This window comes from Aphis gossypii, chromosome 3 (genome assembly GCF_020184175.1).
Source record: "Aphis gossypii isolate Hap1 chromosome 3, ASM2018417v2, whole genome shotgun sequence".
In the NCBI taxonomy this organism is placed as follows: Eukaryota; Metazoa; Arthropoda; class Insecta; order Hemiptera; family Aphididae; genus Aphis; species Aphis gossypii.
This window is the reverse complement of record NC_065532.1, coordinates 2,820,715-3,352,438: the sequence shown is the minus strand read 5'-3', so window position 1 is coordinate 3,352,438 and position 531,724 is coordinate 2,820,715. Positions and strand designations below refer to the sequence as shown.

General features: G+C 25.4%; 5 protein-coding genes and 7 long non-coding RNA genes across 17 annotated transcripts; 4 read left to right on the top strand and 8 right to left on the bottom strand.

The window, feature by feature from the left end:
* Window positions 1-13,263: 13,263 nt before the first annotated feature.
* On the top strand, window positions 13,264-15,846 carry LOC114128974 (uncharacterized). Its single transcript, XR_007605204.1, has 2 exons — window positions 13,264-14,028; window positions 14,107-15,846. It is a non-coding gene; the product is annotated as an uncharacterized LOC114128974 (long non-coding RNA).
* Window positions 15,847-61,615: 45,769 nt separating this feature from the next.
* Window positions 61,616-73,940, bottom strand: LOC114128979 (thiamine transporter 2-like). 3 transcript variants are annotated; one of them, XM_027993596.2, is made up of 10 exons: window positions 73,803-73,940; window positions 70,923-71,092; window positions 70,153-70,323; window positions 69,625-69,841; window positions 69,418-69,548; window positions 66,970-67,119; window positions 65,843-65,945; window positions 64,437-64,629; window positions 64,217-64,358; window positions 61,616-61,808 (listed from the first exon to the last, which is right to left on the bottom strand). In XM_027993596.2, exons 2-10 carry the CDS (start codon window positions 71,046-71,048, stop codon window positions 61,725-61,727), a joined length of 1,317 nt encoding a protein of 438 aa, XP_027849397.1. In that variant the 5' UTR covers window positions 71,049-71,092; window positions 73,803-73,940; the 3' UTR covers window positions 61,616-61,724. The 3 variants fall into 3 exon arrangements, with proteins under 3 accessions (XP_027849397.1, XP_027849395.1, XP_050060153.1); XM_027993594.2 differs by lacking the exon at window positions 73,803-73,940 and adding an exon at window positions 71,648-71,856; XM_050204196.1 differs by lacking the exon at window positions 73,803-73,940 and having other exon boundaries at window positions 70,153-70,250; window positions 70,923-71,071.
* On the bottom strand, window positions 68,019-69,398 carry LOC126551281 (uncharacterized). Of its 2 annotated transcripts, none has more exons than XR_007605152.1 (3): window positions 68,692-69,398; window positions 68,520-68,627; window positions 68,019-68,429 (listed from the first exon to the last, which is right to left on the bottom strand). It is a non-coding gene; the product is annotated as an uncharacterized LOC126551281 (long non-coding RNA). The 2 variants fall into 2 exon arrangements; XR_007605153.1 differs by having other exon boundaries at window positions 68,021-68,429; window positions 68,524-68,627; window positions 68,692-69,397.
* On the top strand, window positions 72,034-77,269 carry LOC126551282 (uncharacterized). Its single transcript, XR_007605154.1, has 3 exons — window positions 72,034-72,152; window positions 73,805-76,263; window positions 76,391-77,269. It is a non-coding gene; the product is annotated as an uncharacterized LOC126551282 (long non-coding RNA).
* Window positions 77,270-97,297: 20,028 nt separating this feature from the next.
* LOC114128981 (hemicentin-2-like) lies at window positions 97,298-461,675 on the bottom strand. 3 transcript variants are annotated; one of them, XM_050204624.1, is made up of 7 exons: window positions 418,981-419,076; window positions 360,532-360,724; window positions 195,058-195,362; window positions 181,509-181,610; window positions 151,250-151,358; window positions 123,052-123,342; window positions 97,298-100,002 (listed from the first exon to the last, which is right to left on the bottom strand). In XM_050204624.1, the coding sequence occupies exons 1-7, from the start codon at window positions 419,059-419,061 to the stop codon at window positions 99,884-99,886; spliced, it is 1,200 nt and encodes a 399-aa protein (XP_050060581.1). In that variant the 5' UTR covers window positions 419,062-419,076; the 3' UTR covers window positions 97,298-99,883. The 3 variants fall into 3 exon arrangements, with proteins under 3 accessions (XP_050060581.1, XP_050060582.1, XP_027849399.1); XM_050204625.1 differs by lacking the exon at window positions 418,981-419,076 and adding an exon at window positions 461,444-461,675 and having other exon boundaries at window positions 98,365-100,002; XM_027993598.2 differs by lacking the exon at window positions 418,981-419,076 and adding an exon at window positions 408,598-409,073 and having other exon boundaries at window positions 98,365-100,002.
* LOC114128980 (dynamin-1-like protein) lies at window positions 164,837-171,689 on the bottom strand. The gene is made up of 3 exons (XM_050204623.1): window positions 170,757-171,689; window positions 170,405-170,614; window positions 164,837-167,966 (listed from the first exon to the last, which is right to left on the bottom strand). Exon 3 carries the CDS (start codon window positions 167,936-167,938, stop codon window positions 165,887-165,889), a length of 2,052 nt encoding a protein of 683 aa, XP_050060580.1. The 5' UTR covers window positions 167,939-167,966; window positions 170,405-170,614; window positions 170,757-171,689; the 3' UTR covers window positions 164,837-165,886.
* Window positions 424,928-436,058, bottom strand: LOC126551421 (uncharacterized). The gene is made up of 3 exons (XR_007605322.1): window positions 435,889-436,058; window positions 435,532-435,716; window positions 424,928-425,150 (listed from the first exon to the last, which is right to left on the bottom strand). It is a non-coding gene; the product is annotated as an uncharacterized LOC126551421 (long non-coding RNA).
* Window positions 461,676-461,928: 253 nt separating the features above from the next.
* Window positions 461,929-465,298, top strand: LOC114128972 (uncharacterized). The gene is made up of 2 exons (XM_027993589.2): window positions 461,929-462,336; window positions 464,030-465,298. The coding sequence occupies exons 1-2, from the start codon at window positions 462,321-462,323 to the stop codon at window positions 464,764-464,766; spliced, it is 753 nt and encodes a 250-aa protein (XP_027849390.1). The 5' UTR covers window positions 461,929-462,320; the 3' UTR covers window positions 464,767-465,298.
* Window positions 465,299-475,948: 10,650 nt separating this feature from the next.
* On the bottom strand, window positions 475,949-479,515 carry LOC114128978 (uncharacterized). The gene is made up of 3 exons (XR_003592797.2): window positions 479,257-479,515; window positions 477,495-477,545; window positions 475,949-476,513 (listed from the first exon to the last, which is right to left on the bottom strand). It is a non-coding gene; the product is annotated as an uncharacterized LOC114128978 (long non-coding RNA).
* Window positions 479,516-499,298: 19,783 nt separating this feature from the next.
* Window positions 499,299-504,183, bottom strand: LOC126551240 (uncharacterized). The gene is made up of 4 exons (XR_007605103.1): window positions 503,869-504,183; window positions 502,629-502,720; window positions 499,624-499,899; window positions 499,299-499,412 (listed from the first exon to the last, which is right to left on the bottom strand). It is a non-coding gene; the product is annotated as an uncharacterized LOC126551240 (long non-coding RNA).
* A 1,170-nt stretch (window positions 504,184-505,353) lies between these two features.
* LOC126551248 (uncharacterized) lies at window positions 505,354-512,782 on the top strand. The gene is made up of 3 exons (XR_007605117.1): window positions 505,354-505,654; window positions 507,996-508,232; window positions 512,650-512,782. It is a non-coding gene; the product is annotated as an uncharacterized LOC126551248 (long non-coding RNA).
* A 6,835-nt stretch (window positions 512,783-519,617) lies between these two features.
* On the bottom strand, window positions 519,618-529,653 carry LOC114128973 (peptidyl-alpha-hydroxyglycine alpha-amidating lyase 1-like). The gene is made up of 9 exons (XM_027993590.2): window positions 528,976-529,653; window positions 528,156-528,240; window positions 527,493-527,742; window positions 527,132-527,424; window positions 526,053-526,250; window positions 525,617-525,835; window positions 525,446-525,541; window positions 522,565-522,693; window positions 519,618-520,148 (listed from the first exon to the last, which is right to left on the bottom strand). The coding sequence occupies exons 1-9, from the start codon at window positions 529,159-529,161 to the stop codon at window positions 519,964-519,966; spliced, it is 1,641 nt and encodes a 546-aa protein (XP_027849391.2). The 5' UTR covers window positions 529,162-529,653; the 3' UTR covers window positions 519,618-519,963.
* Window positions 529,654-531,724: the final 2,071 nt, after the last annotated feature.

Sequence of the window (531,724 nt, the reverse complement as noted above, 5' to 3'; positions counted from 1 at the left end):
CGTATAATCAAACGTAAAATTATACATTTTATTCGAATTAAAAATTATTTTATTATAGTAAGGATAAAAGACATTTTATATCGAACAGATATATATGGAAGTTTAAGCAAGTTTAGGATTCAACATTTTAGTTGTATAATAAGATATTTATTTGAATTTATCATGAATAAATGTAATATACTTAAATATAAAACAAATCAATGACAACTTTTACGTTGTTAATATTTAAATAAACTTGCTTGTTTGAATTTCAAAATAAAACTCAATATAGGAATAGAAATCAATTTTCTTTAACTTTGCAAGTTTTTGTATTATTTTTATCATTCTATACCGGTAAGATAGATTCAAAATTGCAGTATTTTATATCTATTAATATACAGATAACTAAAATGCAATCTAGTTAATTACGTATAAATCATTTCATAGTACCTGTCATTAAGAAATTAAAATTGTTAGGTAATTACTTTATAGTTTTAATAAGTACCAATACATTTGAACAAGTATTTTATAAACAAACATTCTTAAAATGGGTGTACTGTTAAATTCTTTTGGAGAAAAATCACAAGGACGTTAATTAAAATATTATCAGAGTAAGTAAATGATAAAACATTATTCTTTTCAAGAAAAATATTGTTAAGTGCATATATATAACAAAGAAAATACAATTAAAAAACTTAAGTGATTGATGTATAATAAATTGGAAAGAAACTTTGTAAAATAACGATTAATTAAGTGATTATTAAATGCATATTTTTGAAACTAATTTAGTTTTAATCAACAGGTATCGTACAGAAAATATGAGATAAAAATACAATTCTGTAATTATAATTGTATTTCAACCTTGCGGCGGACACTCGCCTGAGAAACGTGATTAAAACATATTTTATAAAAATTAAAAAAAGAAGAGTAGCTATAAAAGACTTTAGGGTAAATATACTTTTAAAATATATAGAAAAAAGACAGGTCAAGACTTTTAACCATATTATATTTCTTAGAATTTTAATAATATATTTATAAATATGAAAATCTTGTTTTCACAAAAAATTCTCCTAAATACTTAAAAGATGTTGATTTTATTCATAAAAAAAAAAACACAATATCGAGCCAATGAACAAAAAGCGCGTTGAACATTTCATAACTATGCGTTAATGATAAACTAATATCATCATTTCGTCAAAACTAGATAAAATAGTAAAACTTTTGGTGCCTATACGATTGATATTAAATAAGCCACTAGAAACGTAATATTAAAATAAAAATTATCATGTTTGACTTTTAACCCAATACTAAATTCAAACCAATCGATTGAAACCCTATTATTATTATTATTTTTGGTTAAAAATCACGTGTACGCCGTTACAGCCGAAAACGCATGATAAAAAAATAAAACTAAATACGAAAAAAAAAAAAAAAAACTGCAAGTTTACTTCATAATATTGTACATTTGCGCTGTATGTTTTGCTCTCGCGTCACATCTCCCGAAATATCGACATACTCTGTACAGCTGACGTGCGCACGTCGCGGCTATTAAACGGATAGTCACGGCAAGTGGGAATGTGCTTGGTACACGAAGAATCTGTGACGACAAATAATAATATACTATGCACGTGTGTGTGCGTTCTACATTCTGACACATTTCTAGACGCTATACGACGCATATAATATGGACGTATATGAATAGTATACCGTATTATTATAATACACGTTAGCATACTATATACGTCTATAATATCGCAACTTTATACCGACTAGCACTGATACACGCTGACGCGATTGATCTTTACCCCGACTATTTTTTTTTCGCGTAGTTCCTTCTAAATAAAATTTCTACACTACTTATTTGTATAGTATTTTATTTAGAGTTTGATGCACCGATAGGTGATGATAATGACAATAAGTCCCCCAACACATTCGCAACGGCATTGACGACGATAGTAAAACATCATTATTTTAGAGCAATATCATTATAAATATTGATCGTTATTTTTTAAATCTTATACAGTAATTAAAATTTATAAATTGGTCAATGTTAGACAATTTTCAAATTAAAAAGCGAGTTTTCATTTATGCAACAACATCTTATTCCGGGAATGAAAATATTTCTTTTTCATCTTTATTAAACATACTTTTTTTATCTTAACTAAAGAAATTCAGAAAAAGTTAATTTAATTTTTATATTTTTCTGTGACACAATTATTATTATTATTGTTTACTTCTAATTATTAGCTTTATTATTAACCATCACCTAATATAACATACATGTATATATATGTATATGTATATAAATGAAAACAAAAATATAATATAGGATATTGATAGAGAAATATTTTTATTAAATCGATTTACCCATTATTAAATGCCAGCTTTGTTTAAAAATACAAAACTCCCACCAAACAATTCGACTAAATCTCTGGCAATGAATGCATAAACGAATAAAATAGATTATTCACAAAAAAAAAATACAAACAATTCAGGACAAAAAATATGGAATTTTTTGATGAACTCATGCTAATTGTATTCATGGATATAATATTTAGTTTTTACACATGTACTAGTAAATTATACATTTTATAGCTACCCCATAAGCAAAATAAATAAATATTATACCTCAATTTATTTATTTATTTCAATTTGGTGTTGGTCAAAGATTTAGTCTGGCTAGAGGGTGTATTACGCTAACTATAAGGACTAACTACGAGTATTATATTAAACATTTCATCATCGGCCATTTTCATATAACTTAATATTTTTAAGTGATGCAGCCAGCAGGTTAACATTTTGGTTTAAACTGTATTGGTAATTTGATTGATATAAAATTGATCAAACTCAACAAAACACAGAAACTATAATAATAATCTAATTTTCTAGCTAATTTTAATCTGCTCCGTAGACGCAACCGTCATTTAATTAATTTTATTTCCTTGTGTATTCCGTGTACCGCGTTTGATGCATCATCAATATGCACATACACGAATTTGATGAAAAACAGAAATTATAATAACATATTTCAATATTGTACCATAATATTGCGGTATATTATATTACTATCGGGAACTATAGTTAACGAGTAATAATTAGTATTGGTTTGATTTTTATACGTTTGTATGGTAGAACATGTTTGACTAATAATTAACGTATACCTATAATAACAAAGGTATTGATTGAAAGGTTTTGATATTTTACATTTTTGTGTAGATGAAAAAAGAGTTTAACTTCCGATCAGACTATTGTAAAGATATAATATCGTAAAAAATTACGTTTAAGGTATATTAAATATTAAAATAAAAATGGCTCTTACCATGCACTGTGTGTACAGTAAATGCATTGTTTAAATAAAATATTTTTATTTGAAAAACTATGCAATTAATATAAAAATAAAAATATAACGCAGTCCGTAGCAGTCGCAAGTCAAAGTACAAACATTCTAGTGGACCGCCTTCGCTCTTTTCTATCAACGGACACTTTGGGTCACAAACAACGCGACTCGTGTTCGACTCGCCCACCTTAACCATTCTAGGAAAAAATGTGACAGGAAACTGAACTGATTGTGCACGTACGTGGTGCAAAGGACACGACTACGACCACCAACAATTGAGTGACAGTTTATATAAATATTAGTATTCTAAACAAATCAAACACAATATAATATGCACTCAATTTCGCATTTTTTAGCGTCTGTGTTTTATCCTCACATTTCATAAAGCACCGATTTTTGTGGACAAACAACGATTGAAGTCATCGCAAACATTACGTACAATAGAGCCTTTGCTCCATCATATTAGAACAAAATGTTAAACAAACAAATACGCATGAAATAACTATGCCTATCGTGTGTTCAGAATTCATTTAAAACAATTAACCATCCTCACAATTGATTTAATTGATTTACATTTCACTAAAACAATGTATAATTGTCCTATAGCTAGAGAATATTAATATTTTCAACTATATAATATTCCAACGATAATCATGTCAATTATGATATTACGAAAATTAAGTATTAATACAATTAAAATCCGGAAAATCGCTCTGTGATGTATATTATTATGTTTTGAGTATAGTTCGTGATTGAGTAGGACACTCTTTTCAACGATAAATCATTACAGACAAAAACAATTCTGAGACGGAAAATCTACAAATTACAATCTACATCTATAATACAATAATACATAGATACTTTATATTTTATTTATACAACTATTAGTAATTTATTTCTCTAAATGAAATAAAATCTTACACTGTAAATCCAATATAATATATACATCACTCTGCTCTGAATTTAAAATATAAATTTACGATTAATAATTTATATGGCAAGTATGTTAAAATAGAAATTCAAATTTCAGCTAATTTAAATGTATAAACTTAAATTGTTATATTATAAAATGTATGTAATGTGCGCTTTAAAATTAGTTTTAGCAAACTCAATTGTCTTCCCATTTTATATATTATACCTATATATTTTTTAATTAATTCAAAACTTTAAATAAACGACAGTTTATTTCATTACACAATAGAATTTTATTCTGTTTAATTAACCTCCATAGTGAGTTAAACTAATTGTTTGATAATAAACTCTTTCTCGTAAAATATTTTTCACGAAAACAAATTATTTTTGAAACTTGGTTTTATTTATTCGATAATTGACTAAATTAGTGACTTATTGAAATATTATAAAATTCTATTTAAATGATATTCACGAGTACTTTTTAATTTTAATATTTTTCTTAAGCGTAAAATATAAGTAGAAAAAAAACAATTTTTCATAGCAAAGAATAAAAATAAAATATGTTTGGTTGATAATTAAAAAGAATTTCATCTTCAATTAATTATTCACAGGTAAATTTGATTCAGGTTCTCAGGAAAAGTAAATTTAATAATAGTGATGTAAAATATCATCAAAATGAAACTATATATACAATTTTACTATAAATTTATATTATTATAATTGAACCACCTGACCTGAGTTCTTTTATAACAATTTCTCAAATGTATTCAGCTACACATGTTCTATAATCTAATAAATGCTCAAAATAGGTATATATTTAATAGTTACTGTCTCTTTTCTGACAATTAACTCTGAATTAAGTTAAATATATATATTACATTATTCATAACGAGTCATATATTTTCATAAAAATAATTCAATCTGACTTTTGCACGTCATATTTAAAAAATTAAAATACATACAAATTTCTAAATTATTTTTAAAGCGTTCAATAAAATCAAAATAAAAGAAATCCATTAAGAAACTCCTTATTATCGGATTTATAAGTCGTAGGTAGTGATACTACAGTATTTTAACCATAATTAAAAAAAAAAATGATTTTTTTTTTATAGATTTTTTAATAATTGTATACATAAATTCTTCATCATTATTATTATTATTATTATTTTTATTAGCTGTAGGAAAAAAATCATTGAATTTAATGAATTTAAACTCTTTAAGTTAATAATTAGTATCAGTATTTATGCTTATTTTGTAAAATATTTTTATCTTAATTATTTATAAATTGTATTATTTTTATTCTATTTTAGAATCTTACAAATTAATTTAAGTCCATTCATGATATTATTATTTTGGAATTAATATTTCAAAACATTAAGCTATTTAATACGTTTTCCAAAATCGTAATTCTTAAATAGGTGTGATAAAAAGTTTTTTTTAAGTTAAAAATAACTTAATACTTGTCTTAATAGTCACGGGCAGTGCAGCTTTAGTACTATTTCGAAGTAGTTTAAAGATAATATGAAAATTGAGTAGGTTACGTCTTATTAGGAGACATTTTTGTATAGCTATTTTATTTTTGGTTTTTCTAAGTATACGTAATCACTATAATCAACAATTTACAACAACGCTACGGTTTTGATGCACGAAAATGAATTCACCAAAAAGCTTCTATAAAGTTATAATAATCGTAACTTGTAATTTTTCAAGTTTTAAAGCATTCAAAAAGTATTTACCTAATAGTTAATAATAATTTTAAAAAATATTGCTTGATTTTAATTATTTATGATCACGTATTTAATATTAAACCGCATGATTAAATAATAAATATAAATTCGAAGTTACCTATCTAAAATGTACTTATTTATAAAAAAAAAAATCAAGACGAGATGATTAAACCTTCAAAACAATATATTCCGCTAAATTTAGTAGCTTTTAAAGTTAATGCTTAGATATTTAGTTTACGTAAAATGATAACCTTTTTTTTAAAAAAAAAAGTTACGTTGATTGATTTATAGTCTCATTAATTCTAAAGAGCCATTTGAAGTGCAAAAGTATCCAGCCAGATATTTATTTTTAGATGTAAATATTTTTGCTATAAATTTTATTACTTATTAGGTATTATTGTTGTTGATACATTAACCCAATATATTTATTTTATGATTGAAATCAAAAAGGGCTATGGCACCCTCTCAAACATCAATTTTATTGTTTAAAAATTGTCTAATTGCTTGATCCTATTAATGTGTAAGGTACATAGGCGCCCATAATTAAAATTTTAAGGAAAGGGGGGGAAGTTAAAATAAAAAAATTCTCAAATGTAAGATAATAATAATAATATTTTCACACATAAATGTAAGTATGCCAAATTTATTGTTTATAATATTTTCTGCTCAATAGGGGGCAAGTTTCCTATCTAATCTACCCCTCCAATGGACAACCATGGTAAGGTATATTATTTTTTGTGGAACACTTTTTAATACGATTACTTTATGAGCTATCAGAATTCAGTACATTTTCATGAAAATTATGTAGATGTTATGTATAAAAGTAAAATATTTATAATATATATGGCTGGTATGATTCTGTACCTGATTATAAAATAGTTTAACTAGCATGATTGTACTTATCAAAATAAATCAAACTAATTCCTTTAAATATAGTATTAGAATTTAATTTTAATTTAACTTAACCAAGTCGTTACTTTAACTCAAATTCCGTTATAAACTTATACAGTTATGTCCATAATAATTAATAGAGACAAATTAAAAATTATAATCATTTGACATTTGAATTAAACGTTATAGTATTTTTTACAGGTATACATTTTGTGAAATTTATTGAAATATTTTAAACGTCCACGCTATAAAATGGTTATTAAAAGCTAGGATTTTAATGCAAAATATGTTATTTACTTATTTCTTCAAAACTATAATATTATAAATAACTTTGAGAAATTATCTCCAATACAATGATGAAGGATATTGGTAATTAAATATTGAATTTTAATTTTCACATAATTCGGTCATAGCTTTGAAACATGTTATAACAATATATTTTCTCGATAAAACTATTTTTACTCGTACTTTATAAGTCCACAACACCTGCAACCCTTCGAGACCACATACTTAAAATAAGATATTTTATATACAGCAAAACCTTTTTTTTTTTCACGCAATATACAAATAATACCTTCCATATTTATCCTTCGCCAACAACAATAAATATCTGAGGTAAACCGAATGAGAATAAAAAAAAAATCCGTAACAAAATGTCATGTGGGAAAACACAGCATGGCGTCCGCAAAGTTTATTATAATATGAACCCGAAATTCCATTTCACCAACTCAGAATTTCCAAAATAAAATACTAAAAAAACCTCCGGTAAACTCGATTCCAACTTACTAGGATTATGTGTTTGTATTGGTTTTTCCATTTATGTATAACTGTATTGGGGCTATATGTACGTCGTATATTAGTATATAACTATATGATTATGCGTATACGATTAATATACTTAAGTTTCTTAATCGTTTTTTTTGCGGGATCTCACAAATACGAGTTTTATTACTAATTATTATAGTCGATTTATTTAGTGTATCAACCGTTATGGATCGGTCGTTTGTATTAAGTTATGCAATAATTGTTACGAAAATTGTAAGTAGAAAAAAAATTTCACCAATGATATTCGGAGATACTAAAATTGGTGTTCTTTGCAGAACGAACTTCAAAATATGATAACAAAGTACAGAGTGTTTCTAAAGCAATTTTTAGGATGTTAGGATAAACATACTTAATGAAATTACTCAAAAACAAAATTAATTTTAGAACTATGTAGATTTATCCTATAAGTATTAATCGTTTATTGACGATGATATTATAGTGTTATGCTATATTATGTATACTACTGTTTAGCTGTTATACATTGACTAGTTACGAATACGTCTATGTACGTTGTATGATTTTAAGTTGTTTTCACATAGATATTTTTTCTAATTTGAATATTTTCATTTTTAACTTTCTAATACAAAATATATTGTCCCATAGAATTTCAAAAACTCTACACTGTGTCTGTAAATAATTAATATAACCTTTTTGAATTTTACCTTACAGGTAAATCGTACATATTTAATAAAAAAAACATTGAAGTCTAGAAATAATAATGGAACATAATCAAATTTCCGGTATAACCATAATGTCTCTAACTCATGCAAACCGTTATTATTAAACAATTGTAAAATAGGGTTCACATTAAAATATTTTATTTATACTTTTCAATTTATAAATATGGATTTTTTTTTTTTTGTATTTTTATTTGGAATTTCACTCATTTAAACTTTAAATACTTTAAACAATAATAAATTAATTAATTATTCCAAAATTGATTATTGTCTATAGACATTTTCAGAAAATATTTTGACTGACAATATGCAATTAAAAATGCATACATTTAAACAAACAAGAATTGAGAATGACTACGATAAAAATATTGCTATTACGTATTATTATTGTAATTATGTTCAACTATTATGTTTGTCGCTAAAATAATACCACTCTAGCCTGAACTATTTAACGCAATTATAAACGAACGCCACGTATTATATTATACAGCACGTAGGTTTAGATTCCGGTGAGTTTAATAATATGATCTAATATAAAAAGATCACTGCGGTAAATATAAATTACTTGTTATATATTGTTTAGGTACCGATATCAAGCTGACGCGTATGGCTGGTTGTGTCTTATTGTTGGCAGCTGTTAATTGTACCGCCGCCGCGTCAACAACAACTATGTCGTCCACATCGCTCTAGTCATTAATTGGCAGACTAAACATTTTATGTACCCATCTGGGTCATAGATTTTTGTCGGTTTCGCATCTAAAAACATCCTTTCTACTTCCGATTGTTACATTGTACTGCGATTCAACTCAAACGCTAATACAATTCTATACGTAATTGTACCGAATATTATTATCTAGTAATATGGTGTGCATACTATGGTAGTACCTACTGTTGTATAAAACTGCTCAGTCGTGTGAATTCTTTATATCGAGGAGGCTTAATAACAATTTAGTGTTGAATTGTTTGGACAAGATTCTCAAACTCGAATAAAACTATTTCCTATGTGATAACATAATATTATAGCGATTTCCTCTTTTAATTCTAAAAGTACATCGACATTCTTCGAAAGTACACTTAAAACATATTCAGACATTCTCATAGAACGTGTTATACAAATATGACGAATATTATTAATAGAATTATTATTTGAAGCATCTATTAAAGTTAAATCTAATAAAAAAAAATGTTATTCAAAACTGATAATTTTCCATAGTAGGAGTTAAAAGGTAAGTCATTAATTATAGAATATTACGTAGATATAGGAATTGTTTAAAAACTTCATTATATAATAAATGAACACTCTACAGTATACTCTAATATAATATAATAGAATTCTATGAAAGTATAAGATTTATAGGTCTACTACAAACTATGAATATGCTAAACTTTGAAAGTCTCTAATGCAATATATTTATAATCTTAATATTTCATTATTGTCATCAGTTTATATTTTATACAGAATTATCGTAGACAAGTATAATCATTTATGATGTATTAATGAATAGTATTCCATCAATAATGGATTACTTAGATTCCAACTTTATTTAATTCAATGCGTTTGAATATCAAAAAAAGTATTTTTTTTTTTTTATACATAATACAAGCCTAACCATATCTATTTATGTAATAAGGAAAGAGTTCTAAAATATATAATAAACAAATTATAAAAGAAATAGGAGATAAAATGTGAAAAATATTCTTTATATTAATTTTATAAGTAAATCCTAGGTATTTTACGGAAATTTCATATTCTAGTAAATGTATTTCATTTCTTATTTTAATTCTTAGTTTTTAAATTTTAACTCGTCCATTTCATTACAAGCATGCGTAAAAAGATAAATTAATCAAATTATCTAGATAATATACTATTATTTCCGTTTATAAAAACTTGATGATTTTCTTAATAATAATAACAAATAAATTATATTCACATAAAGAATAACGAAGAAAAAATGTGCGAAATAAAAAATATATACATGTTATGATTTGATTTTGACTTAAATTTAAACAAACATTGTGGGAAAATTTATATTTTATCATACCAGCCTTTTGTATGATAATATTTAGTATTTAATATCAAGTAAGAAATAAATACTAGAATTAATCATTAAAAATCAACTGATAACGGAGACGCAATGAAAAAAAAATAATGTTCTGACTATTTTATTCAGAAATATATTCAAAAAACCACTTACGATTTTGGTTTTTATAATAAAATTTCATCAATATTCAATATCAAACAAACGTTTTACAAAATATATTTTACGACATATTTCTTTTAAAATAGTACTTGACACTTACAAAAGAATCAAACTGACTGTGAACTCTTATTTTATAAATTCAGTAATATATTTTTGACGTTGTGACTTTTTTTATGTGTTTCCCCTGTGTAACGACGAGCCGCAGAATGTAAAATAATGGTTTTTTATTTTGTCCATATTTGTTTATTACTATACTTACTTTTGTTTTTCCGTACGTGTTGATATTTGTTTTATGAACCATTTAACGTATTGTTTTTAAAGACGCTTATACCAGTTGCCTTTTGACACTTTACCACACTGTTCAAAACAATACATTTACTTTATGCCACAATATCGTACCTATGACATTTAAATCAAAACAGAACACAAATAATAAAATATTCAATTTATTTAAGTGTGACTTTATTCAAACATTTTGTTTTATGTATTCAATAAGAATATTGAACAATATAACGCACACACGTGTTCTAAAAACAAATAATTATTGTTCAAAACGTTTTAGGAATAAAGAAGCATTAAAAATTATAAGTTATTTTTATGATAAATTAGACAAATTAAATGTTTTTCCTATAGTTAAAAAACAGAAAATTAACTCCTACGACATAAAAAACTAAAAAAAAACTAATATTACCAAGTATGAAAATATTTATAAATACCTTTTTAACTACAAAACTTATTTCTAAAACAAAATTTAATTTAACATTTGAACTATTTAAAAATATATGGAGACTTAGGATAAGGATGGCCGACCCCCAAACTCGGGATGAAATGTATAACTACATTCATCATACATGGTTAATTAGTAACAATATTCTGACCAATGTTAAAACATGCTAATTCTGTGCACTCCCACGCGACATACTGTCATCGAGATTTTTTCCACTTAGGCAAAAAATCGTTACATTTTTGTTGAGCCATGGTTCTTTGTGAATTTCTTGCTAAACAGAGAATTGTGAATAGATGAAATGATTGAAGCGCTGATCAATAGGACTTTCATAGGTCCCTGATTTTCCGGAATGGTACCGATTTTAAATTAATCGTCGCAGTTTTCCGATAAAGTATTCTGGAATTGTATTTAAATAAAACTTCGATAGTAAAATATGTTAATTGTTAGTATATTATAGCTAAATGAAAAATTCTATAAGAAAAACAAAATTGTCTTGACAAATTTTAGATAATCGATTTGATTACTTTATTGGACGACGAAATAATTCATAAACAAATTTCGTCAATAAATAATCATCATTATTTATAAATTCAACAATAACTGTTATTAAGAAAAATATTAATATTTTTCACTACCGTGAAGTAGGCACCCCCATTTTTTGCTATCTACTTCAAATCAGCCTCAATATTTTGCAACTCAATTGCAACAATTTGCAACGCTAATTTCGGGATTTGCAACATCGCACATCGGATGTTTTCCGGAAAATTTAATTTTTGTTTAAAAATATCAAATTTAAAAATTTGAATTTTACCCTTCCATATAAAAACTAAATCTTTCTTATTATATATATAATTCAACAGATTTCAACATCAAATTTTGAACCAAAAACGCATAAACTTCAAAATTAAAATTTTTAACTATTTTGTTGAATTTTTTGACGGCAAAAAAATTAAATAGTCATTAACTAACAACATTAAACTATTTTATTGAAGTTGGCACCAGTTGCGTAGCCAAGGGGGAGGAGGCTAAAGATCTATAGCCCTTAAAATGGCTATAATATACATTATATGAAATATATATGTATATGTATACAATATAATATTCATATAAAAAATACATAAAATTTGTTTACTGTTTATTTATAATAACAGTAAATAGAGACTAAAAAAAAAAAATTATTTACAATTATTGATATTTCCGGGACTGTTTTCCGGAATTTCTGGGATTTCCGATTTTACTCGCTATTATTGTGGAAATTTAAAGTATGAAATTACTTGATGCTCCAAAAATTCTAAATTGAATCGTGATATACCAAGCACAAAAAACTTCACTGTGTGTAATTAGAAGTACAGTGAATTTTATTATTAAATATTTGAATGAATTTATTTAAACGTTATTCGATACAGCTACTAGTAACAGAGTGTAGAATTTGAAAAAAAAATATCATAATATACCTATTTAGATCCTATTGCCGATACCACAGAAGTTTGTTATTGAAATAGTGATCAATGTGTACTCGGTACTGAGAATATAAATCTAAAGTATTTTTAATGTAATACATTTTCCCCGTATGTTGTTTGTATAGCGATTTGAAAACATCAAATGGACGGGTTTTAAGCGAATCTTAAGGGCTTAAGTCGATTTAGAGCATTTTCGGTTTATACATTAATTTTGTGTGAAATTGCGAAACCATATTCTCATACCACTGTAAACCACATGTGGTTTTTTATTTGCAAGCTATAATAGTATATTTATAGTGATAAGTCATATTTATATTATACTAGATATTTTTTTTTTTTTATAAAAGAACCTATTATCACTTTTTAATTTTATATTTTCATAAATGTTATTATTTGATCTTCTGTATTTTCTATCCTGGTTTTTCAAGTTTTTTGTATATATACAAAATCGATAACTATAATATAGAATATTATAATCTTGTTAACTTTTAAGTGGTCTTATTATATAAGTAAATAACGATTAATTTTGTAAAAAACGGTATTAGGTAAAATAACGGATCGACCGGATTGTATGCATAAAATATTTTCAAATCGCAATCATATAATATTATAATATAGATTTTTTATAGATTTTTCTAAAACGAGAAAAAATAATTTTAAACATCATTCTTGATTTAATATCATTTAAAATCGATCAATTCAAACAAAAATGTTTTGATAATGCTAGTTATTATAACGTTAAATCAATAATGCCTTCTAAATGTGATCACGTCATTATGAATAATGACTAGTTATCTGTCTATTATTTTACATTTCAATATCTCGGACGACATAAATATAATTGTTATTTTTAATTTCGACAATTATTAATAATATCTATTTAGGTAATTGCAGTCAGTGATCAATTTATATGATGTGTATGTCCAGAGATAATAAATACACAAATGGAACATTAAATTAAGGGCATGACACTCGTTATAATTATATTCTATCATGATATTATATTGCGTATTTAAATATTATTATAAATTTATAAAATCCAACTCCATGGACGATCAGTATAATAATAAGTCGAACATCAGTGATTCAATAAACGTCTAATCGGTACGGTTCTACTGAAACACATCTAACGACCAGAACGATGAGATTTCCGTTAGCAATTATTTTGGCGTTCGTAGTTTTAGCCATCGTTATAGATGTCCCGTACGTGAATGCAAAAAATATCCCGACTACGACCGATGATGAAAATCATTTGAAAACTATGTCATACCATAATACTGATCAAACGACAGGTAAATTTAACTTGATTAAATACTCGTTTATGTAGTTTTTATATTTATATTGTTTCGTTGAAATCAATCCCAATGAAGACGAAAACATCACATCAAAAAATGATCATACCAATAAACCCTGCCATAACAAACACGCACCATGCAGGTTCACTCCTTCGGCCTCTATAGAGGATACGGAATCGCCGATGAGACTACGAAAATGCCCAAATGGACATTATTATCATCAGAAATTTGGATGCGTGAAAATGATGTCTTAAATATAATATTATATAATTTATCTACGTTAATATAAAATAATATATACATATAAAATATAATTTATATTACCTATCATATTGTTAGTTGTTAAAATCTTATTTTTATGTTATTAATGTTACAATTATAGCGTGTTTGCTGTCATTTGGTTCAAAAAATCAAAACGAATAGTAATGACTCAACATTTATAAGTAATAATTGATATAGTTAAATATCTTAATTTCAAATTCAGAATTCATATTTATGATATATTTTATAAGATTATGGTAATATTAAATAATGTTTGTATTCAATTTTAATACATTATAATTTATAACTCAATTTGTATCAATAAATAGTTTTTAATTTTTCTTTGATTAAATCATTTTTCTTTGTAAGGCCTGCTTAATTGCGAACTTTGTTATTTACCAAATAAATTTGGTTGTAATATATACTTTTAATCATTATTAGCTATCAAAAATATAATCTGAAAGTAGTGTTGTAAATGTATTTTGTCACATAATGATTACAATTACAAATAATAACAATAAATAAAATTATGTTGGCAATGAACTTTCTAGAAGAATAATTAACATTTATCTAAGAATTAAATAAATGTGTTACAATTATTAATTAATTATTATATTACTGCAATAAACTAATGTGGCAAAATAATATAAAATAAAAAATGAATTTTTGAAATCGAACAAATTTAAAAATTAATGACCTTTAAAAATGCATAAATTGTACACAACATCTTCCAACATCTTTAACTATTTTTCCAGTAGGCACTAGCTTTATGATTTGTCACCTTGTTAAAATTTCATCATTTAATTTTAAATTAATTGGAAAATATTATATTTAATTTAGTTTTTAAGAATATTTTAAGTTGTTATGCAAACCATAATCGTAAAAAAAGTTATTTGCATTTATTATCTCTCACCGCATAATATCCTCTCTCAAAATTCAGTGTAAGTAGTTGTAAATTCAAAATGTTATTAATTTAAAATCCATTTATAAATCTTATGAAAATTTATATTTTATATAATTGTTCTCATTATTTTTGATGCAACGCAATTAACTATAAAATAAATTTTGCTTATTGTTTACTCACTAATTAATTTTATTTTTTATTTATTATTCTTTTCCAAATGCGTGATTATTCAGAATTAAATTTTAGTGGTATTGGTGTAGATAATTAAATAAACACAAACTTTTCAATGTATAAGAGTGGCTTCTAAATGCTGTGACATATTGTCAAACCTCAATGTGTGTTAAAAAAAAAAAAAAAAGCCAAACATAAAATCTCAGAGAGTTACAGTGATGATAGTCCACGAAATCTATTTTTCAGTTTAAACGACATTGTTAATAATATTTAATACAATTTTTTAAATACAATTACAGTATTATATAGAAATATTATTTTTAAACAGCAAAACATCTTGTTTTTATTTTTTATTTTTGACCAAACTAATGTAATATTATTATTTCTAGCTTGATATAAATGATGAGCTTTTAGCTTTGTATCTGTTCATTGTGACATTTTAAACGTACGTGAAAATAAATTTTCCCATTATTATTTAATGCAAATGTTTATTATTTCTACTGAGTTAATACATGTTTATAAATTACTTGGTGAAGAAACCAACTTATGCGGTGAAAAAAAAATGAACAAATATAAAATACATAGCACGGTATACAGGTTATCTAGGTTTTAGTGTATCTCAGTTCACGGTCAAATTGACGTCGATATACCTAGTTTTGTGAACGTATTGTATAGAGATAGGAAACCTGCCTTTGGCGGATTGGATATAGCACTTGGTAAATTAAATATTATTTTTGAAGAATTTCTATAACAAATAGCAGCTATATGTATTAATAAAAAAATATTCGATATCCGTTAGCCTAAACGAAATTCGTGTACGAGCCACTTATGGCAACCTATATAGGGGTTAAAACGAAGCTATGAATACTTCCCTATCTTTAAAGAACGTGGTGTATACAATTTGGTACTTGTTGGTTCGGTAGTTTTCAAGTCTATGAGTATATACATTTTAATACAATAATATAGGTAGATATATTTCCACATTTTTTAGGATTTAATGATTGCCAGATTTATAAAATCTAATCAAAAATAATAATAAAAATAGAATAATACAAAAAAAATAGTATGAACATAAAGATAAATAATTTAAAGGAGGATATTATGAGTTTTAATCCGGTATGTACCTAATCAATTTTTCCTTTTCCGTCGTTATTTTGTAGTTTTTGCAACATTGATAAAAATGTCTGAATAATTCTTAAAATTAGATTAACTCCAAAGTGTTTCTGTTTGATTTGTATAGGTAAATGAATTTTTTAAATTTAGAGTAGTACTGCTTCACAAATAAGAGGGCAAAATCAATAAGAAAATTGATATTAATATTAAACTACTACATTCGATCAGAACATAGTAGGTATAATAAACTCTAGAATAGATTTCATTATTTTATGATTTACATTTACGATTTCGTGTATTTTTAACCAGTCAATGTTTTATCATCTGATATTTTATGATTAATTTTGATTTTTATTTCAGTCCCAAAATCCCATTTCATGCATATTTTAAAAAGTTACTTTACTATCTATATTTAAATTCTGTCTTAAATTCCGAATATTATAGTTTCTTAGCTTTTTTGTGAATATGTGAATATATTATTAAATATTTACATGTTACATCATGATACAGTTAAATAAACATGATGTATTTTAAATATAGTACATTTTAAAAATCTATTTTAAATTAATCAATGGATCTTATTCATCCATTTATTTAGTGACTATTATTTTTTCTTTAAAAAAATCTAATAGTATTATGGCATTGATTAAAATAATTCATACCTATTTTACTTCAATAAACTGAATTTTATAAATATATAATATATATTATAATTACATAAATTAATATTATAAACTAAAATTGTTTTTAGGTTTAGTATAATAACCAATAAACTTTATTTATACCTTCTAAGATAGGTACTTGCGAGTATATTATGAATAAATCCAACAAATGTACTTAATTAAATACATATAAATAAAAATAAATAATAATTATTGTCTTTTTGCAATACAAACTTGAGTATTATGTTTTATTTCTGATGGATAAATCATGTCTAATAAGAAATAAACTTTACAACATTTAATGAGAAAAAAAAATCTGAGTTATGATTTTCAAAGTTTTTGGAGAGCTAATGGAATACTAGTCATAATAAGTTCTCTGGTGAATATTGTTAACCTAGTTTAGTTTCAAATAAAATGTCCATTAAAAAAAAAAAAACTAAAATAATATGATTCAATGTCACAGAACTTTATAAATTAGTAACTATACATTGTAACATTTTAAAGTAAATATTTTGTAGTTTTATTAAAAACGGGATTGATATTATGTTAGGTAGTTACGATTAAAAAAAAAATATAATATACATCTTACATAGTAATGTATAAAAAATATAAAATGAATTAACCATTAGGCATAGTAGACTGTCGTAATGTTTTGTTTTTGTAGTATATCATTATTTAAAAATATTCTGAATAGTACTTGAAATAATAAAATATTAAATTTATAAATTTGATCACAATAGATTATTGTGTTTATAGTATGTGTATTGTGAATGGGGATAATATGCACGATTAAAAAATTAAAATAAATGGTTTCCGACCGAGTGGTCTCGTTGAATGTTTATGTAGTGAAGCGTTAGAAGAAAAGCGTGATCAACCGAAACTCGACTAATTAATTAAATTATCTGCAAATGTCGTCTTCGAAGGATATTGTAGGATACTGTATTTTTTCCTGCGTACAAACCCTCTCTTAAGATTGGATTCGGTCCAATCACTGAATTGGATTTGTAAAATTTGCTTGATAATGCACACCTCAATGATCTTGTTGGCGTGGCATTATCTTTACATATACGCATATCAGTTCGGATGAATGCACTTTCATCCGGCAATCGTTGAAGGCCTAATACCCAAAACTGCTCCACTGATATATAAACTAATAACGCATCGTCCTTACGACTATGTAAAACTTTATATTAATAATCCGTTTATTTCAGTTAAACTTATTCTGTAAATTTAAATTCGGTGAATAGTTTTGTTATGTTTTGATATTATTGTTATGTCTTATCAGCGCAAAACGATAAAATACACTATTTTAACACTGCCGTCTTGTGTGGTCCTATTATTTCATTACCATTATATTATGGCATAATATTTATTTAAAAATCAAAAGTATTGATCTTATACTAATGTTTACTTCTCAGCCCGACTACTTATACTATAACTGAATTATTAATTACAGTTTAAAACAAACTATAGTAAGTGTCTAGAAAATGTTCTATAAAATAAAATGCATTAAAATCAATAATCAAATCTACCTAAAAATAACTATAATAATATATATATATATATATATATATTTGATGGTAATTTGTAAAAATTACATAATTATTAATTGTACTAAATACTTTTTCATCTGTGGATACCTGATATAAATACCTTAAAATACGAGTATATATTTAAATATAATATAGAGAACTACATTGTGTATTATTTATTACTTTTTTTTTAATTACAAAAAATAACTATAACCATTAAAGGAAGGTTATTATTTTCCTTTAATTATACAATTTTGTCGAGTACTCAGATATTACAAAAATTATCGTACAATGTTTGTGGAGAGGGTTAGGGATACGCTCTATTTGAAGGCCACGAGTTCGAATGTAAATAAGCCGAATAGTCTATAATATTATGTTGAAAATGCTTTTTGTACGAAACATTAAGTATTCGATGATTTGAATTAATGTATTTTAAAATTTATTATAAATTTGTATAGAATAAAATTTCAATGATATCGGTAATATTGAAGAGTATCTTCCATAATAAACCTAATAATCGTTGATTATCGTCTAATTATCCGTGACCACAACAGCGTTGTTGGTTGCGTAGATAGTTCAGTTTATTCAATATATTTTAGGTATGTTGCTTATTAATTTGATTTACCTATATAATTTATCATATCAAACTAATTTAATATGAATGGAGAAAATACTCAAATAATACGTAATAAATATTCATAAAGCTATAATTTTAAGTTAAAACAATTTTATTTACATAAAAACTAAACATGTAACTAGGAAAACTGAATTGAAAAATACGTTTTATTGGACGTATAAACTTAGGTTTGGTGCTAAAATTAAAATTAACAAATGTCATGATGGCATTATGGTAAATGTATGATTGAAGAAAACTGCTAAATTGAACATTGTCATGGGATTAAACCTATATCAGTTGAGGAAAAAAAATAAAAAATGAAACTATTGCACGTTATTCTAATTAAGAAGAGGCTTTCCAAAATTACCAAACACCAATTCCTGGAACTTCAAAAACAATATCTAATTTGGTAAGCAATGAATCAACTAAAAAAAAAAATCGTTAAGCGACAATGAAAACCTATTTTAGAATAAAAAAACACTAACATTTCTTGAAAAAACTTATCCCCTTCATTATGTATGGTACACATGGTGATAAATGTTCAATAAAAATAACTGAAGATGTTTTGCTATTTACTAAAACTAAGAATTATAAGATTTTACAAGAATCCTATTGTTGGTTGTAGTACGTTTGAAATATGTCCTAAACATTTTTATCAAGTTTATGTTTTATATGCTTTGATTAAAAAAAAGGTACAGATGAAATATTCATCCCTCTAGTATTTGTCTTGATAACCGGAAAAATCAAGAATTATGTACACAAATATTTTGTTTAATTAATGAATTATATACAGAAAATAATATAAATGTAACAACAAATGCAAATTTAGAAATTGTGATATTTATTATGAAATGGTGGCTATTCCATAAATGAAACTTTTCCATTTGCAATTCATTCAATACGTTTTTTTTTTTCAAAACATTTTTTGAAAAATTCAAGAATGTGGCCTTTCTGCAAAATATACAAATGATTCAGAATTTAATTTACTTGTCAGATATTTACCAACAATTTATTCCCGGTAATATAGTATGAAAAGGTAATAATTTTATTACATGACGTATAAATTTTATAATTAACAAATAGTATTGAAAATAAAATATGTAGATATTATTAATTTTTATTGTTAAATATTTTATTTTTATCTGTCAGATAGGTTTAAGAAAATTGGATAATTTTAAAATTAATTTTTGTAGACACTAATCAAGAACAACATTTGTTAAAATATTTTGAAGAAACACATGATAAAAAAATTGAAATGTGGTTGAGATTAAAATCTAAACGATACAATTATAACCAATCATTTTTCACTAAATAAATGTGGTCAATGTCAATTAAAACAAGATTTGATTGGAATGACAAATACGACCCAAGAAAATAAAATGAATAACATCGCCTCATCCTGGAACAAATATTTGATAACTTATATAAATCTATATAACTTTGTGTTTAAGTTTTCATAAATTCATACAACAATTACAAAAACTTAAAAATGAAACAGAAGTGACTATAAATAGATGTAAGTTAGTGTATGATTAACGAAAAAATCAAAAAAGTTAAATATCAATTCAAATTTAAAATTTAAATTAATTCGTTCACGTATTTTTTTAAACGAAAATTACGATAAACTAGAATATTAACGAGCGATTGCTCATAATTTAAATTTGTAAATACCAAATGTATAAATTTTTTTGAGATTAATAAATTATTTTTAAATTATTATTTTTAACTTATTTTAATATATTATTATTATTTTAACAATCGATATTTCGTACACAAAACATGTTTAACACAATAATATGACCATTTGGATAGTTTATACTCAAATACATGACCTTCGCACAGATGATACTTGAACTGGCAACTCTCACCTCATTTTTAATACTGATTTAATAAGTTATCAGATAATTATCACTTACTAACTAGCTTTAAAATTGTATTAAATTCAATAGAATTTATGAACATAACTGTCTGAAAATAAAATATAATATGTTCTTGAAACTTAAAATTCTAATATTATTAAGAGCCAATTTATTTAAAAAATAAAACAAAAAAAATTAATAATTATTTTGTAATATATGTAAATGTATCAAATAACTATAGGAAAGTAGGTTGTTAAAAAAAAAAAAAATATATATATATTAATTATTGTTGTTTGTAAAACTTCCTATACACGGCTATAAGTGGCTATTACTAAACTGCTTCAATATTTTCAGAGAAAAGTATTCTCATTAAAAAAAATTTCAGTGAAAAAAACTTTCGTCAGTAGTAGTTGTATTTAAATCGTTCAAATTAACAGTCGCCTATACCACAACAGCTGTTGTTCAGCGATATGTCCCTTGTTTGCCATCAAAACCACTAATAAAGAGGCATCAAAAACTTTTATCTCAACATTCTGAAAGTTAAATTTTTAATTATTAAAAGACGCAACCAACACTTTTTCTTATTTTTTATTTTGTGCATTAATTATTCTTTTTTTTTTTAATTTAATAGTTAATCAAAGCAATAAAAACGCCTCATTGTTAAAAACTAGGTAAATACGTTTTTTTTGTTTTAAAAAAAAAAAAATGTAGTATTATTATTTAGATAATAATACTAGTTTCAATAAAATACAATATGTGGATAATGCAAATAAGGTAGAAAAATAATGTTCTATAAAAAATGGGCTAAAAATCTTTATAAATAAGTGAAAAAAGGCAGTAAGTAACCGCTCTGCTGTACCTATCGTCATTAAGGATTAAGTAGCTGTAATCATTGAAATGTGTAAAACAATGCTTAGCGAAGACGGTAAGTCAGGCTATATTATTAAATACAATTTTCTATACATACATATTCCTTCTATAGTAATTTGTTTTATCATTAGTAATACGATTACAATAAGTTGAATTAATTTTCGTCAAAAACATAGTATTTATTTTATTATCAATTTAGTTTAATATATACTAAACCAACATTAGAATAATGAAAATATTTATTATCGTTTATCCAGAAATCAGGATTGGACAAATTAGTTTGTTATAAGCTATTATTAATTTATTATTATGATGTGTATTTCAATTGAAAATAAAACAAATAACTTATTTAGTCAAAAAATTATAATTATACATTTAGTGACTGATTCCCAATGACCACGATTCTGAAAATTACTCTTATGTAAAAAAAAAAAAATAAATACATTGTGATAATATTTCAGAATTTTTATTTTCTGTCTTAATAATATTATAATATTAACATTTAGAAATATTGTAATTATTTTAATAATCAGAAAAGTTATAATATAATATTGAACCAAAAATATGGATTCTTAAAACCAAAATGCTCAATTATATTATTCTAAAATATTAAAATCAATCATTTTTAAATAAAAAAAATATAAATAGCTTAAGTTAAATAAATCCATTATACAATTGTAACAAAATATGATTAAATTCAAATACGGATGGACCGAAATGGTATTTCACAAAATCCCTATGGATTGTTGACATGTTCCGGACATTACATTCAATCACTTTGAGTGATTCACAAAATAAGATTAAGTCCAGTAAACCAACCGTCTGAAAGGTAAACATTATGCAATTCAAGATGTTAAGATTTAATTTCACTGAAAAAACTGTTTATGATGATTTCATAAAATATCTACCGTTTGAGAATTATTGTGCTTATCAAAAAATAGTAAAATAATTTACTTATTGTAAATGACTAAATGATTATAAAATATTAGTGCATAAGTTCTTACAAAAATATTATTGTCTATTCCTGATAAACACTAAAATGTTTTAAATAGGGGTAGTTATTTTCAATAATGATATTATGATAAACATAATATTTTATCATTTTGAATGAAAAATGAAAAAAATACTATGTATTGTTTTTTTTTGCCAAGAAAATATTTTAGCATGTTATCCATTATGTTTCGACTCAATTTAGAATAAATTTGAATATCGAAGTTGTTCTATACTTTTGAGAAATGTAATTTGGATAATTAACTAATAGTACATTTTTTCACAGTATTATATTGATAAATGCACGATCATGCCAATAAATACTCGTATATGTTGATCTTATTTGGTTACGTGGTATTATAGTTTTTCAACATTTTATGAAACAATAGTTTATGATACAAACTTATAAATATTGATAACGTAATACACTATAGGTACCAACATTTCGTAAATCATAATATTATAATGAGAATGAATAATCTTTATTTGTGTATCTATTCAGGAAATATATTTATGATTAAAATATTTTCAACGTTATTTTATAAAAACGTATTAGTATGATAAAGTATGATGGATAAATAACTGCGCCTAAAAACTAAAGGGATTAATAAAAGTAACACATTTTTATCTTTTTAATAAATGTCTAGGAAATTAGTCCGTTTCGATTCTAAACGATTATTATGGTTATTAACTTACATCTCAGTATTAAAATGATCCGACTAAATTGCAAATGGTTACCATTAATTAGTTAAACAATGACCATTGTGAAAAACTGTCTAAGCGTTCGTAAAAATATTTAAAGAACATAGCTGCTCGCAAGGGTTCAGGTGGCTGGTTTCCCACCATTTACCTCGTATTTCTGTTCATTTTATGTATGAAAAAAAGAAACCCACCAGTGATGGGATGAAACGCGAAGTAAATATTATTTCAGGATATTAGTAAACGATATCTGAGAACACCTCACTATCAACCCTCTCTCCAGACCATTAATCTTATGTATCTACTTTTCTTCGGCTGCTTTGAAATTTAACAAACGTATCATATACATAAAAGAACATAAAACTAAACGCTATATCCGTTATATTTTCACACCATTTTTCAATTTCAAATTTAATTTGTTTAGCTTTGATTCGAAAAAATGACAACAGATATTGAACACTATAATTCTTACTATACTATTTCTTAATAGAATATACTTTCTATATTTTTAATTGCTCTTATCATTACTTAATGCAGAGGACGTTTTTGATGCCACATTGAAATATGTATATATATATATACATTAAAGAGTTTATGAATAATTATAAACTGTCTCGCAACTACAATCTAGTTTTAATTAAAAATTTAATTTTTTGAGATACTTAAAAAATGTTGAAGATAAAATTTTTCTAAAACATTAAGCAATTTTCTTATAAGCGAATAAAGGTTATTCCGTTCAAGATTTTACTAATGTATTGAAAATGATTTACTTTCAAACTACATACTTAATATAATATACTTAAATTAATGCCATAATTTTTAATAAATCACCTGTTTACACTAATAATATAAAATGCTTAAGTTAAGTTAGGTAAAATTCTACTAACTAATTGATGTATTTAATGTTTTTACATAAATAACATAAGTAAAAACCAGTGAAGTTACCGCTCTGTTGTATAGCAAGTGTTGAGTATACCTCATTATTCAGTACGTCACTGTAGTGGAAGTGTTAAATTTGAATTTAACTATAAATTATTATATATGAAAGACGATTCCGAATGAAAACTGTGAACATATATTATGCCTAAAAATAATTTATATTGATATTAGTAGCTTATTTTTCTAATATTAATTTTTTTCCATAACTAAATCTCATGAACTAATTGATAGTTATGATAAATAAAATTTAAAAACTATGAATTACAAAAAAAAAAAAAAATAATAATAATAATAAATCTATTTTGTCAAGAACTGGTTAGATCCAGAAATTTCCATTTTTTCCTATTATATTATGTTTGTTTATTCAAGTTATATTACAAATTGTGATTTTTTTACTTTTACCTTAACAAAATTTCACTATATCCTATTTTCTGGTACAAAAAAAAAAAAAATGGAGATTTCTTAAATTTTACGAAAGTCATTCCACTGTAAAAACAATTGTTAGATATTTTTCTAATGAATATACCATATACATCTACAAATTATAATACATAATATATTTATATTCAAAAATCAAATATAAATCGACTTTATTTTTAAGTTAAATATATAGTTTTACAATTTTTATCAGTTATTTATTAAGCTCAACTTACAATTATTACAAAAATATTTCAAAATTATGATAACTACTCGTACCTATGTTTTAATGTGATTTACATTCCTCATAAATAAAAGGTTGTTGATTTAAGTAAATATGGGTTGATAAAATATTTCATAGAAATATCTTTAAAAAAACAAAACACTTATCAGCTATCACCAAGTATAAAATTTAAATATTCGAAATAATGTCAATATAATATATTTCTCATATAATTTGTATGAATATAATTTTGTTTTATATATTATACTATATTCAAGATATTCAAGTTACTTCAAAAATGCATAATGATATTTATAAAAATAAAATATTCTTATATTATGCATTATTAAAACTGTGTATTGGACCAAAAGGGTTGACCACAAAACATTGAACAATTTTATGATGATGTTATCATTTTGATCATTCCCATAAATATCAAGAAGTGACAAGATCTCCGTTAGGAATTACTGCCAACTGTCACAGAATACAAAAAAAAATAATACTGATAAGTCTGAGGATTAGGAATACTGAAAGTAGTAAGGATACAATGTTGGGAAACGAATGAAAATCTAAGTGGAAATCTCTATAGAAATAAAACTTCCTTTTGAAAACTGAGCCTACGTACAAAGTGATGTTTCAAAGAAAAAAACATATAAGCAAAAATGATGGTTTCTAAAAATATAAAACAAAATGCTTAATTGATATAGAATATAATATTGTGCAAAATTATATTAATATTAGATTTATCCAAAATAAAACTGCTCTACTTGTCTTTATGGAGTATCATTTAAAAATTTTTGCAATCAATAAAATTGTATCCCTAAGTAGGGTATTCTGTCTAGAAAACGACCCTTTTTTTATTATATTATATTATTAATTTATAGCAACATATTGTATTTCCATAGATGGAAATAATTTATATTTTGACGTTGATATTTTTAAAATTATTAATACTAAATTAATATGATTCCTCTGATACATACCACCTTCGCATAAATAATATCATTTTATATTACATAGCTAGGCGTTTTTTTTTTTTAATTTAAAAATCATTGTTTTGATAAGTATTTATGTTTTTTGGAAATAGCCTGTTTTACATAATATTAAGACTTGAAAAACAACATTTTTGATAAATATATGATATATTTTATGACATACTATTTTTAAGTTTATATACTTTATTTATCTTGGTATACATTTTTAATTTTTACTGTACATATTCCAAATCATATTATATAATATTTTTTGAGTAATTTAAATTTGAAATAAGTATTTGATTTCATTAAGTACTTAATTTTCTATATACATAATATCTATATATATATATAATATATATATTATAATATATTGTTTTTATGTTTAAACGGAGTGGAGTAGTCTGCTGATATTTTGTAGAGTACCACAATGTCACACTCCTCTACTCCACTTAACTAAATTTTTTATGATTATATATAATTTTAACTATAATTAATTATATTTTCGTTATTCGATATATATACGAGTATAATGTTTAAAAACCGATACATATTATGATAATAAATTAAACTTCACATTTTCAATTTTTAATCTCTACAAACACAATATTTAAATATTAATACACTATCCTACATTTGCACTTATTGAATATTAATATTAAAGCAATATAGAAATAATGATTATTTTGCCATGGAATTATAACTACTAAGCAAGTTATAATCTATATATTTATTGATTATTTAGATTATTTATAATCAAACTCAATTGATTTCACTAATTAAACCACATTTAGTCTCAACTCTCAAATATTATATTAAATTAGCTATAATGCATTCTTTATTATAATTTATATAATACAGAATTATATGAATATATTATAGTTATTAAAACGATATATTTAATGTTCAGTCGTGAATATAAAGTTATCAGTTTCGAATCAAGCGTGATTAATATAATATAAATAAATACAAATAAATGCAAATATTTTGATTTGTTTTTAAGTTATTAAGTATCCAGGGAAAATGATTGAAAAAAATATAAGATAATATTATATTACATTATTATTTATTAAATATTATAATATATATTGTATTTAATTTGTGTTGATAGCAATAATTATGCTTTAATAATATTAATAATATATATTTTTTTAATTAAACTAAATACTTTGATATACCTGGTTATTAATGAAACGAAGTAATGTATTTTTATTTTTACTCGGATGGATGTTTAAAATTTGTTTCAAGAGTCAGATACTCGTCGCATACTGAATATGTTTCTGTTTTTAGATTGCGGTTGGCCACAGGTGCATGCGTATTATTATATTAAGTTTGAAAGTAATTATTATTATATTCTCAAACTGATTTAAGTGTAGCTGTGGTAGCAGATTTTTTCAACGTTTTAGAATGATGAAGAAATACGAACTAAAAATATTAAAATTGAGTTAAAATACCAAGTCATATAATAAAGGCAGTTTATTTTGGTAAAAAAAAACGTAGTAGATTTATATTATAATCATAAATCGACGTCGAGGAAAATATTTAATTAATAGTTTTATTGTAAATGTAGGCCTGATTTACTAAAATGGTTTTAAATACCCTTGTTAATCGATTTTTAATATTTCCGATTCTTTATAAAGAAAAAAAACAATAATATATTTCTTTAAGAAGTTGTAAATGATATTTCGTAAGTTATGATGGTTTATGATTGGACATCATATATTTTTATATTTTTGAATCAATGTAAGATCGTATAAATAATTAATATTAAAATAGTTATGTACACAATATTTTAAATACAAAACAACAGAAATTTAGTAATGTAGTATATTAAAATTTTGTTGCATATGAATTAATTGTTTCAATAAAGCAGGTTAACGGTCAATATAGGTAGTACCTAATACGAAATGTAATATTTATAATATAGATTGATCTTTGTTTGTACAACAATAATTAATATGTTGTATTTAAATAGGAAATGTTTTCGATGAAAATGTCAAATTATAATATTTACCTATTTTCTATATAGATTGTGCTCTTTGAATATAATTTTTGGATTATGCAGAAATTATTGATTCACGGATGTGATGAAACTAACAAATGTAATAGTGTAAACATTATGATCCTTCATCAAAATATGAAAGTGGTTAATAAATAGACGTCATAGAGGATAATCGCCCATATACTATATTACGAATTAAGTGAACCGTCCCATATTGTGTATTGTCTGGAAAGTGCATTGAAATAGTATTTGATATTGGACAGAACAAAACAGTTATATTAAACTGTTTTGTCAGCGATTAATATTAATAGCAGCGACTATTATTTTACGCGAGTTTGTTATATTTTTTATATATGCAATTTAAAATCATTTAAAGCTATCATACTTACTATAATAATAATAATATATTAAACTCCAGACAGTTTCATTTTTCAGGGTTTTGTATCCAAAAACTGTACTATACTATTAAAATAAAATCATGTTAAATAATTAACTAAAGAGAAAAGTATAATATAATATGATAATTGATAATACACAGAATAAATGTAAACAATAATATTTTAAAGATTTAAGTTTTTGATACCTACTTAATTTTTAAATAATTTGTCAAAATAATAATTATAATTGTGTAATAATTTTTTTAATTAAATTCTAAATACTCTTTATTTATTATTTACATTTCAAACATACAATTATAAACAAAAACAGTAAGTTTAATATTTAAATAATGTATTGTTCATAGAAATAAAATTTAAAAAGTTACAATTTAGCGAAGAATTTGTTTGAAATGAGAATTATACATACTAACTATTAGTACCGATTTTCAATTTTAAAATACCATTACTAACTATAAAGTCAAATAAATACAACTATTAACGTTTAATGTAATAAACTAATTTATATAAGAATAATAGCATTATAAATATTTGGAAAAAAAAAAACCAAAAGACATATTATTATTTTGGATGCTGTTTGTTATTCCAAACAAGTGAAATTGTACACTCAAATTAATGTGACTGATGTCTTAGTTTAGTCTTACATCTTATAATACTATATGTGTATATTTTGGTAAAACGAATAAATATAACAAATCTGTCGTTTATGCTAAAGAACGCCAGGAGAAATAGAAGAAGAAGAAATAGAAGAGGAAGAAGGAGGAGAAGAAAAAGGTAGGTATATGTACATTGCAAAGGGTTTCAATGGATTTTTTTTTACTATAATTCTTATTTTCCCCGAACGAAAACTTTTCAAGGGCCTTCTCAGATTTATGCTGATGATCGAATACATATACACGTTGTGGTGCCGCTGCAAACACGACACGGACCACGGGACAGAAGGGTTTTACTGTAACTATATAGTAAAATAATCTAAATATATACTCACACACATATATAGATAATAATGTATGCACGTGTGTAGAAAAACACTATGTGTATCTCCTTACGTTTACTGTGTGAGGTTTCGCGTGTAAAAAAGACAAGGATAGGTACTGGGAGAGGGAGTCACTTTCGGTTTGGTGTGGTTAATGATGGGATGGGAAGAGACGGGGAGAGGGGGTCGACTCGGAGCCTGGTAGAAGAAAATCGATTGCTTGGCCCTAAAGAATGTTTCACCAAGCATATATATATATATATATATATTATATGTACTATTACTACTTTGCTTCACTTCCGGCAATTTGTTCAACGCGAATTTATAACTGCAACAACACCAGTGTTTAAGGACATTTAAAGGGTTTCATGGTTTACGCTCTCGGTTGTCCTTCATTTCCGGAACGTAGTCACAAACTTTTCTCATTCCGATGCCACGATCACCGCACCCATCTCGTTGCAGACATTTATAATTTACATCATACAGGTATCAGGTATATCTTACGTAATATATAACTGCAATGATAAGTAGGTACTGATTTGGTTGTATTCCCCGAAATATTGCATCACAGTAAAATATAAATTTAATATATTTAATATCAATATAGATAATGATATTGAGATGTCTAAGTTTAGCACGAATAATTTTAGAATATCACCAATATAAAACTATAAAGAATAATATTTCGATTACGAATTCATTCTGAAAATCTGTAAAATTTTGTATGGATAAAAAATTGTATTAAAAATTATATGATAGTTAAAAGGTATATCATCCGTTTGTATTTATTTTTTTAATTTTGACACATGATAATTTATGTTTATGTGTTAATAATATTGACTGATTAGTGTTTACATATATAAATTTAGAAGTTGTATCACAGGACCCTATGTGCTATAAAATTATTTCTGTTTACCTGTCTAATAGTGTATTTGTTTTTCTTTTAAATTTAGATGTGTTTTCACGATAATCTCTGCGTTATACAACTGATTTTGAGTATATGCCTTTGAATTTATCGAAAATTTAATTGACTACTTAGTTAAAATAAGTTTTGGTGCATATTTTTTATCCATGATTTCTATTTTTCTAAGCAATCAAATGTATCCTTATGTATGAATGTCATATTAGGGTTTTTTTTTCTAGTCGTAACTATTTTTCACTGAATAAATTAAATGTTTAAAACCCGATAGATCATATTAATATCAGTTGGTTCTATGCCACCCTGAAAATCTAAAAAAAAATACATAAAATATAAAGAGATCGTAAATATTGGGAAATATAATGGTTCTTAATATTAACTTCGAGTCACAATTTAAAAAAATTCTTCAATTTTGTAGATGCCATCATAAAAAGAGCTGGTGCGCAAGAGTACTAAAAAAAAATATTATTAAAAATACAATATGGATTTTTCTCTCTTTATAACACGTTTCTAGTGTTTACGTTTATTTTTTCCATCGCATTTTTTTTTACATCATCAGCGTTTTTTATAATATGATTCAGTAAATTATAATTTTATTCTTACTTGTATAATTCATAGAGAAAATTATGCATTTTAAAAGTATTATACTTTTACATGAATAGTAAAATAACAGATCATTTATTTTATATAAATATGTAAAAAAAAAATATATATATATTTTACTTTCATACTGGATTTAATGTTTGGATACTATATCAAACGAATTTTTCAATATTTAATACCGTTCGTTGTAATGACTGAAATATTACTTTTTTAATTTAATTTCAGATTCTGATTGGAGTAATGAATGTATTGAATGAAAATTAAGTGTTTGTGAGTGTGCTTTCTATGCTGTCGTTACCTATTTGAGCAATAAAAATGATTCAGTTTTATTTTTAACTTTTAGGTAGTTTATAGTTGCAATGCAAATTAAATCTTATTATTTTAGAAGTCAAAATGCCAGTACATTTCATAAATAATTGGAAAAACTGAAAAAATAAAAACAGAAATATTTAAATATTTATAAAGGGATTATTTATAATAACTCTAGTCAAAAATCGATTTAGATGTAATTTATTATGAATAATCGTAATCTTATACTGTTGTACGTTATTTTTATCTAAATATAGATAAATAAAGTAATTTCTATAACAATAATAGTTATTATTTTCATTTAATACCTTATAATATATATTATATGTCGTATAATTTATTAAAATATGAGTTCAAAGTTATAATCAGATAAATTAATGCTTACATCATATTATTGAGATCGTTATTTAATTAAAGTTTATTTTTTTTTCATTTACATTTAGGAACTTTTAATTTAATTCAATGTATTTTTTGAATAGAAATACCAGATTTAAATTGTAACATAAATCACTGACAAATTTCAAAAGTTTATTCTCAGTTATTTTGCTTTTTACGCATGACGCATGTAAAAATATACAATTAGAATAAAATTAAAAAATAGCCAAAACCGTTAAGTTTTGCCATAAATTACATCACATTGGTCTTATTTTTTATTTTAGATGACTTTGTAAAAACTAATATTATGAACAATTATCCAACAATACTCTTAACATATTTTTAGTATAAAAAATACATACATACCTAATAGTTAGTTAAAATTAACAAACAATTTGGTATTTTTAACTTTTAGTCCAGTGTTGGTGGATTTGATTAAACTCTGAAAAAAATAAATGAAAAAGTATTAAAACGTGAGCTATTTATATAATTTAAAAGTATACTGGTAGAAATGACGTATTCTCCAGAGTAATGATGTTGATAGTAATAAATTATAAAAAGTAATGTGAAAGAAATAATAATAGATTATCGAATACATTGTTCGTATAATACACCAGTAAGGAAGAACAAGTAAAAGTTAATCAACACAGTAAGATTTTAAACAAATTCGGATATTATTGGAGACTGAAGCGACGGAAGCATAAGATAATAATTTGGTCTTCATGGTGGGGGGAATTGGGGAGGTGCAACGGGGGTTAATTATTCAAGACGAGGTGATTTCACTGATTGGTATTACGGTGCTTGAAAATGGTTTTCTACTTTGAACACATTTTGTAGTTGAAAGTGCGATCGATTTCACATTCTACACACTTGGCTGGGATGCTTTTATCCCTGTTAAAGGCGTCTGAGGAGTGATCTTTTTGGAATTTGACGTTGCGGGAAGCATGGTTACAGTAATTTGAGTTATGCCCATAAATTTGACAGTTATGACATTATCATGAACCACTATTGGTTAGATATGATATTTTTAACTTGATCATAGTGTATATATAGCGTTATAGAGTCGATATGTTAAGAATAACTTCTAAATTATTGTAAGATATTAGTAGGTATAGTGGGAAAAGTTAAAATTAAAAATATTATGATATCATTAATGTTTAATATTAAATATTTTTTTCGTAGAATATTATACGAGTATTGTCTTAACATTTTATAATTAAATTTTAATCAAGCTTGTGTATCTAAATAAATAAATTATGCTCTATAATAAAATTATTTCTTGAGTTCTATTTGTACTCATAAATTATGATTTCAATAATTATTGTTCATTGTTTCATCCAACTCTTCATTTAAATACTTAGCTTCTATATTAAAATATATAAACAAACACATCGAATAAAAAATGTTTATACAATGTACACCCATCAATAGTTTATATCAACTGTGTTGATAATTCTATTTTATTATTTAATATTCAAAGATCTCAAACTAATACTATTTATTTTATTACAATACGTTTTTATTTTTATACAGATCAGCGTTTAAATTAAGATCTTAAACCACGATGTTTAATAAATTTAAACTGTCATATAAACCGATGGCGTTAATCTTTTTATTTTTGTTATAATTAAGTGGAGGTAAAACATTTGTGTTTGCTCGAGATAACTAGTGAATTAATCTGCTAAAGTATTATTATTAAAGAAAATAAAAACATTATAATTCTGACTATAAACACCAAACAAAACAAAAAATAAACCATACCCAAAATAATAAATACTTCACTGAAAAATCTTCCATCTAAACTAAATACTAAATTACTAACTTCAAAAACTTAAAACCAATATTTACGTCAAATTTTACCGATTTCGTATCTATTTTAAATTATATTATTTTAAAAATTCATAATATCTTAATGTAAATTTAAAGATCAACTAAAACAAAAATAAACTTGGTTTTTAAAATAATCAATACGTTCTGTAAGTTAATGACAGTTTTGATAAATGTTCGAATGTACAGTAGGTACTATCAACAAGACTAGATTTTCAATCTATTATATGAGGACTACCAATGTAACAGCTTGGAACCACCTATTTAAAGTTTGTCCTGAAAATATATGACACTAAATACTTAAATATAAAAAGACAAAGCACAATAAATTAAAAAATAAAGAATTTTATTTTAAATAAAATATTTCTTGCGACGTTCTGTAGATCAAATATCATTAATCAAATTTATTGGAGCGTAATAAAAATTACAAAATTATGAATAATAAAACCATATCTATGAACGTAATAAAAATATTGTATAACTTCCTATAAACAGGAAAAAACAATAGTTGCCTAGCCGAACTAGAATAAAAAAAAAATAATAACGACATTCTTTAAAAAAAAAATGTGTTACTTGAATATTTTGTAATACAGTTATGCACTTTTCAATATATTTAATATTATTTGAATGCACATGCAGGAGGCATTTTTATCTCTGAGAAATATTGCATTGATATCAAAAAAATTTTCCAGCATTGCGAAAATGATAATATAGAGAATAGACAATATTACAGCTTTCTTCAAATCATTGAAAGTAACAAGTTATTTTTAGAAGTTTTATTGAAATACTGGTCATATTAAAATTATTATTGTTACCTATTATTAATAAATAAAGCAACATAATACAATTATTTTCTATTATTAATTTTTTTAATTTTTTTTAGGTTAAATTTATTTTATATTTTGTAACAAGAAAAGTGTTTTTCATTTTATTTTATTTTATGTTTGAAAATAGTATTACTACAGTTAAATAAAGAAATTCATGATTAAACCTATTTATATAGTGATGTTATAGATATCTATATAAATTCAGTTTACATTCGTGATGTTCAAATTGGAAACGTAATGAAAAATACCTCGGAAAATGTCAAATTTTCATGAAATTATTTTTTTTCTATTTTTTATTAATTATTTGATAGCTAAAAAATATTATATTTTAATAATTAGTAAAAAAAAAAAAAAAATGGGTGGCAAAAGGTTAATGAATTTTGTTTTTAAGACCTTCATGTTTTTTTTTCAAATGTATAACTTAACTTATCTTATTTATATTTTTATCACTTCAACTTAAAATATAGATTTAAATATTGCTAATATTTATTTTTACGATTCTAATAACTATTTCAAATTATTGTAAAATGGTTATGATGTATAAGTACTATTTTAAAATTAGTCATGCTAAGTATAATATTAAGTGTATAAGTGTATATACTATATACTATATATATATATTTGTTTTTCTATTTATTTTTAACATGTTCAGTATAATGGCAAAAATCGTTTATATATCTCAAAAACAATTAATGTTTTTCGGAGTTAACTATAGAAAAACTAATCGAAAAGACATTTATCCGACGAAGAAAAGAAAACGTTCAGTTACAATAATGAAGATGGGATTTTCAGATTTTATGGTATTGGCCTACCTACTATGTCTCTTTTATCCGTTCACTTCTCCCCTTGACGCTTCAAGTTTTTTGGTTCGTCGTGAAGACAAAATGGTTAATGAGCCGTAAACAGGAGATGTCTTTCGTTGCATTCCGGCATTACTATCCATCGCATTTATTCTATTCCTCGTAAAATGTACCATTGACAGTGCCATTTCATTTTGTGGTGAGTAAAATGAACTTAGACATGCAGGTGAATGGCAGCGGACCGCCTTTTGAACTGTAAAAGGGTTGCCCCGGAGGGAAGACAATAATGTTCATTTGTTAAAATTATACGAAACTGACGCTATAATGCTGCTAGCAATTTTAAAATAAACTCCTCTATTGTTTCAGGCCTGTGTGTATACTATAATACAACAAAATAATACTTTATATATATATATATATATATGCATCAGGTCAATAACAGGTATATTAAAATAATAATATTGTGTACGGTTAGTTTTTGTTTGTATACATTTGTGATGCAAAAGTATAAAAACGGTAACAGACATCTCTGTATTGTCATAAAAATATATTTAGCATAAATCCATAAATTAATTTTTCGTATACATATTCCTTATATAGTGCACTTAGTGTATAATTACAATTAAAAGACATTTTAATGATTACGTTTTATTTAAATTATAATATGTCGCATAATTTATTATTACCTACAATTATTTTTTTAAACTATTATGAACCTACTTATTGTTATATTACTATTATTTGAAATTAATTTTTTTTAAACCATTATGTACCTATACTTTATTACATGCTTTGTTATATTTGTATCACGATGACGTGGTGAAGGGCGTATAATTCGTTTTATACTATATAATAACCGTAATACAGTTAAAAATAATTATGAATAATTTATTGTATTCAACTATTATGAACAAATTCCTCATTTTATAAATAAATTCTTTTATAGTATTAATGTATATATATTTTTTATTATACGATTTCAATAAGTCGTACGTATATATCAATTGGAAATTGAAAAAGTAAGTACTTTAAAGAAGTTATTTACGCTAGGGTCTACTTAAAATTACGGATTAACTATTGTATGATAATAATATTAAAACCGTTGAATAATTAAATATATATTTTTATAATATTATTTTTTATATAGAAATTACATTTTAGCCTCAGTTCTGTACGTTAAAAAGACAACAATACGATTAAATATGTTGGCGATACTTTAAGAAAATAATATTTTTGTTTTTTTACGACTTTACGAGTTAAACATAAAAGTTGAAAGGTCAGATTACTGACACACGCTATGCGCAGTTTCAATGATAATAAGCATGTGTGCATGATTTTCTCTGTAGAACTTAGGTTATAACTTATGGTAGTTTACTAATTTTGATAACTTTTATTGTTGCTTTTAGATATTTACTACTTAAATACCACATCTGATTCTATTCTCTAATCTATATATGACTTAAATAAAATTGTCAATTACCTAACATCTGTCCTCTTTTTTCCGTATTTTATAGTAACTTCTTTAAATATTTACAACACTATTTCCTCGTTTAAATATTATTTAAGATGTATATATATATAATTTATTTAAATTCCATTTGTAATCATAATAACATATAAACGTAAAAACTATAATATAATATTATATTAAATTGTATTTAATTAATTTTTCAAATAATCATTGCCAAAAATAATAAAAAAAATTCTAAAATTGTTATAAGATCAGGTATTTATCTACTTTATATACATAACCAGTAAACAAAAAAGATTAGATAATATTATTATATATATTTTTTTTAGAAGCGATGAGATTTTTGAAAATTTAAAGGGTTCGTTGAGTAAAAAAAAAGGTCGGAAAACACAGGTAGGTATATAAGTATTATATTATTATTAATATTACGTATTTTTTTTTTTTATATAGTTAATATCATGTATCCACATAAATCTAATGAATACCTATACTACTTTTAAGTAACATTGAAAAAAACACTCTTAAAAATAATGAATATTATTATTATTATTATTATGTAATTTTAACGAATATTTATTTAGTAATTTTATTAATATATTATAAGAAAGTTATGAAGCCGATTTTTAAAATTTTAAAAAAATACATAACCATGAAAATAAATACTATTTAAAATGATTTATCAACTAAGTAATTTACTAGATAATTATATTATGCTTTATTTACTTAATAAACTTATATTAACAATTTTCGGTGATGCATGAGTGTTTCGTATAATTTATATCCGGAAAAATAAACTCATCCTTATCCGTAATGCGAAAAAAAATCTAAAACTGGCAAATGAGTTGAAATATCATTATTATTAAGTAATATTCAAATTAATTTTTGTTTTGTTATATAAAACAATATACAATAGATATTATCTATTTAACAGATACAATCATTTTGCATGGTATTTCGATGCACTGTGATCGAAAACAGGCATAATATATATTAACAATATTAAGTACGTATCGCATTAGCATTATACTGTGTCTTCATAGTCTCGTACATCATTCGCAAAACTTATATACCTACAGTCTTCTGTCTAAAGCCCGCTGTATTCAAGTAGGCATAATGAAAATAAACTGCTAATCAATTTTATACTTTTCTTTTTATCCTACATTGAAAAATATTCATATTCAATTTATCAGCTGTTACAATTATTTCTATTACTACTTTAATTTACCAAATATATATTTTTTAAATATCAGATTTCATAGTTTGAAACGGTAAGCTACGTTATTTCACCAATAATGAATGTTATTTTTTTTTTTAATTTAAATTAATTTAAATTTTTTCTATGATAATATTGATAATCAATAAATTAATTATTGAATTTACTAGAATTAACAAGTCATTGCAAAAGCAGAAATGTATAATAATATTATATTAATATTATATATTATATAAAGCTAATCTATTTAACGTAAGACAACCATTATTTCAGAAAACACTAATATTATTAAATACATTGTTCTTTTTTATAATTTTAATAAAATTAAATTGTTGACTACCTTTTTTATCGTTATCATTTTTATATTTTTCATATTTATCATTTGTTTATTGATGAAATTTATTGTTTTTTCTTTTATCAAAGCAGAATACTTCGAAGTGATTTTATGCAAGAAAATTAAATGTTGAAGGAGTTTAATTATTGAATTATAAATTTCATTAAGTATTTTCAGTTTTGTTAAGAAGAGTGAAGTAGTATCCCGCAAAAAGTTGGTCTATAACACTCATCTAAACTTAAAATACTAATAATAACTAATTAATTAAATGGACTTGATTGGTCTTTTATAAATCAAAATATTATGAATAATATTCCGCTTCGAGTTATAATATTAAAGATATACTATATTGTCATTCAAATTTCAAAAGAATAAAAATATTGAAACATGATAAATTGATAACGATAAAAAAAAAATACCTATTAAAAATCTGTCTGTTTCCAAAAATATTGTTTTTATAATGAATTAAAATTATGCGAAAGAAGTATTTTTAAAAACGATAGTGTTTTATAAAATAATGAGTGTCTTAAGTGTTATATGGACCACTTCACAAAAGGGTCTATCTAAAAAATTCATAACTGATACAAATTAATGGTTCAAGTGAAAGATTGCGTGACTGTAATTATATTTTGTATTTATAAACTATTTAATATACATACACTGTGTGAAAGACTATACACAATACAATTAATAACATATTATATAACGTTTATAACATATTATTATATTAAATATTAATGGGTACATTATGTTTATTTAGAAACATGATTTTCTCAGTTCTCACCTCCGTTTTACATAAAATGTTTTACGTGGAATGTATTATTAAATTCGACTGTTGGCGGGCAAGACAATAGCAATCACGCTGGCTAATATACCAACAAAACACGCCGTTACAAAATTGCAATTTACTTGGCGACGTTCAGATTTGCAATTCAAATTTTCATCTGTACGGCATTACAATGCGGGTGCCGCCGACTTAGCGATGCATATGGTGGTGGTGAACGGAGGTTAAATGACCGAATATACATCTTATTGTGTGTATACTAGGACAACAAACTAACAGCTACCTACTTACTAACCTGCCTACCTTAGCTTTCATGACTGAGAACTTTTAGCGGTATTAACCAGATTAACGTGTAGCACTTTAAAACTTGCCAATGGATATTTTAACAGCTTTCTACGACGTCACCATAAAAGCACTCGATTTGCTAGTAGCTTATCAAATCAACATTTATTTTGTATAATATAATGCACAATTTTAAACACTCAATAGAAATATGTTTACTCTGTGATGCATAAATTCTTTTAATGACGAAAATTTGGATTTGTTTTTTTTTCAAGATTTTACAATATTTTTTCGAAAATTTTCATCTATAATTTCAATTTTTTTGATCACTTCAATATTAAAAACCATTTTATAGTCGATTTTTAATCAAACTCTTATATTACAGTTTTAAAATATACATATTTTCCTATTGAATATTATATAAAATATCGAGTCTTTACACAGTGTAGTATAGAATCTAAACTAAAATCACTGTAACTATCCAGTGTTTTGAAGCTTTTATTACAACATCTTGAACGCGAAAATGACAGGACGTATTGTTATACTTTTTCTGCTGTTAGCTCAAAAACTTCTGAAGAATTTTGAATTACACATTCAATCTTTTGACTTTCAAGTTACTAAGACAAATTGTATCATGCATATCAAGTCAGAGATAAAATTAAAAAACCACAAACTTTTCAAATAATAATGAAACAAGTAATACAAAAGAGACAAAACATTTTTTAATATTTAAAATTATACGATTGTCTAAAAATGTAAATTTAAAAATTTTAGGAAAAATTTAAACAGAAAACTGCCACTGAATTCGATTTTCTACCCAGCAACCATCTTGAAAAATAAAAATTACATTTTTACTACTCTATAAGGTAATATTGAACTAAATAGTAAATTTTGAAGTACTTAGTAATTACGTAGTTTTCGTAACCTACTTAAATAAATTATAAGTAAATCAAAAATCGCTCAATTATACGTTTGAATATGTGAATCATAAATCTTGAAGGTGCTAAAGTATAAAGAATGTAATGACTTTTAAAAAGTTAACTGTGAATAATATATGTGTTGTCAAAAATATAAGATACAATTACTACAGAAATTAAATTCACTATTAAATTTGTTTCACAAAATAATTGAACAGTTTATTCATTTTAAAATAAATAAATCCCCAAAAAATGCATGCCATTAATTTTTTTTCTAATAAGGTGGTTTTTATTTATATTGGGTAAAACCGACCAGACTTCAATCCTCTTGAGATGTTTGTATTGATCGACGTCAATAAATTATATGCTAAACAAACAGCAGTGGTTTATTTTTATTTTATTTTGTTTTTGAGTATAGGTGTTGTTTTTTCTCTCTCCTATCACTCGTCTTTTTCAAATTGGAAAACGACGAACCCTTCAATTCTATTCCATTTATTCTCAATTTCGAACCGATATATCTCTGGCTGCCATTCACACCTAATGCCCATGTAGTTTTTTATTCTATCCGACGCTTCCATAGCTGTTCGTTCGGAAGAATGTCGCATAAAGCCCGGTCAGCAATAATCCTTTCGCTGGACCAGATTACCTTATATTAAATCTGAGATAGAATAAATTTCCAGTGACAAGCAATTTTCTCCTATATTCATTTTTTTAACATTTTTTATCGGGAATTAAAATGTGATTACATTTAGGCTTGATTTATTGATTTTTCATTCAAACGTTCAATTTCTTAAACATTTTAAATTATTTTATTGAAAAATGTAAACGCTTATAATAAATGTATAATTCTAATAATACTAATACTAAATAGTATTAAATATTTACATAGCTATAAATAAAAAAAATAAAAATATTTTTTCCATAACAAATATATGAACAATAAATTTAAATTTTTGATGGGTACTTACTATTTGTTTATTTTTTTCCAATTAAAATTTGCCTTCGCATTACTGTTATACCGTCTTTAATATATAGCAGTAATTTTATTTTTTTACATACTCTTATAAATATATGATTAACCATTTTCTTAAAGTTGGCTTTTTAGTAAGCATACCAAATTCATTAAATCATTGAATATAAACTTTTTTAATTATTATATAGATGGTATTAAATATGGAATATACCTATCATATTGGATATTAGGATATTTTTTGAATAATGTATTAGTAAAAATGATGAAGTAAATGAAAGTTTAGCCAGTGCTATATATTATAATTTATGAAAATATGAAATACAATCATATTATGATAATCTATGCTGGCTATATTCAAAAATTAGTGTGTATTAACAAGTATTAAAATATACCACATAATATGTTTAAGAGATATTTTCATGACGGCATGTTGTATAAATATAGTATGTTTACAGAATACTCAACTGCACAAGTTCAACAAATCAAATATAATTTTTTATTTAATTTATTCATATACCTATTATTATTAAACTCACCCACTAATTTTAAAGGTTTATCATAGGTAGGTAACAGGAAACCCTTGACCACGGCAATGTAGGATAGCCGTTTTTTATGGTAATATAACAACAAAGGTAGCTGTATGATGAATGATTAAACGTTATTTTTTTAGTTTTTATAACATACAACACTAAGAATACCAATGTTAGCTTATTTTTATTTTGGGTTTTAAGGTTATTTAAATAAGAACAATATTATTAAAAAACAATTATTATTAATCACTAGACATCTAATCTCCAAGGTTGTGTTCATTAAGTTTCCAGATAATTTTAATCAATTTTAGTTAATATATATTGATACATAAATTTCCAGTGTTCAAACTCGATTAGCTTTTAACTCTGAATAAGTATAACGACTTCGGTTTTCAATACCATAACGATAACGTTGATGAAACGACATTTATTTCTTTGTTGTATTAAAAATACTAGGAACATAAAACACCTATGTCAAGGTTTTAAAATGGAACTAAACATAACTTAATATAAATAGAAATTTCCCAGAGGTATACACATCCACACCAAATATCCCTTTGCTACATTTTCGTAATAAGTAAAAAAAATAACAATAAATATTTATATGCTAACGTCAACAATATAAACAACACAACTCATTTATAACACTAAACCATATGTAGCATTTTAGTACGGGTGAATGCTAAAACTTATAAAAGCTGATGACTATGGACGGACGAAATTTCTTAAATTTAATTTGTTTTTCTGAAATTTATGGTGAAAATAAAAAATGAAAGAAATCTTTAACATAACCTATAACAGTGGAGTCTGATACAGACATTGTTTGTGCCCATTAATGGTCGTTACTTTTTTTACTTATCTTTATCATAATAAAACGCGATCTATAACTATTATCCGTTTTCGTGGAAAAGAGTGATGTGTTCGTTTTAGAGCTCTTTCTAACAGAAAGCTGTTTTTATATAGGTACTTTCCTAATAATTGTTTTATTTCTACAATTATCAATTTTATAAGTTAAAATGAATAGAAAACGTGAATATATAACAGTTTCTTAAGAACTTGGACCTCAGCTAAATAAATGGAAATAGAACTACATGATAAATTCACACTATTTATTATGTATACTCAATACTCATTTATTTTAGTAGTTATATAAAGTATATAATTGATGTTAGACATTTTTATCGTTTTTACTTACTACTGTGTCTGAATTTATGTTGTTAGATAATGTATAATTTTATTAAAAGTGTTTTCCCCACTAAGATACATAGATTAGATAGTATATTTACGACAATTCAACAAAACAAAACTAGACTTTCATTAAATAAATTCGTTTTTTTAATAGACTTTGGAAAACTTTAAATACACAATTATATGATTTCGTTAAATAAATAATGAGCCAAATTGTGGACATTGTGCTGACAACCAATCAACTTAGTAATAAAGAAAAACGACTTGAAAATACATAAAAACCTTACTCCCTATTTTATGATAAATATCTTTTATGACATTACAAAAGTACTAGAAAAAATAGGTACCATCCATCTAATATAGTTCCTGAAAAAAATTAAAAACGTAAGCAAAATCAAAAAACAAAGTTGCTTTTCAAAATTTAGATCTACAATTTATATTGCTAACTTCATAAAACAAAAATAGATAAAACATTTGAGGCAAAAAAATACTTAGGTAACGTCTGAACTAGTTCCAATAAATAAAACAAAATAAAAAACGATAAAGAGTCAGCGCGCATTAAAACACCAAATCGGACGGTGTTTATACGAAGTCGTGAGCAATAATAGCCGAACGTGTACTTCGGACTGATCGGTTTGGTCAGCCGAAACACCTAATGAGGGTGATGGACGACAGTGAACGGTCTGATAATTTTTAGACGCTCACATAGCATAAAATATTATGAATAACATGGTATAATGTCAGGTGTAAGTATAATATAGACAACTGTGATATTAATATTATGATATTACTCTTACCTATATTTAAATTCAAAAACTAAAGAATTAATTCATGAATTTTAAATTCTGAGCGGAGCGAGGAATGTATTGGTATAACAATGATGTTTATTACTTTTTTTTTTTTGTAAACACTTTTTCTTCCCCCTAAACTTGCTCAAAAGTACAAGTATAGCATATTTTCTGAAAAGTAATGTTCTTAAGCTGGTACTTTGAAGAGGTCATTTTTCAATTTTCGAAATGATATTTGAAATAAAAGCGGTTAAAGGACAAAAAAACGTACAACTTCAAATTATGTAATATAAAATAATTAAGGTTTTGTTTATCACCATAGAAACGAATAAAATTAAATAAAAAAGATCTCCTCGTCCGCTCAGAATCGTTTTTTATCGAATGTAATCATATTGCATTCAAATCAAATACCTTCAGTAAAATTACACTATCCTATCCGAGGGCCGAAGGGGCGATGGACAAACATCCACCACCGAAATGCGCTGACCTACTTTTTTCTTAATATTTTGTGCACCAAGTCTAATTGATAGTGTGATTATTATAGTTATTATTATTGGTTTTATTTCGAGTTAAATATATTATATTTAAATAACGTTAAGTGCATTAATGATCTTTTGTACAGAGCAAAAACGAAATGATGCTATAAATTGGATACGAATGGGGAAAAAATAATAATAAACGATCACTCTACTATCTGACAGTTGAATCGTATAATCCACAGCATATTACTTGACGACCGATAATTACGTATAGATGGAAAAAAATGGCTTACATGTAGTAAAAACGTTACGTCAGTGATTACGACTTACGAGTGATAGAAGGGACTCAGATGACATTTTGTAACACACTACCTATAGAAGTAGTTAACAACGTTGTGTATAAAAATTAATATCTATTGGAATTTTAAAACTTTAAAAAAAAACATAAAACGTTTGAAATCAATTACTTAAAATTTGATTTGAATAATATGATCCTACCTATTTATACAGTATAAAAGGGCATTCGAATAAACTCTACTTAATTAATCTAAACTATGAAAAAAGTCCCGATTTTTGTCACGCATACAAATCCACACCGTTCAACGTATCGTCACCAATTTTTTAACTGTTATACCTGACAGTTTGCTGTAGGTTATAGTACCACTTCTGTTAGAGAACATGTCCACTTAAAATATGGTATATAAATATACTATATTGGTAATCATTTTATTATATTATATTAATTATTAATTATCATTATTCGTTATGTTTTTTAGAGAAAAATGTTGGTATCGTTATATCATAGATTTATAAAATAACTTCTACATTATATGTAAATATGTTACATATTTTCTATGTTTCATACAATAAACAAACTTATAAAAATATTTACATGAAAGTTGATGAAATTATAAACTTTTAGATATAATATTTTTTTCTTATTTTTCATTGAAATTAAATATTTCGTAAAATTTTAAAACCATAATTCCTTATTATAATATATTAAAATAATTGTTTAAAGCGTATAGTTAAGAAATCTCCTACGACTAACCTCAGAATGTGTACTCGTATATAGAATCGACGAAGAATCAATAATTATTATTGTCGACGTATAGAAGATGTGATAACGACTCGGTGCTATGGACGGTCCTGCGAGTTTTGAAGTAGGTATAGATCACTGCGTTCTAACTACGACTGACGACTCAATCTAGAGACTTGAGTAGTTAAGATAGATTAATTAATGCATCTAATAATAATAATAACCAATAGAAAAATAGCATAATAAGTCAGTAGCGCGCTGATTGGCTGTATGATGCGAAGACCCACATAATGCCCAATGTTTTTTTTCTATAATCATTATTATTGTCATTCATTTAACGAAGAAAAAAATTGATTTTATATCTATAAGTATTTTCATGAAAATTTATGAACACCTTAGATTATTATTATTTTGCGTTGGTATAAATTATGTACACTTTATATCATTTTATGATCGGAAAAACTATAGGACAAAAAAACAGCTCCACAATTTGCAAACAACTATCTACAGGGGTGGAGCAAGCAAGTGATAGCTAGTATAAATATAGGTATTATAGTTTGTGAGCTTGGAATCAAAAATTATAATTCAATTTTTTTTTTTATATTCTTGTTATATACATAAGTCTTGTTGTATATGTTCTATAATTAAAAATCATAAAAAGTCATGTATAAATAATTATTCATTATATAGTTATTCAAAATAATTTAAAAATTTGTTAAATTTATTATTTAATTGTGATCTAACTAGAATCGTTAAGTTCTTTAAAACTAAGCAAAAATCATAAGATAGAACAATAATATTCAATTATTGTTCATTTATCAACGAAAGATAAATAATTCAATAACACAATAAAAATACACTTATTTTGTTTTGATTTTACCTTTATAATACATCCTCTTTTGTAAAACTAAATTTCCAATTATTTTATTTTTTATATGCCAAAATATTGCGAGTTTCCAAAGGTTTAAAGTAAATGCGCTTTCAGTTACTGAAAAATCGTAGAAATACATTAATTTATACGAGTGCGAAATGCATAAAACTAGGTACATATTATAATTTTTTACATTCTTGTCTTACATGTAATTAAAATTCAGATATAATTATTGACTGATCAATAAATTAATTTACAAATCAAATAAAATAAACAATTAGAAAGCCATGAAATTAGCACACTTAAGACGAGTATATTCTAGTTTACTTATTTCTAGTTATATTATGGCAGTTTTTTTATTTATTCATAATAATGTATAGATTTACACTATTATAATATCAATTATATTAATATACCCTTTATAAATATGGATACACTATGGACACAACAGAGATATAAAGTATTATATATACTTTATGGTAGTTAACTTCACTTAAATACATTTAAAATGTCGTTAAAAATATATTATTTGTAGGTAGTAAAAAACTGATCTTCAAGCATATTCTCCTAGTAGAGGAATCACTAAAGAGAATTTTTTAAGTAATTCACACATTTTTAGTCAATTCATGATGGGTATAATGTATTTATTATCGAACTATTCTGACGTGTTTAAAAAAAACTAAATTTTTACTTTTTTCTGAATATTATTTTTCTCTAAAATTCAATGTAATATTTTATGCTAACAACAATGATTGAGTGAGTTCAATTGTTGAATTTTATTCTAAATTTCTGGTATTATGAGTGAAAGAACTTCAAAAAGCAACACTGGCTCTTGCAAACACAGTATTTTTTGATGGCATGTCAGTTTTCCAAAATCTAATTATTTAATGTTTTTATCGTTATTGCATTGATTATGGGTTATCAATATTTTAATATGTAATTAATGTTCGTATAAATATTCAGAAAATGCCTAATAGGCAATAACTACTCTACTATTACGAAAAGACAAATCATAATAAAATATAAATATTATAATCTCGTTGTTTAATGTGAATTAACTACCCATTTAAAAATATTCTACCGACTTGATTTATAATTACTTGATTAATTTTATATTTATAAGGAGAAGGGTCACTGGACCATTACAATTTCAAACGGTGGAAAGCTTATGGCCGATTTTAAGTTGCCAGGTCAGCGATTTAAAGGTTTGTTGGAGTGGCTTTGTCGATTCAATTCTCTTGTAATATTGACATTTGCAACTACGTCGATAGTGAAAAGGTACTAATAAGTGTGTTACTAAATAAAATTCACCGATAAACGTTTCATTTAGTCATTTGAAAAATCTTGTGTAGCGTCAAGATCAGTACGAGCATCTCAAGAATAAATCACGTCGACCACCTAACCAGTGTCAATTGCCAACTATAAATTTCAATACTTTTAAAATTTTCGTATTTAGTATGGGCTCAAATTTCTTAGGTCTTGGTCCTTCCCAGAATTGATAATTGAAGCATTCTGACTACTCTTATAAATGTATTAAAGTATAAATGCATAATTTAAAATAAAAATAAATGTATTTTCTTCGTTTCATGGATAAATATTGAAGTATAGATGATATATTTTATAGAGTACCTGCATTTAATACAATACAATTTAAAATATGTACATTTTTTTTATTTACATCTACTTAAATTGTGTTCTTTTCTGTATAAATGCGATTGTAAGATCTAAAATTTCCTGTAATTCTAAAAGTAATTGGAAAAATGAAAAGAAAAAAGAAAATGAAAATTGAAATATTTACGTAACACATTAATTTATCGACAAAATAAATTTTGATTATTTTTTTTTTATTAAATTAATAATAATAATAACCATATTATATTATCATGTACTCATATTTACATTTTTCACCAAATATATAACAATATTATCCAAATATGATATAATTCCCAATATAGTTTATATTGTTCAGAGATATTTTAAGTATGTGAAAAAGGTCTTGATAGTTATTTTATTCCTTTATGATTTGAACGTCATAATATATTATTATTATTACGATAACATTTTTAAAATTATGGATTTAATCAAACGTTCTACGTACTTATACTCGTATTTGTTTCTCCCAATCTTAGAGTTCAAAGTAGATAATTAGCATACGTACGTTTCTAAAGACCAATTGTTTATTTAACAAGTCCAAAATAAAATAAATCACATTATATATCCTTGTTGAAATAATTAAATAAACAAGCCATACAACAATAATGGTTGAAAAATAAAATTATAAATCTTAATAGTATTAAATTATAAAAAAAACCTTAGAAATATAGGTTGCTGACAATTTCGTAGCTCAAAATTTTTTTTCATAAGAAATAATGTATCTTAGACTTAAGTTTAACGAGATTCACTCGATACTTACTGTAAAGTTTAATGATTTCTACGATATTTGTCTTAAAAATTATGATTATACGCTTAAAGATTTTATATTTTAGTTATAGGTTCTTAAACAATAGTTATTATTATGTGTTCTAGTATATATATATATGTATCAGTAGGTTATTAGGATACTTGAATTTTCAATACACGTCAATACATAAAACATAAAAATATAAAAATAATGTTCATAATGCACATTGGAAACGTTTTTAGAAACAGAAAAGAATAATTTAAATAAAATGTATTGTAACTACACCAAAAATTATTAACTGTCAACATATGTAAACATGATTCATTATTTATTATAAATTATGATGTTTTTTAGTAATATTAAATTTAATTTCATCTATTTTGTTCACTTAGTTTCAGTCAATAAAATAATGAAAAATGTTAGTTTATAAATTAATATTTACATCGTATTTACTACAACTAAAACCACACAAGATATCATAAAGTTAAATGTGTTGTATTGATTAATTACAAATTAATATCTGGTTATTTCTATCATACAATTTTTACTAAAATTAAAGTGTAACTTAGTTAAATGGCATATAAAATATATTAATAATAACCTGATATTAATATAATTAAATTTTAAATTCTGATACGAGTAATGAGTGTATTGATTTTACAATGATGTGTTTTTGTGTATGCGCGCTTGTGTGTGTGTGTGTGTATGTCTATATACACGATAAGTAATCGATACAATGTTTCTTTTTTTCATTTTGAAAGTGGTTTTGGATAAAAAAAAAATTAAATCTAGTTTTTAATTTAAAGACATCAAAATTAAAAATTCTTCCGGAAAAACAAATATAAAATTAAGAAAAAATGGGAAATTTTATGTAAATCCAATATTACTATTAAAAAAATTGTTTTATTACTATGATTACCAAAATATGGACGACAGCCTTTACTCAGAATCGTTTTTTAATCATATACTATAGGGTTATAATAATTGAATTATTTATTCAAAAATTGGACACCTAATGTACATCAAAGAGATATCCACTTTTCAAATTTTTTTATCTACGTAAATGTCTGTATACCAAAATAATTTTTTAAACAATATTTAATTGTATTCCCGATTTTTTGAAAATAATATTGTCAAATTATGTTATCCCTTCGGATTAAAAAATAATATTAGATAAGGGTAATAAGATTTACCAACATTATTTTACATTTATATTATAGAAAAAATTGAATAAAAAAAAACTTTTGTAAGTTCATAAATAAATAATATACATAAAAACTAAAATGCAACAAAGTTATAATTATATTATCATAACATATATAACGTATATCAACATATTTACAAAATAATAAATTCACATCAAAATAAAATGTTATGGTTGTTTATTGTGAAATGCAAGTTAAATATTACTACTTAACTAATTTTGGATTGCCAAATATAACTCAAAACACTTCTTTTCGCAAAGGAGTAAAAAATATACACAATTTCTAACAACATACGATTTGTAAACCAATAAGGTATTGACAAGACATGTGGTTGTGAATTGTGATTGCAATAGTATTCTTAGCATGATAGCAAATAAAAAAATATATTATTGAAATAAATTGTTTACACAACTTTTTATTAACATACTTAGATTCAAAATCAAAACTTTAAAAATGTCATATTATCAACCAAGACGAAAAATCTTAAAATATAATGAATAAACTTGATATGATTTGCATAAATAAATTGAAGAAGTCGAATTAAAATGCAAAAATGGCTTTACAGATTCTCGTCGTATCTATAATTTTATGTAAATAGACTTAATGGAAAAATACTACACATAAATTAACTAAAATACCCTAAAAAAAATACAGTCTCTAATTGGAAACATATTTTTTAAACTATTTACACATTTATACGTAGACTACAAATTTATCAAGGTTTTTTTTTTTGACTCATAAGAGTAATAAATTGTACAATAATGTGTTTTTTCCTATGATCATTTTCTAAAGTGAGAGGGTCCGAAGTATCGTACATACCTTCTCTATAAATTTGTATTAGACACTGATGGTACTTTATAGAAGTCGTTTATAGAATTTTTTACTACCTACTTTTTTTTTAATATTACAAAAAGATTACTAAAAAACTATGAAAAATATTAAAGTTTTTATAAAATGTTATTTAATATGTATTATAGGACATTTTTTATTATAATTCATATATTTATTATATATTATTAGATAAAATTTAAAATTTAAAATGACATTAATTACGATTTTGATATATTTGAAATATAATTTCTTCATCAGACTTGTATAATATAATTAAAATTGAAAGTAGTTTAGAAAATAGAACATTTTTGTAATTTTCCTATAGTATTAAAAAAAGAAAAACACTTTGATCATTTGCTCTACATTAAATACATTTTTGTTTTTATGATTTTACTTGGTGTTAAAATTAAAGAAAAACCAGTAAAAATACTTCAATCCACAACATAGAGGATTTTTTTAAAATTTAAAATGATATCTAGTTGGTACTTGCAGGAAGAGGGATGTGATCATCAATTTTAGTTTTTTTTTTTGTTATTAAAAAATTAATAAATTATCGCAGAGAGATGATATTATTATCAATTATTTTAGTAATAGAAAATTCATAAGAAATTAAATTTTAAAACCTTAGATTTTAAACATACTTGAAAAGTTTAGTACAAAATTCCTTAAAAGTTTTTATTACAATAATTTAAAAAAAAAGTTTAGAATAAATCCTAGTGCGTGCATTTTTTATGAGTTTTCACTTTAAATTTTGACGAGATTGAACAATCAAACGAAACTTAATGATTTTTTTCCTAACGATTTGAATTATTATGTTGGAATTCAAAAAAAAATCTTGAGGACCTTACATTTTTGGCATCGCGGTTTTATTATTATCAATGTACGATGAAATTTTAAAAATATTTAGACTCGTTTTAAGCTATCAATACTTTTAGTACAGGAATAATATACTGACTTCACCGAGGTTTTAAAATTAATTTTATACTATTTTTATCACAAATGTAAGTCAATATTAATATCCTTAGAATGAAAATATTTGTATATCAAAATTTAACCGATTAATTCCTAAGTTACCTTTATATTTCTGAATAATATTCCTTAAGAAAATTATAAATGATTTGTAAAACGCATAATATGAGTGTAGCAATTACTAGAATAAAATAAATTAGGTAAATTTTATATCTTATATAGATAATATCATGGCTTGTTTATTTATTTATTAATTGATTTAGAATCGATTAATCAAAATTTGATTCAGATGCATGCATCAAAGTTTTCAAATAACTATCTTCTAACAATTGCTCGCAGTAAAAATAAACTCCAAGTATTTGAAAATATGGTCTTTAAATATGATGCATATACACCTAAATGGTATTAAAGTCATAACTTAAATCACCGCATCATTAAAGGTCAAAAAAGGGGTAAGCGTGTTCGGTAAATCACCCTGTATATATTTTGGACCCAACACGTTGCATGATGTATAAATCATAAATACGTACGTACATACAATCATACATATATAATATAAAATATACACACTCCCACGATTACAGATATCTCCGGAAATGTTGTGTGTGAATGCGCGAATATATTTTAATGTTCTCGTCAAATGCTCGCACATTACCATTCTCGTGTTGTTTCAGTGGTCCCAGTTCGCTTTTATTCGGCAGATTCAACGCTTCCTCCACGGCACCGGAACGGGGGTGACTCGCCCAAAGAATTATTACATTGTTTTCATTGTGCTTGTGCATTTTCTATCGCCAGACGCACGCGTTTTGCAACTCCTATGCCGACGTCCCGGAACCAGTGGAAAACTAAACGCCGCCGTTGCGAAGACGGCACAACACCGAACGGAATGTACCGAGTCGGTAGTTTCCTCGTTGTTTGATAGAAACAAAAACAAAAAAAAAAAACGAAGACAATAAGCAACAAAGTAGTAAAAATGACAAAAATAATAATATCGTGATTAAGTCGCCCACACGTTTTATTTTACGACTACGCGTAATTTTGTTTTCAGAGTATTTTTTGAATATTTGAGGTATTTTGAAGTATTCATATTATGGCACAGAATATTTAAATAAAAGTATAACTTTTTTATCATTGTGAATTATAGGTTATATACTATTTTGTTCATTTAATAACTATAACTTGTGTTTTTAATTTAATAGATAGAATTAAAATAATTGCCTGACTATTTTGGTATTTACAAGGTATAGCTATAGCTATATATTATATAGGTATATAGCTATTATATGAATTTTTAATGGTAATTTTAAATATTTCAATGTTAAAAACAATGATTTTTTTCATAACATTGTTTGTTATTTAAAATAGTATTAATATTAATAATAAAGAATTAAAACGTTGTACTGTTACGTAAATTATTATTGTCCATGTACGAAATGATTACAAATTTTTCATCATAAATATAAATGCTAATTTTAATGTATACCTATTGAAATTACTGGTTTGTACGCTCTTATTCCGAGTATATCAATGCAAGAAACTTATTTTTTGTTTTCTATCTTCTCTCTTACAGAGTCATTAGCTGAACGTTAATAATAATGGTACTCGCAAACTCTACATAACTGAATTTATTTTTATTTTTTTTATAAAACGGCGCAGTGATTAATTTGATATATTTTCTTTCAAAATTATGTTGTTATCACAATAATTATTACAAAAAAGTTTTTCTAAGATTTTACTAGTTTTCAATTTACAAAAGAAAAACTTGTCTTCTCTCTAAAAACAATTAACAATGTCTACATTTTATTTTTATATTAGTTATTGTGAGCGATGATCAAACTGATCAAACACATCAAGAGATGGACCAATCTATTAAGTTACGACTGACCTACATAAAATAAATTGTACCTACCTATGAAAATACATCTATTTATTAAACAAAATATTTTTTTTAAATATTACTCAGAGATTTATATCATCATTGCAACTATACCAATAAACGAAATAAAAATATTATCATGTGATACACATATACTGTTTACTATTCAAATAACTTATATATAATTATATAATAAATTTGTCAAAAAGTATATCATGAATTAATGTAGTTCTTAATATATACTGATTCATTGTGAAGAATTATTTTTCGTATATATTGATTTATTGTATTGAGTTCAATTTTAACACATTCCTTGTAGTGTCTTACCAAATTATAAGGTACATTTGACACCTACTTAATATCCAGCAGAGCTGTTATCTACTTTCTTTCATTTTTTTTTTTTTTTTTTTTTTTTATTAAGCATAACGAAATAACTAAAAATCGTTTTTGATTATTTAATCTAATTAAGTACGTAAACATTTTTACTTCGATAATTTAAATAAATTGTGTATGTATATTTTTATATTTTTAAATTTATCCAAGAAAAATTAATGAGGAATCTTGTATTTAATTTTAATAGCTTAGATTTTATTAATATTCAACTACATAATGGATATAAAAAAATGAACTTTGAAATATTCATCAACTAAAATTTTGTCTATGTAGTTTTGATATTGATGTAAGTACCACTTACAAGAAATTTTCAATCATATTTTCAATAGTTTCATTATAGCTTTTTTAATGTGAAAAAAATATTTATCGTACTTAATTTAAGATGTTGATTATTAAAAGCATTGTTTAAGCTACATAAAAAATCGAAAAATTGTATTTTATTTAATATTTATAATTAAAAAACTCAATAATACACAAATTTTCCTGGAAATCTTAACTGGTATAATCAGAATCTTGTGTTGCATTTTTTACGTAATGAAGTGTGCCTTGTTTAATAATTTATTAAGCGTATATTGAGAGCTTTATAAAGTGTATTATTTATATGTTTATATACTTGTAATATTATATTGTCAGATAATGTTTTTGTTACCAGAATTAACTTCTAACATATCATTTTATTTCGGTGCAGCAGAAAAATGGAAAAGGAAAATATATTTCAATTTTACTAACTAACGAGTTATTATGAAATCATGTAAACACGATCGTCTCTAATAAGTGTAAAATATAATTATTAATTACCTAACGAATACCAAATAACAGAAAACAACAGTGGAAAACCGACATTTTTTTTCTTTTAAACAATACCGTCACAGTGTTTTTTTTTTTTAATTTTTCACAGAAACTAGGTGTATACGTGTTTATAAATTTATAAAAATATTCCTGACCGATCAAAAATCAATACTGTGATGGCGACAATAATGTTATGATGAGTAGTTGAACATTTGCTACATAATATACAATTCATTATAATGTGTTTCTAGTTCAGAAAATCAGAACGTAATTTGTGTTACTCCGTTGATGATGATGCGTTGCAACAATAAAATAGAATTAAATTTTATGTTCATATTTTTTTTTTTTTTTAGTTAGTGGATATTCGAATACTTCCGGCATTAGTGTGTAGTATTCTACGTGAAACGTTTTCTGTTTCGCAGTCTCGGCGATATTATTATTTTTGCGTCCAACCACACGTGAAATGGCATTCTGTATAAGAATTTTCGAGATCATCTCCGTGTTGCGTTTGAATCGGTGTAATCGGGACGTACACTGGCATTGGTCCACATCGTCGGTCATTTGGGACTACTTCATTGGAGAGGAGGTGAAAGGGTGGATAAATGATGAAAAATACCGAGAGCCAAGAAAAATAAACACATGCTAAATACCTATGCCGAATAACAATTCTTGGGGGACCCGTTTCGCGACGATAACTTGAAAACTGGAATATAACAATGATTGTGATTAACTCGTGGGGGTTATTTTGCAATAAAAATAAATTGACTTATCAAATGAAATAAAATTATTTTATTACCGAACGGTATATAATACTACCAGACGAAAATAATGAAAACCCTCGTTTTGGCAAAATAAAATATATTACAATATTCTAAAATTAATTTTTCGGATTAAATGCATTACCAGCGACTTAAGAATTCCTATTTACAAGCTTATTTGTACATAAATGGAGTTTTCTTAAAATTTCACATCGTTCTATTCATTTATAAATTACATATAATACTTTACAACATTATCCACAAGAGTTAGTTAAAAATCTACATTGTTCTCCAATTAATAAAAAATTATAATAAAACCCACTATAGCTTACAATATTATAAGCTAATATAATGTATGCTAAATATATGAGTACACAAGGATTCAACAAAAATAAGTAACAAAAAAATGACAAAAGAAAAATAATAGGTACGTAATTTTATAAAAATATAGGTAGTTAAAATTTCTATTTTAAAATTCACATTATAAAAGGTATTCACCAATATTATGAAAAATAACAATAATATTATTATTTAATAGATATATTATTATTATTAGCGACAAATAATAGTTAGTATTGGGTAAAAACATAATATTCAATAATTTATGACAACTATACATGTATGAAGTCATTTTATATTAGTAACTATTTGTTTTAAAATCATTATTAATTATGCAAATAAAATACATTTTCAGTATTATTAAATCAAAAAACGTATACATTTATATTTATCATAATTAATAATTTTACTACGTCATCCACTATAGACTACAGTGTTATAATTAATCATATCTTCAACTAAAATCTACTTTTTGATGATATAAATAGAAGGGTCAATGATTTTAATAAAAAAACACCTTTTATTTCATTATTGATAAAATATAAGTGATTGAATATTCAGAATAAATAATACTTAACACAGGATTTCCTAAGAAGGAATTTGGCCATAACAAATAATGATCATAAAAGCAATAAACTTAGATTGAAGATTTATATTATTACTTTCTAAACATTTTAAATGCTTTAAATATTTAATTATTTTTAGACTCTATTTCAAGTTAGTAAACTTTTCCAATTTCTTTTACAACGCAACGGGCATTTTAAGATTTGAGTGCAGAAAACTATATTTATTTCAGTATAATGTCTTTGTTTTCGGTTAACACTTTTTTGGCCATCATTAATAAATGTAATTCAAATAATATTTATGAAATGTATCTAATGCGTATCTACATGAAATTGTAAAAATATTTATCTTCAAATTCATACCATAAAAAATTTCACATTAATTTTTAAGCTTAATATTATACAATTAAAAAATCGATTCAAATAATAGATTTAAGAAAACTAACAATACTGATTAAAACAAAAATATGTAGGTATAAGATATAAAAATTATTTTTTTAGCCATAATTTTTATTTTAATTATCATTATTTATTTTGTATCGGGTCAAATCATTTTTAATACTAAAAAAGTCTTATATGGAAATTTTAAACACTATCAAATACCAAAGAGCTTATTTTTGTTGTATAATAGTTTTTAATGAAACTTGTCACTTAATTATTCAATAGTACATGTACGTAAAGTTAGAATGCGATGACAAATTAACAAAGCGGAACCAATAAATTAGGCACTATTTCTAAATATTATAGTGTACATTATTACTTAGTATTTATATTATTAATAAAATATTAACTTGACAAGTTGAATATATTTTTTATTTTTAAATTAACACAAATATCCAAAACTATTTTTTTAAGTTATTTATTGTGTATGTGTGATATTTGTGAAATTAATGATTCCTTTTTGAACAACGATAAGAAAACAAAATACAATTTGTTTAAAACTGGTATACGTTAAATGTTCTCATTTTCTGCTGTTTTTTGAATGTTTTACTTAATTTAATATCAATAGATGTATCATAAAAATGATGATTAAAGTAATCCCTCTGCTCCAAAACGCAATGATAGACACACAAAAAACACACACATTACCCTAGTTGAAAAAAATACTTTATTGCTATATATTATTTAGCATTCTCATTCTGTTTATTTAATTTAAAATCTTACTATGAGGTTATTTTGTAAACTAGTCTTACTTACGAAGGTTTTTTTACACCATAACTTTGTAAAATAAAAAGTTATTGTTTCACAATAATTAATTTTGATGGGCGTTACAACTAAGTTGCTTGTATTTTGTCGAGTGAAAAATGAGTATACTTTTTTTTATAAGACAAAACTTTTAGTTTTTAAGTTGTTATTTGGCTAATAATCGTGTGAAAAAAAATCAAATTAGTCCACAAGTTGTATTACAAATTCTAAACCACCAAAACCACCAAAATGAGCCATATCATTTGTTACCATTACGATACTCATACGTTGAAACATAATGAGTTAGATTATCACAGTGAGTCAAAATTTGTTTGCAAGCTTTCCTGTGAGTTATGTTATTGGAAATGTTTTCCTGGTTAAAAACCCACACAGACAAAGCTATTTTTACAACTTTTGGTACAATCATCTTTGGAATATTATCATACATGACACTTTCTATACTTAATGTTTGATGTTATGAAAACTATCAGTTGCTACATCCAAGTAATTCAAAATGAAAAACATCAATGAATATATCTGAGAAAGAAATTATTACACTATAAATTAAATCACAGTTTCTATATTTTCTATATTTCTCTACCTGCACATGAACTTCTGGAAATGATTGCTTACATTATAACTCAGCATTTTCAATGGTACAGATCTATATTTATAAGAACATAATACTTCTGCTTTATCGTAATTCCAATTTAAAACAAAATAGCATTGGTTCAAATACGTTTGATTCTCTTAAAATAATATTTTTAAACTATAAAAATATTATGTCATATAAATGAAACTTTTTTTAATACATTAAAATACCAATTCAAATAAAATCTTATTATTTATAACTTAATAAAAATGTATAATTTTTAATTTCTTTAAATTATAGTATTCTACTATAAAAAAAACTGTTATTTTATGAGTTTTTCACTGAATGTAACATTTTAAACATGATAGCGTTCAAATTACTCTATTTTTGTTTTATTTATAACTTAACGGGATTTAATTTAAAAATATAATATCTTCAGTAAAATGTCGACTCAGTGGTATTAAATAAAGAAAAAAAATGTAACAAAATGGTGTACAATATTGTCCTTTTTTAGTTAAATTCCGTGCAGGCTATATAAAATATAATATCATGGACGTTTGTCTGACATTGCTAAGTTGGTCCATCTCATTTAAGCTAGCATACTCTTTAGGTATAACTGAATAATATTATTGATTGAAATAATAGTAAGAAATATAAGTTATTTTATCAAGGATAATGATAACAAACAAAAATTTTACAGAAACTATTAATAATATTCTATACTTTAGTGAAGATGTGTATTGATAATTTTCTCAAATAGTTAATTTAAAATATCCAATATAATATGTATAGATTATGATATCTTACATCTCAAATACTTTAATATTTCATTAATAAAACAATTAATAATAATAATGAACTATATTTCAATTCTATGATTTTTTAAATGTACTGAAATTGTTTATAATAACCAGATTGACATTTTCTTTTAAAACGTGCAACTGCGCTCAAAATTAAATAAAATATTTATATCAGTTTAACTGAAATGACATTTGAGTAGACTGCGTGAGTCTGCACGACTATTGTTTAATTTATAAATTAAAAAGTAGTTTAATAAAGTCTGTGATATCATATACTAGTATAATACAGCTATGGGACTTTTATTTAGAATAACTTTTCAGTAATTTAAAGAAAATGTATCTGAACGTGAAATGTTCATTTCAAAAGTCACTTGTTCAGCATTTAACATATTTCCGTTACCAAAAATGTTCATTTATTGGTAGCAAATGACTTAAATTATTATTATACTAGAGTGGTTACTCCAATTATTAGAGTACCTATATCAGATATATCTGAATTTTCAATCGGTTTTGTTCTAATCGAATCTAATTGGATTACCGTAAGAAACAAAAAAAATAATTGGCTTAGCTATTAAATTAATTATTTAATTTAGTTCAATATAAAGGAAAAGATTATAAATTGAATTACACATTTCAATACATTTTTCTACTTTAACTTTTATAAATAATTAAACCATCCCAACAATTTAGACTTAAGTCATTAGTGGTTAAGACGTAAGCGTATAAAATCTGGAATCTTTTGACTATTTAAATGTTTTTTTTTAGGTCAGAATTACCCGGTTGGTTAATAAAACGATAATTCATTATCGATTTATTTCGTAGTCATATTGTACAAACTTAGTTATGTACTAATGTACTAGGTATCAGATTTGTTTTAAAATTAAAGAAAAACAAATACCTACCCGTTATATCATAAAAAAACAATAACAAATTGAAATTTCTACATACTATAAGACATACGTAATAGTAATAAAATTATAAAATACGAGTATAGACCATCAAAATGGCCAATAGGCGTATTGACCTAAAAACTAGGAAAATAAACCAACTGTAACAAATAAACAAAATAATGCATTTTTTTTTTAGGATTGCTTAATTTTTCTTTTACTTTTGTATTCTTATACTTGATTTTTATCCATAAGTTATTACATTATACCGTGTCTAGAAGACCAGTAGGGTAGCATAATAGACATATCCATTATGACACTCGATATCAAATATACATTATCTGATAGGATAAAAATAATAATAATACAATTTTTCTACATAAAATAGAAAAAAGTCAGAAAGATACTTAACAACAAAATGAGCTAACCAAAGCTAATGTCATTTCTATTATATATTCTATCACAGAACCATAAATCTCATGAGTTATGTTCAAAATTAATATTATATATTTTATATGATTTATTGAACGAAAAAAAAGCAAAAAAGGTATTTTTTTACAGTTACACTACATACATTATACATATTATATAATATTATTACATAACGTATGTTTAATATCAATTTTTATTTGTTTATTTTATTATTATCTGTATTAATAATTCAGTTAAGAGAAAACCAAGATCTTTGATCGATAAATATTTATATTAGTAAATACTAAATACTATAGAATAGTTCTTATACTTTGATAATAAAATCTTAACATATATTTCAAGGGAAAATAATTGATAAAATAGAATTCTCGCCATTCATCGTTTATATGATTATATCATATAATATATTATTATAGGTACATCGAAATTAATTGTTGAACTTAAAAAGTTAACTAATTTCTATTTATAATATTTAAGTAAAAAAAACTAAAAAATAATTAAAATTTTATTGATAAAATATTTTTAAAATTTATGTTACATCTTAATTATATCAAATGTAAATATACTGAAAAAGAATTATTATGAATATTTTGCTTCACTCAAAAGCTTAAAAATACATTGCCACCGCCCAATAGTGATATATTTATATTTATGCATCGTCGCTATATCATACCGAGACAATGTTTGGCTGTCTGAGTGAACAAACAATACAAAGGACAAACATACTAGAAAATTATATGCGCTCATGTATATAAATCCTATAAAAATGCAAAATATGTTTGTTCATTCAGAATGCACTATGATAATAATCTACATGTATTTTTGTTTTCTGTCACTAAGAAGGATTGTTTAAGACTACGTTATTTTACAAAATAAACTTTAGTATAATAATAATTATTACTATTTTTTGAGTTTAGTTTTTAATAACTATCGACACTAAAAATCATCAGGGGTAGGGTACCACAGAGGTTCTTACTTTAGACTTCATACAATAGATCTTAGCTTACGCTGATATAGTCATCGTCAGTCTGGGCCTATAATAGGTTCAAGGTTCGCAAATAATAATAAATTGCCATTATTATTATGTATTAAATTGAGTAAGGACACTACACGCGGGCAATTGCGTTTAAAATATAATATTATTAATATTTTTATGTACATATTATATAAGGTTTATTATATTTTATTTAATGACTGTACTATAATAGTTTGTTGGTAGGTACAATAAACTATTTATTTATTGATATTTACTGACAAATTACACAAAAACGAATGGATTTTATTATTATTTTTACCTACAAATATAATCGGTGGTAAAAATAATAGTTAGTAGTATAAATAATTAAAGAATACTTTCGTTCAACTATTTAAGTATCCAATGATACCGTATCTGAATAAAATATATTAACATAACATAAATTATACACAGAGATTTGCTAAAATAAATAGTTATACATTATTATTATCATTTTATTATGTATTTTATATTAAACAACATTACGATATTAATAAAAATAATTAAACATAAAGTATAAAAATAATTATTTAACTATACATTTTTCTAAGCACATTTGAAAAAAGAACCAAAAAGCAAGTCCGAGGTTAATCAATCCATACAGCAGAAACTGAAAAAAAAATGTTATAATATTTACTCATTAAAAAATCATTTATTTATTTTAAGATTATACATTCAGTATTTTTAGGGAAACAATGTTAAAGTTTAAAACATGTTTTTAAAAATAAATAACAATACTTAATAATATGGCATTATAAAATAATGTATCTATAAAACATATGTAATGATATATACTTTATGATATATCATTATTTAGAATTATAACAAAATGTCAATACAGCTGCACAAATAAAAATTGGAAAATAAAATATCTTTAGTTATTGAACACTCTTTAGATTAAAGAAATTAAATAGAACTTATTTACACTACTGTATAAACATTAAATAAATTACTATTAATCAACTCACTCTAGATTTTGGACAGTAAATAATTATAATCTTTGCAGCTGTATAAACATTAATTATCTAGTACATATTATAACAATTTATTTAAAATATCACGGAATGAGTTAGGTCGAACGTCGGCAGCCATCAACATCTATAAAAGCACACACAACATTCAACACGGCGCTCAGTTATTCAGTAGCTCACCCAACGTCATAATTTTTAATAATTTATAAACTTTCTGTGTTGATTTTATAAATAGAAATAAATTTAATTTACTGTAATTACTTTTACTGACTTATCCATTTACAACATTTTGATATACCTATCACTATTCTGGTCAATCAACTTCAACAGTACTCCGGATCATACAGATACAGTTCGATGCAGTGAGTTCTTCGAAAGGTAAGTAAAAATTATATATAACAAACATTTTAAAACATTTATTTATTTGGAAAGTAAAACTCTCGCACCCATCCCCCGTATATTCTTTATAAAGTGATGAGTTAAAAATATATAATATAAATTAACATTTGAAATACCTTTCTATTCAATAACGTTACCTATTTATTTTTAACTCATTACACATATTATATTATAATGCGTTCTAAAGGATACTTTTGTATCCATTACACTTCGTTTACCTTTTCTTCAATGGATTTTAATATAGATTAACGTGTAATCTTTTGTAAGATATAATCAAGATATAAAAAAGTAAAAATAAAACAATTAATAAATGTTTGTTTATGTATCTTTCAACAATTTTATTTCTAAATATGTATTTGTTTCCTAATTTTATACTCCCAGGATACAACATGTATCTAGTAGAACACACATCGTAGGTATTAATAATTTAATATAGTAGAGAAGGTATACTAGGGAATACTGAAAATTATTTGTAAATACCTTTGTAAAATATTAATCAGACAGATGTCAAACTAAATATATAAATATTTAAAAGAAATGATTCTGAGCGAAGGTGTGCCTATTTTTAATGATATATTTATACATTAAAATGTATAAACATATATCACCTGTTTTTCTATTATTAATACAGTAAGTTATACTAATTTTTATATTATAATGACGTATAAATCGTATAATAAACCTTATAATTATTTGCAAGCTTTTTACTTACAACCAAGCATTTTTACATTATAAATAATAATAAAAAATAAAAAATAAATAAATTGAACAAATTAGATCATGTACAAAAATAGAACATTGCGAACAAACATTTTTAAAAAAATTCTATCATATACATAAAATTCTAGAATAAATATTTGGTAAGTATATTATGTCTCTTTAATTTGGTTTTTGAATTGTAGCAAAAAAAAAACCAAATCGATTTTGTCAAGCACTAATATTGCTGGCATTGCGTAAATATTCATTATATTATATCTTTTTTTTAAGTGGTTCTTGATTATTTTTAAAAATACTTGATACTTTTCCTTTTCTATAAGTACCAACTATAACACAATTACTAACAGAAACCATCCTCAAAGTTTAAAATTGAAACATTTTTACTGGTCCTATGGGTGACGTCAAACATAGATATATTTTAGTATAATGCAATACATTGAATATTCATCATACAGGCCAGAACTAAAAATTATCTAGACTATCTATATTAAATTCAATATTCAAAAATAAATAATAATTTATAATTTATATGTGTATTTTTTAGTATTTTTTAAACATAAGACAAGTATAAATTGTTTAAAAATAATGAATAAAAACATATTCAACATTTAGTTACGATTTCAACGTTATTTTGAATAAAAGATTATAATATGTTTTGATGTTAAATAAAATTATAATATCAAAACTGACACTAAAAAATTTGAGATGCGTTAACTTGATATATATTTATTTTTATAAAATTGAATTAATTTCAAAACCTCTAAAATTAGACTTACTTAAATATAGTTTAATGGCAAATTGTGATTTGGCGTGTTAAATATTGTTAGATAAAATTATGGACCCGACAATCTCAATAGTCAAATGAAATTCCAAGTACGTGTTAATAATTTAGTATTATTTCTCGTTATTTCATAATAATAATTATAAATACCTGTACGTTTACTGGAATTTGAATAAAAGTACCCTGAACAAATAAATATGTTATGGCACTCGACACAACTAATGAAATAAAAAATACGACACCAAAGATAAAAGCAAAGCTGTCATGTTTTAAATGTTTAGCAGTTTCGGACCTGAAAAAGAAACAAATAAATAAGTTTAAACATTATGTTAAATAAGCAAGGTTCATAGTTTTTTTAATTTAATGGTACCTGGCCACAACATTCATCGATTGAAATTCAAAACAGAATATAATATACATTATGTACACCAAATTTAATGATGTTGTCACATAACAGATACATAGCGTTATGCAACTTAAAAGTGAACCGATGAAAAAGTAAAAATTACTTGCGGATTTCCAATCAACTTTCAAAAATCCTATGCAGTATGAAGACAATGCTCCTAGAATAAAATTCAAAAGAAATTAGATTTGATTATAGGAAAAATATTTTTGTTTTTGAGCTAATAACTTTTTATGATTTTTAGTCAATATATTTACAAAAATAAGTATAATATTATTTGAAAATAAATTTTTGTCACTTATTATTAAAATTAACTTACTTTAAAAAAAAATTAATAAATGTTGATATTTAAACATAATATTATTTTTCATTCATCGTTCATATACCTACGTGATTTCCAGAAAAATATTTTTATATTATGACTAAACATATTCTAAAATATAAAATTTAAAAATGACTATTTGTGTAAGTTACGACAATAATATTATTTATCTGTATTTATATATTAGTAATGAATATTCATAAAATATCATTATAACCTTATGAACACAAAAAGGAAATGGTTAGGTTACTTGTTATAAATTTATAATATATAATTAAATGAAAAATTTACAAATATTATTCATTATATATTAAACTATTTTTATCTACATGTACAGCAAAGTACAAAACATAAAGTACAGCAGCTTAAAATCATTAATTCTTTTTAATAAACCGAAAACATATTTATATATTTTAATGTATACCAGTACATAAATACATACTAAATATATACACATACCTAAACTTGTGATTTAACATATTTGTTAACAAATAATAACATGAAATCTTCATTTTCCACGACAGAAAAAATAAAATTTACATAATATATTTTCTTTTACATTTTTACATATCACTTTTATCGTGTCATTTTCGTATGCAATTTCATATAAGAATATTTCTAGAGGGAGTAATTTCTAGGGGATTGAATGATCTTACATAAGTGTATAGAATAAAATATTTCATTAATAAATATGTTGTTTTGTTACAACCATAAGGCATGAATTAAAAGTCCTAAATGTTAAAACGTTTTAGTAAGAAATCATTAAATTAGATGATTTCCTATTAAAACATCAAAACCAAAAAAAGATTAAAAATGTTTAATCTTATCACCTACCTACTTCGCAGTTCTGTAATATATAGATAGGTACTTACTATAAAAATTAAAATTATATCGAATATATTGTAGGTTACTAACATTTTTGAAATAGGCATCAATCATTTTTTGGTACGGACAATTTATTTAAGACTAAAATTAATTCCCTAGTTATCACAGTAAAATAATAAAAACAACCAATGATGTAATTATAAAATATAAGATATTTAAAATTTACCACTTATGAAAGCCAAAGCGTCGACTCCGCCGTTGTACAACTTGTTGTCAACTGGATTGCGTTCGTTCAAATCCAAGTAAAGTACGTCATTGTATGTAAGCACCTGCAATTCTACCGAAAAGTCAAATCATATTATAGTTCATATAACTCACAGCTCGACTTGATGAAAAAAACACCAATCGAACTTGTGATTATGACATGTAGTGCTGACTGTAAGTATTTGATAATGTCAAATTTTTTCAGGTGTATTTTCTTCACGGACTACTTATGTTTTGAAATTTTGCAGTGAGTAACCTACTAATATTTAATAAGTAAGAATCATTTCTATTGAGTAGGTAATTAAAAACATGATATTACTTTTTGAAACTACAATATAATCGTGAACTACCATCACTGGATGGATTCTTCCTTCAAGTCTAAATTCACTACTACCCTATACATTTTATATGTACTTATGTGTTATACTGGGTGAATTCCTGACTTACACCTCCTGATTCCTTTCCTCATTATATTTATTTATTGTATACTCTGGATATTATTTTCATATTTTAAATAATAAAAATGTTAATAATAAATATTTGTAGAATGAGGTTATAATAACTATTAGAATCTAATCATTATCTGATAATGTAATAAGCAATTTCGTTTGGAAAAATTAATCGATTTACTATAATAATAAACTTATATACTATTAAAAAAGAAAATTGTGTTAAGTAATATAAATATATTATAAATCGTATTTAAATGCTGATCCATTCATAATTCATATCCTTCTCTCAGAACTGTTTTTGTTTATATGGAATGACTTGTTGTTGAATTCGAATTTTCTATAATATCCGTTACTAAAATAACCTACCCAATAACGGGGAATCTATTAAACTTCACCGATTTCGTTGTACACTTTCAATATCTATAGTGATGCACTAATGAATAATGATTATAGGCTATTTATCAATATAATTTAATTATGGTTAATACAGAACGCAATTGTATACTAAAGGGTTACTTTTGAATAAACCGGACATTCTATATACATTTGTAAGACATGATTTTCACTATTAAAAAGGTATAATTATTTTGTATGCAAGTAATAATTCTATATTAAATTATGTATAATTTTAAGTTACCTGGAAATAGACTCCGGTGGCAAAGGCAAACCATACTCCGAATTTGAGTAAATACGGATTGGTGTACGCGTCCCTTAATTCTAAGTACAGCTGATCCAATACTACTCGGACGGGTTTTGGAGATTTTTCAACGAAACACGGTTCAATGCCCTGTTCCAAAGACAAATATTATTTTCATTTTGATATCAATATAGCAAGTAGGTACGCGCTTAATGTCTGACCAAAATCGGCTGTGGCTGTGTTACGGTAACTTGATCACGTCGTGAACAAATGAAAACGAAAATATCAATAGTTTTTTTTTTTTTAATAAATAATGACATTACATCAACACTAACGTTCCAAATTCTTCATTATGTTTTTTTTTCGTAGTCTTAACACAAACATGGAAAGAAAATCTCGCTTGTGATGGGCAATTTAATTAATAAATGTCAAAACTACAACACTATGGGATGAAAGCTTTTTGAAAATAATTACTATCATCGACAAGCAGTCTTTTGTTTCTCATAAAGTTTTAATTGACGGATTACTCGTTGTAAATAAACTGAAGAAACGGTGGAAAATGACTTTTTTACCCCGCTATTTTGATTTTCCTCGGAGAAACCTTTACACATCCAACATAGGGTATTATCATAATATTATCACTTTTACGAGTCAACGTTTAAAACATAACTCAACAATATGCATTATACTGTACCAATATAATTTAATCCTAAATTTAAGAAAAGTATTAAAATATAACGTATTTAAAAGTTACGATGATTTTGAATATTATTTTCAAAATACAGTTTGTGTCTTATTGCTAGTGGAAGTTATAAAATTGAATAATCTTAAATTACATTGACACTGAATTAACATTTATTAAAAACTTTTGATTTTCAGTAATTAATTATATTTCAAAAGTTTTTTTAATCATATATCTATAACCATAGTTCAAAAAAATAAATAATATTTTAAATAAAAATATAGAAGTAATATGATATAATTATATTAATTATTTCTGATGAACACTAAATTGTTATGAAATGTATATATTGTATTGTTTGATATTTTATACCTGTGTAGTTATGTAGTTATTTAGTAATTTAAAACTGACAAACAAAATAATTTATTCAACACAAGTATATATATATAGGTGTGTTATCGGCTTACATAAATATGAGGGAATATTTAAAAAATATCAAATTTACATAAAGTTAAAAAAACATTCATTTTTTTATGAATCATTGAAGCATTGTTGTTTTATGTTAACATCTTTAGCGATACAAATGCAGTTGTATTTTATTGTCCAATTTTATTCATTGATATGTGTTAAGATGCAATCTTACTCTTTGACTTGTTGGTATTTACGGTTATCCGTTGGAAGTTTTATGGTATTTTATTTCGATAAGAAGTCAACTGTTGACAAATTTATGAATAGAGGTGATGAGCTAAACAGCCAAACATCCGGACAGATATTCCAACTGTAAAATCGATTTATTTGTGCATATTCACTCTTAAAGTTTTTGTAAAATTGTGATTTATTTCATATTATTATTATTATTGGTACCTACTTACTACAATAAAAACTGCAATATTGTATCATAACACGGAACTTCTAGTTTTTGTAATTATTTCTGTTAATCGGGTATACACCTTAACCTATTATAAATTATAGGTACCTAATATAAAATACTTCCTTTATAATTACCATTTTAAAAGTGTTAGATTAGAAAAATAAAATACTTGGATATTGAATGCCTATTCAATTTTGAAAATAAAATATTCCAAATGCGCTTGCGGAATAATAGAAAAGCTATTAAGGTTGAAACAAACATCTGCCTAAATATCATTTTTATATTTAGTGAAAAAATATTTTTCCCATTATCTGTTTATAAAAACACAATATTATTGCTTAGTAAAATTGTATTTATTAAAAATATTAAAAATCTTGCCATAATAATATTATCTCATGGAAACTGGTCATAGAGATTTAAGTTCTCTATTCTTTATTATAATTGGAAATTTTTATTATAATTATGACATTAAAATAATTAAATAAATTTAACTCAATCCTGTATAATATCATCGGCTTTTTTACCCATACACGTTTGTATAATGCCATCTTGTGATATTGTAAGATAATCTAAGGATATACGTAGCTGTAAAGTTTGAACGCTAGAGTGAGCTCAAATAACTCATACGAATTATGCACTCTGACGTGTTTTCAACTTTTAACTAGAGACCTAAGTACTATTTGAATTAAAACTACACCTAAATAATGAAGTTATTACAGAATTTATAATACCCATACTATGTAAAAGTATTTTATTGTACTCAAAAATTTAGTTTGTTAAATAAGGATATATGAAAAATTGTTTAAAAAGGATATTCATGTAATTTTGAGTAGATGTTTAAGGAAAACACTACTGTTATTGACTATTTTATCATTATAATGAATTTAATAATTACTTTATGATTTTTATTATGGAATGTATTGTAGTTGACTTTTGATTTTGTAGTCTTTGGACTTTCGGGATGAAAATAAATACTTGAATTTACTGGAGGAAAAAAAAATGTAACAAAAAATGCTACACATGATCCTGAAATAAAATTTTAAAACTATAATAAATAAAATATTTTAATTATAAATTATAAATAAATTATTAAACTTCTTACCTGCTAATGAAATATAAACGAGTATTCCATATTCAATGTGTATAAATGAAACTGCAATTTGAGCAAATGTGGCGGATAAACATTTACCCAAAAGATTTGAACCTCTAACGATTCCTGTCATCTTTTGGTATAACCTACGGTCGCGGATCTTTGCATATGCGTAAGACATGTATGCCAATTCACATGCAGACGTTAAACCCAAGAATAACATATTCAGCTAAAAAATATAATATTTATATATAGTTTTTTTTTTATTTCAAACAGATTACGTTTTAAATTTTCAAGAAAATTTAGCACTCTACAATATTTAAAATAAAATATGTAATAAACGAAAGTTACATGGTGTACGTCTGACGTTTTATCATCATCACACATGATTATTAAACAAAAAATAATTTATCTATACAATTTCATTGTTTTAACTGTTATCATATTAATCTTAAATTTAATACTATAACTTCTTGTTGAATTACAATAATTTACTTTAATTAAAAATTCATTCATAACCTTCACAGTATCGAAACTTACTTTTGCTTTAAAGAGTGTTATTGGTTCCAAAACTAATAAAAACATCACAATTGAACTAAACGCGTCCAGCATGACAATTGGTTTGTAAAGCACATAGTCTGTGACAAGAAACATAACAATTACTAGACTTGTAGTTGCATACGAATTGATTGGATAAATATCCTTGGTCACCTAAAAATGTGTTCATATAGTATTAATAAAATAAAATTTACAATAAACAACTTATTAGTCCCTGCTTCAAAATTATTTGTTTAAAATACTAATTTGTGTCAAATCAATATTAATACATGAGAAACGACGATAAATTAGTATTTAAAATAAAATATGACTTCCAATGTGTATTATAGTACCTAGAATAGTATTTCATTATTATAATAAATTATATGATTAACGCTAAACGACGTAACTCCATTTTTATAATTATCAATTTTTTTTTTTTTCAAAAACAGTGAAATTCGTCAACATTTTTCCTTTAACACATAAAAACACATTAAACTAAAAACATATTGAAGACAAATTTCAATTTAGAATTAACATAAGACTTATGTCATAAATAATTATATAAAATATTATTATACTTAGATATTTATAATTAAATGTATTAGTTAAATAAATGGAGTATTTTTTAAATTAACTTATACTTTATTTGTTTTAACCTTTTTAACACAACGAAAATGAAAAATTAATATAATATAAAGAGAAAAAAGTATGTTTAAAAACCACAATCGCTATTGTAAAAACAATAAAGCATAAGTTATACTTAAACTTACTTGTTCAGCAGTAAAATTTACAGCTGGACTGGTTAAAAATGATGTATAAAATGAATCCACTGGCCGAAAGTCCCGAAAAGTTGCAAACAAACTTACACACAGTGTTATTTTCAACCATTCTTCCATTTTATCCGATTCTTCAATTATTTTATTTTGAAAATACAATTTTTCTATCAGAATACAAATACATAATGTAATATATTAAACATACTGTATATTTCTATATTCTATGAAATATAAAAATAAAAATAATAAAAATTAGTTTTAAACCGTTTTGATATGTAATTTGATTTAAAAGATAACGGCAATTTTAATGCAAGTATATAACGTCATTATATGATAAATTGTAGGTAATATTTAAATGTTATAAGAAATAAATTATTTTATTTTTTATCTATTATTAAATTTTAAAAAGTAAATCGGGTAAGAATAGATTAAAATAAATAAATAGAATATAATCTAAGTTGTTTAATACTTTATTATTTTTTTCAACTGTATATTATTATTTATTGATTAAACAAACAAAAACGTGTTGAAAAATATTTTATCTATAAACTATATATTATTATAATATTGAACAAGTATAATAATTTTTATTACGGTTAACAGCTATAACTTGTACTTATTGTGTTTATAAAAAAGAAAAAACAACGTTTTAGTGTGTAATATTTTTTCATCATACCAATACTGCTTACTAATTAAAACAAAACAGTTTAGTTAAATACCTATGATATTCGGGAACGTTAAAAAAGCACTTGATTTTGAAAATTAAAATTAAAATAGAAACCGTTTATTATTGAATACAAAATATTCCTCTTGTATCAAACACTCATATGCTAATTGATGAATAACGTAAAACAAACAGAAAACCGTTCAAAATTAATGCCGGTAACAACGGATTACCGTAATCGAATGAAAACTGAATATGATTCCGTCGCCGAACTGCACAAACTGCAATACAACTCATGCCGGCAACGCGGACTGGTCAGATGCTATTGGTGAACGCATATGATGCACGAAGGTCAGCGGGCTTAAAAAATATTATGTAATCTCTAGACTAGAAGAGATTATAATAAAAAATTAAACATCAACCGTGTGGACCGTATGTTGAATAGTGTTCACACACAACAGGCGTGCGTTCTGTTAAAAAATACTACACATTGTATGGAACGCATTTTTAGATGACTAATTAAGCTTTACAATATTATCGTATTCTCGAAACTTTATCAGGTAAAGCCTAATAATTAATATTCTAGTTTTATAAATGTATTGTTTAATCGTATTTATTATATTTTATATTGCTTACTACAATAGTATATTGTACTGATGAATATTTTTTGGGGGGTAATGGTGAAATCGTCTATAACTTAAGGGGCTGTGAAAGCACAAAAATACGATTTTTTGTTAAACTAAAATTTGCTATATTATTAATTTTATCGTGAAAATAAATGCACTTTAATTTTTGATTTTAATGGATAAATCGTACAATTGAACTTGTGATTTGGGATAAGTATTTTGTGAACCTATTGTACCTTAAATCCATATTATTTAATCATTTTAGTAAACAAGGCTAAATTCCTAAATTTGTAAGGCTGAAAAATGATACATTTTTTTTTGTTTTAAGAAGTTGGATTATTTCCATAACGCCAAATACTCAAGTATAGTGTCTAATGCATCCAATGTACAGTTCTTGTTAATTCGATACATGTTTGAAACATAATATTATAAGAATAAACATTTTTTTTAAAAAAAAAAAAAAAAATGATTGTTGATGAGAGAAGCCATACTGAATATTTTAACTAGAATATTATTATATTCAAACGTTGTCTAAAAAAAATAGTGACCAATGACCATAATAAATTGCTAATCAACATCAAAGAAAATCTCTCAGAAAAAAAATATGTGTTAGTATAAATTAAATACAATAAATAATGTATAGGTAGGCATTAAATGATTAGTATAATAAAAAAAAATAATAATAACTTTTACAACTAAAAATAATATTTTTATGTTATTATAGATTTAAAATCGAACATTATTTTTAGTTAATATATATTTAATATAATGAAAACTCAATTTTAAAAACGTATAATATCGAAAAAATAGAAATTATGATGGTATTTTCAAGCTGAACTTGGAGAAGTAAAATATTCATTCATATTTCTTATTAATTTATTATATATAACTAACAAACATAAACAATTATTTAACAATAATGTTAAACATCTATAAACAAAAATGTATTGTTTCTAAAATATAATTTGTGGAAGTCATAAATGACAAAATTAATTTAATTCTAGAAAGTTTCTAAACTTATATTTAATAATTTTCTATTTTCTATTATTATTTATTATTATTATTTTTTTTTTTGAAAATTTAAAACAGAAAGTACTTCAAAATTATTTTTAATCAACAATAAACAGTTTCGCATGACTTTATTCTATGATAAAAAATACTGTATTAACGTTTTAAATGAGCATATTAAAATATATTATAATATATCTATTTTGTCCAAAAGTCATAATATAATTTTTACTTATCAAATTAATGATAATTTAAAAAATGTAATGACTATTAATTACTCAAATGTTAGTAGCGGTATTATTAAACTTGTTTTATAATATTATGTTATTATGATAATACAAATAATCAGTTTATTTATGTATAGTAATACATCTACATTTAATATCATAAGTAATGGATAACCCAATTAGCCTCTAACACCACAGTAGGTATAATATGGGCCTTGTTCAAGCAACTAAATGTAACAACCGGCTTTATTTAACCATTTATAATACTAATTAGAAATATTTTTATTGTATTGTGTAGCTTAGTATAACCACTGTCCACTACCACATATTTTACCATTACTTAACTTACAGAAATCAATTTGATGTCATGTTATATTCCAAAAGTCAACTGCACTGCAAACTCAAGTGACTTCGAAAAACATCGGTACTATTATACCGTTATACTTTGGTAAGGCTCATTTCGACTTACAAACATTTTAAACTCTGAAACATACAAGGTGCGGCAGTCAAATCCAACGGTTTAAAAAAATGTAAAAAAATGTTTTTATTTATTTTTCGCCAAACAAATAAAAACTAAACAAGTGGAATTTTATGTTGTATAGGTATTTGGGAGGAAGTAATGCGAAAGCAGTCCCCTCCCGGTCGTCGGTTTAAACTGCAAAAAAAAAAAAAAAAGGTATTTAAAAACTTCATTTTTTAAAGATTGTGTCACGTAAATGCCTTCCATGGATAGCCACACATATATTACACATATATCATTATTTTCGTAATACGCTTCTACCACGAACGGTGCCTGTTCACTCGATCAATGTTCCATGATTACTAAATTTCGGGTATTTAAAAGCGATAAGAACATTTCCAAAATCTCTACCACTTTAGCTCTGACCACCAGTTCTTTTTAAATTGTTGGGTTTGACTGCCGCACCATGTACTAACGTAAAGATTCGGTCTACAGTAATTCTGTCACACTAAATTTTACTCAACTAAATTAAATAGTTATATAAGTAATCGCAGTGGAGTATCAATCTAAATAATATAATATAAATATCCAAACTTCAAAAGTACAATTAATTTAAAAATTGAAACGTTTCTAGGTATATATTTGTTTAAGTTAAGTTTACAGTTTATCTAGAATATCCATAAATAATTCAAATGTCACAGGGCTGTTAGGTATATTTGCACGAATGACAAAAAATATCGTAGCTCGCAAATATAAGACCATGTGAAAGGAACTGTTATCAAATTTATGTGTACACGATTGAGTTAGCCGGTTTTATACGATGATCGAAGTGATGCTGTTCGCACTATTGTTTATGTTAATCGTGATCGGATATTTTTGTATTGCGTTCGTTAGTCTAATATAGGTATTATACTTATTTTTAGCGCCATAATGTTCTCAACGGTCCTGACACAAAACCAATGTGTTTGCACCTATAGGCTATAATAAAGTATCATAAAACGAGATGACACTTCGACTTAACGAGTCGTGTACGTGTAATACGACAATCAATAATACCTCATACTTCTGAAAATACGGGTCGACCAAACGCAGAGTCCGTTTCAAAATTTATCATTCTTTATTTTTCTATTAATTTCGTAAATGTGTACCGAATACTAAACGTTAATGGACTCGGAAACTGTATGCTCAGCCTAATTGTATTGTTATCATATTATTTGATAACAAAATGATCATGTTTTTCTTTGCTAACTTATTTATTTCCCTGAGTATTTTATTAGATATATAATACAAATTAATACTAAATACATCCCTAAATGTAAATAATGGTTTAATAATATTTAAAAAAAGAAAATGATGAAGTAACTACGCCATCTATGAGAAAATATATTTATTGATGTAAGCAAATAATATTATGTTCTAACTAATTATGAAGACAGATGGAGCTGTATGTTTATAAATGGGTTTTTTAGCAATAATAAAACAAATGGAATGCATGAGAATTAAAAATGTAATTAAGTAATTATATAGAAATATAAATAACCAATCAATTATTTTAAATATTTCAACTGTCAACAATACACCAATAAACATTTGATTTAAACATTAAAGTTATTGTTAAAGAAATTAAAAATTACAATTTATACTTATATATTTCTAATAAAACAAATCGATGTTTTGAGTAAATGTATCAAATTATCATTTATATACTTTTACAGGGTCTATAGCAGCGGTTACCAACCTGGGGTACGCGAAAAAATTATTTTTCGTATATTTATATTCTAAATTGATATTTGGGGTACGTGAAATAGTGGTGAGAGAGGTCAAAAGGTACGCGAATGAAAAAAGGTTGAGAACCGCTGGTCTATAGACACTATAAAATACATCAATTACAGTAGATCATAATCGATTAATACTCTAAGCCAGTGACGCCCGTAGAGTTAAAGTAACATTAGAGCACAAAAAAAAAAAAAACAATTAAAATCGCACTCTTCATCAAGAAAAATGTTAATAAACAATAAAACTATAACATAAAAAACACATCTGTTAATTGAAAAATTATATGTTGATGTTTATGTAAAATATATAGAATATTAGTGATGCTAATTAGATAGATGAAATGCATATAATATACATTGCATATGCTTCGGAAATGGCAATTAGACGGAAGTCTCATTATTATACAGCAGATTTTAGATGTTGATGTCGACACGTTAACGAGTGACAATCGACAAACGTCGAAATCGGACCAAGTATTAGCACGATTTCATGCAATGCAAGAGTCAATAATTAATACTGCGTATCGCTCGACAGTCGACTATAAGAATCCGTTTTAAATATATTATGTGTAATGGTAAGTTAGTACTTACTAAACTTTTTTTGGTCGTTACACGACAGTCAATAATGTCAACCAATTCATCGTCGACAATCATTATTATTTAAGTTCTAATACTTTGTATTGTGTTGTAAAAAAATTTCAGACTGTTCACCCTCTTGTCATCATCACTGCTCCAAGAGTACAAAATGTCTAAACATTGAAATTGAAATCATTGTAAGTAAATCTGTGGAAAAAGTTATATGTATATTATTATAATGTAATATATATGTCTATATTTGTTGTTGAGTGTGAACGTATTAAACGATTTGGTAAATTACATTGTTAGTCATAAGCTTATAATATAGTTTATGATATATTTTATTCAAAGTCAATGAAAATTACTAGTAAAACGTAAACTCTCCACAAACACTTAAAAAAATACTCAGCATTGTTTGTAGGCAGTTGAAAAAGTGATCGGGACACCTTTAAACTGTTGCCAAGTAAAACTCTCTCCTTGTGCACCGAGTAATTTATTTTGAAGATATACAGTTTACCCACTCCTTGTCTCAGTTTTTGAAAACGGATTGCACAGTACAACGGTTCTGGTCCGGAGAATTTTTGCTGGCAAAACGTCAAATCCCTGTTAACTTGACAGAATTGCTTTATTTTGCACTCTCTCTTTGTTCGGGTACCCTTATTGTCCCACGGCAATCGCAACCACCCAACCCCCTCTTACACCATCACCCGTTCGCTCGTCCGTCCGTTCATCCATCCAAAACCTTTACACCCGGTGTCGACAAAAACAAAGGAAATTATTCGAGAAATTATGCTCTCACCGTCTGGTTTTTCCAAATCAGAAAGTCAGAAAAATAGGCATTGTTTTTTTAACCGTGAAATATTTATTTATTTTCTTATTACACGAGCCAAGTTTGTATATAATGTTTTCGTTTTATAACAAAGATTTATAAACAAGAAAGAACGTTTAAATTCTAAAAATATAATTTTTTTATTCAAACGTTTACGTAATACTTATACGATAATGGAAAATATCTATTACACTCAACTACTTAAACTTCAGTATTCAAAATACTATAAAACTATTCAAATAAAAAAATCATAGATATACAAAACACAAACACAGTCGTGGTATTTTAAAGAATAATAAAACTCAATATTGTTATGACACTAATAATATTAAATTATCGAGATAAAAAAAAAAAAAAAAAAAAAAATAGGGATATATTATAACTAATATGTTAAATAGTATAAATACGAGTAATAAAAACATTATACAAACTACAACGAAAATTAATGATGAATCATAATTTTAAAAAGTCAAATACACTTCTTTAATATACCTATCTCTTATTTAAAATATTTAAAAATAAAATACGTGGAGTATAAAGCGCACAACACTTTTTTGAATAATATAGAGTTTTAAGTATTTAATAAGTAATAATAATTATTTTTATTTGTTAACGGCAATTATACTATGTGAAAGATAACATTTACAAAACTTGTTCATAAAATAATGTAATTTACATACATAATATTAAAGCGTAAAGTACTTATACTTGAAATATATTTATAAAGTTGTTGTAAATTAAAATCTCCGAAAAACATCTATATTTACTGTTGATGATAAATGTTGTTTATATATTTAAGTATTTGAAGTGATGTTCTTTTGTTTGATTCGGAGAAAAATGAAGCGTATAATTTGAAACTAAGGTGGGAAAACTGAAGAGAATTATTAGAGCTATTATTTTCAAAATGGGTCACAATCCAGTCTAAAATGAAATATTGTGTAAGTCAGGAATAGTGTTAGAAATGATATATACTTAATAATGCTTATGAAGTAGATAAGAAAATAGAGCCGTATCTATATCATAGAAATTGTAATGTTGAGGTAAACGAGTGTTGTAAAATGATTTAATCAAGTAAAGTATGAATACAACTCATCGTAGATTGTATACGATAAATAATATTATGGTATAAAATAATATATAATATCGTTTACGACGAAGGCGAGAATATTTTTATAGGTATGCCTAACTGTATTATGAGTTACGTGTATTATTACGTGTATGCTTATAGTTTATTTACATAATTAAATGGTCAAAAATTTGTACTTTGGAGTATTAAAAAATTATTTAGTTAACACAATTAATTATGAGAACCCAGCATGAAAAATAAAATACACTTTATATCGGGGTTTAATCCTTATCTGTTGTAAAATTTAAATGAAAGTATAACTTATACAGACAGACTTATCTTTGATTGCAATTTTATAATAATTCCGTTTTAATGTTTTGAAATTCTTAGAAACGAAAACTAATAAGCGCACAATTAATAAATACTGAAAATAATATAGTATTATCACATGTATTTATAGTGCAATGAACTTAAGTTCCAAGAAACTTTTTTGTTAAGTAAATTAAAAGTTTAATACAGGTATATACGTATAGTTACGTGATTTTAATAATACTATTATTACCTAACAATAGTCGTACATAGTTATAAATAGGACTAGAAACTTCATGTTCTTAACCTTAAAATATTTATGTATTTATGCCTTTAAAAATTATCAAAATATATATTCTAAAAATATATATAAAAAAAATGCTAAAATATGCTCTTAAAAATATTACATTAACTATAGTAACGCAAGACAAAAACCATACGGTACAAACAGACGAATTTACATCAACTGATCGTATTCGGCGTATTCCTTATTGACTGATTTTAAGTTTTTCAAGACACACAAACATTTGAGAAAACTCATGGTAGATACATTGTTTAATAATTTTAATTTAAAATTCATATTAAATATTATTTAGTATAAAGAATATATTATACTCTATGTTACTCATTGTTTTAAATTTTTTTTTCAATAAATTGTATGAAATATGTACTTAAAAATATACAAATATAACGATATATTTACGTATAGGGAAAAAAAAGCTGATATACAAAATAAAAAATATTGCTTTAAATTTATCCAGTACTGTGGAACAAATTGCTATATCACTTAGTTATGTTTTGAATGATTATTGAATAACATGCAAAAATTCCTACCAATCCTAATCCCTAGTTATAAATTTTATGTGTGAAAGAATCCTATAATAGAAACCATAATAGATTGAGGTGCTTCTCGTAATAGTTAATTTCAAGATACTGTCAAGGTACTATCAAATATTAAAAATGACTGAGATAAAGATCTGTTGAGTTCATAAGAGACATGATTGTAATTTACTCAGTTTTCAAAATTAATTGATTGAATAAAATTATCAAATTGAAATACATTTTAAATAATATATTATACAGTATAATTGCGTGTAAAATAAAAGCGTATTCATAAAAAATTTATAATTGTTTTCAAAAATCCCATATAATACAAGACTAATATACATAATATTCATTGTATTATAATAAATATTTTGTTTTTGCTTTCTAAGAAAAATCAAAATAATTTTTGTACGGGTTTAAAATAAATATCATTAATACACAGTTAATAGTTATTTTATAGCGGTTCTTAACTAGTGTTTCATGGACTGTTCCGTCAACATTAAAAATTTTTTAATTATTTATATAATCATCTAAACATTTTTAAAATTGTGTTTATACATGTTATTAATTTTTAGCGACTAATATGTATGTAAACTGTTTTATGTTATAAATGTGTTGTTTAATATTAGAATATTATTAAAAATATTAAATGTATATAAATACTGTTTTATTTTATGGCTGTGTTACGCAATAATCTTATAAAATGTTAAGTGTTCGGTCATTCGAAAAAGGTTAAGAATCACTGAGTAATAAAATCACGCATATTACACCTTTTATTTAGTTTATCGGTGTTTTAGATGTATAAATGTATTTATTAATGTATCTATAAATTTTACATGGGTATTATACTATGTAATATTATAGTATCATAAAATTTTAAATTTTAAAAATAAATTGTGTTTGTTCCACAAAGTATCCTATATATGTAACTCCGTTGTATACAATACACATTTATTATTGTACCAATAATATCATACCTATATGAATTTATATGGTTTAAAATATTAACAGAATTTTACAGCCTAATAAAATGTTTACAAATCTTGCGCTCTTAAGAAGTTCCAGTTTAAATTTCTCTATGTTAAAAGACTTGCGGGACTTTTTCATTTTTACATTAAACTTAAGAAGATGTTTCTTTAAAAATCCTAAAGTTTTTAAATTAGTTCATGTTCCACACCTAGAATAAAGACCAAATACATTTGTGTGTTTTCCGAATCATTTAAAATAAAAACATTTTATAATAAGTACCAAAATAAATAATATTTACGATATCCAAAAAAAAAACTAAGTATAATAATATTATTGTGCTATTCAAGTTTAATAGGTCTCATTGCTTTTACATTTAACAACAGTAATAATTTTACCAATAAACGAATACCTATAAAGTTATTATAACTTTTTTTTTAGTTAATATTTTTACTCTAATTTTAAAGAATACTATTGGTTTAATGATATACAAATTAAATATACAATTTTTTACATAATATTAACGTATAATTGATTGCAATCAACTCAATTTTTAATAATTTCATAACATTGTGTATAATATGCAAATACGTAGAGTCAACGCTTAATTTCTATGAATAATTTTATACGAAAATATAAATTTTAAATCATAGGTAGTAATAAATATAATATATTTTTGTTTTTAGTTATTAATTAATACCTTTAGAGTTTTGAGTATTCAACCTTTGAATAAACTATTATTAATCTAAATAACTTTATTAGATTGATAAAATATCATACATAATATAATATAAAAGTGACGTTAATTCGTTAGACGGTGAACACAAATTTAAAGGTGTTTAAAAAGTTTGTTTTTTTTTTTTATTTAACATGAAGATTAAAAGGGTTATTTATCGCTGACTAAAGCCGAAGAATGTATTAATCTGCGCGGCCCGTCGAGTTGCGTTGTTAATAACCGGATCGCATCAGGCTAAATCTCGCGTGCAAAAGGGTGTAACAGGCCCTTATGAAAAAAAAAGTCATTGAAAAATTATTCACCTTTTCTGGATTAACCTTAGTTTTAAAACAACAGTAATAATAACTCTTGATTTATGTACCAAGACTGAAGAAATAATAATAAAAAAAACGTTCTTTTCGAAATGATCTACACCCCACAATGTTTATCTTGTGGAAAACCATTTTTTCTTTTAAATAATGAGTTTTTCATAACCAAACTCATCATGTGATTGCATAACAATTACTTATAACGATATACAGTAATACAGTATTGATATCAGATGAATAATCGATAACGACATTGGAAGAACAATATTATAAATTCAATAGAAAAAGTTAATTTATTGAAATACAGAATGTATTAATTATTACCTATGATTAAAAGAAAACAATAATGTCATATGCTTTAACGATTATGTTGTTTACAAAACGTCGACAAGTTCAGACAATTGGTAACGTAATATTAATTTATTAATTCTATGAAGTGCAGATAATTTTTCTAACATAGTACAAAGAGGGACTTTGTCTCTCCATATAACACCTATCATAATACACAATAATAGAAATTTAATTATTATAGTACATAAAAAAGTTCCGTTTTTTTTTCTGTAGAGATTAATAATTATTAATTCGGTATTAAAGTTTATAAAAAAATATATTTACGCTCAAAATCATTTAAAAGTATAAAAATATAGACAAAAAAAAACGTTATTTTAAATCAAAACAACTTTGTGTAGGTAATAAATTAAGCTATGATATGCCATAAAATAAGTGCAAATTTTCTTGCAACAACTTTAGCTTTAGAACTAAAGACAAACATTGAATTCTGATTGTACCATTATTTTTATGTATAAAATAAATATATTTTCTGAATCGAATACAAAATTCATTTCCTGTGAGTAGTATGCACAATTTTTTTTTCACTTTTCAAGACCGTTGCAAGCTAGTTGGAGAAATCAATAACTTATTATTATAAACTACGAGTATATTCTGAATAAAAAAATCGAAAGTGCATTAATAACTTCAAATTTGTGATATTTTATGGAATTTAGTTCACCAAATATCTGTTCTAACATTTTACATTTATAATTTTAAAATGTTGCAATATATAATAAAATAACGTTTATATCCGTCATAACTTATAATAAATATTATTGTTAAATTATATATTATATATAACAATAACATACGTAAAATATATTTTGAACTAAAAAGGTATTTTTTTTCTTGTACAAATAATTGTTAATTATTTATATCTAAGTATTAGATACTTTATATAAATCATTAAATAAGAAATTTACGAAATATTATAAAATAATATTTTATGAACTATTCAGTAAATAGTAAATACTAACTTTACAATATTATGGTTGTTCATGTATACAACAATGAATTATTAATTTAGCAATTTTGATGTTTTTATGAAAATAATAAAACATTTATAAACTTTTTTTTAAACATGACGGGGAATAATAATAATAAAAAAAAAAAATCCACTTCGTTGGTTTTTAAAATAAAACAGTTTGAGTAATAAAAATAGCTCAACTTAATTTGTTCCAAAAACCAAATAGTGTTGCTCGTAACTGTCTTCCAAAAAAATTCGCCTTAAAAGCAGTTTGGCCGAAAATACAAGAAAAAGTACAAAGAAAGTTTTGAATCAGTTTGATACGACGAAAATTTTGAGAAAATTATATTATTTATATATTATAAATGTAATGTAAAGTAATTACTCTGACCGACAGTAAATTTCACTTTAATTTTTTTATGATGTTTAATTTAAATCTATACGTATATTATGCTTTTTAAATACATTAATAATACGGTACATACCAACTTTATTCGGGAAATGGAGACGTAATGAAGAATAAAAGGAACGCAAACTTATCGGCGGCCGGGCCAAATAAAAGGCTGCCAGCAGTTGATGATAGGACGATCAATCAATGCTGCTGGATTTCGATCTATACCACATACATGAGGTTCATCCATTTCATTGTGATAGAAAGTGTTTCTGCACTAACACCACGCCACACTCAGTTTTCAGGATTGATTCGATTTTTCGATAGCATAACAAAAATGCTATTATAATATTGTGTATTATGTATATTGTATACACTATACATATATAAAGTTAGGTATTTTTGAAGGCAGGAAAGACGTTCTTTTAAAAATGGTAGACAAAATTCAAACAAAAAGATAATATTACTCACGTTTATACTCATTAATCGATTCAATTATAATAATTACCTCGAATAAAGAATTTTTAATTTTTACCCCATTAATGAAAAATTTACAACATAATACTTATTCCTCCATCTATGTATTTTACGGTAAACTATTTTAAATAAACCTACAACCATATAATCCATACACATACCTAAACCATTACAGTGATTTTAAAATTTTTTATATTAAATGTATTTAAATTTTTTTATAAACATCAAGTCAAAGTGTCTTGTAATGTTGGAATTTTTCTTTCTACGAAATAATTTTTTTTCATCATAGGTACAACACTCTCACTTTTTATTATTATATTATATATCGTTACGACAGAATGTGAAATAAAAGAATAAGATATATCCCGAGATCAAAACTTATTTAAAATTGTCTTCGATTGGCTTGTCGTACTAAACCTTAATTGTTGGTGATCCATAAAATATTCCTTGTAACAACTTTAAGTAATCTAAAGTTTTACCATAAACCTAATTTATTATTTTTAATTTTGATAAATGATTTTCACTATGTAGGTAAAGTATAAAAATAAAAGTTTTATAAAAAAAGTATATGGTTCAAGAATATCTGGTTAAAAACAAATGTACCTCTTCAGGAAAAGCTTTTTGGTGTTTTTCTTTAAACTTGAAGTTTTTATAAGAAAAACAAAATTCATATGGTTTCATTTAAAATAAATAGTAAAATTACACTATTCACACCGACAGTCAAGTTTAAATGCTGAATATATAGCTCAGTTTTTAGATTTAGATATATCTGTAAATTTTAAAAACGTGTTTTTAAAATAAAAACTATACCAATCATAGGTTTTATTTATTGATGACCACGTTTTGTTTTAATAAACGTGTATAGTAATAGTGTATATAATTTATTATAACTTCAAGAAAAACTATTTTTTTTTTGTGATGGAAATGGTTATCGTCGTTTCAAAAATATAATTATATATTGTATTTTAAAAGTAAAATCGAAATTTTTAGATGAGTTGCACCATTCCATTGATACAATGAATGCAACCAATTATAAACCGAGATACAAATGAGCAGTCGATTCGGCATCCAATAAAAATATATTTGTTTAATTGACAAGAGCTGTTTACCCTTCAGTAGATTGCTATCTAGTTACCAATGGGGGGAGGACTTGGATCAAAATGAAAACCTAATTACTTGTTGTTTAGCATAGTGTACAGATGCATTCGAAGGAATAGAGTTAAAATGTTGTCAATAAAAATATTTCCCATAAAAAAAAAAAAAAAACAAACACGAAACATAATTGAGTAGTGATTATTATCGCCCGATAGACAATTTTAGATGATAAACGTGACATTTCTGTATTTGAAACGGAACAACAATAATTATTATTACTTTGTTATAACAACAGCCATTAAGATAAAATAATGTATTTTCTTTAAATAAGTAGGTATATATTTTAAAGAAAATAAATACTAATTTATACAAAGTAAAGAATATGAATAATAAATCGATGAATTATTTAAAATAAACATCGATACAATCGTTTCAATAAGCTATAAAAAATTAAATAGGAATATATAAAAATCGTAAAGCAATATTTTTGTATGAAATATAGTTTAAATTTATGAATAACTAATATAGGGTAAAATAACCAATAATATTATTATATTATAGCAATAACACGCTGTATTATTAAACAACAGATTTTTATAAGTCACAGAAACTGGAAGAATTCTTACTGAAGCTATACATTAATATATTTATACGTGTACAATGATACAGGTAAGATATTAATTTTTATTAAAACAATAATATAAATCATAAGGTTATAAAATTAGTTCAATGTGTTGAAAAATGTTTCCAACAGATTGCTTATATTTGAAAAACAAATGTTTCAAAAATTTAATTCATCAAAACTCGGTTTATGTATTTCTTATTATTAATATTATTGTTTTTATTTTTTTAATTTGACTTATTTAATTATTTACCAAACCTTATTCATACATTATTTACATATTATTCAATATGCAGGACAAATAATATAACTAAAAATTTATTTCGTCGATTTCTTAACTGATTTCATATACCTACTCATGTTCAATTAAAAATATATTGAATTATTATTGTGGGATTGTGAGAATACTTAGAATGAGATCTTTATTTTAAAATATAAGTTTTTCTTAAAAATGTTTTTCAACAACATATAGGTATTATATAAAATATTTGCAAATATAAAGAAAAAATTTAAATTTGAATACAAATCGTAAGTTCAACATTCCCAGATATTTAAATGAAAAAAATGGGAACAGTATACAACCTCAGTAGAAGTCCTAGGTATTTTATCATTGAATAAGTCATTATAATGTATGTGTTTAATTTGAATTCAATGATAAATTATTGTAAACGAAAAAAAATTCTGAATAAAAGAGATTTAAGTACCTATGATTTATTATATATTAAAAACTTGAAATAATTTATTTTTTTAATAGTAATAATATAAAATGCTGTGATAATATTTATCGACCTATGCTGTTAAATATATTTTATATATTTGTATTGCTATTGTAATAATTTATTTTACTATCAATAACACTTTAAATTGAATTAGTTTTAGCCGAGAACAGAAAATTTATGTTATTAATAATATTTAATTATAATTATGATCAGTTAAATCAATATATATGATTCATTATCATTGAGTTATCTACCGCATAAACGATATTAATAGAATCATGCTTTCTTAGTAGGAAAAAGTTTGAAACTAATATAAATTTTTTGAACATTTTATATATTTTTATTTTTATTAAAAAATAATATGCAAATTATATTGAAGTATTTTAAATTTAATTATAATGTAATTTTGAGGTCTAAAAGAACATATTATTTCAACTTCAAAAATATAATATATATTGTTATCACCGTTTAACTAAAATAATATGAAACGTTTTAAACAAATGTATTATTTATTAAATATTGTTTTCCTTTTATGATTAATTATCCATATTATAAAAATAAATATTACTGACGGTTCTGATTTTTTGTAGATTAAAATAATAGCTAAGCTGTCTAAATGCATTTTAATAGTTTGTTTTATTTTGAAAATTGTAATAAAATGCTTAATAATATAAAAAGTGCATATATTGGAAAATGTTTAACTTTAAAATAGGACAGTATAAACGTTAAATGGTGCAAAAAATATATGTGAGGGAATATGGGCTCATCAATATATGTCCCAGTTTTACGAAATTTACATGAATTTACATAAATACGTGCGTGAAATATTAATTGAAGGTCTAATGGTTTCAACTGTTTTCTATAATGTTATAGATATTTTATGATTTTTACTAGGTACTTAAACTTATAAGTTATAATATAATTTATAAATCGTTTTAAGATAAAATCTCAATAGTTTTTATTTTAACAGTATATTTTATACACGGAATGACGTGAATAATCGTGCGTAATAATACAAAGTTAAGTTTATTAGACAAAAATAATTTATAATATAAACATACCACAATATTCCATTTTTATTCGGTATACACAATATATTAATACATTAATAAAATGTGGGACATCATTACTTATTTATTTTTTAGGAAGTAAAGGTATGCAATACGCATTCACAAAAATATTTTATAAAATGCCTTCTTTGATCTTCTAAAAAATTAAATTAAAATTAAATATATGTCACACTAATATTGGATATTTTGTTTTTTTTATTTACTTTTGAAATACATTTTTATTGTGAATACAGCTTCTAACAATTGAGAGTATTGAATAACTACCAAGAGCCAAGTGAAAATCAATAACAATAATATTAATTATATTATTATTTTCTATGGCCTGGCCTTCGATGATAACGAGCAAAAATGGAGAAGGAGATTGAATGAGAAACTAAAGGATTTGTATTCCAAAGAGAGTATACTGCAGTTTATAAAGAGTTCAAGACTTGAAGTGTTATGTATGAAGAGTAAATGTTTATCTTACTAAGATACTAATAATAAATCAAATAAGTCTAAAAAAAATGACCACGAGGACGCATAAGCCAAAGAGAATTTTATGTGGAAAGACCTGAAGGAGTTTAAATATCACGTTGGAATGAAAACTTGGACTTGGCTTACGGGCGAGAAGTAGGAATGAGTTAATTTTAGTAGTCAAAGAGCCTAAATGGCTTATAAAAGTTAAAAAAAAATTTTAATTATATTTTTTATAATAATGTCGGTGACACAGTGTTTCTACTCATAAACATAAATACCCGTTTTCATGTTTCCCGGATATTTCGAAAAAATAATTTTTACTTTTGACCATCTGAACGAACTAACTAAACTAAATTCGATAGCAAAAACTACCACTCTAAAAATCTAATCATTTTTACAATCCTCAAAAACGATACAATAATAATAATGATAATAAAGAACTCATATCATTTTAAAATCAATATATTCATCGCACTGTTCAAAATCCTAAATAGAAGATACCCATCAGCCATCACTTGTATAAATATATTATTTTGTAATTAACAGTTTTCAGATAGGTAACTAATGTTATTTTATAAAAACTTGATTTGTTATGAAATTGATTTCATCTTATTAATAAAATATACAAAAGTATAAGTAGATACTATATGGCTTGCAAATATTTTTACACAAATAACTTAAAAAACAAAAATTTCGTCCTTAATTTAGTATTTAATAGTAAAAAACAATCAAACTAAATTAATCTTTTGCCAAAACGAATACAATATTTTATTTTTAAATTTATAAAACATTTTTAACCTTGGTATTTATTTATGCAGAATATTAACATTATACTAAATATTTTCTACATCACAATATGTTTTGATGAGATATTTATATTACTATCGTATAATAATCTAAATTTATTTAAACCGTTAGACATAAATCATTTTGAGTAAAAAAATCTCTTTTTCTTTTTGTATGTTTATGTTTTTAACAATTTTGATGATTGCGTAATCAATAGCGTCAACACATAATATTATATTATATGTAATGATCGGCGGATTTTATTTTACCGTCATTCAATCATCATTGACATTATTTACATTTTGCTACTCTTGATGTTTAGTGACTGTTATAGTATGTATAAAACAAGATTCCATTCTGTCAAGTATCAGTGATTTGCGCTCTCGAATATCCAATTATTAGACATATAATATGTCACATAATTTCAATGTGTCGACTCTTGTATTCGTCTTGACTTTAGTATGTTGTGGATCGTATATGTTTTTTTTCGATTTTACCACACTTCAAGCACTTATTACTTTAAACAGAAGTTTTAGCATTATTCGCTTACTTATACCATTCTACACAAATATTTATCCAGCTAATTATTCAATTATTCAGTTTATTCACGTTGCTAACCATGATCTCATTATTTCAATCAAACTTGTACAAATCTGTTAATCTGTAATAATTTTATAAATCAATCTGTTCATTACACTTAACTTTGTTGGCCTTCAGACTAGTTCCAAATTTATTAATAGAATACATATTAATGTATTTTGTTGTTAGTGATGTTCACGTACGTACGTTTATCATATTATTATAATATCGATTATCGTTGTATGTCTATTTTGTACGTTTAACGTTTAAATTTTACTATTAATATTGTCAATAAAAATGTTAATGGTTAAACGCTTAAAGTTTAGTAATAGTAAAAGATGTTTCAAATAAAAATATTGCATAAATATCTGCGACAACTGTTCAATCACTGGGAACTGGTGAAGAATTTTTAAGCGTACTTATATCAAAAAAATGTGGTACGTTAGAGAGTTTAAGAGGTGTGTTAGTAGAAAAATGAGGCATATATAATTCTAAATGTCACATAGCCTTATGTGCATGCCTTATTGCATGTACAAATAAATAACTGAATATAATTAATTCGGTATAAAATTAATTAAATAACATGCATTTTAAGTTTAAATTTAATCTATACATTAACAGAAATCAGACTAAAAATGTCTAGAATAACAATGGCGAGGGTTACGATGGTTTCGGTATATATCAGCGTTAGTACCCTTTTCAGAATTTTTGTTTTAGTGATAATTTATCTAGTTTATTTGAAGTTAGAAATTGCGTGTATGGAGTGATTTCAAAAATCACTGTAAAAATTGTTTTGATCAGAATCATTGTATAGATTTCTTTTGTTGTTGTTTTTAAAAATTATTTTTGCGTTAAAACCAGATCATGCTATTCATTCATATTACACGAGGTAAAATTTCATTTTGTAAATAATGAAAAGTTATTTTTCAAAATAATTATGGCTTGTAAGAATTTTTTTCGTTTTCGTATAGACCACAAGTAATTTTCATTGTCTACGGAACAAACGCCACTGGTCGGCTGCACACGGAGGGTTAAATTATCTGTCTATGGTGGTATTATTGTACGTGAGTGTAAGTTTGTTGATATATATATATATATATATATATAAAGAGAGAGAGATTATTACTGTGTTTTCTATAATTAACCAAAGTATTACATACTAATGATGATACACAACAAAATCAAAGGTCGATTGGTCAGTTGATTCATTTTGTTTGTAAATATTTATCGCTATACTCCAGCCGACTTATTCCGTTAAAGGGTTTACAAATTGTTATTTCTAATCAAAGCTTTAGTATATAACTACCCCACGGTAAACATCTCCACTACACTAATACTGCAGCTGCAGCTGTTTGGGTGGCGAAGGGCTAATATTTCGATGGTGTAAATTGACATTGCGCTGTATTATATTATTATAAGGTTATTATCCTTTTTATTACTTACGTGATATATCTCATCGATAGCAGCCGTTGAAACGATAACCTTGTCTTCATTTATAATATATTCAATGTCAACGGATATAATATAGTACGTAGATACTATAATATTGTAATGTGCCGTGAACGTAACTGGAAGTCTTCATAAATGCTGGATGAAATAAAAAAAACTCGACGTTTAGAACTTCCAGTCAGATAATAATAATATTTACGAGCATATTTTTATATAAACATATGACATACGTGTTGTATTGATGATTTAAAAGTCCTGATGATCTTCAGTTGGCAATTATTTCTTAAAATGTTTTCACGTACTATTATAAAGTAGGCAGGTTAGGTATGTTGTTACAAACTATCATCGAAAATATCACATCATTTTTATCATATCAACCGCGTCCATATCATAATGATGAATGATTTATATTTGCTGTTCGTGTTGAATTCAAATAACAAATATATATTTATATATATATATATATATACATTACACACATCTATGAAAGAAAAAAAAAATTTTTTAATGTATACTTGGATACAAAAGATATATATATATTAAAATTTGAATTTTTTATCTTATTTTCATTTTTTCTTATATCTTATGTAATTTTCTTATTTATTTCCCAAGAGCTATATAAATATATAGACCAGAAATTGCTATAATTTTTAAAATTTCTATTAAAATAATATAATCCATAGAAGAAATTTTCATACATAATTTATTAACAAAACAATAATAAATTTAAAAAAGTATAATTGTCAACATAAAAAAATCGTACTATATAAAAACTGTTATAATATTGTACACAATTATCAGCAATAATGCAAAATAATAGGTAAAAATATAAATATTTATTTTCAGAAAGAGTGTATTGTGATTAATAAATTATAACTAATTGTATTAATTTAATTTAATGTATAGAAAATTCATATTATAAAATGTATAAAAAAAATTAATAGTAAATTATTCAAAACGAAAAAGTATCTGAAAATAATTTAGTTTTAAAATTATAAAACTTCAATTTAATTATACCTCACTTTAGTTTTTAATTTTAGATGGATTTATATGTTGGTTTAGATGACAATTAGGTATAAACTAACTTTTTTCTTAATGCAATAAAGATGAAGCATACTAATTAGTTTTTATCTAGATACTTAAAAATAAAAAATAATTCTCACCGAGATAAATATTATTAATTATAATGGACACTCCTGTTTCGTTACAATTTGTAAGTTTCCATAAATAATTACGAAAAATTAGTTGTATAAATGTGATATACAAAAGAAAAATATTATGTTCTTGTCAGATTTTTGTCAAATGTAGTTGGCCACCCTTAACTACGTTACACGACACTATAGCCGTGGTTAGTCAAGTCATTTGTAGCAGTGCAAAGAGAAGGTGCGTAGGTCCTTTTGTGGCTGTCCAGGACGGGGGGGGGGGGGTGAATGGTTTCCTGTGCAAGCAACATTAATAATTATTACAACAATTAAAATTATTATTATCATTATATTATCCGTTAGTACGGGAGTGTCATATATATTAGGTTAGTAATACTAGTATACCTACATATTTGTATGTGACTACCTATATAATGATATTCACGTCTGGTGCTTTTTCCTGTTGTGGCGGTGGTTAGAAAATAGAATGTTCGTTATTACGGCGAGCGAAGGTATATTTAACATTTTTTTATTTTTCGTAATATCAATGTGAAATTTATGACGGCTACACCGTTATCCAAAATTTATTTACCGTGGCCACCACTTGTAATGACGCAAAAAACCTCTGCTTTATTAATAGATTATTTGAAAAAACCTAACCTGCCGTTTAACTAAACCAAAAGAGTTTCCAGGTAAAACATAAAACACAATTTAAAAAATCACATAAAAGGTGTTACAGATTTCGTTATTTCTATTAATTTGTTTTTTGATTTGATATAAATATTATACTTACTCATATATGCTCATGATAAATATATTTACCGACTGAGTATTTTTGCTGAATGTTATTAAATATAAACAAATTATAACACTGGCACACGCTCGCATAAATTGTATAGCTTTTAGTCTTAGCCATGAATATTGTCGACATGCAGAAATTCTTTTTCTTGGATATTTATTATATTATATAAACTGAGAGTGCTGAAGCGTTATATCATAAAACATGATCATTATGCGCAAGTAATATTCTCGGGTGCGCGAAAAAAATTACCATAATAATTCGGTTTTCGCTTCGGAACTCAGAACCTTTAATACGTAAATGTGTTCTTATACGTTAAATCGAAGGAGCTGAGCTGTGCAAGTCGGTAGGGAGATTTAATTTGAAACCACGTTCTATTTTTAATAATCGAATTTAAAAAAATTTCTATCTTATAAGAAAATTCATATTCTTAAATAATTGTTCTTATTTTTACCTAACCTAACCTATCTGAATATCTATAAGTAAAAACAAGAAAAAACGTTATTTAACTATTTATTAGTATAACTATTTATAATAATAATTTTAAGCACTGGAAATACTTTGTAAAATAAATGTTGGTACAATTTTTATAAAATAACTCTAATAATAATCATTTTAGATTTTAAAATGCGGAGCGATGAATGTATTGATTTTACTATGATATGGAATTTCGTAAATGAGTAGTTATATGATAAGTTAACGATAAAATGTTTCGAATTTAAAAAATGGGAATGGTTTTAGATATAAAACTGGATCTAGCCAGAAAGCATTCGATGTTCACCTGTAAAATAATTATTTCTCCTCAATTAATTTGTATTATATTTTCGTATTTCTAAAATTTACATCTATAAATTTTTCAAAATTTTCTAATATCATTTGGGTTATTTATAGGCCTGAGAAATATTCAATTGTTTTTAGTTTTTTTTCTTTAAATTAAAATAATAAATTATTCGCTTGGTCAAAACTCTTAAAAATTTAGTACAGAATCCCACAAAAGTTATTCTTATCACTGTTTGAAAACATTATAAATACATGAGCACAATTTTTTTTATATGCATTTTAAGTTATATTGAAAATTTATAACCATTTTGTAGTAAAAATAATAAAAACTTTTACTTTTTTCATCCAAATTTTAATAATTAAAAACAAGATTCTTCATAAGTAGTTTGTATTGAAACCATAAAATCACAAAAATATAATGATCATTTTTTATAGAAACTATAAGTTCCAATTTGGACTTAATTACTCATTTCAAAGATAAATAACGATATGTTAATGATTTTATTACAATTTAAAAATATATATTATTATTAGTTACTCATAAGTGCATACTAAAACTATAAAATCTAAAATATATTAGATAAATATTACATATTTTAAACTCAAATTTGGAAAAAATTACTTATGTAAACAATAAATAACGGTATTAATTTATTTTGTTATAACTTAATAACATTCGTTGGACATAAAACATTAATGTATATTATATTATTATAAATTTTAATTTACACAATGTATTTTTTAAATTTATTTTTAGATATTAGCAATTTGCACTATGAACATTGAATATTCTTTCTGTTTTACAGAATCTATAGAAACATGTTATTCTATTTTTAGTTATATAAGTTGATATAATATAGTATTAATATATATCATTGAATAAAAATTAAATATTAATAATATAATAAATACAATATTTCAGGTGAAAATTATGTCAAATTATTGTAGTATTAAATGTAAAATAAATGATTTTAATATACTATAAAATATACTTACAGTGATAAAACCAGCACTTGGTTAGACCATTGTGGAGCCATTCTCATTACCTCCAAACTTCGTTTAAATTCTTCCGAATTACTTTCAATGTTTAGTGTTGAACAGATTTTTACGCTGGTTATCTCGTATTAAATTGGCATTTTCTTTGCAGGAGCTGTTTACTATTTTCAATTAATATTTTCTTACTAACTGTAGAGTCTAATATTACTCAATTTAGAAGTTCATTTCCAATTTCACTCCTAACCACTTCCTACTTTATGGTGACTTAAGTTTCACAACGAATTAAAACTTTGCGCTCACGGTGAGCTTACTCCTTTTTTCCTTATCAGAGTTCTTTATTTTTTACCTAGATCTTTTCCAACCGAATCAAACATGTCACGATAGCCTTCGGACTATGTTTTTTGTGAAGTACAAATAAAACTTTTAATTCTGCAGCATTCTCGCATGTCTATTTAGACCTGTTTCTTATCGCCCAAATTTATCTATTACATAGTACATAACAATTCCTCAATATGATAAAAGTACTGTCTTACACCTTTACTAAGTCTTAGAGCTACAGATTATCTTTTTTAAATTCTTTCAAAACTTAAATACAATTGGATACCTTATTAGTGATCACTATAGGCTATCACTATATATCGACAAGGATCCTGATATTGCTTTCTTTTTTTTGTTTATATTTTTATACATACACTAGTACTTCTGAATTCGTTCTTTTGTAATTCTTATTTATACCTTGTTAAAATTCTTACCTAGTGTTAATAATAATAATAATAATAAAAGAAATGTAATTATTTATTTTACTTTGTTTAGTAAGTTATTTTTAATAATTTCTTTAGAAAATGTCCAATTTCTTATATTATACATATGTGTATATATTTAATAGATAACAAAAAAATTGTCTAGATCTGAACTTATAAATCATTTAATCAAAACTAAATGTTAACATAAAATGTTATAGTTTTAAATGTTTTGTTCAATGTCTATATTATATTGTATACAAAGACATTTTTACTTTTCGTGACGCATATTACCTTTAACGAAATAGATAGTCTAATAACACCACCCATTTTGTATATTATAGTTCTGTAGTTTTAACTTTAAATACATTTTATGGTACTATAAAATCCACATTTGTATTGACCACGTTGAGTAAACTACTAAAAACTTTTATCCCATCGTATACATATATGTATGTCATAGAATTGTCATTTTGTTTTCATTATTAATATAGGTAATGTGTTACGTTACGTTACATAGTTTGAAAATGATCGAACGAAAAACTTTTCTCTTAGTTTTCAAATATTTAATTATGTGATATTTGAAGCACACATACCTAGAAAATCACAAAACAGAATATACCTTTAATTTATTTAAACAGATAATTACATTTTTATGAATATACAATACAACAACTAAAATTATTTTTTTAAATATTTCTTCCTAGAAATAAATCTTTAAAAAATGTATTTTGTACCTATCTAATGCATACCTTTTTATGATTTATGCTATAATGGAGTATGGTTACCCATAGATCTACATAGGTAAAAATTGTAAAATCGTTGTAAAGTGACAGTAAATTAAATCGTCAGAACAATTGACTTCTTAATAACTAGCAGTTATGGCGTCGAGTGAGATCACAATTTAAATAATTTAGATAACCAATAATCAATTATATGTTTTGCAAAAAAAAATACATTAATGAAATATTTATCTACATGAATCATGATGAGTCAAATTTTTTTAGTTTAAGTATTTTTAATAATATATTTTATTTTCAAAAAAAAAAAAAAATGTGTTTTAATTTATACGAATTACCTAGTGATGAAGCATTTGGATAATTCCATATTATGATCTGATTAGGTTTAATAGTAGGTACATGTTGAACATTTATTGTTTTAAAGAAAAACTAAGTGTTTTTATTTTCATTTAGTAAAATGTAGGAACTTATTTATTTTATCATAATAATTTTAATACTATTGATCCATTTTTTTTTAAAATTTGCACGTTACGTTTGACTCGTTAGAGTAAATATTATTTTTATATTTTCAATCTATATAATTTAAAATATTTTTTTTGTAAAATAATCCTAAAGAAATTATTACTTTCTGAAGTTAATCTTTTTTTTTTAAAAAAAAAAAAAACATTGATTATCATTTATCTACAATTTAAATAATAAATAATTTTTTTTTTAATAATTATCCACAATATTATTAGTTTCATACATGCCAGTGGCAAACTTTTTGAAACACACGCATATACAATAGTATATAATATTATTTTTAACTAAATTGTTATATTAAATTTCAATTATCTGATACAATTTTGTTCATTTTTTGGCACCAACATGTTTTTTTTATAAGAAAAAAATATATAATTTGCATAGTTATTTATACTAAAAAAAAAAATTTAATGTTAGTTTCAACTTTTAAAATTAATTTATTCATTAAAGTAGGTATACATATCAATGTTATGATGGGCAGATAGTTTCATTAGGTGATAGCCGATAGTATAATGTTATATAATAATATTTAAATAAATATAAATTTATATATAAATATTATTATTTTGTAAAAGTTTTGTTATGCATATAGAATTTTAATCGTTTTATAATTAATAATTACACAACTCAAATAAGTGATCGAGTTGTTATAAATACTATTATGAATGTGTTTACCTAACTGAGGTTAAATATTTTTTTTAAAATAAAGCTTTTATTTTCTCAGTATTAGGTTCTTGAAAAAAAAAAAAGATTCAATTCATGAAAAACGCTGTTGGCAACGAAAAATTTTTAGCCAATGATGTTATAATAAAATTATTTAAGACCGGAACATTTAGAATTTAACAAATTTATATAATATCACCAACAGATTTTGAGGTATCCCTAAAATTGGTCTTTAAAATGAGATAGAACTATCATTGAGCCTTCTCTCAATTTAGTAATTACTTTTATACTTATTCTAGCCATTCACAAGAAATTGTACCAACAGAATAATATAAAAATGATACTCAATCAAGATTTTGTTTACCTTTAATCCATGGAATAAGATAGACGATTGAACGATTGAAGTTACAGAAAAATACCTTAATACGATAAAATATTCCACGGTCAATACACCTAATAGATGAAAGTAAATAAATCATATTAATTCTTAAAACATAAATGCAAATTATATAATACATACCAACTTGCTATAATATCTGTTTTAGAATTCACTTATTTTCGTTTTTGATAAAACTAATTTCACGCAATATAAATGATGATCTATAAAATAATGATACACCGTTTGGACTTTTCCATGTTATATATTTAAAGTGTAAAATAAAAAGATAAACTTACAAGTATCAGTTTTTTATTATATATTTACAATTCAAAATTCACAAAAACTTGTTTCACAGAATAGACATATCCATTATGTATCTATACATTAATAATACATTTATTTAAAGGTAACTGCATGTGTATTTAAATATGGATGTACATTTGATTAAATATAATATTTTTTATTAAGGTATTAAGTATAAAAAAAAAACAGTGAAATATATTATGACATGCTAAAAATATATAAATAATAAATATTGTCTAAAACATAATCACATCGAAGTATTATAAATAATTTTATCTAAGTTTAGTTAATATTTTATTGTTTTACACGGAAGATAGGTGCTTTAATATTATTATTTATTTATATTATACACGCATATAATAAGTATTGTAAATAAATATTCTATTCAAAAACATTTAAATAAAATACTTTTAAATCAATTTTAGCTTACGAAGGTGGTATATATATATATTAAATATCATTTTTACATTATTGATAAATCGAAGATATAATAACCTGTGCAGATAATAATACATTTTTTTTATTGACAATGTATACAATTTATAAATATAAAAAAAAAAATTTAAAAAAATTTTTCTTGAACTTAAAATAATAATTGAAAAAAAAATGGGTAGGTACATTAGAATCGAATAAGCTGCTCCCCTACAAACATGCAAACATGAACAGTGCTATATTTAAAAATTGAGTACTTTTATTAAAATAATAAACTTAACGATTCATCTATTGCTCACAATTTTAGAAACATTTGAATCATCACAAATTGCTTTGCTTATTTTGGTATTTAAAAATAAAAGTAAACATGTATATGGATTTATATCATCGTACAATTTGATTATTTTAAATTTTAACTTATATTTTTTGGTAAGGTATATTAGGAAATTGTTTCATTTTAAGTACAAAACATCTTATTATAATAGTACTAATGTATATAATAAAAGTGTTATCAATATTTGTCGTTAAATTCTGAATTTGTGATTTTCAATACATATTTATTTTTAGAATTTATTGATAATCGTTAATGCTGAAGATTAAGATTCGTTTTATTTGTATAATTGATTATTAAAAAAAAAAAAAACTAAACTTGTGTTCAATAATTTCGTAGTTTTTAAAGCACAAACTACATTCGATTTCCAATGAACTGTATATTCTACATGACAGAATTTGATAAAGTTTACTGCTTAAGAATATTTGTGAAAAAAAATATGAGAAAAAATGACGACGTTGTAAAACCAAAAGCTTATTTGCTCTTTTTGGAATAAACATACGAACACATTGTTTAAAGAGAAAAATAATGTATTCCTGTGCATTTCCTTTATGTACAAAAACTAATATCAAAAAGAATTCTCAAAAGCCTGAAAATTTGAGACGTATTTGCATTTTCCTTTAATGTTTCACAAATAGTTCAATGAAGTGTATTGTTTTATTTCATCAAGGGCTACTAAGTTTAATATTTCAGTGAATAGTAAAGTTTTGCAAACATTGAACTATGGCAAACAAAACATGGACTCTGGTGACTCATTCAACCATGATAATATCAATTAACTAACTTAACATTACTTACACATTTTCGAGACATATCGGCTTTAAAATGGCTGTTTGCGTTCGCATTAAATGTAAATTTTTTATTTACAGGTTTATTTTAGTGGTTAAATGTTATATAATATTTAAAACGCGTTATTGTGTTTTTTTTTTTTATAAAAATCTAATCCACTTCGTATAATTTGTTAAAAAATTCGGCAAAAAAAAGTTGTTTTCAGACATCGGAACAAATTACTTCTTCGTAATACTTGATAAATGTTTATTTACACAAATTAAAACAATTTTTAGGGAATTGGATACATTGATGATTAAATTAGTGCATACATACACAATATAATATAATATTAGATGTATAAACTTAACATTGTTCTTAATATTAAAATGTACAATACAATAAACACATGATTGAAATGACCTTATTTGTCATTTATTTTATATCTTTAACGTGTGTAATAATATGTCCAACAAACATTTCCTCGACATTTCTACATCATTATATTTTTAAAACTAAAATGTACAAGCAAAAATTGTGAATGTATGAATTTACATAATATCAATATATCATGGAAAACATCAAATAAAATATCATCAATATATACATTTTTCTTTATACGAATCGTATACACCATTTAAAACATAATAAAAACTAACACGGATAAAATTTGTAACAGATTACATAATATTTTTATCTTATTATAATAATATATTGTATTATTATCGAATCATCGTAAATCGTTTAACTGGTATATTATAAAGGTATCGACAGACATATTAATGAAATTATAAAACACCATGGTGTAGTGTGAAATGACGTAATATTATTATTTAATATCAAATAACAGTGTTTTGGAAATTATTAAAAGCTACGTCCGTAATCAAAAATGTATTTACAGTGTTTATTTATTTCACACTTAATCTGTCATCGTTATTATTATTAATATTTTTTTTCTCCTACAATAATAAAGTTACTTTATAGGCGTAGCGTTTATCGTTATGCACGCTCTCACTGCAGACGCACATCGATAATATTGTCCTCTCAGTTTGTATTTAAGTTGATGAACATCACTAAAGATGGTATGAGTATCCATATGGACGGACAGCTAAGCATGTTCAGACTCCGTCCGTGTCCGTGTTGCATTGCCGCCGGGTTCTCACCTGAAACAACACGAAATGCGTCCACCGTTAAAACGTGGGCGATTGTTCAAATACTACACAAATACACAATTTATATTTTACTTTATTTAACTAAATTCGGGTATATAATGTATGCATAATAATTTAATAATAATATGCACACCGACCTCCGCTGGAAAACGAAACGAAATGATCAGTTCTAAATGAGTTCGTTGCTGTAATATTATACTGTTCTGACGTCATTCGGTCAAGTCGCATGATATCATAATATATTTATATAATTAAAATATTAAAATGATGTGAGCACGTAATGCATCTATGTTGTGTCCCTAGCTATTCAAGTTATTCAATGATGTCGCGGGTTTGGACATTCGTAACGTAGATACATGGTTTATAATTTAACGGCAGGAACGATAGTTGCAATGACTGATTCTATCCTATATATATATAGCGGTTAAAGTCGAGTTATATTGAATTTTACGACCAGAAAATATACTATATTCTAATATTAATATTATAAACTTTATTATATGTACTAAATAACTATGTATAAGTAATGAAAATTGGATAAGTGTTAAATTTTAAAATCAACATTTTAAAATTAGATCACATACCTACAGCATTTTGGTAATTTAATATTTTTACTATTATAATTTATAATTATTGAATGTGGTATTAAAATTTCACCATAAATCAAACTAATATGCTATATTTTATTGATATTTCATTTACAATTTAATATATAATAATTATATTATATAATGCATAACTCACTTATAAAAAAAAAAATAATAATATATCTCATATATTTTTTTAAATATAACAGTCAGTTTTATTATATTTATTTACAAAATATTGCTCATATCTAAAGAGTATTATTAATGTTTAAACATTTATTACGGTTACGTATTTTAATGATATAAAATATATTGTAACACGGCGTCCAAGATAGGCATTATGGATACAACACTGTCGTCTGATCCAATTTAATGGTATCTTACTAGTTATAAGTTATAAGTATGGTGTACCTACTAGTAATGAGTATATATTATTCAAAATATTATGTATAAATAATAATATAATATAATATATAATATCGAATTGAGAAACAATGTATTATATAATATATAACCTATGATCTTGGGAGGTGATTAATAGATGGCACTCTGTGAAAAATTTGTCACGTAGGGGAAAACAGTGTAGTAATTTTACATACTAATAGTTATTGTGCATAATCAACAACGACAAATTAATCAATATAATTACTTTATAATATCTATGTAAAATGTATCAAATCATATATAATAATTTTTATTTTAGCATAATTCTTTTTTACATCAATAGTATACTAACTTCATCAATTATTATTCATATTTTTTGTCGTAATATATAGATAGTTAAAGTACATTATTATACATTTCAACATTTTTATTTAATACGTAAAAAAATGTTGGATGATAATTTTTCTTATTTTATCTGAATAAAATTCACAATAACAAAAAAGGATTTAAGATATTTATATTTTCTACCGATAATTAACTATCTACAGAATGGATACTTAATTCTGGGTAATAATTATTCATAACATTTCAATCATATACTTATATATAATGAAATATAAATATTATTTACATTTTTTTAAATAAAATATTATTATTTTCTAATGCCTAAAAAACTTAAAAATATATAGTTATGTGAAAATCACTTTCAAAATAAATGTTTTTACCAACCCTAATGGCAAATATTGTCTGATTTATTGTGTTTTATCAAAAAAGTATACAATAGCCACAGGTATGAGAAATTTTTAAAAATTATTTTAATATAATATGTTAATAATCAATATATACTATGAATCACTATCTTGAGATACAAAATATTTTAAAATAATAAATTTGAATAAGTTTATTAATACTTAAATCAATTTTTTTTTCTATAACACTAACATTTAAATATTAAAAAACAAATTAAAATGTACACAAAAAAATAATCTATACTATAAAAGCAAGTACCTAACCGATTTTTTTGTCATGCATACAAATCCACACAGTTCAACATAATATGGTTACCAATTTTTAAATGTTATATCTGACATTTTGCTGGAGGTTTTAGTTCCACTTTTTTTAGGGAACGTGTCCAATATTTTCAGATTTTTACAGAAATATTTTATTTTTATCCAATCACACTATTTGACGTGAACACGAAAAATTTTAATCTCGACATTTATGTATATTATATTAAAATGATTATTTTAATCGCCAACGACATACCTCAGAATGTGTAGATAGAATTGACGATGAATCAATTATTATTGTCGACGTATGATAACTACTCGGTGCTTTAAACGGTCCTGCGGGGTTCGAAGTATAAATCACTGCGTTCTAACTACGACTGAAGTACTTGATCTTGAGACTCGAATTATTAAGATAGATTAAACGTGTCCAATAATAATAACCAATAGAAACGTATTAGTAAATCTGTAGCACGCTGATTGGCTGTATGACTGTATGAGGACTCACAAAATGCCGTGCCCAATATTCTTGTTTAATAATCATCAGTATTATCATTTATTCAACGACGAAAAACATTTTTTTTACTATCTATAAATACATTTATGAGAATTTATAAACACCTTAAATTATTATTTTTTTTCGAAGGTAAAAGGTATATACACTTTATAGCATTTTATGATCGAAATAACTATAAGACAAAGGAACAGCCCCACAATTTTCAAAAAACTATCAACGGACCACGGAGATGGAAAACATGGGTGACAGCTTGTTAATAATAATAGCCTTAATATCACGTCATATGCAAATAAAATACGAATACAAATGTAAATCTGTGTAATATTTATAAATAACTTCAAAGATCGTAATTACCTTTTAAAAAAAGTCAGTGATGACCCATTTAAAATAAATATTATATCTGAAATTTGAATTTAAATAGACACCTAACAATTTTTATTCTACATCTACATTTTAAAATTAAATAGTTTTAATCGATATTCAAATTTAAAATCAGTCTTTTAAGATACCTACCCTTTTAAAAGCAAAAAATATATATATATAATATGTAATTTACATTCAGTCTTATTTATCGAACAAGTTCATTATTAAATAAAATTGTTTTAAATAATATTAATCATCGGAAAAATTTTAAATATATTTTTAAACGATTGTATTCTCAAAAATTTGTTTAATTGGGTGTTAAAATCAAAAATGAACATAAATATTGATAAAAATCATTTGAAAAAAAGTAGATATTCTACATAGTTAAAAAAATTGTTTGATGATCACCCATCCAAACAAAATATGTATAAATAATAATATAATAAATACAACAAATAACATTATAGCCCATTCATTAAATTAAGAGATTTATCAGACTGCATAAGCGATCACTCAAAATTTAATGAACTTGTATGGTATACCTATAATCTATTTGTATTTTGTATTAATCACACATAATAATATGACAGTAGACAACAACATGAAAATGTCGAGTAATAAGTTGACGCGCAATGCGTGTACAACAGTATAGTAAAATTATTATGATTATTATTATTATATTACAATTATGTTAAATACTAAAATATGAGTTGTTGTATTATTTTTAAATGTAATATAATTCAAAAATAAATAAAATAAACTCAGTGTTTGGGCACTAAGTGAAATAGAGTAATGAGAATTTTGTCGATATTAAAAAAATGTATATATAAAAAAAAAAACAAGATACTTTTTAGTGAGATGAATGTGACTTGCCATCCTAGTGTTCTAGTCTCATGGGATGGTTTAACCTAAACACATTCAAGATATATTTATAATGTTCGATCCTCGATAACTTTCACCTGAGACAATGCCGACGTAGTTGTATTTTATTACATAGGTAGATATACACCACCTCTTACACTTACGGATAAATAACGCCTGTTCTATTAATCCAAACAGTGGCGACTCAACGAATATATAATATAAAATTAAATTGTTACAACTACTGTTATTAGTATATTAAAGTATATACTATGATATTATAATTGTTATTAAAATATATGAATAATAATTTATATAATATTATCTTAACGATTGTTATTATTATTTTTATTTTTTTGATCAGTTATCCGATGCAAACATTTAAAATGGGATTCCCACTGTAGGGCCACAGGCAATGGTTAACTATAGCCCATAATAAAATTGAACTTTTTATTTTAAAATCCAATATTTTTCACTTTTAAAGTAAATAAAATATAATAATTGTTATCTTAGTATTCTTATATTTTTTAACTATTATCATTAAAAAATATAACTAAAATCTAGTCATTTTTACACCCGGAGGAAAAAGTGCGTCCAAAGAAAAACTTTTTGGGAAATTATGCGCAAATTAAAATTTATTCAATGCATGCGACCTGTAAGTAATTTTCAAATCCCTAGAGATTCGAAGACTGCTGATTTACTTCATGGTTGATTTTTGTAACTATTGGTACATACCTAACACATATTATTTTTTGGTTGAAAATAAAATATCATATCTACTTTCTAGGTTTGTGTTACTATTGATTTTAAATGAGTAACTATTTATACTGATATATTATAAACATAAAGGAAAATATTTGGTCAAATCATAGGGGATTATATAGTTTTTAAATTAAGTACTATGCAATAAACTATATATACACGATATCATAGTATGAATGACAGTTGATAAGAATCTAAAATGTAGATACTTAGATACTTCTGTAATAGAAAAAAATCAAAAATCTGGATTACTTTCTAGTTACTAAAATAACTTGAATGATATAAACTGATAATATTTCAAATGGATAATATGGATTGTGGGGTTAAGTACAAAAACTAACTGTTGACTCAATAGAACAAATTTACAAAGCGTCTACTAAGAATCCAATAAATAATATTTAACTGGAAAATAGGTCTATTTGAGCTCTTTTAGTATTCACTTTTGAATTATATACGTTAAAACTTACAGCAAGTATCAGTGTACCCAATACCCATAGTATATTATAATTTATACACATAGTACGCAATTTTAATACAGTGTATATTTACCACTCCATCCGTTTAAAGATACCACAGCCTTTCTCGAAAAACTGCAGTATATAAATATAACTTTACTTCGAGTGAAAACGATTTTAGTATCGGTTATCAAAGTTCTAAAATTACTTTCGAGAAATGTAAGCGATTGTCAATATTAATATTTTGCAGAGTTTACAATAAATATTATTGTATTCGAATTCACATTTCGCAACGTAATGATTGCGCGATGGCGAGAAAACTTTTTTTCAGATTACTTTCTGAATACGTTGCCCTCGAACATTCTACCTATTCGAAGATACTGTTGGTATATCGAACTTAGTCAGTTATTAATTTAATATAAATCACCGACAAACGATCGTTGTTTATGATGCGATTGTATACCGTTCTTCCAAAATAAACAAGGAATCGTTTAAAACAAATTGTATAAATCAATGGCTGTTTAATGCTAATCGACCAAATTAAACTTTTTTATTTATTTATTTTTTACATAACATTCGCATTATATTAATTTTCATTGAACATTGAATTTATTATTGATAAGTGTTAACTTTTTTAATTATGTGTTTCATAACAAGTCAATACGATCACAATGGGTATTATATTAATTTCCTTGTACTATGGAACAAATGTATATAATGTTAATCTACGTGACAACAATTTATTTATTTAAATGGTTTAGATAAAGCAATATCATAACTAATGTAGTAGAAACAGTATACATAATAATACTACATACACATTCATTATTACAATGGCAACTTTAAAACTTACAGCAAATTATTCTTAGCTTTGTTATAATGGAATTTGTAGCATATTGTATTACATTTTATATATAAGTATAAAATATTAAATGATTATTAATGCGCTTAGCATATTTTATGTAAATAACTCAAATACCAGTGATTGAAAAAGCAAAAAAATACCAAATTACAATGATAATAATAAAAAACCCTTTATTTTGTATGTAAATTTTATATTTTTAATTTAAAAAAAAAATACATATATATATATATAATATATATATATAAGTACGTATGTATTTTTATAAATGTAATATTATATAATTACATACATTATTTATATTTTATATTGCTATATGCGTAGGTAAATCGATTAGTTCCTACATTAACGATTTAAAACTGCTACAAATTAAAAAAAATAAAAATTTAATAAATAATGTTAAACTTCACATGTAATACAAATAATAAACACGTGGCAGAAATAATTAGATGCTATACCATGAAATAATTTATAACAGACGCTAGAAATTATACAAGGCGTATTTTTTCATAAAATAAATATTTCGTTACAGTAAATTTTTATTTACAGGAGTAAAAATAACTATACCTGTATATTTTTCAATAATTTATTTTTAGAAAATGAATAACAGTAGAAAAAAGTTGTGAATACAGGTGCACACGTTGTATAAAATATAGAATTTAATCGAATAAACGGTATTCAAAGAGCAATGCAATACGACTCAAATGATTTTAAAAAAACCCCGATGAAGTCGCATTTCTATATTTAGTAAGTTTTGAATTTCTTTCATTATTGAGTAGGTCACTGAAATGGACGTGTTAAATTTTAATTCAATGATAAATACTTTCATTCAAAAAACGATTTTAAGCAGAAACGGTATATCATCCTATATTTTTAAAATTATTTTATAATGTATTATTAAGTACCTAATACGATATTTGAACTACATATAAAAATATAAAAATCACATAATTTATAGAATAATTTATTATTGCAATAAAATATTATGCTTTTATTATGTTTATTCTTAACTTAAAGACCAAAGTCTGTATTTTAACATAGTTTAGAATTGTGTGATTACAGGATAGTGATATAAAATTACTTAAAAGTTAAAACTAGTACAAATAATTTTGAAATTTCATCGAGTTTAGAAAATAAGTATATCATAATACACTTAAAGGTAAAACGTTTCAATTACAAAAAAAAAAATCTAACATTGTTAAAGAGAAGATTGTTTTTTTACATTTAAATATCTATTTTCATCAATAATTTACTCTGCAAATATTTATTGAAAAAATTGTACTTATGCATTTTCAATATCTTATAATTTTTCGTTAAAATTATTTACGAAGAACCGTGAACTAAATTATAATCTTTGTCTATTACATACATTTATAACAACAAAATAGTGTAAACATTTTCGTGATTTTGATGAATTTACATTTAAGTTTTTTAAAAAAAATTGTGACCATGTATAGGTATATTTTAATATTATTAAATTTAAAAACTTATAAGGAATCTTGTATTCAGTATTAAAAACTTGTTTACTGGTAAACTAAATTAAAAGTTAATTTTTTAATTTTTTCAAATAAAAATGTTATTAATAACTAGTTTACCATCAATTTTTCGGTTTTTCTGTAGGTAATTTTTGTTGGTTATATTGAAAATTACTTGAATTTTTTTTTTAATTTTGACTCTCCCTATATAGCAAACAACATTTGATTTTCTAACAGGAATCTGGAACCTCCCTCAGTTAATAATTTATAGTTTATATATTATTTTTTAAACCCAAAACATTATAAATAGTAATAAAATCCCCCACTGTAAAAGCAATACATTCGTCGCTGTGTTCAGAATCTAAAATCTACGTCGCAATTTAAGAGTAGTTGTAAATGTCATATCCCCAAGAGACCCGATAATACTACGTGTGTTTGTTTTTATTATTATTATTGTTATTTGTTACATTTATTATTTTATACGAAATGCCTACTCAATATTTCAGAATATTATATTATAGTTTCGTAGTATTTTATTTGTTTTATCCAACTGCTTGAAGTAGTAATGCAATGTGTTTGTCAAGCAATTTTACGTTCCCGAAATTCGCTTAAACTACTCATCTGATTTTTACCAAACAAAAACTAATATGATTCCAGAAGCCTCGTGGGAGTGATTTGTGCTTGGTTATTCCCTCGAGTGAAATATTTTACGAACAAAATGAGGAGTAAAAATAAGGTGACTGTTGTTACCATTATTCGTTTAAACTACTTCACCGCTTTTTTCACGACAAAAAGTAATAACGTGATAGTTTAGGTCACTGAACGTGCCTATAGGTGCGACGCATAAACTCATTATTAAACAATATAATAATTATAACAGAGATATTCAGACTTTTACATCAAGCGTTCCTTTAACTCTTTAAGACATATCCATGAGTTTTACATTATTAATGAAAAAATGATATGATGTTTTTATAAAAGTAAGTATATTATTTATGTGTTTATAATATATTAATGTAATGTATTAAATATAAATTTTCGAGCACGTGTCACCGATAACATCATTATCGCAATATTCCTAATAATACTTGTTTTCATTATTTGAACGACATAACATCCATAATAACAATTGAAGTAATTGTGCTACAAACAGCCTCCTAACAAACGCTCTCCACGAAACACAGTTAGAATACCTTAGATAATAAGATATTTATATCTGAATATTGGGTAGGTACTGATAACATAATATGACTACATTTAATTAGTCATTGGTAATCATAATTGTAATATTATAACCTAATATTTTATTACGATCGTTGATTAAAAGACTATCGTTTGTCGTTTATTCAATATTAGATTACAAATTTTAGGAAATTCCGTATTTTATTACTTGCCTCCATATCAATATAATAAAAATTGCTAATAAAGATTAACACATTTACTACCGATGGCATGCCAATACTTAAAAATATACACTACCTATACATAATATATTATATAGAAAATATTATTAAATAAGTACCTGTAGTATTGTTTTTTTTTTTTATATGTGTAAAATTATAAATTATAATGAATCTATAATGTATTTTTAACAGGAGTGTTTTATAATAAATTAAAATTTAAAATTTAAATATTTCATAGAATGTGATTATGATTTTCAGATATAAACTGTATTTTTATTTATTATTCACTTTTATAATTAAATTTTTTTTGGTATTTATAATATGTATTATTATGCACAGCATTTGTATTCGGGTATTTTATGTTATCACATTTTACAACGTTCCCAAACTTAAAAAAAAGTACGGTAAATATTTTATTAGTACCTATATGATTAATAACATATCTTGTTTTCATACCAAAACCGTTTTATTAATAAAATCTCAGAAGTTTATTAATCAATACATGATAAAAAAAGGAACATCTTTATTAATAGGTTAAATTCAAACATCATTGTAAGTGTAATTTTATGTGTGTCAAAACTAAATGGTAAATTAAATGGGAATTATGAAACTTTATTTAATTTATTTAATGTTCATAAACTTTTTAGTTTTTAGTCATGTGCTATAAAACAACTATATCTTAACTTACGTAGTACCTAATGTACCTATATACAATACACATTATACATAAATCATTTTTATTGATGTTAAATTATTAACTGAATCACCACACACATAGACACAAAATAAAAATAAATACAGAACATGTCAAGTTATTTTAAATCAAACGATATTAATAACTAATTTATAAAAGTTACAATAATTTTGAAAATAGTTTATAATTACATTCCCGATTCCCCGAACTTCTATGTGTGTTTAATTCCCATACTTATCAAGAATTCGAAAAAGTATAAAACACTGAATCTAATGACAAGGTGATTGTCAGATATCCAACAATAACTACTTTTGAAATTGGATTTGTTTTTCGATGTAACAAAACTTTCGTACATTCAATCTATTTAGTGCTGTTCGAAATAACAATATTATGCTTTTGTAACACGATGCCGTGCGATATTGAATACCTAAATAACTAAATAGGTACACGTTAAAAGAAATTTATTTCGATAAAGGGTGTAGTTAAACGCGTATTACAGCTTACAAATAATGTACATCATATACAATGGATAATATGCAATCCATGTAGGTGCTATACAACGACTATATTTTTAAATATTAATGAAATCCGTTGGCTTTCCAATATTTATAAAAAGAATCGAATTTAATATTCCGTGTTTCTCTGACATATTATTATTATTAATATCACATATAGTTTTTCAGGCCATACAGATCGATCTGTTTGTCTTGCAATAGGTAATAATATTGCAAGTAGCCCAAAATAAAAATATATAGCGATCTAACGTATAATTATTTCAATTTAATTTGAATTCATCGATGGTAATACGTTGCTAATAAAACACACTAAAATCATTTAGACTTTGAAACGGTTGGATCCAAAGGTTAATTGGGTTTTTGGATAAAACCATCAGATTTTGTGAAATGAGACTGTTTTGATCATGGGTATAATACACATAAGCTGATTACAAAAAGTAATGCCTAATGCTTAGCAGCAGATTAGAAGTGTGGCTAACCTAACCTAGTATACCAGTTTTCTACAAAGCGCGAAATTAGTGTAAACTAAAACATGAACACACTGATGAGGACTATACATGAATCTATTGATCGATACCTAAGAAAAAAATTCTATAGACCAGCTGTTGTAGATGTTATATTTCCGCTAAAAATAACAATTCATACATTTTAAATAACTTCTTACACAGATTTAACTTTTAAGTTAAAATAAATATAATTATTATAATTATTTTTAATTCAAAGTGTAGGTACTTTTTAAGTACTTAAAACGGACATTTTTTTAAAGCATTGATAGAAATAATATTATATTATATTGACTTTTTAAAATATTTTTTTAATACAATAGGTATTGTTGGAATTTTAAGTTATTTTATTTTATTTTTCCTATTTCTGTACTTAAAGGATTATATAATATAAAATCAGCTAATAATCATATAAATGTATTTTTACACACATTTTTTAACATACTTTATTATTATTCGATGTTAGTCGAGATAAATACAGTTCATTAGGATTTAGTAAGTATTTTAAGAATCTAATTGTTTTTTTAATTAATATTATTTTAGTATTCTCCTATAATTATACATTATTTCATTACTTTTGTTTTCGTTAAATATAAACCTAACACGTTTAAAGGGCGTTTTTTTTTAACTTGTTTATTTAAATATTTTGGTTTTCCGGGATAAATATTTAAATAAAACTTTCCGTGTAACCGTATTTTTTTACTGTATTTTAAGTTTTGTTTTATGTTACATTAGGAGATGAGAATAAAATTAAAATTAATGCTAAGTGACAATGTAAATGAAAGAGTTATAAAAAAAATTAATATAATAATAAAACTTTATTTCTTCACTATAATGTTATTATTAAATTGTATAAAACTGTAGGAGATAATAGATAATCAAAAAATAAATACATTTGAGTACATTGTTATCTTAATGAGAGAATAAATAACTTCTCTTGAATTTAATATATTGTATAATTGATTTAAACATAATGTTCTAGTTTTATAATATACTCGTATTATCAATTTGGTTATCAAATATTTTTTCAATAATTTAAAGATTGTAATTTTAAAAAACCAGGAATGAAATACTTAATTCTAATAAACATTTTTATAACTGACTGTTTTTCAAAACTTTAAATAAGTATACAAAATAATTAGGAAAATTGATTTGTTTACTACATATTTCATTAATATTAAAATTTCAACATACCTTAATTTAATACTATAATTACTTTAAAATATATTTACAATCAAATTTAATTTAAAGAGCTGGTTCTAGTTTAATAGATATGTTAACTTATAATTTCACTAAAAATACAATTTTGATGGAGTTTAACTAGATCAGCATAAAAATATGTATATACGACGTGCATGAGAAATCAGTGATTTCTTACATTTTTTTTTTTACTGTTTTCACGGCTTTTTCTTTAAATTTATTATAAAAGCAAAAATATGTTCAATTATTAATCTAAAAAGGTGCTGTATGAACGTTTTTAAATTTTTAACTGACGCAATATATTATTTTCTCTGAAAAGACGCATTTATAAAAAGCCTAAGGCTTTGTAAAGTCGATAGTTTCCCTCGCTCATACCTTAATAATATAAGTATAAATACCACCGGCTAAATAAAAATATGAATTACCAAGATCATTCAAACTTTTTTACAAAAGGCAAAACATTTTAAATCGTGAAATGACATACCAAATAATTTATTTATAACACAATTTTAAAATAAATAAAAAATATAATCGTAAAAATGTCTAATCTTATGGTTAGGTTAGAGTCAATATAGTAATATAGTAATACAATGCATAATATTATATATTTTAAATTAGAAAAGTTATATGATATATGTACTACAAGATTGAAGTTGAAAGTTATAGTTTATAAAATCGATAAAACTATTTAACGTGGTCGATTGGATTAAGGTTCTTTCATTAATTCACCAGTATTCTAACAGCTATCAGAAATTATCAGATTTGACTCGTTTTGCCACAATGTTATTGTAAAGGTTACCGTTAACCGACTATAATAATGACGATTCTAACTTTTCACACAGACAATACAAATTACCTAGACCGCAGTCCATATTAACAAGTAGTTAGATTAAAGGAATAAGACCAAACTATCGTGAATCTAAGACGGTGAAAGGAATGAGAACAATCAACTTGATTAATATTTTGTCAGGTTATTCATGTCTGACCCTACAATTCCCTACTTAAATTCATTTTAAAAATCAAAAATCGATAGAAACTCGAAAATAATATTGATACAATAAGCATTAGATCTGATTTTAAAATTTCAAAAACTCTTATCATATTCAGCCAATAGCTATCCTACTCGGCAAAGAAAATAAATGTAATAAAACTATTTGTCAAGAAGAGTATTATAGTGTTAAGTCTCAATATCTAATCTAACTCTAGTATTATGTAAAGCACTATAGAATTAGTGTAATCGTTCGAAATAATTAAATTTGTCAAATGTGTGTTCATGTATGTGCGTTTACATGGTTGTGGGACCGTTGAAACAATAACGGCAATGATGCTAGATAGGGTATAGTTAGTAAGGTTATATTTATCCAGCTTGGTCCGAATATTTACCAGTTTGACCGTCTAAAATGAAAATTGAAACGTGGTCTGTGGCCTGTGCATTTAATTAGCGCAACGATAGAATCGGAGAAGGTTATTGTTGTTTATACTTCGCATCTTACCAATAACAATATCAAATATTTACAAGACCTTTAAGTTTGGCGTCTACCCTCTTTACTTTATTGATTTTGATGTTTGTGTGGACGTATATTTATGTATTTATATATATTATATATATCAACGCAGCCACATGTATTAATAAAAAGGATTACTGTTTCCGGAGACTAGCTACGGGTTATTATAGCTGACCTACCACAATTAATCATACGACTCCGGTTTAATATTTCAAAAATATCCCTCCCATGCCGCAAGACCCTTTTATGATGCCACTTACGCTGTTTCTAATATCTGAAGCGCTGTAATGGGACCTCCTTGGAAAGAGATTCCATATTTGTACTGTAATAATATGTGAGACGTAAACATGTAAGGTCTATTTGCGTTCTATGGCTGATGGCCTCCAGAATAAATCATTTCGCTTAAAGAATACAGCCGCAGAAGGCAGCAGCTGACGTATTCTAAAAACCAATTATTATGTTTTAAAATAAATTATTCAAATGATTCTATCACAGTTATAATGTGTTTATTGTATTAAAGTAATAAAAAATGCAACATTAATTGATGCACCGAAGTATTATATTTAGTAGGAATATAAGACATACATCAACATTCCATGAATTTTTTTCAAATAAAAATCAAATGATATTTAAAAAAAACATCATAATATGTGTGTCGTTTAAAATGGATTTATTTTAACAAACAATTTTTTATGTTATACATTAGTAAAATGCAGACAATATAATATTATGACGTTCCACTAATTTTAAATATCAAACAAAATACGAATCATAATATTAAGTTTTAATTAACACCTAAATTACACCTATTTGAGATCGGTGTATTTACTTTATATAAAATGTTTATCACGATAACATCCCTATACATCATTCTAAAAATATTTAATTAAGTTTAATAACCGTGCTTTATGTTCTAAATATATTGTGTACTTATTTAACAATTGTTACTACCAATACTATACATAATTGTATTTATGATAAGGAATTTTTTTTTATGCATTAAAATGTTTCGGAAACAAATATAAATTAACTTTTTTCGGCCTTGTATAATTTGTTTAAAACACGATATTTGTTAGAAATATGTAATTGGTTTTATTTAAATTTTAAACGAATATTAATAAATTTATTCGTTGCTAAAAATAATTATAAAATTACTCGAATAGTTTCGAGTCTTGACATTAAACTAATAACCTAACAATACATTAACAAAAAAATAAATATTAAGTCCTGGACATACTAGGCTAACTCATGGATTCCTCATGTAAAAAAACGAACCTCCCATCTGCGAAGTTTGTGGCCAACGACTAACCGTCAAACATATTCTAACGGAATATCCTCTATACGTTCAAGAGCGAATAAACCTCAACTTTGCGGAATCTCTTAACGCAACCCTCGGACCAAAGCCAAATCAAAACAAGAAAATCCGACAATTTTTAAAATCAACTAATTTAATAAACAAAATATAATTGTACTCCTAAATTAATAATGTACTATATAATAATTTTAAATAGTAACTAATGGCCTCTGCTGCTGAGTTGTGTCAATAAAAAAGTATATATGTTTATATATTTAGATATATATAAATATATCTACAAAAATTTAATAACTTAGTAAATGATAGTATACAATTAATGAGGAAAATGTGTAAAAGACTACAGTATAATGTAATGTACATGCGCTAGAGATAGACGACTGAATTCGATTTCAACTTGACTAACTTTTAATTCGATATCCATCATTTTGTACCAAAAACTTTGCGCGGAAAGGTGCTTAAGGTGGTGGTAGCAGTAACAGCGGTGTCACATATGTTCTAAGTCGGCCAACAGACGGCTTCGAGGGTGATAGACTCGATTCAAATCTGATTGAAAGTGAAACTATTACTTAAAGTAGTATATATAATCCTCGAGGGAATCCATCGGAATCAATTACGAAGGTCATAATACGGATGCCTTCGTGAAAATTCCATTATATATGTATACAGAGTGAATCACAAAACATGTTCACCTCTCCTACTATTGAACCTTTATTAATGGATTTTTAAAAATTCTGATTTTTAGAATTTATAAATACATTTAAAATTTGTATGGCATTTAAAGAGTTTCGTATGGCGTACAAACTTTTTTTATTTAATAAGTCATTTTTAATGTAAAATATACATTTTTAAGCACAATTTAATCGTTTCAATTATCTAAATTAAACTCCGACTGAGTAGTTTATAAGTTATTAATTTAGGGTTCTAAGGACAACAGCCCAAATAATAGTTTTGTAAAACAATAGTATAACAGTGGGTACTCACAACATTTTTAAAATAAAAAATTTTAATAGTTTGATACTAATTAATAATAATTTTCAAAGCTACCTTAACTCCCAAATCTATTATCAAGAACCTAAATTAATTAATAACTCGAAAAATATTCTTTTGTATTCTGACATCAATATTTTCAAAATTTAATATTTTCTTAAAAAAAGGATGTTATCATTTGGAGAAAAAAAGTTAATACGGCACAAAAAATCCAAGTATTTTAAAATATTTAGTTCTAAAGTATTATTAAAAATTCCAAAACTCTAACTTTGAATAAATACATTATTAAAGGAAAATATGGCAAAGTATGCTGCTTAGAGAATTGCTCTGTATATGCATATGTGTGTGTGTGTGTGCGTAAACGCGAAAGCGCTTGCGTATTCAGTTTCTTCGATAATTATTTCGCAGCGACGCAGAGTTAAGTCCGAACGAGTGATAATTCTACACATACGAGCATACTACCCAGACACTTGCAGAGCTCTTTTTCACCGCCGCACGCTCGCGCTTGCGTGAATGGTTCTAATCCGATCGGTTCTACGTTTTGTCCCGTGGTTAATCCTCGTCCCGAAGAGGCAACGTGGTTTTCGGCTGGTGCATCCAGCCCACCACCCTGCCGCACAGCATGCGAAGACGACCGTATATTATTATTATTATTTGTATACACGTATAGTGCGGATACGCCGTGTTTGAGAGATTAGAAAATAGGGATCGGGTATAGTCGGTATCCGTTGTGAACGTATTACGGGTGGGTGTGCGCTCGCTCGAACAAACTGGCTTCGTTCATTTATCAATGCCATCATCCATTCACGAGCACACTCTCTTAGCTCTCGCACATCTATCCCCCCCTTGACAACAGGAGGGGATGCTTTCCGGGTTTCGGTAAATTCACCGGAGCTACCCCATCAGTCACACGCCAAACAGATTTGGTTCGCGTAGTTTAGGAGTCGTGTGTGAGCGCGCACGTATCCTCCATGGCGTCGACCGTCGCTCGCCCCGCAATGATGGTCTTGAACTGGCCGAGTAAAAAGGGAAATATTCGCAAACGATTAACCCGTTGAAAAAAAAGTTTAACGCTATTGATAATATAGTACGCGACGACGGAAACGATTCATAACTAGTTAGGGCCTTTCTGTCGACTAAGATGGATATCGCCCCATTTGAGAAACGTGAACGATTATTGGATCGACCACGATAAACCACCACAGCCATCACTGACGGCTAATGTCTAAAGAATCTAAGACCCTTAAATATGTGTAACCTATAAACTTTGGTTTTATTTGTCACTAGTAAATAAATAACTTTTTTTTTATACGAGATAAGATATTTATACCAGTGTCCAGTGAGCGAGTAGGTACCCAAGTATATTTGGATTTAGGAGTTTGAAAAGCATAAAATATTATAATGTCACGGAGCAAATTTTCTGGTCTCGTCTTTAGGATTATTATATATATATATATATATGAGAGACCTATATAAAAAAAATCCCCATAAATCGATAAATACTAGAATACCTAACTATAATATAATTTGTAATATCGTACAATTAAAGTCGTCTAAAGAACATACTCATGATAATGTAAATGGTGTGTAAATAAATAAGAGACAATTGTTTATCACATATTTAGAAAAAAATTAGATAAATAAAAATTCATTAAAGCCTCGACAGTACACAATCTTACAATTCACATTAAATATACAATTTCAAAACAGTTTAATTACCAAATTATATTATGAAACAGAAAATTGGTTCCCTATGAAAATTACTTATTACCTATATTATACAGTAATTCTAAATAGAGATACCTAAACAGTAACCTGTGATATGTTATGTTAAATGCTTGAGTTATGCTTGTATCTCAATAATGATTGAAATGTAATAATATGTCTATAACCTTACCTGAACTACCTAATATGCTTTTTATTTGTTCATTATAATAATTACTATTATACCCCATTGCAATTCATTAGTAAAATATATGTTTTTACAAATGATAAACGATCCGTGAACAAAGGTCTATAGTATATAGTCAATAAATATTATGTTATTTTAGAACATTTAATTATTTGAATTTATATAATCTTATTTTGGTTAATTACTAACGATCTATAATTTTGTTTGAACAGAATAATACTTTTTTTTTAAAGGGGTTTAATAAATGCACTTTTTATATTTATCGATATACACGGAACTAACAGCAAATCATAAAAACAGTAGTAACCGTTCAAATAACTTTAATATATCAAAACACTAAATGATATTACACATTTTTTTTTTTTTTTAATTTGAATTAGTTACTGTTTTAAAATTGTTTAATAAACAAATTTTTATTGTGAATAATAATAAAATAAAGACAACTTATAACTTATGCATATAATATAATCATAATAAAGGAAAGTAAAATAATTTTTCTTCGTGGTTATGCCACATGTATTGCATACTAACCGTACTTTCCTATAATGTATTACAGCAATGATCACTTATCGCAATTTCAAGAATGGCCATGTCATTTTGGATACTTATTTGATACGCATATAAAATAAATCGCGTTTTAAATATTTATATCTTATTTTAGAATCGCTATAACGAAAAAATCCCACAGCGGATCACAAAATAATGTTCTTATCTTAAATATTTTATTATAGACTGATTTATTCTCATACTTTTCCATAACACAAAGTTTTCATAGTGACGGAAGTTAAATTTGCGCACTTTATATTATTATACAAAGACAATAAAGCACAGTATTTCCATTGGTAGATTTAATTTTATACTAAACATAACTATGAACTGTATCGTGAGATTATTCCAAAATAAAAAAAATCAATAAAAATCTTTCTCATACATATTAATATCATACAATTGTACTATGAAAATAAGTCAAATAAGCAACATTATATGTAATTAGAACTTTTAAAAATTGAAAAATTGTTTGTAATTTTTAGAAATTATAAAAGCTTATCAATAAAACAAGGAACAACAACGACCAAACATTTGTGTCGCGGTCATAATGTTATAAATTATAATATGCTATATAGTATATACGTTACTAAACAATTGAGCAGGAGTGCAAATTTACAAAAGTGCATAATATGTATATTAAATCGACTTTGAAAGACTTAATACTTTTTGCAGTTATATGATTGTACTTATCAAATAAAATATTATAAATACATATATACGGAGGTGATATTATAAAATATCAATAATTAAGTAAAGGTGTTTATAAAAATAAGCGGATATGCAAAATCTATTAATGCTGGCCAATGATAAACGTATAATACGCATGCTGCAGGCTAGTATAATAATTGCGTCGCCTATGAAAAATTCTATAAATTCTCGTATCGTATTCAGGTATTCAGTTCAGTTTCGGTTTGTATTCCTAAGTACAAACCCGTTCAAATTTAAAATTGTTGTAAATAATAAAAAATATGGAAGATTATTTGACAATAACATTCAATCTTTTTAAGGAATTGCCGTTTTCAAATCACCTTATTGAAAAATAAATTCAACATATTATTTTACTAGAAATAGTATCGAATGTGTTGTCGACTGACATAACAATGACGTTCCCTATAAAACAAGGCACCGGTGATCATAATATGAACATTTATATTAAAAACACGGAGGACACAAAACTCGGGAACAGAATAAAAACACGAAGAGTATTACTATCGAGAACATGGAGAAGGATCAAACGAGCAGCCGCGTTTCTATGCTGTTGCGGTTCAAAAATGTGAAAACCACAACCTCCCCACCTCCACCAATAACATATAGGTAAGGACAACGGTGACACGAGGTGAGAGAGCTATACCATACGAGACGGAACAGAATGGGAGGTGCAAAATAGCAAGGTAAAAGCAAATCGTTATAGGCCACCGCAAGTCACCCCTGCGACGTATACTCGTTGCTGGTGGCGAGACGGCAGGCGAGGGCCTTTCTGCGGCTTCGGTCGAGTGGAACAATAACGGAAGACTGACGCGATGACTACCTACGGCTAGCCGTGGTACAGACCGCGATCAACGATTCCGGCCCTGCGGTATCTGTACGACGGCGGCGTGGTTGACGACTCGTTACGACAATGACGGCGGCGCCGAGGCGGGGACTTTACGGCTCGATGCGAGAGTTAGTAACGCGATGTATAATTTCGAGTCGGAAACGCGGGGAGGCGTCCAGCGGGATTTTCGCGGAAACTTCTTTATATACTCGTTCGTAGGATCCGGTTGCGAGTGACTATATATACTGATAACAGCAGGGACGCGATAGACGCGGTCTACTGCGGCAGGGATGCGAATGACTAGCGTCAACTGGCCGGGATGCCAGGGGCGAGCGTCTGTCGTCTATCCCTGCGGTTAAGTTAGGTCACCGGACACTAATCGTTCACGGGAGTATAGAGGCTTTCCTGCCTTGTTTTGTAGAAAACGTCGTTGTAATGGCAGCCGACAACGCATTTGATACTACCTGTAGTAAAATTTCTTAAATTACTTCTTCAATAATAGGTGATTAGAAAAAGGTAATTCCTTAAGCAGATTTATTTTGATAGTTAAATAATCTTGCACCTCCCATTTTGCTTCGTCTCGTATGGTATCGCCCCCTCACCACGTGTCGCCGTTGTCCTTTACCGATGCTTTCGGTGGAGTGGGTAAAAGGAGTTTTTACTTTTAAAACTATGTTTAAAAAATATACATTTGTGTTAATAAATATTAAAATTGTTTACAATAAAATACGTGTGAGTATTAATATCGTATTATAGTCTTGAGTTATTTTCGCCACGTTATATGTGGAATCTAACATATTAGTATATAGGTATAATGCAATAAAAACAATAAATTTTATGTGTAGTGTATTGTTAGCTTTAATATTTATAATATTTGAGTGAATAGATGATATTATAAAACTTAAAATTAAGAAAATTATCAGGGCTTATTTAATGGCATTTTTAATTTTTATATTTCATAACACCTGTTTTTTGTATTATTAAACTTATAACTCAAATCCTCGCCGAAGCTTAATTATAATCGAAAACAACATTTCTTAATAATAATAATAAAAAAAAAATAGCAAATAATTTTAGGTTACTTAGTTACTTCGTTTGACTGTGTATTATTTTGATATTAATAATATTATGCATCATATTATATACGCACCTCGATGTAAAGTCTGAGCACGAGAGTTATTTTTTTTTGTCTTTTCTAACCTCGTTCTTATGGTCGTCTCGGCGATAGTTTATAAAAACTAATAAGTACAATATAATAACTAATAACTAATAATATTAACGGCGAAGTTCGATTATTGCTGTATAAAAATTAAAAATACTTATAGCCATGCGGGATAAATGTACATAATATAGTGTATATTTATATGTGTGAAATTCGAACACAATAATGTGTCCTTTTTTGATCTTCAAACCAACGTAATACCTATTCGAGTATTTCGTTTGCTATAAATTACTAGTTAGGAATAAAAAAAATATGAATATGTATTTTCGATATTTTTATTTGGCTTATGAACAACTTATGTGAAACCTATTTCGAGGATTTATTACACAAAACAATAGTATATAGTTTAATCAAATTTGACTTGGAATGTATATAAAAAATAATTATATTAATATAATTGTTTAGTTTCAGTATAAATCCCTTGTGAGGAATCACGTATTAAATTTCGCCGGATGGTGGGTGGACAGTCTGAGCAGTCCAATTAAAAAAATATATTATTTAATAACCTAAACCTGGGACAACTTAAGAACTCAATTATGTTTAGATCAAAAATATTATAAAATACTGTTTTTATTTTTACTTATATAAATTACGTTATAACATAAAAAGACATCCCTATAATAAATTATAATAAGTAAAATATAATATAGATATATACATATATAAACTAATAAAAACAAAGATTCAATTAGAGAAATAAATTTATATCGATAAAAATTACTCTCTCTCTCTTTAATCGTCATAATAAATATAAAGGAAAGATGATATTATCTACTATTTATGTTTTTCAAGCAACTTAGTTATATTTTATTATTTTAAGAGTTATGATAGATACTTAAGAATTTCTAAGAACATTTTCAACATCGATCGTATTATTTTGAAACAACACTGTTGTAAAAATTTCAAAACAAATTTAAATATTATAATATTATAATATAATAAAGTTAATTTACAGTATTAAAACCAAGATTGTCATATTTTATTAAACACGGTAAACGTCGTTAATAATTTAATCCCCCACAATGAGTCTTAAAGTTTTCTAGAATTTTAGACTACTGAGTCAAAATATTCTATTTAATAAATATAAAAAAAAATAAACGTTTTATTCTAATATAACCTATTTTATAACACTACTCTTTTAGTATGCGGAGGGCTTCTATAAAATGCACATAGTATCAATTTATAACTGCATAGAAAATTTATCAAGGAAAAAAAGCTGATTAGTAGTAAGCGAATAGTAGACTAAGCATAAATTCGGAACCCGTTGCATTTACCGTGAATACTGTTAAGACAAGTGAGAAATAGAAAGAATGAATAAAAAAAAAACCGTGAAGTTTGAACGTTGATTCCATTATCTTTATAATTTCGATTTTCTCACACAAACTACTCTGTTTATAGCTGCGATCGCTATTTTCATCATCCATTCCATCGCATACGTTATGGCCTTCAAGGCTTTGCGCTCGGAATTTAATTTAAAACAAAAACTATAATAATATTATTATATATGTGACTATAATATAAAGTTTTATTAACTCACTTAGATGTCTTGTCGCATACGTGTTTATTTAGTTTTGCGGGTCGCGCATGATGAAAATGATTTTATCTAATTTATCGTTCATATTAAAGAAGCAAAAATATATATATATATTTTTTAATACATGCAAAATACGAATAATAATAATATGTAACAAAAATAATTTTAACGCGAATATCGAATTCTGCACAGATAGCTTAAGTATATTGTTATATTACTATACATTAATTTTGAATATTTTGTATTGTACACACTATAATTAGTTTATCATACAAAGTATTTGTATTCGAATATATACATATACTTTGAAACTGTTACAAACAATAGAAATGAATAATAATCGTGACATTCGGAGCAAATCGGCTATGATTCCCGCGCACTATCCCAGTACTCCCGGACCATTATATACCTTTGTGGTGAATGGTGACAATGTCACTTCATACCACCTCATATACTCGTGTTAGCTGTACGAACGATACCCGATACCCGATTATATTGTTATAATATTATGATTTTCTATCGACTATGTTTATAGTTATATGTTATAGATTTATTGGCCTCTTCTCATCAAATAGGCACCACTCAGGACTCGCGAGTACTTATCCAGCTATTATATTTGTCCCACTGCAGGACGAAATTCAGTTTTTTCCAGTTTTCAGTTTGTAAAAAAAAAAAAAAATCCTATAACGTTAAAAAGAACGCCAATAATCGCAATAGCCGTTTTTCAAACTTAATTCACTCAATTAAAACAAAAATAAAAAAAACCTATAACGCTATAAATTATCCAACCAAACCGCAGGAAATTCCCACAGTTTGTATGATGGATGTTTGTGGTTAGGTATAACACCCTCGCTTCTATCATACCCTGGTGTAAACGATTATAGTCGTACTTACCGTTAAGAATATGTATGACCGTGTTGGCGGGGAACGCGTTGCTCGGTGCACACGTGTAATTTCCAGAATGGGCGCGAGACGCGCGTTCAATATACAATGCGCTGTGCTTGTTCGGTAAGTCGGACGTGACGTTCACACCTCGGTCGCTGTCGTAGTTGATCATTCGGCTGTCGTGATACCAGAATATATACACTGGATCCACGGGGCTCTGCTGGACCACACATTCCAAATGCAGCGGGCTATTCAGCATAAGATACTTCTCGGAAGCACCGGCTATCTCGGCTTGTGCCTCTGAAAGAAAAAACATCAGTTTGTAGAGATCGTAAAAAACACTGAGTAAATATTCAAATAGATTTATAATATATGAAAACAGTAGTTTTGTCAATAAATATCTATTATGTTTTTGAGAATACCTAATTATTTTTTAACAATATTTTAGTTCATATTAAATCACACAATTTTTAAATATTGTTTTTCCTTATTTTTCTATGGTTCTTTTTTCTTTTCTATGCTTAACTATTGCCTTATAAATATAACCAAAATAGCTAAAATAAGTGTTAAAATAATAATAATTTATTTTTTAGATTTCAAGTGAACCGATAACGTATTCATTTATAACGATGTTTTTTTAAAAATTATTTTTGAGAACACTTTTGGGTAAACGGAATTTTCCATAAACGTCAAGTATTCTTTCGATTATTCGATTAGAAATCATGTCAAGTAGGTATCCTATCAATTTTAAATTGAGTTAAGGCAGTGCTTTGAAAATATCATATTTCAATTTCCTCAGTAGTTTTTATGAACGTAGGAGAAAAATTTATAGCATGGACGTTAAATTCAGTATACAAGTATTGTTAATGTCTTAACCAAAATCCATATAAATTGTTTATTTTTTTTTTTGTTAATATGAATATAAGATATTATTTAATATTGCTTTCAAATGTACCTATGCTTTAACACACATTTAATTAAAAGGATGCTACAACTGCAAATGTTGTATTCGTCTTTTAAACGTAAAACAGAAAATTTGCTTTCAGTAGAACCAATTTTGTGCTGTTAAATTTAATATAAGAGCAAATTTACCAACTATCAAATTTAAAGGTAAAACAAAATTCGAGTAAAAGGCATCAAGTAGGCTTTTATTGATATTATCATTTTAAATTAAGTTACAGTTATGTAAAATATTACAATTTTAAAATGTCCATAACTCACTTTAAAATTATTATAATATGAATAAAACCCCACAAAATACCCTAGACTATATTCTTAGTACTTACCTTTAAGTTTTATAATAGGTGAATTTATTCTAATATTAAAGTTACCAATATAAAATGGATTCTGAGGAACGCAAATTTGCTATGATGTACTTTAGTAATATTACAATATACATGTGAATTTTGAGTATAGCATCTTCTTAATAATTATCCTTTATCCTTTATCAGCGCTTTATAAAAATATATTAAAAATGTTATGTGGTTTATACAATTTTAACTTTTAACTTAAGAACACAATATAAGTACACTGTGAATAGACTATATTTTACATGTTCTAAATGATGTTCCAACAGATTACTTTGGTTCTAATACCGACTTCTATATAAGAAGTGTAATCAAAATACTATTAAATACTATTTGTATTAACCATTTATCTCAGATATCACAATCGTTACTAAGTAAATAGTTATCACATCTACGTATATCGTTCCAAAAATAGATACAATTATTGTGAATGGATTCCTGCAAAGCATATTTCGTGAAATTTTTTTAACTATTAAAAATAATATTGATATTTATTTAAAATAAAGTTAATAGTTCGAAGCTAGTTTTTCGATGTGGCGATGCGCTCGTATACAAGTAGTCTATTTCACCCCTCCTCAATATAGTAAAACTATCTGGGTCCACGGCCGACGCATGGTCGCCTACACACAGTGTTACTGCGAGTTTAAAGTATCGACCGTCACCGAGAGATACGCGGGTAGGTATACTTCCGAAATATTGTTGATAATTAAATTACGGAATTTTATATATAATATAAAGAACGCCACAAATTTTCCAGAGATATTACTTTTAAACTAACTATTGGAATCTCAAATAAACTGCGTGTAAACAAAATCGTTTCCTCCGTAGTCATATTATACGTCATGTTTCTAATACACAATATAATAATAATATCATGATGTTTTCTACTATAATAATATACTTTATATAATACACCAATATACCATAATAATAGCGAATATAGTGCCCGATAATCGAAACACGCATTCCTCCGATATTACTGCAATGGTGTAAGTCGGTTTTAACGACGTATTAACGTAATATTTCACGTGATATTACACGAATAATGTTATATATTGTATAACATTTGAAACGCGGGTTCGTGTATTGATTCGTCGGAACAGCGGTCATAAAGAAAAATTATTACATATTATTATTGTTCACATATTCGAGATAATATTAACATGGACATTGTTTATTTCCATAACAAACCGCTAATCATTAATTTCGTAATAACTTTCAAAATTTAGTGATACTATAGGTATTTAAAATGCTACCGGTGTTTGTTTGTAATTAAAATATTATAAAAAGACTAATAATTGCGTAAAATGAATCAAACAAATTTAAGAATATATTTTTATTTTGAAATTAATATTTTATGAATAATGTCACTCACCATTATTAAGTTATATAATATACTTTAATTAAAATTTCCAAACCTTAATCGTCTAAACCTTAGATTAATAAACATAAAATAATAATATAAGTAGTTTAGTGATATGTAGCTACATATTGTACATAACATTATGATCATATATTATGTTTATGATAATTATTTTTTGTTACAATTTACAATTGAATATATTGAATGAAATAAAATAAGATCCCTGTAATACTAGTACACTAAATATCATGGCCAAAATAGAAAATTCAGCATTCGATACATAGTCCGAGTATTTTACAAAAACTGATTATGCCCATGTATTACACAATACATTATTTAATTGTTTATTTTGTAAGTAGTTAACTTTATAATACATAAAACCAAAATATATACAACTTCATACTTTACATCGAACACAATAAATCTTGTTCGTTGTAAAAGATTCCCAAGTCACTCATTATAATATATTATGTAAAATACTGCCCAACTATCTATTTATTATTATTATCTTTTTTTCTCTCAACCGTAGCCCGTGTTGCGTCATAGTTGCAAAAATCGATATATTATATTATGTATTAAAACAAAATATTGGTTATATTATATTTGTATATATTTTTCTTATTTTTGTGTCTCGGTCAGCAGTCCAGTGATATTATGGTCGGCAAACATAATATCGTGTTTTCGAATGTGTTGAGAAATACTTAAGGATCCTTAATCCTTTCATATTACTACAATAATTTTTAATGACGAATGTAAACTACATATGTCATACATATATATATTATATAAATGTATGTATAAATAATTAAATCTAGAAAACTCCGACTTCGGTCTCAATTTTTGGTTGGAAGTTCTACCGTTAAAACGTTATCAAATAACACACGCCTGATTCTGGTCATAGAAAATATGAAACGTTACAAACTTAGAAACATATTAAGGATTTCATTACTTTGAAATAATAATATAATCAATATTATATAACCATTATAATAAGCATTAATTAAAGACTATATGATAGAAGAACTTGTCGTAAAATATAAAAAAAATCGTACTAATTACTATAGGAAGTATGAGAACCAATTTCACCACTTTATGCGTAAAATAAATAAAGATTTTAAATTCTACTTTTCCGTTTATCGTTAGTGATAAAATGATAATATTACAAAATTAACGATAAATCAATAAATCCATAAAAATAATCAGTCAAAAAATCAGAATTAAGATTGAATTTTATATTTATGAATATATTTAGATTTTACATTTGCTGTTCTATTTTTTTTATTATCATACTTATTACTGTAGTAAAAATATATTTAGACCTATTATTAAATTTTTATTTTAAACATATTTTCTGAATAATTGAATAAAAGTTGTAAATTCTTGAAATAAGCTACGCTTAATGTGAATATTGATCAAATTTATATTAAGTATTAGTATATTTAAATCTATTATGAGCACTTATTTCAGTTTTGATTCATATAAAAAAATTATTATTTCACCATTTTCAGTATTGATATACAACATTATGAGCAGTGAGCATTAACTATATATAAAAAATTGTAGCCCGTACAATTCCACCCAGCCACCTAAAGGCAATCCCCCTCCTAGCCTTCACTTAAATGTGTCACTGGTAGAACCCTTAATATTCCGCTAAATATTTCTACCAAAATCTAATGCACTACAGTAATGACAAATTATGTAAATTCCAGTAAATAGGGTTTAATTGTTAATTAGAACTACATACGAAAATTAATACGTTATAATCAATAAGTCTAGTTATTGAAGTATATTACTTAGGTAGCTAATACCGTAATTTTACCTCAGAATAATATTAATAACAGTACTTGATTATTAAAATTAATGCTTTATTCCATTTTATTGAAATAACTATATATTAAAGGTATTAAAATATTGATAAATATTAAAGTGTTATTAAATGTACATGTATTATGTATAATAATAAGTGTATTTTATTTCCCTAATTCTATCATAAACGTTTTTCTTATTTTATTTAAATTTTGTTAGATAATTAAAACATTTGTTAATACGATTAAAAGTAATTTAGAAAATATATTTTTCATACAAAAACAATCCATTTTAGACGATTTGAATAACATCAAATAATATACTAAGCTATATCAAAAGTTAGTTTTCTAAAAGAATTAATTAGGACGAATTTAAACAGAGTAAATTATTATATTTTATAAATCATATAAAAATGTCTGCATTTAAGTATAAAATTATACCTACTCTGTATTTTTTTTTTAATCGAGGTATAAGTAATTTTATGTAATGTATAATATCTATATCCGTATGTGTATCTATTATTCATATTACTCTCTTAAAAAAGTAAAGACAATAAAAAAAATAAACATACAATATTATAGGTTATGATGATGTTCATACAATTAAGTCTAATAATAGGCCAATTCATCGTAATTCTAAGATTAACATAATATTGGTTCTACTGAATGCAAATTTTCTATGTGTAATGTGTACGTTTGTAAGACAAAGAAAACACAATACGAGGGCGTCCTTTTATGCGAATATGCATAAATAGTACCCAGTCAAATTGACCGTGCTTGTGTAATTATGATAAATAATTGCTAGCATAGTTGAGTGAATTTTTAAATTTAAAAAAAGGTAGGTACCTATTTTAATGTTTCTTAATAAAGATATTAACTGTAATATTATCTGTCTATTCGTATATTTTAATATAAATAAAAAACTTTTTGATGTATATACCTATAAATAAAATGATTACAGTTTTTAAAAATGTGATTATTAGTTTTAGCAATAGTCCATACGATTTTTAAATTTTCTATAAATTCTGAATTATTTATCCAGTGTATTTTAATTAAGACACATTGACAGTTAACCTCTAACGCTATTGAAATAGTTCAAGTGGAGCTATTACAACAGGACAATTTTAATACCAATATAGTTCATTTCACTTAAATGTCTGGTAAATGTTTATACATTATTTTAAACTTTTATAAAAATTATATTTATGATTCACCGCATGTATTTTTGAAAGGTAAATTAAGTATAATACGAACAAATGAAATTAATTTTTGTGCATTTGTGCAAGCTTATCTTATATGATGTACAAAATAATTATGATCTCGTGTTGTGCCTTAATATAAGTTACAACACGTGATATTATTACTTATATGAAATCCAAACTTACTGATCTCCGAAGTTTATAGTGAAAGGAATATAATTACAATAAATTATTAAAATCAATGTTAGACTTCATTTTGGTAAAATGAAAAAAAAGCAAAATAATAACATGGCATATAGCTTCATAACATGTTAACTACATAATATAAGAGCAGAAAGCTAACATTGGTTTTCTCTATCTGTTGTACACATAGTGTAACAACAATAATTTTGCTTCTAAAATTGGCTAGATAATTTTTAATATTTTATTCATTTAATAAGTTTTTAATAATTATACCTAACCTAAGATAATGAAATTAAAATATGTTGGTGTGACAGCCACTTAATTTAAGATATAAATTAATACATTTTAATTGATTTTAATATTTATATTGCACTTCGGTATGAAAACTAAAGGTCTCAACCAACCGTTAGTCTTAAACCCTGCCTTAAGGTTGCTTTACCGGGAAAAGTTTTATACAAGATGACCCTTCTTGGTGAGACAAAAACTTTGCCGTAGCAAAGATCACCCGTAAATAGTTTGGAAAAAAATGCACCCGAAAGGAATACGATATGGGGGGTGGATATTTTTTCTACGACACTATATAGGTACCTACTTACTATTGTACAGACCAGGGTTCGCCATCATCACCAACGGTGGTGGTGGTTTATATAAAATACAAGGATATTCCTGACGGCGTAGGAGGCTTTACGGTAACTTTACCGGCTAATTCACTTCATCGCCTGTGAACTTTAACCCCCACGACCAGAGAACTTTTGGGTTGCAGAATATATCGTGTATATTATTTATATCAGGAGAATTTGACAATTTTACATTGAATATTGTTTATGTAAATTATACATCTAGGATATACACTAGGTACATAATAATATTATCTATTTGCATAATACATGGTACCACAGTCTTTATTATTATATAATATTATGCATAGGGTGTGTAAATAATAAAACGTTTTGCAGGCTGTGTATATGGACCAAATATTTTAAACAGCAGACAAGATTGAACGAATTTATATCGACATCACACAAGTAATAATAATACGATTATTGTCGTACTATAGCGTAATAGAGTATTATAGACGTACGACTTACAGATTTGATTTTATTTCGGTACCTTAGTGCAATCGATCGGTGAACGTATCTCTATATTTATTATTATTATTGCGGTATCATTAAACGTGCCGACCTCATCCAAATATCGGTTGGCCCATATTTCGAGGGTTAAAGTTTTTTTTCAAATTTCAAGTTATAATAATAATTGTAACATAATATAGGCGACTAATATCACAATAATGCATACGTACGTACGTATAAAAAAATATGGTGGTAGTCGTAAAAGTAAATCATTTAATACTTTGTAAGGCGATGGTTGAATGCATAATATTATATTGGATACGAAGTATTTATATTAAAATTGGTATTATTTCAGTATTATCCGTATTACATTTTAAACGATACACAATTGAATTACAGATTCTATTATTGTTAAATAAATTTCAATTATTGTTGTTTTACTGCATTGCAGTTCATGGTTAAATTATTTATTGAATTTTTAAGAATGAAAAATAATGTCACACCGAATAATGCATTTTATAGTTTAATAATATATATATTATATATGTATGTGTGTGTAATACATAACCATAGGATCGGGAATCCTAATGCATATACGCAAGTAATGTTTATTATATGTACTAATATAATAGAGTTATAGACTTAAATTAATGTATTTATTTTATGTGTATATGAATGACGTTTGCGATATTTTATTGCTAATATATACGTATTTATTAAACGCATAAGCATGCGTACCTACTATTAGTTACATAGTGAATAATACGCGCTTAATAATTAACAACTGTATATTAAATATTAAACGTAACCATATAGACGTTTTAATAATTATTAAATCACGATTTTTTTTTTTTTTTTATTTAATAGGCACAAATATTTTTAGATTATTCTAGGTATAAATTATAAATGCGTAATATATTCATATGAGTAATGATAAAATCATTGATCTGATGTTAAATCTATGCCATTTCGTCATAAGTAAGGATATTTATTACCAATACATATAATAAAATCCAAATATCACAACAATGGATACACGCCGTGTTTATTTTGAATAAAAAATAAATAAATATTATACATTATGAAAACTATTTCAGAGTAATTTAGGTTTGTATATTGTATTTAATAATATCAAAGATACTGTATTAAAACGTTATAATACTTTACGTGTTTTTTATTAGTTTTTACGGACAGTTGCCTCGTTATTCGGTAGAATACTTATAATACTTATAAATCGATAATGGCAGAAACGTCATGAGTAACATATTTTATGAAATTGAGATATTCGTAAGAACCTATGGGTACTATATAGTCGTGTGTTTCTATGCGTTGATTTTAAAAACGTTTTTAGTTGTATAATTATAGTATATGATATATTTTAATAATTATTTATTCTTAAATTATTTTTTTTTTCAAAATTATATTATACTGTTATTATCAATTACCCAAAAGTCTTAAATAATTGACTCGTGACATTTTTGCAATCATCGATTCTTATAATATAGTGATACCAAAGTTGGTATAGCGCGCCCTATCGATAAAAATGTAGACACACGCACATACCTATAGAACTATTACACTATTGCACAGCAGTTTTTGGGAAAATAAACAATGAAGTCGAGCTGAATTTTAATAACGGTATACCAAAAAAATTTAACGAAACATTTTTTAGTAGTTATTTTTTTTACAATTAATTTTCTTATTCGCAGTAAAATATAATAATCGTCTCTAAAATTAATTAATTTTTTTTACAAAGTTCTACATGGTAATAATATAATATCAGTTATTTTATTTTATGTTATTATCGTGTTATAATTTATGCTGAGTCGTATTAGGTAATAATTATAAATCATGAACAAAATAAATTCATACATCATTTTTTTGTGATTTAAATATAACTGAAATATGATGTTTCATTGTTCTTTTTAATATTTTTTAGTGTCATTAGATACTTAAAGTTGTTTACATTAATCCATGATATAATATGAACCCATGTAACCTTATATATTAACAGTGAAAGATTATAACACAGATATAATAAATTTATGTATAAAACATTAAACATAACCAACGGTTAACGTGTCTGTTTGTATCAATATAAAATTGGCTAAATTAGATTTTATTTAAAAAAAAAATTATAAGAATAATTAAAAAACAAAAACAAATATACTATGTTATATTATAATTTATATTGATAAATACAATGTCAGATAACATATGAATTATGGTGAAATCAGTATGTGTTTAGTGCTAACATATTATTATCGCATGGATACACATTTAAAAACAATTGTTTACCTACTGATGAGTTAAGAAAAGTAGTATGAAAATAAAATATATCTACAGTTTTTTTTTTTTTTAGTATAAAAATTATGCAGCTAGTAGGCATATTGGAATATTTTGATTATAGTTTACTTTCGAGTTCATTAGCTAGTATAACGAAAAGATAATATTAACTTTTGTTTTTAATCAATGTAGGCATAATTCATATAAGCATTAAACCACGTATTCATTAATGTAAAAATAATCAGGCCAAATATTTTAGAAATTAGTGATAATTTAATAATAATAATTATTATTATTATTATTATAACTACAAATTAATTAATAAAGTTTAGTTAAATTTCTATACAATAACAAAACAATTTTGAATTAAAATCCAGAAAAAAGAACTAAATATTACCACATTTAAAATACAAATCTATTTCGTATTATAAACATAATTCCTATGATAAAATATTTTTAAAAAAAATTAAATAAAAGTTAATTAGTTTTTAACGAAATAAATTTGTTTAAAAATAATAAAAGTATAAATGGCTATAGTGCATTATTAATCATTTTTCATTTTATTTTTAACAATCTTTTGCACCACTGTACAACATTTGAGATAATATTATTGTTGGTTATTTCTCAAGAGACATTTAAGAATAAATTAATCTGAAAATATTGTCTTCCTTCAGAAGATTTTAAAATGCAAACAAAAAGTATAACTTATTGTTAGACAAAACTTTTCAAAGTATTTGCCCTTTAAAACGCTTAAATATATTATTTTCACAAAACAATCTGTAGATATTCGCACGACAGCAATATCTATAAAAGATTTTTAATTATTGTATCCCACGTGGTTACGTGACAAATATTTCTGATAAACTAAAGATAATTTTTAACTGTTATTGTTTAAATTATAACCGAATTTGTGTTATTTGAGAAATATTAGTTTGGTCATAGCTATCACACAAAAAAAAAACTATAAATAAATACCAAAATAAAACAAACAATTTAATATTCAAAAATTATTAAATTATAGATTAAGTCATGAGTGAATTAATAGCTTATAAAATATATTATCTAAAATGATTGAATACTGCAACATATGTTTACATTAATTTAATGGACTATACTTGTCAAATATGAACACGATTGTTACAGTTGTAATATTTCAATATTTTCAACTATCTACGACATTATTTTTCCATACATTTGTCACATTATAATAATCGATGATGAAAATAACGTTGACAATACGACAATCATCATCTTATTCTCACAAAATAAGTTCTTACAGTAATTCATCATTTTTCTATATAAGTTGAAAAATCTGAATATTTATATTATTGTTTATTAGGTATATAGATTGATATAATTCTATGAAATGAATTATTGTTATTATTTTTGCATGTTCGATTATTATTAGATAGATCAAAACGTGTGAATGCATCAGTGCAATTGAATTTGAAAACAATGATTTAGCATTATTATCTTATTTTAAAAAAGGAATGGAAAATTCAAAAAACTATCCTAAAGTATATAGTACAATATAATCGATATTAGACTCAAATCTAAACAGATGATCATCAACCTACTCATAACAATAGCGTTATTGATAGCTTTCATTTACAAGGTAAAATAAAAAAAAACCTGTGTTATTGAGTTATCCATTGAAAAAAAATGAGTAGCTACACTATTATTATTGTAACGTAACGTACAAAATATTTTTTTAACGAAAAAAAAAACAACACTTATAAATTATAATATCATGCTTTTATCCTTTTTGTGTGTATGTAGGTACCAGCAGCTAACGTTCACAATAAGCGTTATATTATTACCAATTACAGCCGAACAATTAAAAATAGTAATATCAAACATATTCAATTGACAGAAATAAGATAATACTGGTTTTATCGTTAGGTTATTAAATTTAATTTAGAAAATAAATAATTTATCTATTTAACTCATCGTTGGTTGCAATAGATTTTATCGTACTATGAATTATGATTAAACAAAGATACCATAGTAAAAATATTGAAAAATATTTATGCAAAGACGAATAACAGTCCTAACCACGAAAGGTAATAAAAATATCAAAACCGGAATCTTCAAATAAAAAAGATTCAGGAAACCTAAAGGAATAAAACTATTTAGGGAAATTAGGTAAAATTAAATGAACAACTTTGAGACCTTTTCGAAGAACTAATGTATGTAAAATTTTCATTTTGATTGAACACATTGAGTGAAAGTCTAACGGAGTATTTATATGTTCAGTAAAATATAAACCATGAACAAAAACACTAAGAGAAGACCTAAACAAAGATAGAATCTAATCCAGAGCGTGAAAAACAAAAATCGAGAAATCATAGATAAAAAATAGATGAAGGAAACTGTATACTTTAGGTTCTCGCCTTATTGACCTGAAAAACTCATATAAATACCATAAAGTATTTAGAAACGCTTACGTTACATTATTATTTGTATTTCCTATATACGACTATAATTTAAAATGTATGTTTTCGCAATAATAATTAATTAATTTTTGTGCGTGAACTAGTTCTATTTGTTTTTATTATTAAGTGTTACGGAAAATATCTACCTTTTTAATTAAATTGTAACATATTAAATGATTATATTGTGGGTTTTTTGAGAATGTGTAATTATTTGATTATAATAAAGTTTATTTTAATAGTAATTAGCTGAATTCCCGGATTCGCCCGAGGGATAAATATATTTCACTAGGTAGGTACCTAGGTAGTAAGTATACACTATTTAATTTGACTAACTATAATAATCAACTAAATTACATTATATTATTTTATATTAACCCTCCGCTTCTATAAGGTCAATAAATTTTGTTTTTTGGCATGTTAAAATGGTTAGATTTTTCTATTCTAAAATCCATGTTACCAACACTAAATCAAGTATTTAATTTTCTATCATATCGTGTTGCTGGTCCCGGTCGTAAATCGGAAACAACTCGAATAATTATTTAAGCATATATGCTGTCAATACAAAATTGATGCTTAGAATTTGGCTAAGAAGCTAAAAAATTCTCGTCCACCCTCTTATATACATATATATTTTAAAAACAAGTCTTGCGAAAAAAAAGTTAATAAAATATTCAAATGCCCCTCACCAGAAAAGTTTGGCACACAAATACAATCTGTGCCCTTTGCGACCAAAAAAAAAAAGAGAGAAAAGACTTACTTGGCGTACTTGTTATAGGGATTGAAAAACTTGAAATTTGCAATAACTAAGTAAAAGAAATCGGAAAAATATGCAATTATTTCACTGAAAAACTAGAACATTAAAAATGCTTATAGTTCTATTCGTTCATTTAAATTTATAAAAGGTTCTACAAAGTTCTATTCATTATATATTATGTTGTGTTCTACTAAACTAGTCTGAATGTCATCTATACTGTAAACAATCAGTTTAACTACGGATTCGCCTGCACTGTATCGGTCATTTTACAGATAATCTCAATAGAAATACGTAAGATATATGTTTACTAAGTTTAGTTAAAATCTTTCAACGTGTTCCTGAGTAATATTGGAACATAAGACAAATTATATCTATTTTATACATACTAAATAAAACAACCTATCTATTTAAATTGATAACAAAGTATATTAAATTTTTATAGGTACCAATTATAAATTGTGAATTAAATATAACTAATAATAAGAAATTTCAAAATAATAAAAAATATTAATAATTGGATACTAATATATTACTAATTAAAATACCAAATATTTTAAATTCTGACCAGAGCAATAAATGTATTGGTTTAGCTATAATGTGTGCATTATGTTGTTTTAAAAATAATATTAAAATTTTAAAATTATGTATTACGCTCTGCTGTACAGTAACAGTTATAGGAGTCGAGTACACTTTCGTATTTGGGTAGGACACTGTAACAAATATGTGAGATTCAGTCAACACCTACTATATAAAGCACAGTGTTTACCACTACTAGACTAGTTTTTTAATATATTTATATAGCTTCAACGGTCTAATGTTTAGTTAATATGTTTGAATTAATTGTTTTCAAAAGTTGTCAGTCATTCTTTTTTAATTTAACGATTTTTATAAGACTAGATACTGTAACTATATAAGTTTCAATAATAGTATGTTAATAAATACAACGACGGTTTCATTGGCCATAGACCATGATTAAGGTATCTAATGTGTATATTATTGGTACTTTTTAAACTGTTAAACCATTTGATTTCAAATTCTTGAATCGTATACATGGTTCATTAATAAGACGATATATACATGGCGTATAATAGTTATTAATAAAACATATTATATGCAAGCAAACTAAATTATAATAGGTTAGTGTAAGATATATGCACAAAAAACATTAATCTTATTTTGGATAATAAATTATTTTAAGTATTTGAAATTAAATGATTCGGCAGTTTTATAGGTAAAAATATATATTGTCTAGCTATTCAAATGAATTTGATCGATGTTCAAATAAGAACATTCACAACAACGGAAAACCACAAACACGGACTCAATTTATTACTTACGATTCGTAGCAGTGTAAATATGAAAATTACAATTCATGTATACTAATTATTCAACAAACAAAAAACACAATCACTTGTGCGTGTAATCCAATGCGCATTGTTCACTTCAAAACACTGGCACAGGTGTAATTACATTAGAGAATTTCGTTCTGGCCCAATAGACATACTCTCGTTCAAATTCGTTTTCGAGATAAATAATAAAAATGAAAAGAAAAAAGAAAAAATGTATTTTTAGACCATAAAGCGCATGATTGGTTTTTATTTAAAATGTTAAACTCTAAACGCATTTAGATAAAATAACAAGTCATTTATATATAAAGAAAACAATATTATTGATACTCGGTTAGTCCAAAAACAACCATGTTTGTAGTGAGAATACCTGAATACGTTCAATGTCCAAAATTTACAGACTTACAATATAGATACATCAGATGCCAATAATCCAATTACAAGTCATAAAAGTAATCGGTTTAAATTGTTGGACAGTGGATAGACAGAGTATAGTGCGTTCATAAAATCATCTAGTTAAATTCAACTCCGATTTTTTGTAATATTATTATATTTTTTTTTCTCAATGAACTGTAGTAAACAATCACTGTGTGTATAGTGTATACTCACATGTAAAAAAATTTCGAGACTAAACGAGAGATTAACTGTCATAAAACGTACCTTGTTTTAGTCATAGAATGCTAATAGCTGAAAAAAATCTGTCAAGAGTAAAACTGTTAATTTATAAAATAAAAATGGCATCAAAGAAGAATAGTGGATTGATATTATCAATTGAGCCATATACAATGACAGTAATGACATCATCAATTTACTTGCCACATTCAGTACAAATATATCCAAAATAGTTATTGTCGAACTCGCAACAACATGAAATCAGACGTAGAATCAAACATTTTACACTAATAACGTAAAAAATAAAAATTGTAGTATCTAAATTGAACGAATTCCACGAAAACCTAGGTTCTGTTATCATCTTCATCACCCATATTTAAAACAGTAATAATAAATAATGTTATCCAAAAAAAAATATTAGGAACATAAAGATTTATCGAAATAATAAATAAACCTTTATTAAAAGAACTCGTATTCGTTTTCTCTGTCTTATGCCATGGGTTCACGTCTATACGCAGTAAAATAATAACAATAAACAAAGATATGATAAAATTAAAATTAAATAGTTTTTGTGTTTTTTCAAAAACAATTTAAATAATCCAGTCTTAGATGAAAAAGTTGAATTTTGTTGTTTTGTTTTAGTTTACTATTTTAGTACGTCAGTATGCCACGTTGTCCCATTATTACATGGTACACTTTATATTACTACACAACATGAATAATATACATTCTGTAGAACTATATAGTTTAGTTATTTTTAGTACTATTTGAGCTAATCAAAATTAACTTTAAGAGGACCATTTAATTAATTTTTGAGTATCAATATTTTCCAATACTTTAATTTCAGATGAATAGTTATTATAACCTTTTCGAAATTGCTATAGATCCCATAGTACAATATAGTATACACTTATTTAGAACGCCATTAAAACCATAACAATATTTTAAAATGTATACTATTGAATTAAACTATAATGAATTCTCCGAATCATTATTCTTTGATTTTAAAAATAGGTCTGTTGATTTTATACCCCGTTTTTGGTAAATAAAAGAAATAATATTTTCCATAAAACCTTCAGAACACTGTTTTTACGTGGAATGTGTAAGAGTAATTTAAATTGTTGATTCCATCATATTATATTAAATTTAACATAAAATTGATTATATTTTTCAGGACCACATAACGTTAGAATTTTTATTTTCAGAATACTAAGTATATTAGTTTCTATATTACTATTATAACTTTTATCCTAGGAATACTTAATATTGTTATTTTATACAAACTATTACGATGATGATGGAAACACAATTTCACCCAAAACAACCTTTTTGTTGAAAATATTGCTAAGCATATACATATTATAGTGAATAGTCAACCTATATAATAATATAAAAGTAAACAAAATTTGTTCATCAAAGTTGCGTGTGAGTTGATATATTATTAATACGGCTTAAACAAGAGTAAAATCACAATACATTCAAACATCACTATTTACATATTATATTCGTTATTTATAATATAAATTACCAAATTTGTATGATAAACAGAAATTAAATTTATCTCTGATTGGTTTAAAGTTTTTTTTACTTTTTTGAATATATGATCGTTTTTTTAAAATATTAATTTGTAACCATTTTCATTAAATGTTTATATTAATTGCTGAAACCAAATTTTTAATTTTTATCAAAAAAAAATAAATAAAATAGCTCAACGCAGATAAATTTGTCCAACGAAAATAATAATAAAAAAAATATATATATTATTGGTAAAAGTATTGGTTTGCCAAGTTTTATAAATAATTGATGCCGACGTAGACAGAAATTTTCAAATTAAAATATATAACTTTTAGTTATATACTTATATGTTTTTAAATTGTTCAATATTAAATATTTATTATAATTAAGTATTATAATTACATATTTACAACCCTTTTTGTAAAAATGATGTGTATCGGACCGATCCAGAGGTACCGTCGATATTGATATACCTACCTACGTACAGGATGATATATTATATCCAAAGATGTACCTATAATAGGTAAGTATGTTGTATACATTTATATAAATGTATAGGTGGTTTTCTATGTAACTAATTAAAAATTAAGCCCAACAATTCGCAAAAAAGTTTTGAGATTTCGTTTTTTGTTTTCACACATACTGCACAACCCGAAACCGCAGAAGGTCGTATACAATGTGATTTGGAATTGGTTGGGGCAAAGGGAACGGCGGGACAATAAGCCAATGCGGATAGAGAGTAGAGACCGCCTGTTAAAGTTTTATTAGGATTTTCTTCCTTTTCGTTCCGTAACCTCGCGGACTCTTTCCAAAAACTGTAATAGACCGAGTCAGGTCTATTTTAGCGGCCCCGCCACTAACAATGTTCCCACAAAAAGTCTGCAATGACGACATCCGATTTACAAAATGTATAATAGGTCCCAAGAATGTTTTTTTTTATATTTTTCAATACCACTTCACTTATAAAGTCAGAAGCGGTCTGTTATAAGAATACTTGCACTTGCCCCGAAAATGAGGGAAAATTTATTGTAATTGAACAGATTTAATCGTTATAATTCATAACAAAAGATTGATTATTCGTGTAAAAAATAAGCGTATTATTAAATTGTAAAAGTTAATGAAAAATTTAACTAAAGAAGAACCTAAAAATATTACATTGGTCCCAGTAAATTTAGTTGGTGGGTGGGTCGTTTTGAAAATGGATCATTGGGTTTTGAAGACTCAAGTCACCTCTATGTACCTTACACCATATGACCACGAGGTGACAATAATTTACACACACACACGCATACACACAAAGTAATATTGTATAACTGTTTGTAACTGCCATCCTAATTATTCTAAATCTAATTATTTATTTGGTAATTTAGTTTTAATATACATCATACAGAAAACTATTACGGAGAATTCAGCATCGTTGTATCTTTGTGAATTATTCACAATAAGATTGAAATAGAGAATTTATCTATGGTTACATTTCTCCAGTTTCAAGGAATATTAATTGTGGAAAATGTGTCAATTATTGGTTCAGTAGTTTCCAAATCTTTAAACTCACACCAAACGTACATTAATTTATGTATATATGGATAGAAAATAATTTACTAGGTGATTCTCTTACCAAACAAAACATATTATTGCAAAATCTATTGAGCTTTTTGAAAATATCAATTTTTTTAAAATATTTTACATTCCACATAAAACAAAATTTAAAAAAATATATATATATTTTTAATCGTTGTAATTTTTTTACGGTTTTTAATGCATTTTGAACTCAATTTTCTGAAATAAAATGTTTTTATGAAATACTTCTATACACAAAAATTGAAATGCAGACGAGTAGTTTATGAGTTATAAGGTTTTAAAGTTTTAGTGAGCAAAGAGAAGTAGTAAAAGGATACTATCAATTATCATGCGAAATGTTGGTAGCGTTGGTCTTCTACTTCACCTAAACATTGAATACTAATGCCATAAGGTACTTCTCCGAATTTCGATTTGTATAATAAATTGTATCGTAGTACTCTAAAAACGATTCTGATTTAAAATATGAATCTAAAAATGCATGTCAATAGATTTAGAAATAATGAGTATTGTTTGATAAAAGAATTACCTGTATAATATTACAAAATCACAAATATTATGTTTGATGATCATACACACAATGCAGAATGTTTCAGAAACATTATTCGATTAACTAATTAATTAATATTACGTTGTATCGTGTCGATTATATTCTATTAACCTATATGGACTAGGGTTCAATGGTATTGTTCTATTCTATATACATAACTGACTATTTCAAAGGTATGAATTTAAAATATATTAATTAATAATACTTAAATAATATTTATAAGTTTAATATACAACAAGTTCAAATAAATTAACTACATTATAAAAAACTTAGGACTTGAGTAAAGGAACAATTCAATAAACTTCATTAATTTTTTTTCTAAACGCTCAAATAGCTATCATAACATTTTTCGGTAACTATTCCGTCAAATGTTAGATGAAATATCCAAAATTAGAGCAAACGGTCGACCACCGTAATAACGTAGGTATACGACGGACGTATAGGACATAGGTACGAATGTGTATAAAGCGAATTATATTGTTATTGCGTTTTGTGTTCTCGTTGTATACCTGAAGATATGTGTACGTATCGTGAACATAAAATACCACGTACGTTCTCCGAGTTTCATGGCACGAGATAAAACAGCTGTATATTTGATTTTCAAAAATAACCTCACATAAAGGTTTATGATTTTCTGGTACCTATACTATATATTATATGTATACATGTAGGTATTACAGTAAACGCCGTGTAGTTTCGATCGACTATAACAATAACTGAAGACCAGGAACCGTATATTATTATACCATTATTGTTTTTGAATAAGTCATGATTATTTTACACCGAACAATACGCAGCCAGGTAATATAATGTAATATTTTCAAATATAACAATATTGAAACAATACGAATACCTAATCATACGTATTATTTTAATTCAATAATAGTATATTAATTTAAGTTGTTATTAAAATATATCTTTTCACACAGCAAAAAATTATAAATATTATATTTTATTTGAATTTAATCCAATTTAAATGATTAAAATTATAATATTAAAAAACTGATTATTTTATTTTGTAATGCAAATAAAAAATACATGTATTGATAATAATAATTTACTTAAAATATAGATATTATTTTTAAGATAAAAAATAAAAATAGTTTATAAAATCGAACAATTTCTACGAGGCCAGTGAAGTTTTCCCATAAAATCATTTTTATTAATATACTAAACTGTACAAACTTCTTTAAATAGGTATGAGACATTTTATTTGCGGGGAAGTACTTAATTGGAAATAAAATATTATTTTCAAATTGTATACAATTACGAATAATTTAGAAAATTGTCACGCTTAATTATTTATGTTTATATAGTGCAGAAAGATAAATAGAGCGAGTTTATTGAACCAATTTAAAAAATGTCTTATAAATTTAATAATGTACATTCAAATTATATTGAACTATATTCTAATTTGTTTTTGTGTATGCTTCACAAGTTTAATCACCATATCCATAAATTGTTGTGTAACTTAAAGTCAACCATTTTATTTTCTATATTAGTATAGAAAATAAACGAATGAATTAGAGCTGAACAAAATTAACAGATCAGTTTCCATAGAAACAAATGGTGTATAATAGTATACAAATCTCGAGCACAATTTTAATGTAATTCGTATAAATATATTTCTAGAGATCATTAATTTCAATCCTTATTTTTTTATTTTATTTATTTTTACAAAATTTAATAAGTTAGATATAGTATACAATATGTGTTTTTAGAAATATATTAATATTTGTAGGCATATATTATAAGTTTCAAAAATCTTAGTAAAACCTACGGGAAATGTTGTATAAAAATAAATTGAAGACTTCATTTTATTTACGTGATTAAATAGTGTGAAAAAATTAGTCAGAAAATTATATATTATATTACAAAATACATATTAGCTTAAAAACATTTTTTCAGAAGTTTATTTTTCGTTCATTTTTCAAACGAATTCTCTCTCTCTTATTATTAGTAATAACAACTTAGTTATTGACATATTGTTATGGGTTATGAATATCTTGTTCTAGGACAGATTTATTGCATTTATTTCATACTATAATGCGTTGTATATGCTTTGTACACATGAATAATAAAAATGACTACAATTTTGATAAATACCTATAATTTAAGCACATAAATAGATATGTGTGCTTTTCATTTTTTTATTTTTCACAAAAAAGGTTTTCCTGAATTTATATTATGTATGACTACCATTAACGCAGGCAGTTAAGGATAATTACTAAGCTGCTCCGTGCATAAAAGCGTATTTTTTATACGTCATTTCAACCTTAATAATTATTAAATTGTCGTTTACAACATTAATAACTATTAAATATTCACCAACCCAAAAGATTTTGAACCTTTGCTTGTTCCTGCCTGAAGCATTTAACTAATTATTCAAGACAACAATAGGTTTAAACAAATATACAAAAAAAAAAACCAAAAACTATGTATGAAAAAAATATGAGTATAAAAATATTTTTATATTCTATATAGGAACGACTTTAAAAATATTAATAATTACCTAAATTGTATCGTTTTGTCAGAAATTAAAAATTAAAATAATTTGATTTAATGTTTCAAAATATTATGAAAAACATTAAATTATTATGTATGAAGATAGGATTATCCTTAGTATTCTTATAATAAACGTTTTTACAAACACATCATATTATACATTTAGCTAAATCAAATCGAATCTAAACTTTCATTTAACTGTGAAAATATTAAATATGTTATTACTTAATAAGCTAATACTAATATCATATTATATAAACTTACAATTATTTAACTTGACCAAAATGTACAAGTTATTTAATATATAATTTTAAAAAAAAATTATTTCAAAGAACCTACATACGATTTTTTAACAAATATTATACTCAGAAGGATATAAATACCTATATAGCTATAATGACCAGATATACTCCTTTTTGTAGGATAATACTCTTTTTTGATGCGTGTCCTAGTGTTTTTAACAATAGTGTTAAGTACATAACATTGTACTATTTTTTTGGAAATATTATCGGCTAATACATGTTTATGATTTTTTATAATTTGGTTTATGGTTCGACCTAATGCATTCTGATTGGTTAGTAGCATGATAAAATAATTTAAATACTTATATTTTTTAGTTTAAATTTACTTAAAATTACTTAATAATAAAAATAAAAAAAAAAAATTGTAAAAGGAGATTACCTATACAAAGACCTAGACAAAGATGTACAGATAGAATAAAAGAAGACCTGAAAATTCTGGGAGTAAGGAATGCTGAAGAAACGGCTCAAGATAGAGAAGATTGGAGACAATATGTTGTTGCGGCAATGGGCCTTAAAGACCTGTAAAAAGCCAAAGAAGAAGAAGATTACCTATATAGGCAATGACATGGGGGAATGAGTAGATAGAATGCGCATTAGGCAATTGCGACAAAGGAAAAGCTAAGCTATAAAATGAATATTTTTTAAATTTTTTTATCAGGTCATCATATGTATAGCACATTTATACAACAAGTACAACAATTTAGACACTTCTCATTTTAAATAATGTTTAAACTACTATTCCTTATAAATTTTATAAAAATATATGTTTCATAAAATAAAATATATTTACGTACCTATACACTTTAAACTTCCAATAATTAAAATTTAAATAAATACATTATTGAAAGATTAAAGAACAATTTATCATTCTTAATGAATTTCTCTGAATTTAAGTTATATAAATAATATGTATTGCAATATGTATTGTTTTTTACGATACGATTAATCTAGTATTAATTAAAAAACTTTAAATATTTAAACTATTTTCAAAAAATGTGAACAATCATTTTATGTTATACTTGATTTGTAGAAATTCATGTTAACGTCATGTTAAAAACATAATTAAGCAATATCCTCAATAAGTATATGTATCTAGTCACTATTTAGTCATTTATATATTTTTCAAATATATTAAGAATATAAATTTAAATGCCTGTGCCATTTGTATTTGAAATACGTATGCGAATACTATCTTTTAAAACTATTTGAATATAAATTAAAATACTTTTTTTTTCAATAAATTTGATATTGAAATATTTGTACGTTAATCACATATAAATACTTAACCTTATTTAAAGATATTTAAATTAAATAGTAACATTAACATACAAACTTTAATAGGTTCAAAAATTTCAGAATAAAATTTAAAATAAGAAAATACTGGTTATTTAAGTACAACAGTAAAAAGAAAATAAATAGTATTTAGTGCTCTGGAATAAAAATATACAAAGAAGAAGTATTCAAAAAAATTAAAAGTATTTGAAATACTAAAAACACATTTAAATATAAGTACTGGAATACTTATCAAGAATTAATTTAGTTATAAATTATAATAGTTAATAGAATACGATATATATTATTTGAAGTCGAGTACAGTGAGACCCTACGTGTGTAAATATAAATATTTAATGCTGATGCACCACAATTCTATTTTCATACAAGTATAAAATACCACTGTAACAAATTCGGGATAACTATATTATAATTGTTATGTGTACAAATGTTGAACAAATTAACTGCCAATATATTCAGCGAAGTTCTACTGTATTTAAACATTGTGTACCTAGTCATAACATTTCGATTTGTTTAACATATTTGATATAAATACATCTATAAGAAACAATAGTAGAAATATTATAACGCTTTTAAAATAATTAACCAATTGTATCTATATTGTGTTAGATTACAGACGACGAACAATAATACTGATACTATACAAGATTAAATTTCCACATTTTGTTTTTTAATCGCGTCAGACTTATGTGATTAATCACATCGTTCATATTCTTTGATATATAATTTATTTTAAATGTATCTACTTTACTTAGTATTTTTTTTTTTTTTTTAATGTTATTTTTTAATTGATTAAGGTATTAGCCAATTCAATTATGAACAATATTTTTTGTAGTTATGACCATGAGGTAACTATTTAATTTTTAATGATTTCTAACCAATAGCCACCAAGGATAGTCCTATACTCCTACCAATCGTGTAGGCCATTGATGATACTATAATATGATCGTTCACATAATAAGCTGGTAAACAATATTGTTTTATGGACAATTTGAGTTGATTTTAAATTATATCAAAATAAATATACTTGTAAATCATTTATAATATATATTATATATAGTACCTAATAAATTCAATAAACAATCAAAAATTTCTGATACATATTGTACAGAAACTTAATTAAGAGTATATTACTACTATATAATTATATATATATATGTAAACATTGTAAACAGTAAAATACTATAGTTATTAAAATTATTTATCCCTAAGTACACAAAAAATAAGAAAAAGTAATTCATCTAGGTATTGTATTTTATAGGAATATATTATTTTCTCTCATTAAAGCAGTAAACAACTTATATTTTGAAGAAAAAAAACTATTTCAACAAAATTGTTCATTATATTTGTTGTTCCTATTTATTTTATTTTGTTAAACTCTTTATATGATTTTAAACTTATAACACAACGCATTAACACAATATATATATATATATATATGTGTGATGGTTGTGGGTGGTGTGGGGAGCTTTGCCCTCAACGTTTATATACCAAGCACATTTAAGCGTATACTCACTAAAAAAATTACGACTATATCACTGGACACTTTAAACATAATTTAATTTGAATAATTTAAACACATTATACTTATTGAATATTTAACAGCTTACCTAACATAAATATTTTTAAAAATTTTATTTTTATATCTTATATAATAATAAAAATGAAAGATTCAAAAAATAATAAAACGCGTAATTATATGATATACTCCCTAGTAAAATAAACAATAAATCACAATTATTTAAATTTATATTTTGGAAAATAATTTGAAATTAATTAGTGAACTACAACTTAGTGGCCTACTGAAATAGCCAAAAACACACAAAAACTATACGAAGATCGCTTGTAATAATTACGGTTAGGAAATATTCATGATGAGAAAAAGGGTTTTGAGATATTTGAAGAAGTTAATAGGATAAAAATATTTAAGATACACTATATTATATACAATACATTTAGGTTTACGCGTACATTGCATTTACGAACAACGCGTGCCACGTCACGTCTCGTCCGTCGACGTAAGGATAGACATTTCCGGGTCGGCCATTACCATACATCATTAAAATATTATATGGCGGATGATAAATGATAATAATATATACAACGATTCAGGACGGATGGTTTACGTTATTATATTAACCTGTGGTTAAGATAATATCATGTGGGAATTTATATTGTGAGTCTGGACCGCAGTAATACTTATAATATAATGTGGTCGTTATAACATGAAATACTCGAAAAGTACGGAACTTTAATCACGCGCCCATAACGTAGGTATACATCTTAATAATCAACAGAATAATATCTACTATATATTATTATAGTGAAAAGGCGTTTCACTGGTGTACTTTAAACAGTTTATTATAGACATCTTAAACAAGCAATTTATTTAAATATATTTAAATAGTGATTCAAAATATATTACAACAGGTGGTCCAGACCCAGTGTCATTAGTGTTATTAATTATTGATGATGTAATCACGAAATCATATTGTAAATTCTTCACATGTTGACGCACATCAGTTATAACTAGTGAGGTGAAAGTTAAAAGTTAAAAGTCAAAACACGATTGTAATAAGCCCGATATACAAATTTTACAATTAATTAATATAATATTATTATTGAAATATATCACTTTTAATATAATATGATTTATTAATTAATTTATTAAAACCGAAATCAAAGGTCAAACAATGTTATTTCCACTTCGGCGGAAATTAGACATTGGAACTTCTTAATATTCGATTAATAGACCAATTGGCCAAATTACTAAACACAACACGTTCTCATACATCAGGAGTATAGGAGTTATATACATAGGATTAGAGTTTCTTAGTATAACTTAGAAGGTAGTACATTACTAGACTCGCTATTATTCACCCTTGTAAGACTTGTAAGACAGTTAAATTTTCAAGAATTTTTGACTTTTTTAAGTTATTTATAGACCCTTGAAATTTTTGATTTTTATGAGAATTTTTTATTTGAAGTGTCGATAAAAAAAATTAAAAATCGTTAGCCACAATTTTTTTTTTTTTATAAGCGTTTATAGTTCAAATTTTCACGAAATCTGTCAAAAACGCGAAAATTTGCAAGTAATTTTGAAGTTAAAAAATCATAAAATATTTTGTGTTTATAACTACGGATTAAAAATACAACACTAAGTTTTCAATAAATTTTCCTTCAAGTAGCTATAGAGAAAACTCGAAGCAACATTATAGAAAAAATTTAAGTGCGTTTAAATTTTAATTTTTTACGAAATAACGTAACGAAAACGATTTATCCTCAAACGATTTTTTTTAAATATTTGTTATTATTCAAAAAGTATAAGTCGTAGATACTTGAAAATTTTACCAGTTATTTAGATTGACATTTTTTTTACATAATTTAGTTTTCAAAATATTTTTACTTTTTTGAGCTATTTATAGACAACTGAAATTTTCAATTTTTTTGGCGCAATCAAAATACTTGAAAATTTAATACAAAGTTTCTCATAAGTTATTTTTATAGTGATTAAAAAATTATAAGAATGCATAGGCACAATTTTTTTATTAACATTTGAAGTTCAAATATTTACAAAATTTCGTCAAAACCATGAATATTTGCAAATTATTTTGTAGGTATAATTCATAAAAATGTTTGTATAAGTAGCTAAGAATTGAAAATTCAATACATTTTCCATGAGTTTAGCTTATAATAATTATAAAAGAACTTTAATTCTGGTGTATTCAGGCTATTAAAACATAAACCCTTTTTGACCAACCATACGAAATGATATTCTAGGCTGACAAATCACCTTCGTTTAGAATCGTTTTTCATATACAATGATACTTATCATTGAAATCAAATTTAACACTCCTATATAGTATATAATAATGATCCATACGGCACCTAATGTATACCACAGAGCGGTATCCACTTACTCGTTTTTTTTATACTGAATAGTTATTTAACAGAGTGATAACGAAAATTTGTAATCTAAAGTGATCTCAATTTTTTTTCAGAAATTAGATTTTTATATGCAAAGATAGATTTTAATTGCTTATTTAAGTAATGCATACCCATGGGTTGTAAATTTGGTGTAGCTCTTCAATCTTTATTTTAATATTTAGGAAGGATTTAATATGAAAAATGTCACTCTAGTTTTTTTAGCAAGTTTATATTTTGTAGTTTTGTTGAGAACATTATTATGGTAGATTTCTGAATACCCCCATTTTCCTCAATTTATATGTTATATTATATCTATTGTTAGATTTTATGGATGGAAATTACGACTAAGTTGGATTTTCTGGTTAGGATTTTTAAATTATAGGCTGTTGATTTGATGGACAGCATTTTTTAACAATATTTTTGTTCGGTTTCGATTTGTTTTCTATCAGGGTTGTTTAGACATTTTTATGCAGAGTATCTGAAGATTCAAGTAGCGGTTTGCTATTTATTTATTTAACCTGATGGGTTACTTGATTCTGAAGCAATACTACGTTTGGATTGAATGAGACCGTTTAGAATTCAGAGTCACTTTTGACATGCTCTGTAAACGTTTTTTTTTTTTTATATATTGTTTTTATTTATATTATTTATTTTTATTTTTTATATTCTTCTTTTTTTAGCTAGATAAAACATATAACAACCGTAGTGTAAAGAATCGTCATTACTGTTTATTTATATTTAAATATATATTATTTAAAATTTTTTAATTTTCTTAAATCATTATTTTAAGACTTTCCATATATTACCCTTAATGAAGATCACCAGTAAAACGTATGTTATTTAATATTTATGAATAAATATAATTACAGTGTATTTGCTTATATAATAATATATTTATACTACGGAAACCAAACCAGAAAAGACCGGAGATCGGCATCAGCAAGACACATTATGCATATATCATTGCGGCCCAGTGTGACTGTACAATATCATCCCTAAATCCCAAATGTATTAAAAAAAATAACTTGATCAATCCTTGAAAAGGACATTTTGGTCATTCGAATTCATCAATTTCAATTTTAGGTATTTTTTTTTCGTCGAACGCATATTATAACAGCTATAAGTGACGATTTGGGGTTTAAGAAATACTGAATACCTATTGAGGCATACCAAACACACGATCACTATATTTCGTAGTTCTAGCAAAAATCGAAACTAAAACCCAACTCTATCTCTACCAATAAACTACGATTCTAGACGAGACTACATAATTATAATATTATAATTTGATGAATCCCGTAGTTCGATGGTTATAATATGATATTCCAAATAGTAGGCCACTATTAAATTATCGTTATAATTATTAAGCTTAGTAAGTACCCCATCGTTCCAGATAACAAAAGACGATTTATCGAAATTTTTCTGATTTTCGAGGAACTGAAATCTAATTAAAGTGGCACGAGTTCATTTGTTATCCCCCCTCCTTATACATAAATTTAAATATTTATAATTATTTAAAAAAATATTTAATAATCGATTCAACTTTTGATATATTTCATACATAATACATTTTTATATAGGAAGTGCTCCGGGATATAAAATTAACAAATACGAATACAATTTGTCAAAACCATATTGTAGTAAATTAAATTTATCAAGTTATTTATAATATTAGCATTGTTTTCTTCAAATATTCATTTTTAAGCTAAGATTTATAAGTAAAATTAACTAGTCTCTCACAAAAAATTATTTGTCCACATGTTACATTGAACTACTCAATAAAAATATGTAAACGCATACAAATCTTATTAAATTTGTACGATTATATTTTTCCTTTCAATATAAAAATATAAATTTTAATATTTATAATTACTGAAAAATACGTTTTTTTTTCACTACATACATTTTAAACGAATTTTATCTTTTGTTTTAGTAATCAACATAGGAAAAAGGTATTTCGTTATATTCACCTTCTATAATTTATCATGTTTTAAATTGAATTAATAAATCTTTTTTATTATTCATTACATAATATGAGTTAAAATATAATTAATAATAATATAGCAAACAAATTAATTTTCATTTATTATTTATAATCAAAACTACATAAGCGCATTTGCAATTTTAAATATGATTTTCGTTAACTAATATAGATATATATATATGTGACTACTTACCGACAACTTTTAAATTGATAAAAATGCTTTTCGGTGGATGTGATGATATTTGACACTCGTATAAACCGGCATCTCGTAGTTGAACGTATTTTATTTGTAGTGTCCAATCCTAAAATAACAAAGTATAAGACAATATAAATTTAAATTTATAATGTATAAAATACAATAATTCAAGGTAGGTACAATATATTTAATTCATAGCTTTTTCTTACGATATTTTGCAGAAAACAAATGGTTCCTACACAATTTAAGATGTACCTACTACAGTGTTTTTCAATCATTAAAATGTTTGTATATTATTATTATAACTTCATTAAATAATAAATACATCATGAATCTGTAAATTATTTAACTCGTAACCACTAACCAAACAAAGCTATAAATTATAATATAATACGTATGTTAGTCAACTATAAACAATTTCGTAACTTTATTGTTTTAAGAAAACTCTTCGAAACTGTTTTATAGGTAAATATCAATCATTGGCTCAATTCATCCAAAACACGTTCCCAATTTCATTATTTATAAATACACATACATTTAATACATTTTTTTTCATTATCCTAGAAGCTTTTGTATAAATTAATTAAAATGCCTTCCACAACTCTCGTCCTATCTCAACAACTTTGGACAAATGGTTGGTCACATCTGCCGTTCTGTTCAGTCCGGTATACAATCTGTCAAACAGTTGACGAATCGTTGTGGACTATTGTGGTATACTGGTATCCTCGTGCTGGCAGCCGTTAGCGTTAAAACAAGATGGTGGATTTTTTTTTTTGGTAATTTCGTGGTAATACGAAGTTAAAATGTAAATTATAATTTGGAAAACTTTTATAGTATGTGCATTAACAATAACGTATTAATTAAAAAAAAAATAAAATCCTAAAATATTGGAATTTTATATACTGCTATATCACAATATTATATACTATATTGTAGTATATAATTACACTATTAACAATATGAGATTTAAAATTAAGGTGTAGAAATCTACATCTGTAAAAAGAAATATCGTAAGTACCTAAAACTTTTTAAAAATGTAAAATACAGTTTTCATCCAAGAGTAATTATTTTTACAATTAATTTTACTTAATTCTTGAATCTAAACATTAATTTATCTTATGATAAGTTATAGTACCTATATCTGTAATTCAATTACTTATTAACTATTTTTATTGAAAGAAACTCAGATTCTAAAATTATCTAGGTACTAGGTAGGTATATAAAATCTAGATACATCCATTTTTTTGGTCGAGTTATAATAAAAGTACTCATATTATGAAAAGAAAACTCTTCATACGTTTGAAAAGATTCAGTTATAAATTTTCCATAGGCAATGCAAGTACCTACGTTCCATCCAGTATAGATTATTAAAATGCCTACCTATACTTAACTATCTAATAGTTACTACAAGTCTTTCTAAACTTAATAAATAATAATATTGTTGGACGAGTACTCGATACACCCAACTGTTTACAAACTTTTCACAAAATCATATAAGAATACGTTTGAAAAAACTAACTACTATTATCTTCACGGGACAAGAATTATTTATTTAAAATAAATTTCTCGTCGACCTAAAAGTTTACACTAATGTTCGGATTTTACGTATAGCCTTCACGAACCGATGGAATAATAAGTAATAACAGTGTCTATAAGTAATTTATGCAATTTGTAACACATCTCCGCTAACTCGATAATCACGCATTTTTACGACGGTGTCATAATAATATAATAATAATAATAATATCTGTCGACTATAGTTAATATTAATATGCGCGACAACGAACCGTTATTGACGTAGGAACGAAATAAAAACAGAGGCTCTCATCAAATGTTCACAGACCAGGACGATTACCTTGGTCCTGAACTAAAACAACTAAATCTTGGGTTATTTTCGTCGGGGTTACGTGAGAGTACTTATCTTTCGATGCACGTACGTTGTGCGATCTGCACAAGTCGGAAACCAACCAGGCGAAATCCTGCAGTGTTCAATGTTTTACTTTGAAAAAGAAACAGCTAGAATATCGTATATGGTACTTATATCAAAACTCACGCAATAAGCATTGCAATATTCGGTCCGATTTTAATTTTAACCAACGTTTAAAAGGTATTACAACCGTATAACGTAGTCGCAATGTAACAGTGGATACCTTATACGAATATTATTTATTTATACGTATTTCTTATTATTATTATCATTATTATTGTTTATTAATTTATTTATGTATTTTTATAACCTATTGAGGCAGTAATAATGACTGTAGGTATATTCAATTTCTAGGGTTGTTTCTGGCAAAATATTAGATATAAGTAGTACTTTGATGGTTCAAAAGTAAAAAATATGTAGTATTTTTAAATAGTAAAAACAAAAGAAGAAATCATGTTAAAATATAAATTCTTACACAAAACACTATAGTATTTAATAAAATTAATTTTGTTTTTATTATAATTAAAACAAATAAATTGTAAGGACTAAGAACTTGAATTTTCAACAAATATGTAATTTAGCATTTTATATGATAAGATTTTCAAAATATTATCAACATCGAGCTTATTATAGAAATAAGAAACTTCCTATATTTTATTTCATAAAATTTCCAATTTATGTATCATCTACCTATTTTTTATATATAAAAATTTTGGAAATTTAATACAAAATATTACCTAACAAAAATAAATTGAAGCGATTTTTTTTATAAATATTTAAATTTCAAATTTTGACGAAATGGGAAATTCAAACAAGAAATCCTTTTCTTTAATTTTCAGTTTTTATTGTTTACGTACCTACATAACTATAGTTTTTTTGTCTAAAAATACTTATAAGTGGTTATTTAACCTACAGTGGTTTCAAACAAATATATTATGTATGTAAATTATAATGAGAATACAATATTATGATATTAAAACATTTTGTTTTTGTTTCAGTTATATTTCGGTAATTTTTCAATTACATTTCTATAGTTGTGGTAATGTAGTTGAGTGTTTCTCATCAAGTAGCATTATTATATTCCATCCTAAATAATATTTTGCTATACTTGAGCTTGTTGAAGGTTAATCAATTACCGAGGTTTTCCATTGTCAAGATTGAAACGAGTAAACTTGCCATTATTCAGTGGAATTAGTTCGTCATTATCTAAAATGTTTCCCATTACCTACTTGTAGATATATCTAGTTACTCCAGGGCAACGGACTCAGATCGGCCCTAGAAGAGCAGGTATCAATGCAACAAAACGTTATGCAAATGTATCACTGTAATTATCTGTAAGGGGGTTAGATGAGGGACTGTCCCATCAACCCACCATTGTCCGTTGTTAAGATTTGTTTTTCAAATAAACGATAGCGACCAGGAGGAAGCAATGCGAAAGCAGTCCCCTCCCGGTTGTCGGTTAAAAAAATTATATCTAGTTAATATCTTATTGAATGGATTTTTCCTTCTCATAATTATTACTGCAGATGTTCGGTTCGTTATCACGGACAATACTTAAGAAAATGTTCTAGTATACATACATCTATTCTAGTTAATCTGATTTTATTACTCAGAGTTATTAATAATTTAGGACTTAGGTATTGTTAAATCGATTATTTTGAATATAATTATAACGCTTATTGAGGTTTAAGGTAAACATTAATCTCTTGGATTAGAGTCGTTTAAACAGTTTTTGATTAGTAATTGAATTTAATACAAAGGAATATTGTGTTTGGTTGAATACTTTTTACTTGGGTTGAGATATTCTTATATTATAACTATAAAATGTTCAGTTTAATGTAATATATAAATTTTTTTACCATTATTATTGCTCTTTAGAGTTTGAGGTGTATTATTTCGGGACTCCTTAGTTAATTGAAGTTATGGTGGCGATACCATAATGGAGTAAACGATAAAGTGAGTGATGCCGGTCTTTTGATGTCTCTCTAATGGAGTATTTAATACTGTGGTTGATTATTAGATAGTTGAATTGTTATAATAATAGATATATATTTGTATTTCCCTATTGGTTGAAATTTTTGATATCAAATAGACTGCATGGTTTCAATATCTGAACTTATAACAGCCTACGAAAGAATCTTACCCTACCAAATATATGACTTTAATATTAGTAGTGTCGGATAGAAAAATCCCAAAGTTGGTGAAATCATACATAGTTTATAAACATCATAATAGCTAGTTAAACATCATCGTGTGATATGAAAATTTTCAATATGAAACTCTTAATTGGGTTAATACCATAAACAATATAATCGGCTCTAAGAAAGGAAATAGAACTTGTAAGTTTTATACTATACTTAGACAGTTGGTCTAATAAGGTCTAATGTTAGTATACGTTTGTTGGGATTATATCCTTCTTAAATTAATTACAATATGGTTACCAGGAAAACGTACTAATTACTTTTTATAAGCTTATTATGTACCATGAAATAAATATGTTTTTTTTAATAAATGTAATATTTATCCTTAAAAATCCTAGATGCGAATAATATTTGTTGGAAGAAAATTTACAAATATTTTGTTAATTTTGATTAAATTGTTGTTTTGAGAGACACCGTCGATTGAGTCGAAAATAAAAGCTTAATATCTTTCTGATAAAAAAAAAAATGGGAAATAGCTGTGAACGTAAGAATTTTTTTTTAATTAATATTGTTTCATTATTAGAGAATAGATTTTCAGATACACGATGTTGATCCATTTTCAGGTTTTACGTAATTTTTAAAAATTGAACAACGGGCCATTACCCATTACCCTGCTTAATATTGAGCTAAGACTTAATATACTTAATAGACTTTAATATACTCATATTGACCAATATCCTTAAATATTTACCTTATAACGTATCATGATTCGTACATTATAAATAAATATAAAAAAATGGATACAATAAATCTTGTTTACAAACACGTTACGATAACCTTATTAAGATATAATTCATAAATCTCTCCCCGGTGATACTTCAAGACGAATACTCAATACACCAACCTGATCAACCTCGACCTTGTCATGTTATAATTAATAAATATTTAACATATTATGTAATAATCTTATTAAAGCGAAATAAGCAAACAAATAAAATCAAAATTTTCGTGTTGAGAATAGCTTTATTGCCCAAATGCAAACTAGAAATTTTATTATGAAAAGCTTACTATATTATCAGTATATAACCCGTATACACCATTAAGTAATAATTCCACTGGTCCATATACTTATTAAATATTAAAATACTTGTTTTGTATTTCAAATACGTTTGAAGAACTTTTAGAAAAAAATATTTAAGCCATACTTTAAATATTCATTTTATGATTTTATACTTCAAAATACAAATACTAAAAAAATAAACAATAATATTTGTATGCTAAATTTTAGAAGAATTTGTTTGATGACTTTGCCTCCTCTCACTTTAAAACATACTCAGTAATCATGCATGAATATTTATATACCAAAAAGCTTACAATAGGACGCATTTCACTCCTGAAGGTTATATACCGAAGACAAGTAAAATTTATTCAAAAGTATTTGCAATTTGTTTAAAAAGGATTTATATTTGTATTTAAAATTTAAATACTTATTAGAAAATATCTACAACATTTTTGAAATGCATTTCAAAATAATAATAATTGTAATAATTTATAATGTGAATGTAGCCCATGCTACATATGGCTATTAATAATAATGACAATAAATATATTTACCTAAATATTTACATACAATGCACTTGTAAGTTTAAATCATAATAAATAATGAATAATCATTGCTTATAATTGACGGAAAAAAGTATTATTATTAATAATACATTGGGTAAAAAATTTCAGATTCCTTGCGTTATAGTTGTGTACAATGTATAATAAAATAATAGGTTGTAAGCTGCACAACCAATATAATAGTTCAGTTTATCGTCGTTAATTATTTTTTTAATTTGCTCATTAGATTTATTTTAAGTATTGTGTTAATTTGTTTGTATTGTTTATTATTATTTTTTTTTTTAATAAAACGAATAACGCGACGGACCGAACACTTTTTAATTACTATTAATGCTTAATGCTTAAAACTCAAACATCTCTAGAGAATTTATTTTTATTTATTTATTTTTAGATGAATGGTTTAAAAAAAAAAGTTTTATATAGGTACCAGTACTACATAGGCACAATAATTTCTTCAACAAAAATTAAATATATTAACAGCTGTTAATAAGGGTAATTCGATAAAACAACTTCAATCCTCCCCTTTTTCACTATTGTAATCTTTAATAATGCATTTATTTAAATTCTAATTTTTAATAATACTTTCAAATACTTAGTTATTTTATAAAACCCAAAAAAGATTTACAAATTAATTTTTTTTCAAACAAGAACCATTCTTTTTGGTTATAAATTTGATTAAGCAAATATGCGGACTACTGAAAATGTTGATGCACCAAATCGCAATTCGGTTGAGTATGTTCTGAGTTATTAATTCCATGTAACTTATAACCACGTACTAATGGATTATCACTATGATTATATAGTCTATGATAAGTTTAAAATAAATTGGGTTTTGAACATTTTAAAAACTAATAAATAATAATAATTAATATTAATCTTGTTAATATTTTTTAATTTGTAAAAATTACCCGACTATAATAATTAATAAGAAATAAATTATGATAAACCAAAGATTTTGTTTATTTTAAATTGTATGTGTATCATGAAGAACTATAATACTAACAATAGAAACATAAAATTATACACGGAAACCACTCATTTAAGTTTAAATTTATAAAATATTGGTGTATAACAGTTTTCAAAAAATCATTTGCAAAAATCTGCAAAATTAAATTAATTACCTATTTGATGAACAAAATATTTAGTATTATCAAGGACACTCTTCATTAAATTGTATAAACATTTAAATATTATAAAATAATGAATACAATATACATGCAAGTGACCTGTATATATACTTCAAAATTATGATATTATATAATTTTAATAAATACACTGTTAAAGGTTAATAATCGGGCGATTATGGAGAATACTGAGCATTTTATGTTTGATGAATCACTATATATATAATATAATATAGACACTAGCTAGGTACTTCTTGCCCTCGCGAAGTAACTTAAAATAGCTTTAGACGATACTTAATAGTCATAATATTATAATTTACTTTCTTTCATTCTCTGACATTACTGAAATATCGATTACACACACAGGCACAAAATACAGTGTTTTTAAATTCTTATCATAACGTAATAATATTATGTAAAGCTGCCCGGCTGTGTCAGCCAGACATAATAATGGTTCGACTAATATAGTATAGCATAGTATAATAGGACTAAATATATTATTATGTATCCGTATTCTTTCATGAAACTAGCCAGACGATGGTCAAATACTCAAATGGGATTGTTCGTCATCGTAGTCTGGAATAATACAGTCGATTACCGTCCGAGCTCCGGGTCACATTTGCGGGTACTGAATAGGTATATATTTATTATATTATTTGTATTATTGTTATTCATTATTGTGTTTTTATGTTGAAATTCAACGTATTATAATACTACAGTAGTAGTACATTGTATACATATGTATACGCTGTCCGATAAGACAATCGACCGGCCATCCACGTTACGAGGACTCGTATTGTTATTTTATAATATATTATACTTTTTATTACGATGAGCAAAAATTGTTAAATTAAAAAAAAAAATAACAACAAACTGAAACACAAAATATATGACGTATTTCCTTGTGTATGTTTATGTGACGCGTACCTATAGAATGAATCAAAGTGATTGTTTTATTATTTGGGGTAATTGAATGAAATATAGAGATAATAATTCTTCGATTATTGTAATACTTCAATAATACTCGTACGATACTAAAACATAAACGTATTATTTTGCGATTGTGAATTAAAATAAGAAATAAAACAAGTTGGCAAAGCTGTAGACGTGTTAAATTATCGGTTTTTAAACGTATCTTAATACAATGCAATAAACTACATGATTCTAAAAACCATTTTAAAATTATGACCTGTAGAGTGTAATAAACAACAATATTATAGTAATTGTTTATCAGTAAATCATGATTATACTATGATATATTGATATCAACAATAGTAACTGTATATACCTAATATATAATGGTAACCAACGAACAGACGGACACAGTGAGAATATAAGGTGTTCTAAACTTAAAAAAGGGGATTCCACAATACGGGTTTTGGAGTAAAATAGACTTATATTCAACTTACTGACTTGAGTAGGGTTACTGCGATAATAATTTTAAATATAATATTTAAACAAACATTTTTTAATATGTATTTTACTAAGTTGACATTTCTAATAATTTATACATTTTTTTAATTTCAAATGAAGTAATTAAAAATGTGACTCGAAGAGTCCAAAATTGACTTAACCAAAAAAAGTAAACTCTGTTTTCATAATTTTACTATCGGTGTGAAACTCAGATCGGTAAACGTTGAAACTCGTTTAAATTTATGATTCACGGCATTTCACCGTGAAATAATTTCGATCTTACTATCTTAGTCGTTTTAGTAATACGTCTGTTCGAATTCGTAAGTTCGTATAATGCTTTCCTATCCCACTCGCTATTGAAGAATTCAAAATAGACTTCCTAATAAATTCAAATAAACTATTATTGGAGTAAAACTTAGTACCAATATGTCAATAATACATGTGTATTTTTACAAAATCCAAAAAATATTAAAGCACGTCATCTAATCCTTGTCACGACCGATAATTTTATTATAATAGCGGAGATACTAATACCGACGATAAGTACGGTACACCTCCGCACATCTCCCAACAATCGAATAGATTGAACTAATCGTGATGGGAGGAAGAATATTGCTTCGACTAACAGTACCCGACTCGGTAGTGGTACATAATGGTGTCTTGTATCACCCCCACGGGTCTGTGACACCTCTGATCAACGCACGCCTCGTATTCGTAACGCGTACATGCCAGGAAGCGATTCCCGAGGCTCTGGTGACACGCTGAGAATCGCATCTACCCTCCTGATTCCAGGAATTCTCGGGGCCGACACATTCCGTCGCAAACAAAACCATTGATCGTGGGACCTGCGTCATTGACAGACATCCGAAGCTCCGGCGGCTACGCTGAGAAAACGCACCAACCCTGGGACCTGCTGCAGAAAACTATCTCGTATGTGCCAGTAAAATACGACTGAGAACAGAATTTTTAGTAATTCGTTTGAGGATGCTACAATTAGCTACATTTATAAATATTTTTCCGACTTGACTGCAATTAATAATTTGTATAGAATAATTGAGCACGATGTTTAGTACTTGTCAAGATAAAATTCGAAAATAAAATTAAGAGCGCAAATAGAAAGCTGAATGAACCAGGAAAGTGGCTTAGTTGTTTTGACCTACAAGAACAATTCAAAGAAGTATTTTTAAAGTTAACGACGTTGATAACAAGCGATAAAAAAGAACTACCAAAAATATAAATAGTCCATAATAATAATAAATACAATATATTATGTATTAAAATATTTGATACAAAATTCAGTTAATTTATTAAAATATTTAGAACATATTCTATATATTATACCTATGTTATAGGCTTATCCACAAATTTGATTTAGGTAAATCTAACTTATTATTTATTAACCCTCCACCGCCCCATTATTTATTTAGTCACATTATTTTTACTAGATTATATTATTTACGACTACGATATTAAATATTTTTATCATACATTTAATTCATATATATATATAAATAATAATATATTACCTATTCATTACACTTTTAATTTCAGTTTACAAAATGCAACATGCTTAATCATTTGATAGTCAATTAAAAAATGTGAAAACGTTATACCTAAAATTTAAAAAATGTTTTTCATTTTGTAAAACTATCTTATATGTAGATAAATTACATTTTCATGGAAATTAAATATGTTCTTCTTCCTGACAAATAATATAAAAACCAGTAGCGCAACCACAGCGGGTCCATAAGTTTGGATTCTCTTCACTCCTCCCCAAAAATGTAAACAATATATAAGTATATAAAATATTGCAATCCTAAAATGTTCAAATCTAGTTTAAAAATTAAAATATCGAAAAAAATCAACGCTACATTACTAATAATGTTCTAACTTTTAAAGGTTTGATAATAGATATTCACTCTAATATTAAAGCTAACAATACATAATGAGATTACTGGACGAAAATTTGATATATTAAATGTACGATGTGTTGATGTACCTATGTAAGACGAAGCCCACACATGCAGATGTTTCTTTTTTAATCAATTATTATATATTGTTATTTGTCTATTTAATTATTTTATTTTGTATAAGCGACAACATAATATCATTAAGAAAATAAATAATCACGATTTACCTTTTTTGCTAAGAGCTTGTTTAAAATGATCCATATTGAAACGTTAAGTAAGTAACTCAAACAAATGCTAAACAATAAAACAATTGATAAACGACAAAATTACAACTAACTGAACTGAACTAACAAAATAAAAGTATTGGCTATCCAGATTCCAGGCACGAATCCAGAACTTATTATTTACATCTTGAATAAAATTTCGCTAAAAACGCCATCGACAAAAAAAAATTCATTTTATCAGCTGACGAAAACGGACATATTTTTTCTATGTGGTATCCCATACACAGTGTTGTAAACAACCAAATAATTAGGCTGATAAATATCTGACAGATAAAAACTTGTTTTTGTCTAACATTCAAATTCATACATATTATTTTCATGTCTGCTTAAAATGTTCAAAATAATAATAACGTTTCATAAATAAATGTTCAATATTCTAGTCTCTAAATTTTAATATACATTTTTATAACCAGTGGATAATAAATAAATAAGTTTTTAATAGTGTAGTAACTAGTAATAGTCCTTACATTATGATCTCAACATTCTAACAATGTCAACTACTACATACTATTTTTATAATTAATTATAAATTATTATAATACATTTCACAACTTTTTAGATGTTAGAGCTGTTACGGTCATTACTTTTAAATTTTAATAACTCAATATACAGGTATGTACACATTTATAAGCTATTTTGGTTTTTGGATCACTACAAATTACAATTCATTTAAATGTATTATTATTATTATTATTATATATCTCTTTCTCCCTTACCCCACCATTCAAAATTGCTGAGCACGCCACTGAAACTAAGTTCATATTAGAAGTAGTATCAAATATCAATGGATGCTCCCTTATATCTAACGCTGTCCAATGTCAACTCAATTACTCATTATATTTATTTTATTTTATTCAGGTATTCTTAGTTTTCTAACTTTTGTATACAGATAGTTTATGTATAATCGAGTATATAATTGATGTTTTGATACCGATTGAACAACAATATTTGAAGGTAAAACAATTAGAATGCGAATTGCGAGCGCAATATTGGTATACGTATTGACCGTATAAATAAGGAGCACAATATTAATTTACTGACGTTAAACTAAAATGTTATCTTGGGTGCAATTAGTCCCTTGTCCGTAAATATTAGGTAGTTACTTTTTTATTGTATAGGTAGCAAATATATTGCACTACTTTTGATATACTTTACATTAAATTACACATAGGTAGGTAGTTATTACAATAATGATTACCTTTCTATATTTTATACTCGTGCAAATACGCTTTTATAGAATTCTATAATACTTATGTATTAGGTATTGTGTTAAGTATTAACCGAATTGAAATTTATATTGTTACCTACTATTTTAAGTTGTAGCTAGGTATATTATTCCGTGATTAAATTGTATTAAGTATTTTTATGTCTTACTCAATTTGCCATGTTGTGTAAAAATGGTACCAAACTACCAACTATATTGTATAATTCATATTAGTTCGTATATGGTATATAGGTACTAATACTAACTGTGATACACTAGTCAATATAGGTCAAGGTGCTACACGTATGTTTGTAACCACCACTTATTATAATTTTACCTGCTATGGACTCTAAGCCAGCTATGGTATAAAACATTATAATAAATAGGTAGAGCATAGATTTAAATGCAATCGTGTATTATTTGTATATTTGTTAGTAATCTGTACGAATACTAATGGTTTTGAACTAACTACTAAATACTAAATTTGATACATAATCAGAAATCTAACGTTTGGGAATACACAAAAATTGAAGAACTCACAGACCACAGGGTCTTTGCATCCACGCCTCCTACCAATTTTAGTCTTCACATTATATTTAAAATAACAATAATTTCAAATACACATTTTGTGATTTATTTTAACATGATTTTTCTTGAGTACCTACAAATTATATTTATTGAAAATTTGTTCACTTATAAAACTACTTGTTTTATCCCTTTTGATATGTAATATAATAGCTGGAAACACAATACCTAGGTAGGTACTTATATTTTCTTAATATTTAATATTGTATAAAATATTTTAATATTAATGATAAAAATTACTTCAATATAGTCAAGTATTAATAGAAAAATGTTTTTATTTTTAAGGATTTACATTTTTAAGTTGTGGGTCCACAAGTCCCTTGTGCCGATGTACATTAAGCATATTTAAGTACTATTAAATTATATACTTAACTATTTTCAAAATTTAAAATCAAGATGTAAACTACTATTTCATAAGTTGCTAATTTTTATAATAAATTCTGTCGACTGTAAACATTTTGTTTCTCAGTAAGTTAATCATTTTTAACAAAATACAATTAACTTTCAAATTTTATCATCATGTTAAACAATTTCTTCCCAACAAATAATAATTATAATTATGTACCTCATTATGCCAAATTTACTTTAAATTATGTTTATATCTAATAAATGAATAATTATCAAGTAGATAAACGATTTAAGCAAATAAATTTGTTTTTACTATTGACAATTTTTTTTTCTGCAAAACTTCTATTACATATTAATAATTATTATGGTAAATGGTATAATTTGATACTGTTTCTTCAAACAAATCCGTGCTCTAGAAATCAATGAGTGTCATAAATGGATAACCTCTCACATCACATATTTCTGTAAATATTTACAGAATTTTTATATCATGTATTTACCTATAGCTAAAAATATGTATGTATTTCTTCTTTTATCATAATATATCTTATTGTGTCTCATGGGTATGATTGTATGGTGCAAATAAAAAAAAAAAAAAGTAATTAGTACCTAATCATAAACTAGATAGATATTTCTAGGATAGTTTGAGTTTGCAACTTGTATAGTAATTTGTTTATATCCAATCACTTCAATGCTCACGAAAAACATAATAATATATATTAGTTGGATAATTTTAGTATTAATATGTGCCCAAATATTCTGGAAAAAATTCTTGTAACATTAAATATAATGAATAAATACATAATATACAGCATACATATTGTTCTTAGTTATCAATGTTAAATAAGCCTATATATTATTATGAATTGAGTAAAATGAAAAAATAATTAACTTTCAAAAATATAAGCACTCCCCCACTAATATATTTTGGTATATATCTCAGAGGCGTCAAAATCTTGAACTTGTCTTTGCTGATATCATATTCAATGTCCACATGAAAATAATTCAATAAATCACAAAAAATCTAAATCTAAACTCCGTTTATTGAACATTAAAAATTGAGATAATTAATATATGCTATTAAAAATGTAAAAACAAATTATTAGAATAAAGGTATTTGTAATAAAATTTACAACACTAATAAAAAATATACAAAATGTAAAATACAAAAAAAAAAAAGATAGTATGTCACAAATTAAAATAATGTACAACAAAACTTAAATATCTTATATTTTAATATGTATTTACTATTTAATAATATAAGCATAAAGCATAATATGCACTTTAATCTTAGACAATACTATACATTGTATTATCCTAATACTGTGTAATATATTTAAAAATAATTGATATCCAATATATACTAGAAAAAAAATAAAAACATAAAACAACAAAACGTTTTAAATTGTCAAGCTTAGATTATTAAAAATGGTTTATAAATCAACATAATATTATGAAGTAATAAATACCATTAATATTACACAATTTATAATTTACATAGTAACATTAAACCTTTAAAAATAATTTTGCACATAACTTTTTAGAACCAATATAAATTCATATGAAATGCCGATCTATTATTTTAATATTAATTATAATGACATTATGGAATAAAGTAACTTCAATATTATGTTGAAATAATAATTAACATGAAAAATTTTATGTTATAAAAATACAAACATAATACCTATTACATTTATAACTGTTCATTGAAAAAAACTAATTATAACTAGCTATCATTCAACAAGTAAATGAATCATATAATAGTAATTATAATGTTTATGCAATTGTAATTTTATAATAACTTAATACTTACGTTTAAACATGGTACCTATTTAAACATTTTATTTATAAATAATAATCAGTACAATACTAAAACATTTAATTCCTAAAATCCTTCAAAACATTTAAAACACACATTCAATTACAAATTTATCAACTGGGTGTATATTACAAGTTTAGTTTATTAGTCATTTATAAACACATTATGTATGTGATTATGTACTTGTATAGAATTATAGTAATAAAAAAAATATATATATATAAATACATATGTATATATTAGGTCTAACGATTCATTCCTCAGAATTGAGACAAATTTGTTCAATATCCTTCATCAATCTGATGGCTTTCTCGGATGCTTCAAAACGATTGAATGCTTTTATCCGTTCATCTACAATATCTTTAGATTCAAGTAATAGTTCTGCCGTATTTTGATCTTTTGATTTGTATATTTTAGAAATTAAATCATTCTGAAAGTTCTCTTTTATTTTGTTTACCATTTCATACATAATTGTCTTAGGTACAGTGTCTAGAATTATTTTTTTTATCACCAAAAAGTAACATTTCATAAATAAAGTGAGTAAACCTGCTCTACTTTCTAATATTAATTCCTCTGAATCACCAAAACCGATAAAAGCACATGTTGTTAATTTTTCAACAGTCTTACGCATTTTTATTGATAAGTTCTTTACCCATGGTTTATTTTCTTTATTATGTGAGGGTGAATTTTCTTCTATACGATAGAGATTTGGAAAATCTGTAAATTCTTGTTCCTCGAATTTTCCTAGTTTATTATATTTTTCTTGTTTTACAAAAAGCTCCTGATATTCATCAGATTTCATCACAGCTTCAATAAAATCAATGTGTTCAGTATTTACGTATCCTCTCTGATATTCAATTAATTTAGTAACTGCTTCCAAAGTTTTTGTTTTATATTTAGATAAAGAATCTACTAATATTTCGTTCACTTTATCATAAAATTTAGGATATTTCTTTAACTGAGAAATAGTGTCATCATCAAGTTTATTTATGTTTGACATTAACTCATCATACACAGCTATGACACAAGCTCTTGATGGAAATTCCAATAATTTTATTTGTTTCTTTACCAAATGATTAAATGCACCAGTTGGCATAAAAACACCCATGTTTGTTCCAGATGCATTATTGATAACAGTAAAAATATACTCAGGAGATAAACCTTCCATTGGATCAATGTCATTAATCTCTTTATTAAAATTGACTTTGAAATATTTAGCAATGGTAGCACCTCCATTAAGACCTTTAAAATTTGTATTAGCTTGGCCATCCAAACTAGCTCTATAACTAGTTGTAGTCATCGTGATCAAATCAAGCAAAGATCGATCATAGTTGTTGGTAAATTCTTTCAATTTCTTGACTTTACTTCCATACTCAGTATTCATTTCATATAGTTGAGTTTTTAGTTTAGGACAGGTTTCTTTTATTTTTTCAATTAATAGAATCTCAAGTTTTTTACCTAACACAACCGATCCATGGTTATGAGCTATATCAGGATAAACTTTATTGAAAAATAGACTTTCGTCCTTATGAGAATCTTCCATAGTTTTTTCATTGTTTATATCTTTTTGTGAGCGGTTGATAATACCAATTATTCCAAGTTTAACTGGAATAACTTCTCCAGAAAGTAACTCTGTAGCGTCAGTTCCAGCATCCATTATGTCGATTTTAGTTACAACAGCTAGAGTACGGTCACCATTTGGATCTACTGATTTGGCGATATGTAAGCTCTCGCTAGTTGCTGGATCAGTATTTGCTGTTACTACTGCCAATATTATTGAATTTGGATTTTTTATAAAATTTAACACCAAATCCTTTATTTGTTGTTCAATATCTTTTGGCTGGCCACCAACAGGCACTTTAGTAAGTCCCGGAAGATCAACAAAACTTAAATTAAATAATCGTTCACAAAATATTTTCAATACAATAGGTGTATGAGTAATATTTTTTTGGCCGCCTGTAAGTTCTTCGGTTCGATTTTCAATTTCCTCTCTGACTTTACTAAAATCAGTAAAAATGACATCTGGTTTATGCAGAAATGTAGCCCAATCTTTTGATTTACGCAAATTACTATCCCTAATTTCATTTTCTGTTGGATTTATTAGATGCAGGACTAAAGGAGCTCGTGTCACTATACCAGTACCTCTTGGTAAAAATGATTTACCCACCAAGCTTTCTAAGACACTACTCTTGCCAGAGCTTTGTGAACCTACTACAACAATTTGTGGTAGGTCCACTTTTTGTTTTGTACCAATTGCAGAAAAAACGTCTTGTAACTTATTCATTACCATGATTAAAGAATCCATATTGAAATGTATGAGATACTTATATGTTCTGCAAAATAATTTAATCAAATCATTTAAGTTATAGTATTTACGCATGTGAATTCTTGTTATTGTATTATTATTGTATTTATGTCTTATAATAACCATTAAACTAATTATACATTTACAATAAGTAAATTTATTCTAAATGTACCTAATTCAAAATAAATAATATTATTCAATTATCTACTCATTTTATTGTTAATGATTATTATTATTGTTATTTTAATTATGTAATAATTAGTTAATTATAACAAATATTTAAGAATACAAATTTAAAAAAAGACAATTAATTTCTTTTAAAATATATGTTAATTTTATAATAATTTACTATAGTTATTTTATTTTATGTAACTTAAATACGATGAACTTATTGACTATAAGTCTATAATATAGACTAAATAAACTCAAATACATTTACAAGAATTTTATTAAATCAAATAATTGAATAATTTTTACAATTAATATTTTGTAACTATTTGTACAATAAAAATACAAAATACTAAATTTATATTTTGTAATCAATTTGAAAAATAGATAATAATTTTATGTTATATTATGTACCTATAGTTTAAAATTAATATTTCAATCAAAATAAAATATATAATTAGGGATTTTATTATTGGGGAAAATATTAAGTCCAGTAATGTTTTTATTCTGTGGTAAAATTTAAAAATTGCTAACACTAAAACATGATTAAAAAAAATAATAATAATAATTAAATACGTCACTTGTTTATTTACAGAGCTTTCATAATATAAGTTAAGCTTGTAAGACCAAAATAAAATAACAGAAAATAAAGTATCTGTATCTATATAGTAGTTACCATCATAGTATATATAAAATTAAAATATAAATATGTAAAAAAATTAAGATTAAAATCAAGTATATAATAATCATAAACCATTAATAAAACACTGTCTTTATTGAAACAGTCTGAATAACTATATTCATTTTATTTTATTTTTTTTAAATTTTCTAAAAGCTTGCATAATATTTAGCATCAATATATTCAACAAGATAGGTACCATATAATGCTGTAAAAAATTGTAACTTCCTTTTTAACTTATAAATTTATAAACCCACATAAGCATTTATTTAATTATTTTAGAAAACAAATAATATAATAACTTATGCAGGACATAGGTACATTTAAAATAATAAAAAGGACTTGGGGGGAATCTCTCCCGAAAAATGTTTGTCAAGTCCTTCTTAAAGTTAAGTCTTAAGATGTATGTGCTTTGTAAATATTATAATTTTTAAGTCAAACCTAATGAAAATTATTGAAGAATCGCATTTCTGATAAATAGTAGGAGATACAATCATGAATATCACACTTACTTACACACTATGAGAACCATTGATTTTTCTATAAAAATATGATAAAAGAATGATGCAACGCTACCATGTTATATTTTACATTTTTACCACATACATAAAGGGCATGGCCGTTTTCAACCTAATTTAAAATAGGCAGATTCCTTTTCGACCAAAACAAAAATTTATAAAATATATGTAAAAAAATAAAATAATTGCTGGTGTATAATTTTTTATAAGTTGCATAAAATGTAAAATAAAATAAATAAAATTTTTAAAATATAATAATATCTATAAATTAACATTATTTTTATGTTAATGTGTCACAATATTATGTACAATATTATTACCATTCAGTACAAATATTTACAATAATAGTATAGTGTATAGTAATTAGTAAGTGTATCTCTTGACAAAACTACCTATTATTATAATTTTATTATTTTATATAATATTATACATATTGTGACATATTAACATAAAAATAAAAATAAAATTAATATAGATAGTCTTATATTTTAAATACTTTTATTTTACAATAGGTATTTTATGCAACTTATACTTTTAATAATTTTCAAAATTACTTAATTATATAATTGCCCTAATTTTATAGAAAAAATTGTTTTAACCAAAAAAGGAATCAGTCTTTAACAAATTAGGTAGAAAAGTGAATCGGTCAAAAAGAGAAGGGTACGTTTCTGGTCGAAAACGGTCTCGCCCATACAAATGGGTGTTTGTCAGATACAATACTCTGCTTATAATGGATATAAAATATCTATTGAATGTAAATTATGTAATTATAATTTATATAAATAAATAGTAATTAAATACCTAAAAAAATTTCAAGTTTATAGTTATATAGGTACAGTTAAATATTATAAAATATAATATTTATAACATACCCCATCAATAAAGAAAATTATAAAACGTAGCTTAATCAGTGAGAAAAAATTTAAGGAAAAAAGTAATTATAATGAAATCGTTAGCCCCCCCCCCCCCCAAAAAAAAAAAAAAACAATAAAAGTACCCTATTTTCGTCTGTTTTTTTTTCTGTAGTTGATTAGTTCATTTAAAACAGAAACATAATAAATAAATAAGTAGTTATATAAGTATCAAAAAAAATGTACTTACATAAAAATAAAATATAATTGATGGAAGGCAGAAATTCTTCAAGTTTAAATAATAATTTATCAGTAATTAATAGTTACTGATATTATTATATTAACGAGTTTATTGGTATATAAAATAGTAGATCAACCATCAGATAATTGCAGGCGAGGATCAGGATAACAGCGAAAAATAACGTAGTCAATACAGACGTCTTGCCGCAATAAAATAAACCTATATTGTATAATATAAAATATTGTTATTACGTCTTTATGGACATGATAGTATGATAAAAAAAAAAGTAACAAATTATTATTCAACTATTGAGGTATAATAATAGTACTAAAACGATATAATAGGTGCCTTAATCACGTACCTAATACCGTGCAATCACGCTGTACACAGGTGTCAGGTACACGAATAGCCGATGGGTACGACAATAAATTGACGTGCTTAGACGGACGGGATACAAGTCAGTAAGTCACCACAGCAGTCAACTGTCAACTATATAGTCAACAACACTCGACGGTCGGTCGCCAGCACTCTACAGCCACTCGTACAGCTCGTCTTGATGTAAATAAATGCAGCACAACGCAAACAAAAAGCCGAACAACGGTCAAGACGTCGCTTGTCTGCGTTAGTGTGTTCGCACTTCGGACCAACACTATATAATATTATTATCTTTAAGTATAGTGTCGACACTGGTTGGTGTCCCTACCACGTTAATTTCTTTTCCATACGTACATAATTATTATCATTATTTCGAATTCTGTCGATTGTGTTTATTATTATATTTTTCTGTACGACGTACAACTCTCGTCCTGCCGTTTCAATCTACGCCGCCGGTGCTGAGGATACGAGAGAGATAAAATAACAAAGCGGCCAGTCCGCACCATGTTATTTATACTATCGAACGTCCGCCGTCGTCGTAAAATGCTGATAATAATAACAATAATAATATTATGTTCGATGTGAATAACGCTGGGCGTCGTTGTATTATTTTAATATTGTATTTTATCGATATAATAATAAAATATTAATGCGATTTTTATCCATTTTCCGCACGATAGCGTTCGGACTTCGTTGTGTAATAACATCAATAATAATATATTCTTGACAAACGCACAACCGTGTTCCGTTCACGAATTGCGGACATCATTATGAAGCATACACAGACACATAATAGTATCACAGAATAGATTAGCATTGAATTCAAGGCGTTAAAAATAACTGGTATACCATGTCGTATTATAGATTTGTGGACATAATTATTATTGTTATTGATACTCTGTACATTATCATCCCACTATTTTTATTATTAGCTTTTAACAAGAGTATTTAACTGTTTAGTAGTAATAATTGACTTAATTATGAAAAATGCAGATAATTGCTATTTTCAATCATAATTCATAATATTAGTAATATTGTATAATATTATATTATGAATTTATAAATATATTTCTAGTTAAAATATTGTTACGTCATGTCGTCATCGATATCAATGGTATATCAACCATGTATTCGGTTCATTACGAAAAATTAGATTTCCTTTAAAAATTATTTTTCATGTCATAAACTTAGTGAGACACTGAGAGGGCTGCTTGGATGAGTTGGACCAGTGAATAATTACAATATTTTACATATTGTCAGTTGTGTGCGATTTCGTTCCGAGAAGGATTTTAAAATATTAAAATGGGAAGGGATGTTTTTTTTACCCAATTACAGTTTTATATTTATGTTTAATATTATAAAACATGATTTTCTACACGGAGTTTCTAATTATTAGTATGATATTTGAATAAAATACCCAACTAATATACGCCGAAATAGAGCGCGATACGCATTCAATACAATATATTAAGAGTTCAGACTTCTGACAAAACGAAAAAATCAAGCTTTACACTTACATACATAATATAAGTCTGAAAAATACACTAATAAACGGAAAAATGGCAGATGTTATAATTTATACTTATTTATACATAGGTATTAGTTACTAGACTACTTTATAGTATTGATCAATGGTACTATACTACTATAAGTACTAGTAGTAGGTACTACATAATAAGCAGATTAAATAAAATTATATATTTATGTTATAGAGAATAGAGATTACGGTGGTTGCAGTGTTGGACAAGTCAAGAGCCTCAATAAGCCGTTGATATTTTGATTAAAATTTAGGGCTGCTAATTTTTTTTTTATTATAGCGGAATAATGGAAGTCTATTGACTATTGTCTATTACGTGTTTCCGATGATCTGGGATTATTGAAACTGAATTGCAGAAGCAGTGGTAAATTCCTAGATACGTCAAGTACGTCATAATATATGGCATATAGGAGAAATATACCAAATTTTAATATACATAAATTTACTATACACGAAAAAGCGGAGTTGTTTTAGCCGGTATAGGTACAAACTAATAGTTAAATATTAGATTAAGGTAAGGTATATTATATATTTCAATATTTGACCATATTGTATATTTTTAAAATGTTTAAAAAATTTTCAGATATTTACGTTTTGTTTCATTAGTTAAGACTTAAAATATTATAGTTAATTTACAAATATTTTAATATTTTATTCCTTCTATAGTTACTGATTAGGTTAATTAGTATGTTTAATGTATTTACAATAATATATTTTGTTATATACCGACACTAAGTGAACGTTGGCTTTAAATTTTCTTTAACAACCATTTTGATATTTAATATAGGTACTATAACTAATAAATTATGACGTATAAATGTATATAGGTATATCTATTAGTTAAAAATGTGTAATTTTTAAATATATCTTTACAATAATTCAATGCAGATAATATATAAGTAAAAAAAAATTTATATATATTTGAAAAAAATTATAAGGCGAAGGAACAACAGATAGGTGATGTAGGTATTTGTTTTTTCTCTCAGATCCATGGACAAGGGACAATATAAAATTCAGGGGCGGCTCGTCAGGATTTCAGGAAGACTTTGAGACTAAGTCTTCCTCTTAAAAAATAACAGCCATTTGTAAATAATAATTAATTAAATATAAAAATATTTTTATTTGAATTGAAAATATACTATAATATCATTTATATCGTTTTTTTTGGTTATTATTATAAATTAAAAGCCACAAAATCTAAAACTTAAAAATAGTTATTTCAACGGAAATACTATTTTAGTTTTTCGACGACGGTCGTCATTACAGTGAAACTGCCGCCTGACAGTTAACATGTAATGTTACGGCTGGTTTGACGGAGGGGGCCAGGGAGAATAAGTCGCTATTGAAACTGAGTTCACGACAATAATTGCCGTACCGTGCGTCGACTGCTCCGTCATAATTGATTACATTTATCATTTATTATTTAATAAATAATAATTATAGTATGTTTACAAGCGTACTATCTGATATATATTTATTATTTTTGGAAGTAATACTGAATAGTTAAATTTTCAATAAAAAGGTTTTTCTTATTTGTTGTTGTATGTACAAGATTTTTTGTTTGTATTTAACAGTTTTATGTTAAATAATTTAAGTCTCCCAGTCTCACCAGAATATTTACTCACGAGCCGCTACTGATAATATTATATTTTAAATAAATCACATTCATATGACACAGTTTTTTGTACGATTTTAGAACAATAACCTATCATTGTTTTTAAAAATAGCTATTATAAGTTGTTTTTGAGGGTTGAGCATATCGGTTTTATATTTTATAATATTCGATTCGAAAAAAATAGAAAAACATAAATTTAAACGGATATTACATTGTTGTGACTGTTAGAAGCAATATATTTAGAAAAATAGATGTAGCTAACCCTAAATAATATGCTTTATAATTGTTGTGATGACTGACTAATGAGTGATTTTCTTCTAAATATATATAAACAAAATAATAAATAAACAATTACGAATATTACGAAAGCATATTTTTTCTCTATTGCATCATCTTTAAACTAATACACATAACTAAAACAAAAAATCGAAATTTATATTGAATGCCAAGTATAAATGTGAAATGTATAATAAATAATAATGTTTCTGTATGGTATATAGTCTAAACTTTAGACTCTAAAGTAAAACTATGAAAATATTAAAATCTAAACTCGACGTTTTTTTGATCAATTTATACTTATTTTTGTGACCAAGTGCAATAATATTATATTATTTAATATACAAAATATATTCACACTGCCGTATGCGTTATGAACAGAAAAAAAAAATTATAAAAATAACTCATCTAATTAATATTAAATACATCGCAGTCGATTTCAATACAAATGATTTTTGTAACTATAATGAAGTAGCTACATAATATTAGTATGATGTTAGACTACTTATCATTAACTACGTAGTAAAATAACATCTACTAATCTACAATAGTGGTCTACTTAAATAATTTTAGTTTAAATCCTATGTATATTTTAAATTGCTGTTAATTTCTAGATTATATTATATTATATTGAGAAAATTATTCTTTTATTAATAATAGTTAGGTACAGCAAATTAAGCAGTATAACAGAAAATAATTGATTAAAAATTATGTTAATAAAATTGATAGTATAGTAATATAGTATGATATAGATAGTATGAAATATTGACATTCAACTTAACTATAAACGTATGACGTATAATTAATTTTAATTAGGTATGTCATTCCAATAAAACCCGTGATAAAATATAATATTAGAATATTATATCTTTATGAAGATATACTTCAATTGTTTTGTTAAAAATTACAGTGTGTCAGTGTATTTAACATTATAACAATATCGTACTAACAAATGAAATATCAATTGTTAATGTGTTAATGCTAACACTTGGAATATAATATAAGAATTAACGTTATTAGGTATATCTATTTACATCGTGTTGCTTTATATGTATAAATATTATATTATTAATAGTATAATAAATGCTATATTGCTATGTTTTAGGCAAACGTTTAATCAACTTTTCATATTACGAATGGTGAAATAAATTATGTTCTTACAATTATCATGAAATATACTTACTATAAATAAAATAATATATACTATATAGACTGACAGACAAGTCTTCGCTCAGAATCATTTCCAGACTTATGTAATGATTTATCATTCAATACAAATTTAATATATTCCTTCAATGACTATTTATTTCAATACCTACTTAAAGACGAGGTACGCATATTATACAGTAGAACGAACAGAGCAGTTATCTACTTTTCTATTTTTTTTATATATATACAAAGATATCAAATATGGTTACCACCTATAGTTTTAGATGCTTCTTTGATCTCTACATGAATACCTGTAATAATATATTATAACTTACCAACACTGGGAAATCCTTGTATAGCCATTGACATAATATACTTTGATATAATATGAGTCTATTTTTAATTTGAAGACATGGTGCCAATCATAATATATATATACAGTACTATTACACACATCCCACCTTATGAACTCACGAATTTATGTCGTAATTTCTAAAAGTTTTATTGTACATCATTAATTTAGCTAAAAGACTTCGTGTTGTCAAATTTGAAATTCTTTATTATTATAATCGTATTCAAAAGTCTTACGACTTTTACTTATATTAAATGTATACATTTTTTTTTTTTTTTGAACGATTTATTCTGTATTATTCATATTTTTCTGAATACGACGTCTGAGAGGCGTCTCTTTGAGTAAGTGTAACTTAGTTACCGATTCAGTGGCGTTTGAGGGGGGGCCTATATTGTGTTCCCACCAAATATACGGTATTCAGTTTTGTAAATAGAAACCGTTTCTAAAATTATAGGTACCATGTTCTGTGTTACTAAATTGTCACATTAAACAAAATTTAAATTTAAATTTGAAGTCACTAATGAAGTTTTTTTGTATTTTGCCCCCCTCCCTGAAAAATTATCCCAAATACGCCCCTATACCGATTTTATTATCTACGTACATTGGATATATTTTATACTGTTGGACCACAATATCCATATTAATATTGTTGAATAATTTATTTAGATTTTAAATAATAAAGTTTTTATATAGTTTCTAGCAAAAACACTACGCGTTGACTTTGTTTATGAGTAAGTGAGTAACTAATAGATTTTGTATATAACAATTATCATTTATATTATAATATATTCTATTGACGCCTGAAGGATGCATAATAGTTTTAATAAGAACCTTATTATTATATCTATAATAATAATATTTGTGAATTACTTATTACCTTCTTTGTTACTATACTGCAGTAGTGCGGTATCCAAAATACCATTGTCCCTTATTTCTAATGTAATATTTAGAGAAGAGTAGGTACACAAATAAACCTATGTCCAACAAACTACATATTATATTATTATAAAATATTATACATTATCATATTAAACATATGGGTATAGGTACATTATTTAACCATCACGAATCACGATGTTTATCAGCCTTTGGTATTTTGGCACATTACCTATTAATTAGTGTCTTGTCGACCCGGTCCGAACGTGTGAATTATTATTACAAGTATTAGATTCTTAAGGTTCTTTACTCAGCCTCTAAATATTAGGTTATAATCTCTGGCTCGACTTATACATTTTGATTTTAACTGAATGTAAATGATTTGATCTATCTATGTAATTTAAATAATTTCATAGAAACAAATAATATAAATAGAAAATGCTAATACCTATAGTGATTCACGACTCACTATATCGAGTATATGGCATCTGTTTAGAATGTTTAGATAACAATTCATATTGGTTACAGCTCATTGATTAAAATATAAAAAATTTAAATTTTAAACAAAAACCATAATTATTAATCTGAACAATACAAATGTAAGATAGCCAGGTAGCATTTATAGTAATATTATATAGTAACAACTGTCAATATGGTTATCGAATATCGATTGTAAATTAAACAGGTAATAAACTAATAAAAAGTATTGGACCATAGGCTAGTATTTTTTTTTTAAATAATAAGCCTTTGAAAAATAACTAAATTTAAAACATTTGTTTTCCTTTAAATAAATTTTACCACATCCTGAGTCTTTGGATCACAGCGAATTCAGCGAGAACACCTAGTGTGGTCCGACACAGAATAATATATCCTCCCAACTCTCGCTGGTACCAAGATGATTATATTTATTATGAAACTGTCGCTATTTGTATAATATATTGTAGTAAGCACTGGACAAAACTTATTTTTGAATGTTTAATACGAATTTACGATGTACTCATCACAACGAGATTTTATTATAATAAATTCGTAATATTATATTATATAATAATATATTTTATTTATATTCTTATTTTCCCGTCGTTGGTGTCGCTATGAGCATTTCGCTCACACAATTACTATTTTAGAACCACTAGTGTCTGGTTTATATTGCATTCGATTTAGACAATATCATATAAATGCTCCACTGAGTTATTTACGAAAATGAATACGGAAAAACATTAAATGTTATAAATAAACTAACAAAGTTATTGAAGTCCAATGTTGCCGTATACGTAAAAATATCGTATATTATGTTGGCGTTGGGCTCGCCCCAGTGGCCGCACGTCACTGATCGCCTTATTTACTTTACCATATATCTTGATATTTTATTATATTATTTTATTATTATGCTTTAGCAGTTCAATATTGATAAAATGATGATATTTGTCAGTACCGCGGTATATTAATTTGCATGCCCAGTGTCCACACATGTATTTTAATAGGTGAGCGAAACGCTAACACGACACCAACGATGGTAAAATATTAGTGACACCAACGACGGGTTATGTGGTAAATAAGATATTTTATAAAATAAAATCATATTATAGATGAATTGAATAATTATGTATTTATTTTAAATGAATTTATCATTACTCAGCTATATTTTATTCTTTTTTCAACATCCTGTTTTTGTACATAGGTAATCGTTACAGATGTTAAAATATTAAGAATATAATCTATACTCAATTAGTTTTTATAATTTTATGTTAATGCTGTGTATACATATTTTTAACAGTAAATTTTACCGATGCTAAAAACGAGTAGACACATCACTAATTGCGCTAATATAGAGCCATGAGTAAGGCCAGTAAGGGTCACTCGATGAACAACGGCAAAACAAATTTATATCCGGTAAAATAAACATCGATGAAATTTATGTAAATTTATTTACACACACCGGTCATATTTATAGGGTAAGTTTACCAAATTCACAACTCTTCAACTAGGTACATTACGAAAATAGAAATTATACAAATGTGTAGTCTAAAATTGTAATTTGTTTGTAAAGTTATTATAGAAAGTATTATTATTTACTTTGTATAATATTATAATATTTTCTTCCTTAAAAAGTATTGTTTGATATACTAAATAATAACAAATATGATAAACAATTATCAAGAAAACCTCACGTCCTTTCTAGATATTTATATATCTAAATAAATGTTTCTATCTGTTTTTATTTGTCTACTTAAGACTCAAAAACTACTGTACCGTTTTCAATAAAAGTTGTATAAAATAGATTTTTTGAGACTTGAAAAGGATTTATGGTTTAGTTCTTCAACCCATATAGGTTGCTATAGAGTGATTTATACATGGGTTTTGTTTCATCTCAATCTATAAACGTATTACCATTACTTCCAGCATTTATTTTTAACCACACATTTTTCAATTAATTTTAATTCTTATGTAGGTTCTACTATAAAGCACTTAACTAAATGTTCAATCAAATAATTACTAGGTAATTAGTATTTGAAAACAATAATATTATAGAATAAGTAATTGTATTCAAATGTTGATCATAAATTATTTTATTCTATAAAGATATTTTCTTGATGTTGTGAAGTTGTTATATCTACGGTCTTAAGCATTAGAATTTTTACTTTTATTAATGAAAATCGGCATGCCGGTGTTGGTGGGTCAGGTCTGAATAAAAAAAAATGTATTTATTTTCATTTTTATTGAATAAAATGATAGAATCCCCATCCTACGTGTTTGTGTGTTGTAATAAAATGTGTATAAAAGTAAGAAAATCATATAGGTTCTGCTATTATTATAGTTATAAATAACCGCAATAAAGTTGGATATACTTGACTAGTAAAAAGTAGGTTGAAATATTTGATGATATATTATTCAATTTTCGTTATAATTTTTTAGGAAACGGTATACTTAATGTAAGTATTTTGCATTTTTGCTTTAATTATTAATAAGTACTCATTTAATAATAATAATAATTTGTATGATAAAATAACATTAAAAAAAACCAAAGGATTATATTATTATGATTACCATTATCATATTATATAACTGAATACAAAATGTTTTAAACAAGTTAAAAGTGCTCTTTTGAACTTCTGTTTATATTTAAACTTTAAAATAAACCGGAAGGAAGTTAATTCTCAGGACTGTGCTATGGTCAAAACGCAAAAGCATTGTCAATTGTCATTATGTTACTTTTTATTCAAAGAACCACTTTTTTGAACTATTATATTATCTTTTGTTAGTTCAAAACAACATTACTATTTTGTTTACATAATTACATTTGAAGTTTATTAAATAATATGAAATATACATAACAACAAATATATAATATGTACAATGGAATTATAATATGTACTTAAATGTTAAGTTTTCAATAAGATGTCTAGCCTGTTTCATATTTGTGAATATTCGTTAAACAATATTGTGTTTTCACTTGTCGGGGATAGTTTTCGATTTTATTTGTACAATAATATAATATTATAGGTTTGATTTCTTTTTGATTAAAATTTATAAAAAATGTTAATTTTTTCTAGAACTGTATTTTATACTTCTATATAGGTAATATAAATTAAAGGTTATTAATGTTATTATATTGCAATTTGCAATTGCATATTGGTTAGCTTTAATTAAATAATTTTATTTTAGGAATTTATTATTTGTAAGTATAATCATGAAAATTATACTAAAAAATTATTTTTCATACAAATCATATATAGTTAATTCTAGATAATACTAGCTTTTCACCTGGTTTTTATAACGTATTATTTATGAAACATTAATCTGTTAATATACCGGGCGCAGGCCGGGAAGACACGCATATATACATGGTTAAATAATTATATTAATTATTATTATATTCAAATATGGTTTTGATGTTTCCTCCACACCTGGTCCTTGGTTAAATCCTTTTAATAATATGTAAATAATAAATATTAAAAAAACAGTAATTTATGGCAATTGTTAATAGTATATATTATAAAAGTTTTAAAATAGTTGATAACAAGAGTAAAACGTACTTATGACCAATTTTCTACGATATAAGTGAATACTAAAATTATTTTTGAAGAACAGTTATGCAACTCATACTTTTATAGAAATATGTTTTGTTCGACCGTGAATTCAAATATTCGGAATTTGACTTTACCGTTTTTACATTATCATTGTGTATACCTGTATACCTGTAGTATACTCCGTACATATATATATATATATTTATCTTACGTATAGTATGACGCTATGACGGATAAACGAGTTTACTTGGGAATATTATACATTGCACCTGCAGCAAAATGAAAAGAAAAAAAAATTGGCTGCTTTTTCCTCAAAACCATTTGTACAATACATTTTACGAGTTAACGAACTAACTCTAACTCCGACAGATGTTAGATGTTTCTCATAAATTTACCGTTGAACTTTACTAGAAATAATGTATGCTCAAAAGAAATGCCACAATTCGAAACCAATAGACAAGTTATATGATGTATTAAATAATAAAATATATTCACTAATTCCATTCTAGTTTCAATGAAATAACTACAAAATCTTATACTATAAAATATATTATTATAAATGACTAATTTTATACTTATTTTATTTAAACTGTGAATAGTGGTATCCGTATACTCAGGAAATAGGATAGGTATGGATAAATTAAGCCATTGCCTGATTTATTTCTTCTGCTAATTTCTGCCAGAGCAATATAAAATATCAATATTTTCAACATTTTATACTTGAAATATTATTATTGTAAAAATTTAACAATATTATATGTATATATTTTTTATTATGATTCGACAGTCATCGTAAACATAAATTATTATATTAGTTCTACAGTATTAATAATAATAAACGTTTCGTACGAATAATATAAACGTAAAAGTAATTGCCATAGGTATTCAAATTATGCACTTACCCCAGTCTGAACGTGGTGCAGAGATTGAAACCGCAAATCTTCCGTGTATGTGGATAGCCCGACGGTGAGTAGTCGGTAGTCTCGTCTACGAATCCAGGAAACCTGTAATATGATTTGTATGATCATGTTTAATGTTTAAATTAAAAAAATAATGTGACATGGTTTTATACTAAAAGCATGACTTTTTAGAAGTCTAAAGTAGATTATGAATACCTAGAACCCATATTATTACATATAGCATTATACATTATAGCAACAAATAATAATCTTACAATCATATTCATTATTATAAATTACTTATAATAATTAGTACAGTAAAGTTGACAAACACCTGCGAAGACTTTAATCGCAGTAGGTTGTAGGTATAAATGTGGCTGATATAATAATATATTATTCTCCCCAATAATATAAATGTCCCTAAGGTTACAAATAAAGTGCTTTACAATTACCTAAAAAATATTTATTATTATTGCTTCTTATAAAAAATTATAAGTTAATATAATTTTTTTTTTTTTTTAAGATGTATTTATTGAAATTGATATAATTAGATAAGTTTTGTAATATAATTGACGTTAATTTCTAATTCTTTTTCTAAAAATAATTATTTTGGGACTTTATTCATATATTCTCTACAACAATTGTCTGCTATAGCCCGCAGGGTATACTAGCGTATATTCTGCATCCCCCTTGAACATACCTAATATGCTCTTTGAAGTAGGTAGGTAGTTCTGTGTTAGGTAGATTCTAACAGTTTGAAACAACGCTTAATTAACAAAATTTCAAATTCTTTAGATTGGTATTCCTGTCAGAATCTGTAACACTTAACTTCAAATCGTAATCTGTATCTGTTCTTGTATAATCTACATACACGTATAATATTATGTGTACAAACATTATAAAAATAATTATAAAATTTAAAATACTATTGTAGTATAAAATATATTTATTTGAATGTTTAAATAAAAATAAAACATGCTCTAATTTAATTTTCCTTGAATACTATAAAATTACACGATTTATTTTTTTTAATAATATACATGTATAATATATTTGTCTATTGTAATTATTATAATATTTTCGTTTGAATTTTAATTTTGCGGATTATCAGTGGAATTTGATTATCCAAGCTATCTTATTCCGTGGATAATCGAGAGTACTCTGTATTTTAAAACATAAATTATGAAATTTACACAAATATAAATGTGATAAATATATTATTGAAATTACATTTTATAAACAATTTAGTACATACCTATACTGTTAAATGTTTATTCTATAGTGATTATAGTCAATTTTAATAAAATTTTATTCACGTTGATTGTTGATCGTGACATAATCATTACTCATTACTTATTATATAGCATAAAAACGTTGCAATAGCACAAAATAAAGTTAGTTTGAAGTAACACTATTAAAGCGAACTACCTAATTAGAATAGTATAAGAAATGGATTACACCCAGTACAGTAATCTAAATAAGATGTAAAGACATGACAAGCTATTACAACTTCAAATGTATTAACAAAAGTTATTATATGTGCTAGAAATAAATCTCTAAAAATATAAATAAGATAAAAGGCGATTACAAAAAGGTTTGGAATATAATAAATGAAGCAATGTATAGTAAGGTAATTATTAATAAAAACAAAAATAGTTCTTTGAATTTTGATTCTGAAAATAAATTAGGTATAGTAATAGATAGTGCAGCAGATATTACTAACGAACTTAATACATTTTTTGCTACAGTTGTTGAAAATTTCTTGAACGATTGAAAATTTATAATCCTGTTAATAAGGATAAATTCAATATTTGAGTTAACCCAAATTCAATTTTCCTTAATTATATAGCTAAGGAAAAGATTAAAATACATATTTTCTGTTGCAAAGAATGTATTTCTTTTTATGCTTTGGAATTATCAAACAATACACTAAAACAGATTATTGACTGTACATTTTTATTAATGCATATTTTCAATATATTTCTTACATCAACAATTTTAACAAATGTATTTAATCATACTTTAATTGTACCTCTTTTATAACAAGCTGAAAAAAATTCAAATCACTGTCCATCGTTTCCTTAACGTGTAGCTATTACTCGTACAGTCGTACGTTATCAAAGGATCTGGAGAAATGTTTAAAAAGATTTTTTACGATTTTCTTGAGAAATTTTTTTTCTTCTAAAAATCAATTTGATTTCAGAGATACTAAAAGTACATTGATATAAATACTCTTGTTAGTCTAGTTGTATACATAATAATTAGATGACGGTAACTAGGTACTTAGAATTTTCCTTGATGTCAAAAAAAAAAACAACATTTGATTCAGTTGTTCATAAAATATCGTTTTATAAGCTAAATAGATATGGTATTTAAGGGATTTCAAGCAATTTAATTAAAGTTTTTTTTTTAGAAAATCGTAGTCAACAGGTATGGATTAATGATGTTTTGTTCAATATTAATACAAAGTAAAAAAATTACCAACTTAAATTTTATATTTTCGTCTTGTAATAGTAATAATAGTACAAACTATTATAAATTATTGCGGGAATTAAAAATGTTTATATATTAATTATTGTCGTTTCAATTTCAGTGTAATAACAATAAATAGGTATAAGGTTTATAATTTAAACATATTTTATTGCATTTATTACAGGGATTCATATATTACAATGTTCAAATATTGCATGTTAGTTGGTTATAAATTATGTCGAAACGTTTAATTTTCGTTCGTTAGGTACCTATCTTGATTGCATCTTGATTGCATCCCAGACTAAGGTATTGCATGCTATATGTGGGATCGTTGCTATAATTTACTTGCCTCATAAAATTATTAGTAGGTACGCTAGTACTGCGCAGCGTACTAACATAAAAACTAAGACATCAAACCCTACTCGCCCTGTGTTAGAGATAGCACACACAGTTATACTATATAATTAACAAAATAATAAATAGAACTTAATATTTTTTTTATTTTTTTTTTACCGAAAAGCATTTTTTTCAAAAAAAAACATCCGTACATTTTTTTTCATATAAAAACACTGAAACAGTCAAAGCTATTAGTACCACCCACTTAATGCCAACTTCATGTATTTTTTGCTTCATACACAGTTTTATTATTTTAATTTAATCTACTGCTAAAGTATTTCTTAAACTATCAAACATTGTCCCTACCTGTGAAAAATATTGAACGCGTATATTATGTATTTTTTTAATTTTTAAGTACAAATAAGCACTTTTCAACTATATTATATCTTTATACCTTACACAATTAGGCAAAAACATTAAATTAAAAACTACAAAATTAAGTATTTAATTACTCATTTTAAATTCGATTTTTATGTATAGAAATACTCCGAAAAATATTCTTATTTTGAATATGAAATAAAACTTTATACTATCTATCATTCAAAAAGTAAAAGACATAAAAAGATAATAATGAAAAAATATAATCATTTTTAAAAAGTATTATTTTGAAATAACTCGTGTAAAATTATTTAAATAAATATTTAAAAAAAATGTTAGCATCTTCAGGAATAATAGTATAGTAGGTATACTAGATAATAATTAAATCTACTTTAAAGAAACAACTCTATGAAACCAAAAGGGTTATTTGTGTTGACAAGTTTTAGACAAAAAAATACTTAAAACATGTTATAATTAAAAAAAATATCTTGAATTTGTAACCAAGTAATAAATTGAAATAACGACTATCATAATGTTTAGTACCTAGTTCCGTTTTGTGTTTGTACAACATTTTTGTTAACCTCGTTACAACAATATTTCTACTTGGTTAGATTATTAAACCGTTAATTAAAGCGCAACAACCAAATAATAATTTACAATCGACTAGGTAACATATAAGAAACGCGTACATTTCCATTTTTTTTTAACAAAGGTATATATTTTTATTGATTATACAAAATTAATACATCCTAGTACAATAATAAAGTTCAGTTTAATTAATTTAATAATTAGTTAATTATGGTTATGACGTTTAAATGTTATAATTACATTATAAACTCGGTTCTTCAGTTTTGTATCGTAATATTGTTTTTTTTTTTTACCAAATAGCTTAATATATTTAACATCTGCTAAATAATTAAACCCAACGTTACTTTTTTATTTTTGACGTTAAGTTTAAAAAAAAAATTGTTAAATAAATACCTAGTTACCTATAAATTAAAATGTGTATATTATACTATAATACTCGGTATTTTATGTTTATTCAGGTATCAAATTTCACGGAAAAGTCTATAAAATGTATACTCTCTTCTGAAAACGATAGGTACTTATAACATTTTAACTGTCCATTTAAAATATCACTTTTATCATTATATTATGTTCAATTCTTTTAGTAAAAAAAGTAATATATTACAGAGTTTTTAGCATCGACGCATCAATTACATAATAAGACAATAATAACCTAAATTTATTATAATTTTTCAAACATTTTATAATATAAGTTTTTAACGATAGTCATTTAGTTTTCAGTATGACAATATACTATGTAAAATGTAATCATATATTTTTGGTTAGAGTTTCAACTTTAAGCATTTTCAAATATATCAAATTTCTTAAAGAGTACTCATCAAATCGTACAGACATTAAGTATGAACTATAGAAACGTTGAGGTTAATTCATAAAATTATATAGGTGCACACACATGAATTACACAGGAGTAGGTATATAAATTAAATTATATAGAAGTAGTGACCGCGTTTGTTTTTAATTTAATTATATGCTTGTACTTATTAAGGGCACTATAACGCTATTAAGTTTGTATTAACCAATATTTAGTATAAACTCATGGTTTTGGATAACAGTAATTTTATTTATCGTTAAAATATACTATAGATTATAATGTATAGTGCTTTTAGACTAAACATACAATATGTGGCTAAAGTTAAAGAAAACAATGATATTTTATAGTATATAAAGAATTAGTTTTTTAAATAGCGGATAAGTATCAAAAAAAAAAAAAAACAATAGTAATATTATTTTTAACTTGAAGTACTTATTATCTATCTGTTGCATTAATTTATATTTTTCTCTAAAATATTAACGTAAGAAAACGTCTGTGAAACTTATCCTTTAACAGATTGAGTCGAATTATAAAACAGTTTTTAAATAAGATACTGATGAAATATTTTTTGGTAAATACCAATTTTTTATTTTTATGTGATCGCGTATTACGAATAATGTTTGAGTCTTGGCATTGTTGATTACTCTAAGGATTTTCACATTTCCCGTAGAAATCGATATTTGTTTAACCTCGTACGACGTGATTCTCTTGCGAAACTCAGTAACATACACTACGTGCAATGTGCATATTGTATAGTATAAAACGTGTTCATTCGTTACTTGCCCGTTTCATCTTAAGAACATTATTTAATAGCATTTCTCTGGTGGCGCCAAGCCTCTTTAAACACACGTCATCTGCACAATCCATCGTATATAGTATATTTTATCATCTTTCAAACAGAAAACTTCAAGAGTTATTCAATGTTTGCGTGGCTTACTATATAATATTTTGTCCATTAGTATATTGTATATGTATCCCTAAATATAAAATGGTTTGTGTACTGTTATGACGACTTTTGATTACTAGAAAAATTTTATATTATTTATCTGTTATAGTATTTTTTCAAACATTTATCTTTATTGCCTATTTAATCGAAAAAAAATAAATGTTATAAAAACGGTGATTAGTGTAACGTTTAGATGGCTACTTAATTTTAAAAAAAATCTTATACTACAAAACATGTTGAGAAAATTTTTTTTTGCGATTATTTATGTATGTTCATATATTAAATCATATAGGTAGTATAATGTATAGATGAGCCTGTGTATGACATAAGTATATAAAAATATTAACCCAAATCAGATATAGTTAAATTTAATAGCTATACTTAAGTTATTTAGACTTTTTTTTTTTAAGTTGTTTATACTGCACATTGGTACTACTAGTTGTCATGTGGCATTTTAAAAAACCATCGAAATTGACTAAACAATGAATGCAAATTATTCCTACAGATTATAACTATAAAATTCACATAGTATAACTATTTTAGAAATACATGTATTATTAATTTATAAAAGTGAATTTTAATATAGCAAAATAAACAATTATAATATCTTCTATAGTATACCGTATTATAAGTGGACGGTGATTTTAACTTGTAAAATTTGTATAACATATTATAATGATTTTTATTTGTTAAAAACTCAATTGAAAAATTTTAGAACCAGATTGAAGCAAATGGAATATCCAAAATTAACGTATTGTCGTTTTTCAAACTGGCATTTGAACTGTTAGCATATTTTATACAGTCGATTCCCTAGTAGTTTTCAAGAAAATCACGAGTGGCAATAAAAAAAAAAACTTCTATAAGTCTCTGTACTTAACAAATCATGATCATGTTTTGGTGAAAACGAATTCCAATCCGAATAGTTTTTTCCTCTCAATGATTTATTATTGCTTTCAAATTTAAAGCACCTGTTCCACTGGGCCCATAAACTTTTGTATGCACTTAGTGTATCAACATTTGTTTTTCTGTAAATTTATACATTTATAATAGTATAGAGGACTTATAATGATATTAATGTTTAATTTTAAATACCTAGGTTATCTAAGTAATAACTAACAGTATTTTACATTTTATGATTTTATTTTCATGTATAATGGTACAATGGGTCATTTTAATATACCTTACCATTAAAATTATTTTTTTTAAATGAAATTACATTTTTATTTGTGAGTAGATTAAAATATAACAATACTGTGAAATTAATCAAAATCACGTTATTATGAAATTTAAATTAATAAACACTAATACCTAATGAACTTTATCTACATTGTTTGTTTATAACTCGTTTCAATAACATAATTATAATTTAAAATAACTTAGTTGTATGTAATTATTTTCCGCTGCGTCGTTCTTACACATACTTAGAACAAAATTCAATGATTATTTATTTGTTTAATAGTACAATGAATTTGCTATAGTAGTGATTTCTAAATCATTCTTCATGTATTGTTGGCCCATTATTCTAAGGGTTGTTATTTGCCTTTAGTTGTCCGTATACAATTCTCCCCATTTGTATATTCCCATTTCGTTCGACCCATATATTTATCTTATCTTTGTTTCCGAAAATTATCTCGCTATAGGGAACCGGTCATCATTTTTTTTTTATTTAACAAAATATATTAAATATTACATAGGTTATTTTCATTGTTATGTTATAATTTAGATTCAATTTGATTTATATTTTATGTATATTATAAATGATTTATTTTTATGCCTGCAATATATAAAATTATTTTTTATTAATTTAAACACATATTAATATTAAAGTTATAAAAAAAAAAAAACGCCTATAAGTAGATTTCTCTACAGTATTTTTACTTTATAATATATTGATGATTTTTTTCATCCTTTACTGCCACAAATAATAATATGATTGATAAATAATTTATAGTTTTGATACATTTGAATTAAATAATTACTATAATAATTATAAAAATAATGAAAATATATAGGTGAGTAAAATGTAAAAACATATTTAAAAAGTAATAAGTGTCTAAATGCAATCATTAATACAATAATATACCTATCAGTCATAATTTTATATTTTACTTAAATGATAATATATTATATAATAAATATTAATTTACTCGCATGACTACTGCAATATGTATACTGCATTTATTTAATACATTTATGGTTACAATGTGTAATTTAATTTAACATCAATTATCATTTAGGTTTATTAATTATTATACAGCTGAATTTAAATTACAGAAATATAATTCAATCATTTTTGAAATCCCTGAATAATTTATATAGTATACACTTATTATGTGAATTCATGATAATATGCAACAAATTGTTATTTTGTAATATAGGTATTATATAGTCATACAGATGTTGTACAGGAAGTAACTTAACTACTTGTATTTAGTTTTCAAAAAATATATTTCTTAGTGTAAAATGATTATGTGAAATGTTAATTAAACCATAGAATGAGGCGTTGTTTTCTTAAATCGCATTCATGACCGTCCAATCATCGTTTTAGAGCTGAGGAATGTTAATAAATTGCATCCTCACTGTGCGCCTATTTAGCATTTTGGCAACAACATGATAGTTCTAAATAAGGTTTAAAATTTTTACAGGTATTATAAAAAATTGTTTAAAAAGATTGAATTACATAAAAACTTTTATTATTTACGGTGCGCGGTGGGTTTAAAAAAATGAACATCTTGACCTTCGTTTAAATGCTCTTCCACAGCCATTATTATTATTATTAATAACAATAATAATAATTACCTACATACCAAACTCAATCGATATTCAAAATATTATGTGTTTGCTTCCTGTAAATTATTCAACGAAATATGGCGAGGACATCAGTCACGCATATAAGACACATTTGTTGGTAAACATAATGGTTAACGGCTTTAGAAGACTTTGATAAAACGGTTTTGTGTCTTAAACGGGTGGAAATCAGTCCTTGCATTAATTATTGTTTATGTACAAGCGTCGACTATCTACCCTCATGAATATCCAACGACTCTGCTCTGCACAAGTTGAACACATGAGGTGGTTAATTTTTTACTTTAAAATAATATATTACGTCAGTGTCCTAATTCATGGACGTAACGGTAATTGTTAGACTTTGTGAAAATAATTGTGCATACATTTATGTAACAATAATAATAACTGCAACGTACTCTTTAAATAAGAACAAAATTCATAGACTAAAGTAAGTCTACCATAGGTGGATAGTATTAGAAATATGTTAAGAAGGGACTATATGAATATTTTTAAAGTTTTATTGCAGAAATGCTTAACCGTTTTAACTCATAGTATGCCGAGATACAGAAGAATAAAGCAAATTTAAAAATTCGATTAATTATGTTATATTACAAATTAGGTAAATAATAAATTATGGTACTTATCTATAATATTAGAAAATTAGACAGGAGACATCGAGCTTGTTTTTTTTATACATAAAAATCCTTTATTTGTTAACTTAACCTTTATTCATGCATGACCTATGATTTATTCGTTGATTTGTTTTTACAGTGTTAGAAATCTTTGTTTATGTAAACATGACATTAAAAACTATTAACTAGTTATATTCATTTTTTTTTTTTTTTTTGATAATATTAGCAATCATACTTTGAACATCTAAAATGCATTGATTGAAACTACATTTTTTGATTTAATAAAAGAGTTAGATCATTTCGTATTCCAGCGAAGTTTCTTCAAGTCTGAATTCAGTATTCTTATATTATCTTATCAAATGGGCAATTTATTCAATCAAATTTTGAAACGTCTAAATCGGGAGTATATCCTTGTCTAAAGCAGTAAAATTCTCGAATACGAAAGGAAAAATTTCATAACTTTCTTGTAACCATAGAATTTAGATAATAATTGAAACATTTTGAATTGATTTTTGTGCACATATTTTTTCCAAATTTTTAATTGATATTTAAGAGTAAATAATTTGTTATATGATTTTTATATTATATTTTCATTTAGTCTTTGCAGAAATGAGTTTATGTGAAAAAAATATCTGATTAGTAAAAATATAAATTTTTTTATCAATTGACTAGCTATGATATATAAAATGTTTAGAACAAAAAAAAAAAAAAATGATAGCTAAAAAATATGTTAATAATTGTTAAAGTAATCTCTACATTATTCTCTGCACTTACGTTAACATTTTTTTTATCCCTGGCAGATCTCTGACGTTCAGAATTTTAATCCAAGAATTCCGTAATATATGATAATAATAATGTGATTCGCTAGGGAAACTACAGGATAATATTTTAGTAACACAATCCACATAAAACCGTAGGTTCATAATGTTGCCTAACGATGTCTGTGGGCGACAGGATAAAACATCAATAATTCGGAGGGTCATCTTTGATATATATATAATATATATATATATAAATAAATAAATAATAATAATAAAATAAAAGCAAAAAATCTCCTATTCGCTTATCGCTATCAGGATTTCATTTTTTTTTAACTACCTACTGTTTATGTTTTTTTTTTTCAGAAATACCATTCATTATTCTTATTTATAATCTATCGATATGTGCGATCAGTAAATGCAATGATATAAGATTAATATAATATTGATATATTAACAAATAAAATATTATTATTGTTATTGTATACTCGCGTTCTTAAGAAATTTAGTAGCCGCTCATTCGCAGTATACAACTAGGGTTTTTTTACATTATTACTGGTAAAAATATAGTTATTCAGTTATTTTTTATTGTTTTAACGTGATAAAAATTATAAAAATACACATTTATAGCTTATACGTCGTAACTTTTAATAATTTTAATAAATATGTCATATAATATTGCATCCATTGAACCTCTAATTCAAAATTGTTGACTAAAAGATTACTTGAAAAAATAACATTTACCCAGTAAATATAATGATTTGTAATATGTAAAATACAAAACTTGTAAATTAAATCTTATCCCTAAATCTAAATGCTTTTTTTTCAAATTTATAATCAGAGCCTAGGTTGACTGTCATTCGTTTTAAATGTTTCAATAATATGTAAATTAACATCATGTGATATTTAAATATTTCACAAAGCCTATTATAATATTAAACCCGAAAAAATGCGTATTGTTATTCCGATATCGTTCCCTATATTCAAATTTATATGTAAAATCAGTTTTATACAACAACATAAATAAAACTACAATCCCTACATTCCCATTGTCATATTCCATAGATTATGGTTCGTCACAAGGTACTTGTATTTTTAATTTACCATAATATTTATCCAAATAAAATTATCATGATTTGTATTGTTTATATATTACGTTCATTGCAATTAGGCACCTACCATAAACATGACTGTAATATTTTAATATATTTAATTTACAGCTCATGCCTATATATTTATTACTTTATTAGGTATTACGATCGAAACCATATTACAGTAAATATTTGTAGTACTTTAACACTATAGATTTAAAATGTATAGGTAAAAAATAAGTATCATAATGTACAATGTTCTAGTAATTGGATTTAGTTTATTATTATAATAAAATTATTAGCCGATGATCAAAATTTATTTATGCGAAGGAGCATACAGATATAATAATAATTCAAAAGCAGATTTTCAGTTTTTGTATACCCGAGGATTTTTATGTTCCTCTTTTGGGTTATGTGTATGTTTCGTTATTTTATTATTTTTTCCTCTAAATCCCTCTCCACGATTGTGATTGTATGCCCTCATATATTTTGGAATTACATTTATTTTTGCAGTTCTTTTTCCCTTTCTGTTTGGACACTCCCCAATATTATTCTATTACTTTTTGCAACAAAAATCGATTTCGTATGTATTTAAATACATATTTTATATCTTGGTAGTCAGTATATTTTATTGCATCATATCCACTTAAAATACATTTTTGTGAAAAATATGTGTACATGCAATTTCTACGCGTGCTTTTAAATACAATGATTTAATATTAAAGTAGTTATATAGTGGTATTAGGTTGTTGTAAACGATAAAAATTATTAAACCCTACATCATAATAGTATAAATTTGATGTTAGGCGATGATAGGGTAGATAAAAAGAGATTAGCAGTTATAGCTACCACAAATAATCCCATTCTTTCTCAAAAAAATTAAACAACCACATTGACGATTATTCCACAAAATTACTTTTTTAATTTTTAAAATTTTTCATTTAATAGTCCTCATGTTATTACCAATGTTAAATGAAGTAATAAGATAATCATTTTCATATAAATATTTTTCTATATTTAATTAAGTGTGGATAATATATATATATATATTTTTTTTTTGATATTTGTAATAATTTATATATATATAATAATATATTTAGATAAATTTATATTCGATGTTCTCCTCAAAAATTAGACAAAATATAATTCCAGTGATAATTTATATTTGTCTAAGAAGTATTAGTTTTAAATTTACAAGTTTATTAAAGTACTACAGGTTCACTGTTCAATATGTTTCTATTATAATTAGTGTATCTTTATCAATTTAGTTTTATATGTAGATGTAATATTAAATTCTGTTTTATTACAAAAATATAAATATAAATATTACTTCAAAGTAGTTATTAGTTATGTTTATTGTCAAATTAAAAAAGAAATGTTTTCAATAAAACATTTTCGATTTTTCTGTATTATAGAAATAATACACGTTTGATTATTATTTAAACTGTCATATATATTATATTTTATTATTTTCTGCATAATAAAGTAGTATGAAAAAAGGAACAGAAATTGTCAAGACATTTACACGAGGTCTGATGTTTATTTCTTTGCCTATTTGAATGTAAGTTTTATTAAAAAAATAAATAAGCATCCCTAAAACTCAATCGTAGGCAAAAAAAATCTAAAAAATATTATTTTATTGAAATTCAATTTATTTGTTTGTTTGTTTGTTTTTTTTTTGACAGAGGTAATTTAGTTTTGAATCCAGTTTTTTATAGCTAAAATTAAAAAAAGTACAAGTTTAAAACCTAATAATACAACATAGGATGTAGCATGAATTTTTTTAATTAAATATAAATTTACAAAAGAAAAACAACTTTAGAAATGCAACGAACCAATGAATGGATTAAGATTTTCTGCTGTACCATTTATATTATATATTTTAATACTCGTATTTAAATTAAATTATAAAGGGACTTTACAGAAGAAATAATTATTATAAAACCGCTTATTGTTAAAGAAAAAAAAATCTATAATTTACAGCCCATAAAATGTAATATATAATATTATGTGTTTTTGAATACTTATGCTGTATAGTTGAATTATTATTATTCTATATAAATATAAAATTTTAAATGTATATCTTTTTATAATGTGAACAATGTCTCATTTATAAAAACTGTAAGCACTTTAGACAGCAGCCTGTAATAGATATAAAATAAAATAATTATAATAGGTACTATTAGACATTTTATCGAATATCTAAGTTGAAAAATTATAACAGTGAAATATTAAATGCACTGCATAATCGTATATGTAACATTGTTTTAAAACAGGGGTGTCCAACTTTTTTTGAAGACTGGGCCACATTATATAGATAGAAGTTGTTGTGGGCCACGTACTTTTTTTTAATAATAATACATTCATATTGAATGACTAAATTGTACTCTATAATACAACAATACATTTTTTTACAATTTTACAATAGCGTATAATAAGCAGAAATATTTTTACAAGTATTAATATTTAATAATTTAATTATAAGTACACAGAAAAAAATATTTATTTTATATTATATACAATTAATTTATGGTTTTTAAATTGAAGTGAGGGCCGCATTAAAATCTTCCACGGGCCGTGGGTTGGACACCCCTATTTTAAAGTGTGACGATTAACGAGCATCGAATTGATTTTTTTTTTCTTTAATACTTCTCGCCACAGTCATATAAGTAAACTCAAAAATAACTATTTCTTTTCCCGTCGAACATCCGACCCGAATGCCATTCAATTACATAACCTATTGTCGAACGTACCACGCAGTCACCCAGGTTTGCGACGAGACAGGATATCCGACTGGACGCTCCCGTCTGCGCGACGACGGTCGACGAGTTTTCCGTCAAAAACTTCGGTTTGAGTAGTGTCCGTTGGAGTTGTGCGTCGTCAAGTGCACTGCTTTGCGTCGCGTTCGACACTTCCGGTGTGGTCGGGGTACCCACCACCGCTGTCGAGTTGGTCGTGTTCCGCGGCGGCAGCGCAGTGGAGATACTATGCATGGGAGCCAAATGTTTTTCGGCGGGTTTTCCTCCGGTTTCCGGCACTGAATTTTTTTTTCCATCGCCTATAACAACACAGACAAGAATATAATTATTATTACTAATTTATTATGACGATCGTGCGATCTTTATCTATCAATTAAAACACAAGCTAGTTCTTAATTTATATATTGTAAAATTTCGTATAATAAAAAGTTATTCTTTTATAGTTAAAAATATAGGTCGTCGAGAGTGGACTCTCGAGAACGGTTATTCCTACTTATCTGTAAAATAAAGAATAAACTGCATCATATAATATTGTATTACAGTAAAATGATAAATAAATTAGATTGGTGTGTGTTTGAACGACGAGAATACTAGAATATAAGTAGCTTTTACCGTTATGCGTACAACAATAATTATTACATTTCTCTAATGTTTAATTGCAACCCTAAAACGTGAATTTTACTCATATACTACAGTCTGCAGTAATTTATTATACATATATTATATTTTTGATAAAACATATTAAGGTCCCTAGGATTGACGCAGTTTTAGTTTTTCGAAAATAGTAATTGACTCCCGGTATATTATGTATGATTAGTTATTGGTTATATATCTTTAAATTTGTTCAATAATTATATTTTTATTTTTTTTAGATGGGTCCAGATGTTTCCGTAGTTCAGGTATTGATGAAACAATTAAAAGATTTTTTTTTAGTTCATTAGGTATCAGTTTGTTATTATATTTATTATATTTGAAAATTTAACATTAATTGTATTGTCAAACAATTAAACTAGTTAAATATATAGTGGTTAAATACATAAATAATACTCGTTACGAAGTGCCAGGCTATGAAAACTTGGAAAATACATATTTTTAGATGTCATTCTCTGCAATGGTTCAATTTTATAGTGTAATACGTTTTATTTTCATGTAGTAAAAAAAAAAAAAAATAATAATAATGAAAAAATCTAAGACATCACTTTTCAATAATAATTTTACTTTCGTGACTCCAAAATAAGAATGATTTATATTTTATTCATAAGACACGATGATATACAATGAACGTATAATATATAGATTATTATTATTATTATTTTATTATAATATCTGTCGTGCCAAACCGTAGTACAACAGGTGGACCATAACAACTATGATTCACTGACACGGCACGCGTATTCCATACACAATATACCTACACAGCGCGCAGTGTAGTAATAGTGAGTAGTTGTTTACTTAATGAAATGTCAATCATAACGAAATTTGTGATTCGCACACGTCACGTTCGATAGTGGTAATCGTGACGAAAAGCCACACAAAGACGTTTAATTCAAACAGTTGGGACTAAGTCTCGTACGCATGAAAATTGAACATAATGTATTGTACGAATGATTTCGGCCGTATATTCGACGGCATGTAATATTATACAGTCTCTGTTGCGACATTGGACGTTTGTATAACAAACATTGGTAGGCATACATTTTCAATTCGTGTAATGTGTATACTCGTACGGAAACGCGCCTAAGGATATTTATTTACACGTGGTGGGACGTGCGTTCGTTTCATGTTTTACATTCAAACGGGGAGGATTTAATACGACAATACGAGCTCCGTTGAATTAAGATCCTATTAATGAGGTAAAATTTGTTCTTCGAATTTTACGATTGGAATAATATACTATATGCAATGTACATATATCAGGTTCCTATAATACTATATTAGTCGGCGTACAATGTAATATTATATTACATTCTTCACTCCTCCGCGCGCACATGGCGTGTCAAAAGTTCCTAAACACGTCCTACACAACATGCCAAGTTTTTGATTTTTTTTTTAACATTAATATTAATTTTAATTTTATTTAATATTGAGTTGACAATCTTTTTATGATAGATACCCTTATTCGTTTCTCCACGAATACGCGTCTGGGATCACTAACCATGTAACAGGGTTAATTCAATTTGACAACGTTAAAACGATCGTTTCGTAATAATATTCGTCAAAGTATATACGCATAAAACGTATTTATTTTCAGATTACGAAAAAAAAGCTCCGATGGTATATTTTTTCTTTTCAATAGAGTATTGTATCGCAGCGACCATTTTGAATCGCACAGTTATACTATACTATTATTATTTTTTATCGTAAGTACAGAAAATGTGTGTTATAGGAAAAATGTGGCGCGGTAATGTATAAATGGATATTAATGTATCGATGGCCCCGCGAACACCGTAACATGGATCAGAAAAAAAAAAACGTACGATTCACAATAACGATGAGTGTATATTATGTATATATATGGCTGGGGACCGTCTCTTTCTATATTGTTGTTGAGAAACGTATTTTACATTCGCATGGCGCGGTGGCATGGTGAAAATGTAAATGAAAAACTAGTGACGGTTTTTATTTATCCAATCTGATATATATACATACGCTTTTTATCTCCCTCTCTCTCTTTCTACGTTCGTATAAATTTGACGTCAAAAAGTCGCGTTATACTGATAGTGTGACAGGCGGTGCACAATCTTCCAGGGAAAATGTTAGTTTTCTATTCCCCCGCAGAGTAGGTATCGATATAAAAGTTTCGATGCTCTGTAAATACGCGCGGGCGCACTTGATTAATTCGAGGTCACCAAGAATAAAAGAAAGGGAACGGAGATTGCAGATTTATGTGCGTGAAGTATTTTTAAGCTGAGTTTCAGTACTAGGTCAATATATAATTAAAACTCGAGGTAAAAAAAAAAAAAAAAACTATTTTACCGCTATAAAATATCGAAAAGTGTAAAGAATTCACTTATAACGAATACAAAAATTTTAAAAATGTTCTAATAATAATGAATGGAATTATTATATTACATTATAAGACAATAACGTTTCATTATAAAAAAAATTCAGCTTCGACTCCAAAATTGAAATTAACACATTTTACCACATTAATCAGTGGTGTTGTGATCTGTTTAAATAACTTGAAAAAAAAAAATGTAAAAGTATGTAAATAAAATGCAACTACTATTTCTTTACGAAGCAGCTTCACTTGGAGGTATCTTCAATTCGTTATTATTGTTCGTATATTATTGTAACAATTATAACTAAAGCTTGTTGTTCAAATTGAAATAGATTGCTTATAAAAAATTATGTTTTAAAAAAAATAATATATCATCTCGATGATTATGTTATTACACTAATAACACTTGATGTTGAAGTGAAAAAATAAAAAATATAAATAACGTTTCAATTTATTAAAACGAAAAAATTGTACCATTAATATTCGTCGTTATTTTTTTTCATTAAGATATACTCAAATAAAACACAGTTATCAAGTATCAAAAAAAATATTATGTATTATGATTTTTGTCGACGAATACCTACTCTGCATTTTGTTTTATTATTATTTTTTTTTAAATGTTATTTTTGATAAATAAAAAAATATATATAATATATAGCATATTACTTCTTTTATAGTAATTTTGACAAATATACTTAAAATTTGATGAACCATATAAAATCCACTCGGATTCGTATTAATATTATTAAAGACATAATAATATTTATGTTTTCATCTCGATTCTAATAAATTTATCGCAAATACTTAGTCATGAAATAGATTTACATATTTTCTTTTATTAACCGAAAAAAGCATCTGATTTCATAATCCAACACTCATGTAGAATTTTGATGAATATGTCATGTCCGAAAATTGTACACTATGGTTTTTTCGAATCTAATACGCAATTTAGTATATTCAAATGGTAAGATGCTATGACTTTCTTGGCTACCGTTTTTCGTAATATAAAAACAAACTAAATTAATTTGTAAATAATTCAAAAAATCGTACACGAACTATATATATAGGAGACAATTAATTGAATTTTTTTCTTTAAAAAATATTTTTTTCTTTTTTCTTCAGTTTAATAATAATTATTATATTTTAATAGTCAATAACTATCATTTATCAATTATAATATTATATTGATTTATTCAGTATTTTTAATATTAATACAGCCAATCTACATATCCTTGAATTGAATTGTAAAGTTTAATATTTATCGACATTATAAATGACACTGAATCATCCAAATCGAGAATATAAGAACAGTTTTTTAACTGTCAGAATACATTTCTAAAACTATTGAAAATCGTGCAGTTTATTTGATAATATCGAAAATAAAAACACTCGAAAGAATATCATGGAGTAAATAATTCGAATTCGAATACTGGGAGGGAGTAGTGAATGAAAAGGTTATTACAGATAAATAAATTGAGCCAGTGAAATATCTTTGAAAAATAACGCAAGACTTGTAAATATTTTGCAATTTTACTATTAATTATTTTATTATTTAATAAATATATTTGAGATAATATTTTATAGTTACATAATATAGTTTCCAAATTTCTAGTTGGTAATTATATAATTTGAAATAATAAAATTCTGTACAAATATGCTCAAATAATATCAATAAAATTCATTATTTATTGATTACTTAACTAAAATAAAAATTTTGTAAATTACATTTAATTTATAAATTTAATTTTTATACTCATAAATTTAACGAGTTATTGTTTTTCGTTAAATGGTATACTTTAAATTAATTATTCACGGTTTTTATTAGAGAATCTATTAAGAATAATATACTTTTTAGATGGAAAAAAAAAATAAACGAAATAATTCACATTGTAAATTTTACTGAGTTTATTTCTCTATTTATTTCTTATAAATAATTATATAAATTTATTATTACCGATATTTTATTCTAATCTATACGATGGATCTCAGTTAGAGATAAATAACTAATACCGGAGTTACTAATTGTATATGCTTATAAGAAAAAAGTTAATGGGTGGAAAATCGGAGACATTTAAGGGCATTTAATGGGTCTATCCGTCCTACCAATTTGCTTGGAAATACGAGCTATGTATTTCTAAATCTAACTTAATAATAATATGTGAATAATATTAGGAGTTGAATGTATTTTGAAAATTAAAACAGAAAAGTTATTATTTTTGTAAAATATGTTTAATGTTATTCCAAACCTAAAACAATTGTTTAATTGTTATTCCTCACAACAATAATACTTTTCAGAGTGTTTTGTACCTTACGAACAGTTTTAATAATTTTGGTTTTATTATAATTGTTTACTATCAGTAGCTTATTTAAACTAAAATTACTTTTTTAATAATACATTTTTAGGAAAAATGACTGGAATGTTCTCAAAAATGTAACTTTGATATAAAGTTGTGTTCACTTTAAAATATAATATACCGGGAAATGTTTACAAACACGATAAATTTGTTCAAGTTTAAAATTATAATTTATCACTATCCTTTCCTGAAATGCTTATGTGAAAAGATTGTCAAACTGCCAGTTACACATTATACCAATATATATATATATTTTTTGTTTTAATTACAGACTACCAACAATTGTACAGAATTTTGATGTATTTGAGTTGGATTTTTTTTTTCATATTATCATCAATAACAATTTATTTTATTATTAAAAAAAAAAAAAAATGAATCTTTATACATGATATAATATATTTTAACATATTTAAACTATTACGTTTTAGTGAGTATATAAAGTATTCAAATAAAATTAATTTAAACTAAAGAAAACTTACAAGAGTATTTTTTATTTAAAAAATGCCATTAAACCTAGTTTAATTTTTATGAAATGTTGTATGTTATAATATTAGATAAAAACACTATGAAAAGGTATATTTTTTTTAAACATGTTACAATTATACTCAGATGGAAAAATAATCCTCGCGAATCCAACGGGATACGACCCACATGTTTCTGTCAGAGAAATAAAAAAAAAAGAATTTCAGTAAAGCTACTTATTATAAAATGTCTGGAATTTAATTTATGCATTTTTTTCTTGACGGTCAACACGTAAGTTAAAAATTCAAGAGATATTATGTATTTTATATTATCATAATATCATTAATATAACTAATAAATATTAGTTTTTAAATTTATAACTTTTGATGAATTAGTTAGTACCCAAGTATGATAATATTAATAATCGGTAACTGCATTAATTTATTTTAAAATATTTAGACGTAATTAATATTATGCATTTAATAATTTTAATAATGATGAGCATTAATAGTTTTATTAAAAAAAAATCAGCCAATTTAATTTTATAATTTTTTCAGTTCAAAATTTACAAAATATGTGTATACATTTGTTCAGTGAATGCTACTGTATGATTTTATTTTTTATTTTTTAGAAATAATTTTTATTAGATTGATATCTTTATTAATAAACACTTCTTAATAGTGGACACTTTTAAATTCCTCACCAAAAATATGTGTATGCAATATGAGTTTTAACTTTTAATAGCGCGAACTCTCAATATTTCACGTAGACACTAAAAATTACTACCAAAATTTAAAATTACTTCTCATAACTAGACATGATATATGTCCATAACTATTGAAAAACTATATTTATCTTTCATAAGTTTATTTTTATATTTCCATATCTTAATGGTTTTCCTATTTGATAAATGAAAAATAATTTGGCCTTTGGTTACATCAGTTGTGTGGACACGTACCTGCGTTTATTCATGGTAGCCTATTTTCAAATCTATTGTAAAGAACAAACAACATTGAACATAGTTGTTCATAAATAATATTCATTAATAGTTAAATAATACATACTTCTAATAAATAATAAATATATTACAGTAAAATATATACATGTGATAACTTATTTTTTTTATAAATTACGCGTAATAAATAATACTAATTTTAATATGTCCAGAATGTATAATCAATCTTTTTTTTTGTACTCTATAATTTTTTCCTATAGCGTCTCTCCTATACTGGGAATTTTGTAATTCCTCTTAAAATCTACTATATAGAGGTTTATTAATAATGAATTATATTCCTAAAAGTGGATATTTTTATTAATATTTTCTATTATTTTTCACTATATAGAAGTTTTACCGTATTGTATTATACCAACTATGTATGTATTTTCTGTACTCAAGTGTGATTGTTCTCTATAAAATTTTATAAAATATAAGAATATTTCTGTAAATATATTGATGAAAAATTACAATATTACATAATATTATAGGTAGTTATGGCTTTAATAGTAGGGATAGTAATTAAAACAAAATAATATTTTTTAAATAGTACTAGCTTGTAATTTTATTTTATTATGAAATTGGTCTTAAAATTCAATGATATCATAAATACATAATATTAAGTGTGGATAACATGATAATAAATGTTTAAATACTTATTTCATGTAAACGATGTTTTTATGAATAATAATGAGCGAATATTTGAAAGTCACTTTAACTTAATGACAAATCGAATATGACTTAGTAATTAATATTTTAATCAGCGTTAGGCAGGGCGCAGGAAGATAATTTAACAGTTTACCAGCATAAATCCGTGGTACTTTGTCCTTATGAATAAGTGAAGAATGTTGAATTTTGGCACACGATGAGGTTTTTTATCACTTATGTGGTTATAATAACATGCTGTATTACATTTTATAATCAGTTTCTAGTTAAACGAAGACTTAGAATACATTTAATTGAACTGATTTTTGATGCCAACCAATTATTATCTTTATTTAAAAGTTAAAATTTATTTATATAATTATGATTTTTAAACAATATATCTTGAACAGTCATTATTTAAATATCTTCTTAGTATACCATTTTTTTTTTAAATTGACTAAAATGTCGGAATTAATGCAATATCCATTATATATAATAATACTTTTAGTAACTTCGTAGACTATATTTTTAATTTAAAAATCATTGAATAATTTCATACATGAATATGTTTTAATATTATTTTATTATTTTCGCTTTTTTAATTTTTTGTTCTTGGTGTTTTATTTTTATCAGTTTTTCAGAAAATGTACCATTATATCGTTGAATATATTTATAAGGTTATAAATAACCAGAAATTAACCTGGTAATGCGTTCATAAATAAAAATTAATATTCTTTGTCCAGCGTTTGACATCCAACAGTGATATTGGCGTAAAATTAGTTTCTTAAAAATAATATTAAACAGAAAGGCGTACTGGTAAAAAAAAACTTTTTAAACAAGAACAAGTTAAGAAAGTGTTCATTAAATTATTTAAATTTTAAAATAAATATTTTCACAACTGTATTAAATTCTTGAAAAGTTTAATAATATTTTTATTCAAACACTTGTAATTTTATCGAGTAATTATTGAATATTGTAATGAGTACAGTAAATTTAAATTATTATTAAATAGTAAATTTAGATTAAGTACTAATATTATGTAATTTAAATTATGAAAAAGAGTCTAAAATATATACTTTTTTATACATATCATATTCTTGAAATTATAAAGGTTATCTACAGTAATATTTTATAGACTATAGTACATAACATGAATAATAGATTTTCAAAACAAAAATTTATTAATAGATAACAGATTATAATATAACTATATTGAAAGGAAAGTAGAAATAAAATATAAAATTCAATTTATATTTAAAATTAAAATTAAAAACACATATTATTAGAGGGCTAGTTATTAAAAAAAAACGCAGCATATGAATCGTATTTCTTTAATAACATTGGTAACTTTTTTTACTGAATCATCAGTCATCACTATTAACACGCTGAACACGTGAATAATGCAGGTAAAATAATTTAAGATGAAAATACTAAAACACATAACAAGTGAGTAATTGAATTTGTTTTTTTTTTTAGTAAATATGTGTGTGTTATATTTTTTATCCTTTTTTCGTATTTCCGTGAGCTTTTCGAAAACTATTTATCTAAAAGTTCTGTTGAAAAAAAAAAAAGAAAAGAAAACGAAAAAACAAAGCACCCACAAATAAGTGATAAAAGCCAACATAGTTTCACCGACAACGTCATGCGTATAATATCTACTCATATTAGGAGCGTATATAGGTGCGCGGTCGACTAGAAAAATGATAACGAAACGAACCCGAAATCAATAATAATATAATATAACGTATCCGTCGTCCGGACGACAATACAGTTCTGTGAATACGCGTAGTGCCTGTCGTACATATATTATTATTATATAAGTCCGCGGAGACTGTTCCACCCTACATATTCGAGCTGGGTTTAAGCTATTGGCGAACGTGACGTTTTCGAAACGGCGTCGACGACGTATAATCCTGCACCGGCTCCTCGTGCTCGGTGACCCACCGACCTTAACCTCCCCAGAAACCCTCCCCCGGAGGAGCAGCGCTGAGATGCGGGCCTGGCCGACGGGGTAGCTTTGCGCGCGGCATATACACGTACGGCAGACTTTCGGTCCCCGTCCGCTGGACCGATACCCAATTAATCACCGCGGCGGCACCGACCGGTCCCTGTGCGGTCTCCGCCGTCGATCGTATTTCACAGGTCAGTTGCCGGTCGACCGTGTCAAACGTCGCAAACGCGTCCGTATACGCAGCACATATTATACCTCAGCGTGATTCACTTGCACACCCACTCCTGTCATTTCGTTTATAATGACGAACGCATCCGAATTCAGTTTTTATCGTTAGGTACCTATACAAGTCGGCGAACAGATTTCTTGCCCAGAGCATATAGAACACAGTGTTTGGCTGGAGGGAGGTAAGGGGAGGTTTTGGCCGAGTTAGGCGGGTTAGGTTAGGTTACCTAATCTAACCTAACGGCGGTCACAAGTTCTTACTATAATCACGGAGAACGATTTGAATGTTGTACATTTACAATTGACAATATTTTGTGTGATGTGATGCATTATATATTATGTATAACCGTATAAATAGGTATATTATCATTCATCGATTTTCATCGGGAAGGTTGAATTTTATTATTTTGTGCATTAACATTTTAATAATACACTCACAGGCGTTCACGAGAATTTCATTAAAATACAATTGATAAACAAATCAACAATCACTTAGTCTTGCATTCGGTATCTTCGAGAGATACGTTTTTGAAGTGTTACGATACCTAAGACACATTACAAATCCAATAATACGGCGATGACAATTCCAGCGAAGCAAATCCCTCTTAAGTTTACACGACGTAAAATTGGATAACCGTAGTTTTACTACACTCTTCATTCATACGATTGATAATATTGTCATACCCGAATTACGTCTCTCTACTATCGTTATAATTAATTTTAACGCGTGATCGTACAAGTCAACATATTATAATATACAAGGTACCTATGTACCCATTTACGTCTATCGCAATGACGTTACACTCGTACTAATTAAAGTAGTCACCCGTGATTTGGCATAATATAATATATTATGCAAACGGGGTGAATACTCAATTACGCAATATCGTAGTAGGTATGTGAATAGTGTATCACATATTATATTAAATTGAAAGTAACAATTGGCTGTAACGTTTAATTTAGAACTTGTCATCATAAAAAATGATCGATATCAATCGTAATAATAGTACCTATTTACACAATTGTCGACAATAATAAAAAAGTTTATAATTTTTTTTTTTAAACTTTTGACGAATTTTGTTAATAAAAATATAAAATGTATTGTTTTTTTTTATACATACACGTATTTACATTGAAAATCGTTATGCATGAACCAACCATCTTTTAAACTAGGATAACACGTATTAGATATCATCTTTTGATTGATGATGATAAAACAATATATTATATGAAACACGGTATAGTTTATTAAATTACTGATTCACTGCATACATTTTGATTAATGACTAACTGAGTATGCTCATCGTTAATTTTTTTTATGTTAAGACCTGTTAGGTATATAAATATAGTAAAAAGAGCATATCATAATTTTTAGTTTAAAAGTGTACATTTAACATGTTCAATATTATAATAAATAACAATTAATTATTGTATTGGCTTTATTACAATTATTCCGTCTGATTAAATTACTACAACAATATAAATTACCAAGTCTGTTTCAGTAATCAAAATGATAAATGCATACATTGTAAGTAATATAAATACATTATCTGAATTATTTTTCTTTTTTCTCTCTGATCTCTCTCTCCCTTTATCTTAATATAAATCGGTATACATATAATTATATTATACAGAATTATTCATTGAGTATGTTCAATTTTTTCTGTTTAATCTTAAATATTGCAGTAATTTAAAATTTGATTTTTAACATTTTTAATTATACTTAATACTTTAAGACTATATTTTCAAATTCTCGATTTTTTTATACTATTTATGAAGTTCACTGTGGGGATACAAACTTCTGTTTTTTTTCTTCAAATTAGAGGCTTTTCTACAGTACATTATTCAGCAGATAATTTTTCTACAAACTTTGATGTAACAAATCAAAAATTAAGTGAGTATTTATTGAGTTTTTAATTTTCTGTATTAAAAGATAATAGATTCATAATCTATGATAATTGATTTAAAAGGTGACTTGAAAATGTTAGTAGTTAATATCTATTAGCATTTATAATTTTTAAAAATGATCAAAGTATAATAAATACAAGATTTAATATTACATCTGTTTTATATTTTTGTAAAATTATTTTTAAGAACTTTTATCCTTAGAGTACCTATAAATATTTTAATAAATATAAAACTAGGTAATTGTTCGAATGTTAAATCATTAGGTACATCAAAATTATTATGCACTAAGTAATTTACAAAAAAAAAAGGGATTCTCATTTGAAAGACAGAAGTTTATATTTAAGTTTTTATTGTCACTATTTAAATAAGTAGTACAAAAAATTTTCAAGAATTCAAAAAGATATTCTTTAACCATGTTTAAATATTTCAAAAATCATAATTTTATCATGAAATAAAAAAAAATGCGGGTATACGTATGCTCGACGATTTACCCTATATATATCTATACACACAGGTCTATGGATTAAATTCAAAAGCCAATGCATTACTCGATGACGTATTATAATCGTAGATATAGATAGTTTATTATTGTAATTCTCCTGATAGTGATTGTAATATTATTGTCAGCCATCACGAGGTTCTAATTTTTAACACCGCTGATTGTATTCTATTATTATATTATTATACATCATATAATGTGAAATGGAGAAGAAAACATGAAAAAATACCTTAACACGTGAGGCTGAATCATTACTTATATTTTATATATTCGTAGTACAACAGAAAAGAACAAAAAAAAAAAAAAAAAATGCAATATTCAGGTGGGCCGCACTTAACGTGTTATAAATGTGGGTGTAAATATATACCTATAGTTGTAAATTTATAAGTTATGATTTGGCGAAAACCAATAATGGACGCCCGCGTGGTTCCCTTTTAAATTTCTATGGGTAAACCCACCGAGTGAATACGCCTTGTATGCAAAACTTATGAAAAGGAGTTAGTATAGCTTGTGAAAGTTTTCGTCGTCGACATCGTGATCTTATTATTTTTTTTTCTGATGTTTCAAACGATGATGGTTGAATAAAATCATCTCACGATAATGACGAAGACGATGATGATTGTAGTTATATAATGACAATAATTCATCATTATTTGGTGACCGTGTGAAATTCATTGCTTTCTTCTTCTTCGAGAAACACGCGATTGGTGTAGAGGAAGCGAAAACGTGATCGTAACACAAAACTTTTATGTAAATGATTATCGGGACAATTACGGCGGTCGGTTGGACGGTTCGTTGTATTCATACTACGACGAGTTAACAGCATGTTAATTTTGTATTAAATAACCAAATAAAAATGATAGGCCGTAATGAAATAATAATATAATATATTTTATTAAAGCTGCACAGAGCGCATAAAACTCATAAACCGGAGCTCAAATACTGGCAAACAGAATAGCATATTAGTACATAAAATTAATTTTAAATAACTTTCTGGTAAACTCTATATAGGATACATTTAGTTTAAAATTATGACCATAAAAATGTGTTTCATGTAATAGATTTTAACTATAGAAAAAAACAACTCACATACACAAACCTTAGAGAGATTGTCGATATTGCGACAGTGGAAAGAGCCACAAAGGTGACGCAGTAAAAAATAATTGTTAACTACGATTACAATTTACAACGTACTTACGGTGTGTTTTTTCAATTTTTTTTTTTTTAATTTTATTATTTTTTTTACAACATCTTTGAAATTTTCAGCCGCTTTTTCACGGGTACGAAAAACGAACGAAGAAAAAAAATGTTTGTAAGCAATTGTGACGTTTCATATATCGTTAAGCACAAAAAGAAAAAAAATACTTTGAAAACATAATACCCGTTTCGCTACAACGACATACCTATACAGTTTTAAACACGTACGCAATGTGAATTGAATAGAAAAGGCGTAGGGGCATAAAATATTATTATTATTATCATCGTATATTATTACACACACGCGCACACATACGCCTATTTGTATAATAATATTGTTACGAATAAGCTAGTACGTCGCATATTGTTGTTACTCGTTTGAGCAAACACAAATTGTGGACGGAAGACGAACGCCTAACTATCTCAAACCGTGTAATACGGTTTTAGGCAACTTGCAAATAATTTATTTAATAACTTATAGTACAGCATGTGTTATTACAGTGCAATATCTGTACCAGTATGAAAGATTAGGTGATTTCCTAATATATTATGTGTATAGTTTCATCCCTTGAAACAAGATGCTGATTTATAATGTTTTTATTTTTTGATATAGGTAATATTATACAGTGGTTCCCAAAATCCCTGTATCACCCTAACTATTCATTGCTACGGCAAATAATTATATATTATATACATGCTAGTTGTTGAACAGTTATCTATAAAAAGTGTATGCGATCAAATTGAAATCGTTATTGATTGTGCTGTTTAAAACCCGAATTTAAATGTATTATTGTGCCGCAAAGAACTCAAAAATATATTAAGTATAGCGTGGAACTCTTGGGAAATATTGAATATAGTTATACAGTTAGAATTAGTATTTTAATGCTCTACAAAACATCAAAACTGCATTTATACATTGAATGGTAAAACGTTCCAAAAATGTATAGTATAATATCTTATAAAATTCACTTAAAACAAAACAATTGTATTACTTATACTTAATATAAATATCTGAAAACTAACTTAATAAAAATAAAAATAAAATTTTAGATTTACTTCTAAAATCTATCAACTATCAAAGAGATATTTGCAATAATGTTAACAATATTATAATTATTAAATATATTATATTAAATTAAAAATCAAATAGATTTCTCTATAGAATATTTATTTAAATATGGGATCTCATGTAAGAATATAAGGATTCATTATCACAGATAAAATATGTGTAAAATGTAATATGCATATAAAAAAGCGAGTAAGTGGGCAAGCGAGTTAGCTCTGTTGTACATTAGGTGCCGTACTGATCATTATTATATATTATATAAGAGTGTTCAATTTGAATTCAATGATAAGTATCATTGTATATGAAAAACGATTCTGAACGAAGATGAATTGTCAGCCTGGAATATCATTTCGAATGGTTGGTCAAAAAGGTGGTTTATGTTTTAATGGCCTGAATACATCAGAATTTAAGTTCTTTTATAATTATTATAAGCTAAACTTATGGAAAATGTATTGATTTTTCAACTCTTAGCTATTTATACAAACATTTTTATGAATTATACCTACAAAATAATTTAGAAATATTCATGGTTTTGACAAAATTTTGTCAATATTTGAACTTCAATTGCTAATAAAAAAAAAATTGTGCCTATGTACTCTTATAATTTTTAATCACTATAAAAATAACTTATGAGAAACTTTGTATTAAACTTTCAAGTATTTGATTGGGCCAAAAAAATTTTATTGACACTTCAAACAAAAATTCTCATAACAATCGAAAATTTCAGGAGTCTATAAAAAATTCAAAAATTCTTGAAAATTTAACTGTATATAGATAAAATTAACATAAACATTTGATGAGAATTTCAAGTATTTACAGTGATTAGTTTTTTGAATTACAGCCATATAGAATAGTCGATTTGGTCGAACATTGGTTTTGCGTAAAAATTCCCGTTTTTCCTTAATTTTTTTTTGGTTTTTCCCGGTGCTTTTGAAAACTATTGGGAATTTCAAAAAATGACCTCCTCAATGCACCAACTAGATTCACTTTCGAACCGGAAAAGCTACTGAAGTTGAAAATTGAAGCATTATTTCGACATGTTCTCGTGTACACACACACACACACACAAAAAAAAACACACAATATTGTAAAATCAATACATTCATCGCTCCGCTCAGAATCTAAAATTCTAGGATTTGATAAAATTGTAAAAAATGCAATATAATATAAAAACACCTAAAAATTGTAAAATAATAATTTCCTATTTGAAATTTTTGATGTTTGAATCGTATTTCCAATTTTAATTTATATATCCTGACTATTTAAAAAAATATAAAAATACAGTTCTATACACAACCTTCTAATATATATAATATAAAATGTATAATGAGTATATAGTGGGTGCGTTTTCTGTGATAAGCTTGAACAATAAAACACTGCCGAGTTTAAAGTTCATAATTTCATGATGATAATACTTGAGTAAAAATAAGATTGTTTTAGTCGGGATAACAACAAGAAACACGAGAATAATTAATATAATAATTTAAACTGTAGACACACTAATTATAAAATTTTTGTTATTTGAATACATAGATTGACAGTATTTACATATCGTTCGACGATAAATAATTCATTTATGGTGTATACTTGTAATAAGTGAAGTTCAATAGTATCCGATAAATATTGCAAGCCACCAGCTGCGCTCATCAAAAACTAGAATAATTGTCTGGTCAATTATTCGATCAACCGCTGTGTACTTTTTGTGTAGAAGTAACAAAACAAGAAAATATTTTTATTCAATAGTACAATTTCTACAGAGTAACGCACCACAAGTTTTAAGTTCTTAAATCCACAATATTGGATACGTTTAGTATATGTATATTTTTGTATTTTATATTGTTTGAGTATTTGTAGATGGTGTGACACATCCCAAGGGAATAACTGCGTATATGAAGGACACGCTTGGTTTGTAGTTTCGTTTACGAATTTTGACGTTGGCATAAAAATCTCCGCCATTCTCATATAAGACTTATATTTAACGGTAATAGTAATAGTTATAATATTATATATTTTAGACTATGGGCATACGATTTTTAATTGTGGATGAAAACATAAATAGCAAAAAAAGCGTAGTTTACTTTCGGAAAAAAAAATATTTACTTTGAAGCGTTCGTGACGAATAGGAACTATATAGAGCTGTTGTGTACTTTTAATTAATTTCTGTAAGCAGTTACTGTTAAAACAATTTTAATATCAAAAAAATCTATCTAATTTCATAATTTTAAGGGTTTGGGATTCCAAGAAAATAGTTACATTTGTTTTGGGTATTATTTAATAATTCTTTAGAATCTGAACAATTGACCAACTTTTACTATAGCGTGAATTATTTATTAAACTTAAACTTATTTTAGAAAAATACATTCTTATATTCAAAAAAATTTGTATTTATAATTAACATAAGATGTTTTAAAACAGAAATTTATAATATAATGTAGTAGTGAGTGAGGAGCTTACTGCACAGCTTGACTTTAAATATAAAATTAATTAACAGTTGGATTTACATAATTAAATAATCAAAAAAGTCAAAGAACCATTTAAAACTTTATGTATTTTTAAGATATCAAAAATATTTATAGTTAATTATTATATGAAAATTAAGCTATAATCTGAATATATCAAAAAAGAAGTCTCGACTGATAGATTCATTAACGAATTCATAATCAACGTATAGCCAAAACTATATGTAGGTATAGCTATTGACTTTTAAGGTACCTTTTTATCATCGTGTAGGGCTGAATTTTAAAGAGTTGTTAGCACAAGAACGTACTGGTTCATAAAAAAGATTATTTCTTGTATATACAGTATTTATCGATCGTTGTAGAAAATAAAATAGTTATTATTGTTGGGTATAACTTTATTATAAATTTGACCAAAATCACCCAAGTTACTGTATCAAAAATCTGCGTAGTTAAAATTTAACGGAGTTTAAGACAATATAAATCTATGAAAATGTAATTGGTCATGAGTAGGGCTCAGATTTTAAAGCATAATATGCTTCTTTTTTTATATGAGATAGAAATTTAATTTTCATACATAAATTCGTTTCACGTCATTTTGATTCCAAGCAATCCAATTTATTTTTGCTCTTTTTATGTAAATGTTTGTTGTTGCTATATTTAGTTATTTCAGCTGTAGAATTTATATGCTTTCTATACTACTATAGTAACAATAAAAAATTGAATTAATAAGAAACGTAAAAACCCAGAATGCGGACTAAATTTTTGTATTGGATTATTATTGTTTTCGTTATCGGCTTGTTTATTAAATATATTAATCATATAAATGGTCGATCTACATAATATAGCCTGCAGTACCCGTACGGTCAGTATACCTGTAACATCGATATCGACCATTTCAAAATTTAAGATTTAGTGTTATAATTTGAAACTTCTTGTATGAAGTATGCATCGATCACTTCAGTGGATGTAAAAAGTTTGTTTTCTATGTTAAATTTTAAATATTCTGTCGAACAATAGAGTCAGTTTCACTTCTGAAAATCTAAGGAGATACATGGTAATTAATTATTTTTTTAATTTAAATTAATTTTTCAAAAGTTTTCATTCATTTTTATAACTAGTTCGTGTTAATTTTTGGTCATGTTTTTTTTTTGCTTTTTTTAAAAATAAATATATTTATTTTTTGCTTTTTTAATAGCTTATTAATTATTATACTTTGAAACCCGGGCCCTAGTCTGAGCAATGAAATGCAGGATTAGCTAGTTTGTGTATATTTATATATCATTCAAAATAATTATTGTAATAATAAATTACCTATATATACATATATATAGTTTTTTAGCAGTACGATTGCTCTTAAAGATTAGTAGTAAAATTTATTTAGTAACTGTATTGATAACTGAGAATAAAATTAAAAAAAAGCATTATATTTATGATTTATAGAAATCAACAGTTAAAATATATTTATATTTTTTACTCTATAGTAAGTTAACAGTAGGATACCTTAGAAATCCATCCATCTTTCCTACATTTTTAATATTTTTATTTGGACAGATACCTATAATATAATATATGGAAAAATTAACTATTGCTTAAGTAATGATATGTACAATTATTATTTTTGTGGCTTAAATGCAAAACCTTACCTATCGTTTTATTGTTGTGTTTTTAAAATAATATTTAATTAGATTCCGTCTTATCTTACCGAAACATATATTCTCTCATTAGTATATGATATAAAGCATTGCGCTGTGGCTCTGGATAAAGGAATTTAAATTACTACCTACATGGAATTCAAGTTTACAGATTAAAGCAACTATGTAGGTACAGTGCATTCGCGTATTAATTTACCATTCCAGTGTATTTACAGTTTATTTTATGCATGCACTAAGCTGTTAATTGTTTTGTATGCATTTCTTATTTGTTCAAATATTATGATATTTGCTTTTTGGCGTAGATATACTAATCAACAAACTTAACTTTGTTTTATGCTACATAATTATTTTGTTAGTTAAAATATAAACAATTATATAGTCGAATAAATTATGATCATTATTACAAATTTCAACTGGTAATCAAATACAGAATTTATAGGTTCCATTCCGTTATCTCGAAATCAATCATAGTTTATATAAAACCATTTAATATAATGCGACTTTTATTAGGTAATCACAAAGTATATTCTAATATGCAATAATATTTAAGTACTTTGTAATTACACAATTTTTAAAAAGTTCATATTATTACTTAAAGTAATAATATTCTTTGAAAATTCACCATACCGTTGTTGTGATTGGTTAATTTATATTTTATACTTTTTAAAATATTTAATAATCTTTATCCTATGATTAGTGTTATTTATTAATAAAATATTTGATTTGTTATACAATATTATATTATATAACTTATCATATTATTGATATTATTCATAACTTAGTTTAATTAAAATACTTAACATTTAACGATGAATACTATTCGTAAAGATTAAATATAGCAGGAATATTATGTGTAGTGTATACTGTATAAGTAGCGTGTGGCAAGTTTGAAATAAGTATCTCGTTGAGGTACAAATTAAGGGTGCTCTGCTAAAGGCGTAGTGCGAAGTATCATCAGAAATAATAATATAATACAGAAAACTAATTTGGCATCACTGAATGAGACTTTTCCAAAGCTAATTGAACAAATCTAAAACCTTTTCGGCATTTGCAGCTTTTAAGCTGGGCATTTGTCCAGTTGGCTCATACGACTTGATTACATACCGTTGACCCCATCCACATATTATTTTTATTATTATTATCGCCAGTCGTGGACCAACCCAAGCTTTCGTACTTAAATATTATTTTACTGTCCTTAAATATTTAATGTATTATTAAAAAAAAAAGATGAAAAGTGTTATTGTCATAATTTTAAGAAGTTTTTAACTGTACATTTTAATATTGATTTAATGACAAAACAGTCACAATAAAAAGTCAATTATTTTTACTGTAAATATGAACTAAGATAATTTTTTAAATTACACAGAAATTCCGCATAGTTATACCAAACAAAGACCGTATATAAATACGTGTATAATTGTTTGAAGTTTTTGTGTACAATATAAATTTTATAATTAAATTTTTTGCTATAGAAAATACAAAGTAGGTATTAATTGCCTTTTTATAAAATAAAGAAAAAATGCACACGCAAAAAAAAGTTGTAACTTTAAAAGATATTGTCCTTATGGTTTTAACATTAAATTAATTACTATTCGACTAATTCAAAGACTATATAATTTTATTATAATTTACTTTTTAAAAATTTAATTTTTTTTAATGTTTTCGAAACATTAGACACGATTTTTCTTGTAAAAAGTCATAAACAATAATCTATATTATATAGTATACTTAAATGGTATTTATTATTATTTTAATAGTGGACGAACACGACTAAGTAAGTTCATGATTATAAGTTGTTTTTACACTAATTACTGACTGTTGTTCAAACGTTATACCGTTTCGTTAGTGATTAATTAATTAATAATTAAAAATCGTTTTTTTTTTGTTTGGAATTACTTTTAACCGAACCAAGGGAATTATCGTCCTATCGTAGTATCGCATTTTCGTGTCTTTTAAAATCATTTTATAAAGTTTAAGAACTTGACACATATGTGTCAGCAATGATCGATTCACATGAGTTATTGACGTATATTAAGTGCTTGACTATGACCGGAAGCAAAAACCCACTAATCGCGAATCGTGAATCTACAAATCGCGGAATCATGTCACACACGATATTATATAACCATTGAAAAATTTATATTTTCGATAAAAACATTTATCCGTAACAGTTTTTCCAATAATAATAGGTACCGATTCAATACGTCGGTCGACTATGGCGCAGACCGATTAATATTCCTAACTCGTGCTCGGGCAGGTGTGACCGATTCGAACATTTTTTTTTTGTTCTTCTCGTGTTATCAGGGTTTTTTCTTTTTATCGTCAGGACGAATTGACAAGTACAGCACGTCGAACGAGTGTCTTAAACGACGACGAGCCACGGTGGTAGTGATGGAGGTGCAGTTATCGATGACGCGCACGGTTGGCGAGCAGAGAAGGGTATTCAATGTCACGATCTGTCGTTTGGCGTAATACTTTGTGCTCACCAACAGATATATTATACATTATAGGCGTATAACGCGTGTCTGTGCAGACAACACTTAACTTTATAAGAAATATATATATAAGTGATACGGGAGCTATTTAAGCGCATACGGACAGCGGATGCGGCGAGGGACCTGGTGCATGCGTAGAATCTTTTAAAGTCGGTGGATCACACGACCGCGACGAACCGTAGCCGGTGGAGTGTACGTCATATATATATATATTACAGTATGGCGGTAAAGTGAGCATTAAAAGCTTGATTTATTTGCAGACGGCTCTGCATGGCCGAGGGTAGTTCGGTGGCACTAACGGTAGAGGAGGGCAGTGGGTGGCGAGGTCGTAGATGGAATAGGCGGTTACGTGTTATTTTACGCCAAAAGCCGAACGACTCTTCCTCGCCACTTATCAGCAGCGGTGGACCCCAAAAGACCGTGGTAGTGGTTATATATTTTTATTTTTTTTTTTTTGCGAAATTAGCAGTACACCCCTAGCAGGGTCGTTATTGACCCACAGTGGCAGTTACGTGGCTGCCGCGCCGACATTACCACACCCTTCCCATACTGTTTCTCTCACTCTTTCTCCTTCGCGCGTGCGCCAACTATATACCCTTATAATGTATAGGTGAAAATTATTATTATATTTTTTTTATTATGATTGTCATTAAAACTCCGAGGCGCGCGGCGTCGCGTATAAATCGAATTCTTTCTCGTGGCACTTTCCGCAACCCGCAATGCTATAACCTAACCTCAACGCGCGCACTTAAACGGGATCGTTCGACGACTTTAATGCGTTTTCGGCATACTTTACGAATCCATTATTCAAAAAGGTTACCCGGTTATCGGCGGTATGAATCATCGTTGCCATTTGCGTACGCCTCAAGAAATACGTTTTCGGGTTAACGTATTTATTACGCCATCGTCGTAAGTTTTTCATGTGAAATTGTTCAAATTCGAACCGCATATATTTATCGGAATAGTGGTATCTAAAAAAAAAAAATGTACGATAATCGATTGCCTAGTGCGGCATACGTCACGCTTTAGCTCTACGCGCATAACGATGTATAGTTATCATATTTTATAAAAGCGTGCAGCCGCAGAGCATGTATAATGTATATTGTTTTTTGAGGATCTTCAACGAATTTCACTGTATAGGCATAGCGTTTTGTATTTAACGTTTAATTAGAAGTGTTTGCCATATAACAAACTATGTCATATCGTATGTGCTGTAACTGTGAACTGAACTTTAAATTATAAAGTAGAAAGTTTAATATTTTCATGATCACATAACACATTTTACTTATCACTAATCACATGTTTGTGCAAATAAACGTTGCTAATGGAACTAATAGTTAGTATTCTCAGTATACTTATAATATTATTTAATATTAAAACAAGCTCAGGAATCGTTTTTAACAAGTATTTTGTACAGCTCACATACTCGTACTATCATCATAATATATAATATATTATGTTATGCTAAACACATATCGTCGTCGTTGTAAGTTTCTCATCAAGTTTCTCTTTGTGTGTGGTGAGAAACTTGTACATAAATTGTGTGATTAAATTGTCGAGATGAAAGTGGTCGGTTTTATCTTTTTTTTTTTTTTTATAGCGGTTGGTTAAGTAGCCCTCGACAGTCAGAAAAGTTGTGTCCGTACAAACAACTACGCGGAATGCGAGTGGCGGCGACGTTTTACGCGTGCCATATAGTATAATAATATTTTGTTTGTACATACTATTATATGCAAAATGCGTGTTGTTTCATCGTACCTCGTGGGTCGTACAGGACGCAAATATATGTAGGTACCTACATTGTCGTTTGATAACTTTATTCGGAGACAAAGGGATGAATCGCTGAGGCATACGAACATCGGGAGGATGAGTGAAAAAAAATAATGTGGGTAAAGGAGATTGAAACAGTAGACAATTAAATCGTTACACAAAACCGCACTTAATATGACCACGAGCCCTCGTGAGTCACCGACCGCGATAATAAATTCCCCCTCTCACACTCAAAAAGTAGAGAAAAAAAGTCCACCATCGCCGAGGTAATTTCGTTTAATATAATAATACTATACACGCACACGGCGGTCAAGACGTGATTGTCGGTCAAATCGACGACCTTTTTTTTCGCTCGGCGATGGGTTTTTTTTTTTAAATCGATGGGATTACATCACTCGTAATATCTCATGGCAAGACCCAAACCTCCCGTGGAGACATAATAATATCGTTATTAGGTACCTGTTGTGTTTTTGTTGTTGTCACCGTTTTGTCACTCATCTTGTTCTAAATGCTGTGTCCGAATCGCATGCTGTCCCTTTAAAGGGTCAGTTCGATTTGCACGTCATCCCTTAGAATTAAGTTCGAGTTGCATGCCCATGGGTATCGTATGTGATGTATAATGATATAATGTATAATATACACTGTATTTTCATTTATCATAATTTTATTTGGTTGATGTACATAAACCGATATTTTCTTTTGAATTGTGTAACTATCAGTTAGTAGCAAAATTAGTTTTATACTAAAATAATCAATATATTCAGTAAATTCATTTAATTTTCCACCAAATATCACAACTTTTTTTTCAGTTACAAAACCAAATGTGTAATATTTATTTATAATATGTTAGAATTTGTTGTAGCATTAGTAAATTAAATTAAAATAATTTTAAAAACTAAATATTTGCATTATAACTTAAATAATTACATTTCCCTTATTATTTATGCAAGTTTATATAAATTATAAATTCAAAGCTTAAAATTTTATTTTTAAAGAAAGTGAATATAGTAGTTATGATATTGATATGTAAATTATAATATAACCTCATAATAACGTCAAAAGTCTATAGAATGCTCGTTAAAAAATATTTCACGCAACAAGAACTATTTGAGCTTTAATCTTTGTTAAGAAACCAAATTTTCACAGCAATAAGATGAAAACTTTGACTGTACAATATGGTTTTTATTTTTTCAAAACCATTAACACGGAAAAAGTTATTATCGTTTTAAAATCCGTTATTTTTAGTTTTTCAAACTTGAATGACTTAGCGATATCGAAAAAATAAAAACGATATTGCGCATTCGAAGTTCTCCTCTTTTATAGTAAAAGTTTGGTATCTTATATTATATAACTGAAAAGCCTTCTCGGTTATTTCCACACATGAAACCGTTTTTATTGCATAAACGACATTATGATTACGAAAAATCACGCTCTAAAACTAACAAAGGTTTTTATTATTCTTTATATAATACTTTTAATTAGTATTTAAACTTTCATTTTATTTAAAATCTTGTTAAAGTATCTTATGTATCATTCTAAATTCCATTTATGAAATAATACGCGTTATCAGTTGCTAAATTTATCATCAGATAAATCCGATTATTTTTATTTTTATAGTTAAAATTTGAGTATACGTTTTTGAAAATTAGGTATTAATTTTAAAATACCAATTTAGGATATATTTTTTTGCGCCTAAACTAGTTTTAAATTTTAATATTGTCTTAGAAAATTTTAACTCTGGTTGTTCATCTCATTAGGTAATTTGGTAGAAATCAAGGTTTTAACCACTATGTCGAAAAATTTTAATGTTTCTAAAACAAAAAATGTATTTGTTCAAACGCGTTGTTCATGATGGCGTGAATAACACAGAAATATAAATCGTAAAATTTAGTCCTTTATCAAAGGGGTCACTTAAAATTTTGATTTTATTTTATTTTGCACATGATTTGAATGTGTACCGGTTCGAAATTTACCCGCGATCCTCATCGGTACGTCGGTCGGTATTCAAATGCGCATCTGAGACCGTGGGGGTTCGGACGGCGGTATAATTAATCGAGTGGTCTTTTCCGATTTCACGACGTGGACGAACAGACGACGAAGAATTCATTAACGCCCATGTTAGAGTCCGTGTTTTATTGCCAAACCACTATACGCGCGAGGGGACGTATAATATAATATAATATATATATATGTATACATATAAAGTGTGGATGGACAGACCGGCACAATTATTTACGATCGTATAAATCACGAGCACGACGGCTTGCCCAATTAAAATGTCCGAAAATTATGCTTACAGAAAACGCGATTCGCCGCCCTTACTTATATAAGCGTACAATATTATTATATTCACCGGATTTTTTTCTATGCCTCAATCGGCCGCTACATGTACATGGTATTCAATAGAACTTACTTATTAAATGATTTTATATTAGATTACATATTAAATTATAAATTGCAGTTTCTGGATAAATGCAATGGAAATTAAAATACATTTGAACATATTATTCTGAGTAAAAAATGTGTATACTGTTTTTCAGAAATGTATTAAATACATCATTTGAGTTCATATTCGATTTAAACGATTCGTCACTGATATATTAAAAATCATAATAAAAGGTATAATTCTACTCGTTTCAGAAGAACTGCGTTTAATAAAAAATATATAGTTCTCAATAATTTATGTGACGTTGTAATATTATTAAATATTAAAAGGTCTTAAAATATTGTTACTTTACGAATTTTTAAGAACTTTTATACTTACCATAAAATTAATTAATGTATTTATACATGAATTCAGATAACAGAAGAATAGTTATCACAACCCACTTGACATCTTGATCAAAACAATGTTTAAAAATCTGTTAAAAAATTGCACAATATATTATAATGTACCTATTTAGTCAATATACTTCAATTTAGTCTAGGTAAAGTCTATTTATTTTTTATTTTTTATTATAATATTTTTTTTTTTGACAACGTTACAAAAATTCTGATCTTCAAGAATTGAACGACACTGCAAACGCGAAGAAACACGTCTTGTGATGATCTGCGAATTACTGACTAACCGACCTCAAATTACCCGGTAGTCCCGGTAGTGAGTATACCGTATAAAAGAACAATGGTTAATACTGATATATCTTAAAAGAATCTGAGAATTGGGTGGTGCGTCGAACGTGAAATAGCTGGGAATAACGGTTGGCGACCACCACCACCGTTTTCCTTTGAGACCAAAATATCGCGGTTACCCGCTGGAGAGTATATAATGTAAGCCATGTAGACGTCATTTGCTTCGACCGCAGTATAAATTCAGTGGTTACATTGTATATTATACGGCTTACTGGCAAGTGGGTAACTGCTATGGTTTCTGATGTCGGTCAACCAGTTTTTAAAAACGCGGTCTAGGCTTTTTTTCGACTCTTGGTCTAATCATCTTTACGTCATCGTCAGTGGTGTCTAATGCATTGCTAGTGACACTATCTGTGAGGTGTGACTCATGAAGGTTTGGTGACGTTCGACTTTTGGCATAATTTCCATCGATATATTCAATTTTATTTATTATCTATCCATTACAATTATGACGCATTACAAAGTACAACGAGAGTTATAATAATAGTTCGGTAATATTGACAGCTTCGCATATACGCGGGTATAATTCGATATACATTATATTTAGGTGATAGTATAGTGCCAATATAACATTGCTTTAATAGTATAATACCACTATAACTGGCGTGTTGTTATGGCAAAACATTATCTGAAATTCGATGAAAAATTATTCCCCCGTCGTAGGTCCGACCTCGCCTGCTAACGGTTTCCTTCGATAGGTACACCGCGTTGCAGGACATTCGTCGATAACAAACCGTGAGCGTACGTAATACCTACATGTTATATTGATCGAGTCGAGGACAGCACGCCGATCGAAATGTGTTTGGAAAACGTTTAATCTTCGGTGGTGTATATAATAATAATAATAATACATATTATTATTATGTTGGACGTCCGCCCGATCGGTGTTCGGTGATAATAATATTATTGTAGTATAGCGGGCTGCCACTTTATATTATAGCTATTGTAATGGCTATCTACGAAACACGGCAAAATACGTTCGGGTTGAATACGTTCTCACAGTTGCTAACCGCGTGTGAACTGTTTGTCTTGCGACGACGTCATCGGTACTTTTTGGCTACAATTGGCGTGCTCAGATTATTTTAGGGGAGAAGAGGGCGAGGGATATGCGTTTTTAACTATTTTAAAACCATAATATAATATCATTAATTGTGTGTAAAAATAATTCGTTTATTATGTATGTAATTATTAAAATCTTGGTGTAAATCACGCCCTGTGGTGGCAATAAATATATGCTTTCATTACTTAACTTAAATAGTTAATTGTATTATTATCACTAATCAATCGAATAAATTGATATGAAGAATTAAAAATAAAACACAAAAAAAATTATGAAAACATGAATATGTTAAAGTTTTAACAATAAATTATGAAATCAATAGACAAGAATAAGCTAAAGAACTGGGAAATAACCTTGTGATTATTTCTTTGATCCACTGATGTACATTGTTATTGTTTTACCGAAAAAACAGTAACGGGGGAAAAACAGATCGCGGTAAAACTTCGTTGCAGTGGAATCGATTTTTTAAATGCGATGATTAGTCGCTCTCGGGATTCAAAACGATAATATACGTATTATACTTCCAACTTGTTTTTCTGAGTGACCACGTACCCAGAACGAAATTCTTGAAACACTAAAACCCTACAAGCTAATGTCGAGCGGAACGGCAAAGTGCTCAACACCGTGGAATCGATGTCCTGATTTTAAACGTACTAACGTTAGGGCGACTTCTGGCTTTTCTTGAAATTCTACTAGTTCAAAAGTTATACTCGACAATAACGCGAACGCGTTGTATGCAGCATTTACTATTTGGCATGATAGTAAACAAAAAATATATTTGTAGACATTTGATATAAGTTTTTACTTTTGTCACATATAACTAATAATAATAATATTGTGAATGCTTACGATTTGAATAGGTACTTAAAATATAGCATCATAATACATATAAATATATAAATATTATTATTGTTAGATAAATGATAATATACATCCGCAATTAGTTTTATGCAACCGCCTATGTATTATTATCAAACGTTTGAAATTTAAACTATTTGACATAGATACTATTAAAAAAAAAAATCACATTTTTTATTTTTTTGAAACACAAAAATTCTAATCTGTCAAATACTACCTACAATATTTTCATGAAATTAGCTTTTATGATGATCTAAAAAATAAAAATAAATTAATTAATGATAATTTTGATACTATATTTCACCTAAAAATCAAAAAATTAAGTTATTATTAAAAATACTATTCTATCAGAATTATGGCATTATCCAACACAATATAATTAGTTTTGACAATTTGCATGTACCTATTTTATGTTTTCAAGAAATAATATGTGTGTATAATGACGATAAAATAATGCACTTGTATTTTTCAAAAATATAATAGTTTTAAATTTTGATTAAATGAAATTTTTATTTCAATTTCAATTTCGTGAAATCTGTCTCTATTCTCATTATACGAAACGATTTTTATAATAGTCTAGCAGTATATTTTAGAGCTTTAACATTATCTGAAGTGTCAACTTTGGTTAAAATTGTGTGGAGCAGTTAATTCACGATATTTGGATGACCACAGAATACACTTTTTTTTTTATAAAATGTTATACCTATTAATGCATACTGCATATGTTACATTTTGTTTAATAACTCAAAAATAGTATCAGCTGAGTATACCCAAAGCTCTCAACAACTTGTGAATTAAGTAAAAGTGTTTTATATTTTTATAATATGTATTTTGTGAGAATAAGTTTAGGATATGATAAAGGTATTATGTTTAACAAAACCTTTAAGAGGCTAGGATAACTCGTCATAGTCGTTCTCGCGGAGATGATTGATAGTTGAAAAAAGTGTAGGGATACATTTTTAGCTGTTTTATGCTAGTCATAGTCTATACAGTTTATAGACTACAACCTAATATCGTTTAACGGTTAATAAAAATAAACTTCAGCATTTATAAATTTATAAATATTATAAACACACACATTGTCTACTATAGTACTATATAGTAGAAAACATTGGAATAGTTTCCTAATCATAGTTGTAAATTTGTACATTTATTAATAAAATATATTTAGGTTTTTACAACATTACCTATATCGTTTGTTAATGTACACTGTATAGGCATTGACGATAATATCTACAAATGTTTAGCATTAAAACCCTGCAATGCATAGTATAGCCATTTATATTGTCGTATACATTTTATAAATTACGGTAACATATATATGTTAATATCATACACGAAAATATGAATGACAGTAATATTTTACTGAGAATAGTACCTCTTAGTGAGAAAATAATGATTGATTTTTTTGTACAATTAAATAGTTATAATTTTTTGAACGAAATAAAAGTACAGTCATTATTAGTTAATAAATATATGTATATACTAAATTTAATATTTAGCCCTGCAGTTTTTAATTATTACTAAAAAAACCATAATAGTTGTCTGTGGCGAACCAATCGGCTTTTATAATGACTTGCACATCTTATAGGTTATTTTCACAAACAAGATGATGAATTTTGGACGGGTTATCTCAATATTATATTCATTCCACACTCCAGGATGTTGATTCAAACTGTACATGATTTATGTAATATTTCAGTCCTCGGAGACTCGAATAAACAAATTACTTCGACGACCACGATGAATACTATAATATCAAATATGACAACGACGATGTTATATTATATTACGTAAATTATATATTATTGTTATCATTATTCAATGGCAACGAATGTGAAGACTACCGATTCGACGACACGACGACCTTAAATACACCATAAACGACGAAAAAAGGTAGGTTATAACAATAAATAAGTATAACACTTTTATGACAGAAAAATATAATGATACTAACACGCGTCGACGATGACATGAATAATATGATTAAATGTAAGACTTGAATTGGTTTTTGATGGTTCTAGAATTTATTGATAAATTATTGTTAGGTTTATAGTAAATTGTCGTCGTTTTTTAGTCAAAAGTTTTCTGTTTTCGAATGAATGACTGCTAAAAATACATTCAATATTCATATTTTATTTACCTATGTCCTATATAATATCTTATTTTAAGTATATAAAATAATTTTACGTAAATTGATTTATAGAAACTAATTATTTCAAGTTTGGGAAATTGGTTTGTTTAAGTGTAACGTAATGGATAGATATTACTAATTTATTTCCTTTATAAAACGATGTTGTGTTTTCAGTATTTTTCATATTATTTTATTGTTTTGTTTTTATTTTTAAATTTTGATTTAATTGTATCTCTTTCGTTTTTTAGATATTTCATTTTTTTATTTAAACCATTTTCAGCTTTATATAAGAATCTATTCAAAGTTCTCAGTTAATTATTATAAGTTATCAGTTAAATCTGATATTATTTATGTATGTATATATATATATTATATATATACCTTATAAATAGAATAAAAAATAAGTTTTCATTTAAATAAACAAGAAATAATTTTTTTTTTTAAATAATGAATACAAATCTTAATGTTTTCAACAATTTAAATTAAATTTAGTAACCTAACCGTAAATAAATATTAATGATCATGTATTTTAATAATAGAGGAGTGTAAACTCAATAGTCGCATTCACACTAGCTGAATGATTCACTAATTAATAGGACGATGTCAATTATTCAAAATAAATTACCTCCAGCTACTCATTTTTGCTATAGCAATAATATTGAGGTTTTACATTAATTGTAAAATATTATTGTTTATTATATTTTAATATGTTAGGTACACGCATACTGCATTATACAATAATTTATTTTCACCTATTCGATTGATAATCAATACATGGTTATAAACTAAATAAAAAATGCTTCACTTTTGAACGTATGAAATTATATTTTTTATTTATAACTTTTTAAATCTACAATAATAGTTTATAAAATGTAAAATCGATGGTTATAGAAATTATTAATGAATGGCATGATAGCGCGAGGGTATGAAAATTACACATCGGTAATAACGTAAACCAACAGTATTTAAACGTATATAATAAATCTTAATAATAGACATGTGCATTATTGAATTTAAATGTTTATTTGTGAAAACGATCAGCATGTATAATTTATTTTAATTAATATTTAAAGAAGTAGATTATAAATGTATATAAACAAGAATAAAAAAAAAAATAAATAATTTAGTCACAGTTCAATTTTTATTTTAAGATCTATAATAATAATTAATAACTATTTATAAACAGTTATTCAGCTATTTTTATGGTGATATAGACTTAAATTTGTTATAATTTTTTTATATGAAAAAAACCGACAAGAAGAAAACCGTTTTGCTGATACAATAAGAGTCAAGTCTATCTCATCATTGAGTAGGAAGCTACTAGTAGTATAGACTATACTATAGTCACTGAATTGAATGTGTTCAATTTAGATTTAATGATAAACCATTGTATATACGATGACAAATTATTCTAAGCAATGACTGTCGAAATTTTCTGTAAGCAAGGATGGCAAATATTTTTATAATAACATTAAAATCTTAATAAATATTTTGAATCAACAAAGTACCTAAATAAACTTATATTATGAAGTAGTTGATAATTTGAGTATTTTTTACTAAAAAAAATGAGTTTAAGCACAAAAAAAAAATAAAAATGATAATAAAAAAAAACAACAAATAAACGTTGAATCAATACTGCTTAGTATTAATAATAGTTATAAAATATACTAAAAATAATAAAAAAAATCATAAATATAATATTATAATATAATATGTTATAATTTTTTTTTTATGTATATAAAATAATGAACTATGATTAAAATGTTTATTATTGTTGTTTACTAAAAAAAAAAAATGTATTATTTTAACTAGATTGATTTTTTTATTTTTTTAAGAGATATTAGTATAGAAGTTATTAACGTATTTTTTATGATTTCTTCTCAAGATTATTTAAATAATAAGCGTTTTTGAAATGCTGTTAATTTAAATTTATCTATTTTATTTTATTTTATCTCTTTCTTTTTATAAAAGTTGATAAAATGTACCGTTTGATGTGCCTATTATACATTCATTATATTTATGTATAATTTAGTTTTTTTCTTCTTTTAAAAGAATAAGGTCATAACATATTTTATATACTAAAAAAATAATTAGATATTATTATATTAAGAAAGTTAAAAAGTTGAACAATATATTGCATAATTATTATTATATTATTAATTATAAATATATTAATCAATAAATAAACTTATAGTGTTAATCAGAAAAAAAACAATATTAAAATACTATTTAATTTAAGCCTCTAAAAAATATTATATAAAATACAACTTTAATAATAATATTTATGAGAACCTATATTGCACGACTGTACTATTATAATTGTTATATGGTTATTGTTATTTTGAATACAGCTTTATAGATTATTAGTTATTATATTTAATAAAATTAAAGGTTGTTTCACGAACAGAACATATAGAACGTAGTTTTTAAAGTCACATAACAATAAAAATACATCTAATGTCTTACATTAATTTTATAGAATAGAAATAATTTTATAATACTTACTTACTGTGTATTGTCAATTGTGTGTATTAAATTAAAATACTATATTTATACGTATTTTAAAAATAACATTTCAGTGACAAGCGAGTTTTAAACAGAAGGAATATGACGTATCAGTATTCATAATCGCTTTTGAAATTTGTATCTTTGAAATTTAATAGTATTGTAATAAGATATAATTATGTTAAAAATCATTCTGTAGTTCGAGTGAATGTTGTTTGATTAAACTTAAACTACAAATATAATATTAGAAAATTGTTGTTAGGCCATAATATAATGCTAGGTTTTTACTTTAATAAATAATTGTAAGTGATCATAAAAATATGAATCTTGAGCATTAACTTGATTATCTGACAATTTTTAAGTTTCATGAAAATTTCAATACTTCCTGAATTCCTTTACGAGGTAATTTGTTAGCTTGGTTTTTATTTCATTTGTTTCTACCCTCTGCATATCAAGACTAAAGTATGAATGAAAAAAAAATGAGTTGTAATTTTCTGTAAATTGCATCTTACGAAAAGTATACTGCTGTGCAAGTCTTAAAGTTTTTGAAATACGAACTGCTGATTTAATATATCGAAGTGACACTTTTTGGTGGCTGCGTCACCGTGGTATGTGGTGATTTGTTACAACCAATTGGAAATTGAGGATTATATTTAATTCCTAAAACGAATCAATAACGTTACATATAGGAAGTTAAAAGACGAAAAATTGTTAATTCTGAGCTATAATTTTGGGCGTATATCAGAGATAAACTAAATTGACGGCCAAACTCTTATGTATTTAATCGTGATTTAATCTATTTCGCTGGAAACTATATAATATATTCATATAATTCGCAAAAAATTTTACGCAATACCCACTCTAAATAAATTGATGTCAAGACTTTAAGAGCAATACACAGAATTGTATTTTTAGTATGAAATGATAAAGTAGATAACTCATATTATAAGCGATAAAAACCTATTCCCAACCATGATATTAGAAATATACAATCAGTTTTTATAGTTAACCTTAATACTGATTTCAATTATAGATGTTGTAATTTTTTTTTTTTAGAATGTTCCATAATTATAAACAATGTTTAAAAAAAATGTTATCGGCGTTTGACTATCTAATTATATAATTAATTGATTACTATTATATTAATTATAATTGAGGTATGGATTTTTAAAATAATTTTGTATGCACGCAAAAAAAAAATGTAATGGTTTTTTGTTGAATGTTGATAAATGTGTGCAAAAATGTTCTTCATAAATTATAATTTATCAATGATTCAGATATTTTGATTATTTATGGATGTAAAATTAATTATTTATTTATTTATTTTTGAACAGGCTAAGGGCCCAATAGTACAAACAATACAATTTATAGTAATTAATAATTAATAATACAAAATGGTGATAAATATCTAAATAAAAAATAGTAGAATCAATATAATTTTGCATATTATCAATTATCTGTTAAATTTATATCAAGTTTGGTAAAAAATACAATTTTGCAAAATAAACGAAATCAAAGAACACTTAAAAAAATATATAATTATTATTATAGGTATAATAATAACATTAATAACTAATATTTTTGAATAAATATTACGAATACAATTCAATTGAAGTGTACCTAAACAAAATAATTATCAAGTGTACATAATATACTCCTTAATTCACGTTATATTAAACTTGGTACAATGTAAAAAATTATCAAAACTAATAAAAATCATGATTAATCATTATTAGACTAAAAACTGAACTATACATTATCTAATTAAATATTATTATTATCGTTTATGATGGGCTGAAATGTCATCAAATATATTTTTTTATATATATATAGAAATAAATTATTATATTCTAGATTAAAATTTATTACAAAATAATAATTGATGACTGATTACGTTACTGTAAATATTACAATAGTCATTATTTTTATTTTTTTTTAATAAAGTAATACAAGCAAAATTATATTACGCATATAGAGTGTTAAATAAGTTTGCAAACGGTCATTATACTATAATTGGTACTGATAAACGATAATGTGATATAGTTAATGAGGTTATTATATATTTTACATTATAAATATGTATAGCGGTGTTATCTGTTATTGTTGCATGTTGGTATTAAAATATGCATATAGAATTAAATGTTTTCGAACTCATTAAACACCTGGTTATAGGAGTATGTAATATTATGCATTTTTTAAAAAATATATTTTGTATATTTTATTCGAACAATTTATTCTTTTACACGTGAAGTAGGTTTTCGAAATGTTGTGTTCATCACATTTTAATCTATTTTAATTGTATAAATATGTTAAGTGTATAGCCATACATAATAAATTAAAATTGCTTACTGTTGTATCGTAATTTATATGCAACGTAGGCATTTCAACGTCCCTTTAAAATTACGATTATAAATTTACTCTATTTAATTGTTATTTTTGACGATATTTCTTTTCCAAAATTAACCGATACCTGTGATACTAAAGGGATTATTTTTTTTTTATCGCAAATATCCACGAATGAGCAATTCAATTGAATAATATTATACCTTATATATTGGAAGTTATTATGTTTATTTTATATCTGCATTTTCTTTTTTAAAGAAGATTACTTTGTCCGTTTGAATTTTTACGAATTTCAAAGCGTAGATAATAGGTTCACTGACACTTATTTCAAATGGACGAATATCCATCAATATCATAAGATTAACTTTCATTTCATTTTTTTTTTTATTCATATAAAATTAATTTTTTTGGTAAGCTTGCAAATCAACCGCATTCACAATGGGTCTTATACTCTTATGATATGTATAATAACGGTTGAAAAATAAGTGTCTAACATAGGTACCTAAACACGTTTACACAATTGTGTATTATAGTCATAAATCAAAAACGGACTGGGGAGCTTTATAAACTTATTTAGTTGGGAGGAACATGGCTTAATTTTATCATCAACATTATATACATATTTAATTTTTAATTGTACTACACTGGAACCATGATTTAATGTTATATTAAATTGAGCGTACAATATATAGTTTAAAACCCATAATTATGCATTTATGCATAAAACAATTTAAAAATACTATATAGGTTACATTAAAGTTAGAGTTTTAAATATTCACCTGTTTATTTCCGAACTATAATTATTACTTTTACAAATGTTATTTTTCTTCTTTTTACAACCGTTTCATAAAATAAATTTAATTTGATTTCAAGTTCATATATTATTATTTTATGAAAAATTATTATCTGTGTAATTAATTTTGTGGATAATCTAAATAATGATACTATTAACAAAAATAACTTAAAAATTAGTTAGATAGTTGGTGTAAACGTATATTAGTCTTTGTTTATTTTAACGATAATACATGATTAAGATAAAATTTACTATATTTATACTCATGATTTTCGATGATTTTCAATAGATAAAAATTACATGCGTTTAAAGTTAGTTTTCATTAATTTTATCAATTTCAGTATTTTTTTTCGTATGAATATAAAAGTTTTGATAATTTTTGATAGTCGTTTAAGTGGACAGGATTTACAATTTTTTTTTAAATGCCACCAAAACAAGTATAAAAACGAATAAATTGTTATTAAAAAAAAAATTAATTAATTACTTTTGTGTCCAGCAAAAATATATATTTTTGGCATTTTACTAATTTTGTTTTTATTGTTTTCGGTTGACCGAGTAAAGTTATTGTAGGGCTGCAGTGTTGAACATTATATAGTCGACCACATGGGAATTATTTGGCCATGCGTGAAACGGTGTTCACTCGGAATTTAGTGTACTAAGTTGAAATTATTTTTAGTCTGTTAAAAAAAGCGCAAAAGATGAAAAAGAAACTGATAAATGTGGACAGTGACATTACCGTTTCCTCTTATGTAATATGCCACCGTCTGGCCTGAGATAAAAATCAAGTAAATCTATCGTAAAATTTCGTTAAGTCACCGACACGAAAACTAATAGTCCTTTTATGTTGTGCATTTTACAATCATGACATTAATAATTTGATTTTTTGAATTTGAACAATATCACGATGGTTTTTGAGTTTTAACACAAGAATATTTTAAAATTTAGAATAATAATATAATTATTAAATCTGCGATCATGATTTGCATAAGAATTCACTGTCACATACATAATACATATTTTACCTATAAACTCGAGAATCGACTTTTGATCATCACGTTATAGGTAGGTTAAAACTTACTTTAACGATTTTAACGTAGCAGGTTTTATAATAAAGTTACTGTAAAAGTTAATAAATAGTTTAAAGGTGATATAAAATTGCGAAAACAATCGAATTGACTCCCAATATGAGAAAAATAAAAATCAACCATTGAGTTTGACAGACAACATGTTTGATGTTCATGGTTTTAATATTATATAGCAATATTAAGTAGCAAATATAAAAATATAAGAATAATTAAATTTTTTATAAATATATATATATTTTTTTTATTATTGTTTATTTCATTATACTCGCTTTTTACTTTGATTGATTTATTATATTATTAAGAGGACGCTAAGCCCGCATGTGTTATTTCTGTCGTATACACGCATAACATAGTTAAAAACTGTTTTGTGCGGGATGATTTTAATCCCTCGATAATTATATCAATATTACCAATATTATAAAACGCACTCAGAAGAACTTTACCTGTGTTTGATAACACGAATACAATTACAGTTATCGGTTTGAGAAATTAAGGTTTTTTCTTTAATTATTAAAAATTATTGGTTACTACTATCAAAAAAATTAAAACGCTACGACACAGATGAAATTCTGCCCAGTGCGATTTATAATTTCGGTAATTTTGATATAAATATCGTGGGAGTAATGTAATCCTTTGCAAAACGTTGTTTAAATATGTTACGCGTTTATAAAACAGATACAACACATGAGGGTGTGACGTTCTCTTAAACTAATAGTGATGTCCAATGACGTATGACACGATCAGTTTTTTTTTTATTAAAATACACACATTATGTATAGTATAATACCTACAGTTATTACATTTCAAAAATTATGATATGTACTATAACTTAATTTTTTTTTAACATATTTTGGTTGTAAGTAACCTAACCTAATGTATTTTAAAATTAAATTTATGGTTGCCAAATTAGTTGGTCAAAGTAAAAGAGCTAATTCAATAATATATTTTAAGGGTAAAATATCAATTTACCTATCAATAGATTGGAAAAATAATTGAATTGCCATGGAAACTGTCATTCTTTGAGACAAGTTCTTTAAAACAATGAATAATAAAATATCTTATTATAGGTTTATTAATTTTGAAAACTTTAATGATACATGATTATTATGAATAAACACTAAACAGATTTAACATAGCTAGTATTTTAAATTTTATGAAATAAAGAGATATGTTTTTGAGTATGTAACAAGTTTTTTTCTGATCAATTTCATGTTACAATAACTATGATGCCCCCAGCAACCGATGCATAATATAATTATGTTATCATTGTAAACTCGTCGGTGTATATAATTTTATATCATATCTATGAATTGTGATTCATTGATGTTATTGTAACGGAGAAAATATCGAGTTTTTAAATTTGTTTTATAATTTCCATAATTAATCTTTTATTAAAAAATATATTAATAATATCAACATAAAAACTATTAAAAAAACTGAAAGATAACTACACTATGTTATAGAATATTTATAATACGTACACGGAAATAACACTCAAAAGTAATTTGAGGATATTTTAATGATTTTTAACATTTGAATTTTTTTTTTAAAAGAATCAAACTATACGACTGGGAAGAGCATTAAAAACTTGCCATATCATAATTTTCCATGTATTGGAACTTAAAATATAAAATTTATAATTATATTTTGAATATTTAATATTCACGAAGAATTCAATGATTTTATATTATATTTTATGATTATATGTAAGTATATACATAATGTATTTTTTTTAGTTTATATCACCGTAGTATATTTTAGTTCTTTGATCCGTTTAAAATAGTATTTTTGGGTTATGAATTTGATAACATTTGAAATAGTTATGAGTTTGTGTGAGTTTAACTAGAACTTAACATTTGTGTTTTATTTTTAGGTCTCTAGTAGTGCAGTATTTCACTGAATAAAAATATAAAAAAAGTTATCCATATAAAACCACTTTACGGAAGTTTATAATAACTCTTATAATACGAGTATTAACTACCTACGGAAATAAACAACAACAAAAATAATAATCTGATGCCAAGTTAATTTATCAAATAAAACCATTTAAGTTAAAAATATGTTACAGATACTTTTTATTTAGTAAAACATAATATTTAATAGTATACCTACAGTTGAAATGTTTTTAAATTTAGTGAAATATATAATCTGACTGAAGGTGTAATTATAAAAATAACAACGGTATGTGGTATTTCACATTATTATCTGTGTTTTATCATAATAATTTTAAATCGCAAATATTAAACATTTGATGTTACAATATAAATTTAAATTGCTACCGCTAACAGATTCTTTACACGTTCCTAACACTTTATCTGAACAATCAAAACCACATACTTCCGGATATGGGGTTTAGGCATGAAAAGAAACTTACTACATTTTCGACGGTTATCCCGTGAATAAATCAAGTAGTTTTAGATGATTTATAAATGATAAATTAGTGGTCGCAATATCAAAAATTTCGTAACTACATATTATAGCATTTTTTTATTTTTAGTTTTATTAATAACATTTAATTAAAAAATTAAAATTAAAACTTAAATTATTTTTATTTTTTTAATTGAATAATTTACAATATTATTCATTGATTAGATTACCGTTGATGTTTTCGGCTAAACGATTTAAATACCATAAAGTGAATATTATGTTGAATTGCAGAGCAAATAAGAATAAACCAATTTCATACAAAATAATATATCGTCCATCTATTAGAAAGTTTGACTTTCGGGGTATAATAATATGTATTTGTACTACTGGTAAAGTTTATAATTATGAGCTTACGGATGCATAAAACTTTGCCAATTTGAGTGTCATTCCGTAAATGGAATTTATAACAATATTATGATTTATGAAATTAACAGGAAACTCGTTGTAGATAATATGTGTACTGTGTACACTTAGTAATTAGTATAACTAAATATATTTTGTGTTTTAATTTATTTATTTTTATTTAACTTTGTCAAGATTTTTGTAAATGATAAATTAACCATATCAGCATTATGAAAGTTTTAGAGCGGATAGAATTAAAGTGAATGTAAACTTATATAATTACCTACTGCTACACCATGTTAAATATTGAACACTATGATTGTACTTTAATTACACATTCTCGCCCGTTTTAATTGGCTGATAAAAACAAAAACAACGAATAATTATTGTAACTTACGAAATCAAATCATTTATTCCAAGTTCGACGTATCATAATTATTTTTTAAGTGTAAAATGTATTTTCTTCGGTAAAATCATTCTTTAGTACTTTATTGTATCCCAAATATGTTGAAAAATTAAATTTTATTCTAATGAGAAATAAAAATAAAATTAACACATGCAAGGTGAAAAATTTCTCTAATGAAACTATTTTTCAATCTTTAAATGAAAATAACTACTCAGAGTGTTTGAAAGCAAAATAATTGTTTTTATCTTTATACTTCTGAATTTTTAAAATCTTATTTTCACCTCTAATAGTTTTTATAATTTATATTTTACATAAATAATAAGCTTAGAAAAATATATAAAGTACTAAAATGTGGTATGCTATATGATATATGTATCGATATTTTCTTTGTAATGTAAATTGAAAATTCATAGATTTGTTATTTGTAACTTGTCATGGTCATTATCAGGTTAAGTGATAAATAGAATTTTACGTAATTTGTTAGAATAAAAAGTTTTATTTATCTACATGTAGGTATGATGATTTTATATTTATAAGTAGTAATTCATTTTATTTCTCATTTCATAATTGTATAATAAGATTCAACTCAAAATAATTGGAAAGGTTGACAACTTTACATGAATTATCCTTGATATCGGTAATACATGGATGTTCTTTTTTTATATGAGGAATAAAACGCTTAAATATTTCAAAGTGGTTCATATTATATTTATTGCAGTAATTATAACAATTTAATAATAATAATTTTTCTAGAACTTAAAATATTTTGAATAGTAGATAAAATTCCAATAAAATATGTAGACAAATGTTCAACCCATTTTCAACGAAATCTCACTCGCTTGTAAATCGAGTTTTACTAAAAAGTGTGATGATTTATATCGGCGCGTTTAAAGTATAATGTTATAATAACTTTTTTATCCGTTGAACATTTCATCTCATTTTTTTTTTTTTTTTTGTATCTTTTTTATACGTTTTAAAATAAACCTAGTAAATCTAATAAAAAAACATCAACACATCGCAGTTAACTGTATAGGTAATGATAAAAATTATATTTGAAAAATGCAATCGACGCGTCGAGTAAGTATAGAATATTATTTAACAAAATGTTTCAATATAACATTATGTGTTATCAACACAGCGACATCGATAAAAAAAAAAAAAAAAATAATAATAATAGTATAATATAATAACTAATAAGCTTAGTTAGTCATGCGATATGACTGTGAGGCTGTAGCTCGCACCGCGTACAGTTTAATAATAATAACCAAACGCTAAAGTGCTCGGCGGAGACGCCATGGCTGTAATTATTTCGACGTTATTGTTTACGCGTGATTTGTATTCCGAAAATATCTCGTTTGGCTACCACAACAACCAGAATCATGCCTACCTCACTTTCGGCCACCACCAACGATCACCGTGGGTCGTGTAGTACCGTCATCGTGGCACGATATATTTTAAGCTCGACGAGGGATGATACACCTATTTGATTATGCGATTTATACGAACGCGCATAATGGCCAATTGAACGATAAGACGGTATAGCGATTAAACAATACAACACGGTTAATAATATTATCAACAATTAAAGAATAACGAAATAAATGAATTTAATAGCGTAACAGGTCGTAGTTATAATAATAATAAAAAAGTATACTACTAAATACTTCCTTATACTATACCTACTACTATTAATAATAATAAGAACTGTTTAAAAGACGGCTAGGCGATTATTCTACAAGGATATCGTAATATAATATGGTGAACAGACTCAGCGTAGATTCAAAATTTTGGTCCTCAAGCATCCTGACACTCATTACACGGGGTGCGGCACAATACATGACGTCATACTTTTACCTATATTGTTCTATAATATTTATCGTGACAATTTATTTCGGAGGTTTTGGTTACCTGCAATGGTCGAGGCTACTGTAATAATTATTAGTGATGAGCCTTTTTAGGAATTTGCCACTTTGAGACAAAAAAAAAGCCTCATTATGTATTACTAAATTCAAATTTGATATAATTTAATTATAAAAACATTAGCCGCACTCTCATGATCAGCTGTTCAGGACAATAGCACCCTGTAATTTCTTAAATTTGTCCCTGAAAGTGAACACGAAAACAGAACTATTGTATCTAGTGAACTATGATTGGAGTCTAAAATGTATTTGACAAAGGTAGGAAAAGCATTCACAAGTTCGTCAATATTGACTCGTACAAAAACTTAAATTGACTTTCATTCTTCTATCTGCTCTGAGTAGCAGATTCGAAGTTAACAGTAACTGAACTATAAACACGCACATAACAATATTACTTATGCGTTAAATTTTAGTGGTTAGAATTTTGTCGTGTGGTCGTTGCGCAGTGATCGAGTCGTTCACAATTTCGGCTAAAACATAACGACGTTTAAGCGGATGCTGTGGTGGCGGCGGCGGTGGCAGAGTTTGGGGCGTATGTACATAATAATATATTGATTTGTTTCCAAAAAGCAATTGCACAGCGGTGGCGGTGGTACGAGAACGAACCACAACATAATCATAAAAACAATAATAATATTAATATTATAATGTCGTGTGGGAGCGTCATTGGATTTATCGCAAAATATTATTCATTGGTTTTACGACTTCCAATTATTGTTATTATTACTATTATTATTGTACTATGTAAGATTTCACGAGCAAACGGCAATTATATTCCCGGAAATCGATCAGAAAGATATAATCGTTGCCAGAACAATACGGCGGTCACGATTCTTATAATTACGGCCGTGGATTTGATGGCAAAACATTTTTTTCTTATCATAATGTAAATCATAGTTTTTGTAGCAAAAACTGTACTATAACAAAAAGTTTTGAAATTATTTTTCAGAATTTTATTTTTTCTTTTTTTTTGCATATTCTAAACTTATTGATTTTTTAGATACATGTTTGTATTTTTGTATTATTTTTGCTGGTTCATGGTTGATTTTATCTACATTTGAAAAAAAAAAATTCGAATATTTTCCGCTTCCAGAAAAGTTTATGAATCATATTATACATGATTTGGGATTTATAATATATCATTGTATATTATGAAATATAACTATATTAACTGTAAAGTATTAATATCTGTAGTAACATAATAATCAGTGATATTTAGCGTTACCTAAAATCGGTCTGATAATCAAAATATCTGTATCAAGTCTAAAAACATATATATAGGTACTTGTGGAAAAGTCTGCCAGTTAATAACTGTGTACAATTATTTTGTTGATTAGAATTTTTTTTTTTTATATTTTATAAAATATTGATATTTTAAACTACATTAATTTTAAAATGTACCTATATTTCGTCTTTAGTGCAATTTATTGGAAGTTTGATAGCGTGTGCTGGAATTTTAAATGCATTGTGAAGTTATTATCGACTAAATGGTATGTTACATATTTTTTTATACTGTTAACAATAAAATAAATAAATCAATATAAATAATCAGTTTTACGAATTGGTATTTTCTTGGTTTTGCATCTGATAAAAAAATGTTTATTTTAATTATATCATAAAAATAATGTGAATTATAAGAATAAATAATTGTAAAGCTAACATAATAATATATTTCCGTACTCATAAAATCATAATTTGAAATAGTTAGGTTAAAAACGCTGTGATGCGTTATACCATATTTTAAGCTATATTATCTTCGCAGGCGTATTATAAGAGAAAAAAACATTAAATTATATAATGACGTTAGGGGTTTCGAATTATGACTTCCGTAGTCCTGTCCGCTTTCAAATGTTTGCTTATTATGTAGCACTATTAGTTGTACGATAGCTGAAATAAAATGGCTTGTAGTTAAATTCGCACAAAACTGAGATTTTTATATTTTAATAAACCGAAGCGATGTGATAGAAACGTAGTCCTACAGTCGACTAGCTGGATTAATATAAACAAAACAACTACCTACCAGCCGTATCTACTAAATAATTTAAGTATAGTCTCACTGAAACCACAGGGAATATAATATTATGATATTTTATGAATTTCAACTGACAACAGTTTTTCGGTAGAATTATATTATTAATAATTGTTATACTTGTTATTTATTTTTCATTACTTTTGACATTTTGAGAAGAGCCAAATATTATTCCATAATATATTTTTCTCGATTCAGCTGAAACGGGTTCACTAAAATTGTATACAATCTTATTCGTCGAAATTATGAAATTTGATTCCATGTGTTATTTGTGTTAATCGTTTGGAAGTTTTGTTTTAAAAACCAATAATATTACATAATAAAATATCAACTACTGAGTTTTTAGTGTTAATTGTAGTTAAAATGAATATTGTTTTAAAATAAATTCAATTTTATTCAAATAGGAAATGTAAATTATTTCAAAATTTACCCTAAGATTAAACATTTAAAGAAATTATCAAAATTATAATACATTAATTTATTTATAAATTTAATACATAACAGATAAAAAATTATGTTCATGTGCAATAGCTGGGAAAAAATGACTCTTATGATTTATGGTGAGAAAAAATGTCATTTAAAATATTATTGTATTTGGTGATATTATAATTATTGTTAATCGTAATACATAAATCATTGTATTAATCGAGCAATTAAATTCGATATATGTAATTTAATGTTCATGTACTGGGAGTCCTACGAGGAATAATTAATGCAGATTACATTTCCCTGCTGTTTCAAAATATTAATTTTTTGAGGGACACCATGTGTAACATGTTTCTGTATAATTTTTACTTATTGTGTATAGATTTAAAGTATACACTGTATTAATTGTATTTTTACATAAAATCTAAAATTTTATAAAAATGTATTAGTAAAAGGTATTTGATTTTTTTTTTTTTGATTTACATTAATATGAAAAATTAAAGTGAGAAAATATGTGAAAGTTTATGTTTTTATTTTATATGAAAAAAAGTTTACTGATGAATGAACTTATGTTATCATCATAATAGTTTTTCTTTTGCTTGTTAATTCATTTAAAATTTTAATATTAAAATAAATATTATTTATTTTTATTTTAAAATAAAGGTACCTATAAACATAAAAACAGTAGAAAAAAGAATAACAAGTTTGGTTATTTAATGATTTTATTATGTTATATACCTTGTTTTCTATATTATTTAATTTTATACAATTTTTTAAATAATGGTTATTAAATATTATTTAGGTAATACAATTTTAAATCTTTTAAACATTTATTTATAAAAATTGCATTCCATACTACAATTCTTGATTTTTTTTTTGTTATTATATTTTACAAAAGAAAATACAATACTAATAACAGTCGAAATTTATTGATTAAACATAATTACATTTATCAAGCTGAATAATAATTGAATTAATTCGTATAACAATTCTATGTTGAAACATAAAATCAAAATAAATTGGGTTAGCCGGATTATGTTTGTTTGGAACTAGAACTCTCTGTAGGTATTTAAACTTTGCAGTGGATTGATCAGATACGTGATTTTGCCTTTGAGTTTTCAACATTGTATAATATTTAGTTTTACTTTGACTACCATAATTTTGAACATGTATATAATCTATTTAATGATAATTGAACTTATTCGACAATACCAGATGAACATATATGTAAAATATTTGAAACTGAATTACACAAATTATAAGTGGTATTCCTACAGAAGTATACTAACATTTTGTAGATGCCGATTTAAACTTTTGTTGCTATGATGAACATTGTTTGCTAGTTTCACTCGAAAATTAAAAGCTGACAATCTGAAGGATTAATTTATCTAACTGACTGATTTCATGTGGTAGGATTTTATAAACGTGAAAATCACCTGCGACCTGACTTTATTTTAACCCTTGTGAAAATGTGCTTGAATAATAAGTAACATTTTTTTCATTAGTTTTTCATTGGTTTATAGGCTTTAAAACTTTTAAGTCTTATCAAATCGTTATAGAAATGATCTCAATATATTTGGGTTAATCTGAGTTAATAAAAAAAAAATTACATTTTTAACTAAATTATCACTATGTTTTATCAAATGTAGGGCATTATTAACATTCGTAATTGAATATACTGTGTTGTGACATATTATACATGTATTTTCCTAATACAAATAAAAACATTATATAAATAAATTTAATTTTGAAACAATTGGGTAAATGGAAATAATACATTCTAGTTATTACATCTACATATTACAGACATTCGCAAATTATTATATTGATTAGCCCATTACTGTATGTCATACACATTTGAAATAAAACATGTTATTATAGATATATGAAATTGACATTACAAAAATTGCCATTACATTCTGAATTTAATTAATATCTGGGAAAATATATAAAATTTTAAGATCAATCGAAATATTAAATTCCAACAAAAATATTCTAATTTGGTTATTACTTATTACTGATATTATTTTAATAATATTATAATATTTATCTTTGTTGGATGGCGCGATGTATAGGCAATTTCGGTACATCAGCGCGTAGGTGGCTTTTGAACGGCATAATAATATCTGAAGTTGTTTATTTATTAATAATGAAGAGTATAATATTTTATGATTATTTTAACGCATGAAAAAGCGCAACTTACTGTTAAATAATAAATTTAAATTTACCTATATTATGTGACTGTTTAAATTATATAAAAATATAAGGCTGAGTCTTAACTACAAGTAAAAATAAAATTAAGCATTTTATACGCTATGAATGCTTATTACTTTCGTCTTATAAATTATGTGTATACCATCCGTCGAGAAAGTTTAATGACACATTATAATAATACAGTATAAATATATATATATATATAGGTACTCTAAGCAGTGTGCTATATTATTAGCTAAATTGTATCCTAAACGTACAATTTAAATCAGTATTGGCTATATTTTGGCATATCTTTTATGTTAATCTTTAGCACATAATTTCATAATGTAAAAAAACAAATATAAAAATTACATAATCATAAATTAAATTTCATTGCATACACCGAATATGGTCGAAAATACTATTATCCTATTGAAAGGAAAAAATATGTTAACATTTTTGGTAACGATAACGGTTACTTATTTTTCACTGTCACCGCGGTAAAGGATTACAATTAATTAAGTTTTTTTCTCGTTTTTATCTTTTCATTCATGGACGTAACGTCAAGTGAATATTATTCATTCGCTTTTTACGCGCAAAGAAATCTCACACGAACGTTATGTCTGAGTTGCACTATACGTTGTATTCCGTCCATCGGTAACGCATTTGGTTTTCTGATTTATTCATTACCAACCCCATCTGTTATTGTCATGGTACACACATCCATCTAAACAAACCCGTATCATACAGCCCCATGTTTATTTTCCATTTATTCTCTACATGATGTTGATCCGTACAATTTAGTGGGATTTACAAAAGATTCTTTCGAACGTTAACGTTCGTGTAATATAATACATTCAGCCGTTCATTCATTATCCAAATTCACCGTTTTAATAATCACGCATTTAATTCGAAAACTTGTCAACAGTGTAACGCGTAAAATATCGTCAGGGTACCATACTTATATTTCAATAAAAAACAAAAAGTACTCGGTGCGTTTGATCATTTTTCATTTTAGAGTTTAATGCAATCAAAAATCAACAAGAAGTTAGTACTTATACGATAAAAATTAACATTTAAACTGTAAAGCGATCAGAAGACGCATCCGTAAAAAATATATAACACGTTAATGCATAATATCCATCAAATTAATAGTTGTCCAAGGGTGACTTTTATATCTTTTTAGATTAGTATATTAACGTTGTGTCGACGTAAATTTCGTCTAAAATGTAATGTAGAGAATACAAAGTGTAATACGAATTTAAAATATGTACACCCTTCATATAATGGTTAATACGTAATTTTCATTTCAAAAATATAAACGTGTTTTTTGTTTTTTATCGATAATAGCTATGACATGAACATCAATCTTATTGTTTTTTCCCAAACGTCTCGTCATCACATTTATAAATATGATCTGTCGATGGCTTTTATTATTATAGTTGAACACAAAAATGGTTCAATTCATAATGTAGTTGTCGAATGTATTTTACTGAAATATTGGACGTCGGAATAATATTTTATAACTAGTGTGTGAATTTAAGCTTTTATTTGAAATGACTGCCAAAAAAAAGAAAATCAATTTTGGAATTAAATTTTTACAACTTTTATTGTATACTATAAACTTAGTAATTTGTTTTTGATTTATGTGGTTTTTTTTTATAAAAAAAAAAAGAGCGTGGGCATATACATTTTTCAGATAACGTATTACATTTTGCCCGGTGCACGTACTTGACTGACTTCCTCTTTCACCCCACACTCTCACCGTGTGTCCCTCGCGCACACACACGTCACACGCACGCTTTTCCATCACTCTTGTCATATATTACTTTTGCTCATTTATGATTCATAAAAAAAAAAAAGTAATAATAATAATAATACAAACGTGAAAACGATGTAATAATCGTACGTAAAAAAAAAAAACTAAACTAAACATTTGATGAGTGATGGTAACGACGAGTCGACGATGGGACGAAATATTACTGCGGCCCGTTCGCGATTCGTAAATGATTGTTCGTCATTTCATAAACTACCGATGCCACGCGCCGACGAATTAGCGTATATCGTTGTCCGTGTACTAGTAAAACCTACGAGTACACACACAAAAACTAAAACAATCGTCAGCGTTCAGCAATAAATCTTCTCTCGGTCCAACCGCCACGTAACCACTTGGGCGTTTCGGGCCCGCTCTCACAACACACTCCCAACTAATGTTTTGCGCGGACGATATGAGGAGGGTCTATCGAAACTCGATCGGGTCGTGTTCGTCCATTTTTCGTCCGTAAGCTATAGAGTCGCGGTACAACACTAAGGGACGATTCGCGTGAAACCGGCTATAAAACCAAATGGGGAGGGGATACCAAAATTCGGATTACCGCTAGACCACTCAATACCGGTGCCGAGGCCGATTGCCGAAATTCTAAATGTTTTTACATAAATATCAGTCGGCGGCGGCGCTATCTCGTAAATTGTACGACATCACTACCACACCGCACTCATATCGTATTACCGTGCCTAACGCCGACGACAGTTTTATCGGCTTGGAAAACAAACGCGCGAACGGTGGAGAGAACGAGAGAAAGTCGACTTGATTGAACGGCGTAATAAAGCCGACACGCGTGTAAAACGCAATAGTCGTCCGCCCGCATTTACGACTGTCGTAGTGGTGTAGTATATATTATGCATATTCCACATGTTATGTACGTCGAGGTTGTCGTCGGTCTTTTTTTTCTCCCTTCGCTGTCTGAAATATTTCTCAATTGCGTTCACCCTAATTCGACCCGGGATGTTTAAGACTTAACAGCCGTTGTTTTGTTGGCCCAAAAACTGTTATTATGTACAGCTTAAAAGGTATTATTACTGTTGATTAAGCCAACTGATTGATTTGATTCAAGAAAGTATAGCTATTTTGAGCATTACACTTTACGCTCGATTTCGAGCATCAATACAAATTAGACTATATCGAGTTATTCATTTAACGGTTCTGATATCGGTATTATGATTTATAACCATAATTATTATAATTTTATATAAATAATAAAAAAACGCATTATATGATGTTAATAATCCAGAGAATTATGAAAAAAAAATATAATAATGTATTATAATATTATTTTAATAGAAAAATATTGAAAAATAAATTATAAATAATTGTCAATTCAGTTAAAATCACATTGTGCAGAAGTAAACGGACTTAGCTTATCATCCAAATTAAAACTAGGATAAGTTGAAACGTTATTGTACAGGGTTATTTACCAAGCATGTTCCTTTTTTTAAATTTAAGATGCATTTACTCAAATTTTGATTTTTAAACTAACAATACTTAAGAAATTTACCATAGTGGTACAAATTTTCTTTAAAAAAAAAAAAAATAAAATATAAGAACTATCTTTTTACTGTAACTGGTCAACGTATTATTGATTATTTTAAACATGTTGATGCATATAAATTAAAAGTTTAACGTAGTTATTCGAACGAGTTGTTTATAAAATTATTTACTTAAGTTACAAAGAATAGTAATCTTTGATAATGATTAATCATTAAATACAAAACAATTTTAATAATTAAGTACACTAATTATTATAAGTAAACAATTTTAATAGTTATAAAATTGTAATTTATTAATATTAATTACAACGATTTTCAATTCATCATAGACTCCATAAAATTTACAAAGGTTAATAATTCAAAAACTACTCGTTAAAATGTTGATGTACGAGTACATAAATAAAAATAAAAAATTACAGTAAAATAAAGTGGTTTCTATTTGAAAAAAAGGACGTTTGTATCACCACAGGAACGATTTTAATCTAAGCATTTTAAAACACGGCGTATATAAAACTAAAAATAAAATGTTGAATAAATTTAAATCTAAATGAAAGATGAGGGTGATCATGTTTGTAAATTATTTTGCATGTACAGTTTCCTTAAATTTTATTTTTATTAAACTTAGACACTTCGATTGACGGGAATTTGAGGTTTTGATTTCCAAATTTCACTCATGTTAATCGTTAAGCTATATGGTTACCTGTACGTTGTGGTGTATATTATAATGCATCAATAAACCCAAATCTATCACATGAAGTATAGCATACGCACCTGTAACAAAATAAATTGTAAACATTAATATAAAAATCTTGTACATAGTATAGTTGTGGTATCGACTGTAAATTATTATATTATAATCAATCACTTTTCGTGTTAGTTTTAATGCTTTATATTTTATTATTTGAAAACGTGTGATTCGTTGGCATTTATACTATACATTGCAAGATTAATTATTTATAATAATTATTAATATTACACTAAAAAAAATTCACTTCGATTTTACTATACTACGTGAAATCGTTTCAAAATATAGACTACTACCTGTCACCCGCGTGCTTCACCCCCGTGGATAAATGTTTACAAATTTTGGGGCTTTTTTTGTCTTATAGTTATTTCGATTATAAAATGGAATAAATTGTACATACCTTATACCTACGCAAATTAATAATAATTTAAGATGTTTATAAATTCTCATAAATATACTTATAGATAATAAAAACAATTTTTTTCTCACATTAATATTATTATTTTTACATCCGGGAAGTATATTATATAATAATATTTTATAATATAACGTCGTTAAATGAATATCAATAATAATGATTATTATTAAACAACAACATTGGGCATGTCATTATGTGGGTCTTCGCACCATACAGCCAATCAGCGCGCTACTGATTTAATACTACTTTTCTATTGGTTATTATTATTATTGGATATGTTTAATATATCATAACTACCCAAGTCTTATGATTAAGTCTTCAGTCATAGTTAGAACGCAGTGATCTATACTTCAAACTCCACATTACCGCCTAAACGCACCGAAAGCCGTTATCACATATCACATACGTCGAAAATAATAATTCATGCATCATCGATTCTATACAAACATTCTGAGGTTAGTCGTAAGCAATTGCTTAACCATACGCTTTAAATAATTATTTTAATACATTATAATATATAATTATGGTTTTAAAATTTCATGAAATTTATTTTCTTGAAAATTTAATAAAATGTTTAATTTTAATGAAATATAAAAATAAAAATATTATACCTAAAACTTTATAATTTCATCAACTTTTAAGTGAACCTTTTTATAAGTTCGTTAATTGTATGAAACATAGAAAATATGTAACACATTTACATATAATGTAGAAGATATTTTACAAATCTATGATATAACAATGCTATAAATTACTTCCAAAAAACCTAACGAATAATAATAATAATAATCAATAGGCAATAAAGTTCCAACTAATAAGTAATAATCGATATAATATAATAAAATTAATATTAATATATTATATTTTAATAAGTTATACAGTAAAAAACTTAATTTATTACCATTCTTCACATATTAATACAGTAACTTGCAGTTGATGGGGGGGATTCAACTCACTAAAAATTTCGAGTTACCATAAAATTTATTTATTTTTTTAAAACATTTTTAATTAATTTAGTAGTTTACATTAACAAAATACAAAAATATACATACTTAAAAATTATTTTTGTTTTTAAAGAATTGGTCTAAAGGTTATTGCTTATTTTTATTTAAAACATTGTTTTCTATTCTATTTTCTAAATAAACGAGTGGTGTAAATAATCTTCCATACCTTTATTGGTTTCAATATATTTACTTCATTTTTCTAAAGCAAATGTCGCTTTTATATTTATGATGGTACAGGTTTCTATTTGCGGGTTTTCGACTTCTTCTTTATCATTGTTCAATATATCGGAGACGATATCGTCTTATACATATTATATAACTACGTGTATTTAGTTCTAAATTTGGATAAGAAAATTTGAGGTATCGAAATCTTGTTTAATTAATTTTCGACAACCTAAACAAAATATTTTAACATTAAGCGTTATTTTTATTTGAAAGGGAATTTTATTTATTCGAGATATTGTGAATTTTGAGTTATCATAGTTCGAGTTACCGAGAGTCGACTGTATAAAATTCCATGCTGTTTTAAAATATTTATTAATTTTCAGTAGCTACTTAATTAAATTCATTTTAAGAAAAAATACTTTAAATGTATATTTTAAAGTTTTTTCTGTGTGTAGTATAAATCAAATGTTTTTTTTGATATATTTCATTTAAATGTTGAAATATTTTTCCGATAGAACTGGAAACAAGTTTAGATTTTAAAAGTGCAATGCAAATTTAAGCAATGACGTAATAGCGTTAAAAAACTAGGAGTACGGTACTTTTTCATTTTTTTAAATTGTAAACTTAATTTGACATCGTATAAAGCTCATTTTGCCTTTAGAATGAGTATTCACGTCTTACACAAAACTTAACAAAATGTCGAAGCAAATTTATTTCTAAATAAGATCAGATTGTCATACGAAAATAATAATAATAATATGGTCTCCAGGAGGTTAGGTTTGTCATTAGACTTACGAGACAGTTTTCCATCGGAGAAAGCGTGAACAAAAAAAAAAAAAAAATATAAAATATGTTTTAAACGTGGTCGTAAAAAGACGACTATATAACACTAAGGCGGTTGGACGAGTCGCATCCCGCAGCGTTAGAAGTTAAAAATTATAATAAATAATTCCGGTGTAAAAATAAAAGAAATTCATCATAATCGTGCACGGCGTTTCGTTACTTTCCGTAATAATTTCCCAATAATAATAATAATAATAATAATAATACACAGCAGCTCATTTTAAATCATTATTAGTTTCGGGTCATTTAGCGTCTTTCCACCATCGTCCTACATTCGTACGCGGCGTTTTATTGGGCCGGCGGGAACAAACGCAACTCTGCCAGAACTTTAACACCGAAGACGTTTTTTACCCCTCCTTACCATCAAAGTCCCGTCGCAACGTTATTTTTTCTATTATGTGTGTGTGTGTATTTGTATTATTATTCATTCCTCTCGTCGTTGTCAGCTCTCTAGCTCTTTGTCGTTGTGTTCCGTAATCAAACTCCGTCTACGCCCCAAAACCAGGTCAATGGTGGGGGGGTAGGGAAGGGAAATAAGCAAAACTTTGTTGCTCTCGTCGTACGTGACTGACATACCAAACGGTGATTTCATCCGAATAACAGAAGGAGGCAACGGACGATTTTTTTAAAATGACGTGTTCACATCGCTGGGCACGCCACTCGGCCTAACCACCGATGTCTACCACTATACGACCCGATAACTATATACGTAAATAATATTATATATCGTCGATTGCCCTTGACATTTTCACGTGGGGGGCGGTGACGTTACCAATTTGAGTTGAAAATACCAGATATAATATGCGGAATACAAAGTAACTTTCATCCCCCTTCCACATATACACACATATAACCGTTTTAACTCCTCTTTCTATTTTTTCATTCTTATTTTTTTTTTACCCTGCAGTCGTGTGTATAGATGTATAAATGACGTTGTCTGCTGTAACGCCTTCCTCGTTGGGTAGAAAACGGGAATTTATAATTTCACTGTTATCATTGTTACGTGCGGGGACGGGGTCGCAAGAACGACCCTACGGTGGTGGAAATGAACGAGAAGAAGTTCATTTTCGAAAACCAAACTGCCACTGCGGGAGCGGTGGCAGTATGAGTCGCCTACTCCGCACTGAGAAATGATTTGTGGGCATTTTGTTGTTTTCTTCCTACTAGTGATTCATAACATAATCCGTGAAAAAAAAAAACGAGAGTCGTAAATTACGACCGTAATTTTTGCTTTTCAAACATTTAATTGAAATACTTAATAAAAGAATATTTAATAACAGACTTGAAGAAACCAAAATTAAAAACGAAATAAAAATAATAATTCACTCCCGACGTGTTTATAGCGGTTTGCCAAAAACGTAGTTTATAATATAATTTCAATGTCTTAAGAGTTTTTCAACAATTTATAAGAACCCTTGATACCCATTCAGAGTAAATCGTGTAAACTTAACACAAAAGCACACTAAATATTTGTAAATTTTTTTTACACTTATATATTCAAATTGTTTCTATTCAATTATATTATCATAGCAATTTTTAAAATGCTTTCCTAAAATATTTTTTACATTTTTGCTACTTTTAAATATACTAAGATTTTTGATATTGATAAAAGTACAAGCCAGTATAAAATGTAGAAATTGCATTTTTAATAATTTTATTTTCATGTGGCTCTTGATGAAATACTGAAAAAAAATAGGTTAGGTTAGGTTAGGTTAGGTCGTATGGATAAAACTTAGCCGACTCTTTGTGTAAAATAAACCCGAGCTTATCCTACTTCTAATTTAATTTCAGTATTAGTTTTATTAACATTCTAATATGTTATATTCAGTGACCATTTTAATTTTGTCTTTGAACAGATAGTTATCTAACAAATAACTTTATTTCTAGTATTAGATATTTTCAATAAGGTCATTTTAACTTAAAAAAATTTAATTTAGGTGCTTTGTTAAATAAATGTTAGATATTTAAATCATCTGAATACAAATTAAAGTACAAATAAAATTGTTTTCTTGAAAAACAAAAAAACAATAAGTTACACGCGTTTGAATAATTTTTTCTAGTTGTTTGCAAAAATTATGATTGGATATAATTAGCGATTTAATCAACAGATTAATAGGTGTAACCACCGTAGAAAACTTTTTTTTCTTATAGGTAATTTGTATATATCTATATACTAAGAAAATGCATTTTATGTTGTATATTTTCTAATATTTTCACATGAGTTTACTTCATTACTTTGTTTTTAAATAAAGAAATATTAGCGTTAAAACCTTTTTTGAGGGTTATACAGGAAAAAACATTTTTAATAAAACCTTCATCGAGGTAGTCCATGTTGAGCGTTTAAGATATCAATATGGCAGGTGCACGTACACAGCACCTATATACATGTAATCGTTATATAAGATTCTATTTCTAAACTATTAAATTAAGTGAATTGTTTTTTTGGTGTCATATTTCAGTAGCATGTGTTTGCTATCATGCATTTTATTTATATAGGTATGAATAAAAAAGTGAAATACCATGAGTTATGAATACACATTTTTTCTTAGGATTCAAATACATTTAGAACTCACGAATATCTTTTCGCATACCATCACTAAATGCATCTATAAAGCACTATTACAGTAAATAACACTAGTAACACTATTACAACACCTCATATTCCTATTCATTTTATTTGCCGTTACTATGAATCATTATAATTTTTTGTTCATTATCAATTTTATATTGTACTCGTATTCATTCCAATTGGATTAAATTTTCTGTGAAACTATCACGAGATCGCCAATTTATTACATGCTGTCATCATTGAAATGTAAAAGTAAATATCAATGAATTAATAGAGAGAATCATACTTCGAGCACTTCGGTGATTAAAATTATAGTGAACGTAGTTCAATTCAAAAGAATCTTTCATTTAAAAAAGGAAAATAATATAGTATATTTACTAAAACTTAGTAAAACCCTGCATCATTAACTTATAATATTTCTTTTTTACGATCCATTATAAGATATTTTTCATAGAACATTTTGTTATGTATTAAGATAATAATTATTTGATCTTAACGTACCTATATATTTTTTTTTGAAAAGGCCTATTTTAATGTTCCATTTATTAAAGAATTTATGGGTGATGGCGCATTATAAATATTATGTGAATAGAATATTCAATGTCTTCATCATCTTCTATTAACTTATCATAATGACTTATGGTTGTGAGTGAAGCTATTGATCTTACTATAATAAAGCGTTATTTTGTTTTTAAAAACTATGTTTATGGCAGTTAAAATGATCTAAAAGTTTTAAACAGCTGCTAAACTATGTAGTGACATTATGTAAAACGAAATTTAATTATCAAAACAAATTCAGCAAAAAAACTTTGGTATAATATTAAGTATATTATGATATATATATATATTTTAAATTTCGAATTTATATAATGTATATAATATAATGAATATAATGTCCTAAATAGCTATGGAAGAATTTATACGATTTAAGTTAACCAATCGGGTGGAAAAGTATAAATCAGTCATTTTAAATAATAATTATTGTTGTATTTTTGTTTTTTTTTTTTTTTATAATAACTGCGATCATTATATTTTTTCTTTCTATTAAACTAGGAATTTTTTTTATAAATATTGTACTCTTTTTAGACGTTTTATAATATGTATATAATTATACTAAATGTGAACTTATCACATTAGGTTAGTACATTGATATAATATACATCAACATACTACATATATGTAGGTATGTCTAGTTACTGATTGATTTTGGAAAGAAACTGAAAAACTGAAGATATTTTTTGGGTTTTGAACTATTATTTATATTTTTGGAACAATATACTACAAAAAAATATCATAACATACGTGATAGTATTAAAGGTTTTGCGTACCTACCTATTTGAACGTTCGTGCAGGCAACATTTAAAATGTTAAATGCTGATACCACTAAATTAATTATAAGTTATTACATTTTATTTTATTGTATTTCTCAACAATGGGTATTTTATATTTATGCGCGCGTCTACAACATTCGTGCATGATTCAAATAGACTGAAATCAAACACGTAAAATGTTGAAAACAATTTACTAGAAAATGAATTTTAAATTTCTAAATAATATTCGTGCATCATTGAACCATATAATTTGTGTGGTCCCGAATAACTCATTTTAATAAATAAAATCATGTCGTACAAAGTTTTTTTTTGACACAACATGCAATAGTACACCAACAGCGACGTTAATCCGATGTCGTGTATAACTATTATAACTAATTGCTTCTTATATTATATAATTTTCTATTAAAACTTTCAAATACTGCTTATTATAAAAAAATGTAAGTTTCTAAAAGATTAATGGTTAAGTATAAATAATTAAAATGTTTAAAAACCAGTGTTTTATAGATAACAGTTCATCCTCGTTGAATTATACTAGGTAAATATAAAACACTTAATATTTTATTTTACAAAAAACAATATAATACGTTATAGTATTATTAATTTTCTTCTGTAAAGAAATTTTTCAAGGAAAAATATAATTAAAAAATAATTTATAACTTTCTGTGTATACTTCAATTTATTAGTAATCAAATCAATTTTCAAATATACAACCAAGTAAAGTTGTATATTCTTACACATTATTATATAAATATTACATTTTATAGAGATTTGGAAAAAATAAAAATTGAAAACGTAGATTTTTACGTTTTACTCACGTATAATTTTTTTTTAAATAATAAAGTACTTTTCTTTTCAGTAAAAAAAAAATATTAGGTTGTATATTGTGAATTTCAAAAGTTTATTTATTTTTATATTTTTAATGTTACATAGAACACAAACAAGAAGTTTAATAAAAATATGTTTTGTGTATTACTCTTCACATGAGGTATCTCACGTTTCAAAGTAATCGGTTTAACATAAATTCGTGACCGGAAATTAATATTTTTGAATTTTGAATGTTGTACCGTTCATCAGTTATACTGTTCAAGGTAGGATTATGCAATTTTTATTCAACCAAAACAGTTCTAATTTAAACTTTGTATAACATTTGTTAATAGCTTTAACTGTATACGAGTATTATATACGAATAATATATATTATATACAAAATAAGTTTTTTTTTTATATTATTAATTTATATTTTAAATTTTTAGGGTATTTATAAAATTTAATTTTTAATCATTTTGTTTGATATAAATATTAATTATATATGACATATTTTATAACCAGTAGGTAATTGTACATTTCAATTATTATTATCATTGTATTTGTACAATATTGTTCTAATGTAAATTTGTTCGTTTGATAGCAATTATCATTTAAATTGATTTACATATAAACTACATGATACCTATATCGTTCGTTAAACACATATTACATACTTATATGTCATAAATGATTTAATGATCAGTTAAGAGACACAACTATATAGCATTTCATGTAAATTTTAGCAGTGATAGAAGTACCCTTTGTATCTATTTGTTTGAGCCAATACTTCCTGTAGCTTTGAATTTTATTTGCGCTCATGCATGTTTTGTATGGAAGCTGATAAAATTAATTTTGATTTTGATATATTATGATCTTTGAAAGAAGTGCATGCATTCATTGTCGTATATTGTAATAATATTTTATAAGATAATAATAGCAAGTAGGTAGAATATTATGTAAAATATTATATGCACGTGAGTAGTTTTAAATAACTTAAAGTAAAACTCTAGCTGTTATTTAATAAATATATCAAACATGTTTAAAAAAAAGTCATAATTAAGTTGTATTTGATTTGAAAATAATATCAAAATATTTTGTAATAGAATAATTTGTATAGTAATACTTTTTGAAAATAAACGAATTATATTTTTATCATCAAAAAAAAAATTAGTTTAACCAAAAAACTAATTTTAAAGACACATATTCGTATTATTTAAAGTTTAAAGATACAAGTTTATAGTTAATTATGTGGTAATATATTATATTTAACCTTAAATAACTTTATAATTTATAGAAAAACATATGTATTTTTAATATTAAACTATGAACATTCTCTAAATCATATTATTATACTCATATATTTTACATAATCACTAAGTTTAAAAATCGATTATATATTGAATTTAACCTTGAACTTGACGCTATACTTAGTTTAACAATATAGTTATATGATGATGTTTTTAACAAAAAACATTTTTTTCCAATCAAAAGGATTCCACTTTGGTGAAAATTCATGTTTTTGTTATATTTTGCAATAACATTTATTTATTGTATATTAATATTACAGATTGCAAATATTCTTTTGTTTTTCAAAAAAAAAAATAGTTAATATGAAATTGAATGTAGAGCTGGAGAACACGAGAAGTAAATATAAAAAAAATCTCCCCTTTTGTATAATTAAAAAAAAACAGCACAGATATTACTATTAAAACTAATTAGACGAATAGAAAATATGTACATAATTAACAAAACCAAAAAACCTGTAATCTTCTGTTACACAATGGACGCGTATTTCTAGTAAAAAAACAAATTTCCAGCACTAGTGCAAACCTGATTTAGCGGTAGTGGTACGGAATTTCACGTATAACGACGATGCACCACATGAAAATGTTTATGCCACCTCTACCGCCCACACTTCACTCTCAGAGGACCGTAGTTTCCTTTTTATATTAAACGATTGCGGTACGTGAGACACAACCGGTAGTCTCGTTAACCCTTAATTCAATCACACAAACCGTCAACGACTTTTAAACTCGAAAGTATCCTTTTTTTTAAATTATTATTATTTTTATTATTATAGTCGAAATTCCGAGGACTTCCTCCAATGTAAATGGCCAGCCAGACTCCCGTATTATGCACCACAATGGCTACATTACTTGAACGTCTGTTTCGGCTTAATGCAAATTAAAACACATCACGTTTGAATCACCGGGGCAGGTGGTTTTTAGCTACCTTCTGGAAATTAGGTAAAGCACAATACTATACATAATATATAAATAATATAAACAACACTTCGCTTTATAAAAATGAAAACTACGATAAAATAATAATATATTGATGTAAACGCTTAACATATTATATTATTTTGCTGTACGTTAATTTGGTTTGTTTTTGTATATTTCACGTTAATTGTTTGGATAAATATACTTATATTAATGAATTATTTCTATTATTATATTAAATGTTAGGAAACATGATTTATTAAAATTAAATCTATTCACGAAACATCTAATTGCAATCTAAGTAATTGTGCTGGATGAATATATTATATGAATATGATATTATTTACATACTTGTAAAATACAATTTAGTAGTTCAAAACCACTAACTGCTTACAATTCAACAGTAGTAATTATTTATGATGGTTTAAAACGATAAAATCCAGAAAGGTAAATTAATCCTCGGTGCACTTACTTAACATGCAATTGGAATAACGAAAATGTTCACCTTTATATACGTTTATATTCACTTTAATGTCGTCAGTGTAATATATTCAAAAACTTTAGTGTTAGGTGTAGTTATTCTCTAAATTAACGTAAGTTTAGACGACGAAAGTATACTTGGTTTCCAAAGTCAAGCGGCCAAGAGCAAATATTTTTTTCATTGATTGAATACATAATTTTCAAAAATATAATAAACCTTTTTTATAATTCAAGTAAAATAAGTAAAATATCATTAAAGTTTTCTTAACTATGAAGATATACGATCAGCATTATACAAATTTAAAACCACCTTTAGCATCATATTTTATTGAATGATGCTCGTATCTTGCTAGTAATTGAAATATAGTTATATTTTTATGATATAAGTAACTATTCCTAACAGCTTGATTTTAAATTTTTATTTAATCGTTATTGGTTGAAAATATTCAATATTTTATCCTATTGCATTAGAACAATATATATTTATTTGAATTCTTAAGATACGAGTAAATGTCATCATACAATCAGTCTAATATATATATTTTATGTACAGTAATTTTTTTTTTAAAGTTCAATGGTAACAGTATTTTGTCATATCAATATTTTTCATTAGTAAAATAATATAATAAAATCAGTTTTCAATAAATTTATAATAATCAGGTTTAATATCCTAAGCATTATGATGATATTATAACCATTGATTTTATTAATATTGAAATTTAAAAAAAAAAAAATGTTTTTAATTATTAGTGTAACTCAATGAAACTACTGTATAATGAAAGTTATTGGAAAAGAAGAATGGGGGATTCTTAGAGAGTAATATTGAATAAAATAGGTCTATCGACTGGATACCAGGAACGGTTCTTGTACTTAGCTCTAATTTAATTTAATCAGCCTTCGATGATCCAATTATAAAATAAGAACACAATCAGTGGATTTCATCGTTTATGATAAGTTCGGTATTCCTTGATTTGAATATTATTATTAAATAACGAACTAATTATAGTTTTAATACACAAACAATTTCATTTAACAAGATATTGCTTAGATTTGCACAAGCTTAACGTAATACCTACATTGTGTAAACGTAAGTTAATCGCATCTAAATCAATATTATCGTATAAGGTGAAAATATTACATATTAATGATTTATGTTTCTCATTGAAAATTGTTGGTATATTTTTGATTTATTTATAAGCTCGTTTGATTCTAATGATTTTAATTTGCAAAAACATTAAATTATGATAGTTATTATTAATGTATAGTTTCTGAATAATAATATTATTATTATTATTAGTTTATCAGTAATATTATCATTAAGTGGTTTTGCTTAATTGATATAATTGTTTATCATATAAATATGACGATTATAAAATCATTATCAGATGAAATGCTTATGAATAAGTAACTAATGTAAAAATATATAGCTTGTCATCAAACTCTTGTTTTTAATGTGTATCTTATGAATATTACTATTAACGAATCGTAAAGTGTTTACGCTTGTTTACATAAACGAGTAAACGACTATTTAAATTAACTAAAAATAAGGTTTAATTGATAACAAAAAAATAATTTTGTGCATCCATTTTAATTATTTAATAGAATTGCAAATTAATCATAATAGGTTCTCGGTTGTAGATTATAAACGAAAACGAGAGCTATAATAATTGATGTAAATAATATTTTATATTTTTTCAAACTTATTCTCAAACAAATTTTACGTTATTTGTATATTTTTTGTTTTGTATATTCTATTAAACATCTAACTTGGGTTCAGATCGTCATATAACATAATAATCAAGCCCATTGAATCGTCAAGGCAATTTTTCTGTTTTTGAAAAAAAAACTCTATTACACTTGTGCCTTTTTCAATGTCTTTCATGCGTTAGACCGCGTTTGGTGAAAATTGTTACTGTTCAAACCTAAAAAGTTTCTTACCCTGCGATTTTTCGTTTAATTAAGTTTTATTTAACCATCCGTTATTTGCAAGTACAGTATATTAACTATTTATACTCTAAAATCACCTAAAATCCATGCGAGTTAGGTCCCGCAAGGAAGTATCTTATTTTCTATTATTTTTAATATCTTCGTTACCGATCAGCCAACTTTATTATATTAAACCACCATAGCTGATTATGCAGATAATAAAGTATTAATGTCAATTAGTGAAAATCCATTAATCACATCATCTAACCTTCAACTTTACCTTAATCTAATGTCCAAATGGTACGACAAATGGCGATGGCGTATCAAAATTAGCCGAAGTAAATCCATTCACACTACGTTTACTTTCAAACAGGGTATATATTCATTATCCAACCATCTCATTAAACAACATCCTGATTCCCATGTCCGATACAGTAAAATATCTGACACTCAATCTAGATCTGTCATGGAACAACCAAATTCAAAATAAAAAAACTAAATCTTAACGCCCACCAGTCATATTTTATCAAAAAAATTAGTACCTAGCTAAAATTGAATTTCTCTTACGTTAAACTCTTCTTAAACTTTAAAAAATTGCCTAAACAATTTAGCTTGGGAGCTCTGAAAAAATATTCAATACAAATACACTCCAACCGTTCTAAAACTTAACTTTTCTTTGATTCTCCATTGCTCCAGCATATATCTCAACGAGTTATCTTTCATAACGATTTTTATATGGAAACGATTTCACAAGCGTTTTGTGATCAGTATCAGAGTTAAAAACCTTTCTTCTCTAACATTTTCAGGAAACTTTAGACGCAGATTAAAAATAAAATGATGTTTACAATTATCAAATTAAATATAAATATAAGTATAAATACAGATAAAGTAAAGAAAAATAAATAATAAGATTAATTGAAGCATAAAAAAAATTAATTAAACAAGCGAAGTGTCGTCAATTAACTTATTAACCAACATTGCATGTCTATGTTCTTGTTACTATTCACATAGGTTACTATTCATTATTTATTTTTACTCAAATTTTATTTATATTAGAATTTATTATATGAGTTTATTCGTATGTTTAATTTAAATAAATATAAGATTACAGGTATTATTACCTGGTCGATAATACAATTCATTATGGTTTGATTTTCAATTTCTTCTAATAAATTAAGCGAACATTGGCTGTTAACTAGTGTTATCGTTGTTTGATAACGTATATACATTTTTTATATTTTTATATTCATGAGTTTGTGGCCATAAATCATGCCTCACGAGTGAAATTGAATATAGTATAGATTTAAATTGGATAATATAATACTGACATAATCAAACTTTAAAAATATTCGTTTACGAATATAATATTATCTTATATATTTAAATATGAAGCATAATATTTTATAACAGTACGTGATATAGAATATATCTTTAAAATTTAAAAAATTTCCATCAAAAGTACTATTATCATTATTGTTCATTGAGATCTATTCTATAAATTACATAAAAACTTGAAAAACGATAAAAATATTGTAAGTTTTTCAAATATTTTACCAATGTAGAATTTGATTTATCTTCTGTTATCAGACAGATATAATAATGAATTTGAGTAAATATATTTTTTGAGTGTATTATAAGACACAAATACTCTTCAAAATATTATCGAATTAACTAGTAGGTACTAACTATTTTTATTGGTCTTAAAATACATCATGGAATTCTTTTAATAAAAATACTTTAATGATTAAAAACTCCGAAACCATGCATTTAAATAAACTATAATAATCAAAAATTTATGAGTGATAATTTATACATAGAATATTGGTACATTGTGACATAGAAATTTAAAATTTTAATTAGTAACCAGTGAGTTTAGCATAAATAATTAAAATTGTGGCTTTTTAGTATTTTTTTATGTATTTACAATCGTATTTAAAATAATAATATTTTCTCATACTAAGAGTTTTAAAAAAATAACTATATATTTAAAATTCAGTATGTTCATGTCATGTCAGACCAGCGCAACATACCTTGTTCAAGTTCATTTCTTAGAAACAAAGCGTATTAAAATGTTTCTTTTGTAGGCAAAAAACAAAATACACAAAAGGCAATGAATTTATTATTTTTTTTTTTTAAGTAATGTGCATGAAAGTGTCTGTTGCTTATTTTCATTTTTTAAGTACACAACATTGAAAAATGTTTCACTCAGAGTATTTACTAACTGAATTAAAAGTAACGATGACTTTTATTTTAATTACTTACTGTAAGTACATACGATAATGGTTGAGAACAACATTACAACATTATATTATGTTAGGATAGTCATAATCATGAATATATATTTTGCTACATTTACACGCTGGATATAGAATAACTCTGGATATAAAGTATAATATAAAGCAGCGATGCTGCAATGCATGTGAATATTTCCAAAATGTATATATATATATATATATAAATAAGGTACCTATTAACATTTTTTTTTAATGAATAGAAAGACGGTTAAACGTGATTAACTAACATTTTATAATTTTACGTGATTTTGGATTTGTTTGTGTGTGTTCACATTTTAAAATGTACAACCTAAGTACTGGTTAAACATTACATTTTCTGTAGTAGGTATGTACAACTGTCAAGTACTATTATTAACCTAAAAAAAGTCGTATGCTTTTACATTCATATTAAATGATTGCTTGTTTTAATTTTTCCGAACAAAACGTTAGAATTATTATATAACTCGTTTTATCAGTTAACAAATATCTTTGACCATCATATTTTGTACATTATTGCGGAGAAATTATTTATTTGAGCAGATAGGTATCGATGAGCAATAATATTTCTATTTATATGATATTAAGATTACACGCAGACATTTGGTCGCTCACCAAATACCATCAATATAAAAACGAGTGTAGTTTCGCTTTCATTGTTTTCATATCCCGGAGTCGTGACTACACTCCCGGTGGCATTAAAATAACGCATTTCGCTTTTATGTATCGTTATTGTTTTGTTTAATTTAGTATTTCTTTTTTCTGTCACTGTAGATATATATACTTTAAACTCAATTTCGTTAAAGCCATTTCAAGTCAATGTTATTTATTCTATTTAGAACGAATTTGAATAAAAAAAAAAAAAGAAAAAAAACTCACACATCTAGGTTGTTATTTAGCAACATGCTTGTCAATTTTTTTTCCACACGATAACGACAGCGAATGTGTTAGCTTATAAATTCGAATACATGCATCGGATATGTTTTAAATAAAGTTCTTTTGTAAAGATAATAATGACACGATAACATACATTTTTAAATGAAATAGAATTATGATTTCGTAATTACGAAAACCAATTAAAACGGTGTTACCTGTAGTTCTTATCGTATTATATTATTTTACAATCCACAAATCACCTTACTTACAATACAATTTCGGAACACTTATTCAAAAATAATGCTAGTTTCTGTTTATTTACTTACAGAGTTGTCGAAAAAAACTTTTATTATTCTATTTTAAATCTCAACATCATTAGTATTCTGGCTGAAGTGATTGTCGAAACTGATGGTTTTATCTCAAGTCAATTTAAATAATATATACATAAATTATATAAATTATTTTTATATATATAAAAAAAAAAATGGCATCACTGGCATCACCGCAATAAAATCTTATTCATTTTCTCTTCACATGATGTAATGTAGGTAGTAGGTACTGAGTTCACAAAACGTGACAGATTTACGTTTGACGTTTGCCGTTTGAAAAAGAAAAAATAGTAATATTAGGATTTTATATTTAGGTCAAACTCCATTAATACAGATATTTCTGAAAGAAATCCAAATTCCTAAAAATAAAACATAATTCGTACAAAATCTTCCATGCTATTTTTTGTGTCATATGAGTGAGTTTTTATAAGAAAAAAAAATGTAATTTCTATAATTTTACGGATAAAAATGTAGTTACTGTGAGATTTTCACGATTTGTAGTTATTTAAAATATATAAAAGTATGTAATAATAAATAAAATTTTGATTATATAATAGAAACATCTCATAACTTTATGTTTGGGGCATACAATATAAATTATCATTTATTACATTTAATTAATACATTCTCATAAGAGTCATAAGTCATAACTAGGCTAGATTTTAAAGCATATGCTTCTTTTTTTCATATATGAGGATTGAAATATAATTTTTATGCATAAAACGTTTCACGCCATTCTGATTATAAATAAACTAATTTTTTTTTGTTTTATATATATAAATCTTTTTATTGTTTTTTTAGTTATTTCAGGTGTATAGTTTTTATATGCTCATTATGCTATTATAGTAATAATAAAAAATTGAATTAATAAGAAACGTAAAAACCCAGAATGCGTACTAAATTTTTATGTTGGATTATTATTGTTTTCGTTATCGGCTTGTTTATTAAAGGTATAGATTGCAGATCTACATAATATAGCCTGCAGTACCTATACAGTCAATATGCCTGTAGCATCGATATCTACCATTTCAAAATTTACGATATAGTGTTGTTATTTGGAACATTATGTAAAAAGTGTTCAAAAATTACTTCAGTGGATTAAAAAAGTTCATTTTCTATGTTAAATGTTAAATATTGTGTCAGAAATAGAGTCAGTTTCACTACTGCAAATCCAAGGAAATATATGGTAATTAATTTTTTTTAATTTAAATTAATTTTTCAAATTTTTTTAATTTATTTTTATAACTAGTTCATGTTAATTTTTGGTCATGCTTTTTTAAAAATAAATAAACTTATTTTTTACTTTTTTAAAACAATCGTGTGCTTTTCTAGTTGCTTATTATGCTTTAAAATCCAAGCCCTAGTTATAAAAAAATAATAACAAAGAAATTAGGCTATATCAGTTATTAAAAAAAATTTATACTATTTCTATTACAATTACATATTCTAACTGAAAATCTGATGATTTATTTTGAAAGTAAAATCATATTTTGAAGTAGAATATCGCTTGTTATCACATTTGGAATTTTGATTTAATACTATATTTTAGAAGCTATATATATATATATTTTTTTTTTTTTTGATTATTAAGTAACGCTGATGGGAGTCATAACTCACAAGTAAATAATATGAAAGTGAACATTTCCTTGAATTTAAATTTCTATACTATTTAATAATAATTAAAAAATTGCTTTTGGTAAATTAAAATACAGTTATATTGTTTGAAAAATTAGACAATTCTCAAAACTATTTTTTTTAAACGTTGAAGTAGGCAACTGTTTTGCTGTACTTTGTTATTGAGTATGTCATTGTAATGTATGTATTAAATTTGAATTCAATGATAAATTATTGTATACGAAAAACGATTCTGAGCAAAAACGGCGTGACAGCCTACATTATTAAGTATATTTTATGATATATTTAAATTGCTTTATTATAGTACTTTATTTCACTATTAATACAATACACTATGTTAAATTATTTTTTTATGAAAATGTTATATTTATTATTTCATTAATTATTACTATTAGAATAATTTATATTACCTATATAATATTATTGTCATTAAATTTTGAATCAGTACCGACTTGCCGCTGATCGGTGTGAATAAGTTCATGGTTTAAATAGATAATAGTTTAAAATCTATTTAAATGTTTTTTTTAAATATTATCACTATTTATCACACATAAAAGCATAAAATATTACGAGTATCAATTTAAAACTCCCATGAATAATATTTTTGAAATAATTATAAAATATTAACTAAAATTGTTATTTTTCTTTTAAATATACAAATTTGTATACATTTAAACAGAATAAATAAATACAATTTATTTTAGTTTATATTTATAAAAAAAAAAAAAATGGTTGTTTTTAAAATACAATATAATTAAAATGCAGTAAAATATATTATTTTTTTCATTCATAAAACAAAAAAGTTAAACATTTTTATTATAAAGAAACTAAATATTATAAATTATATAAAAATATGTCTTGCCATATTTTCCTCATATATTTCTAACCATATAATTAATTATGATGAACACTCATCTTTCTGTACGCTAACTAAGTATACATTTAAAAACTTGAATTTATTATTATTTTATTTATATTTATAAGTAGAAACGAGTTATGCGAATTGCTAGAATTTCTAGTTCTATTCACTTTCTAAAGATAAAAAAACAGATCATTTTATTTTGTTATTTTAAGTTATACGTAAAAAACTTAAAAACACTTTAAATTATTATAATACAATTTTTTTATAGATATGATTGAGGGAATTTTTATAATATAACATAATTTAAAATTTTTAGAACAAGAGGTTGAAAATGCTAGAGATGAACTGATACCATCTTTTACCAATATCCGGTACTCCGATATGGCGATATATACTACTGATATAAAATCGATAACCGATAATATACGAAAATATTTAAATAACAGTTTTTGAAAAAAATAAACTTGAACTTGTATTAAGATATAACCGATACTACTATCCAATGTATCTAATAAAACTTATACTTGATAACTCAATTATTATTTAAAAAACATTAATTATTAATGTTAATAAATTTTTATTTCTAACTTATAATTTTTAATTTATACACAAATATTTATTTTTTAGTTCAGTATTTTATATCAAAGTATAACAAATTTAAAAATAAAAATAGCAATGAATAATGATTGATATTTTGGAATATTCACATAGAATGTTAAATTTGAATAATTTATTGATTATCACATACAATTTATTGGTATAAATTGTATTATGATTTTGAATTTACAACAATTGCAATTAAAATATTTATATACATTTTATTATTGTTATGTTATAACAATAACAGTTATGCTTTACTGCAGAATTATTTAAACATTGTACCAAATACCATAGATAACTAATCTATTGTATTTTATTATACCTGTACATTTGTGAATTGTGATACTATGATGATCGATAAGGTTATTTTTTCTTTTGGTATCGGTTAAAATATCTTCTTCGAAAAAAAACTAATACCACTGATATAGGCTGATATAAAGTATCAGCTTATCCCTAGAAAACACATTATTTTCGGTACAAGAACAGTATCTGCATCTGTAGTTCTAATAGTAGGTACATGTAGATAAAAATGGAACATGGTCTGCACGTTAATATTTATTGTTGCTATTTAATTTGTTTACTGTCTATTAAATTAAACTTAGGACACTTAGGTACTATAAATAATATATTCATTCAATTTGACATATTATACAATTATAGTTAATTTAATACTTTTTATTCAATATAATAATATATTTAGTTACTTAAATACACTAATCATATATTAAAATAAGGTTTAAATATAATGATTGGACAATAGTATGAAAAAAAAGTACAAATTACATTAATTACATTACATACATTATTTACATACATTAAATTACATTATTAAAAATTTGTATGCATAAATTATATAGTCTCAATATATTGTGGTAAATATGTTGGAAAAATATATTTATCCTATAATTTAATTTAAATCAAAAAGTAAAATAAAACCATAAAAAACTGTAAGCTATTTCAAATATAATATGATAATGCATACCGTGCTCATCAAAATATATTTGGACAAATTTGAATTTGTTTTCCAGATGAATTTTTCATTATTTTTGCTGACATAAGTCATAAATTATATTATAACGTACGTGATTCATGAACAGTTACATAACTTGAAATAATAATAATAATAGTATAGAAATTAAAACAAACAATAGTAACTAAAATACATTTTACAATTTCAATTTCATAAATATTTGATTTGTTTTGAATTTATAATGATGTAAAAAATGTTAGAACTTTATTTTTTACGTAAACAGTATTATGATATTTATTAAATTAAATAACATTTTATAATTTAATATTATTGTAAAATCGTTTATTTATTTTAATTGTAAAGCTCAGGGGCTGTAAATGTAAGATGAATTTTGATATCGCTTTGATTTATTATTTCTGTCGTAACAATAGTAGATTTGGTGTATTTCAGCTTAAACAAATATGCATTAGAAAGTTTAACTTAATTTTTAGAAAAAAATACCTTGGTATTTATTTTGAATTTAAAAAATGGCATTTTATATATATAAGAGCTAGTTTCTTTCTTTATACAAAAATATATTGCTTAATTTCATTAAACGTATAACAATGTACAACGTACGTAATTAATTATTTATTTATATATAAATGTACCAATTAATTTAATATAAATTAAAATAGTTATAGGCAATAATACATCAAAATATGAAATAATTGTATTTATTTTGACTCCATTTAGTAAATTAAAATAATAAATATAGGAAAAAATATTCATTGAATATGTATTTAATTATTTATTTTTAATCAAGTGTTAATAAATTTATATAGCGTTCAAGGCACAGGTTCGATTAATTACTCGAATCGATTAAAAATGGCTGTAACCATTTTTCTCTGTTTTCAATATATGAAATTATCACTTAATTATTTATAATAGGCATACCTATCGTTTTATAATCTAGTAAGTACATACTTTTATGTAAAAGTAAAAACTGAGTATGGAATAATTAAAAATAAAAATGATTGTAAAACATAAATTTTTATATACACTTAGAACTCGAGTAATTTGTATTTAAAATACGATATGAAAATATTATACTAAATATTCTAATTACCTATAAATTGTCATTACTAGAAATATTGAATACAGAATAAGTTCATTTTTGTATACGAATGAAATAAATTATTTCAAGATTTCAATAGTTAATAAATACGTGATTTTAATACGAAAAGTAAAATAGATATGATTTCAGTTTGAAAATGTGTGCAGAGAGAATAAAATACCTTTTTTTTTCTTTTAGGAAAAATTGTAGAGTTGAGGAGAGCGGTCCAAACCAATTAAACTACCCTGATAATTCTATACCTGCGCATGTGCGGTTATCTGACTGCTGTAGTCGTTAATATTTTATACGTTTTATAAAGGTATGTACGGTATTAATTCGGCGAACACATAATATTATTATTGTAATACATTACGCACTACCGTGTATAATATACAGTTACACGCGTAAAACGCAATCAGTAGCATTAAATTAAAAACGAGCGGTGTGCTTTCGGAACACTTTGGTCGCAAGTTATCAAAATTACGACGACGGTTTCCCAGTGATTATTATTGTTGTGTATCATCGCCGTAGATTTGCTGTAAGCCAATAGTAAGTCGGAGATTTTTATCGGGATCGGGCGTGTGTCTGGGGTTTTATTTTTTACAAGACGGGTCATAATGATATTATAATTTATGGCGTACGTCGTACCTGTACCGGCGAGCTTTCTAGATAGGTAGATACTATTTAAATATTCAAATCGTATTTAAAACGAAAATGCGTCTTAACAGTATATTATGATGTAGGTACGTACTGGATCAGCCTCATCCCCTGTATCGCGATTATTATTCAGTTAAAATGATTCGAATTAACGTGTTACAAAATGATTTCATCTGAGACAATAAACGTCATAGCTGTTATCCACATACATCACGATCTCGAAATAGTCTTTAGCTCGGTTAATTAAATTTAATGTCTAAAGTTTTTACCTATCCGGTTAGGTAAAGAGTAAACGAATTAAACTAAAATGAACGAATTCACTGTACGCTCACTGATTGACCTACATGTAGGAACTGTGTTAATATTATGTCGAGAATAATAATTGAATTCAAAACGTTCGTTATCTAGATTAACGTTTAAGTTGTCGATCGACCTTGAGTCACCAAATCATAGAAATTTGAACATCAACAGAGTTCAAACATTCCGGTCTGAACTAAATAAGTCTGAAATGTTTTTTTTTTTTTTTTAGATGAATTCACACCGATAGTGAAAATCGCTGAAATCCCTGTCTGGCCGAATCGATCACCGCCGTAGTTATTTCTATTCCTTTGTCTCAAACTACTCTCGGTATTACTGCGGCGAGAATAATTCGTGTCGTCGTGATCAGTTTCCACCGCAAAACGTATTTGATAGCTCTCGCATCGAGTTAGTTTATAGTGCATATATACATAGTAAATGATCGGGACAATAAATAAAAAATACAAATATTGATCGCTCGTGAACATTACAACGTTAACGGCAGTTGTAAACATCGGACCTACACACGTGGGTGACGTTTTGGCGACGACAAAACAATAGTTATACTAATAATAACAATAATATTGCTAATAGAGCGATAAAATAATACTTGGAGAGTACGTACCGACGCCACACGTTTTGTGGCCGAGCATGATGTTGCACAGTTATCGAAGTGTGCGGATCTTTGTTATTGTTATAATTACGACAAATCATTGTTTATGCTCTGGACAGATGCACAGTGAAGGTCAACTATCATAGTATGACGGTTAAATTGGTGGTGATGGGTGCGTCCACGCGTATCAATTGTAACTAGAATTATGTATTATGTCTATTAAATAGGTACCTTAAAATGTTCAGTGAAAATTGCATTTGTGACCTTCAAAACATCAACGGTGTTACGAAAATGTTCTAAAACAACGTCAAAAAAAGTGCGTGAAATGAAAAAAAAAAATGTAAATCAAGAAACGTTGTGGAAAAATTGAAAAAAGTTTATAGCTGAAATAATAAAATTAAATGTTTTGTACGTAAACCGTGAGTAATATGAAACTGCCGACGCATTTGAACGGAATTAACTCTTTGCTGTTGAAAAATGGATGAAAAATCAATGGTAAACATTTCACCAATGATGTTATGATATTTACCAATGATTTTACCTAATCAATGGTATAGGTAATTCATTTTTTTTGAAAAAATTTTTTTATTTCTGAATACTTAGTTTCAATTTCGCGTTGTATCCTATTTAGTAATATAGAATAACATAATGATAATACGTGTGTAATAGATTACCATTATTATGGTTTACAAATATTACCGTTTTCCATCGTATACTTTTGACACAAATATCGTGCACGTTTTATCGAGCAATATTCAGCACCTTTGAAATTTTTTGAATTCACATTTTAAGTCGCACACTATGTGAATTTGCTTGGATATATACAGAGAACGTTGGTATTTATTCATTTATAGAATCTTGAAATATTTTAACACCGAAATCGCATTTTCGATAGAAACATTTATGCTAAATAAATGCTTTAAACCAAATTTTAAATATATATGTAGGTATTTGAAACGTTGTGCAAAGAAAACAGTTTAAATATGTTAGTTTCACGGTTTTTGTTTTTATTTTTTTCAATGGTATTATTTTTTAAACACTATAGGACATTTTGAGTATTAAGTAAATATAATATACAAACGTTATTCCAATTGTACTTACATAAAATTAAGGATTATAATATGTAATAAATTGTATTCTTCACAGTTTTTAAAAATTTTGAACTATAATTTTATTTGATATGTGATTTTATAATCGTATGTTTTAAGGTGTTGGATTCAAAATTGCTTTGGTCGATGTACTTATACTATGACAAAATCCCAAATCACACAACTACTTCATCACACTCAAGAGGTAAATATAAATTGTATTGTTATATTAAACACTGTCTACTAAAAAGTGTATTGTTCATTTTTGAGAAGCTGTAAACTGTAAACATTGAATTCGTGTTACTTGCGTTCAGTAAGGACACTATATTTGTTCTTATTATTTGGAAATTTGTGCTGAATACAATCGAGTGATGCTTTAACAATAAGCAGGATGTTTTGGAAATGAACAAAATATACGAAAAGTTCAATCACTACCTATTAATTCAAATCAGTATTGCAGTTCTGGAAACATAAACTTAAGTATTTTAGATTGTATTGTGTACAATGAATATTTAGGCGTATTTAAGCTTTTAAATTAAATTATAAATATAGTGTAGTATTCAAATTAAGAATTTTTTATTATTGCGTTTAGGATATTATCTATGCACATATTCATAATATGATTGAACCATAAAACAATAATAATTACATAACAGTTTATAATGTATTATTGTATGTGTGTTTTATATAGTTTTAAAAAACTATCGATGAAAGTAGTAAATGAAGTAGTATATTATTGTTATACGCAGTACTTTTATTTAAATTGATATTTAAAAAATAACTATAAAACTAACTAGGGCAGATGATAGTTTAATGTGTTTGTAACCTAACCTCTCTGATAAAAAAAAAGCTGATGTCGCATCTAACCAAGTAAAAAAGAAACACCTAAACAGAAAAAAATATTAAATATAATATTATAAAAACTCTCCAAAAACAGTTTTTAAAAAATTAATAGGAAAAAATATAACAAATGTATTTCATGTTTCATGGTTATGCACACAATATCTAAGCTAATAAATTAAGATAAGTTAAATGAAACACAGATAAATTAAAGTAGTTCAATCTAGCATGAAAATAGAAAATAATTTTTATGATTAGGTGATGAATTAGGAAGTTAATGTAATATAGTATTAACTTATGATGAATTTAAACAAAAAATAAAATGTTGTTGAATATATTTAGCAATAATATATATTTTGTCAAACAAATAATTTTGAACGAATATAAGTACAACTTTTATCCTACAAGGAACTTGAATGAAAACCCATCGAGAATTTTAATTAAAATAAGGAAATAAATCATACAAAAATATTTATATAAATTAAACGTTACTCTTGAGTTTGTACTCTATGATAATTAAATTTAATATCTTTGGCATCCAAAATAATATGGCCAATGAATAATACTGTTATATTTATAATAGCGACCGCTTTATTAGTATCAGCAGTGGTAAAACAAAACTATTTTGCAAGTTTGGTATTTATAGTTTCAATTTTTTTTTTTTTTTTAATGTATATATTATAAAATATAATTAATATTACTTGGATTGTATAGCCGATATATGATTAGCTCTAAAATTATATTATTTATGTATAATATAATACAATTACTGCTACCAAATTGTATGGCTATTACTTAATATGTATTTATTTTTAATTGATTAAAATTGTGATGAGGACTAGCGGAAAAATTTAGAAACATTTTTCTAATTAGTTAGTTAAAAATATTAATTGATTTTTATAGTTAATTATAAGTCCAATTATTTATCTGTATGCTATTCTAACTATATTTATAAAAACAGTATTAGAGTTTAGTATATATTATGTATTTTATGAAGATTTTAAATGTGTTAAAATACATACAACAACTGATAAACTGAGATCCTTTAAAATCGTTTCTTGAATGGGAAACGATAATATATTATATCAGAGTTAGCCAACAAGAAGAGCTTTGTGAGTAACGCCGATAAGCGCAATTCGAGTAGGAGCCAAAATAAGGCTTATCATAACGACATAGTTTTTGTAAATTAGATTTTGTTTTAATATATTCCACAAAGTCTTATATTGTATTGTGATATTTCTTGTCAAAATACATGGCACCATTACAACCGGTTAATAAATATTAATATTTAGCTAACTTCTTTAGTTAAAACATTATTGTAATTGTAAGATTTAAATTGTAAACATGACAAAGAAAATATAAAATTTATTTTAAACAGCTTCTGTGTTTCATGAGGCGCGGTGACCATATTATCATAGGAGAACAATATTAATAAGAGTACATTTCATGAAAAAATTATAGATAAGACAAAGAAATAAATTTAAGGTATGGTCTACTAATGATATAACATTGGGTTAAAATAAATATCTTATGTTCGTTTATCTGTAATAATTTGAGATTTAAATTTTATTTTTAAAATGATAATTTTATCTTGTTTTACGGTTTTATATGTGCATCAAAATTTTAAGAGTTAGGCGGTTTTTGTGAAATTGTAACCGCATAATGGTCCACGAGTAGAAAGCATGTTGTATAACTCTATGGAAGAGGGAGAGAGAAAAAAAAGATCTGTCTGTCGTAGTAAACATTGATTGATGGACACAGAGATTTTGTTGACCGTACAAAATGCAATTTGTCTTTCTCCATCTTATTGCCGTGAACAAAACATCGACTTAACCACTTGACCAACGGACCGGGCAGAATAACGATAATGGCAGCGTCCTTCGTGACGTAAAATTCTCTCGTAAGGGTCCAGTTCGATTTATGTCAACACATTTCATGGAATAACCAATTACTAAGAGAGTTTTATAGTTTAAACCACTTCGCAATTGTTTAACGTACTTATAACACTAACACACTTAAATTTCAAGTGAATACAAAAATAGAAAAATATTTTTTTTTTTTACTCTGTCATAAAAAATAAAATAAAAAAAAGCGCTCCCTTGTCACACAGTAGTAAGCAAATTTATTAAAAACAGAATAAAACCAATTTATTAAATAGCAATCTATACGTTTGAAATCGTCGTTATGTATAGTAGTCAAGTGACATTTGAACTGAAGATTATTAAAATGCTGGGAATTTAATTAAATTTTCTCTGACATATTTATCGATTGATTATTTTTAGGAATAAGTAAACCAAAAGATTTTTTTTTGTTGGTTGAAAGTTAAAATTCTATCATTCTCAGAAAAATAATTATAATACAGTATGTAAAATTTAAATGTAAAGTATTCACTCGTTTGGTGTTTTCTAGAATAACTTTAAATTTTTCAAGATACTTGAAGTTAAAATACATATTATAATTATTATTGTACCTACTGTTTCTGTGAAATTTATTTGATTTTTTTAGTCAAAAAAACTTTATTTTAGTTTTAGTTTCAGAAATATGTTGGACTAGAATTTTGGCTTAAATTCCATGGAAGATGAGTATAATGGTGTTGGTCAATTGAAAGTTTTTTGGCTATACTTCAATAACAAGAAGTAATTAATAAATATTCAACTGAAAAACATTTTGAATGCATTTTCGCTAAGTTTTAAAAATGATAGAATTAGCATAGTTCAAACTATGATGTTTTGTAATATAACTTAGAAAAAATATTTATTTATTTTTTTGGAATTATCACACTTTTATTTGAATACAATAAAAATACTTATACTAATATTAAACATCATGTAGCTAATTTTAAATAGGTCAAAATCAGTGGTTAATATAATATAAAGAAATAAAAGATAGATAAAAACCGTTTAAATATAAAAGCAAAATGTATATACCTATAATTGTGGTTTGGTGTACTTAAATAGTTTAAGGTACATAATTTAATACTTTGCTATAGTAATATTATGTATAAAACTATAAACAATAAATTATACCTAATTTATAAATGTTGGTTATATTCAATTTAATAATATAGTACAATGTACAGTACCTAAATCTGTAAGAAAGACTAGTTTAAGTGAAAATGAAAGTGAAATAAAAATTTAACATTCATACGTGTTATATTGTTTTAAAAATACTTAATTATTTATACAGTTGCAGGAACATTTTATACGCTTGTTATTTATGAAACGAAGTTATTTAGTTATTTTGCATTTTGATTGTTTTGATTGCTGTTCAAAAGTGTTACAACCGTTTTAATGTAAAAAAAAAAAACAATGATTAACATCTTAAATGGAATGCCGTTGAATATAAAAATAATTATTCCGCATTGAAACCCTGATCGAAATTACATAACAATGGTTCTCATAAATTATTATTTATTACGCATTACTGTATATTAATATTTTTATAGAAACATAATAAATCAATTCTTATACCTAGTTAAATATACTTGCATATTCATTATTTGTTCGAGATATATGTATGAATAGCTTAGAAAATATAAACAAAATATTTATATTTTTATTCATAATATCCAACATAATACGATGTAATAAAAATTATTAAACTGTTTCTCAAAATAAAGAATAAAACACATCTTAAAGAAAATAATTTAAAAATAATATTATGCATACGTGTATAACAAAATAATTATAAATCACTATTTGTGTTTATGACTGTTCTCACACAAAACTTTTTTTTGTCGTTATATTTTATTATTTAAAAACAGAAATTACTATAAAAACTTTTAACAAGCTCAAAAGCTAGTTTCAGAAGTTCGATGCAAGTAATGCATTGTACGTGCAATATATATATATCATTTATTTTTTTAACGTTTTTATAGGTCAGTGTTTTCTATAACTTATTAAATCAAATCAACGAAATCATTCCGTAACACAAATAAATAAACAACATGTTTATGTTGATTTTTGTTTTATTTAATAACATTTCTCGACAGTAATACGAGTTTTCAATTGGAAATTAACGAATTTACTATTTATTTTTTACATTTATATCGAGTATGTAATCGTTATTTTATTCGAACAGACTAAAATTATAAAAAAAATCGCGTTGCTTTACAGATAGGATTATAATAATAGTTATAGAACCCTTTGATAGATATTGTACGATTTAGTAAACGTCTAAATGTGTTTTTTTAATCATATAAAAGTACACATATTTATTTAAGGGAAATATATTTTTTTTTTATTGAAATAATGTAAGCGAGTATAGTTGAAAAGTAAATATTGTAAAATATAAACCCACAATACTTGCTGCAGGATATTAACAATATTAATAATATTATTGATCACTCCTATTATAAGGTATACAAACAAATACGGCCATGACGTGCATAATATTAAAGTATCTTATAGTTTATAATTATTATAATTAAATACATTATTATCACCTCTGTTGGAAATCTAAAAAAAAAAAAATCTCGTCGATGTCTATAGAACATTGTCCGTGACGTATATAATAATAATAATAATAATGATAATGATAAAGCTTTCGTGCGTGTTGTAGAGTCAATTAGTGTGGCAACGGTTAATAATAATGATAATATTATATAATGAACGAGCGAAAGGGTTGATTTTTATACGGTGGTTTTCAATTCAAGCTCAAAAACCAACAAAAAAACTTTATCCCTACCGGTTGCGTATTCTGGCCACGGGGTGTATTATTATTATAATAATCATCATCATCGTCATCGTCATTTTTATTACACTAGCAGCGATCGGTCACGGAACCGATGACGACGACACGCCGACGCATATATTATTATTATAATTATTATTACACCCCCACCGGGTCCGGGAAGTCGGCGCTTAAAGTTCATGCATTCATCACGGACGATCCGGACGACTGTTATATTGCGGTTTTGGCACCGCGAAGTCGGCAGCTGTCGCACCCGAAGTCCGCAGCAGCTTGACTCCTCCGGACTGAACGACTGTCGGTCTGTATTATTGGGGGTCACGGTTGCGCGATAAAAATATAATATAATAGCCGCCGTTTCGGTTCTGAATATTATTATTTATTTTTTACAGTACCGATTTTTACTCTGAATTGTTTTTGCTAATTTAAAAAAATGTCCGTTTTCTAAGGAAAAAATAATTCAATTAATTAAAATTTTAGATTAAAATTAATTCACCGTTTCAAACTGATACAAATATTCAGGGAAATCGTAATATACACAATGACGAGTACTTTATTGTTTCATTGTAAAATAAAAAGTAACGTTGTTCATGAAAATGTATATCTTATTCTAGGTATTGTGTTTGGCACGACTCAAAGTTCTACGAGTACCAAACAACTGTTGTTGTGCGTGTGTTAAAATTAATTATTGATAAAAAATACCTGTTTTTGAAAGACTAAAATGTAGTGAATTGATTGTTTGGATAAATATTTGTTTAATTAATTTTTACTCATTTCATCGTATTGTAAGTATGGTGTCAATGAGTAGGCCACTGCAATGGGTGGATTACATTTTTATTCAATGATAAAATATCATATTGTATAGGGAAAATTTTCGATAAATTGTAAAAACGTCATACGCTACTCGATATTTTCCACTTCAAGAAAAATATATGAATCATATATTATTTAATGTGTTTGCGTTATTTGATAAATATTGAGAAGTGTGCTACGTTGTGTAGGTAGTTATGAATAGTTAATCTCGTCGAATAGTTTCGCTCCAGGTGTCAAGTTTTGTTATTATAAACGATATACTTTAGTGTAAGGTACTCAAAATTGGTCAGTTAGAGTCAGAAAAGCAAAATATCTGTACCCAGTACAAAAACATATACGTATGTTAATGCGATTCTATCTAGAGACGATTTGTAGGTAGTCAACCTCAGCTGTTATTATGTATGTTTTACAGTTTGTTTTTCTGTTAGCAATATGATAGGTTTAACTCATATTTTTCAATAATACCACGTGTCATACTATAAAATATAATCGATAAAATTTTCATTAAATATCTTTGTTACTAACTTAAAAATTAATACTAGTGCACAGAAAACAGTTCAAATGAGTTAACAGTATAATACATGCTTGAAATTGGTCGTAATAAATTGGAAGTTATTTTATTTTTAGAGAATAATAATGTACGTATTGGCGAAAAAATGTAAGTTATATTACTACTATATTAAAATATTTGGCAAGAATGTCTATTCTTAAAATATGTCATTTGTTTTTAAGTTTAATCAATGTCGATTGCATATAATATTTCTGCCGCCGATCACACTTGTTATCATAAAAATATATTCCAAGTACTATACGGCGGCTACAGCAAATTCATTATTATCATTTTATGGTGTTGACGACTGTGATGTCGCAGCTATTATTGTACATCCCGACAACAACCTTGCGCACAAGTCCCGAGGACCGAATGGAAACGGATAGAGTTCTGCGTGTGCGCGACGCAGGACAAAAAAATAAAACAAGGATCACGGGATATGCTTTCGGTTATAAATGACGCCGTCCATTGGTTAACCCTAAAGCGATGAATACCGAAATGCCGTCGCGGGTATCGCGGATATGATCTATGTCATATTTTCGTTTTGTGCGATAAACCGACAGAGGCAGACTCGGTTGTTAATATTACACTTGCTATATATATTTTGTGTATTACCCTCACGTATATTACAATGCAATATACACGCGTATATTATATCGTTATTAATTTCAATGTATTTAATTATTATTTTTTTTCCTCGTTTCAGTAAATACTTGTACAATAACAACATTAATATTATAATATAATATAATGTATATTGTACACGTGCGCTCTTGGGGGTAACGATTTCCCGCGGGACGTTCCTTTTGTGTGCGTTGTATTTAATTACGACCATTAATTTCTTTTTTTTTTCCAGCGGTCAGGCGGAGACGATAATCTCGTCGGGTGTGACAAGGCTCCTCACTCTTGTTTATTCGGGTTTAATCTCCACTGTTTTTTGAAAACGTACCGCGAACGTGTCCTCTGAAAAATTCAGCACATTATAATATACGCTCACCGACGTCGTTGGCCGGCATCGTTCCTAATTGTACGGTAGGTACTCACACTGGCCAGAGTGCACGGAGGACCAACAAAAAAAGTATTTAAAATACTAGTTACACTAGAAAAATGCTGTGAAATATTATAAGATTTTCGTTTTCGTGAGTGTATTTTAAGTTAAATAATTTTATAATATATAATGAGCCCTGTAAGCATGTATATATAATTGAAACGATTTGGATGGGACCCTGAACAAACTATATATTCAATAATTTAATATTATTCATAACTCGTAACATTATTAAGTCATATTCGGTATCATACTTCCTAAAATACTTAGACCATCTAAACTCAGATGAAACGATATATTTTTAATACAGTAATAGAAAATTAATAAAGTAAAATCAAATTAATAGTAAGCATAATTTTCTAAGATGTACAATTTATTTACAATATAAGTCATAGCTAAAAATATTTCATAAATTTTCCATAAAAATGTAAATAATTCTTAAATTAGTTTAAGTAGTACCACTAAACCAAATATAATCGCAGCGCGACCTACGTCCAATATTCTTGGGACTTTTGGATAATCAGAGATTCAGAGATGGTTACCTCAATACTTTAATGGTCTATATATTATATATAACCCGTTCTCCGTCCAAACAATAAATCCTATAGTATTACCACAAGACAGGTTATAAATGACAAAATATTTTATAAATGAATTGCGTAATAAATTATGTTAAGATCGATATTTTTATTTTTTTTTTTTTTTATTCTTCTTAATCCATACAATGCGTGTAGATAATTAATAATTATTTCACTAAGGATACATTTTAAGATATCGATCAAAGCGAAAGCTATTATACAGCTAGTTAATTAAATGTTTAGGTTAAATTCGTTCCGCTATGTACATATTATACTAGAATACTAACCGATCAGTTAAATCATACCATGATATTATGTAGTGTGTAAATATAAATCAGTGTAATGTAGACACGCGTGTTATACGTATAATATACGTTGTATACTTGAACGCGTTCTCTCGGCATCACTAATGCCGTTCACTGCCGCGCACTTTTTTACTTGTTTTCGATCAAACAACAATATATATATATATAATAATAATAATATACTTGTTTATTGTAAATTTTTCAAAGGAACGCGTGGTGGAGTGGAAGATTATGTGCTATGATCCGTGCAAGCAAAGCGAAATCGTGCGCAAATAAATTATATATGATATATAATATACATTTATATATTGGACCATTCACGTAACGCGAAGAAACACATTATTGAAGTGACGTGCTGTGTAAATTTATCATACAACATGCAGACGGTGCGTTAGAGCGGTTTAATTCCGGTCGTTCTGCGGAAGTACCTGCAGTACTGAATACAATAATAAATATAATAATATAATAGATCTATTATTATACTACACTGTCTTAATAGTTGTGCCGCAAAATCATCGGTGAAAGAAGAGAATATTGGCGAAGCGTATACCTATATATACAAATATAATGTAAGTACTTAATGTATACAGTGTGTACCACTAAATATTTTATCGAAATGACTTTGAATTGAAATATGGTTTTTTTTTAAAGACAAAAAAGAGAACCAAAATAAATATTTAGAGAAAATCCCAATTTAAATTCAGTACATGAATTCAGTGCATCACAAATTATGGGTTTTTTTTTTTTTTTTGAAAAAAAATATGTATACTTAAAATGTTGTTTTTTTAGATTTTTATGCTGAATGGAATAATTGTAGTAGCTTTTCAAAAAAAGGAAATTGTTATGTACAGCCACTACCTAAAAGGATTCAAATTTGTATTTTAGTATTGCTTTTCATGTATTCGAAAAACCCTATTTAAATCCAAGGTCATTCAACTATAATATTTAGTGGTTCCACTTAGCAAAAACACACTGTACATACAAATATATATAATGTATACTATTCAAATATATTGTACAGTGTGTAATTATTTAATTCATGTACATCAGTGAACTTTAAGAAGATTTCGTAATCATTTTCGCTCTCTCGTGGTTACTGTACGTACCTGTAAACCTTCCGAGAATTATAGAAATCTACAACTTTTGCAGACAAATGGAGCGAAAGTTTACTACCTCAATATTGTGAGTATAGTTCTTGATATAAATCATATTATTTATCTTTCGTGTCCCTGAATCTAAACGGCAATAGTTTTTAATAATTTATAAGAAGCCGATTTTTAAAATACCAGAGATCAATGTCTCTAGATCTTGTTTTATACTGATAGTGGTGGTAATTATTATTTTAATCTCGCAAGTCAATAGACATTTTATTTTAATATATATTTAATAAGTTTGGGTGTGCCAAAAAAAAAAGTGCATTGATTGTTAGATAATTTTTTTCTCGTAACTTTTATAACCTTCATTATAATTTTCGAATATAATAAGCAAACAAAAACCATCATGTCCTGTATAATACGTATAATATAGTTTATACAGATTATAGATAATAATCCATTCCAGCGTACACAGCGAATGTCTTATATACAGTATAATGTATAGTATTATTATGATTTACATACCATCAGTAGACATATCTATTGTTGTGCTAAACCCATTATACCCCTATACAGTTTCCATTTTGAAATGACTTATAGTTTTTGGGGACTATAAAATATCTAACAAACAGAGAGAGGTTTTATCGACATCGCTAATCGTGAATACTGCTGTCAACCTCGTCTACAGAATAACGGAGATCAGTATATATTATTGGTATATTTTTAAAAAGCCTTTGCATAAATTATTATTTATATACCAATATCGTTTACAATTGCCTTGCAGCAGATGAAAATATAGTGCAATACGTTCTTATGGTGCAGAAGTATCGTCGACGTGCAGAGGGTCTTGGCAGTGTTTTTATTTCTTCTTGTCCGTTCCATCAGAATAGGGCGGTAGTATTTTCATTACGCGTAATAGCACGCGACTAGACAAAGCCAAATAGAAAGTGATATGGACATGTGGTTTGAAAGGGTCTCGGAGTGATTATGTCTTTACACACACACACACTACACAATCAAGTACGTGTATGCACAGAATTATTACACTCGACTTTATTATATTATTATCCACTTAATACCGCCGCCCCAGAAAATGGGCGTAATCGTCATAAACAGCGGACGACGTTCACTATATATGTGTAATATATATATACACACACATAATATGTACACACAGGTATACTACACAAGTGCAAAAATCATATACATATATATAGTAAATATAAGCTCACTGGTCTTTATTATACTCCGCATTCGAACGCTTCGCGATATTAGAATGGAGTAATCCCTTTGAAAATATCACGTGCATATAATACGGACCGGGTAAATTAAAATTGCAGATCAGCCAGACTATAGATGGGAAAAATACTGCAATTATATATAATATTATGAAAATACAGTTCGCAGTTGTTGCTAAAGAGCTAATGAAATCTCAAGATTAACCCGATGATGAGTAAGTTACTAAGCCATGTCTATACATTTTTTCTCTTTTCCTTTAATGTTCTTCCGTATGATTTTTATTTAGGGCTCATCGGTGATCGTCCATGGTCTCACAATTGCATTGATTTTACGATCGTTCAATAATCCGCCGTGCGATGTCAAACTGTCTACATTGTTTTAATAGGAATTTAAATAACGACCGTTTACGAGGAGTTAGTATAGTAAGTGATAATTATTTTAGCAAAGAGGATATCGGTGTACTCCTGAAAGTGCACGCACGATATTATGTCACTACATCGTTGTCGACGATTAACTCGGTAAGTAAAAGTGTTTAAATAAAAACCGTGTACTCTTTGTTTATCTTACCGAAAAAAAACCTAGTAGTGCGACGATAAACGTAAAAAAATATTTAAATTTGTTACAAAAGTTTTCTGGAGATCAATGATCCAAGAAATTATATTCTCCTTTCCCGTCATATAAACCGTGCAGATCTTCTCACGCCTACGTTCTCGTCACACTAAGTCCGTACGCATTTAACCACTCGGTTATATATTATACGACATAAATTTTATTTATTCTTCGAGAAGATAACTACGTGCCTACCACTAGTTCCCGTTTTACTTCGGTTCAACACACACTCTCCGACCCTGTCGCATTAAATCGCCCGTCATCGTTCCGAAACTGCATCAGCCGCCTCTCTCGCTCTATCGTATATAATATATATTATGTGTGTAAGCCCTTACCGCCTCGGGACGTTAACAGTGTTCGCGTGTAAGTCGAGAAGCAGTCATCGCCATCGGGCAGTATACACTGCAAACTACCGGAACCCGTGGAAAACTAATAAAGGTTCCTCGTCCCCACAGGTGCACTTTTGTTTTATTATTTTCTTTTTTTTTTTTCGCGCTGGGCAAAAATATAACGTCGGTTTTTCTCCTCGACGGCCCGGCCGATTCATTACCGCCACGTCTCCGGTGAACGTATATTGTGCTCGGGCCCGTGTGCGCGGCGTTTAACCTCGACGTCGAAACGCGGCTTCCACCGCCGCCGGCGATACGGTCGTGTCATAATTTACCCGAGGACGCCCTGCTACGAGTTTTGCCGTGCAATCGACCGGTGCTGTATGCGGACCGACAATATCGTGTGCGCGACTTACCGGAGAGAGGCGTTGTTGTTTTTAATATTTATGTTTTATAAATTCTCGATCAATAAATAAAAACCTACACAATATATATATATAATATACTTATATATAGTATATAAAACACACATATATAAAAGCGATACCGCCATCGTCCTCGTCTTTGTCGTCGCAGTCATCGCCGTCGTTGCTGTGGGGGGATGGGTTTTGTGAGCGTGTATCGTATTTTCAACGGTCGTATTTCATACGCGCCGTGCCGACGACGGCCAGATGACTCGGTGCCAAAACCCGTGCGGCGGACAACGGTTCCGCCATTCAGCGTCACCGATGGTTTTCGCAGGAAATCGTCGCAATGGTATGGCAATAATAATAATAATAATAATATTATTATTTATTAGCAGTATAAGTATAGCAGCAGTACTTTAATGGTGATTTAAAGACGAATCTCAGGCCCAGGCGACCGATTGTGTGGGGCTTATCGGTAACAATTCTACAGTATGTTACGAAATTATGGTTGCAGATAATAATGTGGCAGTGGTGGTGGTTAATAACAAAATATAGTGGTAACTAATAATATACGGTGCCAGAATTTACTGATGGACGACCATCGACATTGATAATATACTAAAGAAACATTTATAGAAATAATATCAATATGGTCATAGTAGTCATACACACATTATCGACAATGTAATGAAATCATATTATTTTGTCTTTACGCGATAAATAATTATTGTTTTATAAAAACGGACAATAATTTATGATAGACTGGAGTAGTATAATTTAACCATAAATCAATAAGAATATAATGAAAAAAAGATTATCAGATAACTTAAATATAACTATGATATACTAAAATAATTATAAATTTTTATTAAGATATTAACTTTAATTACAGACAACAGCTAATAATTTTACAATAATAATTTTTTTTCTTGTGAAAATTCTATTCAAAGCTTTGAAAAATCACTAATATTTTCTATTTCTTTCATGGTAAGCATCAATTTTTAATTAGAAGGCAACATAAAAGATACTTTATAAATTATCTTAAATGTAAAGAAATTCAGCCAGTGGGTTTAATAAATATTTTTTATTACTAAATCTCATTTTATATTTTGAACGAAGTGATGAATATATTGATTTTATAATGATGTGTGTTTTTTTGTGTCTGTGTACAGCATAACTTACAAAATCGAGAAAATCAAAAGAAAAAAGTGACGGAAAAATGGGAATCTTTATGCAAAATCAGTTTTTGACTAAATCGATTTTTTTGCATGGTTGTTACTCAAAAGTTAATCACTGTAAGTATTTAAATTGTTCACAAAATGTTTGTATTAGTGTTATATATATATATATCATATAGTTAAGTTTTCAAAATATTTTGGCTTTTTTGAATTATTTATTCTTACATTCGGAAAATATGTTATATAATAATATTATAAGGTCATTAAACGAATAACAATAATAATAATTATTAAATAAAAACATTAGGCATGGCATATGTGGGTCTTCGCATCATACAGCCAATCAGCGCGATGAAGACTTACTAAACTACTTTTCTATTGGTTGTTATTATTATTGATTGCGTTTAACATAATCATCATTACTCCAGTCTCATGATCAAGTCGTCAGTCGTAGTTTGAACGCAGTGATCTATACTACAAACTCTGCAAGACCGTCCAAAGGCCGAGCTGTTGTCAGTTTGTCACATCTCACATTCGTCGACAATAATAATGGATTCATAGTTGATTCTATACACACATACTGAGGTTAGTCGTAAGCGATTGATTAACTATATAAACTTTAAACAATTATTTTAATATATTATAATACAAAATTAGGGATTTAATCATGCAATTTTTCATGAAAATCTCATGAAATATTTAATTTCAATGAAAAATAAAAATATTATAAATACAACTTTATAATTTTTTCAACTTTTAAGTGAACATTTTTATAAGTTGGTTAATTGTATAAAACATAGAAAATATGTAACACATTTAATTATAATGTAGAAGTTATTTTACAAATCTATGATATAACAATGCCCTCATTTAACTATAAAAAACATAACTAATAATAATAATAATAATCAATAGGAAATAAAGTTCCAACTAATAAGTAATAATCGATATAATATAATAAAATTAATATTAATATAGTATATTTTAATAAGTTATACAGTAAAAAACTTAATTTATTACCATTAACATATTAATACGGTGTACTCTGGGTTACTCGAAGTAAACAGAGGAGGGGGAAAATTCACCTTAATAAATATTTCAAGTTATCAAAAAATTTATTTTTTTTAAGAAAACATTTTTTAATTAATTTAGTAGTTAACATTTCAATAGAAAATTATCCATAACTTTATTACCTATAAATTATTTTTAAAGAATTGGTCTAAAGATTATTGTTTATTTTTATTTAAAAAATTGTTCTATATTCTATTTTCTGAATAATTGAGTGGTGTAATTTATTGATTCAATATATTTACGTAATTTTTCTAAAGCAAGTGTCGCTTTTTTACTTGTAATGGTACACTATGGTTCTATTTGCGGGTCTTTGATGTCTTCATTATATCTAATATATCGGAGGCGATATCGTCTTATACTTATATTACTACATGTATTTAGTTCTAAATTTGATTAAGAAAATTTGAAATATCGATATATTGTTTAATTATTTTTCGAGTTCACAAGATTTTTTTAACATTAAGTTTTATTGTTATTTGAAGGGGAATTTTACTTATTAGAGATAACGAGAATTTCGAGTTATCAAGGTTTGAGTTATCGAGAGTCGACTGCATATAGGTAATAGTAGTTCGTAAATCTTGGTTGATACAAATGATAACTGATAAGTTATTTACTATCAATATTTTCTTTGTAAAATCCATATAATATTTCTAATTATCTACAACTGAAAACGTTTAAAAGACGAAAAAATATTTTTCAATATTTCATTGAAATCTTTCTAGAAGTGTGAAATTTTCAATTTTTTTTTTTTGAAATATTTCAAATTCAGAACCCTATGTATAATACCTATACGTTTAAATTTAAATTTTATAATAGAGACATGAAACTTATTTTGAGGAACTTATTATGTTCTTTCGAAGTACATGAAATAAATATACACATAATTTTACTGGTACTATAAATGTTTTATTATAATACAACAACATATTTTAACTGCAGATATTTTACAAATTTCATCACATGATATTATTATAGTTTAAAATATTTTTATAGAAATTTAAAATTTTTTGAATTGTATTTTGTATGAAATTATTTATTTTATTTAAGATTCTGAACGAAGTGATGAATGCATTGGTTTTACAATGATGTGTGCTTTTTTTTTGTTTTTGTGTCGGTGTACAGCTTAACTTTTCGAAATATTGCTTAAACTTCAAACTTCGAGAATGGTGTCTATGGTAGAATGAATATTCTTGGTACATTTTTAGGTCATTCTTAAATGTTTGTAACTAAAAAACTAATCATTGTAAATAAGTACCTGAAATTTTCACAAAATGTTTATATTTGTGATACAAATTTATTACCAGGCTCCCTATGAGTTGTTATTATTGTAGTTAAAAAAAATCGAAAATGGTTAGACATAATTTTTTTTTATAAATGTTTACAGTTAAAATTTTTAAGATATACCTACGTTAAAATCACCTACGATAACAATTTATTCTCAAACGATTTTCAATATTTGTTATATTATTCAAAAAGCATAAGTCGTAGATACTTGAAAATTTCACTAGTTATTTAGATTAGCATTTTCTTTACATAGAAAATAGGAATATAATTATATTTATAGGTATACAAAGGCACAATTTTTTTTTTATTAGCATTTGAACTTCAAATACTGACAAAAATTAGTCAAAATCATGTATATTTACAAATTATTTTGTAGATATAATTCATAAAAATTGTTGCATAAGTAGCTAAGAGTTGAAAATTTAATACAAAATTTTCCATAAGTTTGGCATATAATTATAATTATTAAAAAAGTTAAATTTTGGCGTATTCAGGCATTAAAACCATAAACCACCTTTTTCACCAACTACTGGAAATTATATCCTAGACCAAATCATCTCTGTTCAGAATCGTTTTTTATATACAATGATTTCTATTATTGGATTCAAATTTAATACATCCACTTTAATGACCTACTGCAGAGCGTTACTAACTTGACAAGTCTTTTATTTTATTTTTTAATGAATAGACAGTAATTCTCTGTAAAACAATATTATAATAATATCACATAATATAAATTAACTCTATTTCAATATTCAATTGTTATGTACTTACATGTTTTTTGTAATGTAATTCTTGATCTTCTTTGATCTTTAACTCGAAATAAATGATATAATACCTCGCTATATTTAATTTAAAATATAAATTCAGGAATCGTATAATAATAAAGTGATTATTGATTACTGATTGCTAAAAGAAACTTACATTATTTTACAATTCACAATAACTTCTGTTTAAAATAGTATTAGTATAAATTAATACAATTTTAATATCAAGTCTAGTATTCTGTTAAAGCAATTTATTAAGAACTACAATAATCGTTTAAAAGAAACAAATCTTCATCATCTTTTAAAAAAGTATGTAGGTTATTCCAGTAGGTTATTTTTTTATTTTAAAATACATTTTAAATTTTTATAGAGAATCGCAAAAAAATTAAAATCCTTACACAGTGCTTTACCAAAGTTTATACTCAGTAAGTCGGGAATTATACTCAATTAAGATAAGCCATCTGATACGGGTAGTAATTCGATTTCAAAGGCACAGACAGTCGTTTATTGTCAAAATAAACTAATCAAATACCAATTGACACATTATAGTACACAATACTGGGTCAGGTTACAGACGAATCGTGTAATAGAGTTATATACGTATTAGAAATTCGCACCGTTTGCTTGTCCCTTCTCTTAAATGACACGACTAGTATTATACAGATACGACCGAGTAATGCCGAGATTTATGTCGAGACCGTTTGTCGGGAAATCGTACGCTATCAATTGGAGACAATATGCAACGTGACAATGTTCATTATACTGACGGCATTGTAAGAACTCTTTAAGAGACGTGAAGTAATGTGTAGCCTTGTTTAACGCAAATACGCATTTATAGGTGTAGACATAATAATCGAAGACAATCTGTCGGCGCATTCATAATATGTTTGACGAACGTTTCGAATATAATTCCCAACAGTTAAACACCTACGGGATGATGCTTAAACGTATCGCAAATTCGAATCGTTTAACAATAGCCGTAATACAATATTACAATTTTGGTTTTGGGCACCGTAGTTTTATGTCAATAGAAACATCAGAACTCGGTATAATATAATATAATTTAGATTTCCTTCTACACGACGTAGGTATATTATTATGTTGTAGAAGACGTGAACGGTGTAATTATAATGGTGAAAATGTGCATGTCTGTCCCAAAGTTTTTATTAGGAGCGCTCGAGTACTTGTAGTGCGATTTATGTGTATCAAAACGTCTGGAATTTCTAATTTAATTAGTCTAAAGTAATTTTAACAAACCCGGCCCAAAAGGAAAGTGATCTCTCGCGATGTGAATAAATTCAGATTATATAATATGCGTATTGTTATAATAGGTATTGTATGAGATTGATAACCACGATTGCATTAGTGGTTTAGCAAAATAGGATTAAAAAATAAAATTTCACGTTATTTTCCACGTTTAGAGTAATTTATTAGAATTATAATTTTATTAAAATGATAAGTTTATCGTTACTATCATATATTTTAACGTTGTTCTGTTTTCGAGTTAATTTTTTTAATAATCTGTTGAAGTATTTTAAAATGTGTCATTTTTTTAATTATTGCAATATTTAAAAGTCGCTGCCTTTTTATAATAATAGTGTTTCACACCATACATTCTTTAACAATATTCATTACCATATTTGATCCTCTGAAATATTGGTCATGATGTTATTTCCATGTTACAGCATTTTAAAATTACAAAAAATTACTAGAGATTAAACTTATACATTCGTTCATTATTTATTATTGATAAAATATATCGTTGTAAATACGATGGTTAGTTTCATCTTAGATTGCCTCAAAAATAGGACATTACGATATTCTTGTCTAAATTGCGTTTTATCAAGTCATTCCTATTTCCACTATCGTCAAAGATTGTAATTTATTTTACAAATTGATTGATGATTCGGAGCTTAAAGCCGAGAAATACAAGAAGTAATACTTGATGACGTGTTGTATAGAATATACATGTTTATTGAATATTTCAAAAAAAAAAAAAAAGTTACTATTTTTATTTTTTTTATTAAATATAAATACATATAAATACATAATATAATATAATATAATATAATATAATATAATATTAATAAAATAATAGTGTACTAAGAAAAGTAGGTTTTCTTTAAGTTATTTTATTTTTAATTTTTATTGTAATTAATAATTAGTAATTTGGATTCACTATCCTCTATCAATAACTTTTCAAGAGACACCAAGCTTTGTCGATCAATTAAATATACTAACTTGCATACATACTTTTAACAAAAAAATATAATTTTGCAAATACGCGACACCCGATCATTTTCCCGTCACTATATCCAATTTTACAATATTGGAGTGTGGTGGTTTTGAGTGCAACAGTCAACTTGTCTTCATTCAACATCGTCATTACTAATCCACTTTCATTTTTTTCCAAACACGATAAAGTGTATTTTACACACGAATTTTATATCGAACGTTCATCCATATATATTTTTTTTCTCCAAGAAAATTGTACACGTAGACTGCGCGTTATATCACATATAGTCTATATGTATAGCACCATCAATACTTTATTGAGCTCGAAACAAGTTACGTTTTTGTCACATTCCTCTTTAGTTTAATTAATTACTTTTTTTTTGTGTCTGCATTTATACCTACGTCTGCTCTAGAGGAGCAATTGTCCATGAAATCAATTTTATTATTACACTTTAAACAAAAATACGTGTTTGACTAAAATTGTAGTTCTATTTTAAACCATTGTCACGTAATAATAATAATCCTTTTTCTCCAAGTATGTGTCCCAATCAAGTAAGCTATACCTACTAGTGAATCTTCCTACGACTGTTTAGAGTGAACCACAACGTTAAAAAATCCAATGTTTTTCCGAGTATGAGTACCTTGAATTTTATTTTTTAGTTCTGAAATCAGTGTAAATATACATTTTAGGGTGTTTTAAACATTTAAATATATTTTTTTAAGACATTTAAAATATATTATACCTAGTGATAAAATAAGTATTTTGATATAGTATGTATGCATACAATTAATTATAAACAGTTTGCAATTATTCGTACGTATTCGTATCACATGGGTTTTTGAGGAAAGCAACCATCCATTAGTGACACTTTCTTTTGAAGTTTTTTTTTTTTATTTAATGTATTTTAAATTATAAGCAGGTCACGACACCATTTTCGTTTTATCCTTCTTGGAGAGTTACCGGTATTTTTTGGAGTAGAAAGATTTCTAGCGAGCGGATTGAGATGAGATAGTAAGCGAATGCGGAAATGTTTGTAATATGATTTAGCTTCATCGTACACTAAAGGAATTTTGAGATTTAAATGAACAGTATAGTTAGAGCCATGTGGGGGGGGGGATTTTAGTAATTTATGTAATGCTAAATTTTGAAAAGTTTGTATTTTGTTTACATTAAACTTCACTATAGTTGAAGGGTACAGTCCATATTTCATAAAAAATATAAGTATTCAAATTATATGGGTACGTCAATAAAATGTTTTTTTTTGTTATAGTTATTTAAATATATATATATTTGAAATCTATAATTGTATACTGCATAGTAATTTAATGCAGGAGTGTTTTTATTATTTGAAACTGCACTGTGAAATAAATATAATTTGCAACGATAATGGACTAATTTTTTTGTGTGGACACATGTAAACTTTTATGAATAGACTAAGTAGAAGAATTTCAAGAGCATTAATACTTGTTTGTAAGCTAATTAATTGAATACTTCTAGTGGTTGAAATTTGGTTGGTTAAGATAGTTTTAAAATTGGTGTGCTGTACAACCGGACTACAAAATGAGAGCTACACTTAGATAGTTTTACCTAGTATCATGTAACATCTTGTTAACAAAGTATTTGGGTCAATTGTGAATAACGAATAACTGCATTAAATGTTTACCGATATGAACAAGTAAAATTATATTACGTTACTCGTTTATTATAAAACTAGAGAATTTAATTTGAAATTTGAATATGGCACCGTTATACAAAATTTAAACACCAGTTTTATTTTACACTTTAGTCAAAATTATTGAAAATTAGTTCAAGTTTTAATTGAATTTAAAACATTTGTATTTAAATCTCTGTAAAGTATATCATCAATCATTTTGTTATTTTCATAAAAGCTAAAGTGCATGCATGGTTGATATTATATTATAAATAGATTTTGATTCAAATCGAAATTACTCGTCTTATATTGGACTAAAACAGAATCTTCAAAGACACGTGGCAAGCTAAGAAGACATTTTGCTTAATTCTATGTAAATTTATAACATATTTATTCTACTATTACAATATTATGAGAATAACTATAGAGTAAATAAAAATTATAATTAACTTTCAAAAATCATAATATATTAGTATGAAAAAAAAAATATTAATATAGTTAAAACTTTACTTTAATTAGATTCTTATTACAGAGAACTTAATATAAAAATATTTAATAATCTAACATTATTTTATCATTAATATTCGTTACGTATTATTAATCATAAGTTTTACTTGTCAATGTACCTTAAAAAAAAAAAAAAAATCATGTTTGAATATATACAGGGTGTCCCGTGAGGATTTACCCATTGCGATATCTCCTGAAATAATAGACATATCATAATTCTGATTTTTTAATAAGACTCACAGGAATAAGAACTACAAATATTTTATGTTTTAATTTATTTTAATGTTTTGGTAAAAAAGTTAAAAAATATATTTTTTTATTTAATTATTTTCAAAAAAATCGAAGATAGCCATTTTGTAGAGTTAATTTTTCTGAAAATATTGACGTTTCAACATTTTGATTTCATTAATTTCCTGATTTTTAATATTTTTTCTAGTTTCTAGAAAAACAGTGAATTATTTAATACCATAGTGGTAACAAATACAGATAACGAGATATCGCAATGGGTAAATCCTCACGGGACACCCTGTATAGTATTATTTTACTGCAAATATTAAAAACCTATTTCAGTTAATTAATTTTACTTAGTTTTCAGGATAAAATAAGGTAAAAAAATATAACTGTGAAATTATTTAATTATCTTTATTATAATGGTGTTATTATAATCGTATAAAATTATGAATAATACTATAATTTACCATACATGCAACGATTAAGTTAATGTGTGAATTAATATAAATTATAGCAAGGAAAAAAAAGCTTTTATGTTAATAATTTCTTCAGAATAATCTAAATAGTGTGGTAGTGTGGTTTATGCAGTACAGTATGTGTGTGTGATTTGCATAAATCGACTACATTTATTTATATTTAATTGAATCACAACCCAAATCAAATATTTTAACTTAATTAAAAGCAAATTTATTTCGTTTCTCAAAAAGCATAAATAATTTATCACAATCTAATATATTAATTTACAATCGAAGCATTAAAAAAAAAAAAAAAATCATTAGGAGGATACTTGCACTTTTTAAATTCCCAATAATGGAAACTAATTTTATTTGCTATTTTAGTTAACTCATATTTTTTGAATAATACTGGAATTGTGAAATTGTACATAAATTAATATTATAAAATTATGTAAAAAAAGGAACTTAACATAAGTCATCTGATTGAAAAAGTTAAAAAGTCTAGGTCTAAACCCAAACAATTATATCAACATAATTGAATTCTTTATATTAATCAAACAAAGGTTATATAATAATTTTAACATTATACTAACACATATTTTAGACTGTGTAGTTTCGGTATAACAATAATATGTAAAAACCTACTTGAGAATACAAAAAAAAAATAACAAATTTCTATTACACATATTTATATCAAGTCTCAGTTTTTAATTTAAGAATAGCTCACTGTTGATTTTCGATTTTCGAGTGAAATGATCTATAAATAATTTTTTAATAAAAAAAATCTATTTGTTGTGTTTAGTCAATAAATTTCACATTTTTCAATTTTAATTTTTAATGATTAAATGGGTTTAGATATTATATTTAATGATTAGATGGTATTCAAAGGCTGGTAAAGAACTGTTAAAATCATGTACAATTTATGAAGTATATTGAATGTACTGTATACTTTTTTAAATATTCATATTGTAACAAAACGATTAATTATTATGATAATTTTTCATGATAAGAGAACACAATTTATCGTTCAAAAAAGTAAGTTAGGTATTTTGGCTGTGTTATAAATTTTATAGTTATCATTTTTTTTGACTGCTTAATATTTTTAGTATATAGTCAATAAATGCATTTGAAAACCAATCAACACGTTTATCTTTAACAATTATGTAATGCTTTACGATTCATATACAATAGTTTAAAACAATATAATATAGAAAATCATAAAAAAAAACATATTAAATTGTTGTTAATAAATCGTTTATTATTAGCTAATTAGTAAATTTATCTAACTATAAAGAAAAAATATATACATCATACTTATACGGGTTATAATTTAAATTCAGTGATTCGAACGAACAATCATAAATTAAAAAATAAAATAATCAAATACCGATTGGTAAATTGTATAAAAACGTATTAAGATAATAAATGTATTGATCCATTAAATTTATTTGTTATTTATATTTATAATGTATACAGATAATTCGTTTGTAAAAATCTATATCAAACGCTAGCAGTTAAGTTAAAACAAAAAACAACACTTTGTTTTAACGATTAACGAGAGAACATCTTGATGTGACCATAATTATATTTTTTATATCGAATAGCCAAGAAAACTGAAGTTTATTGTCTAAAATATTGTGCAACTCGAGCAAATACATATATGTATAGAATATTTTAATACGTTGTTGTAACTCGCAGACATATAATAAATGCGCACTGTGCACTTATTATACCAGCCCCCCCCCCCTCTATGCCTTACAATTGGGAAACAATTGCCCCAGTAATAATAATCGTGTGCTGTAAAATCTTGACATTAAGTTGTGCGATAACGCAAAAAGCTTCGATTCATGTGCGATAATCGTCCGTCGGTTATAGAACAAACCGTTTGTCGATATTATAAGTACTAATCAAAACGTATACTCTTACGTATTTCGATTCGGATCGATTTTAGACGACTCGTAACAAAACTGAGAAAAGTCAACTATTAGAAACAATCGATTGCAAAAGATATGCCTCTTCGGTCATCGGCAAATGCAAACCGCCACTGACGACAAAAACACGATCAGGATAATAATGTTATGTCGAGTAGTCTCACCGGGGTTTCGCCGTGTTGCGCGTGACAAATTCTACATTACGATAAAACTAAACGAATCGACGAATACGGGAAATGAACCGGATACGAAAGTGCCATTACACCTTATAATATAATATGTTCACGTGATAAAAATACATTTTCTATTGTATATATATATACATCACATTGTGTCAAGGACCGTTTGAAGCCGAACGCTACCGGTGAAATACATACCTGACGTTTTGTTATATCGGACAGCATGTGTGTAGCGTGTCAAAAATGTAAGAGACGCACAACACACATACGATGTAAACGACATTAGGCCTTTTAGGGTAAAAATAAAAAGGCGAGCAGAGTTTCGACGACGGTGGCGGCAGCGACTATACCGTTGTAAATTTGATTTACGCCGAGTGCCTCGCGGGAAAATTACCTTTTAAACGGCGCAATATAAATGCATCAGACGCCACCACCTCTGGCTACATTTACGGTTTTTAAACAGTTACCTGATACAGAAGGCGCGACGCGCGTGTGTTGTATGCGCGTATATTATAATGTTATATAAAATATAAGCGTTGCCCGGAAAAAGGGCGATGAGGGTATTATTATTATTGTTATTATTATTGTTATTATTACTATTATACGGTACGCGAAGAGGCAGATGCGAGGAACGTTTAAAAGCAGACGCTTCCAATTCTGTCGGCTCTAACCAATTTCGGGATAAAAAAAAAAAAAAAATAATAATAAAAACTGTTCGGTACGGTTTGGTGATTTAGGACGGACGCACGATCTACAATGGACAAGATATAAAACAATAATGTCTAATTATTATTACCTCCCGATTCGAAAATCGTTTTGGCACCAATCAACGTAGCGTCAGATAGTATATAATTATAATAAACAATGCACACGTACAAAATAATGCATTATAATTTTCAATTTATATTATATTAGTACCTTTGTTCGCAAATGTATTTATCATCCAAAAGCAAGGCAGCAATATTATAGTACCTGCATATGAATGTCTTTTAAATGTTTACCTAATATCGTTTTTCTTTTTATTCTGTTATTAATTTATTTCAAACACACTTTAATAACTAACAGTATGTAGCACTAGATCGTGCAATTATTAGTTATTAAGAATTTTACACAATTCAATGTAACACAGCAGAATCAAATTAATATTTTGTCTCTGATACTACAAATGTGATTTTATATAATTTTAAATTTTATGTTTTTCAAATGTTTTTAGGTACGTCTTGAATAAGTACTATATTTATGTTATTTATTTAATGAATAATCTACTTATAATGAAATTAAGGAATAGTCTTTTTGATATCTGCAGTGCAATATTATTACAATAATTATTATTTATTACATGTTACTTTTGTAATTTATAATTATAGTATCGTAAAAATAGTGATTTTTAGTTAAATGAAAGGATAATAAAAAGTATAACGTTTGAAAAGATTAAAACAACATACCATTATGAACTTCTGGCAATATTTATATAAATAAATAAATGGGTTCACACATACGATAGATTTATCGTGCCGTCGTTACACGCTGATGGCATTGTCCATTATTGTACGTACTAAACGTTTAACGTATATCGACATGTTTAACAACATAATATTAGTCTACATACGTCACGACATATTATATGTTAATGCAATTTAACTCACGTACAGACGAAATAATATATTACAAAGTGTAATGTATTATAAATTGTCATTACGATTTAAATTTTGGAAAAATACGAAAAATTGGATTTTTCCCTGTAATCGTTCATTATGTTATCAAAAAGGGCTAAGTGAAATTTTGATTTAAGTTTAAAATATGTTCTGATGTAAAAAAATTTTTTTTTATAAAAACAAAATTAAGTAGGTCTATTGTGATATTATCCTCGCTGTTAAATATAATACTTTGTTGTGACTAACGTTACAGTATTAGAAAATGATCGAAAAGTATTGTAATAAAATCCCTTTGTTATGATTTGGGTCTCGGTTCAACGAATATATTGTAAAACATTACTACATAAAATAAAAAAAATAATTCTTTAAGTTAAAAAAAAAGTTTTAAGAAGTTCATTAATGTGGGGGGTGGATTGTTTATAGGGGTCTTCCATATGGAAAGTTTTACTAAAAAACTAAATCCACCTCCGGTCAAACTTAAAATACATCCCTAGATAGTAGATGTTTATACTTTTGTATACTTCATATTTTAGGTCGTTAACTTAAATATTGTAGTGAATTGGCCAATGATTTGACTTAAAGGTAATAAAATCATTTGCTGTCACACGTTAAATATTTACGGAATTTTAGTTTTAATTTTTTTCTATATATACTTAAATACTTATTCGCTCAAAAATGTAATATCATAAAGAACCAACAAGAGATATCAGCGCAGATAAAGTTTTTATTTCCGAGTTTGAAATAATAGATCGACTGTAATACTAAATAAAACAACGGACCCGAAACCGGTCATTTTGAACGCATATTTACTGTGTTGTAAGTGCCTAAGACAATACACGCGGGTGCCATCCTCTTAATGCCTCAGCAAATGGGTATAGTAGTACAACTGCTATTATAGCAGTTGTAGTCCATGTATTGTAAGTTATAAGTTATACCCTTAATGAAATATCACGCCGGGCAATATATAGTTTTGTATTGTTTAAGCCGAATATACTTCATTTCGTCACGTCAAAACGAATACGAATAATGACGATTTTACGCGTGAAGAAGAGAAAAATGACAGACTTAACACGCCGTGCCGATTGTTATGCGGAGAAACGTGTTATCGGCGCTATAGGATCTCCTTTACATGTAGCATTATTGTTATTATTATTATAGATGATTATGAATATACACTTTTCTCAACAGTCATTAGCCGGGTCGACGATGAATATAGTTTTAATGCACCCGGTTACCATACAGAACATAATATATTTCAGCTTTAGGTCGCAATGATCTAGCCCGATAAGAATGCACAAGTACTTCAACAGTAGTTTGAGCGGTTAATCTACTCGGTCGGAGAACAATGTGTAAAGTTCAGAATGTTGCGTATAACGATCAGCGATTATGATGTGATAAGATACGAAGTGCGCGCTATATTTTATAACGTGTTATGAAAACGAAAAATGCCAATATTCCATTTTCTTTGGAAATTCTTCTCGATTCGTCATGAGTATTTTATTTATTTATTTTTTAATTTTCTTTCGTGACCGAAACCCATTTTGACCCGTGTTTACAAAACCGATGGTTCAATTAATTAGTTTGACAAAAACTTTAAAATTTTACATTTAACACTGGCGCGATACTTAACGAGACTTTTTTTTAAATATTCTAAACAATTTTCGCCAAACACAGTTATTTTATAACAAAATAAATGTTGCGCTATTTAGTGAATTGATACCATCTTATTACCTGTCAAGTTTTCATTATTATTACTAATCTGCAACAATTAAACGTAGAAGAGACGACACAAATCTCATGATTTCAACAACAATTACTAAAATAAAAAAAAAGTATATATTTATAGTTTATGCATTTATGTATAAGCATTTAAATATTAGAATAATGATGGAATTAAATAATTAGATATATAATATAAAATGTATATATAATTTTTAATTATCCGTGCAGATATTTAAATGATTTTGAAAACATCGACCTAATATATTATATATTTTTTTAAGACATCTTGAAACTATAGTAAAACATCTCGCGTATTTTAAATTTATTTTTAAAAGCAATTACTCACATCATTAAAACGTGGTAGGAACTCTGATGAGTGAACTGAACTCTGGAAAGAGTCCTTTCCGACTGAAATGATTTATCGTTGTTTTGAAACCAAACTTAAATAGGATTGTCGGAATCAGAAGAATGACCACCTTTCAATATTTGATGCCATTTGTGTATTATGGAAAAAAAAATAAATCTCATTAAAGTTCATCTTGTACAAACATAGAGTATTATAAAACTTATTTTTTTCTTATAAAAATGATATTAGTATGTATGATTTATTTTAAAAATATTTGTAAAAAAGAAAAAATGTTTGTGATGAAGTGTATATTAAAATGTTTACTTTAGATTATGGTTATATTAGGCATATATGTTGTAGATTTCATTGTTAATATAACTAGTTGTAGAGTAAAATTGTTATTGGTAAATATATAAAAAAACTCGTTATAAATGTTATACTATGATAAAATTAAAACAATTTTTTGAATTGAAAAGGAATTCACAACAAACAGTTTTACAACAATAATTCATAACACATTTGAACATAATTTATAAAAATATATATTATATGGATCAGTGTTGAAGAAAATAATGTAGTGTAAGCTATAATAATATACATAATATCACATTAAATATTATCAGCCTTTATCATAAGAAAAAATTTTTTTTCTTATAATATTTTACTAATATAATACATTAAAAATAATTTTGACGTCAGAAGCCATTTATTTGTGTACATTCAAATTAAATACTTTCAACAATAATGCTAATAAGCAATACATTTTAAATAGATTTAAAAATATAATGAACATATTTTAACTTAAAAATTACTAACCGTTATATATGATTGAAAGAATATGCTTTTATTTATTCAATATTTTCGCTCTATGTGTTGAAAATGAAAGAAAATTTAATTTGTATATATTGGAAAGGTTCTGTGTGATTATTTAAAAAATATTAAATTTCTTCAGAATAAATAAAATATTAAATTCGTAATATAAAAATGTATTCATGTGTTTTATTGTTATATTAAAAAAAAAAAAAAAAACCATTGGTTTTGCATATTGTGTTTCGTTCTTTCATAGTTTTGATGTAGTTTTTCTATGCATATTTGTAGAATATTTTATCAAGTCTGACTTTATATGTTATATTTAATTTGAAAAGAAATAACAGTGAAAATATTACATTGAGTGTTTTAGTACTTAAGATAATTCATTTTTTTTTCAATTTATTAAAGTGCCTTAGTATTATGGTCGATGTTAAATAAACGATTTTATAAAATAAAAAATGTCGAGTATTAATCATGCATATTAGCCGGGTTTTCCTGAATAATATGTACAACCTAGTATTATACAGGTATACTGTATGCTTCGTATAGTATTGTCCTCGTACAATGTACGTACAACATAGGCACCCACTTACTATTTTTATAATACCTTTATTATATTGTTCTCCTCTGTCTAACTGTACCGTATATACTTTAAAATTTAAATAATTCATTAATAATTAATAAATTTATTCAAACTTATAGATTTAAACTCAATAGTTTCGAGTTTTACTATGGTTAAGCCCTGCCGAAAAGTTATGACTGTATGGTTGAGATTATTAATGTGTCGTAACGAGATCATACTACACCATGAAAAAATAATCAATATATTATATTAATTTTAATTTAGAAAACACGTTATGTAATAAACTACAACGATAGAATTATGAAAATCAAAAATATTAATTCAGAAATATGTAAATGACGATGATAACGCTTAGGTATTACATTGACACGTGCAATGCACGTACATGAGTATAATATTGTCGACAAAGAGTTCCTATTAAATTGTTTCACTTAATATAAAATTCAAGCACGAAAAAATTTGATATTATCGATTAGGAAACATGGTATTTGTTCTCCAGAAAGTTTGACAGTTAAAAGCATCCTTTTTTAAATATTTTTTTTCTGAAAGCCACTAACGCAAGCACATTGCAAGTTTATGGTAAACGCTGTCAGTGGCGTGCACTAGCTCTTATAACTAATTTAACTAATGCAAAATGCAATAGGAAATATTATATATTTTTTAAGTGTATGCAAATAATTATTAAAAAGTTATAAATTATAATTTACCGATACAAAGTATAGAATAATGCAAATAAAAAAAAAAAAAAAACTGTTCAAATAAATACTGAGACAACACTACCAAGCTGGCAATACAAAGGAATTGTATGTTACGGATGATTATGTTTGCATATTGGTATGCACAATGATTCGTGATTTATTATAGGTCATCGTTATCTTAGTTTGATAAATTATTTACAAAGTAAGCGGTGTGGAAATTAAACAAAACTAAAATTCTTAATCTCGTAAAAAATATGCTCATTTAAATTTTAATATATTCTACTTATAATTTATTTTCTGAGACATATTTATATACGTACAATATGCTTTATATAATAAAGTGTATATATTATATTGTTATAATTAATAATACTACGATACGATTATACCGCATTATAATGTAAATAATGAGAGAAATTCAATTTCAATTGTATTTTACATTATCAGTCAATCGTAATAAATCGCTTGACTCAAGTTTAAAGCTAGCGCGGATTCCCGAGTTTTTTAAGTATAAAAGATTTGATATTAAACGTATAATATATTATATTCTTACGAGAATATTTTACACAATAATAAGCATTCGCATTAAATAATTGCTCACATCCGTGCATTTTCCACTATCGCCCTTTCACACATATTATTTAATTTAAAAAATATTTTATTGTGATATTGTTATCATTTTTTTTTTATTTTTTATACCTAAACAAGTTATATTCCTAACGAGTAATTTGCTTGAGATGTCAATTTTTTTACTGGTTAAACAATAATATCAATTTTACAATTGAATTTTACGACATTTAATATAATATATATTTATGAGTTAGCTATTGATTAGAAAAAAATCATTTGACAAAATTTAAATGAAAACTCCCATATACGAATAATATAGTAGTTTAACACCCATGTGGTATTCAAAAGCTGTTAGTATTATTTGCATTAGTAAACTTTTAATTCAAAACTATTAATATTTGCATACGTACATGTACGGTGTATACTTGTATTAACATTTTAACCATTCAGTTTAATTAATAATATGAAGTTTTGTTTAAGCCAAGTACCTACTAAAATTCCTTATTTTCTGTAAAATATTAACATACAACTTGTGAATGAGCTTAAAATAGTTTAAAATGTTTAGTTAACAATTACGTAATACACAAACTTGACCCACTAGCTTTATAATTTATTTATTTATGTTTTGAGGATTAACCATGAATATTATAATAATAAATTATGCCGTGTATAGAAGCAATTGATTCTTGTATTACTGTATTAGATAGTTGTAAGTTGTTTATTCGTTTTAAAATAATGTACAAAAATAATTTTACTTGGTATATCTGTACGAATATACTTAAATTAAATGGTTCAAAAATGTATAATTGATGCTATCTAAAATGTAACAATTTAAAACTTACGAAGTCGTATAATTCTATAGATTTTCATAATAATATGATAACATACAAAATAAATAGTCATTCAGTATTGAATTGTGATTGCTTTTGAGGCCAAAAAGGTCCAATGCGTTTAGAGTTCAATAACAATATAATGTAATGTTACAATATTGCTGTTCGGGATTGAGAACGGACCAATAAAACAAGTAAATGTCATAAACCATAAAAAAAAAAAAATTGTATTTTATTTCATTCGATTATTATGAAATCGCTATAATCGATACCCTCGCAGTAAATATAAATTAATTATTGAAAAATAAGTCACTGGTAGTATATGAAGCACTATATTAATATGATAACTAGAAATGGTTAAATAATACACGTCATATATACTAGTACGTATATGTATATAATATGTGTATGATTATTTTAGGTATTCATTAAAAATGTAATTATGAGATATACATGAAATTGGATCATGTTTTTTACTCTTTCAATCTATTTTTCTTAATTTAACAATTATACTTTTGTTTAAAAAAAAAAATATACATAAAAATAGTTATAATACGCAAATCATTTTTATACGAATGTTATGTGTACACCTACTTTTACGACTCATGAAAACTCAGCGTGTGTCCACATAGAATTTATTGTTCTATCCACTATATTATATTTATATTTTATTGTACAGTATAAAATGTGAATTTACTGAACATTTAGATAACGTGCCAAGTGTAATTGTGTTTAGCTTAAGAGCATTTATGTTATTATTAGATATACTTCGTAGACTTCATACGATAAAACAAGAAATTTAAAGTCGATAGAAAAAAAAATAACATGATTTGTATTTATTGACAAAACTGTACGCGTTTACATCATAATATTTTATTGTACTGGTAATATATTATAAAATGTATATGCATGACATATAATTTAATAATAATGAATGACTGTTTTCGTCAAAAAGTCCCTGGGGAAAATTTCACGTGGATTTTTTATTCAACACGATAAAAAAAATATAAAAAATACAACATTGAATTTATCTTTGCATCGTAGATTAACATTAAAGCCAGGGACACGCAAGGGATCAACCTCTATATTTTAGTAGTATCGTGGGAGTTGTAAAATACAAACTAAATACTTCAGTTCAGGATTTCCGGCAAAACACAAAAAAAAAAAAAACCAAAAAAAAAAATTATAATAATATGATTCAAATGTGCTCATTACACTTTCGTGTGATTTGTAACGATCTAATCATAAACAACTCGATTCTATGTCACCAAAAATGTATAACAAAACCATATTTTAATATTTATGTGAAGTATTGGACAAACATCACGATTTGAATTACCTATTTATTGAAATAATATATAGATTTATGGAGTAGTCCGTAAATCGATACATATTTAACATCCAATAATTAATAAAGTTTACAGATTTTTTTATTCAGTTTAGAACGTTTATGCATACAGTGGAAACTCCATTTGACTGTCGCTCGCTTAATCAGAGTGACAATTAATCGTCATAATCAACAATTTTAAATATTATTTAATAAATAAAAAATATTTATCGTTATTGTAGATTGAACAATATTGCGATGCTAAAAATAGAATTAGAAAATTCATCACACTCATTCGGTAATGTGTGAAAAATTATTGAAAATTAAAAATTCAATTCGTTTCGTTTTTTTTTTCATAAAAAAAAATTAAAAAATTATGAAAATTTTTCATACAACCGATTAATTGATTAATTGTGTGTTAGATTATGCTTTGACACTTTTTAATCCAGAGCCTGACGGATAATCGAAGTTCCACTGTAAATGTAAAACGCTGCCTTTAGAAAATAAAAGACATGATGACACATGCAACATAAAAAAATAAAATAGTTTTTTTTATTCAATAAATAGTATGCAATTAAAAACATTTGAAATACTAACCTAACTTGTTTCAATAAAAAATTAAATTAAATTGAAATACATAACTGTACATCACTAAGTAATTAATTTACCATGGACTTTTTTATAACTTCTTTTACCTACGTACCTAGTTAATAGTAATTTTAATAAGATTAGCTACCTAGTGAAATTTAAAAATGTATAATAACTTTGACTTATTAACTAGTTAATAGACTCCCTTGCATTCGTTACATTCTAATTATATGGAACTTTGTTGCTTGTTATAATATGACAACAAACAACTTCTATTAAGTACTAACAACTAGACTAGGTAAGTATGTTTAAAGGACTCTAGTTTCCATTAGACAATTTCTGATATGAGTTTACCAAAGTTGTAAAATAGATTACTAGGGTTTAACAATGATGACAATGGTTTCTCGCTTAAGTACACAGTTTTAACATAAAAGTAGAGAGTCTTTTCATCATTAAAATTTCAAACAAAATATATTGTTGTCCATGTTGACTTTTTATTATTTTAAATGTAACTAATGAATAAAATACATTTTAATAATTAATAATCTATATGTAATATCTATGATATATTAGTATTTAAGCTATGTAGTATGTAGATAATAAATAATTTAATCATACGAATGACAAAGTATTTATTCTCACATATTTATATCGATTAGTATTGTAACAAAATGCTTAGCATTGTATCTACTATCCCTATTTTCATCTGGCAGCTTTTACATAACAAAGTGCATGAAATATGCGTAATATCTACTGGATAACTATTTATAAAATATGATAATATATTCTTTGAAAATAAATAATTTTTTGAAATCTTTTATCATAAATATAATAATTATACTTTGTATTTAGCGTTCAACGGTGTAGAGAATTTGTGTAGCTCAATATTCAATATAAATCATCCATTACCCAATAACTTCGAGAAGTGACTATGTATCACTAAAATGAATAGTGTTTATGTTTATAATATTGCATATTATAATCGTTTAAGAGATTCAGTATAAAGTCTAAGAGTAAATTGCACATGTTTTGATTGCATAAATAGGTGAATTTAAAAAAAAACGTGAAGTAATTATAACTTAGGTATTGGGAATTTGTATCATTCTGGAAATTATGTGTTATTATTATACATGCAAATATAACACTTAGGAATTTAAATAATTAAAAATAGTAAATCGATATAAGTTTTGATTAGATGATTAACGTTACACGTAATAGTTGTTTGCTGTTTTGTGAATAAAGTCTTTCACATCTGATTTAAGTGCTGATCTATGCAGAAAAAAAAATATCTGCTTGCCATAATATTCTTATAATATGAAATTAAATTATAATTTTTTATTTAAAAAGAGTAAAAATATCACCATTATACAAATTTGAAAATAAAATAGCCACATTTTAGAAAATTAGATATTTTAGAAACTCCAAAAAATAATCTGATTATGAGATTGTGTATAATAGAAAGTAGTTATTTAGAAAATAAAAGTTAATAAATGTTTGGATTTTATAGTAATATTAAATAAACCTCTGTATTAAATTTGTATTAAATTAAAATTAAAAAAAAAACCTATTGCTGTAAACAAATAGAAGTAATTTGAAACAGATAAAGTTTGGTTTGTGTAAAAAAAAATCATCTTACTGAAATCCTATAAATTTACTTTCCATTTCCAACTGTTTCGTTGTTAATTTGTTGTCATAATTTTAAATTAGCATAAAAACACTAAATCACATTCTACTATAATAGCATATATTTTGTGTGCTAAAATTATTATATGAGTTTCAAATAGTTAACGGTACTTCTTACTACCTATATATTAATTAGAATTAATTTTATTCCGTGTTCACGGATTGATTGTTTTCATGCCCAATATAGAAAATATACACAATAAATGAGTCATTACCGAATGGTTTCAAATTAACGGCTGTATGAACACAAGTGTTTGTGAGTTATATAATTTGTTTCCATAAACCTTTTTTGGGGATTGGGGGTTTTAAGCGGCTTAACGGGACTATCCGATTTAGATCTTTGTGGTGTGCACCCGCATCGCACCAATTTCCGACCATTCCGTGTCAGTGTGCGTCCTGTTTGAAAATAGCCTTGCCACTAGATTATTTGTGCAGGTCACTGCTATTGTGTTGCATCCTAACAAGCAGCAAATCTTAATAAAACACGAATAGAAAAACGGAAAATACTTCTATAGAGCCTTTTTTATTGAACGACGAAGATGACAGAACGGGAGCGCTGGAAAGAGCGTGAGGACGGATGGTTATTTATTTTACTTATACCTTTTTTTCCACCCCTAACTGCATCGGGCCAAGATTTATGACTTCTCGATTCTATCTGCCTTTTGTCTGGATGGCTCCTTTGGTGTTTTATTTTATTCACCATCGACAACGGGAGAAAAAACATTGTGATCATACTGATAAACATAATAGCATGTAGAAGTGTACAGAAACGACGGTTTTATTTTATTAATGAGCATTGTGTACGGGCAATTTATGCATTTGATTTGTTTTCTATGATATAATCTTAAAATATTGCGCATGACTCAGTATTATGTTAAAATCATTACTCAAGCTAAATAGCACGCATAATTAAAAGTTCACATCCTATTAATGTACAAAATGTATTAAACGAAGAATGTATTAAAATGTTTTCATACAAAATGATAAAATATACTAAATTAATTTTTAGAAAGTTCTTAATTTAAAAAATAAATTAATTTTACATATTACACTCTAAAATGAAAATGAAAATTATAAATGAATGCATTTATAATGATGTAAGTGTTTACTTATATGTATTCATCATAGTTTTGTTTGCATTTTAGAGCAATAAACATTTATCTATCTTCAATTTTAAAGATAATTATGATTTATGAGAATTCTATCTAATTGGTAGTTTGTATGTTTAAAATAAAATCATGAAAAATCTGTAATTTAAATTTTCTAAAAGTATTAAAATAATCTGTTTTATTATTTTATTGTTAAAATTCAAAATTAAATTATTGTAAAAAAACTTTTGATTTTCATAAAATATTTATATTGATATTTTATAGCGATGGTTTATACTGTCATTTGTAATATTTGACTTTTTAAAATTTAGATTGATTAATTTGTTTGTCTTTTTTAGAAAGTTTGATAATTTAATACAAGTTTATTTCATATATTGTTCATTCTAAGATTAAAAAAATATTGAAAGAAGTTGCTATTTAAATGTTGACAATTTTTGATATTAAACGTATAATAAAGTTTTTTTTTTTAATTTTGACTCATAATGTACAACAATTCAAATTTAATTTACAACCAATCTACTCAAAGTTAAATATTAAACTATTTTTACTGTTCCAAAAGTAATGATAGACAGTTACGAAAAAAAAGACAGCAATAACAATTATTGTGAAACAAATCGATCTGCTTGAAGTGAAAATATAGTTTTAAATTGTAAAAAATAATAATATAAGTCATTCAAAAAGAACGTATACGAATATAACTGCGTATAGTAATAGAATTTGAAAATTAATAATTCGACAGAGAATATATTATAGGAACGTGAACACATTTAATACTCGACCTTAGATCCAAGAAAAGATTATAATAGCACAAAGTATTTTTTATATTGGTTGAAAAACATAATATGATAGTTTCCCAACATATGCAGTAGAAAGTGCATGTATTTATAAAGACTGTAGTAATGTGTAATGGATTCAGGTTGGAAAACGGAATGTTTTTCAGACTTTCAAGAATTTATATTAAGTTTATCCTTTGTCAAGAAGTAACTTGAATACTGGCCACACTTTGAAGCTAGTTACTATATTACATGGTCATCGTTACATAGTGTATATGAAGGAGCGCTACTATGGTATTTAGTTATTTAGTAAAGGCGTGTGAGAAATTAATTTTAACTTTCAACGCGTTTAATGCGTATTAAACAAAATGGTTGAGAAAATTCATGATTAATATTTGACTTTTTTAAAAATATTAAATACATTTTAAGTACCTATCAAATTGCGTACCAAATAAATTTTCAACTACGGTCGGTAACAGGACAATTAATTGGTATGTCAAAAATATTGGGTTTCGTGACATTTACAAGTTAAATGCATTCTGTTTAGATTTTTTTTTCAAGTATAAACAAATACATGGTAAATACGGGACACTAATTTTATTAAACTCTGAAATATTTTATAGATCCAAATATTGATTAGATGAATTGAGAGCGATATTTTATAGATAATCCTAATATAGTATGGAAATCTGTATCATTTAATTATATATAACATTTTAAATTAATAATAATAAATAAAATGCTTACCAATTCTTAGACCGACTAAATATTGTTACTAAACCAAAATGTTAACCTTTTTCATCGATAATATTACATACCTGAAAAAAATTTTAAAAATAACGAATTAATACATGATTCTCTAATATGTCCAACACAATAAAATATAATGCAATTATTAAATAAAATTGTCAAATAATATATTTTATTAAGTTATGGTTAGCAGGTGAAATAATAATTGAGAAAATACCTATCTATAATATAGTTTTATTTGATTCCCTCTGTGCATTACTTCCTCATTGTTATAATTTACTCTCCTCAAATAGTATTAATTATTTTCTGTACATGTTTAATGCAATTTAATTTTGCGACAGTATTTTATTTCTTGTAAATTCTAATTAAAAATGAAATTTATTAGTTTTACAATGATGTATATAATTTGTATGACAAACATTATGGTTCGGAACAACAAATTTAATTCAACCTTTAATTTCTATTAAATTCATCAAAACCGCAAATAATTGGAAATTATTTTACAGTTATATATTTCTTGAAATGTTCAATTTTAATATTTAAAACAGGGTCCCTATTTAAATATTTGTTACCGTAGATAAATAATACCGATAATTCACATAGTTAAAATTGTATTTTTTTACTATACAGAGTTAAGCAAAAAACTAACATAAAGTTACACGTGGAAACATTATGTTAACCTACAGAATTAAAACACTACTTTTAAGAATATAAAATACAATTTACATTAACTATTCACAAAATAAATATTAATCTATTTAAATCTTCGTTGGCTTAGAATATTTTATTTTTTTAAATAAATTACTATTAAATTCAAATCAAACTTAATATTAATTTTAGTGATCTAATGAATTACCAAATACAATCAAAACTATCGATACCAGATATTATAAAAAGTTAAGCTCCCAAATCGTATTATTATTGCTTCTTTTTTTACTTATTAAACATTTTAAGTAGATTAAAGATTATTTTTATTTTTAGAATATTTCTGGAATTTTATAATGAATAAATAAAGTTATATTTTTATTGTTTTTAAAGTAGATATAAATATCAATGTAAAATTATAAAAATGAATATATTATATACATATATCATTTAAGTTATTCGTATTTTAATTAATTTTTAATGGTTATTTTCTCTAAAGAAAATATCAACATAAAATCATATATTGAGAATAATATTTTGAAACGAGATAATATTGTATAGCGTAAAATATGAATTATGATATAACTACACAGTATTAATAAAATGGTTCTCCCGAATTGTATAGTCTTTATAATGATTCCTAGACATGGATGCAGCACTATTGCATATACAACGCGCCGTTTTATACAAAATTATGAATATTTATATTATATTAACGACATTATTATTATTGTTATTCATAATTATTCTAACGCTCTGTTCCTGTAATAGATTTTTTTTTAATATAAAACTATTTGAAACTATATAATAAATTTGGTACTTTGATAAAAAGTATTAATAAAAATACTTTAGACATAGTTACGAATTCAATACAATATATCAGGGCTGGACAACAAGTCGATCTCGATAACATTCTAAAAAAACTCTGAGGTCGATCAAAAGTCTTTAAAAGTTAGCTATCCCAGCAATATACATTTATGGTGGAAATCTATATATTTCCAATTTATTATCCATTGTACGACTCAACTATTAATGATTACTTAATAAAAAGTTAAATTAAAAAATAAAATAAAAATATTAGAATTTTCTGAATTTTTTAAGTAAGTGAATAGTTTTAAACTTTATGTAAACTAAGCTATTTAGTTTGTAGTTAGAAGTCTTGAATTCGTAAAATCAACTAGAAGAAGGTATATCTATAACGCACTTACAACATTTTCTGATGTGGTTACTAAGCTTTCTGATATTATTGTTGACAAATTTGAATGAATTCTTGAATTTAACTATATACAAATTACTTTTCTTAGACTAAATAATATATTATTCTTAAAATAAAAATATTATTTTTTTCTTTTATAAGAATTACGTTACCTGCAATATTACAAAAAAAGGCGTTTTGCTCATTTAAATCTTACGAAATCCTAAATACGTTTGTGAAATCAATGTTTGATTCTTTTTTATTTATTTATAACAGTGTAGTGCTTAATTATTCAAATAATATTTTTCTTTGGACCTATACGATTAAAACTTACACAAATAAATAATAATATTATAACTCAATGACAAATATGAAGAATTTTACTTTTTTATATCGTTATCATTATTTTTTTTTTTTAAGTGTTAATTTCAAAATTAATGTAGTATAGTGTTTCATTATATTTGCAAACTATTTATTATGAATCTATTAAGCTAATTCATAAACAATTCTGAGCTAATTAACAAGAGAAATAAACTGATCTAAAATACATATTTAAAAACGTCTGTTCTTTTATTACTTATATTACTCACACAATAATAAACTGTAAATATTATACTACTGTATTCAAAAATATATATATATATGTATACACATCCATTATATGCCAAATAAAAACTATACTCTTTTGAAATAGTATTATAAAACAAATATCAAGCCATATAACAAAGGTTTGTACTGTTTTTATACGAAAATAGTTTAATTGTGTGCTTATTGTTTTCTTTTTATGTCAAAGTAATTTTTTTTCTGATTGTAGTATTACTAGTTTACGATTTTGTAATTTTGACAAGCATTCCCGTAAATTTGTGCAAAAAACATGTTGTCAAACACAAACATATAAACTGAATGGAATAAGAGCTAAAGTTGAGTGAGAATTGTTGAACAGGTGGTGTGGTAGGAGGAGAGGGGTAAAATGGTGGCTTAAGTTATAACTTTTAGAAGCGAATAGTATCATAAAACCGGATTTTTTTTTTTATGGAAAATAATGTGACAGAAAGAAAAGAGGAATTGGGTAACATGAACGAGATGGAGATAGAAAATATGTTTCATATCGCTTTCCATATACGGCGTTTATGTGCTGTAATAGTTTTTCTTTGGCTTTAAGGCCAAATACGTGGCCAGATTCAAAAAAATATGCTTTACACGTTCGATCGAAATGACTTTTTTAAAACAAATAGAAAATATTATGGTTTGTTGATCGATACGCAATATCCTTCGGAAATGATTACTACTCGTTACGAACAATCCACATAAATAGCGTTCAAAGATCAAGTAATAGTTGTTTGATTTAAAAAAAAAAATGCAATTCTAATCTTTCAAATAATTCTATTCTTCCTATGAAATACAAATAGTGTATGTTAGGTTATATTTATTAGAAATAAATATTAAAATATAAACAAATATTATTTTAAGGATAAATTAATAAACATTATCGTTATTATTTATTTTCGACATAATCATACAACGTATTCAATCATATCTAAAAAAAAATATGTTTACAAATTATGTCGTTCATGTATCACATTATAGACTTGTTATTTTTTATGTTACAGTGAACGCAACACTGTTGATTTAATATAAAAAAGTATTTTGCTATTATGAGCATTGACGATTTAGGTGTTCTTGTAATTTAAGAGGATGCATTTTAGCTGCTTACAGATCAATTATTAAGATAATAATATTATTTAATATTTTTTATTAAAAAATTTGGAAAACATTTTATAATTATTATAATAATTATTATTATTTTTTTTTTTTTTTGAAATATTATTTATCATTTTAAAATAGTTGGAAAATAAAAAAGAAAAAACCTTTTTAAACAACGAGGCAACTCAAAAATGGTATTATCTTTCAATTTTACACTAAGTATTTTGCCTTTAAAATCTAATTAAAAGTAGTAATACCCCGGTGATCTGCATCATTATGTTTAATGTTATGAACTACCTATAAACTTTTTTTATTGTATTACTAACATCCAAAATACGGAAGGAATGATACCTGTAATTTAATTTAGATTTGCATTTAAACGCGTTTTAATTTTTGTTTAATATGATTTAATTAAAATTACTCATATTAAACCATTTAAAAAACTCTGATAAAACTGTCTCTTAATTCTTAAAACTTAGAATTATATTAAAATATATTTTGTGTATATTATGTTAATATTCAATTTATATTAAACATATATTTAATGCCTACAAATATGATAAATGTAGGTATATATAGTAAACAGTACATAACTTTAACAAAGGAATGTTATTTATGAGTATTTCATCAGTATTTGATTTATTATTATTGAGTTCTGTCCACTATAGTCACAATACGATATTGAAAATTATTATATCATTAAAAACAATAAAATAATGCAGCTTTCATCAAATTTCAACATTTTTTTTCACTTTCAAATCACGCATATTATTTTGTTTTTAAGACAATAATAATATAATTATATAGATAATTATATATTATATTATAATAATTAAAATTCGATTTTATTCATACAGAACCTAACCTTAGACGGCTGTCTATTTTGTTAACGTATTGGTTCGGCCCTAAATAATATAAACGTAAAATTAATATACGTAGTATATACATTGAAAGCACTACAAAAATATTATAAAATTAGTATAATACTACGTATCAAATACGAGTATAACAGTTGGAAATTAAAATTTGTCAAAAATTTTTTTTTAATTTTAAAGCTTTTATAGGACTTAGACATTCCTGTATAGTAGTGGTTTGAAGAAAAAAAATGAACAGTTATAAATTTAGACGATAAGTTACTTTGTGAAACTATAATAAAACAATAAAAGTCTAAAATAGACTTAAATATAATAAAAAATTCTATTCTCTTATTTTTTTATTTTTAGATGACTGCGAAAAGGTAAAGATATAATATCAAAGAAAGGATATTGGATTATAATCGAATTTTAAGTATATACTTAGTATTCAGAATAAATTTCATCGCTCGTTTAATTAGGATGTAGTTTGCATTTTAAATTATTTTTCTCACCGCTATATAAAAATGCTGCGGTTAAAATAACTTAAAGGTTAAAAAAAATCGTTTAATTTTATATTTCATGATGATAAATGTTTGTAAATACAACTTAGTAAATTACTAATATATTCAATAATATATGACATATAGTTTGAGCTATACTTCTGAATTAATTTAATACTGAAACTATAACAAATACTTCTAATTATATTAAAAATATTGTTGGTTAAAATATTATAAATTTTAATTCAAACCAATTGAATTGTTTATCAACTAAACACTATTTTTCAATAAGCTTTTATGTTTGCAACGATATATTACCACCAAAATAGGTTTTTAGAAAACCCATTAATTAATATCCATTTATAACCTAATCCTAGAAGTTACTATTTTTTAATTGTATTGTATTGTATAAAAATATTATACAATATTTAATTTGTTAGCATAAATCATTTTAAGCATAATGTTAATGAAATTAGTACTTTATACTATAATATTGTTGTTGTTGTTGTTTATAATAATAATAGTAATTATTTTTTTTTTTAACTGAAATCTGAGTTAAAAATTAAAAATAGTTAATAAACAATACAACAACACTACTTAATTAAAAAAAAAAGTATTGTATTTCACTATTACCAAAAATACATTATGCTAATTGCTATCATATTACACCCTAAATAGTACTTAAACTAATTTACAAATACACTTGATACATTTTACTCATCCCATATATTTCAATAATGTTATATTTTAACAAGCAGAAATTTTAAGCTCATTAATTTTCTTTTTTTATGTTTAAAAATATTTATCAAATATTTATTTTTTTTTAAATATATTGTCAACATTCTCTTAAAATACCAAAGGTAATTAAATATTACATATGATACCTAGTGGCTACGCATATTACATTTTCCTTTTATTAAGTATAATGTGAAACTTAATAGTGTAGATACATTTTTAACTGCTTGTATATATTTGATAATTAAATATATTTAGATATAATATTCGTAAAATATAACTAGTTTAAAATACAACTAACAAATATAACAGGTATATATCCCTATTTTAATTAGTTAGATTGTCTAAAAGATTATTTAAGTAATAATTCAATAATAATAATAATGATAATAAACAATAATAGATAATTAAGAATAGATGTTTAAAACATTTTTTTTTCAAATTGCGATCAAAAATTATAACTTTAGCAACCTGAAGATACTATTGTGAAATTCAGAGAAACATTTTAAAAATAATCTTGCCAAGGCTTATTATTTTATACGAGAATATATGATTTTTGTTAACGCACCAAGCTATATAATTATTGTCGGATCTTTAATTCTTTAAATACCATTGAAATAATTAATTTATTGTTTATATAGTATACATTTATCACCATATCAAACTATGATAGGCATTTTACATATTTATATTGTTATTTTCTTTGAAATTGTGATTCTTATTGCTGGGCCCTCCCAAAATATATAAATAATTTGAAACATTCAATTTCGAAATTGACCTTTTCGTCGGCCTGAACTCATATAACTGTTTAAATAAATATAACAAACGTGTTCCTTTTTACAAAAGGAAAAATATTATTTTGAGCACGTTTCATGTACAAAAATCGTAGTTACTGTGATATTGATTCAATTTCTTAGTCTTTGAGATACGTGCGATAGCAATGTAATAATAATACCGCTCAAAGTCATTAAACATTGTGGAATAAAAGTTGTAAACAATAATAATAATCAAAATGTTATACACAAATACATTGATTGGAATATATTTATTTTCATGACATAAATAATTATTAGATCATAATTATTACTGTATGTATTAACCTAATGTACTGTGTACAAAATACAAATATTGACGTCAAAATAAATTTACTATAATGTATGTCCCCCTAGGTTGTGGGACAGTTTTTTTGTTGACATAGACCGTTATTGATATTTGCTAACATTTTAACCAAAATCAGAATGAGAAAATTTGTATTTAATAATAAACTATTATATAATTTTTAATATAACCCTAAAATAGTATTTTATAATTTTTAATTACTTATTGTACTAGCGTAAAAATGCCTTTACTGGTCGATAAAATTAATAAATAAATTATTTTCATTAGCTATAGAAATTCACTGGGCATGATTTAATTTAATTTTGCAACTATAAGTATAAGATTTTTTTTATATTAATTAACTTAAACTTTTCTTGAAAGTGCACTTTGCAATACTCAATGTTAATTTTTATTATTTACGTATGTAGGTGTATTTACTATTGTTTCAATTAGTTGAAGGATAATTAAAAATGTATTAGTATTGTATACGAGTATATTATGTTCAGAACTTGGAATGGAAAAATAAAAACTATATGTCAACAAATATATATCATAGTAATAGTTATTAATCAAAAGACAGTATCGACATTCTTTTATCACTAAATTTATAATGCTTAAATGGTTTTTTATCAAATTTATCTCAAGTATCGAGTAAAATAGAATATGTATTAATATAAAACCTTTTTCGATTATTGTAATTTACTTATAAGTTATTATTGAAAAATAAATAAATATTAAAAGATCAATGTCCTAATTTATTTTACCCCAAACCCACTTATCTTATCAGAGTATATCAGATGTTGTCAAAAATTCGGATAATATAAAAAATAATACAATATATAATGTTTGTAAAACGCCAAGTTATCATCCCACCTTCTTCACATGAAAAAAAACCTTCTAAAGACTAAATGTGCATACTCAACAAGATAAAACCTCTTTAGGCTATCCATTACCGTAGGGATAGAGGTAGGTACACTGTGAACTCTCTCGTCCCTGTGGTCAGGGTGGAAAAACTCAGAGTAGTGTATATAAAGGATTATTTATTGAGGATTCAGACTACCCACAAATTGTCTACATAAAATCGTATTCCCGATAACCACTTGAAAAATATAGAACGTCTAATAAAAATAGAAATACAATCCTCTAGTAACTGAATGTTGCCAGTTTGGATCATTCGACAAACATTTGTGTTAGCCTACCAAGAAAACTACAAATATTTCAACTATCACATTATTTTCAGACTTAAGAATATGCCTATCAAGTTCACAAAACATAATTTGAATAAGTTCAAAAATAAAATGACAATATTATAGTCTTTAATGAACATTGTATATAAAGTTTATTTTTGAAAAATGTAATGGTAAAATTATTTTATACTTGATATTCCTATTCCTAATAATTGTTTATTATAAGTTATTTAATATTTTATTTAATCAAATACTCTTCTTTTTAGAATTTTACGATACAATTAGTTATATGTTGATAACTGTAGTAAGCGTAAGAATATTAAATCTATATTAAAATGAAAATAAAAAATATAATTTATGAAAATAAATTATACAGTATTGTAACCTCAATAAGGATTTAAGACATTCTTTTACCATTTTAAGGTAAAACAATCTTTTGAATTATGGTAATGAAAACCTTGGCTTAATTTTCACATAATATCTGATATTACTGATAGAGCAGTCATAATTTATTATATTGCTTGAATTAGTGTCAAAGGGTGGCACTTTCTATCACGGTAACATGCCTATTACACATTATTAATCAATTGTTTTATTGTGTTATGTATACAGAATACATATTGAGCATTTTTTATATTTAATATATATATATATTTAAATTAAAGTTAATTATTCACATTTTATGTTGCCAATATTTCTTTACAAGCTGTAAAGTATAATATATATAAAAAATCTAAAATTTAATTATACAATAATATGGGACTATCACAGCAATATTTGTTTTTTCTATCCATCTCCCATAAAATATAGGAACAAAGATAATACGTATTTCCAGTATTCAACTTTTTGGTTTAGTTTTCAGTTATTTAATTAATTTCAAGTATTGAAGTAAAAATTTTATCGATATTTATAAAAATAAATTAACAAAAACGAATATTTTAAATGCCTATAAATATCATTAAAATAAACAAAAATTTTGAAAATTCAATTATCTAAAGAAAATGTCAAATTTAATAACTGGTGAAATTTTTCAAGTATCTACGACTTATATTTTTTGAATAATAACAAATATTTAAAATCGTTTCAAGGATAAATCGTTATCGCTAAGAAATTTCGTAAAAATTTAAAATTCAAATGCTCATAACATTTTTCCTATAATTACACTTCGAGTTTTCGCTATAGATATTTGAAAGAAATTTGATGAAAAACATAGTGTTAAATTTTTAACCTTAGAAATAAATACAAAAAAATGTATGAATTTTCAACTATAAAATTACTTGTAAATTTTCGCGTTTTTTACATATTTCGTAAAAATTTAAACTATGAACTCTTATAAAAAAAATTGTGACTAACGAAATTTGATTTTTTTTTTAACTACAATAAAAGTGACTTATGAAAAACCTTGTATTAAATTAAAATTTAATTTCAGTTGTCTATAAAAAGCTCAAAAAAAGTCAAAATATTATAAAAGTTTAACCGTGTATAATAGATAACACTTATATAAACATTTGGTTAAAAATTCAATAGTACTTTTAGTAATTATTTTTTGAGTTACGACTATATAAAAAACATTGATTTTGTCAAAAACTGGTTTAATATTTTTTAGGCAGGTATGTATATTTTTTTATTTCTTTAATGTAAATTACAAAATGACTTAAACATTTTTTTGATAACTCGAAATTTTTAGTTATTAAATTTTTTTTTTCCCCCGTTAACGTCAAGTTACTAAAAGTATACTTTATTAATATGTGAATGGTAATAAATTAAGTTTTTAACTGTATAACTGCTTAAAATATGGTATAATATATCGGTATTAATTTTATTGTAATACATCGATTATCACTTATCAGTTAGATCCTTATTGGCTATTAATTATTATTATTCGTTATGTTTTTTTGTAGGTAAATTTTATCATGGCACTGTTAAATCATAGATTTGTAAAATATTTGCTACATTATATGTAAATGTGTTAAATATTTTCTATGTTTCATACAATAAACCAACTTATAAAAATGTTCGCTTGAAAGTTGATGGATTTATAAAGTTTTAGATATGATATTTTTATTTTACATTAAATATTTCATTAAATATCCACGAAATATTTCAAAAAAAATGAATGAAATTTTAAAACCTTAATTTTATTATAAATTATAATATATTAAAATAATCTTTTAAAGCGTATAGTTAAGCAATCGCCTACGACTAACCTCAGAATAAGTGTATAGAATCGTCGATGAATCAATTATTATTGTCGAAGTATGTGAGATGTGACAACGGCTCTGTGCTTTGAACGGTCCTGAGGAGTTTGAAGTATAGGTCACTGCGTTCTAACTACGACTGACGACTTAATTATGAGATTTCAGTAGTTATGATATGTCAAACACATACAATAATAATGATAACCAATAGAAATGTAGTAGTAAATCAGTAGCGCGCTGATTGGCTGTATGGTGCGAAGACCTACATAATGCCCTGCCCAATGCTGTTGTTTGATAATGATAAAATTATTATCGTTATTCACTTAATGACATCATAATATTATTATATAATATTTTTCCCGGGTGTAATAATAATAATACAATCAAAAAAATAATATTAATGAGAGAAAAAAATTATTTTTATTATTTATACGTATATTTATGAAAATTTATAAACACCTTGAATTATTATTATTTTGAGTAGGTGTAAGGTATTTTATGTATTTTATGATCGAAATACTTAGAAGACAACAAAACAGCCCCACAATTTGTAAATAACTATCCACGGGGCGGAGAACGCGGGTGATACTTTTTAAGTGTATATAAATAAATGCGTTTTTACTCTAATTATTGATTATTATTTATACATTTTTATTAAGTTATCACTTTTAATATATTCTATCTAATTACTTAACACTATACATGTTATTTTATAATAATTTTGGTACCCAAATTATTATTCCTATCTGTATTGGAGCTTTGTAGGCGTTAATTCAAACAAACGAATTAAATAAATATACATTCGTATATATAAATGAAGACAAATAGAAATATACATTTTATTATCACACAATTGTTTTTCATTAATTTGACACATGATTCAATGTTAAATAATGTTTCGTAATCATTAAAATAGAAGAAAAATTATTATTTTGCTCAAAATATCTTAAATGTATACAACTCAGTATAATATCCTATTTGAAGTCCTATATAATTTCAAATCTACAATGAAAAAATAGTCAATTTCGGAACTCGTCGTAATGACCTTTTGTAATGGTAGCCATTAGTTACGTTTAATGATGACAGTATAATTTTTAACCTATTGTTAAAATTGTGGACTATTTACAGTAAGAATTTATTAGTGGTTTGAAATAAATGACCATACATAAAATCAAAATATTACTTTTTAGTGTGAGCCGTTTGATTTAATTCGCGTCCGTTGCTTAGGCTGTATTGCGATATTATTAAGTCCTCATATATTATTATGTAATAACAATATTTCCTAAAACTAATAAAACCACCCAAAATCAATAATACAATGTCAGGGTATTTATGTTAAATATTGTATACTGTTATCAAATAAAGTGTTTTTAAAACGAATAATAAAACCATGAATTACTTTTTCACAAAATAGTAAATAAATAATCAGTGTGTAAATTATGATTAATGAAAAAAATTGATCTTTTTACATACATGTTATACAACTTATGTGAAAATTTAATACATTTTCGATAATATTAAAAGGTAAAATAGATAGCTATTATTCAGTATAATTAAACTGTTTAACACATTTTTAGTGGCAAACCCATCAAATAATGAAAACTCAACATAGAGAGCCTATTACAAATATTTCGATTTATCATAAACGTTTTTAGATAAAATATAGTTGTATGTATTTCAGATCGACCCAAAGTCACATATTTACTTCCAATAATAAGCTTATAGGGTATTATTACCATCTCATAAATTATTATCGTAAGAGATTCAAAAATATATTTGAATTTATTGTTTGAATAGATATTTTAATTAGTTTGGCTTATTAAGACTACAAACAGTAAAAAATTCATAATTATTATTTTGGAAACATATAAAATAAAAAGAAAACAGCAAAACTACTAATTGAGTAAGGGTATACCGAAAAGGGAATGAAACATTATTCGTTATGTTTGTGAGAAAAAACAGAAGACCGCACTAAGAACACTGTTATTATTAGCAGATAAAATTCACTAGACATATTTAATTAAAGAATCACATTTTTCTATATCACCTAAGTTTTTTTAAAACAGAAAATGTAAAATTAACTAACTTTCTAATAATTTTGATACTACGACATGATACCTAAACGATCAGGAAAATTAAATATACAATAACTAGGTAAATGCAATAACCTTGCAATAGTTAACGAAATACGATAAATATTTTATTTTCCACAACAGTTGGCATGTCGGTTAGATGAATACAAAAAAAAAAAAAAAAAAATGTTCAAAAAACAAACAAACGGACTGAAATTAAATTATATAAAAAAAACTTAAAATCCATACATTATACGCATAGAAGTATATATCATATCGTGATAGCAGTAGTTGTGTATTTACTCGTAATTCCGTAAACATCGAAGTTATGTCGCAACATATATTTAGAATATATAATAAATAAACAAAACGGAATTGACGAACAAATCGTTTTCAACACGTCAAATACAAAACGTTTGGAACCTATGCGCCCCAAAAATGCTAATCAAAACGAGTAGAACAAACAAAGTGTCGGTTATTCTATTAGGAGCGACGTACATGCAAATTCGTTGTTTTGTCTACACGGCGCACAATTTTGATTAACAATGATTATCAATTTCCCAGTATAACAATATACATTAAACATATATAAATATATACACACATCATATGCCGTAAAACTCTCGTTGTACATTTTAATAACAATATTTAATTAACGTTGACATTTATTATACGCGACTTGTTTACGTAGGTACCGTAGGTACTGAATTACCATTTTAAATATAACTCACTTCGTTTTCGGTCTAAAGCGAAATGTTTATAATACCTATATAATATTACTTGGTGTATTTTTGATCCATATATATATAACGAAATAATTTCAGTTAGAATTGAGTGGTGTAGGTGCAGTAATCATAACAAAAGTGTATAAGCACTATAACACTGACGAACCTGACAAAAGTTTCAATGATACACGTAATTATTATTTTGGACCACTGCACAGTGGATTACAATGGTGTTAACTGCCAACTCGAGATAACTATTATAGTTAATATGATAATCACCATTAAGCACTAAAAAATATAACTATTAATATATTTTATATATATATATGTATAAATATATATGTAGTGTACAAAATTAAGATTTCATGCACAGTTATAACAATATGTTCTTAAACAAAAGATACATTCACGACTAAGGTTAAGTTAGATTATGGTTAAAAATTTCATGTAATTGAAATTGAGGGTTAGAATTATTAGATTAGTATACTTGAAGTCTTTCTAGTATCTGCGAAAAATAGATAAGTACTATAATACCTGTTTTAAAGTTACGCATTTTAAATTTCGATAATACAAAATACCGAATCCAAATGAAAATAATCGGATTAATAAAACTATATTTTATTTAATAAGTATTTATAATACTCTATTATGTGATCATACGGTTTTTAAACTTGAACAATAGTATGGAAATAAAACAATAGTTCATTATCAAATATTCACGGTTGATACTGTTTTTGTTATACATGTCATTGATACGCGTTTGTTAAAAATATAATATGTTGTGAGTGGGCGTATTTCATGTTTTTTTATATCATAATTGAATTATTAAGCAGACTCGATAACAATGTAATATAATGCCGAGTTTGATTATATTGCCATTGCAATAATCTAAATGTAGCTTATTTAAAAAAAAAAAAACGATGTTACTAATAATAATTGTTTTCAAAGTTATATCCATTGAAATAAACACTAAATTACTTTGTATTTTTGTAGTATTATATAATATTATAATTACCCAACCATTAAGTTTCAAATATTTTTCTTCGACATTTGTACACTGCTTATTTTGTTTTTCTTTTAATATGCCTAAGAAGTCTTATAATAGTGATTATGAATATCGCTAAAAATAAATGAAGGAATAATTAATATTTAAGCTTAATAGAATAATTAATTATTTTAATATAACGGTAAGGACGTTTTTGGAAATCTAAAGGCTGACCCCGTTTCTGAATATATTATCTTTGCGAAGCATCGACCGTCCAAATAAGTAATACCTATGCATTCTTAGTGTAGTGTACATACAACATGTATAATGTTCCAGGTGTTGTGGTGATCCAAATTTATTTTAATACATAAATGTATATCATGTATGTGTACTAAATTTTTATCTATTTATTTATTTGCATTCTTTTATATATTTTTTTTAACAGTTTTTTATAGGGATTGTACATATACGAGGTACGGAGTACTACGGACTCATTACATTAGGATAATAACGATACGGCAATATCAATATAACTCAGGCCACTTTCATATGTGTTTGTACATGTATATATATATTATATATTATATGCATATACATAAATAACGGGAAAAACAAAATGGAGAAAATAGCTCCGGTCAAATTACTGTGTTTTTGATATTTCGGGTTTTATTTTCTCTTTATTTCTTCTGTACACTGTATTTATATATATTTCCCGTTTGGGAAATCGGTAGCCGATTTATTCGATGCTGTCCGTTTAACTGCTGCCTGTGATCTACACAACGAGTGCGAATAGGATAAAATTTATAAGGGCGGCATTTAGAAACGCAAAGAAACTTGCACTATAAAGAAAAAAAACTTGATTATTGAAAAACGGTGAAGAAAACGAAAATTGTTTATAATAACGATAAATCGAAAAACTTTTAGACACATATTTTATCATATTTTTACTTCGCCGAACTTCATTGTGAAATTTTATATTGTTGAAAAAAGAAAGGAAGTAAAGAGAGAAACATCACATCTTTACAATGAGGTTTAACATTATACAGACTATAAAGGGGAATTTCACACTGAAAAAAATGTGCCGATGAATTAGACTCTGTATCGTATCACTTATTTCTTAGTATAAAGTTCACCGGGTGATATTTCCTCACTCAGCTATTGATAAATCAGTAAATCACCCAATTATTTAAATAAATTATTAAATTTAAAAATAAAAAAATAAAAATGTAGAAATATTAAGTTTTACTGACAGACGATAAATAATATTTCTTCAATTTAATACACAAGAGATTTATATAATAATCATATTACATACATAGAAGTTTTGGAAGTCTACATAAATATACCAATACAGATTTCTTCAACTCTAAATTATTTTTATATTTTTGCTTAAATATGGTTCCTATGAGTACTTCAGTGATTGAATGAAAAATAATAACGTATTTATTGATGTTGTACACCTGTACTTAATGTATAGACGTAATTATTAAATAATAAGTAACCAAAATAATTACACAGCAGATGAACTAATATGTGTCCCTTGTATTATACTTAGTTAATTGCATAATAGTAATAGGAGTAGTTTTTTTTAAAAAAAAAAAAAAAACGTGTAATAATTTATTACGATAATTATAAATCAAGTAGGTAATTACTACGAATAAGTGGTACATACAAATTGAAGTAAAATTTTCTATTAACAGAATCGACGTAAAATTAGTAATTACGAATTTTGATTATTATCAAGAAAGGACGTTAATCAGTAATCACAAAAAAAAAATCAATTATACAAATGCATCGTCGTGTTGTTTTTGTCGTAATTGTTGTTTCGGCCTTTAAGACCATATCCGGCATATCCCTAAATATCTGTCTCAATCCTCTACAGTTTTTTTGTTTTATCTTATATCCAGGATTATCATCATAATATCATTCTTCAGACAGTTTTCCTTTCTTCCTTAAACTTGGTGTCCCTAAAGGTTAGGGTTTCTTTGACCATCTGGTTGACAAGATATCCTTGCAGCTTATGCAATGCGTGACTCACTCATATTGCATAATATATATTATATAAAATTAAACAAATACAAAACACAGGGAATCTATATCATGTAAAGGTTGGTCCAATATTGTGTTCACTGCAGTATATTATAATGAAGATACATTTACAACAATTTTTATTGTATTTTTAAATTGTATATAATACTGCAGATATACCATACATCTACATACGATATTTAAGTGGTAAATTGCGTAATTATAGTTTATGGTTATACATTTATTCGTATATTTCGATAAATTGTATTTTATGTATTTATATTTCCGTTCAAGATTAATTATTAATATTTTATAAATAATTATAGGTTTTATAATTTTATATACAATTTTTATAATGCATATTTAAAACGGTGTTTTATGGAACATTAAAATGCATCACTTTACGCTTATAGATTGTTAACGGAGTTTATATTATTAGTTTACAATCTATTGTACGATTTACGTTCTAAAAATTTGCATATTAATACTCAGAAAGATCTTGAGTAAGTTACCCAATCAATGAAGATATACTTGAAGTAAGGTAATATTGCAATTTATTTTAATTAGCGTGTCTGAATTATTTAAGTAGAAACGGCTGTACAATTTGAGATTATATACTTACATTAAAATTAATTAAAATTAATTTCATACAAATATATAACAATATTATATTAAGTTTTTAATAATAAAATCGTAAATAAAATTATACGAACATTTCTAAATTTAATAAAAAAGAGAAAAACCAAAACAAGAAATTACTTTTAAATATGATTTTAGACGATTAAAGTTTGTATATAAATATAAAATAATATACAATACATCTATTATTATTTCCATGATTTTTTTCATATTATAATATTTGATAATAATATGCTTTTTTAAGATGAAACTTTCTTAAAACAGTGTAAGTAAGAAGAAACTGAACAGTTAAAGTTTCTGAAACAATAAATTACAAGTGATATTATACTAAAGAAAATATAACTATATTTTAAAGTTTATTGTTATTAATTTAATATTGATTTTTCTCAAAATAGATACACAAACAAAATGTATGCAATAAATTATATTTTAAACGTATAAACTATATGTTGTTACCACTTATTTTAAACATACAAACTTAAAATGATGTGTCTCGACATAATTTATCGATCACATTCTCACCTAACCTACAACGAAAAACATTGTATTATAAATTCACATACACAATTATCATAGAAATATGAATGGAATTTGCGAATTATATTTCTTGTTAATGATAAATCTGCTGAATAAAATATGTTTAATGAGTTATAAAACACTTAATTATAATTTATTTATTTTTTAATTATAAAAGAACTATAAATATATATTTCGTATCTTAAATCTCCGTTTCAAGAAAATTATATCTATAGAATACATTTCATTCTTGATACGTAATATTGGACATAAAGGTGGTAATTATTATACTTTTAGTAGATGCCTATTTTACTATTCGCATAGTTTACGTAATACGTGGTTTGTATTATACGGTTAATATGGTATGACATTAACAGGTACATAGAGTAATAAAAATACAGTTTGAAAGTGTATTGTTTGTTTATCACGTAGAAAATTAGGTATATCCATTTTAAAATATCATTCATTCTAGTATGGTAAATATATATGCTTAAAATGGTCACAAATAATAACAATTACTCTTTCCTGGAAAACCATTGTCCTTTGTGAATACACACGAGGTGAGTATTATTGTTCTACACTCTCATCAGTTATCATTCCTGCACTGTTCCTAAAGGCATAATATACGTTTACATGTTTATTATACTGCCTTTGACATAACTTCCTCTAGAAATGTTACCCCATTATGATTGCTGAATTTCTTACTTATTACATCCAACAAACGTTATTTGCTATGCGATTCTCATTAGTTATTTATTTATAAACTTTTCTTTGTTTTCAATCAGCTCGCTGAAATATATTCAAAATATAAGCAATTTTACAGAGGTAGGTAAGTAATCTAAATTTTGGTTGCTTTGTATGACTAATCTCCTCATATAAGTTACGATATTTAAATATAGTAACAAGACAACAATTAATTTATCATAAAATATTGATTAAAATAGTATAATATTTATTATAGTTATTTTTAATGAAATAATCTTTTATTGGTAGTATGCAATTCAAAAAACAAAAAAAATTAAATTATAATAAGAAATAATAGGTTATATTGGAATAGTCATTGGCACTTAAACTTAAATTACCACTCAAATTCGTCAGAAAAAAAAAGTAAATTGGTAAAAATAAATTACGAAATAAATTACGTGATTTTGGTAAGTAATGATTGAGAATTCTCGTTAATAATAATTGTGTATGCATGCAAATGAAATGAATGGTGTTTTAAGTACAATAATATAAATACTGTCTGAGTAATTTTTGAACTAAGTTTTTGCAGTTAAATTTGATGAAATTATGTCAATGGCCCATAATATAAATCATATTTTAGTTACCAATTGTTATGAGTTCCACTATTGGGTGTCTTCTTATTCAAACTATAAACGCATGTACGTTTTTAAATTATATGACGTATAGACTAAGCATAAAATAATCTAATATTAAATAATAATAAAAATACATAAATAATTCTGAGCATTTTACAATGTCTGTTATGGGTTATGTATCAATCAAGCATTATTTACATTTTACACATACGATCTCCCGTTTATACGAATTATTGTATCCAAAGTGTCTATATTATATTGATGCTATAATAAATTGAACGTATTTTTGTTTATTGTGGAAATCAATTATTTTTAATTTATTTTACGTGTTTGGCTAATCAGTAACTGTACAGGACATTTATTAAACCGCTGGAATGTATTATAATTATATCTCATGATTATCATGTTTTTTTTTTTTACTTTACCCTTCCTCTTATATTCTATATTATTTATAACTTATCATGAAATATATATTTAAACATTAAAAATTATATTTATCGTATATTAACGATGAAAACAATTAAGTAGATAAGTTAAAACCTAAAACCATGTTGTATGTTACAAATTAGTAAACAAGATTACCAGTAATTATATTAAAGTTATAATATAATTGTTCATAAAAGTTATATTTACTCAAAAAATATGATTAGTGCAATTTGTTGTGAATATTTTAAATAAGATTATTAATAAACGCTAAAAATTAAGTCTTACTTACAATTAAACTAAAATTCAAAATAACTACAGGTTGTTTATTTGGACTATATTCAAATAACATAACAGGTTCTAACTCATATTTTTAATCAACAATAATGTAGTTAATTGATTTTTTTTCTAAAAAAGATAAAAATAAACTATTTATTAACTACTTACGAGTTACATATTTATTCAATGTTCAATTTATAAGGATAGTATTTTGTTAAACTTTTATAAAACTTTCTGTTTAAAAGATGGTAACATTATTAACAAAAAGCATCAAATAAAAACAACCATATATCATTGTTAAACATTTATATAGAATACTACGAAATCGAATAGGTTTTCTTGTGGAGGCACAGGGCATACTTAAAGGTTGTCCATTGGCAATTTACCAAGACTCTAGTTTAAAGAGTACCTCTTCATTTAAAAGTTTGGTGCACTAGTCCGAAGTCAATTGTTGTGAGCAAAGTTATAAGCATCATACATTTTTTATCTTTAAGTTGTAATGCGTAAAGTTACTCCCTAAACTATTCTAAGTGTTTGAATCGATCACCTGGTTCCTTGGTTCCACAGGAGAATTACGCGCTTTTCCACAAAATAAATTGAATGCTAAAACTGGAGTAAAAATTTAGTCCGACCTTAACTATGTAATACGAAAAACTTCACACAACTTTTTAGTATTTTTATGAATAAATGATTCGAATATACTAAATAATATTTTGAAGCATATAGGTACCTACAATACTAGTGTGGAACTTTTTATTTATTTTTATTTTATTATTTTAATTGAAGATTTATATTTCAATATTTAAGTTCAAATATGATTAAAAATGTAATCTCAGTAATAAAAATAAGTAGTACCTTTCTTAAAATAGAACATAACAATATTGTAATGGTAACACTATTATATAATAGTTATTCTTACATTCACATAGTTTTAAATAGTGAATATTACTTAAAAACTAAAGAACAAAATATATTGAATATTACAATGTTGTTAAAATTGAATTCGTAAACCTGTCAATATGTTATTGAAAAATTGAATTTTTTAACAAATATTATGTTTACCATTACAGCGAAATTCAAATTGTTGAAACGTTATTTTTAAGCAAAAAACGTCAAGGTTGATTTGCAAAAGTTCTATATATGTATAAGTTTCTATTTACATGCATTCAAACTTTTGTTTTTTTGCCTTAGATATTAATCATTTTAAATATAATTGAATTCATATTTTATAAGTATATAACATATTATATAGTGCTTATATAATATTGTTATTTTTATCTTAAAAATAAAAGCAATGCATTAAATTACAAGTGCGATAAATCTGTTATATAAATCATTAATATTTGAAATATCTAAAACGTAATAATAATATGGTAACATTACTCACGAGTAATACATTTGGTAGTACGTTGTGTTTTAAAGGTATATTTCACTCAAAAAAATTCACAGACACGTTGGTATAAAGTAACGGTATTAAGGCGTATTTTAAATTTGCTTATATATATGTAAGAAATTCAATATAACTTCAGAAGTTCGCTTTACTGAGAGAAAAAAAAAGGTTTCTACTATGTCTAACGAATATATATATATATATATATATATATATATATATATATATATAATATTATGTTATACATATATACATGTTAAAGTGGTGTAAGTGTACATAACGGACTTCTATCCTTGAAATGACTTTCTCGACTTTCTGGTGTGCGTGTAGTCGTGCAAATCACCGGGAAGGGTAGGTTTATAGTGGCCACGACGACGGTAGACGGAATAGTGGTGGGTCGTTGTGGAGATTGAGACGGAGAATGTGCGAGAGAGTAAACTTAAATTAATAAAAACTCTGCGGCGAGTGTAACCCGATGACGTTGACTAAGTATTTTGGTTTTGGCTCGTTGATTATTGATCTCGGTGTTTGCGAGCATAGCGTGTGTGGGCCTCTATATTTATATATATATGTCCGTTCGTGCTGCTTACACACTCGATTTCACAGTTCTAGTTCCCATCGCCATAACATGTGATGGTGAAACTTTAACGCACCACTCGCAATAATTAAAACGCGACGTAATATTATTATTGTTACAACGCGCATAACCGTACACTGCTTACGGTGTGTTGGCGAATACGTGGCTTAGGTTTATATATATATAGGTACATGTGTGTGTGTTGTATGCTACCGGGAGCGCAGCATCGAAAAACTCGGATGTAAATGCGGTCGCACTTAACGAGGCATATACCAATAACTGCACCAGTTCTATTTCGTTTCATAATGTCTACCGGCTAAAAACGGTACCCTCCCATTGAATGTAAGTATATTATTCTTAAGACCGTGAAAACATAATACATACGTTAATCAATACGAATGTCTCGTATGGTGTTTTATGCGCATGTACGTGGGAGTACAAATACTGAAAATAAATGTAATATTTTTAATTAAAATTGTTTAATAATTCGACCGATCTTCAATTTTCAATGAGATATTGACCAACTTTTTCTGCGGCGAATTGCAACGATTTTAATTGATATATAACAACGTCATTCACTACGTTTCTACCAAAGATAGTTTGATGAATAGTTCATCTATAGCATTATGGCGATAGCGTAGAACGCATATAAATGTTCAATATTTTTGATGGTTGAAAACATGCAGTCTGGTTTAGGAATTTTGTTCACTATTTAAATTCAGGCGTGAAAAATTTCTAAGGACGTAACTTTGCGGGAATTACTGAAAATTATCAATAACGGTTGGGAATATTGAAAATTCGAGAGGATCAGTAGTAATTATTTATTAATCATGATGCTAATTAATGGGGTGCTTAAATTATATCATATTAACATGTTTCGATTAAAACAAATACAATGCAGATATAATATAAAAAATAAAAAGCGTATATTAAATGTGCATTATAAATTAAAATGCTAGGTATTATTGTTAAAATGCAATAATATAAATTAACTTTGATATAGCGTACGTTAAAATTTACGATATATTATAGTTAATTTAGTAAAATACTAATGATAGCTTTAGTCTATACTTTTAAAATAAACATTGCTGATGGCGGTATGTGGTATTCTATATAAAAATATATATTTTGTTAAATATTTGGTAATTTTAATATTGTTTTCGTGGGAATATTATAATGTTTTCTGCAACATTTAAAATGTATTTTATTGTGTTTTTTTAAAGTTCTTATTTATATAAAAATGAGTACAACGTAAGTAACTTTTACATTTTAGTATCGAAATTTAAAATATTAAATTTAAACATATCCACATTGCACTTATTATAGCGGTCATAGATATATCTTCACTTAATAGTTATTCAGTGGTTATATATTGTGACACTGTACGGTGGATGCATCCTATTATAAAAATGAAATACATATAAATAAGTATGAACCAATACATGCTTTTTATAGAATTTTATATCTACCGATTTGCATCCGTTTGACGATTCATAATAGTTAGATTGTATAATATAGAAACGATTCTAATCACTGACTTATATTTATTTTAGTGTGTATTCTGTTGCTTTTGTACATTTTTTTTATATATGTTGTACTAATGTACTCCCATTCCTGAAAATATCCAGTACCTAATGAAAAATAATAAAATAATACATTAATAAAATGTACTAATACATTTGAAGTCGATTTAAAAGTCTGATGCAAGATCACACTCGGATATCAGGTTATTTACAATTTTAAATAAATAATATTATTTGATCCAATACAGTATATATATATATATATATATATACATTATAATTATAAAGTAAATATTATTTTTACTCGAATATTATTTGATAGATTTTATTTTTTAATTTACTTTCAAATTTTGTGAACTAGACGATATACATAAATCTTATAGGTAAAGATCTTATCACAAGGCATTCAACACACAACTTCATGTGTAATATATTACAAAAATAAAATAAATAATTAAACAATAGTAAACGTTAAAACAGGCAAGGAGTATGGCTATTACCTCATCTATGTACATCTCTATATAGATGTATATGTTTGGTGTAAGGAAAGTGAATGATATAATAATTTTTGACATTCCATGGTCTTGAATTTCAAACGTCACTGTTTTCAATACAGTCAACGTCGTATATTTTAACGTAGAGACGATTAATCTCGTATGAACGAATATTACTATATATATTAATACAGCTATATGGTAATGGTTATGACAACTCGTTAACATATTCATCATTCACTGCAGTCAGGATAGTTTCAAAATTAAAACATTTATATTCGTGAAAATAACGAGGACGATAAAAAAAAGTTAATGCATTCGATGACTTTCTTATTACACTTTAGACTATAAAATACAGTTTTTATTATTTTATAAATACCTACTTTAAAACTTGCTACTTACATTTAAGTTTTGTTTAAGCTACACTCATAATATACTTAATATTAAACATTTTTTTTAAATTAATGATATTTTGCCTTCTTTTTTTTAGGAATAATAACTTTTTTTAACTTCAAAAGTTACTATATTGCTGGTTTAAATAGACATTCTTTATTTAATATATATATATTACTGTTCACACTTTCTTATAATTAACTACTGAAGAATACATTTCAAATTATTTATTATTTATTATAATATTAAAATTAAATTATTTTATTTCTTGTCTTATAAACCTACATAAATATATTTATACAGAAATAATTAAAACTAATATACACTTAAATTCTGTAAAAAATATGTTGAAAAAAATTCTAATTATCAATTGATTAATGTAAGTGCTTACTAATGTAGATATTATATTTACAGTTGATAATTATAATAATATTAATAATTTTTGTAGTATAACTTTTTTCTATCTACAAACAAATATTTAATTACTTCATTGATATCAAATTTTATCGAATTAATAGTGAATAGTGATTTCTAATAATAGGAATAATACACTTTTATATTTTATAAAGATCGAATTTTATTGATTATTGAAGAGTTAGAATAAAAGAAGATTGAATAAATTAATAACTGATCAAGGCAATTAAGACACGATAAGTTCTCCCATGCGTTTACAGCTAATAAAGGGTATAAATGGAATTTTACATACCATATATATTCAATTTAAAAAAAAAGTTTAAAAACTTATTTTAATTTGTTATCGGATTTAAGGATATATTTTGATTTTAGGATACGGACGAAGTTTTTATTCATGTTTTTTCTACCGTGTCCCTGATATTTCAGAAATATATTTTAATTTAAAATACATAATTGTGTGAGACTTATTATTTATTAAGTCATAAATTTTAAATGAGATTAAAATGTACTGTATTTTTTCGTATAGGTACGCAACGCATATAATCTCACGGATATCGATTAATATAACATCTATATAATGAACAAAAAATATATTTAATTTATAAATTCAAAATGTGTACATTTTATAATTTTATTATTATATAAGGTATTAACATTTGGTATGCAGCCAAATTTTAAACAATAAGAATGTAAATCATATACACATATTAACCCATCTGTTAAATTTAATTTTATCGACTTCTTGGCCAACTACCAATAATTTTCAGACAAAGGCTTTAGAATACTTATACAGAACAAACTAGGTATTTTTTTTTTTTACCTCTACAGTTTTGACAATTAATATCATAGAATCTGAGCAAAGCGAGAAATATATTTATATGAAAATGATGCTTTAAATGAAAAAAAAAAGTATAAGTGTATTTTACTTTTGAGTAAATGAACTAATGGTATTTTAGAGACTAAAACTATTATTCATATACAGATTACAGTCTCGATAGAAATTTTAGACATATGCATAATGTATAGTAGATAAATATAAATACAAGCAGAAAACCTAAAATTGTATTTTGTAAACTTCTAATAATTTTTTTATCAATTAATCGGTAGGTGTATATAAACAATAATCCCACATTATTTATATTTTAAATAATAAGACTATATTAATGAGTTTTTTTTTATAGTTATGCACCTATTATTTAACCAAAATCGAATGATGTTGAATCAGTTTTGTTTTAACTATCCTAGAACGAAATTACACTTAAAAATTAACGAAAAATATTAAATTTTTTTTAAAATCGAATAGAAGAAAGATTAAAAATAAAAACATTAGTATTTTATCACTCATCATATGGTATTTTTCACAATAAAATGATTAGGTATAATACATTTAAAAACAACTATCAAATATAAAAATAATTTTACTAGATTTTTAAATTTTTTTTTTTTAAAGTACGTGATTAAATTTCTTCCCAAGTTTTTAAAACTTTTGAAATATCTAGTTGTAATATAACTCGTGATTTTCAGTATAAAAATATTCATTTTTTTTTTTTAAGTCATATTTAAAATTAGTTCTAATAAAATATAAAAACTCACGATTAATATTTGTATAAACATTTGAACTTTTCTTGTGAAACGAGCTATATATTTTGAAGAAAAAAATTAAAAATATGGCATATTTATAATGATATTATAAAAGTAATATAATCTGTAATTAATTACTACATAAGCGAAAAGTATTCTATTATTATTTTCTAAAATGAATTGTACGTGTTAATTTTATGGAGGCATAAAAAGGTTAAACAAAAATGAGTTTAAAAACACTTTCTGAGTCTCAAGGAATCTATTGATATAACTTTTATTAAAATCGGTCAAGTAATTTCTGAGATTAGCCGTTAGCAACTTGAGTTTGTTAGGATAATGAGTTTTCGTTCATCTAAATGAAATTATTATAGCCGTAAATTTTCTAGGAGAGAATACGAATAGATATTTACCATACAAAATTATTATAATCGATTTTTTCCATATTTTAAAATCTTAATTGTAAGAAAATTGTTCACAAACTTTTTTTATAAAGGAAAAATCGTGGTTTCACGTTCGTTTGTTCAACACACACTTTTTCAGTAGGTACCTAACACACAAGTAACGTATTCCAGAAATCATATTTGAGGTAAATATTACTAAAATAGTGCCAACAAACCTTTTTATTTTTACGATTTTAATTTCCGAAGTCTGTTGTAGTCTTAAATACTTTTGATTTAGAACGCAGTTGCAGTTTACACACTATATATGATGATTTCTCAAGAAAATCATTCATTTGTCAAGTCGTTATTAACAGTAAAACTATGAGATCTATCGTTACAGCCACGGGACAATATTGTTTCGACATGATTTCCGTAGACTTTTCCAAACGATTTCCTCCGACGGCCCTCAGTAGATAAAGTATATACAGGAAGCGACTGCATGAACGAGTGAGCGGTGAACGGATCTCTTTTCTGTAACACCGTCTTACGCAAACGGTACAGATCGGGGAGAGTAAAAGAAGGCGCTCAGGAGATTTTCAGACAGTATTACTGGCCTATAATTTCTTCAGAGGCTATATAAATACTATTTCACTTGAGTTTTTCAATTTTCCAACTATTGCACCGTAGTAGAAAATGTTCGTATAGGTACATATACTCGTTCCGGTGATTATTCTGTAAACGTTATTGTTGTTTTTATATGTTTAACACCGTAGGTATTATTATTTTTATTATTATTTCAAAACACAATGATTGATCGAGCACAAAATTTTAAAATTAACAGACAAACACAGAATCCATTGCAGTTTTGAATATATATTTTAAATACGAAACGCAATAAAACAAAGGTATTATTAAATATAATAATACCTTTATGTAATATATATTAATTACAGAAATTAATGGAAATTACAAATCGTTGATTTTCACTAAGTGAATAAATAAACACGTAATATTATGATTTTGTGCTTTTTAGTTAATGTAATATAGGTTCAACGAGTAGACTGTTAAAAGACGTAATAACTTTTTAATATGGTAATTGTATTACAATGCAGAGTTTGACAAAGAGAAGAAAGAATATCAATAGTCCACTTCTAACGAATAAAAAAAATAAAAATAATAATAGTCCCAGTATAGAACTATTTTTTGCATAAATAATTCATTGAGTTTTCTTTTTAATTGATATACTCGTATTTTATACTAATACTACAATACAGGAAAAATTAATCGAATACATTTTTTTCAAATAACCATACTCACAATGTACACTATATAGTATACAGCTATTGTTTGACATTCATTCGCACAAGACATACTTCACGTGCGATTTATGTTTTTTAAGCTGTTATAATCGGTTTATTAATATTTTATTCACAGGAAAAATAGGTGAAGTGCGCAGATTAAAGGAATTAAAACATATTGATCATGCAGTCATTGACCAAATAATTTAATCAGATTTCAACTCCACTACCGTTAATTTTGCTCTATATTAAACACAACATATTTTAGTAGGTATCTATTTTACTGACAAAGTCGGTTTTTATTATTTTGTAATATGTATATTATTTTAACTTCAAGTTATGTAATCTAAATATTTATAAAAAATACTTATATGTCCTGTTATAGAAAAAATATTATAAAGTATGTTATATGTATATTTTGTAGAATTATGTTCAACCAATAATTATTTAAATAACATTTAAAAGTTATTAAAATATATTAAATATAAGTGTTAAAATAAATATTTATTTTTAATATTTAAGGTTAAAGGTGGACTTAGTAAAGTATAGCAATAAATGAATACATATTTTTTATTTTTTATAGATTCACTTAAAATATTTTGCTTCTGGTATTTATTTATTTTATTTTATGGGCTAAGCACTTATACAATTTTATAAAAGCAAAATAAACATCTTTAAAATTTACTACAACTAAATCTGTATAATTGACTTATATGAAATACATTTTTGAGATTCTGACGATACCATATTTTATCTTAAGTACTTTTTTTAAAATATTAAAAAAATTTATTGATAAAAATATCGTTTCATACAATTTTTCTGATTTATTTTCTATTTAATGTATTCAATAAATTAAAATATATTTAATTTCAAAATGGGAAATCATTGGACGCAATGATATCTTTGTAAAAAAAATATTTATACCTAAGTATTGTATTTAATAAATCTATATTTATTTTACAATGCCCCTTTTATCCAATAGTTTAGATTAGTAAATAACAACAACAACAATTTCACGAGTTAACATCGACCGCTTTTTACGTTTGCTAAAAATCGAATGAATAACAATTTAAGAAAAAAATTATGTTTTTAAATTTAAAACTAAGTAAAAAAAAAAACGTTATTAACTGATAAATGATCACTTGGTGTCCCTGTTTACTATTTAATATTTATGATTATGTGATTTTTTTATTGAAAAGAGATTTTAAAAAACCGATTACTATCACTAAAAAGTATGGCTAAATAAGATAACATTGAAGAAATAAAAGCTCTCACTGTAGTAGTTAACAATACCAAAACTTATTTGCATAAAAAAAAAATTCAATTCAATATTATGCTGATTAAATTTGAGTTAAAAAAGCAAAAACTATCTTAGTATTATAATGTTGTCGCTGAACAATGCAAATTTTTTTCCTACGCCCTTTGTGACAGAACCTAAACTTACACACGGTGTTTTGAACATTATTTGTTCAAAGTTTGGTATTTTGGGAAAACAATTCCTTTTGGAAAACGGATTGATTCTGACGTATGTAGCATATAAGTTTAACGTTGCGCGGGCTGAGTGCGTATCCGAAAACAATAATATAAAATACCTTATTGGTTTTACATTTCAGAATCCATGGAGATGTGTGTATATAAACCATCGAATCAAGTGTAAAATTCTGAAAACTATATATTTTATTACGGACGTAGTTGTATTGCTTATTTATTATTATTGTTATTATTCAAAACGTATGATAGACCTCACTAAACGTACCATATTATAATATAATATATATTAACTATAAATACAAATGGAAATACTAAAAGTAGGTACCGCGATACTTGAACAAAATAATTTTTCATATTTGCGTTCAAGTACAGACATTTTACTATTATATTATGTCTGCGATATTGTTGAAAAGTCTGAAATAATATAGTTTTTACATACCTATAAATCGTATGCACTTCTTATGTGCTCGAAAGTATTGTTACGAGTTCTAATAATGTTCGCTTGTGCAGACGAATTTGCTTCAGATCGATCGTACAAATGTTTTATAATGCATTATTGTTTATTGTTTTATGGTTTTGAACTGTATTATCCACCCACATACATACTTTAGGAGTATATTTGTGTGTTTCGAAATTATCGTTTGTTAAATCTAAAAATAACTACTTAAAATGTTTATTTTATGGTTTGAATTAAACGATTGAAAAATACAATATTAAATTACATTATTTTGTTTTAGTTTATTTTTATTCATAAATACATTTGTGATTTGAATATTTAAATATGAAAAACGTGATACGTATTTTTTTTTTTATATACACTCTGTAAATACAGACATAAAAATTAAATAAACTTTCTTTATACCGTCCCGGTTAGTTATTATGGAAACTGTCGATCCTCGCATGACAACATTGAATTATAGATTAACGTGTATAACACGATTATTTAAAAATATCTCTCGGAATTATTAGATTACAAATAACTGAATGGCCTAATTGAAGGTATCGTTTCGGCCGATTGGATTGATGACAAGCTGCGAGGACCTTGCTTAGCCGACGGCAGATTACCTATTGTCAAAGTGGTTCCACTATGCACGATGAACACTATATAGTTATTAAGTTTATCTTGTCCATTAATATTCCAGGCATGCCATTACACCAGGGTCTTTGAATAATCAACGTGTTAAAGCGATATGAATTGTTTGGGAGAAATGTCTTCGAATAATTGTGTGAAAATCTCAATATAGTTAATGCAAGATATTATACCTATACAAAGTACGTCATGGAATGTTGGACGGATGATGTAATAATTATGGTCATTGCAATTAAAATATAACTCTTCAAACTGGTATTATAGTTTTGCTTACGATTTATATTACATATAAATTGCTTAGTCAGCACACGTTCGTTCAAGATAGACAAGCAGAAAAAAAAAACACTTATTGTTGTAATTATGGTATTTTGCATTTAGTATAACCATAGTAAACTATACAGAACGCCGCTATCTTATGTCTTCCGTTAGCACTCCATATTTTTTCGTCCTTTTGTCAGTAACTTCTTCTTTTACTAACTATTTTTTTCAATGACGGTTTTTATCCAATTTCTTTTATAATATTCACGTTGCGAACGTGCGAAACCGACAAAAACCTCAATATAGCTATATTATTTCTTTAATTTATATTTTTAATGACCACTTCCACATTTGAATTCGTGTTTCTTCTTATTTTGCTCGAATTATTTAATAGTTGTATTATATATTATAATATATGTATGAATACATATTGTACATTATTCTATTTTGTATATTAATAATGATAAAATATATTTTTGATTGAATTTCTTAAAAAAAATATGAACACTAAATCATACAAACAAGTGTATTTTTTTATTCAGTTTATACAATTTATTAGTTAAAAATAATTTCAATTTTTAAATTAAATTGTATAAAACCACTGTTTTTACAATCGACAGCATGTTGAAATACGTTTTTTTTAAATATTTATTCAATTTTATTTGAATTCTTTTGTTACACATCAAACATGTTTGTATTACTGCGAGTGTATATAACACTGTGCTGAATTATGTCCACGAACTTTTCAAACAAATTTTCGACACTCAATAACATAAATTCTATAAATAAAATATTTAAACGTATACTCCTTTGTTTTTTTAATCAAATCCATTCGAGTGTACCGTTACATATATTTCAATTATTTATAAATTAAACACAAGTAAGCATAATTGAACGTCCACGACGCTAAGACCCAAAAGATAATTTCCCATTGTCTAAATAATGTATTTGAGACAGTTTACATAACTAGGTACAACGTTGGTATTTGCTAATCACACAAATTACTCAAAGACTCATACACGTGTGTTATTCACTCCTGGATATTGTGTTCACATCAGTTACTGTCGGCTTGTACATTATATTCGCAATTATACGAGTATGACTCATAATCATTCCCATTTCCAGGACAAGTGTGAAATATTATATAATAATGTGTAGAACGTATGCGCTTCTATTAAATTTAGCGTAAAACAAAAGGGAATTTTTACATATTTTGTTTACTAAAAGTTCATAGAATGAATATGTTATTTGCTAAAATATTGTATTAGATAGAGTTTAAAACACGTGTTAAATGCACATATATATATTATATATATATTTAAAATTCTTATTATTATTCTTCTTCTTCTTTTTTTTTTTTGATATAGATTTATACTCTATAAAATCACTTTTTTTTTCACAAATTCATTTTTTTTTTTTTTTTTGAATCATATTATCATTTTTAAATATTATTAGCTGAAATAAATATTATATATTTTTTCTACAATGGTTGTTTTTATTATCTTCGAGATTAATCTATAACAATTAGTTTGTTTTTAAATTAAATATAAAACCGGCTGTTACTTTAGTATGTGGTTATCAAGATCTCATGTGTTCACCAGCAATATATAATATATACGTATATATTATAATATGTATATTTTTTATTTGTACTGTTTATTGAAGATGATTAAGTTGAAATATTATTATTATAATAATTGTCAAATATGTTTCACAGGGATATGTTGCAGAATCGTTTTTAGTAATCGTTTAAATAGCCAGTTTGGTTGCTTCATTTTTTTTTTTTTTTTAAATATAAACATAAAAATCAATAATATAATTTTTTTACTTATGTTGTGAATATATTCATATTATTCATTTTAATCGTAAAAATGTTTTGTTTAAAAAAAAAAATTAAAATAATTAAAATTTACGAACAAAATGCAGATGTTATACTAATTGAATTCATAGGAACATTAGAACAGAAATTGTTATATTGAAAAAAAATAATGTTTTGTTTTCAATGTATTATTTGTATAATATGATATAATATAACAATATTTTTTTGTTCATTTTATTAATCCAAAAGGAAAAATTGAATAGTTTTGCGTATTTCATTAAAATATATAATTATGTAATATATAATAAGTATAACATAAATTTAATTTTTAATCTCGTCAAATGGTTTTATACTATATTAAGCGTAAAATATTTAAAATATATTATCTGCACAATATAACTTGAATGCGTTTAATGCTCTTAATCGGTACGATACATCACTTGGATAAAAAATATAAATAATAAACTATGTTATTATATATTTTTTTTCTATTAAGTTGAGCTTCATCATCGGCTTAATTGTGTATTAACAATTTTTTTCATAGTATAAAATAATTATAAGAATAATAATTAATAGAAATATTGATTTTAAATATGCGTTAAATATATTATTACTGTTATTACAATAAGTAATTTATGTTAATAATATATTTTATGCATTTTTAGGACTCATAGTTAGCACAATGTCGTCCTAAAACTACTTGTATATTATTATGAACAATGAACATATATGAATTTATATTCGTTTGAACACTAAAATTAAAAATTATTTTTAATTGAAATGTTTCACAAAATAATCTAAAATTTTTTGAAACTAAAACTTAAAATCAATAGTTTGGTTAAATTTAAAGTGCTTTAAAATATATAATAATAATTATAAATCAGATTTAAATAATTTTTATCGTGACACATTATAATAATGTTATAACGAGTTTTATAATTTTATCATTGATCATCATTACTTCTATTAATATATAAATATTATATTATGTGTATTTATACTATAGATAGAAATACATATAATTATACATTATACATTTTACCCTCATATTTCTAGATTAAATGGTCTATTTTATGGAACGGTAAGCTATTATAGAATCTAAAAATATGAATATCAAATAAATGTATGACAATTATTATCCATGCATACCGTTTATGTAATAAAATAGTAGTTTTGTTGAATACCAGGCTATTATGAATATATTATCCAATTCATAAAATAAAATCGACCGAGATAGAAGTGATTTTAGATATTTTTTTATTAAATTATTACCTATTAGTGGTTATTACTCATTAGAAAATCGTTGACTATTACAAAAACTAGTAATTTAAACATAATTTATAAAATAAATACAATACATACTTATTATATTTCTTTAGACTATATAATGGAAAATAACTAAAATTCTAAAATCCTTAACATGGAGATTATTAGTTTTTATTTATAAAGATTAATGTATTCTATTTTCAGCTCCCATCAGATACAAATTAAACCTATTTACCAGTGCATCCATAAATAATAATAATAAAAGCAAAACGAATTTTGATGAGAGTAAAAACACAGTAAATTTTTATATTTTTTCTTTTAAATTCAAATTATGCATTTGGTCGTTTAATTTATCGGATATAATTTATGTAAATATAGCTCGTAAAATCATAACAGAAATTGATTTTACATTTCTGTGAGATTACAGTGTAATGACTTCATAGCTGTGCTAATACTGGATTATAAGGGTTTATAGGAAACACTTGCCATTTAATATGAACAAAGTTTTGATACTTAAGGTGTTCGTAGTTAAATTGAGCCCAAAACTAATTACTTAAATGAAGTGAAAATATGAATGGATATAGTGGTTCATAGCAACACTAGCAAACGTTAAATAATATTACGAATATTGACTGCTGTGATAATATTTTGTGTATCCTCGTACAACATAATCTAATTAAAAAACGAGAATTATTGCGTTAATTGTAATGAAGAAATGTTTACTTTTTTTAATCTTATAAATTATCAGTCAATAAAATTTCAAACATTGTATTATTCATAAATAAAAATTTATAAGAAAACAAGGGTTATAATGTATTTAGTATCGTATATTTAATACTAAACGCTGTGAGATAAATGTTTTAAAAAAATAAAAACCATCAAGTTAACAGGAGTACAAATCTGTATGGTAAAAAAAAAAAAAAAAAATTACTTATAAATACCTTAGATTAGGATACACTTTGATACTTATCCTCTATTTTTTTTTCTCGCAAAAATCGTTTAATACCGAGTTAGCAAATAAAACGAGAAGAAGATTTATTCACATTGGGTTATTCATACATTGTAAGTAATTTTTAGTATTATTCAAACTACTATCATCCCCTATCACCTTAGCATTCTTGGAAAAATTGAAAATATTTTCCCTAGCTCGTGGCCTCGTAATAAATTACATTGCCGTAGAGTGCCGATAGCAGTATTTGTTGTTCAGAAAAATCGACACGTCAACATACTTAAGTCTCGCCTAAAGCGGCAAATGCGGCTTAGCAAAAATATTGTTCGCTAATACCATGCAGCACTCTCACTAACACGCACATAGCACGCGTTTTGAAACTAGCAACATTAGGCACATAGGGTAACACTTACAGAATATAAGCATTGTGGTTTTTATATGTTGTATAGAATAGATTTCTGCAACCGTCGATCTTGATTCATTCTCAAACTTCAAAAACACACCTGTGCATATCCTCTCGGTTATTCCAGACTTCCCTTACTTCACTTCGATATTTCAGTTTTCCACATCTTATTTGCATGTATCGTATATACCTGCGTGGTGCGTGTGATTTAATATTGCGCAAAATGTTGTATCAAAGAATCAATTTACCACTTCAGTTGAAATGTGTGGCGCAAACGACGTATAATATGTTATCCAGTATTGTATTCCAATTCAACGTAAGGTTTAAATGGGCACCGTCCCAACACATGGAAAAATAATCGAATAAGAATTAATTTGGTGGTTGAGAAAATATCATTTATTTTTTATTTATACTTATATTATAATTTATAATAAATATGATAAAGTTAGTTTATATAGGTCAGCTATGTTTAGCGTTATGCATTATTACTACGCGATGTTTTATCAAGCTTAGATTCATCATATAATTAAAAAAAAATTTATTCAAGATTTTTTATATTCTATACATTTATTACGTAAATATATTTTTAATTAATAATATATAAAAGTAACTCATTTTAATTACTGTTATTTTTTTAAACCTCCATAAGCCTACAAAAACATTTTTTTGTTTGTCCTCATTAAATTTGAGGTATCCAATTTTTACTATTTATCTGTATAATACTCATGTAGTAGGGATACACACGTGAAAGGGATTAGCGCCCAAAACTTTATTCATTTCAATCGAAGCCTATCTGTCCGTACAGTTGGACTACCGCCCACTCCTGGTTGTGTGTCTGTTATATTAACGAGTCACAACTATAAACTTATTACCGATGTACCCGAATTCGAATCGGGTAGGGATGTGTTCTGTGATGCAAAGTTTTAATAAATACTATAAAACGAGTAGTCAACTCGGATCGTATATCACCGTGGGTCTAAAACACCCACCCCGGTATTATAATATAGGCACCGACACCGCCAGACGTTTTATATACACTCCAAATAATCATTATAATATTATGTTCTCGAATAATGCCATTATATAACATAAAAATTATAATAAAATTATTTTTCCTTTAGTTTTAGGAAATCGAATACTCAACGAAGCAACGAATATTAATTATTATTGTATTTACATTTTACAGTTATTATGCATAAGTATAATATTATTATATTATTAAGTAGACCTGTCTTATTTTATCGAATTTAAACATAAAATCTTTGTTTTTCTATAATATAAATAATGTAAACGCATATTTGTAGGTTTGTAGGTTATGATTTGTATTATTATATTTTAAACATACCAAAATAAAAATAATATATCTAACTGATGAATATATATATACATGTTAAATTAATAATCTGGACATAAATATTATGCAAGAACCTATATTTTATAATAATTTTCATTTTTTTTTTTTTTATGGTATCAATAACATTAAGGTATTCGTATTACAGTGTTGCTGTGCCTTGTAAGTTAATATTAACACTGTATGAATCCAACACCAAGATGTTTTGTATAAAATATCGTATCTATATATACCTAGTGTGTCATCTATATGAAAAATAAAGTAAAATTACATTAAGAAAAGTCTAAAATCTGAATACCAAAAGGCAAAATGTGAAAAATGTTTACTACCTACCAATACTACCAATAACAAGAAACAAATACTATTTTCGAAATAAAATCAATAAATTGTATTATAAACGAATATTAATGGAAAAATTATAGCGTTTATATTTTCTTGTTCGGTTGTGTTATTTTAAAAGAAAAAACGAGTGAGTCCATATTATAATGATACACGTTTTGCAAGCTTTTTGAAATTAATGTATTTATGTATTTGTAAGTTATTTTATAATTGTATATTATGTAACTAGTATTGACTAAACAGCTAATATAGTGTATTACTAACTATAATACCAGGGATAACATATATTTATATCAAACTGCACATTATTTACCGAACCGGATTATTACTAGATACATACAAATAAACTAATGAGACACTGGACTACATGTATTGGATATACTCATTAGTTTTTTACAATTATTTCGTATTTGTTACATACCGACGGTAAACTCTATTGTTAAACGATAATTGGTTAAATTAAATACAGTATTCGATTTGCTAAAGATTTGGTCGAAACCGATGAATTTAATAAATTTAGAATTTAGAAAATAATCGCCAACACAATAATAACAAGGTACCAGAAGTAGGTACCTACCTTTGTGATAAAATAACGCTGTAGAGTGATAGTAAGTCTCATCAAACGACGTACCATAAATAATATAGCTGTATTGTGTTACACTTTCCGATTGCTTAATTTACAAATACGAGAAGTACTGAAGAAACACTCAAACATTTCGTGATTAGTATGATATAACGAAATATGTAATACGACATACATCCACCCACATGCAATACACACCCACACAAATTCACATTAAACCAGTACAGACGGATGTGTGGTTAACTTTGTGATAATACCAAACTTCATACAACAATATCAGATTATTTCCACACTCAAGGATCGCGGTGTCTTGGTCATAAACATTGTACGATCGAACAAGATGCTCAGACGTCGGTTAAGATTACAATAATATTATGGAATGACTCGTGAGATTAAAATTAGATCGTAAAATATATAATTGCCAAACGAATATTTTATTAGGCAGACATTTACCTTGTATTTAGGTTTAATATAAACATGTAACCTGAAATACAATTTTTTTCTGATACTTCCATATTATCATAATAATGAGTTGTGTACATGATTTTTATTACATTTTTAGTATCAATGAATAATGGTAGTTTAAAATTGATTCTAACCGTATGATACTATTAAAACCTTTAATCCTCTTTATAGGCTTGATACATATTATTTATTAAAACCAAATGGATATTTTAAAATTCATCGGAATTTAATATTTTTTATCCATATGATCATTCGAAACAAAAACTAAGTATATCGTATAGGATATATATTATGTATTTTACAATAAAAACCGAATTGATTTATTTTTACGATTTTATGTAACGAGCTAGCGCATGCTTATCTATTCGTATCGATAATGCGTAATATTGAATTATTCAAACCGTAAAATCTATCAGAAACTAAAGTGACGAAAAACCGAAGTAGTAAAAAGTTAATACAGTGCCATAGTAAGTGATAACTTTTTTGAAAGAAACTAAAAATAATCTTAATAATTTATCTAGCTATCTAGAAAATTGCAAAAAAAAAACAAAAAAATTGAAAATACAAATCGAATTATAATTTTTTTTTTTTTTCATAACTATACTTTAAAACTTATAGGTGTATATTTTGTACTATTTTTAGTTTATACAACTGGGCCCTACTCTCTAATATCACGTCGTGACGTCCTACTATTATACATGTCATACAAATATGCAAATATTTAATATAAATTTTCCAATATTTCTAATAATAATAATAATAAAACCCTTAAGGCTTAAACAAATAAAAATAATGAAAACATGTTAAAAGTTGTGTAAGTTACATTACTACAACAAATTGGTTAATCTCCGTTATATTACAATATTTTTATACAGCACCAATCATAGAGAAACTCGCGAACTAGGAAAAACAAGAAAAACTGAACAATTCAAAAATATTAAAGAAGTGTAATCTTTTGTGGTTTAACCTGAGCTCAGCTCAAAATATAGCTTTAAAAAAAGGAGGTATAGCATTGCGGTTTTTAATGTATAATATTATGAAATACAATACTATTTTGCGCACAATTGAGGAAACCTAGATTCTTGTTAAATACATCATAATTTTTTTTTAAAACTAATTAAATATTTTTTTTTACTTCTTTATAATTTTTATGTTAATTGTACATATTTCTATTTAAATTTGAAGCGTGTTCATCTCATCATCACACACATGTAACGTATACAAAAGTTTTAAGATGCGTAATTTTTAATAATCATTTATTGAGCAATATTATAATATTATGTAGAAATAAATATTACAATTTACTTACGAGTGAATAATATTGTTTTGTCACCAACATAAAAATATTATTGTGGTTGCAACATAAGTAGGTACAGACATTATATTATTTTCATTTTTCATAATCTGCTTACATAGTTGAATACAGTAGATTAATTTGTTGTATTATTTTAATATTCCCAAGTGCTAATATAATGATATAAACGTGCTTTTTTCTAAAACTTAAGTTAACAAATTTAAAATGTTTAACTCCATTTATATAATTTCAAGCATGTTTTTTTTTTTTTTTTTGAGTAATATTATCGTCCTATCCAAGACTAATGCCTTTACATTATAAGCTATTGTATTTTTTTTTTCATCCCTTCAAGGGTCAGTTGCATTTTTAACGTGGGAAAATTCTGGGATTACATACGCCCGAAGCGCAAAAAATCTATTGTGCTTGGCCAAAAATGTCAACTTGGACGTTTATTTTTTTTTCTTTTCATAATATATATTTCATCTTTTCTCAAACTCCGACCGATGTAAAAATGTATTCCTCCGACATACACTTACTCGAAATACACAGCTCTTACGACATTCGTCTACATATTATTTTCATGACGTATGATTTATTGTTTACGTCACAGCAGCAACCGTATAATAATAATATAATGGTGGTTCACACGAGGACTCAAGTCACGACCACCGGCTGCAGCTGCGGTCGATGTCGCGTCGTCGGCTGTTCGGATCTCCGTATAAGTTGTTCGTCAATTGTACCAAATATTTTAGATTGTCTGAATATTATATTCTGTACGTTATGTTCTACACTATGGAGTGTATAATAAATCAGAATGGTATAATACGCATTGAAACGTGCCATTAAAAATATGATAATAATTAAATAAATGCAAAAACATGAAATATTATGCAGTATGATAGATTTTTAAACTTAAACGTGATAAAAAAATATGGATTAAATTTAGCCATGATTACGACGAGCTCATACATATACATTGATTGAATAATAAACTAAACTTGTGTATACACAGAGATAGCTGCAGGTAACCGCCCTTAAACCAATGCATTTAAATTGTTTAAATATGCATTTCATAAATAATGCTGGTCGATTTAAATAAATTTAATTATCCATTTTCAGTTTAATTTAGATGTTTCTTTTTGTTTAAGAAGAGGGGAAACTTTAATTTAAATTTTAATTAATTTATTTTTGTCATTGTATCTTACATGTTTTTACCGTGATATTATAATTTTTTTTTTTTTTTACTTGTTTAATATACTAGGATGATGTTAAAATGCTTTTAGATTCAAGGATATACTTGCTACTAACTAGGTTTTTAACCGTAAATAAAATAACTCAAACTATCGTTAAAAAGTGACAATCTGTGGATCGTGGATTTAAAAAACAGTAACAACGTTACCATAGCATAAACGTTTTAATATTTATAACAACAAGTTATACAAAACAACTAGTGTATTCTACTAATCTGTATTATCTCTATTCTAATCCAGTGTACTTGTTCAAAATCAAAAACACTGCTATGCCCAATTAGTAATCATTTAATATGCTACATCAATTATTATGTTATCGAATACTATACAAAATCAAATATATATTTGCTTATAAAAAAAACTTTGGTTGTATGCAATTTAGTATGTATCATCAAACACATTAGCAAATACAATCATTGCATCGCTGCAAAATATCACAAACCATTCGCATTTAAATTTAACAATTTGTTTAATTGTTAAATATTTATTAACATTTCTCTGATAGCTGATGATCAAGTGTTTTTGATTTTATAATATTATGGTTTTTGTACAATATTTTTGTTCCGAGATACAGTTAACCGTTTTTTTTTTTTAAAAAAAAATCTTACAATAACTCAACATTGAAGTTTCAATAAGCTATGAATATTAATTATCAATGGAAAAAAAATATTTTCATAATTAATTATATAGGATTTAAAGACAAAAAACAGAAATTAAAAAATATATTTATAGCTATATTTTATTGGCCAAGTAATAAAAAATATGAATATTACTATATGTGTAATACAGATACTACAGTAGTCTTAGATTTTAGAACACAAAACACAATTATTCATAACCAATTCAAAGAATGGGCTATTATTTGATATTGATGGTAGATATCAATTTTATTACTGTCATTTTTTTCGGAGCAAATACTTAATATGTATACTTAAACTGATGGCGTAAAAAACATATCTATTAGCATAACATTATAAATGCATAGATATGTGTTATTGTTTATTGATAAGGTTGCAGTATGATACGACGTTTTTTTAAAATATTCATTATCGTCATAATATTGTAGCAGATATTGGATATTGGAAAAAGTAGTCAGAACATTATTAATACCTGGGTTAAATATAATAATATTTCATTTGGATTTGTATTTACCATTTCACAAAACATAAACTACAAGAATTGTGACCTATTATGTCAAAGTCAAGAGTATAATAAATATTATACTCGGATGAACACTGCGACATTCAGTCATTGAACTAAAAGTCTTAGTAATAGGTACTTAACCATGAAACGACTTTTAAAGATTTCGATGAATGCTTGTACCACGTAAAATAGAATTTGTAATAAAATGGTTTAATTTTCTATATTTTTCTACAATGTTCAAAATACTAAATCGTCGTTCAATAATGTTACACTCTGTGAATATAATAACATAAAGTTTTGGTAGGTATACTAGGGAAACTCACTACTCAGAACTCAAAACTCACTACTTACTAATTTATGGTACAAAATACATGTAAATAGTAGTTGTATGTTACAAAAAAATGTCCATCATACACCCGACTATAGAAATAATATTTATAAACTACTTAACATTTTTGTACACAGTTATTGTTTCTAAATATGGATCAAATATGATGTTGTCATAAAACGTTTTTTAAATTTAAATTTATCATTTACTTAAACATTTTTTTATAATAGGTATGATATAAGAACGTATTATTGTAAAAGTATAACCCATACCTGTTGTATGCTTAAAATCAAGTACACTAATGTCACAATTATTGTCATTTTGGTAGGTTAGAGAATAACTTTCTCGTTATGAGAGACAAAAATAAATGATTCTTTAATGTGTTCGACAAGTGACAACAAACAATGAATTATACAAAGCCTTCTAAATAAAACGATTAACTATTTCTCCTTAAATATTTAAGCGTTTTTAATTGGCATTGTAAGGACAAAACATTACTCGTTCTGAGCGTTATACATTTTAACGATGCAATGACTAATATCATAGAGTGTAGTCGATCGAGAAAAGCGAAAACGGCATTGCTGTAGATCTCATTTACACTACATTTAACTTGACATCAGAACGTTGGTCGATTATTTCTAATTGACTGGATTATACACAAATGAACGCGCCCAAAATATTGTTTGCACTTTTGATTTTAATACATATTTTAGTGTTACGCGTTATTAAACTAACCCTTACAAATTACTTTTAAACATTTTTGAATTATTTAAATTATAATTACAACTTATCAAATAGTAATATTATTCTGTTTGACGTGACTTAATAACAATTATTATAATATACCCAATTAATTATTCATATTATTTAATTATGTTTAAAGATTACTTGTTTTAAAATTGTATTATAGTTTTTAGTTAAAATAAAGTGAATTATTCAATTTTGTATCGAAATGTTATACAGTAAATTTTACAGTTTAAAATAATAACTTCAAAATGATATTATTTTATTATAAGTTTTCACGGTGACATGTATTATATTTTTTATTTAAAATTTAATTTATGAAATATTTTCTTGAATGTATCCGATCTTGTATAATTATATATTATCATTATTTTTTTTCTAATTTAATCAATAATTTTTAGCTTGGGAATTTTTTTTAAGCTGTTGTTTTAATTAGTATTGTATTTTCTTAGTTTGCTAAAATTTTAAGTACAGAAACTTTTTGCCGAGACAATCAAATTAATTAGAACATTTAATCTGGGACATTTATTCAAACAAACTCTTTGTATTTTCCACTGCAGTGTTCTGTTTAATAAAGTTGTTATTATTTGGGTTCAAAGTTGATTTTTATGTTGATAAAATAAGCTACATTTTAAATATATAACAAAACATCTGTGAAATAACGCATATCATATCGAGTAAAACGATTTAATAACTATAAGTATGACATCGAAATTGTTTATTTCAGAATGATAAATATAGAAATAAATGTATTTATGTTAAGTTGTCTAATAAAACACCCGTTGACGTTACTCAGAGTTAACACAAAGGTTAAAAATGTAATTTTGTATTTCAAACCAGATAGGTTGTTTAAAACAATTGTCTAATACAATTTTACTAAAATTTTTAAAAGCTTTAAAACGAAAATCATAAATTATATTAAGTCTATAATTATTATAATATATTAATACTCGTACACTGTAAAATCATTGAATAAATTTCATTTAAATTGTTAACTAATTATTCAATTATTTTCAACCAATTTAACTAAGTTATATTATGATCACTAATATTTTTTTTTAATAAACATCGAAAAATATTATAATACAATACTATGTTTTAGTTTTCGAATTTAAAAATTTTAATTTACACACTGAAATCACAATAATATTACTATCAATTTAGAAATTAAATAAGATATCGAAACATAATTACTATCAAGTGTCCCATGTATGTGCACTCAATGAATCAATGAATTGAGAGTTTAATAAAAAAAAAAAAGTTTCTATTTTAAACACATTTTTTTTTTTTTTTTTTTTGTTACAATAAGTCTAACTATTAAGTACTATTTGATCAAAAGTAATAAAAAAATGTTTCCAAGGATATATGCGGGTCGTGGGTGTTTTTGACCCTCTTTTATTATGGTTATATTTCTCTTCTAAACTTCATGTAATTCACGAGCACTACCCATGAAACCATTTACATAACAGTTCATGTTAAAAAATCATCCTTTCCTCCCACACTACACCACTCACCACAATTCACTGACACCGATGATTCAATTGTTATGGCGTTAAGTAACTCACACCGATAAACTTTCATATTGAATTTGAAAGCATTTACCCTTTCCATTTTAACCACTATCGCCATCATACCCCCTCTACCGGAATTACTCTCGTCCACGCTGTGTTGCGCACTAGTGACATACCGTTTTGCTGTCGTGCCGTTTAACGGTTAGCCATCGCAATCAACATTTGTTAATTTTTCCACCCTAAACGATATCAACATCAAATACTTATTTATTTCGCTAGCTTTCTGATTTTCCGTTTCAATAACAACGATTTCTGCGATTGTACAACTGTAGTTTAACGTAGTATTTATACTATACGAACGTCTGACTAATCCTATATAAATATCAACAAGCGGAAATCGTGGACAACGAGATTAGTTTTCATTTTCAAAAAGGATATAGTATTTAATGTTGGGACAGAGTAGACTGAACTACCTACTAGTTTCCTTCAGCGAAATATTATTATAACGTCCGTTGCACAGAGTTTTCCACTGTTGACAGGTGCCCATGAACCTCAACTGAGGACTCACTAGCCGTATATCATCTATTACATTATTATAATGTTAGTAAGCGTACGGTCAACGGGGCTAGATACGATACGAACCCATTACCGAGTCTATCATAACATAATTTGTGAACTTCCGGATTATAATAATAATAATAGCTTTATAAACACTGCAGTTCAAGTCGAAAACGTCATATCACCAAATCCGTTCGGTATTCATCGCAAACGTTGGATACTCGATTTGAGAAATGGTGATTTGTAAGTCAAAAATACCACAACCACGTTATTACCTTATTTATCATCATTTATTTATTGTGTAATAACATATTATCTTCCATCATAATACAGTTAGCTTATGTTGAGTATTTAAATATTTATCACATCAATATACGTCACATGCTTAACCACTACAAAAATATACACTCGAAACTTTTTGACTCTGTCTAAATCACGGCAGTCAATTTGACATTCATTATCAATAGGAGCGAAGTCAAATATACAATTATTAACTGCCAATATCATGTAATAAACTATCGTTTTAAATATATAAGCCGAATTTGTCTTTTTATTGATAAAAATAACTCAAGAACTCAAACTTGGAAATTAGCTACGGAAAATATTGTATCCATAACAAGGAATAGAAATCCTTCTCTGAATAATTAATATCGTATATGGTTCTCCCGACCCGTTACAATTTATTTATCAGTCAATATTTTGTGGTTTTTTTTTTTATTATTATTTTACCAAACTAAATAAAAATATGATTTTTATAAATATTAAAAAAAATATTTTATACATATTAGATATATTACATTAAAGAAATAAATGATTTATTTTGTATGTATAAAACAAAAATCATCTGGCTTATTTTAATTTAATCATCGAAATCATCGTTAATACATAAAGTGCATATTATATCATTATAATATTATGGTTAGCTATATTCTGAAAATTGTATAGGTAAGCCCAAAGTGTTACTTACACTCAAACACTGCATGAAAATTGAGAAAACATACTTCTCAGAAAATCTCGAGTAACCTTTGTGAAATCTGATCTAGTGTACCTACTCATAGAAGTTTGATAAATAATTCTGTACACTCAGAGTTGGTTGTTTTATAACAAGTAAAAATAAAATAGTATGGTCAGCTAAAAACAAAATCAATATTATATTTTCAGCAGTCAGCGATATTTAAAAGTACCTACCCAAAATATATAAGAAATCGATAAACAATGAAAACTTTAAAACTTTTTACATTGATAAACGTCTATTAAAATGTTTTATATTTTTAGGAATTCGATAAAATACATTTCACCAAACCTCCGGATACTTAAGTATGTGAATTTAAATGTCAACTTGAAATTTATTAAATAATTATTGATTTTTAAAATTTTGATTTTAAATTTATTCTAAACTACCTGTATAGGCTTTATATTAACCAACCACAACGTCTTCGTTTAATTATTATTTAAGTAATAACATTTTAAATTTAAATTATTTTATAATCATTTAAATCAGTGTATAATAGTACAGTTCTAACATTCACTTAAAATATATTAATTTTTGTATACTTTAAACCAACTAAATTATAATTTTAGAGTATATTAAACCTTTTTCAGTAAAATTGTTATAGGTACCTAATTTTCTGTAAACGGTCTTTTATACTTTCTATTGTTAAATAAAAAAACAAAACAAAAAAAAAAAACACTACTCAACGCACAAAGCTGTTATGCACAAGAAAAAAGTGTTCAAACAATAGCTACCTTATTTCCCATATTCATACATTTAAAAAGAGATAAAATAGTAGCCACAATAGGAAGCATAACAAAATAAAGTGATCAATCTTCCCATAGACATTTCTACCAAGCCATAGTCAGAAACTTAAAATTATGTTCAACAGACAAAGAAAAAGTAATACTTTTAAATAACCATATTTAAATAAAAATAAAGTTATACAATATTTTTATCCATTTTTAGTCTGAAAAGAACATTTTTTATAAAGACAATAATTCAATTATAACGTCAAAAATAATTGAAGATAGTAAAAGTTTTTTGTAATTTTCTTATATTCCTTTATATTAAATAAAGTACTGGTAAAGTACTTTAAAAAGCCTATAGAATTATTAATAGTAAAAACAATATAGTTTGGGAAATTAAATATAAATGTAAAGCACTATTTAGTTAAAAAAATCATAACATCAATTAAAATAAATATTTATAATTTAAATAAATTAAATTATAATATATATTATATATATATATATATATATATATCACGTGAAGAAAACTAAAATAGATTAGGATATCATTAATAATTCTTATGTTTATATTTTGTAAAATTTCGCTGATTTTAGTTATGTTTATATGAAAATGAATAATATTTAATTACTTACCTAATATTACTAATTCTCTATTATTAATTATACTTATGATCATATAATCACAGTATTAAACGACTAAACTTAAAATATTAATTTAATAATAATACATGTTCACACCATAATATATATTATTCTTATTATTTTGTATGAATAAAAAAGCATATACACTTTTAACAGAGTTGTCGAAGATCTCTAAGCTCCCTAATTGAACTTGGAAGAATGCGTACTTCATAATATTTTCTTTGTATATAAATCGTAAGAATGGAAAAATGTTAATGTAAAATCAATTTTACAACACAACCAACAAATTATGATTAATCGATGTTTCGTTTGTTCACCATTAATAATATAAAATATTAACCTCGACTAAAAGTATAAAAATATATTAGTGTTTAAAGATTTCAAACACAAGAAAACTTTATTTTGGGCAACAGTGTATTTTAAATTAATTATGATTAATTTTAATTATTATACTTGAAATTATAAGTGAAAAAATCATTGATTATAGAATAATAAAAAAAAAAAAAAAAAAAACTGGTACTTACATAGGATTATCATAGGATTATTATATTTTTTCTGAAAACAATATTCTCTGTACATTCATTGACTAAAAATATCGACCTAGTCAAAAACTCATAATCTGATGACTTAACTTCAACATTTAAAATAATGATAAATTGTATAGAAATCGCTGTAAAATAAGATATCCAATTAAATACTTTTGGTTTTAGGTAATTATTATATTTTTGGAAATATGGAATGTACAATCGTAATCAGTGGGATGATTATTTTTATCAATTGCTTTTGAAGAAATTAATAGCTTTCAATTAATATCGTATTTAAAAATGCTTTGAAATGAAAGGATTAGTAACAATTTATTTGTTAAAAAAAAAAAAAAAATACTTACACATTTTCGTAAGTTAAATTTCAAAAGAAAATACAAATATTGGTTTTGTAGGTGACAAACACTTGAGTACCATTTTATGATTATTTACATCTTCTATTATAAAGGTAGATGCAAAGAATATAATGGAAACATTTAAATTTAAGGTTTGTATACTTACGTATATACACATTTTTTTTTTTATTTAAGTTTAAACTAATCATGTGTAATTAACTCTTCCTTAAAAAAAAAAAAAAAATGATACAAAATTTAATCTATTTATCATTAATCTACCAATATACCTATACATTTTTGTTTTTAAATTAATTTTTGTTTTAATGTGACTTTTGCTTCAAATGTACATAAATAATTTTACCGATTTTCGTAATCAGATTTAACTTGTTAAGGTTTAAAATTTTAGAATGATTTAGTGTTATGTACAATTATTATAGTATAATGATAACGAACATTATTATTTATTAATATGCTTAATTTAATATGAAATATTATAATAACAAGGACGATTTACTTCTTAAAATGGTATTTAGTCATTTTATACAGATTTCCATAATTCTTCAACTACTGCAATTTTATTTTTTTTTTTATATAATGCAAAGTACACAGAAATAAACACTTTTTAACTGTTATTTAATTTCTAATACAAAATGTAGTAAATATTTAAGGCGTAAAATTGCTTTATTAAAAATAGCATAACAATTTATCAAAAATAACATCTAAAGATTTATTCAACTTAAATTTGCAATTCAACCAACAGCATTGCAATCAACAGTCGATTACTAAAAATTCGTCAAAGCGTACGTATGTCAATATTACAGAGGGTCTCTCACCATATAAAACTCCCTCCGGAATCAAAAAAAAAAAAGGTAGGCAATTGAGTACCATTCTGATAAATATTAAATAACAAGTGGGTCACTATAATAATGACCCATAATGGGTGTATTAATTTTAAATTCAATGATTTATGATTGAATACGATAAATGATTCCGAGAGTAGACAATTTGTCAGCCTATATCACTAGTTATATTTTGTGATATGTTTCTTGATATAGATTTTAAAATAATTTATTTTACTTTTAGAATAACAGTAAATCGACACAATTTTCTCCAGAAATATTGTATTTATTGTATTATAAGTATTTAGTTATAACATATATTTAATACTTATACTATTATACTATGTTATATCAACTTATTCAACTCAACATTTGATAACATCCTTCTGTAAGTACCGTAGAATAGTAAGAATAAATAGATGATTATATCTTAAAATAAATAGAAAACGTCATTGCATAAAGTAAAATTTATAATAATATAATATACATAAAAGTATAAGTATAATAGCATAACCTCTTAATAATATTATTATCCTCATTTTACTCGTAACTCCGATATTCTAGGTAATTCTCTAAGGAGTCTCAAACGCAACCAGTACAATGTCTTATTAATTAAATAATAATTCATTTTCCGTCTGCTCAGAGTTCCATTAATCAATGCGTGGCCTTTTTAGCAGCTCACTAATCATATCTCATCATTGCACTTCACTTGGGTAAACTTTTTGTATATTTAATATTTATTGTGCAATATAATAATAAATTCTTAAAAAAAAAAAATCTCTTAAGTGTTACAAGTATTTTGATATTGCATGAAATATTTGAATAACTATCTACTAACAGATACATTTATTATACGTCACATTTTTATAATATTCTGTGTTGAACTCTAATATTGAGTTAAAAATACTTCTCATACACCAAATATTTTAACAACTACCAACAGTATGAAATAAAATAGCAATTTCTAGATAAAAAAAATGTTAAATGACTTTGGATAGTAACTTTTACTGCATTCTAAAACACTAGAAATATACAAGGAATATATGTTTATTATGTTTATACAGTTTAGAAAAAATTCTGTTGGAAATTATGTAAGAACATTTTTCCCGAACTTAAAATGCTTACATAAAACTTGATTAAAAATGTCAAATATACTCTATTTTATAATTTAGCAGTTCAAATAATTAAATAAGTTTGTTTTTAAAGTTTTTTTTTAAGCAGATAAAGGTTTTTTATGGTTGAAATGTTTAAGAAAGTTTATCGAAAAACAAATTGTATTTACACAGTTTTTTTTTTTGCACATGCCGTAATCAAAAACATCTCAATCGACATGTTAATATAGTCAATAATTTAATTGTGTTCGAGTAAAACTCATTATGCTGTTGGTATAGTATGTTTCAATTTTTTTTTTTTTTATCAATGAGTTTGACAGCAAATCACAATAATGGATATACTAAATTTGAATACAATAATCAATAATTATTGAAACATAAAACAATTCTGAATAGAAACCACTAACAGCTTCTATTTATAAGGATATTTTAAAATTGATTTATTTTTGTATTATTAAATTCTAGGTATTAGAAAAATTAATTTTACCGAAAATATCTCATAGATTGTATTATTATAATAATATAATATACTACCTATTGTTGTTATTAACATATAAATCAATATACCGATGCATCATAATGCAAAGGTTTGAATTGGTTTGTACTTTGTAGTATAAATGAATTATTATTAGAAAACGATTTTTCGTTGAAATATTCATTCTCATCGATCTATGAACTTCAATGCTGTTTATATTTTTGATATATTTTATGATTGCATGAGAGTTAATTTTATGGGGAATCTTATCTTAAACTCCAAGGTTTTTGATGGATTAATAAATGAAAGTATTATCAACATAAGTCGAAAATAATTAAAAAAAAGTAAAACATTTCAAATAAATAACTCAAAAAGTGCCAAAATATTAGTATCTAGAAAATGCTAATATCATTATTTTGAGAAACTACCAAGTCACCACGGTTATTACTATATTAATCCTGATTTAAAACGAAATAAAAACCTAACTTGTCAAAAACAGATGTTGTTCAAATATTCTCACTCCCATGTTCTTTTTATTTATTTTTATCTTAGTTTTATCAAATTAACTAACTAAGTACTAAGTACTAACTAGGGAATATTTGCTACTAGAAATAATCATTAATATATTTAAAATTTAATCAATATTCATGTTTTACCAACTAATTAGACACAACAAGAATATTATACACATTATAAAACTAATACGAATTTCATATCCAGCTCTGAAAATATTAACTTCAAGAATTTTATCTGTGCATCAATAATATTTGTATATTTATTATATTTTTTTTGTTATGTGAATATAAATTTACTTTACGGTTTATAACAATATAATAACCATAAAATAAGCAATTTTTAAAATTGAGCATTATGAAAGTATTATATTATTATAAGCGTAATTATTTGAGTAAAATATACATAAGTAATTACGTTTTATATAATAATCGTACAATGCGTATATTTACGTATTATATTGAATGTGAATTATTAGTTACATAATTTTTTCGCTCGTCAACCACATAGGACAGTATAATAGGTTAGTTTGGGGCACAGAAAGTGAATGCAAACCGTATTAAATCAAAACTTGTACGTCGCTGAGCGAGACTATTTAATCCTGACCGGGATTAAACCTATGCCCGACCTAAACGTCCTAAAATGTTCAGGTCCGTGTGTCACCCGCTCTAAAATAACATAAATCACTCTGTATCTACACTTTATACCTTATTAAAATAAAATGATAAAATATTCCTTATGAAATGTTAGAAAATGAACAAATCTGGAGAACCTATGGATTTTTAAAAAAAAAATTGAGTATTACATTTTCCTGAAACCACGTCACGTTTCCGGTTGTACTGCCATAGGATACATTTAAAGCGCCGTATTTTTTATAATACTTAAATGTTGGTTATTGAGCATATAAAATGTTTGAAGGGAATTTAAACAAACTACTTTATATCGATTTTAATATATTTAATAATATGTCAGATCAAATACCTCACCATTACGATATTCTTAAAATATTAAATGTCCAAAAAAATAATTATTCAATAAATATTAAACACTTTAACCATAACATGTTTGTTACATAAGAAGTCATATTCACGTAGGTAGTTGATGAAGTTAATGAATTACAATTTTGAACGATAGATTAAATATTATTCATATCATTTAGCGGTATGTTTATATTGACTATAGTGTCTAGTTTTCGCAGACTATTTATATTAAGTAAAAACATATCAAATATATTGAAACATCTGTAAATATACTGATCATTTTAAATATAATGTTACATAATATTATTTAACAAAACCAAAATAATCCAAATAAAACTCATATAAAACTTAATAAAATAAATATATTTCGTGATCTTACGTAAAATTAAAATTAGATGTTTCAAGTAATTTTTAGTATTAAAATAACAAATGTATTATACTATAACAATTTATTTATTTTTATTTATGAATTTATGGATATAATTATTTTATCTAAATATTGCTATTTTTTTTTCAAATAAAAAAACAATGATTAAATTATAATATTACGAAAATTGAAGAATCCATTTTTATTTATTTTTTTATGTTAATTTTTAATAATTTATTGGTGTACTAAGACAAAATTTGGTGTGCAATTTTAATGCTCTGCTATCAACTAAATATCAATATTGTTACCGAAATTATTTTGGCGAATATTCGTATTATTGGAGTGGTAAAACGAGTGATTGCCTCTTAGATATTATTTTATTTTTTTTTTTACAGTCGCTATATTATGTAAATAATATCATTTTTTCAACTTGTTTTTGAATACATTTACTCTGAACTAATATATAGAAATCGGTTAACATATCAAATAACTATTATATTTTAATGAGATACCATAAACAAGACGATAATATCAACTATACCTACATCAATCGAAGGCGATTTTAGTCCCCTTACGGTACAGTGTAGTAATGTTTTATTTTTTAATACGTGCAAGGGATTAAAAATTAAAATGAAAAATTACCTTTTATTGGTGTTCAAAGAGATATTTGTTGTTAAATGTTTACTTTTAGTTCTAAAGGTATAATAGAATACAACATTTACATGTTTTGAATTTTAGCAATCGAAATACAATTTTAGTTATGTTCAATAATATTAAAAAAAGTACAATCTTTATCTATGAATGGTAAACTTTAGTTAAAGTATCATCGTATGGATTGATGTGGAATATATTATAATATTATACAAAATGTAACGACTGTTAAACAAACGGTAGTATTCATGTAACACGAATATTGGAATGTAGTTGAAATAGAAACTACAAATCGTATATATATAAGTATTAAATATTAGAACGTTATTGAGGCAAATTTATTTTATACGGTTTACAGCTGTTCATTAATGCAGCCTCATGGCATAAGGATTCGAGATCATACATACTTAAATAAAGGGTATTCAAGACGTGGCAAGACTGCTATCATATATTTTATTTCCATGTAAATCCCTTACACGTATACCACCTAGAAGTCGGTCATAAGAAATAATAGGGTCCCTCTAGAAAGTTCCAGAAAGATAAAAGTACATTATGTAGAAATTGATGTAAAATAAAAAAAACTAAGTTAGAGTTCCATTACTTTCCGTTTAAATCTATCAAAAAAAAATCCAAATTTTTTAAAGAATTTTCGGGAGTTTTTTTCCGATGTGTGAAAATAATTTGTGAACATTCACGCACACACTCACACAGATGTAAATTGAGGAATAGGAGACAAAACGGAGTAGACGTTTACTTTTGCAGAGTGAATAATTAATTTTCCTTTTTGTCAGACTGACATGACAAAAAGAAAAAAAAATTGAAAAATACCATTAATATTATTATTATAATAAACATGCGTTATTATTTCATGTGTATATAGGCCCGGGACGAGTCCGCGCTATAGTAATATATTACTTTGAAACGCGCAATAAAGTATCATAAAACAAAAACCAACGGTCGTTTTTAATTCTCGCACCGTTACGGATTTCGTCATAAATTCCGGTCGACTGAACTTTACGGTCGTATTCGCGTGTACAACTAATACCGATACTCTTAGTTTTTTTTTCCTGGCCACCCCATTTGTCCGGGACGGATATTAAAAATCAACGGGTATGAAATGGGTATAAAATACATCACGAAGAATAGTATCGTACTTGGTCGATAGGCTCACAGACTTCGACCAGGATCCAAAATCATATGTAAGCTGACACAGCTGGCCGGAACTCGCGTTGTCCATCGATTGATGATGTTGCGCGCGGTCATTTTATGATTATTATTATATTACCATTATTCTGATTATTGTTATTTATTTAGAAAAACCATTATATGCCCCCTGATTTTTACTGTAAAAACACAACTACAGATAACAGAAATTACTCGTTCTATAATGTTTTTCAACGATAACATTGTATATGTATGTCGTATACTGTATAACCTATATATGTTATACTTTAAACTACGATATTTTGGAGGTACATTTGTATAATTATGTATCATCCAAAAATGGTAAATAAAAGAATAAAATATATTTTTTTGTACTTTTAAATTAAAAATATTATAAAATTATTTATATAAATGATTTAAAAACGGATTTGTCATTCTTAAATTCCTCTTTTTGATGTTATTATAAGTATTGATATTTATTTAAAATAAGTCGATATTCACTAATATATGTTTTTAATGAACTATATTATAATGTTTTATATTCGCGCAGAACTCTATAACGAAAATGAAACGGACAATCTATAAAATACTTTGATTAATAGCCTAATCTATTTTAATTGGTATTTGCTTGTTAATACTCCATGTTAGATATTTGTATATAGCTTAATCAAATAATAATAATTATTGTTATTATCATCTATTATTATGTATTTAGAATTAATTATATCATACCTAATAAAGTAATACCTAACTAATTAGTATTACATAATTATAAGTAATTACTTTTAATTCATTTCATTTCATAAAAGTTGATTATTTTTGCAGTGTACACAATAATTATTTTTAAAATACTTATTGTAGATATTTTTAAAAATATATTAAATTACACGTTGATATTTGTATCATATAGTTTTATATTGACCTAGGGACTAATTATTGTTGTGTTTTTTGTTTAATTACAATTCCATGTAATAATAATATCTATCATTTTGAAAACAATGTTTTTTTTAATGGAAATCACAGTATTTTTTGAAGTATAAAACATATTATAGGTAGTACACAGTCTATAATTCGAAATTTGAAACAAAATACTATAAAACTATAGACACGATCTAACCTTCTCGCAAACACCCATCGATATCTGCCTGTAGATACACATATGATTGTCGACACTTATACATAAATAATTATTTTATCGAAACCGATTTCCTACTTACCGTTTTGCGAACATATGGCGCCATGGAACGTCCCGATGGCCAGCAGCAGTGCCAATCCCATGCCAACCACGAACGGCCTCATCGTGCACGTGCGATCACGTCGACACGTTTGGTGAGCTGTTTTCACGCGTCGCGACGACCGCTGGGACCGTTTATGACCACTGGCATAGCGAACACCGACGGTGTACGTGACCTGAAATCAGAGGAAAATTGTATAATATTGTGGAAATGGACGAAATGTTAGGTATCTAAAAATCAATTCTCCCCCCTCCCCCTTCACCGAAAAAAAACAATTGATCCACGGAGTTGATACACTTATATAATACTAGGAAAAAACAACATTTTAAGTTTTTAACGCGTTTTAGTAGCGTTAACTACACTCTCTACACGTCATATTTTATTATTGTCATTATATTTTTTCTTCGTATTTTTTTCGCATTTTTAAAAAAAGTTTTATTAAATGTTTACGGCTATTATTGTTACAATGGATACAAAATATCTTATTGTGTACGTTTAAAAGCCGTGTCGTCGTTAAGTGTTGCGATGGAACTTGATAATGCATTATTTTTTTTTAACTACTGTAACATGACAACAAACCACGTGTCAAATATGACTGATACATTGTACTTTACATTTGTTCAGTTCTCAAAGTAAAAATTGTCATAATAAAACATTTTTAAATTATTAAAATTCTCAAATTATTAACTCGATGCAGTCTATTGTATAATATACTGGTTCGTGGTAGGTAGAATGAGAATAATCAAATATCAAAGCAAATGTTCAAAATTCCTCGTTTAAAATCAAATATAATCAATAGTCAATACCATTGAAGCAATTATTTGCATTTGTTTTCACGTGTTTTTTTCACAGAAGACAATAAGGGTGCGCTTTTAATAATACATGATTTCAATCTTATTCTCGAGGAGTTTTTAAACGAATTAAGAGTTTTTTTCATCACAATAGTTTGAAAAATTAATAAAATATAAAATGATCTGACTTAATCAGCTCTCGAATATCCATTCTATAATATAGTTACTTTATAATTATCATACTAATATGTTTATATATAATCTTTACTTGACGTATGAGGTGTTAATAACTAATTGAATTTAATCAAATTCAGTTCATATCTATGTCTACATTGAATCCCCAGTAGTTAATAACATAGCATTCAAACGTCTGTTCCCATATATTATATATTGCGTACCGGCATTCTCTATAATTATTATAATAGATGAATCTAAATCCTTCCCTTCGCCGCATCTAAAGTAATCGACCGTCAAAGCCAAAGGATTATGAAATGCAGCTATATGCATTTATATAATATTAATGCAATATTAATAATTTTACTATATACCTTGTAATATTTCACTGTACTTAGTCTTGAAGTAAATAAAATCACATGTTGATACTATTGTATAATATATGTATTATAATATTATAGTCTATAACTGTTGCATTTTTCTTTAAACATTACATCACCCTTTGTGAACGTTCTTTCAAATATTAACATTTATATGCGAGTAAGTTGCTGTCTTATGAATATTTATAGCGCCAAAATATAATAAGGTTTAAGTCAATGTCGATCATAATAATGCCACAAACAGCAAACTAAGGCTATTAGACTTATCGTGCTTACACAAACACTGCACATCTTTGTATTATAATAATATGATACGGGGCGTTTCTACAATTATTGGGATGAATAATACTCGAAAAAGTTTTTCAATCATGAAATATTCATAGATTTTTTTTTTATCTATCACAAAAACATTAAAACCTCGATTTAACTTTAAAAGTAAATATTTCATAATATTCTCTGCGTAGCCCAAATTCGAAGTAATACGTCACATAATAATTGTTTTCCGTTTTATTTCCAACCATAGTTTATGGGATTTAGCGCTTTAATCGAATAAATTACATCGGTCGATGATTCATCGTTCGATACACATCAACAAGCTAAGTACGGAAAATATTACCAGCAATCGACACAGGGTAGTAGATATCGACAGATATTGGCAGTATATATTGACAGGTATCAACAGATATTGGCAGGTGTCAGTGAGTAATAACAGGCTACAGAACTCGACAAAAATCAACAAATAATGAAAAAAACTACGGGAATGACAGTTTACCCATGTCTCTCTCATTAACTTGAAAATATTGTTTTTGAACCACTTCAGTGAATATATTTATTCTATGCTCTATAGGCATGTTCATTTTAAGAACACATTCTATTATAGTTATGAAAAACATTTTCGCACTTGTGCTTGTGCACGTACAATCAAAATACGCAAAGTTAAAAACGTGTATTACATTTATGACATTCTGTGGCAGTGAGATGTTTCAAATTATTGATAACTTCGAACTGGATTTTTACAAAATACGTTTTGTAAATATTATCAGTAAAAAAATATTTATGCAAGTACTTTATTGGAATTATTATAATAAATTATCTAATAATACATAATTATATAAATATATATGTATAATAAATTATAATAATCTAGATTCCACTAATAATCATATTTTATGTTATTAGAATACAAAAAAATAAAAATAATAATAATTTTATTTTATAATTAATATCAATGTTACCAACATTAATAATTAAAATGAAGTCATTTTTACTTACCTAATTTTGTACTATGTTACGTGTTACTAGTATGGGTTGTTAATATTGTTCTTCATTATTATATATTTTATGGTTATAATAACAGAAAAAAAAACAATTTTATTGTTTATTGTTTTAAATTAAGTTGTGTAGACTGTATAATATTTTTAACTATATTGTAATACCATCAAATATCAGTTGATAGTAAAAATAATAGATAATAATAATTATTAATAAATGTCTATAAAATAACATTATAATTACAATTATTACAAAGTTGTAAGTACTAAGTAGTCAGTCAAATAATATATATGTTAGTATAGTATTAAAGTAATGTCTTCCGTAAGTAAATTTTGTATCTTTGACTATTATATTATATTATATTATAATATACCTAATATACCGTTTTTATATTCTTTAAAAATACAAAATATTATGTAATGCTTTTTGGAATAATTTACTATTCGTAATAACTTTTATTTGTTATGACTTTTGAGTTATAATGTAAAATTTCTTTGATTAAAAATTATATATTACTAAATTAGTAAAAATTTTATTTTATTTATTTTTAACAGATACCTAATTATGTTGGTTCTTTTAGTGGCTTTGTTTCTGTGAACTTTTTCCCGTGATATTTTTTCTAGACTTCATATATATTTCGATCTACTAGTTGACGCTTTAAAATCTAGAATATTATTTTCGATTAGGTATAATAATACGTATTATACCCTATAATAATTTATTTAAATGACATGAAATAATAAACATTAGTAGACGTGAATATTTTTATCAACTGTTTTCAGTTAAGTTATTCAGTAATACCTTTAAGGCGTTCATCTGGTTCGTTTAATTATATAATTGTTTTCATAAAATTTTCCCAGTAATTAATATTGAACAGAAATTAGCTTTATCGAACTTTCGACCGATTTTGGCTGGATTCGAATTTAATTATAATTGAATCATGTCTAAACTCATAGAAGATAAATCACTCGAAACCATTATCAATAACACTTAATTGTGATAAAATAAAATAAGAGCTTGATATTTTATACCAATACTCTGATGATTGATACGATTTCGTTAATGATGTTGCCTGATAACCGATACCAATCAAACATGTAACCATTTACATCTGATCCCGACGATGTAAACATTCTGGATTGCCATAAGAACGGTTCACGTGACTAAAATATAATATCGGAAAAATGAAACACGTTATATTTTATTGCGTTTGAAATGAAAAACGAAACGTTCATTTCTTGCTTATGGTTTGAGCGAATGACTTCTTGAACCGATCTAGCTGACGATAAGATCATTAACATGCGAATACCGCATTCGTGACAATCGTTTAAATTGCTTTTGATAAAAAAAAAAAAACAAAACAAAAAAACAAAAAAAAAACAAATAGTTTGAAAATATATTCTTATCGTGCCAAGAGATGTTTTTTCAGGGTCTTATAATATTTTGCTACCACGGTGTATATTTAAATTTATTATTATTATTATTATTATTATTACTGTTGTTGCTTATTATGAAAAAATTATAGTGGTAACTGAATTAATCATTAAAATATTGTAGTAGCGTTTTTAAGTGCGTTTCTGAAATCGACAAATACATATTATTATTATAATGCGTTGAATTCATTATTGTACTTATTTTTCTTAATTCTAGGTGTTTTTGAACATAATACTTATATAATTTAATTCTCAATACATTATTCCGTGCACCATTTTGCGTTTTTTTAGTTTTATCGTATTTTTGTGACACCATTGTTGTCAAGTATCGTCAGGTTAAAATAATACGTATTTCATACTCGCACTAAAAAAAAAAAAAAAACATTTTTACATTTTTACAGAGCAAGTTTCATCGAGATTACAAAACAACGGAAATATTTTTAGAGTGAAATATCGAGAGCGATTTTTTACATTGAAAAAGTGAAAGTAGTTTTAAAATAGGTTGATTGAATGATTTTATTTTGTTCTATGTGAAAGATGACGTTAAAGTGGTACTTGAGCGTTGAGATCCTAAATAATCTCAGGAAACGTTGAGAAACTCTTATTATACCTAGGTCACTAATAATATTCAGCTTGAAATAAATATAATTTGTATGACCTCTATTTAACTGTATTATAATATTATTAAGGAGATGCCTACAAGTGTTTTCTCCATCTTACAAGAATATGACATAGGAAATTGAAGTTCACAACAATCATTCATCCTGCACAGTTATATTTAAAATTTAAATTGTACTATTATATTATTTAATCATCTAGTGCTATTAATTACAAAGCAAATTATGAAAAATTACAAAAATATATAGTTTTAAAACTATTAGTTAAGTTTAAATAATTTTGATAAAAATATTTTAATGTATTACTAAAATACGAGTATAATTAGGTGCTCAATTATGTTAAAATTATCATATTTTTAGTAAAATAATGATATTACTTATTATAATTTCTCGACATTTCAATTTCAATTAAAAAAAAAAGAGTCTTATCACATTATATTATTTAAAACAATTGAAAAATATTTTATTTAGCAGCAATGTTTTATTGAGTATTTAATTCAGAGCTAAGTAAGACTAAAATCCTAACCATATATTATTCCTGTTTGAATAAATAATACAGATATAGTATGTGCATACTGTTTTAAAGTAATAATTGTAAATCATTGGTTATAAAACATAAATGGTCTATTGGTCTATGAAAAAAAAATGAGATACCAGAATTGTAGAAGTTTAAATAATACGTGTCTTTAAGTTGAAAATCAATGTTAAACTTTTACAGAAAAACAATGATTGTGAAAAAAAAATTGGTTTTTGTATCGATTATATTATTTTTATTCTAACTGTAGTTGTTATGAATTTTTCATGAGAAAAAAATGAGGCGTTTTCAATTTTAAGTTTGAATAAGTGCTACAAAAAAAAAAAAAAAAAAATACAGTTTTTACAGACTATACCAATAAAATATATTCCACAAAAAGCATATTTAAATATAAACACCAAAAATAATATTTAAATTGATTTAAATTTTATTAGACTTGAGTAAATTTGTGATACGTGAAACTCAAATGTAATTTAAATTAATCTAAATGTTAACAATTGTCCACAAACAAAAACATTGTTACGTTTTGATAAACTAAAATACATTTCATGAAATTATTCTCCTATCATGTCGATAAATAAATTTCATTCACATAAAATGAATTTGATTATTGATAGGGTTGAATGACTAGTTATTTTTATTAATATGTAGTAATTTAATCAAAATACAGAACAATTACAACACATTAAACATGTAATAGTATATATTTTATTTTACTCAAATAATCATCAATTTTTTTTTTTTATAATGCTTATTTAGATTTATGTGAATTTTTAAATTGTCCCCCCCCCCCAAAAAAAAAAAACCTAATCTTGTAAAATACTGCTTGTAAATAACTAATAACAATGTAATGAACCAAATAATTATGTATAATTATTCATAAATTATTATTTAAAATATATTTATTTTTTTTTTACTTATAACAATTGTAATCATTTTATTATAATATTTACCATTTTAAAATTATAGGCAAAAATAAACACTGAAAATTTAATAATTTCAGGGACACACTGTAAAGTTTAATAGAAACTTATAATATTGATCTTTTAAATAATGTTCTACAATTTCTTTACAATATAATAAAGTAGAAATACAACTTCTTGACAAAATGAAAAATTATATTTTGAACTTTATCTTATCCTATATTTAGTATAGGAATATATACATTTAAACACTTGAAAACTAAATCGATTTAAATTTTAAAAATAATTCTGTATAAAATGATAATACATTTAATCAAACGAAATAAATTAAAATAAAACAAAATGTTAAGAACTTAAATACTTCGTTCAAAATAAATTAAAATTTTAATATGAATTATATTTTTTCAAATTAAACAATAAAAAAAATTTCATTGAATTTATTTTTCAAATTATCTCAATTGAATAGAAATATTAGAAATATATTTTTGAATATTTTAGAATCACTATTTCCCAAACATAATTTTTTTGTTAATTAAAAACATTTAAACACCATTTTTGGATTTGGTTTTAAAACTAATAATAGTAATAACTAATAATGTTCATAATTTATATTTTCTAGGAATTAATATTATGATACGAGGTTATATTTCAATTTTCAAGTAATATTTTTTAAAGTTATATTTTTTATGAAATATTACATAGTTGAGATAGAATTTATTGAATGAAGAATGAATTGGATTACAATTTTTAACACTGCTATAAATTAAACTAGTTTTTAAATATTTTCTGAAAATATGCACTTTTTAAAATAAACGCTTAAATGGCTTAATGTTAAGAAAATTTAACTCAAAGTAATAATAATATAATATTGCATGTAACATTTTTATTGTTCATAATAATGTAGACGTATGTTTCAAAATAGAAACGGCGTATCGTATAGGCAAAATAGGTGTATATCTGCGTAGGAGGAACAATATTACATACCTATGAATATCTTTGAAATAATAATTAACGTGACGTTTTATAATATTGTGTTCAAATTTTTAATTTTTTAATTTAATATTTTCAATAAAACAAAATTAGGTCAGCGCATTTTGGAAGTGGATGTTTGTCCATCATCCCTTCGATCCTCGGATAGGATAGTGTAATTTTACTATAGGTATTCGATTTGAATGCAATGATTGCATTCGATAAAAAACGAATCTGTGCGGACGAGGGTATCTTCTTATTTAATTTTATTCGTTTCTATGGGGAAAAACAACGCGTTTTAAGAACAACTTAAGAACGATTTATATAAATAGGTAATTTGTATAATTATAATTAGGAAATATCATAAAAATGAAAAAAAAAATATAAAAGAAAAGAAAAAGCTCAAATGTTTTAAAAATTTTACCATGTCTAGGTAAGAATAATATAAGTAAACAAAATGTTCATAAATAGTTTAAAAAATGGCTAAAATGTTCCAAAATTTAAACCGAACGAAACAAAAACAACAAAAAAGGTTTCTTGTCATTATTCATTTGAAGCAATATTTCTGGTAGAAAACGTCGTCTGTAATTATTGAATAGTACAAAATCAAGATATTGTAATTTTTTTCTTCTTTAACCGCTTTTATTTCGAGAACCGTATCGAAAATTCAAAATTGACCTCTTTAAAGTACCAGCTCAAGAACATAACCTTCCAGAAAATATGCTACACTTGTACTTTTGAGCAAGTTTAGAGGGAGAAAAAGTGTTTACAGAATGAAAAAGAAAAAGAAATAAACATCATTGTAAAACCAATACATTCCTCGCTCCGCTCAGAATCTAAAATACGCTGAAAAATAAATATACAATAGTTAAAGAAATTTTAAGTGTATAACTATAATTTATTGCATTTTATACAACTTAAACCGAGCTGCATAAAAATAAAAGTAGTACTCACGACGTTTTTTATTATTGAATTTTAAACTTTAATCAACTTTAAAATGGTTATAATAGTGAAAATCAATATACAATTATTAGACGATAGGGGCGAAAATAGAACATAATAATATTACTAAAATTGTGTAGTATTAAAATCTAATAATATTTCAAATAAAATAGTTTGATGTGTATTCAAATTTTAAACAATGAGAATATATATAAGTTCATTTATTCAATTACTAGTATAGGTGACACCATAATAATACTTGAAAGTATAAATTATTATACATTTATTCAGTAATATTTAATTAGTAATTACTAATTACTGATTTAATGATTTTTGTATTAAAATTGAATCCATAATCAGTAATTTTATAATCAATAATCATATTATTATAATGTATGAAATATTATATTATTTTTATCAATAATAATTAAATTTTGTTATAAAATATGTAAATTGAATAGGATTTTACGAAAAAGATGTTATTTTGAGAATTATGTGTAGAATCGTTTAATTTCTTCAAAATGAAAAATATTATTGTATGTAAAAGTCTAGTTCAATACTATTATCATAAAAATAAATATTAACAAACATACGACTTTGTGATATTAGTAAAATATTATTTAGATTATAATATGTCGAGAAGATTATGGAAAATTATCATAATAAAAATAATTGCATGAATAAAAATAAATAAAACTAACTCTCAACGAAATACTCCCATAGAATACCAAAAACGGTCTCTTTAATTTTTTATTTTATGTTTAGTTGTTTAATATATTATACATTCTATGTTTATATACTTTTTTTTTTCACCACAATTCAAGTTGTCCAGACGATATTTTAGTAATCGCATCATGAAAACTTGCTCTCGGCGTGCCAGTTACGGACAACAGAAGTCATTGCTGGGGAAAGAGCCAAAAACTATCCCGGTGGTAATAACGATGAAGATAAAAGAAAATGTTTGTGGCAAAAGTTTGCTAGAACTATTATAAATCACGAATAAACACAAATTTATTAGTATAATTTCTTATTATTTTTTCCTGCTACGCAAACTAAGCATTTTGAAAGGAACTAAATAAATTAGACGTGGAAGTTTTTAGTACCAATATTAAATATTATTTGGTGAACCACGGAAAAATGATAAATTCGAGCATGAAACGTCAAGATTATATATGTTTATATTTTTTACTTATTTTTTTTTATTTGTCTATATCAATGTTATTTCTTGTATTAAAATAACGCAAAGTTAAATAAAATATAGAACAAATTGTGTTGTTTCGTTCAGATACATTTCCTGGATTGATTTTCTAAAATTAAAAATCATTACTTTGAAATGTATCTTAAAAGTGATAAACCAACTAAGAAAACTTCTAATGTACGTAAGAGATTAAGGCACAAAATCGATAAGCCCATCCGCATTTTACGTTTCAGACCATTTTTGTTTTCGTAATATATCTACTTTTCTGTACAGATTAATTGGTTTGAAATATAAATTAGTTTTTTCTATGCAAGACCCTAGTTTTACTAGAAAAATCTTATATTACGGCATAAAGTTTATATTTTATTGATCTGAATAATAATATATATATATTTTATTTTTTTGATTGAAAAACCATTAACCCATTTTTATTTTATTGGCAGATATATGCCATACTCATAAAATATGCCACATAAAAGGCAGACAATTTTCTTTAATTTTTTATTATTTAGTTATTTAATTCGATTAGTAAATTTAATATTTTTTTCAATACTAACTAGAATTTTAAGGGGTTTTAGTTTAATTTATAATAATACATAACAATTAAATACATTATGGAACTACACAAAATAATTTTTTAACTTTGAACATGAAGTATAAAAATAAATATTATTAATTGTACATATAAAATTTAATATTATTCAATTTTATATGTTCTATAATTATATTTAAGATAGATACAAGTCTCACAAAAAACAAATACCATCAAATTTCGTTGATGATAATAAAATATTTAAATAATCTTACTAAAAATGATTGTATTAAAACACAAAAAAAAAAAATAATAAAATTATGATAAAATATCAGTTCAGTTATCATCAAGTATTTTTATATTTATTTTATAAAAGTTGTCTATGTGATCGATATACTAATAATTTACGACACACTGTTTAAGGTTTCAAAAAATTATGATAGTAAAAAGAGTATTAACAATAATAATATACAAAAATAGAGAACTATCTCCATGTGAAACTAAAAAATAATTTTGAAGAAACTCGATATTATACGAAGATAGAATTAAAATAATAAGAAGACTGAACCTATAATCTTAATATTACCATAAATCATAGGTACTACTCGTGATTTAAAAAACGTTTAAAACTAAATTTTTTATCACACACAAACCTATCATATTTTTAATATTTATATTAATTAATCCTACATCTATTGTACCTACCAGCACTTATGATAAGTAAAATGTATATAACATAGTATGTAAGAAATAGTTAAAACTAACAATGTATAATATACTAGCTATCCCCATAGACTTTGTTACCGATACAAAATTCGTCCGTGTTATATTTGGTTGCCTATTAATAAAATTTAACGTAAGGCGTGTGAATGAATATCATTTATTATATATTTTAATCTTCTACATCAACTATTCACTAAAACATTAATTTCTTATAATAACTAATAGTTAATTGCTAACATAGATGAAAAAATAATTTATATGTGCAAATTTTCTGATTATTAAAAAATATAATTACTAGATTTTTCATTAACTTAAAGAATCAGAAAAGGTGGCTTAAAACCTGCTCCATGCTATACTCTTTCATTAGAAAAAAATCAATATGAGTAGTTTCAGAGACCATGTATGACAAATATTTCTATTTTCACATATAATATGTATAGATATCATAACGTTAATATTTTACTGAACATGTAATAAAATGCAATTTTTTGAAAAATTTTAAATAATAAATACTATTAAGTATTTTTATGCAATTAATAATATAAAAACATAATATCTGACCGTGAATATTTAAAAAAAGTTAAAAAAAACTTGTTTTAATAATAATCAATAAGTCATATTTTGATATTTATGGAATCATTATAATTTGAAAAACTAACCTTAATATTTATAGAAACTGTGTAATTTATCAGTGAAAAGATATTGTTTTTGTTTTGTTATGAAAATCGATTATCTAATTGAAAAAAAAAAGTCATTTTTTATATCATATTATTTGTAATAATATCAAATATAAAAAATGAGCTAAATTTCTCTTGAGATAGAAGGGTGTTTTGATTTTGAATAACATTTTTTACCTGTACTATGGGTTAAACACGGGTTTACATCATTTTACCCTGAGTATGGACCGTGGATTAACAATAGAAGTTTTGTCATAAACAAACGAGTAAAAAAATTAAAGCACATAAACTAAAACGCACAATTTTTTACCTTGGAAAATATTATCGGCAATATTATAATATATCAAAATTCGATATGATGTAATGGAATGACAGCGCATTGTTATAATTCATTCTGAAAATCATACTAAAGAATTATTTTATCACTTTCATACGAGCTCATTCTATAATAATATGGCAAGAGTTATATTATGGTAAAATATTGATAACTTATAAGTATATAAGTTGATTTTGAACAACGAAATTTTTGTGGGAATTATTATTATGTTGATAAGTATATTTTAGATCATGAGAAAAATTTAGTTTACTTTTTTAATTAGATTTTATCAATTTAGTAACATATTATTGTTCACATAATTGCTGTCTAAATTGTGTAACTGTTTTTAAAATAAATTTAAAAAATAATTATTTCATATTATATTTCAAAATTATATTAAATTACTATATCCATACTTTCAATATAGGTACCTAATAGTTTTTTTTTATCAGAAATACACGGTTTACGTACAATTAAAAATACTACACAAGACTCTAATTTTAATGAAAAAATATTTTAAATACGATATGTGTTTTCCTATTGTAAAATTAATAAAAAAAATTTAATTTCGTTTCTTTTTGAATACATAATTTTTGTATATACGTCATTCAAAACGAAAATTGTTGTTATCTATATAATTATTGTAGTATGATAATGTATTATAATCGTATGTTATTAAAGCTACCGGAAGTAATGTTAAGTACGTCTCTCCAGTGGTATATTCAAAAACGTTACATTCAAATTATCCTATCCCCGAGGGAATCGTCGCAATCTAGAGAAGTTCCAAATACTCTAACGGTGGTACTGTAGAATCTACGTTTACAGTGAGCTTACTACTTCGTAATCTTAGTTATGGGTCAAAAAACATTCACCATAGTATTACCGATCTCAAAGTAAAACCAAACGTAACACATTGTTTCTGATTCCTATAATATTAATCACGGTAATAGGTATTAGGTAATGGGTAATGTGTGTTACGAAAGGTCATTTTCTATTTAATTTTTATATTTTACCATTTCCAATGTGCTTACGCTATATACGTGACGTGCTTCCGATCACGAATTCGTACTATTGTCACCTTCGATCGATTTGTTTTTGTTTTGTGTAAGCTGGCAATGTGGACGAAATGTTTTCGTTGCCATTAATCGTATATTTAGGTTGTAAATGTAATTTATAAATCGCGTGAAAAAAAACGACTTAACAATGAAAGAAACGTAGATAAAAACCATGATAATAGTCGACAAACGATCATTTATCGCCGCCGACGACGGCATCGGCAACAAACGAATTCGATTAACGGTATTTAAGCACACGGCGGCTTGAGCTCAGCTCCTTTACACGCCGTAAAAATAAAACAAGGGACACAATAACCAATGATGATAATAACAATAATAATATTAATAATAGCTTTAGATTTTCTCGCGAAACACACGTAGATACACTAAGCCTTATATAATACCGTCGTCGATATATCAGCGAGGTGTAACAATAATTTCGATTGAATTAAAACGTATACCGATCAAAGTGCGAACGATAAATCATATTTTGTACCCATTGTTCCAGCTGTCAAACCAGGAAACACACCATTTCTCACCTAGGTGTCGTCGTTAATTTAGTTCTCTGGCCGTGTCGCCACCACCGCGCCGCCGGCATTATATTCGATAATAAAGTTAACACCTACAAAGAAAATGTGCCTATTGTGCACGTGTGTGCGTGAGTTTTATCGAATTTTTTTCCGCGTTCAGTTCGTCGCCGAAAGAACGATATTTATCGTGTGGCGACGACAATACAACGATTGAGTATGAGCGGATGTCGTTTTGGGGGTGAGGTGACGAGTGATGATGGAGCTCCAGGCTAGAAGGACGCGCCAAACAAAAACGCGAAAATTTTGGTTCATAGACAACCGAAAAACCCCGAACGCAGTCGAGCATACGGTTCTGTTCTATTCGGTACGAACGAGCAGACAACAATGATTTATGAAATCCGAAAGCGCCGACACACACAAATACGCGCCCATCGGGTATTCATATCTGAGACGAAACAACGGTACCGGTGGTGGTAGTAGAGAATTTTAGTCGGCGGTAATACATAATACACCATTATGATAAACTGTGTTCGACAATACTGCACGAGCGTTGTCAGCAGACTGCATTATAATCGGTAGCGAACAAACAAACGCGGTCTCGTCGATGTGCTGTGTGTTTCGCAAAGATTTTTCCGGAAAACGTTTTGCACGCTGTAAAGCCACTGATCGCACTCGGCGATTGTTGGTCCGACAAAATGAGTTTATAGGTAAACGCGCAACACGAAAACACTTGTATACATAATTCCAGACTTTCGTGATTAACCGTCAAGTGAGCGTCTGATTCGTATCGGATTAATCGCGTACGACCCATGACTCATCGTTTCCCGACGGGATACGTTCGCGCGATGTCGGCGTTGAATCCTCGGCGGCTGCAGTTGTGGTTACCCGCGACGACCGTCGTCGTTGTCGACCTACAGTTTTCCATCGTTCAAAAACGGTCCCCTGACGACCGGGTCGCCGACCTGATCGCGGTCTCGGATTGTTTTATAATATTCATCGCAAGTCCGAAGTTTTTAAATTTTAATATTTCATCGATCGCGGTACAGTCTGCTCGAACGGCGTACGATTTACAGTCTCGTCCATCTCGTATTCCGAGGTCGCACACGAATTTAGTACGGACGACTACGCGAACGCGGAATTTTGATTTTGAAAATAATAACGTTGTGACACTGAGACATAGTGCTAAACACAGTAATAGAATGAATTATGTTCTACTGATCCTGGAATTTACGCGTTGCTTTTAAATTAAAAAAAAGTTCATGCTGTGCGTCGACTGAAGGTACTGATAATTAAATTCATTCGACACACTGTTTGCTCAAAATATTAACCCACTTGTGAACGCGATCGTTATTCGTATAATCATATATGTATGCGCATAATATGGTTTGCGCACTTAGGTAATATTTTATTGTTTTAACTGTATGTTTTTCATAATCGTACAGATGATTTTAATTACTATTCACTTCGAAGCTCACCACTTTCACTAACGAGTTGAACGATTGTCAATAAAATACAGTTTAACCAACATTAATATTGAAGATTTTAACTACCTAATAGGTACTGAAAATCCGACAGCGATGATCAGATAAATGTTCTCAAATCATATAATAAACTCTAAATTATTTATTATTTAAAACCATACATAAGTATGTGATTATTATATCTCCTATAAGAATGCTAATTATCCATATTGATGACGCGTTGTTAGTAATAAAAACAATTAATATACTTTGAGAAAGATTACATAGCTACTAACAATGTGAATCTATTGAAAAGTGTAGCAAGAGAAATAGTAAGTAACTTAGTTTTAAGAATACAAGTTAATAAGCTCAATAATAAAAATCCCATTATTATTTTTGTGAACAGTTATTAGAACACGTTTCAATGAAAAACGAAATTATAAAGACAAAACATGACGGCCACAGCTAACGGCAAGTTTAAATGAATTTATCATTAGTCTTATGACAAAATTATGGCTGACGAGCGATTTTTAAGATACGGTTAAAAAGCAAATAATTCATAAAGGAATAAATACCCTATTAATCTTCAAGAAATGACAGAGATTTAGATAATTTTGTTTAAATTTATATTTTATTTGTTGCTACTTAAACTAGATATCTCAAAATTATTTTTAAATACTTTAGTAATACAATTATAATTGTGGTGATAAAATATTATACCAAGACTATATACAGAATTCTACAAATAATAGTTAAAGACTAAACTATTCCACATTGACTATAGCAGTTTTTATTTATTATTATTATTATATTATTATTTTTTTTTTTAATGAGATTCTTATTTTAAGAATTATGTTGAGCTAAAATGGAAACTTTTTTCTCTTAATAAATAAAATTATCTGAAGTTATTAATTTTATTGAATTTTTCATTTAATTTTGTTAATTCCAACACACAAAGAAAAAGTTTTATTCATTAATATTTCATAGTATTAAACATTCTTTGTAAGATTTGTATTAAACTACATAAATTATTACTAGCATAGAATTGAGTTAGCGTTTAATATACATGTTCAATGCCAATTGATTTTATTTGTTAAACGTTAGATGCTGAATAATAATGATATATTTTAAGCCCAAGCATTCATGTATCATACTTAGAAATGTATTTCTAAAATTATCCTTTAGAAGAAAAAATATATATATTATAAATTAATTAGTCCCAAAAATGATTGTCATATTTTTAAAATTGATCTTGATTGCTATCTGCTATACTATTATAGAATGAAAAACAATAAAATTCATATCAAATAGATTAAATAAAATATCTCGAAATGCCCATTCTGTTAAGTTAGTTTAGATGCTTTAATTTCAAAACGTTCTATGTAATACTAATTAATCAATTTGTAAAATAATTTGAAGCTACCACATAAATTGATTTTCCTACATTTTTTTTTAATAATGGTTTTTGTATTTATGTTTTTTCAACTTACATTTTTTCTTTTTAATTAAAACATTCATAGTTATAAAATAAACCCAAAGCTTGAATATAATTATTTTTATATATTTTTATTTTTTTCAAAGGAAATTTTTCAAATCCAGTTGTATGCAATATATGATATCTTATTCGCATAATAAGTATTATCTTAATAATTGTAATGCAAATTTGTTATTGTCATTACTATTATCAATATAACTTTTTTCTCCTGTCTACATAATATTTAAAAAAAAAATGACCAATTATTTATTTTAAGTACCTATATTATGTGTAGTATATAAGTATATTATTGTTTTGATAACATAATTCAATGTTCATTGTTTAGTTTATTAAACAAAAATCATTTTGAAATATTTTTTAATACCATTTTTGGTAACTAACATCTTCACAACTATGTTTTTCTTAAATAATGATTTATTAAAATTATAATTTTTAAAACTTTTAAGTATAAATAAGAACCATATTTTAAATATTTTAATTTTTGTATTATTTAAAAAATGGCCTACGACATTGTTGCAGTATTGTTATTATTTTTTTTTCAAATAAAAACCAATCATTTTTAACGTAAATTTGTAAGTAAATCATTTTTTTAAATGTTGATATAACTAAATCTAAATTTAAAAAAATAGCTATTTTAAAAGTTATTTATTTAATTGAATAAACTAAAGATAATAGATCTTTAAAATTATTTCACAAAAATTGAATTGGATATAATATATATAATATTCAGTCATTTTTTAGAAACTATAAAATTTCGATAGGTAATACTGATCAAATAATATTTATAATTTTAAACCCATCATAGACCTCATATTTTTTAACCTAATTATCTTTTGAACGAAAAATTCAAATCACCAAACACTTCTATTTCGAATTTCAATTTTAATATGTAATCATTTAAAAACAGTTATCTTATTTATATTTCTTATAAAAAAGGATAAATCTCGGTTAAAAAAATAAAATTCTGGCTTATTTTCAGTTGCATTTGGCCATAACCGTTTCATATTCCCACTACGATCGTCAAACAATCAATAAACGTTAGTTTTTTTTTTTTTTGTTATTAAATATTTTAAAACTATGAACTTATTATAATATACATTTTATAAACTTTTATTATAAACATTTGAAAATTTTATAACTATTAATATTGTATGAAATGTGGACACTTAAATATAAATCTCAAAGTTGTTCAATGACCTATTGAATTACGATGATGATATAAAATTAATAGTTCTGCCATTAATTATATATGTAATTATCGTTTTAAATAAAATTATACACAGACATTTATTTACGTATGAAATGCTATGTTTTGTGCTCATTACCAAGCGCTACCATGGTAGTATATTAAATTATATTATAATATGTACACAATTTTATTTTTACTAACTATTGAAATAAATAATTAATGAAATATCTTAGAAAAACGTAATTAGAAAACAATGAAAATCAGTAAGCCTTTTAAATTGATTCAAGTGTAAGTGGACGTGAAAAAATAAAGAAATAAAAATAGGTTATAGTACGAGCTTGTTTATTATATTTTTGAAACAGGCGGACCAAAAATAAACTGATAGAGTGTGTGCACAGGACATAGATAATAAGGAAATGGATAGGCAATGTCTGTAACAAACATAAGTGCGATGTGTTCAGAACGGGTGCAAGAAAGAAAAACACTTTTGACTTACAAGGGTGATATTTTGTTTGTGGTATTTACTTTGTCATATTTTTTCCTTTGTGGATTTTAATATAAATTATATCTGTAACTGGCTGATATGAACATCTTTTTGTTCATGAACAACACAGTTTTATTTTGAGATTTTTGGAAAATGTTACAGAATACAAAACAAACTACACCTATAAAACTGTTTAATAATTATTATAGAGTGCCTACTGCCTACCTATCAATATTCATTTGTTTATTAAACAAAATAATGAATTTAATTATCGCACTCTACGGAAATAAATATTATTTAAGTTTCTGCAAGATACCTATAACCCGAGAAAAATATTTTAAACAAACATTATTTTTATATTTTGAGTAATATATTATGAATAAAATGTATTGTTAATTTTTATACCTAAAAACTGTTGAACACTTTGTTGAAAACTGACAAATTGTTTTCAATTATTCTAAATGTCTATGTTTGTTCTATCATATATAGGAGTTTAAAACACTTATAATATAAATTTGTATATATGGTTGGTATACCAACCACATACTTAAGTATATGGTCATACAGAAATCTATTATAATAGCTCATTGAGATGATTGAAGTGTGGTTATACATTTTCTCAAAGTGTGTACAAAATCTAAAAATTAACCTTCAAATTTTTGAAATTGAAAATTGGAACCTATCGAGTAAATGAGGTTTCACAACATTCAAATATCTTCAACAACTTCCAAATCACTAACCAACCAAAAAAATTCTACCAAGCTCATCGAAGAATATACCACTAATCAAAATCAACATGAAATGGCAGGAACGACCATCAATATTACCACAATACCTAGTATAAACAACCATCAATTTTCGTACACCTAAGCTACTGAAAACAAATATTAGCAGCGTACATATAACTCACAATACGACCCCAACATTATAGACCTAAATACTCATCTTACTTCCGTTATAAATTACCTCAAAGCTATGATCACACACATCACACTTCTCACAATAGTCATCAATAAATTGATAGTACTTATAATACGACACATAATTAAATAAAAAAATGCAAAATAATCTATACATTTATAAATATTTTGTAAGAGCACTTCTGGTAACCGATAAAAAAAATAATTAAAGAAATTGATTCAGACATGGTCTAACAAATGAAAACACTAACAATAGTCAACAATGAGGTGCAAATACAGAATTTTTTTTCTCGCCATGCAATACATATAATTTAAATCATGTACTTAACAGAATTTATCATCGATTTTGCTTATAGTAATTTATATTGAATTTGTAAAACTTTTTTCAATTAAAAAAATATATAGATTGGAATTAATATAAAACACAATTTTAAAGTCCTATCTGAATTTCCAGTTTCGTGATTGAAAAAAGAACTTTATTAAACACTCTATTTCCTCATCTCATTGTCCTTAAAAATAAACTCACAATGATAACTCCACATAATTATTATCTAAATCATATTACCAATATCTAAGCTACTTATATAACTCATTAAAATATATATAACATTATATTTTATATTATTATCATTTTCTCTTTCAGTTATGTAAATATATAGGTACACCACTATACAGCCTAAAGGCTATATCAAGTAATTGAAAAATTTATAATTTAATATTTTGTAGAATTTTACTTAAGTTTTGAGGTCTTTTAGTTTTATACTAGAAGCTAATAATAATAATAATAATAATAAAAATCTTATCTTAATATAAAATGATTAAACCAGGGATCACCAAATGGCGGCCCACGGATGAATTTTAACCAGCTAGCAGACAAGAATAGAACAAGTCGATAATTAAGTACGTAACCTAACCTAATCGGTATATTATAATAAACATTATTTACTTCGAATTTTTATGGCCCGCGAGAATTTTCCAAATTCTTAATTTGACCCACGGAAAGTATTAATTGGTGACCCCTGGATTAAACCATTTCGACTTAATATTCTTATCGAAACAATGAATTATTTATATAATTAATAATTTATGATAAGGTTATTTTATTATAAAACTAGATTAATATTGTCTAGGTCTTATAACTAGGGCTCGGATTTTAAAGTATAATAAGCAACTAAAAAAGCGCATGATTTCTTTTAAAAAATCAAAATAGAAGAATTATTTATTTTAAAAAAAACACGACCAAAAATTAACATAAACTAGTTATAAAAATTAATAAAAAAATTTAGAAAATTAATTTTTAAATTAAAAAAAAGAATTAATTACCATGTATTTCTCTAGATTTGCAGTAGTAAAACTGATGTTTATATTGTCCGACGGAGTTTTTGTATGTATAGAAAACGATTCTCTACATTCATTAAAGTGATCGGTGCATACTTTGTACAAGAGGTTTCAAATCACAACACTAAGTTTTGAATTTTGAAATGGTCGATATCGATGTTGTAGGTATACTGACCGTATAGGGACTACTTGCAATACATAATCTATATATCTAATAAACATCCCGATAACGAAAACGATAATATCTAATGTAATACCTATAACTCATTCTGGGTTTTTACGTTTATTTTTAATTAAATTTTAAATATTATTACTATAGTAGCATAATAAACATTATTATAATATGATTATATTTTTAATAGTTATTGTTTATTTAAAAAATATAATGATTACCCTTTTTTATATTTTATTGACTTTCAAGACGCATTATAAACTAATTCTACTGATAATATAACGATTAAAAATAACACCTCGAAATTTAAAATAAATATTATTATTAAAAAATTATTTTTATGATCATTATATAATTACTAATGTATACTAAATTATTGTTATACTCACGTTGTAATAATGTAGTTGAATATAATATACTTGTTTTAATATTTTTATAAAAGCATGTATGTTAGACATTTACATATATTATTTTTATATTTTAATTTTAAAACGTCATTCACATATTTATTTTTATTTTTGTTTCAGCATGGTTACATGGTTATTAGTTTGAAATTGATTAAAGCAGTGTATTTAAATTATTTACATAAATAGAGCTATATTTAAATTCGATTTACATTATATTAAGTTGTACAATTCAATTTTTTTTTTAAGAACATAAATATTTATTTGGTGTTTGAATAGGGTCCCAATGCTTGCATTCTCATTTTATAATATTTCAATATTACTAATAAGTACAAATTTCCAAAATGTAATATTATAACTTTCACATTTGTTCCACCCAAATATGTTAGCTAGTAAGCATGTGATATAAAATAAAATATATATGAAATTACAATATAAATTACAAATAATTATTTAAAAGATAAAATCACAATCATCGATATGGCTTTGGCAATAATAAATATAAAAAAAAATGTTAAAATTAATATCATATTTAATATTTTTGCATTTTAAATGTTAATGATATCATTAATTTTTTTTTTAATTTTATGCAAGCGCAATCAGCGGTTTTTGTTATGTGAAAATATTTCAGTTGATTTAGTTTTCTAAAAAGAAGTCATTTAATGGATATCGTGTAGAGTTATAAGTGAAATATAAATTTTAGATTGAAATATTTATACTTTTGAATATTGTGTTTTAGTTTTTTGCTTCGATTCCAAAAATTCATTTAAAATCTAAAATTTAAAATTATTTTTTTGAGTATTAGGAAAGAATTATAAATGTATATTTATTCTAAATTGATTTGTATAAGCCATCAGAAAAAATTATGAATCAGAAGATGTTTTAGGATGATTCTTGTCAATAATATTATATTTACCTAGTATGTTATTTAATTTATTCACATTGGATGTATGTGTATTTTATTTAAAAACTAAAATATCTCATAAAGTATGGACATTAAATTATTATTATTTACTGTTGCAATATTATTCAAACTAATATAATATGAGATTTGAATTTTCTAATTAGTGGATTAGATACATTTTTAGTGTCGAAGAACTGGACGTATAAATTTTAAATATATTTCAAAAATATGAAAGCAATATTATACAAATGTTGCTTAGTTTAATATAGAGAACTGTCAAATTGATTGATTGTATTTTGTTTTTAATTATACCAGGAAAACAATATAAAGCTATGTAATTTTATTTGGTTATTTAAAAATCAATATAGTTTTTTTGTTTTTTGTTTAACGAACAAAAAATAAAATATTGTTATGTTCATAAATATCGAAAAATATTTTATCATAATTTAAAATATCAAAAACAACGTATATTTCTAAACCTATTATTTTATATGTCTTCAATGTTAAGAATACAATGCGTAATTAATAACCATAAATAGGTTAATAAGTGTTTAAGTTTTTTAACTGTTCTAAAATAAACATTATTGACACAATAACAAATAAATTACATTAATATTTAAATATTCATCGGGGATCATTATTTTCACGATTATATATTTTTAATTCTTTAGTAACACTTAAAATACTAAATATATACGAAAAATTAAAAATCGAAAATTGCATTTACTTTGATAAGTTTATTTTTAAGAAAATATAAGCAAGTACCTATCTAAAACCAATTGAGTAAACGTAAGAGTATATTGATGAAAAATATTCTATTACCCTGAAAATTATATTTGAAAACATTCAAGGACATTTTGATTCATTCTCAATTTATTTTGGATGTAACATTTTCAAAGAAGAACTTTTTAGATATAGTTACAAAAACTAAACCACATCTCTAGAGTAAGAACATTAGAATCATAAGTTCAGCTTTAGGGATTACAATAAAAAAAAAAACACAGAATCCAGGATTCTAACATATCCAAAGCGTAAATTATAGTAAAATACACCTATTTGCTGTCAAACAAATACTCGGTAAATGTTAAACAAGGACAAAATCAAACTATCTGATAGCATACATAGCATGCATATTCAAAACCCTTGAGTCAGAACTTTCAATAGTCAATATATTGTCATTCCTTCAGGAATTGAGATTGAACAAATGTATTTTTATACCTAGGGTAATGTACATAAATCGCTATTGTTTAATTCATGTACTTCTCACTTAAAAAGTATATATATATATCTACTATCAAAATAGTTCAAGAACTATAACAATAGTTATTTTCAATGACGATGCTGTAAAAAGTTTAGTCTTCTGTAAAAAAAAAAAAATGTATCCTTTGTGACAAATATTATTCACAATACTTATTACGGCTTTTATTTTAAAAATAATAATAATAATAATCATTAATATTTTAATAACAATGATTTACTATTATATGATTGGAAGTAATAGACTATCATTTAAACTAATTGAATGCTATAAAGAATGCAATTCATTATAGATTAAGTTAGCTACTATAGTGCGCCTATAAGTCATATTTTAGTAAAGTATAAAATGAATTACGCTAAGACTGTTACTTTATTTCAGAGGGTACGAATCAAATTAAATAAGTTTGTTTCTTTTCTACGTTGACCGATTAAAGTGTTGACAACTTCGTATTACTTATTTAGCTTGTTGCCGTATGTTCGTGACTGATTTCATCTCGTTAATCAAGGCCGGTGGACAGAAAGGAATATAAATTATAATAGCTAGGTTTTCGACACACAATTTTGTAATTACCTCGTCACGTCAAACACATTCTCAGATACGTTTACCATTCACACTGTGCCACTATTCGGTCTCTCGGTCCATAATATATTATAATTCCAATAGGTTATAATACCAAGTAAATTGTATGGTGCCTTTCTTGGGTTCATTACTAATGGACTTCTACTATTAAGTTTCCAACTAATGTTTAACTGAATTTCGAGAAACTAGAATAATTAAGACAACCGAATTTCTTGTCGAACTAACGGCACATATTATTATGCTGTATGGATGTAGTTGGCCGGATTTCAAATTAGTCAACTATACTATAATAAACAGTCAACACGAAAACGTCTGTGCAAACTAATTTGTTTCAAATATTTCTAAATTTTCCTAGTTTTAGAACATTTTAAGTGCTCGTAAAACATTATGTCTAAAAAACATTGTATGGTTACAAGTTATAATTTTCAACTAATTTAAAAACATTACATTTTTATTTATTTTTAACAAAACGTAATAATTTATAACTTAGTTTAGTCACAGGTATTTATGTTATTGGTACACAACAAACCAAAAAAGTGCAATTTATTTGCTAATGAATAATAATATAATTTACTTTTTTTCCAGCCAAAATATTTTTAATATCATTTTTTTTATTATTTATATAGTATAGACTCGGTTCTTAAATGACATTAACTTTGTGTTTAGTGTAGACATTTTTTTTTTTTTTATTATTTGAAAGCTATTAGTATGTTTTCTTGAATTATAATAATGTTACAGTAAAACATTTCATTCTTAGATCATTATGGTTCTATGTACCTAATCACAAAAATTACGTGAAAAAATTTGTTTGTATTTTTCAATTATTTAGTAAAGACTAATAATTGTTTACATTAAAAAAATAAATAAATAATAAATAAAAATGATACAAGTTTTTTTTTAAAAGAATATTTACATCCTGTTCCCGGAAATAAAGTACTTTTCTTCTTTTAGTTTTTTTTTCATTTTTTTTTTTTTATTTTTTATTTAGTAAAATAATATTGTAACAACGTACACAAATATTCTCCAAATATTTCCCTTAGACAAAACTAAAACTAAATACTATTGACATCTACAAATATTTTTTCATGTAAAACAAATAATGACGATAAATATAACTGAAAGTAGAAACGAAAATCAACGATGCATCTTTATTGATTTTATATCACACGTTGAATTTGGGAGAGAAATAAATCATTTAATAATTATTTAAAATATATAAAACCTTTTAACACTTAATGTGTTTTTAGAATGAACTCAAGATTTATAAACTAAAAAAAAATTATAATTTGATTTTTTCAAACACCTGGGAACTATAACGTTGTTATTTATACGGCGTATTTGTTTTGTGGTGTGGGCAAGAAAAATAAAATGATCAATATTCAGTAACATTGGTCGCTGATGATTTATATGATACATACATGTAATTAAATTTCATCATAATATCTTCATTAAATATTTTTTAGAATTATTAAAGTTTCTGTTGATCATGTTTTTGATGTTAATGATTGCAAAACAAACCTAATTATTGCTACATTAAGTGATTCATATTTTCAATAATTATTATAACTTTTAAGTGAATACAAAATAATATTATTTAATAAAATAACCAATTACCGCTATTACGGCGTTAAGGAAGTTAAATTTAAAATATAATTAGAAACTTATTAAAATAATAATACTTTCACCAAGAGTTGTGTACTAAAAATAAATCAGTTTTACAATAATTATTATATTATTTCTGAGCACTTTTTCAGTTATTATAAATTTATAAATAATGTTTAAACGGTTCTATTTAGAAAAACAACTTAAATAATTTCTCTTTTAGTCAAAAATAGTACAATAATATGGCTAACAACACTTAAAAACCTTTGAACTTAAGATTTATTTTTAAATTGTTAAATATTATTATTACTCGTTATTTGTATTCGTTTAAAAATCGTGTATATTTTAGTAAAAAATATTCGTAAATGGCACAGTGGAACATCTTAAATGTATATAAATTTCGATAAACATGGCATTTAGGTCTTAAAGTGTTAAACGACAGAAATAAAGTATACGTTTGATCAATAGTATTTTTTTTCTTTAAGTAAAGCTATACCAACCACCGTCGAAAACACTGATGAAAAATGTTGTCTAGCATAGTTTCAATCCATATATTTTTTGAGTTCAGATATTTAGCTAATCATTGGGAAAGGAACTTAAATTCTAATTGATTTTGTAACGAGCAATTACTAGCAATAATAACATGAATCAATATTTTGAAAGTAGCTATAGCAAAATATATATCAGTTCCCGCCTCCCGGTGCGTATCTTCTTAGTTTTGCATCCTATACTGTAATTCGTTCAAATATTGATAAAAATATTTTGGTAATAATGATAATAATTATCAATATATCTATCGTGTAATTAAACAATTATAATCAATTTTCGTCCTGATTTTTTTTGTTTCCTGATATTGACGCACACCCCCGGTATAAATATGTAATTAATGTAAACTCGGATATTTCAAATTAGGATTGCTATTTGTTAATCATTTTATAATTATTATTTATTACTTTAGGTATAATTTATTCATAAGTTATAATAGTAATAATATAGTTATAAAGTTTATTTTACACAATAGGTATACGCAGAAACACAGACATAATAGATACATTTCACTAATCACCAAAACAATAAGTTTACTGTTGCTATTAATCTATTAATTGTTTGTCAGTTTTGAGACAGTTTACTGTTTGCTATTATTGCTGTTATTTTTTACGAGTATCAATTAAGGCAACAACAGTACAATAACAAAACAGGACGATTTAATACAATACAATAAATGTTTTAGTATTGTTAAGTGCGTGTGCCAATGAATGGATGAGACCTAGTATTGAAGTTGAGATAAATATATGCGAAATACAGCAAAATGTTTTTATTTAATTACTCTTGAAAATATTTTGTGTTTTACAATTAAAACTGATTGTGTGTGATATAAAGAAGATTTCACAATTTCTTTATGGTCACATTAGAAATAGTCCCTAAATAACCAATATTTCTGGGATTCACTCGATAAGATAATCGACGTACATTGTCTCCTAAAACTATGACAACATTTATATCAACATACAATTCTGGGAATCGATGTATTTATTCGTATACTAACGCACGGGCTGTCGCCATACATTTTATTGAAATAACAATTGTATATAATTTAAAATAACATACGATGCAATATGTGTTAATGTTTATCGTACTTATAGATTTTTTTTAAAAATTATTAGAATTTTATTTAGAATTTTTATACATATATGAGTATGCATAGGTATATAATATACATACGTAAAAATGTTGTGTTATTTGAAAAATATAGAGTAAATTTCAACATTAAATTTAATTTTCGATATTATGTGCTTACTTTTTGAAATAGCTTATAGGTAAGTTAAAATTATATTTATATTAACCATATAATATGTATATATTATTCTCATCAAATGTTCTTATTGTATAATTTAATATATTTATTGTATATAATATCATATTATTTTTACCAAAACCTATAAAAAAAATAACGGAAATTAGTAAATTATTTATTCTCAGTGCATAAAAATCATATTTATCACATTTATAAAGTTCCATGTGATAAGTTTTAATCTATAAAATTTCAAATTAGATTATATATAGAGAGCTTAGATAATATATATATATACAATTTTGGTAATTGTATAATAATAATATTATACACAATACTGCGTTTAGATTGCAATTAAATAATCTAAATTTACATGTAAAATGTATATCACATACATCTAATATAATATTTAATCAGAACTGTATTATATTCCAATGCTCATGCTAGTATTTATTTATTTATTTATTTATTGAATAAAATTAAAACTACAAAAATATTACATAAAAAAAAGAGAATTGGTTACCTCCAAGCCTGCAATGGCTAAGCGCAAAGATAAGAGTTCTAATCATTGATTAAATTTCTGCATTGATAAGGCAAAATGTTGAAACACATGCATTAATAATAGAATTTACGTTCAAAAAAATAACGGTCGTAAAGCAAATTAATTAAATATGTACAATAAAATCTTAACAATAATGTAAAATTAGTTTTATGTAGTAGGGTGAAACAATGGCTTACGCATTTAATGTGGTCTCTAATTTAATAGTATGTGTTTACGAGAAGAACTCCAAAAAGCAATGTCAAACAAGACTATGAATTGTATTAGGGCTTTATATACTATTATTTTAAGTTGATCATTCAGAATATTTTAAATTCTGAACGAATTGATAAATGTATTGATTTTACAATGATGAGTGTTTTTTTTGTTTTTGTGTCTGTATACACCATAACTTGTCAAAACAATGGTTCAATTTGAAACTTCAGGGGTGGTTTCCGATGGCAAAGTAAATATTCTTAATGCATTATAGAGGTCAAAAGTAAGAAGTTTCTAGTAGTTTTCAAAAAAAAAATAGGGAAAACTACAAAAAAGTTACAGGAAAGCAGGCATTTTTATGCAAAACCAGTTTTCGGGAAAAAATCAATTTTTGTAAGTAATAACTCAAAAAAAATCACTGTAAATACTTTTTATACATTTTTGAAAATATAATGGATTTTTTAGTTGATTATGGGCAACTAAAATTTTAGATTTTTCTTAGTATTTTTTTTTTTTTTGATATGTTGATAAAAAAATTTGGGAGTTTAATACAAGGTAATACAAAGTTTCTTATAGAAGTTGTGCTTATTGTAATTAAAAAAATATTTAAAATCGTTAGTCACAATTTGTTTTTTACTAGAAGCGTTTAAAGTTAACATTTTTACAAAATATGTCAACATTTCGAATTTGTTACTTAAGATGTCTATATAAATTTAAAGTATGAACTACTAAGTATTATAATTGTTTGATCTATATATAAATTGATGTTAAATAATATAAACAGTTGTCTCTTAGAGAAAGAAATGTCTAATGAGTTACAACTCGGTATCACACTTTTACTATTTTTCTTGACTGTAAAACTTTTAATATTTATTGAAAATATTAAACTTTATTATTATGAAGTATTATAGAGTATATTTGCTAAGTTGTTTGAGTAATTTGATTCAACAGAATTTACCTAATTTATTTATTTTATTATTTCAGTATTAATACAAATCATATAAAAAAATAAATAATACTCATATATACTTTTAACAACATATTTTTAACGAAAATGAGAAAAATACAAAATCAAAGCTCATATAAAAAAAAAGGTAAGATATTAGGAATTTGAAGTTCTATTTCCACAAACATTCAACGACTTTATTAATACCTATCGTCATTAGTTGCGATAGTTTACTTATATATAATTTTTTTTTTTATTCTTTAGAAATACTCCACTGTATCACATCATGTTTGTATGATTGTATTTACTTGACACTTGTTTTGTTATTCATATTATTCTCTATTGACAATTATTCATTTAAAGATATAAGGGTTGAATGAAAGTTTGAATATAAGTCAGCTGCAATTATATACTTGATTTTACACTGGGTTTTGAAAGCTTTAACTAATTATTTTTTGTTGTTGTTTTTGTTGTTAAAAATAACAATTATGTTACTATTTAAATCATTACATATTTTACTGCGATATAATTTACTTGCATTTTCTCTTTTAAGTTAATATTTACTAAGCTTGGAAATTTCACAAGTATATAAAATAGAGATTCATTTTTAGTTTTGGAGATACCACGAATATCTAAGTTATTCATTAATTATATTTGTTCATTTATATTGAGACTCTTTTTTTTCGAATCAATTACTTTTTTTATCCAAAAACCATAATATTTCACTTTAGTTAAGTTTTTACTATTTTTGTTGAATTTTGTCACCGAATTATCTAATTTTTATCTAAAAATCATACATTTTATTTTAGCAAAAGGTTATCTATCATTTATTTTACTAAATGCATTACCCAAAACATCTGATTGTTTTAATTTAATCAAAACAGATTTCATAGAAGATCGAATACCATTAGATCAATTAGTCTTTTCTGATTGTTAGAATGTTAGACGTCATTGTTTAAATGTTTATTTACCTTATGGATTTTGAAACTTTGTTTCTACAAGTTTTTTGAACTAGTTTCACACTACCATAAATCTTTATTGCTGTCTAAATTATTAAATAGTTTGCAATATTACTAAGTTGTGTGCATGATGGGTGAAAATTGCATCTGCATTCACTTTACTCGGTAATACCATTTAGTTATAAGCTACACACGGAATTTTAAATAAATTTAATGCCTATGAATAATAAACCGGTACTGACTCAGGCAATCGAACAGAACGCCCGTCCTACCGACACAAGCAACAGATTACAAATTTTATATTATATATTATGATGCAATTTTATAAATATTTTATGTTTATTAAATTAATTTAATAATTTTACGGAGAAAAATATCATTTATAAAATTGCATACATGTTTTGTATTTAAACTATATTATTTTTCATAAAGCTGAAAATTATTGTGCAACCATTGTGTTTAATACAGTCAAAGGTAGTTTAAATTTCATTAAAAAAAATTGAAATAATATATTATTATCTACTGAAAATTTTAATATTTTAAGATTTAAACCTTTTAAAGTGAGTGCGTTTTATTAAATTATACATACTCCATAATAATGTTGATTTTTTTCAATCGCATATTTTTTTTTTAATAAAAACTTTTATTAGACTGTTGTTGATATTTAATGCTATTATCTTACAACGAGGTAGAGATTGAAATTATATTATATTACTAGTCATACAGAAATACGATAAATGTTCAAAACAATTTTGCGTAAATATTGTTTTGTCTAGAGTTTTTAAAAATTTTCAATATTTTCATCTATAATTTCCATGTTTTATAAATATATTTCGACACTACAATAATCAGCTGTTGACTATATATGATTTAAAATTATACTTTAGAACGAAAAATCAATTGGTAATAAGTGAACAACTTCAAAAACTAGTGCCATGTAATTAAGTACAGTTGTGTCGGAATTGAACCAATGTGGAAGATATAAATTAATTGAATTCAAGCGCACAGTTATTCTTATGACATTACATTTTCGTGACTTCTTATTATACGAACTTTGTTTACGGAAATTGTATTGTACGCCGTTTCGTATTATTTTTTTTTTTACAGCCTTTGTATAATATTATTATGTATTATTTACTGCTGCACGTGACGTGCTCACCTTCGCCACCGCTGGTTAGCATATTATAGAAAATTATGCGATCGTTTCGTTATGATATTTTAGTTTACAATACATTTAACAACCGGGCCGATTCGACGTTCAGCGCTTTTTTTTTTACCTATACACATTATATGATATACGCGCACAAACCGGAGACAAAAATTGGAGAGACGATTGTCAAACACCTATGAAAAGAATATTATGTGGTCGTTCCGTCACGTTATCTTTTTTTTTTTTATTATTTATTTATTCTTATTATACGGGGTTGTCTCCCGGAGCTGTCCCGGCCGTTTAGTCGCTCGACTTATTCCCTGACGTGTCGCTTATAATATGAACGATTTTCCGATGCCGAACCGACTGAAAGAAAAACTGCACACTCGCACAACACCAGTGCGCATATATTATTATCATCTTCATTATTATTGTGGCCGTTTTAGTAGAAAGCAATATTGTTATTAGAATAATATGCAATACTATTTAGTGGTAAGGTCGCATAGGTGCAAATCGTTGTCGAGCATGATTTACACAATTCCACGTGCACTAGCCACCCAAATTCAAAAAAAAATTGAAAATTTGAAAACATAAACCATAATTATACAACTAAGCACATGTAGTGTTATTAAGATTTTGTTTCAAAATATAAATATCAAAATTCAGAATATGAAAATATAATTTTTGAATGAACCTATGGTGTGAAAGGTATGTTAGTATGTATAATATTGCGTAATGTACAAAATCGCTATGCTCATTTGTATTTTGTATAGTGTAAAAATTAAAAAAAGTGAAAACACGTAACTCAGGCTATAATGGAATTGATGTGCACAATCGTTTCTACGTACATAGCCAATTAAATTGTTTTCAGCAAATTATTTTCGATGTCACCGTCGCGCGTTGGCATTATAATTTGTTTTTACTCTCATTCGTTTATTATATTATTCTGATTACCAGCTGATAAAGTTCATCGATCATTATACCATTAATTCAAAACAACAATCGGGTTTCTGTTTTCGATCGAAATAAAAGCGTAAATAACTAAAATTTTTAAATAATATTATTTGATACAATCTATAGTGTTATACACAATATAATTGTATATTTAAGTGTGGGTTCTCGCAATTTTTTTTTTATGTTTATAAAATAGTATTCATAATAATATAATAATATAACTGATAAATTATACAAAATACAAAATAATAACTAAAAAAAAAGTCGGCAAGTGGGTACCGCTCTGCTGTACATTAGGGGGTGGGGTAGACCTCGGACTAGGGTAGATTAAATTTGAATGCAATGATAAGTATCATTGTATACGAAAAACGATTCTGAACGGAGATGATTTGTCAGTCTATAATATATTATAATTAAATATTGTCATATATTCTATTTTGAAACAAATATTCCGATTTCATAAAAATTTAAAACTCAAACGCTCAAAACATTTTTCCTATAATGACTCTTAAAATTTTCTCTATAGCTTTTTGAAGCAAAACTTATGGAAAATCTTGTATTAAATTTTCTACTCTTAGCTACCTATACAAACAATTTTATGAATTTTGAACTACAAAATAATTTGCAAATATTCATGATTTTGACGAATTTTCGTCAAAATTTGAACTTCAAATGCTAATAAAAAAAAATTGTGCCTATGTATTCTTATAATTTTTTAATCACTATAATAATAACTTATGAGGATTTTTGTATTAAATTTTCAAGTATTTTGATAGGGCCAAAAAGATTTTATCGACACATAAAAAAACAATTTTCAGAAAAATTGAAAATTTCAGTTGTCTATAAGTAGCTCAAAAAAAGTCAAAATATTTTGAAAATTAAATCACGTAAAGAAAACGCGAATCTTAATAACTGGTAAAATTTTCAAGTATCTACGACTTATACTTTTTGAATAATAACAAATATTTAAAATCGTTTGAGGATAAATCGTTATCGTTACGCTATTTCGTTAAAATTTAAAATTCAAACGCACTTAAAATTTTTCCTATAATGATGCTTCGAGTTTTCTCTATAGATACTTGAAGGTAAACTTATGGAAAACTTAGTGTTGTATTTTTAATCCTTAGTTATAAACACAAAAAATTTTATGATTTTTCAACTTCAAATAATTTGCAAATATTCATAATTTTGACGAATTTTCGTCAAAATTTGAACTTCAAATGCTAATAAAAAAAAATTGTGCCTATGTATTCTTATAATTTTTTAATCACTATAAGAATAATATATGAGGAACTTTGTATAAAATTTTCAAGTATTTTGATAGGGCCAAAAAAATTTTATCGACCCTTCAAAAAAAATTTTTCAGAAAAATTGAAAATTTCAGTTGTCTATAAATAGCTCAAAAAAACTCAAAATATTTTGAAAATTAAATCAAGTAAATAAAATGCCAATCTAAATAACTGGTAAAATTTTCAAGTATCTACGACTTATACTTTTTGAATTATAACAAATATCAAAAATCGTTTGAGGCTAAACCGTTATTTAACGCGGTTTTGTAAAAATTTAAATTTCAAACACTCATAAAAATTTTTTGTCTGAATCCGGTAGAGTTTTTTTTACAGATATTTGAAGAAAAATGTATGGAGAACCTTGTACCAAATTTTCAAAACTTAGTTATAAAAGAAAAAAATTTTATGATTTTTCAACTTCAAAATTACTTGCAAATTTTCGCGTTTTCGACAGATTTCGTAAAAATTTGAACTATAAACTCTTATAAAAAAAAATTGTGACTAACGATTTTTAATTTTTTTTAGCTACAATAAAAACAACTCATAAGGAACCTTGTATTAAATTTTCAAAACTTTTTGGTCATCCAAAAATTTTTTATCGACACTTTAAAAAAAATTTCTCAAAAAAATCGAAAATTTCAGTGGTCTATAAATAACTCAAAAAAAGTCAAAATTTTTTGAAAATTTAACTATATACAGATACCACTGACATTAACATTTGGTGAAAATTTCAAGTATTTTCAGTGATTAGTTTTTGAATTACAACCATAAAAAAAAATCGATTTGGTCGAAAACTGGTTTTGCGTAAAAATTGCCGTTTTTCCGTCATTTTTTTTTTGTTTTTCTCGATTTTTTTGAAAACTGTTGGAAAATGTTAACTTTTTACCTCTATAATGCACCAAGGATATTCACTTTTACATCGGAAACCACCCCCATTGTTTGAAATTGGAGCATTATTTCGACTAGTTATGCTGTACACAGACACAAAAAAAAAAAAAAACAAAAAAAAAAACATACATCATTGTAAAATCAATACATTCTTCACTCCGTTCAGAATCTAAAAATGGAAGGAGTTGATTAATCGTGAGTCGTAGAGGGAAGCTTTTCTTATCAAAAGTGCAGGATTAAAAATATGTAATCGTCCTTCGGTCGAGCATCAGATACGGCACCGATTAGCGCCTAACGGTCGTGTTGTTGTTTCAATGGGTATATAGCATTATAGTTGTACACAGTCGTGGCTATACACACGTACGCGTTTATTTATTTATTATTATTTTTTTTTTTCAAAAGCTTATTTCTCCGGTTACTCACCAAAAGCGCATTAGCCTGCTCCATACATCATCGGCCAACGACTCTTATAGATTATACACACACGCAAGCGAGAGAATTTCCCATTTCTCGGTCTGTACCATATCGTACACTACCACAATCGCCGCCCCGCACTCGCCACATACGTATAACAGCCCCGGGGCGTGATCCGTGGCACCCACCGTACAGACCAAGTTAGTTTTCCTGTATATAGTGTTAATACGTACCCACGCACGGTAGATGGGACGGAGACACTAATGAACTCAGCTGTGTGCGCCATTAGATGCCACCCGACCCATAGGACCTATTCGTTAAATTTTTCTTCGCTCTACCCTGCCCGTTCTGAAACCCACTCGCCCACAATACCGACGTTAAATGTTAAAATATATCTATACTCTTTTTTTCCCCCACGCCCATCCTTATCTGCAGCTATTTTTCCACCCCTTTCGGTCCAGTCCGCGGCAGGTGAGGTAAAAGGTACCGTCTTTTGATAAAGAATTACGACGGTGAAACCCGCTCGCTTGCACAACTGCAGTTACTTTACCCCACACCACGCCTAACCCGTCATCGACCACGCTCTGCCACTACTCCGACGGCCTATCGTGTCCTTTGCCCACCTCTGATGGCTACCATCACGACCGCCGTCCACATTTTTTTTTTCCGGAAGATAAATTATTACCCCGGGGATCGCGTCACGGTCCACGGTCCGGTTTACCCACTCGCCCGCCACCCACCTTTCACCAAAATTCGACCACAGCTTCCCGACCGCGATATTTATTATTCCTGCTACGACGACGCCAATCAAAATTATTACCACCACTGACGCCATTGCGGCCACCAAGCTCTTGTCGAATTGGATATATTTTACTACTGAAAAACGGTTTTTTTTCTTTTATGTATTTACTTTCCACCCGTGAATTACGTAAACTTTGGAACGAAATAATTTCCCTTGTCTCTTTTATCGGACCCATAAATTACGACGAACACGAACCATTCTCATACCGATCTAAACTAAGTCGAAAAAACACCATCTTTATAATGTTGTAATAATATATTATTATACTACCGTCGTCGTACCCGATTAATAGTATTTTCAACAGCCAATAAACGTGAGTAAAATAATAAAATGTATAACCAAAACACTAGTAGCCAAAATATTTCTATCTAACTAATACACAGTACATTAACAAAGTGGTTCGATTCAAACATTGAATATTTGATCATTTTCTCTATTGCCTAAATATTGGTGCAAAAGTATAATTTTCCTTCATAAATGAGTTTATTGCACGTTTACGATGACTCAAATATGAATTATATTGCTGCTATAATAAGTCACCTACATTGCATGTAGACATGTGCGATGTAAAGTATAAAGATACAATATTATAATATTATATACTATATAATATGATGATAATATGCTACTTATTAAAAGTATACTTTTTTTTTAATTTAACACAAATATAAATCCATCATGATCATTTATGTTCAAAATATATTGGTTTTTATTATCGATTCGTCTTATTCGTCTTCCAGTTACCTATATGCTCTATATTTGATAATTTAGTAATTTGCATAATATACCTCCTTTATAAATGTCCAATACATTTAATTAATTAAAAAGCTTTTACAGTAAGATATATTAAATTTACGTCACGGAAACAAAACTAAATTCTCAGAGTATTTAAATTATTTATATTAGAATGATGCGATGAGTTAAGTGCTTACACTTCCTAAATGTATTTAATTCTTAATTGAATTCAAATTTAGCTATCAAAAATAAAGTTACATTACATAAATATTTATAGAAATAATATCATTTAAATAATATAGGTACTTTAGAACAGTAATTATCATAACTATTTAAAAACAATATTTTTTTGTTTAATTACAAGCATATACTTCTTTATAATAATCAATTTATAAAGAAAATAATAAACAAACACCTACTAATGTTTTTAAGTAGTTGTATTTTAATATTTATACATTTATACAGTAAAATGTATCCCGAATATTTAATAAAAATTAAATAAAATATGATATTAAAACAAAAAAGTATTTTTTTTTTATTATTTGACGTTTTTATAAACACGATAAATTCATATCGAAAGAAATATATTGACTCAATAATCTGTTAAATCATAGTAGTCTTATCAGTCATACCTATGTATTAAAATTAATAAATTTAATTTAATTTTTTTTTTTTTTATAAATAATTTTCATGAAATACTATTTACTATCTGTTTTACCAAAGCCAAGCCTATGTTTGAAAAACAAAACTTTTAAAACAAACTTTTTATTTTTAATAATTTATTATATAGATCACTCTGGAAGTTTAATATTAAAGTCCCCAGAGATAAATTAAACTATGATATTTTTAGGTAAAATATTTTACAAATTATACTAGTATTTTTAAAAATAAACTTTCTTTTCTTTTTTATATTCAGATAAGTACATATAAACCTATAATGAAATGAATGACTGTTACGTTAAATGTTATGTTTATAAATTTATTGATATATACATATTTTAAATAAGTATTACTGGTCTTAAAATATAATTACAAGTTACAACGTATAAGTATTAAATATACGTTATTAATCCTAGTATATGGAATTCATAATGACATGCTACAAGAATAAACACAATGATATAACAGTTTAATTCATAATTCACGATAAATAATTATTTATATTTTATCAAAATCAATCCAACATCCATTAGATCACCGGAATTCCGATTTGCATAATTTTGTTAAATCTAACTACTTTTAATTTTATATTCATATTTTTATTATATCATAATATATTTTCTAATAAATGTATTATGTTTTCAGTTATATTTTGTTATAATAATGTATATCATTAGGTTTGAAATAAACAATTAAAGTTAATTATATAGTGACATTGCTTTATAAATAATATTTACTATCGAATTTAGTGATAAATTTTGTTTATAGTATAAAGTATATTACTTATTGTTTTTAAGTTTGTTTAAATGAAATATCTGTTGGATTGGTATACATTTATCCGATCTCATTATACACCTACGTTTAAATCTATATTTTGTCCTTAACTTGTAAGTGCCACTGCACCGTGTTCGTAAAATTAACAATAATGTTGATTTAAAAATTGCATAAATTGAGCTAATTGTATTTCTTATTTTGATTTATTAAACTCATAAAATACACTAATTTTAGTATTACATAATCTGTTTTAATTATTTATATTAGTGGAACAATATTTAATGTTTTTTAAAATTAATTTTGTTGTGGAATTTTCGTCGTAAAGCATCAAATGTATTCATAAATTTACTTAAAAAAAAGTTTAATCGCTGGCGAGGCCAATTAATTACTGATTACAGTTAATTTAGAATCAAATTGCCGTCGATAAACTATATCTTAAAAAAATAAAATAAATTTAAAACTCATATTAATTGACATTAAGAACACTAAATTTCATAATATTATAAGAAAACGGGACCTAGAAAGACTTATTATTTTCTGAAAATAATAGGTTATTTAATGAAGTTGGTGCCTATAATATTTGGTGTACGAATAAAAAGTTTTAACGTTTTTTTTTATTCTTTTTTAAACTTGACGTATTTTAAAAGAAAAGTTTTATCTGTCTTTAATTTAAAGTCTTCAAGTTCGTAATAACCACTGAGACATCATAAAGTAACTATATTGTTAGTTTGTACAGCCCGTACCGTACCTTAATATACTAGTACAATATGTAAGTTTTCTGTTATTATTATTATTATTTTTTATTTTGGGACACACTTAACCTGTATGTTATTTTTCGGTAAAATCACTAAAAACACGCACCATCAAAATCCACGTATATCAGGTTGAATAATAATAACATAATCCTGAGTACAGCACTAATAATATTTCCGTTCTAGTATATCATTTCTCGTTAATTTTAAAGTACATTGGGGAAAGGTTCCATGTTTTAAAACACCGATCTGGGACAACATCGTACCACTAAAATATAATTGTCATTATTGTCTATGCAAATGTATTTATGATTCATGGAGATTTATCCAATGATCTCTTTCCAAATATGCACTCTATTGAATTAAATCCACTAAGTCATCAATTTAAAAATTGAAACGCCAAAAATTAGAATCAGTTAGAAGAAATCTATGCTATAAATAAATACTATGCTATACTGGCCTAGGCTAAAATAGTTTTTCCAATCAACCAAAAATATTTTTGATTATGATATATTATATTAAAAATTAGTTCCAATCATTATATTATGACCCATTTATTTCAGAAACAGAGTGTAGATAAATTTTCTGAGTTTTTGTGAACTTTATACGTACGTAGGTATAAATATCAAAAAAAAATTACATAATTAAAAACTAATATAATATAAATAGGTATTTTAAATTTAATTACAGTTTAGGTATAATTGATTTAAAAATCATCAAACAAAAACTACCGAAATATCGTATGAAACCGTTTGACATCACCCCTAAGAATAATAATAAGTATTCACGAGAGAGATGAGTGTCCTGAACATTCTCTTTTTCATCTGGTATTTGAACAGGTTATAAGGAATTTGTTTACTGACGAGGTTAGAGGTTGGCTAAGGGATTTAAATTATTGTAAAATCATTTGTGTGTTTTTGCGTATGAGTGAAAAGCAAGTTTGTTTAATGACTGATCGAAAAATTATTCGTAGAATGAATGATTATTAACTTATTATAGTAGTATACCTGAAAACTGGTATTATTTTATGTAACCATATATTTTAGTTGAATGCTTATATCAAGGTTCATGTATTTGAAGTCTTAGCTAAACCTTACAGCTTAGTACTATGTGTAACTAATAAGATTAATAGATAGATTTTTATAATTTGTTTTGATGAGAATTTGGAATAGAGTAAAGTTATGAAGGAGTAATTTTACTAGGAAACTTAATGATTGTGCATTCAGCCTTAAGTGGGGGCCCAGGTAAACAAATAACAATTTTCCAGAAATTGGGCTCTAATATTTGATGCACAATGCAAGTTTTAATAATGTAAATACAGGTTGAACGGTTTTCTATAGAATGCAAAGTGTGCATTACATAGATTGTCTGAAAGTGGTTAACTTGAATTTCCCAATTTTGAAACCAGACGGCGTCTTACACAAATATAGGATTTTAGATTTTGACAAGTATACTTAGAAATCAGATTTAAGATAAAATAGAAAAAGAAAATATAATTATTTATAAAAATACAATTTTAAATTGTAATCGTAAACACATTTTTTTTTTTTTTTTTAATAATAATTATCTGCGTTAAACATTATAGTATGATGTTCCTATAAACTATAACTTAACAATGTTAAAAATACTTAAAATATTATGTTTTATTAAAATATCAATTATTTTTGTTCTTACTAAGTGTAACCTTACTTATTCCATCTAAAACAGATAATACAAACAAAAACAAAGTATATAAATTTACTTAACACAGATTTTATAAAATTGATGCTTAAGAACTATTTGGAAAATGCTTAATTTAAAACCTCGTATCTTAATCATCAATACATACAATTTATTGTTATTACTATAGATATTCCCCTAACCATTAAAGAGTTGGCATATATTTATTTTAAGAAAAAATAAAATTTATGTACAAAGTGTTCTAAAAATATATTAGATTAAAAATGTTGAATAATTCAGAAATACATTTTTTACTATATTCTTATCCTATATGTCTCGTTTTATTACGTGTTTTTATGGCCATAAATGTAAGTTGATGTTTAGACAAAATATCAAAAATATTGTTTTAAAGGATGAACTTGATGTTATAAAGTAATAAAAAAAATCATTAATATTCCCGTGTGAATTTTTAAATATTTATTAATCACTAAACAATTTAAATTATATTCAGATTATAAATAAGCACCTGGTATTCATTTTTTACTATTTCACAATTTTTCAGCTTAATTCTTTTTAGTAATGTACTATTAATGATCACTTTTAAAAACGAATTAATTTATATCTAGCTAAATATCCATATGTGCTCGTTTGCATAAGCCCACGATGAACAAATCGATAAATTATGAATTTTATTACAAAATATTTTTTAACATAAAGATAATTAGTTTTAATTATGTTATAGTTAACTATAAAGATATGTTTTCTTTTGTTTTTATCGACGGAGGAAAAATTTAAAATTATGTAATATGTATATTATTCAAAACAACTTGATTAATTTAAAAGTAATTAATATACTCAAATGATATTCATATACACTCCTTTAGGTGTATTATGCCTAATAATAATAATAAAATCCATAATATATAAACATATTAAAAATTAAAATTCAGTGTACTTAAATTAAATTGTATATTATAATTCAATTAAAATGTATTGTATTAAATATTAAATAACAATTACTATTATTTTTAATAATCTAATAATTATCTATACGTACTCTACATATTATATATAGTAGATACTAAACTTTTAAATACAGCTACATCATTGGTTTTAAATTAATGATTGTGTTATTAACTACTAGCTAATTATATTATAGCTAAATAGTTTTATATTATAATACATAATGGCGGATGTTATTAAAATTAAGTATCTAATATCTGTATTAAAAAATGTTAAAAAAAAAAATATTTTAATGATTTGATGATAACTAGCGCAGAAAACATAATTGTTTTAAATTTTTTTTCATTCATATTAAAAATTAAAAATTAATAAAAGTGCCTGCTGCAGATTTTTATCCCATTCAGTTACTTTTAACTATTCGTTTTGCTAAATTTCCCAAACTTTTACCTTGCTGAGTATTTTTTATTTAATGTAATGACGTAATTACATTTATAATAAGTCATTTACGTAGGTAGATCAAAAATAAAGTTACTTCGAAAATATCATCGAAAAATGTCACAACAAAAAATATATCGTGGTCAAAAAGCTATTAAAACTTATCGAAAACATAAATGCCATTAATATGTATATATTTTTTTAAACTTTGAACAGATATTAAGTAGAAAAAACTAACATTTTTATTTGCATTATAACCAAAGTATTTTAATGATAAAATTCAAACATAAATTGCATATTGATTGATAACTATATTTTAAATGAGATAGCAAGATAATAAGAAAAATTATTAAAATTAGTATGTGAATATATTATGATAACATCGCATTATAAAATTTAAATGTATTTTTTTTTTTTTTTTTTATTAGGTAATTAAAGAAAAATATCAAAAGAATAGAGTGCTCATTAATTTTTAATGTTACCCATCTAAAAATATCCAAAATTAAACATTTATCTATTTTTAAAATATATAAATAATTATTGATAAATATAATGTAATAATTAAATATTATCTTACTCCATTAAAATAATACAAAAATAAAAATAATAAATGTCTTTACAATGGTTGTATATTTTTTTTATTTCATGGAATAATATATTTAAATGTGAGAATTTAATTTTAATTTTAATATAAATAAATTGTAATTTTGATGAAAGCTATAATAAACAATGAATAATTAATATTATTAATAATGTCTAATGCAATATAATACATATGAAAACAATCCCACGTTTGTTATTATTTTAATTAATTAAAACACAATTAAATTACAATGAAGCTAAATTAAAACTAACACGAATTGAAGTTATATACAATATTACCCCAAAATGTATTTATGTTTAATATTTACATATGGCATCGAAGCTTGGGGTCCACTCATTTCGAAATCAAACTAATCAAAAATAGATATAATACAAAATAATGCGTTTCGTATAGTTTCCTCATCACCACCATTCGCTACAAATAAAACCACCAGTCACATATATTTGAGCAGAAATCGTCTAAAAGAACATTGAACATACGTTCTTAACTTTCCAGACAGATCACATATGCGTCCCGAATCGATTGGTGAGTACTAACCCAAGAGACAGAAACAAAATAAAAAGAAGACCAATTAAATTTCATATCTAACTAAATCATCATTAATCAGTAAATAAACTTCACACAACTTTTAAGAGGCTAACAAAAGACCTGACAAAAGTCTATTTGTGTAAAACCATTATTCAAGCAATAGCGAAAAAATCATTTCAACTTACTTCTTCAAGCCAGCAAACAGCTCTCAACACTAACCAACCTGAACAAAAGAATTGATGACTATTAAGACCTTTGGGTCCTTTCAGGTCCAATGATGGAAGTCAAAAACATGCCGTTAATGAACAAGCCAAGTGTTCACCGAAGAATGTAATACAATATTTTCACCACCGATAGTGAGATCGACTATGAAGCTACAACTAATCATCACACCACCAACGTAGACTTTATCGCAAAGACCTTAAATTTTATGTTATCTATCTAGTTACTATTATACACTACAGGTGCCGATTTCTATCGCTGGCGTATAATACCATGGTGGATGACAGCCAAACCACTGTGATTGTGTACTGGTGGTTACCTTTCCAGCTACCGCGGGCTATTACGTAGACGACCGGTGCGATTGCTATAACGAGAAAGTAAAATCGGAAATAAAACGACTGGACAGAGGGCAGTGAATTAACGATTCAATTAACCAGTGACAACCGATCGTCACCTCGACTAGTGAACGATATCACATCTGGAACCCTTTTAAGAGACAGAACAATTCCGGTGAAAACAACCAGATTCCGGAATAACATTATATTATAACCTTTGTAATCCTAACTAAGTCACTTGAGCGGGCACAGAGTACAATGTGATCGTATCCCTAATATTTAAAAAACCATTCCCTATAGTTTTAAATTAGAATGGACATTCGTCCGTTATGGTCGTCTACTCAGGTCTCGTCGGTTAAAACCAACCCCACTGTCATTTTGGATATTCAATTTTATTACTGGCATAAAAATGAATACGGAAACCTTGACTTTCAATCTATGTTTGTTATGTTAAAATACAAACAATATTTCTAAACAGTATGTAAATATTATATTATTATTGTTATTTGATTCAAAATAACTTTAAAAACATTGTATAATATTTTACTAAATCAATATTTAAAATATTTTTAGTTTAGTTCTCGATAAACGAAATTAAATGCAATATATTTAAAGTTATTTTTAAGTACAATATTATGCTTTAGTATTATAATATAAATGTAAGTATCTATTAGTATAGTAACAACAGTATTATACTTATGATTATTATGTTTGAGTTTAATATATTCTTGTAAATTACCATACAAATCGAAACAGAAATTATTATATATCGAGTAAACAGTTAAATGAGAGCTTACAATTATTTAGTATATTTGAAACTATTTATGCAACATGAGGATTTAATATATCTATATAATATAGGTATTATATTATAGTATAAATAAAATATGCACAGGCTGTGTTGTAGATTCAATGTCTAGGTATTCCATGGATGATTATAGGGCTTGGGGCTTCTAGAATTTAAATTAATTTTGGATCTCTTCACGGCTATGGACTGTTCTATTAATAAGATCCTAGTTAACATTTCGTATTGTTATTCAATCTTATATTCTGATACTTCTATAAATTGCATACCTATAATAATATTTATAGTAGATACCTACTCCATACTTTTAATATAATAGTGTTGATATTATAATATTACCACAGGTACCTGTTTATACATAAAATATATTAATTTATAAAATTACCATATGTTGTTGTTTTATGTATCTATTCTTCAACGTTGCATAATAATTCATGTATTTTTACTAATATGAATGTCATATACTACATATACACATACTTTTTATTGAAATATTTCAGATAAACTTAACCGTTTTGTGATTTTGGAAGCCCCAAGCTTCCAGGTGTAGAAAGCGATACTTATTGCACTTAACTAGCAAGATTACACTCGTTGTCCACCATAATAACTAAAATAACAGTAAAATAATATACATTTTCAAAATGGCATATTTTAAAAACTAATGATTTACAAAACCTTCGATTTTTCGGGGCTTAAAAAATAAAAATCACGAGCCAAACTATGTATTTGTTCCAAATATAATTGAATTAAAACTGTTTCCATTTTCACAACATACCTAATATTTTAACTTGTTTACAGTATATATTAAGTAAAAAAAGATGCATATTAGAATTTTTCTTAGGTTATAACATAAACATTATATAAATTATAATATATTGTTCTATGTAAATCTTCAACATAGAAGATACGCAAAAATAAATTATAAGTGTAGAGTGTAGATTATTAAAAATTACGGGATTAATAGCAATTTCCTAATTTATGGAATCATGAATAATTTAATTGAAGTAGGTGGTAGTACTAATAGTAATAAGTGTAATATAAAAATATAATAGAGTATTAATCTAATCTTGAATAGCGATAAAACCAAATTAATTAAATTAACAAAAAATGGCGAAATAAACATAGTAAGGATTCTATATTTAAGTATTTTGCATTTTCATTGTAGCAACTCATTGATCTTATTCCGATGTTTTGTTTATTTTAATTGTTTTTATAAATGTATCCATAGTGGGAAGTAAAATTTCGCACAAAAATAAATATAAAAATGTTCGGTTTTTGATCTAAAAATGTTTGTGTCTTTACATTATATTTTGATACGTTATTTTATCATGATTTGATAATTTATTGCAAATGCGAAATAAATGCAATATTTGTACACTAAAAAATATACTAAATTGACAAAAATTGATGTATTCAAATAATAAATGGAAATCTGTCTCTATATTTTTATTAATTTCATTACCTATATAATATGAACAGTAGTATTATTTTATTTATATCAGATATATATTGATATATTTTTTTTATTATTATTCACTATGAAAACTTAAAATAAGTTATTTGGAACAAAGATTTATCGATAGATAATACAATTTAGAATACTAATCATGTATAAAGGTACAGCAATATTGTATTTTTGTTACCAATATAAAATATCAGTCAAGTGTACTTGTGGATAGATAGATTATATTTTATACTAGACCTTTATTTTTTTGAATGAAAATTGAGTTGGTAAACATTGATGAAAATATTATATTGGTATTTTTAAAAAAGACATAATAAAATGTATTTTTTTTTTTTTATTAAGGTATATAGTTTGTTGGTAGAATAAACTTAAGTTTATGCCTTACGATTTAATGCAACGATTTTAATTATAGAATAGATTTAAAATAACAACAAAAATGGTAATATTATATAATAAGCACATAAAAAGTTCAATTATTCAATTTTTTCATATCAAAGTATTATATTTAACAACTCACATATTATAGAGGTAATTCTGTCGTTTTATAGGTAATTTTAAATGATACCGCTATTATTTCCTAAAAAAATAACAATGTCAATAAAATTATTGAGATGTAAAATATTTAATGTTTGACAATTAAAATGTATTTTATATTTATGATGCCCAAAATTACTGTTTCGTTTATTTAGTTTAATTACATTCAATTAACAAAATAAATAATTCAGGACTTAAAAAAAATACTGTTTTAAAGAATTTAAACGAAATTTAAATTTTGTGTTTAACATTAAGTACTCTTTTGAAGTAGTTTATATTTTTTTTTACGTTATTCATATTAATAGCTTTAATGTCAAAATACATTGAAACTTTATTCAATTATTAATGTATACTATGTAATTAAATATTAATTTTCTAGTTAATAATGTTAAAATTGTATAATCAAAAAAATACTAATTAATATTAAAATCTTAAAAAATATTTTTTTATACGAATAGAAATAATTAGATGTAATGTAAGTAGCACCTACACACCAATCTGTCGCTTTTTACGGTATATGTTAAAAAGTATCTCATTAATAAAATGAAAAGTTTTATTCAAAATAATTAATAATTAAATTGTTGTAATATAATACATGTTAACTTTTTAAATGTTAAAGCATTAAATATATTAAATTATATTATGCCAATTTGACTTTGTGACTAATTTTTTTATAACTCTTCTCAATATAAGGTGACAATGATCCATGAAATAATTGCATATATAATTTAATACGTTATAGATCAATGAAGACCATACTCTGTTCATTTGATCATATTATTAACCAACATAACGTGCATACGTAATACGTAATACTATATGGCCAGGTAATCCAAAAACCATCATAGTCAAAGATTTATAGTTATACACTTTTAAGTATCAATTTATATAGCCTATAAGTATATCGAATATTATTTTACAATTAATGTTTGTGATAGTGCCGCAGTATATAATATGATACACACGCTAGTTTATTGTTTCAATTTGTCCATATAAAATATAATATATCTTTTAGTATTTCATAATCATAAATTCATAATATTTAAACGGATATTAGAAAGCATTGTTGGTAACAACGCTGAATGCTGTTATACATTTTGATGTCAGAGTTGTAAGCGAGTAGTTAAACAATCGTTTTTAATGACCACTGAATTCAACGAGGGTCAGAAATGTCAGTATTGTTTTGTTCGATCACCTCCCATAATGTCACTAGGTTTGTTTTTGCACGAAGTAAAATAAACATAGGTACGTATCAGTATGTATTAAACTATATAAGACATTTGAATTAAAAATTTCAATACGGGCTATAAGATGAGAATTATGTGAAGTAACTCAAAAAGTGATACTTAAACGTGAGATTTATGTACAAAAGCATATAACTTTTACAGTTTAATACCTGATAACAATACTAATTCATAACAATGCATTAGAGTATGTATATCGACACTATACATTAGATTTGATTTAAATAAATAAATTCTAAATACAACGTATATAAAAAAAATATAATAACAAGAAATTATAACATATATGCGTTTTTTGTTTTAAATAACATTGAGCATTTTTTTTTTTTTAGTTTAAAAAACAAAAACATTATTTACGGTACAACAAAAAATGGGATATTATACTGTCTAATCCTTATTTTTCCTTTTCTACACTATAATAATTATTTAGGTAAGATACTTTTTTTTTTTTTTAGAAAAAAACATATTTTCATTTTAGTTAAATGAATATTATTTTATAATATTAAAAATATAACTCATACACATTTCTCAAGTAGTTCCGCTTTGTATAAGGGTAATATACTATTGTTTAACACAAAACTATCGTATCAAAGGAAAAAATATACGAGAATAAAGTAAACCATTAAATCAAACATTTAAGGATTATAACTCTATAACTTATGAACAATCTAAAATATTAGTACATACAATAGTAAAAGGCCTAATTACTAATTATGAATTTGAGTTAAATTAAACCATACGACATTTATTTGAATTTTTAATGTCTTTCATTTATTCCAACAAAGAAAACTAACGTCTTTTAAATTTAACTAAAACAAATTTCAAAGTAAAATTAAACAAAATATTCATCAAATCAAATTTAAGACTACTACATCGATATACGCGTAAAGACAAGTAGATTCAAGTTACGTAGTTAATTCAAATAATTTGCTCGTTAATATAATTAGAAGGTAGTTTAATTGGCAAAAAGTCTTATACTATTTTTGCTCGGGTTAGTAATACCCAATGAAGAATTCAGCCGAGTAGCCGTTGAAGAAAAGTATAGCATGAGCAAAATGTAATGTTTAACTGAATTATTATGATAAATATAAATTAATATCTATGAAGAATAAAAAGTACAAAGAGTTCAAGGATTAATCGCTTGGGCTGGGCACGAAATACGGGGAATGAAATCGTCTCAAAAACGACGTCGACGAAAATACGATTAAAGACGTAAGGAATAATTATTATTTGTAAAAAATTCAAATAATTTCACTGAATGCGATTGTTTTGGTCGGTTAATTAAGAGAAACTAAAAGTACAAAAGTGCTCATTAAAACGACCGTATATTAATCGATACAGCAATACCCATCACGGCGGTATAGGTAACAACGAACGGGGTTAACATTTCGGCAAACGAACCACGTAGCGTTATCCGAGTACTTAAACATACCCCCACAGTACGTGACGGTCTGATAATAATAATATATTCGTAATAACATCGTGATGACGATTACGACGAAATGGTACTCACGTGTGAGGTCTATCGGTGTGATTTTTTTTTTTTTTTTTTTTACTTCACTCGACGCGATGCGGCCGCAATACAAATAGCTAGACGACTGGACCGCGGAACGGAGTACACACTACGGCAATATTAATATTGTCGATAAAATAGTTATACGCAACGATATAACGGCACTATCACACTATATACTTTACCGCAAGGCGGACCGACAGAAATATTATATTCGGAATGGAAAATCGGAAAAACGCGAGTGACGACGGTCGACCGACGAGCAGTGGATCGAAATCGAGACGACGGAGACTTCCGATTATACGACGTGTCAAATTGTATATTGGTGGAGAAAAAAAAATTTTTTTTGAAGAATTTTTGCGTAAACGTGACGACGGTATCGTGCGTTTTTGCGGTGATAGCGCGACGGGACGAACGTGGTAAATCGTGCGGACGAAGGCGAACGGCGACTGGTAAACGATACGGAAACGCGGTCGCCCCCCGCAAAAAAGCGCTTCAACGCATGACGCTACCGAAACTCTTCCGCCGACACCGCCACCGGCTGCCGGCGTGTTCGGTCCGTTCGGCCATCGTGTTACGGGGCCTGGAGCGGGTCCCACGACGACAACGACGATGGTTCGTTGGAACTCCACAACGGTGGAAACACCATAGAGTATAATAGTAATTTAGTGATATTATTACTCTAAGGTTTCGACGTGGGTTTTTTTTTCGCCAAAACGAATGCCTTTTTTAAACGCAAATAAGACTTCATATAATATTTTTGATTCTAATCAAGACAATAACGATACAGTAATACTTTTAGTTATATAATATGATCTAAGTTAAACCTAAGTTAATATTAACCTACCTATAACCTAAAATGATTATTATCATTATTATTATGTATATATATGAGATCAGTGATTATTTTTTATCTGATGTAATATTGATTATGTGGTATATGTGAGTAATAATAATTTTGGCCGAAAATACAATACCCTAAAAATGCACTTTATCGTTTTAATTTTTAACAATTTTGAATAGAAAAACGTTTTACAGAGTTGCATGATTTTAAGTCTTTTACGTTAGCTTTTAAAATGAAAAATAATTATTTTCATTTATTTTCAATCGTGCATTGTAATCTCGTTTTGTACAACAAACGGATCTGCTTGAGAAATTACGATTAATATTAATTATAAAAAGATAAGAACGTTACAATAAGGTACACGAAGATAAAAATTTTTAAAAAAAAAATTCAAAAACTGAATTTCAGTAACTATTAATAATGCCCTAAAACCCCTAAAATGCTCAAAATCTGAAAAAAATAATCTGAAAACCGAAAAATGCAAAAATTATAAGATAATAACTTATTAGGTATTCTGAATAGAAAAAGTATGAAACATATATTTTAAAAGCGAACATCGAGTAACTTTTAAAAATAATGCAAAGTAAATCAAACTCCCATCTCTAATAATAATACAACGAACTAAAGGGATAAGTGATATTTTTTGTTATGTTAGATGCCACAAAATATATTCTCTACGAGCTGGCCACGTATGACTAGGATCCACCACTGGGTGTAAATACTAAAAAATCTCAAAAGTTTATCGCAATACGAACAGCGGTCGACGGTCGTTTTTAAACCCTTTATTGATGTATAATACAGGCTAGGACCGGCTTAGGAAATCGGCATGACCCAAGTCTACTGCAGTTATCCGAACGAAAGCACATAATATATCATATGTATCTATACCATAGTACACTCCGTAACTGTGTTGCAATTTAACTCAAAATTATTCATATGTATCACTAATAATGTTCAACTTGCCGGTTAAAGTCTTTAAAAGCCAAATACATTCCAATAGTTTTACGTAGTACAAAAAATTTTTGTACCAACTTTATTTCTGTTGGGTTTTTTTTAGATATAAAAGTACAAGTCATTAACCATAAATAAGATAACATTTTCTTTATTTTAAAAAGCGTGGCAGTTTCATTTGTATTTTTAAGATATATATAGCGTCATCCTCCGAGAACTTTAGAAAAATAAATAAAAACGTGATGTTAATCAGCTCATTGTTTGAGTAGTACCTATCAATAACTTTCACTCACAACACGTAAACAATTCCTCTTAAAAAAAAAAAAAAAAAAAAATGAATAAGACACAAATAAAATCATTAATTATTAATTGAGCACATTTATTTCGTATTTTAATTATAGTAATATTTATTAACTATTGTAAGCATACAATAGAATACAACTTATGTACCTAAATATTATTAGTAAGAAAATAATAAATATTTCTGTGAAATTAATTTGTTTAGTAAAAAAACTAGTGTTGTCTATATTAAGGAACTCTGAATAGATTTAATTAGTTTTAATAACTTCAATCATTTAATTTATAAAAAAAAATGCGCCTAAAAAAAACAACCATGGGTACTAGAGAATTTATTTTAAAGTGTTGAAAATGGACAGTTTTAAAGTCAAACCACGCTCGATCCCGTTGACAGTAGAGTCAGTTACGAAATAAGACAATTTCATCGTATACGCACACTTTTTAAATTAACTTAATTCATAAATTACATTAATGATGTATAGCTAATATTTGATATTAAATTATTTAATTTTGATCAGGAAACGTGTACATTTAAATTTATATTGAGTTAAGTTTAAGTCGAATATCATTATATTTTAAATAAATGGTAAATCATTTAGATTAGAAAATTATTCTGATCGGAGTTTGGTTTATCCTAATATATGTTAAGAAAATATGCGCAGCTTACATAAATCACAATTTTTTTTTAAGAAATGACCTTTTTATTAGAACCTAACCTCTCTAAAGACTTTTTAAAATCAACTTGAATTCTTTATAGAAATAATTCGTGAATATTTTTCACCTTTTCGAGTAATTCAAAATTGAAAATAGTATACATATATTGAAATATTAAATAAAATGTTTAATATTCTTATATTGAAAAATCAATACCTCCCTCGTTTCAATTTTAGTCTAAAATAAACAGAATTAACGCAATGGTCTATAATACATTATTATTTCAAAAGTAAATTTTGTGTTATGTGTAGTTTGAGAATATTATACGAATAGGAATTATAAATTAATTACATAATACATAATTCAAATGAACTGTAATAATTAGATACAATTTATGCACTGTGTTATGACTGAAAAGGCTACCTGTAAGCCAAGTCTAAATTTTCATTCTGCCGTAGTAGTAAGAGTTAAGTGAAGTTGGATTATGTCGAGTGAAACGATTTAGGTGGTCAGGTAAATAGTTGTGGAATAGTTTGTCGGTAGTTTCGCGAACTGTTGGCAACTACGAGGGTATGGAATGGAGTGTTTTATTAGTTGCGTAATAAAGACCATTAGTTAATCAACAAAACGTATTTACCTAGGACCGTACTCGGAGTCATTAAATGTTTTTATTGTGCGCATAGTATATGTTTCGTCGACGTGAGCCTTAAGTTGGGTGTTATGATAAAATTAAAATAAAAACATTTTTGAAAAATATAACAAAGTAAAAATAACAATTTAGTATTTGATGAATACTTTTAATAATATACTGATTCCTTGTATACTTCACGTGCTATTTGGACCAAAATTAAATGTATTAATCTGGTAGGTTGCATGGAATTCATAATGGTTACATATGTAACAGGTGGTTTTCTTAGATATAGTTAACTATACATAATTAATTTAAATAGTATTCCGACTTCCGAGTGTAATTGCTGGTCAAACAAGGTTGAAAAATTTCAATTATAAATTACAGGAAAATAAAATTAAAATCAAATAACTTAAAAAATAGAGTTGAATTATAGGTATTATAAGTACTTAGTTATTTTTAATATAAAAATGATATTTTGCCATTACCTATGTGTATCGTGAAATTATTTAATAAAATGAGATAAGATCAAAACTTAAATATTTATTTGAACTAGATTGTCTAAGGGTATTTTTTTAATTACTATACAGATAATATACCTTATTATTAAATAAAAATATATTCTTTTATTAAAACAAATAAATTAAATATTGGCCAATTACCTAACACCTTGCATCAACAAATGTACAAAACAATTTCAAATTAAAAGTTATAAGCAAATAATAATATATATTTAATATTTATGTACCTATACACGATAAGTTGCTAGTCGATAAAATTATTCAATTTCCAAAAATGGGAATGGATTTTGATAGTAAATTATTTATACTTGTCAAAATAAAAAATTAGTAGTAGTTTTTTATGATTAGGGCAAAATAAAAAATAAAAGAAAAACAAGAATTTTTACATAAATCATAATTTTGACAAAATTGATTTTAAACTTTGGTGTAACTTTAAAACAAATAACCCTAAATACTTAAACAAACCTACGAAAAATCTAAATCAATTTTTTACGTACATTTTAAGTTCAAATTTTACAACACTGTGTACTGAATCTTAAAATAATTATTTCTTCTCAAATAAATTTAGATATTTAGTTGTATTTCAAAAAAAAAAAAATAATAATAATAATAATGTATTAGAAACTTGAAATTTTTACCAAATATTTATACTTCTTAATCATTTTAATTACAATATTAGAATTTCAAAAAATTTAACTCTTTTTGATCTATTTATAAGCATGAAAAAATTTCATTTTCTATAATTCGATAAAAATTATTCACTATGTCCATTTCTTGAAAATGTATAACACATGACCTAAAAATATTAAAAATACAAAGGCACATTTAGCGAGCCAATCCTACACAGTCTTAGCTCAAAATTGTTTGTATCCAGTGTTATATCATTGCAATCAAATTTAATACAACCATACTAATAATCGATTCGATGTCTAGTGTTTAGCAGGGTGGTGTCCACTGGCCAACCCTTTTAAGTATTTATATTCAGTAAGAATAACGAAAATAGTTATTTAAAATTTGAATAATTTTTAATCAAAAATTCATTAAAAAAAATAAATAATAGTACCCTTTTACAAGCCATGGTTGATAAAATAACAACATACCAATTTATCACCATATTTTGAAATTAAAAATATGAACAATTAAAAAAAATATTATCCTTTCGGTGTAATAATTGTGAAGTACGCAGAATCGTTTTTACTATACTTTTTTATATTAAAATCACTAATTTACAATTTAAAACTATTTCAAAACGTCAAAACCTTTTTCAAACAATATTCATTCTTTTAGTAATGTCACATTTAGATTTTCTTTAAAAGCACACAATTTGAAATTTCCATAGTAAACATACGTCGACAAGTCACTGACGAATATCACATATGTTTTAAAAGTATATTTTTATTTATATTTTCATTTCAGAATGATAAACTTTGTTTGGTCTAATGTTTTGCATTTACTTTTTTTTTCTTTACCATATCCCGGTCAATTCATTTTCTCAAAACTCGAGACGAACACAATACATAATATTATCAGAGAGTTGGACAACCGACACATGTTAAAAAGAAACTCTGTAGAATTGAAGATTCACGATGATCAATTTTTGACGAGTTACCATAGAAATAAATTCAAAACCATACATAAAAAACACGCCATTATAATTTGCTGATCGTTACATGTATCTCAATAATGGTAGTGTGATTGAAAATAAACTTATAATTTAATAAAAGTATTTAATTCTTAAAATGTATTTTTATTGAAAACATAAATGTAGTGAGTAACTATTATTTTCTAAACTCAACGAAAATTTTTAAAATATTCAGACTATTTATAAGCATTTGAAATTTTAAAATTATTTTAGTTTTTTTTTTCTGAGGTTTGATAAAAAGCTTTAAGCTCGATCAAAAGCTTAAAAATTGAATAAACGATCATAGATAGGTTATCCTCATAAAAATTCAAAAAATAAAAGTAGATACCTGTAGGTAAAATTTTGTTTTATAAACGTTAAGCGTTTTAAGTTCATATTTTTACAAAATTTATTAAAATTTTAAAATTATATTAAATTTGTATTATTTAAGCTTAAAACTTAATTCAAGGTTCCACATAAAGATATCTTTATATAGTTAACACTAAAACTGTTAAAAATAAAGAAAAAAAATTGTATAGACATTTTAACGAAAAATAAGAATTTTGTTAATTTTTTTGTTATTTAATAATATTTTTAGGTACTTGAAACTTTTACATAAATTATGATATTTTAATATATACGATGCGTTTTCAATTCATTTAGATTAATTTTAAGGTATTGTATAATATTACTACTAATTTATTTATTCAGTTCTACGACAATTCTTTATTGACTATAATAACAATGATATAAATAATATATACTATTATAATAATGAACTATACAGTAAATTTTTGTATACTACTCTATAATTTAATAATAATTCCCTTTTTGTCTATCTCGTTGCAAATTTATATTTTGTGATATAAAACTTATTTTTATAGCACATTGGCCATTATTGTATTTTTATAAACATTATTTTTTGTCTTTCTATCATTACAATAAAATACTACATTAGTTTTACCTTGAATATTTTAATGTATTGTAAACAATTAAACCTTTTCATCTACTGTTAAATTATAAGACCATAAAAAAGGGCTGGGTTTGCGTATCCCTAACTCCGGCATAAACATTAAAAGTCTTATACTCAACAATTAAAGTATATACCTACCTACTTATTTTTATTTCTATAACGTCACAATTCCATTATTAAAAGGTTTTTAAATTTAAATTTAAATTAAATAAGGTAAATTTATTAAGTTTTTACGAGATTGAAAAATCTTGATAAAACTTAAAGTATTTTTTTTGTTAACTGATAATTTTTTTTTTTTTTTATTTTGGATCTTAAAATTAGTACCTGCTGAAAATCAAACACCCAACGTATCATAAACTGAACAAAGTGTTTAAACTTTTAGTCAAATTAAATATCAACGAACCGTTAAAATGTTTAATGACGTGTAGAGAGGAATTTGTTGTTTGTACAATATTGCCGTTACATTAATTTTTTAATCGTTTTTAAAAGGAAGTAAGTAGGAATAAATATTTTTTTTTACATACATAGGTAACATTTATTTTTATTATATTGTATATTGTAAATTAATTAGTATATTAATCAGTTAATATTTATAAAAATTCATATTTCTCATAGCAAAAATGACAGAAATGTAACAATAAATACATTTTACATTTTATATGAATCAATTACATATGAATTTGCGTTTTGATTAAAAATTCTACATAAATAAATATAGATATTTTATTTAAATTTTGAAATGCATTAAATACTAGCTGTTTAACCAGACTGATAAAATTAGTATTTTTTTATATTTTTAAAATGATTATAAAAAGTACCTAGCTTTTTTTTTCTGTGACAAATATCAACTATGAAGACAAACAAAATAACTATTCAACTTTTTTAATCTAAAACAAATTCCTATGTTATAGGAATGTTTACACCTTGTAGTAAACTTATAATAAATAGATTTAATTCCACTACAAAATTTGTTGAGGGTTTAGGTACATAAAATTAAATTTTGAATAAGTACTTACTAATAAATAGGACTCGAATTTAAAAGCATAATAATAAATTAAAGAAGCACACAATTGTTTTAGAAAAGCAAAAAATAAATACCTATATTTAATTTTTTTCAAAAAGCAAAAAAAAAACACGGACTATAAATTAACACGAAATCGGAAATAGTCATAAAGATGAATAAAAAATTTTTAAAAATTAATTTAAATAAAAAAAAAGAATTAATTACCATATATTTCTCTAGATTTTCAGTAGTAAAATTGACTTTTTATTGTCTGGCGAAATATTTTTATAATTAGAAAACGACTCTTAACATCCACTAAATTTATCAGTGCATACTTCATACAAGAGGTCTAAAATAACAACACTAAATTTTAAATTTTGAAATGGTCGATATAGATGTTGAAGGCGTACTGACCCTATAGGTACTGCTTGTTAAAATATGTAGATCGATTATAATCTATAAGTACGTTAAATATATTTAATAAACAAGCCGATAACGAAAACAATATAAACATTTAATCTACATTTTGGGTTTTTACGTTTCTTATTAATTCAATTTTTTATTATTACTATTTCAGCATAGTAAACATAATATAACAATTCTACAGCTGAAATAACTAAAAATAGCAAAAAAAGTATTTACATAAAAAAATCAAAAATAAATTGGTTTATTTGGAATCAGAATGACGTGAAACGAATTTATATATAAAAATTAGATTTCTATATCATATATATAAAAAAGCATATGCTTTAAAATCTGAGTCCTGGTAATAAGCATTTAAAGTTTTGGTGGTATAGAGTTGCAAAGAATATTATCTCAAAAAATATTTGTTTCTCCAATATTCATAATTGTAAAAAATTAAAACTTATATAAACATTTAATAGGTACTACATACCTATAAAAAATTGTTTTTTTTTTTTATATTAAAGTTATCAATCTAAAATATTTTAAATTGAAATATTAAACATTGGAAATATATAAAATTTTAACGAATACTAAACTTAAACTTAAAATACGATATCGATAAAAAAATTTTAAAAACAATTAGTATTTTGCACTAATATAAGAATTAATAAAAATAATAATATTATCAAAATTAAAAAATGTTCAACACACTTATGATTGACACTTAATAGATCACTTTGAATATAATGAAATGTGATATAATATACTACATAGATCGTAGATAATTATAGTACATAAAATGTTTTTTAATTGGTCAATTAAATATTAGATGTTTCATATATTTTTCAAATGATTAATCCCTTGTCTTTGAAGTTTCTACTTGAGTCATTTAATACGCTTGACAAACGACATAATTTAAGACTTAATGTACAATTAACGGTTGTATTAATTATTTCAAAACTTTAAGACTTACAAAATGCCTCTTCTAAAATGAGACATGATTAATAAATATGTTATACTTATGTATCTCATTACTCGCTAGTAGTTAATACATATTGATCATTGTTATTATTAATATTACGGTAGACAATGTATTAGTTCATATTAGAACCAAATATAAAAATATATAAACACATTTTTTATAAACATAAAAGACGAAAATAAATATATAGACGACGAATATAGTTTTTAGTTTATCTTATTTTGCTGTAATCCGAAAATGGAGATTTAAAACTTTTACGTATATACTCGTACTATTACATTTTATGTAAACAATAACATTTTTAAAATATTTAAATTAATTTTATACTAATGCTTATTTATAATATAAACCTATTAATATTATCTTATGGTAAATTGATATTGATTCAGAAATAACAATAATATGTTTTATAAACATATACTACATTAAATAATAATATAATAAATAAAAAGCTTTCATCAAAAACACATTTAACTTAAACTTATCATATTACTATACCTATAATAGTAAAATAAATTACTATATAGTAGCAATATAAATATATCATGAAATATACTTATAGCTTTATAGGCTATAGCAATATAGGTCAACAGACAGTCTTCATTGAGAATCATTTTTCGTATGTAACGATTTATCATATAATTTAAATTTAACAAGTACATTTTTGTATACACAAGTTTAATCAAACAGTAAAATAAACGAAAGTGTACTTGATTTAGCTCTTTCTAGTATAATAATGACTTTTTTAACTACCTACATAATATTATATATATATATATATATATATATAAATTATAAATACATATATTTATAAAATTATTAACTATTACTAAATTATATCATAATATTATTTTAGATTATATTCTGAATAAAGTAAAGAGTGTACTGGTTTTACCGTGATATATATTTTTTGTCTATTTTATATTTTACTTCAATTGGTTTTAATTATTACTTATTTTTCTTTAATTCAATAACCATATTAATATAAAGACCTAAGACGTTTCGTCATCACACACATTTTATTATGTTCTATATTGTATTAAATATTAAATTTTCAATATATTTTTGAATTAATGTGTTTTAAAAATTAGTTCGACCTACTGAATGTTAATACTATAAACTAAACTTAAAAAAAGAATATGCTGATCCACTCGTCTCCTTTGTTCAGAATCATTATTTCGTAACAAAAATAAAGAATATCATTCAATATCATTTGGTAATTCAAATGTAATTCGTGTATTACAGTGACCTACTAAAGTACAAAACGAGTATACAGTATACACGTTATAAATTCAAAACCTAATATACAGTAGAGGGTGTATTCTATTTTTTTACTTATCAAGAATTATAATATTAAACGAGGTCGTCGGAATAGGATTTTAATTTTATTCGAACAAACGACCAGTTTCATAAACTATAAAGCATATAATAATACAACTTGATTTCCACGTGATAACTATTTAACCCTCCTCAAGTTAGCTAAGAAAAATTAATGATCATTTACCTGATATACGTACAGTAGTGCTAAGACAGCAAACAATGATACGCCGAGCACTTTATTTTCTCTACCCTCAATCATGGACATAAAGTGTTATTTACGGTACGTTCTGAGTGTGCGTGTATTTCACTAAAAGTGTAGTGTAATAAATGATTTTCTTGCATTACGATGCCATCTGCGTTGCAACGACTGAGCGTATTATACGTACTGAATAGCTTGCATGACTACAATAATTTCTTCTTTTAGTTCTTTTTTAGACGTTATTACAACCACAATACCTATACGTATATACATTATATTATACTATAGTATATTATATTAATGAATATCTTAAATAATAAAATATATTATATTAAATTAATTAATTATAAGTGTGCCATTTGTTTGTAATTTTCTTACCAATTAAAATAAAATAATATATTATGTAATTTAAAATAAAATGTAAAAAAATTGTTTTCTAAATATTCAAGCAGTATAATATATAGTTACTCATGAATATTTTAGTATGTGTAGAATTGGTTATAAAATTTTAATTTTTAAACAACTGTAGGTAGGTAATTATTTGAATGTATCATATTATAAGTATGCATTAATATACCTAATATTGTTTATATTAAATTAAAAAATATATAATATAATTAATATTAATATCCTCATAAGTTTAAATTAAGCTAATTTAAAAGATTTAAGTTGTTTTGAATATTAATGACAGAAAATAAATGTACCTGCTCTTAAATCTACACAATTAAAAAAAAAAATTATAAATTATTTATCATTTTGGTAGAATACAAGAATCCAAGTATAGATAGATGCATTTAAAACTCAGAATAATGAAATACAAGAAGAAATAAAAGCAAAAAAAAAACAATGTATGCTATTTTGGTTTAAAAAAGATATTAAAGTCAATAATACTGTCTAAGAGCCTTAAAGTGCAACTGTATAATACTCTTATTCAATCAGTGATAATGCATAGATACGAAACTTTGACGCTTTATACGGTTTAATGCAGAATATTAATAAAAATAACAACAACATATAATAACCTTTTTTATCTTTTAAAAAAATTAAAACCAGAGATTGATTTTTGACTTTTGCGTGTATGCAGTTGCAGATTATACACAGTAAATAATCAGAAATAATTTAGAGATTAAAAAACTTAAACAATTCTCTAGTATATTAAATGAAAATATAAGAAAGAAATAAAGTATAAAATAAGGTTCGCTAAAACACGATTTTTCATATGGTAGAATGTGATGGTCTAGAAAGTAAAATACCAATAAGATGATCGAGGTTAAGGTGAAAGATTGGATTACAAAAGATATGAAGCAAATGAACTTGGCACTGGTTGGAGAATTTTAGCCGTGCATAAGGAAGTATGTGTGTAAGTATACTGTTATATGTTTCTCAATTTTCTTGAGGGTTGAAAATTTCAAAGACGAAGAATAAGTATAAACTTAATTATATTTTTTGTTTTTATTTTATGTGTTTATATATATATATATATTATATATACGCGTCTTACAATACGAGTAGCCGGCTATTTGAACCTTTTTGCACGTATTTTTTATGTACTCTGATACGTTCATCCAACGAAATTCCTATTTATCCGATATCCGACTTCTATCTCATAGTATCTCTTGCACTTGGATAAAAAGTGTTAAGATTAACACTTTTAGTTTTGACAGCTCATCTTTCAGTTTTCGAATAGTTTTACTATAATATTTTTATTGTTCTGTGTAAGACCGTTCTTAAGTGTTTTCTCAAAATTATTTTTGTTATTTTAATTACTTCTTGAATACTTTTATTTGAAAATGGGCAGTGCTATTTGACTAAATTTTTTTGAATAAATTTGTTTTATAAGTCGATTTATGTATTTTATGACTGAATGTAAGCCGGTTTCAAATTTTCGATTCACACATATTATTTTTTGAACACAAATTTTAAGAAAAAGTAAATAGTTGTATAAACGTTGTTGTTATTTTTATTATTATTATTTAGTAAAATGGCTAATAATCATTAATTGAATATGGACCACGTAACGAAATTTTAGAAAAATAATACTATGTATCGAATTTAATTGCCAATTATTACCCAGACGAAAAGTCGTCTAGTAAAAATATAAGTAACTGTGGTAGATACAACTGCTGTTGTAGTCGTACTATGCGCGTCCTATATTGGTAGGTAGCTCGAGCCACACACGGGTCGTCGCTTAAGTATATACATATATATACATAATATAGCACAAGGCTGTCGAGAATCGTTATACAACCGCAACAGAAATCCATTTGACAAACACTTTATTTGCGTATTTTCTTCTCCCGTCCTTTTCACAGTACCGTTCTCTCGGCCGCCGTTTGTCACGAAACCCACCACTACCGCCGTCTGTCTAACCGTCTTCCCTTGGTTGCACCATATTATAATACCATATACATAGGACCGCATTACTTAGGCGAAGGCGGTGGTGACGGTAGTGGCAGCATTGGTACATTCTTCTTTTTCATGGATATATATCGCAGTGGTAGCGGCGCTTTCTCGTGTTTCTTTCGCCCGGCAAAGGTGAATACAACTGACGGAATTCGTATGCCACCGGGTCCGAAAAAATACATAAATCATGAGCGTTTAGCATGCGATGGCGGTCGCATATATGCACTGACGAAAGGCGTCTTGGATGAATAGTGCGCTGGTATATATTGCGATCCGTGGGCAAGGGTTGATTGTGAAAGGGATGTCGGTGGAGGGTGATGTGGTTGCGATGGTTTTTGTGTGGTCGGGAGGTGGCGAGAATGGGTAAGAAGGAAATGGCACGATGGTATTTTTTTATTTTTTTCTTATTTTTTTTTTTATGCTCACGTTCGTGTGAGTTAGACGCGGTCATTGTATAGACGATGGTTAGCGAAGAAATTACCCACTGACTAAATGGGAGACACGTCCGCCTGACGTTTAGCCACCACCGCTACTGCTACCGACTTCCAGTAAGATATCTGGATGGAAACTCCAAAATAAACAGTAGCACGCACCACTGACTTCACTACCAACACCAACCACCACCACCACCACCGGCATAATCACCTGTACTGCCGCCACTGCCGCACCACAATCACAGAATATCTTTTTTTTCTATCTCTGTCCCTATTTCTGTATCTCTCGATCGCCCCCACTCAGCATTCTCTTTCCGTGTTAACCACGACGACCGATGCCCCGAAGTGCTCGGCGCGTGTTGCATTATTTATTCGGTCGATCAAACAAAAACCACTTAGGCAAGCATACGCAGAGTTAGTGTAGGTACATCAGGTATTTCTCGACGCGTCGTACAGATGCGTTACGACTCGCTAATTCGAATATTTTTGATAATTAAAAAATATATATGTACTTTTACTGACTTTTTATAGACGCTTAAAAAGTTTAACATATGCACTTTTCGCACCGTTTCCGCGACGATACCATGACGCTTGGCTGCGCTTGCTTCGTACACACTTTATATTATGCGGCACAAAGTTAACGATAGCGTATACTGTTGTATTTCGTTTGTTTCCAAGTTTCCACGTGTATGTGTGTGCGTCTTTGTGTGTGTGTGCGTGTGTTACTATATTCGTTTATGTAAACCGACGTGGATATGTTAATTACGCGAAATTTGAATACTAGTTTATGTGTGCACGTGTTTTGGTCAAAAGTTTCCATATCCGTATCCTTGAGGGTCTCGTTTTGGTCACACGGTAACACGCCACGTCATTATAGCGTAACACACATACGCTGCTACTATTTACATGGTATTAGAATATATTATTATTGTACTTTCATCGGTGAATATTATGCGTACAAAATGTTATTAGAGCGTGAGTTGTTGATACTTCTTCGTACACTCTAGAATAACTATATACAGCTACGCCATAGTGTATACCGCCAGTACCTCTGTTAATTAATTATTTAGTAATTAACTAGCTATCGTTTTTCTTACCGTGCAGATTGAATAAAAATGAAGTTGCCGAATAAATAGTTCTACTGAAATATCTGCTGAAGTGTTGAAGATTTTTACTCTTCCATGTATGCGTGTACGTGTATGCACACCCACGTACACACACACACAAACAGACTTTCGAGTTATCAGATACATATAATTCGATAGACACAAAGTATATATATATTATAGACATTTCAAGTTTTCAAACACTGGCAAAACTTTGGTTACTTTTCTCGGTAGCGTGTGCACTGTGTACGTGATAGACCGCGGGAAACCCGATTTTTAAAGACGGGAATGCTGAACTAAAACAACTCAAAAGCAGACGGCGTAATAAATAACTAAAGAAACGCGTATATCAACTACAACTGTTTCACTGGAGGCAAAACTCAAACTTTTGTTAAATTTTGTCATTTTTAGCAATGCGACGTGTATTTATCATTTTATTTTAATATCTTACGATATTTACTATGAAGTATTAATGATATACGAAATTTTTAATTCCTTCAAAATATTTACAACTTATAGCTTACACGCCAATATGATACGTAATTATTAATCGTATTAAATAAATTCAAGTAAATATGTCAATAATTAAAATGAATAAAAATCAAATTATTTATAACAACGTGTGCTTACATAAGATGATAAAATGTATAATTTACTTAGTTGCTTATAATTATTATAATTGTTTCCAGTTTTAATTGTACTCAATTCTAACTTATGAGTAAGTAAGTTGAGTTTAAATCACCTGAGAATGAACACCAATTCCGTGCGTGTTAAACTATATGGAAAAGTGAACTTTTGAAAACTAGTTTTATAACTGGATAAATTCTTCATATTATATACTATATAAATAAGTAAATCATTATAAAAACATAAAAATCTTAAATTATTCAAGCATTTTTAACACGTATGAAGTCAAAAATCAATTAATTAGAGTTCAGAAATCTCTGTTACAGACATTTAACGGAATAAATAAATTTATTGTATTGTTGGATATAATTAAAAAAAAAAATAATAATAATAAAATAATTGATGTTTTAGCGATTTATAATAATATTAACTTTAGTTAAATAATTATAATCATAATATTCTTGTCAAAGGTCAATCTTATTCGTTAAACACTTATCCCAATCATACTCAACTTTAAAACATGATTGAATGTCCCGAAATTAACCAAAACCATATTTAATTATTATTTTAGAACAATATTAAAATAATAACATTATATATAAATATAAATCCCACGTACACAATTTATTATATATTTAATATTTTATTTTTAGAACTATATGTTTTTAAAAATGTTTTCTAAAAACTTTAATTAAATAATATACATACTTTTTATTGTCTCTTGAAACGTTTGTGGAAAACAATGCTATGCTTGAGTTTTAACGACATCATAATAATATGCTGGTGTTAATGTATAAATTCATACAAAAAAATAAAATAATATTATTATAATTCTGAGTCATAATGTACTAGTACCTAATTATCAAAAAAAAGGTAAATAAAAGGCAATATATATTTTATATAATATAAACTACAGTATAAATTGCATATTATCAATACATCACTAGTTCAAAAATTTAAGTTTTGAAAACTATTTCACTTCAAAAAATATATATTTCAATAATAATAAAAATGTACCGTTATGTATGTCACAAAAATGTGTACATTGATTTTTATACTAGTATAATATTTATAATTTGTATTTAAAAAAGTAGATAATATTATTTTATAAATTTAATAATTTATTTGTCAATTTCGAAATAAAGTGTAATAATATTATCATTGGTTTTTTTTCAAGAAACAAATTATATTGAGAGTACCTACTTGGAAAACAATCATTAAGAGGTATACCAGTAGTTGCGATTATCACCTGTGACTCCAATTTATTGTTATTGTTATTTTTTTATTGATCAATAAACATTGCTGATAAGACTATACGTTTTATTGTTTTCAGTGTTTTATTTTATTTTTTAAATATATTATACATACCTGCAGATGTGAATATTAAAACTATATTCAACAAAATTAGTTGTTTTTAATGATTTGGTAATTGTGTTACATTGGTTCGTTCTAGTTCTATAGTCAAGTTCAATCTGCATGTAATGTCGAGGTAAGTCGTTGCCGTGTATGTTTTATTTTGCTAGCATGTGCTATTTACTGTCATATTGTTTTCCGTAAATATCGCATTGGAACGGTTTAATTTTTGCTAAAAGAAATCTATGATTATTCAATTTTATAATATTCAATAATGTATAAAATTCAATTATTAATAGGTTTAATACATATTTCTGTAGATATATGTGTTCGTGATGCAATTTGGAAATATTTCAGAAGTTAAAAGTAAAGGGTTTTAAAACAAACAAATCTTTAATTATTTCTTTAGCAGTTATTTTAACTTAAAATTGACTAAATTTTATTATATAATGTAATGTGGATGCGATCACAGAGCCTGATTTACCAAATATATGCCCCCCCCCCAAGACAAAATAAAAATAAATTTTTAATTCAACAAAATAATATATTATATTATATTAAATACATAGTTAGAGGTAGTCACTGGTGGGCCCAGGACAAATGTCTATTTTGTTCGTGCGTAAATATGGCATCATGTGGTTATTAGGATTTGAAATGAAATTCAATCTAAAAATATATGCACTCATGCGTTATTTATAGTATAAATTGACAAGATTTGTTTTTAATACTTTACATTTTCTAATTAAATTCAATAGGCATATCGACCAAAAAACTTACTAACAAAGTTTGTTTAATCAGTATTTAATATGTTCACTTCAAACAAATACCAAAACGATACTTTTTTTCGACGATGTATACGAAACAGTCAAGTTTACATTTTGGCATAATGAAAAAAGTATCAAACAGTTTAACTTTTTTTGCAACTTCTATACCTAATATTAAAGAGACTTATATTAATTAGTATGTACTCGCAATAAAAATGTATTACGTCATAACACTATCATTATTAAAATAAGTCAACTTGTGTCTATTATTTTTTAATAAATTATATAACTATGAAAATTTGAAAATAATCATTTTACATTTAAAAAATGTTTTCTGAAAAAATTTCTGAATAATTTTAAACGCAGCACGAAAAAAAAAGTATTGACCTTTAATAATCATAGGATGTGTTCCATAAAAATCTAAAAAAATAGAGCACTTAAAATTACAACTAGATCCTTCTTTTGATAAAATTCAACAATTCCATATCTATAAATAATTCAGATATGATTTATATTTCTAAGTTATTATTCATTGTCTTATATAAAAGATATTATTATAATATTTATAAATATATCTACAAAAGAATTGGATAAATAAAACAAAAAAAAATTGTTAGAATAAAATAATATTAAAATAAATACTTAATATTATATTTAATATTTATGTATCAATTAATTATTAGAACATTTTATATTATTCTTAATTGATATTTGGCACATTTTTTTTTATTTATATTTATTGTTAGAATTACCTTGTTTTTAATGTATAACGTATTTTCCTAAAATTCAAAAAAAAAAATACATCTATAAATATTTGTTGCTGATATAGTAATATCATAAAATATGCTTGGTTTGGTGATTTTTTAAAATATTAAACCAGTATTAAATATATTAAAAAATATAAATTCTTTAAAATATTATCGTTATCATTATTATTAGAATTACACAAATATTGCTCTTTGATTAAAGGAACTTATCCTAAAAAAATATTACATCATAATTTTTAAACACAATAGTAAATATTGATTATTTTTTTTATTTTTTTTTTTATTATTATTATTTTTATAAAATATTAGGTATATTAGTTAGTATTAGTTCCCAAAAACTTTTTAAATTAATTTAATTAATATTTTAATCTGACGATCTCCAAGTTTAAACATCAATTTCCTAAAAGAATGTCGATACTATTAAGTTGATTACTCTTATTGTGAACGTGAAAATTGTTTAACACTGCAATACAACTACATACTTTTTTCAAAATAATAATTTCTATAGCTTGATAATATAATAATTAAACGATTTAAAATATTAAAATTCATTTGTAAATTGTTTTATATTACAATTGTATTCTAAATAAAGAATGAAAATTGTGTTCTTTTAACTATCATTAAAATATTTAGTTAATCTATAATATACCTACTGTAATGTATATTATCATTATGTAAAACTGTTACTATATATATTTAGTAAGATTTAATTATTACCGAAATAGGTTTTTAAGTTACAACAAACACATAAGAAATTCGTTATTTTACGTATTAATATCTAATTTTTTTATAATTTTAATTTCGAATGTTTTTAAAAAGTATTTGTGTTATTACGCTCATTTTTTCACTGTAATTCTTGTAAGAAAAAATTATACGAAACCTTTTTATTTTTAAAAATTAAAATGTATAGGTATGAATATTAAAAAAAATTATGAATTATTATACCACAAAAATATTTGCAAACTTTGATAAATTTTGTAAACATTACATCATACTTAAACACTTATAAAAATATATTATGACAACGTACTTTCAATATTTTATTAATTGGTTAATATACAACTTATAATGAGTTGTATATTTCATTTTTAAACTTTTTTTATAACAAAACTAAAATTGTATTATAGGTACAATAAGTACGTAATCTGAAAACATTTAAAATTCTATAAATAGCACAAAAATTCCCAAAATATTTTGAAAATCATTTCATGGTTATAATATGAATATTGAATACTCTACAGACCGTTTATGTCCCTAAAAATATAAAATTTTTCAGATATAACAAAAAAACTTAAATCGATATTATTGAAAACTGGTTTTGCGTAAATATTCCCTTTTTTCTTAATTTTTTTCCAGTTATTTTGAAAATTTTGAAATTTTTACTTTCAACCCAATTAATACCAACCAGGTTCCCTTTCCTACCAGAAGTTATATCAAAGTTAAAAATCAAATCATTTTTTCCTATTATAAAAATTGTTTTTAGACACAAAAAATAAAACACACATTATTGTAAAATCAATGCATTTATCTCTCCACTTATTATCTAAAATAGTGAACATTAGAATTAATATTTTTGTTTCTCTCACCGTTTCGTTATTATATTACAGTGACACCAAATTATATTACAGTTATAATAATATAATTTAAGTGAGAATAGTAATTATTATATTTTGTCTTATCATAATATATTTTATTTTGATCAAAATATAACATAGGTGCAACGTAATGCTGTGTCCAATTATCATATACAGAGATGTACAGTATACACATTGTGTTATACTTAAAAAACATCAAATTTTAATTGAATATTAAACCCATTGACGTTTTATTCAAGACTGTTGGCAGCATAATGTCGTTGAACCTAAATATTCTCAGTTCTGTGAAGTACACTGCACTGCAAATAACGCGGATGTAACATATTGCATAAACAAATACAATATTTGTTTTTGAAAAACATTCTAAACCAGGACAGTTGAACTTTGCAAGACACCCCATGTCCGACGGCGGAAATGGGATGTTTTCTGTTTCAATATAATAATAATAATAATAATAACATAACATCATTATGTATACCTACATGCGATAGACTGGCTAAAAAAAAAAATGCACGCTCCGAAGAGCACATACTATACGCAGTTTCGCCACAGGGTTTGACTTATCAAACGCACAAGTAGCACCATTATTGCATTACGGTGTTTTCTTTGCTCAGCGATAAATTTAATATCGACTCCAATATTTACCACCCCACTATATAGCCACCACCTCCAATAGCGCAGCCATTGCGTTATCGCCATCCCAATATTAAAGCGCAGAAAAACGTTGAAGACAATTTCGTAATAAATACAAAGAATAAACGACAATACGCTGCGTGTATAGTTGTACAGAATAGTAGAATTAAATGCCACTATATCTAATACGAATAATAGCCACATACATAATTTTACAATGGTTATGATGATAATAATATATTTTATATTGTAATTTAATCACTAACCTAACTATGTATCAAATAAATAAATAAATATTTTGCATATTTCTATTAGTTAATCGAAAATCTAGTTAATTAATATCAAAATATTTTTCGTTCGACTTAAACATCATAGGTAATCGTTTCAAATGTTATTTTACATAAATTAAGTAGGTACTATGATATGTTTTAAAGTAATAACGCATATATCTAAGTTTGTATTAATATAATTTAACATTTCGTCTACCTATTTTCAATGTTTTGGATTTTTTTTTTTTGAAATTATATAAAACTAAGAATAAACATTTATTCATTTTTAATTTGTTTTCGATCATTACTATGTTTTATTAGACAACAGAAATTGTAAAACTTTTCGCTATTCTAAAAACTTCATTGATTTTTTTTATCCGACAACATTCATAATTTTGGATTTTGAGAAGTGAGAAATACATTAATTTTACTTTAATTAGTATTTTAAATCCTTTAGATTTATTTTATTTATGTTTGAAGACACAATATACTATTTTTTACATTAAAAAAATATATTTAATACTCAAATGTGGTATCTGTTAGCAAATATTGTTGATACTTTTGGGAGGTCAAAAGTAAAATCGTACAGTACTTTTGAAAATAATTGGGGGAAAAAGTAGGAAAAAACAATAAATCACAATCACAAGATTGTTTTTTAAGTAAAAATGCATAACATTTTCAATTTTAATAATCAAGACTTAAAAATATAAATTCATAATTGTTTTTTATTAAAATTTTAATTAAAAAAACGACGATATTAAATATTTGAACTATCTCAAGCAAAAATATGGATATATTTTATATCTTTATTAAAAATATTAGTAGTATAATCGAAGAGATTTGAAATTTTTCTTTATGTCTTGATTATTATTTTCTATACACAAAGATATTCCTATCGCGTACAACTAATTTCAAAGAAAATAAATGAAGTGACAAAATATAATTATAACATGAAATATACTTGACAATATATTGAATATATATATATTATATATGGTTGAAGGCAGACAGTCTCCGCTTAGAACGGTTTTTCGTATGTAATAATTTACATTTACTTCAAATTTGACACATAAATTAAGGTACAAACGACATCTAAAACTGGACAGCAGTGTGGTTAACCAAATTTCTACCTTTTCATTTTGCATATTTCATTTATTTTTAGGGATTATTAGCGTAAATATTTAATTGGTTTTTAGGTCATATCTATAATAGTATCTGCCCTGTTCTAATCAAATACTGTCATGAATAATATTATTCCCATCACGGTTTCGCCAAATAAAGCAAAATATGAGAATGGTTATGAAAAACCGACGAGCGAATCATCCGACAACAACGATGATTTTATTATACTCATTTATATATATATATATATATATGTATACATATATATATTTCACCCAAGTCGTTAAAACGAATCATATTGGCACGCGATGCACCTAATAACATTCATACCACGAAAATCAAATCACATATTGTAATTTCGGCGGAAAATTTGACGACACCGTGTTTGCAAAAATATACATTGCAACGCGCGTGCAAGCTTTAAATTACACTGTGGTTGAGTTTCGTGCACCGTTACACGTCCCACGATTACTTTATAATGCACACCCTAATATGCGAATATTAATATTCTATTCGTATTAGGTATACCACAATGTGTACGATGAACTAACAAATGGTATTTAACTCTCTGAGATCTACAAATTGGTATATCACACATATTATATTATGTAAATTGCCGTGAGCGTGTTATAAACTGCCTATCAAAGATATCGAGTCACGGAGCTGATCAACACACAGCTACAATTTATACGCGTTTAGTATAATCTTAACATACCTAATTAAAGTCATTCACAATATTTTAATAAATAAACATAAATAATTGATAATAATACAATTGCATCTTAAAACGTTATTGTTTCAACTAATTTATATTATCGACACCAGAAATTGTTTGTGTATTTATAAAGAGTTTAACTGTAACTATATATTAAGTACCTAATATTCATAATAAAATTCTCGGAAAATAAAAACTAAAAAGAATATTTTTTCATCAATTTTGTTTTTTTATGCAAGTATAAGTATATTATTTTATAAACTTGAGTACTAATTACTGATTATAAAATATACAATAACATCATACACTTTTTTTATTTGCACACTTTGCTGCTAATAAATATATTTTTGTTTACATTAATTATTGTCGTTATTACTTATTAGTTTCCCATTGTATAAATGTATAAAAACATTATTTTTATAATAATATTTTGATAATGCTATCTTTACTTTCGTCATAAAATATAAACTTTCAAAATCATTAATTCGTTGTCAATAAATCAATGTAGGTATTTGTTAGGTTTTTGAATTATGACCGTTTGACGTGACATATGTTTCATAGCTAATGGAAGTTTTTATAAAAAATAATCCAATTGCTTAAAAAGAATTAAAAGATTTGAACTTTCAGAGAAATGAAATATTGAATTTTCGAGTAAAATAATATAGAAATATTTAAAGTACTTTGAGTCAAATTATATAAAAAGAATAAATTAAAAACAAGTATAAAAAGTTATGATTTAGTATTTAAAAAAAAATTTTAACGCTTACATACGTTTGAAAATCAACTATTTTTATGCAGTTTTTGTACGTTTAAAATTTAATTTAACTTAATGTGAATTTCATCAGTAAAACTTTGATGATAGACATACTTTGTTTATGAAAATACAAAAAGGAATTAGTTCACAACATAAAATATATGCGCTTAAATACTAATACATTTCAGATATTTTTAGTGTGAAATTATTGGTACTTCCTTTTAGTAAGTATATTATTATTATTTCTTAAAACTAACAGATAAATAAAAATGATATACCAAAATATAGTTTAAATTAATATTATGTTATTATAACATGATTTAAATTATTATTTATTTTTAATTTATTGTGTTTTTAACTACTTAACAAATTTAACTTGTATATTACACCTATTATCTATTAAATGCTTGAAATTACGAATAAAGAATTAATAAACCTAACACTAACTTAATTATAACCCATTATCCTTCACAATAATATTGTGAAATGCAATTATTTCATATTAACAGTTTTGAATATATGTATATTCAAATAAATTATAGCCTATTAGTAAAATAAAATTATTGATTTGTATATAATAGGCAGAATAATATATATATAAACATTGAATAAATATATATCTATTAAATAATGTGCTTGTACGAATCATAACAATTTAAAATGTGTATCACACAAGCAAAATGCATATATGAAAATAAATATTTTAAATATTTTACATATAGATAAAAAATAAAAACATGATTTTCAATTACCTATCACTGAGAAAAAAATGAAAACTACCTACATTATAAAAAAAATATATTTTAACCAATTTTTAAACACAAGTAGTAAAATAAATTATTATTTATATTTTGTAGAGGAGGTACATCTACATTCTTTAATTTAATGTCCAAACAAGCGTTTACTGAAAACATCTTGTCAGCATTTTACTCCATCTATATTGCGAGTTACGTGCAGGTAGTTAAAAAATAAAGATAAACATTACACATGGACGATTTAGTTAAAGCTCAAATAACCTTCGGCTGACTGTTGATTCTAGTGTACTGCATTTTTTTTTCAGCACTGTAGCACAGTGTAACACATAAACAAATTCACATATATTTAAATTCAAATTAAAATAATAATATTATATAGCATAAATATTTTTTATACTGTACCTACAGTTTACACGCGTATATTATTCATTATAGGTACCTAGTTGTTAAATTTACTAAAACTTTTTAGATATAATTGAGCAAGCTATTTTAACAAACTGATGCCGTACGAGTTTTAATTTTTTTTTCAATTTTAGGTTATCATATGCCATAAAATAGGATAAATTTAAATTATAATGAAAAACATTTAATATTTCAAAGTATTATTACTTAAATTTAATAAATATGAACTTTACTTATTTATATCTGTATCTGTGTATATAGGTTTATGGCTTAACACAAAATACAGATAATAATTAGTATAAATCACTAACGAGTTATAATTTAAAATGTTTTTCCGAATTTTTTTTTTTTTTACTAGTTTTAGTTGATTGACGTTAAATATCAATTCATATTTTAAATTTCCTATCAGTGGAATACTTTTACTGAATTGATAATTTTAAATCAAGTATACAAAGATTAAAATGTTTATCTTATGGATACATACGCGATGGTTAGTTAAAATACATAACATGTATTTTGTAATAAAACTACTCCTAACAACCAGTGCTTGAAATTGTTATGAACTTATAAACATTATAGACTCACTCGTGACAATTCACTAAACACAATAGACCATTTCATTTTCATACCAACAATATAACAATAATCAACCATTATAACATCATTAAAAACATATAATTGTTACGTCTCTCAGTTATTCGTATTTTAAACTATTAAATGTGGTATACTAAAATTAGTTTTTTATCACTAAAAAAATATATCAAATCACATAATTCTACAAAATAATTATAATTGTTCGAATTTATTACATACGCAGAGTATAGTTCAAGAAATTACACTATGAACAATTAAAATAACTATAAAAAAATATACTATTAATATACAGAAACTAAGAAAAATATCTGTATAAACTGTAGTTTTCTTCAATAGTTCTTAAACGTTTTCGTAAAAAGAGGCTATAAGAAATTAATAAAAAAAATGACTTTTTAAAAGTGCTATCTGTGCCCAAAATATTTAATCGAAAAACTTGGTATGTTATTTTTCAAGCAATTTAGCTTTATCAAATAATTTTAAAAATATTATATTATATAAAAAAAATAAATAAACAATATACTCCCAAATATATTTAATTATTTGGAATAGGGTTTTTTCTTTTACGAAAAATAATTAACCCATAATCACTTAAAATAAATAAAATGTTATTGTCAAATTTTAATTTGAATAAACTACATAAATATAGCCAATTTATATTATTAACACTGCATTGTACAACATTAATGACTAATAAACAAACATGCATGATCGTAGGTATGTCAATATTCAGTTATGGGACAGGGAGTTGTAGGTACAACGTATTCATGTACTACGTGTAAACTGATATACATAACCACTGATATTGTTGAAAATTCATCCAATTACGAATTATTTGTATAGAGTTTGAAATTTGAATTTTTATAACTTTTTTTAGCATTTTAAATATTTTACTTTTGATCAAATTGCCTTTGGTTATATGATATATTCATACTATTAGGTACCAACAACACATTTTAATAGTAAAATAAAAAAAAATATTGGTCTTTTGTTATCATTTAAATAAATATGTCATAGAATAAAAAATAAAAATATTAAAATTGACATTAGTCGATTATTATAATCCATAAAAATAAAATACAGATTTGGACTTCTTACCAAAATAATTGTTCTATACAACTTGTGAACTTAAAATTCTCAATACGATTGACAAAAAGTAGGAATTTTGATAATAGATTTTTGATTTTTGAATTTAAAACAAAACTATTTACACTCTTACAATACCTACTGCCACACTAAGTAAATTTGATAAATTAATATAATATAATGCATGGTATTAAAAACATTATAACTCATGTCTCATCATTGATAAGTAATCACTCATTAGTAACACCATTTAAATTTTTTTAAATTTTATGTATTTTAATAATATACTCGATACTCATTCAAAATTGAATTTTCATAACATAAAAATTCGAACTTAAATATAAAAATAATAATTTTCAAACATAACTGTTATATATAGATTTAAAATTACTTGATCTAAAAGTATCAAATGTATATAATGGATTGTAGTAAAATTATTTCAAATAATAATGTATTACTAAACAAACATTATAATTTATAACTATAAGAAAAAAAAAACATTGCAATTTATAATGCTTAACACCTTTTAAGTTTTTATCTTCAAATACTAGAACCGTAGAAAGCTTTAAAGTTATCCACGTTATATGCAACTATGTGCTAAAACGAATTTTATTACAGGTGCTTAAGAACAAAAAACTAAATTCCCGTAGGAATTTAAAAAGCTTTAGAATCCATTTTGTCTGTTTATGTGTATTACAAACTACAAAACCCATCTGAGATAGGTATTCACTATTTTACTAATGAACTATTTTTACTTTTGATAAAATTATTATTTTGTCATATTCTTATAATATATAATAATAGATAGGTATCTACAGAATTTGCATACAACACAAAAACCTACCTATAACACAAATGTTTTAAAATTAAGGCTAAAATATATAAAAAAAATCCTAAAACTAAATTTATTACAAATATATAATTAATATTATATATGTTGAACTATTTATTTATTGAAATATTGAAATGTTTCATAGCAGTTAAAATATTTAATAAGCATCATAGTTGCAAAATGGTCACGATACACAACATTATGGTCTATCAAAATATGAATATTATATAATAAATGATAAAGTTTCCATGATATTGATTCAAAAATAATGTATTTAAATAATTATAATTTAAACGAAAAATTTAAAAAATATTAATAGATTACTTACTCAAAAAGATATTTCATCTGTCTATAAGGTAGAAACAATAAAAAACATTGTGCAACGTTCCGGCAAGACACATGTTTTCAATTTGATGTTAAATTTACATAGCTTTGAGTTTTATTTGATTGCTTGGAGTTATATATTTAAATATGTGTGATTACTGAAGGGTGTAAGATGTAATTTTGTTGAACCTAAAAATCAAAGAAAACATTGGCAAAAATAAAATTATGTATTTATGATACCTATTGAATATTAGTACATATGTACAATATATAACAGGTTGTTTAATTATGAAATAAAAATCATACTGTAAGGAGAGAAAAAATCATTTAACAGATTTAAACTAACAAAAGTAAAACTTACATTCATTGAATATGTAGATTTTAAAACGATCAGTATATTGTAAGTTAAATCTTAACTATTCGCTTAAACAAATAGGGTGCAACGAAGCCTTGAAAATACGATTATCGTAATAGCCGTCCATACAACAAATCAAACCGAAGCCATTAATAACTCTGCTATAGAACATATTAATAAAATTATTAAAAAAAACTCAATAAACAAATATTACATAATTTTTAAAATAAATTTATTTTACAAACTATGATAACAAATTCCATTATTGAAGCAGCCATAACCTAGGCAGAAAAAAGATAAGTGTATATATTATATAGTACATATATAAATATATTTATTAGGTTTATATTTCAAAACTTTTATTGAATAAAAATAATTTTAACGCAGATTTAATAAAATAAGTAAACTTACCCATGTACGCTAATATTGTGTGAATTTATTAAATATCATACACACAAACCAAAAATCTAAAGGCAATGTGTAATTAAACATTATGTTTGATTTATTTCTTAAAAATCCCAAATAAATTTCATAAAAGTTTATAATAAAATTAATATGAGGTTAAAAAATACATACTTTTTCAATAAAAGTAAAGACAATGATTACTACAAAATGAACAGAAAATCAAACTATTCTTACAATTGTATCAAAACATGAAATAAAAACAACAATTATATTTCAAGAATACATACCGGTCCTTAATTCTGTCTAGAGAATGTTAAAAATTAAAATACTGATACCAAAAATAATTTAAAAAAAGCAAGTAAGTGGGTACCGCTCTACTGTACATTAGATACCATGTGGATCACTATTATATATTCTAGGAGTGTTAAATTTGAATCCAATGATAGCAATCATTGTATACGAAAAACGATTCTGAACGAAGATGATTTGTCAGCCTAGGATGTAATTTCCAGTGGTCGGTGAAAAAGGTGGTTTATGTTTATTTAATGGCCCGAATACACCAAAATTTAAGTTCTTTTATAATTATTGTAAGCTAAACTTATTAAAAATCGTGTATTAAAATTTCAACTCTTAGGTATTTATGCAAACATTTTTATGAATTATACCTACAAAATAATTTTCAAATATTCATGATTTTGACGAATTTTCGTCAATATTTGAACTTCAAATGCTAATAAAAATAAATTGTGCCTATGTATTCTTATAACTTTTAAATCACTATAAGAGTAGCTTATGAGAAACTTTGTATTAAATTATCAAGTATTTTTATTGGGCCAAAAATATTTTATCAAGACATCAACAAAAAATGTTCAGAAAAATTGAATATTTCAGTTGTCTATAAATAGCTCAAAAAAAGTCAAATATTTTGAAAATTAAATCATGTAAAGAAAATGTCAATCTAAATAACTGGTAAAATTTTCAAGTATCTACGACTTATATTTTTTGAATAATAATAAATATTTAAAATCGTTTGAAGATAAATCGTTATCGTTACGATATTTCGTAAAATTTAAAATTCAAACGCACTTAACATTTTTTCTATAATGATGTTTCGAATTTTCTCTACAGATACTTGAAGGAAAACTTATGGAATCCTTAGTTATTAACACAAAAAATTTTATGATTTTTCAACTTCCAAATTACTTGCAAATTTTCGCGTTTTCGACAGATTTTGTAAAAATTTGAACTATAAACGCTTATAAAAAAATTGTGACTAACAATTTTTAATTTTTTTTAGCTTCAATAAGAACAATTCATAAGGAACCTTGTATTAATTTTTCAAATTTTTTTGGTCATCGAAAATTTTTTTATTGACACTTCAAAAACGAATTCTCAGAAAAGTCGAAAATTTCAATGGTCTATAAATAACCAAAAAAAGTCAAAATATTTTGAAAATTTAGCCATGTATTAATAACAGTATCATAAACATGTGGTAAAAATTTTAAGTATTAACAGTGATTAGTTTTTGAGTTATAACCATATAAAAAAATCGATTTGGTCGAAAACTAGTTTTGCGTAAAAATTCTCTTTTTTATCATTTTTTTTTTTTTTTGTTTTTCTCGATTTTTTAAAAAAATGTTGGAAAATGTTTCCTTTAGACCTCTTTAATGCACTAAGATATTCACTTCGCCATCGGAAACCACCCCCAAAGTTTGAAATTGAAGCATTATTTCGACTAGTTATGCTGTACACAGACACAAAAACAAAAAAAAAACACATTTCTTTGTAAAATCAATACATTCATCACTTCGTTCAGAATCTAAAAAAAAATCAAAGGTAAATTTATTGTTTAAAAACAATAAAATTATCACTTGTAAGAAGTACAAATAATAAAAAAAAAATATATATAAGTTATAAAATGTAATTATTTTAATAACATAAACACAAAAGTACTCTTAATAATTAATAAATTAACAACTCGTCTTGGAAATTGGAATAGTATAATCTTAGAAATTAAAACAGTATGTTCTTAATATACAATACTAGAAAATTAACCTTTATAATACTTCGTGACATAATCATTAAACTAGCTAGGCAACCATTTCGGCAATTTTATAAAAATTATTTTCATATACTTAACTAACTGTAATTTTTTTTTATTATTATTACTCATATTATTATGTACGATTTGGTTATATTTTGTTAATTTCTATAAGAATTATTATGAAATACTAATTGATATTTTAAAACTATTTTACACGAGTATACATAAAAATACTTGAATACAATATATTTTTTTAATAAAAAAAATAATAAATAAAATATCATCAAACGTATTTTAATTGTAGTACTAACCTATAAATCGATATAGATCATGAAGTATACAAATATAATATAACAAATAACAATATAAATTTGTCCAGAAAATCATTGTAAATTAATACATTTTCTATATTTAATCACAATATTATTATATTAATATTTAAAAAAAAAACACTATATTATTATTTTTTACTAATAAGTACTAACTTATAAGAGATAGTTTCTTGAACCGAATATTATCAAGATAGTAGATGATGGGAATATGATCCAAAATATTTTACATGAAATTAATATTTAAAAAATATATACCTAATAAATATTGTATTATAATAAATAATTTCATACCTAAAATATTATAATTTTTATCAATAAAAATAAGATAGAAAAGTTAAAGGATTTTAATTTTTTTTTTACAAATTATTTATTAAGTGATATTTATTTTATTTTAGTGATAATCAATAGACTGCCAAACTGGAAATAATTGGATACGTATGAATCATATTAAAAATAAACATTTAATGAAAAATTAAAGTATTCGAATACATTAAATATGCAGCGATAATACACAAACTGTACAACACATAACACAATAAAAAAAAGTACAAAATATGAAACTTAACAGGTAGTACAGGTAGTATGGGATGCTCAAAAGAATAAAATTAGAAAATTTATATCAAACCATTAATAAATTGAAAAATATAATTTCTGACTTAAACAAAATCAATACAATCCACATGTATATTAAGTTGTTTAGAAATAAAAAATTACAATTTTTATGAATACATTTTATTGCGCATATACAATATAAATACTACACGTACATACGTTTGAACATTAGAATTTCTTATTTGAAAACCAATTGGTTTAGTAGTCACCATATGCGTTAGAACTTAGAAGTAAAACTTCAAAAATAGAGCCATACATTTGTATGATAAACAATAAAAATTGAATAGAATTTAACAAAATGTATGATGCTTATAAGTAAACATATATACCTAGCTACAATTTTTGAAATTATTATAGTTGAGTTAAATGTTTATATAAAAAATAGAACTTTTAATCTTTGCAAAATAATGTCACAAAATCTATTATAGGTGACCAGTTTAATCGTATCGAAAAAAATATCGTTATACTAAAAAAATTAGTTTTAATAGTTCCATAATTTAACAAAAACAAAAAAGTCAAATCTCAATTTTAAGATAATAATATATTAGTTTATTAAATATAGTACATATATGTATTATATGAAATCAAATTAAAACATTTCAAGACGAAGCATTTTTAAATTTGTCTGCATTATTATTTCCGTAAAATGGTCCATTAAAATATAAAAGTCTAAAAATAATTTCAGTTATTTATTTTAGTACAAAATTCTATTGAAAATTTAAAAAAACAACAACATCTAAAACAATGATTTTCTCTTAAATTATAATTTATCATATAGTTTGGTGATTAAAACATAATAATATAATATGATATAATATCAAAGACGTTTTACTGTTTCTAAAAAAATAATATGATTAGTTTGTATTTTTGGAATTAGTTACACGCCTAAGGTATCTACTATTATTAAAATATAAATAGCTTATTGTTATTTTATAATATATTTTACTGCCGTTTTTTAACACTATACTTAACTGGCGCAATGATATAGTTGATAAAGTCAGATATTTCTATAAAAATTTACTCAATAAAAATAAGTATAAACTATGAACTACATACTTATTGAAACATAACAAAAAATTAAACCATCTTGCATTGATTTACTAATGCTTTTCTGAAAATGAGATGCAGAACGAGAAGTAAAATACGCTACCTTTACCACTCATCACTCATTAGTCATTACTGTTAAATTGCTGAGGAAGGAGTGAGTAACTCCTGAGAAATTCGTATCATTAAGCTTAAACTTTACAACATGCTAACTGAGTCTATAGTGATATACTAAAAAGTTTCACATCGAAAATAAAATTTAAAGAATATTATCTATTATTCAGAAACTATAATGATATTTTTTCAAAATTTCGTCGATTTGTGGTTACAATTTGTATTTTCTGCAAAAACTCTATTGTTGATATTTCATTAATGATAATATTATACGATTCCTTAGCACTTTTAAACACAGACAAAATAATGCCAATTGACTGTTATAATCTGATACTATTATCATACTTAAAAAAGAAAATAGTATATATTTGTTTTTGATTATCAGTCTTCGACATATATACTCGTATACGGTCATTAAACGTAACAATACATTACATTATTATGATATATTTATTATACGTGTTGAGTAATATATAATAATACATTGATTATATAGTTAATAATATTAACATTAGACAAAGGTAATACAGTAGAGAATATAAAGTGAATTAAACAAAATCATACTTACGTAATATTATATTATACTCATTTTTGAATTATTTTTTTATTTGTCTGATTACATTATATTTTGTTGATAAGGAGTGTTTCCAATAAGAATTGTATAAGTTTGGAGACATTGTTTGGTTTTGATACCGGTTTAATGTTCCAGCCAGATTTTCGGAGAGTAAATTTTCTTTTCTTCTTGTATTTCTGTATTCTGTTGTGCAGTGATTAACAGTGAGAGATTTAGTAAATTATACAGTAAAATAATACCAATACTTAGGAGGGGAAATACTATGAATAAACCGAATAACAAGTACAAAGATTATAATATCATTATCTCCAAAACAGAAGTCACATATTGTTATAACCTATATTATAATATAATATATTATTTACGTAAAATATGATACCAATGTCAGTAAAAATATTAAACAACTATTTAATATATATATATATATTATGTGTTGTTGATTTTTTTTTTTATAAAATACTTCGTATAGGCACATTACAATATGTAATATATATTATACATAAATATTTTTATACAAATAAACACAAAAGACTAGACAAAGTGCTTACAGGATTATTCGTTGGTAAAGTAGTTTAAAAATCTATACTATACATGGCACCAGGTGGTGTCGACAACTCTTTCCCCTAATGGCGAAGCCAATATTAAACTTTTATACATATATTTTTTTTTATTTTGTATAATTTATGTACCCAATAACATTTTTTCTTTCTAAATTAAACATGAAATATAAATTTGAATTTTATATAGATAATAAAAACAAATTTATGATTCATTTGGTTTTGTGAAAAACTAAGTAAAATTCTATTAATTAGAAAACATTAAATTTATACATAATAATATAACATACATTTTTTTGAATTGCTGTTTCACATCATATGAAATGTTATACTCAAATACTACATTTTCCTTGAATATTTTAAGTGATTGTTTATAAGTTTCAAACATAATTAAATGGGAAACAATAAAATGTATTTTTAATATTTAACAATATAATAATTTTAATTGCAACATAAAATAAATAAATGCTAATATATTTTTAACATTTCCTAATCAAAATATTATTATATTATATTTATTTTATTTATATTAATTGTAGTGTATTATGAATTATTTCAAATATAATAATGCATATTTCCACAATTGATCGTTTTAATTTAATTAAACACTTTTACAATGCTGTTAAATTACATCGAAATTACATTAAACAGTTAATTTGATTATTTTGGCATTTACTCAAGTACAACATAGAGTCATTTTTTGAAACCATACAAAATATATTCAAAAAGATCAAATTAATTAATTCATAATATTATGTCCAATAAATAAAAATTTATAAAACTTAAAAATTCATTTACCAAATAACACAATGAACTAAATTATAAATTAAAAAAATAATTATTATATTAATTATATTTAGTTATATTATATCTTCTAAAAATATTTAATGATAATTTTTTATAACATTTCTAGTTTTATACTACGTGCTGTTCATCTTTTAGCAACTTAACGTCGACTTTATCTAGTAGACTATTATTATATCTTAAAATATAAACACTATCATGTATTGAGTATAATGATTGTAATATCTTGTAATAGGTATATTGTGATAATGAAAGTATTATGGTGTAAATTAAATGTGGTAAAAACCACTCACTGGGTGGCAATTAATGCAATCTAATGTCTATACGAGGGTTATATTATTGATTTGGTAGTAAAAATAGAAATATAATTAAATGTTTTATATTTATTATTTTTTGGATACTTTGGTAATGGTATCTACTAACTACATACATATTAATGCACAATATTAATAGTTTCATAATTATTATTTTAGTGATGTTCAAAATCTTAATTTTGTCGATGGTTGTCTTTAAAAGTAAAAAGTATTTAAATAAATATCTATGTATTGTTTAGCACTTGTTGGTTATTTTAATATACAATTTTTTTTTAAACATTTTAAAATTTAACGTTGGGTTTTGATAAAATATCAAAATAATGACTTTTTACAAAGAAAATCACGCAGTGCTGATCTAAAAGCGGTTTCTGCTTTTTTTTATACTGTATACAGAACAAAGAATCTAAATGCTCCGTAAAACGGTTACTTATTGTTATAGAAACGATACAGTAAACATCATTCAACGGAGCAACAACGGCCGAAACAAATGTTCCTCAGCGAGTGCTTTAATATAAAACATTTATAATAACATTTTTTATGATGCATAAATAAGTATTACTCGTTTTTAATGTGTTTGTTCTGTGCGATTTCCCAGCCATATAGCTTCCCACGCCATTGTTTCTAATGGTTCTTTTTAGTTTTAATTGCACATTCATTCGGCAGTGCTCCGATCAAGGATCGTAGAAATTCACTGATACACAAACACACATTTAACATAGTGTGTCCTCAATGTCCTGGGACGTATTATTATTTTTTATATTACACATTTCACGTCATGTCACATTAATTTTAACTGGCATAAGAGCTTTCTACATCCTCGATTGTTCGCTACTCAAGACCTTTTATAATGCAATGCAATGAACCTGAGAATAAAAACCAATTCATCATGAATTAATGATAGATAAGTGCAGTATTTGTACGACGCTTTGTTATCATGATATATTTATCTATTACATGCTAAAGTATAAACAAGAGTACTACTGTCTACTATTTATTTTGTAGATAAGATTTTTTTTATCTATTTTATCCTTTTACGAATAAGTGAAAAAATTATACTTATTAAATATTATTATATATAATAAGTCAATAGTAAGAAATATTAAAATAAACTAAATAATATGATTTAAAGGGATATCCAAAAGGTCCAATATCAGATGATATGGTTTAAAAATTTATTTAAATTAATTGTAAGTATTAAAAAACTTAATTTTGGATAAAAAAAAAAAATGATAATTTCAATATATTACTGCTTACATTGAGAGTCACACTCTTTCTTACAAATAGTCAGATTGATACTAGCTATTGTATAAAATACAATTTATAATAATATCTTATTTTTAGTATTGATATAGTTTACTAATATAGCACAATCATAATTAATTTTGTATTTTAGTATACAATTTATAAATCTCAAAAAAATGGTATGCAACAAGAGTTAAGCCCTTTTAATATAATATTACGCATTATTTACTATATTATATACTGTAAAATTGACAAAACTACGCAAATATCATTTTATTTACATACTTAAAATATGGCTTACGTCATTATAATTTTATATTTTGTAAGACTGTATATAATATTTATAAAATAATCATACTACGTAATAGTTAAATATTGATAATGGTTTATAATTTATGAAGACATATGAACTCCTGCCTTTAAAAATTAATCAAAATTATATTTATTTTATTAAAATGTATTGTACTTTTAACTCTTAATATACAATTTTTTCATAATACAGCAAAAATACATAAAAAAATATTTGAAAATTATAACTATCCGTGTAAAGTTTTACACTCATCACTTTGGTTACTTGTATAATCATAGTACTATGTATATAAAGAAAATCGCTGATAAGAATAGATATTATTTTGATATCTAACTTAACTTTATATTCGTCGTCAGATTTGATTTAGAAATACATGAATAATACTTTATGGAATTTAAAAATTTAGATAAATATATATTTTGTTTGTACTGGATAGGTATTTATACTTTATGAAAATATATTTGGCACTTAAATATGGCATATTATTTTACTAGGTGTACATTGTAGAAGTTTCTTGTGTGTTTAAAAAATATTATATATTACTGGACCTATATTTTAAGGTTAAGTATAATATTGTTGATTACTTCCATATATATATATGACATATTTTTGTCGTTTATTAATCATAGCAAGTTTAGAAACAATAACTTAAAAATATATATAGCCAGTGAGTTTTAAACTTAAAAGATAAAATATTCGCACTATGTAATATTGAAGTACTTAATGAATAGTCTAGTATAATAAAATGTAGAATGGTGATTGTGTGGGAGGGAAGTAATTTACAATTTATTATGCTGGTATGTGTTTAAAAAAGATGAAACATTAGTTAGTTCTTTTTTATGAAAAGTACAATACACTTATCGTTTTACTATATTAATTTATTATTGTATAATTTCGTATACAATATAAAGAATAACTTAATGAAATTTTGTCCGATAATAAAAATGCATCATTTTTGAAAGTACAATGAAATCGTTGTTACAGACAGCTCCCATTAGCAAATGCGTTTTCTATACTTAGCAAATGCTTTTAAATCCTCAAAAGAAAATATAATTATGCACGTAAGGTAAAAAATTTACACTCTCACTTGTATGCCATCTGAATACTAATCGCGGAACCCGTTAATAATTATTCCCAACAATATAATATTATTAATGCCCATGGCATTTAGATTAAAAAATTATTTTGAAACAGAAAAAAAGATGATTAAATAAAAATTGAAATCGCAAAAGATAAAAATATAACGAATTAATAATAAGCAAAAAGTTGTATTTATTTGAATAATCAAGTGTATTCAAAACTCAGGTAACGAATAATAAAAACAATTTTTTAGCTTTTAATTATCATGTATAATTGTATAATAGGTACTACGCTGTTGGGCCATTTTAACACCAAGTGGAATTTTTCTAGTAGTAACACTTACCTTGGCACGTATATAGTTATCAATGTTTTGAATATTACATTTTGTAAAACAAAAACTTAAATTAATGTATTATGCTTTATTGATACTACTTATTTTATTAGTTTAATAATACACGTAGTTTTTTAAAGAATGTTTAAAATATACATAAATATTTCAATAAATAGATTTTTTTTTTATCTATTTGAAGGTATCAATTTAATATAACAACTACAAAAAAACCTACATGAAAATTAGCATTTTTAAATTCTGGAATATTTTTTATCAACAGATACGCTTTTAAATCGTTTGGGATACTTATTATTCAGTATTTAGTATTTTTACTGAGTCATCAAAAAGAAAAACTCATCAAAATTAAAACTAAAATACTCAAAAACTTAAAAATTAGATTATTTTAATTATTATGATTCATTAAAACGCATTATGTAGAACATTCAATATTACACACGATAAGGATATGTAGTACACCGTATAGACTCATAAGTTATGAGTTGGGAGCGGGGATATTTATGCTCAAAAAAAAAAAAGAGAGAGATCAAGTGAGTAACACTCTGCTATATAGTAAGTCACTATAATTGATGTATTAAATTTGAATCCAATGATAGGTATCATTGTATAAGAAAAACGATTCTGAATGGAGATAATTTCTCAGCCTAGGATATAATTTCCAGTGGTTGGTATAAAAGGTGGTTTATATTTTAATGGATCAAAATTTAAGTTCTTTTATAATTATTGTTAACTAAACTTATGAAACATCTTTTTCTATATTTTCAACTCTTAGCTATTTATTCAAACTTTTTTATAAATTTTAACTTCAAAATAATTTGCGAATATTAATGATTTTGGCAAATTTTATCGTTACTCAATTTCGTAAAAATTTAAAATTCAAAAGCACTTAAATTATTTCCTATGGTGATGCTTCGAGTTTTCTCTATAGCTCCTTGAAGTTTTACTTATGGGAAACTTAGTGTTGAAATTTTTAACTTTAGAGATATAAACACAAAAAAAATTTTGATTTTTCAACAATAAAATTACTTGTAAATTTTCGCGATTTTGAAACATTTCGTAAAAATTTAAACTATAAATGCTTATAAAAAAAAAATTGTGACCAATAATTTTGAATTGACGAATTACGAATTGATTTTTTTTTAACTTCAATAAGAAAAACTCATAAGGAACCTTGTATTAAAAATTTTCAAGTATTTTTTATTGACACTTCAATAAAATTCTCAGAAAAATCGAAAATGTCAGTTGTCTATAAATAGATCAAAAAAAGAGAAAATATTTTGAAAATTTAACTGTACATAGATAACACTAATATAAATATTTGATTAAAATTTGAAAACTAGAATTTATAGTGATTAGTTTTGGAGTTACAACCATAAAAAAATTGATTTTTTTTTTAAAACTGTTGGAAAATGTTTACTTTTGACCTCTATAATGCACCAAGGATATTCACTTTGCCATCGGAAACCACCCCCAAAGTTTGAAATTGAAGTATAAAATAAAAAATATTAAAAAGTGATTCTTAAAATTACCCAAGCTTTATAAACTGTTATTGAATTGTTTGTTAATCTGAAAAAATATACATAGGTACATTTATATTTAAAACCCAAGTAGGTACTAACCAAGCATTAAAAGATTTGAAAATACACCTAGGAATTAAAACTGGATACCTAATCAATGTATTTTATTTAATTATCAAAAGTAAAATTTACATTATAAAACAATCCCATCAGTAGTAAGAAATTTAAATTGAAAAACAAAATTACATAGCCGCGACGATTTGGAATTTTTCAATAATTTGAAATGAATAAGTATAAAGCTTTAAGTAATATACCATGTATAAAGTTTCTATTAAAACTCACTTCGGGCGAAAACGATATTAACAAAATATGGAACACATCTGAAATATTAAATATATTATGTAATGACAATTAATATTGTATCGAGAAGTACTATTGTGGATTTTTCCAGTTTTGATAAAAATAATTGTTGTACGTTATCGGTAAATACTGATTATTGGCGTAATATACTAAAAAAGCATTATGTTTATAAAAATATTATCAAGCGAGTGAAAGTTAAACAAATATTCTAAAATATGCAAAATTAAATTGGTAATTTGAATTTTTTGAGTGATTAAACAAATATGGTGTTGGATTAAAAAATATGCTAAACATATAAACATCCGCTTCTTAATTATGAGTAGGTAGGTACCTATTAGTTATCAGCATTCGGCGTATCCAAAAATTGAACCAAATATTATCCGTACGTTCTACCTTGGGCCATAAGATTACATATTAATCATATTATACTACCATAGTTAGATTACTGCAGTATATATTATATATAAATGAGATGGAATATAGAACACTTTAACCCTAAGTCATAACGGAATAATCAGTGGTTTTTTTTTCAAAAAGTTTCTATTATTCTATACTTTTATAATATAATTTTGTTGTGACATTAATACTCATAAAATAAAATATATAATTAATTATTTCATTTAACTTAAACATCTTAATATTTTTATGTCAATAGTTTTTTTTTCAGAAATAATATATTTTATTTTTTTTTTAAGAAATGGTTCAGTTATATTTATATAAATCAGCACTAACTTTCCTAAAATGATCACAAAATAATGCTAATATATGCTAATATTATACTTTATAATGTATCTAGATTTTTTGAATTGCATTTGTATTGTACTTCGTTATTAAACATTAATTTTAAAAATATAATCATTAGATATCTACATCTGTTTTTGAACCTAAAATTGTAAAAGCAACTACAAATAAAAGAACCAAATTAAAAATGAGTATATACCTAAATGTCAAACAATGTTTATTTTAAAAATATAAATTATTACAAAATAAAAAAATCCCTCAGTGCATAATATTATTATTAACTTTTAATATAATAAATTTGTCTCTCGTATTTGGAAATATCCTTTTGTAATTATATATGAACAATAGCATAAAGAAAAATAATTGAGCATTTCAAATATTATCATTTTTTTTTTTTAAATTGTCAAACATAAAATAGCTTTAACAACTCAATCAATATTATATTATATAAAATTTTATCAGTATCAAATATTGACGTAAAATAATGAAAATAATGTGCTTTACAAATTTTATCATAATTCACAGGTAACAATATCTTGCATAAAAATACTGAAATAATATAAATCTATAAAAAAAAATAAAATGTTTGAGAAATTATTTTTTTATAATATTATAACAACTTATAATCTAACTTATACTAATCATCACTCATTACAGTTACGCTATCACGTTCTATATTACTCATATAAAATATAATAAAAATTATGCAATACACCATAGTTTGGACTCTAGAATATTAAGATCTGATAAAATAAATATTAGCCACTTAAACTAAGTAGTAAGTAATGATGATTTTTTTCAAAAATTCTTCTATGAAACTAATTTACGCTCGGTATTTTATGCCGATAACGTCATAACACAATGATTCATTATTAGAGTGTAATTAAAGACCATATTATTATATATTATTGCAATGCATTTTTTTATCTACAAATATTAAACCAATACATAACCAATGATGGTCAAAATTTTAAAGTTACCTGCAGTTTTTATTACAAATACCTACTTCTAACTTTCAGAATTTAGAAAAACTGTTTGACGATAACAATTAATCAATAGGTAGTCAAAATCCTTTGTTTCCGGAGCACATAATATTATGTACTATATAGTGAAACCTTGTCTGTTTTTTCAACGTTTCAGATCAAAAAGCCTGACAAACTTTTAACTACTTAGAGTTCCTTGATTTTAATTGTGTAAAGAGATGAGATACGATTTCAATGACTGCTTTAATAGGTAAAGTTAGAAATTAATTTATTATCTTTTGTATTTTTTTATGTTCACATGAAGTTAAAATATTAAACATTTTTAAAAATTAATTAATTTAATATCAAAATATTGAATGTTTAAATGGAATTTGGTTTCCAATCAAAGCCAGTAAACATATCTACAAATTCTAATAATTTTATAAAATTTAAATTGACCCATTAAAAATGTAGTCCACATTTTGTTCTAAATTTTACCTCCAAAAATATTATACTAACAAATTTCACCCGTGACCAATACGTATGAAAATAATTCTTGGAACTGTGAACGTATTTTTATACCATGAGTCATTAACCATAACACATTTACATCACAAGACACAAATACTAAATAATTTTTAATATATAATTATAATAAATAAATAGCTGTCCAGCAGTGGCACCAAAAGCTTAATATATAAAATATATTATCTAAATTATTTTATTATAATAGCAACAGCATTTATTTAAGGTGGAACTTGAATATTCATATTTAAAATAAAATAGGTAAGTAAGTAGTATGACATTATATTAACTAATTTGAATATATATTACAAATATGTAGAAACAATATATTTCTTCCATGACAAAATTGTTGTATATTATGTTGTTTAATATATTTAATAAATATTAAGTGTATACCTATGTATACATATATTTTTTTTATTTAATCAACATAAACCTTCCTTTAACTATTTTCACATCACTTTAAACTTCAAAGTGGTTTTATTATTTATTGTTAATTGAATCTATAAATTACAGCTATAACATAACATTGTGATAATCACAAATGTGTAAGCAATTCCAATTCGATTAATACAACGATGTTTATTTTATTTTTCTGTCATAATATAATATTCATTTAAATGTATATAGAATAAAGCAATTAATATAAAAGCACATAAGCGCATTTTTTCTCTGTAGATAAAAATAAAATGCATTCAAGCAAAATCATTAATATTGTTATTCATCGACCATCGTTAAAATATTTAATTTTGAACAAATTTGAACGTCTTCAAATGTCTAAAAAACAATTGTGTTTAGGTTAAGGTATATACTTTTTAGTTGCAGTAAATATGAAATATTTATGAGATATATTATACTACGTTTTCAAAACTTCGCTATAAAAATTAAAGATTTTATAAATTTTTTACTACAAAATACTGTAATTTTCGTAATTTTGACGAATGTAAGAATTTGAACTTCAGTAGTGTATAAAAAAATATGCATAAGTATTTTTCAAAGTTTTATACATACTCTATAAAAATAACTTATATGGGGTCTTGTATTAAATTGTCATGAATTTTCACTCATTGAATTTAACCCTATTTTTATTGATATTGCTAGAAAAAAGCTAAAACAAAAAAATCAAAATTTTCTCATGTACATAAATAGTTAAAAAAGAGTCAAAATATTTTGAAAATTAATCCATGTATAGAAAACTATAATATAAATTTATACCTAAATATTTAGTGAATGAGAAATAGTCGTGATACGGATGAATATCCGTTTTCGTAAACATATTAAATTATGGTCTTAGATAATTTATTTGATTTTTTGGCTAATTTTTTTTTTTTATACAAGTTGTAAAACAAAGATTTTTATAATAAATTTTCAAATTTTAGATATAAATAAATATAAACACAACATTTTTTATGATTTTCTATTTATATTATCTATTTATAATATAATTTTTAATTTTTAAAATGTTAACGAATTTTGTCCAAGTTATAACTTTCAATGCTTATCAAAAAATATTATAACAGTAAATTATTAATAATTTTTAATTAGAAAATGAACCACTTATTAGGGGAAATCTTGTATTAAAATGTCTAGAATTTATATTTTATACATTTTCATTAACCCTAAATTACACGCATTAAAAATAACCACATAAATACAATAAATAATAAAAAATAAACAACAATAATAAATATAATATTCATAAATATTCAATATTTATAAAAAAAAAATCAATTGTTTATAAATAGCTCATTTTTTTTTTTTTTTAATATTTTAAAAATTTTACCATAAATAATACAAACATCTTATCAAAATTTTCAAAATCCTGTAATTATTCGTTTTTTCAATTGTAATAAAATAAAGAAATCAATTTAGTTAAAAACGTATTTACCGTAACAATATTCGTTTTCGTTAACTATTTGTTGTTTTTTTTATCCAGATAACAAAATAAAGTACTAATCATTTTTAATTTTAACATCTTTAAATTATAAAATAGTTCCAAATTTTTACTATTTAAAACCACTCGAAGTAAAAAATAAAATCATTTTATCTACTACTTATCATGTATACACATTACACATAAATAAAAAACAAAAAAACATACATAATTGTAAAATCAATACATTTATCTCTACACCCAGAATCTAAAATGTAATTTATAGGTACACTATTAGGCATGATATTCAGTTGGAAAAATTGTTCTCGGTTTTTTTTTTATTTCTGCATAATATTACTGTAGCAACTAGAATATAGATTAAATGGTATTTAAAATATCGCAATCTATATTTTATATCATTCGAGTGAGTTTATAAACAATATAATTTTCTAGCATAAAAAACATAATAAACAACACTTTACTCTAATAAATTTAAATTTGAATAATAACTTACATATTTTACATTCATTTTGTGCCAACAAAAATCACAATAATTCTTAGTTCTACAAATTTTTTTTAGTCAAAACTTTAACGACATTATAGTAGTGTATTAAATTATACATAATTATAAACATATTATAATATATATATTATATATATATATATTAATTATTAAATAATAATAAAATTATTGACAGTAGTCTAGTAGTAATATTTTGAAACTATTTGTACAAGTATGGCTTTAAAATAAAAATAAAACTCAGTAACATTCGTAAGAATTATGTTTTATTAACTTTTATATAATTTACTAGGTAAATTTGATTTAAAATTATGCTTTAATATACATGTTGTAATCAAATAAAACATTCGGATCATTTTAATGAACTACGCTAAGAGCATTCGAAGATACTGTAATAAATAATAATTAATACCTAACTAATAAGTAAATAATTACTATTACTTTCCCAATTATTACCTATACGTAACAAATAATAAAACTACCCCAATAATGAATTACCATATTATGAGTGATATGTATTATAAGCATAAAATAAAATTATATATTGTGTTGTAACGCAATAACTTTTAAGTTATATGAATATTATATCTAGCCGCCAATATTTATATCAAATAGACCGAGCTATGATACTGCTGTAACAATTTAGGTAAATGCTTAAATTAAAAATATTTATTAAAGATTCAACTTAATGAGAAAACATATAGTATTATAATATACCTACGAAGCTACGATGAAAGAAAAATGTATAATAGCCAGGGCCGGATTAAGGGAAGGGCTGAGTGGGCTGCAGCCCAGGGGCCCCCACAATTTTATGATATTTTAATAAAAAAATATATTTTCTTGTTTCTGCATAAGAGGCCCTCACAATGCATTTCGCCCTGGGGTCAACTCCGCCCTTGATAATAGCAGACGCCTGGTATAATATTAACACAAATTAAAAATTGAAAATACGGTGAACTTGATGTAACTTGATGTACCTAGCTACGATTTACAAAATATCTGTTAAAGCCAGTAAAACATGAATTGAACAAAAATAGAATAAAATATAAAAAAACAAGTTTACTAAGAAATTACTGTTAGTTGTTTTACAAAATATGGGCTTCGCTATTTATCACTAGGGCTCCAGTAGATGTAGTTATATATATTTCTGTTTTCCATCACCACAAATTTCAGTTTTTAGATTTTAGTAACCTATAAGAGCTCTTATTGTAAGAATTGAAATATAATATGTTCAAAATCGTGATTTTTCTTTATTAATAGAAGAAAGGAAATATTACGATAGAAATAGATACAATAACAACAACAATAATTGTCAAATAAGATAAAGTATTGTCATGATTTTATCTTTTATCGATTTTATGAACCTAGTCCATTTTATTTTGTGTTCAAGTTTGTGAAAAATAAATGAATTCAGTACAATTTAAAATATAATTATTGAAAGTAATGACAGTAAAAACAGATAATTTCGAAAAATGTTGAATTAGTTCATGTAATAAAGGTCTTAAATATTTTAACGTTGTGCAATTAAAAACTCAACAGAAAAGTTTAGACGAATGAAAATAATACAATAAATGGCAACATAAATACTACACGACACAATCATAACGAATATTCTAGCCAAGTATTGTAGAATCGAGTGATAAATACAGCATGTAAAAGAAAAGCTATTGAAAATTTAAATAGAACACTACAGAACATTTTTCCAACTTAAATAGCACAAAATATTAATTCAACAAATATTACCATTTCCGATATAAATAGAATCAGAAAAAATAACGTAAAATTATGCCTTATAATCCTACTAATATATTATACTTATATACCTAACTAATGCTCATAACGTACCTACACACTTAATTTACTTAATTTAATTAATACAAAATCTAAAATTAAATATAAACGTAAATGGTAAATGTACACAATCATGTTTATCTAATTACGTTTTTTGTATAATAAACAAAAATTTTTTTCTCTCCCAAAGTAACTGTTGATTACAAAAAGGCTATACTTCATGCAGTTTCTGAAATGTGGCCACAAATCAATATTTCAGGAAACCGATTTCGTTTAACACAATCTTAGTATCGTAAAATATATTAAATTGGCTTATTGAATGTATATATAGAGACGAGTGATCTGAAATTTGTAAATGGTTATACAATATATTTGGCTTATTTATAAATCCAGAAGACGTATAAATAATTTGTTTGTCGAGGACTTTATGAGTAAGGGTACAATTGATGAATGACGAAAAAAATGTTCAGATTACTTTGTAGAAACATATATTTTTAAAGATTGTTTTTAATCCTTCAAAACTTTGGGCACTTGCATCTTCAGAACATACATATACCTACAATAAATGTCAGTAAGTCATTTCAAGTGCATTTTAAAAACTGCAGTTTTTATCGACTTTCGCAATCTATTTTACAATAGGTAAAATTTTAATCGAAGAATTACAATTGTAAAATAGAACAATTTAAAAGTGTAAATTAAGAAGCATCAGTGCACAAAAAATGACAATAAAAAAATCAATGTTTAATTGGGCAGTATAAAAGAGGAGACATATTTCTTTATACGTTTGTCAAATCCAAAGCATATACAACTGTAAAAAATATTGAAGTAGCTGTTTGTGATAAAATACCATTTTAAATGATATTAAAATCAAAAGTTTTAATTTTTAAATTGATTTTGTAACGCTTATAAATGTAATTTTGACTTTTTTACTTGAATATATTATTTTAAAAATACATTTAATTAACAATCAATTAGATAACTATTTTTTATTTATTTGAAATTTATTTTTAAAATCATTATAGCTTTTAATAACTTAATCTCTAGATAACTATGTTTTCATATTAAAGGGTTAGCAAAATCTAAACACTAAACAGTAGTAGTGACGTCAAATGTGAAATGGAAATATATATTATTAGAATTACACTGGCGGTAAACAGACTTAGCGGTAAAAGGAAAGGTCGATTTTGGAGGAAAAGTGGATCACGCTTTGAATATTATTCCAGAAATTGACTACTATGTGATCATATTATAATGTTTGTAGTCTTGTAGAAACAAAAAATTAACTGTCAAAAAATCTAAGATAAACGTAAAAATTAAATCTATAATTAAATGAATATGTGCTTAACGAATATGGATAATTTAATAAATATCTGAGCCAGACATCGCCAATCAATTAAACCATTATTTTAGTTTATATATTATAATGCACTATACATATAATTCAAGTTTGGATTATTTCATATTTTCCTATACTATTTTCCTATATTATTCTCTTATCGTTTTTAAGTTTTAATTATCAATATTCAATAGTATACTAAATATAGTTTTATTATTTGTTGGTTCTTATGGAACACAGTAGATCGTAAAATTAAAAATGGTATCAACTATCAAGAGTTAATTAGTATATACCTTGTTAACACTTAGGTACTTGAATGATTGATAGTATTAACATGTATAGATCTGAACTTAAAAAATAAGAAAAACATAACAATGCTATATTGTAAATTATATTTAATTTTATGTTTATAGGTATAGGTACCTACTTTAAAAAATATGACTGCATAGATATAAGTATACTTTACGGCATTTTGTGTCATTCGTTATAAGAAATGATTTAACCTAACCTAACATATTATGTAATTATATATACATATAATATATAACACAATATCCAGATATAAATAAATTATATATTATCTATGATTTTTTGAAACTAAACATAAAAGTTTGATATTGAGATATTCGTACAATACATCGTGGCACTTATATAAACATAATAATAAATTATCATTAATTTAATTACTACTCATGGTATATTTAATGGTACTAAAATATAATTAACATTATTAACATTTAATAGCTACTTAAAATAATTCAGTTTTTAGTTTTTGAAACTGTCATATATTACTCCCTTTCATATTCGCATTAAAAAATTACACGCAGTTTATTTAGGTAATTTTTTAATTATTTTACAGACAGTCATATGACTCTCAAGTTGTACATAATACATTTAGTTCAGAAATAACTATGAAAAATGTATCTCAATACTCTATATTAATAAATTACATATTAACTTATTTTTAGTATCGGATCAGAGCGTTGACTGTATTAATCTTAACATTGATTCTAAAATCAATGATCTTAAAATGTTTTGTATACCCCTAATATATTAAGCTAGTCATAATATACATAATAAACTTTATAAACTCATACCTTGTATAATACCTAACCTAAGGTAACTTATATACTATATTATAGTTTACATATATAAATAATAAATATACATATTATATATTTATTACCATAAAATATTTTTTTTTAATGTTATTAAGCTTATTCTTCTAGATATTATGTAACTTAATAATATTTATAAATTTTAAAATTAAACAATGATAATATGACGTAATATAATATTTCGAAAATGATTTTATAAGTACGGGTATGTACGGTGTAGCCATATATTTATTTAATATATAAAGTATCTAAGAAATTTAAAATTGTTAAAAAAGTGTGAAATTATAAAATGTTTCAAACTTTGAAGACACTGTAATACAAGTGTAAGTATACCTAATGTATTATTTGAATTTTAAATATACCTACACAGTTATAAATGTTATTTATTAAATTTTTCGTCTTAAAAATAATTTCATACATTTATATTCAGTACTGATATCAAAATATTAACACCTTACGTATCTTTAAAACACAATTTAAGTTCTCGGTTTTGAGCTTTATCAAAATGGATTTCCACTCTAAAATAAGTTATAGTATATTTATATTTATTTGTATTTTTTTTACGATTTAACTTATTTTATATTTTCGAAATATTTTATATTTTCACTACAGCACAATGTTGAACAACTAAACCAAGTATTGTTGATCGGGCATTGATAATCAAAAAAAAAAAAATAATAATAATAATAATAAAACATCTTGAGCTTTACATAATATACATTTGGATATTCACTATCACATAATATGGTGAATATATAATGTAATATGTTTTCGAACAAAGATCGGGCGACAACGGCGAGGGATAAGGAGAAAACGCGATGTTGTAATATTGGAATTTACATACAGGCAACGTGCCAAAAGTCCTACGCGAGCCGCGTGTTGAAGAAAATATTGTCGAGCCCGGAAGCACGGAGGCTACTTTTTCCTCCTCACCATTCATATATTAATAAATTGAAAAACTACTCAACCGAGATCTAAACTCTATACGAGACTAGAACGACCAGAAGCCCTGGCTTTGATTGTTGAAATTCTTCATGTTATAAAAACGATGATTTAATGACATGTTTTGGATTATAAGATAATACTATTATTACAACTATACAAACTGCCACTAATTAGTATCACTAATAGTCATCTGATAATTATTCCTGTTGACTGTTTAGTGTTTTCACGAATTTCACGCATTTGTTATTGGATTATTACGATACATATTTAGTGTGATCACTTTATAAAATATATCAGGATTATAATAAGCTATAATAATTGTAGTATTATCTATACTTTGATTTTAATTTCAATCATTGAATACTCTACCTCATAACTCATAACATAATTATTCATTCCAATAATAATAATTAATCTTGTTTTCAAAAGGTATTGATGGAACGTATAAAGAACTAACGATTATATTTAAAATGGATATTAAATCTGACCTACATCCTTTTCCCGAATTCCCAATATTCAAAATAAAAAAATCTTAAATGCGTAACTACGTTTCAATACAAAAATACCGAAAGGCCATACTAAATACTAATACTCAAATAATATAATATAACAATGATAAAATTAGGAGAATTACAGCAAACCAATCAAACGATTGAAGCGTAAATAGAATAATAAAATTCTTAAGTTGAATTTATTTATAATAAATGAATAGCTATCAAATATCAATGGTAATATTTTATTTGATTAATTAAAAAAATATAATATATTAATTGATTTAACCGGGTAGTATTATACGTGTCTGATAAAGTTTATCAAATCCTTAAATATTTTAGACTACCGTTTGATATTACATTTAGTGACTCGTGATTGTTACAATAATTTTCAATGAACTGTTAAATTTATAAAATATTTATTTATAAAACTTGATATTTAAAAATTGGATGCATTTATGTCGTCAGGGTATTTTATAGATCTCATGTGTAATATTGTATTATAATTTGGACAACGCTGTCGTAATTTATTATTGTGTTTTATTTCTGGATGCTATTATAATATAATTAATCAAGTTAAAATACTTGTCTTTTACAACAACCCAGTGGCCCAAAAATACGACACCGAATTGGATTTGGTGATTATCCTTGGATGTGTTACTAAAGAAACTTTCATGAGGCGTTAACATCAGTCGGTATGACGATTCTTCTTTACCCATGTTTTTAAAATTTACTCCTCCAGAGTATAGTGAGATTTATGTTAGGGTTCAAAACACCCTTTGTATCTTATACCATTATTTAAAAGACAAAATAATAACAGCAAACAAACAGACAAATAACAAAGACGCATTATAAAAAGGTAAATACAAATTTAAAAAAAGTTCTGTACAGAAATGTGTTCGACCACTGCGAGCGTAGAGTGTGTTTCATTTATGATGACACCTTAGGTTTGAAAGTAATGAGAAATCATCTTCTAATTATAAAAAAAATGTAAAACATTAAAACGCACTTTATGACTTTTTTCTAAATATTTTGACGACTATCGATAATATTTTAATATTTTCTTACTCCCAGTTGAGGAGACTCAGAAAAAAAATTGATAAATTAATTACCATCTAAATCTAATTTTTAGTTACATATATGCATTACAATATGATGTTTTTGGAACATTTTTCAATCAAAATAGGAAAAATATAATATAGACACGACTGTAGGCACTTATCTAACTTCAGTTACTAAAACACAAGATAGTTTATGTAAATGTTGATATTAATACTTATTGAATTAAAATAATTTATTATTGTGTTGTTTAAAATGTATTTAATCCATTTATAAATATACAATAAATTATTATTAGGCACATCCTATACATAGTTAATAATTTTTAATTCTGATATCTTATAAATTATACAATATGAAGCTACCTAGTATAACATTATTTATAACAATTGTAGTTTTTGAAATCTTAGATAATAGCATTATACATACAAAATCTAATATTAAAATGGAATTAGTATGCAACCAAACAACCAACATCTAACCAGTTATTGACGGATCCGACAGCGGACATCAGCTGATCACTGAATAGATATTAATAAACTAAGGAGAATCGTGAGGACTTTCATAAGTTGTAATGAGTCTGGGCAACCGAAATTCTATCGATTTAACGATAAATAAATTTCCAGGAACATAATTTTATTAATATTATGTGTGTTACCATCATAGATTTAGGTTAGGAATTTCGCCTAAGTGGGATAAACTCCACTATTTTTTGTGGATAACAAGAGCCTCTTGATAAGTTGATATCGTTTTGTGTCTGTCCCTAATACATAACTGCAGTACCTATACACTATACATATTACATAGGTATACATACAAGTGAGGCAATATAATATTGTCAAATCAGACTTACAAGCGTCTTACGTAAGAGAGATAGTAGGTTGATACTACAGTACTTACGATCGACTTCACTAGTGACTTGTTTATGGTGATTGAATATACTATAAGCATACTGGCAACTATAAGCGTTTGAAATCGAAAGGCAAGCAGGTGTTAAAGGGATTCGGAGAATAAACACTGTCTAGCCATTTCTTTTGCAATACTTTGCAATATTTTCAATCACTATTTAATAGGGTGTCTCCATAATCTTACAAACACAAATGTACAACATAGCAAATTTTATGTTCACAATAATCCATTTTACCGATTTAGGTATTTTATATAATTTTAAAAACTAAAATAATTTGACCCATAATAAAATTTAAAGGTAAGATTTATTATTAATAATATTTTGAATATGAAGCAACATTTTTTTATATACTTTTATAGTACCTATATACTTTTTTTAGTACCTACACCTACATATATTTACGATCTAATATTATTGGTATACCTAACTGCAGTTTAGCTTTACCACCACGTTATTTTTTTATAACATGTATTTCAACGAACTAAGAACGATGGTGCGGAAAATTTGCGCAAATAATAATTTTGGAAGTTATATCCTTCCAAAGTTTTCGATTTTACAATTTTTCGAATGCGCACAATGCTTCCTGCCGCGAGTCGCATCTAAAACGAATTTTTCGATGTACCTAATGAGTAATAACATTAAGATTATAATTTTATTAAATTAGGTTATCGAGTACTTGGGTAGACAAGTATAAATGAAATCGTAATTATAATGATTCTAAACATTCTGTGATAATGTGTACTTGTGTACCTATATTTTCATGGAGTACTCTTGCGTTCAAATGATTTTACTTAGATTTGAAGGTAAAAAACAGAACAGATAACAAATTAACAAGTGTAGTGGCTTCCTTCACCAACCACGGCTCTGGTCTCAAAACTTTTGTAGGAAATAACTTCCAAAATAATTATTTGCACACATTTTTTTTTTTTACCATCAATCTTAACTCGTTGAAATACATGTTTCAAAAAAAAAAAAAAATCGCTTGATAGCTAACTTGAAATTTTCCTATATTATTATATATAATAAGTAAATTAGGTAACTATAAGATAGTATGATAACAAAAACGTAATAAAGGTCAATAGAATATATCACTGTATAAACCCTTTTACTTCGGAGGAGAAAAGTTTAATTTAGTTTAAAATTTAATGTTACCTAGTATTATATAACAAATGTAAAATATGAATAAATAATTTAGGTATACCTAGGTAGGTAGCACAATTTAAGATATGCAGTACTATCTTAAATCATTGTAGGTAAGTAGATAATATTTGTACCGTGGAGGCAATGCGAAAGCAGTTCCCGCGGCGTTGTAGATTCAAAATTAAAAAAATAAAAATAAAAAAGTAGATAATACTTAAAATATGGTGAAAAACTGGTAGGTAAGCATTTTGACGTTTTATTAAATTAAAAAATAGTTCAAAAAAATACGGTCAAATGTTAATCATGTACTACGATTTCTACAACAATTTTACAAACGAATAAAATAATATTTTGGCATTTAAATACACATCACACCGTTGTCATAAAATTAATAATCGATGAACATTACTGAGTAGGTAATAACACAGAATAGAATAATAATAATAATAATAATATTGAAATCTGCAAATATTTTAAAACAAAGGTACATACCTTCATACATACGCAGATATTATAGACACATAAACACATTATCCACTTTGGTTTAAATCGTAAATAACACAATCTAGTATAAGAATTTCTTGTTCTGATACTTTTTTATTTTCTTACGACGTTTTTAATAAATTAATGATTATTGTAATATTTATAACTCGTTCAGTTCAACTTGGCACTCGCGGGCAACCGTAACAATTTGAAAAAAAAAAGTATTCAGAAAACTGTATTGTCTATATTACTGTATAGAAAAATAATATAATCCCATAGACTATGATAGAAAATGAAATACTGGGATAATTCGATTAGATACCAAAATACTACCAAACGTTTATTTCGCGTAACACTCGTATTATTACCGTACATACAACTACTTGTAACGATAAAAAATAAATTCCCGCTACATGGTTGCACTGGATATCAACGTCGTACTATAAAATATAAATCGTCTTATCGACAAATTTGATAGTCATCCTTAGATAACTCTGTACTCTGTAGTCTATGGAAAGGTGCATTGTTATTAAATAACATGACGTGCATAATATTGTAATGCTAATATTTTGATCTATTTATTCAAAATGTTAAGGTGACAATCGTAGACCTGAGTAATATAGTTCAGCGAATAATCATTATTCATTCATTCATTATCCACTGTAAAGTATCAAAAACTAAGAAGGTATTCAGTATTAACGAATAAACTATTAAACAACTTTTGTGTATTTGTTCCGGACGTTCGAGTGTCACGGTTTGGTAACTACAGACACCTGATGCAAATTTATGTATCTATTATTTTATAATAATACGTTTGTAAATAAATTATTACATTATTACACGTTTTAACGAGAAATCATAATAATATCAATCACATTAATATATTATGATGGCTACCATTGGTGAGTAATATATTATAAATACCACATTAATTATTTTTGATATATTTGAAATGTCTGTCATTACTACCTATTTAGTAAATTGTTTTATTTATCAATCGGTAATTTGTACCACAGAATTTATCCATTAAAAACAAGCTAAATATGCCCTTAACACTTAAAATTGTTTAGGTAAATATAATTAAAAAACAATTGTTAGTATTACCTATATTTAAATTTTGTTTGCTATCTAGTAATTAAAAATATTTTATTTAACATTTAAAAATAAAACTAAAAACTTATTTAATAATGTTTTTAAACAATACAATTCACAATCTTGATCGGTGCTGCATTATCAAAAAAACTAGGTATATTTCATATTTTATTTATCAATAGGCCATTTAGAAGTAATTTATTTTGATAATTACTTAATATTTAACTCTAATATACGATTGGCAAAAATAATTGAAAAATATAACAAATGGATAATAAAATTTTAAAATATAGTATTATAGGTAATATGCAAAATATAATTTTGGATTTAGGGTTATATTTTGTATAACAATATTTTAGAGGCCCATTTTTTATTTTTATGGGGGTTCCAAATTTTTTCACTACGCCACTAGATTAATCATTAAAGTGTTTGGTCTATTCAATAAAAAAAACATACAAATGCATGAACTTCAAAGTTTTAATAACTAGATTACTTGAATAATATCAATCAATAAATACATTAAATATTACTGATGAATGATGATTAATGATTATGTACATAAATATATATAACATGTTACATTACATAATAATATTATAATATTACTATTTCACATTTTTTTTTTTTTTAAAGTTGAATCTAAGTCAATCAAATAATAATAAAATAAAAAACCATAAAACTGATATATCTTATCCTCCAACATATTATTTTCTATAATTTTTTTAATGGATAATTTGACTTAAGATTACTCTTAAACATTTGAAAAAAAAAATGATTTTGTGTGAATCTAATTTTGATTTATATTACATACATATTATACGCTAAATAAAACAAAATATACAGTGCGCTATATCATCTTAGTTATAAATTCATAACACTCAAATTTTAATTTTGATAAAATCCATTTCTTTTTTTATTAAAATATAATAACTAAATACTTATTTTTAATAATTGATTCCTAATTGTAATTTTTATTTTTATAAACAATTTTTCAAAATATTAACTATAGGATCTAGAAAATATTTTTAGAGCTGCTGATGTCTATTTGCAGAGACCAACAAAAAAATATATATCAGCAACTAGTTAAAAGAATAAATAAGTTTATTTAATTAAGTACCTACATGCCTATGAACATTTATTATTTTGTCAATATTTACATAACAATACTCAGAAAAATTAAACAACTCTAAATGCATAAAAATATGAAATAGGTACATATTTATTAAATATTACATTTTTAATAAATAATTAATAAATCTTTTTGTATTTTCATTATAAACTATCAAAAATTAAAATTAATACTATTTATTTACATCTATATTTTACTATGTTTAATAATGTTTAACACTTTTTTCATACTAAAACTTTTAATATACCTACTGATAAGATAAATTTTATATTTTAAGAAAGTATTGCTCTTTTTTGAGTCTTAAAACATTTAAATTGTTTATTATTTATTTTTATGTACCTATATCTACCTATTATTTTTATTATGCTCTTTAGAAAAGAATTCACTGTCATCTGAGTTTTCATCACTTCTGTCAAATACACTTACCAGTCGAGGACATGAGCGACTATTCAACATTGCTTTTGTATTCACTGTTGAAACTGGCTTTATTCCAATTTCTTTAGAAGAGCAATTCAATTCAACTGATTCAAACATCAAACTGGCTAAAACGATAAAGAGCCAGCCACTAAATTCATTTTGGTATAAAGATAATGACAATTTTCATGCTGAGCTAGTAATGTCTAATCAGTTATGCCATTTAATTGGAGTTTCTATTGATGGTTCATTAATTATAACATTGATTCATTCAAGTATATCAAAGTGTATTAATTTTGAGGATGATGAAATCATTTCCAGTGAAAATATAAAAAGTTTGTTTGATTTATCCTTAAAATATAAAAATTTGGTTAGCGTTCCAGTCAAATGTGCCATAAAGGAAATTACTGTTGGTCAATATCCTTCTTTATGCGGAGTACCTGAGGAATTGATTTCCTATATTTTGACAAAACTTAATCCCCCTGATTTGTATTCACTGATGCTATCCTGTAAAAAAATGTATCATTTAGTGATAAATAATCAGTTAATATGGAAAAAAATTGTGATTGAATTGGTAAAAACATTGCCAGAAGCACCTAGACTTCTAGTTAATATTCCTGATTGGAGACTTTGTTATTATGATCTTAATAGAACCGTAAAATGTAAGAGAAAAGTAGTTGAAAGAATAAGAGAATAAATGTTAATTTATTTTTACGAAAATAAATGTATTTATATTTTATAAAACACTGTATGCATACAAAATGCATCTAACTATATTTTTAAGTATATATAATTTGCAACTATAATATAATTATGTTGTATATAATATTATGACTATAGTATTTTCTACTAGATAATGCATAATTATTAGTTAATTATTAATTATAAACATAGCTCGAAACATAGTTTACTTGCGATTATGGCTATTATGTGTACCATATAACTATTGCTTAATCAGGCACGTTCACAAAAAAAGTTTGAGGGAGGGTTCATAAAAAAATTTACAATAATCAATATTTATCGATGAATGATGATATAAATAAACTACACAACTATTCATTTTCAGGGGGGGTTGAACCCCCAAAACCCCCTGTATATGTGCCTGTGCTTAATAATAGTAAGTTATAAACAATCTTCAATATTTATTATCCATAAAAATCATCATTTTACAATTAAAATATTGTTATCTTTACTTATATATTAAAAATACATAATAAACCTATATTGTATATATTGTGTAAATTGAATAAACTAAATATTTAATTATTGAAACTATACAATTAAAGAATTATGTGTTTATTTTTAAACATTTTGCTTTTAAAAGTAACAAATGGTTAATACAATAATTATAAGTTGAGATGAGTAATATGTAAAATGTTAGATGGTTCACACATTATCCTTTATAAATAAGAAAAAAAGAGGTCCAAATTAGTATGCAGTACCTGTACAACAATGAAGAAGTGAATTTTAATTTTAATGTGTGAGCCATAGCGTTGTGGAAAGGAACCTATGTAATGCGGAAACAAATGTCAATAATTAAGAAAATAGGAGCATACATTATCCATAACATATCTATTCCATCTTAAAAATATTTAATCTATTATCAAATCTTGCTGTTATACGAGTATCCTAAGTACGATATACATATTATGACATAACTAGTCTGAGATATGTAGCTCATACATTTTCTTCATTTTTATTTGACAATAATTTTAACTTAAAGGATGTGATGTTATGGTAAAGTAACATCCATTTCCAGCTTTCAAACGAGTTTAATTTCATTATGTATATAGTTCCTGTTATTTATGTTCACCTCAAGGTATTTAAAGTTGTGTTAAAAGGATTTTCTATAAACTTAAGTCTAGCTCGTTTTTATCATCTCATAGATATGTTTCTTATAATTTCTATATATAATATTACATATATTTAGTCTTTACTCATTTTCCGACAACCTCAATCTCAAATATCTATCTATTTTCGTTACGCTAAACATAGCCACATAGGTACTATTTGTAATATCCTGTCTTATATCGTCTGCAACTACGTACAAAATGGTATCATCAAGCTAATAGAATTATAAAATGTGATTTTCATTTACTTCCATTTATGTTATTGTGATTTATGGCATTCTCCTTATCATACTTTCCCATTTTAAATTAAATAAGATGATGTTTGTTTTTGTGAAATATTTCGCACTAAACACTATTCACAAACTCACAACATCAATATCACGAAGACAAAAAATTATATTAATACCAGAGTAGAGTAACTGAATAAACACTATGAATGCTAAAGAATTTTCGTTTACTGCACAGTGATTAGAGTAGGTATGTCATGTCGCTTTTGTCATGAGTATCGTTTGCGCCAAATGGCCTTAAACTCGTAAAAATCATCAACATTTATTTTATGTTTATTGAAAAATTGGGAAATCAAGCCTTGTGCACAATACATAATGGCTAATGCTAAGTGGATCGACGAGATGAACAAAGGTGTAATTAGAATAAAAAATGTATAATTTCGTATTAAAATATATGTAATTAAACCTTTATAGTAGGTATATACATATATGTAATAGGAAGGGCCACGGCCATACTGAATTTATTTTTTTACAAATAAAAATATATTCAATAAAATAAAAGCAGAGATACAAGTAAGTTAATAATAAAGTTAAATAGGTATTTATTTTAAATAGATTTATTAAAAAAACTATAAGCAAATATGCCTATTATTTTTACAACCTATCGTATTCGTACCTATAGTTTATTTATGAAATAAAAATAATATATTCTACTCGATTGTAATTTATAACTTTACTTTTTTTATACTTATCTAAGATGATCGGGGTGATTCATTAAGCATACTTGCTTTCGTTTTTTCCCTTAACTATGAAATTATGTAAATTCTGATTGTTACATGGAACTTATTAATACACTTACGTCCTACTAATGAGTTTCATGTTTTGAAATATTTAGATTTTTTTACGCCATTTACAGAGTATTTTAGCTAGGACAAAACCAGCATCTTTTTTCAAATGGATATCACCCTTTCTTTCTGTGAATTGTTAACAAGGCGACTTTTTAAAAATGTTTGATGCATCTAAATCGAAGTTTGAATGAGTATTTTATAAAAATAAGTTTATCTATGATAATTGCATATGTATTATAATGATATTATTAATAAGCTTAGTTGTTTATAAATAATAAATAGTCTACTCATTTAAAGATAATAAGGAAATATAAATAGGTAAGAACTTTTTAACAATAAGATTATTGTTATTTGAGTTTGTACTTAATATTTAGTTTGGAATAATTTTTGCTTTTACTTAGATACAATTTTTTTTTAGAAACTGACTAGTTTCTAAGATACTTTTTGTTTAGAACTTTTTTTCTCATCTGCAGATGCTTCTTTTTTATTGCGATTTTTTATTATACTTTGAAAACAAAAAAAAAAAGTGAGTTGGCTTTACTTTAACAACTTCTATCAAAAAGTATACATATAAATATGTATTGTAAATATATTGTATAGGTGTCAGTTTAAAATCTTTTTTTCTTTTGAGTTATTTCATTGATTCACCAGTAAAATATAAAATACTACCTATAAGACTAGTTTTAACTCCTTTTGATTCTAAACAATGTAAATTATGGTTTTGGATTTATTAATTATACTACATAATATAATATCCGATAAAAGTTATCATTATTTTTCGGGTACAACACGATTGCAAACGAATAATGCTTATCAAAGAATTTATTTTTTTAGCTGAAAAACGAACGATTGCGAACGTTTTTTTAGACTACGTTGCCAAGTTTATAATTTCTGAATATTTTAAAAAATTATTTATTTTTAACATTTATTATCTATTATATACATTTTTTTTATTTTAACTACAAACTATTGGTATTAATAATACAATTAAAACATTACTCTTCGTTACAAACTAAAATAAAATTATACAAAATAATATGTAATATTTAAAATATAATTGATTAAAACAATTTTCGTAGTATAAATATCAATGTAAGTGCATTATAAAGATCAAAAGTAAAGTTTTCAAAAAAATCATGAAAAAAAAAAAGTGACGAAAAAACGAGAATTTTTACGCAAAACCAGTTTTTGACCAAATAGATGATTTTTATGGTTGTAACTCAAAAACTAATCTCTGTAAATACTTGAAATTTTCACAAAATGTTTATATTAGTGTTATCTATATACAGTTAAATTTTCAAAATATTTTAACTTTTTTTGAGTTATTATACACCATTGAAATTTTTGATTTTTTTTTTTTTTTTGAAGTGTCGATAATATAATAATATAAAATATATAATACATTAAAAATACTAGTTTTAAAAATTCACATGTTATAGTGTTACGCGTTAGAAACTGATAAAATAATACATAATATACATAATAATACATTCAATATATAATAGTTTTTAAAAATTTTTTTCTACATTTTTACTTTTTTTTAAATTTTTTCCTTGGTAGGAATTTCCAGTTTTTCTTACATATAAAACGCGGCGTAATAGCAAAAAAACCCTTATTTTATTAGATACTATTTGATTATTTTTAAAATTATTATTTAAAAATTTGTTATTGACACCAAATCGGACAACACCGCAAAATTAAAGTCAGGTAAAAACGTTCGCAATCGTGTTACCGGAAAAGGTCCGTTCACACATTCACAATAGTATATTACCCTTATAGACTTCATAAACCTATTTTAAATTGAAAAGTTCTTAAAATATATATTTCATGTTGTAATCACTTTATTAAACATCATGTAGGTAGGTGCATTTAACTTGTATTTAAATTATTTATTTAATAATATATTTTAAAAATAATCCAGCCTACCTAATCAAAATGTACTTAAAAGTGTTAGTATAAACCTTGTATTAACTTAGTACATAAACTGCATTTAATCAAGTATATAAATTAATAATAATTTATGATATACTAAATACATAGGTAGGTAATGTATAATACGCAGGTTATTGATTTATGATTGTATTTAGGACTATCATATTATATTATTACATACGAATAATATACAACTATATAAGTAACTATAGTAACTACAGACTACAGTTAAGTATATCGTTATTATCTATCATAATTCAAATGTATATATCTATAATATAAAAGGGATTTAGAACCATTTTGTATAAATGAGCAATTTTTATAAATAATTACTGAATCATAATTTTCAAAGAACCATACTGAAAAAAAAACATGCCACAGTATCTACAAAAAACTATTAAATATTTTATTAAACAATTTCATTAGGAATTTGTTGGCATTAGTAACATAATGAGTCATACATTTAAAAAAAAAATTATTTTATTATAAATATATAATCAAATTTTAATTTATATTTTGTGGGTCTCAATAATAGGCCACAATAAGTACTACTACAGAGAGCCACAGATTGCATGTTAACTAGCCATAGGTTTCCAACCCCTGATCTATAAACTATATGGGTACCTATTTTTTTAAACCTATTAATTACTAAGTTCTAGTATGTTTACTTATAAGTTATAAGTAATGATAATTTATTATAATAAGTAGTGCCTAATTATGTACCAACTACCAGCTATAAAATTAGTATAACTAACGGATACCTATATAACCTACCTATAATATTGACTATTGTTGACAGTTGTGCAGATATGTTCGCATATATCAATTATCTATACAATATTAGGTAAAATCGCAAACATTATCATATTTTAATATGTTGTTGTTGTGTTTTACAGTTGGTAAATTACGTAATAAGAAAAAAAAATGTAATATAATATAAAATAAATTATATTATATTAATAGAATATAGGTAGGTAGGTATACATATAACTTATAACTAGGTATATTTAACTTACTATACCTGATGATTTTCTTAAAAAAAAAAGTTTTTAATTTATTATAATGAGATATATAACAAACTTAGTTACTACCTAATAAATTAAAACTATTCTAATAAATTCGCATGTACCTACCTTGTATACCTATCTAGTATTTGAATTTTTAGTTGTTATCTTATATACCTAAGCATTATATTATTATTTTTTTTTTGTTTACTCAATCTAAAATAAATAATAATTTAAACCATTTATGATGTAGAACAACATGTGTGTATTATAATATATATATATAGGTACTATAAAGTGATAATTTATATACAAGCGATAGGTATCTATCTAAATGATGTGCGTTATTATATATTTATTATTTGTATAATAATAGTAGATATTATCATACATTATTATACTCTTTAAGAATTATTCAATAATAATATAAACTGCCAAAAAAAAAACCAATTGTTAGACAGATAGAAATAATATGATGGACGTATGCTGCGAGGAAGAAAAGATTGATGAAACTCCCATATGCGTTAATGCTGACGTTTGTCTGCAAGGAAAAAATGAAACGAAACCATCTGAAAGAAAGTGGCCAATGAAAATCGATACCATCTTGTTCGTTATTATGAAGCGAAAAAGAGAAGAATAAAAGGTAAAAAGAAAGAAAAAAATGTATAAAAAATTATCACAACCGCCTGATACTCGGGGGAGAAAAAACTTGAGAGTCGTTAAAAATTCATCGAAACGACCACCCTTTCGTACAAAGACTTCAAGAAAATTCGAAATTAATCTATTATTGAAGAGAACTGACAATAGCAGCACGGCAATCCATCATTGTGTTCTTCCTGTTGCTGCTTGGGTTAGGCAAAAGTAGTATTATTAATATACTTTGCGAACGTCTGAAATAATTTTTTAATATTAAAAAAAATAAACCATGAAGATGTCCTGCTAATTAAAGGGATTTGAACACGATACTACATATTATTAGGTATAAGTGTATAATAGGTATTGATGTTAATTACAATCGTTGGGTCGAGAATATATTTATAAATAATTTATTTTTAAGTATTAATAGGTCTACCTAGTATAAATATAGACCAAAATAATGAAAGTAATGATTTATCAATAATAATAATAAAAAAAAAAAAATACATTTATATGTATACAAAAATACACATAATTATGCTTATACATAGGTAATATCAAAGCAGTTAATAACTAAGACGTCATACTTATCTAATAATTTTAATATTTTAGTTATGTTTTTAGTATTATTATTATACCTATTTGTAATACGATTTGTACCTATAGTTGACTAGTTAGTAGTTCATATAGTCGAGTGATTTAATAATATCAAAAACTGATTTGTAATTCTTTACTATAATATATCTATAGCTATTTGCTAACTTTTTCCATGGGTTTAACGCATTAACTGCGGTATGGCTGGTACCAATGTGGGTGGTTCTGCAGGTTCATGGAAATCTTTGATTAAATTATTCAAATCAAGACCCCAAATATGAATCTCTAATCCCTTTTAAGAACTCCGTAACTCACGCTGCAGACCAACTTACTTATCTCTTTATCGTTTTATTGTTGTAATAGTGTCGATCGCATTTTTTTTACCAGCTTATATATTATTATTATTATTATGAAAGTTTATTACACATTACTTTATTATTATTTATTTATTTTACCTGTCTAATATCTATTTTTTACAACATTCCCAATGAACTAATTCCTGTAGGAAATTTTTTATTGCATATAATAATAATTATTTATTATAATAAGTTATTTACACATATTACCACCATTTATGTATTTCACCTTTTTCATTTATCCGCTGTAGATAATATTTGCTCTAGACTTCGCAATTATTGTTAAATACTATCACTAATTTAGTTATTTCAGTCATTTTAATTCGATATTTTGAACAGACACCTAATGAGTATCCTCGTATGGTAATCTAACCGATTGGTAAATTCAAATTATTTGTTTTGGATTTTTTGCAGTATTTCATACACTGTGACTGCCATTACCTAGGTATATACATATTTTATTATAGTTCACGCATCTACTTAATGTTGAACGATTTTTAATAATTAAATTTTAATTGCTTTTATTTTTCATAATACGTTAAAATAAAATCATCGTTGTAACCTCGTGTTAACAATGACGCAGAGGGGTTTTAGGAACAGCAGATGCTGTTATTTCACACAATATTAATATTTTAATGCAATATGTAGGTTTATAAATAAGAACAACATTTAGTATGGTATAGACAATGCATATAACAAAAAGAAGATTTTCCCAAGTACCTAGGTATTGTTATTGTCAACATGTTGCCGGAAAATAATTAAAATATATTAGGTACCTATATCTATTTATGTTCTCTCAGTTTCAAATCTAACGTGTTTCAATAGTTATTATTCACTTGAATATTTTATCAATATTAAATAGTTTAAATGCGATCAAGATTAATCCATTTATATCCAGTCCAAACCGATATCGTTGGTACCTACATTTTGATATGAACATTTTACTGACATTAAACGTGTGGGATTTTATTAATTTACGTAATTATATAAATATCGAGTTGATGGGATTATGCAATGACAATTATTTTATTGAAAACATTAAATAAATTTCCTTCATTAGATTAAAACTTCGCCTACATATTTCGTTTTTAGTTAATAATAATAAACTATAGGTCATAAAGAATACATTTCACTTTATTTATTTAAAATGCACAGGTTAGTATTTATTTTTGAATTAAATTATATTTGTATAATCATACGTGACGTATAACAAAAATGTTAAAATATCAACAAATATTAAGGCTTTTGATTTGGAGTAAAGTGAAGAATATATTTCAGACTTAATTTTATTGTCACCTATTTTTTTAATAGTTAACATCAATATTTTTGTAACAACATTCGTACATAAATAAAAATTGTTAAAAACTTTTGTTCGATCTGAAATATAATTTTGATTGTACTTGGAAATTAAAAAGAAATGTATTTAATATTTTTATTAGTAAATGTAGAAATAAACAGTAAAATTATAAAATAGCTGATTCTATGGATAATTATGTACCTACCATCTGTTTTGCAAAAATATAGGTAAGTTCCTACCATATAATTATTAATTTTTCATTTTATCTATAAAACTAATAGTACGATAAGAATTCTAAAAACATATTTCAATTAAGTATGGATTTAATTGATAATAATCGTTCAATTCGATTACACAATTCGCATCATTTGTCTAAGAGTAGGGTCCAGATATGTTATATTATTTCGAGAAAAATTAAATACATAATTCCAAAATAAATATATAAAATAAAAGTATTTTAAAAAGCAATAATAAAATTTAAACGCCATAAATAACTATAGCAATGATAATAAAAAGAACTTTGTTAATGATATAAATATTTTATATATTTTATACATATTATAGGTTTATAGGTACATTTACAGAACTTAAATGGCTAGCATTAGCCTAAAAAAACTATTCTAGTGAATAGTGGCCTTATATTTTTTATATAAACTTTTCACCTTCATGTTTTAATAATACTTTTACCTACCAACTAGTACCTATTAGATATTAGATAGGTATTATGCTGGACGTACTATACTTGTTTTTAAATATACATTGCACTATTATTTTCAATGATTTTAGACTTTAGTTAAAGTAATATTTAATATATTTTTTAATATTTCTTTAATACTTAGTTTTTACGTGGTAGAGGATTAAAACGTTTATAATACAAAATAGTATAAAAATATGTATGATATACATTCATAATATTTGTATGTTTTATGCTTATTCGAATTGAATTTTCAATATCGCACAATAAATATACAAGGTAATATAATGTATAATATATTCGATCAAATAACCTATGCTTTTAATAATTACAACAGCATTTTTTTTTAGCTAAAAATTGTTCTTTTCCTTCAATTATTATTTGCAAAAAAAAAAAAAAAAAATGAATAAATAAATAATAAAAAAAAAAGTGTATAATATTATGTCTTACTATTTAATATATACATGTATATAGATAAATATGCATTTAAATGCATTTAAATGTATATAAATTATTTTTTATGTATTAAATAACAACACATAAAATAAATTAGTAAATTTATCATAGAAGGTCAAATGGAATCGTGTAGTCAATAAAATTATTATATTTAATAATACTTTATTTAAAACTAATAACAATAATTATCTACAGACTACAATTAATCGTATATAAAATTTAAAATTTAAAAATAGGTTTAATATTGTGGCCAGACTTTAAGAAACAAGAATTTAACATACAGTTTTAGACATAAAAGAGGCAGGATTTTTAACGGGCTACGAAGTGCATGGGTTCAGCTAGTATAATATATATATATATAATATAAATAAATATAATTTGGTAGGTAGGTAGGTACTTCCTAGTAGTCACAAAATTGTAAACTATATCAACCTCATCAACTATAAAGTTGTATAAACACTATAAACTAACAGATTTGAATAAAACGTCATACCCATATATTTTGTCTCCGTCTCACTAATGTATAACATACCAATATTTAGGTTCAACAGTCTAAGTTTTGTGTTCTTAACTTAAATATTAGATTGATGTATGTAAGTATGAGAGTTATTAGTATGTAAAATATGTATAACCCACACATGTGGCATGTGGGTATAACAACTTCAGCTATTAAACATTTTTATAATTTCACATACTAATAAGTAATAAGGAAGTAAGTCGTATTTAAATTTATCCAAGCGCCAGCAGAATAAACTATGAACTATATAAAATACAATTTCCAAAAAATCAAAACACTTACAATAATAACTTCCTAAGACCATCACTGTCTGTAATAGATTTATATAAATTAGGTCGTTAAGCTAATTTATATTTTTGAACACTTTTAGGTTTTGTTCAAACTTTTTTACTAGAGTGGTTATAGTGATTCATAGAACAAAATCAGTTCTATTCCATGAAAAAAATTACTTTCACTTTTTCTAAAATAAAATATTACCACTCATAGACCTGACAAACTAATAAAGACACAATATGATCATAATATTATAAGATTAATATTTTTTTTTTTTCAAAACTTTAAATCGTTAAATGTAAAATAATTCCTGTTTATAAAAACAAAATAATAATATTATAAATAATGTACTTTTCACTCAATTAATGTATTATATAATATTATTGCTAATAAAGGTAATCATTATAATATAAATGCACATATTCTTACAAAAATTATCGTTGATGCATTCAATAGTTTATAAATTTTAATTGTATATAATTAAGAAACTAGCAGAGTTAAACATAGATTCATTTGTGTTATCTCGTATTTAAAGATTTTTTTTATACTTAAACTATATTCTTCATAGGTTTTATATTGTATTTTAAAATGTGTTAATAAAGATTGTGTGATTAAAGAACATTATTATTGTTATTAGTGTTGTTTTCTGGTATATGTATAGGTACCGCATATATGTTTATTGCAAGCACTCTAATTGGAATGTTCATTGGTCCAATAATTGAATTAAGTGATTTCATTTGTGCATTCAAACTTTGTTCTAAAGTTTTTTTTTATGTTTACTTTTCAATTAAATGAGTTTTAAACATCGGTTGTCGGGTATCCAGATTCCAGACTAAAACTTTAGATTTGAGTAGAATTAGCCATGGCTACCTAACCGCCTACATTATGTTACACCAAGGCATTTGGTTTCTCGATAAGTTTAAATTTGAATACTGTCAAGCTATTTAAGTAAGAAAGTTTTGGCTTGAATGTAAAAATAATATATAAGTTCTAGTACATGATTTTGTATAGCCACCTGCCTTGCGATCAAAAGGTTTTTCCATAATAGAAACCAGGAACCTACATTATAATAACAATTTAATTGATTATTATACTCGTATAATATGATTCTTTAATTCTTCAATAGTAATTTTCTCTGAAAAAAAATGAACATTTTGGAAAAATAAAAAGTTTTTTAAAACGTTATGTTGTGAAGGCTTTTATACGATATTAATAAGTATGTAAAAAGTTAAAATGTATTTTAAAAAAACACTTTAATTTTACAGAGAAAATGAGTACCACAGTAATAATCATCTAGCTTTATCATTAAAAATATGAGAATAAAGGTTATTTTGCCTTCCTATTAATCCTTGCAATAATTTAATCATTCAGGCATATACTCAGGTCTCAGACACAGTTGTATTGACACACGGTTGGTTGTTTTTATTTTTATTTTTTATACTTACGGATACAACAAAAAACATATAATACAATATTAATTCATTAAGTACTCTGCGTAATTTTCCCGCTGGATTTCCGAAACTCTCTGGTTTGTCTCAAAAGAATGCCTAAAATCTAAACTTAAAACCGATTCAATCAATGAAACTGCTTCATTTTTTTATGAAACACTAACATGCAAAACATTAATCCAAATTCCAATCAGTCATGTAGTTCAAATACGGGAACCCATCAAGACGACTTGAACGCAACTGGTACCATGACCTGAACATTATGTAATTCTCTCATTAGTAATTACTAATTACTAACAAGAAACTAAAAACCTGAACAAATAAAAAAATTATAAAAAATCTTTTTTTTTTTTATGTTTTTTTGTGTCTCTTACTTAAAGTTAACTATAAATAAATTATTTACGTGCAATAATTGTAAACCTATTAGTTTGATTGTATTTATTCAAAAATAAAAATTAAAAATATAAATATATTAGCAATAGTATGCAATACATTTTACAATATTATCTAAATTAGAAATTATTTTTTATCAGTAAATAGTAAATCATCTTAATAGTTTCAATTGTTTTATAATTTTACTATACAATTATTGACATAATACAAATTTTTCAGTAAGAAAAAAAAAATAAAAAAAAGATCAATCAACTTGAACAAAAAATGTTTAACTAAAAAAATTATGAATATAAAATTAATAACTCATGTGCAAATTATTTGAATCTACAAGAAATAATAATCGACAAATTCTATAAACAAATTGTTTATTCTATTAGACTTACATTTAGAGTTGGGTTACCCTACAGGCAAAGTAAGCAAGTGATGGGAGGCTGGAGCAGCAAATTTTCTGAACTTAAAAAAATCGTATAACTATAATATTCTATTATAATTTTAATAGGCTACTTAGCCTTTAGGTTATTAACTCACTGAAATGGTTTCAGTGAACGCGATCAACTTGAATTTTTATGATGAGCAAAACTATGTTTTTCCCGGAAACGGCTTATTTTCCCGAGAAACTACAATAAGTTTATGAAACGGATATTGATGTATTGATGAAAACGCATTTACACAAAAATGCATAAATTTAAAAACTTATACGGGATCCACAACAGAAAAAAAACTACCGAATCAAAGTTTGTTTACATTTTTTAGAAACCAGAATTTAGAAGACCTATTTCAGAATGTGAGGATTGCTTTAACAAAATTCTCCTGTATGGCGGTTACTAATATTTTTCGGCAAAACGATAGTTTTTGTCTCTCAAAAAACTAAAACGTATAAATAAATTAAATTTCTCTCACCATAGTTTATCTTTGTCGGTCCACAGGTCCACAAAGAGTTAGTTTATTGAGCTGAAATAAAAAAAAAATATATTTTTTTTCTTATGATTTTTATTTTTGGTATATAGGCCTATATTATATAAATAAAATATAAAATACATTGTATAAATTATACATTTATGATTTTTTACTTGAGTATCTGAATATTTGTTACTTAAACTCGATCAATATTTGATTTTAAATTAATGTATACATACAATATAGATATTAAATACTACATTATATTTTATACGATGAAAAAATTAAAATGTAAATTATTTTTGACAGTTGTATTTAATATCAATCCAATTTTAAAGATTATTTAGTCCATATCATACAATGGTAAAAATAATGCAAACATTTGTTTTTAATTTACCTGAGCTCAATTGAAAAAATAAAAGTTTTTAATTTGAAATTTAGTGTTTTTATTATTTTAAATTTCATTTATAAAATTATTAACATTTCATATTTACTTTTAGATTTTATTTCGAAAATCAGGATTTTTATTTAATGTATTCAGAAACTAAACATTTGAGTTAATAAATACATTTATATATATAAGTATATATAGTTAAAATATCTAACCAAAATTCATTGTTTTAGAGTATAATATTATTAAAATTATTAAAATTTGTTAGTTCACAAGTATAAATAACTTATAGACGGTATTTTCTGGATCTTTCATTAGTTGGTAGTTAGTAAGTTAGTAAATTAGTAAGCCTATATTGTGACAAAATTCTCTAACTTCAATGAATAATATTACAATATATTGTATATTAATAATGCAATTATATGTATGTTGGAATAATATTTAAAATAGAACACACACAACGATTGACTGTCACTTCTTCATTTGGTTGAGATGATTTCATCGATACGCAACAAATTTAATCGTAACAAATGTAGCATGTGTCGATCAAAATTATACTCGGTGGTATCAACCCTATATACATAATACGAAGTAATCCATTTAACGTAAGACACTCTATATTTCAGAAAACACTAAAGTTTATGAAATTATTAAATATTTTAAATCATTAAAAAACATTTTATACCGTATCAATTTTTAAGCTGTATTGCTCTTTTAGACGACCTACATTTTTACTAATTCGAAAATCAATTTTCAGACAAATATTTTATTGGTTCTAACTTAATTTATAACTTAGGTATAAGTAGGTATAAGTATTTAAAATGTTGACGAACAGAGTTGTATCTTGTGAGTTTTAGACCAATATTTTATGGAATACTTCTGTTTTCGAATATTTTTAACTCATAACATACTTGTTCAAATTTCTATGTTTATAAATCAAAGTACAACAATAAATATTTTGCTTTGAAATATAAAATTAAAAATTCACGTTATCCATAAAAAAATAAAAATAACTAATAACGATATCGGTTAAAGATAATATTATATATTTCTTTTAGAAAAATTATGTTTTTGAATAACTCAAAATTATATTAAAAAAACACATTTACAAAACTTAAATAGTTTCTTTAAACAATAAATCTTATGTTAAACGGTTAAACAGATTATCTGTGGTTTATAAATTATAATAGAACACTAATGCTATATTTATCTATCAATTATTGCAATAATAACTATAATTTTAAGTGATTTATTAGTTATGTATAACGTACATCGATTTTAATTGAATCATCGTTATTATACGTCATGCAATAAAAGTACTTACTTTAAATAAAAATATTTGAATTTATAATTATAATTTTATTTATTATTTACCATTGTCCAGTTACAATCATTAAATGTCCAGTCAACCTGCAGATATCATAATATATAGCAGTAACTTTCCTCTTGAATATTTTTAAAACTCATGATTTTCTTAAAAAATTGGTGTAAATGTGTCTAGCTGCAAAAAAGGTATAATCCGATACAATTAAAATGTTTAAATGTTCTTAGTTTTTATATTTATATTATAATTTTTTTTTAATTTCGCTGTACTACTAACTGGCTTTTATCATGTACCTATGTCCATATACCTTTAAAGTTACTCACAATGTAATTATCGCTATTTTATCTCTTTTTTCATGATTTAATAAGTAATTATTTTAAAATAACTAATTATTACGTAATAGGTACTTATTTATAAGTAAGCTGTTTACTATTGTCAACTCAGGTAATTAATTTTCTTATATTTTATAAGTATATATATTTTTAAGAGCACTATCAATCTGCTAATTCATATGCAATATGCATACTTATAAAAATCATTATCTCGCGTCATTTTATTATTATATAAATATCCAAGTATATTGCCGGATATGTACAAACTTTTCGTAAGTGCCTTGTTAAAACTGGATAACATCTTTTTACCTTTCATCTATCTTAAAAGTTATATTTACTGATTCATGCACTTACTGATTTATAGTAGGTAACAAGTAGAAAACGGCATGATAAACACTAAACATGGAGATGCGCTCAATCACTGAATACAAGTATAATAACTGTACAACTTTAGAAAAAAAAAATACATAACTTTTAATATTCACTATACTATATTGTACATTTGTACATATTAAATACCGTTTTTCAGACACGTTAGACGAATTTTTAATGTAATTACAGGAAAAAATCCTTAGAATACAACCAGAGTAGATATTATTAAGGTAACCATATACAATTAAACAGCGACATTTTGAAATCAATAAGTAATTTTATTAGATAGTAAGAATAAAAAATAAAAATAATTATATTTATCCACCTACTATATCAGATAGATCATAATTGATGTACAAATTTCCTGCGGCTATTATAGTTTTATTATATACTAAAATGTTCATGGAAATGTAGCCAAGTAAATATTAAAATTAGATAAAAGTTTAAGTTATATTTCTCACACCATTAAAAACTACTTTAACAACAGTTATTTTATTATTATTCCTTCTGAAAATATTAGCTTAATATTATGACAGTTTTCAGTAAATTCATAGTCGTAACGTTAATGTTTTTAAAGAGTGAAATGGAGTAACAAGCTTAATAACTTTATTTGGGCTGTATAGTAATTTTACAGAAAAGTTTCCAGTGATAAAAACGTTAACTGACCTATTTCTTCTGGGACTTTTCGGTTTAATTTAAAAGGGAAAGTAGGTAGGAAACTACTTTGATTTTTTCTAGTAATTTCCATTCATTAAATGCTAGAAATTATTATGAAATGAATTTAATGATACTTGTATGTAATAAATTAAAATATATACTTATTTGTCTAACATAGGTAGCGTTAGTGTTGATTAATATTAAAATACATTGTTCAATTGTTATAATTAATAGAATATGTTCAATAAAATAGTAAAATAAAAAAAATATAATAATAAAATAATTTAGAATAATTTAAATATATTTACATAAACTTGAAATGATGTTCGTAAATAAATATTAGTACTTACCTATTTAATCGGTTTTATTTTAAACTTTGACTTCCTATTATTCATTATAATTAGGTATACTACTACAATATTTTTGATTAATACGAACTTTACTAAAACGATGGTGCAATACAATAAAATTGTACAGAGTTTCATTTATACTATATTATACAATACATTTGTAAATGATTATAATAATATGAGAACACATATTTTAATCAAAAACCTCAATTAAATGATTATTGGTTTATTACAAAAATAATTAGCTGCACTTATAAATATTAATTTAATTGTATCTTCTAATTAGATACTTTTTAACACACACAAATGAAATATATTAAAACAAAATACTAGTAGATTGTATGTACTGATGTTTAAGGAAATGTTTTATTAAATATTCTTGAAATTTAATAATCTGAACGTTAAGTAATACATAATATGTTTTTCTCATAGTATGATGTAACTACCACTAAAAATTAATTTTAGGAAAAATAATTTCAGAGTTAGAAAAAATTAAATACCAATCATTAAATATTGACTATCTCAAAAAATAAGCATAGTAAAAAAAAATGCTATTGGTACGAACATTTGGAATGGGTTTACAATTATTATTATTAATAAGGTAAAAGTATATGTTATAATATTTAGTTCAAAGTATAAATGTAAAATGTAAAATTTATGATGCAAACAAGCTGAGGCAGCAAAAATATATAAAATATCATATTTAAATAAAAACAATGTTAGCTGTTTGTGGTTTGTTCTGGTGAAAACTTACAACAGATGAAAAGTAAGTTTTACATTTATTGTTTTTAAGTTTATAATATTACAGCTATATTATAGTTGTCGTATTTTACTTGTATATTGCTTTGTGGTTGAAATAAAGTATTTTTCGAATAACATGCGCATTGTTTTACCTTACCAATGGTAAATACTTGTCCATATTTTAATGAATATACTTTATAGATAGGTTAGGTCATTAAAGTAAGTCATAGATTTTTGATAACGCTTGTTGCATCATTTCTTAAATTTTATAATCAGGTTGTCATTCGAATACATAATGAAAACATCGTCAGTTAACACGACGTACAGATAAAACCTATACAGTACCTACACGATTCGCGTTTTATATCTCATAGAAACCTTTTAACTGAATGGATCCAATGCAATACCTACTTTCCATTGAAGGGAAAGACGCCGTGTAAAATAGGATTGAAATCCTCGATGTTTCGGATGATAAAGTACTACGCTATTGTCGTGAGTACACAAATCAAACACGGGATACTATAGTTGTTGAGTAAATCGTAGTGATTAAATAGCATTACACCGAAATCGAATTGCTTTGATGTAATAACTAGAGAAATAGATAATGATATATATAACCATGCAAAACAGATTTTTTCGAGATGAAGTCATTTTTCGTGTTCTAATAATGTACACTTATGAAATCTCCCCATCATTTTACCAAGAGCGCGAACAAAAAAGAGCAAAAACATATATATCGAAAAGATAAATAAAAAATAAAATTCAAACTAAATATTGAACTAATAAATACTAGCTATTTATCATACTTGCAATGAAAAATTATACGTGATATCTTTTAAATATTTATGTTTTGGGGTATTATATAATTTTCATCAATATTTTTTAATTCATTCACAGAATCCAGAATCATTATTATGCATATTATTTTATTAGTTAAACAGATGCCTCTATTTAATTTGGTCTAACTGTTGTATATTATCCACTAATATTTGTTGATATCGAAGGGCTTTTATGAACTTACAAATTGTTAGATTGCATAGCACTAATAAACAATCGAACTTAAAACAATTAATAATATATATAATAGATATATACACAGTTGAAAATTATTCACTAATTTCTGATTACTTTTGATAGATTTATTTGTTTTTGGTTATCCATATATTTTGTTGTTTCATAACAATTCCACACTTGTATTGAAAATATTGAATTTTTTCTTCTCTGTCTTCGGGTTAGTCTGCCCATCCAAGTATCTTCAAAATAGATGACTAATAATCTAAGAAAATCCTCAAGTTCCTAATAGTATTCACTAGGTATCTAAAAGTTCCTCAAATGCTTTTTCGACGTTATTTATTGGAACAAATACAAGTGTCATGTTTGCATCATTGATGGATTTTTCCCGCATTTAAGTTATAGCCTGCAGTTTTGAATAAATACATTGACTGAAATGAAAAAAAAACGAATGAGATTTTTGATGTATGGAAATACCTACTTCTTTAAAAACATTAATAGAGTTATTTTTAAAATCAGTTAAAATTGATTTTTGGCTTATAAACTATGTTTTTTTTTATTTTTATTTTATAAATATTTTCGTAATAGCTAGCTGGTAATATTTAATAATGATTACAAAAGTACATCTTATTGAATTGATACCACAAACTTATCGGGTTCTAAAATATTTCACGTTAGTTACACATTGTTAGTGTAACCAATATAAAATATTTAAAGACGAAAACATAAATTTTCGTTAGCAAACATTTTTATTCACTTACTTTGTTTTCGCTCTTTTGCTTTTGCACATTTGCGTTTGCTTTATTAACAAGATACCCTCCCCAGTTCACTCTCTAGATACTGTTGTATTTTCTTGGTCATTACTCATTGAAAATAAATGAGTAATACGATTGTAAAAATCTCTACCATTTCATCAAGTATAACAATATATGTATATATACATCTCAGTAACTGATAATATATGATGCTGACTGCTACTGTCATTATTATATACAGACCAGCACACGCAGCTAGCGATAATATTTAATTCGGTTGATTGAAGTGATTAAAATCAAAATAAATAACATAAAAAAATGGCAACATACATTTATAATAACGTTAACGTACGTTAAAATTGGCTAATATTATTTTATAATTTCGTGAGAAATAAATTTCCATGTACGAAAACGAGTTTTATGCAAATAGTATTCGATTATACAACCGGACAATTTTCGATTGGAAATGGTTTCCTGTCAACGGCACTTGTAATGCACCACAACTTGTATACGTAATCAAAATGTTAATTTACCTTATATCCACCGCAAACCAAAGGACACGCAATCGGGCCCTGAACACAAAAACGTACTGGTGACAAAGATCCCTTATTGGCACTCTAGTCATTTGTTATTGGCTCGTTTTCTCCATATCAATTGTTTAAGCGGTTTCTGTCCCACATTACAAAGGGAATCGCATAATATTAATAATCATATTTGAGCGTGTGCATACGAGTAAGTATGTATAATTTATATATTATATAATGTATATGTGTATTGTTAGCAATTCAAAAATTACCTCGGCTATAATATTAATCAATTTATCTTTTGTTCGGTTGTTTCCGTGATTCGACGAGTATAATTAACGATGTATACTTACTGAATTCCAGCTCAATGGTATTATGGTACCATGTTATTTTATCATTATCTATATTGTAAGTTATAACTATTAAGATGTTCTATAATATGTATAATTCTTATGATCATCCAACGACATTTAATAATATACGCATGCATTGTTCATATTTTATACACGTGCTAAATTAATATTTATATTCTAAGATGATTCCGAAATTATATATGATCATTGAAATCAGTATTCTTCTTAGGTATATTATTATACGTATATATTATGCACCCGTTTAAATAGACAATAGATATACGTTAATGACTAGTCACTTAATCGGTGTCGTATTTTACTTAACTATATAGCAGAGAGAGACACTATATACATAAATACACTTTTGTTTCATTTATTTATTTATTTAATAAGTTATTGATCCCAATGAACAAAATGTGTGTGGGGATCTATAAATTAAAAAGATACAATAAAATACATTGGTGACTTTTTCAAAAAAATCTGCTATGCCAAATTAAATATTTTTAAATGTTTGAGTCCCGAATAGAGTTTAATATATGTTGTAAAATTAATGAGAAATAATAAAAAATGCTTTCTATGTAAATGCGACACTTGCTATAATATGGTATAAAAATATAAGTCAACAAACCTCCTAAGTAAAACCTTGAAAAAAAAAACATAAATTAATAAAATATTTTTTTATAATAAGATTTGATATAACTTTAAAATTTTAAAATTTTTTTCTGTAGATCATTAATAATATTATTTTAATTTTTAAAATATAAATATTTTAATGTGTGTCCTAAAACAGTCGGTTTTAGTACATGGTGATTTTTTTTTTTTTTTTTGTAACAAAAATATATATAATTATGTATATATGTATATATATGTATATGTTGTTTTAAAATTAAATAAAAAGTACATAAAAAATTGTAAAATTAATAATATCATAAAATAATGTTATTATATAGTACATTCAATGGTATTACTTATAAAAAAATATATTATACTTATAATTTTTTCAACAAAATAATAGTATAAAGATAAGTAAGTAGATATAAATTCAGAAATAATTAACAACATTATCATTGTCAAATATTCTTTAAAATATTTTTTTTGTAAATTATTGTAGAATATTGAACCTATAATTGTGTGACTATATCATTACAAGCACCGTAAACTAACGACATTAGGTACGTAAAATATTTCAATTTTATTATCAAAAAAAAAATCACTATCTATCAGTATTATAGGTTAGAATAAGTATAACAGATTTGGTGGTTGTGAATGTTATTTACTGTTTGAAATACAATTTTATTTTATTTTTTATACCGTATACCTTCACCATATTATACAGGTAAACTTTCCATTAGAGTAATATAGTCCTTTCATTATTTTAGAACTACTCGACATTTTCACCAGATTGGTAAAAATGTTAAAAGGATTAGATAAAATAAAAAGGTATTGTCTTGTGGCTTTTACTTAAATATAACACTTTCTAGATTTATCTTTTGGTCCTTGTTTATACGTAACCAATGTCGTCAGTCGTGCGAATAAACAACGTATCGCTTTATATACAAATCAAAACACTATCTTTAAAAGCACAACCATTGTATTGATCCAAAGGTACGTGTTATATATTATACAAAAAAAAAAAAAATCATGGTAAATTATTGAACAAATTGTCCATTATTATAATGTGAAAAATAGTTATTTTTTTCGCTAATTCCTTTATATTTAATATTACTACATTAGGTATGAAAAATCAACGAAATTTTATAATTAAACCAAAGTGCTTATTATTAATAGTGTATTTCGATTAAAATATATTTCATATATTATTTTTTATTAAGCATTAGGGCATGATAAATAGATAGATATAATACGAATTATTTTTATTGATTATAATATTTTATTAACCCTGAAGGTTTTTATTTTTATTTTTACTATGATTTTTATTTGAAAATATTTCAAGTTGTAATTTTTTAACTATGTTGACTTCATATTTTAAATATATTTTTTCCCGCATGAATTATTATTGAAATATTGACGTATATCTTTGAATGAATTGATCGTTTTTATTTTGATAAAAAAAACCAACATTTTATTGCATTCTACAATAACTTCTCTAATATTAATAAAGAAACACTTATTCCAAACTTGTTTTTAATTAGTTAGATCTAATATTTTTATGCTATTACTATACTATTAGTTAGTATTTATATATTATTAATTTATAATTGATACATTTTTAGTTTGGACATGGCTACAGTGGTGGATTCAGAGGAGAGGCACAGGAGCACGTGTCCCCTTGTCAATTTTCTATCAAAAATGTTTTTATATTACTCGTTCCTATGGGTTGATAAATGAAAAATACAGTAAATAAGAATAATACTACTTACTTGTATAATCATTATTTACATTTCATTTGATAAAATGAGTTACAGACTTTAATTCGACCTATCGACTATGAGGCAATTAAGTATGAGAATCTATCAAAAAATATATATACTTATTAATGACTGCATATATGTATAACAACTTGCCTATATGTATAAATTATTTTTTGATGTGTTATATTATGGAATCAACATTATATTAAGTATATTATCAAATACCAATTTTGTTTATAATAAGAGTACCTAAGTATTATTAATTATGATTAAAGAATCATTATACAATTTATATGTGTCCCTCCTCTCCTATCAAAACATCCAAGATCCGGCTATAAATTAAATTTATACCGTGCTTGATGTAAGTGTTAAAAATAATAATTTATGAACTTTTTTTTGTCAAACATGAAATGTTTGGAAATTGTACCAAACTCAAGCATGTCCGAAAATCGTTTCATCGTTCGCTAGCAAGACTGGGTTATTCATATTTATATTATTATAGTTCTAAGTACGTACGAATATCTGTAGATGACCTGAAAATAGAATTTTCGTTACACCGCGATCTCTTTGAACCATCGTCATTAACTTTGACAAAATTTTTACTTCTGAATATTGACACGACACCGATCATCATACTGCAAAAATATATTTGCATAAAGGTTAAAGGGGTCTTAGAGGGCTGACTACAACTCTTATACGTCGAGAAAAAAGTTCCCTAACGAATTCATATCCCACTTTGAACTTCTGATACATATATTAAAATATATATTGGACACTTTTCTATCACTGAGAGCGACGAAAGCGTACTTGTTCAAAGTACATAATACTCGATTTGATTTTTTTTTCGATTATTACGTAAAATGTAAAAGTGCTTTGATGTCTGTTATGCTCACATGAAAGTTCAGTTGTTTCGAATTATAACTTAAATATATGTATATTATTAATATCAGAAGCTTAAAGCTTTTAATTATACCCAATTAATCGATGTTTATAAGGATACTCATCAAATATCTTACATTCTTACGAGTAAAGTAAATATGTACTATATTAGAGCATAATAAAAATTACAATATCATTAGATAGTAAATCATCATTAGGGTTTATTAAGTTCTTTAAACTATAATTATCAACAGTTTAAGAGAATAAAAAAAGTTAAAACAAAAATTATATAGGTTATATGATATAATATATTCTAATATTATTAAATTCTATTCATCTTTAGTCAATAATAATAATACTGAATGTTCTCAAAACGACCACATCTCCTTATAATACTCATTTATAAAAACTTACAAATAATAAAAATAATAATTTGACATAAAATATATTTTTTTATAGTGAATTTAAGTATATGTATAGTACGTATAAATGCTATTTAATAAATAAAATGTAAATTATTTTAAAATGAAAAACACATTTATTGAACAAATATTTGCTTCATATAAATAAGTACTTACGTCACCGCAGTATCACACACAAATTATACTGTTACAACGTTCATAATAATAATAATAATAATAAATGATCACAGAACCGCCAAGGTATGTCTTATAGTTTCGTAATCGAGTACAAAATAATTAAAGTACATACAATATAATATTATGTAACTGAAAGTTTTGTATTAAGCAATGTATTGGTCCAAGCTTGCCAGAATATAATTAGATAGATGAATGATTTCGGATTATAACAAGATTAATCAGATATACCTAAGTTAAGTTTTAAACAACATTAAACTAAATGCATAAATTAGTAGACGTAATGTATGAATATATGTAGGTGTATATAATGTATAATGTACCAATACATTAAAATATTATTATGTATATTTATAAAAATACATTTTTAACCGGTACAATTTTGTTAAGATTTCAATAAATTATAATACATTTTCATTTAATGCAAATTCAACTTCCATAAAAATGTGTATAGTTTAATTATAAAAATTTTAATTTGTAAATGATTTTTATTTCATCATTAGAACAATTTCTAAATATGTAACATAATATAAAACACATTTTATTTTCTTACTACCAACTACGTGCTTCGATGTCCTATTTAATACAACACAATTACTGTGACATAGACTTACACATTTCAGCTCATAATAAGAAATGAAAGGTACAAAACTATCATACGTAACATAAAGGTTAAATCTGGTAGGCTCTGTAAAAATAAATGAACCGAATGTCATAGAATCATATAAGTCGTGATTTAAAATCCTTAATATTATAAAATACTTTTATTTGATGAAAAGTCGTCAAGTACGGTGAACAACGCGTTAGTTTTAAATAAACTAAAGTGTATTATTGCTATATTTTAATCTATAGGACTTGGGTATAGAACTACAAATATCATCCATCAGATGATTGTAAGATCAATGGACGTATATAGAATATGAAAATGTGAACTACGAAAAACGACGGTGCACATCGCTTGACCAGAAGGGACAAAAATAACAGGAAAGTAGGTACCTACTTAGAAGAGTATGAGATAGGCTATTTGCAGACGCAATTTTCTAGAATTAGAGCGAATACCTTTGCTCTAACTTAGGTTAGAATTGTATTTTTTTGTACTTAATAACTTATATTTTTATTTAAAAAACACTTAGTAATATTTTCAATAAAAAAACCATTTTGAAATAATTTAAGGCTTAATTTATTTATTACGCAAGCTGCTGCACATTCATACACGATTGCTTATACATGGGCCGCTACGCACCGAACATCGTTAAATATAGATATTATTCTGCTATTCGACATTGCCAAAATTCGTAGCTTTTGAAATTATAACACTCGTTTTAAACCATAGGTGTATAGTACGTACAGTCAGAAAATATATGGTAAAGTTTTCGAAGCTTATACGAACATTTAACAAAGTTGTATGTATATATACATGTACTTTATATACTCTAATTTCTTAGTAGAGAGATTCCTTTCATCATTATGCAAACAGAGTTATTAATTAATTTTCAGAAAACTTGATACACCATTGTTATAGTAAAATAAAACAATCGTATACGTATTTTTTATTATTTAATTAAATTCTACAATAGTTGATTATACACGTTTTGTACTGTGTTAGTTGAATTACCACAAAAGAACATTATAATAAATTTAACTCAATTCTAATAATGTATAAAACTTATTATTAAATCTTTATACATTTTAAAGTTGCTTACACGAAACGTATAAAACTATAAACAGTTGTAAAGATACTGACACAGTGAGTGTTAGGCTAACGTATGCGTCCTACTTCATTCACTTTAGATCAGAATAACTTTTTTTCTATGCAATTAAACCAAACAATGATAATTATTATTACTTTTAAAAACCGATAATGAATGAAGCTGACAATAAAAATAAAGCCGTTGACATAAATTCAAAACCACAATTTATTACAACATCTTTACACATACTGAACTGATAACAATGCGTTAAACAACACAGTAATCATTTCAGTCTTCGTTGTTATTCCACGCAACTACCTCTAGAATTAAACAACTTTCTCATACTTTGAAAATCGACAGTCAAATACCTCGGAGACACACTAAAAAAAAGGCTAACTTGATGTCCACACTTTTCAATAAAAGAACAACTACCATACCATACCATTGTCTATCGATGATAATTACAATAATAAACAAAAAAATCAGTCATTTATAAAAAAAATTTCAATTCTAATATGAATCTACTACAACTTAGGTACATTAAATACTTACGCATGTTTAATCTAAGAAAAATTTTTGATTACACGCATTTAAAAATAATTCCAAAAAAAATGTTAAGAATTATTACGAATGTCCCGTGGTTTATATATAATTGAAAATATACATGAAGACTTCCAAATCAATAAATTTGAAGATCATAAACATGCACTATAAAAAAAAATTTAAGAATCAACAGGCTCACTATACTATACAACTTTCATATCCATTCACCACTCCAACGATATGGCAGCTCACATGACCTCATTAGTTAAATTCTATCCATTTGCTATAGATACATAATATGTCTATTAATTTTTTATGTTTATTTTTTTAATGTTTATATAATAATTTGTTATAATAATACAAAGAGTATTAATAGTACGAATATTCTATTAGTGAATTTATATTTATAATTATCTTATTGAAATATTCACAAACTTAATATTCTGTATCATCTATAGATTTAGTAGATACCCATACGCTGTCTTATTTTCTAACAATAAAAAATATTATTATTTGTAGTTTCATCTTATTCTACTTTTGTACAAACTAATTACAAAGAAATATTATTGAGAAAATCTTACAGTATAATTGGAATAATCATAAATAAATAAAACAATAAACTAAGTAGTCATTAACAACATTGATAAATAGATCATGCAAAAGGTGTAGTTTTTTAAGAATTACATCCAAGTATCAAGTATTTGAAATACTATTCAAATATTGTAGGTACCTAATAGTTAATACTACGTATATTCAAAAATATTTTTTAAAAAAAATGAAATTAACCTTCTATTTTAATAATTTAAATATTTTATTAAATTTACTAGGTTTTTATAGCTTAGTGAACTTAAAAAAATAATAATAATACAGATTTAAAATCATTTTGTTAGGTAAATATCTATATAACTGCAGTCACAAATAATTTATTTATTATTTTTTATGTGTAATGACACTGTATAAAGTACACAATGATTTTGAATTCAGATACAAAAATGAATATAATTAATTTATTGAAAACGTATAATCACTCAAACTACTATATAACTATAGTATTCAATTTATAAATGCACGGACATTAATAAAAAACAAGATTTTAAGCACATTTTGTTTAAACAGACACTTAACCATGAAACCTGCTTCCCAATCAGGCGATTTAATATAACGTAAACAAATATAATACAATACCTTTTATACTAAACTAATAGAGCTCTCATAGTCAAAAATAGAATTTAAAATAAATCGAAAAACAACATTACGACAGAATACGTTTTTAAAAGCAATGAAATATCCCATTAAAAGTCAATGATTTAACTAATAAATACTGAAAAAAAAACATCACGTAAAACATGAACTGAACGGCTATGATGGGAACTACGATTACCATAGAAAAAGAATTTACTATGAATTTTATGAATACGTTATTTTATTTGTTTTTTTTTTCATTTAATAGCATTTTAAAATTTTACTTTTCCGATGTCCGAGTACACCAATAACTACACCACGTTTCCGTTAAAAAAAAATTACCTCTTAAAGGGCCAATTTTTGTTCTGTATAACGATACCAACTTTCAATTTTTAAACGGAAACTACCATTATTTGCAAAAGTTTATTGTTAAGTTAGGTTTTTATGTAAGTATTTTTTTTTTATGTCTCACAGTCGATTTTTATATTACCATTATTGTTGTTAAAAGTTTACAGAGATGGGTAGGCAAAAACATTTCTCTATCTCTCCAATTATTTCTACATCATCAAACATATTCTTCTACCCAAACTTTAAATGACTGTAATTCGTAAACCACTCATTTGAAATTGATTAGCAAATAATTCAATGTATAAAAAATATATATATATATTTAATAGGAGTCTATTTTTTTTTAAGATAAATGCCGTGCATTGCCACATTGCCAATGCACAAGCATGACATCAAACGTTCAATAATATTATCAACATAATGAAAGTTAAATATTTTTCCACAAAAGAGCAATCAACATATTAGTCGTGTTAAAAATTAAAATAATTCACTTGCCACTTCGCTTATTTATTTTGTAGATTTTATCACATGTGTACAGTTTGTTGATTTTTTTTTTTATCAAACCAACCACTGAGCAAATAAGAATTATACCATACGTCTATACATAGAAAGTATTGATTTAATAAAATTAGGTTTTTTTTTCGTTAACCAATCATCACACCGTGAGTGACCGTTCGAAATCCCCCTACACAACTTGTTATAACGTGATTTTATAAACAACGGCTGGAAAATAGATATACATTTTATCGTTACCTAGTAAAAAATAACATGAATAAAATCTATTCATTTTCAAATGGAAAAACTTTACACTAAATTCATTTGGTGTCATGTAAGCGTGTTAAACGCAAAACAGTACCTAAGCTAGGAAATAAATGTTGGAACGCCAGATTAGCGAAGTGTTACCTTTTTTACGACTTCATCCATGTTCAATCTCTATATTAGTAATTAAAATGTTTATGATGTCATAAAACAGTTTAAAAATAATTACTATTCTTTCATTAGTATATGAGCAGATACGTATACGAGTGGAACTATCTAGATACCTATAATTTATAAGTGCTAGAACCTTTAAGCTTTAGTGGAATACGTGGGGATATCACTTTTTTATTTTAAGTCAAATCGATGTATAATATAATATATTAAATACATTCAATAATAGTACTCATAGTTATACTAAATTCATTTTTATTTTTATTAATTGTATTGAAAAATAATAGTAGGATAAAAATTCATGACTCATTCATTTTATATACGTACTTAACTTATAGTTAACGGCTTAAGGGATAAGAAGAATCTAGTTTAAAAAATTCGTTAACGAAAACAATTTAAAAAAAAGCGTGATCAAGAGGGTATCACTTTGCTGAACAGTTAGTCACTATTATTTATGTGTTTAATTTGAATTCAATGATAGGTATCATTGTATACAAAAAACGATTCTGAACGGAGATGATTTGTCAGCCAAAAATATATTTTACAATGATTGGTAAAAAGGTGGTTTATGTTTAATGGCCTAAATACCTCAAAACTTAAGTTCTTTTATAATATTATTGTAAGCCGAACTTATGGAACATCTTGTACTAAATTTTTAACTTTTAGCTTATAGAAATTTTTTTATAAATTATAACTTCAAAATAATTTGCAAATATTCATGATTTTGAGGAATTTTTATCAATATTTAAACTTCAAATACTAATAAAAAAAAATTGTGCCTATGAATTCTTATAACTTTTAAACTATTTATAGACAAAACTGCAATTTTCAATTTTTCAAAGCATTTTGATTTCGCTAAAAAACTTTTATCGATATTTATGATAAAAAAAACTAAACAACAACGAATGTTTCAAATGCCTAGAATAGTCTAAATTATAAGCAAAATATTTTTAAAATTAAATCATGTAAAAAAAAATGTAAATCTAAATAAATGGGGAAATTTACAAGTATCTACGACTTACTACTTTTTGAATAATAACAAATATTGAAAAGTTTTTTGGGTAAACAAATTTTTTTATTGGTACTTTAAAAATAAAAAAAATACTTGGAAAAATTGAAAATTGCAGTTGTCTATAAATAGTTCAAAATATTTTTAAAATTTTACTGTATATAGATATTACTAATATTTGGTGAAAATTTCAAGTTTCAAACTTATTTTGCGTAAAAACTAACCTTTTTCCGTCACCTTTTTTTTGTTTTTAACGATTTTTTTTTTTTAAACTATTGGAAAATGTTTACTTTTACACACACACACACACACACACAAACTCACACATCATTGTGAAATCAATACATTCATCATTTTGTTCAGAATCTAAAATATATTATTTATACTCATATATTAAATTTATAATTTATAAATATAAAATATTGATGTCAAAATTTAAATTTTAAATGCTTACTAAAATATTGAAAAATGTGTACAAATGTTTATGTTCTAGTGAACAGTGTCTAAACTATATACTATAATAGGTACTTATTGATCTTTTTTTTAATTTACTATACGTATAATAAATAACAAGTAAGAAAAACAATAACAATAACATATAAGTTTGAGTACATCAAGTATTAAATGAATCTTTGGAACTAAAGAAATTCTAAATTGTAAACTTTAACTTTAAACTAATTGTTAGTAACTTTATAATGTTGATAAGTAAACCTTTGTATACCTAATCGAAGTATAATCCAAGTAAGTTCTGGGCTTTGGTTCTTTCAATCCTGTCAAAATAAGCAGAACATACTACATAAGTACTATTATAAGTTATAGAGGATATTCTCAAACAATTATGAATAAGCCACTTTGTGTAATATTATTATTAGTATTGATTGTTTATTAGTACATTATATCGAGCACTAAAGTCTACATTTGCTAAAGGAAAAGTTAAAGTCACTTTTGTTATTTGTATGAAAACCATATGTTGCAATTTATTGAAAAGCACGAAGAAGGAAAATAAGTTTGAGATTACACCAGTTATTTCTTATGAAATAATAAACGTTATAAGTTTTAGACAAATAATATTATAAGGGATGATACGAAAAAAATACTTTACCTTTAAAATAATCATATTCAGTTCTATTATAGTAAATAATCATAATCTTTATAAATATAGCTACTTTAAAAATCAACAAGGTCATCAATGAAATTAATTACATACATGTATCACATATAGACAAGTTCTATCTAGATGAATAGTAAATTTTTAATCCCAAAATAATTTAGATTTTGAAACCTGCAGTAATAAGATTATACATAATTGTGTATTTGTGTAAATAAGAATACGTCATCCAATTATATTTTATATTTTTTGTTGGTTAAAAGTTCAAATAACTTTTAAAATCAAAATAGGCTTTTAAAATAATAAATTGATCTCAATTTATTAATAAATATATTAAGCAACTGACAAATTCCTATTGACGGAAAGCATTTCTTAAATTGATAGAACAAATACTATGTAACTTTTTCATAAATTGATCAAATTTATTTTGTGATATTATTAATCCTAATTTTGTGCAGGTCATGAAGTAACTGTAGAATTTAAGTGAAAGTATGACACTGTATTGCGGTTTTTATCGGTGTTAGTATAAGTTGCATCTATGCTGCAGTATGAGATGAAAATGTACATTTGTACAATTGTACCTAAATTAGTAAACGTTGAAAAAAAAAATAAAAATTATATCAGCAAAATATGAAAAGAAATGTATCATGTATAAATAATAGCCTTGATTTAAAAGGTTAAACACAACAATGTTCTTACATAGAAAGTATGTGTATTAAAATCGTGAAATATAAAAATAATTTGTTTATTCATAAGCCATAACGTAGGTACCAGATTACAAAGTAAGTTATTTTATAAGTATAATAGGTAACCCACTCGATTTTCACAATATTTACCAACTAAAGCATACATTTTTAATTTCATATTCCTAAGCAAAACATTTTTCTGAAAATTGAAATAAATAAAAAAACCTGGGAACTTTCTGCTATAAATAGTATAGGTGTTGATTGTAATTTTATAACTGAGTAGGTCACTATAATGGATAAGTTAAATTCTAATTAAATAATAAATCGAACATAAAAATAAAAATAAAATTCTGAAAAACATAGCATTTACAAATTATTAATAAATTATTATAATATATATTATTATTATTATTATTATTGTTATTATTTTTTAAGCTAATACCGATACAAAACCCATACAACGGTGAAAAAAAATTCATCATATAAAAAACTTAATTAATCTAAACATTATTTAAGTGTCATATTAAAAATAATAATATACATATTAGCAAAAAGTTTTAAGTTTCTTCTAAAACATTATGTATTAATATATATATATATATTTTTGAGAATTATAACATAATAAGTACCATGATTTTTCATTTTAACATAAAATTTTGACAAAATCTGAACTTAGGATCTTGTATTAAATTTTAAAATCCAAATTATTAATATTATAATATGGTAATTTTGAAAGTTTTAAGTTTAAAGGAATTTGTTAATTTTTTCTATTTTAACAAAATATTTTTAAAATGATATTATGTCTAAAAAATACTAATAGGTATGAAATAAACATTTGTTTAAAAGATTCTACCATAATTATTAATTAAATTCCAGTTTCTACTATTTTCTCCTTTCATACCAAAATTATTTTAAAAATTATGATTAAGTTAAGCACCAACCTAAAGTATTAATAAGATGCAATTTAATATATAAACCTTCCCCAAAGTGTATTCTTTTGAAATATTTTTACTGCTTTAAAAAGTGAAGATAAAAATAAAAATAAAAATGTTTAATTAAATAAACTCACACATCAATGTATTACCAACACATAAATCAAATAACTTTGAATCTAAAATCAAGTTTCAAACAATTTATTAATGAGTTAAAAGTATTTAGTGTATATATGGATAGAGATGTGAAATAACACATGGGTATTACTCTACAAATTGTTAATATTGTTTTTTCATCAATTCACCATTTGTTTATACGTTTTGTTATGTGTTTTTTAACGATTGGGAAATTAAAAAAGTGTATGTAACAATACTACTTTAAGCACAATATTTTTTTGATTGCCAATCGATTGATAGGCTATTATAAAGCATTTTAATGACTGAGTAAGTATCTTTTTCTAAGATAAATAAAACACATCATTATATAAAACCAATAGCTTCCACATAAACTAAAATGATAAAAAAAAAAAATAATAATGCAGTTTAAAAAAAGCAGCATCGACGTAAATTTATTTGGTGGCTTAAGGGTAAACACTATGGGAAAAAAAATCCAAGAGAGAAATGAGACAATCAAACTAATACAATATTTTACAATTAGTGCACGGGATAAAAAATATAATGCTCGTAAAAATAAAAAAGCACAGTAACAAGGATATCGTAAAATTAATATTTTTTCTTCGTCGTAGATTCGATGAATTTTTTATTTAAAAAAAAAAAATATATAATTATATTAAAGGGTTATTACGATATACAGACCATAGAATTATATAGGTTACTGCAGATATTGTGTAATGTAAAAGAAGAATTTTTAAGTAAGTCTTTTGTCAATTAAATATTAAATTCATTCAAAATTATTTAAACGGATGTGAAGTTTAAATTAATTTCGTATTTTTATTTTTATTTTTTGATTATCTTACATATATAAAATAGTAAAATAACTACTGTTAACATGATACAAATGACAATTTCGAATACTTTGATACAATTGTTATGTACCTCGCATATTTTACCTATCGCATGTATTATAATATAATTATTTGTATAATCGTGTTTAGATGTTTACAGCCCGCAGCATCAGTTACGAAGTTTATTTAAAAGCGCAATACGAGTTTCTTTCGTATAATATATTTATACATATTGGTATATATATTATATTATATATATGATGTATGTTCATGTCTTTGAAATCGACCCTCAACCGATAACCGATATAATTAGTTAAATTAGGTACCTTAGATTTGTATGTTATTGCAGAATATCAAAAACTAAAAAATACAAAAAGGTGCAATCCTTGCATGTTTGATTACCCGATAACTGACAACTGTTTAATATGTACCTTTATATGGATTTTTGCATTCGATTATTTGTCTGAACTTCGTTTGGAAACAGAATTACTGTATAAGCTAAAAATATTTGTATCAAATAATCTGCTTTGTCCCTACTAATCAAGAAAACATTCTTATAATATTTACAAGATATTCATTGTTGCAACTAACGGTTTTTCCAAATTCTCTCAGATTCAAAAAAAAAAAGTTTATATCATCATTAAATACAAAGAAAGAAATAGTAGTAGACATAATGGTTAATTTCCCTATATATCTATTATGATTAACTAATTGTTCTTTGTTCAGGATTTAATCTTTCATAATACTATATTATAATATATTACGTTTAACTAACAGCGTGGTTTGTTTGTGGGTGTGACATTGTCCCTACCACTCACTAAATAAATTATGTTATGGAAAAATAAACATATCTTTTTTGTCATGAAAATATTATTCACGAAGACTTCGATGACAACGTCGGACCACCAAGAACTAAAACTCACTAAAGAAGTGAAGAATAATGTTTTTATTTTAGTTGCTGAAAAAAACCATTAATGTTTTTTATATTTTTTTTTCTTAGATGAAAATATTTCAAAGTTCTTTAAGTAATCCAATGGTTTTAACGGAATTACGTTAGACTTAAATTCAACAGACCGCATACTTTTTTCAACCTAAGCTCAGAGTAAAATTTTTCGATAATCATGAAGAAACGAATAAAATTTCGAGTTCAGTGATCATAGTAACTGTAAATGTGACAGAAATCTCCGTCTAAATATTGAGTATGTTAATCACGAAAATACTGTAATATACACGTGCTCTATGTATTTCAATAGATAATAAATAATAATACAACATAGTAGATACTAGTTAAACTTCCACCGGCCAATGCAGTCGACATATCAGTAGTTTTGATATCACTAATCCGCTAATAATGATTTCGTATTATATGGTTATTCTTTTATTTTTATTTTTATTATTATATAATATTATAAGTCAAAAACATAATTCATAGGGACGTAAAACTTTGACGTATTTCATAAATATTACTAGGTTCTTATATATGAAATAACATATTCAAAATATTATGTAGATTAATTTTAAGATATTTATTTACACTGTAGTTTTATAGTATTTGCAGTAAGGTGTAATTAACTTTAAAGTTGCACTGAAAATATAATAAATGCAATATTTTCATCAAAAACTATATCAACCGGCCGAAATACTAAAAGTAGAATAAATTACTTTAATAATTAAGTATATCAAATATACCAAGTTTTAAGATTTCTTATACGTTTGCTACAGCTACTGTATGTTTTAATAATTCGATTAAATTATATTTTCTACTAATGTTTATACTAATTTATTATTGTTATAAAAAAATAAAATTATGACCATACTTTCATTATCGGCCATCGAGATTTTCTCTGTAATTCACCAACTCCATCCATTCCTAAGCAGAATGATACTCAATTGCCTTAATGGTTAACTTTTTAATTTCAAAGTCTTAAAAAACTTTAGATGAAAATTATAATATTCATAAATGTAATTTGATTTATATCTTATAATTCATAACTTTTTTAAAAATTTAGCGATAAAATAAGTAGGCAATGGAAAAAAATTGTATGTTTTAATACGTTAGAAGTTAAATGCTATCAACAAACCTCAATAACAATATTTTTCCGATAACAACACATATTTCACCGTCTCCTATTCCGCAACGATGATTATTTGGCTTTTTTTTATTCCCGTTTTGTTCGTTTCCGTCACGCACATTACATTATTTTGGGGACCAATCGAATTCTTCAAGTGACATTTTGTACTTCCCTGTACAGCAAAGGCTAACTATTATATTTAGGACTTATCTTGACGATACGCCCAGTGTTCCTTATATTTCATTGAAGCTGTTACCGAAACGTCTTCGCATTGTCGTTTCCATTCTACAGTAATGATAATAAGTTATTTATTTAATGGTTCTTGGTTCAAAATAAAAAAAAAACATGAGTATCTCTTAGTATGATGTTTTTTACCGTAAACATTATAATTTTCTAACAAATATTTATCAAACATAATTTTGGAATGCTGATTTGTTTGTCTAATATTTTCTATTATTAAGTCTGTAATACATGACATATTCATTTGTAAATAAGTAATGACAAAAAAAAAATACAATTTAAATCATTGCCCACTACAAACATTATGATTCGGAAATAAAATCTTTCGAGTGGCTTGAAATGTGTGTTTTAGGACCTAATAGAACTACTGCAGAAACCATAAATATTGATACCTTGGTTGTAATATTGTATTATAAACAAACAGCAAATATTTTTGGATGTAAATTTTGTGAAAAAGTTAAGTATATTCAAATCGGAGGAAAAAATAACAATTTCACCTTTATGTTAAGATGTCGTGGTCTCTTGACACGGGTTTCGCATTTCTTTCTGATCATATTTTCACAGAGAACAAGTATAGTGTACGAGGATAGTTATATTTTAATATATCATTCAGTCACTACAAGAGCTCTTCAACACTATCCCGAAACCGGGAAAGTCATTATTTTTTTTACACGACCCCCCCCCCTTTCAGGTACAAAAAAAACCATTTGTTCGATTTAATATTATACGATACAACATTGTTTAATAACGACGTAAAAATAATAATATATATGTTCCTTGAATTACGCATAAGCGTTATTCGTGTGCATATTAATAAAATATTTTAACTACGAACGACGATAGGTACTTGTATCGTAATAAATTAATATTCCTTTGAAAATGTAATATTAAAACTAATTTTGTTTCTATATTCATAAGAAATTTCCTAGTGCCATTAATTGGACCGTGATGAATTCAACGTATAAAACAACCTATCTAGTGGCCAGATGGCCAGTAATATAAAATTATAATACAATATTGTATACGATATAATTATTTATTTTATTTTATTTATTTACAAACAGTTTATTAGACCAAGGTGCCTTATAACCTAATTAAATGTGAAAAAACTAAAATAAAAGCTGTCATGATTTGATGAAAAAAATCTAATGAAGAGGACATTTTATTAGCTATATGTTTAAAGCAGGAAGGCAACATGAACCAGCATCAGCATTTTTCAAAAATATGGGACAATAAATAATTTTTTACCATTACTATTACAAAAATATGAAGGAAAGCGAATACGTAATTGTACGATTTGAACCAATAATTATTGGCCATCGATATTCCCATTTATTAAATCATATTAAAATATTACAATTTCCAATTGTTTTATTATGATCAAGGAATCTAGACCAATAGAATATTGAACAACATTATAAGCTTTAATAGATATAGAAATATTAGTCATAAATCTTAGTATATACTACTTTCTTTAAATCAGGTTAACCGCTACGTTATTTTTCGGTACATTTCCTGGTGAACCACGAGTATCATTTTTAGTGTACTCTTATTGTTTTTTTAATAAGTTTTTGTGTACAATTATTGGTACACTGAACTTTGCCAAAAAGTGTTATGTGTACCTACTATATGGTACACGTAAATACACTTTAAACACAGGAAAATATCCTTCAGTCCACCAGACAACATTTTCAATCAGCCTTTTGATATCTTATAAACTCAATATTTTTGGTAAAAAAAAATTTTAAAAAAAAAACAAAAATGTATTTATTTATATTAATATTATAAATTTATAAATTTAATGCAATTATTAAAAAAATTAGTATTATTAATTATAGTTACTATTAAACAATATTACCTAACTAACGAAATTATTATTAATCATCGAATTATATTTAAATCTGACATTGTCAGTGGGCTATATATGTACGATACTTTGAACACGATTGAAAATCATTAATTTCGATGCAAAATCACATTTTATAATCATATAATGAACTTAAATAAAAATTTCAAACTTTTTCATAAAGTGATTGCATTCTTAGCAAATAAGGCATGTTCGCTACTTTTTAAGTTAGCTCGAATGGTAAATGATCCATAAACCAAAAATGGTACACATAACGGTTAACCTATTTAAAATGTGTATTAAGCAACATAAAGATTATTGATATGAGTTAATAAATTTTGTGATCACATTAATGGAGCCAAATTCTAAGTAATAACGTACAAGTGAACAATACATAAAGTTTTAAAGAAAAATAAATTATTAAATTGTTGAGTATTTCTATTAATGAAGCCAATCATCATGTATTCATGTATGATTTATTTAATATTCGCTTATGATTAATTTTAAATGACAAATTATAGTCGAAATGAATACCTACACAAATATATCACAATAATTATTTCAAAATATGTTTAAAACAGCTGCAACCGTCTTGATTGAAATTTAGGTGTAACAGGCAATATTGGAAAAGTATGGTTTGAACAAAAAAGTAACAAGTGTTATAACAATAATAATTTTATTTATAGCATTAATGGTTAGACTAAACATGGGCCGTTTATTTTATAGTATCTAATGATTGAAAGCCAACTAACATTAATTTTATTTTACGCTGTATCAGGTACGGATTGAACAACCTAACGCTCTGATAGACCGCTTATCAACTTTATAATATTTATTTATAGTTTTTATTGACAAATTAAACATATTGTAAAAACGATAATTCAATAAATACTTTTCTTTAGGTATTATAAATAGTAAATAAAATTACCTAAGTTTCTTTTTATAGTGGATAAAAACCAAAATATGATTGTATATTTGAAAATGTTCACTCATACATTTATTGGAAATCCCACGCAATGACTGAAAAAGACAATTCCTGATGTAGAGATATTTTTAACGAATAAATAGTAAATAAAAAGATAAAAAAAACTAAAAGAAATTGTTATCATATAATTTTCTCTCAAGTTAATAATCGTGTAGCACATATTTTGTTGTACTCTAGAGTCTAGGGCCCAGATTATATATTTATTTTAAAAATTAAATACAAATACATATTATATTATACAATATATATTGTAAAATTATTAGCATTAATAAAATAAAATAAATGAATAATAAACATTAATTTGTATTTTATAAATAAGTCAGAATTTTAACCTAGTTAAAAGTTTTTAGTTAGCAATATTATATTATTATATGCTTTTCATCTGACAATATGCACAAATATGATCCGATTTTTGGAGAGTAGGGCATTTTTATTTCATTAAATCCTCGATTAAATCTAAGAAATATTTTTTTATGCTATGTTTTTAAATTGTTGTTTGGGTGTTATTCAAATTTTTATCGAATCTTAGTCTAATAGTCTCCTTATTCTTCCCTTATTAACGCCTCTGGCCCTAAACTGTTTTTATTTTTAGAACAGCTATAAATTTAACAAGTCAGGTGAATATTTAACATTTTTTGTTGTACAGAATTTCTTAGCATACCTAAAATATATAATTTAAACAAATTAAACGTAATATTACGAGAAAATCATAAAATAACTATAATGATGTCAAAATGAGAAAAAAATGTTCTCAATACACCCTTCGGTCTGTTGTGAAAAACGATTTTAAGTTAACAGCAGGATGAATAAAAACCGAAATGGATAAGTTACCATTTGAGCACTTTATATGTATTCGTTAAATTGTTGCGATTTTATATAGTTCTTTGAAAATAATTCAACAAGTTATAATTTATATAAATACATATTTCCAACAAATCATTGGCATATTAGTATATTATAGTATATTACAGTGGATCGCATTACTCGGATAATTTGTACATAATACGGAATTAATTTATAAAGAATCTTGCTATTGTATATTATTAATATTATTATTATACCTACACGCTACCATAATACCATGTTAACAAAAAGTATCGGTCGGTCAAACAACGCGAGTGCTGGCGGAAATCAATTTCGCGTTTTCCGAAAGTTTGAGAGCAAGCTAATACAATATAAATACCTAGTTGTTTCCTGTTAATATTTGCCAGTGTGTGTTTTATCCTGCCGTCTCACTCTATCACTTGAAAACTCTTGAATACTCGAAAGGATATTATTTCATCGATAGAAATAAAAATATGCTTTCTGACGATACGCTGCAGAAACAAGTAATAATAAAAAAATAAAAATAAAAATTTAAGAAGATTACTCTGTTTTCATAACGACAAAAATATATGTTTCAAACTTCAGACGAACAAATCGCGATCCGGTCGAGCGTGAGGCGGCGGAGGAGTATTGACAAAAACGTTATCGCTCAAATACACACACACACACACACAAACACACACACACACACACACACCACACACACACACACATACATACATAAATATATATTTTATAGGACATACGTACTATGTCGTATATAATATTAATATATAAAATGTGTGTAGTGTGTGTGTTGTGCACACTATAAGTGGGCCGTTACGATGATACGTTCGAAAACCAACGATGACGATGAGCGTTTGTCGATATTATTACACACACACACAAAAGTTTAAATAGATAAAAATAATTAATGAAAAAACTGTCTGGTCAGATTTCTACGTCGGGTTCCATATTTTATATATTATATAATAAGTCAACGAGAGAGAATCCGAGTGTGAATATTATCGACAGTAGCGCACTCGAAAGACTACAATAACTAGGAGTCGATGCTGTTATCACTTAAACAATACCAGTGCGGAAAAAGTATATTATTTTGTACTTACTTCTTATAATCTTATCATAATCGTTTGTGTATAACTAATTGTACTCACTGTAATTATAATATATTCTATAGAACTTAACATTTTAATGTAACCAAAATTTCCAAATTTATACACAAATTAATAACCTGGTCATTAATATATTCGACATTCGTCGTACTCGTAAATAACCGGATTTCTAAACTATACAGTTGTACCTACTTTATTTATAAATTGATAACGTAAAATGAATTCTATTGCCAACTTACCAATATAACAGTCCGTTTTATTTAAATTCTTGTTTTGGTTTTGTGCGTTGAACTAGTCACTCAAATCGATTAAGCTGCCTACTACTTACTGTTAAATACTTACAATTCAAACACAAATTCAAGTTATGTGATAGTAATATACTAATATTAATATTTGTATGTATAAATTGTTTGACAAAATAAACTATGTAGTAAACTTCATAAAATATATAACTTCAAAAAAATCATTTGATATAACTATAAATAAACAAATTGTTGGTACCACTAACTCCCAATAGCCTTTCCGGAGGCCAAACATTAAACACTGTGTACAACTGTTTGAATGTGCAAACACTGAAATAGATAATAAACACAGAATAAAACGAAACTATCTATTTCATTTCATGGAAATTATAATTCTACCATTTGTCATCAGTATTATATATTTTTAAGGAGATTACAAATATTAGATTTCTTATAACGACATTTTAGCACAATTTGCTAAATTGATAAGGTATTTAATAATCGACAATAATGAAACTTATAACTATAAAGTTCAAAACTCTTAAAAATATTTTTATTAAATTCGATTTAGAAGTTTTAAACAACAATTTAAATAGGTGTATTTACATTTTTAAATTGATCTACACAAAATTGCTTTTATTATTTACAAATTCATTCTTTACTACCATTTATAAATGATTTTTTTTTATCAACGTATGCACTTATTGTCCTTGTGTAAGACTAACGGATTGAAACGGCTAAGGAGTGCAATTGCCAATTTGACTATCGAATCATCGTAATCCAGACAACAGTAAGTGGAACCTATTTTTTCTTTAGTATATCTAATCACGTATTCCGTACATTCAATAATGCCGCTCGTAAATTACTTATTTATATACTAAATCTTAATATATAATATTATACGTTACTAGAAGTTAATCGTTTTTATATTTCTTTTGTTGTTTGTTTTGTTAATATCATGTTTCTAAATAATAAACGGTTTACTTTGAATAAGATAATTCAAATTAATGTTTAATCTAGTCTATACGTAACAGTGTGAATAAATAGTGTACTGAAACTGTTAAATTGCATTATTATTAAAAAAATAATGATAAAAACCACTATGGACGTTAATTATCACTTCTATATGTATATTACTATCTGTAGATAGGATATAGATACAAAAAGTGGGGAGGGGACTTACATAGGTCTTAGAACTATTTCTAAGCATCTTGAACAATTCCACGTTTTTGATTAGTATTTTTATATCCAGATTTGGATTCCCTTGGTTTTATTTTGCGGATGATGTGGTAAGCAACCTATATTATCATAGTATTGTTATTAAATTATTATTATTACTAAACGCTACGCTACGTTAGTGCCTACCGAAGAATCTAATTATCGAATAGTCCAAATTATACCTATACTTTGTTGTTTATACTTTATATCGTGATTTTCACCATGGAACGGTGGAGTGTCGTTTATCGTATGTTCTCTTAAAAAATTCAATAAAAGCAAAAACTTCGTAAATTCTTTTAGCGCGTTCGCTCAAACTTTTTGGACCAACTTACTTCGTTTTACAAACAAGGTGGTGTCATATTCTCAATTTTAAATTTATTACTTAAAATGGCACTTCTTTTTATCAGAAAATATAAATAAAAATTTTGAACGTTCAAAATATCTTGAGTTGTTCCTATTACCGTGACCCCACCCAGTGCATTGTTTACAATAATACGAATATAGTGATACATGATGATTTTAATTTTCTGTGTTCACGTAGCAAGAAATGCAGACCACCATCACAGTATACATATATATTATATGTATATACATATGCATCAGGTAAACAGAGAGAGAGAGAGAGAAAGAGAACGTGTGCTATGGCTGTTTTCAGAAATAAAACACATAATCATATGAAAAAAAACTGCTTATCAGACGATAGACTTAAGTAAATATAGAATATAGGCGATTGCAAGTGTATAATATATTATAATGTATATACTATATATATATATATATATATATAAGTTTCAATGTATGTAGTCCACAGCAGAGTTTTCCCAGCGAACTATCACCCCCCAAACATTTCACCCCCCCTCCCTATTAATGGTAAAGATAGGTGTATTATGAATAGGTACGCAAGTCACGTGGTAGGTCAAATGGCAATATATAATATAAGACAGACGGGTGGTGTCGAGGCACGCAATCCGAATGCCACCACGCTCGTCGAAACTGGAGATGGACGAACGAATAGACGGAGACTATATAATATGCGAATCGGTATTATAATACATACCTACATAGGTTCGCGTAATATTATTTTGAACGTACCAACCTATTACGGTCATCGCGTCTCCGGTCGAAGTTGTTCAACGTCAACGATATTATAAATTATAATATGATGATGTACGAGTATTATACACGAATAAGCTACCATTTATTTCAGCCCGGTATTCGGACTTTGATGAAATACAAACTTTTGATAGGTATACTAAAAATGGTTAATTTCTTACATCACAAGTTTTTTTAATGTCTACATATTATTGTTAAGATGACGGAACGACCTTATACGCACCCGCCATCGCCACCCATATAATAATATATAATATAGAATATTTTTTTCAAATCACACTGTTCTACTATTCTATTACGGCTTTTTTAATCGTATATCAAACGAAAAACACAAAATATATTATGATACATCGTGCTATTATATGGGATAATATACTACTATTATGCTTTTATTTAAATTTCTTTGAGTATACTTACGTGGTTTATTCGTATAGTATATACCACTATACCAGGGGTGGCCAGCGAGAAGAGACTCGCGAGCCGCCAAATGTATTAATAAATACGGAAGAGCCAAAATAAATGTAAAAAAAAAAAAATAATAAAAAGATCATATTATTATAAATTATAAATTAATATAAATTCATATTACAAAAAAATTGTTTATAAAAATGTTAGGTACGATAAGATGCGAGCCGCAAAAGTATATGTGGCGAGCCGCATGCGGCTCGCGAGACGCGATTTGGCCACCCCTGGTATATACTTTTTCGTTAATTTGAAAATATCATAATACTGTATTAAATTATGACTGTTAAATTAAATAAATTGTGTTTGGTGAACTGATTGCGTCTTATTCACTTTAGATATGTTTGTAAAGTTTAAACTTTAAAGTGATATAATAAATGAGAAGAGCTATAATTGCGAACATGTAACTAATCTAACGTGTAGCTCATCCAAGAGGGATGCAAAACATCAAGTAAAGCAGCAACGTAATATTATTCAAAGTAACAAAGACTCATATGATTTGTTCACCTATTCTGCAGACGGATGAAAAAAACTTCACGAGTCTCGTACCGTTAATCGTTACACACTGATAACAGGTAAAAGAAAAAATGTTTACCACTCATAAATAGTTTGTAATATATAATTATAATAGGGTTGTTTTATTGTAATACCTTAAAGATTATGGTTTAGTTTGCAGTACCTAAGTTCTAAAAATATAATATGTTTTTCACAAATCCTTGCGGTTTACCGTAAATACACGAAAACATAAACATTTTCAATAGGTTTTATTTTTAAGTTTATTATACATATTTATGCAATATAATGAATCGTTATTAAAATTATTTATCTTTCGAATTTTCTTGGTAAACTGAGAAAACAAGCGTCAACCACTCCTGTGGTTTTCTTTATTGTAATTCTATAGCTAGTTTTATAAGCGTTATTAAAATAATAGATCTTTTTATAACCTCTGCAGCTCTGGAGCCAATGTATATATAATATATATATGCGTTCAAATTGAGCCTATATTATGTTGGCGCCACCACTAAATATTATCTGCAGGCGTCGCCGAAATCGATATATATATATATATACACTGAACATTATGCGTCAGCGTGATCGTGAGACGATGAAATACGTTTTATATACATTGCGCGACCTCGTCAATAACAACAATTTATAATAATAGTTATAAAAAAATAGAACATTTAGAAGAAAACAAGCTACGTTTAGCACAATTTGTTGTATATTTTTTTTATACATAGATTATCTACACACTATGCACAATACATGTGAATATTATATTTATCAATTTTTTTTAACAAATTTTAGTTATTGACATATTTTTTCAATTGCAAGCATGTCTAAATATGTACAGTTGAATTAATTTATGAAAAGAAAAGTGATTATAAAATTCTAAATCACGGATCATTATTTTTAATAGGGTAGTCGTATTTCATTCATAACATTTTTCAATTTTCCATGTTTTACATTACAGTTTTTAAATTATATAGCTAAAATTGTAATGTCTTTTTATTTCTTTTAATTATTTTAGTCGATTGTTTGAATCTGAATCAGATAAAATAAAACAATAACTGATAAAGCATAACTACGTGTTGTGTTTTTATAACTTTCTAGATATTAATAAAGTTTCGATCGCAGGGTAGTTATATTATATTTATCACATTGTAGACTTAAAAGTTAAAATCAAAGCTGATTATATTCAATAACAATACTGTGTGGTAATTAATGTGATATCGTCTTACATGTTTTATAATTTAATAAATTAATATTTTTATTAGAATTTTACACATTGTAATTATATGTTATACAACTATAAACGGTATAATAAATTTGTAATATTTTAGTGTATGTACAGATGTTTATGTATAGTTTCTAAGTACACTTCACTTGGATATATTTTTTTACTACGCAAATTTTTAGTATTTTTTTTTTTTTTATAGCAAACAAGTCAATCGAAAAAGTTTGTACATACACCGATTTACATAATATTTTATCAATACCAGCGTGTATATTGGTTTTGTATACTGACTGCGTGTATATATTTTAATCCGAAAACACATTTTTGGTCTAAAAAAGCTTTTCAATCGTCGTTTCCTGCTATAAATTTGAAATTCTATACGTGTTCAGTTGATGGTAGACCAAAAAGTTTTATGCTTGGACGTCTGAATAGAGTAAAAAAAAAAATAAAAATATTCGAGAGAAACATGTCTGAAAAGTTGTTTGGGGTAAAAAACATTAACATAATTTTGAGTAAAATTCACAGTGGTAGCTTAAAAAAGTGTTATTTTATTCTTGTATACACGTGTATAAATGTGTATATTTGTTTACCACGAAACAATACTACATTGTTATACTGTGTAGGGGTGTGTACATTTTAATTGTTTATGAACAAAATTAAAATATAATAAAACAACAAAAATCATGTTCTAGGAAAAGTCAACGAATTCAATAGGTTATTCAATAAAAACTATTCAATTTGTTTTATATTAAACTATCTATGTAACATTTAATTATAATATTTCTGTTTTATAAAATTAATTTTATAGAAATTCGTATATAAGTGTGCGATATCAAATTTATAGAGAAAAGAGATTGTATTTGTTGTATATAATACTGTTGAAATGAACACAGGATATAACAGTAAAAAAAAATAACTAATAATATTTTAAATGAATATCATATTATTTAGCATGCATTTTTTTGATGGTTGCAGTTTATTTCAAAATTTCAAAATACTGTAATGGTATAAAACATTTAAATATATATATATATTATATACAATAAACATTATATAAACTTTAGCGATCTAAATTATGATTTCGTATACTTCGAAGTATACATAATATGGAAAATATCAAAGTTAAGATGGACGAAATTATTTAAATTAAATCATAGTTTTGCGTTCAAATACAATAAACCAATAGGTTATATTATTGAATATTGATAATTTAAAACTAACAAAAAGGCACAATGTATAACATTGCCTATATTATAAGTTATAACATTTATAACCAATGATATTATTCTTGTTTCGAAGTTAATTATTTTAATGACGATTGTCCTGTAAATAGTGTTGTCATAAATAAAATTAAAACATCGTTATAATATGTACAAATATAGCGCCATTTTTTTACACTGGAAATAAATCAATTACAGTAATAATTTAATGTTACATCAAATTATAACTATAATTAATTAATAATACAAAATATATGAAGTAAATAATAATAATATATAATAGTTAACCGTATTCATATTATGTACACTGTTAAGTAATAATACTAATAAGTAATAACAATAGTACAATCACAAAATCCATTTTAAAAATCATTGTGTAACAATTAATACTCACCGTAAACAAGTATAAACTCCTTTTTACAGCACCGCGCAGTAGAGAAGAAGAATATTTCTTTATGATTAAGTAAAAGCGACATAAAGCACCCGGTTTTAAAAATTATATTTATTCTGTGTTTTTATCGGAGGCGTTTTATTAAGTTTCTACTTTCTAATATTTTGAATGATATAGTACATATTTTTTTTATTACATATTCCGAATCAGAATATTTTTTTAGTAGGTAATTAGCTATCCTTGAGTCATGGCTTTAGAGTATTTAAAGTTTAGATGATTGAAGTAGAGTATCTTAGAGCAGGTGATCTACAAGGAAGTTATATAATCCAAAATCGAACTCAACTGTCTTTAAAAAAGATCGAAATGAACTTTTTAAGTGATGCGCAAACTATATACGATCGTTGCAAAATATCACTTTAAGAAAAATAACATATTCCCCGCAAACATATCTTATCACATTTGGGTTACCACTATTTCTGGAATAATTAACAGTGAGGTGCGGGAATGAAATAATTTCCAGAAACACAATACGCGTTAAAATGAATAATTTTTGGTAATTCTGCATTTTAATAATTGATAAGTACTTGCTTAATAATATTACTAATCAAATTCTCATTAAAAAAAAAATATATATATATATAAATATACCTATAATTTAACAACTAACAATTTTAAATTGATTGGTTTATTGCTTCTCTCGTCTAAACTTTAAATACTCATAACTTAAAAGGTTTAACTAATCAATTATTTATCGTGTTAAATTTGATTTTTATAGATTGGTCTTTTCGGAAAATAAAAATCCGTTTCGGATTACAATAAATATTATATTATATTTCCGAAACGTTAATACTTTTGAAATAATGAGTGTTATCTTTAAAGAATCGCTTTGTATTGGTGTTTGTGTGTATGAGAGAGATAACCGCCATCGGAGAACATTGTCACCATTTGTGGGATAAAATGATTCATGCGAAATCTCGATCGTTAATAACATATCTACACGTCGAAAACGGGTTTATTGGATTATATTTAAAATAAGATACCGCTGTTCGCGGTTACCCGGTGTGGTCTCCCGTATTAATATATTATATATTATGATACAACCGTCTGTAGTTCAGTCCAGCAACGGCGGCGGGTGTAGGTTTCGCTTCGGCCGAACGATACGATAATATAATTATGAGTTATGGGTTTTTGTGTAGACACACTGTTACCTATGTGTGAGTCTTTACTGCTAACCTTCAGTCTTATATAGTTATATACAGATATACAGGGTGGGTCTCGAATAAATGACAAAATATTAAATGTCGTATCGATATAACATTTTCAAATCAAACAAATATATAATTATTCGTAAAGTTCGCTCGTCCCCGTTTTATGTGTAACTTACAAAACTAATTAAATTGAAACTTCACAAAATTTGATTTAAATTAATTACAGACCATATTTTTGTACCTAGAATCACTCATTTGATGTGAAGCTTCTAAATTTTTAATTTAAATACATTTTTGAAATATTTAGTTTAATACTTCCTAAACTCAGACAATATCTAAAAATTACAAAATTAATATTATCGATGACTATATAATCAAATGATTTATAATGTTATATTTTAACTTAATATTATAGACTTTATAATATAATCTTAGGTTCAAAAAGTTAACCAACTTATGAATTCGACAGCGGCACCGACGTTGTAGTCGACACAACAGGGGTGGGATGTAATTGGTTGAACCATCACCGCTGCCTAGACGTACGACTTAAACAGCAATAGACGGTAACTATCACCGTCAGGATAAAAAAAAAACACTGCTATGAAGATTGAAGACGAGCCATAAGCGCATGTAATCGCCAGATTTTCGAATATACGCCCACAGACCACGTAGGGAATCGGAGTTCGAGCCTCTTTCATTTTCAACGCAGACTTAATGCGATCAATAGAAAGCTATCAACATTGAACGAATCAATAAGCGAAAAGACGATGTTTTTCGGAATATGGATATGGCGTGTTTATAAATTAAGTAAATTCAAGTTTTTTATTTTTTTATTAATTATCACCAATGATTAATATTTAATACCTACTAGTATTGAGAAGAGTAAGTTTTCAATTCCTGTATTAGGTATGTATTCTGTCTGGGTGTTTTTGTCCAATACGCATGGTGTTAGGTGGCGAAACGTATAGGCAATATAGGTATATTAATGTATGGAATAACAAAACACATTGTGTGATCCATGGCTAATAAATAATAATAATACATGACTTCCGGACTTGAGGTACAATATTTTGTATAGATATAAGAGGACGCTATACCCGCATGTGTTGTCTCTGTTTTATACACGTATATAACATAGTTAACAACTGTTTGCGCTGGACAACTTTACTTCCTCAATACTTATATCAAAATTACCAAAATTATAAATCGCATTGGGAAAAACTTTACCTATGTCGTAGCGTTTTAATTTTTTTTTATAACATGAATACAATTTTAGTTATCATTTAAGTTATTGGTTTGAGAACTTAAGGTTTTTTCAATTAATTATTAAAAAATATTGGTTAGGTACTTATATCAAAAAAATTAAACCTCTACGACACAGGTAAAGTTCTTTCCAATGCGATTTATAATTTTGGTAATTTTGATATAAATATCGAGGGAGTAAAGGAGTCCCACCCACACAAAACAGTTTTTAACTATGTTTCACGTGTATAAAACAGACAACACATGCAGATAATATAGCGTCTTTATTATAACAAGTATTTAGTATACTATTATACTATATAAATATTTTTCATTGTGTATTAATAATAATATAATATAATATGCAACTTTGTTCAAACAATTTTTCTGAAATTCCTAATTAATTGAAGTAAATTTAAATATTATTTTTTTGTCAATTACTATATAGTTTTTAAAAAAATTTCGGCTAAATCAGATCATTGTCTAAATTATTATCTAAAATGCATTATATTTCATAACTACTCAGCAGTAAAATATTTAATCAAAATTTACATATTTTTTAATTTTATTCTATTCAATGTGTAACATTGTATTACTTTATAATTTATTTTATTTATAATATAAAATTAACTGTTCGCTGTCTAATAAGTTAGAAAAACGTGTCATCAAAATCATTAATCGATATCATTTGTTTTACTTCATCAACAATAATTCAAATTTCTTCAACACATTATTTTAAAATAAATTATAAAATTAGATGTTTATATCATATATGATATGAAACAACATGTCTTGCATGGTTTTAAATATTATAATTAAATAAAAACAATATTAAACATATTTTATAATAATGGCAATAGAAACAATAGTAGTTAAAACTTAAAAAATACAATTTATTTATAAACGAGAATAGATTATGTTTATATTATAATCAAAAACAATTCAATCAATTGTTCAAAGTTCATTCGTTTAAGTTTATATATTATATAATAAATGTATATATTTTTATAAAACGCCTTTCCTTGAATTGAAAAAAATTTCGAATCCACGGTTTTCAGGAGCGCAAAAAGTAAATTCATTTTATTTGCCCTTAACTCAGTAATATTCTAATCTAATTTTACTTATCGCATCTAACCTTTTTTTCCCTGAAACATTTATGTTCCTTTTCGGTATCCCGTTGACGGTTAACGTTAACTTGGGTCGTGTCATTATTTACAGATTATTATTACTGACGTCGAGTTACGATAAATTATAACCTAAATTAGACATATATTGTAGATAATATATTATTATTAATAGTCAATAGATGAAAACGCTTTTTTTACCATAATTTAACCAGCGTCACAGTATACGTATTACGAAGATATACATAAATATATATTATAATAAATTTAATAAATATTACCTATTTTATTTTTTGGTCTTTTCACTTTAGCATAGATTATTGAAATGATGTATTTTATAAACGATATTAATTTATGATAATACTACATTTTCTAAATAAACGCTTAAATAAATTGTTAATAATGATTTTAAATATACTTGCATTTTATCATCTCAATGAATGACAAGTAAATTATATAAAATATTTTAATAGGTAACCAAAAAAACAAATTAAATATTTATTTAAATCATTCTCATTCAATAAATTTGATTTTTGTGATTTTAATTTAGGTCAAATATACTAGCATGTTAATTATCTTAGCGTTTAAAACATATCAACCAGCAATCACATATTATTCTACGTAGTAAGTACTTACAAACATAAAAAGTTTGTTTTTACTAACCAAGTCCTTCACATTTCAAACATCAATTAATTCAATTTGGATCGCTATCAAACAAAAGAAATATCCCAACTTTCCAATCCCACAGTAAATTCCTTATTTTCATCTTATCTTCACTACAAAATACATTCCAGATAACTCACTTACCGTCAGAAAAGTACATGCCATAGGGATTAATACTCTGCCTAAAATCAAGCCATAGGTTAAACCAATATATTTCTTTGTCACTATTCTATCTATCATATTATACTTTTCATTGTTGCTTTTAAGCAAAAAAAAAAATATATGTGTATATAATATATTATTATATACACTTTTAACATAATAATTATATACGTAGCTGTCGTAAATTTTAATTTGATTTTGATTTAAAAAGCAGTTTACACTTAAATTGTCATAAAAAAATAAAGAATAAATAATGTAACCATTAGGGAATACATACTATTAGGTTTAAGATATAGGTATCAAATGTATCCAATAGTAAATAAATTAATATAGAATTTTGTAATAATTGGAAAAACAATAAATTTTCACTTTTTACTGATACTACCAATTAATTAAATAAAATACAAAATTTTATAAATCGCAAATAAGTATTAAAAATTAATATGCATAATATTAATTATATAAATATAAAAAAAAAAAAAAAATGGAATTTGAATAAAAATTTATATATATTTTTTTTTCAATTTTTTTTTTTTTATTATTATTAGTTCTGTGAAACGCTCAATAGAATTAAACCTTTTTAATGATTTTTAAAAAGAAAAAAATTGAGTTTCTCTAGAAAATGTTTTTGTAAGGTATTCACAAATTGGTATTATTTTAATATTTAATACCTAATCATTTAATTCTGGTCTCTGGAGTATTAATTTATTTTACTGCAAATATTATACCAATTATAGCAATTCAATAGATATAATATAAAATAAGTACTAAACTACTGATTCAAGCCTTTCAAATTTCAATACCTGCGATATTGTGCACAATTACACACATGGTTTGCACTTGATACTTTTAATAGGTATAACTGTATAAGTAAACTTCTCTAAAATAGAGTTTAATTCGTACTCCTCACTAAAATTGAGACTAATGATTTTAAACTGAATTTAAATGAAATCAATATAATATATAATGTAAATGGGCCATTTTAAGTTATATTCGACCGTTTTAATCCATTTGAAAATGAAATAGCCATACTCCGATTGGTAATATTTATATAAATGTAAAAATAAAATAGGGTATGGTATATTTTCGATATAAGATCATAAATAATTTTGACCTATATTTTAATTCAAATTATCGATACTTAAATCGAATAATCAAAAATGGAAATTTTTACAATTTTCAATAGTAATGCTCTAGATAAATAATTCATATTATTAAATATATAATATTATAATATTTATTTATTGCAACCACAAAAATTTTACAATATCATATAAGTAATCAGTATATACATTATACAACTATTGCAAACTCATCCTAAAAGCATTGCTAGCTTGTATGTGGATGAGTAAATTAAGCTAGTAAAATAAAATAAAGTTTTTTACAATATCAAAACAAAATAAAACAGAAAAAAATAACTTAAACATTTAAATTAAACAATAATGTAAGCAGTAACTATAGTTATAACAGGTACAGGCATACAATAGATAAAATGTACCTATACATATATATAGATAAATAAAAACAATTTTTTAGTGTCAATGTTTTCTATATATTAAAGCTAAATAGTAAATACTCACTTATCCGCACACAATATTTTCCGAAGTGTAGGTAGGTGACAGGTGTGTATAGTTTATTAAATATCTAATTTTATGTATAATATTATAAACATCTACAAATTTGTAATTGTAACGATTAATAATAATTAATGAATACAATAATGCAATATATTCACACGTGTATTTTGAATTTGCCAATAGCTGAGTATACGTATTCGAACATTTAGCAAAAAACCAATGAGAAATTCAGACTTTTGAAAAAACAAAATAAACTTTGAACTATGTAACTCGTTACTTTGACTGTGCTATATGCATAATGTTAAATTTGAATATAATATGTTATGTGTTATAATAAACATGTACTCGTTAAAAAATCAAATAAGTTTTTCGAAAGCTTTCTAAGTGTCAGTATATAAATAATCTATAACCATTTGGCTACAAGTTTTCTGTAAATATATTTTTCGACGAATTTTTTTTTTAATACTTTTTAAAAAAACATTTATTAAAAATACATAAAAATCTGTACAAAAATGAACAATTTACAATGAACACATTTGAATAGAAAATACGAAACAATATTGAAGCCACATAAAAGAAGTCACTCAACAGTGACAGTTTTGAACAGGATTATTTTAGATTCTAAACGAAGCGTTGAATGTATTGGTCCTATACAATAATGTGCGTTTTTTTGTGTGTACTTTTTTATACATGGTAGAAAAAATGATTTGATCTTCAACTTAAAGCTGATTTTGTTAGTAAATTTGAATAGGTGGGGTATGACTAAAATTAAAAATTCCTCACACTTTTATTAATAATTTGGAAAAACTAAAAAAAAAAAAATAAAAATTATAAAATCGGGAATATTTATATCTAACGTATAACTTTTGTTATTTTATTCTCAATCAACATTTTATGTAAGTATTTGACACTTTAATTTAATTATAATTAATCATGATTTATGAGATATGTTGTCATTTTTTTGCGACTGTCGCTGCATTAATTTGTAGGTATTAGCTATGTTCCACGAAACGATTAACCGTAATATGTTCCAAAATTGGTTTATGAGTTATGGTTAACGGCTAGGTACTACTGTTATATTCTCATAAGTGTTTTTTTTATGTATATAGTACAATATATATTTTAATAATATAAATTGCTGAAAAACTCTTTTCTTATAAAAATATTATGTTCTTTTTTATACCAAAAAAATATTCTAAAAGGTATCATTCACACCAATTTATAGCTGTTTTATCATTATTATCATTATTTCACCTTTAAATTTATTTTTTTATTAATTCTCTATCTCTATTATGCCTGTACGTATCAATTAATTTTAGTTGAATGATATCATATCTTATTTTATAACTTACTTATGAGTTATGATCTATATGTTATTACTTATTAGGTACTATTTTCAGGAACGATTTTACACAATATTAAGTGCTATAAATTATAATACGTATTTTAGTATTTATATGATTTATTTAGGTGCCTATCCAGTGAAAATATTTTATTTTTTAATAGCGAAAAATAAAATTATTAAAAATATCAATATTAAAATATTATAATGTATTGAATATATTATACTTACATTTTATTGAATGTTTAAAAATTTAGCTAGCAATCAAGTCAGATAAACCCACATTGAATTAATAATATACTTTATTGCATAACAAACATTAATTATATTATGTTTATGGTACCCCAATTTCATAAATGGATTAAATCGAATACTGTTTTTAACAAAAATAATGATTGAATTCTTAGTAAGAACTAAAAATATCGTTTTTCCAATTTATTTACAACCACGTATTTTTTTTTTTACCATATTGTATACTTATTATAATTGGACAGTGATAACCAAACAAATATTTTTCATTAAATTGTGAAAGGTAGCCAATATTTGTTGTATAAATATTGCTCTTATAATGAAAAATATTGTTCATGATTAAAATAAATTAAGAATATGAATTCAATGAAATAATTATTTATTTGATTCTGGCTAAACCTAATACTATATCCATTAAATTTATGAAATGAAAATTGTGTATACCAATAACATACAGAATAGTTACCTATCTGGTACCTACTTCTTCACTCGTATTATTATTATGGTACTTGTACCGTTTAATATAATTGGATAAACGTGTTGATGCCAGGATTGATAGGTAGATGTGCCACGCTCTATGTGTCTGTACTTTGGTCACGATACAAATCAAGTAATCCGTCAATTTAAATTCAACAGATAAACCACCAACACTGATTAAAGGCCGTTAACAATTCCGTCCCCAGATAGTTGGTGTATTGCTTCAATTAAATAAAATCGAGTCATGTTAAGTAATTCTGCGGTAAACACATTATGTCTATAAATAAATTTTGTTTAGATAAGAAGTTCAGGGGGTATACAATATATATTCACGTTATTGGGATACAAAAGCATATCCCAGGAGAGCCAGTGAATCGGTGGACTGGCAAGGGGTAAGCCCAAAGCCAAATGATATCTTTCTCGGAACGACATGGATCCGAGATTAGAAGGTCAATTAACATAATGGTATGCGGGCGGACGGACAAAAAGAAAAGCAGGAATTGAACGGAATATATATATATACATCAAGGAGACCTTTAATAATCCAACGAAGCATAAAATACAAAGTGACTATTTAAATTCCTTTATTTTTATTTTAATAATCGTTTATAATGTTACAAATAATATTTTTTTTAACTTTGTTCGGTTATAACATTTCAATATAGAGGAATAATAGTAGTAATAATGGACTTATGAAGTGTTATAATATGGTATACGCGTATGTGTATAATATGTGGTCGGATCGATATAAACATAGACGTTTGGGTGACAAATGTTGGGGAAGAATATTCTAAGTATAGGTCCGTCGAGAAACGGTGTTACAATAAATTAATAAATACAAATAATAACAACCGTAGCAATAAATTGAATCTACTAGCACGATATTATTATTAAATGATTAGTATTTCAATTATTAAGCCCTCACATTCAGATCGTTGTCATCGTCGTCGTCGTCGTCATCTTCGCTCACCTCAACAGTCGCAAGTTTTTCAAATCCGGCTCGTTGTTTTTTGTTGAATATGTTGCCCAAAGTAAATCCATCAGCAGCATTAAGTGTCCGAGGTTGCCAGCGACTGAAAGCTGCTTCTTTCCGGTTAGCTGAAACAGTAAAATGGTACGTAATCAATTAAAGTGGTGTCTGCACGTACACATAAATGTACCTATATCGTATTGGTATGTAAGTAGGTAGGTAGAAGGGTATATTTTATACATGTTTTCCTGTTTATTGACACTCGCATACAGAATATAATTTTTTTTATCACTATAATACAGCGATTTTCATGGTGTACATGTTTTTGAAAACATTTTTTAGAATTATATAATTTGTAGTCGTAACATAACAACATTTTTTGAAAGTAGTAACAAACATAAAAATGATAATGATAAAAAAACAATAGAGGTAACCTAATCACATTCGAATCATGAATTATGTTGTAGAAGCTCACAAATTCAATGCAAGTATAATATTATACTTAGGTTGGGTTCTTCTTTTTCCATACATGTAAATTGATATTTTCTCACGTAAAAATGATAAAAGATGATGGTATACAACCAGTCAGAAATGTCTATTAGCGATTATCGCTTAAACTAAAACATAATGCGTTTACAAAAAATATACTTAACACTCAAAAAATATTCAATATGTATACGGTTTATCTAGTTTTTTAATGTTGCCTAAAAGCTCAAAATCAAAAACCACACCAATTAAAATATTTAATTAACATTATACGATCAATTATAAAATATTATTGTTATTATTTGATATATAGTTGTATACAAATTTTATTTTTTCTGTCCCACGCCACCTAATTGAGTATGGCTATACTAAACAAATAAAATGGATTGCGTATAAATAGAAAAATTACGATACAATGAAAAATAATTTTTAAATTTTTTTTGCAGGTATAATAAATGTATCGTTTTGTTTATAAATATCTTTTACCCACGCATACAGAAATAATAATATAACCGAGTGGGTAGATGTATACCAAGCAAACTAAATAAAAAATTGTCCAAGTTATGGAAAAAATGGCTTGGCAAAAGTGTTTTCCATCCTATTAAAAAAACTTAAATGATGGCTATAATTTGAATTATTGACATACCACATATTAAAAGTGAACATATAGTAGGCGGGATAGTATTTTGAAATTTAACATACAACACGACTGGGTAGTTAAAACATTTGTGTGTAAATTGATTATACGATAGTAATACATTTAATATATTAGTGCTGTAGGATAGAATATACGATGGTTAATTTCCACAAACTACATGTAAGTCCTAAGTAATAATTAAAATATATGTGAAACAAATACATAGGAGTGATTTGGGTTTTAAATTTGGGGGATATTATAATTTACATGTATGCGGAATGCCCATTTTCCAATAATCAAATATTCAAATATTTTAAATATAAAACATTTGAAAGAGGGGAACCTAACCTTTCTAATAAAATTCTACACAATTAAACATATAGGGTAGGGTCCACTGATTTGAATCACATGGAGAGTACTTAATAAATGGTAAGACTTATATTGAAGACTTCTTTTAGTTTCTGTTATCAAAAATAAATTAAGAATAAATTAAAAGCAGTAGGTAAGTATTTTAATGTAATTTAAAATGAACCTATCTCATAAATCATAATACCTATGGTAAATTATTTGAAGTTAAAGTAATTTAAATTGGAAAATAACAAACAAATAAAAAAATTTATTATATAAGAATTTAAAAAATAGATTGATTTGAATAATTTCCAATATATTGAACTTTTTAGTTGCCACCATTAACTTTATAAAATAACTTTTTTAAAATTATATTTTATTCTGTAGTTTTTGTCAACTTTATAACTTAATATATTATAGTATAAACAGACATCTGTGTTTAAAAATAGTATTGATATCAATTCATCAAATGTTTCTTATATTTTATAAAATAACAATTATTTTTAAAAACTTATTTCTAAAAATGTTGCCGATAATTCAAAAACAAATATTATTTTTTAAATGAAAATTTAATTCTATTTAGAAAAATAAAGTTTTATATTATGTATATTTTTTTATATGTTTAAGTTTAAAATAGATACATCTTTCTGTATTTACTTTTAAATAATTACAACAATATAGAAGACTCAAATTTGTTGGGGGAGAAGGACTGGGCTGCAGCTAACTCAGCAGTCATCACCATTCTAACCGGTCCTTATCTATCTGACAAATTTATAGTAAAACCATGCCCACACACACAAATAGGTTAACATGCATGATTTTTAACTTGAATTAAGAACATGCTAAATCACCCAACTATCATAGAAATTAAGTTATCCTTTACTGTAATCATTACTTTCATTTCACTTTTGTGGTAATCAAATTTTATATATATATATAAAAAAATAATAGACTATAAACATTAAAATATAATTTAATCACTTTAACTATTTGAAATGAATGAAAACTTATCAAAATAGTATTATAATAATGTAATTTAATTTATTTCAAACTATTTAAGTTAGGGCACTTACCTATTGATTTAGTCCGTGTGTATATTAAAACAGTAACAAATATAGCAGCAGTGAAAAACAAACCTACAGCAATTACTAACATAATCACTAAAATTTGTTTCCCAGAATTTTCTCTTAGACCAGAACAATCTAAAAAATAGAAACAGAACAATAATAATTAAATAGTTTAACTTGTTATAATTATAACTAATATGTTAAATATTAAATTTATTTTAAATTTAACAGTCAATTATTAAAATAAAATTAATAGGTACCTATTAATTTACACAATTATTTATATTTATTGGATTCAGAACTATTATTATGTTTAAATGATTTTACTTGAGATCCCATTTTAAAAGAATAGCTGATTATGTAACACTACCTACTTAACATTTTAACATAGCTTTTGTTGTTGAGGCATTTAATAATTATAAAACAAATTGTTTTTTTAAAAGGAAGAATACTAAAATAAGAAATTAAAAGTCAAAATAAAATATCTACATCATTCACACCAAGTGGTGTGCTCTTGGTATAAAAAAAAATGTAATTTAACAAATCTCTATTGTTTAAAAAAAAGTGATTTGTTTTCATTATCTAGTGTCATGATAACCTGATTTAGAGTAGTAAATTAAAATGTTAAACATCATTTATTAAAATAAAATTAATAGGTACCTATTAATTTACACAATTATTTATATTTATTGGATTCAGAACTATTATTATGTTTAAATGATTTTACTTGAGATCCCATTTTAAAAGAATAGCTGATTATGTAACACTACCTACTTAACATTTTAACATAGCTTTTGTTGTTGAGGCATTTAATAATTATAAAACAAATTGTTTTTTTAAAAGGAAGAATACTAAAATAAGAAATTAAAAGTCAAAATAAAATATCTACATCATTCACACCAAGTGGTGTGCTCTTGGTATAAAAAAAAATGTAATTTAACAAATCTCTATTGTTTAAAAAAAAGTGATTTGTTTTCATTATCTAGTGTCATGATAACCTGATTTAGAGTAGTAAATTAAAATGTTAAACATCATTTATTAAAATAAAATTTCTTAAATGTAAAGATAAAATAATTATTATGATAAACATCTTTCAATTAAATTTATATTAAATTTCTATACATATATATATATATATAAAAAATAGTAATTAAAAGTACAGTTTATTTAATTAATAAATTATACATCAATATCTTTATTTATGTTAAAGAATAACATAATTCACAAATAATAATATCTAATGGAGTAATAAAAACAAAACTCAATGGGGTTAAAATAAATAGATACATTTGAGTATAATTAGCTCATCTCTTGGTTCTAAGCAAAGAAGCGTTCATAGAAATTTTACAAAAAAAGTATAAATAAACCAATTTTTCCATTGAAAAATGTAACAATTGACATAATTAAATAATTCTGAAAAGTCTATCTAATCATTGACCAATGTAAACAAGAATTTTAAATCAAATATATTTCTCTTAGCTCAAAGGCTACTCATATTTTAATAACAGCTTATACAGTGAATGAGGTTATCGTGGAATACTACATTTGTAGGATAATAGGTAAAGTATGCAATTTTGGATAGCTTTGAGACACTGAATATGAATATTTTCAAGAGGGGACCAAGATTAATAAATATTTAAATTTATTTATAAAAATTAAACAGCTTAAAAAAAAAGTATAGAACACAAATAAAATAATAAAATAATAATAAAATCCTAGTAGACTTGAAAAGCGTTCACATCCAAATAAAAGTAGAAGAACCACAAAAGCTGATACCAAACTATGAGTGTAATAAGAAAGAAATACAATATTTCAAAGCATGTTGATATTACTGTTTACATAGTTAAATTTAAACAGTTATTTAAGTTTATACAATTTTAAATTGGCTTTTGTTACTATATTTTATGATAATCCAAATACCTAGAAATAAACTATAAAATAAGTTTTTTAAAGTTTGTTTTATAATTATTTTTATAAAAAAATTAAATAAGTTACATGTTATAACTTAAAACATATTCATTATACTTCCCAACAAATTATAAAATAAATAACATAATAAAAATATTGATATTACATTAATATACAAACATAAGCACTTTTCATTTATACCAGTAACTCTGATTAAATACAATCTATTTAATAGAGAGAAATCAGATATGCTATTGTAGAGTAAATTTATAAAAAAAAATTAAGTAGAATATGATGATTTAAATTTTTTACTTTGAAAGTAAAATACAGAAATAGGATTATACTGGTGGCGCTATCTGCCCAGTAAAATAAAACTTAAAAAAAAATAATTTGTAAAACCAATTTAAATAATGAAATAAAATAATATTTTATTATTTTTTGACCTAAAATGTGTATCAAAATTCAATGTCCATATAATAAAATTTTGGCTTATCATCACAAGTCATGCTAATTTAATAATATAGTTTCAAATCTTTGTATTATTTTAATATTTAATTTTAATTCGGTATGTACAAATTGTACATCATTTGCTTAGTAAAATTGTTATAATCGCATAGATTAAAAATCTAAAATATGAAATCCTTGTTTTTACTTATAAAAACTTTATACAAATAAATGAGAAGAAACATTAATACTGATACAAAATTGTGTAAGTGAAAAATAAAACATAATTTTAAAGTGTGTGTTGATTTAACACTTTCCATTTTTATTGTTAAATTTTTACCAATAGACAACACTAATATAAAATATTATACATTGTTATTCTATAATAGTATTTGTATATTAAAATACACAAATCATAAAATTATAAAACTTAATTTAAAGTTGCAAAATAGATATCACTATTAGTTATCATTAGTAAAATTATGAATTATAATTAATGTTATTTTAAAATAGCTAAATTCAATTTTGAACTTACTTTCTAAAACGTTATATTTGTTCAACATTATATCATTGAATGAAAATTTATATGAATCATTACTTTGATTTATAAATTTGTTTTGGATATCTGAATCTAAAGCATAAGTAAGTACAATATTACATAAATAATAAAAAAAGTCATTGAATTAAATGAAGTACTGTTATTTACCTAACACAAATTTCCGTATATGAGATCTTATAAGTTCCACAACATAAACAGATGTTCCATCTGGGCTTACAGCCATATCATGAGGTCGTAAAAATTCATTATTTTTAGGATGAAATTGTCCAATTACTTCCATTGATGTAGCATTGATTACAATTCCTTGTGCTAATGTCTCAGTTACTATATCCATATTTTTATCATTAAGTACATAAAATAATCCACCTAAAATATACAAGATAAGTGATTAAACATAAAAAACTAAATATTATGTGAAAGTACAAAAAATAATACTTTTAAAGTACAGATTATTCTTTGTCATTTTATTACAGCATTATATATGGTTGTTAATTTATATAAAACAGACAACTTTCTACCAAAAAGTAATAAGCATTATTTTTTTTAGCTTTACACAAATTAGCCATTAATAAATTATATGTACCAGCCACTGGTGAATATGCAGCACTAAATAAACGTTGAACTATTTGTGGATTAATTTCAAATTGGAAAATTCCGCTGTTAATATTAAAACATAATAATCTGCTATTTTCACGATCAGCAACACATATCACCTCTTTGTCTTCGGCCAATGTTAAATCGTGTGGAATCCACAATTGGTAAGGAGGCACAAGCATTTCACCTTAAATTATAAAAAAATTAATACCACTAAATAGAAAATTAAAATAAGATTATAATATAAAACTTGTTTTTTAGAACTAATATTTAGTTATTATTAACAAAAGAAGTAAGATATGTAACTGTTTTATTCCTTTAAATAATGTTAAATACTCATAGTTCAATAACTAGTAAAATATCCTCTGCACAAGATATTAATAATTAACACAATGTTTAAAAAAATGTTAATATAATAAAACATTTGAAGTAGAAGTTTTAGTATTTATGTATATCATTTTATAAAATTATTTATTTTCTTTATTTGAGAATTGATACATCATAATAATTATTTTAAAATAAGATTAATGGATATTAGAATAATATATTTAAAGAAAGTTATCATGAAAATTCATAATATGAATAAAAAATTGTACTTTGTTTGAAACAAAAGAGTTAAGGGAACTGTTTTGAATTGTTTAATGTAAAAAAAATTAAAACTATATACTATACAATACTCTATAATAAAGCAATAATTGTTATTAGTAAGTCTAATAAATACAATAGTCTGCTTGGTATTATTGGTATTGTATATTTATGTTTCATAATATACCCATAAATATAAACGATTAACTTATAACACATTATCTAGAAATAAATATAATACTCAGTTTGAAACTTATACAATTTGGTAAATAAAGATATTAAACTTAAATTTTATTCATAATACACAATCTATATATTTTTTCATACAACAACAACCAATAATTAAAAGAAACTAAAAATAATAATAAATAGAATACTTAGTTACACTGTTAAAGTTATATTTTAGCACTACATGTTTAAAATATTTGAAATTTAAGTAAATGGACTGCATTTGTTTATAATATGTTACCATTTTTTATCAACCTGTGACTAAAGTGGATCGGCCCCATTGTAACAGTACTTGTCCTTCAGCAGAATATTTAATAATTCGAGAATTACAATATCCATCTGCTACAAAGAATTCACCACTAGTTGTTACTGCTACTGATGTAGGTTTGCAAAACTGGTTTGAGTCTGTCCCAGGTTCAAATGCAGTACCAAAAGTCATTAATACATTTCCTGAACTAGGATCAAATTTGAATACTTGATGAAGAGCAACATCAGTCAACCAAACATTATTTTCATGATCAACAGTAATACCATGAGGCATATAAAATCTATAACAAAATCAATGTATTAATCATCTTATTTATAAACATTTTATATCTTTCATGATATATTATACCTGTGACTACCCCATCTTTTAATTACTGAACCATTTTTTGGATCCAGTATAACAACTACTTGTTCAGAAATAGGTCCTTTATTTTTATCTCTGAACACATTGTTTTCAAAAAATGTAGTTTGATTCCATTCTCGATCACCCCTATGGAATATATATACCAGATTGTCTTTGCTTATGGAAACACCAGAAATTTGCCCAATACTGTTATCAATTTTATGTGGAAAAGGCCATTCAGAAGATTCATGTAAATCTGTCAAAAATCAAAAAAATTTAAATAAAATAAATAATATTACCTAGGACACTATATATCATGTCGAATACATCTGCAGAGAGACATTTACATTTGTTTGTATGAAATATGACATTTAATAAGCTTACTACTTATTAGATTATATTTGTGTAAAATCTAAATTTCATTTATTATTTAATAAGGTATTCAATATTAATATTTACAATATACCTATTTGAACAATTATTTTAAATAATAACATTCAAATCAACCACTTATTGTGTTCTTAGTTAAAATAAATTTAATATTTAACAGTGATTTATAAATACTTTATAAAATTCACCAAAGTACCTAATCTTGTATTCTCTCTGCGAGCTTAAAAAAATATATCTGGTAAAATATCTAAAATGATTAGATACTTATTAAATACTTACGAAATTGGTGAGATACGTCAACATTCGAGTTGTCAGTAATATCCTGAGTATTACGAGCACTATCCACTTGATTCTGACCATATAACTAAACAAAATAATGTTATGATGTAGGTATATAAAAAAAAAATCATATTATTATCTACTTTAATGTTATAAATGTGTTTAATTATAATATATATATGATGTACTCTGGAACATCAATCTGAGGCCAGAAATGTAGATGCAATAGCAATTACAGTTGCTTTTGAATATTATTGGACATGATATTATAAAAATGTTAATGTGAAAGTATTCTAAAGGATTTATTCTACATAGGATCTCTAATAATTTGTTGTATGACAAAAAGATGTACTGGTATAATACTTAAAACAAGATACATAAGATGACAATTCTGCAATGTAACATATGTTATCTACAATAGTTGTATTACACTGTAACTATTAAATAATCAAAATAATTATCGGATATTATAGTTAATGGGCAACGGTGTTGACTTGCAACGATTAACTCTATCTAAAAGCAATAGAAATAGCAGCAGATTTTAGTTTTTTACTTATAAATTAAAATTTGAAACATTATATAGGTACCTACCAACTTAAAGGATGTAAAATGTGTAAATATTCTAAAGGTTTTGCCCAAACCCAAAAATCGGTTCTTACACCACAGTAAAAAAAAAACAAGGTAAACGGTGCCACAACAGCAACATCAAGTCTTCACCACTCATCCACCTAACATGTCTTCCACAAGATACATTGCAATTTACTCTATTAGGTATGTAATCGTACGGCATATCGATATTACCCCGGAGAAGTATTCTCACCTGGTCTGTGGCCATCTGCTGAAACTGGGCCAACGTCTGTTGCGACTGATCATCGGTGGCCAGCGGCTGGTCGTCGGCGGACGGCGGCTGATAGTCTGTACCAGACAGCAAACTGGCTGTGGTGACGGTCAGCAGGCAAAAGGAACTGCACGCAACCAGTGCGGTCCAGGCCATGGTGACCGACATGGATGTGGTGCAGTGCTCGTCCCAATGGCACTTACCACGACGGGCACAGAAGCATCACAGACGGAATGGCTTCCGGAAAGCACAGAACGACAACGGTTTCCGGCGACGGATGCGCGCAACAGCAGCTGCCGTAGCTGTGACAATTCGAACTCGACGGTAGCAGATCAACAAGTCTGCCGTTATCATGATAGTGGGCGGACGATGGTTTATCTCGACGGATCAATAACAACGTTACCGCAGATTAGAATATATTATTATGTGTAGGAGTAACTATAAGTATATGTTTTTAATCTTACGGTCCCTGCTCCAAGCGCTATCTGCTGCCCGGCAAGTGCGCCTTTGGACACCGTTCCGTTCGCGATCCGAGCCGCGCACGGATGGCGCCGCCGAAACGGTTACCGGATTACCGCGCGTCGAAGATATCGTAATTTTTTAAGATCATTTTCCCAAAAGTCTTACACGAAACTTTAATTAATAATGATAATTCGCATTTCCAGTTCACACGTCATTATAATAAAATACAGAATCGCATCGCTGAAAAATGTCCTAAATAGGTAATAAACTAATAATTATAAATAGGTAGGTACATACAAAATGTTATATTTCTATTGAGTACCTATACAGACCGTTAACAGACATGCTTTAAGATGATAAGAAAATTGTAACAGAATATGAATATTGTATGATACGTGAACGCTTGTTATATTATAAAAAGTTAGAATAATAGAAAAAGTGAAGCTGTGGAGGCCTTTAATTACGCTAACCACTTAACTACCTGTTGAAAATCTGAAAACGTTCCGATAAAGAATGTCATGACTAAACACTCAATGGGACAAATCGTAACATAGTAAGTAAATAGTACTAAATACGCAATATATTTAAACATGATTGGCTTGATCTATTAATAGGTAATAATTAATAAGCTTGTACACTTTCCCTAATTAAACTGTTAATTTTTGGTTATTATTAGGGCTCGAATTTTAGAGCGTATGCTTCTTTTTTAGGTACCTTACACATGAAATAGAAATCTAATTTTTATATATAAATTCGTCTCACGTCATTCTGATATCAAATAAACCAATTTATTTTTGCTTTTTTTTATGTAAACGCTTTTTTTTTTTTTTTTGCTTTTTTTCAGTTATTTCAGCTGTAGAATTTTTATATGTTTATTATTATTTTATTGTTTTATGTTTATGTTTATGTTTATGTTTTTATGTTTTATTAAGCTACTATAGTAATAATAAAAATTGAATTAATTATATGAGACGTAAAAACCCAGAATGCGTTAGAGCCGTTAGAGGTATTGGATTATTATTGTTTTCGTTATCGGCTTGTTTTTAAATGTAAACAGCAGTACCTACCTACTACCTAGTGTCCTAGTACCTACCTATACGGTCAGTTTATGCCAATTACATGATATCGTCGACCATTTCAAAATTTAAGATTTAGTGTTGTAATTTGAAACCTATTGTATGAAGTACCTAAGCATCGATGAATTCAGTAGATGTATAGAGTCGTTTTCTATGTATAAAAATATTCCGTCGGACAATACAGTCAGTTAGTTTCACTATTGCAAATCTAGAGAAATACATGGTAATTAATTTTTCAATTTTTTTTATTCATTTTTATAACTAGTTCGTGTTAATTTTTGGTCATGCTTTTTTTTGATTTTTTTAAAAATTAATATGTTTCACAAGACCAATCGTGTGTTTTTCTATAGTTGCTTATTAATTATTATGCTTTAAAATCCGAGCCCTAGTTAGGTATTATAATAAAGAAAAATCAAATTAATATTTTTATATCGAAATCAGTATAATATAATATTATTAATATTATCTGTTTATATCATCATACTAAAATTAATACTCCCTAATATTGTATTATTTAAACACATTGTGCGCAAATTATCAACTTATTAATACTTGGAGGATTGGTGAATTAAAAATTAAAAAGAGTAGATAATATTTTACATTTTAATCTATAGTAGGCAGGTAACTGATATTATTCATGTATACCCGTTTAACACGCGTGCGTATGTCAGAGTGAAACGAAATTGATAACACACATAAAAATGATATATACACGCTTCATGCCTTTAGGAGATTGAAATAATCTGAAGTAATAAAGTATGAATAATAATGATTACAGGCAATACTATTTCACACGATAGATATTGATACTGTGTATAATAGCGGATGCAGGCATGAATTCACTCAAATTCATCGTTGGATGTTAATGGCTGTGTGAATTCATTCCAATTCAATAGTGAATATTGGTGTGCGCTATAGGTATATAATTCGTCAACTACAATGTCACAACGATGGTGAGATAAATATACAAGTGTATTAGTATCATCCTTAAAAATAGCCCGTAGGTATATAGTAAATACTCATTACTCATTAGTCATTTTACATGATGGGGATTAGAGACTTTTTTTTGAGAGGCAATGCATAATATTTGAGTTAATTGTGTACTAAAATTTTATAAAAAAAACAACGTTATAGAGCGTTTACATGATTTTGTAAAAAAAAAAAATGTGTTTTTATGAGGTTATTTTGTAATC

Coding starts and splice junctions, on each gene's coding strand:
- LOC114128979 (XM_027993596.2), bottom strand. CDS start 71,048: ATGGAAGAATGGTTGAAAATAACACTGTGTGTAAGTTTGTTTGCAACT. Junction 70,324..70,922: donor TAAATTTTACTGCTGAACAA/GTAAGTTTAAGT, acceptor ACACATTTTTAG/GTGACCAAGGATATTTATCC. Junction 65,946..66,969: donor CCACCGGAGTCTATTTCCAG/GTAACTTAAAAT, acceptor GTAGAATTGCAG/GTGCTTACATACAATGACGT.
- LOC114128980 (XM_050204623.1), bottom strand. CDS start 167,938: ATGGATTCTTTAATCATGGTAATGAATAAGTTACAAGACGTTTTTTCT.
- LOC114128981 (XM_050204624.1), bottom strand. CDS start 419,061: ATGTCCATGATTGAGGGTAGAGAAAATAAAGTGCTCGGCGTATCATTG. Junction 181,611..195,057: donor CAAACCTGGGTGACTGCGTG/GTACGTTCGACA, acceptor ATCATATTACAG/GTTTCCTGGATTCGTAGACG. Junction 151,359..181,508: donor TGCACCACGTTCAGACTGGG/GTAAGTGCATAA, acceptor TTGTTATTTTAG/GATTGGACACTACAAATAAA.
- LOC114128973 (XM_027993590.2), bottom strand. CDS start 529,161: ATGTCGGTCACCATGGCCTGGACCGCACTGGTTGCGTGCAGTTCCTTT. Junction 528,241..528,975: donor AGCAGATGGCCACAGACCAG/GTGAGAATACTT, acceptor TATTTTGTTTAG/TTATATGGTCAGAATCAAGT. Junction 525,836..526,052: donor TGCATATTCACCAGTGGCTG/GTACATATAATT, acceptor TGTATATTTTAG/GTGGATTATTTTATGTACTT.